The 536416-nt window shown below is 40.9% G+C and overlaps 7 protein-coding genes and 1 pseudogene across 16 annotated transcripts; 4 read left to right on the forward strand and 4 right to left on the reverse strand.

The window, feature by feature from the left end:
* The first annotated feature begins 29031 nt into the window (after positions 1–29031).
* On the forward strand, positions 29032–38922 carry Nanp (N-acetylneuraminic acid phosphatase). The gene is made up of 2 exons (XM_027922032.2): positions 29032–29177; positions 36171–38922. Exons 1-2 carry the CDS (start codon positions 29088–29090, stop codon positions 36825–36827), a joined length of 747 nt encoding a protein of 248 aa, XP_027777833.1. The 5' UTR covers positions 29032–29087; the 3' UTR covers positions 36828–38922.
* A 16914-nt stretch (positions 38923–55836) lies between these two features.
* On the forward strand, positions 55837–211423 carry Ninl (ninein like). 2 transcript variants are annotated; one of them, XM_071608682.1, is made up of 24 exons: positions 55837–56036; positions 142835–143025; positions 150469–150565; positions 155410–155582; positions 157328–157394; positions 161364–161554; positions 162266–162418; positions 164619–164792; positions 169249–169385; positions 169976–170116; positions 174956–175130; positions 176234–176344; positions 176822–176902; positions 182234–182366; positions 182971–183077; positions 184042–184349; positions 186538–187725; positions 190277–190381; positions 191877–191946; positions 201713–201871; positions 202681–202794; positions 203602–203772; positions 204259–204372; positions 210351–211423. In XM_071608682.1, the coding sequence occupies exons 2-24, from the start codon at positions 142846–142848 to the stop codon at positions 210540–210542; spliced, it is 4341 nt and encodes a 1446-aa protein (XP_071464783.1). In that variant the 5' UTR covers positions 55837–56036; positions 142835–142845; the 3' UTR covers positions 210543–211423. The 2 variants fall into 2 exon arrangements, with proteins under 2 accessions (XP_071464783.1, XP_071464784.1); XM_071608683.1 differs by having other exon boundaries at positions 161364–161446.
* A 999-nt stretch (positions 211424–212422) lies between these two features.
* On the reverse strand, positions 212423–243887 carry Gins1 (GINS complex subunit 1). Of its 6 annotated transcripts, XM_027920423.2 has the most exons (9): positions 243629–243887; positions 239385–239671; positions 238589–238630; positions 233045–233109; positions 231109–231207; positions 229863–229953; positions 224511–224627; positions 217055–217132; positions 212423–214964 (listed from the first exon to the last, which is right to left on the reverse strand). In XM_027920423.2, exons 2-9 carry the CDS (start codon positions 239457–239459, stop codon positions 214896–214898), a joined length of 636 nt encoding a protein of 211 aa, XP_027776224.1. In that variant the 5' UTR covers positions 239460–239671; positions 243629–243887; the 3' UTR covers positions 212423–214895. The 6 variants fall into 6 exon arrangements, with proteins under 6 accessions (XP_027776224.1, XP_071464785.1, XP_027776244.1 ...); XM_071608684.1 differs by lacking the exon at positions 231109–231207; XM_027920443.2 differs by lacking the exon at positions 224511–224627.
* Positions 243888–244054: 167 nt separating this feature from the next.
* On the forward strand, positions 244055–331134 carry Abhd12 (abhydrolase domain containing 12, lysophospholipase). The gene is made up of 13 exons (XM_027955872.2): positions 244055–244432; positions 304988–305112; positions 313107–313212; positions 315169–315288; positions 318520–318550; positions 320115–320160; positions 321866–321995; positions 323068–323105; positions 323450–323529; positions 324580–324662; positions 327030–327108; positions 328478–328605; positions 330463–331134. Exons 1-13 carry the CDS (start codon positions 244245–244247, stop codon positions 330500–330502), a joined length of 1194 nt encoding a protein of 397 aa, XP_027811673.1. The 5' UTR covers positions 244055–244244; the 3' UTR covers positions 330503–331134.
* A 2209-nt stretch (positions 331135–333343) lies between these two features.
* Pygb (glycogen phosphorylase B) lies at positions 333344–375229 on the reverse strand. Its single transcript, XM_027955863.2, has 20 exons — positions 374881–375229; positions 363714–363815; positions 358293–358371; positions 355912–356015; positions 353548–353679; positions 352859–352970; positions 352302–352384; positions 350534–350677; positions 349950–350042; positions 348871–349017; positions 347811–347974; positions 346365–346479; positions 345186–345287; positions 344118–344265; positions 342856–342914; positions 341130–341271; positions 338734–338941; positions 337200–337334; positions 335642–335708; positions 333344–334959 (listed from the first exon to the last, which is right to left on the reverse strand). The coding sequence occupies exons 1-20, from the start codon at positions 375121–375123 to the stop codon at positions 334807–334809; spliced, it is 2532 nt and encodes an 843-aa protein (XP_027811664.1). The 5' UTR covers positions 375124–375229; the 3' UTR covers positions 333344–334806.
* A 22324-nt stretch (positions 375230–397553) lies between these two features.
* Entpd6 (ectonucleoside triphosphate diphosphohydrolase 6) lies at positions 397554–426382 on the reverse strand. Of its 4 annotated transcripts, none has more exons than XM_027920642.2 (16): positions 426264–426382; positions 425991–426061; positions 424823–424918; positions 415902–416223; positions 414014–414090; positions 412371–412514; positions 411157–411232; positions 410306–410341; positions 409060–409148; positions 407699–407778; positions 407040–407104; positions 404038–404139; positions 402305–402442; positions 400395–400451; positions 398953–399065; positions 397554–398733 (listed from the first exon to the last, which is right to left on the reverse strand). In XM_027920642.2, the coding sequence occupies exons 4-16, from the start codon at positions 416191–416193 to the stop codon at positions 398635–398637; spliced, it is 1368 nt and encodes a 455-aa protein (XP_027776443.1). In that variant the 5' UTR covers positions 416194–416223; positions 424823–424918; positions 425991–426061; positions 426264–426382; the 3' UTR covers positions 397554–398634. The 4 variants fall into 4 exon arrangements, 3 of the variants coding, with proteins under 3 accessions (XP_027776443.1, XP_027776429.1, XP_027776436.1); XM_027920628.2 differs by having other exon boundaries at positions 415902–416226; XM_027920635.2 differs by lacking the exon at positions 425991–426061 and having other exon boundaries at positions 415902–416226.
* Positions 426383–446009: 19627 nt separating this feature from the next.
* Positions 446010–446179, reverse strand: LOC114081072 (U2 spliceosomal RNA; annotated as a pseudogene).
* Positions 446180–506166: 59987 nt separating this feature from the next.
* On the forward strand, positions 506167–512359 carry Vsx1 (visual system homeobox 1). Its single transcript, XM_027955252.2, has 5 exons — positions 506167–506590; positions 508869–508947; positions 509884–510007; positions 510918–511098; positions 512070–512359. The coding sequence occupies exons 1-5, from the start codon at positions 506167–506169 to the stop codon at positions 512357–512359; spliced, it is 1098 nt and encodes a 365-aa protein (XP_027811053.2).
* The last annotated feature ends 24057 nt before the right edge of the window (positions 512360–536416 follow it).

Below are 536416 nucleotides of genomic sequence, written 5' to 3' on the forward strand. Positions count from 1 at the left end.
TCATGGGTGTCTACTATTCTGTGAAAAAATCTTGAATTCTCTCTGTCCTGCTTCTCCAGAGGTTCAACAAGTGCAACTGATTTTTTTTCAGGGAAGGAGGGGTGCAGGTACTGGAAATTGAACCCAGGGGCACTTAACCACTGAACCACATTTCCAAGCCCTTTTTGTATTTTGTTTAGAGAGGGTCTTGCTAAATTTCTTAGTGCCCCACTAAGTTGCTGAGGCTGGCTTTAAACTCATGATTCTCCTTCCTATACCTCCCAAACTGTTGAGATTAGAGGCATATTCATCTGTACCTGGATAAGTGAGGCTTTATTATTTTCAGCCTCTAGCCCTTCAGAGATGACCAATAAATCTCCTAAATCTGATCAGGGAGGATTTTTTTTTTTAGTTTTGGGTTTTTTTCTAATTTGTTATATATGACAGCAGAATGCATTACAATTCATATTACACATATACAGCACAATTTTCCATATCTCTGATTGTATACAAAGTATATTCACACAATTTGTGTTTTCATACATGTACTTAGGGTAATGATATCCATCTCACTGTACCATCTTTCCTACCCCCATGTCCCCTCCCTTCCCCTACCACCCCTTTGCCTTATCTGGAGTTTATCTAATCCTCCCATGCTTCCCATCCCAACCTCACTATGAATCAGCCTCCTTATATCAGAGAAAACATTCAGCATTTGTTTTTTGGGATTGGCTAAATTCACTTAGTATTATATTCTCCAACTCCATCCATTTACCTGCAAATGCCATGATTTTATTCTCTTTTATTGCTGAGTAATATTCTATTATGTATATATACCACATTTTCTTTATCCATTTATCTATTGAAGGGCATCTAGTTTGGTTCCACAGTTTAGCTATTGTGAATTGTGCTGCTATAAACATTGATGTGGCTGTGTTCCTTTAATATGCTGTTTTTAAGTCCTTTGGATATACAAAAAGGAGTGGGATAGCTGGGTCAAAATGTGGTCCCTGTTGGGAGTCGCCCCAGCTCCAAAGACTAACCTCCCCATCCCCCGAGAAGAGCCATCCAATGGTGAGTCCTGATGACTCACATGATCCTTATCCACCAATCAGAAAGCACCCCATGCCAGCTGCCAAAACTGTTAAACTGTTTCAACCATCAGACCATCCCCAGCTCTATAAATATGTAGAGCTGCCTCAATAAATGGGCATTTTCTCCAACGGCAAGCCATTGGTGCCAAAACCCGGGAAGGGGAATTCCTCGCTGCTCGAGGGCCCCCTCTCTCAAGGCTTGCCGTCCTCCACTCTTTCAAGCGCTGCTACTCGCACAACACCAGCTCTTCAGTAGGTGGGTTCCCCTATTGGGTATCCAACTTCAGACGGGCTATGCAGGGGCTTTGACCATGATCCTCCGGCAAACCTCTGACGCCCAATCTGGAGGAGAAAACACACCCTAGCATGACCTTCACGGTCACGGTGGACTCTCTGGAACCCAGTTCGTGAGCAGGAGGTACTGAGGGGTGGAAGAACAGGCACTCCTCTGTCTCTCTCTCTCAACCACCCTTGTCCCTCTCCTGACCTATGGGGGCCTCTTCTTCCTTCCCTGCAGACTCCCCCTTATTAAATTCTGCACACAAGATTGGCCTTATTATCAATTAGACAATCAAAGTCAATGGTCCCCAGGAGGATCCCTAGATCCTGCAATTCTCAGAGATCTGTTTAACTTCTGCAAGTGCTCAAAAAAGTGGAAGGAGATCCCCTATGTTGAGGCTTTTTCTCTTCTTCATTCTTACCCTGACCTATTCGGCAAATGAACCCCCTCCCTACCGACCTCCCCCGTCAGCTCTGTCCAGCCCCTCAGGTGTTCCCCTTGACTCGGCCAACACCTTTAGTTCCCCCCAAACTAGGTTCCGCTCCCCAGTCCCACAAACCATGGCCCCCTTAAGAGAAGTTGCTGGACCTGAGGGCATTATCCGGGTACATGTCCCGTTCTCTATGAATGACCTCATGCTACTCGAGTGAAGGTTGGGTTCATTCACCACAGAAAAGAGTTTCAATGGTCCTCCAGGCTTATAGCCTCACTTATATGTTATTGGCTAATACTCTCCTTCTTGAGGAACGTACTAGAGTCTGGGAACTTGCCAGAGCCCATGCAGATGAAACTCACCGAGTTAATCCCAGTCACCCTCCGGGGCCACTTGCTGCCCCAGATCAAATTCCCGACTGGGATTATAATACACAAGCTGGCATACAGAGAAGGGACCAATTCTCCACATGTATTATTGCTGGGCTCAAAAAGCGGCACGTAAGGCCGTCAATTTCCAAAAATTACAAGAGACCCCATCAGAATTTCTGGATCAGCTTACGAAAGCCCTTCAATAGTAACCTAGATCCCAAAACCCCAGATGGCCATCATGTCCTTATGACATATTTCCTCTCGCAGAGCTACCCTGACATCTGGGCCAAACTAAAAAAGCTCAAACAAGGCCCTGCCACCCCTCAGACTGAGAAATTTCAGATGCTCGCCCAGGCCCTACAGGGTGCTTCCTCAGGTCGCCACCCATCACCGAAACCTCCCCCCCACACACACCTGCTTCAAGTATGGCAAGGAGGGACATTGGGCCAGGGCATGCCCCACACCACACACTCCATGTACCCCATGCCCTAAATGTCAACAACAAGGTCATTGGGGCTCTGACTGTCCTAGATCCCGTAGGAGGCCTATGGCCAGGGAACCCTCCGACCCTCTGGGCATGGCAATCAGTTGACGGAGCCTTGGGTCCTTGTCCCTGGCCATAATGAGACAGGAACCCAGGGTGTGGATTCAGGTGGATGGGAGAAAGGTTGACTTTCTCCTTGACACCAGGGCTACCTTCTCAGTCCTGACAGAATTCTGGGGGCAAACAGTGCCGTCCACCTCTCCTATTGTTGGGGTAGGAGGAGAGACCATCTATCCAAGAAAGACTCCCCTATTACTATGTTCCAAAGACAACTTCCCATTCTCTCAGATGTTCCTAGTTATGCCCCAATGTCCAGTTCCTTTGCTTGGCCAAGATATTCTCTCTAAATTCAATACAACAGTCAACATCTGGGCTCCTGGCATTAGTCAGGCCCCAGAATTGGCCTGTTCATCTTTTCTGGCCCTTTTGGCAGAAGACTGGCCATTCTGCTCCACTTGTGAGGCTGACATGAAATACCATACCAACCTGGTTGACCCAATTGTATGGGATACCCACACCCCCTCCACCATTTCCTGCCTACCAGTTAATATTCATCTCAAAGATCCTAACACCTTCCCCAATCAGGCTCAATACTCCCTGTCCACAAAAGCTCTTCTGGGCCTACAAACTATTATTCAGGACCTTCTTAGCAAGGGGTACCTTCATTCTGCTCATTCCCCTTACTCCCATACTAGCGGTAAAAAAGCCCAATGGGTCCTACCTATGACTCATCAACACCTCCATTAGGCACATACATCCTTTGGTTCCCAACCCATACACCCTGCTGTCTCAGATCCCCCACACTGCCACCCACTTGTTGGTCATATATTTAAAGAATATCTTTTTGCCTTTAACCTGGACTGTCCTTCCTCAGGGATTTTGAGATAGTCCACACCTCTTTGGACAAACCTTGGCCTCCGACCTCCAATCTTTTCACCCCCAGTGCCCCGAATCCACCCTCTTGCAATATGTTGATTATCATCTGGCAATCACTTTGCCCACCTGCGGGGAGGAAAGCACCCCACCACAGCCTTTAAGGCTACAGTAGCCCTCAGGGACTCCTTCCTTGGGAAGTTCGAAAGTCCTAGTCCTCTCATCTTTAAGACTCGGCCACTAGAGAGACGCTTACCCTCCCCTTCCTCTCCCCTCTTTCTGGCCCTGGGAGTATCTGGCCTCTCCAGGAGGGGTCCCAAAAAGCCTTTGCCAAGATTTCCCATGGCTCCGGCTCCATCCTGGATGAGAGCTACGACTGTCAGGATTTGGTGACGACCAATCTCTGCAGCTCGAACCTGCCACTTAGGCACTCCTGATTTTTTGGCTCTAGTGGGGATACCCCTTTTGCCAATAAATCAGTTTCCTCCTTCTCTGAGTCCTTTTCCCTCCTCCTTACATGGGTAATGTCTCCTCTCTGCTGGTCGATTCTCCCCTACAATGCCTCTTGGATCAAATATAGCACCCAGGCCTGGCCCACTTATCTTTTAGACAACCAAAGCAAATGGCCCCTTTTTTTGGGTCCCTGGATCCCTCCATTCTAAGGGATCTCTTCCAAGCTTTTTTTCTTGCTCTGATCCAATCCTGTTCTCTGCACCTCTTGCAAACCTCTACAAATTCTTCTAGCCCATCCAAAGGGCACTCAATAGATGACACAGTTCTCCTACTTAATTTCTTGGCCTTAAAGGGATATTGGGCCTCTCCACAAAAGGCCCAAATAGCATGTATCTAGGGTTCTCTATCTCTCAAGGGAAAAAGGCCATTACAGGAGACAGAAAACAGCTTATTGTGTCTATATCTACACCAAAGACCAAAGATGACTCTCCTTCTTGGGTTTGGCTGGGTACTTCAGGGCCTGGATTACTGTTGAATTTCTCCCTCCTTGCCAGGCCACTATATAATCTAGCCAAGGGCCCCCAAGATGAACCCCTACCCTCAGCAGTAGGGAAGCCCTTTACAAAAAAAAAAGCCCTCCTCTGGGCATCCACCCTGCATCTCCCCAACCTCTCCCAACCTTTCACCCTCTATGTACATGAAAAACAGGGACAAAGTCTGGGCATTCTGGGTCAGGAATATGGCCCCACATTTGCATTAATGACCTACCTATCCAAACAGTTCGACCCCACCATCAGGGGCTGGCCCCCATGCATCAGAGCCCTAGCAGCAGCCCATGACCTCCAGAAAGAAGCACACAAGCTTACCTTTGGCTCCCTGCTAACCATCTCATCTCCTCACCATCTAAAGGATTTTCTCACTTACAAGGGGCTACAGTCACTTCCTCCTTCCAGGGTTCTATCCCTCCTTGTCTCTCCTTGAAAATCCCTCCATCTCTTTTCAGCCCTGCTTTCTATTAAACCCTGCCTCCCTCCTCCCATCTTCTCCCACACAAGATCCCATCCACAAATGCCTGGAGGTATTAGAGACGATTTTACCCTGCCCTACCACCATTTCTGAGGGACCCCTGCCCTCTTTGGACCTCGTCTGGTTCTCAGATGGTAGCTCCTTTATACATGAAGGGGTTAAAGTAGCGGGGTATGCTGTCATTTCCCTCTCATCCATCATAGAGGCAAAACCTCTCCCACCCAATACCACCAACCAACAAGCTGAACTCATAGCTGCCACAAGGGCATGTGAGCTAGCAGAGGGAAAAACCCTCTCCCTATATACAGATCTCCCATGCAGCCATTTGGAAGAAAGGGGGCTATTGACCACCAGAGGGATGGCAGTCATTAATTCCACACTTATTTCTGGCCTACTATGAGCCTCCAGACTGCCTTACCAACTGGGAATAATCCATTGCAAGGCCCACCAAACTGACTCCTCCCTTACTACTATGGGGAATTCCAAGGCCAATCAAGCTGCTCAATCAGCCACCCTACAGAGCTTTACCTCCTCAACGTTACTCTTCATTACCACCGGGGATCGGCCCAAAGATCTTCAACAACTCTTCCAGTTTCTTCACTCTCTATTCCATTCTAGTCCACAGAGTCTCGCTACTTTCCTTCACTCCTTTTTCACCCTTTCCCCACATGATAAGACCCTCCTACAACAGATCACTTCCACTTGTCAGATCTGCCAGAGAACCAATACCAATACTCCATTAAAACCTAAACCTTTCCCTTCTCATCAGGCCCAGGGTCATACCCCGGCTGCAGACTGGCAGATTCATTTCACCAACATGCCTCAAGTAAAAAACAAGCCTTTCCCACTTCTAACAAGCAGGCCTCTATGGTAGTTGACTCACATAATCCCCCATTTCGGGATGCCCACTTCTATCCAATCAGACGATGGCCCAGAATTCACATCACAGATTACTCAGGGATTGGCTCACATGCTATCACTCCTTTGGCATTTCCATTGCCCTTACCTCCCCCAGGCTTCTGGAAAGGTTGAAAGGACCAATTGGTCCCTTAAAGTGATGCTCACCAAGCTTACCATGGAATTAAGCCTGGATTGGGTAAATGTACTCCCCTTAGCTTTATTGTGCATTAGGGCCTTGCCTAACCTCTCACCTTTTGAAGTCGTTCCTCCCGGACTGACTACAGAACCCCTACCCATCTCTGAAACCTATGCCCTGCCCCTCCTCTTCCAACTATGCTCTGAACTCTGGTGGTATTAAGACTGGCTCCTTCCTGACCCCAGTCTCTCTCAAAACCCTACCTCTTTAACACCTGGTCAACTTGTTTACTATTGCCCACCAGGGGAAAAGCTCCCTCTAAAACAAAAATGGAAGGGTCCTGCTCAGGTGATTATGTGCACTCCCTTGGCAGCCAAACTCAAGCTACCTAATAACCAACTTACCCCATGGATTCATATTTCCAGGCTTAAGCCCAGCACTCCTACACCTTCATCAGAAGAGTGAAAAATCATTACCCATCATTAAGTACTCTTGTCAATGCTACCCCTCATTTCTGGCCCCTCTTGGGTCCTCTCTTCACCCTATGTCTGAAGATTCAAGGCAAGTGACCCTAAGGGCCCCCTCCAGCCAGACCCCCACTACTTGCTTGAATCTGGCTGGTAGTGGGACCGTTGTGTGTTGTCCTTCTGACAAACCACTTAGGTGTCCAGAGCATGGTGACCCCTGAATAAGTGTGATCATAAGAGAGCACTTTACCAGTTGCCTTCTGGGCCTAAGGAGGAACATGTTTGTTTTGTTTACCCTCCCAGTTTCATAAGAATTTCAAGTATCATTATTTAAAGTTGAGGTGTTTCACATAAAACCTGGAGAGATCTGACTGCTCTCAAAGGGAAATATGGTAACAAAGGGCCACCATCCTCCCTTGGCTGCCTTTGAGAAAGGCAAAGAGAGAAGCAAGCTGGTACACCCAGGTAGGAGAAAATTTGAAAAGCAGCCTTAATAGAGAGGGGAAGGAGCTAGATTGGACTAGGAATGAAGAGTGAAATTGAGGGTGTTAGGTGCAGGACAGGCTGGTCTGCAGGGCATGCCAAAGTTAGCTGCAGAATGACCTGGCTTCTCAAACCCTCTGTCTGGTTCTTTATCACCTGTTTGCTTCAAACCCAAATGCCCAAGCCCTGCTCAAGGCTGAACACTCAACCCCCCCACTCAAGGTTGAACACTTAACCCCACTTTGTGCCAACAAGGCAGCTTGCAGACCCAGAGACCCCATTAGATTTGGGCTATAAAAACTCCCTGTGCCTGTTCCTTCCCCCTATCATAAAGTTCATTCAGACTCAGGTGGGTAAAATTTCTAATCAAGCTTTTAACCAGCTTCTCCTCAGGAATTACCAACTCCTGGCTACTGATGATACCTCCAGTGGAGACCTATGCTGAATGGACTGACACCATCCTGGATCTGTGGTGGCAAGGAACCTTCCTTGATACCTGTCTTCTCTGCCCTCCTATGGGGGCTCCTTACTTCCCTCCTCTCTTTCTCCCACACTGCCCCATCTCAGCAGGAAGCAGCCATAATGAGTCTCATTTAATAACAAAGAGGGGGGAATGTTGGGAGTTGCCCCAGCTCCAAAGACTAACCTCCCCATCCCCCGAGAAGAGCCATCAAATGGTGAGCCCTCCTAACTCACATGATCCTTACCTACCAATCAGAAAGCCCCCCGTGCCAGCTGCCAAAACCGTTAAACTGTTAAACTGTTTAAACCATCAGACCATACCTGGCTCTATAAATATGCAGAGCTGCCTCAATAAATGGGCATTTTCTCCGACGGCAAGCCTTGATCATTCTTTCAGTCCCACTCCCAGTTTTCCAAGGAATCCCCATACTGCTTTTCCTATTGGCTGCACCATTTTGCAGTCGCACCAGCAACCAAAATAGACTGGTAGGCCAATGGTACAGAATGGAGGACACAGAGACTAACCCACATAATTACAGTTATATTAGGCAAAAGTGCCAAAAACATACATTGGAGAAAAAATGGCCTCTTCAACAAATGGATCTGGTAAAACTGGAAATCCATATGCAACAAAATGAAATTAAACCCCTATCTCTCACCATACACAAATCTCAACTCAAAATGGATCAAGGACCTAGGAATTAAACCAGAGACCCTGCATCTAATATAAGAAAAGGTAGGCCCAAATCTTCATCATATCAGATTAAGCCCCTACTTCCTTAATAAAACTCCTACAGCATAAGAATTAAAATCAAGAATCAAATAATGGGATGGAATCAAACTAAAAAGTTTCTTATCAGCAAAAGAAACAATCTGTGAGGTGAATAGAGAGCCTACATCTTGGGAGCAAATTTTTACCCCTCACACATCAGATAGAGCACTAATCTCTAGTGTATATAAAGAACTCAAAAAGCTAAATACCAAAGAAACAAATAACCCAATCTATAAATGGGCCAAGGAACTGAATGGAAACTTCTCAGAAGATGATATACAATCAATCAAAAAATATATGAGCAAATATTCAACATCCCTAGCAATTAGAGAAATGCAAATCAAAACTACTCTAAGATATCATCTCACTCCAGTCAGAATGGCAGCTATTAAGAATACAAACAACAATAAGAGTTGGCAAGGATGTGGGGGGAAAGACACACTCATATGGGTCTTTCTATGCACTTGCTAACTGCAAGAAAATCAAAAGGAGACAGAAGCAAAGTGTCGATGCACATTGGCAGGATAGCAGAATGGCAGAAAGGCAGAAGAGCCCCTTGTCTAAACTGCCAGTTTCATTTATATCAATAGGTTACATTAGGTCACTGGCAAAAAGTAGTACATTATTGTTTATTGTGTCATTAGGCAGATTATAAAGTTAGCAACATTATACAGCTTATTTCTCAGTTACATACTATTATTGCAATGTGCAAGGTTAGTTTTGTGTAGCTCTCAAGAACATTGATTGTTTAAAGTTACTGTTATGTGGACAGGTTCAGGCTCAGCAGAGTTTGGTGAAACATTGTGGTTGTCTAACAAGAGAGTTCCTTTATTCCTAGGAGCTGAGTGCCTGAGATCAAAGTTGAGGCTAATAAGACTCTAGCACAGAGCCTCTTCATGCAGAGCATTGCCATAGTAGAATAACTCCACATTATATACAAACACAAAAATGGGATCCTAATTGGAATGGGTTGTACTTCATGTATATGTAATATGCCACAATACACTGTACTTTCATGAATATCTACAAACAACAAATAAAAATTAAATTAAATAAATAAAAAACTGGGGGAGGGGACAAAGACTAAATATTCACTCTGATGTGTTAATGCTAACAAAAAATATGGTGGATGGAGTAAAGAATAAAAGTTCACCAAATTAGGCAAAGGTAAATAAAGGGAAGGGAATGAGGTGGGAATAAAAAATATAGTAAAATAAATCAAATATAACTTTCTTGTGTTCATATATGAATACACAACCAGTATAACTCCACATAATGTACAACCAAAAGAATCAGAAGTTATACTCCAAGAATGTCAGCATGCACTCTACTTTTACGTGTGTCTAAAAATAACAAATAAAAATAATAATAATATGGGCTGGAGTCATGGCTCAGTGGTAGAGCACTTGCCTCACATGTGTGAGGCACTGGGTTCGACTCTCAGCACCACACATAAATAAATAAAATAAGGTCCATCAACAAATAAAATTTTTTAAAAAAATAATAATAAATAAATGAACAGTCAAAAAAATATATATATATATGAAAAAGGTCCAACATCTGTATCAATTACAGAAATGCAAATTAAAACTAAAACTTTTATCTCACCCTAGTCAGAATGGCAATTATCAAGAATGCAATTAACAATAAATATTGGTGAGGATGTGGGGGGAAGTGTATTCTTGTAAATTGCTGGTAGGACTTCAAATTAATGCAACTACTCTGGAAAGCAGTATGGAGATTCCTTAAAAAACTGACTGGAACCACCATTTGACCCAGTTAGTCCACTCTTCTTTATATTTCAAAGGAGTTTAAAATCATCATACTATAGTGACACAGCCACATCAGTGTTTATAGAAGCACAATTCACAATAGCTAAGCTATGGAACCAAACTAGATGTCCTTCAATAGAAAAATGGATAAAGTAATAATGGGGTATTTATATATACACAATGGACTATTATTCAGCCATAAAGAATAATGTCTTTATGACATTTACCAGTAAATGGATCAATCTGAAAACTATCATGCTAAATTAAGTAATCCAATCCAAAAAACCAAAGGTTGAACATTCTCTCTGATGTGTGAAGGCTAACCCACAAAAAGGCAATTGGGAGAAAGAAGTTCAATATATTAGACAAAGGGGAATGAAGGAAGGGAGGAGGGATAAGAATAGGAAAGATAGTTGAAAGAATCTGACATAACTTTCCTATGTACACATATGAATACACCACTGTGAATCCCACCTTATGTACATTTACGAGATTGGGATCAAATTAGAAAAAGATATACTCAATACATGTATAATTTTATCAAAATGGACTTTACTGTCATGTATAACTAAAAAGAACCAATAAATAAATAAATGCTATAGAGTATTGAAGAAATAAATTGAAGACCTTGGAAGTTAGAAAGTCCTCCCATGTTCATGGATAGGCCAAATTAATATTGTTAAAATGGCTATACTGCCAATATACCGATTCAATGAAATCCCATTTGAAATATCAATAACATTCTTCACAGAACTAGAAAAAAAAGAGTCCATTTGAAACTTTACTTAGAAGACCCAGAATAGCCAAAGAGATTCTAAGCCAAAATTTTTTTTGAATGCTGGCAGTATAATAATACCTGACTTTAAATTATATTACAAAGCTGCAATAACAAAAACTTTATGGTACTAGCATAAAAACAGACACATAGACCAAGGGTTCAAAATAGAAGACACAGAGACAAATGCACAGATATGCTCATATACAGATAATCTAATCCTTCACAAAGGTGACCCAAACATACATTGGAGAAAAAAATAGCCTTTTTAACAAATGGTGCTGGTAAAGTTCGTTATCTGTATGTGAAGAATGAGATAAGACCCTTATCTCTCACCCTACATAAAAATTAATTCAAAATAAATCAGTTAGTTAGGAATTAGTCCAGAAGCCATACAAATCCTAGAAGAAAATGTAGGATCAACACACCAATATATAGGTACAGGTAATGACTTCTTCAATAGGCCCTTTAAAGCTCAGGATAATGCCAAGAGTTAATAAAAGGATGGCATCAAATTAAAAAGCTTTGAATAGCAAAGAGAATAATAAAAATATGCATATAGAACCTACAGAATGGGAGAAAATCTTTGCTAGCTACTCTTCTGACAAAGGATTAATATCCAGGATATATAAAAAACTATACACCAAACTTCACACACACACACACAAAAAAAAAACCCAAGTAATTCAATTAATAAATTAGCAAATGAACTTAGCAGACACTTCTGAAAAGAAGAAATACAAATGGCCATTAAATGTTTAAAACAATGTTCAACATCATTAGCAATTAAGGAAATGCAAACCAAAACTACACTAAGATTTCATCTCATACTAGTCATAATGACCATCATCAAGAATACAAATAACTTAAATGCTTTAGAAGATGTGGAGGAAAATAAAACACTTTTACATTGTTAGTGGGATTGTAAATTAGTACAACACTATGGAAATCCTTAAAAGACTAGGCATGGAACCACTGTGTGATGCAGATATACCACTCCTTAGTTTTTATCCTAAAGAATTATAGTCAGTGTACTATCACAATACATGCATATCCATGTTTATACTAGCACAATGCACAATAGTCAAACTAAGAAACCAGTCTGGATGTCCATCAATGGATAAATGTATAGTATACACAATGGAGTTTTATTCAGTCAGGAAGAAAGATAAAATTATATCATCACCAGGAAAAGATGGAACTTTGGAACATTATGTTAAGCAAAATAAGTCAAACTCAGCAGATTACTCAGGTCACATGTTTTGACTCCTCTGTAGAAACTACAGAGAAAAAAGGAAAAGATAGATTGGGTGAGCTCATGAAAATCAAAGAGAGATCAGTACAGAAAAAAGATTGGGGGAGGCAGGAAGTAAGGGAAAGGGGAAATACTGAAGAATGATTTTAGCTAAATTATACTATTATTTTGTGTGTATGTACAATATGTAACAATAAACCCCACTATTATTTACAACTATAATGCACTAATAAAAAATATGGGGAAAAAGGCAAAAATTAAAATTTTTTTGAAAATTAATAAAAAGAAAAATATAGATACATGGAAAAAAAGAAGATTACAGGCCAATATCCCTGATTAACATAGTTGCAAAAATCCTCAAGAAAAACAAATCAGCAAGCTTTAAGAGCACATTAAATGAATTCTTACCAATGATCAAATGGAATTTATTCCAGAGTAGCAAGAATTGTACATATGTACAATTTTAGGATTAAAAACTTGCATAAGTATAGACAGAAAATATCTCAACACATTAAAGGCCATGTATGATGACAAATCCAGAGCTAACATTTTACATAACAAAAGGTTGAAAGCTTTTACTTTACAATCAGATTTTTTGCTGCTATGACTAAAAAGATATGACAAACACAAATATAAAGGAGTTAAAGTTTATTTGAGGGCTCATGGTTTTAGAGATCTTAGTCTATAGAAGGTCAGCTTCATTTCTCAGGACTTGAGGTGAGGCTGAACATCATGGTAGAGAGAAGCAGCTCACATTATAATCAGATAGCAGAGAGAGAGAGAGAGAGAGAGAGAGAGAGAGGCTCCACTCTCCAGATACAAAATATATAATCCATAGCCATGCTCCCAATGAACAACTCCCTCCCAGCCATACTCCACCTGCTTCCAATTACCACTCAGTAAAACCATCCAGAGTTAATTCACTGATTAGGTCAAGGCTATGATACAATCATTTTCCTCCAAACCTTCTTGTGTTGTCTCACATGTGAGTTTTTGGGGGGACACCTCACATCCAAACCATAACAAAACAAGAAAGGATGCCTGCTCTTGCCTCTTCTATTCAACTCAAACTGCTTTAAAACTTAAATGTAAAATCTGAAATTTCAAAACTATTAGGAAAAAAATAGGGGAAAACCTGCACAACATCGATCTGGGAAGTGATTTTTCAATATGACCTGAAAAAATATACAACAAAAGCAAAAATAGACAAACGAGAATGTCAATCTAAAAAGTTTCCACACAGCTAAGAAAACCATCAAATGAGAGAATAGTCATTGGAATGGGAGAAATTACTTGCAAACCTATATATCTGATAAGAAGTTAATATCCAAAATATATAAGCAAATCAAGAATCTCCAGCCAGGTGTGGTGGCACGCATCTGTAATCCCAGCAGATCAGAAGGCTAAGGCAGGAGGATTGCGAGTCAAAGCCACCCTTAGCAATGGTGAGGTAATAAGAAACTCAGTGAGACCTTGTCTCTAAAAACAATACATAATAGGGCTGGGGATGTGGTGTAGTGGTTGAGTGCCACTGAGTTCAATCTCCAGTACCCCCCCAAAAAAAAATCTCCAAAGAGAACAAATAACCCAATGAAATGGGTGAAGACATGCATAGACATTTCTCAAATTCTTGGGGGAAAAGACATACAAATGATCAACATTTATATGGAAAAAAAAGTTCAACATCATTAATCCTCATGAAAATGCAAATTAAAACCGTAATGATATTTTAATTGTATCATCCCTAAAGCAAATGGAGGCAATAAATTTTCATGTTCCAGAATGCCTACTTTCTGTTTCCAAAAACCTAGCCACATTAAGGAAATAACAAGAAAAAGCATGGAACAGAAAGTGCAGATACATATTATCTTAAAGAATACTGGCTTTGTCTTATGCACACTGGAAAGTACAGCAACTTGGTGTTATCTGAAGAAAGCTACTTTTTGCATGTATGCCAGGACATTGCTCCTTAGTCTCCTGGTCCAACAAGCAAACCAAGCAAGCAAATATTGATGATGTCACTGCTTCTGCAATCTAACATATAAAACCCCTCTCTGAAGGGTGACAGGCATGAAACTGAGAACACTGTGGAAAAAAAGCACATGTGTCACTTGTCCAGGAAGTCATCACTCTTCAAAACACCATGAGGGAGAGGAGGAGGCAATACTTGGCAAAGCATCATGTGGAACAGAAATACTTTCAGCTTGTTGCCAGTGAACTCTCTTTAGAGCAGTCACTGAAATTTCATAAATTTCCCCCAATAAATCATAGGTCTCCAAAACTGTATTCAGGCACTTTCTTGGATCTATCTGCAACCTACCTGACTACCCTGGCACAACCATGTTGTGAAAGAGACCACCTCATCTGTCAGGATGGCTATATCAAAAGATCCAAGATAATAAGTGGTATTAGCAAGGATATTTTTTTAAAAAAGGGAACCCTTGCAAATTTTGGTGGGGATGTAAATAAGTACTATCATTGTGGAAAACAGCATTAGATTCCTCAAAAAGTTAAAAATTGAACAACCATATCATCTAGCAATTTCATTGCTGGGTATATCTGCTATGGTTTGAATATGGTTTTTCCCCCCACCAAAACTTACATTTAGCAAACAGGGGTTTCTATCCTCACATCAGATACAGTGTACTTCAAGGCAAATTTAATTAGAAGGGACAGGAAAACATTTCATACTGCTTAAGGGAACTATATATCAACAAGGCATAACAATTGTAAATATTTATGCCTCAAACAATGAAGGATCCATGTACATTGAACAAATGCTTCTTAGTTTGAAGAATCCAATAGACCACAACACAATAATAATGGACAATTTTAACATGTCTCTGTCACCCCTGAATAGATGCTCCAGACAAAAACTAAATAAAAAGCTATAGAACTAAAAAATGCAATTGATAATTTAGACTTTATGAACATTTATAGAATGTTTCATCCATCAATGAGTAAATACACTTTCTTCTCAGCAGCACACAGATCCTTCTCTAATATAGAGAAGCTATCACATGTTGACATACATTGTAATATTACCTTAATATATTTTTAGCATCTGTAGGGTTATTTTGATAGCTCCTTTTCTATTGATATTAGTGTTTTTTTGTTCTTGCTTTTTCTCTCAGTAGACTTAATTTTGATCAACTTTTAGTCACATTATTCTTTTCTATTTTATATATTTCTGCTTCCACTCTTATTTTTTCTTTTCTACTTCCTAATTTGAAAATAATTTGATTGTTAATCTAGTTTCTTCTGAAACAAGTATTTTAAGCATAAATGTTCATCTGAGTACTGCTTCATCCCAGAGATTCTGACATTTTAAGCTTTTATTATCACTTAGTTCAAACACTTTTTATTTACTTTTCTTGTGGTTTTCTTCCTTGACCTGTGAGATATTTAGACATGTAGGAGTGGGTTCTATATATCCTAAGGTAATTGATTTCTTTTTATTCTTTATTTTTTCTAATTAGTTATACATGACAGCAGAATGCATTTCAATTCATTGTACACAAATGGAAGAAAACTTTTCATTTCTCTAGCTGTACACACTGCAGAGTCACACTGTTCATGCAATCATATATGTACATAGGGTAATAATGTCGACCTCATTTTACCATCCCTCTTACCCACACCCCCTCCACTCTCCTCACTCTGCTCTGCCCAATCCAAAGTTCCTCCATTCTTCCTTCTATAGCTACAACCCCCCCATTATGGATCAGCATCTGCATATAAGAGAAAACATTTGACCTTCAATTTGGGGGGATTGGCTTATTACTTATCATATTCTCCAACTCCATCCATGACCTCAAATGTCACAATTTTATTCTTCTTTAAGGTTGAGTAATGGACCATTGTGTATATATACCATATTTTCTTTATCCATTCATCTGTTGAAGGGATTCTATGTTGGTTCCGTAGTTTAGCTGCTGTGAATTGAGCTGCTATGAATATTGATGTAGCTGTGTCACTATAGTATGCTGATTTTAAGTCCTTAGGGTATAAATTGAGGAGTGGGACAGATGGGTCAAATGGTGGTTCCATTCTAAGTTTTCTGAGAAATTTCCATACTGCTTTCCGAAGTGAGTGCACCATTTATTATCTAATCGCACCAGCAATGTATGAGTGTACCCTTTTCCCTACATCCTCACCAACGCTTACTATTGCTTGATAATTGCCATTCTGACTGGAGTGAGATGAAATCTTAGTTTTGATTTTCATTTCTCTAATTGCTAGAGATAATGAACTTTTCCATATATTTGTTGATTGATTGCATTTATTCTTCTGTGAAGTGTGTATTCAGTTCCATGTCCCATTTATTATTTGATTTTTGTTTGTTTGATTGTTTTGGTGTTAAGATTTTTTAGTTCTTTATATGTCCTGGAGATTAATGCTGTATCTGATGTGCATGTGGTAAAGATTTTTTCCCATTCTGTAAGCTTTCTCTTCATGTATTCATTCCTTTACTGAGAAGCTTTTTAGTTTGAAACTACCCATTCATTGATTTTTTATTTTATTTCTTGTGCTTTAGGAGTCTTGTTAAGGGAGTCAGGTCCTAAGCCAATATGATGATTTGGGCATACTTTTGCTTCTATTAAGCACAGGGTTTCTTGTCTAATTTCTAGGTCCTTTATTCACTTTGAGTTGAGTTTTGTGCAGGATAACACTCAGGAGTTTAATTTAATTTTGCTACATATAAATTTTAAGTTTTCCCAGAACCATTTGTTGAAGAGGCTATATTTACTCTAATGTATATTTTTGGTGCCTTTTTCTATATGAGATAAATATTTGTGTAGGTTTGTCTCTGTGTTTTTTATTGGTCTACAAGTCTAATTTGGTGCCAATGCCATGCTTTTTTTTTTTTTTACTATAGTTCTGTAGTATAGTTTAAGGTAAGGTATTGTGATCTCTCCTGCTTCACGTTTGTTGCTAAGGATTTCTTTGGCTATTCTAGGTCTCTTATTTTTCCAAATGAATTTCATGATTGCTTTTTTATTTCTATGAAGAATGACATTGGGATTTTGATTGAAACTGCACTAAATCTGTATAGTGCTTTTGGTAGTATAGCCACTTTGACAATATTAATTCTGCCTATCTGAGAACATAGGAGATCTTTCCATCTTCCAAGGCCTTCTTCAATTTCTTTCTTTAGTGTTCTGTAGTTTTTTCTTTCGATTCTTTCATTAGATTTATTCCCAAAATTTTGAGGCTATTGCAAATGGGGTATTTTTCCTAATTTCTCCTTTAGAGGATTCATCATTAATGTGCAGAAATGAATTTGATTTTTGGGTATTGATTTCATATCCTGCTACTTTTCTGAATTCATTTATTAGTCTAGAAGTTTTCTGGTGGAATTTTCTGGATCTCCTAAATATAGAAAAATCTTATCAGCAAATAATGAAAGTTTAAGTTCTTATTTTCCTATTCATATTCCTCTAATTTCTTTCTCTAATTGCTCTAGCTAGAGTTTCAAGGACTATGTTAAATAGAAATGGTAAAAGAGGGCATCCTGTCTTGTTCCAATGTTTAGAGGGAATGCTTTCAATTCTCCATTTCTTTTTTTTTTAAATTTATTTATTTATAAGGAGGCTAAAAGTTTTTTTTTTTTTTAAGAGAGAGAGAGAGAATTTTTTAATTTTTTTTTTTAGTTCTCGGCGGACACAACATCTTTGTTTGTATGTGGTGCTGAGGATTGAACCCAGGCCACACGCATGCCAGGCGAGCGCCCTACCACTTGAGCCACATCCCCATTTCTAATGATGTTAGCCTTGGGCTTAGCATAGATAGCTTTTACAATGTTGAGCTATGTTCCTACTATCCCTACTTTTTCTAGTGTTTTGAATATTAAGGTGTGCTGTAATATATTAAATGCTTTTTCTACATTTATTGAGATGATCATAATTCTTATTTTTAAGTCTATTGATGTGATGTTTGTTTACTGATTTTCATATTTGAACCTGTTGGGGCCACGAGTTGGAAAGCAGCCTACATTGCCTATGTGAGGGGCTCTCAGGGTTCACCACACTGAATCCAGATGTTGTGGTTAGCATACTAACCATGCTCAGCCCTATCACCATGGTAACCTGGCTTCCCTCAGGTGCACAGCATGTTCCTTCCCTTCTGCTTTTCTGCCACTGACCAGTTAGCCCATTGGTTGCTGCTTATAAATGTGTTTCTAGCTCATTGGATTATGATAACCCTCAGATAATTTGCCCAGTAATAGGCTATGCATAAAAGACTTGCCTATGCAATAATAAAGTGGATCAAGTTCTCTAAAACTGGTCTCTGAAGGTCTCTTTTTGACTGTTGCCAACACCCTCCTCAGCTGTTTGGTGGGTTTCAGCTGGACTGAGTGAGCCCACATGAGCCAACTTTGCATCCCTGGGATGAACCCTACTTGATCATGGTGCACTATGCTTCTAATGTGTTTTTGTATGTGATTTTCCAGAATTTTATTGAGAAATTTTGCATCTATGTTCATCAGGGATATCGGTCTGAAGTTTTCTTTCCTTGGTATGTATTTGGTTTTGGTGTCAGGTTGATACTAAGAGCTGGCCAGAACGGTTTTGAGTTATCACAGCTGGGTAGAGGGGTGCTGGGAATCACACACCTGTTCAGATGCCCATCACACTGTCAGCTACACCCGCCAAAAGTTGATGAGTAGATTTTCCAAGATGGCGGCCGCCGTTTCCTCAATGGGGTGTCCGATGAGGTGGAGGGAGCTAGGCTGTTACTACACTATGTCCAGAATTCGGTCCTCGGTCTGGTGCCCTGCAGTGACCCAGGTCAGAGTCTGGCGGGCCCCAGCCTGAAAGGATCTATAACCCTGCTTCTCGGCGCTGCCAGATCTTCCTCCGCCCGTCTGCCTCTATTGAATTTTTTAATTTCGTTTTTTGTTTCCTTAATTTCAAGGACTTCTCTTTGTTCTTTGTTTGTTCAGAATCTCTATCTCTTTATTAAAATGATCTTTTGCTACCTGTATTTGTTCTCTTAAGCCATATTTTTCTTTACAGTCAGTTTAACTATGTATATTCTGAAATCCTTCTTTGACATCTCTATTCTGTTGTCAATAGATTTTATATTGTGACATCATGGTTTGTTTAATTCTGTGCATGTACAAGAATGTAACAACAAATACCACTATTATGTATAATTACAATGCACCAATATACATATACATAAACATTTTTAAAATAAATTTAAATTTAAAAATAAAAATAATTTTTTAAAGATGGTTGAAAACTAAAGGAAAAAGAGAGACTATTAGGTTTTTCAAACACAAATATTATAAATTTGTTTTTATTTATGCTTTCTTAAACACATCTATTTTATTTTTGTTAAATGATACAAAAAACATAATTATTAATGGAGTACATATTTTTTTAATTTTTTTTGTAGTTGTAGATGGATACAATAGCTTTATTCATTTATTTATTTATTGTGGTGTTGAGAATCGAACCTAGTGCCTCACACATGCCAGGCAGGTACTCTAACACTCAGCCATAACCCCAGCCCTGGAGTACATAAATATTAATGGAAATGAAAATATTTGGTATCTGTATACATTGTGTAATATTTAAATCAGGTTAAACATATTTACCTCATGAGAATTTTTAGAAGGACAGCTGTGCATGGTTGAGAACAAAGTGCTCAGATATACATTTAAAAAATTAAATCAACCTAAAGAATCAATCTAAAAAATAAAATTAAATGAATAGCAGTTTCTGAAGTGTAACTTCAGGACTTTTAAGATAAAAATCCTAACCTGGGATAGTGGCACAAGTAATCCCAGTAATGCAGGAGGCTGAAAGAGGAGGATTGCAAATTTGAGGCCAGCCTCAGCAATTTAGCAAGACCCTGTCTCAAAACTAAAATAAAAATGGCTGGGAATGTAGCAAAATGGTAGAGCACCCCTGGATTAAAACCCATTACAGAAAAAGAAAGATAACAATGCTCTTTTAAGAAGGACAGATAGTTTCTTATATTGTTATCATTATCCCCTGAATGATTTAGTAAGATATTTGGAGTATAGGGAACAGGGTTTTTAGAGTTCTGAATATAACCAAAAATCCAGGCATGTATATATGTAAAGCCTTGCTCATGGTTAGGAATATTCTTGTTATTATTATTAGTTTTTTTTTTTTTTTTTTTTTGGTAACACTGTTGAGAAATCTCAGGAAATTCAGTGTGTTCTGGCCTATGTATTAGTTAGTGCAACTAAGAACAGTTCTCTTCATTTGAGCTACATCCTTAGGCTCCAGTTACTGTCTTATTTTCACATCCCACAGATATTTGGGGACTCATTTTACATTTATAAAAAACCTATTTTTTAGGAGAAAAAAAAATGAATAGATTTCTGCTCTCCAAAACTTGCAATCAAAATTACAGAATATAAGCAGAATGTTAATTTGGGCAGAGGGGTATATTTGACAAGCAAAGTACTTGGTATTATGGAATGAATAAATCATATCTCTTGGAAAAGACAATTTAGTCCTGGAGAACCTCAAATGTAGCTATGGTTAGATGAGTAATTAAGGAAACACAGCCCCCATAATTTATTCCCCTGGACCTACTCTTGAATGAAAATAATGTAAAGGCAGGGAAAAAGAGGATGCCTTTTTCATTCTATTTCTGAGGAAACTGCCCCAGGAAATCTTTGATTTGCAGGTTTGTGTTTTGTTTAGCAATGTTGGGTACTGAACCCGGGATACATGTGAGAAAAGCACCATACCACTGAGTCACACCCAAAACTGGTAGGCAGTTTTGATAAATCAATGTGAATCTCATGATCCTCAATGAGCAGAAAAAAAATTATTATTTACATTTTTAAGTCTGCATACTATTCCATCCCATGGATCTATCAATTTTCTATATATATAGTTTCTGTCTTAGTCCATTTTTTTGTTGCTCTAATAAAGTGCCTAAAGATGGATATTTTTTATTTACTTATTTATTATGGTATCAGGAATTGAACCCAGGGGTGCTTGACTACTGAGTCACATCCCAAGACTTTTTATTTTTTAAGACAGAGTCTAAGTTGCTTAGGGCTTCACTAAGTTGCTGAAGCTGGCTTTAAGCTTGCAATCCTCCTGCCTCAGATTCCTGAGCAGCTGGGATCATAGGCATGTGCTACCATGCCCAGGAATACTTTATTTTCTTAAGGGGCTTATGTTATTCACCATTCTGGATTTTAAGATTATGGCATCTGGTGAGGATCTCACCCTGCTTGGCTCTGGTGAGGGTCTCATCATGTATGGAAACAGAGGAGTACATGCAAAAGAAGCAAGCTGTCCTGTAAGAAGGATGCAGGGGAATTACAAGACTCATACCACGAGGGAACTGATCCACTTTCATGAGACCTGGCCCTGGCCTTCAAGAGAGCATTAATCCATTCATGAAGGTGGAGCCCCTATAATGTGATTAGCTTCCAGTAAGCCCCACCTCTAAATGTTTCACCACTTCAACACTAATACACTAGGGACTAAACTTCTAGCACATGAATCTTTGGGGTACAAAGCATATGCAAACCATATCGATCCTGAGATAGGGATGTAGGACTCAGAGAAATACTGAATCTTAAAGGAAATGCCCACTAGAGATACAGAAAGCACAGTTGTAAGTCTTGAGCAACATGCCCTGTAAAATTAGAGAAATACACAAGCATAGGGAAAACTGGCTCCACCTTCAGTCTGTTCCTTGTTATAGCCCTTCTATAAATATTGAATCCCCAGCCCAAGGCATGGCTTCTCACTCTCAAGATAGCACTCATTCTCCATTGCATGTGTGTCTAGCTTCCCAAATAAATCTGTTGCCACATTTTCCTGGCTTGTGCTGAAATTATTTTCCATTAGGTATGCCAAAAAACCCAGTGATTCTGAGTTGAGTTCCCCCTCTCCTCTGGGAACTCCTAGGACCCTTCTCCTGAGACATGTCTTCTCCCATGACAGCCCTTGGGGGTTCCCAAGATAGTTCCCAAGGTTCTATCTTTTCTCTTTGCATTGTAAATGAAAACATTCTAGTATCTGTTATGAGATTAGAATTTTGGAAGTGTGTCCAAGGGTAAATTCCTAGCAGTGGAAATGTTTATCCAAATGATAAAGATTACCAAATTATTCTCAAAGAAGTGTACACTGATTTACACTCATTCAACTGTAACAAGGGTCCACTTCATGCTTTGAACATAATTCTATTTTCTTACATGGTCACCAGATCTGGCTGTCAAACATATTGTTGTTTATACCATCTATGAAAAAAATGTGTTATGGTTTGTATATGAGGTGTCCCCCAAAGGCTCATGTGTAAAACAATGCAGAAAGTTTATAGGTAAAATTATTGGGTTATCAAATGTTTTAATCCATTGATAGGGATTAAATGAATGGTAACTCTAGGCAAGCAGGGTGTGGCTGGAGGTGGGAACCTGGGGTCATGCCTTTAGGGTATAATATTTTGTCCTTGTGAACAAAGTTCCCTCTCTCTGCTTCCTGGTGTCATATCCCCAGCTGCTTCTCTCAAATCATACTATTCTGCCATAATGGTCTGCCTCAATTCAGGTTTCAAAGATTGAAGCCAGCCATCTGTGGACTGAGACCTCTGAAACAGTGAGCCCCCAAATAAACTTTTTCTCTTCTAATAGTTCTTGTCAGGTCTTTTGTTCATGGCAGCAAAGATGACTAAAACAGAAAGTGGTATCAAGAGTGGGGTTGCGGGCTGGGGATGTGGCTCAAGTGGTAGCGTGCTCGCCTGGCATGCATGCGGCCTGGGTTCGATCCTCAGCACCACGTACAAACAAAGATGTTGTGTCCGCCGAAAAACTAAAAAAAAAAAAAAAAAATTAAAAAAATTCTCTCTCTCTCTCTCTCCCTCTCCTCTTAAAAAAAAAAAAAAAAAAAAAGAGTGGGGTTGCATCATTTATCCCTCTTGGACTGAGCAGCTACCAGTTCCTCCAGCTCTCCAGCCTGCAGATGGCCACTGGGGGACTATTCAGCTTCTGATAATGTATGCCAATCTAATAAATCCTCTTTATGTCACATATATATGTGTATATATATATATATATATATATATATATATATATATTTCTGTTGGTTTTGTTCCTGTAGAGAATCCTAATACAAATAAATGATACCTTGCATTTCTTAAAATATGAGACTTACCAACTTTAAAATATTAGTTGGCAGAATTTATTTTTCTATACTCTCACCAAGCTCTCAAGAATTTAGTGAATATATAATCTATATCACTGTATGTAAAGTCTCAAAAGTGAATAATAAACTCAAAGGTGTTACAGGGCTGGGGCCTTCAGTGAAACTGAGGCAACACAAAGGCCCAACCTTCACCACAATTCTTGTGAGCAGGTCAGAAAGATTTCAGACATTTTGCTCAAAGTAACAGTTATTTATTAGAAAAGATAGGAAAGAGAAAAGGGGAATACTCTCAAGGAAGAGAGTGGGCACTCAGAGATGAGAGGAAGAACATACTGCCCCTCATGCCCTTCAGTTTTATTGGAAGTTCAATGGAACTTTCCAGAGTCCCACCTAAGTCCACCTTCTGACAGCAGAACTGCATGGAATGCCTCAAAAAGAGAATGGTATAGTTCTCAGAGTTGTTTATGAGAAAATTGAGTGCACCTATTTTTTTGTCTCAATTCCCATCCCCTTAAAGGGTTTATTATCAAGTTTCCCTGCTTTTACCTCAATTTCCTGTCCCCCTTCATCAATTTATTACTCTCTGAATAGCCACCATCAAGCTTTCTTTATGAGGCTCTTGATGTTTTGACTATCAGGGTGATGGGAGTTGTGCCATAATTTCAGTGATGAGGGTAGGTCCCAGACAAGTGATAATGACAACATGATCCACAAACTGGTAGTTTAAAAGGCTGGGGAAGGCTTTAACATACCAAACTCCCATCTTCTAATAGTTCAGATAATATTTTGTCTGTCAGATAAGGCTCCTGTGGTTTTCAGTTACCTTTTAATGGTTTTTTTGTTTGTTTGTTTGTTTTCCCTGCTCACCCATTCATGGCTGAGTAGCCATCTAACAAAGGGAATGAATGTAGTTAGGCAGTCCTGGGATGCTCCAATATTGGGAAGTCAGGGAGATGGGGAGGAACTACCAAAGATTATTAAGAGTAATCAGTGAGCAGGGAAGAAAAGGCCTAAAACTGGCTATCACACTGCACAATGAACATCACTGGTGGCTTGACAAAAGTTATTTTATTTTAGAGGAGCAGTGTGAGTGAAAAGCTAGCTGGATTTAGTAGATGGAAAAATGGTGAAGATGCAAAGCAGAGAAGGAGAGAATTGCTGAAAAGATGTCTCTAAGGGAATGTAGAGATCTAGTGAACATGGAGAGTTGACCACAGAGGGAAGTAGAGATAGTTAATTTAAAGTTAATAGCAGTGTGGCTGGACATGGCTGTCAGTAGCTGAGTAGATATGGGAGCCCAAGATTCTCTTCTTGTTGCTTCTATTTCATTCTTATCAAACTACAAATGCCTCACTCTGAGAGGACTTTAAGCCAGAGACAAACCTCTCTTGGGGTCATGGAACCGTACTGAAGGTGGATGGGAAGGGTTAGAAGAGACTTTCTCTAAGGTAGGAAAGGACAGGCTCAACACTGACCATCAGCATTAGCACAACAATGGTACCATTCTGCAGAGTACAAAGTGCGGTACAAGATAGCATTACAGTTTCTATTTTAACTTTGTTTCCAGGTCTAGTGTCATAATTACAAATCTTTTAGTTAGACTTGCTTCCTATACAGACCTCCTCTAATTACTATTGTTAATCTGACAAAATGATAAGTTTAAGTAATGAACTTAGTAACATGAGGTCCATTCAAAATGAGAAGTCTGTCCATTTCACTACCTTAAAATACTACAGGAAATCTCATTATTCCACAAATATTAACTACAATATCCCAAAGCCTCCAGATGTTTATATTTTTTAATTTTTTCATTGTTGATAGACCTTTATTTGTTTTTACGTGGTGCTGAGAATCAAACCCAGTGCCTCACACATGCCAGACAAGTGACCTGAGCCCCAGCCCCAGCCCAGATGTGTATATTTTTAAAAAAAATTTTTTTAGTTGTAGATGGGCACAATATCTTTATTTATTTTTATGTGGTGCTGAGGATTGAATTCAGTGCCTCACATGTGTGAGGCAGGCACTTTACCACTGATCTACAGCCCCAGCCCCCAGATGTGTGTATTTAGAAAGAATTCTGGCCATTATCTCCCTTCAAGCAGAAAATTGGACTAGTCATGGAATACTATTAGCTGACTTGTCAAAAAAATAAACCTGTCAAATAAGCACCTGTGAAGAGGATTGATTATACAGACTGTTAAAACTTGCCTAAGCTTAGAGTTGTAAATAAATCAATAAATTCTATAGATACATAAGAAAATAAAACAGTCCCAATCCTATAAGTTTCATGTGTCCATAGCAATTTTTTCCTAAATTTTCTAACATTTGAGGCAACTACCAAAAGTAACTCCAAATAACGCATTCATAATTGTGCTAACTGCTAATCTAAATGAACACATTTGGTAGGCTATCTCTGCACATCAACAAAGTAACCTAATAGAGGAGTGTGCTTTTGAAGAACAGAAGTTCTCCTCAGCAACAATAAAATCTCAACTGTGGTTTTCACAAATACAGAAACTGATTACAGTCTGCTGCTGTAGAAAGAATATCTATTAACATGGAGATAACCCAATTAATATATTCTGACCCTTTATAAACATTAATTCTCACACCAGGGGTTCCTGTTTCTGTTTTCCTTGCCTGTAAAGGAACGACCTGTGGAAGACTAGCTTTGAAGAGGTGCACAAAAGAACGACACAGATACACAGTATAAGTGGGCAGAGGTGGAGCAAAGAGGAGTGAAGTCATGAAGAAGGATAGAAGTGAAGTGTCTGCCCCTCCCTCCTGCCAAGTTTATTAACTCAAAAAAAGTTACATATTACCCATCACACCTGACTACACTCTAATCAGTTCCTTTAACCCTGAGTGCTAGCTAACTGAGATAAGGTCCAGGTTAATACAAACACAGACCCTCTTACACCCAAGGATGTTACTATGGAAACCAGGTAGTGCACCCCGCATAGTTATCTTAAGAGCCTCAGGGGGAAACTGCTAGGCATTCCAATGGTGGGAATCAGGGTGCCAGCTACCCCCTTGGGAGTTTGCTCACAGGGGGAACACTTCTCTATTTCCACAGTCAGAATACCTACACTTGCCTTACTCCCAAAGTTTCTCAGCCTTGAGACAGCTCACATTCTTCTTTGAATGTGCTTCTGCTTTCAATATACCTCTTTTTGTTTTTAACTGGCACACTGTGAGAATGGCCTTAGGCCTGAGCCTAAGCAACTCCATTTTAAAAACTCCAGTTTGAAACCTGCAGTCTCACCAGGCACATCCAACAAATCCCTCCAGTATGGCCTCAAACAAGTTATTTCCCCTCACCTAGATAAATAGAGTGAAGCCTCTGGCAGGCTGTCCTCACCAAATAAAAGGGAAAAGCGAGAAGATCAGGGTGGAGACCACGAGATCAGATGTTTCTGATCCCAGGGTAAATGATGTCATGGAGAAATCCGGTGGTAGTTAAGGATTGAAATGGGGGTTGAAAGCCTCAAAATTTAATATAAATAATAGAGCTAATGAACAGGGATCAGCCAGCCAAAATAAGGATGCACTCAAGCTGGAGAGCCTGATGAGGACCTGGACTGATATCCCATCACTTGTCATCGTTTCCTAATTCTTTGCATGATTCTCACCACTCTCAAACTCTACCGTCTGTCTGGACCTTGATGAGAGCTACAACTTCTCCCTATGACCCTCTCCTCAACCGGGTGTCCACTCCATGCCAGGAAAAGCCTGCCTTTGTTCCAGACCTGATCACCATGGTCTGAGTGAGTGTGCATCTGCTGGACTTAAAGCCTTAAGACTTTTGATCTGACATTTGAACTTAGCATGCAGAGGAAATGTCTGTCACTAGCCTGTCGTGATTAACTGTGTTTTGCAATGCTTAGAATTAATCTAGAATTGTTTGCTGTGAATTGATTATGTCTATTGCAGTGCCTAGCATTAAGGATTGTTTTCTTGATTAAGAATCTATAGTGAAATTGTATTGAGTGATTTGAGGGAATAAAGCATTGAAAGGGGCAGAAGCACGTGGACATTCTTTATATCTCCCCTCGACTACATGCGTCGCAATTTTGCCCCCTCGTACACACGTTTAAATTATTTTCTATTATATGTACCAAGAACCCCAGTGGTCCAGAGTCAATTTCCTCCTTCTCTCTGGGAACTCCTCAGATCCTTCTTCAGAGACATTTCTTCTCCATCTCAATGGCAACATTTTTCTGCAAAAGACTAAACAATAAATATTTTAGGCCTTGCAACCATATGATGATACTTATGACTACTCAACTCTACTGTTGTACAGTAAAATCAGTAAAAGACAATATAAGAATAAATGTGTTGCATTCCAATTATTAAAAACCTGAGATGAGTTAAACTTATTTCAGCATGAAAAAGGTTCTAGGACCAAGCAACATTCCAGATGAAAGCTGGTTCCAAATAGAATACCCCACTGCACACGTATAAGCTATATTTATAGTTTAAAGTGAAAAGAAAATGACAGAGGAAAAAAAAAAAACTTGATTGGCCAGAGGTCCCACTGCTAATCAACTGAGACTCAACTGCCTAGTAACAAAATTTGTTTATATATCAAGATAAGATACTGTTCACTATATATAGAAGCCACTCTGGGGAGAATGATTTGGGCCAAACTCAATTGAACACACACAAATTATGAACAATAAAACTTAAATACCATGTAATTTTCACCTATCAGGAAATACTCATTTTTTGATTTCTTTTCCCAATCATTTGACAGTGTAAAAACACTCCTAGCTCACAAAATCAGTGGGTCAGGCCTCATTTACCTAGTTGCCCTGATCTACCTGATAACTTCTAGTCACTGATGATAACAGCATTATCCAAACTTCAGAAAAGTTACCCAAGAAAGACAAAAAAGTTAGAAACTGGTTTCAAGATCTTGTTCTACTTCCAGAAGACAAATCTTGATTTCGCCTTTCTGGGAATTTAACAGACTGTCTGGGTCCCTTAACCTCTTGTTATACCAGAAAACCATCCAATTGAAAGGTATGGAGAAACCTAAGATGCAAGATCTCAGGAAAAGCAATCAAGATGGGCAAAACTTCAGGCAGACACTACAGTGCCCCCTAGATCTTCAGGCACAGTTGTCAACCAAAGGCTCAAAAATATGCTGGTGCGGGCTTCAGCTATAATGAGGCTACCATTCTGAGTAAGGTAGACATCAAGGTGCAATGTGGCCGGGATCCGATCTAGTAGAAAGCAGCGCCTACAACCAGCTGTTCGGTGAGATTTGAAAACAAGGGCCGTCACAGCTTTGCACTCCTCTTGAGCTCCTGCTGCTGACAATTACCCATTCTGTAACCACGAAGCGAGGACACTAAGACTGACCCTTACACCCAGACTTAGGGTCATCAAGGACCGCCAATATTTTGGAGCTGCCTGAGGCTCCCAGCACAGTAGCATGCCGCCCAACAGAGAAGCCAGCTTCTCAGTCTCCCTCCCGGGGGCTGGACAGCGCAGAAAACCTTTCCGGGGCAGTTAAGACGTCCTCCTGGCACAGGGGGCACAAAAGCGAGAAAACAGACAAGCGAAAATAAACCAAAATGTCGAAAACCGCGCTTCTCGTCACAGTGACGTGGAAGTCTTAACGCCCAAGCTATAAACCCTAAATTCGAAATCTCGCGGGATCTTGCCGTTCTCTGACGCTCAGAAATTGCGACATCTCACAGAAGTTTCAGAGGCTACTACAGGCGATTGCTGTGGCTCAGCGCAGAGCGGGAGGGTCAGGTGACCTAAAGGCTCCGCCCATGTCTTTCCTTACCGGTCCGTCTCACGCCTGCGCGGGCAAAGGAGACTTGGCGCGTGGCTTGGGCTGCCGGCGCTATGGGGCTGACCCGCGTGCGGGCTATTTTCTTTGACCTGGACAACACACTCATCGACACGGCCGGGGCGAGCAAGAGAGGCATGTTGGAGGTAACGTCCCGGCTCCCTTGGCTCTTCTCCAGACTCAGCACGCCCCAACCCCGTACTGCGCGGGTCCCCCAGTGCCCACTTCCCAGACCCAGGAAGCACTGGCCGCACTCGTCCTTGGAGACTTCAGTAGCTCTCTGGGGGCTGGAAAGACCTGGGAAAGGGCGAGCGGGCTGGGGGTCTCGGCTGGGAGGGGACTGCCTTCCCCGACCCCAGTCCATAGGCTCAGGGAACTGGCTTCTTGCAGACGGTTCCTGCTCAGGGGACCCGGAAGCATGTCCTTAAAACTGCCACGATAGTGGAACCGCCCACAAACGCAGGTAGATGGTCACCGTGCCACTGTACACCCGTGCTGAGCCAGGTAGAGTTTGGACAGTTCAGACTATGCGCGCATGCATCTGAGCTTAGTGGCGGGTCTTGCGGGAGGGACATTTCCCCCAACTTCGTCTTCAGTGGACTTAGAAGAGAATCATTGAAGGCAGCCCCAATTTTTGACCCAAGAAGTTACGTAAGTATCAGAGGTGAACCCCGATTTGAAGCTGCATCTGAGAATTTTTTCTGCAGAACTCGCTTCTGGCTTTCCTGATCTGCTCAGATTTCCAAGGAGACACTGCAAAAATCCGTGCTGCCCCGGTGAGGTATTGCTCAGCAGCATCCTCTCCGTGTACCTACAAATGCTGTTGCAGACCTTCCCGGCGTTTTCCAGCCCCTAATCCACCCTTGCTTTCCTTCCTCTACCTTCAGCTTCAAGGAGAAATCGAAGGATTATCAGATGTGAAAAAACCCACTTTCAAAAGCCAATCCTTTCAACTCTGAATGTCCCGTCCTTCATACTTCATCAGGTAGATTCCGTCTCCCTGGATCTTCAGCTTCTTCATCCTTTTTTTACCCCCTTGTTCATTCCACTCGTGCTGCATGTTCGTAGTCTTTTTTGTGTGTTTTTTTAAAAAATGAAAAAGAACACCTCCCTTGGACTCTTTCTATAGTATATATTGCCTATCTCTCTCAGCCATGGTTTTAGAGAAATCTATGCCCCTGATTTCCTTGTCTCTGTCTCCTATGTATTCCTAAATCCATTGCAAGGTAGCTTCTGTCTCTAGCTCTAGAATGAAATAGATGTGCCAGGTAATTGGGCCTATCCCCACAGTGCCAGAGTCACTGGATATTTTGAATGTATTTTTTTATTTGTTTGTTTGTTTAATGGTGCTAGGGATCTACTCCATGGCCTTGGCACATGCTACACAAATGCTCTACCACTATACTACATCCCTAGCCCTTTGAATCCATCTTAATGCCTTTATTGAGGCCTTCCATACTATTTATTGTTCCTTTCATCTTCATGCCTTTGACCTTGACCTCAAGGACACATCTCTGTGCTATATTGCCTCCAGTAATCCTAAGTGCCAACAGTACATATTTTTTTAAAGAGAGAGAGAGAAGAGAATTTTTTAATATTTATTTTTCAGTTTTCAGTGAACACAACATCTTTATTTTATTTTATGTGGTGCTGAGGATGGAACCCAGCGCCCCGCGCATGCCAGGCGAGCACATTACCGCTTGAGCCACATCCCCAGCCCAACAGTACATATTTTTCTATGTGTTCTTAACAAGCTAAGACCAGTATGTTGCAATTAAATTCTTGTTTTAGGCCAGTTTTTGCTAATAGGACAAGAGTTCAAGCTTTGAAATCAAATATTTGAATTAATAACTGTCAGGTAAGTTTAATACAATGCATGGGAAGTACAGAGCATCCAGTGTTTTACTCAGTGAATTGTACCACCATGTACCCTAACTTCTACCCCAATGCATATCCCCCTTGCCATTATTTTAGTTACAGCTAGACTCATCTCTCATCTAGACTGTTGATGTGATCTTGTCTCCAGGCTGGCCACATCTAGTTGATCCTCCGTGTTCCTGTCACAGAGATTTCTAAAGCAAAAATTAGAAGTAGAACCAGATGCAGTGGAACATGCATGTGGTCCCAGCTACTCAGGTGACTGAGGCAGGAGGATCATTTAGTCCAGGAGTTTGAGACCAGCCTGGGCAACATAGTAAGACTCTGTCACATACACACACAAAAAAATTAGACTATATTTCTTCCTACTCTGTCACTTTCACTTGTATATCAGTACCATATTTTGTTTTTCAGATATCTCTTACTGCAGCTATTAATAGATGTTGTTAATTTTTGCAGCTTAGGTTGCCTACAGCTAAATAGTGAACTTTGTTTGACTCATGGTAAATGTTGAATGAATATTGGGTTGATGGACAAAAATTTTGATCTAGTCTTAGTTCTGTTACCACTCCCTTTATAAATAACTTATTAATTAAGCAGAGTTTAATGGTGTGAAAACTATCATGCAAGGATACATCACTACTCATAAGTGTTGATCTATTCTTAAGTAACCCATGTCAGATTTCATAAATCATCACAAATGATTTATGAATCAAAAAACAGGGAAATGTCTGGTCTTTATCTTGGGCTTAGGGAGAAGAAGTAATATACTGACTATATATGTCAGTTTAAATATTTTTTTAATCATCTGAGAAAGGTATATTTTTTTAACATCTTCAGACCTGTTTTTCAGTGTCAATACCCAAGAAGAAGGCTTATACAGAAATGTAGTTTCTCACTTAAACAAAGCAGAAAAATTTTTGTATTTGTGAATTTACTTTTAAGTGATATGACAGAAGACATAATAAATATATTTATAGATGCATTAGAAAAAGTGGAGGAGGAAATGAATTGCAATTTCAAATAGTTTGGTCAGATTTGGCCTCATTGGATAGATATTGTGTGAGCAAAGACTTATAAACTAGAAATAACAGAAAGTCTATTTGAAATGCAAGACTGTGTGCAGATAGTCATACTTTGTGGGTGTGTATTTTGTGGGGGAAGGGGGGACATACTAGGGATTGAATTCAGGGGGCACTAGATCACTGAGCCATCTCCCCAGCCCTTTTTTGTATGTTACTTACAGACATGGTCTCACTTCAATGCTTAGCACCTTGCTAAATTGATGAGGCTGGCTTTGAACAAGCAGCCCTCCTGCTCAGTCTCCCCAGCCACTGGATTACAGGCATGTGCCACCACTCCTGGTTTATTTTTAAATTCAGCCCCTTCACATCCAAATAATTGGTATTAAGAAAATACTTTTGCCCAATCATATGATATCAAGTGTTACGTGGTTCCCAAACCAGCCCCTCACATAAAATAACAGTTAGCTAAACTCTAGTTTTCATGATAATAATATTAGTGCTAGATCCAGAGAGCAGGAAGTAGAATAGATTTCCTTTTTATACATATTCTGAAAGACAGCCTTAGAGATTTGAAGTGGATGAGTTTATTTTAATCTATAAACTAATAACCCCCAACTATCATAATAGGTACCTGATGGGCTCATTGTATTTGAATCCTTTATAAATCTGCTTTCCCCATGTATAAAATGTCCTCATCCCTTCAAGTTAAAAATCTTTTCCTCCACCTCCAATTTAATCAAAATTCATAGTCTCAACACAGGTGCTAGGAGAGTTTGTAATGTATACTGATTAAACTTAAGTGTTAGTTCTATTTGAACTAATATGTAAATGATAAACTGTTCCCTAATGATATTAACATTATTAAAATGCTTCCTCTTGTCCCCAACAAATCTGTGGTTGCTGTGTGACAGCAATGGTGTGTGACTAATGAGAAACTTAATGCAAAGGATGTAATAGGAGAAATTTTGAAACTCAGGGAGCAGTATGCCATGTCTTCACAAATATCTTCCCTTTAAAGTGAGCCAATTCTGTTTTTTCAGAGCCCCAAAGAGTGTGGATTACACATTGCCAATTGTAGTGACAGGTAATTGGATTATTATTGAGAACTCTCTGTTATCTAGCTGTGAACCAGCCATTTGCTCTCTAACACTGTGCAGTCCTAGAAGCCTATGTCCTTTCACTGTGAAGCAAGGGTACTAAAACTAGAAAATGCCCTTTGATCATAGCTTAAGAGTAATTAAGTTATGTTTTCTAGAAAAGATAGTAACATAATCACAGAGGTTGAAAAGGCTTGATTGAAATTTTAACTTGACAGAGCAAAAGTTTTTAAGTATTTTGCCTTCATCTAAAACTCTTATGGCTGGTTGTTTGTTTGTTTGTTTTGGTATTAGGGATGAACCCAAGGGCACTTTACCACTGAGCTCTGTTTACTTTTTAATTTGAGACAGAGTCTCACTAAGTTACTTAGGGCCTTGCTAAGTTGCTAAGGCTGTCCTTGATTCTCCTGTCCCAGCCTCTTGAGTTACTGGGATTACAGGCATGTGCCACCGTACCTGCAACATTTTCTGATAAGCCAAATAGTCTGAATTTTTTTCTTTGTCAAAAAGGATTCTCATATGCTTGAGGGGAAAACAATGTATGTTTTATCTTTTTTTCCTTTTCAATAGGTGAAGCAGGTTTCTGGTGTGAATAGCATGCCACTTGTTCCTTGTGTAGTTTAGAATAATACATTTTTACTTTTTAGACTGCTTTGCTTGGATTTTGTTTGGTTGGTTTGGTTTTTTATTTTTTGCAGTGTTGGGAATCAAACCCAGGGCTTCATGCGTTCTAGGTACATGTTCTACCACTGAGCTACACACCTACCCCATCACAGCAGACACTTTTTAATCCCAGCCAGGTACATTGCATTTATTTCCAAAGATACCACCCACCCCAGTTGCCCTGCATGGTCAACTTTTGTCAGAGGCATACCCTGAGACAGGAACTTCAGGTGCAGGTATTCATTTGGGAGTTGATCCCAGGAAGCACTCTAAGGCTGTGGAAAAGTAAGACAGGTAGGAAAAGGATTCTAATGCAGGTGATTAATGAGCAGGTTTCTATTTGTGTGAGTAGTGGGGGATGTCTGGGAGGCAGTATACAGAATACAGTTGTCCTTCCCAAGGGAAAAAAAAAGCACGGGGCTGGGGAATGTGGCTCAAGCAGTAGCATGTTCGCCTGGCATGCATGCAGCCCAGGTTCGATCCTCAGCACCACATACAAACAAAGATGTTGTGTCCGCTGAAAACTAAAAAATAAATATTAAAAAATTCTCCCCCCCTCTCTCTTTAAAAAAAAAAAAAAAGAAAAGAAAGAAAAAAAAAGCAGTGATATTTATCCAACAATTTTAGTCCCTCCTTGGTTGAGGGTTGCTCCAAGGCAACTCTTCAGCTGCAGACTGGACATGTATGTGTCTGAGGCCAAATAAAGTCTGTAAGCAAAGAAGCATGAAGACTTGCAGTATGAAGGCATTGGCATATATGGGAACAGCAGGTGCCAAGGAGTTTTAGGCAGCATCCACTACAGCATGGGTTTCTAGGCCTTTTATGAAATGGTTTCAGATGGCCTCTACAGCCTCGTCTCTTAGCATCCTTCCTCAGACACCTCCCATTTTGGCTCAACTCAGCTTGCCTTTTCTAGATAAAAAATGTTTGAGCCAGACACAGTGGCACATGCCTCTAATCTCAGCAGCTCTGGAGACTGAGGCAGGAGGATGGTGAGTTCAAAGTGAGCCTCAACAACTGAGCAAGGCACTAAGCAATTCAGCAAGATCCTGTCTCTAAATAAAATATTAAAAAGGACTGAGGATATGGCTCAGGGGTTAAGCGCCTCTGGGTTCAATTCCTGGTACCAAAAAAAAAAAAAATCCAAGCTCTTGGCCTCATTCCTTCTGTCTAGAATGATTTGAATCCTTCTCCCATAACTACCTTATCTGCATGGTAACACCTTCATTTAAATGTGACTTCCTCTGCCGAGACTTATCCAACTACCCTTAACAATTAGTTCAATTTTTTCCCCCATCATGCTGGTCCACTCAACTGTCACAGCACTTAACCCAGCATTTACAGTGATTGTGTGCCTGCTTTTCCATATCAGAACAAGAGAGCTGGTCTCCAGGGTCTAAGACATAATGTCAAGGCTAGTGTTTGGGCTTTGGAAGTAGGTAAATGTGGATTAATATAGCTTGGGCAACTTTTTAACAGTTCTACACTTCCATTGCCTCATGTTAAAAAGGGAATTCCCTTGTAGAGTTGTAGAAAGGGATAGAAGTAATGTTATGTGTATCTTTAGTAATAATGTTTGCCATGTTAGGGTTCGTAGTAAATGTTAAAAGATAGTCCAAGTAGATAAGAATATAGAGCAATAAGCTTGCGGTTGTAGCTTAGTAGTAGAGCACTTGCTTGTCATAACCAAGGCATTGGATTCAATGCCCAACACTGCAAAAAAAGAGAAAAAAAATGAAATGGCTGTAGATAAGAAAAAGTTAGACAAACTAGCATTAGTTTTTCTGGGAAGAATCTAAACAATGCTTGTCAGAAAATAAGCACAAGTTTTATTTTCCCGTTGTTGTGACCAAAATGAAAGGTGATGGACTTAAAATTGCAAAATAAATGAAGGCTGTGTGTGAAAAAATCTTAGAATGGAAATTTTTTTAAGGTTATATCTTTTCAAGATGAAGCAGTGGAAGTTTAGAACTGTTAAAAACTCACCTAAGTTGGGCGTGGTGGCACACACCTGTAATTCCAGCAGCTTGAGGAGACTAAGACAAGGGGATCACAAATTCAGGTTCCAGCCATTGCAACTTAGCAAGGCCCAAAGCCTATTTGCAAGATCCTATCTCAAAATAAAAAATTTTTTAAAAGACTGGGGATGTTGCTCAGTGGTTAAGCACCCCTGGGTTCAATCCCTGGTACCAAAAGAAAAAATTTTGCCCAAACTGGGATTCAGACCCATATTTGCCTATTTCCAAAGCCACATGCTTATCTTTCTGCTATGTATGCCACACACATAAAGACAGAGAATTAGTTGTCTGGAGAGATAAGAGGTCCTCACTATTTGATGTCTTTAAAAAACTAAGGTCAACTCCACCAGAAATGGTGCGGTAATGGAGCTGCTTCAGACTCAGCCACTATAGGACCACAACTTCTAAGGACATTACTGTTACAAAGTGTATTAATGGAGTTATTTTCCTTTGTTTAGGTAATAAAGCTCTTAAAGTCAAAATACCATTATAAAGAAGAGGCTGAAATCATCTGTGACAAAGTTCAAGTTAAACTCAGCAAGGAATGTTTTCATCCTTATAGTACATGCATTACAGATCTGAGGACTTCACACTGGGAAGAAGCAATCCAGGAAACAAAAGGTGGCGCAAACAATAGGAAATTGGCTGAAGAATGTTATTTCCTGTGGAAATCTACCCGTTTACAGCATATGACCCTAGCAGAAGACATCAAAGCCATGCTCACTGAACTTCGCAAGGAGGTCCGCCTTCTCTTGTTAACAAATGGTGACAGACAAACACAGAGAGAGAAGATCGATGCCTGTGCCTGTCAGTCCTACTTTGATGCTATTGTTGTAGGTGGAGAACAGAAAGAGGAGAAACCTGCACCTTCCATATTTTATCATTGCTGTGATCTCCTTGGAGTACAGCCTGGGGACTGTGTGATGGTTGGTGACACATTAGAAACTGATATACAAGGAGGCCTCAATGCAGGACTGAAAGCAACAATCTGGATAAACAAAAATGGAATAGCACCACTGACATCATCCCCCATTCCACACTATATAGTTTCTTCTGTACTAGAATTACCTGCTCTCTTACAAAATATAGATGACAAAGTCAATATGTCAGCTTAAAGCACATATTACGTTCAGTTCTAAGAATAACTTAAGATTTAATGACCATTTTGTGAAGGTCCTCCCAACTTTATTGCTTTTGACAACCAACTATTGACTTGTATTTATATCCGAAAATGCAGGTTGCATTAATACAGGTTATTTTCAGGAATATGTAGTCCAGAAAACTTGAGGAAATACATTATTTGTTAGTACGTAACTTGAGATTTTTTAAAAATTATTAATGTTTTAGTATCTTGGTTCCATGATAGCTTATGCATGGATACACAAATGCAGCTTATATGACCTAAAAATAGATATTTTTTAAAAAATAGATATTCCAAAACATGTATAATAGAGATTTATTAGAGTGATTGAATCTGATTCATATGAAGTGTTAAGTCATGCAGATCAAGGCATTTCACAGTGAAATTATTCTGCTATTTTTTAAATAAGTCATATTTTTGCTTCTTCTGGGTGTGTATTTTCTATTATGAATCTAATTTTTCTGCATGAAATTTTTGGGGCTTGTTTTTCTGTGGTGTGTACATGACAGCTCCAGTTTAAAAAAAAAAAAAACTGCTAAAATCAACATGTGGTGCTCTTTTTCCATGCCAATTTCACATGCCAATTTAAAGCAAGCTTATTAACTTCCTTGTAGTCTTTACTGCTTATAGATCTACTTTTACTGTTGTTCCAGGCACACAGTGGAATTGAGGGGACTCAACTTGCTGGGGATAGGTGCAAGTCACATGGCAACAAAAGTCATTTTTCCTCCTGTGGATCTGTAAGGGGAAAATTACCTTCATGTGGCCTAACCAGGTAGTTTCCCTGCCCCCATCTGTTCTCTATTTACTGATTTCACACATATGCTGAAACTAGTAGAAAATAAGGTTTTGCTCTAAACTACTTCCAGGGTGCCATTTTAATACTTGAGTGACTCTTAAAGTTACCATCTGCCTTAAGTCTGTTATTCACATTTTCAGAAATAATCACTGTTTTGCAAATTTTTGTATCTAATTCAGGGTTCACTTGGATCCTATTAATTCATAGTTCCATGGCAATATATCAGCTGGAAACTAGAAAATTTTCCTAAGCCATGAGACTAGACAGTCTTGTAATTCCACTAACTAAACTTGTACTGAAGTGGTAAAGAAAAGAGTGGTTAATAAAGGAAATATTAGGATCGTTTTTGGTAATACGAAAAAAAAAAAAAAAACTAAAAGTACTAATGTAAAATACTAGGTGGTATATTGGGATTTGCAAAACTGTAACTCAAAGATGGATAATTGAGTTTTTTATTATACCTGAGAACCTAAAAGGCAATTATTTTTTGTCTGCTACTGAGAACCAAATTTTCTGCCTTGTACAAATGTCCTTTTGTGTTTACTTAAGACTCTTGATTGTCCCAGGGTGCTGTTGCTATGAAGCTAAACATCTAAACAGGGTATGTTTGTATTTCCAATATGCCACCATCTGACCTTGATTAAATTTTAGCTATTAGAAGTTGGTAAGTTTGGAGGCTTTTGAAAAAAACAATTATGTGCATGATTTCTCTAATATATTGATTGATGTGTAGTACTAAGGCTCATACTAGCCCACAGGGTGGATGTGGACAGTGTCACATCCATTACTGATTCATCACTCATACATTATGCTAGCCAGTCTCAACAAGATAGCTCATAGAACATTATGTGAGCAATTATTGAAAAATTACCCAGTGGGGACTGGGCACAATGATTCATACTTATAATCCCAGCTACTGGGAAGGCTGAGACAGGAGGATCACAAGTTTTGAGGTCATGTTGGGCAATTCTAGTTAGAACTGTCTCAAAAAGGATTGGGCATACAGCTCAATAGTAGAGTTCCCTGCTCAATACCTAGTATCACAAAGAAAAGAATCTAGGGGGAAAATTAAGGATTAAGCTATGCAGTACAGCAGTGCAATTTTACATTCCATTTGCACCCTTCCTCTGGGAAGAACTTTGTAGTTTTCTATTTTGTGGGTGGAATGTTACAGAAAGTATTTTAAAATATTGGAATGGAACCATGATTTTATTAGTAGTGTTTTGATTTAGGATAATATTCCTCAAAATTAAACAATGATATAACAGTGGCTTTTTGTTACCTTTTTTTTTCATAGTTTCCCTATAGTGGCACACTCATACAAAGCCAGAAATTCTCGGTTGTCCAGAGCTTTCCAAATACTATAAGTACAGAGGCCTAGGGTAGACACTAACTTGGGCTATCAACAGGTGGAAGTGTTCTGAGTTCACATGCACATCCACTAGTGCACAGCAACTAGATCTGGTTGTAGGGGAGCAGTTAGCTTTATCACTTTCGAACTTGGAAAAAAAAAAATCCAAATGGCTGCACTCAGGCTGGCAGTTCATGTTAGGTGTCACCTAGGAAGGAGCTCAGCTGAGGCTGCTGGACAGGGTGGCTGGAATTAACCTGACTCTCGAAGTGGACCTGGACCCTCTCCATGAGGCTAACCTGGGCATCCTCTCAACATGGCAGCTGGATTCCAGTAAGGATCATCCCAAGGGAGCAAAACATAATATGTAGATACTTATTAATCTTTGGTTTGCATTATGCAAAAACTAGTCAAAGAAAAATAATTACACCTGTAAACAGGGCAGGTCCTGCTTTGGCCTCTTAGACAGGAAAAGTCCCAAAAGAGATGAGGAAAGATAAGAAGGGAAATGTTTTCACCAAGTGAAGCATGCTGCATTCTGACATATTTTGAGATTGTCATCAATATTTATGATAAATGAGCAACTAAACTCATTTTTTTGTCCAATAGAATTGTACTACAGTTCCATTGCTTTTTAATATCAGTGATTTTTTTAATCACTGAGAAGTCAGAAAAACCACTCATCTTCATTCCTCCAAATGTATTCATCACTCAAAAATTTTTGCATATTTCACAAGTCCACTCCCCACCCAACATATAATATACATGCCTATCTATAGAACTCTCAAAAAAAAAAAAAAAAAGCCTTGTTAATTTCTTGGTTGCTAGCACCATTATTACACTTGCTGAGCTCCTAATAATTAAGAATGTCATCCACAAGTCCTGTGTTATTGGGACCTCCTTGTGAGGATAAAGCTACCAACCTTGAAGTCTGCTCAAAAATGTAACAAAGTATAATAAGTTAATAAAATACTCTAAAAATTCACAGAACTTCACTCAGTATCCAGGAGATGTCATAGAAATATTGACTCTGCTTCTCTAAAAATAGCTCTAAGCCTGGGGTTGTAGCTCTGGTAGAGTATTTGCTTAGCTTGCACAAGATCCTGGATTCAATCCCCAGCATCACGAAAATATATTAACAAAAGCAAAGTTATTGTTATATTTAACTCCTGGGAATGACCAAATTTTGTGGAAGGTCAGTGGCTTCACTCCTTCAATGATTAACAAACACCATGAAGCCAGAGTTGGAAAGAGTAGATAATACCCGGTGCATATTTAGGCTTGGCACCCATCTACAGGCTTTGTATTGACTAAAAATATTAGCTCAAGGGGTTTTTAGAAAATTTCTAACAGCTTCATTGTGCAAATGAGAAAATGAAAACCCTGCTTGATGAAATGGCTCACATTAGGTCCACAGTGGTAAAGTCTGAACCATGCCCCATCCTACTCTGCCCAGGTCTATCAAATTATGTGCTCAACCTAGCACATGTGGTAGATTTTTTTTTTTTTAAATCTGAGGATCACATTTGGGACATAGGTAAGAACTAGAGAACAACTTCACAGGAATTACAAGTTCAACCAGGGTGCTAAACAAGGATGGTACTGGAATTTAACTAAAATGAACTATTGTTCCTTTAACATCTACGTAGTGGGGGAAGATTTCTTCCAAACTCCAGGCTTTTCTGCTCATTCCTAGAACTATAGACTTGTGATCACTAAATCACAAACAGTCTTAATTCGGAAGCAAAAGAGTCCAGCCCAGTGAATCTACCCACATTCTAATCTTTGTCCAAGAATAGACCAGCCCAGCATTCTGCCTGGCTCATCACAAGGCCTGTGCTATTGGGATCTCCTTGTGAGTTTTTCTCCCATGGTAATCTCCTTGCATGTGGTGGAAGTGGGGAGAAAGTTCTGAGTTGGTTAGAACCTGCACTTGTCATGGTTGGCTGCATTGCCTCCAGGCCTGACCTGCACACCTTGTAGGCATTTGGGGGGCTCTTTAGTACCCCTTTCTGGACCCCTCCTGATAAACTAGTTTTGTTCCTCTTCTCCAGGGAGTTTTCTTCCAGTCCTGGCTCTTGGGAAGGTCTTCTACCACTGGCCCTTACCAGTGGATTCCCTGTCTCCCAGGCAGTCCTCCTAGGAAGGGTTCTAAATGGCTCCAGGTCAGCCTCTATCCCAAGTTCTTGCCCCATTATTAATAAAAATAAAGATATATCCCACATGCTCTACTGTCCTTTACACCCCTGCCATAGCCCCCTTGAATGCTCATGCTCTACAACAGCATGTCAACCTCCTTTTCAGTTTTATCACTGGATCCTACTCTCTAGTTTTGTGGAGAAGACAGTTCACACCCAGAGGGAATAGAACTCAGGTTTTAGTAGCTCTCTCCAAAGAAATCCCACAGGGCTGAGGCATAACTCAATGGTAGAAGGCTTGCCTAGCATGCACAAATCCCTGGGTTCCATCCCCAGCACCAAAACAAACAAAAAACCCTGCTGGGAGCCATTAGCCAAGTAGGTATGACAATTTCCTTGCCAGCGTACCCCATGTTGCTTAGTGGAAGGACTCGTGGAAATAGGACATTTTGCAGTGACATTGCATGTAGGTGACTTTGCTCAAGGACCAGGGCGGATCCGGGTTTAGGGTGTTCCCGGTTTAGGATAATCCGGGTTTAGGGCGTTCCCGGTTTAGGACAATCCAGGTTTAAGGTTATTCCTGCTGGGAATAGGGTGTATCCTGCTGCCTGAGTTCCCCTTGAGTTCTCACGGGATTCAGACAGTATGTTTTGGGAGACAGAAGCCCAGTGGGGGTGGATTTGGGCAGAGAACGTGGATTTCCCCAGAACGTGATTGTAGACGGCTGGTGTAAGTTCGGGAATAAAGAGTTGCTGTTTGAATCTACAAGCTGTGTGGTGGCTCGTGATTTTGTGCCCAGCCAGACTGCGGCATTTGGCGTCCGTGCGGGGAACGTCTAAAGCTTGGAGGTAAGTGAAATTGCTCGCCCCTGAGGAAGAGCGAAAGAATGGGTGACCAATTCAAAAAACAATGTGTTCTCGTTTTGATTTATTTTGTTTTTATTTCAAGTTGCCTGTTCCTAGAACTTTCTCAGGCAAACTGGGGAAAATGGTTGACTCAAGGTTTGAAGTTGTTCGCCTCCGAGCAAGAGAAATTGTTAGAGGAAGGAGGCACCCCAGTGAGACCAAGAACAATTAGGGCATATGTTGATACAATACAAAAATGTAGCCCATGGCTTTTTAAAGACGAGTTATTAAGTATATCAATGGGACCATCATGGTATCCTGTAGAAGGATTTTTCTTCAAGAAAGAGATGGCTAGTTCTGTTTACTACAATTGTCTAAGATCTTGTTTTTTACAGACATCTGATTAATTTACAAAGGTAAAGTGTTTAAATTATCAACCACTAAATATAAAATCAAGTACTCTTACTTATTAAGTTCCATAAGGTAATATATTTAAACATTATGTGTGTTTTCATAAATTGGTGAATGGAAAAAAGGTTTAATATTGCTTTGGTCTATGTCTTTGCTGAAACAAGGTTACTAAGTGTTAAGATTCTATCATGTGTAATTTATATACAAAGAGTATAAGAAGTTTCAGTTGGGTTTCAATTATACTATTATAGTATCATAAAAAACATGAAAGTCTTTCATTTTATTAAAGTGGAGTAATTTGTCTAAATCAAAAATTTTATAAGAGTTGTTTCAAAATGTGAATTTATAAAAAGGGTTAACGGTTAAAAAAGAGATAGAAAAAGATTCAAGATGTGGAAATATATTTTAATATAAAAGGTTAAAGGAAAAAGAAATGTTTCTAGATGAGATAATCTCTGTGTGGTAAAGTAAAAAGTTGTAAAATGCCATTTAAAAAGATTTTGAGGAAACTAGACTTAATTTAAAAGCTTGAGAAAGGAAGAAAGAAGAAAAAGGTATTTGTACATGGCAGATTGAGACAAAGCTTCTCAATGGAGTTTAAAAAAAAAGCCTTTGGTTGAAGGGCAGCCATGTAAACTAACATTGAAGCGATTTAAACAAAATCTAAGCCACATTAACCTCACTCCCCCACTGGCACCAAGGGCAAATTTGGGGGCCAACAGAGGTGAGGCAAAGAACCTCACACCCCCCCACTGGTGCATAGACCTATCCACAAGTATGGCTGTATGCTGGACCGGTAGTCAGTGACGGGTATGATCCAATTGCTGTGGTATCAACCTAAGACAGGAGGCTGACGCCTAAAGGTCAGTTTTCCGATGACGGGTAAGAACCATATGTTGAATTGGACAACCTACCAGGCACGGTCCTTAAGCCACATTGCTTGTTGTTTAATTAATCAGAAGGGGGGAGATGCTGGGAGCCATTAGCCAAGTAGGTATGACAATTTCCTTGCCAGCGTACCCCATGTTGCTTAGTGGAAGGACTCGTGGAAATAGGACATTTTGCAGTGACATTGCATGTATGTGACCTTGCTCAAGGACCAGGGCGGATCCGGGTTTGGGGTGTTCCCGGTTTAGGATAATCCGGGTTTAGGGCGTTCCCGGTTTAGGACAATCCAGGTTTAAGGTTATTCCTGCTGGGAATAGGGCGTATCCTGCTGCCTGAGTTCCCCTTGAGTTCTCACGGGATTCAGACAGTATTTTTTGGGAGACAGAAGCCCAGTGGGGGTGGATTTGGGCAGAGAACGTGGATTTCCCCAGAACGTGATTGTAGACGGCTGGTGTGAGTTCGGGAATAAAGAGTTGCTGTTTGAATCTACAAGCTGTGTGGTGGCTCGTGATTTTGTGCCCAGCCAGACTGCAGCAAAACCCAAATCCCATAAACCCCCTTCCATTTCCATCTCCACTTTCTCAATTCATATTCTTCACTTGGGTGGGGGAGTTCAAGTGTCAGGAAACAGGCTCTTATTAGCTACTTTGAAAACTCCAATGAAACTCACACTTCAGTATATGATAACTACTGACTTAGGTCAAAGTGTCAATTCTGACATCCTGGTACACAGCAAGAAGAAATATGGTACAACACAGATAAACTCTTCTTAAAAGATTGCCAAATAAGGGAGCTACGGTTCAGGGGCTTGAAAGGAGTGAAACATTTTATGTGGGCAAAGAAGGGACAGCATATTTCCAGAGAATTAGTTCAGTTCAACACAAATTCATTGAGTGTCAGGCAGTGAGTCCTAAGCAATCAGAAATTTACAGTCTCCAAAGCAGGAAAGTCACCAGCCTGGTTGAATAAAAGGATCTAAGTAGGAGATGATAAGAAATAAAATTTGGACAGGTAGGATGGACTGTCAAAAGCAGAATGTGAGTAGAATGAATCTGACATAACTTTCCTGTGTACATATATAAATATACCACAGTGAATCTCCACATTACATACAACCACAAAACTGGGATGTACTGGGATGTATAGAATAAGATGTACTCTTTTCTAGGTGTGGTAGCACACACCTGTAATCCGAGCAGCTCAGGAGACTGAGGCAGGTGAATAGCAAGTTCAAAGCCAGCCTCAGCAACTTAGCAAGGCCCTAAACAACTCAGTAAGTGCTCCGTCTCTAAATAAAATATTTTAAAAATATATTTATTATTTTTTTAGTTATAGTTGGACACAATACCTTTATTTTAATTATTTTATATGTAGTACTGAGGATCAAACCCAGAGCCTCACACGTGCTAAGTAAGCACTCTACCGCTGAGCCACCATAAATAAAATATGAAGGGCTGGGAATCTGGCTCAGTGATTAAGTGTCCTTGGGTTCAATCCCCAGTATCATAAAACAAAAAATAATTAAAAAATAAAAAGATATACTGCATGTTTGTACAGATATGTCAAAATATTACTGGCATGCATAACTAAAACAAAAGTTATAATTACTAAACTTTTAAATTAAAGTAATGTAAAACAATAAATAAATAAAGCAGTCTGTGAGACCAGGACAGAGGCAGATGCCTGTAATTCCAGCTACTCAGAAAGCTGAGGCAGAGGGATTACAAGTTCAAGGCCAATCTGGACAACTTAGAAAGACCTTGTCTCAAAATAAAATGAAAAGCATTGGTGATATACTTCAGTGGTAGAGCACCTCTGGGTTCAATCCCCAGAATCTTAAAAAAAAAAAAAAAAAAAAAAGACTGTGAAGAGGAGGCTTAGGAGTGGAGAAAACCACTATCAACGTTTTAGAAAAGGAGCAGCAAACCTTTTTGTGCATGTGTTTGTGGTTTTATGTGCACAATCACATGTGTGAGCAAGTGTGGGTATGGATGTGTATGAATAGTGGAGTGAAGTGAAAGCATGTGTGTGTAGAGGTGTGCCTATAGGAAACAAGTTATGAATTGCATAGTATCTGTGTGCATATATGTTGTAGTGATATATACACACACACACATAGAGAGGTCTGTGAGTAGTAGGATGCATGCTTGTGTTTTGAAGGATGAGGTGTATGTGTGAATGAGTGGCAAGGAGCAAGAATATAGTTGTGTGGCTAAGTTCAAGAGAATGTGTTTGGGGAATGTGGGTGTAGTAGGCTGTTGTGCACTTGCATGTGTGAGTGGTGGGGTATATATAGTGGTGAGCATGTGTATATGTAGTGACATTTGTTTAGTGGCTTTCAGTGTATATGAGTATCATGCTATGTATATATAGTGCAGCTGTGTGTAGTACAAATGAATCAATGGGGGATTTGTGTATATAGAAGGAGGTCTTTGTGGGGAATGTGCATGTGTGATGAATACGTTTTATGAATAATGAGGTATGTATGTACTGGGAAACAGTGGAACTCTGTGATGGTAGAGTGTGTGTATAGTGAAAATGTTATGTGTAGGGATTTGTAGCCGTATGATTTTTGGCAAGATATGTTTTTATTTATAATAAATATAGAATGTGTAAGTAGTAGGTATATGTGTGCTGAGAAGGCTGTTTGTATAACAGGATTACATGTAGTAGGTGTGTATGAAATATGGAAGGTTTGTACATGTGTTCTTAGTGAGTGTATGTAAGCAGTAATGTGGGGGTTGTATGTGTGCACAGAATGTATATGTGTGTGGATGGATGGTGTACAGTGATATTGTATTAACAAGGTGTGTGTGTACATGTGTGTGTGAGATAGTAGCTAAATAAGAACAACATGAAGGACAGATGGTTCCTTTATTGGGTTAAAATATGACTGACTAAGAGCAGGACACAGTAGCACATGTTTGTAATCCCAGGCCAGGAGGGCTGAAGCAAGAGGATCACGAGTTTGAGGCCAGCCTCTGTAACTTAGTGAGACCCTGTCTCAAAAAAATAAAAAATAAAAAGGACTGGAGATGTAGCTCAATGGTAAAGCACCCCTGGATATAATCCCCACTACTGAGAAGAAGAAAAAAAAAATCAGCCTTGTGAGAGAGAGAAATAGCTAGACAGGCTGGCAATCTCCCCTAAGATGCTGACTAGGGAATCATGTCATTCTTATTTGGTAACCACTACTATGTGCAGAAAGAGCGGGGAGGTAACTGTCTGTAGGCCCAGGAGAGAGGCTTCAGAGAAACCAGCCCTGCCACACCTTGATCTTGGACTTGTGGCCTCCCTGTCTGTGTATGCTAATGGCAGCGTGAGCTGACTAATACAAGAGATAACAGCTGGAATGCCTTCCTAGGGCCTGGCTCTATTTTATCATTCAGTCAACAAATATTTGAGCAGTACACATATACCTATATGTTGGGGTGTGTGTGTGTAGTAAGGTGTTCTTAAGCATCAAGTCGCTAGCAGAAAACAAAGAGGCCAAGCCCTGCTCTTATGCAGCTCATAGGTTCAAAGAATATAGGATACCTCATGGTACCTCATGCTTAAAAAAAAATGAAATGTGGAAGGTTTTACATGTGTTCTTAGTGGGTGTACATAAACTTTGCATTTCAAAGCTTGCATGTATGCATGCAATTCAGGCTCCCAGGCATTCCTAGCTAAGACAATATCCCAATGGTCCTGAACTACCTCTGTGTGTTCTGTCCAGTGGACCCTTGCATCTGGGTCCTTTACCTCACTATGGTATGATATAAATCCTCTTTTGGAGCCAGAACTAAACCAGGGTTCTGGAATCTTCATACCTACTTTTGAAGGGAATTTTATTCTAAATGAGAGAATGTCAGGATAAAAAATAAATCCCATAGCAAGAATATCAATTTTTAATTTCTCAATTAAATTCTGCAGTGGTTTGAGTGTGTCTCCCAAAGGTTCACATGCTGAAAGTTTGATCCCCATTGTGTGCTTAAGTGGGAGGTGATGGACCCTTAAGAAATGGGGCCCACTAGGAGGTAGTTAGGTCACTGGGGGAGCTTTCCTTGGAAGGGATTAAAGTAGCTTTTATGGAATCTCTGAGCTCTCTTGAGAGCAAATTGTCACAGAACAACCTGACCCCTGAATAACTCTTGGGCTTCTCTCTTCTGGCTTTGTTGTGTGCATTCCCATTGTCCTCTGCAGCACCCTCACCAGAGATGTGCAGTGCTATTTGGACTTTCAGTCTCTAATACTATAGCTAAATAAACCTTCTTTCTTTATAAAGTTAGCTTACCTCAGGCATTTTGTTACAGTTACAGGAAATTGCTTAATACGTCTCTTCTGCCCTTTGCTCTAGAAATTAAAGACTTTGAGGTTGGTGTAATTTCTAAAATGAACTTTCTTGTGTCATAATTTTTTTATTAAAGATGAAGAGAGATTTTATACTTTGACTTACTGTAAAAGCCCTCATCTGACTTCTGTTAGTTAGCTAAATATTAATGATAACTAATATTTTCACCAAAACAAAACTGAAAGAAAATATATCTAATTATAAAATAAATAAACTGATACCACCAAATGCTGACAAGTATGCAGAGGACAGAAATTTATTGGTTGCTGGTGGGGAATGCAAAATGGTACAGCCCTTTAGGAAATGGTTTTGCATTGTCATCTACAGTTAAACAGACTTACCCCAAAACTTAGTGAACACACTGGTAGGTATTTATCAGAGAGAATAGAAAACTTATGTTCAAACAAACAAAAAAATGTGTGTAAATGTTTATAGTAGCTCCATTCACAACTGCCAAAAGTAACAAGCTTCTGACTCACAGAACAACATGGATGAATATCAAATTCATTTTGTTAAGTTAAAAATTGCCAAACCCCAAAGTCCACAGCATGAACTTTACTTACTACAATCAAATCTTTAAAAATCAACAAGGAAAAAAATCAAGAAGGATACTAAGACCTTAATATTAACAACAGACTGTGACAAATGATAAATTTATAAAGGCATTATAAACATAAGACAAAACCTCATGACGATGGTAGAGGGTAAAGGAGTTGACGAAAATCACTTTGAAAGCTTGCATTGTAACTGAAAATTAAAGCTAAAGGAATATACATAAGCATTATAGTTTGTAAGTTTGTTTCTCACAGAGGTATGGGTTAATAATTCTGAAAGCACTTTACATCTATACTAAGGTTGAATAAATAAATAGTAGAAACGGGAGCCAGGCTTCTCACCATCAAAGGAAAATGTTGCAAAGAATTAAGAGGGGAAGGCTAGAGTGAAGTCTATGGTGTTGAACTTAAGTTGGAGACTTAAGTATGAACTCATGTTAAGTTTAACATGGATTATAAGTAGATTGGTAGGTAGATGATAGATAGATAGATATGCATACACTTAAGTCAGTATATAATATACCTATTTCCTGTGCCTGTCCACTGAGAGGGCCTAGAAGCAGCAGTGAGCATACTCTTATTCAGATCTTTGTTTCTAAATTTGATTCTCCAATAAAATTAATCAGGGCTCCTAAGAGATATAGCTTGATACCAGGGCTAACACAAGAAAAATATAAGAGGATCCTGGAACATTATATGTTACCTAAAACCAAATAGGAAAAAGATGAGAGTATCCCCAGGGGACCAATCTGAATGAGTCCCTGATGGCTAAGGCTGAAATAATTTGAGCAAATAAATAAATAACATAGCCTTAGGTTATAACTGAGAGTATAAAACAAATATGAAGAAGTCCATGCTGATATAAATAAATGATTGAAAAAAATAAATGAATGAGGGCTAAAATACAAGTCTTCCTTATAAAAGATTCTAAAGTGTGTGTGTGTGTGTGTGTGTATTCTCCCCTGTAGGAGGTGGGATTTAATCCTTCCCTTCTTGAGTGTGGGCTGGACTTAGTAAGTTGTTTCCAATGAAGAATATAAAAAGAGAAAATTGAGACTTTGCAGTGGAGAACCCTGGCAGTCAACACCTGAATCAAGTGATCAAGATTAACACCACCAATAATGTCATGTAGTTGGGTGTAGTGCACACACCTGTAGTACCAGCTACTTGGAAGGCTGAGACAGGAGGATTGCTTGAGCCCACTCCTCCTCACTCCTCCCCACTCCTCACTCCTCCCCCCTCCTCACTCCTCCTCACTCTTCACTCCTCCCCCCTCCTCACTCCTCCTCACTCTTCACTCCTCCCCCCTCCTCACTCCTCCTCACTCCTCACTCCTCCCCCCTCCTCACTCCTCCTCACTCCTCCTCATCCCTCCTCACCCCTCCTTACTCCTCCCCACTCCTCCCCCCTCCTCCCCATTCCCCCCTCCTCTCCCCTCCTCTCCCCTCCTCCCCCCTCCTCACTCCTCCTCACTCCTCCTCACTCCTGGATAAGGCTGAAACAAAAATTTGAGTAAATAAATTTCAGTCAGCCTGGGCAACATAGCAGGACCCCATCTTAGAAAAAAAATCAAGTGTATCACAGGTTACTCCCTAATATGATATGGCATTTCTCCAGAACCCAAAACAACAGTCTAATCCCCCCCAAAATGTCAAACAAAACCAAATTGAGGGGCATCCTATGAAATGCCTGGCTTGTGCTTCTCTCAACTGTCAAGGCCCTGGAAAACAAGAAAAGTCGGAGAAACTGTCATAGACCAGATATGAAGGAATGTTGACTAAATGCCCTGAGAAATCCTGTAACACTGGGGAAATTCAACTGGAGTTTAGCTAATAAATGCCAACCATTTCCTGGTTCTAATCATTGTACTATGGTTACATAAAATCTTAACATTAGCCAGGTACTGGGTGCAAGCCTATAGTCCCAGCCATTCAGGAGGCTAATGGAAGAGGTTCACAAGTTTGAGGCCAGCCTAGACAAATTAGCAAAACTGTCAAACTAAAAAAGAAAAAATTTAAAGGCCAGGGATGTGGCTTAGTAGTAGAGTGCTTGCCTAGCATATTCAAAGCCTGAAAAAAATCAAATAAAATAAATAACAAATTTTTTAAAAAAAGGAAAGTGGGAAAAAGAGTATATGGGAATTATTTGCACTCTATTTACAACTATCTTGTAAATCTAAAATTATTATAAAATAAAGCTTATTAAAAGGAAAATAAAATGGAACTTACTAATGGGGTCATATATAGTTAGGCTCAGTAGTCAATAAATTTAATTTATAGATATGATAAAAAATTTTGGAGGAGCTACAGAATTCAAAATATAAATACGATAGATTTTAGTTTTATCATCACGATGAAACATGGAAAGCTTCATAGAAATAGAATGTGAAAAGTATTTAAACTAAGAAAGGACTGAAACTTAGTAGGTCAAGATATTCAAATAATGGACTTTTTAGAGTAGACTGGAATGCAAAAATAGAAATGGAATCTTCCTCTATAGATTTTAAATATATTTATGTCAAAATAATTATGCCAAATATAATTTTAAAATAGCCAAGAGAGACAAGATTTTAAGAAAATAAATACAAATTTCTTTTTTTAAAAAATTTTTTTAGTTGTAGATTGACAGAACATCTTTATTTTATTTGTTAATTTTTATTTGGTGCTGAGGATTGAACCCAGTACCTCACATTGTGCGAGGCAAGTGCTCTACTACTGAGCCACAACTCCAGCCCCAAACTTCTTCTTCTTTTTTTTAAATGAGTTATTAAGGTTTTCAAAGGGCAGTGAAGCAAAATGTCCACAAATGAGTATATTTTCAAAATGTTCTGAGGTACATACTTAGCAATGACTCCTAAGGAATGTTCTAAGAACCTGAACATGGCAAATCTTTCCTTTAAATAATAAAACCATATGCTAACTCATTTGATTTATTTTAATTGAACTATGGAAGATGAGTGTGGACTAATGGATGCTGTAAAGTAAATGCAGTATCCTATGGCCATTCATCAAAGTACGACCATTTGAGGGTTGCTAGAATGTCTTAATGTCCCTACATCACATTGGAATTCACGGATGGCAATTTCATGATGGATCGCTCAAGAAACATTAGGATACCCGTTTTATAAATTATGCTTCCCATATTAATTGAAACCATTTCTAGAAACAAAATCAGCAACAGAATTCAATAAAATAATAAAACTTACTGTTTACTAGTTTTTCTCCTAGGTGTTGTGGGAGATGTAAAAGCACAAAAATTATCACCCCTAATTTGCAGAGTTTTCAATTTAGTTGGGAAACAAACAAGTAGGACTTACCAGTGGAAATTTAGATAGTGACTCAGGACTCAAGAGCTCAGATATCAGAATGAATGGTACAAAGCTGTGTTAATTAGGTTTGTGTCACTAACCAAAATACCTGACAAGAACAACTTAGAGGGGGGAAAGTGTATTCTGGCTTATGGTTTCATAGATTTAGTCCATGGTGGGCCAAGTCCTTTGCTCTGGGCTCAAGATAAGACAGAACATATGGTAGAAGGGCATGGTAAAATACCAACGCTCTGTTCTTTTCTGGCCAGGAAGGAGAGAGAGAGAGAGAGAGAGAGAGAGAGAGAGAGAGAGAGAGAGAGAAGGGAATGGAAAAGATGAGCCTTCCCAGGTTTCTTGCCCTGTTACCAACCTCCTCCAGCCACACCCCACCTGCCTACAATTACCACCCACTTTATCCATTCAGGTCAGGATGGTCTGATTAGGCTACATCTCATAATTCAATCATTTCAGCTCTGAATATTCCTATATTAACACAGGAGCTTTGGGGGAATCCTTCCCTTTAAACCATATCAAAAGCATACTAGGATCGCTTGCTCAATGGTTAGGATAATGCGGGTGCAATGGGTGTCTTCTCAGAAGGGTACAGATTTGAACACAACCTTGATGGATAGACAGACTCATGTTGACAGGAAAGTAGGACAGTGTGTTAAAAACATGAAGGCAGGAATGGTAAAGGCACTGTCAAGAATCTCAAGAATCAACAGGCATACAGTTTTGCTAGAGCAGGGGATCCATGGGCAAATGATAGAAAAATTTACACAGGTGGACTGAGATGTGCATGAAGGATGCTGGTAAGGGTTAGTGAATCTGGCTTCCAATGTCCAGGAAACATGGACATATCAAAGGTCTTGGGGAAAGAAGTATTGCCAGTTTCTAGAAAAATTAAGCTCATTTTGTCACAAGCAGATTGAGATATGAGAGGAGAAACATTTAGGAGGAAGGGACTGTGGTTTCACCTGGTCAGGCTTGTCTTCATTGATAGTGGTCTTTAGCACTCTGGAACCCGGATTTCTCCTCTTCTTTCCTCCCCTTCCCTCCTCGATCTCTTTCTCTCCCTCCCCCCATCTCTCTCTCTCTCTCTCTCTCTCTCTCACACACACACACACACACACACAAACACATGCACACATTCCTCAAGGATCCACCAACTCCCAGTGTCCTGAGTACATAATATTTCTTTCTCCTTTATCATGTATCCTTAGTCTCTCCCTGACATCCAATGTGCTCTAGAGACACAGTGATCAGGTGGGAACCAGAGACTAACGAGTATTTCCCAGAAGATAAGACTTACAATCTACTCATAGGATTTTCCCAGCTTCAGTTAATGACCTACTGCTGTCAGTTTTCCCCCTAGCTCCAGGAGGGCAAGATGATACGCTTCTAAATGAGGGCAATGAAGTCTACCTGTTGAGCCTCATCCGTGGTTAATTGGGTACAATACTCAGTTTCTAAGACAGTTATATGTTGAAGTGCCATTAATAATTTGTGATGAGAACAGAATGTTTAACTTTTCTCTGAGACACTGGGCAACCCTGCAACTTCACCTTCTACCTAAGCAACTACCTGAAAGGTAATTCTAATTTTCATTTCTCTTTGCCTCTCAATCTGACAGTTGGTTTATAACTAAATCCTACTATTTCCCTTTATATATCAGCTCTGTCTCTTTGGCTAGTTTCCCAGCTAAAATATCAGATCTGGAAACTTCCTGACCCTTTTTCTAGCTGGGTTTTCTACTGGCATCATGAATCTACCCTTCCATTCTGTCTTCATGGTTTGGCTCATGTGACCCTAGTCACCCAGAGTCAGGCCTTCCCCCATCTCCCTGGCTTCTAAGACCATCAGAAATTTTCAGAACAATTCTCATGTCTAGAGAGTGAGCAGTGACCATTTTCATTTTCAGACAGGAGGTTCAACTCTTTAGGCAGTTAGAAATGTGCAGTTAGCTCAGGATAGTAGCAGCAGGAGAGGGAGAGAGGACCCCTGAGCAGCTGGATCTAGCAAATTAAGGAAAATGCATTTTGTAACTGCAAGGCTTACCATTATGATTTTTCCTACTGTGGTCTCATGAAGGATCTGGAGTGCCTGACACAAAGAGTGAGTAGTGTGGCTAGAATTTGAGAGAGGGCACATGCATAGAATCAGTACAACTTGGCAACAGACTGGATATGAGGAGAGGGTTGGGGGTGACCGTTACCAAGATGGTGAATCCACATGGAGAAGCACCATATTTTATAGGAAAGGCAGTTGCTTCAGTTTGAGACTTGTTGACCAGATGTGTTTGGAAAACAGTTGTGGACTGTCCAGTGGGTAATGGGATATTTGGGGCATTAGGGGGTTGAGAAAGGGGGACAGGAAGACCAAAACACCAAAGAGAGTGGAGAGTCAAGCCAAGAACTCTGTGAACAAAAATATTTAAGGAAGGGAAAAAGAATCCCTCAAGGGATCATTGGGAAGAAAGAGAGAATGAAGAGGACATTAGGAACACTGAGGCAGGAGAGACAGGGTACAGCGGGATCATGCCTGCAAGCCAAGAAGATAAGGAGTGAAGAAGGTGAGGAATGAAGATATAACCACTTAATTTGGTCACTGGGTGGCCAATCATATCAGTGGCTCATTGTAAAGAGTATTTGGTTACAGCATGGAGAGGTGAAGAAAGAAGCCTGCTCAGGTAAAGATTGTGGACATGGCAGCTTAGACAGTAAGGAGCAGTCTGTGAGAACTGGAGTGGCCAGCAATATAGGAATGTGGCATCATGGTGATGGGCTGGCAGTGTTCTCAGAGAGAAGATGATGACTCTGAAAGCCTTGGTGGCACAGAGTGTGAAAGTGGGGGGCAGATGATATTCCAGATCTTGATGGAACTGGTGCCAACCAGCACAAGTACAGGTTTTGGGGCCAGACCTTGTTACTTGGTGGCTGTACAGAGCCAGCAAGTTATTTAACCTTTGATGCCTCATTTTCCTCCTTTGCAAAATGACACTGGTACCAATTATGACCTGGAATTATCATGAGGATTAAAATGAGGTTAGAGAAAGAACCAAACATAAATTAGTAATTGTGGTAATGCAGGCCAAACTCTTAAGAGTCACCTTTGACTTCTTCCTTTCTCTTTCTTTATCTCACCCCTGCCCCTTACAATCCACCTCCAATTTGGAGGGACATTCTGTTGGCTAGTCCACTCAAATGCCACCCATCCAAAATCTGACCACTTATCCCTACCTCCACTCTGGTCCAAGACACCTTGCTTCCCAGCCTGGTGATACCTGTGGCTTCCTAGTGGTTTCCTTACTTTGACATGGGCACTTCCCCCCCTCCACCTACCCTTATGCACTGGCCAAAGTGATTTTGATAAAACTTAAGTACACAGCAACCTATTATATATTCTATGAAGAACTAGGAGAGAGGAACTCAAAGGTTCAAATAAATAGATGATAAGGGGATGGAAACAGTAATTACCCTGATTTAATCAGTTCAGGCTGTATGTACATGTTTAAACATCTTAGAGAAGAAGCCAAGTCCTCATTAGGGCAGAAGGCCCTGTCAACCTCTCTGAGAGCTCACAAAGGGCACTCCTCTGGTGATCCTCCCCATGCCCACCACTCTTGGGATTCACAAGCAACTTCCGCCCTCAGGCCTGCCCCAGTTTCCCAGGTCACCTATTTCTCTCTGACCTATACTGGCCCACCTTCTGCACTCCTTAACCCTTGCTCCTGCTTTGCTTCTCGGTAATATTTATAACTATCTGATATTTTTTTCTACTTTTTATTTAGAGACAGACATTTTTCTTGTTTTTTTTTTCACCCCCCCCCCATTGTTATTGCTGTGTTCTCAGACCTTAGGACAATGATTAAATATGTATTGATTGAATATATGATGGGAAAGCTAGTAGCTAAGTTTTGTCTATCCGTTTTTCTCAATTGTGGGTCTGGGTTTCATCCCTGGCTGGTCTGCCTCCTGCCCTATTTCCAAGACTTGTGAGTAGCCCAACCCCACAGAACACATCCGCGAGACCAGATGGGGTCCCACTTCTAGAGGCTTTAAACTTTGAGGGAATGTTGCCAGCACTGTAGAGGCTGCTTCACTACCCTCAGCCCTCTCTTCAGGCCTCCGCGTACCCCGCCCCGTCCCCGCCCCGTCCGCGCTCCTCCTCCTCCTCCTCCTCCTCTTCACCCTTCCTCCTCCCCTTCTCTCCCGCCAGGCCCCGCCCTGCCCGGGAAGGATCTGCGAGAACCGGGGTGGGGGCAGGGGACGGGGGAGAAGCCTGGAGGCGGGACCAGAGCGGCGCCACAGCCGGGGACACAAAGAACTGCCGGCTGGAGGCGGAGTGGGCGCGCGCGCCGGCCCGCGTCCCTGGCCCGCGCGCTGGCGGAGAGCCGAGACTCCCACTCACTCCCCGGGTGAGTCGGAGCCCGGGCGTCTGCGGGCGTTCGCGCGTCCGCTTCTCCAGTACCTCCTGGCGCCGCGCGGGGTCCGAGTCCTCACACCGCCCCCAGGTGCGCGGCCGCTGGGACTTGTTGGGGGCACCAGGGCAGACACGGTAAGTCTGACGTAGTGTCCTGTTTTTTCTGCCACCTTCTGGGCTGGGGAGGGAGTGGTCACCACTTTAACTTACAAGAGGGAGTCCGGGTGCTTGACTAAACTTGTTAAAAACCAGGTCTTCCGTCGATCGCCTTTCCGAAGTGCCTGTGCACCTTGGAGTACTTTGTGTTCTGGCCCCTTGTGAAGTGACCATTCAGCCACAGGCGGGCGGTCCTGGATAGGGTCGGTAACACAGTTACCTTTGCAAAGAAGGGGTCAAACTGATGGATGGAGCTGTGGTGGTCTTAAGTACCTGAGGCTGGACCTTCCTCCTTCTCATACCTCGTGTTGCTGCGTCTTGGGGTGTCAGTGCTGGGGACCCCTACTCTGCCCCTCTTTTGGAGGGTGTAAGGACCCTGTGCTTCTGAGGCGCCCAGTCATTGCGCAGCATTCTCTCCTGTGGCCTCTCCCACCACAAAGTTCTTACCTGCTTCCTTTGGTAGTATTAACCAGTTTGTGCTTGGGAAGATTTTTGGAAATCTGGACACCATTCTTGGGGTTGGAGAAGACTGTTTGTTGGGAGTTCTGTTGTACTAGTGTTGCAAAATCACCCCTTTCCTCCCATCAGTGTGTCCAGTCACAAATCCCATGTTTCACACTCACACATTTGCCCATGTATTAATGCCACATTGTTGGGAGCCCTGTATGGGATTGTGTGTTTACACAGGATGGAAGTGAAGAGGGTGTTACGGTGTACGGTTTCTTTCCGCTCTACCAGACAGGCCAAACTTTGGGACCACAGAGAAGGTCCAGAGAGGTGCCTCCAGGAGATTGTGATGCTCAAGGTCAGTAGTTGGGAGGAACTATGAGTGATGGTGTTTCTTCTCAGAAGTCTTTGCTGTGATTTCTGGCTTTTCATAATGGATTTATGTTACTTTTAAAGCGAGGTGGAGGGGTAGTGGGGAAAGATAGTGAAAGGTGTTTGTTTAACAGAATATTAGGATCAACAGTTCTGTGTGCAAGAGTGTGTGTATATTAAAAGGAAAATACTTAGATGGTTAGGGCAGCAGTCTACTATCATGTACTATCCCTGCTCCGTTTGACCTATACGTTATCTAGTAGTGGCTTAAACTAACAGATCAAACTGGTTCACAGTCATGGGCAACATATTTGACAGGCTACAAATATGATGGTGGTACCATAAGATTATAATGGAACTTAAATATCCCTGTTGCCTACTGCCATTGTAACCTCGTAGTGATTGTAATATCCTAGCTCCATGCATCAAGCATGTGTTTGTGATGATGCTGATGTAAACAAACCTACTTTGCTGCTACTTGTAGGCATTAAAAGTATAATGGGTCTCATCTGTGCGGAATATGTGCTGTAACACTAAGATAACAACACTAGCCCTGTAAATACTTGATAATGAGAATAAACAAAGTTACTGGTTTACCTAGTTACTATAACTATGCTTTCTGTGGTTAGAATGTGCTCCTTCTAACTTATGGGGAAAAAAAAGTTTACCATAAAACAGTATGTCACACTCCTGAACAGCAGCTCAAACACTTTTATTTATCAAATCTCTTGATTTAAACAAGAGGCCCATCAAATTATTGACCTACATTATTTAGGTTTGTGTAAGTACACTCTCAGGTTTGCACAATGGCGAAATCACTTCAGTGATGCATTTATCAGATTGTGTCTCTATTAAGTATGTGACTGTCATGTATTAACTGTTATTTTGTATCCTGTTACTGGAAACTGACTAGTTTTATATGTGTGTGTTTGTGTGTGATATGACTCAGTTACCTTATTTTGGGACTACTTTGTAGATGAATAATTTAGGAAGAAAATAAGTAATGATTTTGATGTGTTAGAGTTTCTCCAAGTGGTCATCATTTATTAGGGAAATCATTCTTGTAAAATACTGTGTTTTTAATACTTAACTGTATTTGGACAAATCAAAGTGGTATTTGTGTGTTTGTATAAAGTTCAGATTCAATAAAATTGGAGGATAGTAGCTTTTTTTTCCCAGAACGAGAAAATAGCAAGTCTTCTCTAAAGAATTTGAGCTTCAAATAATAACACCAACAAATTAGAAAAGAGAACACTTTCTAGAGAAAAAGTTAGGATTTAAAATTTTTTAAATTGAATTTATATAAACTTTGAATGGAACACTGATTTTTTTAATATTTATTTTTGCATTACAATTCTTAATACATCATTAGGAACACTGATTTTCTCTAACTCATATTTGCTACATATATTTGCAGTTTGCAGGGCTGTTTGGAAGTGGGTGAGCTGATATGGTCATTTGCTAATGGCATGTTGTAAATCCTTTAAAATTAGCATGTTCTTTGTTCCAAATCTTTATGACAAACCATAAGTATCAAAGTATGAACTATAAGTATTCAAGAGCCCCCCCTTTTATGGTGAGTAGCTTTAGATGCTTTTTGGTAGGTAGTGTATGAGGGGAGTCCCTCTGAACACATCCTTTGTACCTTGGGCACCTGACCTGTGAATCTTGTTATGAATAGGTGGCTTCTAGATACCTGTCTTTTTGTCCTGGCTCAAAAAAGATATGGAAGTGGAAGGCAAAAGTCAGAGCAGTGTCCTTACTTCACACCTAAATTGGGAAATTTGGGGAGTAGCTTCAGGTACCTGACAAGGCTTCCCAGCCTAGAAAGTTATTTCCAGTGCTTGTGGCTACTTTGCTGTCTAATTCTGTAGTTATTCCATAAGTAGTTGAATGACAGTGGCTCTAGGTTTGGATCCAGTTTAGTCCTTGGCTTTAAATACAAATTAGGAATTCAGGCTCAAGGCCAGGGGTTTGGTTAATCACAGCAGGAGGCCAGAACTTTGGGTCAGACTCTTGGGGTGAGGAAGCTGTAGTGGAAAGCTTGCTTTTCCTTTATGCATCCTCTCAGTAACCTTGGGCCTCCTGGATTATGACTGGCACAGTTTGTGATTGAACAGGGTTCTTTTATGGAACTATAAAGCGTTCTGAAGCTCTCTCTATTGTTATCCTCTTTTGACCTGATTGGAGCTTTCACCTGGTATTGACATTTTTTTCTCTCCTCTGGATTGTCCTTCTTCAGACTTCAAAAAATAATACTAACACATGTGGCATCTTAGGTCCCAAAGGTTGGATATAGTCTCCTTTGAATTAAAATCATTTGTTAGTTTCTGAAGTATATCAGAGTCCTATAGATAATTCTGATACACTCAAGTTTGAGATGAGAACTGATATATACTGATTTTTGTCCATTGAATGTTATTTTGTATCTTGTTAGAGGAAATAGAGAAAACTGGCAAGTTTTGTATATTTGTGTGTATATGTATGTGAAGTGATACATCCTCTTCTAACTCAGATACCTTATTTTAAGATTTACTTTGTAGATCCATAATTTGGATAGCAGATAAGTAATGATTTTGGTGTGTTAGACTTTCTCCAAGTGGTCATCATTTATTAGGGAATGTCATTCTGTAAAAGCTCTAAGGAGGGCTGGGGATATAGCTCAGTTGGTAGAGTGCTTGCCTTGCATGCACAAGGCCCTGGATTCTAATTCTCAGCACCACACACACACAAAAAAAGTAGTTCTAGCCGGACACATTGGCACACACCTGTAATCCGAGCAGCTGGGGAGGCTGAGGCAGGAGGATCACAAGTTCAAAACCAGCCTCAGCAAAAGCGAGGTTCTAAGAAACTCAGTGAGACCCTGTCTCTAAATAAAATACAAAATAGGGCTGGGGATGTGGCTCAGTGGTCAAGTGCCCGTGAGTTCAATCCCTGGTACCAAAAGCAAGCAAACAAACGAACAAACCAAAAAAAAAAAAAAAAAAAAACTCTAGGTTTTTAAGGCTCCAGTAAAGATTTTATACACTAGTTAGGGTGGTTTAACTGCCAGTTGTTGGGAAACCCATCTCAGTCTGTCTTAAACAGGGAGGCTACAGAAGAAAAATCCAGGGCTTCAGTATTGGCTGCTCCATGGCTGAGCCAGACATTAGAGATCCAGGTAGTTCTTTTTGCATAGTGTCTGTTTGATGGTAAAACTGCCTCACATCTGCAGGGAGAGGGAGTTTGTCTTCTGTGACTGTCATTAAGAGTAAGCAATAACATACCTGGTCCTTCAGCCAGGCTGATAGCAGTCACAGACCATTTGAACCCCTTGATGTACATTAGGCCCCCACACTTGAAGGCTGGGAGGCCTAGGGACTGGGGGAGGACAGGCTTGGGTCCTTGGTTAGTGGCAAGCTTGTGTGAGTCTTACCACACAGGTAGTATCTCTACTCTACTAGGGCCCCTGCACTGAGCAGGGTGCTATCAGAAATGGAGTCCAGGTCTCTGGGTGTTTTGTGTTTAAATTTTGAATGAGTGTTCACTATGTGCCAGGCCCTGTTCTCAGTGTTTTTTGTAAATTCTTTCATGTAGCACTCAGAGCAGTTCACTGAGCCGAGGTGTGCTATTGTTCCCATTTTGCAGACAGAGAGCTCAGCAGTTAGTGAGGTTAATAGCATACTTAAGGTCACATGAAGGTCAGGTTGCCCAGATCTGGACAACCCCTTTGTAGATTCCACATCCCCTACTGTGCTGTGTTGTCTCCAGACACATGAGATTTACACATTTCTCACTGCCTCAGAGTAACTAGATAATTTCTTTACTTTAAAAAGAAAGTTATGTGTTTTCACATAAAAACCATAATTAATATGATCCTGTAGGTAAGGGTACAGATGGGAATTCTTGTGGGCTTGCTATGCACATGCATGCCCACAGAAATAACATTTTAAAAAACTCAGTCTGATGTTGGCATTAGATCTGTAACAAACTTAAGCCTCCAGCAGCCACTACACAAAAAGAGGGTGTTGGGCTTGCCCTGCCAGGTACACCTCCCCAGGGCTCATTCACAGTGGAGGTCTTGGGATCTCCTTAGGGTCACAGATGGCATTCAACCATAACACAAGAACCAACAACATCAAATAATGTCATGAAACAGTCACTGATTTGGAGTTTTAGTTCCAAGGACACAGAGATTTAGGAATAGCTATAAATTAAAAAATGAACGTAAAAGGTAAAGTGCTCAGTATAGACTTTGACATACAGGCTGTCACAACTCCTAGGAGCTCTGCTATCTGGAAGTTTCCACCTGGCCTGAAGTAGAAAGTGCTGAATTGCTGTCCATGTGGTCTCCAGGCTTCTAACCATGTTTATGGAAGTGAACAAAACCAAGCAGGGAAACATGGGCCAAATCACACTTCCCCACTGTGGGAGAGATGACAGAACCTTGAACAGACTGGGAAATGTGTGACCTACGTGGACAGGAGAGGAAAATAAGACTCATTGTCTGGGGAAAACTAAGAGGGCAGTGCCTTCTACCCTAGGGATTCCCAAGGACAGGCTGCAGCTCCACCACTTATCCCCCTGTTCAGGTGACCTTTTTCACTGCTCTCCAAGGATGTAAATGAAGAGAAGGGACACGGGACACGGCAAGTTTGTTCCCCTAACTCCAGACAGGGACCATAAGGTGGATGCTCCATTTCCAAACCCCACAGCCCATACCAGTGGCCTCTTCTAATTTTTTGTTCATGCTCCTCAGAAAATTGCCTCACCAGGATGTTTGCGCATCCTGACTGAAGTGGCTACAGTCAACTGCCAACATACTAAATCTAAGAAATGGTTGATAGTGCACAATACCATGGGACTTTGAAATTAAGCAGTTTTTTTTTACATTTTATTTTATTGGTGCTGGGGACTGAATCTGAGCTCTTCTTCATGTTAAGCACATGCTCTACCACTGAGCTGTATCCCCAGCCCAATATTTTAAATTTCTACTAAATTTTCATTATTTCAAGTTGCATAAATGGTATTTGTACATTTTACTACCTAAGATTCTCATAATTCAGATTTTGCATAAAAGGTGATATCCTGCTGTGGACAACATCTTAACCAAGTGATCAAAGTTAGCATTACCAGCAGTGAGACATTATGTGCCTCCTGATGAGATGTACTAGGAGAGCACAACCCCATCCTGGGAGGATTCCCATTATACCTACCATAATAACCTAAATTATTCCCTTCCTTCCTCACTCCTTCCCTCCCTCCCTTTCTTCCTTCCTTTGCTGGGGATATCACCGAGGGCCTCATGCATGCTAGGCATATCTTCTACTGCTGAATTATACCCCCAATCCATAAGCTAAATCCAAGTTTGCAAAGATTCCAGAAAACTCCATTTGTTGTGGGACATTCTACAAAATACCGGCCTATATACACTTCAGATTTTTCAATCAAGTTTAAACAACAACAAACCTCAATTTTTTTAAGTTAAAAATATTTAAACTTTAAAAATTTTTTTTAGTTTAGATGGACACAATACCTTTATTTTGTTTGTTTATTTATTTATTTATTTAATGTGATGCCAAGGATCGAACCCAGTGCCTCCAAGCACTCTACCACTGAGCCACAACCCCAGCCTCTGAAAAAAGTTTAAGAAAAAAATTTCAAAGTTGAGAAACACAAAGACTGAAGAACCATTCTATTTTAAAGGGATCTCAATGGATTGTATATAGTACATGACCCTGGAATGTATCTTGGACCTGGAACAAAAAAGAGTATAGTAAAGGATGTTGTTGGACAGTGGACAAAATTTGTATGTGAATGGGGAATTAAACACTAGTATTATGTCCATGTCAGATTTCCTGAGTTTGATCAATGTACTGTGACTTTCTCTTTAAGTTTACTAAATGCTTACTTAGGTATTTAGGAATATGGCATACAAAGTCTGAAACTTTATTTCAAGTGAAAAGGGAGGAGGGTGGGAGAGACATGGGAAAGATATGGAGGGAGTGAGAATGATAAAGTGGATATGGTAAATGAGGCAAAATGAGAAGCTAGCTGAGTAAGGGAATACTTGAGAATTATTTGTACTGTTATTGAAACATTTATATAAATGTGCGATTATAGCAGAATAAAAAGTTACAAAAAGTGGGGCGGTGGATGTAGCTCAGTGGTAGAGTGCTTGAGGCCCTTGGCTTGATTCTCAATATTGTCAAAAAAAAAAAAAAAAAAAAAAAAAAACTTAACAAAAAGAAATGTCTGTCTGTTTTCACTGTGAGCTAAGTACCTTCTACCAAAAAATCATAATTTATTTTGTCTTACTCTAACATAGACATTTTTCCTAGTATAACATTTCTAACATTTGGGGGCACATATTAAATTTATGCTGTCTTAGCATTGGTTCAGATTTTGACATCTGATTTTCTTTATCATTTCTTAGAATCAGTGGCATCTTGGATTTGATGAAATATGGTATTTTTCTCTGGCTCCATTGTCTAAAGAAGAGGAAAAAACTCTTCATATGTAAAGATTTCTCAGTCTCTCACACCTATATTTATGCATCAGACTAGTAAACTGCCTTTGATCATTTCTACCCTCTCATAGATATTGCAAACATTCCAGACTGAATTTCTTTTTTTTTTTCTTTACAATTGCTAAACCTTTTATTTTCTTTTCTTGTATTATTACATTGGTTAGTACTCTAGAGAGAGTGTTGAATAGAAGTGATGAGCTCATAGTTATCTTTTTTTTTTTAATTTTTTATTGTTGGTTGTTCAAAACATTAGAAATTTCTTGATATATCATATTTCACACTTTGATTCAAGTGGGTTATGAACTCCCATTTTTACCCCATATACAGATTGCAGAATTACATCAGCTACACATCCATTGATTTACATATTGCCATACTAGTGTCTGTTGTGTTCTGCTGCCTTTCCTATCCTCTACTATCCCCCCTCCCCTCCCCTCCCCTCCCCTCTTCTCTCTCTACCCCCTCTACTGTCATTCATTTCTCCCCCTTATATTATTTTTCCCTTTCCCCTCACTTCCTCTTGTATGTACTTTTGTATAACCCTGAGGGTCTCCTTCCATTTCCATGCAATTTCCCCTTCTCTCTCCCTTTCCCTCCCACCTCTCATCCCTGTTTAATGTTAATCTTCTTCTCATGCTCTTCGTCCCTACTCTGTTCTTAGTTACTCTCCTTATATCAAAGAAGACATTTGGCATTTGTTTTTTAGGGATTGGCTAGCTTCACTTATCATAATCTGCTCTAATGCCATCCATTTCCCTGCAAATTCTATGATTTTGTCATTTTTTAATGCAGAGTAATACTCCATTGTGTATAAATGCCACATTTTTTTTTATCCATTCGTCTGTTGAAGGGCATCTAGGTTGGTTCCACAGTCTTGCTATTGTGAATTGTGCTGCTATGAACATTGATGTAGCAGTGTCCCTGTAGCATGCTCTTTTTAGGTCTTTAGGGAATAGACCGAGAAGGGGAATAGCTGGGTCAAATGGTGGCTCCATTCCCAGCTTTCCAAGAAATCTCCATACTGCTTTCCAAATTGGCTGCACCAATTTGCAGTCCCACCAGCAATGTACAAGTGTACCCTTTTCCCCACATCCTCGCCAGCACTTGTTGTTGTTTGACTTCATAATGGCTGCCAATCTTACTGGAGTGAGATGGTATCTTAGGGTGGTTTTGATTTGCATTTCTCTGACAGCTAGAGATGGTGAGCATTTTTTCATGTACTTGTTGATTGATTGTATGTATGTCCTCCTCTGAGAAGTGTCTGTTCAGGTCCTTGGCCCATTTGTTGATTGGGTTGTTTGTTTTCTTATTGTCTAATTTTTTGAGTTCTTTGTATACTCTGGATATTAGGGCTCTATCTGAAGTGTGAGGAGTAAAGATTTGTTCCCAGGGTGTAGGCTCCCTATTTACCTCTCTTATTGTTTCTTTTGCTGAGAAAAAACTTTTTAGTTTGAGTAAGTCCCATTTGTTGATTCTAGTTATTAACTTTTGTGCTATGGGTGTCCTATTGAGGAATTTGGAGCCCGACCCCACCGTATGTAGATCGTAGCCAACTTTTTCTTCTATCAGACGGCGTGTCCAGACTGAATTTCTATCCTCAGCCCACATTCTTTTTTTTTTGTCTTTATTTTTTTTTATTATTAGTTGTTCAAAACATTACAAAGCTCTTGACATATCATATTTCATACATTTGATTCAAGCGGATTATGAACTCCCATTTTTACCCCCTATACAGACTGCAGAATCACATCGTTTACACATCCACTTTTTAACATACTGCCATACTAGTGTATGTTGTATTCTGCTGCCTTTCCTATCCCTCTATGTTTTCAGCATTAGGGAACTCAGCTCTGATTTTTGGCAGTGATGGTCCCAGAACATCCAAGAAGAGGGAGACCATGAGACACCTTGAAGTGGGATTTGATGGGGTAGATAGGGTGGGTGTGAAGCCCTGGACCAGCCATGCCTCAGTTCAGATATTTGCAGGGGATACATTCTGAGAAATGCATTACTAAGCAATTTCATAGTGGTACAAAGAGTACTTAAACACAAACTAAGAGCTAGGATGTCACAGTGACATCATCTGATGGGATCATAGTTGTGTATGTGGATTGTTGTTGACTGGAAGGTCCTTATGCAGTGATGTCTGTACTACTTTTAGTTCTGCTCATTTCTTGAAATGACTTTGGGACTCAGATATTTGTGCCTTGTTTTCCTGAGAATAGTTTTTCCAAGTCATTTAAGATAACAGATAAGGTCTTAAGGTACCACAAAGCTCCAAAATTCTGTGAGTTAAAAAGTAGGAGGACTTTTTAAGAAATGTTTTATAAACCTGAAGCAGTGGTGGAGGCCTATAATTCCAGCTACTTTGGAGGGGGAAGCAGGATGAAAGAGTTCAAGGCCAGCCTGGGCAGTATAAGGAGACCCTATCAAAAAAAAATTCAAATTAATTTTAAAAAGCTCTTTTAGAGTAGAATCATTAAATAATTAAAAAATAGATGCATGTTAGACAAACAGCTCTCAAAGTTTGATGTCGGTGAAGGACTTATTTATGGTTGGTCTTCTCTATTTCCTGATTCCCTGTACTCCCTCTCAGGAATTTCTTCATGTTATCAGTTCCTGGGTGCTTGCAGGGAATTTATTCCTGCCAGGGACAGACATTTTGTATAGAATTTACAGTGTCCTGGTGATCCCAGGCTCCTGTCCCCTGTTGAGTCCCTAGTCACTGCAGTGTTAAACATTTTTGTAGTCTCGTTAGTCCTTGAGCCCCATGTGTATCAGACTTAGAAAAGGTTCCATCCAAAGCTTTTTTTTTTTTTAATTTTTTTTAACATAGTGCTAAGGATCAAACCCAGTGCTTCATGCATGCTAGGCAAGTGCTCTATCACTGAGTCACAACCCCAGCCTTCAAAGTTTTTTTTTTTCCCTAGTGTTACAGAATCCTGTTTGGGGAAGCTTTGTATGAGCACAGGATTGTAACATTTTGTTTTAGTTTATTTTGTTTGGTGTGGATTTAAGTAGTTGCAATAGCAAACCACAGTGGTTTCCCCCTTGCCTGGTTTCTGGACTGCTGTGTTTATCTACATTTAATGATGGGTCAGTTTTCGGCAATTCTGAATCTCTTTCAGAGACTTTGAGTTGTTGGTGTTGACACTGACCTTCACAGCAGGCTCATTCTTTAGAAGTAGAAACCCCAAATATTCAATCCTCTTTGGATTCTGTGGATTGTTAAATATGTATAAAGAGCAAAGAAAAGCAACCATGTGTGTGCCTTAGGCTCCTAATTGAATGGCTGGAATTTCAGATAGGAACGTTGGATTAGTCATGAGAACGGGGGTAAATCAAATCGTTTTTAGGTTTTTCTAGTAGATTTTATAAGCTGTTATTTTAGTTTAAGAGAATAGCTAATAAGAAAGGTTATTGCCTGGTTTTGGTTTTTAAAAAATGTGTCTGTTTTATGACATATGAATAAAATGGATGCAAGATGGGGGCCGGGAGGAGGAGGGGGGCAGAAGAGGGAATGTTTGGTCATAACATTGCTTTTTTTTTTTTTTTTTTTCTGGTATCAGGGATTGAACCCAGGGCCGATTAACCACTGAGCCATATCCCCAGCCCTTTTTTGGTATTTTGTTTAGAGAGAGGGTCATGCTGAGTTGCTTAGGGCCTAAGTTGCTGAGGCTGACTTTGAACTCACAATCCTCCTGCCTCAGCCCTCCCAAGCTAACAGGATTGGAGATTATTCAAGTTAATGCTCTTTCCTTATAACTAGTTCTACTAATACAGATTCTTGTATGACATTAAGACTTTTCAGTTTGGTTGAAAGCCAAAGAGATAATTTCCCAGTATATTCTTAATTTCATAGAAAAAAATTTAAATGAAGTATTAAAAACTATAGGTTTATATGCTATTAGTAGGCATGAGGCAGTATATAAAGGTTGGTGTTCTAAATGAATGAGTTCTTTTATTTACCAGCTCTGCAACCTTGGGTATATTGCTTACCCTCTCTTTGCCTCTATTTCTTCATCTGTAAATTGAAGATAAGGATAAGTGCCTCCCTTAGAAAGCTAAATTCCCAAGTGCCTAGAAGTGTGTGTGGAACCCAAAGAGTGGTCAAGAAATGCTAGTTTTGTATTATCAAAAGATAAATTGGCAAAATCAAGATCCTACTGAGAGGTCCAAGGTAGATGCATGTCTCCAGTGGTTCTGACCGGCCATAGACAGTTCACACCAGGATCTGTCCAGCAGGGAAGTGAGTGTTCAGAAAATCTCCCAAGGTCCTTTGTATTTTTCTCTCTCAATCTTCAAGATCACTTGACTGAAACAGAAATAAACCATAACCCAGGCAAGTGCTCTACCACTTGCCGACAAAGAAAAATTACTCAAAACAACTAAATGTGCGGACTCTTCAAACAATTAGAAACTTAGATCCCTTAATTGAAAAGACTGTTAACTAAGATCCTGTCATGACCTCCTTCAGGTCTGTCCTCATGTTTGGTGTATACATGTGTATTTTGTGGAGTTGAAGCCTGTGAGTACCACGTTTCTGCTTTGTTTTACTAATTTTGGTGTTTTCATTTTTAAATTTTTAGTTTTAATATATGGATGCTGAGATTCAAACCTAGGGCCTTGCTAATTACGTGCCCTGTCATTGAGCCACATCCCTAGCTCCTGTAGTTTTTGTTGCTGTTGAAGTTCATACCATGATGTGCTGTCCCCCCTTTGTGTTAGTCTTTTGATTTTTTTTTTCTGAGTTGTTACCCTTTTTTTTTTTTTTTTTTTTGGTGGTGGTACGAGGGATTGAGCCCAGGGGCACTCTATCACTGGGCTCTATCACCCTAACCATTTTTGTCTTTTATTTTGAGATAGAGTCTCACTAAGTTGCCCAGGCTGGCCTCAAACTTGATAGCCTCCTGTCACTGGAATTACAGCTGTGTGCTATCACATTAGGCTCAATTAGGGATTTTTAAAGGAGCATTCTGTAAAGTTTCCAGGTCATCTTCTGTTTTGTATCTTTAGATATGAAACATTTACATCTTCCTTCCTATGTCTTGCCACTGTGTACTCAGGTTATGGTGAGCTGAATAGCAATGGGGTGGTTCTGATCTGATCCTCCCTGCTGGCTCCTGTCAATTTGTTTGTTGGAGGCATGCTGGAGGGTTGGGGCTGGCCCTGCTCTCCAGGCCCCACCAGACCTCTGTGTGCCTCTTACCTTGCCCTGCAGTGGAAAAATAGGGGAAACCCTTCCTTAAGTTGTTTTACTTTGTGTTTGTGCCTATTAAACATTTGCTTATTTTTTTTTTCCGTGCAAAAAAAAAAAAAAAATGGTGTCCTGAGGTAATCAGCCTCTTCTGCATGTCTCAAGGACATGGTTCTTCCAGGAGTGGAGAAGAGAAAGCAAGCAGCAACTTCATCCTCATTATCTGACTGACTGATCTGCTTGTTGAGAATGTGAACATTGTAGTCCCAGTTCCTTGGGAGGCCGAGGTAGGAGGATCACACAAGTTTGAGGCCTGCCTGGGAAACAGCAAAATCCTGTCTCCAAAAAAAAAAAACGTGAACAAGGAGGCAAAATAGTAAATACATACACCTTTTAAAGAGCACTCATTACTGCTGGGCATGGTGCCACACATGCCTATAATCCCAAAATAACTTGGGAGGCTGAGGCAGGAGGGTCACAAGTTTGTGGCCAGAGTGGGTAACTCAATAAGACCATGTCTCAAAATTAAAAACAAACAAAAATATTAAAAAGGGCTGGTCGTCTATTTAGGTAATAGAGTGCTTGCCTAGCATGCATGAACCCCTGGGTTCAATCCCCAGTTCCACAAATAATAAATGAATGAATGAATGAATAAAGAACACTTAGTACTTTTTCAGAGGAATAACCCCCACTTGCCCAGGATCTCAGACATTTTGGGAAAGAAAGGAAAAAGTTAGTATCTAAGATACCTCTGGAATCTCTGTCTTTTAGAGAACCAAATGCTCTAGCTAGCTGACTGCTAAAGCTCTGAGTGGTTCTGAGACCTATAATTACATTTCCATGAGGATAAGTGTAGTGGAGGTGCGGTTATCCTGCTTGCTTCAGCACAGCCCTCACCTCTCCTTCAAAGAGAAATCTAGGTTAATAGTCCTGGATTTCTCTGGCATCTCTCTCAGAATGTGTCTGCATCTTTCTACTGTACAATGGCCTTCTAGGAGCTAGTGACCCACACACCTTCATTTAACAGGGCAGTCCTGTCCTCCAGCTTCCAAGACTGTAGTGTGGTTTGTAGCTTCATGAACCAGCATTCCACACCAGGGCTGCTTCAACATGAGTAGGGCTGAGACTCTTTGGAGAACAGATCACAGACCCTCTGAGGTAAACATAAATAATAAATATAAATTATTTTCTCTAATAAAACTAGAATAAACTACTTAGTACAACAACAGTAGATAATTCATTGAAATCAAGTATGTTTTATTCAATTTTTTTCCTATTCCAAGATAGTAGCCAGGATTTTATGTTCCCTTGATTCCAGGGCGTTAATGTTACGGGGCTGAAGACAGAAGTGTCAGAGGAGCTCCTTCTTCACTTTTTTTTTTTTTTTTAATTGACTTACATGAAATGTGTGTATACAATTTGAAGAGTTGGAACACACATATAGATTTGTGTAACTGTCACCACAATGAGAATACAAAATATTTCCATCGTCCAAAAAACACTTTTACTGCCCTTTTGTGGTTATAACTGCTGCCAGCCACTAATCTATGCTCTGTCCCTACAGTTTTTCCATTTCAGAACGTCATATAAATGGAATCTTCCAGCATTTAACTTTTCCAAACTGGCTTCTTTTACTGAGTACTTACTATATTGTTGCATGTATTGATAAATAGTATTCTAGGTAAGGATGTTTATCTATTGATCTGTTAGAGGACATTAGGATTGTTTCTAGTTTTGAGTGCTTGAGAATACAACTACTGTTACATTTATATGCAGGTTTTCTGTGAATCTGTTTTTATTTCTTTAGGGCAAAAACTTAGGTGGTAAATAGCATGGGGTGTCTGTGTTTGTTTTTTAATAATAAACTGCTTTCTTTCCAGACTGGCTGTACCATTTTTCATTCCTAATCCTATTCTTACATATGACAGTTTCATTTTAAAATAAATTATAAAAGGTTTACTGTCCTCTCTTTTATTTTCTGGAAGATATTATGTAGAATTGGTGTTATTTCTGTTATGGTCTGAGCCTAATCAATATAGATTATAGATTATAAATTATAGATTATAGGTTATGAAATATTAATAAGTAGAATAATAGGATTTTGTGATAAGTGTTATAAAATAAATAATGTTAAGCTGCGCTAGTTATAAGTTAAAAGAAGTAATCATGGAACTGTAAGACATAAAATTTAAGTTGTTAGAAATAAGATAAAGGACAGTCTAAGGTGATAAGTATAAGCCCATAGGTTAATATAGTTGCAGATAAGTGTAGGTTAATGGAACAATAGTTAGGTACAAGGTATAGCTATAGGCAAGTATAAGTAATTATAGCCATAGTGACTCCATTTATATGTTTCCCATGTGAAACTGTTATATAAGCTGTTTATAAGATGTAAAAATCTGTATTTCATATGCTCACAAATGTGCTTGAACCCAGGATGTGGTTGTCTGTTTTTGCTTTGCTAACTACTTTTTCAGTCCTTGTATCCTGCTTGCTTGCCTGCACTTACATTTTTCGAGGATGTGGTTTTTCCCCTTATAAACCCTATAGAACTCGGACCCAGGGCTATTCTTGGAAGAAACAATTTGGGTCCTGCAGGGAGCAGTCGCCAGCTGGCTAAATAAAGACTCTCTAATATGGACAAAATTCAGACTGAGAGTGTTTTCTGAGTGGTCAGCCCATAACATTTCTTATTTAAATGTTTGGTAAAATTTTCTAGTAAAGTTATCTGGGATGGGAAATTTTTTTTTAGAAGCTTTTAAACTACAAATTCAGTTTCTTTAGTAGTTATAGGACTACTATTCAGATTATCTTCTTCATCTTGGAGAAATTATAATAATTGGTGGTTTTCAAAGAACTGCTCTATTTAATCAAAGTTGTTGAATTAATGTGTGCAGAGTTGTTCATAGTATTCCTTTATTATCTTTTTAACATCTACAGAATCTGTGAAAAGATTCTTTTTTTCTAATGATGGCAGTTCATATCTTTCATATCTTATCTGGCATACTCTCCCTTCTCCTCTCTCTGTCTTTTGGTTTATCAACTTTATTTATCTCAAAATATCAGCTTTGGGTTTTATTTCTTTTCTATTTTCTAGTTTTCAATTTTGTTGATTTATCTTTATTATTTTCATTCTTAAATTTATTTTACTCTTTCTTTATAGTTTCTTGATGCAGAAGTTGATGTTACTGGTTTGGGACCTTTTTTATTTTCTAATATAAGCATTCAGTGGGTAGAAATTTCAATCTGAGAACTGCTTTAGCTGCATCTCATAGGTTTCTATATGCTGCATTTTCATTTTCATTCAATTTAGTATATTAAAATGTTTTCCTTGAGATGCCCTCCTTGACCAAAGTATTATTGAGGAGTGCATTAATTTCTGGGTATATATATGTTTCTTGTATCTTTTTTTTTTGTTGTTATTGGTTTTTAATTTAATCCTGTTGTGGTCTGATAGCATATTTTGTATGATTTATGATCTTTTAATTTTATTGATGTATGTTTTATGGTCCAGAATAATATCCCCAGCACTTTTTATTTTTTTATTTTGAGTCAGGGTCCCAGTGTCTCACTAAGTTGCTTAAGGTGTCACTAAATTGCCAAGACTGACATTGAACTCACAGTTCTCCTGCCTCAGCCTCCCAAGCTGCTAGTATTACAGTCATGTGCTGCTACTACCAGCTAGAGTATGGAATATCTTGTTGGATATTCCACATGAGGTTAAGAAGAATGTGTATTCTACTGTTGTGTTCTATGAATATTGATGAGTTCTAATGAAGTAGTCTGTAAATGTCCATTAAATGATGCTATTCAATTCATCTGTTATCCATGATGATTTTCTGCATACTGAATGTATCATTTACTGAAAGAAGAGTGATGAAGTCTCCAGCTAGCATAATGTAGGTGTCTGTTTCTCTTTGCAGTTCCAGATTAGATTTTTGCCTCTTGTATTTTGATGCTTTGTTATCAAGCGCATAAATGTGAAGGATGGTTATATGTTCTTGGTAGCATAATGTAGGTGTCTGTTTCTCCTTGCAGTTCCAGATTAGATTTTTGCCTCTTGTATTTTGATGCTTTGTTATCAGGCACATAAATGTGAAGGATGGTTATATGTTCTTGGAGGAATGGTCCCTTTATCATTATGTAAATGTTCCTCTTTGTCCTTATTTTTTCTTGTTTTGAAGTCAGCTTTGTCTATAATCACTATAGCTGTTTTTTTTTTTTTTTTCCATTGGTGCTGGGAATTGAACCCAGGGCCTCACATATACTAGGCAAGCACTCTACCACTGTGCTATATTTCCAGCCCTCCAGTTTTCTTTTGATTAGTGTTAGCATGGCATATCTTTCTTCATCCCTTTATTTTTTTAAAAAAATTTTATTTGTTTTAATTAGTTATACATGACAGTAGAATGCATTTATGCACTTTGATATACATAGATGGGATATAATTTCATTTTTCTGAGTGTATATGTTGCAGAATCATATTTGTCATATAGTTACATATATACATACAGTAATCATGTCTGTTTCATTCTATTATCTTTCCTATCCCCACATCTCCTTCCTTCCCCCCATCACTTCCCTCTACCTAATCTAAGGTAATGCTAGCATCCACATATTAGAGAATACATTTGGCCTTTAGTTTTGTGGAATTGGCTTATTTCACTTAGCATGATATTTTCCAACACCAACCATTAACTACTCTTCTTTAAATCTGAATATATTCCATTGAATATATATACTACATTTTCTTTATCCATTCATCTATTGAGGGACACCTTGTTTGGTTCCATAGTCTAGCTATTGTGAATTGAGCTGCTATAAACATTGATGTGGCTATACTATGCTGATTTTAAGGACCTTTGAGTATAAACCAAGGAGTGGGATAGCTGGGTCAAATGGTGGTTCCATTTTAAGTTTTCTGAGGAATCTCCATACTGCTTTCCATAGTGGTTGCACCAATTTGCCATTCTGACAGGAATGAGATGAAATCTTAGAGTGGTTTGACTTGCATTTCTCTAATTGTTAGAGATGTTGAACACTCTTGCGTATATTTGTTGATCAATTGTATTTGTTGATCAATTGTATTTCTTCTGTGAATTGTCTGTTTAGTATTTTAGCCCATTTATTGATTGGGTCATTTGTTTGTTTTTTTTTTCTTTGTTTTGTTTTTGGTGTTTTTTGAGTTCTTTATAGATTAATGCTTTATCCAAGGTGCATATGGTAAAGATTTTCTCCCAATCTGTAGGCTCTCTCTTCACATTATTTTTGTTTCCTTTGCTGAGAAGAAGCTTTTCAATTTGAATCCATCCCATTTATTGATTCTTGATTTTACTTCTTGTGCTTTACAAGTCTTGTTAAGGAAGTCGGATCCTAGGCCAACGTGGTGAAGATTAGGGCCTATTTTTTCTTCCTTTAGGTGTAGGGTCTCTGTTCTAGTACCTAAGTCTTTGATCCACTTTCAGTTGATTTTTGTTCAGGGTGCGAGATAGAGGTTTAATTTCATTTTGCTGCATGTGGATTTACAGTTTTTCCAGCACCATTTGTTGAATAGGCTATCTGTTCTCCAGTGAATATTTTTGGCACCCTTGTCTTATATGAAATAACTGGGGGAAGACTGGAGCTGCAGCAAACATTTTATAATCAACAATGAGTTAGAGGCAGAACAGGAGCAGCGGCCTGCTGAGAGGCAGAGCCGCCCCCCCCCCCCCCCCCGCGCCTGCAAGGTAGACGGAACTGTGACCACCCACAGAACAGGCCCAGCGGCCCGCTGAGGGGCAGAGCCGCCCCCCACCCCCCGCGCCTGCCAGGTAGGCGAAACTGTGACCACCGACAGAAAAGGCCCAGTGGCCCGCGGAGGGGCAGAGCTGCCAACCACACCTGCAAGGTAGGCGGGCCTGCGACCCACCAGCAGAACCGGCGCAGCGGCCTGCTGAGAGGCAGAGCCGCCCCCTCCGCCCGCGCCTGCAAGGTAGACGGAACTGTGACCACCCACAGAACAGGCCAGACCTGCAACCGACAGAACAGGCCCAGCGGCCTGCGGAAGGGTAGAGCCGCCCCCCCCGCCGCGCCTCCAAGGTAGGTGGACCTGTGACCCACCAGCAGAACAGCCCCAGAGGCCTGCAGAGGGGCAGTGCCGCTGCCTGCGCCTGCAATGTAGGCAGAACTGCGACCACCGACAGAAAAAGCCTAGCGGCCCGCAGAGGGACAGAGCCGCCGCCCGCGCCTGCAAGGTAGGCGGACCTGCTACCGACCGGCAGAACAGGCCCAGCGGCCTGCCGGCGTGGTAGGCACATTGCCCCAATTGGAGGAGGGGCAGAGCCGCCGCCCGCGCCTGCGAGGGAGACTTTGCAACTATACAAGACCAATATAAATATATAGGGGGAAAATTCAATAGCACAACAGTTTCACCAAGCAGAAAGAAACGCGAAACAGTATGAAGAGACAAGGAAAGAAAGGACCACAAGCAATGCAGGTCAACTCAACGTTAGAAGAGGTAATATCTGCAGCAGATGGAATGTCAGATAAAGAATTCAGGATATACATGCTTCAGATGATCTGGAGTCTCAAGGAAGACATCAGACAGCAAAATCAGACAATGAAAGATCACTTCAACAATGAATTACATAAACAAATCCAAGAAGCAAAAGATCAACTATACAGGGAGATAGAGGTTATAAAAAACAAACAAACAGAAATCCTAGAAATGCAGGAAGCAATAAACCAACTTAAAACCTCAATTGAGAATACTACCAGCAGAGTAGAACACTTAGAAGATAGAACATCAGACAATGAAGATAAGGTATTTCAACTTGAAAAGAACATAGACAGCTCAGCAAGACTGTTAAGAAACCATGAGCAGAACATCCAAGAAATATGGGATAACATCAAGAGACCAAATTTAAGAGTCATTGGGATACAGGAAGGGACAGAGTTTCAAACCAAAGGAGTGAGCAATCTATTCAATGGAATAATACGAGAAAACTTCCCAGACTTGAAGAATGAGACAGAATCCCAAATCCTAGAAGCCTACAGGACGCTGAATGTGCAAAATTATAAGAGATTCACACCTAGACACATTATAATGAAGATGCCCAACATACAGAATAAGGAGAGAATTTTAAAAGCTACAAGAGAAAGGAAGCAGATTACATTTAGGGGTAAGCCAATCAGGATAATAGCTGATCTTTCAACACAGACTCTGAAAGCTAGAAGATCCTGGAATAACATATTTCAAACACTGAAAGAAAATGTGTTCCAACCAAGAATTGTGTATCCAGCGAAATTAAGCTTCAGGATGGAAGATAAAATTAAAACCTTCCACGATAAACAAAAGTTTTGAATTTGCATCTAGAAAACCATCTCTTCAAAACATCCTCGGCAAAACATTACAGGAAGAGGAAATGGAAAATAACAATGAAAACCAACAGTGGGAGGTAGGACAGTAAAGGGGGGAAAATACTCAAAGAGGAAAACAAACCATGTTTAGTAACATAAATAAACAAATATGGCTGAAAGAACAACCCATATCTCAATAATAACCCTAAATGTTAATGGCTTAAAGTCACCAATTAAGAGACACAGGCTAGTAGAATGGATCACAAAACAAGACCCAACAATATGCTGCCTACAGGAGACGCATTTGATAGGACAAGACATACATAGGCTGAAGGTGAAAGGTTGGGAAAAATCATATCACTCATATGGACTTCGGAAACAAGCAGGTGTGTCCATACTCATATCAAATAAAATAGATTTCAAGCCCAAGTTAATCAAAAGGGATAAAGAGGGACACTACATACTGCTCAAGGGAACCATACACCAACAAGACATAACAATCATAAATATATATGCCCCTAACAATGGTGCAGCTATGTTCATCAAACAAACTCTTCTCAAGTTCAAGAGTCTAATAGACCACCATACAATAATCATGGGAGACTTCAACACACCTCTCTCACCAATGGACAGATCTTCCAAACAAAAGTTGAATAAGGAAACTATAGAACTCAATAATACAATTAATAACCTAGACTTAATTGACATATATAGAATATACTACCTAACATTAAGCAGTTACACTTTTTTCTCAGCAGCACATGGATCCTTCTCAAAAATAGATCATATATTATGTCACAGGGCAACTCTTAGACAATATAAAGGAGTAGAGATAATACCATGCATCTTATCTGATCATAATGGAATGAAACTGAAAATCAACGATAAAAGAAGGAAGGAAAAAGCATACATCACTTGGAGAATGAACAATAGGTTACTGAATGATCAATCGGTTATAGAAGACATCAAGGAGGAAATTAAAAAATTCTTAGAGATAAATGAAAACTCAGACACAACATATCAGAATCTATGGGACACATTGAAAGCAGTTCTAAGAGGAAAATTCATTGCGTGGAGTTCATTCCTTAAAAAAAGAAAAAAACAACAAATAAATGATCTCATACTTCATCTCAAAATCCTAGAAAAAGTAGAGCAAAACAACAGCAAAAGAAGTAGTAGGCAAGAAATAATTAAAATCAGAGCTGAAATTAATGAAATCGAAACAAAAGAAACAATTGAAAAAATTGACAAAACTAAAAGTTGGTTCTTTGAAAAAATAAACAAAATCGACAGACCCTTAGCCATGCTAGCAAAGAGAAGAAGAGAGAGAACTCAAATTACTAGCATACGGGATGAAAAAGGCAATATCACAACAGACACTTCAGAAATACAGAAGATAATCAAAAATTATTTTGAATCCTTATACTCCAATAAATTAGAAGATAGTGAAGGCATAGATGAATTTCTTAAGTCATATGATCTGCCCAGATTGAGTCAGGAAGATATAGACAACCTAAACAGACCAATATCAATTGAGGAAATAGAAGAAACCATCAAAAGACTACCAACTAAGAAAAGCCCAGGACCGGATGGGTATACAGCAGAGTTTTACAAAACCTTTAAAGAGGAACTAATACCAATACTTTTCAAGCTACTTCAGGAAATAGAAAAAGAGGGAGAACTTCCAAATTCATTCTACGAGGCCAACATCACCCTGATACCTAAACCAGACAAAGACACTTCAAAGAAAGAAAACTACAGACCAATATCTCTAATGAACCTAGATGCAAAAATCCTCAATAAAATTCTGGCCACTCGGATACAAAAACATATCAAAAAAATTGTGCACCATGATCAAGTAGGATTCATCCCTGGGATGCAAGGCTGGTTCAATATACGGAAATCAATAAATGTTATTCACCACATCAATAGACTTAAAAATAAGAACCATATGATCATCTCGATAGATGCGGAAAAAGCATTCGACAAAGTACAGCATCCCTTTATGTTCAAAACTCTAGAAAAACTAGGGATAACAGGAACATACCTCAATATTGTAAAAGCAATCTATGCTAAGCCTCAGGCTAGCATCATTCTGAATGGAGAAAAACTGAAGGCATTCCCTCTAAAATCTGGAACAAGACAGGGATGCCCTCTCTCTCCACTTCTGTTCAACATAATTCTCGAAACACTGGCCAGAGCAATTAGACAGACGAAAGAAATTAAAGGCATCAAAATAGGAAAAGAAGAACTGGTACCAAAACAGGTGGGTGGACCAATGGTACAGAATAGAGGACACAGAAACCAATCCACAAAACTACAACTATCTTATATTTGATAAAGGGGCTAAAAGCATGCAATGGAGGAAGGATAGCATCTTCAACAAATGGTGCTGGGAAAACTGGAAATCCATATGCAACAAAATGAAACTGAATCCCTTTCTCTCGCCATGCACAAAAGTTAATTCAAAATGGATCAAGGAGCTTGGTATCAAATCAGAGACACGCTGTCTGATAGAAGAAAAAGTTGGCTACGATCTACATACTGTGGGGTCGGGCTCCAAATTCCTCAATAGGACACCCATAGCACAAGAGTTAATAACTAGAATCAACAAATGGGACTTACTTAAACTAAAAAGTTTTTTCTCAGCAAAAGAAACAATAAGAGAGGTAAGTAGGGAGCCTACATCCTGGGAACAAATCTTTACTCCTCACACTTCAGATAGAGCCCTAATATCCAGAGTATACAAAGAACTCAAAAAATTAGACAATAAGAGACAATAAGAGAACAAAGAACCCAATCAACAAATGGGCCAAGGACCTGAACAGACACTTCTCAGAGGAGGACATACAATCAATCAACAAGTACATGAAAAAATGCTCACCATCTCTAGCTGTCAGAGAAATGCAAATCAAAACCACCCTAAGATACCATCTCACTCCAGTAAGATTGGCAGCCATTATGAAGTCAAACAACAACAAGTGCTGGCGAGGATGTGGGGAAAAGGGTACACTTGTACATTTCTGGTGGGACTGCAAATTGGTGCAGCCAATTTGGAAAGCAGTATGGAGATTTCTTGGAAAGCTGGGAATGGAGCCACCATTTGACCCAGCTATTCCCCTTCTCGGTCTATTCCCTAAAGACCTAAAAAGAGCATGCTACAGGGACACTGCTACATCAATGTTCATAGCAGCACAATTCACAATAGCAAGACTGTGGAACCAACCTAGATGCCCTTCAATAGACGAATGGATAAAAAAAATGTGGCATTTATACACAATGGAGTATTACTCTGCATTAAAAAATGACAAAATTATAGAATTTGCAGGGAAATGGATGGCATTAGAGCAGATTATGCTAAGTGAAGCTAGCCAATCCCTAAAAAACAAATGCCAAATGTCTTCTTTGATATAAGGAGAGTAACTAAGAACAGAGTAGGGTCGAAGAGCATGAGAAGAAGATTAACATTAAACAGGGATGAGAGGTGGGAGGGAAAGGGAGAGAGAAGGGGAAATTGCATGGAAATGGAAGGAGACCCTCAGGGTTATACAAAAGTACATACAAGAGGAAGTGAGGGGAATGGGAAAAATAATACAAGGGGGACAAATGAATGACAGTAGAGGGGGCAGAGAGAGAAGAGGGGAGGGGAGTGGAGGGGAGGGGAGGGGAGATAGTAGAGGATAGGAAAGGCAGCAGAACACAACAGACACTAGTATGGCAATATGTAAATCAATGGATGTGTAACTGATGCGATTCTGCAATCTGTATATGGGGTAAAAATGGGAGTTCATAACCCGCTTGAATCAAAGTGTGAAATATGATATATCAAGAACTATGTAATGTTTTGAACAACCAACAATAAAAAATTAAAAAAAAAAAGAAATAACTGTATTTATGTGGGTTTGTCTCTGCGTCCTCTATTCTGTACCATTGGTTTACAAGTCTATTTTGGTGCCAATATCATGCTGCTTTTGTTTCTATTGCTCTGTTGTATAGTTTAAGGTCTGTTGTGATACCTCCTGCTTCATTTTTCTTGCTAAGGATTGCTTTAGCTATTCTGGGTCTCTTATTTTTCCAAATAAATTTCATGATTGCTTTTTCTATTTCTATGAAGTATGTCATTGGGATTTCAATAGGAATTGCATTAAATCTGTATAATGCTTTTGGTAGTATGGTCATTTTGACAATATTTATTCTGCCTATCCAGGAGCATGGGAGATCTTTCTATCTTCTGAGGTTTTCTTCAATTTCTGTGTTTAGTGTTCTGTAGTTTTCATTGTAGAGGTCTTTACCTCTTTTGTTAGATTGATTCCCAAGTTTTTTTTTTTTTTTTTTAGTCTATTGTGAATAGAGTAGTTTTCCTAATTTCTCTTTCAGTGGATTCATCGCTGATGTATAAGAATGTGTTTGATTTATGGGTGTTGAATTTATATCCTGCTGCTTTGCTGAATTTATTTATTAGTTCTAGAAGTTTTCTGGTGGCATTTTTAGATCTTCTAGTTATAGAATCATGTCATCATCACATAGTGATAGTTTGAGTTTTCCTTTACCTATTTGTATCCCTTTAATTTCTTTCTTTTGTCTAATTGCTCCGGCTAGAGTTGCAAGGATGATGTTGAATAGAAGTTGTGAAAGAGGACATCCTTGTCTTGTTCCAGTTTTTAGTGGGAATGCTTTAAATTTTTCTTCATTTAGAATGATGATGGCCTTGGGCTTAGCATATATAACTTTTACAATGTTGAAGTATGTTCCTATTATCCCTAATTTTTCTAGTGTTTTGAACATGAAAAGGTGTTTGTATTTTGGCAGATGCTTTTTCTGCATCTATTGAGATGATCATATGATTTTTGTTTTTAAGTCTATTAATATGTTGAATTATATTTATTGATTTGTGTATGTTGAACCAACCCTGCATTCCTGGGATGAATCCCACTTGATTGTGATTCACTGTCTTTTTAATATGTTTTTGTATGTGATTTGCCAGAATTTTATTGAGAATTTTTGCATCTATGTTCATCAGGGATATTGGTCTGAAGTTTTCTTTCCTTTGTCTGGTTTTGGTATCAGGGTGATATTCGCCTCATAGAATGAGTTTGGAAGGGTTCCCTCCTTTTCTATTTCATGGAATACTTTGAGGAGTATCTGTGTTAATTCTTCTTTGAAAGTCTTGTAGAACTCGGCTGAGAATCCATCTGGTCCTGGGCTTTTCTTGATTGGTAGGCTTTTGATGGCATTTTCTATTTCATTACTTGAAATTGATCTATTTAAATCATGTATGACCTCATTCAGTTTGGATAGGTCATATATCTCTAGAATAATTTGTTGATGTCTTCAATATTTTCTATTTTATTAGAGTATGCATTTTCAGAATAGTTTCTAATTATCTTCTGTATTTCAGATGTGTTCGTTGTTGTGATATTTCCTTCTTCATCTTGTATTTTAGTAATTTGAGTTTTCTGTCTTTTTGTCCTTATTAGCATGGTCAGGGTTTTATCTATTTTATTTGTTTTTTCAAGGAACCAACTTTTTGTTTTTTCAATTGTTTCTTTTGTTTGAATTCATTAATTTCAGCTTTGATTTTAATTATTTCCTTCTTCTACTGCTTTTGGTGTTGATTTGTTTTTCTTTTTCTAGGGCTTTGAGATGTAGTGTTAAGTCATTTATTTGTTGAGTTTTTATTCTTTTAATGAATGCACTCAATGCAGTAAACTTTTCTCTTAGTGTTGCCTTCAGATTGTACCAGAGATTTTGATATGTTGTATCAGTGTTTTAATTTTCCTCTAAGAATTTTTTTATTTCATCCTTGATTTTTTCTACTATCCATTCATCATTCAATTGTGTATTACTTAGTTTCTATTTGTTACAGTAGCTTCTATTTTTTTATTTTATCATTTATTTCACAATTCCATTGTGGTCTGATAGAATGTAGGGTATTATCTCTGTTTTTTTTTTTTTTTTATTTACTAAGAGTTGCTTTGTGGCATAAGATATGGTCTATTTTAGAGAAGTAGTCATGTTCTGCTGTGAAGAAGTATATTTGCTCATCGATGGATGAAATATTCTATATGTGTCTGTTAAGTCTAAATTATTGATTGTATTATTTAGTTCTATAGTTTCCTTATTTAGTTTTTGTTTGGAAGATCTGTCCAGTAGTACAAGAGGTATATTAAAGTCACCTAGTATTATTGTATTGTGGTCTGTTTGACTCTTGACATTGAAAAGGGTTTGTTTGATGTACATAGATACTCCATTGTTTGGTGCATAAATATTTGTAATTGTTATGTCCTGCTTATGTATACTTCCCTTAAGAAGTATGAAATGTCCTTCTTTGTGTCTTCCGATTAATTCTAATTTGAAGTCTACTTTATCTGAAATGAGAATGGAAACCCCTGCTTGTTTACAAAATCCATATGAGTGATAAGTTTTTTCTGTCTTTTCACCTTCAACCTATGGAGGTCTTTGCCCATGAGGCGAGTCTCTTGAAGACAGCATATTGTTGGGTCTTGCTTTTTAATGCAATCTGACAGTCTGTCTTTTGATTGATGAGTTTAGGTTATTATTGAGATATGATTTGAATTCCCGGTCATTTTGATTTATTTCTGGTTTTTGATTTGTCTTAGTTTCTCCTTTGGTTGAATGTCCCTTTAGTCTAGATCCTCCCTTTGCTGGTTTTCACTTTTTTTTTTCACCTAATCCTCATGAAATATGTTGTTGAGAATGCTCTGTAGTATAGGCTTTCTGGTTGTGAATTCTTTTAATTTTTGTTTATCATGGAATGTTTTAATTTCATCTTCAAATCTGAAACTTAATTTTGCTGGATATAAAATTCTTGGTTGGCATCCGTTTTCTTTCAGGGAATGAAATATATTATTCCAGGACCTCCTAGCTTTGAGACTCTGGGTTGAAAAAAATCAGTGGAGATCCAAATTGGTATCCCCCTATACATAATTTGATTTTTTTTCTCTCACAGCCTTTAATATTTTATCTTTATTCTGTGTGCTAGTCATTCTCATTATAATGTGGCTTGGTGTGGGTCTGCTATAATTTTGTACATTTGGGGTCCTGTAAGCCTCTTGTATTTGATTTTCCATTACGTTCTTTAGGTTTGGGAAATTTTCTACTATTATATCATTGAAAAGGTTGTGCAGGGCTGGGAGTATAGCTCAGTTGGTAGAGTGCTTGTCTGGCATGCATTAAGGCCCTGTGTTCAATCCCCAGAACCACAGAAAAAAAGCAAAAAAAAAAAAAAAAGCCCTCTTTTTTTTCACAAAAGATTGTGCATTCCTTTGGTTTGTATCTCTGCTCCTTCATCTATTCCGATCACTCTTAAATTTGGTCTTTTCATGTTATCCCATAATTCTTGGGTGTTATGTTTATGGTTTCTTACCATTTTCTCTACATGTTCAACTCTACTTTCAAGATTATGTATTTTGTCTTCATTTTCTGAGGTTCTGTCTTCCATGTACTCTAATCTGTTGATGATGCTTTCTATTGAATTTATAATTTGGTTTACTGATTCCTTCATTTCGAGGATTTCTGCTTGTTTTTTTTTCCTCACAATCTCTGACTCTTTATTGAAGTGGTCTTTCACTTCCTGTATTTTTTCTTTGATTTCATTGCTTATACTATATACTTCACATATCAATTTAACTATATACAAACTGAACTCCTTTTTGGACATTTCTTCTACTGTGTTATCAGTGGCTTATGTTGTTGAAACATCTGGGTTTGTTTGGGGGTCTTTATTCCCTTGTTTTTTTTTCATGTTGTTAGTGTGTTTTCCCATCTAAAAGTATGGACCTAAGGAAAGATAAATTCTACCCTGTACACCTATAGTGTCCCTGAAGTTTTCCAGCGCTTCACCTTTACCGATGAGACCAATATCAACAAGCACCCATTGTACACAATATATAGCCTTAAACACAATAGTTCTCCCACTAAAGTGTCTACTGTTTTATCGCATTAAACTAAAATGATGAGTTCAATTACTATCTATAGTTCAAACAGAATATTTGTTACAACGATTTACAATTTCAAATGGTAGATGAGAGAACAGAGGTAGTGTAGTGTGCAGTATTTTTAAGGGAGGAAGAGAGAAGCTAGAAGTAAAAATTCACAGAAAGAGTGGAAGAGGAGCCAACAGATTGGCTGTTGGTTGGAGAAAAGTTGGAAAGAAAATAGACAAGAGAGAGGAAGAATACAAAGAGAAAAAAATTAAAGACATAAGAATACAACAAAAATGCAAAACACCATTCATATATCATTGTCTTCCACACACTGATGCGTAAAAAACATCCTGTTCCAAATATGGTAGAGAGATTAGTGAAACAAAAAATAAAATATATCTTGCTGGAAAATCAAACTGTCTCTGTCAGTGTTCAACAGTTTCTCAGCCCTGTCTCTACATTCCTTGGGATCACCAAACCCAGATCATCCCTCGCAAACCTAGTCTCTGTCCCACCAATCTGGGCTTCAGATACCTCAGGGCTCGGCCACACTGCAGTCCCATGATCTCAATGCTGCTCCTACTTGCAGAGAAACCATCAGGGATACACTCATGCCAAGGAGCAACTCTGAGATGCCCCAACAAGACAAGGGCCACTAGCACTCTCAGCAGGAAGACCTTAGGCTCCTCCAAACCTGCAGACACCCCTTCCCCCACTGTACCTGCAGGTCTTAGCTGGAGTCCCCAGAAAGAGGCTCTTATGGTGGTATACCTGCTGGCACCCAGGCCCCAGCTGGTGTCCCAAAATGGGTGCAGCCATATGCAACCAAACCTAGAAGCTCTCCCGAAGCAGTCCTGTGGTAGCAGTCATAGTGGCAGTGATTGTTAGCAGCAGGTAGAGGTCAGCATTAGTGGCTGCTGCAGTGGCAGCTGCAATTGCAGCTGTGAGGTCAGCATCACCAGGCCATCTCCAGGGGTCAGCAGCAGTGCTTCAGTTACATCCAGGGCAATGGTCTCTTCTGTAGTAGCAGCACCCAGAAAGAAGACCTCTAGACGATCTTAGGCTGGCAGCAGTGGAATAAGAGGCAGTCCCAATGGCAGTACGATGTAGGCCACGGGTCATTGACAGGAGGTTTCTGGTTCAGCAGCAGGGACCACGAGGTATTTTTGGAATTCAAGTCTGAGGTAACCAAGGCTGTGCCCAGAGAAGAGACCTCCGGATCTACACTCACAGCCTAGTCTGTGTCTTTTGATTGGTATATATATAGATCATTCATATTGAAAAACATTATTGATTTAGTTATATTAATTTCTAGTATATTTATAACTTTTATATTCATTGAACTTTATGATTTTAAAATTTTTATTTATTTATTTTTGGCTCTGTCTCTCTATTTTTCTTTTTCAGGTTGGGACTGAGCCCAGAGCCTTGCATATGCTAAGTAAATGCTCTACCACTGAGCTATACCTCTAGACTAATGTCTCTGTGTGATATATATATATATATATATATATATATATATATATATATATATATATATATCACAAAAACTCAGATATATATCAGAAAACTCAAGACTTTCCTTCAAGCTGCTCAAATGATACCAAATAAAGGTGTTCCTGCCTTGGCTGAAAAATGCCTCTGCATATATACACACACACACACACACACACACACGTGACAACTAAACATATGTATGTATATTATACACATATATATTTAGTTGTCAATGGACTATCTATCTATCTATCTATCTATTTATTTATTTATATGTGGTACTGAGAATCAAACCCAGTGCCTTGTACATGCCAGGCAAGCTCTCTACCACTGAGCCACAACCCCAGCGCCGCCCCCCCCCCCCCCCCCCGGTTTTAATTGAGCATAAAATATGATTACATTTTCTTTCCTCTCTTGGCATATCTCTTTCTCTTCTTGTTCTCCTCCTCCTCCTCCTCTATCTCTTCCTCTTCCCCCATCTCTTCCTCTCCTCAATATTAGGAATTGAACTAAGGGCTCCCCACATGCTAGGCAAGCAATCTACTACTGAGCTACATCACAGCCTTTTTGTTTTGTGAGAGGATCTCACTAGGTGTCCCAGCTGGGCTCAAACTTGGAATCCTTCTGCCTCAGTCTTCAGAGTAGCTAGTATAACAGGTATATGCCACCATATCTGACTTTCAGTTCTTTTGAAAAATTTTTAATGATTGTCCTAGAGCTTGCAATAAACCTGTACAGCCTATTTAAAATCATGCAAATATCTCATGGCAGAATATCCCTGGCTCCTCCCTCCCATTCTTTATAATACTGCTGTAATTCGAATAAGAAAAAAAAAAGATTTTATTTTACCTTCACTTATCCTTTCTCTAATGCTCTCCTTGTATATTGATTTACTTTGACCTATGTATTATTTTTGTTGTTGTTGTTCTGAAGATTTTTTTTAACCTTTTTTTGAAAGCTGATCTAATGGCAACTCATACATTCAGGGTCTTCTACTTTGGTTCCTGTTGAGCAAGCAGTTAGGCATGGTTGAAACCAAGAAGGAGATTGACCAGGAATTGCTGAGGGGACTCAGCCAAGTAGACTGAAGGTGACAAAGGCCTTGCCAAATGTTCTATCCTTTGTACAACCTGGAGTGTGGTCTCAGAATTCTAATAACAGAGATTGGCTTTTTCACAGATTGGCTGTTTCCCAGGGATGGATGCCAGTAAATTAAATTGATTAGATTTTAATTAATAATAACAACACATTTTTTCACACGCTTTAGCTTGTAGGGTAGACTTTTATACATAATACACAAATATGCAGTCAAAATATAGTTACACAGGGCTGGAGGTGTAGCTGGGTGGTAGAGTGCTTGCCTAGCATGCTTAATGCCTAGTAGTGCATACACATACAAAAAATCATATATATATATGTGTGTGTGTGTGTGTGTGTGTGTGCATGCGCGTGCACATATATATACACATGTATGTATAATATATATACATATAATGTATATATTTACAATTTACCAAAAAACTACAAAACCACTACAATTCAAATTATCAGATTAAATGTAATAGTGTTTTTGCCAGACAGAACTGCCACTCTGGGAGAATATATCCTGTCTACAGTGGTACTGGTGCTCCAGGTTTGGCCTATCTACCACTGTGTGCCTCTACTTCCAACCATACTGGTTGCTTGTTTTGTTTTATTTTCCATCTCTATTTTCTCTGGACTTTGGCAAAAGCTCTATATGATGGGTCATGGTATCACTTGGTGTTCCAGGTATATAATTTATGAGTTAATTTTGCCTCTGGTCTTTTCAGCAATTAACTTTGTTGTAGTTTAGATAGGAGGTGTTCCCCTAAAAGCTCATGTGTGAGACAATGCAAAAATTTTTAGAGGTGAAATGATTAGATTATGAGAGGTATGACCTAATCAGTGGATGAATCCACTGATGGATCAACTGAGTGGTAACTGTGGGCAGGTTGCGTGTGGACTGGAGGAGGTAAGTTATTGGGCATATGCCTTTGGGGGTTATATTTGTCCCTGGGGAGTGGAGCTCCTGCTGTCTGCTTCCTGCTGTTATATCCTGAGCCCCTTTCTTCCCCCATGCCCTTCAGCCATGGTATTCGGCCTCACCTTGGGCCTAGAGCTATGCAGTCAGCTGTGTGTGCAGAGACCTCAAACCATGAACCAAAATAAACTTTTCCTCCTCTGCTTTGTTCTTGTTAAGTCTTTGGTCACAGCAAAAAGCTGACTAAAACAACTTGAAATGCCAAGATTTTGCACTGAATTTTTGAGGCAGAACTCAGTTGAAAGCTGATTACAGATATAGAAATTGTCTTCATTCAGAACATTCTGCCCCCTGACAATGTGGGAGACCCAGGTTTGAGAAATCCTATTTCATAGCACAACCTCCCACCTTCCTGTGATTTATGTGGAGACAGCAAGGATTCCGTGCTTTTGCAATTAGTGAATCTCCAGGGTGTTCAGTTCATCATGAAATTATAGTGTATAACTTCAAGAAGTTAATGTGCCAGAGTTACCCAAGTTTTGACCATAAGATAGAAACACCATATATTAAACAATTCTTTCACACCCTGATCAGAGGGCAGTCTGAAAAGTGTGCCTCTCATTTCTGTCTTTGCTCCTCAGAGGTACTTCTCCTGATTTAGAGTCCCCATATCTTCCTGGAATTTATGCCCTGTTCTGAGCATGAGTAAAACCCTGTCACCAGCCATTTGATTTATGACTTCCTAGTGACCCTGTAGCATTTTGCACCAGCTCTTTTGAAACCATAAGGCATTTATCTTGGATAGTAAGGAATTTATTTATTTTTTCCTCATGAAGGGAATTTTAGACTTTAGAGAGAGCAGGGTGGAAAATGCTTGGGTTCAGGGACCCCTTGAAATCATTTGAGGCCACTTGGCTGCAAAAGTGCTTTGTTTAGCTCTTTTGGGCCAAGAGAGACACATCCTTCCAGAACTTTTCTGTGTCCATAGGCATGTGTATGCAGACACCAGTGAAGGTTACCTTCTCAGTGAGGCCTTCCCTGTGTGCTCTATTTGAAGTTGCAAACCATTTCCCTACCCCTTCCTGCTTTGTTTCTCTTCATTACTACTTATCATCTAAAATACAATTTGTGTGGGGCTGGGGGCTATAGCCCAGGGGTATAGCACTTGCCTGGCATGCACAAAGCCCTAGCACTGCCAATTAAAACAAAAACAAAAACAAGGTAAAGTATAATTTGTATATTTGTTATATTTATTATTTTCTTTTCCCTTACTATAACGTATGCTTCATCAGATGAAAAATATTTGTCCATTGTTTTGGTGTGTATACCAAGGGTGCTCAGTAAATAATGAATGAATACTATTTTGCAACTCTGTCCCCCATCCCCCAGCACTTTTTTGGGAAAAGATGGTGTTTAACTTTATTGCTCAGGCTCACCTTCAACTCCTGGGCTCAAGCATTCCTCCTGCCTCGGCTTCCCAAGTAGCCAGGGCTCCAGGTGCCTACTATCACATCTGTCCTCTTTTTTTTTTTTCCTTTTAAAAGATGTCCATGACAAATATGCATGTACCATGCACCGCCTCCCTTTTAATGTACCCTTGCAGTTGTACCATAATGTCAGTCTATCCACTGTTCCCCAGCTGAGCAGAGCATTTCATGTAACCAGATTACTTGAGGGTGACTTGACAGATGCTAACATGCTCTGTGATCCTGGCTTATTGGGATGGAGGAGAACAGAGTTTCTGACTAGGCTTTATTCACATGAAAACAAGACTGGGTATGCAGATCCCTAAGGCATCACATGATAATTGCTTATGTTGAGCAAGGTTACAATCCGCTTGAGACATAAGCTTACAGGTAATTGCTGAAAAGTAAAAATGTTAACAAGCCTGTAAAACCCTGGAGACTATATTACAAGGCCTTGGAAGCAAAACACACAGGCTGGGAGAAGCAGAAGATCAAGTTTGTGTCTTGCCTCTGCTGCTTGATGCTGGAAAGTGAATAATTGTCTTTCCATATATCTGTTGTTGTGAGTATTAAAATGAGTATAAAATGTGAGTATAAAATATTTACTGCTTTCTGTTTGCAGCTCTTCAAACGACACCTATGCTTGGATACTCAGTACCTCTACCTGCCTCCTTGTGGCTTCCCCTGAACACATTTCTGAAGGGAATTTGAGCTTCTCTTCAATGATTCCTATGGTTCTGGGGAGTAGAGAATTTAAAAATCGAAGAGGAAAGAATAAGGTGACTGCTCTCTGAGAATAATGGAGTGGTGTTGAATGAATCTCCATGCCCAGAAGAGTTTATGAAGAAGGAGCAAGCAGCCAGGCTAGTTCTCTTAAAACGATTCATACTTTTGGGAGTTCTGTCCATAAGACTAGCATTCCCTTCTGAGGGTGGCACCTTCTGTGACCTTCATTACTTCCCACCAGGACCCACCTCTGAAAGTCCCATCATCTTAACATCACCACACTGAGGACCAAGCTTTCTTAACACATGAACCAAAAACCTTCTTTTTATGCCTATAGATTTGCTTATTCTGGACATTTCATTAATATTGAATCAAATTTTAGTGTTCTTTTATGACAGGCTTTTTTCCCTTAGCATAATGATTTCAAGGTTCATTAATGAAGCAGTATTTTATCTAACCTTCTTTTTAATGTTTAGGAGATTTATTTTTCAGAATAGTTTCAGGTTCACAGCAAAATTGAATAGAAAGTACAAGAGAGTAGCCACATACTAACTTGACCTCAAAGCTTCTTCCACCATCAGCATTCCTCACCAGTGTGGTATGCTTGTTTTAGTCAGTAAACTCCCCCATACACATTATTAACCAAAGTATGTAGTTAACATTAGGGTTTACCCTTGGTGCTGTATGTTCATTGGGTTTTGATAAATATGAATTGCATGTATCCATCATTATGGTGTCATATAGAATAATTTCAACACCCTAAGTACTTTAGTGCTCTACTTGTTTATCTTTTGGTTCTCCCTAACCATTAATCTTTTTACTGTCTTCACAGTTTTACCTTTTCCACCATGTCATATAGTTGGAATTATGCAGTATATAAACTTCCAAGATTATCTTCTTTCACTTAGCATCTTAGGTTCCTGTGTATCGTTTTGGGGGTGGGGTGGAGGGTTAACAGGGATTGAACTCAGGGGCAGTCAACCACTGAGCCACATCTCCAGCCCTGATTGTATTTTATTTAGAGATAGGGTCTCACTGAGTTGCTTGGCACCCCGCCATTGCTGAGGCTGGCTTTGAACCTTGAATCCTATTTCAGCCTCCTGAGTCACTGGGATTGCAGATGTGCACCACCATGCTGAGCCCTCCATGTCTTTTTATGGCTCAATAACTTATTTCTTTTTAGCACTGGAGAGTATTCCGTTGTGTGGATGCATCAGTTTACTTTTCCATTCAGCTACTTGGTTGCATCCAAGTTTTGGTAACTATGAATAAAGGTGCTAAAAAAAATATGTGGACATTTTTGTTTGTTTGAATTTAATTTTTGACTCATTTGGATAAGTACCCAGGTATGTGATTGTTGGATAAGAAAGTAAAAGTGTGTTTAGTTTTGTAAGAAACTGCCAACTGTCTTACAGAGAGGAACTCTGCTTTCCTACTGGAATGAATGAGAGTTCCTTTTGCTCCTAGTCCTCCCCAGCATTTGGGTATTGTTAGTTTTTTTGGATTTGTGCCGTTAAGTGTGTAATGGAATCTCATTGTTATTTTATTTGCAGTTCTCTAGTGTTGAGCATCTTTTCATTTGCTTATCTGCCATCAATATATTGTCTTCAGGGGAGTGTCTGGTTTTCGTCATCTTTTAGTTGGATTTTTTAATTGCTGAATTTTAAAAATTCTTTATCTATATTGGATACCAGTCCTTTTTCAAATATGTTTTCAAATATTTTTTTCCCTATTCTGGGCCATGTCTTTTCATTCTCTTAACAGTTTGGGGACTCTTTTTCTATTTTTAATAAAACTTTTTTAAAAACTTGCTGTTTTGAAATAATTATGGATTCACAGGCACAGATTGGATTTTGAGTGTCATCTCTGCCATTGCCAGCTGGATCCTTGGCAAGTCATGTAAACTCTCTGAACCCAAAGGTTTTCCTTGAAACATTCCTATGGCTTACTCCCCATGCAGCTCCCAAGACTGCACTTGCCAGTTGTGATCCTCTACCACTATATACACTTGGCTCACTGCACAGCGTCCTTTCCACTAGCATGAATCAGTGATTCTGAGCATTAGGTAACACCACTGCACTACCCTTACAGCATGAAGGTCCTTAGTGTTGCTAAGGCTGAAAATTCTTTTATGGTCTGCTTGGTCTATTATGCTGCTTAAAAGTCTGTTTTCTAGTCTGCAACAGAATTCTGTGATGAGGACTCACTGTGTTGACAACCTGATGATCTCTCCAGTCTCTTTCTTGATCACTGCCCAGATCAATGCATTTTATCCTTTTACCTTCTCCCTTCCTGTATTGCACTCCACCCCTTATCCTTGCTTTCTTAGATTCTTACAACATATTCCCTGGAACTCCTACTCCATAAAAAACAACAACCTTTCTGAGTATTTTTTTTCTCTTCCTGCCTCAACTCAACTTTGGCCATCCCCAGTCATTGTACTTTTACAGAGAGGCTGCTCATTTTCATACTCCCCTCATAGATTAGTGGTGGAGCATGTGCTTAGCATGGACACATCCCTAGGTTTAATCCCCAGTACCCAAAATAAAACAAAATACATGGTTATACTCCATAGTGTACAGCCAACCAGTACTCCTTCTCTATCATGAAAAGGGTCATGTTTCTTTGAGGCTTCTGCCATTTGGCTCTACTACTCTTCATTACTTGCAAGCCTATTAGTCATACTGTTCATATACTTAAAACCTTGGCACCTGACTAATAGCCCTCTTCGTCTCAACTCCTGCCATCATCCTGGAGAGATTCTGTAGATTTCACCTTATTCAAAGATTTGGCCTCTCCTCTTCTATGACCTTATATCTAACGTTCTTCTTTTCCCTGCTCATCTTGGTCTACAGTCTGGATTTTATCATAAAGTGATACTTCTCTACCTCAGAGACTTCCTATTTAAATATCTGTTATAGTTTAGAAATGAGGTATCCCCTAAAAGCTCATGTGTTAGACAATGTAAGAATTTTCAGAGGTGAAATCATTGGGTTAAGATAGGTATAGCCTAATCAGTGGATTAATCCACTGATATGGATTACCTGGATGGTAACTGTAGGCAGGTAGGGTTTGGCTGGAGGAGGTAGGTCACTGGGGGAATGCCTTTAGGATTTTTATTTAGTTCCTGGTGAGCAGAGCATTCTCTCTGCTTTTTATTACCATGTACTAAACTGCTTTCCTCCACCATGGTATTCTTCGCCTCACCTTGGACCCAGAACTGTAGAGTTCACCAAACATGGACTGAACCTCTGAAACTGTGACTCAAAGTAAACTTTTCTTTCTGTGCATTGTTCTTGTCAGATCTTTTCATCACAGCAATGAAATGCTGACTAAATATCCTGCTCTGGACAAGAGTTTCCCTCCTTAACAGCTTGATAGAGTTGTTTTTAATTTTAATGAAGTCTACCTTATCAATTATTTCTTGCGTGAATCATGTCTTTGGTGTTGTATCACACTATCATTCTTAAAAGATAGCTTTACTGGATATAGAATTCTTGGTTGGCATTCTGATTCTTTCACTACTCTGGATATGTCATCCTTTTGCTTCTGATTTTGTTATCTGTTCTTCTATCCATCTTTTTTGGATAATTAGAATATCATTATTTTTTATTTTTATTTTTTATTTTTTGGTATGGGGGATTGAACCCAGGGGCACTTAACCACTGAGCCACATCCTCAGCCCCTTTAAAATATAAAAGTGTATTTATTATTTTGAGGCAAGGTCTCACCAAGTTGCTGAGCCTGGCTTTGAACTTTCGATCCTCCTGCTTCAGCCTCCCAAGCCACTGGTATTGCAGGCATGAGCCACCATGCCCACCAGGAATATCTTTAATATACTTTTTTAAAAAATTATACTTCATGCTATTTTTAAGACTTTATTTTGAGGGTGACAATATACTTAATTTTTCACATCCTATGTAGAGTTCATGTTCTACCACTTTACATATGTATTAGTCATCTTTCCATCACCTTAACTGTTCTAGTCCACTTTTTACTGCTGTGACTAAAAGACCTGACAAGAACAACTTTAGGGGAGGAAAAGTTTATTTGGGGGCCCATGGTTTCAGAAGTCTCAGTCCATAGAAGGCCAGTTCCATTTCCTCAGGGCTTGAGGTGAGGCAGAAGAACATCATGGCAGATGAGTGTGGCAGAGGGAAGTGGCTCACATCATGATGGAGAAGCAGAGAGAAACTCCACTCTCCAGATACAAATTATATACCCCAAAGGCCCATCCCCAGGGACCCACCTCTTCCAGCTACACCCTACCTGCATTGAGTTACCACTCAGTTAATGCCATCAGGAGATTGAGTCACTGATTGAGTTAAGATGCTCATAATCTTCTTTCATTGTCTCACACATGAACTCTTGGGGGACACCTCACATTCAAATCATAACAAACAGAATACCTGAGGCAATTAACTTATAAAGGCAAAAGATTTACTTTGGCTCACAGTTCTGGTGGCTGCAGTCCAACATCAAGTGGCCCCACAGCTTTGGGTCTCTGGCCAGGCAAAAGTGTGTGGTGGAGTAATGCTCACATCATGAGCCAAAAAGTAGAGAAAGAAGAGGAAGAGATCTTGAAGGACATGCTTCCTATGTCCTAAAGACCTTCTGTAAGGCCTTACCTTTCCCAGATTCCACCATCTCTCAATACACCTTGGGGACCAAATCTTTAACACATTGACATTTGAGAGACATTCATTACCCAAACTCTAGCAACATATTCCACAAGTGTTCCACCCATCCTTTATGGTATAGTTCAAATATGTATTATATTTATATATGTTATAACCCTGAAGATAATGTTATACTTTAAACAGTTTGTTATTTTTCCAAAACTAAAATGTTTTCCTCTTATTTTACTCAGCTATTTGTCTGTTTAGATACTGTTTATTTCTTCCTGAAAAATCTAAGTTTGCATCTGGTTCTATTTGTTTATTTATTTTTAAGAATAGGCATCCTGGTATTTCTTTTAATTTTCTTATTTAAATTTGAAAGTATATTTATTTTTTGTCATATAGAACTATAGTTCGACACCAACATTTTAGTGGTGGTTACAGTGTCTTTTGGGGGTCCATTGTTTCTGATGAGAGGTCAGCATCATTTGCATTGTCATTTCTATGTATATAATATACTGTCTTTCTCTGGCTGCTTTCAAGATTTTCTTTTTATTTTTAGTTTTTCATTAGTTTGACTATGATGCGCTTTAGTGTGATTTTATATGAATTCATCCTAAGTTGGGTATACTGATTTTCTTTATTCTATACATTTTTTATTTTCATCATATTTGGAGAACTTTTTGCTATTTGTTCTTCAGTCTGTTTTTTGTGCATATTTTTTTCTCTCTCTCCTGGGATGTATGCTGGGCTTTTGCAAATTGTCTCATCAGTCTCTGAGATGTGTCTTGTTTTCTTTTTGTTTTTGCTGTGCTGAGGGTCGAACACAGAGCTTGGTGCATGGTAGGCAAGTGCTCTATCACTGAAGCACATTCCCAGCCAAAGACTCGATGATTTCTATTCTCTAGGTTCACTGCCTCTTTCCTCTGCCATTCACTGCCTCTTTCCTCTGCCATCTCTAGTATGCTATTAAGCTTTCATGTGAATTTTCAATTTCAGATATATATTTTCAGTTCTATAATTCTCATTTGGCTGAGATTTCTATATGCATATTAATTTAGAGATTATTTCCTTTGCATCCTTGGGTATAGTTATTATGGCATGGAATTTTTAAGGCAACTGACTGCAATATCTGGGTGATCTTGGGATTGGACTCTGATTGTATTTCTCTTGAGAATGTACTAGTTTTTCCAATATTTCATTTCTGTGAATAATTTTGAATTATATGCCAGATATTGTTAATGTTACAGCAAATATGGGTTCTACTGTATTCCACTGAATAGAACAGATTTTTGTGTTTTAGTTGATGCAGTTAGCTGGATTGGACTCAAACTGAAAACTGCCTATTGGGTAGTAGCTCACATCTCATTTCACTACTTTTATTCTTAGTCGAGCTACTTGGAGGCTGTTCCACCCACGGATAGTTCAGTAGTCATTTGAGGAAAATTTATTCACAGGATTTGGGGCTTTCTCTCTCTGGGTCTCCCCTTTCTAGGATTCTTCCCTCATTTTTTAGTTGCTCTGTTTGCTTTTGTATTAGCCTATTCTCAATTGCTTTAACAAAATACCAGAGGCTGGATACTTTATAAAGATAAGAGGTTTATTTAGTTCATAGTTTGGAGGCTGAAAGTCCAAAATTAGTTGGCCCCATTGGTCCTATCTCTGGTAAAGGACTCAGGGTGAATAAGCATCACAGTGGTGGGAAAAGGTACAAGAGAGATCAATGGTGATAAAGGAAACCAGAGAGATTAAACAAGTAAGGCTTACTCTTTTTATAACAGTTCACTCTTGTGGGAATTAATTGGTGTCTCACAAAGACAAATACATTAATTCCTTTTGAGGGCAGCTCCTACAGTGATCTATCTGATCACCTTGTACTAGGTCCTACCTCTTAATGGTTCCATCACCTTCTAGCACCACCATCCCAAGGACCAAACTTCCAGTACATAAACTTTTTGAGGGACACACTGAAGCCATATCCAAACCATAGCAACCTCAATCTCTGTAATTTGCTTTTCCAGCTATCAAGAGTGGCTTTCTATAGATGTTTTAGCTGTTCCACATGGTGTGGGCCAGGGCTAGAAGCTGTAAAGGTGGAACTTCCCCCTCCTGCCCTTTCTCCCTTCTAGAACCCCCTGCTTTGGTTGACCTTCGTATCATCCTTAGGTAGTTGCTCTTTGTGTTAACCAGAGTTTACAGTTGTTTTCTGGAAAGAGTCAGTTTGGTAGGATTATTAGCCCTGTTGATTTTAAATAGATTCAGAAATTTTTTGTTATATGAAATTTTATAGTATATTGAAATCTTGTTAGGTCAGGCACTGACTATATTGTATAATTATTTGTGATAAAATTTACATATAAATCTAGACATTTATGTTTTTTTAAAATTTTATGACATTTTAAGCCATACTTATGATTTATATGAAACTGAAGTATCTTTGGTTAAGCTTTCGCACCAATTACAGATTAAAATTTGTGTAAAATATGATTCACTTCATGACAGTGTACTTTGTGGTTTTCATGGGAACAGTGACATTCCTGGGGAATTCGGTGGGATAAATTTTTTTTTAAGACAACTGAAAGAATTTGTGTGGTCCATAAGTTATACCTAGATAAAGCTGTTAAAACACTTGGTGTAGTAACATAATAATAGTTGGTTTTATTGAGGGGATTTCCTGGGGGTGCTGCCAATGTGTCTTTCTTGTTATGGATGATAGTTATGAGTGTGTTTGCTTTGTAAACATTCCTTGAGCCATACCATTTATACTGATTCTTCAGTTAAAAATTTAGAAAACAAAATGTGTTCAAATGCTATTTACCTACGTAGAAAATTACCCATGATTTATTGTGCAAATAAATACAGCCTCTATGGAAGGAAGTTTGGCCATATCTATCAATATTATAAATGTATAGATCTTTTGTTTCAGTATCATAATTTCTAGTAGTCCATCTTTCAGATATGCTGGTACATGTGCACAGTGACCTAGGTACAAGAGTATTCATTGTAGTATTGTTTGTACTAGCAAATAATTAAGGATGATCTAAATACACTTCAAAAAAGGAAATTAGTTAAGCAAAAAGTGGTACATGCATATGTGGAAAAGAATGAGATCAGGCATGGTGGCATGTGCCTATTGTTCCCAGTACTTAGGAGGTTAAGGCAGAAGGATCACTTGATCCTGGGAGTTTAAGGCCAGCCTGAACAATAATATATTAAGACCTTGTTCCCCAACCCCCACTCCCTCCAAAGGAAAAAGAATGGAGGAAGCTCTTTCTATACTAGAAATTTCTATATTTACTTTTTCATTTTTTATATTTCTAAGTACACATTCATAGTAATACCCAAGATGTGTTATTCAGTGAAAAGAAATTTAGACAAGATTTCTGTTTCTAGGTCATTTGAACCAAATCTTCCCCCATTTTGAACTGGGTAATGGAGTGGAAGTATTCCATTTCCCTTCAGTGGTTTATAGTACAGCTTCCTCTGGTTCATGAGAATGTGAAGTCTGAATATGAATTAAGATAGTTTTATATTGGTATTTCTTCCAGACAGTTACTAGTGGAAGCCAATTGACAATGTGTTTCTAAAAGAAGATTTGATTATCCTATGCATTAAAGTAATATCCCAAGTACATTGTCCAAAGATGGTCAAATATAACAAAGCACACAAAGAAACAAGACATCATGAGCCAGAACCAGCAGGAACAAAAGATAATGGAAACAGAATCACAAAAACACAAGATATTATAATTATCAGATGTAAATGTGTAGATCTTTTGTTTCAGTATTTTTATAATTTCTAGTAGTCCATCCTTCAGATATGCTGTTACATGTGCACGGTGACCTAGGTACAAGAAACAACTCCAGGATAACTTCTGAATACATCAAGATGAAATTTCTACCACCTTAACAGAATGTAGACCAAAGTGCATCCCCACAATAGAATAACAGTACTTGTATACAGAAGCTTCATGTGGTAATTTATATACAATACAAAACATCTGGTTCACATCCAGATACACAAAACATCAGCTGAGAAAGAGGGGGACAAATGATATATACAGCAGGCAGCCAGGAGAGGGCCTCCCTTCATGATTATGATGAAAGAAATAAAGCCAAGCATGAAAATTTTAATATGGATTATTCAGTGAAAAATTATTTAAAGTAACAGCAAATTATAAAAAGAACACAATTGAAATCTTAGAACTGAGAGATGGTGAGTAAAATTAAGAAGTACAATGGACATGCTTAACAGCAGATAAGAGCTAAAGATAAGTTAGTTAACTAGTTAGGCAGGTAGATAAAAATTATATAGAATCCAGCTTATAGAAGCAAAAAGGTGGAAGAGAGGTTGAGAGAGAGCATGGCTAGCTAAGAAGGTCTAATTCAAATCTCAGAAGAAAAAAGACAATAAAGCAGAGGCAGTAATTTAAGAAGTAATGACTGAGAATTTTTCAGAACCTGTGGTACATCAGCCCATAGAGACAAGAAACTTAATGACACTCTGGTGGGGTAAATAAAAAATTGTATCATAGTGAAGTGATAGAAGACAAATTAAAATAGAGCTTTTTGAAATCAGCCAGACAAAAATGACAAGAGACTTTAGATAAACTCATAGACTTTTCAACAATAATGACAGAAACCAGAAGACAGTATGATCTTTGGTACATGCCACAAGAACTCTCTACCCACTGAAAACAAGAATGAAGATGAAATAAATTTCAAAGAGGTAAAAACCATGTTTGACATCTGCAGACCCAGAAGTTAGGAAATTTTAAATGTCATCCTCTAGACACTGATGAATTAACAAGGTGATAAAAACTTAGCACACCAAATCCTGGACGACATAACAACATCAGAAAGTGAGTCTGGGAAACGTTTGGGGCTGTGTCATTGCGGGGATTAGCTGTACATTTTGAAGCAGTTGGCTGGGAAGCTGGGTAGCAGTTTGATTGCCTCCTTCTGCTAAGGCAGACAGAGCTTGGTGTCCAGGCTTTACCATTATAGATGCCTGATGAACTGCCTGCATTTCAGGTTAGGACCTTGAGGAATAGGAGTCAACTGGAATCTTCAGATTGAACCTGTCAGGTCTGTATTCAGTTTTTATTTTTTTCAACTGTGGTCATGACTTAGGATGTCATTGGAGTGCTAATGCTCTTTTCTCTCTAGAGGAGAAGAAATCATCCAAGGCCTCATATTTTTTCCAGTTTTAGATGTATTGGCACACAATCAAAGTACTCAGGCCCAGGAGGAGCTATGATGATATGAAAGAAAAACACGCAGTGTAAGCAAGCCGCCCAGGATTCCTGATGTTGGAGTTATCAGACACAGATTTTTAAGTAATGAAACAGACTGTGTTGCTGGAGATAACAGACAGGATTGAGAATTCCTGCAGAAAACTAAACTATTAAGATGGGCAAACTATCTTGTAAAATATCAATTCTAGGGATTAAAAAATGCAATAACTAACATTAACTTAGTGGATATATTTAACAGTGGAAAAGGCGCATCTTCAGACTATCCAGGAAATATTCAGATTGAAGCCTGGGGTGATAAAATGATGGGAAATAGACACAGGAGATGCCCTGTGAGGTCTGACATGTCTATAATTGGAGTCCTGGAAGGAGGCAGGGAGAATAGGGCAAAACCCATATTTGAAGATTTGATGACTGGTCCTGTGGAGTCTCAGAAAAGATAAATATGTACCTTCAAATGTCACGGTGAAACCTATGATTTCTTACCTTCAAAGTGGATTAGGGTTCTTTAAAGAGTTTTTAACAGTTTAGTGCTGTTGTGACCTGAAATGTTAATACTGCATGTCGTCAAGTACACATGCTACAAAGAAGGGAGGCCCTCTCCTGGCTTCCTACTTTGTTGAACATCATTTGTCCTCCTCTTGCTCTGCTGATGTTTTGTGTGTCTAGATGTGAACCAGATTTTGGTACTGTGTATAAATTGCCACATGAAGCTTCTGTATGCAAGTACTGTTATTCTATTGTGGGGATGTACTTTGGTCTCTTTCATGAGCCTACATTCTGTTAAGGTAGTAGAAATTTCATCTTGATGTATTCAGAAGTTCTCCTAGAGTTGTTTCTCAACTGATGGTCCTTATGTGTTATTGAGGCACAAGTTGCGTTCTCTCCACTCTGACAACTAGTTCTTCAAGTTGTTTTTGGGACTTGAGTTCTTATGGGTCCCTAATAGCCCTCCTTCCTACTCTGGTGCTCTCCTGAGTCCATTTGTCTTTCTCCATGGTTCCTTGATTGTTCCTCCTGCCAGCTGCTAGACTCATGTTAAGGCTCCTATCCCGCTCCTGACCTCTGCCTAGAAGAGTGAATTCCTGCTTGTTTTCCCCAAAACTATCTGAAGAGGGTCTGTGCTACATTGCTCAGGGGGAGTCTTACTTGTAAATTATTTGCAACTTTTGGCAGCTCTCCAGGGACTAGCCCTTTGAATCTCCAACACCAACAAGTGTCTCCCTGTTTGTGTCATTCTGCTCCATCTTTCCTTTTTTTTTGAGGCAGCATATACAGAAGATCCTCCTGTTGCTCAAGTGGGCCAGTGACCCAGGAGCAGCAAACTGTGTCAACACCACAAGGCTACTATTTTAGAGCTTCATCCCATCCCACATGTGCCTGAGATGCAGTCTGTTTCCTCATTATCTTCCCTGTAAGTGATGGACCTTTTTCTTCACCCAGGCTCACTTGACCAGGTTCATTACTATGTGGTTGTCTTAAAGGAATAAGGTTTTATCTGGGCTATACTTTGAAAATGTGTTAATGCTGACCTAAGAGCTGCATTTATTTTACATCTCCACTAAAGCATGGAAGGAAAAAATATTTTTTTTTGCCATAGGATGATTATTTTTTTAAAAATATCTTTAACATAAAAGAGAGTCAGAAAATATCTTTCCAGATGTTACCCACATGTCATTACAGATGGCAGATGCACAGAGAAATGGGGACACCAATGGCTGTTCCTTGTGTGTGTCCTCAGTCCTAACAAAGATCAGTGTGTGGCACCATTTAAAATGCCATTTCCCCAACCTTTGCCTTAGATCACACACTTCTTTTCCAGAAGTGTTTCTGAGGCCAGGTAAGACTCTAGGATAAGGAAAGAAAGAAGACACAAAGGAAATTCACACTAGCCCTGATTGGTTCCCACAAGGGGAAAATAACTGTCAGGCATAGTGGGAAAGCTGTGGTGAGCAAAGTCCCCTGCAGCCATTGCCTCCTTTGCAGAAGTGAGAGGCTGAGCTGGTATGAGTTTGTCTGAGACACCCCAAGGAGAGTGGTGATGCAGGGTTGGCTTTCTTGAATGTCGCCCATGGACTGTAGCTAGACCCCATCATCCAGTTACCCCAGATAGCATGGATTATTGACCTTCAATAGGTATGCTGATCCTTACTCAAACTTGTCATTTAAACTGTGAGAACCAATCAGAGCCAGTGTGAATAATTTTTGTTTGTTTGTTTCCTTTCTTTCCTGCTCATTCCCTCTGTTTTTCTCTCTTGGACATACTTTGGATCGTAGATCCTTCTAGGAACCTTTCAAGCCTCAAGACAGGGCAACTCTAGACCTGGCCAAATTTACTTTGTATCTGAAGGTGCTTGCCAAGCAATTCATCCTTGTGGCCCCTCTGTGATTCTGACAGAAGAGTCTGGGGTATATGTGTCCTTCCACATATTGCCAGTGAGGCTGGGAACAAAAGCTCTGGAATCAGTCTCAGTGTTTGATCAATAGGATAAGGATACAGCTGATATTACAAATGCAGAGGATTGGGTATTACATTTTTTTAAAGTAAATTTTTAACTTAAGTGGAAAGAAAAGAGAAAAAAAGAGGAACGATCTAAGGAAAGATCTAAGGAAAATACCTTTCTATTTTTTTTTGTAGTTGTACACAATAACTTTTATTTATTTATTTTTATGTGGTGCTGAGGATCGAACCCAGGATCTTGCATGTGCGAGGCGAGCACTCTACCCCTGAGCCATAACCCCAGCCTTACCTTTCTATTTCTTACATCTGTTAGGGGGCTGATTCTTTTTTTTAAGTAAAAATGATACGAGCGAGTATTCGCAAAAGAGATTGATTGCTTCTGTTCTACTGATACTGAATGTTCTTTTCATTGTCTTGTCAAAATTGAATTTATATTTAATCTACTTTATTTTATTCCTTTGGCTTTAAAAGTTATCTCCTTTTATTGTTTTTAGTTAGTTTGCTTATTTTTGTGGTGGTGGGGGTTTAAACCCATTCTAGGCAAGCACTTTACCACTGAGCTACAGCCCCAGTAGTATATATATTTTTTGTAAAAAATATGTTTACATATATTTACATATATTTTATATAAAGGGGACTATCCTTTTTTTAGTACATGTTTGCAGATGGACATGTATAGTAAGCCTAGCCTACTAAATATTACCTTAATATTATTACCTTATAAGTTTTGAAATTGACCTTACTTTTGACTCTTCTTGTGTGGTATTGAGTATCTTATGTTAAGCATATTAATGTGCTTATTGTCAATTAATGTGCCTTCCCTGTGAAGCATATGCTAATTAAAAAAATAAAACATCTTAAGAGATGGGGTCTTGTATTGTCCAGGCTGGCCCTGAACTTGTAGGCTTAAGTGATTCTTCTGTCTCAACCCCTTGAGTAACTGGGACCATTACCATGCCCAGCTTCATTAAATTGATCTGATAAATTACTATTCATAGAGGTTGCCCAGATTTATATTCTGAACAGCACTGTATAAGGCCTGTTTTTCCCAAGTCTTTTACCAACAGTGTGACAGTCTGTTACAGGCTGAGTTGTATCTCCCCAAATTCACAAGTTGAAGCTCTAACCCCAAGTATTTCAAAATGTGGAGATAGTATTTTTTTATTCTAATATATGACAGCAGAATGCATTACAATTCATATTACACATATACAGCACAATTTTTCTTATCTCTGTTTGTATACAAAGTATTTTCACATCATTCCTGTCTTTATACATGTACTTAGGGTAATGATGTACATCTCATTCTACCATCTTTTCTACCCCCATTCCTCCCTCCCTTCTAATCCCACCCCTTTCCCTATCTAGAGTTCATCTAATCTTCTCATGCTCCCCCACAACCCCATTATGAATCAACCTCCTTATATCACAGAAAACATTCAGCATTTGGTTTTTTGGGATTGGCTAACTTCACTTAGCATTATTTTCTCCAACTCTATCCATTTACCTGCAAATGCCATGATTTAATTTTTTTTTAATATTGAATAATATTCTATTGTGTATATATACCACTTTTCTTTATCCATTCATCTATGAAGGGCATCTAGATGAATTCCACTGTTCAGCTATTGTGAATTGGGAGATAGCTTTTTTAAGAGGTAGTTAAAATAAGTGCTCACAGAACACTTCTGACACTAAATGTGTGATTGTCTACACCAAGTAATTCTCCAGTCTCTGCACACACCTACTGGATGTTCTACAATTTATTGCAAATCTCCTTCTACCTGATATTAGCATAGACCCCACAGGCTAAAGGTTCTGGCCCACCAGCTTCTCCCACTTCTGATGCCAGGGTGTTGTCCTGTGCTTCTGACTGACTGGCTATAAATTGGAGCTTCTAGAACCTCATCCTAGGGATTGATAATTTGCTTAGACAACTCACAGAATTCAGGGACACCTCTACTTACATTTATTGATTTATTATAAAAGGATTTTATAAAGGATATAGATGAACAGCCAGATGCAGAGAGCTACTGGGCTCAATTTCCAGCCCCTCCCTGGAGAATGGGGGTGGGGTAGAAAGTCCTGCCCTCTAATCACCTGATTGGTTCCTCTGATCACCCTTTTCCTCCTAGAGTCCCCTCCAGCATAAACCCTGGTGTAGTCCTAAGGTGCTTATAAATACCAAAGGATGTTTTCTCGTCCCTGCCCCACCCCCACCCCCCTACCCCTGCTTCTCATCACAGCAAGTATGTTTTTTTCTCTGAGGACACTTGAGTATTACATATTTTTAGACACACAATCCTCTTATCAGAAGAGGATTGATTTCAAGACCACTGTGGATACCAAAACCCACAGATGCGCAAATTCCTTTTGTTTGCATATAATCAACCTATATTTATCCTCCCTTTATTTATTTGTTTGTTTGTTTATTTAATTTTGGGGTAGAGGATTGAGCCCAGGGGTGCTTAACCATGGAGCCACAGCCATAGCGCTTTTTAATTTTTTAAAAAAATGTATTTTAATTAGTTATACGTGACAGTAGAATGCACTTTAACACATCATATATAATGGAGTACAATTTCTCAAATCTTCTGGTTGTACATGATGTAGAATCACACCGGTCATATAGTTATATATGTATATATGGTAATAATGTCTGATTAATTCTACTATCCTTCCTACCCTCATACCCCCTCCCTTCACTCCCTACTACCTAATCTAAAGTAACTCTATTCTTCTCAGCGCCCCCCCACCACCCCCCACCCTCCGCCCCGCATTGTGAATTAGCATCTGCATATCAGAGAAAACATTTGGCTTTTAATTTGGGGGGATTGGCTTATTTCCCTTAGCATGATGTTCTCCAGCTCCATCCATTTACTGGCAAATGCCATAATTTCATTCTTCTTTAAGGCTGAGTAATATTCCATCATTCATATATATGTATGTGTATGTGTGTGTGTGTGTGTATATGTGTGTATATATATATATATATATATATCTCACATTTATTTTATCCATTCATCTGTTGAAGGGCACCTAGATTGGTTACATAGTTTAGCTATTGTTAATTGAGCTGCTATAAATATTGATGTGGCTACATCACTGAAGAATGCTGATTTTAAGTCCTTGGGTATAAACTGAGAAATGGGATAGCTGGGTCAAATGGTGGTTCGTTCCATTCCAAGTTTTCTGAGGAATCTCCATACTGCTTTCCAAAGTGGTTGTACCAATTTGCAGTCCCTCCAGTAATGTATGAATGTGTGTTTTCCCCCACATCCTCACCAACACTTATTGTTGCTTGTATTCTTAATAACTGCCATTCCGACTGGAGTGAGATAAAATCTTAGAGTAATTTTGATTTGCATTTCTATAATTGCTAAAGATGTTGAACATTTTTCATATATTTGTTGATTGATTATATTTCTTCTGTGAAGTGTCTGTTCAGTTTATTAGCCCATTTATTGATTGGGCTATTTGGTTTTTTTTCTGTTAAGTTTTTTGAGTTCTTTATATATCTTGGAAATTAATGCTCTGAGGTGAATGTGATAAATATTTTCTCTCATTCTGTAGGCTCTCCCTTCACGTTATTGATAGTTTCCTTTAATGAGAAGAAGCTTTTTAGTTTGAATCCATCCCATTTATTGATTCTTGATTTTACTTCTTGCACTTTAGGAGTCTTTTTAAGGAAATCAGATCTTAAGCTGACATGATAAAGATTTGGACCTACTTTTGCTTCTATTAGGTGCAGAGTCTCTGGTTTAGTGCCTAAGTCTTTGATGGACTTTGAGTTGAATTGTGTGCAGGGTGAGAGATAGGGGTTAATTTTCATTTTGTTACATGTGGATTTCCAATTTTCCCATCACCATTTATTGAATAGGCTATCTCCAGTGAATGTTTTTGGCACCTTTGTCTAGAATGAGATAACTGTATTTATGTGAGTTTGTCTTTGTGTCTTCTATTTTGTACCATTTGTCTACTTGTCCATTTTGGTGCCAGTACCATGCTGTTTTTATTACCGTGGCTCTGTAGTTCAGTTTAAGGTCTGGTATTGTGATACCTCCTGTTTCACTCTTCTTGCTAAAGATTGTTTTGGCTATTCTGGGTTTTTAATTTTTCCAAATGAATTTCATGATTGCTTTTTCTAGTTCAATGAAGAATGTCATTGGAATTTTAATTGGAAGTGCATTAAATCTGTATAACATTTTTGGTAGTTTGGCCATTTTGACAATATTAATTCTGCCTATTCAGGAGTATGGGAAGTTTTTCCATCTTTTAAGGTCGTCTTCAATTTCTGTATTTAGTGCTCTGTAATTTTCATTGAAGAAGTCTTTTACCTCTTTTGTTAGATTGATTCCCAAGTTTTTTGTTTGTTTGTTTGTTTGTTTTTTAGCTAATGTGAAAGAGGTAGTTTTCCTAATTTCTCTTTCAGTAGACTCCTCACTGATTTATAGGAACACATTTGACTTATGGGTATTTATTTTATAACCTGCTAGTTTGCTGAATTCATTTATGAGTTTTAGAAGTTTTCAGGTGGAATTTTTTGGCTCTTCTAAATATAGAATCATGTCATTGGCAAATAGTCATAGTTTGAGTTCTTTTCCTATTCATAGCCCTTTAATTTCTTTCTTCTGACTAATTTCTCTGGATAAAGTTTCAAGGACGATGTTGAATAGGAGTGGTAAAAGAGGGCATCTCTGTCTTGTTCCAATTTTTAGAGGGAATACTGTAAAATTTTCTCCATTTAGAATAATGTTGGCTTTGGGTTTAGCATATATAGCTCCTACAATGTTGAGGTATGTTCTTGCTATCCCTAGTTTTTCAAGTGTTTTTTAACATGAAGGGGTGCTGTATTTTATCAAAAGCATTTTTAGCCACAGCCCTTTTTATATTTTATTTTGAAACAGGGTCTTGCACAGTTGCTTTAGGGCCTTGCTCAGATGAGACGCTGGGATTAAAGGCATGTGCCACTGTGCCTGGCATTTTATTTTATTTTATTTTGGTACAAGGGATTGAACCTAGGGGTGTTTAACTACTGAGTAACATCCCCGGTCCTTTTTAAATTTATTTTGAGACAGGGTCATGCTAATTTCATAAGGTCTCTCTAACTTGCTGAAGCTGTCCTTGAATTTGTGATCCTCCAGCCACAGCCTCCCAAATCACTGGGACTACAGGTATGTGCCACCTTGCCCAGCTCCCTTCCTTGTGTTTTAAATCTTATCTAGATTATTTGTAATACTTAATACAATGTAAATGTTATATAAATAGTTGTTATACTGTATTGTTTAAGGAATAACAAGAAAAATATCTGTATATATTAAATACAGATTCATTTCCTTACCCCTTAGGTATTTGCTACACACACCCTCCCTTTTTTTCCAATTTCAACTGAGTTTAATCCTTGGTTACTAAGTCATTCTCTCCAAATTATTGCTTTCTCCAAAAATATGTTCCCTCAATATGTAGGGAGTTAGGTACAAAAGCTTGGGAATGCAATTTTTAAGTATGGATCCTATGGTAAATAGTGAAATGCCTTTAAAGATAACTTTCCTCCCAAGCAGTATATTTTACAAAACAGGTTTTCTTGCATTTGTATTATCAAAAATTACTTTTTAAAAAATGAATATAATAAGACACTGGCATATTAAACATAATGCATTCTCCTTTACATTGGAATCCACACTGATACCAAAAATATAGTGTGTATTGAAGCATTTCAGTAACCATTAATGAGACAGCAAGTATGTTTTTTTCTGTGAGGACTCTTGATATTAAATTATTTTTAGACACACAAAGGTATAACTTGATAGCAAAAGCAGTATGGATTTATTTTGCTAGTATTTTGACAATTAAATTGGATTGCTAATAACTCTGTAGTGATAGATATAAAACAGTAGTGATAGATATAAAAATTCAGACAGGTGTTCATTTATAAACCTAGTAGTATTTACATTATGTAGTCTGGGAGAGATTTTAAGGTTTCAGATGGAATGTTAGGTTTGTAAGTTTTCTTTATAGAATCTCAGATCCTCTTGAGGGGGTGTGGAATATACCTGCATTCATTAGCTTAAAATCAATGTAGTCTTACCTAAGTAATTTGCACAGGAGTGAATGTCATGATTTAAAGTCGAGATCTATGTTAAATTGAAATGCATCCTTTCCAATCTTTGGGATTTCCCCCTTTTTGAAATGTATGAAACTTAGAAAACAGCTGGGTTCAGTGGCCCACACCTCTAATCTAGTGGCTGGGGAGACTGAGGCAGAAGGATCGTGAGTTCAAAGCCAACCTTAGTAACTTAGTGGAGGCCTTAAGCAACATGGCAAGACCCTGTCTCAAACTAAAATATATATAAAAAAAGGAGGGCTGGGGGATTAGGCCCAGTGGTTAAGCACCCTTGGGTTCAATTTCTGGTACCAAAATAGTTACATTATTAAAGACTTTAGCCAAGCCTGGTGGCACATACCTGTAATCCCAGTGACTTGGGAAACTGAGACAGGAGGATTACAAGTTTGAGGTCAGCCTCAGCAGTTTAGTGAGACCCTAAGAAACTTAGCAAGACTCTGTCTCAAAAAGCAAAACGAACTGGGGATGTGGCTCAGTGGTAAAGCCCCTCTGGGTTCAATTCCCAGTACCTAAATAAATAAATAAGACTTTAAAATCAGATCATCCTTTTCATTTTATGTGGATTTAATCAGAGCACAATTGACATATAATATTCTGGTTTTTCCACGTGTAATTAGAGATCATCCAGTGTTATCACCCTTAAGTTTGTTCTTTAAATGTGTTATTAGTTGTAGCTAACAAGGTTTACACAGCAGTAATTTTTATCAAGTCTGTACATGCAAGTAAATTTTCTAAGACATGTGCCTTTGTACACTATTTATGAATTCTCTCAATCATGATTTTTTTAATAAAAAGGCAAAAAAAAAAAAAAAAGTAGAAGGAAAGGAAATACTGCCAATGCTGAGGGCTTTTTTCTTTTATCTTCCCGGTGCTGGGAACTGGCTAGCCAAGATGGTTCTTCTTCCTTTTATATGGGCTATGAGAAGGATCTGGTTTCAGTTCTTGGCATTGTACCACTTGTACATCAGAAGGTACTCTAGAAATGAAGTCACATGGTTCATTGTTATCAACTGCATACAGACTCCAAAGTGTTTTTTGAATTTATTGATGCCCCAGACAAGGACAATGTATCTTAGTGGAGAGAAGTACAAGATGACTATAAACACGCAGAGGACTACAGTGGCCAGCCAGCTTAAGAATGGGATAGTCCAGTTAAAAGTATATACTTTCAGTATCACAGATTTCAAGTTTATAACATAAGGTTATTGAAAAAAATTGGGTAGAGATGTGCAGTCAGCTTTCACGAGTCAGTATATAGTTCCAGCTACCCCTTTTTTAGCCATCTGGTGCCTTTTGATAAGATAGCCATTAAAGTCGTAAGATAGGAGGAAAGGACAGTGGGAAGGCTGTTCCTTGGCTATTGAGCTATTGACAGTTTTGAACATCAGCAGCTGTTTAGAGTAGATAGAGGGTCTCAGTTGGAGAATATCAGGAAAGCTACCACACATGCTTTGAGTGGCAGGGAAGATGATGCAATTAGAAACATCACTTTTGCCCCCTTGCTGGGCCTTTGTCCATTTCATCTGGTCTTTCAGTTTGCTGAGAAAATCTCTCCATTTATATGTTCATGAATAGGGTTTCCATTCCTTGTCTGTTAAATGGTCTAATTGAACTAGTTGCTCTGGAGTATTTTCTGAATGCCTTCTCTGATATTTTGTAACACTTTATTCAGATTGAGAGGCATGGGGAAGTAAGGGGAAATTTGTATTGATAAATTTGTATTGATATTGATAAGGTTAGAGAAATCACTAACGAAACGTTGAGTAAGAATCCATGTGAGGAATACTTGCCAAACCTGCTCAATGTTAAAAATTCAAGTTTATACTTACTAAGAAAATAAGCAGTTACTCTTCTGCTCAGTGAAGTATCCCTCTGCATCTGCTGTTAACAAGTATAACATATATAATATTGTTTGCTCCATTTTAATCACAAGTATTTCCCCTTTCCCTCTCCTCTCCCTAAACTCCTTCTACTCTATTGGTTTCCTTCTATTTATTTTTAAATTGGTACATATGGTTATATATAGAATTGGAATGAATTGTGATATATTCATACATGCACATAGCATAATTTACTGTAGATGGTATGGGTCATTATGATGCCTGGGGCTATGGAAATGGGCCTGCTGTTTCCCTCTGGATGTCTGTAGGACTTCTTTGTTCTGGTGCTCTGAAATTTCATGAGGATGTTCTTGGTGTGGGTGTTTTTCACTTGTTGTTCACACAGTAGAGTTTGCAACATGTCTGCTTGAAAAAAAATCTTGTGTTATTCCAGTAATTTGCCCTTCCCTTTTCTTGGTTTCCTTTTTTGGACCTTAAAAGGGTGTGTAGAGCTTTGGGGTGCTCGGGTTTTTGTTGTTGTTGTTGTTGTTTGGGAGGGGGAACTGGGGAGAGAAAACCTAGATAAAAGTGCCTTAGGAGAACGGAGCCAGGAAGTTTCAGAAAGCAGACCACTATATTTTGAACATTTTTCTGGTTTTATTTGTTTTTCAATTTTTTTAATTTTAGTGCATTGTAGTGGGGTTAATTTTGACATATTCATAAATGCATATAACAGTTTTCTCCATTTCAATCCCTGAGGCTACCCACTTCTTTCCCTTTTATTCTCCCTTCCTTCCTCACCCGATCCCCTTCCTCTCCTCTATCAGCCTTGCTTCTATTTATTTGTTTATTTGTTTTGTGCATTATAATTATATATAAAATCAGAATACATTATAATAGATTCATACATGCACATGGAATACTTCAGTCAACTTTATTCCCCAGTTTCCCCTTTGCCTCACTTATTCCCTCACCCCTGGTTCTCTGCTTCTATTCTACTGTTCCTTCTATTTTCACAAGATCCTCCTTTCATTATTCCTTTTTTCTCTCTAGCTTCCACGTGAGAGAAAACATTTGACCTCTGACTTTCTGGGTCTGGTTTATTTTGCTCAATTTGATGTTCACCATTTCCCTCTGTTTGCCAGCAAATGCCATTATTTCATTATTGTTTATGGCTAAGTAGAACTCCATTGTGTGTATGTATCATATTTTCTTTATTGTTAGGTGCCTAGTCTGGTTCCATAACTTAGCTGTTGTGGATTGTGCTAAACATTGGTGTGGTATCACTATAGTACTTATTTTTAGTTCTTTTGGATAAATGCCAAGCTTCTTTTTTAATCTCTCTGCATCTTACTGTTTTCTTGAAAGTTAATTTATTATTTTTATTACACGTTGAGAAATAGTAGATACAGAGTCATGCTAACAAATAGAAGATTCAGAAGCTTTCTGAACATTGCCTTCTATTCTCTCAAAGTTCTTTCTGTTCCTCTTTTATAAGTCTATATTTGATTACTTTAGGTTCTCTCTGAATAACCTTGAATAAACTCCTTTTCTCGATATCCTTGATCTGTTTACATCTTTTGCTGTGTAAGGTAATATTCTCAGGTTCTAGGGATTAGAAAATGAATATATCTTTTATTCAGTTATTTTTCAGTTATTTTAGAATTTCTTTCAACTCCCCCCCCCCAGAGTATAGGTTTTGTATTTTTGCTTAAATTTAACAAGTATTGTATTTGTGATGCTATCAAATTGTTCTTTTTTTTAAAAAAAAAATTTCCTTTCCTTTCTTTTTAAAAATTTTATTATTTAGTTTATTTATTTTTGTAGTGCCCAGAATCAAATCCTCTGTTTTCATTTATAGTAGGCAAGTGCTGTACTACTGAGCCATGTACCCAACCCTCACAATTGTTTTCTTGTGTTTTAGATTGTTCTTTGCACATGTACAATGGATTTTTGTATCATATATGGGAAACTTGCTGATCTCATTTATTAGTTCTAATAGTTTTTAGTGAAGTACTTGGGATTTTTTAAAATTTTAATTTGTTATGCATGACAACAGAATGCATTACAATTCGTATTATACATAGAGAGCACAATTTTTCATATCTCTGGTTGTACACAAAGTAGAGTCATATCCTTCGTGTCTTCATACATGTATTTAGAGTAATGATGACCATCATATTCCACCGTCTTTCCTACCCCTATCCTCTCTCCCTTTCTTTCACTCCCCTTTCCCCTATCCAGAGTTCCTTTAATCCTCCCATCCCCGCGCCCCCCCCCCCACACAGCATATTATGAATTAGCATTCTTAAACCAGAGAAATCATTCAGCATTTGTTTTTTTGGGATTGGCTTGCTTCATTTAGCAGTAGATTCTCCTACTCCATTCATTTACCTGCAAATGCCATGATTTTATTCTCTTTTAATGCTGAATAATATTCCATTGGGTATATATACCACATTTTCTTTATTCATTCATGTACTGAAGGACATTTAGGTTGGTTCCACAGTTTAGCTATTGTGAATTGTGCTGCTATAAATGTTAATGTGGCTGCATCCCTGTAGTATACTGTTTTTATGTCCTTTAGGTATAGACCAAGGAGTGGGATAGCTGTGTCAGAAGATGGTTCCATTCCCAGTTTTCCAAGGATTCTCCATATTGCTTTCCATATTGGCTGCACCAATATGCAGTCCCATCAACAGTATATAAGTGTCCCTTTTTCCCCACATCCCCGCCAACACTTATTATTGTTTGTATTCTTTTAAAAAATATTTATTATTATTATTATTATTATTATTATTAGTTATAGGTGGATACAATATCTTTATGTGGTGGTGAGGATCGAACCCAGTGCCTCACGAATGCGAGGCGAGCGCTCTCCCTCTGAGCCACAATACCAGCCCTGTTTGTATTCTTTTTTTTTTTTTTAATTTTTATTGTTGGTTGTTCAAAACATTACATAGTTCTTGATATATCATATTTCACACTTTGATTCAAGTGGGTTATGAACTCCCATTTTTACCCCGTATACAGATTGCAGAATCACATCAGTTACACATCCATTGATTTACATATTGCCATACTAGTGTCTGTTGTATTCTGCTGCCTTTCCTATCCTCTGCTATCCCCCCTCCCCTCCCCTCCCCTCCCCTCTTCTCTCTCTACCCCCTCTACTGTCATTCATTTCTCCCCCTTGTATTATTTTTCCTTTCCCCTCACTTCCTCTTGTATGTAATTTTGTATAACCCTGAGGGTCTCCTTCCATTTCCATGCAATTTCCCTTCACTCTCCCTTTCCCTCCCACCTCTCATCCCAGTTTAATGTCAATCTTCTTCTCATGCTCATCGCCCCTACTCTGTTCTTAGTTACTCTCCTTATATCAAAGAAGACATTTGGCATTTGTTTTTTAGGGATTGGCTAGCTTCACTTAGCATAATCTGCTCTAATGCCATCCATTTCCCTGCAAATTCTATGATTTTGTCATTTTTTAGCTGCCATTCTGACTGGAGTGAGATGAAATCTTAGAGTACTTTTGATTTGCGTTTCTCTAATTTCTAGAGATGTTGAACATTTTTTCATGTATTTCTTGATTGATTGTATATCTTCTTCTGAAAAGTGTCTGTTCAGTTCCTTAGCCCGTTTATTAATTGGGTTATCTGTTTTTTTGGTGTTAAGGTTTTTGAGTTCTTTATATATTCTAGATATTAGTGCTCTGACATGCAAGTGGTAAAAATTTGTTCCCAATTACTAGGCTCTCTATTCACCTCATTGATTGTTTCTTTTGCTGAGAAGAAGCTTTTCAATTTGAATTCATCCCATTTATTTATTCTTGATATTAATTTTTGTGCTATAGGAGTCTTATTAAGGAAGTTGGGACCTAATCCCACATGACCGAGATTAGGGCCTACTTTTTCTTCTAATAGACACATTGTCTCTGATTTAATTCCTAGGTCTTTGATCCACTTTGAGTTGAGTTTTGTGCATGGTAAGAGAAAGGGGTTTGATTTCATTTTGTTGCATATGGATTTTTCAGTTTTCCCAGCACCATTTGTTAAAGAGGCTCTTTTCTCCAATATATGTTTTTGGCACCTTTGTCAAATATAAAATAACTATAATTATGTGGGTTAGTTTCTGTGTCCTCTGTTCTGTACCATTGGTCTACAAGTCTATTTTGGTGCCAACACCATGCTATTTTTGTTAGTATTGCTCTGTAGTATAGTTTAAGGTCTGGTATAGTGATGCTACCTGCTTCACTCTTCTTGCTAAAGATTGTTTTAGTTATTCTGGGTCTCTATTTTTCCAGATGAATTTTATGACTGCTTTTTCTATTTCTGTGAGGACTGTCATTGGGATTTTAATTGGAATTGCATTAAATTTGTATAATGCTTTTGGTAGTATGGTCATTTTGACAATATTAATTATGCCTATCCAAGAACAAGATAGATCTTTCCATCTTCTAAGGTCTTCTCTAATTTCTTTCCTTAGTGTTCTGTAGTTTTTGTTTTAGAGGTCTTTCACCTCTTTTGTTAAGTTCATTCCCAAGTTTTTTTGTTGTTGTTTTTGTTTTTGTTTTCTTGAGGCTATTGTATATGGGGTAGTTTTCCTCGTTTCTCTTTCGGAAGATTTGTCACTGATATACAGAAGTGCCTTTGATTTATGGGTGTTGATTTTGTGTCCTGCTGCTTTGTGAATTTATTTACTAGTTCTATAAGTTTTCTGGTGGAATTTTTTGGGTCTTCTAGGTATAGAATCACATCATTGGCAAATAGTGCTAATTTGAGTTCTTCTTCACCTATCCATATCCCTTTAATTTCTTTTGTCTAATTGCTCTGGCCAGTGTTTCAAGAACTATATTAAATAGAAGTGGTGAAAGAGAGCATCCCTGTCTTGTTCCAGTTTTTAGAGGGAATGCTTTTAATTTTTCTCTATTTAGAATGATGTTGGCCTGGGGCTTAGCATAGATAGCTTTTAAAATTTTGAGATACGTTCCTGTTATCCCTAGTTTTTCTAGTGTTTTGAATATGAAGGGGTGCTGTATTTTGTTGAATGTTTTTCTGCATATATTGAGATGATCAAATGGTTCTTATCTTTCAGTCTATTGATGTGGTGAATTATATTTATTGATTTCCATATGTTGAACCAACCTTGCATTCCCTGGGATTAATCCCACTTGGTCATGGTGCACTATCTTTGATATGTTTTTGTATTTGATTTTCCAGAATATATATATATATATATATATATATATATATATATATATATATATATATACACACACACACACATATATATTTTTTTTTTAATTCATTTTTATGTGGTTCTGAGGATCAAACTCAGGGCCTCACATGTGCTATGCAAGTGCTCTACCACTGAGCCACAACCCCAGCCCCAATTTGCCAGAATTTTATTGAGAATTTTTTCATCTATATTCTTTAAAGATATTGGTCTGAAGTTTTCTTTTCTTTTTTTTTTTTCTTCTTTTTTTTATGTGTCTTTGCCTGGTTTTGGAATCAGGGTGATATTGGCCTCATAGAATGAATTTGGAAGTGCTTCCTCTTTTTCTATTTCCTTAAATAAATTGAAGAGTATTGGTATTAGTTCTTCTTTAACAGTGTTGTGGAACTCAGCTATATATACATCGAGCCCTGAGCTTTTCTTAGTTGGTAGGCTTCTGATGGTGTCTTCTGTTTCATTGCTTAAAATTGATCTGTTTAAATTGAATATATCATCCTGATTCAATTTGGGCAAATCATATGACTCTAGAAATTTGTCAATGCCTAAGACATTTTCTATTTTATTGGAGTACAAGTTTTCAAAATAATTTCTAATTATCTTCTGTATTTCTGTAGTGTTCGTTGTGAGATTTCCTTTTTCATCATGTATGTTAGTAACTTGAGTTTTCTCTCTCCTTCTTTTTATGAGCATGGCTAAGGGTTTGTCAGTTCTATTTGTTTTTTCAAAGAACCAACTTTTTGTTTTGTCAATTTTTTCAATTGTTTCATTTGTTTCAATTTTATTGATTCCAGTTCTAATTTTAATTATTTCCTGTCTTTACTGCTTTTGGTATTGATTTGTTCTTCTTTTGCTATGGCTTTGAGATGTAATGTTGAGTCATTTATTTATTGACTTTATCCTCTTTTAAGGAATGAACTCCATGCAATGGACTTTCCTCTTAGAACTGCCTTCATAGTGTCCCAGAGACTTTAGTATGTTGTATCTGTGTTCTCATTCACCTCTAAAAAATTTTTAATCTCCTTGATGTCTTTTGCAGCCCATTGTTCATTCAGTAGCATATTATTTAGACTCCAGGTTGGAGTAGCTTTTATTTCTTATTTTATCATTGATTTCTAATTTTATTCCATTATGATCTGATAGAATTCAAGGTAGTATACCTCCTTTTTTAAATATTTGCTAAGAGTTGCTTAGTGGCATAATATATGGTCTATTTTATAGAAGGATCCATATGCTGCTGAGAAGAAAGTGTATTCGCTCATTGAAGGATGAAATATTCTATAAATGTCATTTAAATCTAAATTATTGGTTGTATTATTGAGTTCTGTAGTTTCTTTGTTCAACTTTTGTTTGGAAGATCTTTCCAGTGGTAAAAGAGGTGTGTTAACGTTACCCAAAATTATTGTGTTGTGGTCTACCTGATTCTTGAACTTCAGAAGAGTTTATTTGATGAATGTAGGTGCTACATTGTTTGGGGCATATATATTTATAATTGTTAAGTCTTGTTAGTGTATGGTTCCCTTGAGTAGTATATAGTGTCTTTCTTTATCCCTTTTGATTAACTTTAGTTTGAAGTCTACTTTATTTGATATGAGGATGAAAACTTCTGCTTCCTTCTTCAGTCCAAGTGAGTGGTATGATTTTTTCCAACCTTTCCCCTTTAGTCTGTGGATGTTCTTTCCTATGAGATGAGTCTTTTGGAGGCAGCATGTTGTTGGGACTTTTTTTTTTTTTAATCCAATCTGCTAATCTATGTCTATTGATTGGTAAGTTTAGGCCATTAACGTTTAGGATTATTATGGAGACATGATTTGTATTCCCAGCCATTTTTGTTATTTAATTTGACTTTGGGTAGTATACCTGACTTGGTTTCTCCTCTCATTAGTGTGTTCTTTAGTGTAATACCTCCCTCTGCCGATTTTCATCAATGTTTGTTATTTTCTCTTTTTGGAATATTTGCCAAGGATGTTCTGTAGTGCAGGCTTTCTAGTTGTAAATTCTTTTAACCTTTGTTTTGCATGGAAGGTTTTTATTTCATCATCAAATATAAAGCTTAGTTTTGATGGATATAAGATTCTTAGTTGGCATCCATTTTCTTTCAGAGCTTGGTCTATGTTGTTCCATGATCTCCTGGCTTTGAGGGTCTGGGTTGAAAAATCTGCTGAGATACGAATTAGTCTCCATCTATATGTGATCTAATTCCTCTCTCTTGTGGCTTTTAAGATTCTATCTTTATTCTGTATGCTAGGCATTTTCATTATAATGTGCCTCAGTGTAGATATGTTGTAATTTTGTACATTTGGTGTCCTGTATTTGGTTTTCCAATTATTCTTCATGCTTGGGAAATTTTCTGATATTATCTCATTCATTGAAGAGATTATGCATTTCTTTGGTTTGAAACTCTGTGCCTTTCTCTATACCAGTAACTCTTAGATTTGGGCTTTTGATGCTCTCCCATTATTCTTGGGTGTTTTATTCATGGTTTCTTACTGTCTTCACTGTGTGGTCAACTTTATTTTCCAGATTGTATACTTTGTCTTCATTATCTGACATTCTGTCTTCCAAGTGATCTAGTTTGTTGATTATACTTTCTATTGAGTTTTTTATTTGGTTTATTGTTTTCTTTATTTTAAGGATTTCTGACTTTTTTTTTTTTTTTATTCCAGAGTCTCTATCTCTTTCTTGATGTAATCTTCTGCTACCTGTATTTTTTCTCTCTTATCTCTTTGTTGGAGTGATCAATTTCTGCCTGTATTTGCTCATTTAGGCCATTCTTTAATTTACAGATCATTTTAATTATGAACCTTCTGAAGTCCTTCTCTGACATTTCATCAACTTCTCTGTCCATGGGTTCTGTTATTGTAGTATCCTGCTTTGTTAGGGGCACTTTCCTCCCTTGTTTTTTCATGTTGTCTATGTGTCTTCCTTTCTTGCAGTGTGGATCTGAGACATTACAGTTTCTACCCTATATTCTTATAGTGTCTGTGCAAATTGTCTGTACCTCACCTTGATGTTGGGCTTCCAGACCTTGCTGGTGTCCTTCAATGTATGCTACTGCTACTAAAGGTGGTGGCAGCAATAGCTGAGGTAACTCGAGTTAGTAGTGGAAGTGCCCCAAGATGAATGCAATGTCTTACAGAAATGGGACTGAAAGGGTGAGCCTTATGTCTTTGGGATGCTCACTCTGAGATGTATATGCTTCTAGTCCCTGTCTCTTGTTAAAAGGTAGGGGCTACTGCATGGAGAAGGCTATGGTGATGTCTGCAGTGCCCCAAGATGGAAGTGGGTTCGGCTTTTGCTTCCAGGTGTGTGTATTGGGATGGGGGCAGACTCGGACCTACCCTGGGCCTGGGTCTGCTCATGTCGGTGTAGACAGATCTAGGCTGGGCATGAGCTCCTGCCGTGGTCTGCTAATCACAAGATGTGGTGCTGTGCTGGAACCTGAGCTCCAATGGGTATCTCATACTTGGGATTTTTAATGTGGAAGATCATGTCATCTGCAAAGAGATAGTTTTACTACTTCTTTTTAAATTTGGATGTCATTTCTGTTTTTCTTGCCTACTTATTATACCTAGAACTCCAGTATAATTCTGATTAAAGGAGCTTAGAATGGGCATTCTTATCTTCTTTTGGATCTTAGGGAAAGATCAGACATTCCATCATTTATCAATTAAGATGACATTAATTGTAGTTTTCAGAAGTTCCCTTCTATTTCTAGTTTGCTCTTTTTTTTTTAAATTATAAGGGGCATTGGATTTTGCCAAATGCTTTTTCTGTGCCTATTTTGTCCTTTATATTTTTGATTAGTTGTATTTTACTGATTAATTTCAGATGTCAAACCAATCTTTGCATTTCTGATTTAAATTCTACTGGACTTAAATGTATAATTCTTTATTTATATATTGGTAGATATGGTTTGCTAGTATCTTATTGAGGATTTTTGCCTTAATAATCATAAAAGATATTGATGTATGGTTTTTCTTTCTTTTCTTTTTTTAAATGTTATTGTATTTTTTATACATTTATTTACTTATTTTTATGTGGTGCTGAGGATTGAACCCAGGGCTGATATATGGTTTTCTTGTGATACTTTTGTCAAAATTACTTGAGAAGTGTTCCCCTATTTTTCTGTTGTTGTTGTTTTTGTTTTGGGGGAAGAGTTTATGAAGAATTTGTTTACATTCTTCTTAAAATCATTGGTAGAATTGACCAGTAAAGCCATCTGTCTTCATATAATTCTTATTTTTAAAACGTATTTTGTTAATTGTTGATGGATCTTTATTTTTATTTACTTATATGCAGTGCTGATAATTGAACACAGTGCCTCACACATGCTAGGCAAGCACTCTATCACTGAGCTACAACCCCAGCCCCCTATAACTCTTAAACTGTGTGTTGATATAGGAAGTCCCTCACAAAGTGAAAGATATGTGCGCGTGCTTGCGCGCGCGCACACACACACACACCACAGTTGTCTTTGAAAAGGATTGATAATAGTTTGTTAGATCATGTGAAAGGAAAAGTACAAATTCCTTTCTTAAATTTTTAAGTAAAATTTTATGTATATGACCTCTTTAAAAACATTATATGGGTCTGAACTGGGGCTGTAGCTCAGTGGCAGAGCACTTGCCTAGCATGTCTGAGGCACTGGGTTTGATCCTCAGCACCATATAAACAAGTAAAATAAAAATAAAAAATAAAAATAAAAATAAGAACCATTATATGGGTCAAAGTGGAGATAATTGTAAAATAGTTAAGTTCTTAGAAAACACGTATGTCCTATGAAGATAGAGAACAAAAAGAGTATTGGTTAGTATAACCAGCAAAGGAAACACCATTTTAATCTTTTAAAAATACTTAGTAATATTTTCACCTAATAAGGACATTATCTCATATAACTGCAATGGTGTCATCTCCTCTGAAGGAACCGACAATGATTCAGCAGCAGCATCAATGTAAAGTCCATATTAAGTGTCTACAGTTGTTGCAAAATGTCCTTCATGGCTATTTTAGCCTTTCAGTTCAGATTCTAAATACTGCATATGTTGAATATGGTTATCTTTTTTAAAATTCTTTGAATGTAGAACTTTTGTTACCTACTAAAGATTAATAATATTGACCTTTTTCAATAGTGTATTGTAGAATTCCTGTTTCAGACCTGATGGTGTTTTTTCATAGTCAGAGTCTAGTCAAACAGTTTTGGCAAAGCCACTACATAGATAATCTTTGTACTTCTTGTGACATTATATCAGGAAGAACGAAATATTGGCCATTGAGTGTGGTCATTTGGGCATGGTAAGAGCCCTAGTTCTTTTAATTGTGAGTGTATATTTTCTCTTTGTGCTTCATGAGTTGTATTTAAATACATGGATCTGTATTTAACTTTTTGAGGAACCGTAAGTTTTCCAAAGAGCTGTCTCATTTTATAATCTCACCAATAGTGAAAATTACTGTTGCTCCATAGTCTCACCAACACTGCTATTTTGCTTTATTGATAGTAGCAATCCTAATGAGTTTTGAGGTGGTATCTCATTGTAGGGTTATTTTTGTTTTGTTTTGTTTTGTTTTTGGTACCAGGGATTAAACCGAAGGGCACTTAACCACTGAGCCATATCCCAGCTTTTTTTTTTTTTTTTGATACAGTCCCACTAAATTGCTTAGGGTCTTGTTAAATTGCTAAGACTGGCCTAAAATTTGCAGTCTTCATACCTCAGCCTCCTGAGCTGCTGGAATTACAGGCATGCACCGCCATGCCTAGCTCATTGTAGTTGTGTTTGTTTGTTTGTTTTTTAATATTTATTTTTTAGTTTTAAGTGGATAAAATATCTTTATTTTATTTTTATTTTTATGTGGTGCTGAGGATTGAACCCAGGGTCTCATGTGTGCTAGGCAAACACTCTACCACTGAGTCACAACCCCAGCCCATCATTACATTTCTGCAGTGACTAAAGCTATTGAGCATATTTTCTTGTTCTTATTGGCTATTTGTGTATATTTTTTGAGAAATGTGTATTTAAATCCTTTATCCATTTTTTAATTTTTATGTTGTGAATTATAGGTATTCTGTATATATTCTGTATACTAATTCCTTATCAGTATATGATTTGCAAATACTTTCACTTACTGTATAGATTATCTTTCTCTCTGTGGATAGTATTTTTTTGTTACACTAAAGTTTTAAATTTTTATGGAGTCCAATTTATTCTATTTTGTTGTTGTCCTAGTCTGTCTTATGCTACTTTATCAGAATGCCAGTAAAAAGGTAATTTAAAAGAAACCAAATTTGTTTCTCACGGTTCTGCTGGCTAGGAAGTATAATATCAAAGCACAGCACCAAACAAGGGTCTTCTTACTGCCTAATCCCATGGCAGATAGAGAGAAGACCATAGAGAGAGGGCCAGAAAGATCAAGAGGGAGCTGGCTCAGTGCCAGAGAACTTGCCTCTCACATGTGAGGCACTAGGTTCGATCCTCAGCACCACATAAAAATAAATAGACAAAATAAAGACATTATGTCCATGTATAACTAAAATATATATATAAAGAGAGGGCCAAACTCTCTTTTCTAACAAATCTACACTCAACTAATCCATTCATGAGGGCTCTGCACATGTTAATTAGGGTTGGGCTTCCAGCACATGAGCTTTGGGGGATGCATCGACACCCATCACACTCATGCTCCGTGTGTCATATCCAGGAAACCATTGCTAATTCAACATCTTGGAAATTTTCTCCTGTTTTCTTTTAATAATTTTACAGTTTTATCCCTTAATGTCTTTAATCCATTTTTACATTTTTAAAATTTATTTAAATTTTTAAAATTTATTTTAAAATATTCATTTAAATTTTATTTATTTGTTTATTTATTTATTTATTTTTTGCAGTGCTGGATATCAAACCCAGTGGTGCTTCATGCATGCTAGGCAAATGCTGCACCACTGAGCTCCATCTCTAACCCTTTAATCAATTTGGAACTAATTTTTGAATGTGATTCATGACGAAGGCCATTCTTTCCAGTACTATATTATTTTGATTATTTTAACTTTGTAGTAAGTTTTAAAATCAGGAAGTTTGAGCCCTCTAGCTTTGTTCTTCTGCAGAACAGTTCTCTGGGTGGCTGTGGACCAACCCTCTTCTCTTGCCTTTCTTGCTTTAAGTTCTTAAGAATAATTTTAGAATGTTCTGAGAATCCAAGGTCCTGAGATTAGAAAAGGGCTGACTGAAACAGTCTGGGCTTTGTTCCTCTCTTAGGGAAGTAACATCTTGAGTTTGGGAGGAATTGCCCAGGACAGCCTGGACTTTGTTCCTCCCTCCTCTGAAAGCAGGATGTCCTTCAGAGCTTTGCCCAGTGTATCACATGATCCTTGAAGCTGCCCTTTGGAATCACCTTGTGGTTCAAAATGAGGCACTTGAGCTTTCTTGAGCCTTGGGGGACTGGCTCACAATGGATCTGAGATTTCTTCTGCTTGTCTTTAAGTAATAAATTCTCTTAACTTGTATGTATGTCCTGTCTCACCCAACTCAGGCAAATAAGTAACCAGTTTGAGGTGGACATAGCAATAGCCTTGGGTGTAGTGGGCATAAGTGTATGGACTCTTGCTTCTGGCAATTGGCATAATGATGATCTTTGTTGTTCTCCATGCAGTGGATGTCCTGTCCTGGGACTGGAAGTTAGAAATTTGCTTCTCACTCTTTTTCAAGATTGTTTTGGCTATTTGGGGATCATTCCAAATTTCATTTGAATTCTAGGATGGGGCTTTTTTATTCTCCAAAATATGACTTTAGGATTTTGATAAGGATTTGGTTGAATCTATAGATTATATTGTCATTTTAACAATATTGAGACCTTTAGTCCTTAAATATGTAATGTCTTTTCATTTAATATCTCTTATTTATATTAGCAATGCTTTATATTTTTCAGTATGCATGTCTTTTGCATTCCTGATTGAACTTATTTCTAATTATTTTATTCCTTTTGATGTGTAAACAGAACTATTTTCTTTTGGATTGCTCATTGCTAGTGTGTTAGAATTATGGAAGATTTTTAAATATATATATTTATTTTTTAGTTTTAGGTAGACACAACATCTTTATTTTACATTTATGTGGTGCTGAGGATTGAACCCAGTGCCTCATGCATGCTAGGTGAGCACTCTACGACTGAGCCACAACCCTAGCCCCATGGCAGATTTTTTAATGTTGATTTTGTATTCTGCAACTTTTCTGAATTGATTTATGAGATCTAACAATTTGCAGGGGGTGATTTATGTGTGTAAGCTTCAGGATTTTCTATTGTATAAGATCATGCCATATATAAACAGATCATTTAACATTTTTCTTTCCCATTAGGAAACTTTTTTTTTGCCTAGAACTTCTGGTACTGTGTTCAATAGAAGCAGTAAAAGCAGTCACTTTTTCGTCTTAATCCTGATCTTAAGGGGAAAGCTTCACTTTTTTACCATTGAGTGTGATTTTCAATGTTTTTTTCTTTCCATATTATGTTGAGAAAGTTCCTTCCTATTCCTAGTTTATTGAGTGCTGTCACTATGGAAGTTATTGGATTTTGACAAATGCTTTCTGCATTAATTGTGCTGACCAGTTCCCCCACTTTATTCTATTCATGTAGTGTATTATGTTACCTTGATTGATTTTCATATGCTGAACTGTCTTTGCATTCTGGGAATAGAGCCCCCTCTTTATGTCATATAATCCTTTTAATGTGCTACTGAATTAATTTGCTAGTCTTTGGTTGAGGATTTTTGCATGGGTAGTAATAAGGGATATTGATGTATGCTCCTCCTTTATCCCATCCCTTGGCATCTCTTTGGATTTGGTATCAGGCCTGATAGAATGAGTTAGGAAGTGTTTCTTCATTGCTTAGTATTTGGAAAAGTTTGAGAAAGTTTGATGTTAATTCTTTTTTAAATGCTTGGTAGATTTCATTAATGTAGCAGTTGTACCTGTACTTTTTTATGGGAAGGAACCTGGCTCTGTTTTAACTGATAAATTCTCCTTTAGTTGTAGGCCTTCTCGGATTTTCTGTTTTCTTTTCTTTTCTTTCTTTTTTTTTTTTGGTAGTGAAAAAAAAAAGCGGTACTTTTACCACTGAGCCACATCCCTGTTCCTTTTGATTTTTTATTTTGAGATAGGGTCTTGCTTATTACCTTGCTAAATTTCTGAGGTTGGGCTTAAATTTGTGATCCTCCTACCTCAGCCTCCTGAGTTCCTGGAATTATAGGTGTGCACTACAACCATGCCTGACTTAAAACTTGATATCTTCACAGTTTTTGTTCTAAAAATCTACTTTATAGGGAAATAGAACATTATAAGTAATAATTAAATGAGGTATTTGCTTATCTTTATATTGTTGGTAAACAATAAAAAATACAGCTTCTTAAACTTTGACAGAAAAGATAGATTTCAAGCTGGGTATAGTGAGTGTTGCACACTTATAATCCTTTTGAGATCTGCCTGGGCAACTTAGACCCTCTCTCAAAAGAGGTGGAGGGCAGGGACAAGGGATGTAGATCATGGGTAGAGCACTTTCCTAGCATGTGCAAGGCCTTGGGTTAAATCTCCAGCAGGGGAAGGAAAAAAAAAAAAAAAGAAAAGAAACAAGACAGCTTTTAAACTTTATTGCTGAAATATGTAAGGACTGTTTATACAAAATAAATAGATGGCTACTCTTTGAAAAATAAGAAAAAGCCATAAGATAGTTAATGCAAAATTTAATTCTAATAGTTTAGAACTTCTGAAGTGTGAAAATTGATTATTAAGTGTAAGGCCATTGAGAGTGGTGCCAGGGTCTGCTCAGCTGAAACCTAAAGACTGGCTTCAATATTTTATCAGGATCATAACATCTTTTCAGATAAAGGATGAACAATACAGAACGGCTACTGTCAGTCTTACTCATTGTAGGTGAGCAGGTTTTATGGAAGGCCTTGTTTGGAATTGTTTCCTGTTGCAGAGGTCATTTGAGTCCCCAAAAGATCTGCATATGTAGGCTGCTTTTCCTGTCCTCAGTGCCCAATGGCTTCCAGTAGCACTGTGCATAAATTAAGTGCAAATCAACACCTTGCTCATTTGGCCTCCAGAGGGCTGCATTGTTTTGCAGACTGATGACCAAGGACATTTGTCTCTGGGACAGTATACAGTTTGTTTAAAAACAGGTTTTTCTCCCCTCGATGAAAACAGGATTTTGCTTCACTTGGTAGAAGTGTTTATGTTTGGATTTTAAATTAAGTTTTATAGCATTAGAACTATTAAGATTTTACTCATTTCAATTAAAAAAAAAAAGAAACCAAGTATTCCTCTTTATCTAATTTTAGCAAGTATTCCTCTTTAGCTAATTTTGAGTTAGCTGCTGAATGCTGGTCAAGTCTGGTCAAGTTTTCACGTGCTTTGATGTGCAAACACCTTACACATATGTGGAATCCTGAGGAGTATTAAATAATTCAATTTGGATGAAGAAGAAACTGAAGAGGACGTTAGACTACCCAGGTAAATAGTGTTTATTATTTATAATGAACCACTTTGTTGTAAGGTATACACTTCAGTACATCAGTAGGCCTAGAAGCCACCCTGGGAACCAGCAGGGTTGCTGGTGACTTAGAACTGCACTTAAAATGTTCCTGGCAGGGCCGCCCCAGACCCCACGTGGGACTTCTGAGAAGTCTTTCCCTTATTTTATCTTTCCTGTAGGTCTGCAGAAATATTATAAGGGAAGAGTTTTCTCACCTCTGCCCTCAGGCAGAGAGAGGCCTTACCAAGCCGAAACAGATTCCTGGGGTTCATGTGCTGTTCAGCTGATTACTTTTTGAAGGAGGGTGGGAGGGAGATAGGCAGTGAGGAACTTTTAGAAATAGGATTTAAGTGGCTTGACAGCCCAGTCTAGGTACCCATGTGTGGGAACAGTTATTTTGGTGTTGATAATATTGGTGGTGATGTTACAATAAGGAAAAAGAGTAAGCAGTAGTTTTCACCTGTGGGGGCCTGGCTTTCTCTGTAACTACCTCCTCTGCTCAGCAAGGCGTTTTATTTAACCACTTTGGCAGCCAGATTGCAGAAGCTGTGACTGCCCTGGAGCTTGGGCTTTTGGTGACTGGTCTTAGAGGTCCTGAGGCCTTATAATGAGACCTAGAAAAAGGACACTGGCTTCTTAATTGTAGAGGCAACATTGCCAACTTCCGTGTTTATGTAGAGCTGTCCTTTACAGGTTGGGGAGATTCCTGTGCTATGAAACCTTGGCATCTGATCTGTGGTCTCTCTCCAGTGACCTTGGTGGCAAGAATGTGGTCATTCCCTTAACTCCTTACTACACACTGTTCTAGTTGATACCATTAACATACACATGGCTGTATTTCCAGGGAAATTAGATGTTCATGTTCTGGGGCTTAAGGGAATTGGCCTATGGCCAATCCATTTTCCATATGCATTTTGGCAACATTTATTTAGTACCTACTAGACACTAAAGAGCAGCATTCAAATCATTTGATCAAACTGTGAAAAGGGATTGTTCAGCAGCAGCTTTGAGCTCTGAGAACCATTGTCCTGAAAGCATCTACTGTTACCATCCTTTGGTTAGGCCTTGAAGCCCACTGTGGTGCTCCACATCCCTGCCTTTCATCCCCAGCACCTGACCCTCTGTATTGGGAGTGGGCACTACACTGGCAGGTACACCCCACAGCCAGCCACAGGTGGACAGCCTGGGACCATGACTGTTCTGCCAGAGATGCCCAGGGGCTGGTTACTCATCATCTATACCAGGTTCAGGGTTGTCCAAGGATTCCTCACCTAGAAGAAGCTGGGAACTGAAAGAATTCTGGAAAGTATATTTCAGTTTAATTTATTTTGTAGGAAAAATTAAAATACACTGTGTAGTAATTTCACAAGGGACAAAACCGACCTATCTACCTTTTGGGGATCACCCAGCTTTGCTAGGATGCTGCTTTTTCACGATGTCATAAGCAAGAGCAAAAATGTATGGCTATGTTTCTGTGGAGGGGGAGAGGACCCCAACATTTAGCTTCTCTGGGAGGAAGAAAGCTGAACAAAAACAAAAGCTACCTTAGTGATCACAGGCTCCATCACAGTTAGGAGACTATGACCAAACCAGATGCAAAAACTACACCCCCCTGCCCTGCCCCCAGCCCCATGCTTTACTCCCAACCTGGACAGTGATGCTTGTTTATCTCTCAGTTGATATTACAGGGTTTAGACAGATCAGAGCTTGCCTGAGTACAAGCTGGTCACCAGCACCTCAAGTCAGAGAATGTCTCACTTAGTATAACCTGAGCACAGGACCCCAGGAAGAGCCTCCCAACAGAGGCAGCTGCTGGCTCCATGGAAATCACCACCTGTGGGTGGAGGCTGAGACCCTGGGAGAATGTGTGAGAGAGAAACAAAAATGCAAGCTTTAATATGTGTCTGTACTCCTATCAGGGCCCTGTGGAAGCCTGTGGAAATGTCACTGTGGCCATAAAGGGACTGATTTTACTAAGATGCCTCCATCTCTCCTGAACTACAAATCACTGACAGCCCATCACTGTTTCTGTGTTTACATGCCACAACCATCCTTTGCTTGAGCGGTTCAGGACCATCCCCTCAGGTAGCTCCCCTGCTGCAAAGTGTCCCTGTCACTGCACAGAATATTGCCATGCCCGATGGCCACACCAAGTGTGGGCACTTGATCCCATGAAATTTAGCATTTACTTCATATTGTCCTGTACTGTTTTTTTAAATTTTTTTTTTAGTTGTTGATAGACCTTTGTTTATTTATACATGGTGCTGAGAATCGAACTCAGCGCCTCACACATGCCAGGCAACTGAGCCACCGCTGAGCCCCAGCCCAGTCCCTATCCTGTACTGTTTTCTAATATGTGGGGTCAAGCAGTGGGGAGACTTGGCTCCATGTCAACTTCCACATCTTCCAAGGGCACTTGCTATGTTGTATGTGGAACTAACCCTGATAATTCATTGATCATTGGGTTGAAATCAGTTTTACTTTGTCCAAGTAACACACTCATGAGGGTTAAAATTTTTTTAAGTTTTTTTTTTGGGGGGGGAGTGGGTACCGGGGATTAAACCCAGGGGCACTTAACAACTGAGCTACATCCCCATCCCTTTTTATATGTTTTTATTTTGAGACAGGTTCTTGCTAAGTTTCTTAGGGACTTGCTAAGTTGCTGAGGCTGGTTTTGAACTCACAGTCCTCCTGCCTCAGGCTCCCAAGCCACTGGGATTACAGGTGTGCACCACCATGCCCAGCTAAAAATAAAAAAGTTTTAAAAGTATGTTGACAACAGCAGCCTCCTTTCCCTACACTGCCACCCATACCTTTCCCTAGAAGCAGCCACTTTTTTTTTTTTTTTTTTTTTTAATTACAAGGACAGTTCATGGAGTTGAACAACAAAACATTTTCACACAATATAGGGAACCATGACAGAGATGAGGGTCAGCTCTGTCACTAACAGGCTGGGTGATTCTGTGCAACGGTGAGTTGGAATGACCTCTAAGTTTCCTTCTTCCTTTAAGAAGTTGGACTCTCTTGTCACTATGCTGCTCCAGTGTGCTTTTCTTTTCTTTTTTTTTAAATTTTTATTATTAGTTGTTCAAAACATTACATAGTTCTTGACATATCATATTTCATACACTTGATTCAAGTGGGTTATGAACTCCCATTTTTACCCCGTATACAGATTGCAGAATCACATCGGTTACACATCCACGTTTTTACATACTGCGATACTAGTGTCTGTTGTATTCTGTTGAGGCAGCCACTTTTAACTCTAGGTGTTTATCTTGGTATTTATGCCCACATTCTTAAATATTCCTAAGTAGAATTGCTGATGCCATTATTTTTTGGTAATCTCTAGGCTTTTTGTTACCAGGTAGAAGTTCAGCCCTCTTAACAGCCTTTCTTTTGTTCTCATGATATCAAGGCTTGGGTTCAATAGTCAGTGTGCATATTTACTCTTAGGATTGTATGATATTATTCTGTAGAACCAAGAAGTTGGTGATGATTATGTTTCCATTCTTTTGCCAGGTTTAGTTTTATAAAGCATAAAGTTTTCTAGGTTTTTACTTATTTACTTTTTAATGTGCTTATCCTTATTTTTTTTTCAAGTGCTCCATCAACTTTGTCACTAATCCATCCTGTATCCCTGTTACTTTCCAAATGTGACATATCCATGATTCCCAGCTGCCTGTTCTGCATGTGTTCAGGGCTGCCCTCCTCCAACGCAGTTTTCATGGCTCAGCTGGGGCCCAGATCCCAGAATCTGTGTCTTCCTCTGTTGAAGGTTAATCCCTCATTTTGCTGAAGTCCATGTTCTGATAGTTTCTTGGTTGATTGGAACATCATCTTCCCTCAATGTGGTCAGCCTCCCTTGGGTACAGGTCGTGATGCTTGGTGCTGTGGGTATGGGCCTGCTCTTTCTCTCTGGACGTCTTTAGGGCTTGTTTATTCTGCTGCTCTGAGATTTATGAGGATGAGCTTGGTGTGAGTATTTTTTATTTGTTGTTCCACCCAGCAGGACTTTGCCACATGTCTGCTTGAAGAAATCTTGTGTTATTCCAGTAATATCCCCTTCCCTTCTCTTGGATTTTATTTTCTTGACCTTAAAAAGGGGTATGTGGGGTTTTTGTTTTGTTTTGTTTTGGAGTGGGGGTGGACTGGGGAGAGAAAATCTAGATAAAAGATTTAGAGAACAGAGCCGGGCAGTTTCAGAAAGCAGGCCACCATATTTTGAACAGTTTTCTTTATTTTTGTTTTGTTTTTTTAATTTTAATATTTAGCACGTTGTAGCTATATGTAATAGTGGGGTTCATTTTGATACATTCATGGATGCGTATAACATAGTTTTCTCAATTTCAATCTCTGTTTCTGTCCCCTTCCTTTCTCTTCTCCCTCTCCCCAATCTCCTTCCTCTGCTCTATTGGTCTTCCTTCTATTTATTTATTTTTAATTGGTGCATTTTAGTTATATGTAAAGTCAGATACATTATGGTATATTTATACATGCTCATGGCATACTGTAGTCAATTTTATTCCCCTTTGCCTCTCCTCCTTGCTCACCCTTGGTCCCCTGCTTCTACTCTACTATTCTCCCTTCTATTTTCACAAGGTCCCACTTTTGTTATTCTTTTTTTTTTTAATCTCTAGCCTCCATATATAAGAGAAAACATTTGACTGGTTTATTTTGCTCAGCTTGATATTCTCTAGTTTCCTCCATTTACACACAAGTGTCATAATTTCAGTCTTGTTTATGGCTAAATAGAACTCTACTGTGTGTATATATCACATTTTCTTTATTTTATTTTATTTATTTATTCTAATTTGTTATACATGACAGCAGAATGCATTACAATTCATATTTCACATATAAAGCGCAATTTTTCAAGTCTCTGGTTGTACACAAACTAGAGTCACACCATTCGTGTCTTCATACATGTACTTAGGGTAATGATGACCATCACATTCATTCCATTATCATTACTATCCCCCATTCCCCCTCCCTTCCCCTCCCTCCCCTTTGCCCTACTTAAAGTTCCTCCATTCCTCCCATGCTCCCCCTACCCACCCCCATTATGGATCAGCATCCACATATCAGAGAAAACATTCGGCCTTTGGCTTTTTGGGATTGGCTTACTTCACTTAGCATGATATTCTCCAACTCCATCCATTTACCTGCAAATGCCATGATTTTATTCTCTTTTAATGATGAGTAATATTCCATTGTGTATATATATACCACAGTTTCTTTATACATTCATGTATTGAAGGGCATCTAGGTTGGTTCCACAATTTAGCTATTGTGAATTGTGCTGCTATAAAGAGTGATGTGTCTGTGTCACTGTAGTATGCTGTTTTTGGTATACCACATTTTCTTTATCTGTTTGTTTGTTAACGGGTGCCGAGTCTGGTTCTATAAATTGGTTATTGTGGGTTGTGCTGCTATAATGTTAGTATGATATCACTATAGTATGCTGATTTTAGATCTTTGGGATAAATACAAATGAATGGGATAGCTGGATCATATGATAGTTTCATTTCTAATCTTTTGAGGAATCTCTGTAATGCTTTCCAAACTGGTTGTACTAATTTGCAGTCCCACCAACAATGTATAAGTGTTCCTTTTCCCCACATCCTCACCAGCAATTATTGTTACTTATATTCTTTTTTTAATATTTATTTTTTAATCTTTATTTAATTTTTATGTGGTGCTGAGGATCGAACCCAGTGCCTCATGTGTGTAGGCGAGTGCTCTACCACTGAGCCACAACCCCAGCCCTTGTTACTTGTATTCTTAACAATTGTCATTATTCTGACTGGAGTGAGATGAATCTCAGTATAGTTTTCATTTGCATCTCCCTCATTGCCAAGGATGTTTTAACATTTTTCATATATTTGTTGGCCATTTAAATTTCTTCTTTTGAGAGATGTCTTTTTAGATATTTTGCCCATTTACTGAGTGGATTATTATTTTTGTGTGTGTTGAGCTTTTTGAGTTCTTTATATATTCTGGTTATTACTATGCTGTTGGAAGAGTAGCTGGCACAAATTCTCTCCCATTCTGTAGGCTTTCTCTTCATGTTCTTGTTTCCTTTGCTATTCAGAAGCTTTTTAATTTAATGCTATTTCACTTTGATTCTTGGTTTTATTTCTTGAGCTTTAAGAATTTTATTAAGGATGTTGGTGCTCAAGCCAACATGTTGGAATGCTGCCCCCTCTGTTTTGTTTTAGCAGTCTTAATGTTTCTGGTCTAATTCCTCAGTCTTTGATTCCCTTTGAGTTGATTTTTGTGCAAGATGAAAGGTACTTTCATTCTTCTACATATTGCTATCCAGTTTTTGTAGACACTATCTTTTCTCCAACTTAAGCTTTTGGCACCTTTGTCAAGGACCAGATGACTACATTTATGTTATTTGTCTTTTCTTTTGTTTTTTTTTTTTTTTAAAGATTTTAACTTTTTAATTTTGGTAAAAAAATGTATAGCATATAATTTACTCTTAACCATTTTTTCTTTTTCATTGGTGCGTTATAATTATACAGAATGTAGGATTTGTTACATATTCATATATGCACATGATATAACAATATCATTTGGCCAATATCAATCCCCAGTATTTCCCTTTTCCTTCCCTCTGGTCCCTTTCCTCCTCTCTACTGATCTACTTTTGATTTTCATGAGATCTCCACACATATGCCTTTCTTTTCCTTTTTCCTCTGTAGCTTTCACATATTAAAAAAAATGACCTTTGACCTTCTGAGTTTGGCATGTTTCACTCAATATGGCCTCAAGTTCCATTCATTTTCCTGTAAATGACATAATTTCATTTCTCTTTATGGCTGAATGGAACTCCACTGTGTATGTGTGTGTGTGTGTCTGTGTGTGTATATATATATATACACACACACACACACACACATACACACATACATACACACACCACATTTTCTTTATTCATTCATCCATTGATGGACACCTAGACTGGTTCTCTTAACCATTTTTTAAGTATACTGATAAATAGTGTTAACTATATACACATGATTGTATAACAGATCTCTAGAACTTTTTCATTCTTCCAGCTTTATTATGTTAAAGCTGAGAAATAAAAAATTGTGTATAGTTACAGTATACAAGAAGTAATATTTTGATAAATGTATATGTTGTGACATTACAAATTATTCACATAGCCGTTACCTTATACCCTTAACGGTTTTTTCTTTTCTTTTCTTTTTTATTTTGTGTGTGTGTGTGTGTGTGTGTGTGTGTGTGGCAGGAGCATTTAAAAACTACTTTTTTTTTTTTTTTAGCAGTGTTCAGGTATTCAATGCATTTTTACTAACTGTAGTCACCATGTTGTATAGTAGATCCCCAGAACTTACTCACTGTGTCTTCACAAAAGTTTGTTCTCTTTGACCAACATCTCCTTACACATCCCCACCCCAACCCTGGTAACTCTTTTTGCTTCTGTGAGACCAACTTTTTTAGAGTCCACATATAGGTGAGATCATACATGATTTGTCTTTCTGTGCCTGGATTATTTCATTTAGCCTAGTGTCTTCTAGTTTTATCCATGTTATTACAAATGATAGGTTTTTTTTTTTCCAGGCTGAATGGCATTCATGTGCACATGTGTGTGCTTATGTACCATTTTCTTTATTCAGTCATCTGTTGGTGGTCACTTAGACTGATTTCATATAAAACTTTTTCATCTTGCAAAACTGAAACTCTATACACATCCAGCAACTCCTCCCCATTTTCTCTCCCCCAGTTCCCAGCCATCACCCTACTACTGTGTGTGTGTGTGTGTGTGTGTGTGTGTGTGATTTTTACTACTCTAGATATTTCATACGTATTTGTCCTTTGGTGATGGTTTATTTCTCTTAGAATGATGTTTTCCAGTTTCACCCACGTGGCATCAGAATTTTCTTCCTTTTTGAGGTTAATTAATATTCCATTGCACAGAAATGCCATATTATCTGTCTTCTGCATAAGAAAAGTTGCTTCCACCTCTTGGTCATTGTGACTGATGCTGCAGTGAACATGCAAATGTAAATCTCTTTACAACCCTGATTCAGTTCTTTTGGATACCAGAAGCCACCTTCTTTCTTATACACAGAAGCAGCATTGCTGGGTTATATGGTAATTCTACTTTTTTTTTTTTTTGAGCAACCTCATTCTTACTATCAATGCTCAAGGATTCTAATTTCTTCACATCTTCCTCTAGATTTGCTACTTTCTGAGATTTTTGTTTTACGGTAGTGAGATGAACCCAGGGGCACTCTACCACCTAGCTGTATCCTCAGCTCTTTTTAATTCTTATTTTGAAAATGGATCTCGCTAAGTTGCTGAGACTGGCCAAGAACTTGTGATCCTCCTTCTTGTGTTTTTAACATATATTTCTCTAATAGAGAGGTTCTGTGCCTTTTTTTTTTTTTTTCATATGTTCCTACATCATTTGTATATCTTCTTTGGAGAAAAGTCTATTTAAATCCTTTTCCCATTTTTAAAAACTGGAATACTTGTTTTGTCCATCAGTTGTAGGAGTTCTTTATGCGTTTGGTTGTTAACTCCTTATCAGATATGCAATGTGCAAATATTTTCTCCAGTTCCATACAGGACTCACTATATAATTCTTTAGTTAGATGTTCTCTCTCTCTCTTTTTAAAAAAATATTTATTTTTCATGTAGATGGACACAATACCTTTATTTTATTTATTTATTTTTATGTGGTGCTGAGGATCGAACCCAGGGCCTCGCACATGCTAGGCGAGTGTTCTACCGCTGAACCACAACCCCAGCCCTATGATGTTATCTCTTTTGTCCATTTTTGCTCTTGTTGCCCATGCTTTCAGTGCTATACATAGGAAATCATTCCCAAAGCCTTTTCTCTTATTCTCTTCTAAGGATTTTGTAGTTTTAGTTCTTACTTGAAGTCTTGGATCCATTTTGAATTAATTTTTAATATGATATAAGATAGGAGTTAAATCTGATTCTTCTGTTTGTGAGTATCCAGTTTTCTCTACAATATTTGTTGAAGAGGAGACAGTTCTTTCCCTGCTGTGTGGTTTTTCACACCCTTGTTTAAGATATTTTGACCATATATGTGAGGATTTTTTCTGGGCTCCAGTGGTCTGTGTGCCTGTCTTTATGGAAGTACCACATTATTTTAATAACTATTACTATAAGGACTTCTTTTTTTTTTTTCTTTTTGGTTACTGGGGATTGATCTCAGGGGCAATCAACCACTGTGCCACATCCCCAGCCCTATATTGTACTTTAAAGAAACGGAGTCTCGGGCTGGGGTTGTGGCTCAGCCTTAGAGCACTCGACTTGCACATGGGAGACTCTGGGTTTGATCCTCAGCACCACATAAAAATAAATAAGTGAAATAAAAGTATTGTGTCCAACTACAACTAAAAAACAAATATTTAAAATAAAAGAAACAGAGTCTCACAGAGTTGCTTAGCACCTCGCTGTTGCTGAAACTAACTTTGAACTTGCCATTCTCCTGCCTCAGCCTCCCGAGCTGCTGGGATTACAGGCTTGTGCAAGCAGGAGGTAATTTCTTATGTCCTTACTTTTTCTAATTCTTTATCTGCTCATTGTTTCCATTTAATGGAAGGTTTTCTTGTACTTATCTTCTAATTCTGCCATTTGATTTTTTATGGCAACAATAATATGTTAACACATAAGAAGCTTCCTTTGGTCTCTAATCATTCTTTTTGTCCAGCTGTTTATTTTGTTTCATGACTATAATGATTTTATTTTATCTCTCTGTGAATATTACAGTTTTCCTCTGTGTGTACACCTGTAGGGCATATGTTAAACCTCATATTTACTTCCCTCTGCTCTCCTGTGGGTTCTCTTCAACTGGCATTATTGGCAGATGGCGTGTATGTGAGCATTGGACTTCTGAGGTTTCCATTTGGAGCTTTTCCACCACTTCTGAGATCTACAATTCCATGGTGTTCAGAGTTTGGCACTAGACAAAACCTGTCACCTGAGCCATATCAGGGACCCCTGAAGGGAGCAGCCCCTTGTAGTGGCAAGGCTCCTTGGCCATGTTTCCAAGTGAAAGAAGTCTGCCTTGGGGTTTTCCCATGCTTTCCTGGCCCATGTTTCCAACTGCCTCAACCACTAAGGTTAAGTCATGGGTATTTGAGACACTAGAGAAAGATACCCCCAAACTCAATCCTAGGATGAAGAGAGGACAGATTCTGTGGTGTGTGCATGAATAGAGACAGTAAGTACCTCCTCCGTTCCATCATTTTGAAAACACGGCTGGACATTGTCTAGGATGTGGGTTAGGAAATGTCCTAGCAAATTGTGATCAAAAGGTCTTTTCACCTTATCTGTAGACCTGTTGTACCTGGCTCTCCTGCTTCCCTATATCTGGCAAGGGCATAGTCTCAGACTCATAGGGACAAGGGAAAGGATGGGAAAGGAGGAATGGCCTATCAGTCAGCCTTGTGAAGTTGAGGAAGGCAGGATATAACCTCACCCTCCATTCCACATCAGCTGTTCACAGGGCAGATCGGAAGTTTCCCTACTCAGATGAGTAGGTGGATGGGTTCACACAGATGACTAGGGCTTCATTGCTGATACAGAGACTGTCCAGTGCCCTTTCACCTCCAGCCCCCATTCCTGCATCCTTCTTCATCCTGCAATATAAGGTCAGGAATTCAGGCAGGTGTGCTCCATGCCTAACTTGCCCTGTGCTTCTGAGAATTTGCTGGGTCTCAGTTTGTGAGATCTTTCCTCTGGGAAGGTTCTCAAGCTTATGTGTCTCCCTACCCCCATGGCTTATCCTCTGCTCCAGCCTAGATCTTTTCTTGTTGTTCTGGGAAGAACAGCCTGGAGTTTCAAGGACTCCATTGTGCCAGTGACCTTGTCTTTATTTTGCTATTACAGCATCATATATTGTGGTTACTTAAGCAGGTTCATAAAAACATAAATCCAAACTATCAGGCATAAAAATATAAATCTAAACATTTCTGGCATTTGGGAAGTCTGGAGATTGTACGTTAAATTTTCTGCACCATGGTAGGCTCTGAGAATGGGAGTGCTGGCTAGGGCTTTTTGCAGGTACTCATCTGCCTTGTGGGCAAGAGGGCCAGGGCAGGTGTGAGGAAGGTGAGGTCCATGGCGGTCATACCTGCCAGGTTCAGGAGCTCTTCCTCCCAGGGCTGTGTTCCTTAGATGGTATCTTAGTCTGCTTGTGCTACTATAACACAGTATCCAAAGACAGGGAAATTTATAAATAACAGAAACTCATTTCTCACAGTTCTGGAGACTGTGAAGTCCCAGGGTCACAACGCTGACAGGTTTGGTGTCTGGTGAGGGCTGTTCTCTGCTTCCTACATGGAAGAAGGCCTGAGAGCAAAAGGGCCTGAGCTGGTTTCCTCCATCACTTTTCCTAGGTACTAATCTGTTTTCAGAACTGATCATGTTTATTTTTAGCAAGGTCTGTGTCTGCAGTGCCCCATGGGCCCCCTTTGGGCCTGCTCAGCACTGTCCTGCCCATGCTGTTATAGTCTGAGGCACAGGTTCTTTCCAAGCACCAGCCCTGCTGCCTGGCCTTCCAGGGGGCATGTATTTCTCTGGTCATTCAGCAACTAAAACTTCTATCTCCTGGATAAATCCAAGTCTAGCCTTCAAAATGTGAATTTGGCTGGGCACTTGGTGACTTCGAAGGCTGGGGCAAGAGGACTGCAAGTTTGAGGCTAGCCTCAGAAACTCAACGAGGCCCTAACAACTTAGGAAGACCGTGTCTCAGAATAATAAATTCCAAGGACTGGGGATGTAGCTCAGTGGTAAAGTACCCATGGGTTCAATCCCCGGTACCAAAAAAAAAAACAAAAAACAAAAAACCCTGTGGTCCTGAGAGGAAGTGAGGAAGGGGGTACCCCAGCCACTGTGGGTTATGAGGAAAAAGCTGTTCTTCTTGTCAGGTCTTATGGCCTGCAGTTCCAGTCTTTCAAGTTATTTATTTCTTTCTGTCTCTCCTTGACTCATGAAGGGTGTGTGGTGCTGCGGGGTGGGCCTTGCCACAAACAGAGTTTGTTTGTGGGCAGCTGGAGCCTCTTAGGCTCCGGTTGGATACTCTCTTTCTTCTCAGTTTAGAAAAAGAAAGATGCACCTCAGCAAGAACTTTGAATCACCATATTGTGCTGTTTGTTCTCCATGTACATAAAAAGCTGTGACACAGGGACAACTGAGAGCCAAGGCCACCCCTACTTGGCTCTGACACAGGACTTGCCCACAGCTGGGAGACTTTTCTCTTTACCTGTCAATCTTGGTAAAACAGTCCAGCCATCTAATGCTTCTTCAAACCCACCTGTCCCCTGGAGTACTCCCAAACCATCCCATAGAAGCAGCCTGCTGGGGTGGGTTAGTTGGAATAGCAGTTGGTTCACCCCTTTCAAGACTCACAGGAGAAATAGGGAGGGATGAATAGGGATGTTTATTGCCCATGATTTTTTAAAAACAAAACCTGAATTTGTCTGATGTTTCCTACTAAGAGAATATTTAGATATATTCTGTGGCATTCCTGCATACAAGATCATGTATGGCATTTTTAAAACTTTTTTTGTAGTTGTTGATGGACCTTTTATTTTTTAAAAAATTTATTTATATGTGTCGCTGAGGGTTGAACCCAGTGCCTCACACATTCTAGGCAGGTGCTCTCCTGCTGAGCCACAACCCCAGATCCTTGTATGGTGTTGTTTTTAAATGAGGAAGACATGGAAAGATCTCTGAGAACATCAGTTAAAAGAACAAGTTGCAAAATAATACGTCCTTTGTCATGTGAAAATAATGTATATCTATGTGTGTTATGTATGCACACATGCATGCCTGACTTAATATATTATAGAGACTTGGAAATAGTCTCAAAGCCTACACTCTGAGTAGTGGTTTTCATTAGGAATCAGGTTGGGTGGAGGGATGGAGTTTTGTTGTTGTTGTTTTGTTTGTTAATTTACATACTTCTAATTGTTTAAATTGATTACAACTAAATATAGGGGGAAATGGAGGAGATTTCAAAAACAGAATTTGTCCACCATTCATGAAGACACGGGAGTGGGGAGCACTGAAGGAAGTATTACTATGTTTAGCTCTGCCTGGGGTCAGTCCCTCCCAGTCACCCTGCACCACGGTGTTCTCATTCCTTGCCTTTCAGATTCTGAATTGTACCACTTGTCTTTTTTTTATTTTAATTGTCAGTGGACTTTTATTTTATTTATATGTGATGCTGAGACTCCAACCCAGTGCCTCACACATGCTAGGCAAGCAGTCTACCACTGAGCCATAACCCCAGCACCCCCACTTGTCTTTCTTACTGTGTGTTCTCCTGTGAATTTACTTCTGGCTTATCAAAAATTAGCATTTGCAAATATCAACAGTTTTTTTGTTTGTTTGCTTTTGTTTTGTTTTGTTTTTTTGGTACTGGGGATTAAACTCAGGGGCACTAGGTCACTGAGCCACATCCCCAGCCCTATTTTGTACTTTTTATTTAGAGACAGGGTCTCACTAAGCTGCTAAGCACCTTGCTGTTGCTGAGGCTGGCTTTGAACTTGCAATTCTCCTGTCTCACCCTCCTGAGCCACTGGGATTACAGGTGTGCACCACTGTGCCTGGCTCAAATATCAATATTATGAAGATCAGGATGAAAGGTTTTTGTCTACCAAAGAAAATAGTTTGAAAGATGTTGACTTAAGAAAGTTCAGTTTACTTTCTTACTGATTGTGGATGTTTTTCTGTCCATTTTTATTCTGGATGCTTCTTGCAGTGGGTTGAAAGAGTTACAGGTGTTCACCCTTCTTTGACCTTTCCTAACATCTGCGTAATCCTGTATTATGACAAAGTAATAAATAATTTGGTTAGCAAGCTTGGCGCACCCACAGAGATTGTTGAACAGGTTCATTACCATTTTATACTTCATGAGAGCTGAGATCATGAACTGGTTTATGTATCCTTAGTGTGGACACTGGCTAATTGTATACATTTTACAAACAGGTGTTTAAGAGATCAGAGGAGGCATTCTGCCTACTACAGTCACAGTGAAATATCAGGATGAAGATTCTACTTTTTTGTTTGCTGTTTAAACAAGGTCTCATTCTGTTGCCCCGGCTGATCCTAAATTCCTGGGCTCAAGGCATCCTTCTGCCTTAACTTCCCAAGTGCTGGGATTACAGGTATACTTCATCATGCCCAGCTTTAATGTTGATTTTTTTTTTTTTTGTCATTAGTTTTATTGCTTTTTCAACTAAGATGTTAAGCATGCAGAATTCCCATTGAAGGCTTAGTCTGAACATATTTCAGTCCTTGATACAGTTCTGACTCAGATCTCTCTGCCTTTTGTAGGTGTTGGCAAGTAAACACCATCTGCATCATTAAGTTGGCATTTATTGTGATGTGGCCTACTAGTAAGATGTGTTGCTTCATTATTTCATGTTTGTGAATGATCTGATTATTAATGAGTTTGATTGACTTTGTTTCCTTATCACGTTTCCTCTTAGATTTTTTCCTTAGTTTTTGTGCCTATATAATAGTCTGAACCATATGAAATTGCCATATTTGTGGGTCAAAATAGTTAAACTTTGGTTGGTTTGGTTGGTTCATCCTAATGTCTTTAGGACTTTAGTACTTTTCATGTTTTCTCAACATTTTTTTCCAGGTTTTTAAAAGTATTCTACTTGATATAAAATTTTTGAGAAATATAAAAAGTACAAAATAAGAAATATAAGCATATAATACCACGAAAGAATCTTACCATTTTAGTATAATTGAATTTTTCTTTTCCTTTCTTAAAATGTTTCCCCTAGAAATTGTAGACACTTCGTGACACAATTGTTACAAGGCATAAATGAATTATTATATATAAAATGACCAATAACTATATTAGCTATATAATCAAAATAGCTTTTATTCTTCCTCACTATTTTTCCATATTTTTATTGGTGATTATAGTTGTACATAATTTGTATATTTGTACATGCCCACAATATAACAACATAATTTGGCCCATATCATTCCTCAGTATTTCTACTTTTCTCCCCTCCTTCCTCTTCCTGGTCTCTTTCCTCTAGTCTACTGATTTCCCTTTGGTTTTCATGAGATTCTCTCCTGCCATACCTTTTACTTTTTCCTGTCTAATTTCTACATATGAAAGAAAACATATGACCCTTGAGCTTCCGACTTTGGCTTATTTCATTTAATGTGATATTCACAAATTCTATGCAGTGTCTTGCAGATGACATGATTTCATTCTCCTTTCTGACTAAATAAACCTACATTGTGTATATATACCACATGTTTTAATCCATTCATCCATTGGTGCATCCTATGCTGGTTCCATAATTTGGCTATTATGAATTGTGAACATGCATGGGTATGCATGTATCATGATAGCATGATGGCTTTAATTCTTTAGGATAAATACCAGGTCATATGTGGTTTCCAGCATTGATTATTGTTTGTATTCTTGATGACTGCCATTCTGACTGAATTGAGATGAAATCTCAATGTAGTTTTGATTTGCATTTCCCTAAATGCTAATGATATTGAACATTTTTTTGTATATTGGTTGTCCATTTGTGTTTCTTTTGAGAAATGTCAGTTTAGTTCCTTTGCCCCTTTATTAATTGGGTTATTTGATTTTTAGGTATTAAGTTTGTTGAATTCTTTATATATTCTGGATATTAATTTTCTGTCGAAAGAGTAGCTGGCAAAGATATTCTTCCATTCTATGGGTTCTCTCTTTACATATCTAATTGTTTCTTTTGCTGTGTAGAGGCTTTTTAATTTTGATGCCATCTCATTTAATAACTCTTGTATTCTGTCTCAATATTTACTAACTGTACTTCCCATACTAGTAAATATTTTTATAGAAATATGAGTTTTGAGATAATTTAATATTATGTCATATAACCACACTTGTAATTTAACAAACATTTTTCCTTTGTTTTATAATTTAGGTTGTTTTCTTTCCTGTTCTTTCATAAATAATACTCCGATGAACTCATATCTTTGTATCTGTTTCATAAATACAAAGGAATTTTATGTAAGTGAAATAATTAGATCAGATGATAAGAATATTTAAATATGTTTTTATATATAGACACAATATCCTGCAGAAATACTTATTGGTTGGTCCTTTCTCTGGTGATGTGTAAGATCTTTCTTATTAGTCTTCAGTTTGAGTGAGCAAGGAAGGTTTTTAGTCTGGATAATTTGACAGTCATAAATAGTCTTGTTGTTTTAGTTTGAATGCTTTTAGATGGTTTGTTAATCATATGATTTCTTGGGAGATATATTCATATCATATGTGTATCTTTATTGGAGTTCTTATCTTTATTGGAGTTCTTACAAGCACTTTGTGAAATTTGGGTTAAGTTTTTACTACTAATTTTAGTATTTGTAAGTAAATACTTGTATTTGTAAGGGAAAGACCCTGTATTTGTAAGGAAAAAACACATTAGTTTATGTACACAGAAAAATCGGAATGTGTGTTAGCCAAAATACTAATAAATTTTTAGGTGGTAGAATTTTGGATGCTTTACCTTTGTATTTAGCTCTTTTTTCTTTTTCCTTTCCCTTTCTTTCTCTTCTCTTTTCTCCTTTTCCTCCCCCTCCCCTCTTCTCCTCTCTTTTCTCTTCAAGACAGTCTTACTGTGTTGCCCAGGTGGGCCTCAAACTCTTGGACTTAAAGTGATCTTCTTGCCTCAACCTTGCAGGGAGCTTGAGACTACAGGTGCATGTCACAGAGTTCCATGTCTCCTGTTTTCTGTTTATTCTATAATAAATTTTTAATTATTTATTTTATTTTATTTTTGGTACTGGGGATTGAACTCAGAGGCAGTTGACCACGGAGCCACATCCCCAGCCTTATTGTATTTTATTTAGAGACAGGGTCTCACTGAGTTGCTTAGTGCCTCACCATTGCTGAGGCTGGCTTTGAACTCGCTATCCTCTTGTCTCTGCCTTCAGAGCTGCTGGGATTACAGGCGTATGCCAGTCATTTTCTTGTGATTTATGATCAAAGCACTGGTCTTTCTATCCTGAGTCCTTGTTAACTGCTTCAGGCCTTTTGTGTAAAGGTGAAATTAATTCCTCCCAGCTGCACTTGACTCTAATACAACTCCTGATGCCTGTTCCCGCATACCAGCTCTGTGACCTGTGTTTGTCCAGCCATGTAGAAAGGATGTGGGGTGGCAAGAAATTTGTCCTAACGTTTTTATTTTCCACTGTCATGGCTAGCCTGCTATGGGATGGATGAAGAAGAGAACCACTATGTCTCACAGCTCAGGGAAGTCTACAACAGTTGTGACACTACTGGGACAGGATTTCTGGACCGAGACGAGTTGACCCAACTGTGCTGTAAGCTTCACCTGGAAAAGCAGCTGCCTATACTCCTGCAGACTCTTCTTGGAAGCAACCACTTTGCCAGGGTGGGTATTAGATTCCATTTTCATGAAGAAGAGCACAGAGTTGTGTAGTTGGCTATTATAGGTATTAGGTAAATATCAGTTGAGGAAAGATACTTGTCAAAGGAAAGTTATTAGCAAATGGAATGATGTTTTCCTTCTTTGCCAATCCTACAATTTAGGAAATTCTTTAGGATTACTTTTTTTTTTTTTTTTTTTTTTTTTTTTTAACTACGAGAGTAACTTTCAGAGGTTTTTCTTGGGAATAGAATGGAGAAAAGTTTGGGTAAGGGGTTACCAAACTTGGATCTTGTAGCAACTCAGCTGGTAAATCATTCAGATATAATTTCAAACTGGGTAGTTTGTCTTAGAAAATTAACCAACTTGAAATTTATTGAACTTAAATGATACCCATCTTCAAGGTGCCTGTAATTTCATCTAGGCCAGACAGAAAATGGAAACACTAGGAAATTCAAGGTCACCTAGAATGGTGACCTACATTCTAGATCACAACCTGCTCTCAGTATCAGAAACACTAAAAGGCACCCTGGACCTACCTCCCTTTCTACTTCTTAGGAGTATTAATGATTTAAAAAAACCAAAAACCCAGTACCAATTATCATACTGGTCATTTTTGATGAAAGAACATTTTCCCCACAGGATTCAATAAAACTATTTTAATTTTAAATGGAAAAAACTCGAGTCTGTAAATTTAGTCATTAATACATAATTCTAATTTTAAAAATAAATATTATAATATTTGAATTAGCAAGGTTGTTTTTGAACCTTGCTAATGTTTATTTTAAAATCCTAGATCTTGCTAAAGAAACATTATTAAGCCAGAAAGGAAATTTGCCTAAATTTCTTGTGAGTACCATGAGGAATTTCCATGCCTGTTTTATATTATATCATCTTGGCGTGTTTTAAAAAAAAAATACCAGTGGGGGTGCTGGGATTGTGGCTCAGCAGTGGAGCACTCGCCTAGCATGCGCAAAGCGCTGGGTTCGATCCTCAGCACCACATAAAAATAAATAAATAAAGGTATTATGTCCGACTACAACTAAAAATATATATATTAAAAAAAGAGGGGGGCTGGGGCTCAGTTGTAGAGCGCTTGCCTAGCACGTGCAAGGCCCTAGGGTTTATCCTCAGCACTACATATAAATAAAGGTATTGTGTGCAACTACAACTAAAATAATAATAATAATTATAATAAATATTTTTTTTAAATGACCAGTGGGGAGGATCTTAACCTTGAATATTTTAAATTTGGGCAGAGAGAATTCTTCTTTTTAAAAAAATGATTCTTAACATAGTGTCACTGGGAGTAATTTTAAAGTCAAACCAGACTCTAGAGCACAGATGTAGCCCTTTCATTTCAATGAATGAGTCAGAGATCATATGGAGATGAGTGGGTTGTCTTGTTAGGGAAAACACCTGAATGCCAATGGGGTTCTTTCTGTTTTGAGAGCTGTGAAAGTGAAGGGCATGAGGAAATATACAAGTCCAAATGGTACCAGTCTAAAATGGCACCAAACTGGTCCATCATATCCTTCTACTGCCTGATGGAAGATAGTCAGCTGATAATTTTATCAAAGATGCAAAGGAAACCTGATTAGATTAAGCAAAACTTGCCATTTTATTATACATGAATATACACATCAAACATTTTTGAAGCACCTCATAATGTGTTAATCAATACCAGCTGTTAGGAATGCAGAGCTGAGAGAAATACAATTTCTATCTTAATGGGAAATGTATATAGGCAAGGTTATTCAAGATTAGAACTTGTCTTTTCATTTTGGGATTGATTAAATAAATTCTGGTAGGTCCATATGATGAAATTTTATGCAGCCCTAAAAAGAAATGAGACTTCAGCCATTTCAGTGGTGGCAAGTTAGCAAACTCTGGCCAACCTTCCTCATAGTGCAAGAAAACCAAAAATCTCAAAGACAGTAAAGAGCAAAACAGACTTAGCAAGAAATTACTAGTCCAAAAATCCGTGCTAAACCAAGTACCTAGAGAGGTGACCTCAACACACAAAACCCCATTTGCCCTCAGAGTATTTTCTGATCATAAGTAAGCAACTGTAAAATTGATCTCAGAGGACTCAAAAGGGAAATATGTCAAAACCAGGTTTGCCCAATGTTAGAATATGGGAAACCAGCCCCAAATTTAAGGGAGAATCCTAATGGGTAACACCTGTTGGACAAAGATGACTTGCATGTCAGTCAGCTTTTGTGCTTCTTTGTGGTTTGGTCTTGTGTCCCCCTCAGGAGTCTACATATCCTCAAGCTTTTCACTTAAAGCCTTAGTATTGCTGTGACATTTGGCAAAGGCAAACAAATGCTCACTCTTAAGCTCTGAAATTAGCCCTAAGTAATAGCTAAATACAATGACCAGCATATAATTGGGTTAGCAGGCACACAACAAACAAATCAGGTTGAGTAAGAACCAACAAAAACAAGAAACAATGGAAGCAGACCCACAAAATCTAAAACAATTATTGTTACCATATTAGGAGGCTTTTAAAAAATAAATTTGAAAAGATCCATAGGACTTCTTAGAGGGATGGCTAAGAAGTGATATAACAAATCTAAACATGAAAACAAATTAGACTGAAAAGTCTAATCATCCAGAATGTAGCATGAAGATAGATAAAAACAAAAAGATGGTAAAGGGGTAGAGTGATAAGGTTCAGGATTCTTTGAATTGGAGACCCAGGAGGAAAGGAGAGAAGCATTATATGAAGAGATACTAGGAGATAATGTTCAGAACAGATGAAGCATACTGCTTGGGATTCCAAAAGCCCATGGTATTCCAAAGAGTATATATAAAAAGAAATCCTCACCTGACTATATTGTTGTGATACTGAAGGAAAACAAAGACAGACATGTTAAAAGTGGTCACAGGTGGGTACATAGGATCTCTTTATTTTTCTTATAACTGCATCTGAATCTATAATTATCTCAAAATGAAAAGTTTAACAATTTTTTTAAAGCAGCCAGAGAAAAGACATATCCTAAAAATGAACCATAATTAGATTGATAGCTGCCTTCTCCACTGCAATAGAGGGAAGAATACAATGGTCAGTACCTCCAATGTGCTGAAAGAAAATAACTGCTGACCTAAGGTCCATTCCTGGCAAAAGCGTCTTCTGAGAATAAAGGTGAAAAAAAAAATCCCTCTAGATGTGAGAAACAAAATTCTGCTTAGCAGTGAAAGAACATAGAGTCAAACACATAGGATTTGTTGAGCACCTACAGCAGTCAGCTCATAATCCAGCTGGGCTGACAGAAAAATAATTTTATACACAGGGAAAGTAGCAGCTTGCCATCATGGTGTTACCGCTGAAGTATAACACCGAGGCAAGTGTAGAGTGGAAAGTGGAAGGTTTTATTAAAGGACAGCAGACAAGACTTCTCCCCGGAGGAAGAAGGGGACCTGAAAGGCGGAATCCTTGGAAGGAGGAGGTCTTTCCTTTTTTATATCTAAGGTCTTCTTTTAGTCCTCCCACATTCCTGTCCTTTATTTCCCTCTATCCTGCAGTGATAGAATGCAGGTGGGACGGCCCAAAGATGGGAGATAGGTGGACTGGAGGAGTAATCTGGGCAGGAAGGGCCTGGGGTGGCTTGATTAGCACCTCCCTGTTTGCTGGGAGCTACTTCTTTAACAGTTCCTTGGATGGATTCCAGGTCTTGGGGACATTAACATTTTAATTTCCCTAACTGCTGTTCTGGTTTCCTGGACTCCATTCGATAATGGTCTCCATTTTCTTTATCTTACTCAATATTAGACCCGATTTACCTAATTACACTAACTACCTATTGTTATGCTCGAATTCGGGACCCCCAAAAGACCACCAGAGATCAAGATCAATGTAAGCAGCAAAGAGGTGTTTATTGTGAGCTAGCTCGGTCCTCTGCGCGCACACACAGCAACTGGTGACACTGAGAGGCCCCGAGCCCAGGGTTTGCAGCAGTTTTATACATTCTTTGAAGGCAGGGACCCCCACATACATCATAGCATCTCTTAGCAAATCATCACACACCTCGGGAAAATCAAATAACAACTCTAAAACATGATTAGCACATTCACTGGCGGGAACAAGTTGGGTAGGGGTGATTGGTTACTACAAGAGGGGGATTCATTTGAACTGATTGGTTTAAGCCAAGAGGGGTGTTCATGCTGAACTACATGGTTTCCCAACACCATAAACTACTGGGAGGGTCATCTGGCATCCCAGGTATTTCCCTGTCTCATGCTGATTGGTGGCTGCTAGGGGGTTGCTATGAGTCCTCACCTAGCCTGACTGAGTCGGGACACCTGGCCAGCAGATCTCTCCTGTTATTTGTAGATAAACAACTTAGCAGGGTGGGAATGTGCCTAGGAGTGCTCTGTGGGTCTTTCCAAGGACAAAGGTGATGTCCCTTCCTTGGACAGGCTTTGCTCTGAGGTAGAGGCTGTTTTTTCACTATCTTTAAATCTGGCTTCAGTGGGAGCAACAGAGATATGCTCATTCAAGTTGTTTGCAAGATTTGGAAATCAGAATAACCTGCAGCTCTAACATCTGTGGTGCTGATACTGCCAGTTACTGATGAGTAACTGATGAGTTCTGCTTCCTCACATGTTGAAGTATAACACTAGAGAAGTACGCTGAGGCAAGCATATAAAGCAGGGTTTATTTTAAAAGGGTTTCCTGGTATCCCAAGAAGTGAGAGGTTTTGCCTTTTTTTATTAAATAATTAATTAATTAATTTAGTAGTTGCAGTTGGACAGAATGCCTTTATTTTATTTGTTTATTTTTATGTTGGTGCTGAGGATCAAACCCAGTTCCTCATGCATGCAAGGCAAGCACTCTGCCACTGAGCCATAGCCACAGCCCAGGTTTTGCCCTTTTTAATATGACCTGAGCTTCCTTTGTTCTTCCCCTTCTCTTTCTCCTTCCTGCAAATGTGACTAGGTCCAGGAAATAGTCTGTGGGATGGCCAAAAGGTGGGAAACAGGTGAGCTGAAGAGGCCTGAGAGGAGTGATCCGTGCAGGAAGGGGGAGTAATTAACAACTCCCTGTAGGGGATGAGAATCCCTGGGACAACAGGTTGGAGCAGGGTCAGGTTCTTGATAAGGGTGGAGGAAGGGCTCTGAAGGAACTAACATTTCAATCCCTCCAGTCTCTGGATCTGACCCTTGCCTGTCTGCCTAACTCTGGCTTCAGAGCTATTTTGACCTAATAGCTCTTCTGTTGATTTATTTCTGCCTGGGTTTCATTGAAGCATAGAGAAAAGAGCACATAGCAAAATGTTCAGCACAAGGAATATTCCAAACTAAGCACACCTGTGTGACCTGAACCTTTGCTAATCTTCTTTACTTCAGTAACACTTTTTACCTAAAAATCCATTTTCTTTTATATCAAAAAGATATAAAAGCCCCTGAATGCCTGCTCATGTGCCTTTTGGTCCCTCTGTCACCAGAGGTTAACCACCATCCTGGCACTAATATCATAAGTTTGTTTTGCTTATTTCTGAACTTTACATAAATGAAAATATACTCTACATACTCAATACATAACTCTTTGTCTCCTTTTATTCAATATTATGTTGCTGAGATAATTTCACAATGTAATATCTATCAGTGGTTTGGTCCCCCCCCCCCGCCAAGGTCATATATTTTGTTGTATGATACTATTATGGTTTATTGGTCCTTTCTGTTTAAATGGGATCAGAATAATTTCCACTATTCTAGAAGAATAAATTATCATTATATGTTATAAATTGTTATTCTGCTAAGAAAAAAGATAGCATGTGAAATTAAAACATCTCAGACAAACTAAAAGTTTGGCATCAGTATATATAAGAAAAATGAAATTATAAATGTCATATTTTAAATAGATGGAAAATCATCCCAGATGCAAGGTCAGAAATGCAAGAAGAAATGAAAAACAGTGTAATTCTAAATGAACATCCACTAGGTAAAGTTAAAATTAACATTTTTGAGGGTTGAAAATATAAAAAACTATAATTCATGGTAGCAAAGGTATCAAAGTCAGGAGTGTAGTAAGTGGACTTTTTAAGCATTATACCTGCTTTGCATTATCATAGAACATGGCAAGATTATTGATTAATAGTCAATTTTGTGAAACAAAGAATACATTTTGCAAGTTTCAAGATAATTAGTAAAAGAACGGAAAAGACTATATAACTTCTACATTAATAAAGAGAAAATGGAGTCCTAAAATATAACTATTTAAATATAAATATAAAAATATAATCAATGATCCAAACAACAGAATGAAAAGTACAAGCAAGTAGGTCAATTTGAAGGTACAAAATAGTGATTAAAATCCAAATATAATCAGTAATTACATTAAGTATACGTAGACTAAATATTTCAGTTAAAAGATAGTCTAGAAAAAAAAGAGCTATAATACTGCTCACAAGAGATAATCTGAAACAAGAACATAAATAATTGGAGTTAAAAGTTTGATGAAAAGATGTGTCATATAAACACTGACAAAAAGAAAGTTGGGGTAATTTTTTGATATAAAAGAAAATGGATTTTTAGGTAAAAAGTGTTACTGAAGTAAAGAAAATTAGCAAAGGTTCAGTTCACTAAAGGGATGTAATATACATTCTGTGACCCAGGATTCCTGTTCTTAGGTGTGTGCCGTGGAGAAATCACAAAGGTCATGTGAAGCATTGTTTAAATTAGGTTTGTTTTTAATAATTAAACACTGGGAACAGTGGAAAGGTATGTCAGTAGAACAATGGATTGATGGTGGCATGGTTATATAGGAGAATACTATGCAGCAGAGAAAATGAATGAAGTATACCTATGCACAGCAACTTAAATGAATATTGTAGAAGTAATGTTGAACCATAAAAGCAAGATAAAAACAAGAATTTTACAATTCCATTTAAATCAAATTCAAAAAAGAGCCCAAACCAAAACATGTTTTTTAAAACATGGATGGTCTGTTTCTTGATGGAAAGTGATATAATTAATATTTGTTTTATATGTATTAATATTTTATGGTCATCGGATTTCTTTTTTATACACTGTTTTCTTCCTAATTTTTAGAATCTTTCTCATTTTTAGAGATGGGTCTCTCTATGTTGCTCAAGCTGGGCTTGAACTCCTGGGCTCCAGTGATCCTCCTCCCTCAGCCTCCTAAGTAGCTGGGACTATAGTACACACCACTGCATCTGGCTACTGTTTACTAGTTATGTTGATCTGCTTTTATAAAACTGTGTTTATTTGGTGGTGAGATTATGGTTCATTGTTGCCTTCTTATTATATTCTTCTATTGTAAATAATCTTAAGGACATATATGATAAGTACATATAGGAAAAAGTAAAATGAATGTTCTCAAACTATAAGGCAAATAATCAGTTGTTTCTGAGAAAAAAATGCAAAGGCTATCAAGTGGGTCTGTCTAAAGTAACATGGTCCTCTCTTAAATTCATACAGGTTAACTTTGAGGAATTTAAGGAAGGTTTTGTGGCTGTGCTGTCATCCACTGTTGGTGTCGGCCCCTTAGATGAAGAGAGTAGTTCTTTGGAATCAGGTAAGAGGGTTTCCTCCTGTCAGCTTTAGTTTCTTTTCATTACTCATGGCCTGAGTATAACCAAGCAGTTCTGTAAACTAAATTCTAACCCCACTTTCTGTCACTACCAAACTATGTAGACTTGGGCAAAACATTTGGACCTTTTCTCCTTTCATTTCCTCATCTGTAAAGTAGTGGCATTTAATGACATATGCTGTGCCTGCAGCGGATGGCTTCACCAGATGGAGTGTGTGATGGGTGTGGAGGAGGGAGCAGTGCAGTGCTGATGGAAGTGTGGCTTTCCAGGGCTCTCAGGGTGACAAACAGTCAGGCTGTCAACCTGCACAGGACACCATGGCATCTACTTTGTCACAGATTCTTAGCTTTCCATCACGGTGATCAAAATACCTGACAAAAACAACTTAGAAAATAAAAGACTTATTTTGACTCATTGGTTTCATTCCATGGTCAGCTGGCTCCATTGTTTTGGGCCTTAGATGAGGCAAAATATAAGATCCCGGGGGTTTGTGGCAGAGGAGAACTGCTCAGCTCATGGAAACCAAGAAGCAGAGAGAAAGAGAGAGAGCAAGGGTCAGTGGTCACCAAAGGTCACCACCTGCCTGTAGTTTTCACCTCCTTTCCAGGAGTCCATTGAGATCATAAATCCATCAAATGCCCAGAGACATGTGATCTGCAAGGTGAAAGGTGATGCACAGTACTCATTTGTTACCACTGCCCTACTGGATGTGCTGTGGGACCAGTTTAGAGAGTATGAAATGGTGGCCGGCAGTTCCTCTGTGCCCCACGGCATACTGGTCAGACAGGTGCATGGCTATGGAATTACAGTATTGGGCAGAAAAGAAACTGGCAGGGGACAAAGAGCTTGTGCCATGTGTATTCTGAGCTTTATGTATATTATTTAGATTCTGTTTCACACTCATAGAAATCCTGTGGTGGTGTTATACCCACTATGCAGGTGACAAAACTGAGACCCTAGGTGGAAAGGGATTTGTCCATGATCTCACAGTTAGTAGTTGCTGAGGAGCCCCAATTTTCCAGCTTTAAACCCTTGTACATGGAACCCTGATTATTCCATTAGATGCTGTTTGGTCAGGCTCCCTTCTTACTCCTTGCTGGATGTAGAGACCTTGGGCACAGTGCAGGTTACAGGGAGACCTTCAGTCAAATCAGCCCCACTCAAACCATTTGCATGATCCTGTCAATGCCTTGTCTCACACCTTTCTCTCTAAGATGAGAAAAGGGCCACTTGCCTTTCCTGAGTCACCGGAGTTTATAACACAATCAGAAATATCAAAGTGCCTTCAGAAAAGTGAGGCCCAGGGCTGGGGTTGTGGCTCAGTGGTAGAGCGCTTGCCCAGCATGTGTGAGGCACTGGGTTTGATTCTCAGCACTGCATATAAATAAGTAAAATAAAGATCCATTGACAACTAAAAAATATTTAAGAAAAGAAAAGAGAGACCCAGCCCTACTGCTGTCTACTCCCTTGTCTATACCAAACAACACAGGAAGACCTCTCTGCCATGTGGTGCTCTTAAGCTTAAAACTCTCCTTCTGTGCCACATGTTCTTACTTCTTACAAAGAAACAAACTCATTGAGGATCTGTGCTTTTTCTCATCAAGTCCAGTTTTCTTTTGGATTAGAATTTCAAAGCTTTCTTTAACAGAATGGTCCTATGCCCACCTGAGATTCTGTTCCTCCTGCCAGTGGGTAGACTTCATCTCCTTGTCCTCCTCCATACACCCCTCTCTGCTAGCTAAAAGGCTGAATCGGTATATTTAGGCTGCACATTTTCTTTTTGTGCAAAAGATAGCCCTGAGAAAGACTCGAATCTCTGCTGACTCCTCTGCAAAGACTCTTGTCTTCCTCCCAGCACATGTTCCATCTACTTATTTTACCACCTGTATTCTGAAAGAAAAATTTCTAACTCCTAAACTCCCTTGATATTTGAGCTATCTTTTAATTTTTAAGCTTATATCATTTTTATAATGAATACAGTGCTTTCAATAAAGAATGACTATTATTATGTTTCTGACTCATTTACAGAATTTTTTTTTATTAGTTACACATGACAGTACAATGATCTTGACATATCATATATTTGACTCAAATATATCAGGTGATATCCAAAAAATAAAAAAAAAAATGTTTATTACAAAAAAATCATATATATAGCAATGGTTCCAAAGAAGTAATTTTTTTGTCAGGAATAAACATTTGGACAGGAATCAAAGTTTTGGTACTATTTTTATGTACTTTTACTTATAGTGAATAATCTTTACACCATTTCTTCATTTTACTTTTTGGGATTAATCACAATTTATATATCTTCTAAAAGGGCACTAAAGGCAGAAAAATATTAATAGCTTATGTTTAAATTACCTACATTATTTGATCTTTCACTTTTTGAACAAAAAAAAATCTACATAAAACCATCTCAATAAATATCTGTATCTCTGGTTAAAAAAAAAAAAAAAAGGCTGAACTGGTGCTGTGCACTTGTGGTATGGAGAGTCAAGGTCAGTCCTGCCTGTGCTCTCCAGGGTTGAGCTTGGTTCAGTATTCCCCCACCCAGCCCTTCTCATTGTGCTCACTGGCCTGCCCATCCCCCATGTGCATCCCATGTCCCCGGTGCCTTCAATCCCCTTCTTGCCCCCTCTGTTTCCTGCTGCTGCAGGGCTCTGGTCTCAGGCCCTGCTTGCCTCCTCTGCTCTAGTCAAGATGTCATCCTTTTCCTGATTTTCAGTCTCTTAGCTGCTCCTTCTTGTCACCCTCACTGTGATCAGAAAAATGTGCTTTGGATACTTTAGTGGCATCTAGAGTTTCACGAGGTGAGTATATATCTTGCATTTTGAAGATCACCCCTGCTTCCTGGTCATCTTTCTCCTTTTATTAAAGAAAAGCCAATATTGAACGTACAAATACATGCATTTTGCTTTTTTGGACTTTGTTACACTTTCTTCTGCTCTGTGTGTATTTCCTGCACATAGTGTGCAGGATTTTGGCGGAGTGTGTGCTCTCTACTCTGGGCTGCTGCAGGGTGTGTTGGGTCATGTGCCTCAGGTGCCCTGAGGGTGGTACGACAGGAGACTGGCCCAAAGTACACCAGAAAGATGCCAGTCCCAGGTGACTTATGGTGCTCCTCACCCCAGAGGGAGAGACCCTGTGATTCTGTGGGGACTAGAGAGCTGTTCCTGGCATTGTTGCCATTGCCCTCTCCTCTGCCATTTTGTTTCTGTGCTGACAAGCCTCGTGGACTGTCGTCTGTGATGGAGAACCTGATGGAGGGTGGTTTCTCCATGGGCTTCTCTGATGAGAACGTTGAGGAGGATTATGAAAGAGCATGTGTCGTTCTGGGCAGCTTATTGCTCTAAGTAGCATGAGGGGAGGGTGGGCCTGAGCATAGACAAAGGGGCAGGAACAGATGAGAGTGGATCGCACCATCCCCAGGTGTGCAGGTGTGTAGTTGAGGCCCAGGACGTGGCTAGTGGCTGTGGTAGCCAGGGTCTTCTCTGTGGCAGGAGTGGTATTCCAGGAGGGTCATGAGCACTCCTGCGTTTCCTCACCTTGGATGTGCCAGGGATTTCCACTTTCAATACCACCTAAGGGGGCCTCCTAAGCAGATAGGGAAGAAGAGGATCCCTGCCTCTCATCACCAGCTGCAGCTTGTGTGCAGCAGAGGCCAGAATCAAAAGCAAGAGCCTTTATTGGTTACTCATTCACCCTTTGGGCAGCTCTTTATCAAGAGCCCTTCTCCACAGTGGTATTCAACCTGTGAACTTTGGTGAATTTTCTCAAACATTCTCATTGTCTCTCTGCTGACTTGGAGGCTTTTTCTGATCTTCAACATGTCCCATGAGCTGTGTTCCCTCTGGGGAGTTTGCCAGGCCAGGCTTGTTGCTACCTGTTGCTTCAAATTGTCATTACTCGTGCCTATGATGACTTTTGAAGTATCCCACTAGTCACCGTATGTGGTTCCAGCTGCTATCACTTCAGCATGTCCTAAGTAGATCTCTGCATCTTCCTCACTAAACCTTGTCTGTGGTTCTCAGTTTCTGTCTCTGTCCCTGTTCCTCTGGTTGGCCCAAGACGGGTCTGCCATGAAGTGTTCCTCAGTTTTTTGGACAGACCTTGCCTCATTGGACCCATCACTTTCTCTCCAGATATCCCCATTCTGGTTGTTTCTTCCCTCTGTACCCAGCCTTTACCTGCTGTCCTCCCAACTCTCTTTCCTGCCCCACCCACATACACTTTTTTTTAGAATTGTACAGATGTATAGAACAGAGGTAGGAAGAAGGACGTGTAAGGTTTAGGGGATTCTCACAAATCCTGGAACCAAATTCATGGCTGCCTCTGCTCCAGACATTGAGACCTGCTGCAGGGTTGCAGAGAATCTCCTGGCTGTGTCTGGCCCACACCAACCCATGCCTTTCCAGCCCCATTGGGTGAATAGCTGAGAGAAGTAGTCATCAGATCTCTAGAGCAGTGTGTTCTTGAATGATTGGGAGGTTTTTTTTCCCCCTTTGCATAAAAAAATAGATTTTGTACTTCTTTATTCTATAAACAAAAGCAAAATATGCTTGAAAAAAATGTAAATAGTACATGGAGTTTAGTGGAAAGTTCCCTCTCCCTGTTCTGGCTTTCTAAGTCTCCCACCCTCTGGTTTTAGGAGAGCCATTGTTAACCATTCATGCATTTTTCCAGATGTTTTCCTGTGTATAATGGCTCATCTTGACGCATACTCTTGTGTCAAATCTATAAATTTTTTGGAGGGTGTCCTATCACATGAGTGGGCCCAGAACCCACTTCATGGGCTCATCCCTCATATCTCCCATTTTCTTTTCAGCTGCCTCTTGTGCCGTCCCACCAAAATATGTGAGTGGCTCTAAGTGGTATGGCCGTCGGAGCCGGCCTGAGCGATGGGACTCTGCCGCTGAAGCCAAATACGTACCAGAGCAGCAAGCCAAGGCCAGCCTGAAGAGCCAGCTCCGACGTTCTGCATCTCTGGAAAGTGTGGAGGTGGGTCAGTCCTCCCTTCCCGCCCCAGGTTGCCCAGTGTTGGGAAAACAATGTGTCACTTCATCAGTCTCCATATGATAACCAGAGGATATGTGGAGGGCAGCCACGTTCCTGGGCATCTTAAGTTGCCTGAAGCTAAGGTTCACGTTGAGAGTAACATTTCCTTCTTGCCTGATTATCTTTGGGGTAATCTTGGCCACAGAGCACTCTTTTTCAGTTGATACTTTGTTCCCTCCCCTCCTTCCATCACCACCTTCCCTATCACTGCAAGAAGGTGATTTTTATGAAAATGTGCAGAGGGATAGAAATGGGAAAATGCCTTTGATGCAGCCTCAAAATTTGGAATATGGATGCACCAAAACAATGGTCTTACCAGTCTCAAACACTTAGAATATAACAAGATCCCTCTTGGGGTCTTAGGAGTTGATTCTTCTACCTGCCCTGAGCCTTTTGACCCAAGTGTCTGGAATTGGTCAAGGAAACCAGCTCTCCTTGGAGGCAGGTCCACAGTTTTTGAGTTAATCATTGATTCATTAGACCCATATTTTAAGGATTCCAGAAAGTCCTAGCTCTTGTTCTCTGTGAACCAACTTCTGACAGATGGGGTCAGATTTGGGAACTTATCTTTAATAAGAGTTCTGGGGCCCAGACTGATTAGTTTATATTGTGAACATTTGTTGATGCAAAGAAAAAAAAAAAAACATACTTAAACATTATAACTCTTCTCTCAGGGGCCTGCTATATCTGTGTAACACTAACAGATCCAGGACATTCCTTTTGTATTTATTTTGAAAAATTTGTGTCTCAGGCACAGAGGGTTGAGTTAATCTACTCCTGGGCTTAAAGTGCGTCATCTTTGTTTGTGCTGTTCTGCTTCTTAAGTCATCTTTGACCCCCAAAATGTGAATGCAGGGAAACCTGACTTGTTTGTTGAATTGAACTTATTAGAAAAATGAGGTTAACTGTTTATCACCAATTGGATTCTGACCCTTGAGAGTTAATGACAGCTTTGAAGATCATTCCAGGTGTTCATTTGGAATCTGTTAGGGGGCTGCGCAGTACTTGTTTTAAGCAGACTCTGTGATCTGCTGACTTGGTCACTGAAACATGAGGTTTTTACTTATATCATGCACTTTTCAATGGCCCTGCCTGCTCTGCTGTCTTAGGCCCAAGCTTGTGAAGGCCACTGAAGTGTCAAGTGCTTGCTATGCATTGTGCTGTCCCCAGAGACCTTGGAGGGATGCAAGGTCTATTTGATGAACGGATGTGGATGAAAAAGGACAGTGCAGAAGGTGATGATGTCACAAGCTCTTTTGGAGATTATGTCTCATAACTGAAACATTGACCAGTTCCTGTTGAGTGCTGGTGTCTGAAGTCAACAGCATCATGTTGTACTGTTTTAGGGAGAATATTTCTCTTCTGTTACAGTGTGAGGGCTTCACTGTGTTTTCAGTGTAACCTGCTGGTGATTGGTTGTGTTGAGGAGCCCTCAGTGTGCAGAATGAGGAATGCGACCGTCTTCATGTCCAAGCCCTTCACGTCTGAGAGGGCATTGATCCAGAGGCATGCTGCATACTGTTCTGTGGGGACCACACCCTGCAAGTCCTCAGCCTAGGGGTGCTTGCTTGACATGCAGCTTCCATTGTCCTTCTCCCACCCAAAGCATCCTGTTCTCTTTGTTCTGGTGCTTCACCCACTGTGTTATCCACTGGAGGACTCACATCTTTTTCCTTACATTTTTCCAGAGTCTCAAGTCAGATGAAGAAGCCGAGAGTGCTAAAGAGACTCAAAATGAATTATTTGAAGCACAAGGTAATGTCATAGTATCCTATTTGGTGTTCTCTGCCTTTGACCAGGTCTTTGAAAACTCAAAGAGCTGGATCCATGGACAAGGCACAGCCACAAGAAGAACTTCTTGGGAAATGCATACTCTGGGTGGTGTTCCTGGTAGACCCCTTCTCTAAGAACTTTCAGAATGTTGGTATCAAAGCCATGAGGTGGTCACTTGGTCCTCAGCTTTCCCTGATGTCAGATCTTGAGGCAGAAGCCACTGAACAAGGGAGCAATGTGATTCTACCATGCTTCATGGTTTGTGAGTACTGGTATGATCTCAACTGGCAGGTTTGGGTCATGCCCAGGACTGGCCCTGCTCATCCTTCCTAGCATGCTAAGCCTGGACAAAGCTGCTCTTTGATGTGAAGGAGCTGTCTTAGCACCCACCAAGTTACTATCCTTTCCCTAGATACAGTGTAAGACATGGTCCTGTTCCTTAAGAGCTTTATATAGCAACAGAGGCCAATAGTTGGAGTACAAGAGCAAATCATAGTCTATTAGCACAACACTGCAGAGCTGGAAAATGGAAGACTCTGCTGTTTGTGTTGCTGTGGCACTGTCTTGAGACCCAGAGCTGGGAAAGGAAGTTGGGTGCACAGGAGTGAGTGGGACCTGAAATCTAGCCTCACCTTTCTAGAGTGGCACATGTGAAACATGCTCCTGTGGATACAGAAGCATTTTGGAAGTTCATGCAAAAAACTCTTCATAGTTGTCTTTGAGAAGATAAATGGAAGCTCTTAGGACAGGGACTTCTTTTTTACTTTATCTTGTAATGATATAAGAATATCATTCTTTTTTTTAAGAGAGAGAGAGAATTTTTTTAAATTTATTTTTTAGTTTTCGGTGGACACATCTTTATTTTTATGTGGTGCTGAAAATTGAACCCAGCGCCCTGTGCATGCCAGGCGAGCACGTTACTGCTTGAGCGACATCCTCAGCCCATAAGAATATCATTCTAATGATATAAGAATTCTAGAGTGTTAACTGGGGAGTCAAGACCAATGACCATGGCAAACACTGTAAAACATAGATAACAGTAGAGTATGTGATGCTGCAGAAGTGAAAAAATGATGATGTAGGTGTGGGAGGAGCATGCACCCATGTCAAACCTGAGGAACTGCCCCAGGAGGGCAAATCTCCAGGCACCTCTTCTCTAGCACAGCCCAAGCAAGGCCCAAAGGTGAGGGACTGAGTGAGCTTGAGAACAAAAGCAAGCTTTATGCCAGGCCTTCAGGTTGTAGAGATCAAACTTCTTGTGACACTGTTGTAGAGCTTTTCTGAGAAATGAACTGACTAGAGTACCCAGGAAAAGTTTGGAGAAGGTGAAAAGGTAGAAGGGGCTCCATAATATGTCCAGGGCCTCTCCTGAGACATGCAAAAGCTGAATCTGAAATTGTGTGAAGGATCACTCACAGGTCTGGGTTTGGGGCCTTGGGTGAAAATTGCCTCAGAGTGGCTGGGTTTCATCATAGCATATGTCTCAGGGCCTCCAGTGCACATGATCCCACAAGGAAGGCTGGGGTTGCCTCATAGCACATTGGCCAAAAGTCATGTAAGCATCCCTTCTGCCATCTTGGTTGGAACTGTCACAAGACTCCCTAGATTGGAGGAGAGGGGCCACATATTCCATGTTCTAATGGCAGGAGTGTCAAAGAATTCTGAAGCCATGCTTTTAAACTGCTATTGGGGAAATTTGAAAGGAAGAAGACGGGTATTTCAGAAGAGGGAAGGAGTTAGAATGGGAGGATGTTATGTGCATCAATAAACAGGAAAACTGGACGTTTCGAGAAACATGTAGGGAACAAACTGAGGTCCTTAAAGTCAGACACCTGTGCAGCATGAGGGAAAGCAGGAAACTCTCGATGTCTTTGAAGAGGACAGTGGTGGGAGGAACTAATGCTTTGGGGTACAGGGCCACAATGATAGGGAGGAAGAGTCTGGAGCTGGCTGACCATAATGGAGCTGTCTTCAGACTATGGGAGGTCTCTTGCTCCCCGAGTTGATTAAGGAACTGAGAGGTGCCTGTTGGGCAAGTGGATAGGGCTGGTAGAGGTGAGAAGCTACCCCAGGAAGCTATTGGCCACTGGCTGTGCTTTATCCCATCTGTGGGTTCTGGGCAGAATCTATGGCTGTCAGTGTCCTGCTCCCCAAAACCCTCACCCTTGGGCAGGGTACCCTGTGATTTCCGTCACACTGGGCTGCAGGTCCTTTCCCGTGTTTTCCTCAACAGCATCATTTCCCCACATCATTCATAAGCATATAGGCCTACCATTTCTTGGGGAGACAATGGCTTTCATACTACTAGTTGCATTAGGAAAGTAATTAATGTCAACATGGCTCATCTACCTGACAGATCCAGACCACTGAAACAGAACTTGCATTGCTTCAAGTCTGCTTTCAGTGGAAGTGACCCTTCCTCCTGCAATGGGCTGGGCAATGTGAATGGCTTGTAAAGGGGCATATCTGTCTCAGGATAGCTCACCATAGATACATCCTCAAGGATGCCCCAATGTCTGTCCTCCTCCACAAGTTTTAAACACATCAGGAAGCCAATCAGCTGAAGAGGAAAGGTTACACATGGTAGAGTCTTCTCATTGCTGAGCCTGAGGAGCAAGTATGTTGGGCTTCACTGTATTCTTCTTTTTGGGTGGGTTTGAGGAGTTTCAAAATTAAATTGTTAAAAAGCTGGTCTTGGGCTGAGGGCATAGCTCAGTGGTATAGTACTTGCCTAGCATGTGTGAATCCTTGGGTTCAATCCCCAGCACTTCAAAAAGAGAAAGAAATATTGATTTATGGAAGTAAAAATAAAAAAGAAAAAGACTTAGAAAAGCTGGCCTTTTGTTATAAATAGAGCCGTCTTTTAAGTACTTGAAGTGGTCAGACTTTAGTAAGTTACCTTCCACAAAGCCTTCCTCAGGTAGAGCAGATTTTTCCCTCAACATTCTGTTAGGAAAATTCTTAAACACATAATGGAAAGAACGGGTACTATGAACCCATGATGTACCTACCACCTAGGCTCTACCTGGAAACATCTGTTTTTCAACTCCCGTGTGTGCACCTGTCCTTCCACTGGTCCATCTGATTTCTGAATAAATTGCCAGCATTGATGTGCTTCCCCTAGATGCTTCAACTTGGAACACAGGCTTTAATTATTGTTGGCATTTTTCCTCCAGCTTTACTTGATTGACAGATACAAATATATTTAAACTGCATATATTTAAACTATACAACATGATGATTTGACATATGTAATATGCTATGAAATGATTATGTAGCAAACCCTTGCCTCACATAGTTACTTTTATATGTATTTCCTGAGAGCACTTCAGATCTCTTTTCACATATTTTGGTGGTCAATACGTGATTATTAACTGTGGTTACTATATTGTACATTAGGTTTCCAGTACTTAATCATCTTATAACTGAAGCTTTGTATTCTTTAGCCAACATCTTTTTTTCCCCCAGACAGCCCAGCCCAGCCCCTGGTAACCTCCATTATACTCTCTATTACCAAGAGTTCCATGTATTCCACTTATATGTGGAACCATGCAGTTTTTGTCCTTCTGTGCCTGGCTTATTTCACTTAGCATAATGTCCTCCAGATCTATCCGTGATGTCACAAATGGTAAGATTTCCTTGTCCTCTTCCTTCCTGTCCCTACCTTCCCCCTCCCCACCCCTCTCTTTTTGGTACCGAGGATTGAACTCAGGGGCACTTAACCACAGAGCCACATCCCCAGTATTTTATTGAGAGACAGGGTCTCACTGAGTTGTTTAGCACCTCACTGTTGCTGAGGCTGACTTTGAACTTGCCATCCTCCTGTCTCAGTCTCCCGATCTGCTGGGATTACAGGTGTGCGCCACGGCACCCAGCTCCCACCTTCTTTTTAAGGCTGAATATTTTATTGTGTATTTATCAGTGTTTAACTGTGAATCTCCTTTGCTTCAGGCCAGCTGCAAACCTGGAGTTCTGAGGTCTTTGGGAGCTCCCAAAAGCCCTGCAGTCCCTCCTTGGACTCACCTGAGAGGCAGGTACGGGGCATCTGGGAAGAGTTGGGGGTTGGCAGCAGTGGCCACCTGAATGAGCAGGAATTGGCTGTGGTCTGCCAGAGCATCGGACTCCATGGACTTGAGAAAGAGGTGAGACCCTAGCAGCTTTGTTGTGGTCATAGTTTAGTGTTGGGTCTGGAAAATCCCTTCACCCTTCAGACACTGGAACAGTTCTAACAATTTCTGATCTAAAGTCATTTAGTGGCTCCCAATGCTTCTGCCCAAAGCTAAACCCCCAGATACCTCGCAAATTTATTATGCTGTCAAACATGCTGGGGACTTCTAATGCCTTCACTCAAAATCCTCCTTTGTCTGGAATGAACACCCTTTCCCTTCTCAGCATGACCCCCTTCTACTTCTCAACCCAGTACAGTATCTCTGAGCCTGCCTGTATTCACAGCAGCTGGTGGCTCCCATCCTGAGTAGGTGCTGGATGGAGGGCAGTCATGGCGCTGGGCAGGTCCTACCTTGTTAAGGGTTGTTTGTAGCCTTGTGCCCTTGTAGGTCTGTGAACCATGGGACCAGGCCATGCTTCCTGTGTACATCTCCTCAGGGTCCAGCAAGTTTCTGTCCCCAGTAGACACTGAGTATTTGAGGAATTAGAAAGTTTAGATGCTGCTGTCTCAAAGTGGGCCTGAACCCAGTGAGGCTATGTAAGTTTCACAAGACAGAGTCAGGAGGCCTTAGGAAAGTGGCCTGGACACCTTTGAGTTTGGAAAAGGACAAGCAGACTGCCTTTGCTGGGTGCTTGGAGCCAGAAGGAGGGAGGGAGGTAACCTGAAGGTGGTGGTCTTTGTCTAGGAACTTGAAGACCTGTTTAACAAACTGGATCAGGATGGAGATGGCAGAGTGAGTCTTGCGGAATTCCAAGTTGGCCTGTTCAGTCATGAGCCTGCTTCACTTCTGGAATCTTCTACCCTGCTCAAATCAAACAAGCCCTGGTCTCATTGTCAGGTAAAATGTAGCAATTAAATCTCAAAATCCAGCAGTAACTGTTGTCATTCCCTGATGACTGAGGATGCTGGCCTCCCTGCTGCTGTCACCACTTGAGCTGCTCAGGAGCTGGCTCAGTGTGTGCACAAGTGAAGCTATGTGGCTTAGATTTTGGAACCACACAGACCTGGGGGTGATTCAATGTTGCTTTTTCCAGCTGGGCATCACAGGATGAGTTACTCATTTTCTCTGAGCTTTAGTCCCATCTGTAAGATGGAGACAGTCAAGTCAACTATTTTAGGGGTTCTGGAGGATAATGAACAATGCACGGTACACAGCATTTCCTCAGTGAGTCTTCTCAATTGTAGGTGTGGTAATATGTTCCGAAAGAGAACTCCCTCCTTTCCCTTCCCTTCCCCATTGGGTATTGAGAGTTGGCTCCTGAAGGCTTCTGCTGTATCTTATCTAGAATTGGTCCTCAGTGTTCCTTAGCTGAGTTCTCCCCATTTTGTAGTCCTGCATTTTATCTTTTTCACAGATCCCATCTCCAGGGGCTGGGGAGAGTGAATTTCAGGCAGCTATTTAAATTAGGATTTTTTTCAGTGAACACTAGCCTAGCACAGTTTCTCTCAGCACTGGGGCAGGATGGCATAGTTGCTCTGAAGATGTAGTGTGGATGCTTCTTTGCTGGTGGCATCATGTAGAACCAGTAGTGCTGTCTTTTACCAGGGGTGGGTACATCTGACTAGAGTTAATGAGAACAGGTGAAGAAGAAACTCAGCAGCCAGTGTTGCAGAGAGGTGTTAGCCCTACAGGTGAGAAAGACTGGAGAACCAGTGAGTCATGTTCCATGCTGGTCAAGTTAGTCACCGCCTCTGAATAAAGCTGTCCCTGTTTGCCACTGTTGGCCTCTGGCGCAGGGTCTTAGAGTAGCTGTGGCTCTTTCCAAAGGGGTCATCATTCACCCCTAGGCCCCAGGCTGACAGCTGAAGAGGACTGAGGGTCCCACATTTCCCATCAGTGGACTCCTTACCCAGCAGCCTAACCTGCTGAGGTCCTGCAGTTACAGATGTGCTAGAGGCTGCAGCCCCTCCCAGTGCAGCACGGCCCTCTCACTTCTGTTCTTGGTAAGCTGCTCCTGTTCTCCTGGGCATTGCAGACACTGAGTCATCTTCCCTCATCATCCCATACTCTGCAGTGTACATGCACACTACACACGCTCACACACACACACACACACACACACACATACTGCAAACCCACATTGTTCACTGTTCATGTGCACTCACTGTTTATACATCCACATCCATTGTATTTGTGTACCCCGTGTATACATACTGCATTCACACACATCCACTGTATACAGACATCCATCAAGGCTGTCACAGATACCATGCAGGGCAGGGAGAAGATATTCCTGTGTGTGGAGGGAGGCTGGGGGTGGTGAGCAGAGGTCTCTGATATTCAGGAAGTGCTGCCATCCCTAGTCCTTTAGTCCCAGACAACAGAGGCTTATTGGGAAGGACCCTACCTGGGGCAGAAAACAGCATGGAAATCATTCTTGCCCTTTAAATTCTTATACTACTGAAGTCTTAGAGGCAGCTTTCTGGCTGAGAGATTATGCCTTCTTTATAAAACTCACTAACACTCCTCAACCATGAGCTGTGGGTCTCTGAGTTGTAAGGAAATATTATTCTTCATGGGCCATTTCTTTTCTTCTTTTTGGGCCTCTCATTTCTTTTCTCGAAGTTAATTTACCTGGCATGGCATGTACCTTCCCAGGCTCTTCCTTTGTAAGGCCAGGTACACACTGTCACCACCTGAGAGGAGAAGTGTCAAAACCCCTTTATGGTCTCTCTGTTAAGTGATGTGCTGGCCAGGACTGATGGTAGGCCACCCAGGTATAAGGCCTCAAATGGACAGTACTAGAGCAGATGCCTGAGGGTCATTGAGAGAGCCCCCGGTCAGGGTCCCTGGGTGCAGATCCCTGGTCTTTTCCCTGAAGATCCATGTGATTTTAGACATATCCTATGATGGTATCCTGCCTCTTTTGTCTAGGAAAAGGAGCTAATGATAACCTGAGTTGTTCTTGTTTTATACCTCAATGAGAAGGTAATGTGCTGAGCACAGGCTGATGAGGGTGGAAAGCCATTAAAACATGTAGACGCTCTGGCTTCCAGTCACCCATGTGCTCAGGGTATCTTCTTTTTCCATTGTGCAGGTCCCAACAGAGAATGGCTGCCACACTACCCCTACCACTTCGTCCCTTGTGTCTGTGTGCTCAGGCCTGCGCTTCTTCTCCAATGTTGATGATGGTAGTGGCTTTGCCTTTCCTGAGCAGATCATCACCACCTGGGCACAGGAAGGGATTCAGAATGGCAGGGAAATCTTGCAGGTTTGAAACTGGCCATTCACAGCTGCCCTGGTGGGTGGCATCCAGGGACATTTGGGCTGGATGGGGGTCATGTTTCCACAGAAAAAGATAGAAAAAGCACCCCATGCAGGGACAGGGCAGGACATGTTCTCTGTGAAGAAAATCCCTTATAGGCAAGTCTTGGAGGAAACATCTTTTCCTTCAATTTCTGCTATTATTATATAGGAAATTTAAATCTTAAAAGATAATATATAAAATACAAAGAAAATAAGAGTCTCAAAAAGTGCATTTGAAGGTAAGTTCCATTGTCTACATACTTTACCCCATTGCTACACAAAGGAGGAAAGTGCCACAAATTTGTGAAGAGGTCTAATGGGTGTCACTGTCACCAGTGTTCCTAAAGAGTCCATGGTGAGCCGTAATTGCTCACAAAGCCCCCTGCCACAGTTTCCTCTTCCCACAGACCCTTCCCTGCCAGGGGTCGAAAGTCAGAGGCTTCTTGTACTTTACCACCCTCCTCCTGTTTTTTGGGCCACCCAGGAAGCTTCCTTCCGGGGCCACAGGGCCAGCCCTCAGGATTTGGAGAGAGCTCTTCCCTGGAGTGGCAGAGTCAGAGGCTCACAGGGAACAGATGGCTGAGGGGAAGATTGCCTTGGGGACATGCCATGAGTTAGATTTATTATTTTCTTTTTAAAAATACATTTATTTTATTTATTTATTTTTATGTGGTGCTAAGGATAGAACCCAGTGCCTCCCACATGCCGGGCAAGTGCTCTACCACTGAGCTACAGCGCCAGCCCTAGATTTATTATTTTCATTTCCAAATTTCACTTTCCATTATTAAAAAAAAAAAATTGTCTCCTAGCTGGGGCTCTGTGAGCATAACTGTAATCCCAGCTACTCAGGAGGCTGAAGTAAGCAGATTGCAGTTTTGAGGCCAAGCTCAGCAAATTAGCAAAGACCCTATATCAAAATAAAACTTTAAAAAAAGAACTGGGGATACAGCTCAGTGGCAGAGGGACCCTGAGCTTAATCCTCAATACTATTTAAAAAAAATTCTTAGTACAGAAATCTATAAAATAAGAAAGTAAGTCTGTCCCTGTTTTGTTTTCATTCCTGGAGGTCCAAGGCAGGTGCAACAACTGACAGTTTGGTGGGTATTCTGTAGTTTTTTTTTTCCTGGCACACAAAAAAATAAATGTATTAATACATTCTACTTAAAACTTTTTTCAAAATTGATATCATACCATGTATCTTGCTAATTTATGTGACCTTTCCCCACTCTCAGGCAGTGTAAGTTGTTTCCAAAGTTTTCCTTATTAGAAATATCAGCATTTATAAAAATATTCTCATGCTTCTGTGCTGGAAATTTTTTTGTGTGTTAAAATTACACATTTTAACTCTTCCTAGGCTCTGTCTTGTTGCTTCCAAAAACATCCCTGTTAGCATAAACCAACAGAGCATGAAGGAGTCCAAAAACAGCCTTTCAGTCTGCCTGCGTCTGTGGGCGGAGACCCTCTGGAGGCTCAACTTAGCCTTGGCGATCCCTTTATCATCCCTGCCAAAATGGCAAGTCCTACCTGGACAGCTGCCCTCATGATTGTTCTGAAAATCAGAGGCTGTTGGGATCACCAAAAATTTTATTCAGGGACTGGGGTTGTGGCTCAGTGGTAGACCGCTTGCCTCACATGCGTGAGGCCCTGGGTTCAATCCTTAGCACCACATAAAAATAAATAAACGAAACAAAGATATTGTGTCCATCTACAACTTAAAAAAAATTTTATTCAGGGAGGACAAAGAGCAGAGGTGCTCTGCTGACATTTCCTTGGTGCAGGGGGAAGCATCTTGGCTGCCATCCTGGTCTGGTCAATGATGAGGCTTATTTCAGAACTTACTCCTTTTATTGTCTTTTGTTTGCTTGTTTGTTTTGGTACCAGGGATTGAATCCAGGGGTGCTTAACCATTAGGCAACTTTACCAGCATTCCTCCCACTTTTTGTTAATGTTAAAATTTTTTCATTTTGAGACAAATTTCTCACTAAGTGGCTAGGGCCCCGGTAAATTGCTGAGGCTGGCTTTGAACCTGCAATCCTTCTGCCTCAGCCTCCCAAGCCAGTGGGATTATAGGTATGCATCACTGCGCTTGGCTATTGCTTTTTTTTTAAATCAGATGTTGTTCTCATTTCTTTTGTAATTTACCAGTTGCCCTCAGGTTTTGGTTTTATTTTATTGAGATAGCAACAATCTTGATCCACTATCTCTCAGCACCTAGATACCAAGCAAGTATCTGTCAAGTGTGTGACCTTATTGAATCCTCACATCAGTCCTGAAGATGCTTCTATGTGTACTTGACAGTGGGGTGACAGAGTCAGTAGCTTGCCTGGGTCTCAGGATGGGTGGAATGTCATTCAGACATCGGTCACTCCACATCTGGGCCCTTTGTACTATATGAGGTTGCTAGTAACTGCTTATTGGTGGAGCTGCCAGCAGCAGCACAGGTCTCTAACCCTATAAAGAGCAGTGAGCGCCTGAGAGAACTTTCCCCTGGGAGGGAAGTACTGGCAGGGAGAGCCCTTGACTTACACATGTCCAGGCATTGCACACCTGGTTTCTCTAGGTCTCCAACCAATGCCATTGCACTTCTTACCTGAGCCTGCAGTAGGGCCTGTTATGACGGTGTTCCTCTTGATGCTGCTCTGAGAGAAGACCCCTTTGCAGATTATCACTAAATCATACCCCCTACAACATATGCACCATTTCTTACCTCAAACAGTCTCTGTGGATGAAAAATTTGGGGTCAGCTGAGCAGGATGGTCCCAGTTCATATTGCCTTGTGAGATTGTAGGCAGATGTCAGCTAGTGCCACAGTCCTCCACAGGCCCACCTGGGACTGGAGATCACTTCTAGGATGGTACATTCACAGAAATGACAGGGTGATGCTCACACCATAGGCAGGAGGCCTTTGTCCCTTGCCATGTAGACCTGTCCCTAGGGCTGCTTGAGTATCCCTCTAACATGGCAGCTGGCTGCTCCAGAGTGAGTGGTCAGAGCAAGGAAGCAGCCACATGTCTGGTGACTTAGGCCTTCATAATACATGCTGTTGCTTAGTATTCTGTTGGTTACACTGGTCAATTCTGTTTAGAATGGGAGGGGAGCACTCAGAAGGCCAGGAGCCATGGGCTCTCAGGAAGGCTGGCTCCCACGCATGCCACTATGATTTCTGATGACTTCTACTCCTGGCAGCTGTGTCTATAGCAGGTTTCTGTCACTTCCCCACACACTATCTGGTGATACTGTTGCAGAAAAGAGTGTGCTGTGTCATAGCAACCTTAGTGTCCTGCTGCTTTATACGGTCCGCCTTTCTTATTAGGAGATGCTAGAAAGTGGGTGGCTGTGAAATTCAAGTCTTCATTTCTCAGGAGCAATCCCAATCCCCAGGGGAACTAGGCATGTCACGGCACCTTCTCCCATTGACTGATGTGGTGCCTGCCTCTGGACTCATGTGTAACTTCATAATTTTTTAGAAGTCAGCAGAAAGTAGGAGTCAGGAGTACTTGATGCTGACAAAACAAGTGTGGTAAAACATTAGTTACTGGCCAAATGAACTGAGAGTGTGTGGGTATTCACTCTTCTGTTCTTTTTGTATTATTGTAAAACACACATGACGTAAATTGTTATATTCTTTTAACTGTATTTTTCCAAATTCTGATGGGAAACAGAATCTCTCTGGGATACACACAGCCGTGGCTCCTCCTTTTGATAGATCGTTTATTTACAGAATCATCCATCCGTATATGTGTTTCATAGACATAGATGAATCAGGATTCTCTTAGTTTGAAATGGCAAAACCTCAACACAAATGGCTTAGTCAGAAGGAGAACCTTAGGGGCCTGAGTGGGCACCAGGGAGGTGGACTTGCAGGTATGACAGAATCTGAGTCAAGTGGTGGTATTGGGTCTCCCCTGTCTTGCTTTGTTGGCTGCTGGGCAGGCCTCCTCATGTGGGCTCCCTAAGGCTTATCCAGGACTTACAACAGTTGGTTTCAGAGGGATAAAGGACCCTGCCCCCTGGTCTCCACTTAAGTCCCCATGAGGTGCTTTTTGGCTTATGTCCTTCCTACACCTCAAGCTTTCTCCATACAGTGGGGCTCTGTCCAGCCTGGGTAGCATCCACCCCTGAGGCAGAGACAGGGTATGACAGGGATGACTGAGAACACTGCTGAAAGGGACAGGTGGCCTCATGACTAGAGGAATGTGGTGGGGGGGGCACCTCATGACAAGGATGGGGGGTAGCCTGAAGAGTTACTTGGGACTGAATGCGGTGCCCCCCACCAGGAGACTTTTGCAGTCAGAAAAGAGATAGGTACTGGCTACAATAGCCATTATGGGACAGTCCCTGGACTGTCCTTAGGAGAATTAGGAAGTATGTTTGGAGAAGTCCCTTATCCTCTTGTGCCCAATGGGGCTTGCTACTTCCAGAGCCTGGACTTCAGCATGGATGAGAAGGTGAATCTTTTGGAGTTGACCTGGGCCCTCGACAATGAGCTCCTGACAGTTGATGGTGTTGTCCAGCAGGCAGCCCTGGCCTGCTACCGTCAGGAGCTGAGCTACCACCTGTAAGAGCCCACCAGGGACCAGGGATTGGGGTGAAACTGAAGTGACAGAGCCAAGATCACACACACAAGTCACCTTTTTCTTTGAGAGACCCACCTGTACTTGCTCAGATGTCAGGCAGCAGTGCAAAACTGTGGCCAGCAGGAATAATGGTGGCCGACATTTTCCTTCCCTTTATGCATCCAATGTAGATTAGGGGCCTGAGATCCAAGGACTCTTGGCGTAGCTGGAGACAAAGTGCCTACAGATAAATCCTCTCGCATCCTGAGCTCATCTAGATATGTAGCACACTGTAGGAGCTCTAGGCACAAACTCCCTGGGTCAAAAACCTTCTAGAAATTTTACTTGCCAAACATTTGGGGCACTTCCCCAACACCATTTATAAAATGGGGACAGCAGCTATAGAAAACACACTAGGAGGTGGTTGTGGGGGCAATGAGGCCAGCATGTGCTAGCCCATACATAGTTTCTGTAACTATCTGTTTTTATCATATACACAGACATGGGACTCATGGGGTTCAGAGTAGGCACAGGTGGAGTATGTCAGGTCTATGGTGGGGACCCCATCTGACCTGTCTCCTTTCTGTGGCAGAACACAAGTGGAACAGTTGGTGCAGGAGAGAGACAAGGCAAGACAGGACCTAGAGAGAGCCGAGAAGAGGAATCTGGAGTTTGTGAAAGAGATGGATGACTGCCACTCTGCCCTGGAGCAGCTGACAGAGAAGAAAATCAAGTAGGTTCTGGGCCCAGAGCAGTGGCTTCTGAGCAGATATGATAGCAACTCTTCACCTGGGGCCTCTCCTGATGCGTTGCTGAGAGCAGGGGTTGGCATGGGGCTGCTGAGGCCACAGTTGTGTGTGCTGCAGAGCTGAGGCCCTGAGTTTCACCTGAGCCAGAAGACAGCTTTGAGGATATCCTTTCTAAGAGGAGAAGGTACATCTAAAATGCAGTCCCAGTCTTTAAGGTGTGGGTGCAAAATGCCTGGTGTCAGCTGTGCATGCCCAAGGATGACAGGGAAAACCCCTGGCTCTGCCCTCACATACTTCAGGGTCTGCCTTATAAAAGCCAAGGAGGCTCATAACCTGGATATGTTCCTATTTGACTGTGAGGTGGTGGAAGCTTTGAGAGGGGCTGGCAAATGGCCTCTCATTGGTTCAGCTGGTAGAGGGAGACCAGGGACCAAGGCCTGACTCACATGTCACAGTTCTAGTGTGCTGAGCCAAGCCCTGGTATAGTTTCAATGTGTGGTGTTGGCAGATAGATAGACCAGAGAAAAGGACACAAAGTCACCTCTCTGGTTTATAAGCCAGAACATTTGAGGAAATATTGCCTATGAGGATTTCCCAGACTTTGGCAGGGAAGTAACTTCCCTGTACTTACTGTGGGAGTCTTAGTGGGTGGTGGGTGGAGTCAGCACAGTGCTTGCTGGCCTGTGGTACCTCAAAGGGTTCACCTGTACACCTCCCCCACACAAGAAGATAAAGGAGGAGGGAGAGAAAGGTGGCATGGGTATCTTGATTACCCTGAAAAACCTCTCACCTTTGCCTCCCCTGTCATGTGTGTTGTGGCATTGGAAAATGACACTTTTTCACAGCAGTCCCCATACTATGTATGTCATTCAAAGAACACAGAAAGCCTCTGACACAGACCTGATGGACAGTTAAAGGGATTTGTAGGAATTTTTACCCTCCCGCATTTGCTTCCCATGCACCTTGGAGCATTCACCCAGCCAGCAAGGAGACTTTTAGCATTATTGTGGCTGGTAGGGAAGAGAGATGAGCAGGAAGTTGGTTGTGAGGAGCCAGAAAAGCTGTGGATAGCACCTTTTTTGGCTTGGTCAGCCAGCCCCAGCTGCCATAGAGGATGCAGACTGGTCCCAGTGAATGGGGAGCTCAGCAGTCAATACCTACCTCATGGCACTTTGTATTAGGCTAAACCTTGAGTTTATACCAAAAGCCCATTCTTCCTTTGCCAAAGACCATAGCACCTTGGCTGTGTAGTCTGAGGCCCAGAGGTTGAGGAGACAACGTGGTCTTAGGCTCCCACAAAGACTTTTCTGGCCTATGAGGCTGCTGTGGTATGAGTGTTCTGTCTGTGCAGATGGTGCCTCACATAAGAGCCTCTGCCACCCAAAATAGACCATTTTAATTCCATTTTCAGCCAAAGAAACTGAGAGTTGAAGCAGTTCAGTAACTTGCCCACAATTTTGTGTGGATACGTGAAACTGAAATGTAGGTCTTCTCCTATTCTTACACTGGTTTTTGTTTTATTTTGGGTATTAGGGATTGAACCCAGGGGCACTTAATCATTGAGCCACCTCCCCAGCTCTTTTTATTTTTTATTTTTAGACAGAAACTCATTAGGTTGCGTAGGTCCTTGCTAAGTTACTGAGGCTGGCTTTGAACCTATAATCCTCTTGCCTCAGCCTCCCAAGCTGCTGGGATTACAAGTGTGTTCCACTGTGCCAGGCTTGCACTATTTCTAAGACAACTTATTTAGTTTGAGAGTATAAGAAAATGGAACCTTAAGTGAAAAGAACACTAAGGGGTCAAGAGTTTGTTCACATCGCCCTGGGTCAGCCATGGTCCTCAGTCAATTCTTCTTCACAATCTGTGCACTCAGGTCTCTGCAGATATGCCCTGGGTGGAAGCAAGACTCCACTTCGCCTCCTGTAGCAGACACCTTCCCTCCTATGACAGTTCACATGGGCAGACTCTGGGCAAGTCAGGACCCCCTACTGTGTCCACCTGTGCCTACTATGTCCACTTCCCCTCCATAGTGGCTGGGGAAGGCCAACACAGCAGGCTGAGGCTGACACATGCTTCTGCATGGTGTGGGGAGAAATGTGTTAAAGAAGTGAAAAAGGGTTGAGGGTATAACTCAAGTGTAGAGCACTTGCCTAGTGATGGCACTATGGGGATGGGGCTGTGTGTGTAGTAACTGTGTAGATGTGTTTGTGAAAGAGCAAGTATGTGAGTACATGGGTGTGTGTGTGTGTGTGTGTGTGTGAGAGAGAGAGAGAGAGAGAGAGAGAGAGAGAGAGAGAGAGAGAGAGTAAGTGTGTGAGCCAGCATAGCTACACACTTGCTTCTACCAGCTGCTGAATCAAAGGCTCTTGCAGGATTGTGGGAGTTTTCAGGAAAGCCAAAAATTAAGTGTCCTTTTGCCAAACTTTGAAAGTGTTTCCGATTAGACCTGAGATACTGAGTACACATACCTTATCATAAAGCGGTGTCTGGGTAAACTGAAAAGCGTAGATGTGGGAGGCCTACCAAGTGATATAGTCATGGCGCTTGACCTTCCTGTGGTTGAGGTGGGCCAGGGTCATTTTCCTGAGCCCCCTGCACATGGAGGTTTATCTCAGAGGGGTGGTTAAGAATTGAGTTAGTGATGTTTCTGCTCCTGTCAGCAGTTGACAGTCTCCGTTCAGCTGGTGCATCTGAAAAGTCCAGCCCAGCTTTTCTGTGTACACTCCTGCTACATGAGTTCCCGAAAGCCAAGTTGGAGAATCCTCATGGTGAAGGCTACTCTTGTCTTGACAAGGTGCTTACCTTTGCTCCCCTAAGCTGTTCTCCTTAGTTCTCTGCCTTCCCAGAACTGCTTGTGAAGTTGGTCTGGGTTTCACTGGCAGAGTGAAATTTGTTGTTAAAAATAGAATGAAAAGGGGTTGGGGGGATAACTCAGGTATAGAGTACTTGCCTAGTATGCACAAGGCCCTGGTTTATATTTCCAGCACCATAAAGAAAAAAAAAGGATTGAAAGTCTACTGAGAGAGGCTAGTAGGTAAGTTACTAGAATGTTATTTCCTTTCTCTTGATAACCCACCCACCCACATTCTCCTAACAGCTCTTTTAACAATGGTTAATATCAGCTTCATGACTTTTTGGTACTAGGGATTGAATCCAGGGACACTTAACCACTGAGCCACATCCACAGCCCTTTTTATTTTTTATTTTGAGACAGGTTCTCACTAAGTTACTTAGTGTCTTGCTAATTTGCTGAGGCTGGCCTCAAACTTGTGAACCTCCTGCCTCAGACTTTCAGGTTACTAAGATTACAAGTGTGCCATTATACCCAACAAAGAAGACTCCTTTTGAAACAAATACACCTAAAATCTAAAAGTAAGTTGATTTTGGATAATCCCCTTAAGTAACCAAGAGTTAATTTATTCTAGTTGGAATGTGTCGGGCTTGATTATCTTCCAACCACCTGGAAAGAACTTGGTGAAGTCTTTCTTAGGAATTAGGATCATAAACTCTACAGTAGTATCTCTGTCTATGAATCTGGTTGAGGGACACATGAAGAGATTCTGAGCCGAAGCCCAGGGAGCCTAGTGGGCTTCTGGATCTCATTCTGTGAGCAGTGGGGGAAATTATCAGTAGGTTCCTATAGGTAATTTTTATGGTTAAGTTTTTTCACTATGTATGTAATAAGTGACATATTCATTATAGAAAACTCAGAAAATACAAATAAAAAGAAAAATAACACCAGAAATTCCATTTCCCAAAAAGGATTACTCTTTTCAATATCCTTCCATATAACAATGTCCTTCTATCCAATGTCCTTCTATCCATATAACAATATATAAGATGATATCATATTATATATACTTTTTTGATGGCTGCAGAGTGTCCCATTATGTGAGTCTGCCTCCTTTTTTTATTTAACCATTTTCTTTTCATTGTGTATTTTAAAGGTTTCTAAAGAATGGGGTGACAGGATCAAATATTGTATGCTGTAAAAATAGTAGTTTTAAACTTAGTTAAAATATTGTGAAGTGTTAGTTCTATTTGTCATAATGTGTTTTTTTCCTAAAAAAGAGATGTCCTTCCTCCATCTTCTTGCCCTTTGGGTATTTCTTCAAAGTTCTGAGCCAAGATTAAAAGCCTGGGTTTTGACAGCTGGAGGATGTCCCATACTTCTCTTATACTCAGTCCTGGACACTGTCAACCCTTCTGAAGTCAGAGTCTCTTTCATCTGCAAGTCTAAACAGACTTGGTTTGAGAAATGTGTCAAGAGACTATTTCAGTAATAAGACTAAGATTTGATGGAAATGGTTGTTGCAAAAGATGAATGGAAATTTTGAGGAAAAAAAAAATGCTACATATATCTTCCTCTTGGGAATTCTCTCTTGAGAATTCACTGTCCATAGGTTTCATGCTGCCTGTTTCTTGCAGAGGGGGCTGACTTTTACACGAATCTGGTGTCAAAGGCCTTATCAAAGGGCTGCTGCAGGGTAGTGTGGTGCGATGCTGTACAGTGTAGGTTTGGAAGTAGAAAAGCTGTGCATCAGTGATACACCCCAGAGAGCTCTGACCACTCACTCACCCCAGGACTCCAAGGGCAAGGTGCTGGCATTCATGTAACCCAGCAGCACCCCTTTTCTGATAAGAATCAGGCCTGCATGAGAAGTTCATCTGCTAGAAGCCAACCCCATCTGCTGAGCAGAATGACAGGGTCCCAGATGGCTGGCCAAGTGCTAAAGGTGGTGGGCTTCTGAGAAGAAATGCATCCTGAGGAGGCAGGTGGCACACCAAAAGAGCCCCAACATAGAGTGCATGCTGTGTTACAGGAACCTGGAGGAGGGGTACAGGGGAAGGCTGAGTCTCTTGCGCTCAGAGGTGGAGATGGAGCAGGAGCTGATGTGGGAGCAGGCCTGCAGGCAGAAGGCTGCACTGGAGCAAGATGTGAGCCGCTTGAGGGCTGAGGAGGCCAGCCTCCATGAGAAGCTCACCCTGGCCCTAAAGGTAAGTGGGGTGCACCCCTGGGGCACCACTGTGAAGATACAAATGGTTGGCAGAGTAGGGTGATGTTACTTTCTCAGCCAAAGGAGAACATTTCAACTTTGTGAGGAGCCATATTGTGGCTCCCTCTAGCTCCCATTCTTTGCTCAAGGTCAGATAAACCTGAGATCAAGGAGAGCCAGCCACCACAGCCAGTCTGGTGGTACCCTCAGAGTCTAGGAGCACATATAGAATAGCCTGTCAGAGACCAGATTTGTGGCCTGGAAGAGACATGGCTTTGGTGAATGTCCCATGCTCTGCACTCCTCCTGTGCTTGTCTCCAGTGAAGTTCCAGGCTGCAGGACAGGCAGCTGAGACTTAGAGGCACTCATCTGTGTGCCTGGTTCCTGCTCTCCTGTTTCTCCTTCCTTCCTAACTTGGAGCCCAGTGGCTTCCTTCCACATCTGCCCTGCTTCTTAGCAGTCTCTCTCCTCTAGGAGGAAAAGCTGGACACAGCATAAATCACTTACCAGCCTTGTTGTTGGTGGAATTATGTCCCTTGACCCTTCTCACTACAGTCCCCAGTGTCTGCAGATCCTACCCTCCTTCCCTGGTAGACCTCTGAGCCCTATATCAATAGGGCAGTTTCAGATCCCTCATTTAGAAAACAGCTCAGGCCAGGCACAGAGGCATACACCTGTAATCCCAGCAACTTAGGAGGTTGAAGCAGGAGAATCTCAAGCTTGAGGCCAGCCTGACCTTGTACCAAAAAATAAAATGGATTGGGCATTATTGCTTAGTGATAGAGCACCCCTGGGCTCAATCCCCAATTCTGGGGGCGGAGGAATGATGCATTCAGCCTTTTTTTTTTTTTTTAATCACCCTTAACTTTTCTAAGCATGCAGAATGGGAGAAGAAAAGTAGAGATAATCAGGAAGCCATCTTTGTACAGCCCCACCTGTTCAGTGCAGAGGCAGTGGGTACATAGATGCCCTGCCTTAAGGGTTGTTCCCTGATTACAAATGCTGCTTGGTACAAGCCTTCTACTTTAAGAGAGGTGACACTGAGACCTGCTGACATCCTCCTTCAGTTCCTAAGCCTGGTCAACACTGGCCTGTGTCTCATAGGAAAACAGTCGATTACAGAAGGAGATTGTGGAAGTGGTGGAAAAGCTTTCAGATTCAGAGAAACTAGTCCTGAAACTACAGAACGACCTGGAGTTTGTGCTGAAAGACAAGGCAAGTCCTTCTGCTGATTTTGAGTCTTCAGAGGGAAGCCTGTGGTAGTGGGTAAAAGCTGTCTGTATCTTGAAAAGAATATATAGGTGACTGAATTTAATGTTTTTCTACTGAAATTCTAGAACCGAAAGAAAGTTAGCATGGCTACCTTACCTCGTTTTTATACCTCTTTGTGACAATATTGGGTGTCATCGGTGACCAGGGACAGCACCATTTGCATGGGCCTCAGATACCCATTCCCAGAGTTGGGGGTAAAGAGGAAGGTTAGAGCTCTCTGCCACCTCAAGGCTCCCATGGGGCTCTCCCCATCCTCTGAGGAGAAGAGGGACTACTCAGGATGGCAGGAAGGAAAGTCAGAGTGGTTGTACCTGGAGGTGCACAGCCCACCAGGGAGGAAGGTTCTCAGAGTCAGGACTGGAGAAGCAGCTCCACTGGCCTGAAGGCCTTCCCCTGATTACTTGTCCTTCTCACTTTCAGCTGGAGCCACAGAACATGGAGCTGCCATCCCAGGAAGAGCAGTTTGCAGTACTCCTGAAGGAATATGAGCTCAAGTGCCGGGTACATGCCCCACCCAACCTGCCTAGCCACCTGAAACAGCCCTGTGTCCTGCTGTACCTGGGACTGAAGCCCTCACTTTTGTCATTGATGCACAGAACCTTCCTGTACCCCTACCCTACCCCTAGTCCACCCTGCAGCAACAGCAGGAAGGGGTGCCTGTGAAATGGGCTTGCCCTGGAGGCTGTCGAGGTCTGCCTGGTTCAGACCTCTGGCAATGTGCAGCCCTTATACCTTTCCCTTCCTGGGTGAACAGCACACTTGGTCTTCAGGTATAGAGTGGTCCAGCAAGGGATGGCAGGAGTATCTTCTCTAGGCAGAGTGTCTAATGGAGGTTGCTCAGCCCTACACAGGCATTGTTGAGTCATGCCAAGTGTGCCCAGGGACCAGCCAAGATTCTGAGATAGAAGGGTCTATTTTCAGGATCAATCCTCTTGAAGAAATTTCATTATAGGACACCAGGTGTGGTAGCACCCACCTATAATCCCCATGACTTGGGAGGCCAAGGCAGAAGAATCACAAGTTCAAAGCCAGACTCAGCAACTTAGCAATTTAGCAAGACTCTGTTTCTAAATAAAATTAAATATAAAAGGGGCTGGGGATGTGGCTCAGTGGTTAAGCACCCCTGAGTTCAATCCCCAGTATAAAAAGTAAAAATAAAGAAAGACAGAAAAGAACATGAAAGTAGATGATTGTAGACATGAACACCTACATAGGCAGCATTACCGATTGAGTAAGAATAAGTAAGACACATCTTCCAATTGTTAGTCATTTAAAACTATATGGTGGGTCTGGGATGTAACTTAGTGGTAGAGCATGTGCTTAGCATATATGAGGCCCTGGATTCAAGCCCCACTGCACCCACCAAAATAATCCTCCATATATAAACTCCACTGACAAAAAAAAAGAAACATCTAAGACAGATGAGTTAACTGTTCCAAGTTCAACACTATAATTTGTAACTATACGAAGATGTGATTATATGTGAAGTTGACAGTTCTATCAGGTCCAGGTATAGTTACCTTGTGTGCTAATGGATTAGACACAACTGGTTTTAGTTTTCTCTAATTCTTTCCATATATAAGTCACCTATAAGTATTCATTCCAAGTCACCTCACACTAAAAATGTGATTGTTTCTGGGGATACTGTTAATAGTCATTGTTAAGGGCACCAAAGTAATTTTTTGTGATTTGAAAGTGGAGCAGATAGTGTGGGGAGAAAAATCTGTATTCTTAAAGTTGATAATTAATATGGGATGCCCTGTCTCCAGAAAAATAGATAAAACATTGTTTGGTTTTTAAGGGGCTATTATCAATTTATTTCTCATTGATTTTCCTCCAATTTAAGTACATTAATTACGTTGTTTCTGCTGCACATTGCTTTGCCAACACCAGAGGATAAAGGTGAGCCTGACCTATGGTTCTGAGTGGGCTCTGCATCTGCTGCTGTGGTTTGCCTCTGACTCCAGACCCCAATCCCAGGTGCCCTGTTGGTTTTTCTCTGCACTGATTCTTCCTTTTAAAAATCCTGTGTGTGGTGAGCCGTTGTCACCCTTCCTCTGGACTTATTTGGGGTATATTGGGGGCAGTCATACAGTGGAATGTGCTGGCTAGCTGTCTGCCAGGATCATAGTCACATGGGTCTTTCTTTTGAACTTGTTGAGTAGACTAGGAACTTAGAAGTAACCATCAATTAATATATGCCTTTAGTGCACTGGATTTTTCAAACATACATAAATCCTTTTTCTTGAATGTAACTCTGCTACTTATTTCACCTCTGATTCTTGAAAATCTACTTTTTGACACATTGCTAAAGATATTTTACATTTTAGTGCTAACTGTTTATTTAAAATTTTTCCCTTTCCATATTTTTGGGATATTTTTGGCTATTTCCAACTAACATTTAGAGCATTTTTAAAATGTATACAAAGTTGCAAGCATAAAAATATAAAAATAGTGCAATGAACACCTGTGTAAAAAGAAGGGAATACCCTTCTTTAAAATTTTAATTGATATATAATTGAACATATTTACGGGGCACAGTGTGAGAAAGTCAATATGTGAATACAATGTGTAATGATCAAATCAGAGTAATGAGCATTTTCACCTCCTCAGACACTTATCATTTATTTTTATTTGGAACCTTCAAACGCCTCTTACATTTAAATTGAGATATGTAATAAGTTCTTATGAACTATAATCCCTGGTGTTTCCTTTTGATTCAATGGAGGCAGTGCTTTCTTGGCTAGAACACTTAGGTAGGAGACATTGTGTTTATCTGGCCCTCATTGGTGATGGTAATGATCACCTGGTTGAGGTGTTGCCTGATTTCCCTGACATATGATTGTTTTTTTCTCCCTTATAACTAAGCAGCAGGGAAACACTTTAAGGCCAGGCATGCATCCAAATTGTCCTTGAATTTAGCATCCATTAGTGATTCTTGCCCAATTCAGTCCTTACCATGATAATTGCAAAATGATTTTTTCCAACTCCAGCACCCATTCCACATCTGTCACTGTTGTTCTACTTCAAGCTAGGTTAGAACTCCCATTTGTCCCTCTGTCCTTGGTATAGACATTAATTCCCCTTTTCCCCCAGTAGCTTTTAATTCGTTCATGTGCTAGTAATTCTGGTGTTCAAATTGTGCAACCTTTGAGCAGTAAGAGCGTCCTCTAGCTGACTGAGGGCATCTTTTATGGTCAATCCCCAGGTTCCAGAAAATGTACCTTCCTTACTGTGCACCTCTCCTTCTTCCCAATATCACTTCTCTGGGGTTTCTTGTGCTTATAATGAGGATATTTGCCAGAAAGGACACAATGCTTTCTCTTGATGCAGAATTCCCTTTTTATTTCACTGTCTGTCATTTTAACTTTCCCTTTGTCTTTTGACTGTCGGTCTCAGTTTTCATGGTGAGGCTGCCCTTGCTAAAGGGGAGTCTGAAATGTTAATTAGATTCTCCTTAGAGATTCTCTGTGGTTTCATGTCTTTACTGCTACTCAGCGTAGCATGTCTTTGATCAGAAACCCTAAATTCGATTTTCTTTTTGAACTTTTGTACATCAGTCCCTAACAGATACCCAGTTTTTCCCATCTTCTGGACATACACAGGGCTTTAGACCCCTACATGCTTAATCAGCTTGACTGGTTCCCCACAGGCAGCCTGCCAGCACTGCTTTCCTCTCCACACTTCTGAAAGTTGCTTCTTGGTATTGATGTTGAACCCCATCTCATTTCTGATTTCATTTAGGAGCTTGCCTTCTCCCCACTAACCAGAAGGAAAGTTCCAAAGTTCCAGAGTCTGCAGATTACCAGGGCTACAGGAAATGATTGCTAGGCTTGTCATTAAAGTCTGTCTCCCTGGCTGGTGCAGTAGTGCCCCAAAGTTGCCTTTAGTGTCCTTAAACCACCCCAAATAAACATGTAGTGTCTGTGACAACAGAGTACTGGCTTCCTACTCATGCCCAGCTCCCTTCCCCTGTGGAGACCCCTGGTGCCCAGAACACATGCCACCTTCAACAGTCATGACAAACCACTCCTGGCCTGGCCTGTGCCCCCCATCATCTGAGAGAACCTCTGTTTTCTGGCACTACTGAATTTATGGAATATTTCTATGCTCTCAAAATACCCATTTTGGGTGGCAGAAAGAACCACAAAGTCAGCAGGGCCTGACTTTGGGTGGAAATGATTCTGTAGATGCTGCCTTCTAGATCAGCACTGGCTAATAAAAATACAATACCAGTCACACATGTAGTTTAAGTTTTCAAGTAGGTACCTTAAAAAATATAGAGATAGGTGCTGTTAATTTTAATAATATATTTTGTTTAATCCAATATATCAAAAATGTTATTTTAATACATAAACAATTGTTGAGATATTGTACAACACCCCCAACTTTTTTTTTAAGTCTTTGAAGTCATATTTATATTTCAGGAGCTCATTAGCCTATATGGCAAGCAACTCTGTTTTGGACAGCTCAGGACCAGATGAATAATGAAGCTGCTGTGTTGAAGGACAGGGCCAGTTAGCAACCAATGAGTGCCTGTTCTGTCCTAGCCTGTTCTTTCCCCAGGACAGAGCTGCTCTCTTCTCAGGAGAAAAGTGCATTTTTGCACAAGGGATTTGGAGTGAGGTGCAAATGACCCTCCATGAATTCTTCTTTAAGATGCCCAGTGCCTGGCCCTCTTCTGTGGTGGCCTGCAGCTACCACAGAAAGGCACTTGCTCTAAGGGGAGACTTGATGATACAATTGGCAGGCCAAGGCACTGGCCTCCACTGGTCTCCGGCAATGGTTTCAGGAAGATTAGGTTATTTAATGAGAGCTATCTGAAGAGGTTGTAAAGAATTAGAAATTCAAAACTCAGGCAGCCACTATCTTGTGGGTGTGCCATGTGGGCCTCCATTCCTCTCCACAGTGTTCAAATTCGAGCTTCCTTACAGCATGGTAGCCAGCTTCCCTCTGAGGGAGTGTCCCAAGAGACTGTGTGGCAACTTGTCCTTAAAAGGCATATGACCTCACTTCTGCCGTGAGAAGGTCAGATCAGTCACAGAGTCACAGCTCTTCCTGGGACCCAGGATAGGGGAGAGAGACCCACAGTCAGGAATGACTGTTGCTGTGTTTCTGGAGAGTCTACAGGATTTGGAACCATCTAGGAAAATGAGCTGGAAACTCTTTCTCCTATCCCTTGTAACAAGCAAGTGCCTCGACCCGTTTATCCAGACATGCTTCATTAAAGTGCAGACCCCAAACGTGCCAGCCCCAATGCAGACCCTTCCTTTGAAGCTTCCTCCTCCATCTGAAGGGTGTGTCTCTCCCTTATTTCACTTCCTGTGCCCATGTGGCCTCCACCTACTCGTTGTCTGCTTGCTAATCATCCTTTCTGCTTTGTGACATTTGATCTAAGGCAAGTGGCATCCTCTTTGCTATTTAATAACTGCATCTTCAGAACCCTTTGCATATTGCTCAGCAGCTGAGGAAAGAATCCCAACACATAGTCCAGGACATTATAGTTTCTCATGTGTGATTTTTAAACCAAGCACCTGTAGTTTCAGATGTTAGAAATTCTCTGTATTTTCCACAGTTGCCTTATTATCCACACATTTTTTTTCTTTGAGCCTTTCCTGTACTTCTGATGATCAAAACTCATTTGGGTGTGAGATTGACTGGTTTTTGCTTAGCCTAACTAACATGTTAGGAGTCCAGAATCATTTCCTGCTGGCCTCACTGTGTGCTTAGCCCATATTGGATACTCCCTAAAAATGGGGCTGGTCCTGGGCTCATCCTTACTGGGCTCAGTGGCTGCAGCAGCTGGAGATGGTATCTGGCTCTACCCCACAGGATCTGCAAGATTGCAATGATGAGCTACAAGCTGAGCTGGAAGGCCTGCGGGCACAACTGCCTGAGAGTTGGCAGAGCCCCTCAGAGGACCTGGGCACCCATGGACAGAGGGTCTCTGGACGTGGCCCAGCAGGTACGAGCCTGGCCCTGGCTGGTGGGGCTCCATGGAAGCAGCTCGAGGCTGGATGTTTACATGACCCTTGAGACCAGAGGTGGTGAAGGAGTGTGGAGAGTTTTGCCATTTGTTATAAATGGCGAAGGTTATGATGATGTTGTGAACTCAAGGGAAATACATCTGCCTAGTGAAGCGTCATAAGCAACCTTGTAGCAGAGCCTGAAATATGGAAGGCAACTTAGGGTAGCTGTGGGGTGGGCATGGGACAGTCCCCACTGAGGGGAAGTCCTGCCTGTATGCAGAGTCTACCTTCAGGCGCCCACACTCTCAGGTGAGGGAATTGGGGCCTTGATGGAACTTGTAAGGAGCCTCCCAGTTCTCTTGAATAATCTGTGTTCAGGTTAAGACCGGCTGCTGATTTCTATGGAGCACTAGCTTTTATAATATGGTGTAACCCTTTTTGCTAGCACCTCATTCCTCACAGATGGGGCACAAGGAAGGGGTGCTGTCTTCAGGGTGATGAGATGAAGACAGGATGACTGATGTTATCCACATGTCAGATTGGAAGGTTTAGAAGGGACCCTGAGGTGCATAACATAACAGAATGTCCTCTCATTCACAGGCATTTTGTCTGTGGGTGATTCCACTCCAATGAGTATAGAAACGGAGATAATGATGGAGCAGGTGAAGGAACGTTACCAAGATCTCAAGATCCAGCTGGAGACCAAGGTCGGGGACAAGGGCATCATGGGCTACACACTGGCAGCAATTGCTTCACTGAACCAATGTTACCACACACGGCTGCCCTGGCACCTGCATCTGCCTTGTAATGGGCCAGCTCAGAGAGGAAAGATTGTAGGAAAGAGTAAATAAAACTGATATTACCCCCCAGGCCCTCTGTGGGGGGAAGTAGGATGTAATAATAATGATAAATGACAGGGAAGGAAGGGGTTTGTTTTGCCTCATGTTTAACACATGAGGATGTGTTAAAGATAGCTGTGTGATGGACAGCTTTTCCTACTTGTCTGCTATTGGGAATCACAGGGACAAGCTTTGTTCTAAGCCTAAATGACCTGGAATTTGCCCTCTAGGGGACTCCATGAGCAGGATCTCTCAGGTTGAGTGTGTCCTCTTGGATGAACTTGTCCCCTGCTCTGTTATTAGGTAGTAGTGGATTTTAAGGACAGTTTCCAGGACTTGCTGTCATGAATCCAATTCATCTGTCTGATTAGCAGTTGTGTCCTTGATCTCTCCGAATGAATTAATTGGAAGCTTCTAGCATGGCTTTGCCCACCTATATCTGGATAGTATTCCTTCTGTCAGGTATTCCAAGGTGTTAAGAGCCACCCTGCTGGTCTTGTGAAGGCTCCTTAGATCTCTCAATAGCTATCATGCCCTCTGCCCTCTTCATGTCACCTGGCCAGGTGCCCAGGTTGGCCCTGAGCCTTCAGACCCCACCTACTGGACCTGCTTTGGGGGGGTCACTGTGAAGTCATGGCGGATGACTTATTGCATATGGCCAGCCTGGGTCCTCAGAGAGTGTTGCCATCATTTACATTGTTGCCTCCTTCCACAGACCCTGGGGCCTAGTTAGGTCTAGGCCATTGTGCCTGGTAGCTTCATATTTCTGTTCTTACCAGTTAGGTCATATTTAGGACTTTCTGACTTATGTTGCTCATGGTTCCCTCTTTAGGTAAATTACTATGAGACGGAAATTGAGGTCATGAAGAGAAACTTTCAGAAGGAGAGAAAGGAGATGGAGCAGGCTCACCAGCTTGAGGTTTGCACATTGGAAAGCCAGAAAGCAGACCTGGAAGCATTGTATATCAAGTCTCAGGAGGTCATCCTGGGCCTTCGGGAGCAGCTGCAGTATGCAACTCATGGCCCTAAGCCTGGGCAGACTGGGCTGGAACAGTGCTGTGCGCAGGTGCTGTGTGGCCTGGCCCAGCAACTGAAGGAGGAGCTGCAGCTGAGGCACCAGAACCAACTACAGCAGATAAGGTCTGTTTGGGTTTGGAACTCATGACTAGGGTTTCTTGCTAACAATCAAAGTTTGAAATTAGATTTAGGTAAGCTCTTTAGGATTGCAGTGTCTTCTAGCAGGATGAGTTTTCTCTGGGTAAATGAATGAGGACTGAAAAAATTGATTGTTGTATTAAAGATTTTTACTTTAAGGCAAAAATACCCTTTAAACAGAATTTGGGAAATGGAGTAGTTTTTTGTGTAGAATTTTAACTCTGTTCTTTCTCTTCTGCCTCAGACTTGCCTAGTGGGCAAAGGTAGAATTTTCTCTATCATTTAGTATAGCATTCTGGTTTTCCAGGACATGATGTAATAAGGGGAAAAAAAAGTCCAAAAGCCTCCCCAAAATGGAAAAGATAGTTAATTTGGATGGGTCAGAATCTTCAAAAAGGCTGAAATATTTGTACCATCAAGGGAAAAGGGCTATTTGGAAAATCTGATGTGGTATTTTGGGGGTTAATGGTGGGAGTTACCCGAAAAATGCCACGTGCCCTCCCTGTCACATGAGGCTGTCTTAGTAGAGTTAGTACTTGTTTATTGGAGAGATGGTGCTGGTTACTGGGATACAGACCCATGGAGAGCATTATCTCCCACAAGAAGATGACCCCTCCTACCACCTGGCTATTTTATGTCACCCAGCAGGACCAGGACCTCCCCCATTGGCCAAGACTGAACAAAATGACTCAGGTGAGGGTTGTGCTGAGGCTAGTTATGTTCACCTGTTGATACTTAAGAAATATGGCCCTATCACCACACTGACAGCAGGAAGTCAAGTGACCTTTGCAGGGAAATGATTCCTGACATACACGAGGCAGGCACTGGTCTCAGTAGAAAGAAGTTAGGGTTACCTCAGTATGTGAGATGTGATAAAGAAGAATCAGCATTCCCTCTTTCCTCTCCTCCAAGATGATGCCAGTGTACCCACCTGGGCCACTGGGGACTCACAAAAAACTGACTGCTATTATCCTGGAGGATAAAGAAGTAATTTTTTTTTGTGGGAGTGGGTACTGGATTGAACTCAGGGGCACTTAATCACCGAACCACATCCCCAGCTCTTTTTTGTATTTCATTTAGAGACAGGGTCTCACTGAGTTGCTTAGCGCCTTGCCATTGCTGAGGCTGGCTTTGAACTCGAGATCCTCCTGCCTCAACCTCCAAGCCACTGGGATTACAGGTGTGCACCACCATGCCTGGCAAGAAATAATTTTTAAGTCATGTGCTTTCCCAGAGCTCTAAACTTTCTTTTTTTTTTCTTTGACCTCATCAGATAACTTTATTCACACAAATATCCCTTAATTTATAAAGCCTCAGCCTAAGTAAAATAAGTACACAAAAAACTATCTTAAACCCAAGAATGTGAGATAAGGGACTCAACCCTTTTAGACCCACCTTTGGACCCCCACGAGGTGGCTGAGGGACAGGTATAAGGAAGCCACCCTCCTCCTCAGCATCCAGGATGCCCCTGCCCACCTGCTCAAGCCATTTTGGGCCTTAGAGTTCTCTGGCTCCTCACTCCTGGGGAGCTTATCCTGCTACTCAACTGGGCTCCTCATCACACCTCTCTATAGAGATAGAGCCATAGGCAGCCCCATGTCATTTTCTACCACCCTGTCTTGGCCAAAGTGTATAGTGTGCCTTGACAGGCTTGGTGTTCCTGTCCAGCCCTCATTCCACACCATAGTCTCAGATGCCACAGGCCCCAGGCCAGCCGCTTAAGGGATTTTCAAGGGAAGTTTTAAATACAGATGAGTTTCAACCATTTTACTAACACTCAAGACTAGCACTGTCTGAGAGCACTCACTGCGATGATGCACACATCCTCTGACCAGTTTAGTAACTACTGGCCACACTTGACCTTTGAGCACTTGGCAATGTGGCCAGTGTGACTACAGGATGGAATTTTACTTCTACATAATTGTAATTCCCTTTCATTTAAACCATCACATGTGGTGAGTGACTTCCATTGCTGGCTTCTGTGTGTAGACCTAACCCCCAGGTGTGGAAGCCCTGGGCACAGGGACATAAAGAAGGATACAGAAAATCAGTCAGGAGAGAAGAGCTAGGCAGTTAGAACAGGAGTCCTAGTGGTCTTTTCTTCCCTGAGAATAAGGGTCTGGGGTTCACTCTGGCAGAGCCCATGTTTTTGTGACTCATTATATTTCTGTAGGAAAGAGGCAGAAGATGTGCTGACCCAGAAACTGTCATGGCTGGAAGCCCAACATGTTGCCCGCTGTGAAAGGCTGTCCCTACAGCATCAGAGCGAGAAGGACCAGCTGCTGCAAACGCACCTGTGGCAACTGAGGGAGCTGGTGGCACAACTGGACCTGGAGAAAGAGCAGCAGGAAGAGAGAGAGAAGGAGATCCTCACACGCTGTCAGAAGCAGCAGATGAAACTGCAGGCAGTGATGAGTGAGGAACAGGCACAGATTTGTAGATCGATTGCTCTGGAGAAGGAGAAATTGGAGCACACCTACAGGAAACAAGTGGAAGGCCTTGCCCAGGAGGCAGAGGCACTGAGGGCCCTCTTGAACGATGGAACCACTGTGACGGGCAGTGAGCAAGGGGGTATACATGGCCTCACATCCCTGTGCCTAGGTGGGGAGCAACCACTGGCTCAGTTGGACCTGAATACTGATGAAGAGATGAGGGAACTGGCAGGAGACACGCCTGGCCAGAGGCGAACTGAATGCAGGGATTTACCCAGCCAGCCTTGCTGTGTGGACACCACACAGAGCCCAACCCCTGTTCTGGTATCCAGAGAGTCCTTGAAAAGCTTCAGCCTAGGAGAGAACTGTCAGGGTCTGCTCAGTGCTGAGGAGGTAGCTTCTGTTCCCTTGGAGAAGAGGTCATACATGCAGCCATGCGAAGGGAACAAGGGAGCCATTGCAGAGGAGCCAGTGCCTTCTGCCAGGGCCCCAATGAGTCTGGGCCAGGCTGATGCCCAGGAGCTGCCCGTATTGACAACAGAGGGGATTACCTGGTTGGCTCAGCCCCAGACATTGGAGCCATGGCACAGCCCAGCCACTTTGGAGGAGCAAGCCAGCAGCCTGAGCAAGGACCCAGCCCCTGAGAGTGGTCATGGCCAGGTCTTTGAGGGGATGTCCAGAGGTGGTGACAATGCCCTAGAGACATGGCTTGAGCACAGCCAGGAGGCTGCCTGTTGGGGGTCCTCCCTGTTACACTCCAAGCTCCCAGACCCACAGCAGCCTGGGCTGGAGTGTCTTACTGCCCTGGAGGAGACAGAAGCCGAAATGGCATTGGAGAAAGAGAAGAGTGATATGAGAAACAAACTTCTCCAGCTGGAAGATGTTGTCCGGGCTCTCGAGAAAGAAGCAGACTCAAGAGAGAATGACAGGTTTAGTTTTTCCTATTCTTAAAATGCAGAACTAAACCCAATAGCCTCTCACTAGTGACTGTGACATAGTCCTTCCCCACTGGCAAGCTCACAGATAGGCTAACTCTGTAACCTTGCACCTGTATGGCCATATGAGCCCTGTCCCTAGGCATTTCTGGTCACTGGGTGCTCAGCAGGTGTGCAGAGGAGAGGCAAGGCAGTGCTTTCCTGAGCAGCTCAGCAGGCTCTGGTATTTCTATCTCTGCCTAACAGTACAAGGTCTGTGTTGGTCCTGGATCATCTGTGAGGCCTCTGCCTGCTGAGTTTGAGAGGCAGGGGGTGGGGGACTACAGCCCCTCCCGTGTGTACTAGGCACTGTCCTTGGCCTGCACACTGCAGTGACTGCTGGCTTTTTCAGAGCTGCAGAGCATGGCTTTGAGGGCCCCTCACCTGGTTCCTGCCTGGAAGATGTTTATGGATACTTGCACATCCCTGTGCAAGCACATGATGCTGTTCCATGACATGCTCCATGCTTGCTGTCATTTAGTTCCATCAGTCTCCATACGCACACCTACAAGATGTCCAGTCCTGTGGAAACAGGCTTCAGGAGGTCATTGTCCATGGCTCTTGTCCATGTCAGTAACACTGACAAAGCAGACATGGTGTGTCCCAGTAGTGGGCATAGTCACATAGGAGTGATGATATCTGTATTCCAGGCGATGTGTACATTGGGAGGACGATGGAAAGGTTACTTCCTTTAGGAGAAAAAAGATGTGGGACTAGGGGTGTAGTTCAGTGATAGAATATTGGCTTAGCATGTGTGAAGCTCTGGGTTCAATCCCCAGTGCCAAGAAAAAAATTAGCATTTATGATAAACCAGAAGAAATAAATGTCAGCATACCAGCCAATTTAAGAAAGAAAACTTGATCATAAGCTGGAAGCCCAGCATCCCCAAGGGCTACCCTGCCCCTTGCTGGCCCAAAGGGCTGTTCCTCACCATTCAGGTGTTTTGTTTTGTTTTGTTTCACACCTTTGCCTCTTAGGGATGTAGCCTTGTTCTCACTGCCCTGATTTCTGGATAGCCCCATTGATGAAGCAGAGGTGGCACCATGTCCAAGGAGGGTCATAGTGTGTTATGCCTTTCCTCTGTGACCACTCTAGATGTATAAAATCCAGAACAGGTTAAAAAAAAAAAAAAAAAAAAAAAAAACAGGCGTCCCTGCTGATAGTGGTGCTGGTATAGTTCCTGATTGCAGGGTCACCCGCCTTTGTGGCTTCCCACTCAGCTTTCATTTCAGCTTCCGGGTTTTTGTTTTGTTTGGGGGATTCCTGGGAGTTTCCATTGCTTTCTGTGAGGACAGTCACATACTGCACACTCAGGCCTGCACAGGTTTCATTGTTTCTGACGAGTGTGAGGATGTGGAGAGGCTGCCTTCAGTTTTCCTGGGCTCCTGGAAGTAGACCCACACACACTCCACTTGCATTCAGTCACTTTGTTTTCCATTCTGGAGACAGAGTGGTAGCTTCAAAACAGATATAATTTGTTTTGCTGTCTTGCATGAAATCCTTTGCTGCTTTAAAAAAATTATTGGTGCATTATAATTATACATAATAGTGGGATTCATTGTTGCATATTTGTAGAGGCACATAATATAACAATATAATTTGATCCGTTCAGTTCCCCTTCCTGTTACTTTTTAAATTCCAGAGACTTATATTTCTTTATTCTTCTCTTAGTCTATCATGACATATAGGAAGTTATGTTAAGGGGATACATAGGCTTAATGCTATAAGCAACATAGATAAAATGAACTCAGAGATGTGTTCTTAGATTGAAAAAAAATGGGAGGCTAAATCCAGATAGAGACCTACCAGGAGAAGTAAATGTCAGCTAGACTCCCGTATATTAATAAATCCTCCAGGCATCAAGTATGAATTTTAAGATGCCTCTTTAGTGATCTGAATCAGTAAATTGTCATCTTTCTTAAATCAGTGGTGTTGGTTGATGTCCCAAGATGGTTCCCACTAGAGGGGCAACCTTCTGTCAAGTATCTCTCTGTATATTGACATGGAATTTTCCTAAGTATTTCCTTCTAGAGCTGCTGTGAGGGTGTGGGATGGGTGAACTCTCACAAGAGAGAAAGTATGCCTTTGTAGTTTGGTCTGATTCCTTGTGCTTCTTAGCTCTGGCTGCAGTTCACTGGCCAGGGATGAATATCCTTTGCCATCCCTGAGGACTTACCCCTAGCACTTGGCAATAGAAGCCAGTACCCATATCCATATTCAGATGGAAGTGGTGAAATGTCAGCTGCCCCAAAAGGTAAAACAAAATAATGGTGCTGATTGCATTCATGGGCTGTTGATAAAGTGCAGTTTAGAAGCTAAGACAGTGGTGCTCCTGTGAGATGCTCACAGGAGATGCATGTCAGAGCATGTTACCACTGGAGAGGAGAAAAGGCAAAATACCCTACACCACCTCCAGGGAGGGAATGAAGACTGCAATTTTCAGCTCTTATGACTGCATGTTGCTGCCAGCTCCTTCTCACCAGGCTTTTTTCAATTTTTCATGCAGAATCGAGTTTCAGAGGCTTTCTGAAGAAAACATATTGTTGAAAAATGATCTGGGAAGGATTCAGCAGGAACTTGAAGCTGCAGAGAGCACAAATGATGCACAGAGGTAAGGCGTGTCTCAGTAGTTCGCCCACACCAACAAGACAGAGGCCTCTGTATCTGTCTCTAGAACGAGCTTAGGAGGGATTGATATAGAAAGTGGGAGATGCTGGCAGATAAACCCTCATTCCAGAAAGACCTACGTGGATGAACTTGTGGACTTCTGAACAGATCTGATAGGCATAGGGAATTCTGACTTCCCACCACAGGTTGGCAGCCACTGTATATGCTTCTTTGTCTCAGAAGTGGGGACAGAGCATATGCATGCTGCTGCATGGTTGGCTCCACATCCACAGCTCCAGAACACAGCCCTCACAATTGACATACAGATACTTCTCACCTATACAGAAATGTTCCATGTCACAATTAGGCGTGGGGGACAGTGAGTGTTTTTGGAGGGGTGGGAGTGCTACTAGGGCCTTCCTGGGTAAGGAGGGTCTATCTGGTTATGTTCTGATAAATGGTTTCAGCTATGCATTTCCTCAAGGTTCATTGCTGGTATATCAATGTCAGTGAGTCAAGGCTGGAGATGGGATAGGCAGGGCAGGGACGTATGCACCAGAGAAGGGGAGAGTCTGCGGGGTGAGGGTGGCTTTCTGCTGTCACTACTGTAACTGCATCCAAGGACAATTTGTTTATCCTTTTTTGTTTTTTTCCCAACTATGAATTTCAAGATGAGCTCAGCTCTAAAATGCTGAGAATGTGGTTCTGGTTTGATAAATTACTGTGATGTTGCTAGAGTAGTTACTATTATGTTATAGCAATTCCACAGTCTAAAATTCTTTTTTTAGTGGGGTGGGGAATAGAAATTCAGTGGATTAGACAAAAGGAAGTGAAGGGAAGGGAGTGGGGACAGGATTAGGAAAGACAGTGGAATGATTCTAATGTAAGTTTCCTGTGTGCATATAAGAATACACCACAGTGAATCTCAATATTGTGTACATTCACATGACTGGGATATTAATTAGAATAATATATATTCCATACTTATATAATTATATCAAAAATGGATTCTACTGTTACATATAACTAAAAATAACAAATAAAAATTTAAATAAACAAAATTCTCTTTTTCTCTCGGTATTTTGCCAGGACCCTTTAGCAACAAACCTCAGTAGTAGTAAGACTGCTTGGGTCTTCATGCTGCTGGGTGTGAATAAGTTACATGTTTTGCAAAAAAAGAAATATCAGTATGTGTGACTAAGGAATTTTACAGGTGCTGTTTATTCATACAATAGTGGCAACTGCCTACATATCTGAGCAATTTCACATTTCTAAATTTTCCCTGATTTGGGATTGGACTGGCTCCTCCCTCCTCATCATCACCAGCAGCCTCAGCAGTATTGTCATAGAGACAGTGACAGTGGGGCTATGGAAGACCCAGGGCAGACAGAGTCTGTTCTGTGACTACAAATTCAAACTGTAATGTCACAGTGGGAGATGGCCAAGGAAAAGACACTGGTTAGTTAGAAATGATGTTGTTTATTTTGCTTTTTCAACAGAAAGGAAATTGAAGATTTAAAGAGAGACAAAGAAAAGACCTGCCTTGAAATGGAAGAACTCAACATACAGGTCAAGTATTGATGACTGGCATGAAGCCTTTTTTTTGTTATTATCCTGAAATAGTCTCACACTTACAAAAAGGAAGTAGAGAGCTTTTTTCTAAAAGATGTGAGAGAGAGAGAGTTGCCAGTCCCTACTTCCCCCTCAGAATCAGGTACTGGCATGCATAGGAACCCACTCACCCCATTTTGGTTTAGCAGGTGCCTGGAATGTTGGCAGTTATGTGTGGCATTAGTCTCCTTCCATTAGCCTGTCTTTGATTGTTAAGACCTTGACATTTTCAAGATTGCAGGTGGCCACTATGAGGATGTCCCTCCATCTGAGTTGTCTAATAGCTCCTTGTGATAAGTCAGATTCTCTGTTTGGGGTAGGAACAACTCAGAAGTGATGCTATATCCCCATTTCATCCTCTCAGAGACACAATGTTTTGTCCCTTTGTTGAACACTTTGATTGCTTGGGTAAGGTGGTGTTGACTGAGCCTCTCCACAGTTACTTTTCCCTTTGTAATTCATAGCCAAGGATAGTCTTTAGAATGGTCTTTAGACCATTGGATGGCACTGGATGTGCTCATTGTTTCTGGGGTATGCTGCTTCCAGGAGATGTTAGTGGATACAGCTAGGACATGTATGTGTTTATACATATGCATATAGTTTCAAGTATGTTTATTTACCTCTATATTGAAAACTATGAATTCAAACCCATATCTGCAATTTGCACCCAACATCTTAGGGATAATGCTAGTTTTCTCCTTTTTTGTATTTGTAACCCATTTCTCCAATGAGATATCTGATTTCCATCACCCTCAGTATGGTTACTTATTATCTGATCATTATCTCTTACTCTGTATATAAATGTTCTTTTCACCTCCTATGCTGATCCTCCTCCTGCCCCCAATACAAAAATGCATTTTGTACTTTGTTCTTCTTCCTGTCTTTTAATTAACACTAATTAAGGAATAAGCAATCAACCTAGAATGTGTTATCCTTGGCTTTTTAAAAAATTGTTATTAATAATTATAGATTCATACATATTTATAAGAAATACAGAGCAATCCCTTATACACTTTAGTTTTCCCCAGTGGTAACATTTTTCAAAACAATAGTGCAATATCTGTGTTAGTATTTTAGGGCTGTCAAAACTCCATATTACAGACTGTGAGGGTTTAAATAACAAAAATTCATTTCATCACAATTTTGATGTCTAAAAGTTTGAGATCAAGGTACCTACAGGGTTGGTTTCTTCTGAGGTCTCTTCCCTTGGCTTGAAGATGGTACCTTCTCCTTCTTTGTTTACATAGTTGTCCCTCTGTACATGTATGTGTCCTAATCTCCTCTTCATATAAGGTTGCCAGTCATATTGGATTAAGGCCTATCTATATGATCTCATTACCTTAATAACCTCTTTCAAGACCCATCTCCAAATACATTCATATTCTGAAGTGTCAGGGGTTAAGACATATGACTCTGGGTAGAGGACACAATTCAGCCTATAATAAATATCACAGCCAAGATATTGACATCAATTAAATCCATGGATCATATTTAGATTTATCCAGTTTTACTTGTGTACTCTTATGTATGTGTGTATGTTGAGTTCATCATCTGTGTAGGTTTCTGTATCCACCACCACAGTCAAGATATTGAATATTTCTAATATCATGGTCATTCCTAGTGTTGCCCTTTTATGACCATGCCAACTTTCTCCCTACCCACCTAATCCTGACAACCACTAAAATGTCCTGTTTCTAAACTTTTATTTCAAAATATTATACAAGTAGAATTATATAGAATGTGACTTTTAGGATTGTCTTTTTTACCTATCATAATTCCTTGAAGAGTCATCCAAGTGTTGTGTGTATCAGTAGTTTGTTTTTATTGCTGAGTAGTTCCTGTGGAACGGACATACAACAGTTTGTTTTTACATTACAATAATGACTGAGTTGTGTGGTAGTCAAATGTTTGGTTGTTTTTATTTGTTTGTTTGTTTGCTTCATTGAAGTATATCTCTAACCCTTTTTATTTTTTTATTTTGAGACAGGGTCTGGCTTAGCCCAGGTCGGCCTCAAACTTTGAAGGCTATCCGGCCTCAAACTTTTGAAGGATATATGACTGATTCCAAGTTTGGGCTATTACAAATAAAGCAGCTACAAATATTATTACTCTGGTTTTTGTGTGAACATAAGTTTTTGTTGTACCAGGATAAACCCCTAAGACAATAATAACTGAGTTGTGTGGTAGTCACATGTTTAGTTTTTTTGTTTGTTTCATAGAGGTATATCTCTAACACTTTTTTTTTTTTTTTTTTTTGAGACAGGGTCTTGCTTAGTTGCCCAGGTCAGTCTCAAACTTGCCATCCTCCTACCTCAACCTCCCATGTCTCTAGGGGTAACAGGCATGTGCCACTGTGCCCAACACGTTTATTTTTATAAGAAACTCCGAAACTGTTTCCTAGCATGCCTGTAATGTTTTATACTCTTACCAGCATGTATATATGATCTGGTTTCTCTACATCCTTGCCAACATTTCGTGTTTTGAGTATTTTGTATTTTTGACATTCTGTTGGCTATGTACTGAGATGGGCAGGCTGAAGGGGGTACAGTTCAGTATTTTCCTTTCCACAGGTCAATTAAGTTCTAGGGAGTTATTTTCCTTAGGGCCTAAAAACAATATCCTCTGGGTGTCCTTCTATCTAGTCAACATTTTAGTTAGCATGGGCTGCTTCACAAAATACACTGAGTGACTTGAGCAACAGATACTTATTTCTTACTGTTCTAGAGGCTGGAAGTCTGAGATCAAGGGACATTGGTCCTGGCTTCTCACCATGTCCTCACAAGGCTTAAAGAGAGAAATTTCTCTCTTGCTGCTATAATTGCACCAATCATATTATATAAGAAGCCCACTTTTTAAAATTTTATTCTAATTTGTAATATATGACAGCAGAATGCATTTCAATTTATATTACACAAAGCACAATTTTTCGTGTCTCTGGTTGTTCACAAAGTAGAGTCACACCATTTGGGTCTTCATACATGTACTTAGGGTAATGATGTCCATCTCATTCCACTGTCTTTCCTACCCCTATGCCCCTTCCTTTTCCCTCCCTCCTTTTTGCTCTATCTAAAGTTCATCCATACCTCCCATGTTCCCCGCTACCATCCCGCCAGTATCCATATGGATTAGCACCCTCATATCAGAGAAAACATTCGGCATTTGGTTTTTTGGGATTGGCTTATTTCACTTAGCTTAATATTCTCCACCTCCATCCATTTACCTGCAAATGCCATGATTTTATTCTCTTTTAATGGTGAGTAATATTTCATTATATATATATATATATCACATTTTCTTTATCCATTCATCTACTGAAGGGCTCTAGGTTGGTTCTACAATTTAGCTATTGTGAATTGTGCTGCTGTAAACATTGATGTGGCTGTGTCCCTGTAGTATGCTGTTTTTAAGTCCTTTGGGTATAAACTGAGGAGTGGGATAGCTGAGTCAAATTGTGTTTCCATTCCAAGTTTTCCAAGGAATCTCCATACTGCTTTCCAAATTGGCTGCACCAATTTACAGTCCCACCAACAATGTATGAGTGTGCCTTTTCCCCCACATCCTCGCCAACAATTATTGTTGTTTGTATTCTTAATAGCTGCCATTCTGACTGGAGTGAGATGAAATCTTAGAGTAGTTTTGATTTGCACTTCTCTAATTGCTAGAGATGTTGAATATTTTTTCATCTATTTGTTGATTGATTGTATATCATCTTCTGAGAAGGATCTGTTCAGTTCTTGGCCCATTTATTGACTGGGTTATTTGTTTTTTTGGTGTTAAGATTTTTGAGTTCTTTATATATCCTGAAGATTAGTGCTCTATCTGATGTGTGTGTGGTAAAAATTTGCTCCCATTCTGTAGGTTCTCTGTTTACCTCACTGATTGATTCTTTTGCTGAGAAGAACTTTTAATTTGAATCCATCCTATTTATTGATTCTTGATTTTAATTCTTGTGCTATAGGAGTCTTATTAAGGAAGCTGGGGCCTAATTCAACATGATGGAGATTTGGGCCTACTTTTTTCTAGAAGCCCACTTTTGTGACCTCATTTAACCTAAATTATTTCCTGAAAGCCCCATCCCTAGCCCTAAACACTGGCTTCAATGTGTGGATTTCAGAGAAACACAATTTGAAGCAATCACTTTCCCCTGAGGAAGCCTGAAGGGATTTTTCTCTAATTTTAACTGTGAGAACCTGATAAGGCTTAGAGACATTGGAGGCTCCGTGACAGTGCCCCCACCCCTGGCACTCTAGCTCTCAGGTTAGCCCAGGCCTAGAGTCTCCAATATTTGTCTTTACAGATAAAGCTTTCCTATCAGTTTCCTGCTGAAGCCTTCTGCTCCTGATAAACTGATTCTATCTCTCCCAAGACCGGTCTCTCCAGTTTTCAGAATGTTTGGTTTGTCCTGTGACTTCAGTTCTCTGATGGATCTAAGATTTGCTGCTTTTCCGTTTGTTCAGCTTTTCCTTTTTTTTTTTTTAATACCTTTATTTATTTATTTTTATGTGGTGCTGAGGATTGAACCCAGTGCCTCATACTTGCAAGGCAAGTGCTCCACAACTGAGCTACAACTCCAGCCTCATTTTTCAGCTTTTTCTTGTTGGCAGGATGGGAGTGATAATTTCTAAGCTCTTTACATGTGAGACCTGAAACCGGAAGTAGTATGTTTTTGATTTGAGCTTCTGTACATGCTGTGCACATGTACAGAAATAGAGTTGACGTTTTTTGTGCTAATTTTGCATCCTGTGGCCTTGCTGAACTTGCTTATTCTAGGAGTTTCTTTGTCACCTTCTTCATCTCAAACCCTTGCTTTTGCCAAAGAAAAGTCCCTACAACTCCTCTCTCATGGTGCCTGCTCTTCTCACGTGGCCAATGAAAACAGCTTCTGCCTCAATCCACTAGTAGAACAGCAGCTTGTCTTGGCTCCCAGCTCCCAGTGTTCATTTCCATGGTGTGCCTGTGGTAGCTTTGCTTGGGCCTTGCTGTAGTTTGATCTGGAGTGTCCCCCGCCCCCCGCCCAAGGCCCATGAATTAAAGACTTATTCCACAGAGCGGCACTATTTGGAGGTGGTAGAATCTTTAAGAAGTGGGGCCTGGTCATTGAGGGTATACTTCACAAAGGGACTGTGGGATGCCACCCCTTCCTTTTTCTCTGTCTTTGTTTCCTGAGGTAAGCATCTTTGTTCTACCATGTGCAAACCACCATGATATATATTGCTATACCACATGACCCAAAGCCATAGGGTCAATTGGTCATGGACTGAAATCTCCAAAACTGTGAGCCAAAATAAGCCTTTTCTTCTTGTAAATTGATTATTTGAGGTATTGGTTACATTTTTAAAAGGTGACTTACATAAGCCTCATGGAGGATAATGATGGATTCACTTAAGAACACTTACGGCTCTGCATTTGCTGAGGGTGGGCAGCTTCTTGTGGAAATGGTCCATGTAAGTCCTTCCTGGTTTCAGAGTAGCCACTCTGCCCTTTCCCTTCTCTTGTTCCCTCTGTAAAATATTTATAAATGGGTTTATAAATAACCATTTGAACTCTTTCCCAAAAAATTTTATTATGAAAACCTTTAAAAATATATAAGTGGAAGTAGCATATACTGATCACCTACCTACCACAACCTTAATTTGATAATTGTTATTGGTATACATGCTTTTAGTTCTCTGTTTACGTCTCCATGTTTCTTGTGTCTATTCTTTGAACTATTTGAAGGTAGATTACAGATACTATGATACTTCTATTTCCTAAATATTTCATCAGGCCTTTTCTAAAAATATCTTCTATCTAACCACACTATTGTTCTCACACTTAAGAAACTTAACAGTAACTATCTAACACCATCCAGAATTCAGACCACATTCACATTTTTACACTTATTAAAAAATGGCTTACATAATAAAATCTTTGACCCTAGAATGCAGTTGTGGCTGACACATTTTATTTAGCTATCAAATCAACTTGTTGGCATAAACTAACCACACAATTGTACTCATGGAACCTGTAGATCAGGGATTCAGACACAGACATATCTCTGATGGTTCGTCCCTGCTATTTGGTGTTGGGGCTGTGACTGGGAAGACTGGACATACAGGCTGATCATTTGGGGACTCCTTCTGAATGTGTTTGTTGACACAGGTCCTCTCTGTGAGACTGGGATCCTGGAGGAAGTGTTCTGATAGGTAAAGGTCATTCCCCATCTTTCTCACTGAGTCTCCCAGAGCCACATGGGCCCATGTTTAAGTAGGTCATTACTGCAGAAGAGGACATGGGTGGCAGGTGCTACCAGGGGACATCTGTGCAAATATAGTCCTCCCAAGCATCTCATTAATTTTTTTGACCCATATCACCAATTTTTTCTCATGCTTTTTGAAGAGACCAGCTGGTTGTCTCTGGCACCATCATAATATGTTAATCTACATTCTGGATTACCAGGTGCTTCCTAAGAGGTAGTTTAATCTGCTCCTATGTCACATGTTTATTTTTTAAACTGGAAATTAGACCTAAAATCTTGATCAGATTGAGAGCAGTGATCTTTGACACAGATATCCCTTTATTTCTTTTTTTTTTTTTTGTAATTGTAATCAGTAATTTTTTATTTATACTGATTTGTTATACGTGACAGCAGAATGCATTACAACTCATAGTACACATACAGAGTACAATTTTTCATATCTCTGGTTGCACACACAGTAGAGTTACACCATTCGTGTCTTCATGCATGTACTTAGGGTAATGATGTCCATCTCATTCCACCGTCTTTCCTACCCCCATCTCTTCTCCCTTCCCCTCCCACCCCTTTGCCCTATATAGTGTTCCTCTAATCATCCAATGCTCTACCCCACAACCCCATCATGAATCAACATCCTTATATCAGAGAAAACATTTCGCATTTGGATTTTTGGGATTGGATAACTTCACTTATCATCACAATACCTTTATTATTTTTTTAAAGAGAGAGAGAATTTTTTGGAGGTAGCTGCTGATACATCAGCTTCTGCAGTAAAAGCTAACTGGAGGCAAGTTAAAGGTTAAAGAAAATGATCATCATAAACATCTGTCACCAGAGGCAGATGACATCTACACCTCCTGACACAAAGCCCAGAGAAGTTACAGCATCACTTATGTAGCACCTGGCCAAGAACACATCACATGAGACAATAGGAAGCATCAGACAAACACTAAATAAAAAACTGTTAAAATGGAGGAGGAATCATATTTTACAAAAATGTCAATAATAAAAAGTCCTTTAAAAGACTATGGAAACATCCCACATTCAAGAAGGCCAAGACATCATAGATGAGACACCATCTGACCCTGTACTGGGGAAGGAGTGCTATAAAGGACATCACTGGGCCAGTTGATGAAACTGGAATGTGTGTGGGACATCCAGGTTACCACGTGAGAGAGCACTTCTATTAACAGGAAACATGCTGCAGGGCTGGGGTGGGGGAAGAAAACATCCTGTATATGTGTGTGCATTCGCACGTACACTTGTATACACATTTGATAGTGCAAATGGCAGATCAGTTGGGGAGGATGCTGTCATTGGGGAGTCTGACTGAAGGGTGTGTGAATTTTCCTCGTAATGTTCTCCTCTTGAAATTGGTGTGTACATTTTAAATTCTTTCCAAAGACTTTAAATACTAAAGTTGAGTAGAAAATGATTGACTAGTTAGTTTATTTAATTAATTAATTAATTTGTTTGTTTGCTTATTTATTTATTTTTGGAAAGGATGACTTTTATTTCCATCCTGAATGATTATTATACCATTATTTAAATATGCCCAAAAAAGTCCTGAAATAATTTAAACTGAAGGCATAGAACAAATCAAAATATTTAACTGTAAAAGATTAAATAAGAAAATGCAAATATTTCCACAGTAGCAATAAATTATGAACAAGTTTCCATCACCAAATATCATTCTGACCAAGAGCTCTAGTCTTTTCTCATGAAATCTATAGCTTAAGCTGATTCTGAGATTTCCATGATAAAAATAATACTGAAAAACAATCTTCTTCCTAAAGACTCATTAGACCACCAGGTTCAATATAAGAATTATATATATAACAAAGTAGCAGTTACGATAGTTGTTGATGGATGGCCTTTCCCCAAGAAATGACACATTCTTACAAACTGTTTAAAAAAAATAGCAAAGTTGGTTACAAAATTCTATTTGGAAAGCAGGAAAAAACTTGTTCCATGTCAATTAGAATATCAAAGCACTTCATTATCAAATTGCTTCAAAAGCCAATCATCGCATAACAGTAATATACTACATGGGGAATTCCACTATATCATGGTGACATGTTGACCATACAGTGCAGTTAAGGGGTTGAACAAATCAGTAGCAATTACTGTCACCAATTTTTATTTATTCCAAAGAGATATGTTTTTAAAAAAATCATTATAAGACTAACTAGAATAATCAGTGACATGCTACAGATGCAATAAACCCCTCCAATGCAATAGCTAGGTTTGAAAATAAAGTGGTCATGCTTCTTAATATACTGTGATATTTTGAAATACATTCTCTGGTCATCAGTACCATTTATTACAGAGGTCACTTATAAATTAGCTCAGTTTCTGAACTAGGTTTCTAACTGAAACTTTTTTCAAGTTTATTTATATTAGGAGTTGAAGAAAGATTCCATTTCTATTGATGAAATCAAGGCTATCCTTAGAGGACAAGATGAATGTACATCAGTATTGAAAATCAATGTCAGTTTTTACCCAAAATATCAAAAATCCAGACAGAACTACCCAGAACTTAAGACATGGTAGCAACATCTTTACCCTCAGTCCTAAGGTTCTAGAGAAGGGATGAGGTGAGATTAATTCAGAGAAGAGCTTGAGAACAGCATAGAGACTCACTAACCTTGCATGAATCCATACTGAAGCAACTTCGAGGTTCCACTGTATGCTAATTAAACCCACAAAAACAAAATGGTGTCAGCCTAGACCTGGGGAGATTATGTGTGTGCTGATAGTAGTGCTTCAGAGGATGCTGCTTACAGAGCTGCCAACACTCTGTGTCTTCAAAACTGACTACTGTCGAAAAATCAAATAAGAAAAACTGGACTGTAAGAAGATAGTTATGACCCCCTCCCCCCCAAAAAAAAACCCCAAAAAACAAGAATAGCTGAAATTACCTTGGTAAAAGACTGTAAGACCAACTTTTAGGTATGTTTTGGTGCCTGATGTCTTCACTCATTTACTCCATGTGTTTGCTGTACACCCACTACCCACTGGGCAGTGGCCACTGAGAGAAAGCAAAATGTACTGTGTGGTGGCTGTGCTCCTGCTAGAAGCTGTGCTTATGTCTCCAGTGATAGAGACCAAAGGAAGATTATGAAGAGATTTTTACACTTCAAGATTAATTAGTTTTTTTTAAACTTTAAATTGCTTTAAATATGTTAGAAGTAGCCATGGACAAAATGAAGAAGACGTGGAAGTTCTTCAGAATGGTAGTTTCAGTGGTCATGGCACATAACCACCTCTGGTGGCATAGGTGTGTCTCACTTCTAGGTGACAGAGCAGGGCTTCTGGTCCTAAGCACCCCCAATACTGAGGCCGGACCATCTTCGGCTCTGTGGGACATACAGTGCCAGATGCCACTGGCTTCCCCTTCCTCTAATTGGGACCACTAGAATGATCTGAATTGAGCTACTGGTTTAAAAGCATTTGTTTTAATCTATTTTAACCTTTTTTCCCCTGTAGATTCAGAAATACAAGGATGAATTGTCACAGCTCAACTGCAGAGTCCTTCAGCTGGAAGGAGATGCTTCTACACATCAGGCCCAAAAGGAGAAGAATCACATTGCCATTCAGCTGTTAAGGCAGAGGCTGGAGGAGGCAAGGCGCCGGGAGGAGCAGCAGGTGAGTGGACTAAGGCAGTACCATCAGGGTCCTGCCCTGCAACCAGGCAGTGGGAACAGGCAATGAAGACTCAGCCACAAACAGGTCAGATAAACCCTGATGTCCTGGAGGTGGGTGCCCTAGCAGTGAGATGAGGAGCTTCCTAAGCCCTAGAGAAGTGGGTAGACATGAGCAGCTTTGGCACATCATCAGGATCCAGAAAAAGTAGAGGGTAGTTTGGCAAATTATGTATCGAGAGCCTCGGGAATGTCTCTGATTTGAGTTCATAATCATGCTTATAGGAATTATAGCTAAGAACATTATGGGAAATTTAACTGGAAGAATTTTTATTGCTGTGGTATTTATTATAGCAAAACAGACTGGAGTCGGTTTGAATCATCACACCAGATTTTTTAAAAATATTTTTAGTTGTGGACGGACACAATACATTTATTTATTTATTTATTTATTTGGTGCTGAGAATTGAACCCAGTGCCTCCCACATGCTAGGCAAGTGCTCTACCACTGAGCCACTACCCCAGCCCCACAAAACAGATTCTTAAACAACACTTGATGTCTTGGGAAAACAGTCCAATTACACCAAGGAGGACTGAAGATATTTCTTACTGAAATATCTTATTGATAGTATATGTGTAGAAGAGGGATGAAGGAGTCATGACAGCATGTCAGGTGTAGGCCTCAGGCTCAAGGGATCGTGGGGGGTTTAAATTTGTAACATTTTCTTTTCTGTAATTTTCTGAAGTTTCTACATTCAACATGTATTAGATTGCTAAGATATTTCTTATACTTGTAATTTCTTTTTTAATCAGGATAACCAAATCAAAAAACTTGAAGTTGAACTTCAACACGTGAATCAGGAATGTCAGAATCTGAGGCTGTCACAGTCAGAGCTGACAGTGAGCCTTGAAGAAAGTCAAGAACAGGTGTGTGCGGCAGTCAGAAGTACCTGATATAGTCCCAGCCTGAAAGAAACATCAACAAAATGCTGATGGACAGCATCGCCAAGCCTAGTTGAGCCCAGAGAAGTTATTAGGCAGCCTGAGGTCATACAGCTAGTAAGGGATTTAACATGTCTAGGACTGGAGCTGGTTCCTTTCTTTTCACCATGCCTCACATATGATCCCTGATGGAGCCATGGTCCCTACTCCTGTCGTGGGTCTCAGAGATGAAGCAAGGGTGAACTGTGTTCTAGATGAAACCTCGGCAAACCAGTTTAAGTTGTTTAGACCTTATCTCCAGTTGCCTGAAGGAGTTGGCTAAGTTATGCAGTTAATCATATTCTGTGACCTCCAGCCAGAGCTGTGCCTCAGAAGTGTGAACTCCTCACTTAAAGAAGGATTAGCATGCATGGCTTGCATGGGTTATACTGCTCCTGTGTAGCAGGCTGCAAAGATGCTGGATGGGACATAACCTGATCCTTCCATAGATCCATCATGAAATCCTAGTACCATCTTGCTGAGGATGACAGGCATAAGTTTTCATGACACTTGGCGAAGCTCTGACTAATGGGAGCTTGGCTGTCGTAATTCCAAATAAAGGGGCTCTCTGAATTCCTAGGTGTTGCAGCATACTCAGGGACCACAAAGAAGGGGGAGTAGGCCCTCCTGCCCTTTCAGTTGTGGAGTATCCTTAAATGCAGAGACTAATTCACCAATGCCTTTGCTTCTGTGTCTGCTAATGACTCTGAACCCTTAGTCATATTACAACCATTGTTACTTCTCTCCATGTAGTTACACAGCGCCCATCTGAGGCTGAAGGCAGCCCAATCCCAGCATGCACAGGAGGTTCAGCACCTGCAGGAGCAGAAGAGCCAGCTAGTGCCTAGGGCCCGTGTGACTGAGCTGCAGCACCTACTCAACGTCCAAGAAAAGGAGGCTGGGAGACGACTGGATGCACAGAGAGTGAGTGGGGGCACCACACTCTGAGCTAGCTATTTGGGAGAAGGTTCTGAAGGCCAGCTGATGGAATGGCAGAGTATGCTTGGATTGCTGGTCCTTAGTGAACCAGAAACTGCCCAACTGTAAAGCCCAAGGCCCAGGAGTGGGTGGCTCTATGGCCACTTCCAGCAACTTGAAGGCTAGTTGTAGAGAAGCTGTGAGCTTCCATTCCTTACCATAACAAAGAGACTCTCTAAGCCTGTGTTGAAGATAGCTCAGGGAGAGGAGGGGATCCTCTCAGAAGTATACAGAAAGGAGTTAGCTGACCCTAAAGGCTACTTCAACCCATCTAAGTCAGGGATCACCTGTGCATAATAAACTACTACTCTACAGACTAGTAGGAAGGTCATCTACAGTCACGCTTAGATTTGTACATTTTAGCCAATTTAAATAAGTCCTGTGATGATTCTGTTTTAAATGTAAATACTGGTGTGTAACCTTCTATGACAGGAAGAACATGAAAGGCAGATGAAAACCAAGGAAGGGCAGGCCAAAGAGGCAGAGATGTACTTGCAGAATGTAGAATGGCTCCTACAAGAGAAGGTGGATGAGCTGAGAGAACAAGTGAGTTGCAATGCTTCTTATCATTTCCTTCAGTCCTTCCCCCCTCACACATTTTTTATTGGTACATTATAAACTATACAAAATATTGGGATTCATTGCTATACAAACATATAATGATGCAGGCAACATAAAAATATAATTTGGACAATATCTTTTTTAAAATTTTTACTTTTTTAATTTGTTCTAATTAGTTATATATGACAGTAGAATGCACTCTGACACATCATACATAAATGGTATATAATTTCACATTCTTCTGGTTGTACATGATATAGAATCACACTGGTCATGTAGTCATATATGTACACAGGGTAATAATGTCAGATACATTCTACTATCCTTTATACTCCCATACCCCCTCCCCTCCCTTCAATCCCCTCTACCTAATTCATAGTAATTCTATTCTTCCCTAGCCTGCCCCTCTTATTGTAAATTAGCATCCACATAGCAGAGAAAACATTCAGCCTTTGTGTTTTGGGAATTGGCTTATTTCGCTTAGCATGATATTCTCCAGCTCCATTCCATTTAACAGCAAATGCTATCATTTCATTCTTCTTTAAGCTGAGTAATTATCCATTGTGTATATACACCACATTTTCTTTATCTGTTAATCTACTGGACATCTAGGTTGGTTCCATAGTTTAGCTATTGTGAATTGAGCTTCTATGAACATTGATGTGGCTGCATCACTATAGTATGCTGATTTTAAGTCCTTTGGGTATAAACCAAGGAGTGGGAAAGCTGGGTCAAGTGGTGGTTCCATCCCAAGGTTTCTGAGGAATCTCCATACCACTTTCTCTTTTTTTCTTTTTTTTCATTTCCTTCATAGCATTTATTCAGTGTCTGAAATCATATAATTGATTAGCTTACTTATTACCTGCATTCACCAGAATGTAGGCTCCAATGGAAAAGGTAAATGGTTCAGCTACAGTTATTGAGGAGAGGATAACAGAAGAGCATAGATTTAATTCATTGAAAACAAAACGTTAACATGCTGAGTGTGTTGGCACAGGCCTAGAATTCCAGCAACTCAGGGGGCCAAGGCAGGAAAATTGTAAATTCAAGGCCAGTCTGGGCAACTTAGTGAAGCCCTTCCTAAAAAAAAAAAAAAAGCGGGGGTTGGGGGGGGGGGTTGGACCGTGATATAACTTGATGGCAGAGTGCTTGCCTCACATGCTGGAGGCTCTTGGTTCAGTCCCCAGCACAGGGAAAAAACAACGTGAACATTACTTTGTGCCTAAAAGAAGAGAGGAGACTGGAGAGAAAAAGTTTCTGTCCTCTCGATTTTAATACTCTAACAAGCTATATTTCTTATATTTTTAAAAAATTAAATCATACATACTCAAACTTTCAGACTGAATAAAGTTCACTATACTTTTAAGAGCAAACACTGGCTCTGCTGTTTGTTTTTATTAAGTCATGGAATAAGTTACTTCACCTCTGAGCCTCAGTTTTTGACCTGAGTTTTGACCATACCACTTTCCATAGTGGTAGTATCAATTTGCAGTCCCACCAGCAATGTATAAGTGTACCTTTTCCCCCACATCCTCGCCAACATTTATTTTTACTTGTATTCTTGATAACTGCCATTCTGACCAGACTGAGATGAAGTCTCAGTTTTTTGTTTTTTTTTTTTAATTTTAATATTTATTTTTTAGTTTTCGGCGGACACAACGTCTTTGTTTGTATGTGGTGCTGAGGATCGAACCTGGGCCACATGCATGCCAGGCGAGCGCGCTACCGCTTGAGCCACATCCCCAGCCTGAAGTCTCAGTTTTGATTTGCACTTCTCTAATTGCTAGAGGTGTTGAACATTTTTCATATATTTGTTGATTGATTGTGTATCATCATCTGTGAAGTGTCTGTTCAATTCCTTTGCCCATTTATTGATTGGGTTATTTATTTATTTACTTTTGGTGTTAAGTTTTTTGAGTTCTTTATATATCCTGGAGATTAATGCTCATATCCTGGAGATTAAAGCTGTATCTGAGGTGCTTGTGGTAAAGATTTTCTCCCATTCTGTAGGCTCTCTCTTCACATTATTGTTTCCTTTGCTGAGAAGCAGCTTTTTAGTTGGAATCCATCCCTTGTATTGATTCTTGATTTTACTTCTTTAGGAGTCTTATTAAGGAAGTCAGATCCTAGGCTGACATGGTGAGGATCGGGACCTACTTTTTTTCCTATTAGGTGCAGGGTCTCTGTTCTAGTGCCTATGATTCTCTTTGAGTTGAGTTTCATGCAGGCTGATAGATAAGGGTTTAATTTCATTTTGTTACATGTGGATTTCCAGTTTTCCCAGCACCATTTGTTGAATAGGCTATCTTTTCTCCAATCAATGTTTTTGGCGCATTTGTCTAGTAATAGATAACTGTATATATGTGGGTTTGTCTCTGTGTCTTCTATTCTGTACTACTGGTCTACATGTCTGTTTCAGCACAATTTTCCCTTTTATGTTCAGCATCTAACCCAGAAAAAGCCTGTCTTCACAGAATCCAAAGAACCCCATTCCCATTTTGTTTCTTTGGCTCATCTAAACTTCAATTGGAGGATGTACAAATCATTTTCAGTAGATAAAAAAGTAAAAGTAATCTGTAGATTAATTTTGCTAAATACATACCCATGCTATATTTTTACAAGATCTCTTTTTGAGATGTTCACACCAAAAAAAGGACATCATTTGTTCATTTATTGGTTCATTCTTTTTTATTTTTCTTTTGGTACCAAGGATTGAACCCAGGGGTGCTCAACTAGTGAGCAACATCCCCAGCCCATTTTTTTTTAAAGAGAGAGGTGTCAGAGAGAGAGAGAGAGAGAGAATTTTTAATATTTATTTTTTAGTTTTCGGCGGACACAACATCTTTGTTTGTATGTGGTGCTGAGGATCGAACCCGGGCTGCACGCATGCCAGGCGAGCGCGCTACCGCTTGAGCCACATCCCCAGCCCCCATTTTTTATATTTTATCTAGAGATGGGGTTTTGCCAAGTTGCTCAGTGCCTCAATTGGCTTTGAATTCGAAATCCTCCTGCCTCAGCCTCACAAGCCACTGGGATTATAGGCATGCACCATTGCACCTGGCTTGTTGATTCATTCTTTCAGAAGATGCCTTCTGGCACTTACTGTTGGCTAAGGTATCACTCTAGGCAGACCCTGGGGTACCTCAGGGACCTTTGATCTGGAGGTGACAGAAGCCTCCAGATAGTACAAGTGACCTGAGCCATGGTCACATTTTGAGAAAGAGGATGAGGAGATGGAGAGATGTGGGTGTGGTAGGCAGGACCACTCTGAGTAGTGGCATTGGGCCAGACACCCAGTGATCCAGCATGGGTAGGTCTAGATGCGTCCCAGGCAGAAGACAGGTGGACTTTGGAAGTCTCCCTTGCCTACTAGGTGCAGCCTGTGCATTAGGAGTTGTCCTCCAAGTTACATGGGAGTGTGAAAAGACACACACATCTCCATGTGCTAGGACTTTGAGGAGGTGCTTTGAGGCAGGAGAACCCAGGCAAACGTCTTTAGACTGGGACCAAGCATGATATCTTTGAAAGCCCAGGAGGTAATCACTGGGGATGGTGTGAATTCACTGGGATGGCATTACAGGGAGACAGAGCCTGTCATGTTCTATAGGCCATAGTCAGAAGTTTGGGTTTTATTTTAATTGTTAGAAGCCACTGGAAGGTTTTAAATAAAGGAAATTTTTTGTTTGTTTGTGGGATCGAACCCAGGGCCTTGTGCACGCAAGGCAAGCACTCTACCAAACTGAACCATATCCCCAGCCCAGAAAGGTTTTTTTTGTTTGTTTGTTTGTTTGTTTTTTAAGTAAGGAAGGTTTTAAGTACAAAAGGTTTTAAGGTTTTCAGCCAAATAACAACAGGGAAAAGTAATATGGGCTGTTCTCAGGAGCAAAAATATTAAAAGGGGGGGCAGCCATAGCTCCCCTGATCTATAAAAGTTTATAATGTGATGGTGGTTGGCAACATGCCCAGGGTGGCAACAGTGCAACAGCATGGTGTGTCACGTTGGTGGAGGCAAGGCCCCAGCACTGCAGGAGCCGAATGAAGTGGGACAATGAGGTTAGACACCAGCTGGGTATATGCCACTATCTCCATTCACTGCTTCAAGAAATTAAAGGAGATGTGAAAATCTGGAAAAATATTTTTTCGCTAGCAATTGAGTATAGTTTGATTTACCAGAGTGATTCTGAGCTGATCCAAATTGGGTGAGACATTTAGACCTTTTTCTTCTGAGTCTTGATTATGTGGAAGTTTCCCATTGTAGTTACCCTGATTGAGATCCTCTTCCTTAATACCTACCCTTCCCTGCCAGTGCAGTCCACTGTCCCTCCCACTGTTATCTCACTCACCTACTCTGGTGACACACTCTTCCAGTTACTACCTCAGTTTGTCCTTGCTCCTGGAAAACCTTAATTCTTGTTAAATCCTGTGACTCCTGCCCACCTACCCCTGTCCCATAGGCCCTATGCTAGCTCCCTCTATGGCTTGCACCCCTCCTTCCTGAGAAACCCCTCCCCTCTACCTCCTCTCTGACCCCTGGCTCCTGTAACCTCTTCTATCACCTGTGGTTTTGCTGCTTATTTCACATGAGACCAGACTCCCCAGGGAGAACCTGCTAGCATTCTGACATCTTGTCACCCATGTCCTGCATCCTCCACCTCTTCTCTGGCCACTACCTCCACAGCCGCTCTTTCCTGGTACCCTCACTGCCACTAGGAAACAAATCTTATAGCTCCCTATCTTCCCCAGCCCTACCAGTTCTCCTCTCCTCTTGAGTTTGTGAACCTGTCACTCCCTCCCTTAGTTCACACCTAATCCTTAGAGCCACCCTCAAAGTAGATACTGAGTCTAACCACAACTCACTTCATCTCTGGCATTCTGACTGGTTTCCTGTGTCTTCCACCAGTCAACTCTCAGCACATCTTTTAAAACATGAATTTCATCCAGTCCTCAGAACCAGCCTTCCCATGTCTCCCAAGTAAAAAATACAGTTTTTACAATAGCATCTGAAGTCCCAGAGTTCCCTCCCTTTTCCCTCTCTCCTCCCCTTGTCTGCCTCCGGCTATACATGTCCCTCTAGCCACAGTTCACCCCAACTACATGCCAGCCACGGGGCTTGTTCTTCCCTCTGCCTGCGGTGTCCACACCTAATGATTTGCTCCCTGGTTTTGTTCACATCTCTTATTCAGATATCCTCAGAAATGTGGTTTACCCCACCCAAAATGAAACATGCACAGCCCACCCCCAGCTATCTGTCCACTGCTGGGTTCCTTAGCAAATGCATGCTTCTGCCCTCTGCCTTCTCCTGTTAGAATACGTGCTCCATGAGAACAGGGATGTTACTAGAATAGTGTGCACACATGGGGGTGTGTAGTAACTACTTGTTAAGTGAACAGATTCCATGTGGGGATCACAAAGCCCAATACTCAGCCCTGAGCCTTCATGTCTCAGGAAAGATCATGGAAGGGCTGCTGACTTGAATAGCCTGGGTCCACCTCTGAAGCCTGTCCTGCTGTGGTTTGTGTGATGACTGGCTCACACACACAGCTACAAGGGAGAATACAGTACCTCCATGTGTCCTGTGTGACATCACAGGCAGCACAGCACCCCAGACAAATCAAACATTTTTGGCAATCTTGAAGATTTTGTTTCACACTGCATTAAAACAAGAGGGCTTTTTATTTTGAGTCCCGATTTTGGTCTTTTTAAGTCTTTATTTCATGGTTTAAAAAAAAAAAAAAAAGATTCTCACGAAGTTGCCTTCAATTATCCACCACATGATTCAGCATATTCTCAATTTCCTCCCTCAGGCCAGGGAACAAATATACCATATCTAATATTTGCATCACATCTGTAAGAACCCAAAATTATGCTTGGAACAGAGATGAAAGGATAAGAGGGAGCAGGCTTGTTTGTGTAACTTTTCTGCCCTGGATTCACAGTAAAGCATGGCTTTTTCTTCTCTCTAGTTCAAAAAGAACACTAAATCTGATCTGCTGCTCAAGGAACTCTATGTGGAAAATGCTCACCTCATGAAGGCTCTTCAGGTCACAGAAGAGAAGCAACGAGGTGCTGAGAGCAAAAACCGCATTTTGGAAGAAAAAGTCCATGCTCTCAACAAACTTATCAATAAGATTGCCCTAGCATCCCTCTCTGTGTAAATACTGCTGGTTTCCTAGAATTCATTCTAAGGAATGTTTTCTGTTTTTGCAGTACTGGGGATTGAACCAAGGGGTGCTCTATCACTGAAAAACATCTCCAGCCCTTTTAAAGAATTTAAAAAAAATTTTTTTTGTATAGGGTTTAAATTGCCTAGGCTGGCCTGGAACTTGGGATTTCCTATCTCACCACCCAAGTACGATAACAGGGATTATAGGCCTGGGCCATTATACCCAGCTTGAAGAACATCTTTTAAAATTAAGCCACTCTGATTCCATAATTTGCTATGGTTCATCATCTGTGCACACTCAGAAACTAAGGATTGTAATTCTTCACCCCAAAATTAACGAATGTCCACTATGTGCCAGATGCTGGAAAAATATGCTGGTGCAATAGAGAATGTTTTGTATTAGCTATCAGGGATAATTTCCAGTCTTGTTACATATTAATGAAACAGATTTTGGGGGTTCTCAGCAAAGAACAGCTAAGAGAGTTGTTAAATTTTCAGTGTTGTATCTTTGAAAGCGCTTGATGGTTGGCCTGTACACACATTCCAGAAAGGCTTCGGTTGCTGAGAACGGTCAACCAGCAATACAGGAGGGGACAGAAACCCTGCAGGTACTGCTCCCTTTGAGGGTAAGTCTGGGAAGAGCCTAAGTTCTGTGGACTCAGGGATGATCATGTTTATTGCAAATGCAATCTTTTCTTCCTTGAAATGTCATCACACTGGAAATTGTACCTATGTAAAAAAAAGTATAGTTTTCTATCTGAAATATACATAAATTATGGCCATTTGGTTTATCAGAATGTACTACTGTAATATGAAGTCACTGTATTTACAATAAATTCTTTTCTATTAAAATTGTTTTTTAAAATTTTCAAACATAGAAAATCATTTCATAAGAAGCACCCATGTGCACATCAACTAGATGTGTTTGAGGTAACTTTCTGCTACAATCTTTTAGAATAGAGGTGGAAAGCTAGGTCTTTCTTTTTTTTTTTTTTTTGAGAGAGAGAACTTTTTAATATTTATTTTCTAGTTCTCGGTGGACACAACATCTTTGTTTGTATGTGGTGCTGAGAATTGAACCCGGGCTGCACGCATGCCAGGCAAGCGTGCTACGCTTGAGCCACATCCCCAGCCCCGAAAGCTAGGTCTTTCATTCTTGATCTTCTTCCCTCGGGGCAGCCACCATCCTGATGCTGGCATGCCACCTCTTCTTTTGGCACTTACTATAAATGTTACAGGATAAAAATTTGATAGCATTATGGAAGGACTCAAAAGATTTTGAGAATTGTTTTAAAACTGTAAACTGGTGATAGAACGCAAGTTCTCGTTTTGTTTTAATAATGGGTATTTAGGCTGGCCTCAAACTTGTAGTTCTCCTGCCTTAGCCTCCTGAGTCGTTAGGATTCCAGATGTGTGCCACCACACCTGGTGGTTAGAGTGGAACTTCTTCCATACTGATGAAAGGCATCTACAAAAACTTTAAAAGCTTACATTATACTTAATGATAAAAGACTGAATGCCTTCCACTTGGTGATCAGGATTAAGATGTGTGTTCTCTACTTTTATCCAACACTCTACTGGTGGCTCTAATTAGTACAATCAGGCAAGAAGAAGAAATAAATGTATTTTGATTACAAAGGAAGGAGTAAAAACTTTCGTAAGAAAACATGACTATGGATGTGGAAAATGATCTACAAAAAAGCTATGAAAGTAAATAAATTTAGCAAGACAGCAGGATACAAACCCAACAATCAATTTTCTTTCTGTTTACTAACAATTAGAATCTGAAATTTAAAATACTATTCCAAAACTAAGTAATACTAAACCTGTAAACTGAAAACTACAAATTATTGAGAGAAATGGAGACAGAAATAATTGGAAAGAAATCTTTATTTCTGGATCAAAAGAGTTGTTAAGATATCAGCTCACATATCAGAACAGAACTGAGGGTCCAGAAATAAACCTGTACATACACAATTTTTTAAAAAGATGCAAAGGTAATACAGCAGAGAAAGAATAGCCTTTTCAACAAATGGCACTGTTAAAGTTGGATCCATAGGACCTGGAAAGGAAAACAAAAGTGAACTTGGAAGCATACCTTGTAGCATAAACAAAAAGTAACTCAAAATGGATCATAGACCTAAGTGTAAAACTTAAAAAACTATAACTCCTGGGCATTCTTATATAGATGAAAAAAGGAAATAAATTGTGACCTTAGTGGGAAGAGTTCAACAGATGCAACACTAAATAATAAACAGATGGGATTTAACCAAAATTTTAAAAAGTCTACTCTTGCCAGGTACAGTGGTACACATCTGTAATCCCAATCACTCAGGAAGCTGAGGCAAGAGGATCACAAATTCCAGGCCAGCCTTATCAACTCAGTGAGACTCTGTCTCAAAAAGAGAATGAGGATGTGGTTCAGTGGTTTAGGTGCCCGAGTAGAATACACAAGACCTTAGATTCAATCCTCAGCACCTGGGGGTCCGGGAGAACAGAATGCGCACCCACTCATTTCACATGATAAGAATACTGACACCAAACCTGGGTCTGGTGACCACTGTGTTCCAGCTTCATGTGGTTTGCATGGTCCTTTAATTGAACCTGAGTAGTCTATGACTGTGCTAATGGAATGTAGCACCACGCCCAGCCTTCCAAAAAACAGCTCCCACTTCCACTGTCTATATTGTGAGGACCTTGAGCTGCCAGGTGAAACCTGCCACTTTTGAGAACAATATGAGACCACACAGATAAAGTGAGCCATCCCAGCCAGGCCACCATCAGAAGGCAATCTTGCAAGCAAGATCTGCAGAACTGCCAAGCTGAGCCCACTCAAGTCACAGAAATGTGAGAAAATAAAATAATGTGGTTTAAAGCCACCACATTTCAGGTAGTTTGTTTCAAAGGAAGAGATAACTCAAAACACTGACAAGGGCCAGGCGCAGTGGTACACACTGGTAATCCAATTGCTTGGGAGGCTAAAGCAGGAGGATCACGATTTCAAAGCCAGCCTCAGCAACTTAGCAAGGCCCTAAGTAACTCAGTGAGACACTATCTCTACATAAAATATTTTTAAAAGGCTGGGGATGAGGCTCAGTACCTCTGGGTTCAATCCTCAGTACCTAAAAAAAAAAAAAAAAAAAACCAAGGCATAGACACACACACCCACGAATATAGTTCCATTCACTTTACTTGAAAACAAATGACAAGACAAATAGGATTGTACTCCACCTACGGTACAGCTAATAATGGCCACACAAGATGGTAATATTTAGTAAAGAAAGGGAACTTAACCTACTATTTTTTTTTCTTTCTTGTTTTTTGTGGTGCTGAGATTTGAACCACTGAGCTATATCCTCAGCCCTTCTATTTTCTACATTGTACTGTTTTTACTTTTTTTAACCTGTATACATATTACCTTTAGAAGAAAAAAATGATTTATGTTTAAAATTCCAGTCACAATTACAGAGAGTCTGTCAATATAAATTGACACAAATACCACAATTTTGAATTTTCAACTGATATTCATTAATTTCACATAAGGACTCAGGCTGGGTGACTAACCCCCTATTTTGAGATGGTAAGTGAGCATCAAGTCTTACAAACATGTATTCCAGAAATTTGGGACCCTGGCATACAAAATTCATATTACCAGAAAACACTCAAGATTCATAAGGATCTGCCTTCTTTCTGTACAGCCATGAAACTCCCTTTATTTCAAAGAGATTCAAACTTATGAATATTTATTTTCATTTATAAAAACATACTGTAACAACAATGAGAATGTTTTGATTATAGATAGAACTTAAAATTTTTTTTGGGGGGGGAGGGTTTACCAGGGATTCAACCCATAGGCACTTTATCACTGAACCAAACCATATCCACAGTCTCACTAAATTGTTTAGGGCTTGCTGAGGCTAGCCTTGAGCTTGTAATCCTCCTGCCTCAGCCTCCTGAGTAGCTGGGATTACAGGCATGTGCCACCACATGTGGCCAGATACAGCTTTTTTCCAGAAAGGAGCAGAAGGAATGGTATATACACAGAAACAAAGGTCCTTAATACACCTTGGCCAACTATTTCTTTTTTTTCTTTCTTTTTTTTAAAATACATTTTAGGTATTGGGAATGGAACCCAGGACCTCCCATGTATGGGACAAGCACTCTACCATTAAACAAACCCCAGTTCTTTTTGGTTATCTTACAGTCATCTGTAAATTTTAAATCCAAGAGGGAGGTGCGGGGAGGAGAGTTAAAGTATAGACATTTTTGTGGAATGTGTTCAGCCTCATCCTTGGCAAAGCCTCCCCATGTGGTCACCATGAAACGAAGTCATGACAAGACACAATTACGACAAGACATGCTCCAGAACTCCTTGTCTGATCAACTGCTCACACTTCCATCGAGGCAAAAAGTGCTACAGAGGAAAAGGAATAAAAGGAAGAAGAGTAAGAAAAGTGACTTGAGAAAAAATTTTAAATTACATTTTTTAAGCAGTACTCTTTATATTTATTGTCATAAATGCTTTTCCAATTACATTTTGCATCATTAAAATACAGCAGTTGATTATGTTTTGAAAGCTAAGTAATGAAAAGCTAAACTTTATTTGTTGTTATAATCAACTAAAATTGATGCCATTTGTAGCTATAGTGAATCAAAACTATTCAAGAAGCAAAATGTAATTTCAGTCACACTGCACTGGATATCCTACCTCACAAACCCAAAGGCCCTATGAAAGACCTCTGTACCAAATTCTTCCAAACCAGTCATGGGGACACAAAGACCAACAACTATTATCTAAACAATGCCTTCCACATTGTCAAGTATTAAAGAACTTATGGTAAGAAAATGTTTTCCTTTTAATGTTTACATTATATAGATGATGTACACCACAGATTCTATAGACAATCAATTTTAGATATGGTCTGAATTATTGATTGTTTGGAACTTGCAATAATCTTGCATCAGTCTCCCAAGTCACCAGGAATACAGGCATGTGCTATCATGCCCACCAAAACAGTCAAGATGATAAATTTTATGTTTTATATATTTTACTATAATTTCTTGTTCAGTGATGAGGACTGCACCAGAGACATGGTAGGCAAGACCTCTATCACTGAGCCACATCCTTATCCTGGTATGACATTTTAGAAACCCCTTGCATCAAATAATTGATAATAAGTTTCAAATACAGTTATGTTTTATGTTAATGTCTCTATTTCTACAGTTGAGGGAAAGATGATAGCTGGTAGACAAAACGTTAAAAGTATCAAAAGAGGAAAGCTTTGTTTATATGTCCACAAGGAGCAGATGAGTGTTCCAAGGAATCATTGCCTGAGCACACAGCAGACAATCAGAAATAAAGCCTAAAAAACAGATTCAACCACAGGACAGTTTGGGGATGAAGTGGTATCTTTACATTTACATATCTTGCTTTCTGAGGACACCTTTGCTCTTACTACAACTTCCTGCTGAATCCTCTGGAAATACAGTCTTTATTATGACAGCATGAATTTATCACTTGATTTTGATTCACTGGTACATACCTCTAAGAGTTATGAGAATGAAATTGCTTTAACAACCAAAGATTTTATGGTACCCTTAAAATCTATTTTTAAAATATTCAATCTTTGTTTTAGGAGGCAATTGCTATAAAGTAACAGTAAAGTAGACCAACTCACCTTGTTAGGGAAATAAGCCTAAGTACTATGTGACCTGAAGCATTTTTTTGCTCCTGGGCTTAGTCAGCACCAGTGACTTTTGGTATCCTTAGACTTTCAACAGGTCAGTACCAAGATGACAGACAAACAAAGAAAAAGCGGCTCTTATAAAAGCCACAAAAATCACTCATATACTGTGATTTCACAAAATAGGAATAGTATAAAAATAAATTTAGCTAATGTGAACCCATCAAATATGAAGACTGTTAAGGAAACATGCTTTATGAAGAAAAATTTAGCTCCAGTTATAATTTTACAACTTCCATCTTTCCCTATTAAATTGTTATATTAGCCAGGTACAGCCCACACCTATAATCCCAATGACTCAGGACACTGAGGCAGGAGGATCACAAGTTTGAAGCCAGCCTTAGAAACTTAGCAAGACCATGTCTCAAAATAAAAATAAAAGGGGCTGGGATATAGCTGAATGATAAAATGCTCCCAGGCTCAAACAGAAAGTTATATATAAATTACTAAGAAATTCTTTGCCAAATAATTAGGAAAATGATTGCATGGGAACTTTTTTTTACTACTTATAATTTGAAGACAGAAACTAAATCCAACATTTTAATAGCCCCAGATCATGATCTACTGTATACCTAGCATAAGGCCCATAAAAATAATTTCCCTGGAAAATGCTTAATATTAAATATGTTTAGAAAAAATAAACATAATGCCTAAAGTATAGGTGATCACAAGATGATATTTATTTTGCTACTGACTCTACATTTCCACACTCATTACTCTTAACAAGATTCAAGGTAAAATATCTAATGACAAGAAATACCTGGCTGTTTTTTTTAAGTAGGACTGAAGTGCCATCATCATCAACTTCAAATTCCCCATAGTCTTTTAGACACCGCACCTAAAAGGAAAAAAAAAAAAAAAAAAAACTAATACTTTATCTAAATTTTTTGGTTTTTTCATTCTTTCTTTAAGATGTTCAGGATGATTCTGAACTCCTGGACTCAAGCGATCCTCCTGCCTCAGCCTCCCAAATGGCTGACACTACAGATTCATGCCACTGTACCCAACTTAAAATATTTTTAATAGGTAGTAAACAAGAAGAAATCAGGTAACACCTGAATACCTACAGAGTAAAATATTAGGCTTTCCATCTGTTTCCTTTCTGTATACTTAGGTCTAGTGCTACTACTGTGATATTCTCATGGTTCTAATTGTCCTGCTTTGATAGGGAAAAAGAAAAATGGCAAAATCTCTGTATGTGTATGTGTATTAATGTTGAAAGCAAGAACATCCAGGGAGCTGAATAAAGAAGATATCATTGGATCCTTTCCCCTCTGAAAATCCTGAAAAAGTAAGCTTTTGAAATGTCTACCTACAAAAAGTTTAGATCTCCTCCAGACTGATTCTTGTAGATCTCACCCATAAAATTTTTTTCCATACGATTTATTTTTACTTTTAGTCATACACGACAGCAGAATGTATTTTGACATATAATACATACATGGAATGTACATACATCAATCATACTGTCTATTATATTCTGCTGCCCTTCCTATCCTCCCTACTCCTCCCCTCCACTCCCATCCTTTCTCTCTATCCAATTTAATGTGACACACTTTTTTTTCTTTTTCTCATCACATCATATATGTATTCTGTATAACAATGAGGTTCTCCTTCCATCTTCCGTGCAACTCCCCTTCTCCCTCTTTTTTCCCTCCCACCTCTCTTCCCCATTTAGTGGTAGTCTTCTTCTCATGCTCTTCCTCCCTATCCCATTTTGAGTCACCCCCCTTATATCAGAGAAAACATTCGGCATTTGTTTTTTAGGGATTGGCTAACTTCACTTAGCATAATCTGCTCTAATGCCATCCATTTGCCTGCAAATGCCATGATCTTATTTTTTAGTGCTGAGTAATATTCCATTGTGTATAAATGCCACATTTTTAATCCATTCATCTATTGAAGGGCATCTAGGTTGGTTCCACATTCTAGCTATTGTGAATTGTGCTGCTATAAACATTGATGTGGCTGTGTCCCTGTAGTATGCTCTTTTTTTTTTTTTAATATTTATTTTATTTATTTTTGTTTTCGGCGGACACAACATCTTTGTTTGTATGTGGTGCTGAGGATCGAACCCGGGCCGCACACATGCCAGGCGAGCGTGCTACCTCTTGAGCCACATCCCCAGCCCAGTGTAGTATGCTCTTTTTAGGTCTTTTGAGTATAGTCCGAGAAGGGGAATAGCTGGATCAAATGGTGGTTCCATTCCCAGTTTTCCAAGGAATCTCCATACTGCTTTCCAAATTGGCTGCACCAATTTGCAGTCCCACCAGCAATGTAAGAGTGTACATTTTTCCCCGCATCTTCGCCAGCACTTGTTGTTTGACTTCATAATGGCTGCCATTCTTATTGGAGTGAGATGGTATCTTAGAGTAGTTTTAATTTGCATTTCTCTGATTGCTAGAGATGGTGAGCATTTTTTCATGTATTTGTTGATTGATTGTATATCCTCTTCTGAGAATTTTCTGTTCAAGTCCTTGGCCCACACACCCATAAAATTTTTATCAATACCTGAGAATAGGACAGAGTTTGCCAAATGTCTACTTTTAGAACAGATTATTCCAATCTCCTTTGGTCATCAGACTTCCCTAGGATTCTTAGTGTACACCATGAAGGAACAGATGCAGCCTCACATGACAAGAATTGGGAAAAGTTGTTGTTTGGAAAAATGAGGTAGCCTTTTGATAATCAATCACCTTTAAAACTGTAAAGAGACACTGAAAATAAGCAGGACAGTTTTCCTCCTCTCTAAGAACCCAGACTAGTATTCATTCTTAAGTACTAGGACTGGCTTCAAAACACTGCTACTGCTGGGCACAGTAGCACACACCTATAATCCCAGTGACTCAGGAGGCTGAAGCGGATTCCCAAGTTTGAAGCCAGCTCAACAACTTAGCAAAGCTTTAAGCAACTTACTGAGACGCTGTTTCAAAATTTAAAAAAAGGGCTGAGCACTTAGCTCAGTGGTAAAGTACCCCTGGGCTCAATCAATTTCCAGTACCAAAAAACAAACAAACAAGAAAGAAAAGAAAAAAATGCTGTTTCCTTCCAGTAAAGCCAACTTAAGTGTCTCATACTTTTCCAGATAATTGCACCATGTCCTATGATTACTCCAGAATCTTACCAAAGTATTTTAACCTTGAAATACTATTCTAAAAAATCTCCACCACCTCCTATTTATTTCTTTAAGCAGAAATTTATTTATTTGCCTCTCTGGATGGAGAGAAGATTGCTGGGGATTGAGTCGAGGGCCTTATGTGTGTTAAGCATAAGCTCTACCACTGTACTACATCTCCAGCCCTAGACTGGACAAAAAAAATCCACAGCCAACATATCAATTGTGAAGGACTGAAATCTTTTCTGCCAAGTTCAGAAACAGTGTAAAAATGCTCACTTTTGTCACTTATGGAAAACCCTGAACACATTCAAAAGTAAAAAAGACTAATGATACTCCATATTCACTTCAACTAGCTTAAACAATTATTAACATGTGGCCAAACAGGTTTCCCTCCTTCACTTTTGAATTATTTTCATATCTATTACTAGAAAATAAAATTATTTTTAAAAACATAATCACATTACTATCTCAACACTTTTTTAATATCTTGAAATAGTCATTAAATATCCAAATGTCCCCAATTGTCTCATGATTTTTTCTTAAGTTTCTAGATTGAAATCAGAATTCACTTAGAGTTACAAAATACATGTTTTTGTTGTTGTTGTTGTTGTTGTTTTTGGTCTTAATGTATAGGTTTCCCTCCCTCTTTTATTAACTTTTTTTTTCTTCCTCCTGGCAATTTATCTGTTGAAGAAACTGAGTGGGTAGTTTGATACATCTTGCAACAATCAAGATTTTGTTGTGGATTTTGGTGGGTCATTTACCATGATCCTCTTCCTGAATTTCCTATAAACTGGAAGACAGGTCTAGAGGTTTTTTTTCAGACAAAGTTTTGTATTTTGGCATTTCCTGTACTTCCTCTTATAAGTGGTCCTTTCTGGATTTTAAAAATGATCAGTGGATCTAAGTGTTATCCATAACTATCCATCATAAAAGTCCAACTATTCACACAAAGATTAAGTAACTATTTTCTTCTAGCATTAGGGTTTATAAAATGGCATTAGGTCTATCTTTTATTCCTACTGCTTTTGTTAACTGGAATTACATAACAAGTTTCCCTCATAAACTCTGGTGCTTCCCTGAGATAGTCTGTACTACTAATTTATGACCTTTCAAAATGACTTTGATCCTTCATTCTCCAACAGGACTACATAATCACTTCCATATGTACGAGAAAAAGCACTTGGCAAAATTCAACACCTTTTCGTGACAAAAACACTTAACAAACTAGGAACAGAAGGAAACTATGTTAACATAATAAAAGCCATACACAAAAAAATCCACTGCAGTAGCCAGGTGCAATAGTACACACCTGTGATCACAGCAACTCTGGGGCTGAGGTAGGAGGATTGCCAATTTGAGGCCAGCCTCAGGACCTTGTGCCCTATCTCAAAATAAAATTTTTAAAAACGAGTTAGGGATGTGGCTCAATAGTAGAATGCTTGCCTAGAATTCATGAGGCCCTGGGATCAATTCCCAGCACCACAAAATCAGTAAATCAGTTAATTAATTTTAAGAGCACTTGCCTTAGCATGTGCGAGGCCCTGGGTTTGATCCTCAGCATCACACAAAAATAAATAAAGATATAAATAAATAAATAAGGGCTGGGGTATAAATCAGTGGCACAGCACCCCTGGATCTGATCCCCAGTAATGCAAAGGAAAAACAAAATCCACAGCAAACATATCAATTGTGAAGGACTGAAATCTTTTCTGCCAAGTTCAGAAACAGTGTAAGAATGCTCACTTTTGTCACTTCTGTTTAATATGTAATTGGAAGGTATAAATGAGTAATTGGGCAAGAAAAAAATAAAAGCATCTAAATTAGAAAGAAGTTCAGCATGGTAGTGTTCTTCTGTAATCCCAGCTGCTAAGGCAGAAGGACCACAAATTCCAGATCAGCCTCAGCAATTTGGCAAGATCCTGTCTCAAAAAACAAACACCAACAGAAAGAATTAATTATTTCTGTCCATAGCTGATACGACTGATATGACTGTACATGTAGAAAACCTTAAAGATCACTTCAACACACACAAAAAACTGTAACTAGTGAATGAATTTAGCAAAGTATCAGGATACACAGACAACACACAAACCTCAGTTCCATTTCTATACACCAACAATGAAAATATGAAAAAGGAAATTACAAAAATAATCCCATTTATATAACATGAAAAAGAATACAATACTTAGGAATTAACTTAGCCAGGGAAATGAAAGGCTTGTCAATGAAAACTATTAATCACTGCTGAAAGAATTTAAAGAAGATAATAGTAAGTGAATATACCACCCATGTTCATGAATTAGAAGATACAATATTAAGAGGTAAACAGTACTCAAACCAATCTACAGAGTCAATACAACCCCTATTAAAATCTCAATATAACTTTTATAAAAATTTCAAAGATATATTTTGGACAAATAAAAATCAATCCATAAAATCTCTAGAGACCTCAAACAGCCAAAGCAATCTTGAAAAAGAACAAATTTTAGGGACTCATTTCCTGATTTCAAAACCTACTACAAGGCTTCAATAATTAAAATAGTCATAGTTCTGGCATAAAAACACACACATAGCAATGGAACAGAATACAAAATAAACTCTTTTTTTAATATATACTTTTTAGTTGTATGTGGACATAATATCTTTATTTTATTTTTTTATGTGGGGCTGAGGATCAAACCTAGTACCTTACATGTGCTAGGCTGAGCCACAACTCCAGTCCCCAAAATAAACTCTTGAATGGTCTTATGAAAAGGGTACCGAGACCATTCAATGCAGAAAGAAAAATCTTTTCAAGAAAGACGTACAAAAGAAGAAATGTTGGAGTATTACATTACACCATATACAAAAACTGACCTAAAGCACAACTCTTAGAAAACTTAGGGCAGAAGCTGTACAACTTTGGATTTGGCAACGATTTCTTGGATATAGCACCAAAAGAACAAGCAGCAACAACAACCACAGACAAACTGGATGGCATGAAGCTCCAATCTTTTGTGCATGTGAAGAAAGTACTAACAACTTAAAAAGGTAATCCACAGAATAAGAGAAAATATTTGCAAATCATATATGTGAAAAAGGATTACTATCCAGACTATAGAGAACCTAAAACTCAACAAAAATGTAAACCCAATTCAAAATGGGCAAAGAAACCTGAAAAGATATTTTTCCAGACACATAAATAGCCAAGAAACGTGAAAAGATGCTCAACATCACTAATTAATTCATCTCAAACCTAAAATGAGATAACATTTCTCACAAAAAATTATGGATGGCCATAATTTTTTAAAAAGGGAAAAATATGATATAAATTTTGGTGAGGATGAAGAGAAACTGAAACCTTACATGCATTATTAGGAGAATGTAAAATGGTATAGCACTTGTAAAACAGTACGGCAGTTCCTCAAAGTTTAAACACCATGTGACACAGCAATTCTATTTGGGGTATACACCAAAAAGAAATGAAAGCAGGGTCTCAAATTGTATGTGTGTGTGTGTGTATGTTTACTGAAGATGAAAGCCAGGGAATTGCCACTACTAAGAGTGCACTGAGATACATCTCCAACCCTTATTTTTAAACAGGGTTTCACTGGCCCAGGCTGGCCTCAAACTTACAAACCTCCTCCCCAATCTCCCTGGAATTACAGTATCCATCAATGGATAAATGGATAAGGAATATGGTTTACCCATAAAATGGAATATTACTTTAAGTAAGACCTAAAAAAGGAAAGAAATTCTGACACATGCTACAAAATGGATGAATCTTGAAAACATTATGCTACATAATAAGCCTGTCACAAAAAGACAATTACTTTATGATTCCACTTCTATAAGAAACTTAATAGTTAAAATCATAAAGACAAAGTAGGAGCTGGGGTTGTGGCTCAGAGGTAGAGTGCTCACCTAGCATGCGTGAGGCACTGGGTTTGATCCTCAACACCACATAAAAATAAAGATATTGTGTCCACCAAAAAAAAAAAAAACTAAAAAAATAAATATATTAAAAAAAAAAAAAAGACAAAGTAGACGGTGGTTTGCAAGGGCTAGGAAGAGAGGAGATTTGGGGTATTACTGTTTAGTGGGTTTAGTTCCAGTATTATGAGGCAAAAAGAAATCTGGACATGGATGGTGTGAGGGTTGCACAATATTATGAAAGCATTTAATACTTTCTGAACTATATACTTAAAGGATAGGTAAGCCGGGCATGATGGTACATGCCTGTAATCCCAGCAACTTGGGAGGCTGAGGCAGAAGGATCACAAGTTCAAAGCCAGCCTCAGCAATTTAGGGAGACCCTAAGCAATTTTTGAGAGCCTATTCCAAACTAAAAAATAAAAAGGGCTAGGGATGTGATTCAGTGGGTACAACCCCTGATACCAAAAAAGAAGATGGTTAAGATGATGAAATTTATGTTTTGTATATTTTAGTGCAATAAAATAGGGGGAAAAGTTTAAAAACCAAACAGAAATAATTCCTATTTGTCTAGTTTATCAACCTGAAAGATAGGTTCATTTGTTTCACTGTTTTCAAAATTTAGGGATTCCTCTGATCCCTGGCATCTCCACAGGTAGGGGTGGAGGAGGTGGAATAGGGACTGGGTTTCCATTTTGATTAAATTTTGTTTTCATAATAAGTAAAACATTCATATGGTTCCAGAGATAAAACTATAAAACAAAGTATGGTCACAGAATTTTAGCTGTTTTATTGCTACCATCCCCATATTGGTCACCCAACTTTATTGATTTGGGCTTATGCTTCCTTTATTTTTAAGTAGCAGCTAACATGTATTCATTCATATCCCTCTCCCTCACCTTAGACAAAAAGAAGCACAACCTATACATTAAAAAATGTACATACTAGGTGCAACGCCACATGCCTCTAATCCCAGTGGCTCAGGGGCTAAAGCAGGAGGATCATGAGTTCAAAGCCAGTCTGAGCAAATTAGCAAGGTCCTAAGCAACTTAGTGAGACCCTGTCTCTAAATAAAAATATTAAAAAGGGCTGGTGATGTGCTCAGTCATTACGCACCCTTGGGTTCAATGCCTGGTACCAAGAAAAAAAAAATATATATATATATATATATATATATACATACTTCAATATATAAACTTTTTGGAGGTTTCATATCCTGTGTGATGTCCAAACCTTCATCTCCTCCCAGTGACCTCATATAGGTAGCAAGGGACTTTTTATACTGATTAAACCACTCTATCTGCAAATATAAATACAGTCATTTAATAAAGTTATAAGAAAACTTGCACAAATTATACACTCAGCCTTTCAGAAACAGCATATACATCCCAATGTAGATCACTATTATGGCCATTCATTCATTTTACACTGCAATTATTGATTGCGTTCTATGAACCTGGCACTGTTGTGGATACTTAGGAGGGAACATTCAACAAAATGACAAAAATCTCTGCTTTCAAAAGTTTATAACATATTAATCATAAACCTATATTTATGATTGGAAACATCATAAAAACAACATTTCAGAATTACAAACACAATTATAAAATAGCATTGATGCTATTTCTGAAAATTAAAAAATACTTTTGAGAAAACAACCCAAGTATGCATCAACCGATGAATGGATATATATATCCACACAATAAAACAGTATTCAGTCATAAACAGAAATAAAGTTCTGAAACGTTTTTTACCACACAGATGAACCTTGAAAATTTAAACTAAGTGTAAGAGGTAGAAGGCAATATATTGCCATGATTCTACTCATGAAAAACCCACAGTAGGCAAAGAGACAAAAGTAGATTGGTGATTTCTAAGTACTGAAATGGAGAAATTATGGAGTAACTAATGAAGAATACATGGTTTCTTTTGGGGGTGAGGAAAATATTCTGGAAAAGAATGATAGTAATGGATATACAATTCTGTAAGTGTACTGAAAACCAATGAATTTTATACTTTAAAATGATAACATTGTGGTATAAGAAAGGTATCATAGGGCTGGGGATATAGTTCAGTTGGTAGAGTACATTCCTTGCATGTTCAAAGGCCCTGGGTTCAATCCCCAGCACCACAAGAAAAAAAGAAAAAGAAAAAGAAATGGATCTTAGTAATCTATTATTTAATTTTTTAAAAATCTGTTAAAGGTGTATTAAGAATTGTATTGCCAAAAAAAAAGAGTTCTTGTATAATTTGGCGTGAACATACTTTATATACAGAGTTAAGAAAAATCGTGCTGGGAATGGATAATTATGAATGTAATGCATTCAACTATTGTCATGTATGTAAGAAATTAAAAAAAAAAAATCTGTTATCCAAAAACCATTGAAATGAAAGAAGATCTAAATATATGGAATGTATACCACATTAACAGATCAAACAATTCAATATTGTAATTATGTCAAATGATCTATATGTTCAACTCAGTCTCACTCAAAAAATTTGAAGGCAGGTGCAGTAGAGCATGCTTGTAATCTAGCGGCTCAGGAGGCTGAGGCAGGAGGATTGTGAGTTCAAAGCCAGCCTCAGCAAAAGCAGAGTGTAAGCAATGTTGGACCCTGTCTCTAAATAAAATATAAAGCAGGACTGGGAATGTGGTTCAGTGGTTGAGTGCCTGAGTTCAATCCCTGGAACCCCCCATCCCCTCAAAAATGACAGATTGAATCTAAAATTACACAGGAATGCAAATGGTCAATAGTTGAAATACCTGAAAAAGAACAAGATGGGAATGCTTGTTCAGACATTATGATAATGTTAAAGTAATTATAACAGTGGAATTGGTGCTAGGAGAGAAGAAAGAACTCCCATCCAAAATCCACAGATATAGAAATATACAATTTATGTCAGAGGTGGCACCATGCACAGAGTAGGTGGATCCAGGAGGATCTTTTTATTTTTATTTTTTGTTTTGGTGGTGCTGGGGATTGAACCCAGGGCCTTGTGCATGCGAGGTAAGCACTCTACCAACTGAGCTATATCCTCAGCCCCATATACTTGCTTTTCTTTTTCTTTTTCTTTTTTTCCAGGAGGATCTTTTTCATAAATGGTACTGGGTGATCTCAATATCCCCAGTACCAAAAAAAAAACACCATAAAACAAAACAAAACTAAACTAAAAGAGCCTGGGGATAAGACACCTTTGGGCAAAATCCCTAGCACAAAAATAATAAATAAATAAATATGTCCTACAGGCTAAACCAAGAGGTCTCTCACGCCAAGTGGGCATTAGGCAATGTCTGGTGATATTTTTGATTGTTACAACTTGGGAGAGGAGAGCACTGCTGGCACCTAGAGAATAATACCCAATGTTGCCACTAAACACCCGCCAATACAAAGGACAACCCCCAATGATTATTCAGTCAAAAATGCCTACTGAGATTAAAATACCTTGGACTTGAGTGACCGCATAATGTATATTGTGCATATAATTTAATATACAAAGAATCCAAGACACTTCTGAAAATGAAGAGGTAATATAAGTAATGATAACACGGTAACAGGTATAAACTAGGACATATATTCGCACATGGAAATTCCATTCCCAGGTATTCAGCAGAAATGCATACTTATTGCCATATTACAAGAATGTTCATAATAGCATTATTCATTACTGTGAAAAGCTAGAAACAGTATCAACAATAAATTGCAGCCCCTACTCAGAATAGAATAGTATATGGCAGTGAAAAAAGTCAAAATGCTGTATGAATAGAAAAAGTTCAAAAATAAACAACACTAAGTTACAGTGTTTAGGGATGCATGCTTAGGTGGTAAAATAATTTTTTAAAGCAAGAAAGTGATTAGTCTGCACAAATGTCAGTGGTGACATGGGGAGAAGGGATGCAGAGCTTCTAAGGTGATGTCTTTCTTGAATAGGGTGATGGATTCATGGGTATTTCTTGGTGACACATCATGAAGCTCTTTATCTTCTTTTGTACATCTCTTTGTATGTATATGTGTATGTATGTGTGTTACATATAAATTTCATAATACAAATAATGAAATGGATTAAAAAGATTCAGAAGGGTTAAGAGGATGCATGTGGTAAAACCTAACATTATATTTTATAATAACCAAAAATTTTAAATAATGTTTTATTTTGGTAAGTATGATGAAAAACTTTGAGATGATTCCAAACAAGTCAAACATGGATCTTTCCAACTTGTTTTTTCCTGCAGTGTCTCTACTGAGGACAGCAAAATATAAGGGGCTCCAAAGAGAAACAAAAAGTGAGAAAAAAATAATACAAAGTTGATTTAACTTCACTCCCGGATGAAAGAGCAATGCAGAATATATACATTCCTTCCATAAAAGAACATACTGACATTGTCACAAAATACTTGTTTATGGAAAAATATTAATATAAAAAAAATAACCTATTTTCATTACCTTTCATGTTAGTGACCTATACAGACCTATAGATTTTATAGTTAAAAACAAGGTTAGAAGATCAAAAGCTACAAAAGCATAAAATATTTTACTATTTTGAAATCAGATGAGAATATTTTTATGTCTTAACCATATATGCACTGTACAATGAAGAAATTGGGCCAAGTGCAGTGGTTCATGCCTTTAAGTTCTGTTATTCATGAGGCTGAAGGAGAAGAACTCCAAATCTGAGGTCATCCCGGGCAACTTAAAGAGGACCATCTCAAAATAAAATTTCCAGCTTGGTGGTAAAACCCTTGCCTAGCATTTACAAGGTCCTGGGTTCAATCCCCAGTACTACAAAAAATTAAATAGTTTTTGGTACTGGGTATTTAATCCAGGGGTACTTTATCACTGAGCCACATCTTCACTCCTTTTTATTTTGAGACAGGGTCTCACTAAGTTGCTGAGAGCCACACTAACTTGCTGAGGCTGGCCTCCACTTTATGATCTTCCCATTTCAGCCTCCCAAATTTCTGATTACAGATACATGCCACTGCAACCAGACAGAATTTTTTTTAAGATGAAGAAATTGGCTGGCTTTTGTTTGCATACTTGGGAGGTAACTTCTAAATCCATAGAATTTTTCAAATAATAGAAGTTTCTTGTCATTCATACTAATTTCTGATAATATGTACTAATGAGGTGACTCATGGAGGACCCCTGGATAATTTGTACTAACAAGATGACTCAGAGAGGGGGCTAGCTAATCCAGAAAGATTACCATGTTATTAGATATGGGCTTTTGGCCTCTTGATATCAGTTTGACCTCTGGGGAAGGTAGGAGGGATTTAGACTGAGCTCAATCTTAGTACCAGTGATTCAGCCAATCATTTTCTGGAATGAAACCCTAGCACTCGGGATACCAATGCTTATATGAGCTGCCATGGTAGAGAATATCCCATGAGTACTACTATTATACCTAAATGTATTAGAAGGGTGTTAATTTCTGACAGGGAAAAGATGCCAGAAGGTTCAAGTCTAGGACCCTCTTAACCCTCACCCTGTGAGCCTCTTTTTTTGGCTGACTCTGATTTTGTGTTCTTTTTTCTCTAGGACATTTAAGTTTCAAGCATAGTGCTTTCCTGAGTTCTATGAGTCACTCTGGAGAACTGTTGAACCTTAGGAGATAGTGATACCTCAGAACTTGTGACTGTGGCACCTTAGGATTTGTGTCTGGTATCTGAAGTGAGAGCAGTGTTGTGGAAGATTCTGTGAAATCTAGTCTAACTCCAGGTATTTAGTGTCAGAAGTCATTGCAACCTTGTAACAAGTAGATACTATGAACTTCATTTTGTAAATAAGAGAATTTAGGCATAGAGAGAGGTCAAGTTGCTTGCCAAAGATTGGACAGTTAGTGGAGAACCACTAACTGGATTTGAATCCAAGTCTGCCTGACTCCAATCCTGTGGCCTTAAATACTGAGCTAGCTCTGTCCCTAAGTGACTGGATAAATTAAGAATTTCATTTATAATATGAATTTGTAATATTGTTTAGAAAGTGTGTATATGTGGTTGGGTACAGTGACACACTCCTGTAATCCCAGAGACACAGGAGGCTGAAGCAAGAGGATAGCAAGTTAAAGGTCGGCCTCTGCAATTTAGCAAGGCCCTAAGCAACTTAGTAGGACCCTGTCTCAAAATAAAAAATAAAAAGGACTGGAAATGTAGCTCAGTTGTAAATCACTCCTGGTTTCAATTCTCAGTAACAAAGAAAGAAAGAAACTGTGTGTATGCACTTGCCTATGTACATATATATACATAAACATGCATATATTTTATGGAAAACACCAACTAATAACACCAGTTTTTAAACCCCACTAATTGATCACTTATAAATCACATAATGGAATTCTATTTTGCTGAGTAATAACAGAGTTTTCCAGATAGCATTTAGAATTATTCCCTACCACATATTTTTCCATCACAGTATACACAAAATAACGTCAAAACTTGCCTAAGAACAGATACTAAAAACAAAAGGAGAAACAACACTATTACAGAACAATACCACAAACTCCGCATTTTCATAAAATTTGAACAATGCAAACTTACTTCTTCAGCAGACATGTGAAATCGTAAAGCACTTGGCAAAACACTGCCATATTCCCACCTGAGAGCTCTAATCCGAAGCAATCGGTCATACCTACAACGTATAGAAGGAATTAGACAGTATAAGAATTAAAGGGGGAAATTAGAAGTTGTTCTGATGAGGACAGACTCAGGATTCACAACAGCCTAAATAAAACATACTTGTTTCTTGATGTAAACAAGCCAATTATAAGAAGGTATCTTTGAAACAATGGAACAAACATGCAGATGGACTGAACAGATGCCATGAAGACATTGTTCACTCCTCCAGTTGTGACACCATACAGTGGTTATAAAGGTCCAAATGATCCTTATTTTTTACTTTTACTTTTTTTATATTTTGGTACCAAAGATTCAACTCAAGGTGTTTAACCACTGAGCTATGCCCCCAGGCCGCCCCCTTTTTTAAAAAAATTTTTGAGATGGAGTCTCACTAAGTTGTTTAGGGCCTAGCTAATTTGCTGAGGCTGGCTTGGAACTTGTGATCCTCCTGCCTCAGCTTCCCGAGCCATTGGGATTACAGGTAGCGCCACCATGCCCAGCCAATTCTTATTTTTTAGAGAAATAAGAAAAACATTAAAGATACTAAAATAGTCAGTGGTACAGTGCATAATATTCTAAAAATGTATATGATGAAGTACTATGGCAAAATATTAAAAAGACATAAAGGTACTGGGGATGTAGCTCAGTTATAGAGTGCTTTCCTAGCATGTGTGAGAATAAGTCCCATCCCCAGTATTGCCAAAAAAATAAAAAATAAAATAAATTGACCTAAGGGGATATGATGACTCTGAGGGTTTATTAATCTTCTTCCTTTAATGAATATTGCAATTTTTCATAACAAATTTTTAAAAATAGAAAAAGAGAAGATTTAGAATATTTATAAAGAGAAAAGAGATAGCCAGGCACAGTGGTACACATCTATAAACTTAGCAACTCAGGAGGCTAAGACAGGAGGATACCAAATTGGAGGCCAGCCTCAGCAACTTACCAAGATCCTGTTTCAAAATAAAAAATTTAAAGGCCTGGGGGTGCAGCTCTGTAGTACAGCATCCCTGGGTTCAGCCACAGTACTGCAAAAAATGTTTTTAAAAAAGAGAGACAAATCTAAGATTCCCTGCTACCCATTTGGAAAGGTTATCTGGAAAACCAAACCACACAGAAAACCCTCTGGGTTCCTTCCATCCCAAGCAAACAGTGAGAAACTTACAAGTAGGCAACAGTGCAGCGTCGATTTCTTAACAGAGAACAGTGTCGAAATTTAATAGTTGGTATCAAATCACCTCGTCCACCCAACTTTGCTTCATTTCTGATAAGAACATTAAAAGAACAAAATGTATATATGGGTATGTTACCATATTAGTAAAAATTTCAAAGCCAACAACTACTAACTTAAATGCTTGGGGTTTTTTTATTTGTTTGTTTGTTCTGGGTTATTTTGTGGTGCTGGGGATCAAACTCAAGGCTTTGTGCATGCTAAGCAAGCACTCTTCCACTGAGCTACACTTCCCACCCCACAAATTGTCCAAATACAGGGAACAAGGAAAACTATTTCCTTATTGGACCAAGGACTGCTAGCTAAACCAACTCCAAAATATCTTTATTTTTCTGTTCACTTTTACTAACTCCAGGTCACCTCTCCAGTCACCTAGATAACCAACGTGCCTCCCTCTTCTCTTAGCTTCCCCAGGAGCTGTGCGCAGGACAGCCAGGATAGTTTCTTAAGACACAAATGAGTCACCACCCATCCACACTTAAAAATTGCATTTGGTGTCACCCTCTGTTCCTTACTAAGCAATCAGTGCCTCAATAAAACCACTTCTCCTTTAGGCCTCAGCTGAAATGTCTCTTCCTTAGAATGGCTCTGATTCCTCAACCTAAGTTGTATCTTCTTTAAGTGTCTCCCAGCCCTCTGTTGCTTTCTTTCACAGCATGTCTCCCAATTTGGTATGTCTGTATTTAATATTTATCTCTGCACTAGACTAAGAGTCACAAGAACAGGAATCTGGGCTATGTCAATTACGAGGCAAATACTGGGGCCATTTGTTGGCATATCCTTTTTCAGTGCATATTTGTTGAATGAATCAATGAATGTCATTTGCTGCAACTCTGCTGAGGTTCAGTTCCTCATTCCATCTTTAAAGATTTTTCTGTTATTTATCCTAATACACAGAAATGGGAAAATGCTCCTATCATTTGTGTGCCCCACAAATCTTATCAGCATGCCACTGATTTCGATATCAAACTAACTCATAAAAACATTCTACCTAAGCCATTCTACCTAGGCTACACTCTACAAGGCCAAAGAGGAAATCTCATGTCACAGAGATAGATGTATCTCTAGATTTAGATCTTGGCCACCTCAATTTTGATCCAGCACTTTATGTCACTGGAACCTGTGAAGTTTGTCACATAGCCCAGATTCCTCTTTGTTTCAATTAGCATGTTCAGATCTAAATATTCTATGAAACTAGAGGCTTCTCTTGACCTACTAAGCTGTAGCCCTCTGTTACATCAGTTCTCAGTGAAGTCCACTCAAGCTATCAGAAATCACTTGCTATTAGTGCCAATTTTACAAATTATTCCTTAAACAAATTAAGGCATCTATTAATGAAAAGGTGGAAACTATATATTTCACTTTGTTATGGTTTTTATTTGCTTGTGTCTCATCTTTTTAAGTCTGCCTTAATTCCTTTTAACTCAATATATATTAGTCAAACCACAATAATTTTTAAACATCTACCACTTACCAAGCAATGATCAACACAAATCCATCTATGTCCTGGCTCTGTGTTAACCTGTACAGTTAGGGTATGATCAGGCTCACAGAGAATTGGGGGGAAAAAAAAAATCCACATCCCAAAACTGACATAAGCCAGGCATGATGGCACACACTGGTAACCCAGTGACTCATGAGGATTCCAAGTTTGAGGCCATCCTTAGCAACTTAGTGAGGCCCTATCTCAAAATCTCAAAATAAAAAAAAGGGGGGGCTGTGCATGTAGCTTAGTGGTTAAGTGCTCCATGGTTCAATCCCGAGTACCAAAAAGGAAAACAAACAAAAAACAAATACAAACACCAAAAAAACATGATGTAAGATTATATGACTTCAACTTCTTAAATTGTTTTAAAATATCAAAACTTACACATCAGACTGGTTTTGTTCATATAAAGCTTTCATTTCCTCCAGAACTTGTCTGATTCCATCCTCCTAAAACATATCAAAATATTGATACAAAGTCACTTATTTCTCTACCAAATCTGTGACAATATTGTTTGTACTATATTGATCTTTGATTTACAAACCTTACAAAAAAACAATAGGATGGCCGTGGTGTTAGCAAATAATGTTAACTGGATATCCCCATGAAAAAAACAATCCATTGGCTCATCAAAAGTTAAAAAGAATTACTATATGATCCAGCAATTCCACTCCTAAGTACATATCCAAGCAAACTGCAAACATGTTCCCACAAAAATCTGTACAGAAATGTTCTTAGCAGCATTATTCATAATAGTCCAAAAGAAGAAACAACTCAAAATGTCCATCAACTGATAGATGAATAAACCAAATGTAGTATAAACCTTCAATGGAATATAATTCAACCGTAGGAAGACATGAAGTACTGATAGATGCTACAACATGGATGAATCCTGAAAACTTTATGCTAAATGAAAGACACCAGACACAAAATAAAAAGTATTGTTATGGCTCCACTTATCCGAAATATTTAGCAAAGACAAATTCATATAGACCCAAAATAGTTTAAAGGTTACCAGAAGCTGCAAAAAAAGGGAAACTGGTACAATTATTGCTTAATGGTGAAAGAGGCTCTGTTTGAGGTGATAAAAAGGTTTCGGGAATAGTGGTAATGATTGATGACAATGTGAATATAATTAATGCCATTAAAGTTCACAGTTAAAATGGCTTTATATGGCTGGGCGCGGTAGCACAAGCCTGTACTCCCAGTGGCTTGGGAGGTGGAGGCAGGAGGATCTCAAGTTCAAAGCCAGCCTCAGCAATTCAGCAAGTTTTGCTAAGCAACTCAGTGAGACCTTGTCTCTAAATAAAATACAAAATAGGGCTAGGGATGTGGCTCAGTGGAGTGCCCGAGTTCAATCTTGGTACCCAAAAGAAAATGACTTTATATGTGTACATCTTACACAGTGAAAAAAATGTAAAGGCTCAATTAAAAGGAATGAATTACTGAAACCATACAAAATAAGTATAATCTCAAATATATTACACTAAGCTAAAAAAGGCCAGGCACAAAATAGTGTATACTATGTAATACCATGTAGCCCTTTACAGAAAAAGTTTGCCAGTTCCTGGATGTGGAATCCAACAATATGCAGAAAAGGAGAAATATAACCTGTAGTGAGAGAAAGCAAATTTGTGGTTGCCAAAGGCTGTAGCAGGGAGGTTGGCTACAAAAGAGAACAGTGGTGGGCTTTACAAAATCGTGATCAGGGTACTGGTTATAAAGTATACATTTGTCAAAATTTGTAAAGTCTATTAAAATGTATATTTTGTTATATATAAATTATATCTCAGGCAGGTGTAGTGGCACACACCTATAATCCCAGCAGCTTGGGAGGCTAAGGCAGGAGGACTGCAAGTTCTAACCAGCCTCAGCAACTTAGTGAGGCCCTAAGCAACTTAGTAGAAACCCTGTCTCAAAATAAAAACTTAGTAGCAAACAAACAAAGAAAAACCCTCAATAAAAATGAATGCAAAAAAATAATAATAGAAAGAGATTAATGAGACATGACAGCTAAATTCTTATTTGGATTCCTAAAACAAATAAATTAGTGCTGAAACCAAAAAAAAAAAAAAAAAAAATTAATGCCAAACTATGTATTTGTGCAGTGATGGTTCAAATTCTTCTTACATAAGAAATCTGTATATTTAGGCACCTTGGAATCAAAAGAGTATACAAAAAATCCCATATTTTAAGAAACAAATAATAATAATAATAATTGCTTCCTACAGAATAATAATAATAATTGCTTCCTACAGAAGCAATAAGGCATGCATAACCAAAGCAAGTAAATTATTATTTACTGAAAATGGTCTTTAAAGGGTTAATTACCCCACCCCAAAAAAGTACTTTAAGTTTGTACTACAAGAATAAGAAGGCCAAAGGAGTTTTCCTACTACCCACCCTGGAGCAATTTTTTTAAAACTTTCTATTAAATAAAATATTAAATTTCATGAATGTTACACAGTAACTCTGTGAACAATCCAAAGAAAAGATTCCCATTTGTTTTCCAATCTATTCTTAGGACCAAAATATATGTATTAGCATAAATATTTTTGGTAGAAGATGAAATAATAAAGCACTTGCCTAGTATGCACAAGGCCCTGGGTTTGATCTCCAGCACTGCAAATAAAACTTTTGATATACCAATGCACAACTACTTAACCTACTCAAGATATAATTCCTGATAAAAATTTAAGCTGGGGATATAGCTTAGTTGGTAGGGTACTTGCCTCACATGCACAAAGCCCTGGGTTCAATTCTCAGTACCACACACACACAAAAAAAATGTAAGCATGACTTTTACTTTCTCTTTTAGCATCTAATTTTTAAAAATTATGGGAAGGTCTGATTTATAAAAACAATATTTTTATAAACAAATGTTATTTTAAAACATTGTACAACTATATATCTGTAGGTATACAAAAGCCAAATATGAAATAATTCTTTGAAATATACGCAAGTTTTCAGACTTTGAGTTTTATCTATAGAGGAAATTACATCTATTCTGTGCCCATCTCAGACTATAAGCTTCCAACAGCTCAAGATAATAGTCTTTCATTTAGGGTACTCAGGATTGAACCCAGAAGCACTTAACCACCGAGCCACATTCCCAGCCCTTTTTTATTTTGAGACAGGATCTTGCTAAATTGCAGGTGCTGGCCTCCTCCTGCCTCAGCCTCCCAAGTTGCTGGGATTACAGATGAGTGCCATCATGCCTGACCCCAAGATAATATTCTTAAAAACATTTTTTTTGGCTGGGGATGGGGGTACTCTACCACTGAATTATATTACCAGCCTTTTTAAAATTTTTTTGAGATAAGGTCTCACTCAGTTGACTAGGCTGGCCTGGAACTTGTGATCACCCTGCCTCAGCCTCACAGGTCACTGGGATTATAGACTGAAAACATACTTTTTAGGGGGAAAAAAATTCAGTTCTGCATACAGAAAGGTAGTAATCATTTTTTAGTTTGCTGAATTACAGCACCCAACCAGTGATTCTAGACTAAACAAGGCAAAGCCTCTGCTCTAAACCCCTGGCTGTCATCTACCTGGGATGGGAGGAATGAAGAGATGATTTTTTTTTTTTTTTTTAATTGAGACAGGGTCTCCCTATATTGCAGAGGTTGGTTCTGAACTTGTAATCCTCCTGCCTCGCCCTCTGAGCAGAGCTGGGATTATAGGCATATACCACCACATGATTCTTGAAAGACTGCTGCATCTCAGATCAAGTATTGTCTTCTCCCGTTCAGCTGTGTCTGAGGCCAGTCTCTACAGACTCAGTCTTCCAGGCAGCAGAGTCACCTGCCTAGCAGGTGTTTTAGTCAGTGGAAGGCACTAATGAGCAAAAGATAACAAAAGATACTCTCACAAATTAAGACCTTAAAGATAGTGATAGTCACTGTCTTCACATTACAGCTTCTAAGACTCTGGCCCCCTAAACCAACACTTTAATCTTAAAATTTGAATAAAAAGCCAGGCATGGTGGTGCATACCTATAATCCCAGTGACTTGGGAGGATAAGGCAGAAAGATCAAAATTTTGAGGCCAGCCTGAGCAATTTAGGGACACCTGTCTCAAAATCAAAAATAAAAAGGACTGGGGACATAGCTCTGTGATAAAGCACACCTGGGATCAATCCCCAGTACCCCCTCCGCCCAAAAATTGAGTAAAAAGAGTTAAGATTAACCAATCATAGTGGCACACACCTGTAATCTAAGCAGCTCAGGAGGCTGAGGGAGGAGGATCGTGAGTTCAAAGCCAGCCTCAGCAACAGTGAGGTGCTAAATTACTTGGTGAGACTCTGTCTCTAAATAAAATACAGAATAGGGCTAGGGATGTGGCTCAGTGGTTGAGTAACCCTGAGTTCAATCCCCGGTATCCCCCCCCTCCCCCAAAAAAGAACTAAGACTAAGAAGTGTATGAAGAGCCAGGTTCCAAGGCCAGCCCACCAGCACCTGTTTGGACACTTCTCCGCCTCTTTGGGCCCCATTTCCTCATATGTAAAATAACCTCCACAATAACTAGTTCTATGATCCAGTATGGAGCCAAATTTTAGAGCCTACACACATTCCAGCATCTCTGCTCAGTTTTGCACTATTGTCTTCTCACTTTTTAAATGAGGTAACCTTACTTTTTTTTTAGAGACAGAGTCTCACTGAGTAAAAAGACAGACATGGTAAGGCTTAGCGCCTCATTTTTGCTGAGGCTGGCTTTGAAGTCTCCATCCTCCTGTCTCAGCCTGCCAAGCCGAGGCAAGCGCCTCTGAGCCCTGCATGAGGTATAAGTTGAAAAAGGGATTACAATCTAAAAAGCCTGAGTTCAAGTTGAGGCTCTGCCTCCAATATGCTCTAAATTGAGACCAGTCCCTTAACTCTGATCCATAATTTCCCTTGGTTCAGTTTCCTCCTTTGTAAAATGGTGTAAGTGTAAAGACTAGGACATTTTTTTTGTCTGGGGATTGAACCTAGGGCCAAGGGCCCAGTCCCAGACTAGGTGCTCTTTATTGTTCAAAACAAAATTCATTACCTTTTCCCAAAAGGAGTTCATTTTTAACTTATGGTTTCCTATTACCTGAGAATCTTTCCAAGATCCTGGCCCATTCATTATCTACCCCATTTCTACCCATTTTAATAGTACAGATCCTGTTTGTCTCAGATACTGATTTTAGTGCCACTGACTTGACAATTTCAAGTACACACAACTGTCACCTGACCTACTGTAATCACACAAACAATCTTTCTGCCCCCATTTGGTCTTCTCTTCAATCCATCCCCCCATACTGCTGCCATAATTACACTCAAAATGCAAAAATTATTCACCTGCCTAAAATCCTCTACCAGCTTTCAAAACACACATTATGAATGAATACTTAACTATTCTAGACTGCAAATCCACCTTTACATGCCCTTTCAGTCACCTTTGCAATGTAACCATGTGTCTTTGTATTACCATATCCTTCAGCTAGAATGCCTCAATCCCTTCTGAATGTAACCTCATCCTTAAAGATGATGTGGCTCAAAGGTACCCTTTTGTGGGCTGGGGCTATAACTCAGTGGCAGAGAGCTTGCCTAGCATGTGTGAGGCACTGGGTTCCATCCTTAGCACCACATAAGAATAAATAAAGGCATTTTGTCCATCTACAACTACAAAAAATAAAAATAAAAATTTTTAAATACCCTTTTCTAGTCCCATCCCCACCAGTTTACTTTGTGATTCTCCTTCATGTTCCTTATCTATAATTCCTATAATTCATTGGCACCACTTATCACGCTGCATATCATACCTCTATGCCCCTCTCCCAGAAGAATGTGTCCTGGCATCCACACTATGGCTGCCCTAGGATAGGGGAGGAGGTCAAGCACAGCATTTAGAGTGCAAGCTCTGGAGCCAAAGTGCCATGACTGGAAACCTTACTTTAGTTCTTACCTGAACAAGATACTTAATCTTCCCAAGCCTTGGCATATGTAGCTAGAAAAATGGGGGGGGGGGGGGGGGGGAGATTGTTGAAACCTAAAGGGTTTATTATTTGGACGTGATGATGTAGGTCAACGGCTTGGCACCCTGCCTTAGGGAGAAGTTACAGAAAAATAAGAATAATCACATTAATAATAGTAATAATAATCTTAGTAGAAATAAAATTAACAGCAACCACTGACTCTGCTTTACCGTATGTCAGGCATTGTTCAGACACCCTCATTGCACAACGAGCTAGTTACTATCATCATCATTCCCATTTTTGCAGAGAAAACTGATAACAAGAAAGCTTGAATAACTGCCCCACAACCAGAATCTCAGGCTCTTTCCGGAAGCTGTCCTGCCCTCTGCCCTGGTGCGGGGGATTCTAGGCAAACACTCTACGAGCTACACGCCAAGCCCTGCAGGCCAGGCTTTTAGTTACATTTCGCTGCCGGAGTGGACAGCAAATGCTAGCTCACTATCAGGCAGAAAGGAAATATTTGGTTAAATAAAGAAACTGAGGCAAAACTAGACAATGAAAAGTACTCAATTATACTCAAGTGAGGAAATGCACTAAGCAGCTGGGAAATAAAAGCATGAATACTTTGTGTTCCCTCTTATACTTTGCTGTGCCGCGTTCCAAAAATTTATCACGACTTGGTTGCTAACCACGTGGGAAAGTAAATCCTCCAGGTGAGATGCAGGGAAGAACTGCCAGGAAGCCGTCCAGGCCCCGCCCCTTTCAGGTCTAGACCGCCGTCCTCACATTGAAAGCGGGTAGCTGCCCTTCTGGCGCGCGGTGCAGCTCACGAACCAGCTCCACAGCTTTTTCGCAGAACATGACGGACTCTCTCGGGTCCCTCAGGCTTTCAATCCAAACAGTCGCAGGGCTCTCGGCTTCCGCGTACCTTCTGTTCTGCACACCACAGCTTCAGCTCTTTGCCTCCTCCTCTGCGACGCGCTTTGGCGCCAAACAAGCCTAGCCAATAGGAACGCGTTGCCGAATCTTCTGTCCTACGGCAGCCAAAGAGGGACAAAGAGGACTCTGCGAGACTGTGTTACAGAAAGGGCGGAATAAGGGGGTTGGTTTTTTCTTTAGTGATGCCCAGCTCTCAGTACAAAGAACAAGCAGCCTGGCGTTGTTCCAGACGGCTGTTGGTATCGCCTCAACTTGCTATCACCTGAACAAGATACTTAATATTCCCAAGCCTTGGCATAAGTAGCTAGAAAAATGGGGGCGGGGGAGACACTCGCTGGTGTTTTCGTTTTCGTTTTGCAGCAGGATTTTTCGTTTGATAACCCTCCTGGGTTGGGTGCCTCCTGTGTGGTAGGGACTGTGATACATATTTATTTTTAAAAAAATTTTTGGTAGTTGTCTATGGACATTATGCCTTTATTTTGTGGGGCTGAGGATGGAACCCAGTGCCTGACTCCTGCTAGGCAAGCTCTTAGCCACTGAGTTATGGCCCCAGCCCTATTATACTTAATTTTCATAACGTTCGCTAAAGGTGGTTAAGACTCTGAACTGATAAAGAAACAGAAGTTAAATAACTTCCCCAAGATCACAAAAGAGCTCATAAACTCAATTAGACCTTGTAGCTAAGCTTTCCACTTTTGGCTCAGTACCATCCTTTTTTTGTTTGTTTGTTTGTTTTGTGTGTTTGTGGGGGTTTTTGTTGTTTGTTTTTTGTGGTATTGGGGATTGAACCCAGAGGCTGTCTACCACTAAGCTATAATCCCAACCCTTTTATTTCTTATGAGGAATATTAATTTTATTGTGGTTATCTGGGATATTTTTTATTAGAGTATTATAATTATACATAGCATTGGGATTATTTTATTTTGAGACAGTCTCTTTAAGATGCTGAGGCTAGCCTGGAACTTGTTATCCTGCTTTAGCCTCCTGAGTTGCTGGGATTATAAGCATGCATCATCATGCCTGGCGTATTTGGCTAATTTGAAAAACAAAAACAAAAAAACAAGTCTTTTTTTCTTTTGATGCTGGGGATGGAACCCAGGACCATGCTATGCTAGGCAAGGGCTCTACCAATGAGCTATGCCTTTAGCCCCTAAGCAATATTAATTTCTAAAAAGCAGTATTGGATTCATTGTGGCTAACCCTAGAAATAATGTTCCTCTTTTGCAAAGTAGATAAAGTACACATTATCTGATAAAGGGAAATGGCCCATTAAAAAAAAAAAAAAAAAAACAGTTTCTGGACCTTATCCTTCCATTTCTTCTAAACACTAAAGGATAACTTTTTTAAACCAAGTACATACTTCTATCATGGACCATGCTGTGGGATTTTGATCCAAAGACAAGCATCCATAATCCTCAGCCATATATCTTTTCAATTTCAGGCAGAAGGCAGAGTCCCTTAATGAACTTGAGACTCACTTCCTTACTTGTAAAATGGGGACCCTAGTGGCATTGCTGAGGAGTTGTGAGAATACAGTCTCTCCCTCAGGAAATATTTACAAAGTGCCTACTATGAGCCAGACATTGGTCTGGGCATTGAAAATACAGCAGTAAATAGGTCTTTTCTCAGATTTTACATTGCAGTGTGGGGAAAAAAAAGAGATACAGACACATTGACAAATATATTGGTGACCAGCACTAACAAGAATAAGTCAAGAGGGCCTGGCATTGTGGCTCAGAGGTAGAGCGCTTGCCTAGCACATGCGAGGCACTGGGTTCAATCCTCATAATAAATAAATAAATAAATGAATAAGTCAAGAAAGGTGAACACAGTGAAGGTGAGTCTGAGGGTTTTAAGTTAAAAGTGTTCAGTGAATACACAGATGTGAAGGGGGAGGGAGCACACCCTGTAGGTGTGGGCAACTGGACGACAGGGAATTGCAGGTAGCAGGTATTAAAGTGCAAAGGTTCTGAGCAAGGGTGACTGTGGCATGTAAGGACCAGGAGGAAGGCAGTGATTGAGGAAGGACCCTGTATGTCCTTTCATAAGCTTTCAGTTTTATTTTGAATGAGTTGGGGAACCATCAAGGTGATTTTAACAAATGAGTGACAGAATTACATGTGGCATAGGAAAAATAAAAATCCTATGTGGCAGCTGAGTTCAGTAGACAGAAATGAAGCAAAGGTAGAGGCAGGAGGGAGACCACCCCTGCTATTAAAATAATCCAAGTGACGCATGATGTCTTAGCCCAGGGTGGAGATGGTAGAGGTGATGAGAAGTGTTGGAACCTGAGTAGATTCTGAAAGGGGAGCTGGCTGACAAAGTTTGATGCCAGAAGAAAGAAATCAAAGGTGACCCCAGAGTTTTAGCCCAAGGCAGCACAAAAACAGAGTTGCCATTTCCCAGGAGGGGAAGCTTATGAAGTTAGAGTGGAAGAAGAGCTGGGAGTTGTTTTGAACACAGTAGTCTGGGTGCCTGTCAGATATCAGAGATGAATAGATCTTTGGATAAAGAAGCCTGGATTCAAGGAAAGGAGGGGGCTATATTTAATGTCTCAAAACCAGGAGATAACTATATGGGGAAACCCAGGGCCAGTGAGAAAGATTTAATACCAACTTATATTTCTTTTTTCTTCTCTCCAGCTCTCCCTGTCTTCCTTGCCCCCCATCCCCTTATTAAAAAGGATTTTGTGCCAAGGCAAGGTGGGCATACACCTGCAATCCCAGCGGAAGACTGAGGCAAGAGGATTATGAGTTCAACATAGTGAGATCCTAAACAACTCAGTGAGACCCTGTCTCTAAATAAAATATAAAAAAGGGCTATAGATGTGGCTCACTGGTTAAGCACCTCTGGGTTCAATCCCTGGTACCCAAAAAAAAGGGGTGGGGGGATTTTGTGACAGATAAAATAATTTTTCTACACTTTAACTTCTGAATCCCCAAATCCCCAGTACTGTTATTTCACTTCAAAGAATTCACCTTTTAAATTCCACAGTATGTTTTAAATTGGCAATTATACCCAGGGGATGCTTTTCCACTGAACAACATGCCCAGCCTTTTTTGAAACAAAGTCTCATTAAATTGCTAAGACTGGTCTAGAATTTGTGATCCTCCTGCCTCAGCTTCTAAAGAAACTATAGAAAGTCAAAGCTGTAAAACTAAATCTGTGAGCTAAACTGCCCTTTATTTCCTTTGCTCTATTTAGAATGGGTTGAATTAATACTTAATTGGGTTTCACAAGTGCAAAGTCATCTTTGAAATGGATTTCCTCAAAGGGGTAAATGCTTTTAAAAATCCAAAATCTGTTTTCAAAGAGTAAACTGTTGCCAGGCATGGTGGCGGCGATGACTGTAATCCCAGTGGCTCATGAGGCTGAAACAGGAGGATCTAGGGTTCAAAGCCAGCCTTAGCCACTGAGCAAGACCCTGTCTCAAAATAAAAAAATAAAAAGGGCTGGGATGTGGTTCAGTGGTTAAGCACCCAAGGTTCAATCCCTAGTACCAAAATAACAAAATCACTAAAGAGTAAACTGTTTAAGCAGTTCACTGTTTCATATATTGGATCCCAAGGTTATATATATATATATATATATATATATATATATATATATATATATATATACATACATACACACACACACACACACACACACTTTTTCAAATTAAAAATTAACTCCCTGAAGGCATCTTTTAAAAGACAAAGTCCTGCACGGTGCCTGTAATCCCAGTGACTAGGAAGGCTGAGGAGAGAGGATCACAGGTTTGAGGCCAGACTCAGCAATTTAGCTTAGGCCCTAACTAACTGACAGAGACCATGAATCAAAATAAATAATGAAAATAAAACGGGCTGGAGGGGCTGGGGTTGTGGGTCAGAGATACAGCGCTTGCCTAGCATGCGTCAGGCACTGGGTTCGATCCTCAGCACCACATAAATATAAAATAACTAAAAAATAAATAAATAAAACGGGCTGGGGATGTGGTTTAGTGGTAATGTGCCTTGGTTCATCCCCAGCATCGCCCCCCCGCCCCCCGCAAAAAAAGAGTCCTTCTGGAAAAATAGCAACTAATCATTAAGACGGAATTGTGATGTTACCTTTTTGTTCATATAAACCTAAATGAGCAGTAATCCAGGGTTAGGAGCCAGAGGCCCTGGGTTGGAACGGGAGGGAGACAACTTTGGGCAGCAGCTCAGGCTCGCAGGGTGGCCACTTTCTGGCCGGCGTCCTCCCAGTGTTTTCGCCGTTCGGACCACTGAACTGAGGCACCACTGGGTTGTCTGCGGGTTACAAGAATGCCCAGAAGGTAGTCCCCTAGCCCCGTGCCGGACCCAGTCCTCTGCGCTGCAAAACCTAACAACCTTGCGCTGCCCTGACAATGACGCGAGGAGGCAGCTTCTACCGCCCTACTCCAAGATGGCTGCGGGTCGGCGCTGGGGATGCTGGGCGCGCTCCCCGAGGGACCCGGGTGGAGTTGATGGGGCGGGGAGGGGGGCAGAGCGAGCAGGATTCTGGCGCTGATTGGCCTGTGAGGCCGACCGGCCCCCAGCGCTGGTCCTCAGCGGGCGCTGCGGCCTGGGGCTGAGATGTGAGGGGCAGCGGGCGGGCTCCCGGCGGTGAAGGCTGTGAGCTGCGGCGGCTGCGGCGAGGGCGGCGCAGGCGGGCGGGCGAGGCCAGCGGGCGCCGTGGGCGGCCGGCCTTGTCGGCCGCGGGATGAGGAAACGGACCGAGCCCGTCACCTTGGAGCATGAGCGCTGCGCCGCCTCGGGTTCATCCTCCTCCGGCTCGGCCACCGCGGCGCTGGACGCCGACTGCCGCCTGAAGCAGAACCTGCGCCTGGCCGGCAAGGGGCCGGAGCCCCGTTGTGCAGCCGACTCGGGCATGAAGCGGACGCTGGGCAGGTGAGGCGATGCACTGGTAGTGGGGAGGGTTCCCCTCACCTGCCGTGCAGGTGCGGCCCACAGGTCTCCCCGAATCGCCGCCCCCCTCACATTAGCTGCCTGCATAAGGATTTCCCACCTCACCCCCCATTCTCCCGGTGTCCTCTTTGACCCTTCTTCAGACCTCTTCCCCTTACTTGGCCTGCAAGGAGCTCCCAACCCCCATCCTTTCCCCAGGCACCTTCCCTCGGGAGCACCTTACGTCCCTTCAACTCAAGTATCCTCTCTGGCGCTCCGCGCCTCCCACTTACCCACCCAGCACTTCGAACGCATCTTTGCACCCCTACACTTTTCCAGGAGAGCCACTGCGGACCCCTAGGCTACGGGTTTGGATCGGCACGAGAGTAGCATAAGGGGTGGGGAGGCCCCCGGACGCGCGGCACGTAGGCGGTGGGACGTGGAGAGGCTGGCGTCAGACCCTCAGAGCTCCGGGGTCCCCTCATACCTGGTTTGCATTGACCCCCCCAAACCGAGCGCAGTAGCCGGCGCCTGTGTGCAACCCTGGTGGTACTCTGGTCTCTCACTTCAGTACTTCTCGGGTAACTGTTATTAGAAGTGGCATTCGCTGCTCAGAACTGCTGAGCCTTTGGGGAAAGGTTAAATGGCCTGTGGGGTTCAAGGGAAAGGAAGGATACACCACATTCTCAGTTGTTGGAGGAAAACCGATCGTTCGCTGTGCTGGTGGCTGCTTACCTTTGAAATCTGTATAAAGGAGTTGGTCCCACTGAGAATTATTGTAGAGTCCCGAAGTCATTTGAGGTGTGTGCATGTGTTTTCTCCCTTTGCGAAGAAGAATGCGGTTATATAAAGCTGATTTCGGAATTGAGATGGGAGCTTATTTCACAGGGACATATTTCTTTCCCTCTTTGCTCTTTTCTTAATGATTTGACTGTTTGTGGAACATATAATTCATGGCAATTTTGAAGCGTTGGTATTTCATGATGATGTTTGATTGAAGTTGGTATGTGATGTTCTCAGGTGTTTCTTTTGGAAGCAGCTGGAATGCCTTTAATTGAACCTGAAGCATAAAATATTTATTCAAATAGCCCCTAAAGAAAATGAGAACTTCAACTTTAGTACTTAGAAAGAACATGAAATTAAACTAGAGGCCCCTAAGTCAATGATTCTCAGTCCTGCCAGAAGGGCAGGGACTGATAGGTTTGGTTTCACGTGTGAGTATTTTTTGTGAAACTAATCTGTTCTTTTTGGAAAGGTTTAACTGTTATCAAGAGTTTTTACTTTAATACATTTTATTAAGTAGACAGCACAAAACTTAAGTAAGTTGGAAAGTCTTTGCTTGTAAAAGATCGAATTGTTATGCACAATAATGTTGGGAAACAATGCTGCCCCGACACCTTCCTTGTGAGATGTACTATACTAAAAGAATCTGATTAATTTTCAGTTTTGTATCAGGGGACAAAGAGAAACATTCAATAGTGTCCATATCCTTTAGATAATCAAAAGGCTGTTAGGGAAATAAAATGCACAACACAGAAGAAAGGTCGAATTTGTGTTACCCCTTGGCTTTTTTTCCTGTTGCCTGTCCTAGACATTCTGGTGCTTGACTCCCGCCCAGAGAGACCTTCCCAGACTAGCCCATCCGTGTTTACCTTATCACTTACATGGCATTATAATTGCATGCATACTTGTTGACTTGCTTTACCTGTGCCTCCCATCCCACAAGAATGGAACACAAGAGAGCAGGTTGTTTTCTTCACTTGTGTATCTCTAGTGCCTGGCACATAGTAGATGGCAGAAAATACTTGTTGAATGAATGAATGTCTGGGGAATAAATTCCAAGAAGTGGAATTTCTAGGCCAGGGGTGTGTGTTTATAACTTCAAAAGGTAAAGCTAGGTTAACCCTCCACAGAAGTTGTATTAATCTGTACTCTGACGGTCAATGTAAGTTGCCTCCGCCTCCTATACCGTGTATTATCCCATATTTTGACCTTTGTCTGATAGAAGAAAATTATATCTGATTTTGGTGTTAATTTCTAGTACTTCTAGGTGGCATTTTATGTGTATGTAAGCCTGTTATATGCCTTTGCAATTAGTTGTCTTTTATGGTCCTCCTGCACATTTCTTTTAATTCTTTATTATGAACATTTTATTTTTGATACTGGTGATTGAGCCTAGAGCTGATTAACCATTAAGCCACATCCCCAGCCCGCCCCCCCCCCCTTTTTTTTTTCTTTTTTGGAGACAGGGTCTTTGTAAGTTGCTTAAGGCCTCACTAAGTTGATGAGGCTACTACCTACCAATCCTCCTACCTGAGCCTCCAGAGCTGCCGGGATTACAGGAACACAGTACTGTGTCTAGATTCAAGATCGCTACAAGATTTTCAAATATATGAAAGTAGACAATATAGTGATCCAATGGTTTGAACAGTTTTCAATGTTTAGCCAAACTTGAATCATTTATCCCTCCTCTCTATTTTCTTGTAGGTTGGGGGACTGTAATATTTTGAAACAAATTATTTTCTTTGTAAAATACTTAACAAATAAGGACTTTTTGAAATATATATAACCCCAATGCTATTATCCTATCCATTAAACTAAATTTTTATCCGATATCAATATTATCAAATATCCGGACCACAAACCACTTCCCAAATTGTCTCAGAAATGTCTGTCTGAGCTGGGTATGGTGGCACAAGCGTATAATCCTAGCAACTCTGGCGGTTGAGGCAGGAGGATCGCAATTTCCAAGCCAGTTTAGGCAACTTAGTAAGATCCTATCTCCAAATAAAAAATAATAAAAGAATTGTAGCTCAGTGGTAAAAGTGCCCCTGAGTTCAATCACCGATATAAAAAAAAAGAGAAATATCTTTACTTGAAAATTCTATACATTCTTTATCCTAGTTCATCTTTTTTGTTGTTACTGAAAATAGGATCCTTTATTGTATTGCATATTCTTAGTTGTTCTATTTATTAATTTTATAACTAGCAACTTAATTTTATTGTTTCTAATAGTTTTTACTCTTGTTGGATTTTCCAGGAGTACTATCACCTCAGCTACAAATAATAATTTTGTCCCTTGTTTTCCAATATTTATGCCACTTGTTTCTCTTTTCTGATTGCAGTGTATTTCCAGAACAAAGTTAAATAATGGAGACGATACTGGGTACTTTTAACTAGTTCCTCACCTTTTGGGGACTGGGGGTGGGAGTTAGTATGGCGGTTTACTACTGATCTATATCCCCAGTCCTAGTTTATTTTACTTTGGGAGAGGGTGTTGCTAAGTTGCTAAGGCTGGCCTGGAGCTTCGTGATCCTCCTGCCTCAGCCTCCTGAGTTGCTGGGATTCCAGGCATGCACCACTATATCCAACCTACTCTTCCCCCGCACCCCATGTGCTGGGGACTGAACATAGAGCTTCAAACATGCTAGGCAAATACAAGAATGAGCCACCTTCCCCAGCCCTAATTTCTCATCTTTAATGAGATTGCTTTTAGTTTTGTCATTAAGTGTGCTGATTTTTACTAAAAAGTATGTTGCTAATAACATTTTAAAATCATTAATAGTGGTTGAATTTTTAAAATTTTAACATCTGTGTTATGATCATAGTAATTTTTCCCTTTACTTGTTAATATGTTATTGTAACAATAGATTTTATGTTATTGAATTATTATTGCATTCCTGGGATGAACCCTTATTGTGTAGCCAGAGTCCATTTATTAACATTTTATTTAGAAATGTTACATCATTATTTGTGAAAGTAGTGCATAATTTTCTTTTTTCTTTTGCAATACTAGGGATCCAACTCAGGGCCTCCCATATGCCATGTGAGTGCTCTACCACTGAGCTACATCTCCAACCCTCTATAATTTTCCTTTTTAGTGTTATCTTTATCAAGTTGTGTTTTCTATATCTTTTAATATTAAAAATGTTCTTTGGCTGGGTTTATGGCATGCACCTGTAGTCCTAGCCACTCAGAAGACTGAGGCAGGAGGATCATTTAATCCCAGGAGGGATCCCAGTCTGAGCAATATAATAAGACTGCATCCCTTAAAAAAAAAAAAAAAAAAAAAAAAACAGCCACTAGAAGACTGAGGCAGAAGGATTGCAAGTTTAAGGCCCTGTCTTGAACTGGAAGGTTAGCAAGACCTTGTCTCAAAATAAAAAATTAAAATGGTTGGAGATGTAGTAGCTCAGTAGTAGAGTGCCCCTGGTTTCTGTCGTGTGTGTGTGTGTGTGTGTGTGTGTGTATATATGTGTATGTGGGCTGTACTTTCTCTGCTTTAGTCAGTTTAAAATTCTTTTGAAATTATCTGTTTGTTTTTTTAAATTTGATAAATTCCCCTATAAAACTACCTAAACCTGGTGCTTTTTTAGAATATAGCACTTTTATAACTATACAGTTTCTTTGAGACCATTGGTCTGTTCAGATTTGTTATCTCTTTCTGGGTTTAGTTTTGGTGGTTTGTGTATTCATAGAAAATCATCCACTTACCAGGTGTGGTGATGCACGCCTCTAATCCCAGGGGCTCAGGAGGCTGAGGCAGGAGAATTGCAAGTTCAAAGCTAGCCTCAGTAACTTAGCAAGGCTCTGAGCAGCTTAGTGAGACCCTGTCTCAAAAAAAAAAAGGGCTAGAGATGTGGCTTACTGATAAAGCACCCCGAGTTTAGTTCCTGGTACCAAAGAAAAAAAATAAAGAAAATCATGAACTTAATCAGCTTTTAATCAGCTTTTTTTCTTTTTTTAAAAAAAAATACTTATTTAGTTGTAGATGAACACACAGTATCTTTATTTATTTTTATGTGGTGCTGAGTATTGAACCCAGTGCCTCACATATGCAAGGCAAGCACTTTACCACTGAGTTACAGCTGCAGCCCCAGCTTTTTTCCTCTTTATCTGGGACTTATTTCCCTGGTTTTGGTCCCATTTATGTACTTAGGCTTTCCTGCCCTTATTTTTTTCTTGATTAGGCTGACTAATGATATATCTAACACATAAACACTAGAGTTTGAAATATATGTGTATGTGTGTGACTGTGTGTGTGTATATATACATATATATGTGTATATGTGTGTGTGTGTGTGTGTGTGTGTGTGTATAATATATCTATCTCCTTTATTATTTCTGGGAGGGCCAGGTAATGCTGAGGGCTGCCCAGAAGTACAGAACATGTTCCATCTGCAGGGGGCAGCAGCCTCCACACCTGGTCCTGATACTACCTGGAATGTGTCCCAAGGCAGCCAGGTCTTCTAGTCTTTCCGGAAAAGAGTAGATGTTTTTTTGGTTTTGTAGAGTTTTGTTTTAATTGTGTTTGTGTGTGTTGGTCACCATAATTTTAACATTTTTAGTTAATTCAAATTAGAACGACTTTGGAAGCCAAAGTTTTGGGTTTTGTTTTGTTTTTTAAAATTTCTGAGCTGAAGAGTAATTTACCCCAGAGGTGATTTACCTCTGAGCTACATCCCAACCATTTTTTTTTTTTTTTAAAGACAGGGTTTCACTAAGTTGCTCAGGGCTTTTCTAAGTTGCTGAGGCTGGCCTCGAACTTGTGATCCTCTTGCCTCAGCCTTATGAGTTGCTGGAACAGCACCACTGCACCTGGCTTAAAAGGTAATTTTTAAAAGTAAATATATATCGAAGTCATACATCAACTCTGTATCCCTTGAGAAGATGAACTAGATATTAGGGTTTTTTAAATTGTTTTATTTTATTTGGTTTGGATTTAGAATTAAGCCCAGGACCTTGTTTTAAGCCCGTGCTTTATTACTGCATTAAGTCAGATTTGCTGTGATGAAGTACCTGAGAAAAATCAATTTTAAAAAAGAGGAAAGATTTATTTTGGCTCATTGTTTCAGAGGATTTAGTCCAAGGTCACTTGACTCCATCACTTTGGTCCTATGATAGGAGCACATGGCAGAGGAGATCTGTTTACCTCTTGGTGGCTAAGAGACAAAGCAGGAGAAGGTAAGGGACCAAGGTCCCAATAGCCCCTTCAAGGGAACCCTCTTCTCCCCTACCAACTACCCCATACCCCTCCCTCACCTAACTTCCTTTCACTAGGTCCCACCTCTTAAAGTTTCTACCACCTAGCCACATGCAGTGGTACAAGCCTATTTCCCAGTTATTTAGGATGCTGAGGTAGGAGGATCACAAGTTTGAAGCCAGCCTGATCAACTATAGCAAGACCCTGTCTCAAAATAAAAAGGGCTGGTGATATAATCAATGTTAAAACAAATGTGGTTTCAGTCCCTGGTACCTCCCCACCACTACCAAAAAAGTTTCATTACCTCTCAATAATGCTCTTACCTGAGGACTAAGCCTTCAAAACATGGCTTTGGGGGGACATTTAAGATCCAAAGCATAATAACCACATACCTGTATACTCCTAGCTCTAGATACTAGTTTTACTTTGCAAATTGTCTGTGAGAAGGTGCTGGGCAAAGAAGAACTTTATGGGCTTCTCATTTTCTTCTCATTTTTGTAGCTCTGGAATTCTTGGGAAGGTGCATTTAAGGTACAAGTTGTCCCATTTGGACCCTGAACTAAAATCATAAGACACGCAAGATCTGTGTATCTCAATCAGCTGGTCTTCACCCTTCCTCTTGCAAACTGTAGGGCAGGCCAGATCGGCCAGATAGATGGAGATCAATGAATTGCATGGGAGATGCTAGAGCACCCTCCTGTGTAATACCAAAGAACAGTCATCACCTTAGTTCTTCCTTGACCCAAAGAAGGGATTTCATCTGAAGCTGCTAATGCTTCACCATAATGCTGAAAGGCAGGTGGCTGAGATTAATGCCTAGCTCCTTTTCCTTTAGCTGTCCTGAGGTGTGATAGTCAGCTCACCCTCCAAGCATTCCTATGTGGTGTCTCTTCACCCTTGCTTCACAGAGTGAGGAGATGAGAGCAAGTGTTCACCAAGCTGTTATAGCTAAAGTCTGCTTTATCCCTCTTTTTCTTTCTTCTCTACCTAGAGTACAGTCTAGGATAAGACTCTAACAAGACTTTAACAGGTGGGTCTGCCACTTTCCAACTTGATATACCTTTTCACAGCCACAGTCCAGACAGAGGCCTGGAACCTTAGAACTGGGTTCTGGTTTTATTAGGGCTTTGCGTCCTATATCTGTGCTTGGTTCAAAGTTGCTTTCAGCCAACACACATCCTCCCTTTCCAAGGGAGTGTCTCCCTTTTGTGGTAACTTTTGCAGACAGGCATATTATGGGAGATACCTTTGGGCAGACTGAAAAGAGGCATGGAAGATGATCACTTTGTCAGGTGTAGGCTGATAAAGATGGGACCCCATCCCACATTTCTGCTCTTCCTTACAATAGAACACTTTTCCTCTCAAAATGAAGTCTTCAGAAAGAATGTTTATTGAAATCCAACCATGAAAGAAAACAGATTAAGTCAATGCTTTTCACCCAGAGGTGGTACCACAGAAATTAAGTTTCAGTGAGTTTGTGCTTTGCCAGTGGGCTTTTTCAGTATGGAGAGGGAATGAGTCATTTGCCTTCTCCTAAACTGAGGGCCAATGTCTGGAGTGTAGTTTAGAAGAGCCGACCAACACAGAAAGGAATGATAGCTAGAAAGCCTGGACTAAAATAAAATGTCCCATTCTTAGAAGGATCTCTCATTTGGGTTTGGTTCCCATTGTAGTATGATTCCATGTTTAAGAGGAAGCTTGCATGGCAAACTGGGTCTTGAGGGAGTGTTTTCAGAGTCTGTCATTTGCTTAACTTTCTGATTTGTCTCTTCATCTGTGATGTGGGGAAAAGAATGTCTTTGATGCAGGATTGTGGTGAGGTCTAGGTGTGTGGAAAGTTTCCACCAGCAGCGAGCCCTCAGTCAGTAGCATCTTCTATCCCATTATTACTACTGACATTACATGCTGAGGGAAGTAATAAAGTCATTAGCACATATCAGGAAGAATTTACTGCTTCCTTTTTATTCCCCAGGTTATTAGTCTGGCTTCTCATAGTCATGCATATACGATTCATCATGATCCATCATCATAACTATTAACACTGGAGCATTTTTAACTGTAGTCTTTGATCATCCAGCACTTTTTTCAGTCACTCATTTAACATAGTTTGAATACCTGTGACTGCTGAGGCCATAGTAGTGACCGCAGTCCATGTTCTCATGGACTTTACATTCCAGTAAGGGAGACAGGTGACAAATGAAGAGAGAGATGACACATCAGGTGCTCTAGACATGAAGGAGAAAAATAGAGCCAGTAGAGGAACATCTTTAGACTGGGCACCATGGTGGGGTGTATGGTTTGGGTGAGAAAGAGGCCTTCCTAACAAGGGGACATTTGAATGGAAGCCCCTGACTGCTTTAGAGCAGAAGAATAACATGATAGGTTGTATGTATTATCATGTCACTCTGAGTCTGTAATAAGAACAGACTGGGGGCAGGGATGTGGAAGACCAACTGGGGCTCTTGTCATCCAGGTAAGATACTGTGAGGGCTTGGGCCAGGTTATTAGCCATAAGGGTAAGAAGAAATGTGGAATTCTGAATGTTTTAAAGGAGATGCCAATAGGATTTGCTAATGGATTAAATGGATGAGTGTGAAAGAGACAAGAGTCATATTCACAGGATTTTTTTCTGAACAATGAGAAAAATAGAGTTGCCATGTACTGAGAAGGGAACTATCTTTGTACATTGGCTGATGCTCTAACAGAATACCACAGACTGGGTAAATTAAAAATAATCAAAATTTATATGGCTCATGGTTCTGAGAGGCCGGGAAATCCAAGATCGAGGCACTACATCTGATGAAGACCTTCACACTGAATCATAACATGGAGGAAGGCATCACATAGCAAAGGAACACTTAAGAAAAGGGTGAGAAGGAGCAAGAGAACAACCAAAGGAGAGAGTTTGCTTGTATAACAAAGTCACTCCCGTAATATGTAAATCACTCCCAATTGTAGCATCATTAATGCATATTCAGGAGGGTGGAGATTCATGACCTTAATACCTCTTAGTCATCTCACCTCCCAATACCATCCCAGTGGCTTAAATTTCCACATGAGCCAGGTGTTGTATCATACCTCAAGTTCTACCGGTTCAGGAGGCTGAGGCAGTAGGATCACTTGTGTCCAGGAGTTTGGGGCCAGCCTGGGCAACATAATGAGACTTGTCTTCTTAAAAAAATTTTTTTCTCAGTATGAATTTTGGAGGGGACATTTAAACAATAGCATTTTATTCCAGTAGTCCCAAAAGTCTTAACTCAATACAACATTAACTACACAGTCCAAAGTTCAGAGTCTCATTGGAATCATTATGGATGACACTGAAACACAATTCATCCTGAGGCAAATTTCCTCTAGCTATGTACCTGTGAAATCAAAATAAGGAATGTACTTCTGAAATGCAGTGGTGGGGCACAGGATAGATATTCTCATTCCAAAAGGGAGAGAGCACCAAAAAGAAATGAGTAAGGCAGTCCAAAGCTCAACAGGAAAACAGCATTAAGTGTCCACTCCCTCTTCCCAGACTGGGTATTGAACCCAGGGGTACTCTACCACTAGGCTACATCCCCAACCCTTTTTATGTTTTATTTTGAAACAGGGTCTCACTAAATTGACCAGGCTGGCCTCCAATTTATGATCCTCCTCCCTCAGACTCTTGGGCTTTTGGGATTACAAATGTGTGCCACTGTACCTGGCTGGATTAAGTCCTAAAGCTAGAGAATGATTTTTGACTTAGTATCTTGCATCCTGGGCACAGTGGTGTGGGGATCAGGCCTTCAAAGCCTCAGACAGCCCTGCCCCTACAACTTTTTTGGTCTCAGCAACTCTCAGGAATTAGAGTCTCATGCTGGCACACTGATAGCTCTATAGTTCTGGGATCTTGGGGGTGGCCCTACCTCTGCCTGCAGCCTTCATCAGGCATTACCCTAGTAGGGACTCTGTGGTAGCTTTGCCCCCATGACAAGGCTCTGCCTGGGCACCCAGGCTGTCTGCAGCATCCTTTGAAATCTAGGTAGAAAAAAGAGAGAGAGAGAGAGAGAGAGAGGAAAAAAGAAAAGAAATCTAGGTAGAGGAAGTCATACCCCCAGAGGCTCTTTCATAAAGTTCTAGGGTACAGACATAAGGTCTTTTTGCCACTTTATAACAAGAGTGGTCTTTACTCTAGTTTCCAATATCCTGTTTCTGTCTGAGATTTCAACAGAGTGCCCTTTACTTTTCGTATTTCTACCAACATTCTGATCACAAGCACTTAAGTAAAATCTCTGCAAGTTCCTGATTTTGCTTACAGCTTTCTTCTGAGCCTTCATCAGAATCACTCTTAATGTTCCATTTATGGCAGTGTGGGCTTTTTCTAGCTTGCTCCACCAGTCTTCCAATTTCTACCCATTACCCAGTTCCAAAACTGCTTCCACATTTTCAGGTGTTTGTAAGCAACAGCCCACTTCTCAATACCAATTTCCTCTATTAGTCTGTTTTCACTGCTGTACCACTGACTAGCTAAATTATAAACAATAGAATATTTGGCTCCTTGTTTTGGAGGGTGGAAAGTCCAAGATCAAGGGGCTGCCTTTGATGAGGGCTTTCATGTTGCATTATAATATAGTGGAAGTCATAGTTATCACATGGTGAGAGCACGGGACATAGGGCTGGAGCAAGAGTACATGTGCCAGAGGGAACTCGCTTTTTTTTTTTTTCTTCTTTGGTAGCAGGGACTGAACCCAGAGGTGCTTAACCACTGACCTACATCCCCAGCCCTTTTTACGTTTTATTTTGAGAGAGGGTCTTGCTAAGTTGCTTAGTGTCTCACTAAGTTACTAAGGCTGGCTTTGAACTTGCAGTCTTCCTACCTCAGCCTCCTGGTGCTGCTGGGATTACAGATGTGCGCCACCATGTCTGGCTAGTAGCTCACTGGGAGCTCACTAGCTACTCCCTTGATAATTACCCCTCTCCCACAGTGTTTGTCAAGATGAATGCAGAGGGCTGGGGTTGTAGTTCAGTGGTAAAGCGCTTGCCTGAGACATGTGAGGCATTGGGTTCAATTCTCAGCACCGCATATAAACAGGTAAAAAAATAGATACAAATAAAGATCCATGAACAACTAAGAAATATTTTAAAAAAGAAAAACAGGAAGTGAAGGAATAGAAACAACTTAATGAGTATTGGAATTTAGGGTTTATTCTGGAAGCTTGAAAGAAGTATCCCTAAGCTTTACAGTAAAAAACTACAACAAAAAGTTCAAATTGTCTTCACTTCTTATCTGACTACCAGATTCTTCATGCAAGATTTGGATATACTGACTGAACTGTTATTATGGGCAAGTAAGAAACATGAGAGTTGAAGTCAGTTTTTTTGTTTTGTTTTTGTTTTTTACAGTAGCTCAGGTCTCTAGAAGAGATAAAGCTTTGATTTTTTTTCAGTTTTCTTCTCCTAATCATGTGTACAACAGATATGCCCTTATCTATTCATCCTTGGTTATTATACCATTCTTGGTCCTGCCTGAAAGTGACTATATCAGTGTCAGTTACCCATGGATTATGTTATTTACTACTAGACTTTGGCAGATGCTGTGTCAGGCACTGGAATATAAAGATGCAGGAAGATAGTCCCCTTCCTTAGGAAGTTGGTTGTCTTAATCAGTCTTTATGGGTGGCAACCATCAGCTCTTGCATTCTAATTTTTTTTTTTTTTTTGTACCAGGATTGAACATGGCACTTAACCACTGAGCCACATTTCTAGCTTATTATTAAACATTTTATTTTGAGACAGGGTCTTGTTAAGTTGCTGAGGTTGGACTCAAATTTGCAATCTTCCTACCTCAACCTCCTGAGCCACTGGAATTGCAGGTATATGCCATGACTCCTGGCTACCCAAATGGTTTTTGTGTTTGTGTGTTTGTTATTTGTTTTGGTACTAGAGATTGAACCCAGGGATGTTTAACCACTGAGTCACCTCCCCATTCCTTTTTAAATTTTTTTTTTTTTTTTTAATTTAGAGACAAGTCTCACTAAGTTGCTTAGGACCTCACTAATTTGCTGAGGCTGACTTTGAACTTGAAATTCTCTTGCCTCGGCCTCCCAAGCCACTAGGATTATAGGCATGTGTCACCACGCCTGGCCACCTAAATGTCTTGATTGTGCCTTTAGCAGAGAGTATACAAGGATACCTGGAGATGGTCAGTCTCATCCCCGCCCCTTTGTTTTTTTGTGTATGCGTGTTCTCCCTCTCTCTCTCTCTCTCTCTCTCTCTCTCTCTCTCTCTCTCTCTCTCACTGTGGATTAGACCCAGGAGGGGTGCTCTATCACTGAACTATATACATATATATATATGGTTTTTTGTTTTTTGAGAGACAGGGTCTCACTAAGTTGCTAAGGCTGGCCCAGAACTTGTGATCCTCCTGCCACAGCCTCCTGAGTTGCTGCAATTACTCTGACATTTTTATGTGCTAATTTATCCCATCATTTAGCCTTTTATTTTATTGACAGAATGTAATGCAAAGTGACATTACTGGCTAACCAAGCTGTCTAGAAATAGAAAAAAAAGAAATTCCCACAGTTTGAGGGCATAGGACACTTTAATAGGGCATGTCATGTCAGAACCTACAGGAAGGAAAAAAAAAAGATTACATTCCAGGATGTTTGGTATTTGGCTTAGGGTTCCTCTAGAAGGAGACTGTTACACCAGTGCAGGCCAACTGGGAGCCTGTTAATATAGGCCGAGGGCCTCAAGAGAAAACTCAAGGAGGTTGTACAAAACATAGGAAGGGATCTCCAAGTTTGAGGACACCCAGGAGACGGCCATCACCATGGTGAAAGGTGTCCTCTGAGGAGCTACTTCTCTTTCATTCTGTTCCTTTCAGTTTACTTTTCATGTGATTTCTAAGTAAGAAAAAAATCTTTATAAAAACTTGAGACAGAGGAAGATGATGGAGGAACTGAAACTCCCCCTTGATAATTGCTATTAACAGTGTGGCATATTTTGAGAGTATTGCTTGCATGTTCTGTCATTTATTTAACAAATATGTTCTTTTCTTTCATTTAGCCTCTTTGAAGGTTAGAGGGTGTGGATAAAATGTCACACAAAATAGGATAGTCTCAGTATCTGCAGAGCTTACATTCTTTCTTTTTTTCCCCCACAATACCTTTATTCTATTTATTTATTTATTTTTATGTAGTGTTGAGGATCAAACCCAGGGCTTTACACGTGTTAGGCAAGCACTCTACTGCTGAGCCACAACCCCAGCCCGCAATGCTTATATTATTATGCACATAAATATACACTAAAATTTCAACATGGTGGTCCACTGCTATAAAGAAAAATAAAGCAAGATAAGAAGTGTAGTCATATGAAAAGCCCTTGAAAACAAGCTCTGCTGCAATGGGAAAACGCTTTCTGCTAGCAGAATAAGGCCTTCTTAAGGTAAGGCACCAGCTGATCAGCTCTGCCAACAAAATCCTCATGGGTTTTTGCCTTCCTTGGGAACAAAGAGACATTTATGGATTGCTTTTGTATGCTTTATTAAGCCTTAATGTTTTCAATTCCAAAGAGTAAAAATGCTCCTAGGACTGACTGTGTTAGGATATGATTGTTAAGATTTATAACTGAAAATTAAGACAAATTTAATTCAACTATTAGTCTTAGGGAATGAGTCTTGGCTTTAATCTTTTGTTACTTCTGAGAGAATGTAATGAAATAAAATGATAAAGCAAAACACTTTTTCCTCACCATTTTAATGACATTAAACTGTGGAACAAGTTTTAGCAGCCTATTATATGGGTAGTTTGAGTCCCCAGAGAAGGGGAAGGAGAGTAAAAATATTTGAAGAACTTATGGCCAGAAACTTTCCTATCTTGCTGAAAACTATACCCCCTACTGAGAAACTAAATGAATCTCCTTCCCAAGAAATGTGAAGACAGCTATTCACAAAGACATGCCGTGATCAAATTGCTCAAAATCAGTGATAGAGGAAAAAATACTAAAAGCATCTGGATGGGGAAAAAGACACATACATAAATAAGAACAGGCTTTGGTCACCTGGCAAAGGGAACGAAATGCTGCCATTCGCATGGGATACCAACATGGCAGAGATCTGATGTCATCAGAAAGCGGCGGAGGAGATAACTTCATGGATACCAGCGGCGACAGAAACAGTTGGTCTCCTGGTAAAGAAAGTGAGTCACAAACACCTGAGTCTCTCTCACTTTGTCATCAAGCCAGAGGGGCAGAGCAGAGCCGCCGCCCATGCCCGGAACAGGCCCAGTGACCCGCCGGCGTGGTAGTCACGTCACCCCAATTGGAGTAGGGGCAGAGCAGAGCCGCCGCCCGCACCCGGAACAGGCCCAGCGACCCGCCAGCGTGGTAGTCATGTCACCCCAATTGGAGTAGGGGCCGAGCAGAGCCGCCGCCCACGCCCGGAACAGGCCCAGCGACCCGCCGGCGTGGTAGTCACGTCACCCCAATTGGAGTAGGGGCAGAGCAGAGCCGCCACCCACGCCCGCAAGGTAGGCAGACCTGCGACCGACCGGCAGAACAGGCCCAGAAGTCCGCGGGCATGGTAGACACGTCACACCAATTGGAGGAGGGGCAGAGCAGAGCCGCCGCCCACGTCTGCAAGGTAGGCAGACCTGCGACTGACCGGCGGATCAGGCCCAGCGGCCTGCCGGCGTGGTAGACACGTCACCCCAATTGGAGTAGGGGCAGAGCAGAGCCTTCACCCGCGCCCGGAACAGGCCCAGCGGCCCGCCGGCGTGGTAGTCACGTCACCCCAATTGGAGTAGGGGTAGAGCAGAGCCCCCGCCTGTGCCTGGAATAGGCCCAGTGACCTGCCGGCGTGGTAGTCATTACACCCCAATTGGAGTAGGGGCAGAGCAGAGCCACCGCCCGTGCCCGCAAGGTAGGCAGACCTGCGACCGACCGGCGGAACAGGCCCAGCGGCCCGTCAGCGTGGTAGACAGATCATCCCAATTGGAGGAGGAGCACAGCCGCCGCCTGCCCCTGCAAGGGAGACTTTGCAACTATACAAGAGGAATATAAATATATAGGGGGAAAATTTCAATAACACAACAGTTTCACCAAGCAGAAAGAAACGCGAGCATTATGAAAAGACAAGGAAAGAAAGGACCACAAGCAATGCAGGTCAACTCAACTTTAGAAGAGGTAACAGCTGCAGCAGATGGAATGTCAGATAAAGAATTCAGGATATACATGCTTCAGATGATTTGGAGTCTCAAGGAAGACATTAGACAGCAAAATCAGACAATGAAAGATCACTTCGACAGTGAATTACATAAACAAATCCAAGAAGCAAAAAATCAACTATACAGGGAGATAGAGGTTATTAAAAAACAAACAGAAATCCTAGAAATGCAGGAAGCAATAAACCAACTTAAAAACTCAATTGAGAATACTACCAGCAGAGTAGAACACTTAGAAGATAGAACATCAGACAATGAAGACAAAGTATTTCAACTTGAAAAGAACATAGACAGCTCGGCAAGACTGTTAAGAAACCATGAGCAGAACATCCAAGAAATATGGGATAACATAAAGAGACCAAACTTAAGAGTCATTGGGATACAGGAAGGTATAGAGGTCCAAACCAAAGGAATGAGCAATCTATTCAACGAAATAATATGAGAAAACTTCCCAGACTTGAAGAATGAGATAGAATCCCAAATCCTAGAAGCCTACAGGATGCCGAATGTGCAAAATCATAAGAGATCCACACCTAGACACATTATAATGAAGATGCCCAACATACAGAATAAGGAGAGAATTTTAAAAGCTACAAGAGAAAGGAAGCAGATTACATTTAGGGGTAAACCAATCAGGATAACAGCTGATCTTTCAACACAGACTCTGAAAGCTAGAAGATCCTGGAATAACATATTTCAAACACTGAAAGAAAATGGGTTCCAACCAAGAATTGTGTATCCAGCGAAACTAAGCTTCAGGATAGAAGATGAAATTAAAACCTTCCATGATAAACAAAAGTTAAAAGAATTTGCAGCTAGAAAACCATCCCTTCAAAACATCCTCGGCAAAACATTACAGGAAGAGGAAATGGAAAATAACAATGAAAACCAACAGCGGGAGGTAGGACAGTAAAGGGGGGAAAATACTCAAAGAGGAAAACAAACCATGTTTAGTAACATAAATAAACAAATATGGCTGGAAGAACAACCCATATCTCAATAATAACCCTAAATGTTAATGGCTTAAACTCACCAATTAAGAGACACAGGCTAGTAGAATGGATCACAAAACAATACCCAACAATATGCTGCCTACAGGAGACGCATTTGATAGGAAAAGACATACATAGACTGAAGGTGAAAGGTTGGGAAAAATCATATCACTCATATGGACTTCGGAAACAAGCAGGAGTGTCCATACTCATATCAAATGAAATAGATTTCAAGCCCAAGTTAATCAAAAGGGATAAAGAGGGACACTACATACTGCTCAAGGGAACCATACACCAACAAGACATAACAATCATAAGTATATATGCCCCAAACAGTGGTGCAGCTATGTTCATCAAACAAACTCTTCTCAAGTTCAAGAGTCTAATAGACCACCATACAATAATCATGGGAGACTTCAACACACCTCTCTCACCGCTGGACAGATCTTCCAAACAAAAGTTGAATAAGGAAACTATAGAACTCAATAACACAATTAATAACCTAGACTTAATTGACATATATAGAATATACCACCCAACATCAAGCAGTTAAACTTTTTTCTCAGCAGCACATGGATTCTTCTCAAAAATAGATCATATATTATGTCACAGGGCAACTCTTAGACAATATAAAGGAGTAGAGATAATACCATGCATCTTATCATAATGGAATGAAACTGAAAATCAACGATAAAAGAAGGAAGGAAAAATCATGCATCACTTGGAGAATGAACAATAGGTTACTGAATGATCAATGGGTTATAGAAGACATCAAGGAGGAAATTAAAAAATTCTTAGAGATAAATGAAAACACAGACACAACATATCGGAATCTATGGGACACATTGAAAGCAGTTCTAAGAGGAAAATTCATTGCTTGGAGTTCATTCCTTAAAAAAAGTAAAAACCAACAAATAAATGATCTCATACTTCATTTCAAAATCCTAGTAAAAGAAGAGCAAAACAACAGCAAAAGAAGTAGAAGGCAAGAAATCATTAAAATCAGAGCTGAAATTAATGAAATCGAAACAAAAGAAACAATTGAAAAAATTGACAAAACTAAAAGTTGGTTCTTTGAAAAAATAAACAAAATTGACAGACCCTTAGTGATGCTAGCGAAGAGAAGAAGAGAGAGAACTCAAATTACTAGCATACGGGATGAAAAAGGCAATATCACAACAGACACTTCAGAAATACAGAAGATAATTAGAAATTATTTTGAATCCTTATACTCCAATAAATTAGAAGATAGTGAAGGCATCGATAAATTTCTTAAGTCATATGATCTGCCCAGATTGAGTCAGGAGGATATAGACAACCTAAACAGACCAATATGAATTGAGGAAATAGAAGAAACCATCAAAAGACTACCAACTAAGAAAAGCCCAGGACCGGATGGGTATACAGCAGAGTTTTACAAAACTTTTAAAGAGGAACTAATACCAATACTTTTCAAGCTACTTCAGGAAACAGAAAAAGAGGGAGAACTTCCAAATTCATTCTACGAGGCCAACATCACCCTGATTCCTAAACCAGACAAAGACACTTCAAAGAAAGAAAACTACAGACCAATATCTCTAATGAACCTAGATGCAAAAATCCTCAATAAAATTCTGGGGAATCGGATACAAAAACATGTCAAAAAAATTGTGCACCATGATCAAGTAGGATTCATCCCTGGGATGCAAGGCTGGTTCAATATACGGAAATCAATAAATGTTATTCACCACATCAATAGACTTAAAAATAAGAACCATATGATCATCTCGATAGATGCGGAAAAAGCATTTGACAAAGTACAGCATCCCTTTATGTTCAAAACTCTAGAAAAACTAGGGATAACAGGAACATACCTCAATATTGTAAAAGCAATCTATGCTAAGCCTCAGGCTAGCATCATTCTGAATGGAGAAAAATTGAATGCATTCCCTCTAAAATCTGGAACAAGACAGGGATGCCCTCTCTCACCACTTTTGTTCAACATAGTTCTCGAAACACTGGCCAGAGCAATTAGACAGACGAAAGAAATTAAAGGCATAAAAATAGGAAAAGAAGAACTTAAATTATCACTATTTGCAGATGACATGATTCTATACCTAGCAGACCCAAAAGGGTCTACAAAGAAACTATTAGAGCTAATAAATGAATTCAGCAAAGTGGCAGGATATAAAATCAACATGCATAAATCAAAGGCATTCCTGTATATCAGCTACAAATCCTCTGAAATGGAAATGAGGACAACCACTCCATTCACAATATCCGCAAAAAAAACAAAATACTTGGGAATCAACCTAACAAAAGAGGTGAAAGACTTATACAATGAAAACTACAGAACCCTAAAGAGAGAAATAGAAGAAGATCTTAGAAGATGGAAAAATATACCCTGTTCATGGATAGGCAGAACTAACATCATCAAAATGGCGATATTACCAAAAGTTCTCTATAGGTTTAATGCAATGCCAATCAAAATCCCAACGGCATTTCTTGTAGAAATAGAGAAAGCAATCATGAAATTCATATGGAAAAATAAACGACCCAGAATAGCAAAAACAATGCTAAGCAGGAAGTGTGAATCAGGCGGTATAGCGATACCAGACTTCAAACTATACTACAGAGCAATAGTAACAAAAACAGCATGGTACTGTTACCAAAACAGGCGGGTGGACCAATGGTACAGAATAGAGGACACAGAAACCAATCCACAAAACTACAGCTATCTTATATTTGATAAAGGAGCTAAAAGCATGCAATGGAGGAAGGATAGCATCTTCAACAAATGGTGCTGGGAAAACTGGAAATCCATATGCAACAAAATGAAACTGAATCCCTTTCTCTCGCCATGCACAAAAGTTAACTCAAAATGGATCAAGGAGCTTGATATCAAATCAGACACACGGCGTCTGATAAAAGAAAAAGTTGGCTACGATCTACATACTGTGGGGTCGGGCTCCAAATTCCTCAATAGGACACCCATAGCACAAGAGTTAATAACTAGAATCAACAAATGGGACTTACTCAAACTAAAAAGTTTTTTCTCAGCAAAAGAAACAATAAGAGAGGTAAATAGGGAGCCTACATCCTGGGAACAAATCTTTACTCCTCACACTTCAGATAGAGCCCTAATATCCAGAGTATACAAAGAACTCAAAAAATTAAACAATAAGAAAACAAATAACCCAATCAACAAATGGGCCAAGGACCTGAACAGACAATTCTCAGAGGAGGACATACAATCAATCAACAAGTACATGAAAAAATGCTCACCATCTCTAGCAGTCAGAGAAATGCAAATCAAAACCACCCTAAGATACCATCTCACTCCAGTAAGATTGGCAGCCATTATGAAGTCAAACAACAACAAGTGCTGACGAGGATGTGGGGAAAAGGGTACACTTGTACATTGCTGGTGGGACTGGACTGCAAATTGGTGCAGCCAATTTGGAAAGCAGTATGGAGATTTCTTGGAAAACTGGGAATGGAACCACCATTTGACCCAGCTATTCCCCTTCTCGGTCTATTCCCTAAAGACCTAAAAAGAGCATGCTATAGGGACACTGCCACATCAATGTTCATAGCAGCACAATTCACAATAGCAAGACTGTGGAACCAACCTAGATGCCCTTCAATAGACGAACGAATAAAAAAAAAATGTGGCATTTATACACAATGGAGTATTACTGTGCATTAAAAAATGACAAAATCATAGAATTTGCAGGGAAATGGATGGCATTAGAGCAGATTATGCTAAGTGAAGCTAGCCAATCCCTAAAAAACAAATGCCAAATGTCTTCTTTGATATAAGGAGAGTGACTAAGAACAGAGTAGGGACGAAGAGCATGAGAAGAAGATTAACATTAAACAGGGATGAGAGGTGGGAGGGAAAGGGAGAGAGAAGGGAAATTGCATGGAAATGGAAGGAGACCCTCAGGGTTATACAAAATTACATACAAGAGGAAGTGAGGGGAAAGGGTAAAAAAATACAAGGGGGAGAAATGAATGACAGTAGAGGGGGTAGAGAGAGAAGAGGGGAGGGGAGGGGAGGGGAGGGGATAGTAGAGGATAGGAAAGGCAGCAGAATACAACAGACAGTAGTATGGCAATATGTAAATCAATGGATGTGTAACTGATGTGATTCTGCAATCTGTATATGGGGTAAAAATGGGAGTTCATAACCCACTTGAATCAAAGTGTGATATATGATATATCAAGAACTATGTAATGTTTTGAACAACCAAGAATAAAAATTAAAATAAATATATAAATAAATAAGAACAAAGATATATATATAGCAGATTTTTTTTTTTAAGGAAAAATAAAATCCAACTGAGAAGACAGTGGAGAGGCATCTTTATAGTGTTTAAAGAAAAACAAAATTCACCTAGAATTCTCTATCAGGAGGAAAATACTTTTCAAAAATGAAAGCACAATCATGAAGTTTTCAGACATACAGAAGCTGAAAGAATTCATCGCCAACAGACCAACACTATATGAAATGCAAAGGATGCTGGATATGGTTGTACAGGCCTATAATCCTAGCTACTCCAGAGGCTGAAGAAGGAGTATTGCAAATTCAAGGTTTGCAAATTCAGAAACTTGGGGGAGGCCTGTCTTAAAATAAAAACAAAAAGGGCTGGGGATGTAGCTCAGTGTAAAAGACCTCTGGGGTAAATTCCCAGTGCCCCTCTCCCAAAAAAAGATGAAACAAAGGATGACCTTCAGACAGAAGGAAAATTATACCAGATAGAACAACTGAATCTTCACAAATGAATGAAGAACATTTTTAGAAATAATTGCATGAGAAAAGTTTTATTAAATGATAAGGAATCAATAACAATGTGTTGTAGGGTTTATAATGAATATAAAAGTGAAATTCATGACAATAAATGCATAGACTGGGAAAGAAGAAATGGAATCACATTCTTAAAATGTTCTTATACATGAAATGTTAAAAATTTCACTAAGATGTAGAATGCAATGAAGATGAATACTGTAAACCTTATGACAACTAAAAATAGAGTTCTAACAACCCAACAAAGGAAATAAAATGGAGTCATAAAAAATGTTTGATTATCTATAGGATGGCAGCCATTAAGAATACAAACAATAAAAAATGCTGGAGAGGATATCAGAAAAAGTAACACTTTTACACCATTGATGGGATTGTTAATTAGTTACAACCATTATGGGAATCAATTTGGAGGTTCCTCAAAAGCCCTCCATACTACTCCTCAGTATTTATCCTAAAGAATTAAAGTTGGCATACCCATGTTTATAGCAGCCCAATTCACAATAGCCAAACTTTAGTTAACTTTTTCATTGTTGTGAACAAAAACCTGAGAAGAAGAGTATAGAGTAGTGGAAGTTTATTTGCGTCTCACAGTCTCAGGAGTTTCAGTCCATAGATGGTCAACTCCATAACTTTGGGCCCAAGGTGAGGCAGAACATCATGTTGGAGGTAAACAGCTCAGAACATGGCCACCAGGAAGCAGAGAGCAAGCTCTGCTCACCACAGAAAAAATATAAACCTTAAAGCATGACCCCAGTGACCCACCTCCTAAAGCCACACCCTGCTTCCTCTAATTACCACCTAGTTAATCCGTATCATTGAGTCAATCCACTGATTAGGTTAAAGCTCTCATAATCTAACCATTTTGCCTCTGAATGTTATTGCATTGTCTTACACGTGAACTTTTGGGGGACACCACATATCTAAACTGTATCACTATGGAACTAGCCTAGGTGTTTATCAGTGGATGAATGGGTAAAGAAAAAAACATATATATACACACACACCATATTTTATATGGTATCATATATGTATACACCATATATGTACACACCATATTTATACTCACATGTGTATATACCATATTTTCTTTATACATACACATATACATGTATGTATATATGTATATATATACACCACATTTTCTTTATACATATGTCGTGTGTGCATATATATATATAATATATATATGTATGTATACTGGATATATATATATATATATATATATATATATATATATATGCACACAAAAAACAAAGGAGTTTTATTCAACCATAAATAGGAATTAAATTATGTCATTTGGGAAATGGATGGAACAAGAATATTATGTAAAGTGAAATAAGCACATTCAGAAAATCAAGGGTAGTATGTTTTCTGTCATGTGTGGAAGCTAGAGAGATGAAAAAGGCAATGGTAGTAGTGGTGGTGGTGGTGGGGAATCTCATGAAAATTGAAAGGAGATTAGTAAAATAGAGGAAAGGGACCAGGAGGAGGGAAAGGAAAAATACTCGGGAATGATAACAGCAAAATTATATTGTTATATGTAAATATGTGACAACAAATCTCACCATTATAATCATAATGCACTAATAAAAATATGGGGAAAAAATTACTATCCACAGGAAAAGAGGAACAAAAAACAGATGAAAAAAATAGAAAACAAACAGCAAGATGATAGATTCAAACCTAACCATATTCCCCACCACTGTAAAACAAAGAGAAAAACGTTTAATGTAAATGGCCTAACTACCCAGTTAAAAGATTATCATTTAGATAAAAAAGCAAGCACCAACTATATGATGTTTATTAAACATGTGTTTTCAAAAGGAATCTGTTAAAGCAGAAGACAATAATTTTGACACATTCTTTTAAGGAGCTTCAAGTACATAAAGCAAAGTTAATAGAAATGCAAAGAAGAAAGACACCTTTACAATTGTCATCAGAGATTTCAGCACCTCTCTCTCTCAATAACTGATAAAAGTAGGTGGAAAACTAGCATGTAGTATACTTGAATATCACTATCAAGCATGCCAACCTAATTGACAGTGTGCCCAACAACAGCAGATAACATGTTTTATTCAAGTGCATACGGAACATGTACCCAGTAGACCACAATCTGGGCTATTAAATAGGTCTCAATAACTTTAAATGAATTTAGTTCATACAGAGTATGTTTTCTGACTATAAGGAATTACATTTGAAATCAATAAAGGAGCTAGACACAGTGGTGTGCTCCCACTGGCTCAGGAGTCTGAGGCAGGAGTATCACAAGTTCAAAGCCAGCCTCTATTATCTATTATCTTGCTGTTTGTTTTCTCCAGGAACTTTGTGAGGCCCTAAGCAACTTAGTGAGAAATTGTCTCAAATTTTAAAAAAAAGGACAGGATGTAGTTCAGTCGTTAATCTCCCCTAGGTTCAATCCCTGGTAACAAAAAAAAAAAAAAAAAAGAAAGAAATTAATAATGAAAAGATATCTGAAAAACATTTGGGAACTGAATGACATACTTCTGAATAAACCATGAATCAAAGAAGAAATCAAACTGGAAATTAAAAAGTAGTTTAGTGAATGAAAATGAAGACGTTCCTAAAGCATCCTTGAGGAATTTGTAGCCCTAAATGCCTGTAGTAGAAAGATAGAAACTGCTTCAGTTGATGATTTCATCCTTTACATTACAGAAATAGAAAAAACAAATTTAACCCCAAAGTAAGTGTCTAACAAAGAAATCAAGGAAATAGAAAACAAAACAATAGAGAATGTTAATAGCACCTTTAAACTGTAATAGACCAAACCTGGAAACTACCCAAATGAACATCAGTAGGCAAATATAAAAACAAAATGTGATGTATCCACACAGTGAAATATTACTCAGCAATAAAAACAAATTAACTCAGAGCACAGAGGATTTTTAGGACAGCAAAACTACTCTGAATTATACTGTAATGGTAGATGTGTATCATACATTTGTGAAAATCCACAGAATTTACAACTGCAAGTAGGGGTCCTAATGTAAACCATGAACTCTGGGTGATGATTCATCAGTGTAGTTTCATTAGTTGTAGCAAATGTAGTGCTTTGTGTGTTTCTTCAGTTTTGCTGAGGATCTAAAACTTCTCTAAAAAATAAAATATTAAATAAACTATTAGTTACAGGCATCAATGAATGAGAAAATGAATCTCAAATAATTATGCTGTGTACGAACAGCCAGATATATCCCATGTATATAAAACTAGCCAAATCAAATTAATATATAGTGACAGAAAATAGATCCAAAGAAACTTGGGAATGGAGGGGTTAGGAGGGAAGTATTAAAAGGGGCTGGAGGAGGGCTACAAGTGTAGCTCAGTGGTAGAGCACTTGCCTAGCATGCACAAGGTCCTGGGTTCCACTCGTACCACCTAAGGAAGGGAAGAATTGGGAAGTCAATGTTTAATGGGTATAGAGTTTGGGATGATAAAAAAGTCTTAAGAGATAAATGAAAATGATGGGTGCACAAGAGGAAACTCTTGGGATGATAATCTTGATTGTGCTGATGGTTTCACAAGTATTTACATATGCTAAAATTGTATCAAATTATATACTTTATGCAGTATGTGTCAATTATGTATCAATAAATCTATTTTTTAAAGTCAAATATATATTATGGCACTTTTACATGGGAATTTGGGGGAAAATGCCCCCCCAGCCCCCTGTTTAAAGGGGGGGGGGGCATTTTCATCTATGTTTTTGCTAATTCAAAAGAAAATACCTATTTTACATGTTAATTTTTTGCCCAGTTTTTGTACTGTTTTTTGAGATATTAAGTTACATATTGCTAATTTTACCAAGTCCTTGTATTTTTGCTTTTTTATTTTATTTTGTACTGGGGATTGAAGCCAGAGGCATTTTACCACTGAGCCACATCCCCAGCCCTTTTTATTTTTTATTTTGAGACAGGATCTCCCTAAGTTCCTTAGGGCCTTGCTAAACTGCTGAGCTGGATTTGAACTTGTAATTCTCTGGCCTCAGCTTCCTGCGTTGCTGGAATTGCAGGCGTACACCACTGAACTGAGGCTGTATTTTTTTTTTTAATATTTTTAGTTTTCGGCGGACACAACATCTTTATTTGTATGTGGTGCTGAGGATCTAACCCAGCACTGCGCACATGCCAGGTGAGCGCGCTACCAGCTACCGCTTGAGCCACATCCCCAGCCCCGAGGCTGTATTTTTTTACCACAGGTTTCAGACCTCTGTCACATGTTTTCGGTTTTTTTGTTTGTTTTGTTTGTTTTTGGCTACAAAAGTAGCACTGAAGAATCTCTCCTTCCTTATTCTATTTAATAAAGTGATTCCTAATTCTTTTTGTTAGGCAATGTTTCTTGAGCAAGCTGAAGGGAAATGAATGGAAAAGGAACTATAATTGTTTCTCAGGACAGTTTTTCATAAAATTGTTTTATTATAGTTAAATATACATAACAAAATTTACCATCTTAACTTTTTTGCTTGTTTTTTGGACTGAACGCAGGAGCACTTTACCACTGAGCTATATCCACAGCCTTTTTTAAAAATTATTTATTTTGAGGCAGTCTCAATATGTTGCTTAGGACTTCACTAAGTTGCTGAGGCTAACCTTGAACTAGTGATCCTCCTGTCACAGTCTCCCCAGTCACTGGGAATACAGGTATGCACTACTGTGTGGCTCATCTTGCCCATTTTTAAGTACACAATTCAGTGGCATTAGTTCATTCATGAATTATGCACCCATCACTACCATTTATCTCTAAAACTTTTTCATCATCCCAAACTTTATACCCATTAAACATAACACTCCCCAATCCTTCCTTCTCTCAGCCCTTGATAAACACTTCATACTTTTGTTTCTGTGATTTTTCCTTTTCTAGGCACCATATATGAGTCACACGGTATTTGTCTTTTCACTAACCTTTCCAAAGTTCATCTGTGTTATAGCAGGTGCCAGAATTTCCTTCTGATTTAAAGCTCGATGATATTTCATTGTAAGGATATACTACATTTTGTTTACACATTTCTTTCTTTCCTTTTTGCAGGACTGGGGAACTCAGAAGCACTTACTTTATCACTAGACTCTATCCCCAACCCTTTTTATTTTGAGGCAGGGTCTCACTAGGCTGGCCTCAAACTTGCAGTCCCCTTGCCTCTGCCTCCTGAGTCTCTGTGATTACAGTGTGATGCATGTGCTGCTGAATCCATATAAGTCGTTTCTATTAGGGATAAGGAAAATAAAAATTATCATCTATATTTATATAGCTGATAAAATAGAAAAACGGTATGTTGGTTTTCTTCAGCATATTCCTTCCTACCTTTTGAACATGTACTTTTATCCTTTCAGAAAAGTGAAACATAGTCTCTTGTGATTTTGCATATTATTCCTGCCTTCTCTCTGAATAACAGGCAATTCTTTCATAAGCTCTTGCTGGATTCTTCTTCCTTTTTCCTCTTCTCCTTCTTTCCTTTCCCCTCTCTTCCTTCAACTCCTGGACTCAAACAGTCCTCCCCTCTCAGCTTCCTTAGTAACCGAGACTGCAGGCACACACCAGCACACCCCATGGCTGGATTCTAATGTGACTAATGGAAAATAGTTTCAGATATAATACTCACAGGTGGACAAGGTGAGACATATCTGTAATCCCAACAGCTGGGGAGGTTGAGGCAGGAGGATCATGAATTCAAAGCCAGCTTCAGCAACTTAGTGAGGCCCTAAGCAACTCAATGAGACACTGTCTCAAAATAAAAGATAAAAAGGGCTGGAATGTGGCTCAATGGTTAAGCACCCCTGGTTCAACCCCTGATACCAAAAAAAAAAATAGAGATAATGCTCAACTTATAATATAATGCTTAACTTATGTTTATCAATTAACTTCTGCAGTTATTTGAAGTCAGAGAAACTTCCACAAATTATTTAGTACTTTTGGCAGATGTCGTAGTCTGTTTTATGCTATTATAACAAAATGCCTGAGATTGGGTAATTTATATAGAATAGAAATGTATTTCTCATGATTATGGAGGCTGAAAATTCCAAGATCCAGCTACTGTCTGCTTCCAAGATTGAACCTTGATATGGTGTCCTGGCTGGGGCTGGGGGTTGGAGTGGGTGGAAGTGCTAAGTTGTTACGTGGCAAAAAGGTAAAAGGGCAAACTAGTTGAATGCTGTAACAAGTCTCTTTTATAGGGCTTTAATTCCTTAGGGCCTAACTCCCTCTTAAAGACCCCATCTCTTAGTACTATCAAACTGCTGACACCAGAATGTTAGAGGAGACATAATTCAAACCATAGCAACATGTGTTGCCATTTCCTGTGTTTCCAAGTAGGGTCAATTTTATATATTGGGTAGAATGATACTGCTTACTATTTGCTACCCCACAAACAAAGAAGAGTAAGAGGAAAGAAAAAAAAAGTATTCCTCTTCTAAGCAAGGTCTAGGAGAAAGTAAATGGTAGATAAGGGATGGCAGCTCTTATATTATCTAAAATCCAGGACCTGCTGGGTACAGTGGTACATGCCTATAATCTCTGCAACTCAGGAGGCTGAGGCGGGAGGATTGCAAGTTCAGAGCCAGCCTCAACAGCTTAGTGAGACCTTGTTTCAAGATAAAAAATAAAAAGGGTGCTAGGGTTGTACCACAGTGGTAGAGCACTTGCCTAGTACTTGTGAGGCATTGGGAGTTTCTGGGATTATAGGTGTCCCCCACCACACCTGTCAAGAGATGTTTGATTATCTATTCAATCTCCTTAATAGTTATAGGTCTATTCATATTTCCTATTTCTCTTGATTTTCTCTTGGTAGGTTCTGTGTTTCTGGGAATTTGTCTGTTTCATCAAGAAGGTTATCCAATTTGTTGGTTTACAATTGTTTCTGGTACTCTCTCAGAACCCTTTTTACTTCTGTAGAATTGATAAAAGGTACTGTGTCCTTCTACAACTAAAAGTATTTACAATAAAATAAAAAGGGCTGGAAATATGGCTCGGTGGTTAAGTGCTGCTGGGTTCAATCCCCAGTACCAAAAAAAATTTGAGACAGGAAACAGGATCTTGTCTTACCAAGTTGCCCTAGGCTGGCCCCTGGCCATGAGCTTTCTATCCTCCTGCTTCAACCCACCAAGTGGATAGGATTACAGGTGTGTACCACCTCGTCCAGTTTAGAGCTCTTTTAAAGAGCAAGTTTACAGGCAGTGGTGCACACCTGTAATCCCAGCATCTTGGGAGGCTGAGACAGGAGGATCACAAGTTTCAGGCTAGCCTCAGCAACTTAGCAAGACATTGCCTTGAAATCTGAAGAGAAATGACATGTGACTTGTGTGATTCTCCATGCCCTCTGCCCCTGCTACAGCAAACGCTAAAGCCTTGTTTTGGAGATGGCAACATCACAAAGTAACACAGCTTCTGCAAGTCTTTTTCCTGAGTAACTCATTAGTAGGAACTCCCACTAATCTGTGCTAGACACATAACATGAGCAAGAAATAAATGATTATTCTTTATGCCATTTAGATTTGATGCCTGCTCGTTACTGTAGTCTATTCGTTCTAATATAATCCCCAGTTTTTGGAATCTTTTTATTTGTACGAAAGACATTTGGGAGCAGATTCTCGGAGGATGGTACAGCGGGAATCTCTTCCCACCTAGAGAATAATCACATAAACAAAATGTGTATGCTGTAACTATATTGGAACTCGGGAGTTTGTTGAAGGCTTACAATTGAACTCTTGTCCAGTAACAGCTTCTTATCCCTATCTCCAAGGCTCTGGAGGAAACTGTGTAACACATTCCTGGAACAACCTATGACACAGTTTACTAAGGAAAGGGTTATCCAAAAGCACCCTGTGCTCTGATTACTGCTTCTGATCTCAGAAATGCAGACAATGAGGCATGTAGTCATTGTCAAAGCCCCTACTCATTTACTCCCAGGTGAATGACTTTAGGGGAGTTAAACAGCTAAACAGCACTTTTAAATGTCTCATTCTTTAATTTCTGACTTTATCATTTTCCTTTCTCCTTTTGGAGACCAGAAATTAAAGACTGGAATATTTGAAAGAAACTGTATAAGTGAGGAAATTTTAGAAAATGTGTTTGTCTGGGGAAGGTCTCAGGTTCAGAAAAGACTTCAGAAGTATCTAGGGTGTGGCTTAGTGTAGAAGGGCTTGCCCAGCATGTGCTATGCATTCCAATCCCCACTACAGGGAGAAAAAAAAGAAGAAGAAGAAGAAGAAAAAAAAAAAGACTCGAAAACTTTTAAGTTTTATACATCAGGTGGATCCTTGGCACAGGAACAGACCACCACAATAAACAAAAACAGTAAATAACAACAAAAAACAACAACCAAAAAACCCAACATACCAGCAAACTTTGGGGAAAGAGTAGATGTGAATTCCAGAGTACCACATTAATAGATTCAAATGACAAGTTTTCAAGAAAAAGCTTCAAGGCACATAAAAAAGCAAATGACAAAATGATAGAAGTAATTCTCTCCTTGTTAGTAATTACTTTAAATGTAAATGGATTAAACTTAATCAAAAGATAAGAAATTGACAAGATGAATAAAATATACATGATCCAACTACATGCTGTCTACAGGAGGCTCAGTGTATATCCAGACACAGTTTGAAAGTGAACAGATGGGGAAAGATGTTTCATGCAAATAGAAAAAGCGAACAGAGATATAATAATATAAGCAAAATAAACTTTAAATTAAAAGCTTACCAAGAGTCAAATAAGAATATTATATGTTAATAAAAGGACCCATACAGCTAGAAGACATAGCAGTTACGTTTTTGAACCTAATGACAGATTATCAAAATATATGAAACAAAAACTATCAGAACTGAGGGGGGAAGTATAGTTTTACAGTAGTAGAGACTTTAGTACTCTCCTCTTAAGGACAGGAAGATAAGTTAAGAAAACTCTGAAATCATGAGCCAAAATACAAGGGTTAACACAATAAACCAAAAAGGTCTGCAGATATACAGAATACCCAACAATAGCAAACACATTCTCAAGTACACATGGAACATTTTACAGGATAGATCATATGTTAAGCTACAAATTAATTCTCAATAAAATTAGATACTTTGTGTGCACTCTTTATTTAACTACAATGGGATGAAGTTAGAAATCAACAAGTTGACCTGAAAAACTCATTAAATTGTTGAATACACTCCGAAACAACCAATGAATGAAACAAGAATCACAAGGAAAGAAAATAGAGACGAATTTAAAAAAACAAACAACATACCAAAACTTGTGGGATACAATAAAAAATGCTAAGGGGAAATTTATAGCCATGAACACGTTCAAAAACAATAAAAATCTCAAGTCAACAACCTAGTTTTATAACTTAAGTGTATAAAACATTGCTATGGGGAAAAAAGTATTTGCAAAAATCAACTTAATAAAAGAAACGGCTTATTTTGGCTCCTGGTTTTATAGCTTTTAGCCCTTGGTCTCTTGACCCTGTCACTTTGGGCAAGGAAGCACACGGTAGAAGCACCTGGTGGAGAAAAACCTGTTCCCCTCCAAGGGGCTAGGAAGTGAAAAAAAAAAACAGAGGAAGGACATCCACTATTCAAGGACACACCCCATCTACTTTTTACTAGGCCCCACCTCCTAAATGTTCCACCACCTCCCGGTAACCTCCTTTAGCACATAGATGTTCCGAGAACATTTAAGATCTAAAGCATAACTTTAAGGAACTAGAAAAAGAACAAACTACCTCAAAACTAGCAGAAGGAAAGAAATGATATAAACTAGAGCAGAGATAAATTAAAGTAGAAAAACGGTGGAGAAAAATCAAAACTAAAAGTTGGTTCTTTAAATTGTCAACAAAGTGGATAAATCTTTAGGTGGACTAGGAAAAGAGAAGACTAAAAATTAGAAATGAAATCAGGGATATTATCAATTCTACAGAAGTAAAAAGGGTTCTGAGAGAGTACCAGAAATAATTGTAAGCCAACAAATTGGATAACCTTCTTGATGAAACAGATAAATTCCCAGAAACACAGAACCTACCAAGAGAAAATCAAGAGAAATAGGAAATATGAATAGACCTATAACTATTAAGGAGATTGAATAGGTAATCAAACATCTCTTGACAGGTGTGGTGGGGGACACCTATAATCCCAGAAACTCCTTGCTTTTTCTGTTTCCACTTTGTTTTCTATTTTTGGCTTGTTTGTTTTAGTCTTTATCTAGATTATGAGAGCCTTCCTTCTGTTATCTTTTCGTATTTAAGAATAAGTAAACCCAGTGTGGTAGTGCACAACTGTAATCCCAGTGATTTGGAAGTCTGAGGAAGGAGAATTACAAGTTCATGGCTAGCCTCAGCAATTTAGCAAGACCCTGAGCAACTAAGACTCTGTCTCAAAATCAAAAATTGAAAGGGCTGGGGGTAGAGTGCCCTTGAGTTCAATACCCAGTACCACCAAAAAAAAAAAAAACTCAACAAAGAAAAATCTTGAACTGGGTTCAGGTTCACAAAAAAATTAAAATATTTAAATTAAAAAGATTCACAAAAATGTATTATCAACAGTGAAACTGCAACCCACAGGAAGGGGAAAAATTATAAATCTAATAAAAAGTTATAGTATCCTGAATAATGAGGGGTTAATATCCTAAGCAGATAGAAAACTCCTAAAACTTAACAGCAACAGGAAAAAAAAAAAAAAAAAACTCAATTTTAAAATAGTAAAGAACGTTAATATTTCTCCAAAGAAGATCTATAAATGGACAATAAGCACATGAATAAATGCTCAGACTCACTAGTCATTAGAAAATGCAAATAAGAGCTACCATGAGATACCATTTCACATTCATTAGGATGGTTAATAAAAAAGTAAATAAAAACAGGGCTGGGTTGTAGCCCTACCAAATACCAGTGGTAGAGTATTTGCCTGGGATGTGTGAGGCACTGAGTTCAATTCTCAGTACCGCATATAAATAAATTAAATAAAGGTCCATTGATAACTAAAGAATTTATTTTTATTTACTGAGTAAAAAAAATAAAAACAGAAGAAAATAACAAGTGTTGATGAAATCAAGAGAAATTGGAATCCTTGTATACTGTCTGCAAATGACATGTAAAAATGGAAAACATTATGATGGTCCCTCAGAAAACTGAACATAGAATTGTCACAAGTTTTAGCTAGGAGCTAAAACTCCAAATCTTGGTTCTTGTGTTCCAACAAAAGAAAATTTAAAGTCAAGATACAAAAACTCATGCAAGAGAACTTTATTATAAGTGAAAGTAAAGTAAAAGCCAAGTGAGGCTCAAGCAGAGAGCACTCTCAAGAGAGAGAGTAGGCCATCTCCAAGCAGAGAACGATAAAGGAGACAACACTGTCTCCAAATTTATTACTGTTTGATTTACCAGGAGAACTGGGGACCACCTTTTGTACTCTTAACTAATCAGGTATTCAACTCTTCCTTAATATCCGGTGGTGTTTTTTACCTTAGTTGATCTGACATGGTGGCCATACTATTTAGGGGCTTCATTTACATGTCAATCTCATGTTAATGTGGGCGCTGGGGTCAATAGCTGGTCCAAAGTTACCTTGGTGCACCTTTGCTACTATAGAAATCTTCCTTCCCAGACAAATGGAGACACCTGTAGCCACAATTCCTAGCTTCACATCAACATCAGTGGACCCTGTCAAGAGTTAGTCCCATTATTCCTTTTCTTTTGACATATTTTCTCATTAGCTCCTTTGCTTCTGTTTACTTTATGCAAATTAACCACCACCCTTCCACTTCAGAGTATACACCCAAAAAAAGTGAAAGCAAGGTCCCCAGAAGACATTTGTATAGCCGTGTTCTTAGCAGCATATTTACAATAGCCAAACCGTGGCAGCCATCCTAGTTAAGGCTGAAAGGATAAGCAAAATGTGGTATTAGCCTTAAAAGGAGGGAAATTCTGACACATTACAACATATGAAGCTCGAGAAAATTATAAGCAATAAAAGTCACACACACACACACACACACACACACACACACAAAAAAAATACTATATGAGGGCTGGGGTTGTGGCTCAGTGGTAGAGTGCTCACCTAGCATGCATGAGCACCACATAAATATAAAATAAAGATATTGTGTCCACCCAAAACTAAAAATAAATATTAAAAAAATACTATATGATTCCAGGGTACTAGAGTTGTCAAAATCATAGAGACTGGAAGTAGAGTGGTAGTTTCTAGGCGCTCAAGGAAAGGGAAATGGAAGTTGTTTAATGGACTTGAGTTTCTGTTTTACAAGATGAAGAGTTGTGGAGATGGCTGGTGGTGATAGTTATACAAGATATGAGTGTATCTAATAACACTGAACCATACCCTTAAAATAGTTACAATGGTAAATTTACCATAATGAGGTCTGGGGTTGTAGTTCAGTGGAAGGGCACTTGCCTTGCATGTGTGAGGCTCTGGATTCTATCCTCAGCACCATATAAAAAATAAATAAACAAAAGTTTAAAAAAAGATTTTAAAAAATTTTTACCATAATGAAAAATATTGAAGGAAAAAAAAAAACATGACAGAGCTGGGAGTGTAGTGCAGTGATAGAGTACTTGACATGTGTGAAGCCCTGAGTTCAATCCCCAGCACCAAAAGAAAAAAAATGTGTGAGATTTTTAAAAATACTGATGGGCTGGGGTTGTGGCTCAGTGGTGGAGCACTTGCCTACCACGTGTGAGGCACTGGGCTCGATCTTCAGCACCACATAAAAAATAAATAAAGGTATTGTGGCCATCAACAACTAAAAATATATATTTTAAAAAAGTACTGAGGGGCTGGGGTTGTGACTCAGTGGCAGAGCGCTTGCCTCGTAAGGCACTGGATTCGATCCTCAGCACTACATAAAAATAAATAAAGTAAAGCTATTGTGCCCATGTATAACTAAAAATATATACATATATATTGAAAGCTATGTGGTAAATTCACCTCCCACTTTCCCTTCTCTTTCTACCCCCTGCCATTGACTACACAGACATGCTTTCATTGCATTTAACAGTTGTGCTGCATGACATTTCAATGTGTGGATGCATTATCCCTTATTAAGGAGATCTAAAATTAATATGCTAGAATTTGTAGCTTATTATATACATACAATGCTTGGTTATAAAATATATTGGAAGAGAAGATTTTAAAAAATCAATCCAAAAAAATGCCTAAAATGATGCCTAGAGAAATATGCAAAGTCAAAAAAGAAAGATCTTTAAAACATTTCTAAAGAACATGAAAACAGATTTGAAATGTAAGGACATACCATGTTCTTGAATAGGAAAGCTCAGCATCAGATTGCCTAACCTTGCTGGCCTGGTGGAGCAAACCTGTAATACCAGCAATTTAAGAGGGTAAGGCAGGAGAATCACAAATTCCAGGGCAGCCTCAGCAATTTAACAAGGCCCTGTCTCAAACATAAATAGAATTGGAGATTGTAGCTCATTGGTAGAGTACCCCTGGATTCAATCCCCACTATCTAAAAAAGGAAAAGAAAAGAAAGGGCTGGTGGTGTAGCTTTCAGTGGTAAAGCTCCACAGGGTTCAATAACCTGTACTGCAAAAAATAAACAGACTGCCTAATCTCTAGATTATTCCTCAAAATAAGATTTTAAAAAAAGTCTATGTGTTTCTCATGGGTTCTACACAAGCTGATTTGAAGTTCAAATGAAAAGGCAGCTCCAAGAGTGTTAAGAGCCCTCTGATGAAAGAAAGTTGGTGTGTGGAATCTGGTCCATGTGCAGTGCTCAGTTAGATGATTTGACAGTAACTTTGAATAACAGGGCAGTGAGTCAGAACAGATTACAGAAAAAGACCCAAGCACATTTGGGAATTCAGTATGGGATAAAGGTAGGATAATAAATGAATAGGATTAAAATTATTTTGATTTCTCCCTCCACACACCGTACTGGGGATCGATCTCAGGCCCTCACACAAGGTAGGCAATTACTTTGCCACTGAGCTACAGCCCTCCAGCCCCTGATTTTGATTTTTAATAAAAGTTTTGGGACAGCTGGCTACCTATTTAGTATAAAATAAATCTGGAACTGTACCTTTGCTCTATACCAGGATTAAGGTGAAAATGGATCAGAGTTGAATGTAAAAGTAAAACCAAGATGTACAAGAAGAAAATATGGCCAGGTATGGTGACGCACACCTGTAATCCCTGTGACTCAGGTGGCTAAGAAAGAAGTATTATAAATTCAAGGCCAGTCTCAACAATATATTGAGATCCTGTCTCAAAATAAAAATTATTTGGGTATAGCTCAGTTGTAGAGCGCTCCTAGGTTTAATCTTCCAGTATAAGAGAAAGAAAAGAAACAATGAAAAAGAAAATGCAAATGGAATTCTTTATAGTCATGAAATGAAGGAGGCCTTTTGAACTACAATTCAAACTTCAAATTCCATAAAAGTTTGAAAAATTTGTTTCTGAAAAAAAATTGTTTCATGAAAAACATCTGTATAGCATACATATGACAAAAAAAAATTTTGCTCTGGGCATGATAGTGCCCAGCTACTCAGAAGACTGAGGCAGGAGGATCTGAAATTCAAGCCCAGCTTGGGCAATTTAGCAGAATCCTGACTCAAAATAAAAAGTGCTGCCTTGGTTGTACCTCACTGGTAGAGCACTTGCCTTACTTACCCCATGTACAATGCACTGGGTTTGGTTCCTAGTACCATCAAAATAAATAAATATTTGTGACTCAGGTAGGGGGGACTTAACTACTCTAAAAAGAGTTTCTAGGAATTAAAAAGAAAGGGTCAAAATGGAAAATGTGCAAAGGCCATGGATAATTTATAGAAAAAAGAAATATCATGAGACTTTAATATGTGAAGGAATGCTCAACTACACTTTATTCCTTTTTTTTTTTTAACCCCCAGTGCTGCAGGTGAAGCTCAGAGCCTTGCACATGCTAGGCAAATGCTCTACCACTAAGCTGTGCCCCAGTCCTACTCTTTATTAGAGACAGTTTAATTGAAAGTACACAAAGATGCCATTGCTCATTTATCAGATTGGCAAAATTTTCTTTCTTTCTCTCTCTCTCTCTCTCTCTCTTTTTGTGTGTGTGTGCGCGCGCGCGTGCTGGGAATTGAACTGCAACATTCTACCATTGAGCTACATCCTCAGCCCTTTTTTTTCATTTATTTTTTTATTTTGAGATAGGATCTTGCCAAATTACAAAGTTGCAGAGACTATCCTCAAACTTGCAGTCTTCCTGCCTCAGCCTCCCAGTCACTGGGATTAGAGGCATGTACCACTGCACCCAGCCAAAATTTCATCTTTGACAACCACTTTCCCAGTGTGGTTTTGAGAAAAGCAAGGATTTGGGAAAGTAATTCCTGAACAATTATAAGAGGACTTACATTTTGATCTAAGAGTTTCCATTCTAGGATTATCCTACCTATACCTGCACGAATGAAATTGTATATGTGCAAAATAAGCCACAGTGGCATGGATTGTTGGAAACAACATGATTGCTCAGCAGTGGGAGAATGATTGACTAATTTATGTTATCCCATTTCAGTGAGACACTGGGAGGTGGGGTACAAGAAAGCCATGAATTGATATGAAAAATTGCCTGGATATACATGTTGTAGAATGAAAAATAAAGCATAAAACACTTTACAATGTGTAGTATGTTTTGTATTTAAAAAGAGAGGAATGAGAACATTTTGTATAAGGAAAATCTGAAAGAATAAAGCAGTAGTTAATAAAAATTGTTAGCTGTGAACATGAAGGAGATAGGAAGCAGGTAGACAAGTTGGCCTATACAAATATATTACCTCATTAAAAATTATCAGAAAGTTAAAAACAAAAATGGAGCATGTGGAGAACAATTTCCATTTGGGATAACACTAGCTGCTGTACCAAACCAATACCAACAACCAGCTGCTTTAAATACTGTATGTCAAATTGGTAGAACCACCCACAGGGCCCTCTGTGCTCCCCAGGTGGACTGTGATATGTCCTCAGCTGGGCAGCCTGTTCCTGTCACCAGCTATGCATTAGCAGGGAAGAATTCCAATTCTGAGTGATCTACTAGCCATCTCTACCACAGAACTTAAAATTCACAAAATATAGTTGATACAGAATTGAGCTTTAAAGGGCCTACTACCACTACTATACTGGTATTGTTTAGGATCATGTTTATGGAGGCATGCCTATTTCATGCCTTTTTGCAATTTCCAAATTTTCTACATTGATGTTATTGAGGGAAGTCAATACTAAGAAAAACTGTCCTGTTTAATATTCCAAATATTCCATTTTCCTCTCATAATCTGTGTCACAGAAACTATGTTGGCACAGAGGCTCCCTGGCACACTGGAGTGAGTATGTTCATACGATCAATTCTTCAGAGTGGAATTTCCAGAACTAAGAGCTGTTCCCCATAGCCATCGTGTTTACCTAGACTTACCATTTTGGTATGATCACTGGAGGAGTTCCCAGAGAGGGGGACCTTGACCCAGGACATGTGAGGTCCTTGGCATATGTGACAGAAAAGAATTTCAGCATATGCCAGTTAGAAACACAGTCAAATTTATTTAGAAAAGCAGTTATACGTTCAAGGGAGAATGAGGTCCATCTTGAGAGTGAGAAGCTTTTGGTGTAAAATAAGGAATACATGTTCAAGGGAGAAAGTGGGCCAACTCCAGAAGGAGAGACAGCAACCCCTTGGTTTGGGCTATTAATATTTATGGAGGGGCAGTAACTAGGGAGTGGACTAGAGGTGGAGTCAGGAAGTCTATACATAATTTCATGTTAGTTTTCCCTGGGCTTGTGTATTGACTTCTACTGTGTTGGGGTTTTTGCTGTAAAGATAAGGACAAAGGATATGGGCTGGGTTGCTCAAAAGTTGTTTTGTAATTCTAAGGTTCATGGACCTTCCCTGCATTCCAGCTGTTCAGGGGTGCTTATCTTTTGAGATTCAGTATATCTATCTTTTTCTGTATCCCCAAATTCTTGTCTCAGTATTATCAATATTCTTATTTGCCAGTAGTGTAGTGGAAAAAATTGCATTTCCACATATCTCTTAAATCAGTTCATGTTTTGGTAACAGAAAGTGTCACAAAATAGAACTTTGTCATCTTAAGATAAATTCACAGAATACCACCTGTTGTGAATTTTTATGTTATTTAAGTAACAATAGACAATAATTTCGAAAATTGTTTCAGTGTAATCTCAATGTGGCCTTGACCCAGAGATTGGGAAGATAGAGTCCTAGGGCTTGGATGTATACTTGGTTACAAGGCCTTTGAGGTACAGGAGGGAAGGGTGGCAAGAACATGTAGCAGAGGAAGCTGTCACCTCATGCAGCCAGGAAGGGGGGAGAGAGGATCTGCCAGAGATAATATATACTTTTCTAGGGCACACCCCAGTGACCTACTTCTTCCAACTTGACCCCTCTTCCTACAGTTTCTACCACCTCCCAATAGTCCATTCAGTCTAGTTTTGTTTGTGAAAAATATCCTTTTGAGTGTACCATCTTGTACTATTTTTTACTTAGCAATACATCAAGAATATATTTTTGCAGTAAAAATTTCTTGTGTAAAATTAATTTACTTTTTAACAATAGCATATGGAAATCAATATTCTAAAATTCAGGGGTTTTTTTCCTGATTATGAAAGCAACTCACGTTTGTTGTAAAAAATAAACTTTCAGACAATACAGAAAGGCACAAAGTAGAGAATACAGATACAATTTTACCATCACCAGATAATAGTTGTTAACATTTTAGTTGTAACTTTTCACAGTTTAATCTGTGCATACATTGGTACACTGCATTTCTACATAAACCGTAACTTATCACTGTATTCTGGATTTTTGTTCAGCTGTTCACATAGAGATGGCATTGGATTTAATTGTCATATAGCACATGTCTTCCCTGTTTTATGACCCTTCCTCAGCACTGGGTTGGCATGTGCTGCCTGACTCTGAAAGGTATTCATTGAAGCGGGAGGAGGGGGTATGACATGGACAAGGAACCACGCCTTCAGTGTATGGAGTTTGTTCCTGTATGGCCTCTTCCTGATCCTCATGTGTTGTGGCACATACTAAGAAGGAGGTTCAGGTCCTGGTGCCAGAAATGCACAAAGGAAGTGGTTTAAAATTCAGATTGGAAAGGAAACAGTAACTTTGGAAGGCCTTCACAAACTCACTGTTGCCTGCAAGTGTAGATCAACAGTTGTGTGGCAGTAATTGGAAGAAATTCCTGCCTATGGCATACTATGACATCAGGGGAATGTTAGAAAAATAATTACTGATTTTGCCAGTCAAGAACTCTGTACAATGCTAAATGGACTCATCATTTATTTAATCAACATCCTACTGATGAACTGTTTGTTCTGAGTGCTTTTTGCTATAAATAGCAATTTTCTAATATTTAATCTATTTCTTTTTTTCTAAGTGTCCATTTATTTAAAGTAATTTGACATTTAGTGGGTCAGAGAATATGAATATTTAAAAGTCATCCTGTTGTCAAGATGGCTGCTAACAGGTTTATGAGGTTTTACCCTCCTAACAAGAATATTTCAGTGCCTGCTGCTCAAGCCCCTGCCTTCATTAGAGATTATTATCATGAATGTCTGTCAGTTGGTGGATGAAGGCAACCATTATGGCACTTGCCTGGAATCCCAGCAACTTGGAGACTGAGGCAGGAGGATCACAAGTTCCAGGACACCCGCAGCAAATATAGTAAGAAACTGTCCCAAAATAAAAAATTGAGAACTAAGGATATAGCTTAGTGGTTGAGCACCCCTGGGTTCAATCCCAGTACTACAACAAACAAATATATAAATTTAAATTTATGATGGGTGAAAATTAAATTTTATATGATGTTTTCATTTTATGCATTCATTGCATGCTATTCACTTGAATCTTGGAAAATTTTATAAATTCTTACTATTCCTTGAAAATATTTTGCCAGTCCAAGTTGTATTTAAAAAGTTTGACTTCTCTGGGGATTGAACTCAGGGCACTCAACCACTGAGTGCTGAGCCACATCCACAACGTCCCTTTTTGTGTTTTATTTAGAGACAGGGTCTCACTGAGTTGTTTAGAGCTGGCTAAGTTGCTGAGCCTTGCTTTGAACTCAGGATCCTCTTGCTTCCGCCTCCCAAGCTGCTGGGATTACAGGTGCACGCCTTTGAGCCTGGCCAGAAGTTTGACTTCTTATCCTATCAAGTTCCTTTTCCCATCTAGTGAGGGAGTTCATAATAGAATTGCAGCAATTCACCTTTGTTAGTTTATTAATTTCATCCCACCAGTATTTCTTGAGCATGCAAATCAACAATTTGACATGCTTGTGTAGAAGATACTTTATAAATGGTTATATAGGTGAGTATTTTTGGAGACCATGAAAGGAAAAGGAATAAGATTAAAAGAGATCAGAGGACCAACAGACCTTGCAGCAAAATGGGACAAGACCTGGAGGAAGGACAGGGTTAGGGAGCACACTTGGTGTTCCACATGGGGACACTTGGCCTGTGCAAGAAACTGAAAGCAGCAGTAGGCACAGGCCCAGTGAGTGAATGCAGAGGAGTGAGCAGCAGCATGGGTCACAGAGGGCCTTGAGTCCATGTTTTTCCATGGTTAAGGGGGCACTGGCATGATCAAATTCACACATTAACAAGGTCCCTGGCAGAATGGTAAAGAATGTTGGTGGTGGAAGGCAGGTATAAGGTTGAGAGTTCCATTTAGGAGGTCTTTTCAGGAAGCAAGGGCATTGTTCTATGAAGTGGAGTGTTTGGGAAGGAAATATTGAGCTTTCTAATTATATTTGTATTTAGAAGTTAACCAATATAAACATACAGATCATGTTTATAGTCAGTGAGTCAGTAGCCAGAGTGGCTCTAGTTCTCTTATTACCATCTTGGAGTGCTAGGTTCATTGTCTCCATTCAGCAAAGAATTGAAGAACAGGACACAAAGACTGCAAGCAAGAAGTAGGTTTATTGCAAAAGAGACAGAGATAGAATTCTCCAAAGAGAAGGGGCCCCAAAACTGGAAGTTTGTTTGGGAGTTTTGGCCTATTCTTATTATTATCCCTGGAATTTCCTCCTTTCCTTTTCTCCTCCCCTGTCCACACACTCCTCACAGTTATTGATTGGTGCCCCCTCTGTCCACATGTCTGTTTTTGTTTTTCTATTGTCTGATTGGGCCCCCACTTTTGTCAAGCAGGAAGTTGACCTCATCAGAACACCGTCTCTTTGCTCCCTTGTTCTGGCCCTCTCCCCAACTTCCTCATTCACCATCTTGCACTGGCTGCCTAAGCCCTTCTACATCTCCCTCACTGTGTGGGCTCGTGGTAGGGCTCCATATCCCTCTCTAAGGTCAGGGGTGTCCAAGCAATTTGCTTTGGCTAGGGAAACATGAGCAGAAGAGTGTTTGTCTGAGAGATGGAGGAAGTGTGTGTGGTTCAATCCCCAGCACCTCACACACAAAAAAAAAATTTAGGACAACTAGGCTTGTCTGGACAAGAAGGTGACTAGAGGCATATGAGTTTGAATCAGGTTTCAGAGACTTGGTACAGATTGTTAAGGGGAGGGAGGAAGAAAGAAGAATGTCAGCAACATACCCAGGAGCCTGCCACCGTGCTTGTGGGCATGTGGCATTTTGGGGAGGGAAAATGGGAGAAGATCAAGAATTTATTTTTCAACATGTAAATTTTGAGTTGCCCATGAGATTCTAAATGGAGACCCAAGGAGATGGCAGATAAGGAGGTGAGTATTGGTCTGAGAGATCCGGTTCTTCCAAAGAATCCAACCCACTGAAGTGTGTGTCTCTCATTTCCACTGTGTGCATTAGTTCTGCTTGTTTTGGTCAGTCAGGGTCCAGGCCAACAGATATGGCTCCCACACACACTTCCTCCATCTCTAGGACACAGGCTCTTCTGCTCATGTTTCCCCAGCCAAAGCAAGTTGCTTGGCAACCCCTGACTTTAAAGGAGTCCAGAGAAAATCAGAGCAGTTCTGGCCTTGGGCTCACAGTTTTCAAGACCTTCCTGCTGGTTCTCGGCTATTCACAAATACAGGTTTGAGTTTGCTCAGAACTGTGCCCTCTTCCACTTGTCTCAGGAAATGCCCTGGAGGACCTCAGGCAGAATGCATGCTGCAGCAGAATTTCTCTGGGGCTAGACTGGTACAAATGTCCTCAGACCTAGGAAAGAGAGGTCTCTGCAGGAGAGGTTGCCATCTTGCCATTTGTCTTTCCAATTAGCCTCCCTTCACCACATTACTGGAGGCCACTGCTTTAAAACACAAATGTGGTAAAGAGCAAGTGAGATATATCGAGAAAAAAATAATAGAGCTTAACTTGATGCTTTAGTCAAGAAAGAGGCCTATGCAATGAGGTTAAACAAAGCCAGGGTGTATCTCCCTCTCCCTAGCCTCTGCTGCTGGTTTCTGCTAAATTTCTTTAATTTAAAATTTCTTTAAAAATATAGAAAAGTCCCTTAGGGCAGATTCCATTGCCATCCCAAGTGGAGACTCAGGAGACCCTCTCTTGGGGGTGGGGCTCCTTCCACCTATGCCTTAGCATCTGAGTTTCAATATTTATTCAGTAGAAGAGAGACAAATCACTATCAAAGTTGCCATCAGAAGACAAGGGGTCCCTGCCATACTTCCTACTCTGCTGCTGTTAGCCAGGTCCCCACAGGCCTGTTTCTGTGCCCTTCTGTGGTGACTGTGAAGGGCATGTGTTTTTCCTCTGTGGCTCATCTGAAGGATGCTCATGGAGAGACTGGGCCACAGATTGGCCAGGCAGGGTTCTGGGCCCAATGCTGGGGAGGTGAGCACAGCAGGCAGGCAGGGGAGGGAGAGTGTACCAGCTGAGATCATGCACCCCTGAAAAATGAGGATGGTGTTTCGGGGCACAAACCATGCTGCCGAGCTGAGGCAGCCACAACGGGCCACAACACACCAGAAACATTTCAGGCATGTTCCTCAGAGTTGCAGTCATGAGTTTAGTAGAAGGGTTAGGAAAAGGAGAAAAGTGACACTCTCAAGGGAGAATGGATCTTCTTAGAGAGGAGAAGGATGATGTGACCTTCCTGCCCTCCGGTTTTATTGGGGATCCTAGGGAAGTTTCTAGAGCATCCCTCTCCAGTCCACCTCTTGACTTTTGACTGATAGCATAGGAGCTGCTTGGACCACCTCCAAGAAAGTATGGTGTAGTGCTTATAGAGTAGGAGTTTTTAAGGATATTGAGTTCCTCTGTTTTTGCCTTGATTTCCTACCCCCTTGATCAGCTTTTTAAAAATTTTTTTTAAATTTAAAAAATGTTTTAATTTATAAGTTTTTAATTTTTAATTTTTTTTTTAATTTGGGCTGGGGTTGTGGCTCAGTGGCAGAGTGCTTGCCTAGCGTGTATGAGGCACTGGGTTCGATTCTCAGCACCACATATCAATAAATAAAATAAACATCCATTGACAACTAAAAAAAATATTTTAAAAAAAAATTTGTTCTAATTAGTTATACATGACCCTTTGACTAGCCCTCAGCAAGTCTTCTTTGTGAGAGTCTTGATGTTTTGGTTGCCAGGGTCATGGGGGTTGTGATAGTTTGGTGATCAGAGAGGGTCCAGGCTACTTCGTAGAGTGTAACAGGATCTTGAAACAATAGCTTTTCTTTATTTTTTATTTTTTTATTTATTTCTTACATACATGACAATAGTGGAATGCATTACATTCATAATTATCCATTCACAACACAATTTTTCGTAACTTTGTATATAATGTATGTTCACGCCAAATTATGCCATTATACATGAGCTCTTTTTTTTTGCATTACAATTCTTAATACACCTTTATACCACAATGTATCATATCTCTGTATATAAGGTATGTTGATACCAAATTCACATCTTCATACATGTATTTTGTATAATGATGACTGTCTCCTACCACCATCCTTGCTTTTCCCCTTCTCCCTCCCTTTCCCTCCCACCCCTATTCCCTGTCTAGAGGTAATCTTCCTCCCATGCTCTCCCTCCCTACTCCACATTAAGTCATCCCCCTTATATCAGAGAAAACATACGGTATTTGTTTTTTGGGGATTGGCTAATTTCACTTAGCATAATCTTCTCTAATGCCATCCATTTCCCTGCAAATGCCATGATCTTATTCTTTTTTAGTGCTGAGTAATATTCCATTGTGTATAAATTCTCAGAAGAGGATATACAATCAATCAACAAATATACAAAAAAATGCTCATCATCTCTAGCAATCAGAGAAATGCAAATCAAAACTACTCTAAGATACCCTCTCACTCCAGTAAGAATGGTAGCCATTATGAAGTCAAACAATAACCAGTGCTGGTGAGGATGTGGAGAAAAAGGTACACTCATACATTGCTGGTGGGACTGCTAATTGGTTTAGCCAATTTGGAAAGCAGTATGGAGATTCCTTGGAAAGCTGGGAATGGAACCACCATCTGACCCAGCTATTCCTCTTCTCAGACTATACCCAAAGGACCTAAAAACAGCATACTACAGGGACACAGCCACATCAATGTTTATAGCAGCACAATTCACAATAGCTAAACTGTAGAGCCAACCTAGATGTCCTTCAGTGAATGAATGGATTAAAAAAAAAAAAAAAAGTGTGGCGATAGCTTTTCTTAAGGGATTGTAATTATGGCTGGAGGAGGTTTTAACATCCCAGGTCTCTTCTTCCAGGTGCTTGCCTGTCAGATAAGTCTCTTTATAGTTTCCATACATCTTTCATGTCCTTTTCCCTGCTCACCCATTCACAACTGACTAGCTACCTAATAGCAGGAATATAAAAGTGGCACTGGGAAGGTTGCCTGTTGCCTTCCAGAAGCAGAACAGAAAGTGACCTCTCATCTGGCTGAGTTGATAGAGAATCTTTTCAAGCACAGAGTGATAATGGTAGCTTAGGTGGAGGTGGAGTCATAATCTGAAGTGAAACCCCTGTTCTCAGGTACCAGAGCTAAGATCAAGAAGAGTTACGTTGGAAGCCTGATCATAGATGTAGACCCTGGGGGTGACTTTTTCCCCTCAGTTTCACGGATGATGTTTGACCAGAGGGCTTCACATAGCACTCCTTAAGCCATACATTTTTTTTCAGCTCCAAGCACAGGAATTGCCTCTCTGGAAACAAGCCCATTCACTTAAGGTTTTTTCAGTGCAAAGAGTTTGTGGGCTCCTGTGGTTATTTGACTGGCTTGTTTTCTCAGGAAAAGTCCGTGTGTGCCCATTGCTGCTTCATATCATTGCCCAATTTCATAGCTCAAAGTGGAGAAGGAGAAGCCAGCCTCCTGAATATAAATGACAGTTTCTATCAGTGGCATGCAACAAACTACTTTTTCAAAAATGAGTGCCCTTAAAATATGTTCAGTTTCTATCTGTGGCATGCAACGAACTATTTTTTAAAAAATTATGTGCCCTTAAAATGTGTTCAAAGGAAATATTTTATTCTGCAGCAGGAAATAGTAAAAATAAAAAGGAAGAAACAGCAAATCCATTCAACTGGAAGCTTTCTTGACCTGAGTTGAAGACACAGCATTTTTTCCTTAAGCATGATCTCAGCCATGTGCTTTTTTCCCCCTTACTTTTGCCAATCCAATAACAAAGATGAGGTTTTGAGAAAAAGGAAAAAAAGTTTTATTGCTGATACCAAAATCTTGGTCCTTGTCCTTAATACCAGTCCAATAATGAGGACACAGTTTTGAATAAAAGGAAAAAGAAGTTTTATTGCTTTGCTAGCAGAAGACAAACACATGGGACTGCTGTCTCAAATGATATGATTCTGCCCATCAGGGAAATAGGGAGCTTTTAAAGGTGATTCAAAGGCTACATTCCATGTGTTCTCTGTTTCCCAAAATTAAGAAGTAGAAGATCCTGGAGGAGATGATCAAGAAGTTAAAAAACAACAAACAAATAAAAAAAAACACTTGCTGGTTTTAGAGAAGCAAGGGCTATATGCAAAGCATAAAGTGAACCATTGTTAAATTGTTCTGCTAGCAAAGGAGAAACACTGGAGACTCCAATTCCAGAATCTGTGATGGGGAGCAGATAGTTTTTAAAGACATTATCCAAAGGAATCCTGTTTCCAGACATAAGGAAGGAGAGATCAGGGAAGGGAAGATAACTGAGAAGAAAATCAGGAAGAAAAAGGATAGGGGAAGGAGGTTAGGGGGGAAGGAAAAATTATGTACATTTTAGAACAGCAAAGGTCTATATTCAAAACATTAAGTGAACCACTGAACAATCCTCCCAACCCCCAACCCCCGTGATAGGGATAGAACCCAGAGCCTTCTGCTTAACTAGGCAAGTGCTTTATCACTGAGCTACATCCCAGCCCTTGAGAGTTTTGTTTTGACAGGGAAAAACAGGAAATGAAAAATGTCCCTTTTGCTTTTCTTGAAGGGTGCTTTAAGTGTCATCCAGCCTGCAGGTCATGAGTATGCAGAAGGGTGTGCAAACAATAGCACCAGTGAATTCCACAGGAAAGCAGCTAGTATAGCAGAGGCTGTGCCAGGGTTTACTTGAGAGCAAGGGCCTTTTGGGGGGCATTGTATCATTATTTTTCCTGTAGCCTAGTCCAAATACAAAGTCTTGACAGCTTAAACCAGCCACTGGCCCAGGTCTCCAGGCCAAATCTGATTTCTCTACACCTGAAGCATTTTCTTATTTCTCAACCTTGGCAGGATCACAGTATTCTTAGCTAATTTTCCAGGGATAGAAACTAACATTTCCTGTCCTGCTCTAAAGAGGACCCAGCAGTGGCCCAGCCTATATGAATATGAAACAGATGGGCTTTGATCCAGCTGTATTTCCCCCTCAGGAGCCTTTAATTTTGCCCTCTGGGTGGGGAATGGAGGAGTCACCATAGTCTTAAGCACATTTTGAGAGGATTATCTTTTGGAACAAGTAGAGAATAATATTCCATATTCTATCTGTAGACTTATTCTTTAAATTTCTCCCTTGAATTTTTGTTTGTTTGTTTTAATACTAGGGAATTGAAACCTGGGGCACTTATCACTGAGTCACATCCCCAGCCCTTTTTGTATTTTGAGATAGGATTTCACTAATTTGCTTAAAGCTTAAATTGCTGAAACTAGCCTTGAACTTGTGATCCTCCTGCCTCAGCTTCCTGGGTTACTGGAATTACAGGCATGTGCCACCACACCCAGTCTCTCTTGATCTTTACAGTCATCTTCATAACTTGTTCATACTTAAGGAGTTAACTTTAAAAGTTCATTAAACATGGTATCTGTCTACCACGGGAAAAAACAAGGCTAACCTTTGGCTTTAGAATTTAGTTAAAATTATAAAAATGTGTTATATTCCTTAATTATTTTGGTTATTGTTTTTGTGTCTTTGACAATATTAAACAAAACAACCTTAGTTTCTCCTGTTCTGTGCTCACAATACAGATAACTTTTGTGATTCTGAAATGAGGGTGACTTCCTACCCGCAAGCAAGCTATCAGTTCTGAAGTGGACACCAGCTGGGCATCCTGTAGTTTATTTCATTTCTGACACTACATCAGAGTATATCAGGTCCACAGGTTCAGGAAGGGCTCAGTAACACAAAATGGCCCCTACTTTCAGACACAATCACAAGTCTAGGCTTTTGGAACTGCTGACCAACTGGCTACAAATTAGATTCCCATTGTTACAGGGCTAGGGCCTCCTGGGAAACTGAGGCGTACAGTACAAAGGCTCCCGCCTTTAAACCTAATTCTAAAGATTTCACACATATTGCTCAGTGTGCCAGGCATGAGTTTATTAAAAGAAAGGGGATTGGCACGGTGGTGCACACCAGTAGCTTGGAAGGCTGAGGCAGGAGGATCACAAGTTTAAGGCCAGCCTCAGCAATTTAGCGGGCCCTAAGCAACTCAGCGAGACCCTGTCTCTAAATAAAATATAAAAATGTTAAATGCCCCTGGTTCAATCCCCAGTACCCCCCCCCAAAAAAAAAAGGAAGAGGAGGAGAAGATGACGACAACAGTAACACTGAAGGAAGAGAGTGGGTCCTCCGAGAGCAGAGGGATAGCATGCATCTCCTGCTCTCTGGTTTTATTGGGGATCCAGGGAAATTTCCAGAGTCTGCACAGGTCCACCTCTTTGACATTTGACTGACAGCAGGATGATAGAAAACTTTCAACTCTCCATTGCTATGACTCTAGGTCACTTTGACCTATGCCAACCAGTTTTAGTTGAAACCCCTTCTTACAGATTTTATGGTTAGGGGGAATCAGCCTTATTACCCTGAGTTTCTGGATCTAGTCTGTATAAGGGTCATAGAAGCCCCTATTTCAGGGTAACTTGTATTCTTCTTATCGGCATTTTAGGGCCTACATTTCTTTTACAGATAACAGGTAGTTTGCTGAGGAATATAATATATCCTGTGGACGTAAGCCAGGCAGGGTTGCAGGTAAATTGCTTCTCAAAAGTGAAATTATGTAGGAGTGAGCACAGTGTGCCCAGTCTATAGAACCATTTCTCCAGCCTCACATTCCTATTACTCACATCTGTCTGTTCCCTATCACCATGATCCTTTTTTTTAGGCTTCATTAATTTAGGAGTTCACAAAATTCAGGAAACCACTTACTTACATTTACCAATATATTACAAAGGATATTTAAAAGACACAAACAGCCAGATGAAGAGATCTGGATAGGTCCTGAGTATAGGACCTTGTGTCTCCATGGAGTTGGGTTGTGCCACCCTTCTAGCACATGAATGAGCTCTTGTTCACCTTCCTACAAATCTCTGAACCATGTCCTTTTGAGTTTTATGAAGATTTCATCATGTAAGCATGATTGAAGCACAAATAGTCATGTAGAAATGTGATTGAACCAAAAGGAGGTGGTCTAGTGCTAATAGACCTGAGTGAGGAATCCCCACAAGGCCTATCTATTCAGATTTTTCTTGGCCTTGCCATGCAGCAGGACCCCTCTGAAATGGGGGTCTTATGAAAGGTGGGGAACATTATAGTTTCTGTGACTGCCTTGAGGAAAAGAAATTCTAGTTTCAATGGTCTGCCTTGGGAGAAAAGAGGGGCAGTTGAAAGAAGGGCAGAAGTTCTGAGAGAAATTTTGCTTGCTGAGGCATAAAGCATCCCAACACTGTAACAGAAGACAATCTTTCACCTCATTGCTCTGAAGCTCTGCCAAAGCACTTCCGGAAGCAAAAACAAGTGCCAAGTACTTTAACAAGATAAACACATTGTTCTAGGTATTTAAGAAATAACAAGGACTACTGGAGTTATGAGCCAAGAACAATGAAAAAAACCAAAATACAAATATCCTATCAGTATTGCTTAATGATAGAGTCAGATTTCAAGGTAGCTCATTTTCTTTTCTTTTTTTTTTTTTTTAAAAAGAGAGAGAGAGAGAGAATGAGAATCTTTAATATTTATTTTTTAGTTTTCAGCAGACACAACATCTTTATTTGTATGTAGTGCTGAGGATCGAACCCGGGCCCCACGCATGCCAGAGTGCGCTACCACTTGAGCCACATCCCCAGCCCATCAAGCTAGCTCATTTTCATCTATAAATTCTTTATATTTGTTCCTTTATAACTAGATATCAAAAAAAACTAGGGTGATAGAGCAGCTAATTATAAGTCACTAGTTTGGGTTTTCTTCCTTTTTTTTTTTTTTTAAACTAGGGATTGAACCCCAGGATGTTTAACCAATAAGCCACATCACTAGCCCTTTTTATTTTTTATTTTAAGACTGGTTCTTGCTAAGTTGCTTAGGGCCTCACTAAGTTGCTGAGAGTGGCTCTGGAACTTGGGATCCTCCTGCCTTAGCCTCCTGAGCCACTGGGATTGCAGGCTTGCACTACCATTCCCAGCCTAAATCACCAGTTTTGAAATTAATTTTAAATTTTCAAAATTAATTTTAGTTTTGAGAAATCCGCCAGCCCTTTTTATTTTGTTTTGAAACAAAACAAAAAAACTCCCTAAATGCCCAGGCTGACCTGGAACTTGTGATCTTTCTTCCTCAACGCCCCAAGTTGTATGGATTAAGGCTTGTGCTACTGTGCCCAGCAAGAAATCCTTTTTGTAGATATGTACAATTAATAAATGCTCTTTTCGAGAAAATGTCCTGATCCAAAGACACAGAGACTCTTAATTAATGGTCCCTTCATTTAGTTGTTGATTGATGTAATAAATGAATATAGCTGTGAATGTGAGTCTGGCAATGTGTTAGATACTGTGGGTTTTGTTGTTTTAACACTGTGTGTCTGTGTACACACATGCTACTGGATATTGAACCCATAGCCTCATGCATGCTAGACAAATGCTCTACCATTGAGCTATGTGGCCATACCCTGTGAGTTGTTTTTTAAAATGATAGTCATAATCAGATCACACTCAAAGCCAATGAAACTAGAATCTCTGGGACAGAGATCAAGCATTAGAATTTCATAAACTTCTCAGAGAATTTTAACACACAGCTAAGTGATTGTCAGCTCAAGTGACTTTCAACACAGAGTTGTCCTTCAGTGTCTTTGGGGTATTGGTTTTACACCCCACCATACCTCATGTGGATACCCAAATATGTGGATGCTCAAGTCCCTTATATAAAATTAGTATTTGCATAAAACTTGTATACTTTTTTTTTTTTTTTTTGAGGTACTAGGGATTGAACCCAAAGGCACTTTACCACTTAGCTACCTATCCAGTTCTTTTATTTTGAGTCAGGGTCTCACCTCAGTCTTCTAGCCTGAGCCTCTTAAGTAGCTGGGATTACAGACTAAATCATCTTTAGATTACTTATAATATTTACTCCAGTGTAAATGCTATGAAAATAGTTGTTATACTACTGTATAGTCTAGAAAATAATGACAAGAAAAAAAGTCTACATTTTCATTTACAGACACAATTTTCTTTTTAATGTTTTCAATCTGCAGTTGATTGGATCTGAATATAAAGTTTATCTTTTTTATTTAAAAAAATAAATGACAGCAGAATGCTTTACAATTCTTATTACACATATACAGCACAATTTTTCATTCCCCTGCTCGTATATAAAGTATGTTGATACCAATTCGTGTCTTCATACGTGTACTTTGGATAATTATGTCTATCACATTCCACCATCCTTGCTAATCCCCTGCCCGCTCTCTTTCCCTCCCAACCCCGCTGCCCTATCTAGAATTCAATTTATTGTATAGTCAGTATTATCCTGACCCCAAACCCAGACAGAGATCTCACAGAAAATTTTATGAATATCAGTAAAAAATCATCAACAAAATACTAGAAATCCAAATATAGATTTTTTATATATACATTCTCTCTCTATATGTATATATATAAATACACACATATATATGTATGTGTATATATATATAAGATGTTTATAGTATTATACGTCATAAAAAAGTGAGCTTTATTCTAAAAGTACAAGGTTAGTTGAACTTACAAAAAAATCAATTAATGAAATGTACATATCAGGGCTGGGGATGTGGCTCAAGCGGTAGCGCGCTCGCCTGGTATGCGTGCGGCCCGGGTTCGATCCTCAGCACCACATACAAACAAAGATGTTGTGTCTGCTGAAAACTAAATAAATAAATAAATAAAAATTCTCTATCTCTCTCTCAAAAATAAATAAATAAATTTTTAAAAAAAGGAAAAAAAGAAATGTACATATCAGTAGAATAAAGGACAAGAATTACATGATCATCTCAATAGATACAGAAAAGGCATTTGACATAATGTAACACTTTTTCATGATAAAAAAATCAACAAATTATAAATAGAAGGGAACCATCTTAGCCTAATAGAAAGCATCCAAAAAACCCCACATACTTAAATAGTAAGAGACTGAAAGGCAAGGATGTCTACTATGTTCACTCCTAGTCAACATTGTACTGAAGGTTCTGCTAGGGCAATTAGGCAAAAAATAAGTTATGTAAGTAGGAAAGAAAGAAGTAAAACTAGTTCAATTTGCATATGACATAGCTTATGTGTAGAAAATCCTAAGGAATCTAGTAAAAAACTTTACAAGGCCAGTAAGGTTGCAGGATATGAGCAATACATAAGAATCAAGCTAAGCACACTCACACCTGTAATCCCAGAGGCTTGGGAGGCTGAGACAGGAGAATTTCCAGTTCAAAACCAGCCTCAGCAACTTTAAGCAACTCAGTGAGACCCTGTCTCTAAATAAACTACAAAATAGTGCTGGGGATATGGCTCAGTGGTCAAGTGCCCCTGAGTTCAATCCCTGAAGGTAAAAAAAAAAAAAAATTTATATATATATATATATATATATATATATATATATATATATATATATATATATAAATATATAAATATAAATCAATAGTACTTATTTAATATTTCCAATCTTAATAATATTAATATACACAATCCAAACATGAAGGACTGGTCTTAAATACATTTTCATTGTTGTGCAAAAGTCATTACCATCCATTTCCAGAATTTTCTCATCATCCCAAATAGGAGCTCTACAACCTCAAAACAATAACCCCCTGTCTTCCCTCCTCATAGTCTCTAGTAAAAACTTTTGTCTCTATGAGTTTGCTTATTCTATGCACCTCATATAAGTGGAATCATACAATATTTATATTTTTGTATCTGGCTCATTTCACTTAGCATAATGTTTTTTTTAAGTTCTTCCATGTTACAAACATGTATCAGAATTTCATTCCATTTCATGGCTGAATAATTTATTTTATGTATATAACACATGTAACTGATCTGATCATCTATTGGCGGGTACTTAGTTTGCTTTTACTTTGTAGTTATTGTAAATAATGTTGCTATGAACATTGGTCAACATATATCTGTTTAAGTTCTTTGGTGTGAGATATATCTCACACCAAAGAATATATATATAAATATATATATATATATATATATATATATATATATATATATATATATATATATATCGAAATAGAATTACTAGGTCATATGGTAATTCTAAGTTAAACTTTTTGAGGAATGGCCAAACTGGTTTTCATAGCAGCTGCATTATTTTACAGTTCTACCTGGCTTGCTTTGAGACAGAGTCTCACCAAGTTGCTTAGGGCCTTGCTAAATTGTTGAGATTAACTTTGAACTTGGAATCCTCCTGCTTTAGCCTCCCAAGCTGCTGGGATTACAGGCATGCACCACCTTACCTGACCTGGTTTGCTTTTAAGCTACAAGAATTTTGTGTTCATGAATTCTCTGTTCATACGTGAAATTTTTCATTCTCTTTCCCATTATGCTAAAGCCAGCTTTGGTTTTGAATGGTGTCTCACCTTATGCTCCTTGTTTTATCATAGATCGTATAATATGATAATTATCTGTTTCTTAAAAGTCAGAGTAAAATGCCTTTTAGTTTGTTGGTGTTTAGTGGCCTACAGGGATGTAATTCTTGAAAGCATTTCCTAATACTTTTTTTAAGACTAGGTTTTATTAGTTTGTTTTTTCCTCACAGTTTGAGTGAATGTCACCATTTATGTTTTTAATAAAAATGTTTTTATTTTTGTATAGTCAAAATTTTATTAGCTTAGCAAAGAACACAGTACCTTTTTGTTTTCAAATCTTCTTTACTGTGGTTATCTGATCTTTCTGATCCCTAATTTTGTATAATCATCTTTTCTATCTTTCTAATATACAAGTATATATTGTCAATTAGAGCTGGATATGTGACTTGCATATTCAAGGCCTTGGGTTTAATTCCCAGCAACAGACACACACACACACACACACACACACATCAATCAGATGGACATGGTGGCTTGTGCCTGCAGTCCCATTTACTCAGGAGGCTGAGGCAGAAGGATCACTTGAGCCTAGGATTTCCAGATCAGTGAAACTCCCATCTTAAAAACAAATAAATAAAAATAAATAAGTGAATGATTTTCAGACTTGCTATAGTGATTTATTTCTGACATAGCACTGATCAAACTTTATTTTCTCAACAATTTTAGGTTTACAGCATAATTGAATGAAAAGTACAGAGGCCATTATCAACATCCTGAACCATAGTGGTAGTATACAGAATAGTTTTACTGCCCTAAAATTCTTCTGTGCTCTGCCTGTAGAGTCCTTCTATACCCCAACCTTTGTCAGCCACTCATCTTTTTACTATCTCCATAATTTAGCTTTTTCCAGAATGTCATATAGTTGGAATCACACAGTAGTTGTCCTCTGTTCTGGTGCACTGAGGGTTTTATCATAAGTGGGTATTGGATTTTGTCAAATGGATTTTTATGCATATATTTTATGACCATGTGATTTTTCTTTTTTAGCCTGCTGAAGGGAAGGATTACATTAATATAATATGCTTAACTATAGTTTAAAGAGGATTTTCACCTCTAACTTCATGTGAGATATTGGTCTGTAGTTTTCTTGTAATGTCTTTGTGTCTGATTTAGGTATTAGGGTAATGCTGTTCTCATTTGATGAGTATGGAAATGTTCTCTTTTTTTCTATCTTCTGGAAGAGATTATAGAGAATGGGATCTCTTCCTTAAGACATTTGGTAGAACTCACAGTGAACCCAGTACTATCTGTTTTGGAAGGTCATTAATTATTGACTCAGTTTGTTTAGTAGGAATAAACCTGTTCAAATAGTTTGCTGCTTGTATTTTGAGAAGTTGTGTCTTTCAAGGAATTGGTCCATTTCTTCTGTATTATCACATTTGTAGACAGAGTTGTTTGTAGTATTTCTTAATCTTTTAATGTCCATAGAATCTGTAGTGATGTCTCCATTTCTGATATTAGTAATCTGTGTTCTCCCATTTTTTCTTAATTGGTATGTGTAGGGGCTTATCAATTGTATTGATTTCTTTTTCTTTTTCAGAGAAACAGCTTTTAGTTTCATTGATATTTTCCTACTCTCTGTTGAATTTCTCTTTTTGATTTTTCTTATTTTTCTCTTAATTTTTATTAGTTCTCTTCTTCTGGTTATGTTGTATTTAATTTGTCTAGTTTTCTAAGCTCAAAGCTTACAGGTTTGGTTTTAGATCTCCATTCTCTTATAATATTGCTTTCAGTGTTATAAGTTTCCTTGTAAATAGTGCTTTCACTGTATCCCACAAATTTCAATAAGTTGTTTTTTCATTTCCATTTAATTAAAAATATTTTAAAGTTTCTTTTGAGATTTCTACTTTGACCTGGTGGAGGACCTGGAGGGAAACTAACAAAAGCTCCCCACTCCATTCCAACCCCTTGACTGTGTTGACCTCATTCCTTTGGTAAATCTGAGAAGAATTGTTGATTTTTTTAGTTTGTTCAGCTTTCTACTTTTAAAATGGAGTGATAACATCTGTGCTCCCTTATATGCCAGATCAAAAATCAGATATGCTCTGAGAAACATTCTGAATCTCTGCATGACTGAATCAAATTAAACTGATCTGAACTTACTCTGGCTTTGAGGGGTTAGTTGTTGTTTGTTTTTTGTTTTCGTTTTTTATTTGGTACTAGGGATTGAACTCAGGGATAGTTAACAACTGAGCCAAATCCCTCTCCCTCAACTTACTCTGTTTTTTGATCTCTTTGGAAAGACTAAGGTATCTGACCTAATTTTACATTCTCTTTATTCTAAGAAACACCTTAAATTGATTTGTAGTCCAGCCCCTGCTTGAAAGATAGTGGGTTGACATCATATACCTTATAGCAAAACCTCATAAAATGTTTATAAATCTCTTTCCTTTTCCCGGAGTTCCCTGTGGGTTCTGCCACATCTGTAGACATCTATGTCATTGGTGTGAGAATAACACTGCCTTCCAGATAAGGACACACTCACACACACATGGTGTGAGGTATCAGTATTTGAGTTGTTGGATCCCAGAGAGGCAAAAGGCCTGAAGGATGTAGGACCCAGAAGAGTGGCTGGCTTATGGTCTGGTTCAGAAATGGCTCATTATCTTGTCACCTGCAGGAACTGCTTAATGTTGGCCCAAATCTTCCCCACCTCCTCTACTGGCTGCCAACTTCCTTCTCAGAAACTTGACCTTGCCAGGCCCCTTCTTCACCTGCTCCATTCCTTTCGGCTGCAGAGTGCATCTCCCTCAACCTCTGTTTTGCACACATACCAAGCAGTTCAAATAAGGGTTGCTGTGTGTTGCCCCCTATACCAGTGATATAGTTATTTGTTCATGGTCTTTATCAGACAAGTAATCTTAAAAGAAAAACATCTGAACAGGCTGTGGCCAAAATTTTGACCCTGCACTTGGATATGTGAAGTCTGAAGAACCTTGGATCTCTTTGATCAAACCAGGTCCCACGTAGGCAAAGTTGGCAGTGTGTTCCCTCAGCCACGTGGGCAGTGTTCATTCCTACCAGTAATCAAGAACAGCAGCTGCTTCCAGTGAAGAAGGACTACAAGAAAAGCAGTAGTACCAGTGATAAAGAAAGTTTTCTCACAAATAGTCACAAAAATGACACAATAAATAGGTAGCATTAACTTTTTAAAAATTGGAGAAAGTGATATCCCCCACACACACCCCCCCAAAAAAAAACTTGTATCTTTTTAAAAAATTTTTCTTCTTGGTCAGTTCTTTTTAACTTTTTAAGGAACAGATGATTCCTGCCTTTATAGATTATTTCAGAATATAAAGAAGATAGGGCTATCATGTATAACTAAGTAAAACAAATTTTAAAAAGAAAAAAAGAAGAAGATAGGGCTAGGGATATAGCTCAATGATAGAATGCTTGCCTAACATGCATGAAGCCCTGAGTTCTATCTCCAGTACCACAGAAAAAAAATAATTTTAAAAAATTAGAAAAGATAACTGCCAGGTCATCTTCTGTGGAGGTGCAGTCCTATAATCTCAGCAACTCAGAAGACTGAAGCAGAAAGATCTCAAGTCAAGGCCAGCCAAAGCAAGTTAGTAAGACCCTGTCTCAAATTTTTATGAAAATAAGAAGAGCTGGAGCTATAACTCAGTGGTAAAATGCTCCTGGGTTCAATCCCCAGTATGAAAAAAAGAAGACAGATGCTGCTCATTTCCATCTATGGAGGAATCATCACCCTGAAATATTCAGCTCAAGAAAGAAACTATTAATTTTGCAAATGAATAGAGATACTTTTTAGGTAAAATAAATGTCTCGGGAGGGAAAAACTGCCAGTGTCCTAGACATCTTTCACTTGGTGTCTTTCATTAAGCTTAATTATTTTGAGAATATCTACATGGTTACATGTAGCAATAATTTTCTCCATTTTCTTGGTATTCCATTCTATGTACTTAACCTTTGGTTTGTTCATTCATTGTTGGATGTTGGGGTGGTTTCAGTTTGGGAATTCAACTTCCATGAACATTTTGAAATACGACTTTGTATGTGTATTTGCTTTTCCTTCTCTCAAGGCATAAGATCTCAAACTAACAGAACACATTACAGTAGAGCAAAGAATAAGTGAGCAAATTGTGGGAGGACACAGGAGTGATCACAGGTGGCCAGAACAGAGGACTCAAGCACAAGTTGAGCCTTTGGTGGTAACACATTTGATTACAAGCTATTTCTTTTCTTTTCTTTTTCTTTTTTTATTTTTATGAACTCTCCATTTCTTTTGGAATCAAGTCCTGAATCCCCAGCCTCTTTTGACCACTTACATTAGATTTATATTCCCCCTTGCAGAGCGTTTGTGCACAGAGGGTTATAATAGTGTTGCTGATTTTGTGCCAGGATTCATACACATGCTTCATATGCATTATTGTGTATAAGCCTTTTAGGAGCCCCGCAAAGGAGATGCCATTATTTTTTCCCCCTTCCTCCATATTTATTCATTCTCTTTCCTGCCCGCCTCTGCCCTCCAGTGCTGGGAAATCAAACCAAACTCAGGGCCTCTTGCATGCTTTGCAAGCTTTCTACAACTTAGCTAAGATACCAGTTGAGACACCATTAGCATCCCCACTGTGCTTTGAGGAAAAGCAAGGCTCAACCAAGTTAAGGAACCTGCCCACAATTGTGTGACTAGACAGTTGGCTGGTTGGATGTTAATCCAAACTTAAGATCTGGCACTTTCAAACACAATATTGTATACCTTTCCTCACTGCAAGGGTAGATTATGAATAGAATTTAAAATGCCATTTTAAACTGTTCTCCCACATCTAATTAATTCCTATATTTCTTAGTGTGTCAGCCCAGTGACTTCTTTTGGATTGCCCAGACTTAGTCAGATCACACTGTGGGGTGTCTCGAGGCACCAGGTATCTCTCCCAAAGCCTGCCACAGCCTTGAGTCTGCCTTACTGGGCTGTGAGCACAGTGCCTGTGTGGATACTGATCTTTGCTGCCTGATTGTCTAATGCCTACAAGATGCCAGATGTTCAGTAGTGACTGCCGAATGATCCTAGGGTAAGAGTAACTTAATAGCATTACCAGATATGAATACTTGTCATCAGTTTTATTGAGGTATTTGTATAAGCCTTGTTAACTTATTGTTTGCATTTGTTTTATTTAGGTATTATTTATTTATTTATAGTAAAATTGACCAATTCACCTTACTTTAATGAGTCTTTTTTTTTAAACTGTCTTTTGTGTGGTAGATAATGCTTTCTCTCCTTTTTTTTTAACCTTTATTTTATTTGTTTATTTTTATGTGGTGCTGAGGATCGAACCCAGCTCCTCGCAAGTGCTAGGCGAGCGTACTACCGCTGAGCCACAATCCCAGCCCAATTTAATGAATCTTAACAACTGTGTACAATCATGTAGTCATAGCCACAATCAAGATAAAGAATACTCCCATAACTTCAGATTCCCTCATGTGCCTTGCGTTTGATTTCCTTCTCTATCCCAGCTCCTGGCAATCATCATTCTTATATTTTCTGTCCCTGTTGTTTTGCCTTTTCTAGAATTTCAGAAAAATGAAATCATAGAGTCCATAATTTTTTGTGAATGTGTTGTATACCTTGGCATATTGTTTTTGAGGTTCATCTCTGTTGTTGCATATGTCAACCATTTTTAAAAACCACCTTAATTTTTTTAATCAGTCCAGAAATAAGAAACCAATTCCAATAATGTTTAGTGTGGTGAAAGCAGCAATTCTCAAAGTCTGTTCTGCACACTTGGGGGTGGGCCCCAAGATCCTCTGTAAGTTCAGTGATTTTCATAATATTGAGATGTAATTTACCCTTTCCACTCATCCAAGTATAAGAGGAGTTTTTCAAACACTGTGCATCATGTGATACTACAACAAATTGAAGGCAGAAGCTGATAGGATCCATCTACCTTCTGTTGAGCTGCCTGACTTAAGGAAATTTATAAAAATGTGAATGCCACTCTTCTCACTAAAACTATTTGTGTTAAAAATAAAATAGAACTATTTTTCATGACAAATATTAATCATTAACGTGTAATGGGCTGTTTATTATTTTTAAATTTTTTAAATATTTTTTTAGGTGGACACTATATCTTCATTTTTTGTTTGTTTGTTTTCATGTGGTGCCAAGAATCTAACCCAGTGCCTCACACATGCTAGGTGAGCACGCTACCACTTGAGTCACATCCCCAGCCCAACTGTTTATTATTAATAGATAAATTGATACACTTTTTTTTTTTTTTTTGCAGTGTTAAAGATGGAACCCAGGGCCTCGTGCATGCTAGGCAAGTGGTCTGCCACTGAGCTGCATGCCCAGCCCTAGACAAAATACCTTAATTTTAACTTTTCATATGATGGATAATAATTCATAGAAGCTATATAAACAGACATTTCTGTAGAGAGGTGCTGAGACCAAGCAGTGTAAGAATCTTTGGATTAGAGACATTTTTGATAAGGCCTCAGGAAGAGAAAGGAGAGATTCTGATGCTGGGGAGGGATAAGACAGGGATCTTAAAACCCTGGGGTTACTGAGTGTGAAGGGCCTAGAGAAGGGATGGGGCCCAGGGGTAGGCATAAATGCCAGGACAGGGCTTGACAGTCACAGTCTTGTTCTCAGCCCTCTATCATCTCCTTGGACCTGGTTGGACAGGTTCTTCTGATATCCTGATTGTACATGCTTCCTACAAATAGCAAATGAGTAACTAACAAGGGCAGTTGGTTCACAGAAGGGTGACTGCAAGGCCCAGAGAAGGCTACTGTTTGCTGAGATGAAGTGGCAACTGGGCTATGATGTCAGGTGGGGTGCTTTCTAAGTCTGCTGTGTGCTGGATGATGATGATGATGATGATGGTTATTATTATTATTGTTACTAATACTACTGTTATTATTATTGGTACTGGGAATTAAACCCAGGGGCATTTTACCACTGACCTACGTTTTTAGCCATTTTTCATTTTGAGACAGGATCTCATTAAATTGCTGAGGCTAGCCTCAAATTTGTGATCCTCCTGCCTCAGTCTCCTGAGTCACTGGGATTACAGGTGTGTTCTATGCTCCTGGCTGTCTGCTGAATTCTTACCCAAGAGCAATCATAAGAAATCAATAGGATTGTTTCTTTGGCTTTCAGGAAAAATAAAGACAAAAACTCTCCTCCTACTCAATATAATTCTAAACTCAAAAGACTCTCTGAAGTAATTATTTTGACAAAAGCAGATGGGAGGCTACTATTATTACTGGCAATATTCTGAGGAAAAGATGTGTGTGATCCTCCTCATTTAATGACTTTACCAGTGCTATTAATAAACAGTGACAAAATTGGACCTACTGATTTTTAATCTTTTAATTACTTCTCTTTTGCAGACGAAAGGGCCTATGGTTCCGACTGAGGAAGATACTTCTCTGTGTTTTGGGGTTGTACATTGCCATTCCATTTCTGGTCAAACTATGTCCTGGGATACAGGCCAAATTGATATTCTTGAATTTTGGTAAGTGGTGTATGTCAAATTTTTAATAAATTCTAGAATTTATTTCCATAGTGATGTCTGATTTTAGTGTTTTTTTTTTTATTTTAGTTGAGATTGAAGTTGTACCTAGTAAAATTTATAAATCTTAAAGGTACAGTGCATAGTTAGGTAGATAGTTAGAGCCACCACCCAGTTTAAGAAATAACACATTTCCATTGCTCAGGAAATTCCCTATGGCCTTTCCCAGTTGTAATGATTTTGTAATGATGGCTTGCCCTTCAGTGCTGCATTGTGTCCCACAATGACTGTACTGTGTTGGGTGTTGGGAACCTGTCTTGAGCTGTGGTGAATAAAATGTTGACGATATAAAAAGTCATCTGAAGCTGCCATGTTGGAGATGATTTGTCACTTGTACAGTATAGGAAGTTAACTGTCCTTGGAAAAAAATGACCAATGAAAAATTTAGCAACTTTAAAAAAATAGTAATAATATTAATTAGGCCTTTTCTTTTTTTCTTTTAAAAAATGTCTATTTTTTCCTCCTGAACAACACCTTGACACACAGGCTGGGGATGTAGCTCAGTGGTAGAGTGTGCTTGCCTAGTTTATATAAAGCCCTGGGTTCCATCCCTAGTACCAAAAAAAAAAAAAAAAAAAACTGACATGGTTTGATTTTTGTGGAATTTCATGCTGGCCTTATAAGTGGTATAGGCTCTTTGTTAGCTTGGACCCGGTGTTTCAAAGTTGTTTTGGGGGAAGTTGGAAGAAATGGTGTGAAAGTATCAAGCCTATGAGACAAAAGGCAGAAGGTAACCAGATATGGGAACAGTCCCTTTGGGAGAATCATTTCACACTCAACCCATTTACTGCATGAAATAAGTCCTTGAAAATGAACGTGGACATCATTGGAATTGGATGAGGAGGGCTCTACACAGGCTGCTTGCCTGCTCTTTTGCAGGGTTGGTTTGAAAAGAGTGACTTTGGCCCTTGTGTGGATAGAAGCTTGATTCTCAGGAAGCTGGACTTCATGCTGTAGAAGCAGCAGGAGACTCTGTCAGGATTAGTGGGAATTGCAGGGAGAGGGTAGATGGGAGGAGCTGTGAGGTGCTGGTTGATGTGGATAGATGTGTGGCTTAGGAGATGCAAAGCCAGGGATTGGTGGAAGGTGGCAGGCACCTCTTTAGTGGTGCAGCACATTTGGGCTGTCAATCTATAACAGACTTAAATCACAGAAACTTGGAGACGACTGACTAACATGGAATTTCTGCTCCCAACCCCCAACACTGTTCTGTTCCTACAGAGGAACAGAACAGTGAGGCCAACATTTAATGCTTTGTAAATCCAAATCAAGGTTTTTATTTTGGTATGTTATAATAACTGTAAAATACTTTCTACTAAGAGACACATTTGGTTTTTCTTTTTTCTTTTTTTTTTTCTTTTTGGTACCAGGGATTGAACCCAGTGTTCTTAACCACAAAGCCACATCCCAGTTTTTTTTTTTTTTTTATTTTGAGACAAGGCCTCACTAAGTTGCTTAGGGTCTCGCTAAGTTGCTGAGGCTGGCTTTGAACTCACAGTCCTCCTGTCTCAGCCTCCTGAGTCGCTGGGACTACAGGAATACACCACCATACCTGGTGACATTTGATTTTTCTAATGGAAAAATTAGCCAAACTTCTAGAAATTTATGCTTACTAGAGGTTTTACCACTGTGAGAAGCACAACTTAAAAAGAAACTACGATATACTAAAATCAAGAAAGCTTTATTTTTCTGACATTAATGCCCCTTAAATATAAAAAGAAGAGAATTGGGGGTTCCATGTAAACACAAAAGCACAGGGCTGCAAATTTGCTAGTGACAAACTTGAATGGATCCTGTATGGTCATTTTAACTTTGCTGGCCCTTTCTTGCCTCAGGCCCCTGGGGACAACAGGGATGTGTGAGGCATGTTATCCCCTGGGGCCTGGCATACTGTGGGGCCTCAGCAAAGATATGAATTGAATTTTCTTTAGGTTATTTATTGGGTTACTTTAGGTATAGTCCACAAATTTTGCCGGGCTGCTTTCCTAAGAAGATGGCAGATTGTTCCACCAGAGTAGAACTCTGGGTAGAATTAGCCTCTTTGGCACAGAGGGGAGGGCTGTGCATGTGCATTGGGGCTATCACAAGCCCCCAGGGAAATATCAGTCCTTAACACTTTCCTTTACATGTCTGTTACATGGAAGTAGGAAGCTTATGGAAGGTTTTCTTGGTTTTTTGGTTTGCTTTTTATCTCATTATTTTTTGCTCTGCTACGGAACAAATCCAGGCCCTCGTGCATTGCTAGGCAAGTGCTCTGCCACTGACCTACACCCCCAGCCCTATGGCAGTGTTTTGTTTTTAAGGGAGATTTTTAGTTGTCAAATAGATAAATACTGGTTTGGGGCCTCTTTTGAAAAGTTACTCAAAAATCTGGCACTAGAAGCAGCAGTTGGACATTTCCTGCATCTTCACCCACCTGGGCACCTGCCTGTCTCTATACAACACATTCAGAACTGAGGAACCCTGGTCTCCAGGCCCTGCCACCCTCCCCAGGCAGCTGGAATGGGTCATGACAGCCCTTGAGGTCCTCATCAAGAATAGCCTTTTGTTTGCTGGGAGAAAGGGACATTCTCTGCACAGCTGCTTGAGGCTCCTGGCTTGTCAGTTTTTCTGTTCTTACTGTGTCAAGGTTTAAATGTCCTTGCCCATCTTCCCTGCTTTAGAGGTAGAGGAGATGGTAGTTTGGGCGCCCCCTGGTGGTGACCTGAAATTTTGCCTTAAGCCAGGAGAAGGCCTGTGTGGAGGGAGGAGGTACCTCTCTGCCACAGTCTGGCTGGGCACAAATGCCGCAGTCTGGCTGGGCACACAATCACGAGCCACCACACAGCTTGTAGATTCAAACAGCAACTCTTTATTCCCGAACTCACACCGGCACTCTACAAACACGTTCTGGGGAAATCCACGTTCTCTGCCCAAATCCACCTTCTCTGCCCAAATCCACCTCCACTGGGCTTCTATCTCCAAAATATACTGTCTGAATCCCGTGAGAACTCAAGGGGAACTCAGGCAGCAGGATACGCCCTATTCCCAGCAGGAATAATCTTAAACCTTAAACCTGGAACCTAAACCGGGAACGCCCTAATCCGCCTTGGTCCTTGAGCAAGGTCACCTACATTCAATGTCACTGCAACATGGGGTACGCTGGCAAGGAAATTGTCATACCTACTTGGCTAATGGCTCCCAGCACCTCTCTTCTTATCTCCCCCAGATTGGTATCATGACCTGGTGGCTGGCCATTTTGACATTGAAGGAGCTATAACAATCTTTTGGGCCCCAGAACATGGTTAATATGGTCTTAAGTTCATAGCAAATCTGAAACCAAACTTACGAATCAGATAAATAAACTTTAGAAGCATAGCATCTGAGATTTTTTTTTAATATTTATTTTTCGAATGTAGTTGGACACAATACCTTTATTTTACTTGTTTATTTTTATGTGGTGCTGAGGGGCGAACCCAGGGCCTCGCACATGCTAGGCAAGTGCTCTACCACTGAGCCACAACCCAAGCCAGTATCTGAGATTTAATGCATTAGTCTACTCTAAATACATTTTCATCAGCAAAAAGAATGTCTTTTGTGGTTTTGTGTTTTGTTTTTGTTTTTACTGTACTAGGGACTGAACTCAGGCCCTCGCCCTTGCTAAGCAAGCGTCCTACCACTGAGCTACATCTCAACCCCTTTTAAAATTCTATTTTGAGACAAGGTTTCAATAAGTTGTCCAGGCTAGCCTTGGACTTGAACTTGGGATCCTCCTGCCTCAACCTCCTGAATAACTGGGATTACAAACATGCAACAGTAAAATATATCATCCTTCTAAAACAAACAAACAAATAAGTTGGTCAAAAACTCTGAATAGCTTAAATAACAATAAAAGTCTCTCCGAGAAACTCTTTGCTAACACTGTAGTATCTTGTTTCTCTCGTGTGTGTGTGTGTGTGTGTGTGTGTGTGTGTGTGTGTCTGTCTGTCTGTCTGTCTATCTATCTATCTGCTTTTCAATACTTGGGACTCCAAGTCTGATTCCATCCAAAATATGTCCAAGTGAAACCTGTCATCTGTGGTTTGGGAATCTGGAATATGTTCCTGGCTGTCATTCTGCCCTCCAATCAGGGATCAGGATGGCATATCCGAATGAGAAGTAAAAACAGACTGTTAGTTCAGAAGCCAGGAAAATAACTCTAGTCTGCGCACATTGCCTCGGGCCTTTCTTGGAACTAAGTTAGATTCCTATCCCCAGCTTTCTTTTCTTCCTTGCAAAGCAGTCCATGTTAACTCCCTATAGTTGTCTTTTTTTATCCGTTGGCTTCCTGGGGAAGCCCCTGTATCCCACATCAAGTAATTAGAATTTGATAAAACTCAGATAACCTGCTCAGTCTTTTCCTTTGTTGATACCACACCTGGTACCAAGTCTGCTCTGTTACTCACAGTGATCAAAATGACATGAAGCCCCGTACTAAAGACCCTCAGGCCATCACAAATGCCTGTCACAACTCAGTGGTGTTACCAGTGTCACCTTTTACCCAATATATTTTCCAGATTCACTACAAAAAAATATGACAAGTTGGGCAATATGGTGCACCCATATAACCCCCAATACTTGGGAGGGTGAGGCAGGAGAAGGATCCCAAGTGCAAGGCCAGCCTGAGCAACCACATGAGACTATGTCTCAAAATAAAATTAAAAAGGGCTGAGGATGTAGTTGTAGGACTTGCATAGGTAACATGCAGAAAGGACTGGGTTCAATTTCCAATACCACATAGACACACAAAAAGTATTACAGAGTAGGTTGCTTTCTATTCCTTTCACATGTTTATTCACTTACTCTACTAAGTGCCTGTATATGCAAGATCTTTTCTAAATCATGCATGTTGATGTCTGTGGTTGCTGATAGCAACAGCATAGCCAAAAGGTAGATAATGAAAAACTGGGGAAGAAGCCTAAGGACTCTGGCCCAGCAGCCACAGGTGAGTCCTGCTTATCTGGGTGTCAGGGACCTACATGTGGATTTTCTGGGCTGTGCACTCAGCCCTGTTTGAGGTGAGCCTATAAGAAACATTCATAGAGAGGAGTACCCTTGCCCAGGGGCCCACTCATGTGGTGCTGCCCATAGGCCATACAATCTGTCCCTGCTCCAGTCTGTATTAAGCAGGAGGTTGGGCTCCAGTCAGCATTTAGTCACTAGGGCCTCAAATGGCTGATTGCCAAGGGAGATCTGATCATCTGGGAGGTTAGAGGATCCTATGTTCACCTGGTATGAGCCAGCAGGACTGAGGCACTTCTAGCCCAGGCATATCTCTCAGCACTGTTCAGGCCAGCTCCACCTCACACACACCCTGTCCTTCCCTTGCTTGGTGACATTTCTGCTTATTTAGTCCAGCACTGGCTAAGTGATTCTTACAGCCACCAGTCTCTGGAGCTGTTTGATCCTGGAACTGACCAGGCCTCATGTCAGAGAGTCCTCACATTAGAGGACTGCTAAGTAAAAAGGGTGGTGTCCACTGAACTGCAGAGCATTCATTGTGCCTCCTCTAAATCTAAATAAAAGGAAATTTGGAGACCAGCTTCCTAGAATGAGGCTATCTAGAATAAAATAGGGCCTCTTGGTTCCTGAATTTCTTGGGCTTGGAAACTTTCTGGATTAGCGCTAATCCTCAGAACATTTGGCAGTGGCCAGGGAATCCTCTTAGAATACCAGGGCAGTGTTTTAGTACTGGCCTCCTTCTTTGGACAAGAACTGAGCAAGATCTGAAGCCAAGCCAGCAGAGGCCTAGTGCATCAGCCCTTAATTGACACCACCCTCCATTTAGTTGGGGGGTGGAGAAGGTCAGTTCCAGCTTCAGAGGCAGACCTACTTAAATGAGTCTGGGTGTAGGGATTGACAGTGGGCACCAGGTTGGAATACTTAGTTTTATTAAGGGCGTCATCTTACCTCACAGTTGTTAGATGGTGACCTTGCACATCAAACCTTAGCTTTCAGGTTCCAAAAGCGTGCAATAGAGCAACAAAGTAGAGACATTGGAGTGGGCCATGAAGTGGAATCACTTTCTAGGCCTTCACTGGGTCCTCCTGCCAGGATAAAATCTGAGCTCCTTTATTGTGGTTGTGTCCATTTCTTGGGGTGCCCTAATAAATACACAGACTGGGAAACTTAAAACAGAAATTTACTCCCTCACAATTCTGGAGGACAGAAGTCTGACAGTAAAATGTCAGCCAGGCTTGCACTTCATCTGGAACTCTGGGGTAGAGTTGTTGCTGCCTCTTCTATCATCTGGTGATGGCCAGAACCCCTTGACATCCCTTGGCTTGTAGATGCATTGGTCCAGTCTCTGCCCCATCTTCTCATACACCTAATGACCTCATTTAAGCCTAATTACCTCAATAAAGATCCTGTTTCTGAGTAAGGTCAAATTCTTAGGTACAAGGCAGTAGGACTTTAAAATATCTTTTGGAGGGACATGATAGCCTGTAACAAGGACACTTCAGGAAAGCTTTTAAAATTTAGTCTGCTTCTTATTGAAGAGATGGATTAAGAAGTTGGTGGCAGAAACAACAGTCCAGTGGAAGATTTGTCTCCTGGCATGGTATGGGGTAGACACTCGGGAGTTTCTGGGAAAGGAGCATGTATGTTCCCATGTCCTCGTGAGTCAGATGGTTCATTTATTCAGCAAATGTTCCTCAAGTCTTGGCATTTGAGGAAGTGAGAACTAGACATGCACAGTGCCACATGATGTATGAGGTTAGTAGTGAAACCCTCTCTTCACCAAAGAAAGCAGTCAGCAGCTAGGGCTTCCTCCTAAAGACGAGGTTATGCCACACATCAGTCTTTGTCGCTGTGCCTGCTGTTTTAAGTGAATAAATTGCTTCTCAGGGTTTGTGGGGTTTTTATTTGAGTTTTTCATTTTCAATTAAATTTATCTTCCAAAGGTTGTGTTTGCCACAAGTAATAAAAGTACCATGGCATATAAGGGAAAAATTAAGCATCCCCCCCGACACACACCTGGCATATATCTTTTTGTATTTTCCTGAGCCACACACAAATGGGTTGTTTATGTTGACTCTGATTGTGTCTGCAGTAACAGGGTGGGGTTGCATAGTACCTTGTGCAATGGCTCCTTTCCTGCTCCTCTCATCTGCCTTTGTGTTCTGGATAATCCTCAATCTAAAGGCCCCATGATTTTCCAGTTTGGGGCAACAGTTTATTCAGCCCTCATTCTACTGTCAGGTGACCTCTTCACTATAGGACTCCTGTTACCTCATTGCATTCCCAACTTTACTTACTCTGGACAGGGTTCCATGAACTCATTTATTCCACTGCCCCCACACCTCATTTTTTTGCTGTTCTTCCTGCATTAAGTGACAGTATTAGAAACTTTTTACTTCCTGCATTCATTGGATCCTTGGGTCCTGTGGATCCAGCCCCAGAACATCTCATACATCACCCCTTTCCCATCAGCCTTCCACCTACGCCAGCCCACACCTCCAAGCATAGCTTAGCTGAGCTCTTATGCAGCCTCCTCAGGCCTGTTGAGGACATTTTCTTCATTCTCTTGCATCTCCTCACACCTTGAACAACCTCTCTGTTTCCAGGATCTGCTCAGATCCCATCCTTACTGCAGTATCTAGGAAGCTCTTAGTGCTCCAGAACCCTCAGACCCATCCCTGCCTGGGCCTAGGGGGTCCCATATGGTAGGGATCCTGAAGAAATAGTACTTTTACTTTTTGAGAGCTTCAGCTCTGCTGTAAGCGTTGTATTTGTTGACACAGGCGTATGTGTGCAGACATGCATTTTATGAGTAGGTGTGCTTTTGTGGGTGTGCATGTACATGCATGTATGCACTTGTGAGTGGGTTATGTGTGAGTGTGCACGTGTTTGTGCATGTGTGTACATGTCCTTCCTCCCCCACTAACTGTGATTTTTATCTCCTTGTCCCCCCACAGTGAGGGTTCCCTATTTCATTGACTTGAAAAAACCGCAGGATCAAGGTTTGAATCACACATGCAATTACTACCTCCAGCCAGAAGAAGATGTGACTATTGGAGTCTGGTGAGTGACTGCAATGCAGCTGCAGGGCTGAGGCACCAACTTTGGGGGCCTCTCCAAGAGGCTAGGAGAGACCTGCTTAGCTCTGCTAGTGTCCTTGACATTAGTCTCCAAAGTGTTGCTTGCTCACTTTTACCTTCACCCTTTCCTATTCCACACAGAAATCTCAGCTAAATTTGATCCTGATGGTGCAGTATGAAGTGGCATCAAACTCTGTCCTGAGGTTTTAAAAACAGCAAAGGCTTTTTAAACTAGATTATTTTTAAAAAGCTTTATTTCCAAGGTAAACAAAAAATAAGCTAGAAATAAAGAGAATGTAAGCACATAATTGCAAGCACAGGTTTGAATGTACCTTTTCAGAGAAGTAAATATCTAGCTACTGAAAACAATTTGATTCATTTCCACCTGTAGCACTTCTCAGCAGTGGCAATGGTAGTGTTTGCTGTCTTCTAAGTATTTTCTTTATTTGCCACAAATTTAAACTGGACTTATGCCCTGTGACTTCTCTTTGTCTCCTTGGAATACACTTTAATGCTTTGGTTTTTTGTTTGTTGGTTAGTTTTTTGGTTTGTTTGTTTATTTTATAGATAGATAGATAGATAGATAAGCACATGTTACTGAATCAAAGCTGACCAGTCTCACTGTGGCATTTTTTTCCCCCTCAGAAGCAGCTGTGAATCACTGCCTCTTTATCTAGCCGGGTTTAGTTTTCAGTAGCCATAGAGTCTCTTTCCACTGTCTCAGAAAACTGCTGTGTATGTGAGAAGTTTGTAAATGAAATGCCTTGAGTAGATAGATTCCCAGTGTACACGAGGGGACACTTCTAATAATGGTCCTTAGTAAAGAACTTTAAAGAAAAAGGGAGATTTTTGTTCTTAGAAGTTCGTTGTGGGATTAGAGTCTTTTGTCAGTTTCTGATTTGATTTAATCTGTCAGTCAGTGACACGTGTTCCTGTGGGACTCCTCACTTTCTTATGTCAGAAGCTTGAACTATTTTACTCAGAGCTATTTTATGGGAATGGTTTGGACTCCACTGATGAACATGGATCTGTCATATTGCAGGAGAGGTGTTTATGGTGGTGGTATTTAAGTTTAAAACACCAACAACACCTACATAAATTATCAGTTACCCCCCCAAAATTTTAATATCAAGTCTCAAAGTAGCAACAGTCATACAGTGTATTTCTGGGTGCCAGTCTCTGCCCCATTCATGCCCTGTGCCTTCATGATGACACCAGAGCCTCAGGATATAACAGACTCCATTGACAACTGCCCTCACCATCATCTCATCAGTCAGCATCCTGAAAGAAAGGCTCAAGTGCCACCTGACAGCCATTCTTGGCCATCAGCTTAGAATGCCCATGTCAACAAGTTGAAGGAGAGGCCCAGAAATAGGACCTTTTCTGCTGCCTAGAAGCTTCCTAGAACTCTATCAGGAGCCCAAAGTTTGGGAAGGATTGTGGATTTAGCTCAGTGATAAAGTGCCCCTGGGTTCAACCCTCCAGTACAAAAAAAAAAAAAAAAAGTATCTCTCTGAAAGAGGAATTTGCTAAACAAACTAATGATCTCAGTTGATTGAGATCATGGAATGAGCCCAGTTGATTGTGAACATGTCTCTGCATCCCATGTTGTCCCAGCTCTGCTCCAGAATTCAGGCAAGCTCTTGCCTACAGAAATGGCTCCCCTACCTTGTTAATTGTTACCAGTACAAGCTTTTGAGGCCCATGGCCAATCAGGAAACACTTCTTCTGCAGCTGTTAGCATAAGCCTTCCAGCTTGCAGATCCTAGTTATTTATTCCACTGATGGGAAATGCTGCTGCCCTACTCCATCCTTATGTAGGTAATGAGCTACTTTCTGCTTTCTGAGACTGGAGCTACCTCTGTAACCCTGCCTATAGTTAACTATTGTGTGCAGAAGAGGTATCTATCCATGCCACTCCCTCTGCTTCTGTCTCTAGGCATACCATCCCTGCCGTCTGGTGGAAGAATGCCCAAGGAAAGGACCAGATGTGGTATGAGGATGCCTTGGCTTCCAACCATCCCATCATTTTGTACCTGCATGGGAATGCAGGGACCAGGTGAGGTAAAGGAAACCACACAGACAGTGCATCCTCCCTGCAGAGCACATTTTCTTTCTGGAGTAAGAATGTACTGCCCCCAGGCCACTAGGAGCAAAACTAGAGTCCTACAGATTTAGTTTACATTGCAATGAGTGAGAATGTCCCAAGAATGAAGAAAAAGGCAGAGTTCTTAGGGGTGGGGGAAGGCTGGAGTTTAAGTGAAGTTTACATAAGGCAGAACTTCTCCAAAAGGCTCTGGCAGAACTATGTGCAAAGGACTAACAGGTCTGGTTTGCAAAGCATACCTGGCTCTGCTTCCTTGGAGACCACAGTGTTGAGCAACTGTGGGAAGCTGTGCCCAGTCAACTTATCTGAAGCCCATCCCTGGGTTGAGATGGAGGAGGAGGCCACCCAGAGGGGGATGTTTCCTATTTCCTGCTATAATATTAAAGGACAAAATCCTGTCCCTGTGTGATTTAGGGAAAAGAATTTCTCAGAAGGAAGGAGGATGTGATAGTCACTCAGAGGAAGGGTCCTGATGACACTTGACAGTGGCTACAGTGCGTCTTGGGGGAAATGTCTCCTGTCCACTTACCACTGTTTTTCTCTGTTTATTATCCCCATCTGAGATTGGCAGGCAGGTCTGTACTACCTGTGAGATAGCTTCAGGGTACAGACAGGGGCAGGAGAGAAGGCTGAAGGCAGAGGGCAGCCAGCAAAGACCCCAGCTGATGTACGTGGGTATGCCAGTCCTCTTGGGCTACCCATCATGGGATCAGCTCTCTGGAGGCAGCTCTGACACCAGCAATGCCAGCATGTCCTAACAGACTTGATGAAATACAAGGCCATATGGTTTTATCATAGATGCTTCTCATGAGTGAGTTTAACAGCTCATCCTTTGAACTGGAGTTGCTTTCCCCACCCAAAGACAGCTGATGCCCCTTCCACACCACATGATGTTGTTCAGAAGAGCCTCTGTGGAGTGCCCACAATGGGGGAGGAAGGGAGATGCATTTTCTGTGTGAAGTATTGTTTGAGAACCCTAAAGTCACTGTTTCTGCTGCTTCCTTAGGTCACCTCTGACAGCCAGAAGGAGCTAGCAGGGAGGCAGGGTGCCCCCACAGGGCTGGGGTTGCGGTGGTTGAGGGGGAGGATATTTTATAGGCAAAAGTATCAGAGAGAACAATAAAGGGCCCTTTCTAGAGAGAAAGCAGGCCTGGATGTCAGTACTGCAAAGCTGTGCAGAGGGTATTACAGAAAGCCCAAAAGCACAGCCCACAGGATGGTCTCTGTGCCAAGAACAGAGTGCTTGGCTACTGAGTCACGTGTGCCCAGTGCATTTTGTTCTCTTCTTTGTGTGGGACAAGCTACAGAGGGTTTCTCTTCTGCTTTCCAAAGAGCAAGTGGCTACAAACAGCTCTTGTAGCATCTTTCTATAAATAAGAAAACTATAGTCGGCAGTGAATAAGGCACAGTTCTGCAGTTCCAATCACATGTTTGGAAATAAAAAAAAAAAACCAGACAAAGCCTGTCTGTAACTTCAGGTTTGAGAGGAAATGTGACTTTCAATTTGTCACCCTCCAAAGACCACCTGTGTTACAGGTCCACCTGTATTCTGCCTGGTTCTGTCTGCACCCCTGTCCTCAGAGCCCCTTCTTTAACTAGATTCCCCCAGGGAAGACCTCCTAGAGGGTTTTGGGATCCATTAGTTTCCAGGATCACAGATCCAGATCACTTCCAGATTCTCTCAGCCCCTATTTCTTTCATTCATTCATTCATTCGTTTGTTTGTTTATTTATGCAGTACTGGGGGACTCATGCCTGCTAGGAAGCCCTCTGCCACTGAGCTACATTCCCAGCCCCTTTTATTTTTTTTATTTTGAGACATGATGTTGCTATATTACTGAAATAGCCTTGAACTTATGGCATCAACCTCCTAAGTAGCTGGAATTCCAGGCATGCACCACCATACCTAGCAGCCCTTTTTCCTCTTAACTTTATAGAAGGAATTGAGAAAACAGCTACCATGAACTCTTCCAAATTTAACTAAAAATATTTTATAGTATTTATTCCTGATTTTGGAACCATTCCTTTTTATTTTTGCTTCTGCTCTATATTGGCTTTCCTCCATTTCATCATTGTTTCACTGCAACATTACTGTGCCACCACCACAGCCATATCCTACAAATGGACTCATTGATGCTTGTTGATCCCTGTTGTGGGGTCTATCCACTGCAATAGCTGAACAACTGGACAGAAAATGGAATGAGGGATAAATGGTCATTATACAGAGAAGTACAAATATGTGAAACATTTAGTGCACTGAGCCTTAGAAATGAGAGATGCTTCAAAAGCTGAGGTCTGCTGGAGAGGGGCTGGAAGCCTGCCATCCCCACATACTATGGTGAGAGGCAAGGTTCTCCTGATGAAATACTGCCAGGTCACAGTGATACATGCCTCTGTGTCTACAGGTGGGGCAAACATGGGTGAAGAGACATCAATACAGGCTGGCCACAGCAGTAAAGCTGCTAGCACAAGGTAGGGGGAGCCAAGAGATGAGGACAGAGAGCCTCTGCTAAGCAGAGCACTGACTATCTGCTGAGTCCTAAGGAAATGTGGAGTAGGACAAAAAGGTACCCATCCAGGTTTCGTTGGGGGCACAGCTCTGGATGCTACAGTCCTTGGATGCTAGAAAGCTAGGGAGGGGCTAGATGGCAGGGGTAGGAGCAAGTGTGGGCTTGCTCTGTTTCCTTTTGTGTCTTTTGAATGTGGAGCTGTAGGTATGCATTTCCTATTAAAAATAAAAGTACCTAACAATAAGTAAAATAATTAAATAATTTAAAAATGCTCCTCAGCCAGGCACAGTGACCCATGCCTGTAATCACAGTAGCTCGGTAAGTGGGAGAATCACAAGTTCCAAGCCAGCTTCAGCAACTTAATGAGGCCCAAAGCAAATTAGCAAGACATTGTCTCAGCATAAAAAATAAAAAGGGCTGAGGATATTGCTCAGTGGTTAACCACCTCTGAGTTCAATCCCCAGTACCAAAAAAATTTTTAAAAGTCAGTACTGCCAGAGGCAAGATTGAGGCCACTTAGGAAACCTGAGAAAGATTAAAAGAACCAAGAAAGAGATCATCTGTCCAGTATAGGTCCCTCCTTGGAATGGGTTTGGGATCCCAGACCCTCCAGGATTGACTTGGACATCATTCTCTGAGGTGGGGCACTAACACCCACTTCCTGTTCCTTTCAGAGGAGGCGACCACCGGGTGGAGCTCTATAAGGTAAGTTTCCACAGCTCGCTGGCCAGAACGAGCAGTACTGTTTTATTCCAGGAGGCAGAAACAGAGGGAATCACTTGAATTAATAACTTGTAACGGTAGATGTGCTGTATGGTAGTGCCTGGCTGATTTTACCAGGGTTTTTCCCATTATGCTGCCCCTAACTGGCCTCTAAAATCAGAATCCATGCACTTTGTGAATCATCTCCTAACTATTGGCAAAGTGTATGAAAGGTATTTAATTTTTTTGTTTTATTGGTACTAGGGATTGAACCCAGGGACTCTCTACTACTGAACTACATCCCCAGTTCTTTTATTTTTTATTTTGAGGTAAGGTCTCACTAAGTTGCTGAGGCTAGCCTTGAATTTTCAATCTTCCTGCTTCAGCCTTTTCCCAAGTCTCTGGAATTACAGGTGTGAACCACCATGCCTGGCTTGTTTGGGGTTTTTAATGTTTACTTATTTATTTTTTGAGTGCCCTGGATTGACCATCCCTTGCCTTCTCTCAGGGGAGTGTTTTCATCTGCTAACAGGGCAGAAAAGAACATCCGCAGAGGTGTGGACCAAGTCAGGAAAGGCAAGTGCCAGAGAAATTACCGGTGCACTTGAGGTTTCTATCATGGAAGTAACTCTCCCTGACCAGGTGCAGGAGGCATGCTGTGTTGTGCTCTGAATGCTGGCTCTGCAGGGGGCTGGGAATGGGCAGGAAGCACCAGGCTGCCTGGGAGAATGGCACCAGATCTTCCCAAATACAGGGAAGTGGCAAGTAGCTGTGGGTTATGGTAGTGGCATAACAGCCTCCACATTGCTCTGTTCACACCCCAACCAGGGCACAGAATGATGCCTGGAGGCATAGCTCTGGATACTACAGTCTGTGGATGCTAGAAAGCTAGGGAGGGGCTAGATGGCAGGGGTAGGAGCAAGTGTGGGCTTGCTCTGTTTCCTTTTGTGTCTTTTGAATGTGGAGCTGTAGGTATGCATTTCCTATTAAAAATAAAAGTACCTAACAATAATTAAAATAATTCAATAATTTAAAAATGCTCCCCAGTCAGGCACAGCGGCCCATGCCTATAATCACAACAGAAAAAGTCAGCTGGTCTATAGGGATTTTTAAATAAGTAGTCATGAGAAAAAATTCAACAAAACCACAGAATCTTGAGTGATGCTGGGTTGCAGTAAGTGTCCTCAGATGGGGTCTCCATGCTGTGGATTTCAATTCTGTATGTCTGCTGTTGTGCTGGGTTGTTAAAGCTCTTTGGCAGCACCTGAGAGCTGTCTGCCCACAAGGAGGCTGACACTGAGCTATCCTGCAGCATGAACAGAGTGCTGTACTGGGTGCTTCAGCCATCTAAGCAGCAGAAGACGTGCCCTTTCCATGTTCCTTAGGCAAAGGAAGTCAGCACATCCTGCACTAGCAGATCCAAGCAGGAGTCAGTCTGCATGTTATGAAGACTCCACTGTGTACAAGGCACAAAGACAGAACTCTGGATGGGCTTAGAAGAGACAAGTTGTCCTCAATCAGAGATGCTTGGATTTGTTGCCAAAGATGTGTATTTTTCACATTTCAGGTGCTGAGTTCCCTCGGTTACCATGTGGTCACCTTTGACTACAGAGGTGAGATTTGAGAGTGCATCTGTGCACATTCCCACTTCTCCTAATCATATCTAATGGACATGCTTGCTCTAAGAGCCTATAGGTCTGGCAGCTTGCTTTTGTTGGTCTATGACCTGTGACAGTTGCAACCATGTCAAGGGTGGTGAAGGCTTTGGGTCTTTTCTGATGTGGGTCCAGAGAAATGACTTTTCTGGCAAAGCCCCTGACAGACACCTGAGAACACCTGGTAAGATAGGCGCTGGCACCTGGAAACCCCAACATGTGTCCCAGCAACATTTAAATGAAAAAAATATTGCCTTTTTTTTTCTTTTTCTTAACTGGATTCAAACTCTCCCCAAGCTGGAAATTAGGCAAATTTTATGCTCAGCAGCAGAGCCAGCCTTGTGAAGTAATAGAAATAGGAAATAAAATCATTAAGAAAGAAAACCAATTCTTCTGTACCCTCAGCACTTCTTTCTGTTTTGAATGAATCAGGTTTTGCTAGTAGACAAATCAAGAATCCACAGTTTGATGTACGCTACAAATATTCTACCTTAACAAGCAGTAGAAGTGCTTTGTATCAACAGTAAACAACCAATTTAAAAGAATACTCTTCCATATTTGGAAGAGCTTGGAAAGTAGTTCACTCTATCATCCTTTCCTCTTCCTGTTACATGCTGGACATCTTAGGATAATAATAAGGGGCCACTTCCTCTTTGTTCACCACCCTGTATGGCTGTCATGAAAAGCACCCCACAACACCTTCTCTTTTCAGTTCTTACTGCATCTCTGCATTTCTGAGTAGTATGAGTGACCCCCTAGTTCCACCTTTGACTTTTTTTCTCTGTCTCTATTCCTGTCTCTGATGGACCACCTCCATATTTCTGTCACTCCTCTATCTCTCCTTCTACTTCCATATTCCTATGTCCCTGTCACCCACAGGGTGTCTTGAGTCTTCAGCCTTACCCTGTCCTTCCTTACCCCTCCCTCCTCTGAGGTCAGGGAGCCTTTTCCTTCTGTCCTTTTGCATTAACTGGGGTTTGCTTATGCAGCAGGACCAGCTCTTCTGAACCTGGTAGTGCTTTCATTTCATTTAATGAGGACTCACTGCTGAACTGCTAGAAAGACAATTGCACTTAACCTTTGCAGGAGATGGGAGGAGGAGCAGTTGGGGAGGATCAGAGTTGCCTTGAGCCTGGAAATCCTCCTTCCTATTCCAGCCCTGCTTTTCTTCAGACCTTGGGCAGGATAGGCTCTTCCTGGCTGGGTCTGTCAGCATTCCTTCTTGAACCAGCCCCACCACAGGGCTTAAGTGTTGGAAGGTTAGTCTCCCATCAAGGAAAGGAAGGAGGAGAGCCTCTGGCCTGGCCTCAGAGATGCCCATACTTGTAGGCAGCCCTGTCAGGGTATGTGTCTGAGGTTCTGGGATGTATTTTGTTGACTCTGTTCTGTTAGTCACCAAGTATGCAGCCCACCTACTTAGAGTGACTGGGAACCTCTGGTTTGTCCAGTCATCAGGGGAAAGGAAAGATCACTGCCAGGCCCTCCCATCTTCCCTCACCAGTGCTGGAGGGTAAGTGAGGGCCTCTCCCTCCCCTAACACCCAGTCTGCCAGCAACGTGGGTGGGACCAAAGGCATTCACCAGACAGCTTCTCTACTGTCGCTCTCCTAGTTTCATGATCTGCCTTTGACTTCCTTCTCCTACCTGCTATTCCTCTCTTGCAGGTTGGGGTGACTCAGTAGGAACACCATCGGAGCGGGGCATGACATATGATGCACTCCACGTTTTTGACTGGATCAAAGCAAGGAGTGGTGACAACCCTGTGTATATTTGGGGCCATTCCCTGGGCACTGGGTAAGAGCTTCCAGCAGGAGTGAACTTTAGTGGACTTCCAGGTGACACTCCAGCCTGGGATCTGAAAAGAGCCCCTGTCCTTGGGGATGCCTCTGACCCTGAGACACCATCAGTCTCAACAATCCTGATTCCTGGTACCTGTAGTGGAGGGTAAAGCACCACAAAGTACCTCAAAGGGACTGAACTGCTATAACTCTGTATCCCAGGAAGTACCTCAGGACAAACAGGGGTAGTTGTAACAGAGACAAATATCTCTGCAGAGGGCCCTCACCCAGTGCAAATGGAACAATGCTTCTGCTGTGGGGGCACTGGGGCTTTGTGTCAGGTATGACTTTGAAGAGCATGGGCAGGCCATCAAGTCCAAGTGTGCAAACTAGAAATGTTATTAAGCAGCTTTGCCATTTAGACACCAAAAAGTATAGGGGAGGAGCAATGTGTGGTCTGCATCCTAAATCTGCCAAGACAGGAAGCATCCTAAGTCCATTTGTGTACATCCTGAATTGCTTCTGCTGATGCAAGGTCTAGGATATTTCTGAAAGGAGCCTTCTGTAGCTGCCCCTCTTCCTTCCACCTTTTCCTTCAGAGACAGTGACTTGGCCTTTTCTCAGCTCTTGCTCCTCACTTGGACTGCATCCTGTAGGTTGGAAATATCTAGTGCAGAGCCCCTATTCCTTTTGGAAAATGATTAGTGTGCCTCATGGGAGGCCCTAATGCAGGGACACCAACTATTCCTGTGACTGTCTACGTGGACCTGCCCTGTGTGATCCTGGGATGGTGATAGGCCCCTGGTCCTTGTTGGTGATTAATGCTGCCATCTCCAGGAAGGGTGCATGCAGACCCCAATCTCCTCCCAACTGACAGGGTGGAAGTCAAAGGCACCTTTTCAGAGGGGCCAGCAGGTGGCCTGTGCCCTCCTCCTTGGAGGCATTTTATTACCCCTACTCTGCCTTGAAACTCCATCATTGGTTTCTCAGGTCCCAGAGCTTCTCTGAATGTTTTCCAGGATCAGGACAATGTCATCAAAACAATTTTGGTCATAATTCAACTGAACTGTATTTTTCTTTCTTTCTAGGGTGGCGACAAATCTGGTGCGGCGCCTCTGTGAGCGAGGTACAGACCTCTGCTGCCCTGAGCTGGGCCCCTCATCCTAACAGTTAGCATTCCAGCACCTACTGCAAGTTCTTGTCAAGCCAGGGCTGGCCAGCAAGCAGCACAGTGATGGCACTAGCTGGGCATCAAGGGTGGAGATTCTGGGTTGACCCAAGCCTGCCCTCCCATAGGATTCTTGGAAGCCACCTGGGGCCCCCTCGTGGGTACCCCCCACACCTGACTGACAGAGGTGGATTCCCATATGGAAGAGATGTCCCTTAGACTCACTGTCCCATCAGGGGAACTCTCACATGGAGCCTTCACCTGGGCCACTCAGACCTTTGTTTGTGATTTTGTTTATCTAGAGACACCTCCAGATGCCCTTATATTGGAATCTCCATTCACTAATATCCGAGAAGAAGCAAAGAGCCATCCATTTTCAGTGGCAAGTGCAGATTTTATTAAAAACTAATTTTTTTTTCATTATTAAGATAATTACTATAACATAAAAGTAGCTAAGTGGATAATTACAAATAAGAATAATAATTATAAAAATATAATTTAAATATTCTCATGAATACAGATTTCATTAAAAAATGAATCCTAGTTCTAGGCACTGGTCTACCTGAAGAGCTTCCTAGAAAATTCATTACTTTGCAGCCAAGTAGGATGGAAGACTCAGAGTTGGATTGTTGAAGGGCAGCTGGCCGCCAGGCCTTCCCATGTGGTCTCATTACTTGCGTAGTACTGTTGCCCACGTGTTGTCACTGTCCACCATGTTGCTATTAAGCAAGCCTGTGGGGCTCAACCCAGGCTGAGGCAGATGTCCTGGCTCCCTCCCCAGGGATGGAGCTGGTGGGTATCCACTACTCTCTGCTTGGGAGCCAGGCTAGGTGGATTGGGGAGTCTGGCCTCCCCATCATGTCTTTGTGTGAAACCCATGTAACTTTCACTGGAGATTCCAGGGTGAATTAGCCCTTGTGTCTCTCACTATCTGTGACTGAAGCCTTGGACCCTTCTTATAAATTCTGATCCTTTATTCTCTCCTTCCTACTGTGCATTCTGAGCCCTTGTGTTTTGGACCACCTTGATCTCAAGCAGCTGCAGAAGCCTTTTATTTTGTCTTAATTTCTGATGTTGCATTTTTCTCTGAAATTGCATGAGGAAAGCAGCCACAGACCTTCATTTTCTTGGAGGTGGCAGCCCTCATGTCTATGGGAAGTCTGGCTTCTGAACTGGATTTTGGTGACAGCTCTGAGGTGCAGGAGCCCCATTTGCAGGCAGCTCCTGCTATAGCCTGTTTATGGGCCTGGTGGGTTAGTTTTCTGCCCCTAATCACAAAGCAGGGGGTAGGAGTTGTCCCCTCTGCTACAGAGATAGGTATTTAAGGGTATTATATTTTAAATTCCTGAACTTAAACTGAGTGCTTGACCTTTGCCTTCCACATAAATATCTTAATAAGTTCTTATGAAAATGGTTTCCATCTTGTCTTCAGATATATCGATACTTTCCTGGGTTTGACTGGTTCTTCCTGGATCCCATTACAAGCAGTGGAATTAAATTTGCAAATGATGAAAAGTAAGTATTGTGGTTGACTGACTAATTTAGGAAAACACCAGGAACCCGCTACATAAGCCTCATTTGTCACATTACCCAACTAAAGTGGAATTCAGGATATTTAGTGTTGTTCTAACAAAACTGATCTTTAAAAAGGGAAAGCCTGGGCTGGGGATGTGGCTCAAGTAGTAGCGTGCTCGCCTAGCATGCGTGAGGCACTGGGTTCGATTCTCAGCGCCACGTAAAAATAAAAATAAAGATATTGTGTCCACCTAAAACTAAAAAAAATAAATATTAAAAAAAAATTTTAAAAAGGGAAAGACTGCAAGAAAAAGAAATAGGAATTTAAAAAGACTATAAAATTAAAGCAAAATTAAAATAGCATATATTTAAGTGACTGCCTCAGCAATTTGATATGTGTTTGATAATAAAAAGATATTATAAAGTTTATTATTAAAAATATTTCTTTTGTGTTTATGGTATGGGGGCGAGAGAGGGGAGATGAACCCAGAGCCTTGTGCATGCTAGGCAAATGTTCTGCCACTGAGTTATATCCCCAGCATTTTTTAAATTTTGAGATGGGGTCTCACTAAATTGCTCAGGCTGGTCTCAAACTTGCAATCCTACTGCCTAAGCCTCTTGGGTAGCTGAGATTAAAGACCAACTATTAAAAATATTTCTATTAGTAAAACACAATTAAGTATTTCTAGTTGAGGGCTCTTTCTTTAAAACAAAAATTGAATATTCTTGTTGAGGCGTTTCATTAAACCACTTTCAGATTCTATTGACATTGTCTTTGAGAATTTTCTATTTCATGGATTTTAATTTCTTAAAAAAAGAGAAAAAGAATAAAATCTTAACCTTATCTAAATATACAGTTAATATTCAACAATCTACATTTGGAAACAGAATATGTAAAATTACAGCATTTTTTCTCTTCAAGTATATATTCTTTTTAAAAAATTTATTTTTGAGTTGGACACAATAGTTTTGTTTATTTTTATGTGGTTCTGAGGATCGAACCCAGGGCCTCGAATGTGCTAGGCAAGCATTCTACCGTTGAGCAACAACCCCAGCCCTCAAGTATATATTTTGAGTCTCAGAACAAAATAAAATTTTAGCAAATATTACAGGCAAAATATCCTGCTTGTTTGTAAGTATTGTTTTAGAACTTAAAAAATATATACCTGAATAAACTGGATTCCTTCTTAAAATATAAAAGTGAGTACTATGCCTCAGCAAGCTACTTTTGGCCCTTACCCTCACACTGAGCCCAGTGGTGTAGCATGTGGATTCTGTGGTACCATGACCCATGGGACTCCAGCCCATATCACTGGAAGTCAGGGGCCCAACCTCATGTGCAGTCAAGCTTTCTGAGTAGGGTCCATACCAAGTACTTCCTGCTTTCTCTAGGAACCTCAGGTTGAAGGGACTCACACACTCGAAACACTCTACCATGAAACAGAAATATGTGGTGTGCCCCTGACAGGATATAGATTATGCAAGAGGCTGCATGTCTGTGGATGACAGTCTCTCCCCAGTCTGGGTGCTGCTGCAGGTTCCAGGACAGCACCAGCATTGCCCTTGTGGAGGACACATTCCTACTGGGGACTCAAGCCAGGCACCGTGGCACATGCCTGTAAGTTCAGTTACTCGGGACCTGAGGCAAGAGAATAACAAGTTCAAGTTTAGCCGAGGCAATTCAGCAAAACCCTGTCAAAAAGGGCTTGGGGGTTTGACTTAGTGATAGAGAAATCTTGTGTTCAATCCCCAGTACCTCATACACACACAAAAAAAGATGGAGACTGTAGTCAGCAGCCACCTCAGTGTTGGACTGACAGGAGAGTTCAGACCCTGTCCAATCCTGGGAGTTTGTCCTTTTGTTACATGGTTTGTTAAAGGGATCTGGCTCTATTGAACCTTCTGAAATTTTAATTTATAAACATTTAGAGCTGGAGTGACCTTAAATGTCATTTACACCAAAGATAAAAGATATTGACTTTTTCTACCAACATGTATTCATAGTAACATTCATTTGCAGTAACTTCTTGGCCCACATAAATTATTCAGTTCATAAGTATTTTTTGTAACTTTTAAAGAACATGCAAACTGGCAAAATAAACATTTTCAATTTTTAGAAAATACTCAGGGGCAAAATTTGGGGAATGAATTGATCTCTAAATTTAATTGATACTTATCCCCTAACTGGAATAGATATTGATTTAAAAAAAAAAAAAAACTAATAAATTATCTTTTCATTTTCTAGTAAAGACATACCTGTTAAGAACCACAGTAAAACCTAAACCCAGATCCCTGCCTTGGTGGAGGGTCCAGGCAACGCCACCCTCTCCCCAGTCTATAACTGGTCCTCTTTCTCTCCCTCCACAGTGTGAAGCACATCTCCTGTCCCCTGCTTATCCTGCATGCTGAAGATGACCCCGTCGTGCCCTTCCAGCTTGGCAGAAAGGTGGGTGTCCTGGGCTTGTGCCCCAGCATGTGGGACTGGACATGGGCAGACAGGGAAGAAGTGGGCTCAGGCCATGTTAGCCTCAGAGACCACTTTGCCTTGCTGCATCCCCTCCACGTCTTTTCAGAAGGGCATGAGAGGTCTGGTAGCAGAGTATGGGTTGGGGCCAGACTACTGATGCTTCCCACATGAGGAACTATGAAAAATAAATGAATAACTTCTGAGTCCCCACACTGGGATCCTTCTCAAGTGGAGAGCTATCCATGTTCAAGAGCCAAGGCCAACTTGGGACTTGGTCAGGAGGACTCCTCAGTTATGAGCTGACGGGGAAAGACCCTGAATAATGAGGATCCCCAACCTCAAAGCAGAGGTCCTAGCTGGTAGAACTAATACAGAAACTTCTAGTCTGTTTTCTTGCCTTTGGGATGAGACTCAGAACAAAATAAAATTTTAGCAAATATTATAGGCAAAATATCCTGCTTGTTTGTAAGTATTGTTTTAGAACTTAAAAAATATATACCTGAATAAACTGGATTCCTTCTTAAAATATAAAAGTGAGTACTATGAGAAGAATTCTGTGTTATATGTGTTGCCTCAGCATTGGTTTTTGCTGACTTTGCTGCCAGGAAGCAGGATTAGACTTGTGGGAAGGAGTGGGCTAGACAGTACTGCATAGGCACAGCAATGGGAAGGGGAAAGGGGAATCTGGAGGGATGAGTGCTGGGCTTCACTGGCAGATTCAGCCCATGCTCAGAACATTTTTTGCCTGGAAAAGCCTCTACCCACATATGAGCTCCATAAAGTGCACAGATAATGAAGCCATGCAGGAGGACACAAAGCTGCCCAGAAGTGTATACTCAGACCCATGCACCCCCAGCTATCTACAGGAAAGGAGGGAGGGAGCTGAGAGGGGACAGATTATGAGCCAGATTGTCGATTGGCCTTGACCCAGGAACACACAGCTAAGCCTGAGAAACACACTCTCCATCCCAGGGTTCTCCTCACCCGCTACCATTGCATCATCCCTGCCATTGTCCAGCTAGCTGCTCCCTTGAGGACCAGCTGAGGGCAGTCTGGGAAGCAAGAACAGAGAAAAGGTCTTGAACAGTAGGCTTGCTGAAGATGAGGAGCAAAGCCTAAGGTCTGGCTCCTCTCAGCTCAAGCCCTGTTCCCTAAGTTCACTGCCCCAACCCATGGCTGTGACCAGCAGCAGCGGCAAAAGTGTACATGAGAGCTTGGGATGTTCTTTGGAGGAAGCAGCCAGACTGGTCTTTTTTGGAGGAGAGGCTGCAGGCAGGTCTCCCTCAGGTCCTGGGCCTCCATGCCAGGTGCCATCTCTGGGCTCTGAACCATCTCTCCCTCTCTCCAGCTCTATAACATTGCTGCACCATCTCGAAGCTTCCGAGACTTCAAAGTTCAGTTTATCCCCTTTCATTCAGACCTTGGCTACAGGCACAAATACATCTATAAGAGCCCCGAGCTTCCACGGATACTGAGGTAAGACCTTCTCTTCTCACCTAGGGACCTCATCTGGAGAGTAGTGGCTCATGCCTTGGGCATGCAGCCTGTGGCAACCACTGAAGTTGTTTGAGGGGCTCAATGGGGCCCAGAGCCAGAATAACTCAAGAGCCTTCTATTAACATCACAGAAGGGTTGGAAAGTTTATCTTCTCTCCATCTTGGACTGCACCCATGCTCAGAGGAATGGGTGATCTTCCCATTGTAAAGGTCATACAGGACCATGAGAACATACATAGGGCAGCACACAAGTCTGTTCCCAGCTCACAATTGCCCACCCATGTATAGGAGCACTCAAATACATATCTGCCACTGCCTCAAGCTCTTCAAAAGCCTGACCCCAGCTACTGTTCAAGGAGACGCTATGTTCCTGGATGCCTCAAAGTGGCCAGAATCTTTGATAGAACAGGGACTGTACCTCAGAGAACAGAGCCCAAATATGAGAGTGAAGCCTTGGCAGTGGTGACAAAGGGCAGAGTTTGGAATGGACCAAACTACCCCTTCACTTATGCTTCTGTGTAGATTGCTGCCCAGCCTCACCTTCCTATCAAAGGACACAGGCTGCTGGGCATGATGATACATGCCTATAATCCCAGCAACTCGGGAGGCTGAGGCAGGAGGATCACAGATTCAAGGCCAGCCTCAGCCTCTTAGGCCCTAAGCTACTTAGCAAGAACCTGCTTCAAAATAAATTTTAAAAACGTCTGGGGATGTAGATCAGTAATAAAGTACCCCTAGGTTCAATCCCCAGTACTAAAAAAAAAAGAATAGACAGGCCCCAACACCAGCCGTGTGACTTCAAGCAAGATGCTAAATTTCTCTGTGCACGAGACAGGCAGAGGATGTGTAGTGCTTAAGTGGATCATTGGGCTGCATAGAGTCTGCTGTCGTTGTTAATAATAGGGTAATTTTTGCTGTTTTGTGCCAGTAGGCTTTGAGAAGTAGGTCACAGTGCTAGTTTCTTCCTGCAGTGACTAAAATTGCTTGCCTGAATCAACTCTAGGGAGGTATAACTCATGTGTAATTCTACTTCCAACTTCAGCTCCTCTCTAGCTGCCTTTGAGAGTTCCCGAGGCAAAGTTGCATTTCTTTAGAGGATTATCATCCTTTGCCACTGGGATATGAGACCTAAGAAAGTATAGATTTGCCTCAGGGTTGTAATTTTTTTCCATTTTAAAAGGAATTATGTTAGCCAGCTTTTCATTGCTGTGACCAAGAACAACTTAGAGGAGGTAAAGTTTCTTTGGGGCTCATAGTTTTAGTGGTCTCAGTCCACAGTCCCATAGACTCCATTGCTCTGGACCTTTTATGAGACAGAACATTGAGGTGGAAGAAAACAGCTTAGCTCATGGTGGTAGGGAAGGTGGGGAAGAGAGAGAGAGATAACAAATGAACCATGCTCCCAGTGACCTACTTCCTCCAGCTATGCCCACCTGCCTACAGTTACCACCCAGTTAGTCCATTCAAACTAGGATGGATTAGGTGACAGCTCTCATTATCTAATCATTTCACCTCTGAACATTCCTTCATTAACACAGGAGTGTTTGGGGGACACCTCATCTCCAAACCATAACAGGAATATATTACAGAGAATTTAGACTGAGTATAGAGCTAAATTTTAGAATAAGGAATGGAAGCCTTGGCCTGGATTTGACACAGTACGATGCCATTTGTGCTCCGCTTACCTCAGTATTTTTCTATTCAGGAGCACGGTGCTCCTTAGATTCTTTGCCCCCTCCTCTGTGTGCCCTCTGCTTCCTCAGCTACTTGAGGATCACTGGGATGGAATCTTTGGTCTGAGCTCAGTAATTTGGCTGTTTGTCCTCTTTTGATCTAGGGAATTCCTAGGGAAGTCAGAAGCTGAGCGCCAGCACTGAACCTGGCCTGGGAAGGGAGCATGAAGACCTGCCCTCCTCCCCTTTTCCTCTGGTCTGCAGCCCCGGCCCCTGGAACCCGGGGAGTGCCACACCTGCGGTGCTCAAGAGCCTGGTGCATACCTGGAGAGAGGATTCAGATGCAGCCAGGAAGGCAAAGAGGTCCTGCCGGTGACCGAACATGTATCTGTGTGGACGGTGTTGGTGGCAGGCATGGGACCACTCTCCCTCTCCTGCCACTCTATCTGAGCTCTTGCTGGGAACACTTACAGCAGCAGCGCACTTGGCCCCACTTGGTTGATCCCCTACTTTCTGAGCCGGGCATGGAGAGCCTGGGCAGGGGGCTCAGGGGCTCGGGACCACTCTGAGCTTTCTGACACCACCTGCCAAGAGTGTGGAGACATGGCTTATTTCTGCCCTTCCAGACACAGGCAGAATGGACTCCAGCAGTTGGATTATCTCCTCTGGCCCTGTGCATACTGCTTGCCTTTCTGGGCCAACTCTGCCTCCCCTGGGTGTCTGCTCACCCACAGCAAGGGTGCCCGGGATCTGCACTTCTCTCATTCCACCCATCTGTCCTCCTAACCTGGCCGTAGACTGAGCATTTATTTAAGAATAAAATTGTGGTGGTGGTCTGTTTGTTCTTCATTCTGCACAGCAAAAAGGATCAGCAGTGCCTCCCTGCCTCCCAGGTTCTCCCACAGCCCCAGCTCTGGATCCCTGCTTTTGGATGGGAGGAGGGAGGTTCTCTCTTTCCAGACACCAGGGTTTCCTTTAGTGGGCAAAGCCTTTACCAACGTGGTAGCTTTTTCCTAAAATGGAAGCCTAGCCAGGCAATGCTGTCCCTGTTGCAGTGTCAAGCCAGCATACACACAGCCTGAGGTCCCCAAAAGGACCTCCACTGCAAAGCACATGCACTGAACATCATCTCACTTCCCAGTGTCTCTTGAACTAATGGATATGTTGTTTGGCTTATGGTCAAACCAGCCCTTCCTGCAGCTACTGGAACCCATAATATCACCCACATGTGCAGACTCCCAGCAAGGTGGAATAGGGTCACTAGACATCTGCCAGTCACATGGCAGGCTAAGGAACCTCTGAGAAGGGGCAGCAGGGGGATTGCTTAAGTAAGATTAGGTGTTGGAGCCCTAGGGGCTCTCCTGTTGGTTTTGTCTTCCTGCCTTCTGCATCTAACAGATGGGACAGTGCAGGTCTCCTGGGGACTCAGCCTCTGCTGATGCCTAGCCTTCCTCCTCTAGGTCCTCAGGCTATAGAACTTTCCAGCTGTCGGTATGCCCAGTATTAGCACCTATGGACTGGTGGGGGAGGGGGGCTAAGCCCAGCACAGTATATATCCTCTCCATTCTGAGGTACCTTAGACCTACAGTGATTCTAGAAGTAGAAAACAAATACCTTTCCCATTCCAAGGTTGGAATGAGGTCAGTTTGTGAAAACATTTAAGTATCTTCTTCCTGACAAGACTCTTGGCATGTAACCAGGGTCAGTCTTCTGCCACCTGTGGACAGCTCAGCCAAAAGCAGGATCTGAGTGCACTGCCACTACAAGTCACAGCCCTCAGAGCTGGGATACTTGCCCTGCCTTTCACAGCCTTTTTGCATAACTGGTGTATGCCAGGGGTCTTCAAGGCACTGTAATACAGCTGTGCACACAAGACCAAGGCAGCCCTTGTATAAGGCAATGGTAGTCTGAAGTGCAAATCCAGGCCATGGACTCTGTTTCACACTGAAGTTCCTGACACCTCAGCAGAGGTGACTGCTGTGCCTCTACCTGGGCCAGTCTTTTTTTCTGTCTCTGCAAGTTACTTCAGACTCATTGGTGGGGAAATGAGACAAGATGTAGAAAAAACATTTAAAATACAAACGGGTTTTTTTACAAGTGTGTGACAGGCAAACTAAAGAAGGAATGTAAGGGAGCCCTGAGCTGGCAGCTGCTTTGCTATTATCTATCAGTTAAATGAAAATTTCCACAAACAGCAACAGAGCTTACATTGTGGGTTTCAGACCATTTAATGTAAGATCAATCAGGACCAGTCTTTCTTTGAAAAAAAAGGAAGCTAAGAGATGTGACATGTTGGGGGTAAAGCACTGTGCAGCTGCACTTGTGTCCCAGGAATCTCAGGACAGCCTCCCAAACCTGGGAATTGTAGTAGACTCATTTTGGTACTCTGACCACAGCATGGGATAGAAGTGAGACTGTGAGAAGAACTTGCCAGATGCCAAGACAAGGAAGTCCATGGCATTGTATCAACCTGCAATAGTTTTTTCCTTTTTTTTTTTTTAATATTGGGTATTGAACATGGGTGCTTTACACCTGATAGCTCTTTTTAAATTTTTGAAATAGGGTCTCACTAAGTTGTTGAAGCTGGTCTAGCAATGCTCCTGCTTGAGCCTCCTGAATTGCTTGGAATTCAGGAGGTGCCACTGCACACAGTACCTGATTTTTTTCTGCAGCTATAGATACAATTCAGGAGATGATTTGGTTTCCAGGCCCAGGAACTGGTGGCAGAGGCAGTAAGTGCAGAGAGGGACCAATACATTTCACACTAATAATGCAAATACTTTCATTCTATTGCCAGTAAAGTGTTTCCATATGGCTGGATTTGATGACTTTTTAAAGAACAGGTAAGTCCCACACGGTGGGGATGAGAACTCTTTGTCTTTGAAACCAGAACATGGAGCCATAATTCAGCCCTGGCACAGGTTACAAAGAAATGAAGCCCATCTGCCAAGGTCATCACCCTGGCCTCAGGCCTGCACCCTCCCACCTCCTATAGAACCCTCACATTGTTGTGTGCAGTGAGTGAAACAGACACAACATCCACTATCCATGGGCAAAAAGGTTTAATCAGTTTTTCATACCAAGCAGTAACAGCAAGTGGTAGGGTTGTGGCCACCCACAGCCAGCTTCAGGGAATGTGGCCTCACAGCAGATGACCATAGCCCCAGAGTTTGCCACCACCCAAAAAAAGACCCCAGTGGTTCTGGTGGAACTGTGCACCGTGAGCAAATCCTCCCCAGCAAAGCTGGGGTGAGGGAAAAGCCTTCCCTGGCACCTCAGGTCCGGCATGCAAAGTATGGAAGCCTTTGGAAGGGTGTTTCCATCTGACTTCTCCAACCACCAACTGACTGGTGATGGGCAGCACTAGACTAGTGCTAGGTTCTGCCCCATAGCCTCAGCCTGAGGAGGGGTTTGGCTGAGAGGGCTCACCCTCAATTCCCTCCCAGGCCTACTGTATGAGTATAATGGAAACAGGTCCTCTGGGTCCACTGCTCCTTTTTGCAGACGAGGATGCTGCACTGGTGGAAGGGGAAGAATAGTCTTTGTATATACAACAGAAAAATGCACCCCAGGACATGGATGGGAGGTGTCAGGAGGGCAAAGATCCACAGCAGAGTCAGCAGCCCTGCCTCAGGCCCCAGTACAGGATAATCTTGCTGGGCACAGTGGCTGATTATTACCTCCAGCCAGGCAAAAACAGCCCTAGCATGGCCTCCTACAGACCCAAAATTGACCGAGTGCAATTTTTAGTTGCTAAAACAAGAGGTTAGTTTCATTTCCTTGTGTAATTTTTCTTTTGAAAAAGCAAAACCAAGCTAACCCTGCTTCAGCCAGCCTGTCTTAACCAATGCCTCTGAGACACCAAAACAAGTCCTTCCCCAATGTTCCTTCCTAGTTGTCCTGAGTCTAAGGCACCCACATGGCTCCCAAGATGACTACAAAAGGTAGGGCCCATATACCAGGTGAAGAGCCATGGACAGGGATCAGAAGACAGGCAGCCATGAGGATGATGCCTGAAGGATTTGACTCCCCAACAGGGATGGAAAACAGTTGGCCAAGGAGACCACACTGGGCTTAGCTCTGCCTGGCAGCTAGTGGCCCAGGTTCTATGGAAATACATTTCCCCAAGCTTCACCACAGACACCTGCCCAAGCCCCAGAATCCAGAGGATCAAAACTAAATATGTGTGCAAATTTTCAGGGAGCCCATGAGATGGCTCCATCTCCTACCTACCCTCTGTGGGGATGGTTGGCTGAAGCTATGGGGGTCAGCTTTGCCCATCTGTGCTGAGAATTCTTTCCTCTATAGGAAAGCAGGAAGATGTCCCCCACTCCTAGCACCTTCCTTCCTTGCCCCCGTCTTCAAAACCACCCTCTGGACCCCGCAGCCCCTCCCAGAACCAGCACTGAGAAAAGCAGGAACCACTAGCTGCTGGCAAAGTGCTTGAAAACTGGCATGATGTGCAAAATCAACCAAACAAAAGCCCGCTGGTCCTGCTCACAGGGAACCTAGTCCTTGGGGATATTGGGAGGTGGGATCTGCAGGTCGGAGGGTTCCACTCCCCAGATGTCCCGTGCGTATTCAGTAATAGTCCGGTCACTGGAGAACTTGCCAGAGCAGGCAATGTTCCTGATGACCTTCTTGGTCCACTCCTTGGGGTTCTGTGGGGGAGGGAAAGACTGATTAATCTTTGGCACCTTTGCTGGGGCCAAGAGCTCCCAAGAGAGCCTGAGCTTCTGGAATGTCGGGTCTGTTTCTAGATGAGCCTGGGAAGAAGATATTATATTCATGTGCTCAGAGAATAGGGGAAATCCTACCAAATGACTACATGTAAGGGGCAAGAAGCTAAGAAAGGGTATCCCCTGTCACACACATATATAGCACAGAAACACCAGCAGGGGTAAGCACTTGCCATAGGTGGATCCAATGTCCATGGGAGATGGTCAAGCAGTCTTCTGCCCTGGGCCTCACCCATCTCCTATCTTCCATCTTAGCCTTACAGCTGCCCCCAAATTATACCCAGCACCAGTAGGGGTCTCTGCAGAAAGGCCAGACTCTTCCAAGCCATTCCAAATTGAGGGAAAAGGGTTCCTCCAAGAGCCCCACTAGGGAACTCAGTTTCCAAGTCCCATGTTCCTACTCTCAGCTATGAAAGCTGATTCCCCAAGAGAGGAAGTGACAGGGTTGCCCTAGAGACTGACAGAGCACATGAGAGACAAATCACAGCCCCAATCCCCTCCAGCTTTGGCCAAGAACCTGCTTCCACAGTTTGGGAAATGAAAAATCTGACTCAGCAAGTCTATAACAGACCACTTAGCTGGCCCTGGAGCCCACAAATCTTACCCGGTACAACTGGTCCACCTGGGCCTGGCACTGCATGTAGGCTTCATAGTCTGCAAACACTTTGAACCTGAAATTTGGGCAGGACACTGAGCCAGGCTGGTAAATGGCAGTGGGTGAGAAGCCCTGCCCAGAGCAGCCTGCCATGTGGTCCTAGGGAACAATCCCTCAGCCAGAGATCAGAAATCACCTGCCTGGCCCAGCCCTCATCCTACAGCTCTGTTAGGAGCTGGAATGAAAAAGCCACCCCACTTGTGGGGCTAGGCTGTGCCAGATCCATCTGACTACAGGGCTTCCCTGTGAGCAACATTTATGTCCAGGAGATGCTATTTGATAAAAAATCTTATTTCAACCCAATATTCCTTTAAGGAAACTGGTGTTTACAGCACTACCAGCACATACAGGGCTACTAGAGCTGCACACACCCATATTATCCTGTGCAGACCCAAAGCAGCAGCCTATTTCACTGCCAGGGCCAAGACACACCTGATGAGTAACACTGACATTTAGCTATCTATTCCAAGTCTGAGAATTGGTGACAGAGGAAAGGGTTATTTGTGGTCCCTGGTGTTCTAGACAAAAATGCAAATATGAATATAGATATGCACTTTTGTTCACTGTTGAGAATAAAAGCACAGTTCATAAAATTCACAATTCACAAATTTTAAAATTCCTTCCTGCTTAGTACAGTGACACATGTCTGTAAAACCAGTGACTCAGGAGGCTGAGACAGGACAATACCAAGTTTGAGGTCAGCCTCAGCCAACTCAGCAAGACTTTGTCTCAAAAAAAAAAAAAAAAAGACCCTCCTTCCTTCCTCACATCTCAGCAGGGTCTAGCTTCAACCCACACATGAACTGCTCATGATCTAGTCTGACTGAAGCTGGTGGATAACACAGTCCTCAAAGAGCAAAACCAAAACTAAGTAAAAGACTTGTGAAAGTAGAAGAGAGGTTAATTCCAGGGATTCATCAGATTCAACTTTCACTAGCAAAAAACTGCCATAAGACAGAAATAGTGTCAAACAGTTAACCTGTTATATGATTGTACATCTTTTACAGCCATGTGTTAATTGCACTTTGATAAAATGCCAGCCACATTATAACTTTATGATGTCACAAGCAAGTTCTATTTTAACTATGGTGTGTCCTGAGAGCCACAGTTCCACCACCCTCTCAATCACCTCCCTGCTGGGTCAGGGACATCCTGCCTATGCTCCCCGACTGCCCTCTACTGGCCTCCTGAGAACACAACTGTATGTAATGCCCAGGGACAGTGTCAGCCCAGGGACACCTCCTCCAGCCTCTTGCTCTTGCTGTTGGCCTGTCTCCTACTGCTGGGGTCCCCCAAGGCATTGACATAGGCTCCCACAATCTCCAACCCTTACTTTTAGCTGTGATTCTCCCAGCTGGCCATAAGGTCTTGTGGGCTGAGGGGGAGAGAGTATCATGTCACAAATGTGAACTTCCCTATTCTCCAGGAGGTTCCAACTGTCCCAAAAGTGGGAACTGATGGACAGCTGACTAGGGAAGCCAAAACAGACAAGAGGGGTGTGTCCCACCTGTCATGGTACATTAGCATGTTGACCATATCTTTGAAGCAGTGTGGGTCCTTAGGAGAAAAGAAGCCACTGCTGATCTGGTCCATGGCCTGCTTCAGTTCCGGCAGGCGCTCATAGTACTCTCTGGCATTGTACCTGCAGGGAGAAGAGGACATCAATGCCTAGTGTCCCCCAAATGGGAACCTCTAGGGGACAAGTGGTGGAGACATGTTGTGCCTGGTATAGTTCCTGTCCCAGGTTGGCCCTGGAAGTCCGGGGCATCAACAACTAACCACTTGCGGCTACCAGGCATTTGGTTCAAGTAGGGATGTCCTATAAGGCTAAAGTCAATTCCATCTGCTCCCTCTATTATTCAAAGAAATACAGCTCCCAGGAGATGTACAATTATATGCACAGCTCACATCATTTCTACTAGAGCACACCAGGTTGCTCACAAACTTGCCTCACTGAAATCTTGGGCAGAGCTTTTAAAAACTGGCTGCCCTGTTAGATCACCTTTGGCTGGCCCCCAGGATGAGGAAATAAAACCAGACAAGATGAGACAGAACCAGCCCTGCCCATCTCGGGGCTGGGAGGTGATTTGGGGGGAGGGGTGGGGAGGCAAAGGGGACATGAAAACATGCAGGTCCCAGGATGCAGGACAGTGCAGAAGACCTAAGGGAGGGACAGGTGAAAACTCCATGTGGGCATGTGAGCTCTCTGGATGACAAGGACACTGTTCTGAGTTTTAAGGTGACATTTGGGTTTCATCTGACTGCTGTCAAAGGCTTCACTGATTCCCCAAGAGCTACAAAAGGCAACTAGAAAACAATAACTTTTCTTTTAAATTAGTCCTCATGAATGTCAAGATCATGAAAAACAAAGGAAGCCTGAGAATTTGTCACAGACTAGAGGAGAACTGACCAATCACATTGGGCAGAAAAGGGCATTCATGAAAAAGCTGGCAGAATCACAATGTGGCATGAACTAAGAATTTACAATGTGCCACTATAGGTTAATTAATTTTGACAATGCACCACATGATTTGTAAGATGTAACAACAGGAGAAACCAGGAGTGAGGTAGACAGGAGCTCTCTCTACTGTGTTTACAAGTTTTCTGAAAACCCAAAACTATTTCAAAATAAAAAGATAATTTACAAACTAGACCAGGAACCTCAATGGTAGGTGCTCTCAATTGGCTAATGCTCTCAGCAATGGAGGTGCCCACCCTACCCCTTGCTTCCACGTCTTTGGGCACTGTCCTACTTGCATCCTGGCTAAGAGCGCCGCTCTAAGAGACCCTGCCCTAACAGTGACTTATAAAAACCTTTGCTGGAAGAGGAGCCCTTGATCTGGACTCCGTGGACTCTCCCATGGAGACAAGCACAGAGATGGCCTAGCTAGGACCCAGATGCTTTGGGCTTATGAAGAGACTGGTGATTCCAGTTTTCCCACAGCCATGGGGTAACAAACCCCTGCCCAGCCTTAACCCCTAGACCCAGTTGCCTTCCATGTCCTCCCTCCCCCAAAGCTTCCACATGCAGGGACTTGCACCCTTTCTGGTCCAGAGCCTCGACGTCCTCCACCCGAAGGCCAAAGATGAAGAGGTTCTCAATCCCAGCCTCCTCAGCCATTTCCACATTGGCACCATCCATGGTGCCGATGGTGAGTGCCCCATTCAGCATGAACTTCATGTTGCCGGTGCCTGAGGCCTCAGTGCCCGCGGTGGAGATCTGCTGTGACAGGTCAGCAGCTGGAATCACTGCAAGGAACAGGAGGCAGGTCAGCCCCAGGCCCTTTCGTTTCATTTTTCTCACACCACACTCCCTCCTCCCAACCCCATCAGCAGGAGATCCCAGGATAGGAAACTTCCATCCTGAGGCTGCTGGGCTCGCCACAGGACCAACCAGCCCCAGTCACTCTAGGACCAGGGGGACCCAGAGACCAGGCAGCCATCAACCACCTAGTACCAAAGTGGCCACTGGCCTCCACAGGGCTCCCCTTCTTGACTGGAGGAGCCTAAGGCAGAGGCCCAAGATGAAAACCCCTGAAAAGTCCCACAAGTAGCATAGGATTCTTGTTCGGGAACTTTCCAGGGACCAGGTAAATACAAGTGAAGTGGGTGCCCAGTCTTGAATTGCTGATAATATGTTTCCTTCATTCCCATGACATTGACATCTTAATCATCCCATAAGGCTCTCTGGATCATTTCAGGAGGAACCTGGACTCCTGTAGAACCAGAGGACTGGAAAGGCTGAAAGCAATTCTTAAAGTTCATGTGCATGGGAATTACTGAGTATGCACAGAGTAGGCACAAACACCCAGCCATATGCTGCAGTTTCATGGTTTCTCCCAAACTCAGGCTTCCTGTGCTCATAATGTGGCAGGCTAGAAACAGCACAGGTCACTGCCAAGGAACATACCCTGGCTGGACACCTTGATCTCAGTGTTGGTGCCACAGCTGCCAGTGCTTCCTCAGCCCAGCAGGCAGCAATTCAACTCAGCCAGCACCAGAGCCCAGCCCCTCCTCAGGAAGGGAAGAAAGGGGATAGAGTGGCAGGGCAGCAGGAGCTCTAAAGATATGAAGGCCAAGCCAAGGTGTCAGGATAAAAAGGAAAAGGCATCCCCAGCCCCCAGCACTGTGACACAGCTTGTAATAGCTAGGTGTTGCTGTGGCACAGCTTGTAATAGCTAGGTGTTGCTGTGGCACATCCAAGGAACCAGGAAAAAGCGTGAGAAATCCAGACCCCAGCACTGAGGCCCCAGACTGGTGCCCCCATGGCCAGTTCTAAAAATAAGCAGTAGTCAATTGGTCTCAAAATAAAGGTGAAGGGGGGCTTCCAGAGAGCAGGAAGGACAGCAAGACATTTTAGTTAGAAGTCCCAGGATGTTGGAGCTCAGTGGTAGAGCACTTGCCTAGCACATGGAGGTACCGGGTTCAATCCTCGGCACCACATAAAAATAAATAAGAGTACTGTGTCCATCTACAACTTACACACACACACACACAAACACACACACACTTTTCTTTCTTTTTTAAAAGAAGTTCCAAGAAGGACTAACCAACATCACCAAAGTTTCCAGTCTCTTGAATAAGACTGGAAGACACTCAAGCACCAAGTGACACCCAAATGAGGTAGGAGCAATTCCAGGCAGCAGCCAGACATCGGACAAGCTCTGGTGGACCAGCCTGAGCTCACATTTTAAAAAAGTAGAGCAGATCAGCCTGCAGTCTTTATTGCCACAACCTTAGTGGCAGGAAGGGAGTGTGGGAATTCAAGGCTCAGATTCCCCACCTTCTTTCTGGTTATGCAAATCACTTTCTTGCCAAGAAAGGGGCATCCAGCTCAAAATGGACATGCGGACATCCTGGTGGTTCTCCCCAGAACCAGCCAAGATAGAGCAGACCCAAACTAAATGTCAGGTTCCAAGCTACCCCCAGACAGGACATGAGAGGCAGGTGCTGGTACATGAGACATTAGCAGTGCACTTGGAAACCAAGCAGGTGGTGGTGAACAAGACAGGGGAAGGGAGGGGAGGGGAAGAGAGGAGAGAGAAGCCACTGGCCAGATATGTGTGCTGCCACCGGGAGGGCATGGCTGAGAGGCAGGAGAGAGGAAAGTAGGGAACAATGAGACCACACAGGACAATAAGGTTCAGAGATCAAGGATGTTCAAAGCTTTGCTCTCTGGACCTCCTCTGAGCCTGAGTAATTCCACCTAAGATATACAAAGGTGCCTTCTCAGGCATGCTTCAGATGCTTCATGACATAAGAGGGCCTTCTCTGAAGTCTTTCACTGCTAGTCTGCAGACCTACCCAGGCTAGGTGGGACCTGAGTCTCCAGAACAGAGTGAGGCTGCCTGACGTTGGGCATGGCCCTGGCCAGCACTGTCCCCCAACAGCCCCAGATAGGAGCAAGTCTACATCCAGTGCAGGCATCCAGGGTTACCTTTCTCAGCTAAGGAAACACGGTAATTCTCCAAGAAGATCACTTTGAGCCTGTCACCCACAACTGGATCATGATTGATGACATCACCGATGGATGTGACCAACTTGATGATCATCTTGGCCATGTGGTACCCGGGAGCTGCCTGGAAAAGGGTTTGGGGAGAAAGTTAAGGAGGGTTAAGCTTTGCTCTGGGTCCAAGAAGGGTCCTTGGAGCATCTGGCAACACTACTGGGCATATGGGTCTATAAGAGGGTGAACACTGATCCTCAGAAGCCAGTGTTGGATTGGCCAGTGGATACACAGAGGTCACACCCTAAAGCATAACCCCAACTGGGGTCAAGGAAAGGGAAAGGGCTGACTCTGCAGAGGTTTCAGCTTCTATCCAGTACTTCTCATGAGTCCTCAGATTTCACTTGTGAAATCTTTCAGCCTCAAGTCTATCTGAGCCCAGTGTTTCAGAAATTACAAGATAAAAAAAACAAAGACTTCTAGAACTATCAATTTAAAGAAAAGACAGAAAATTAAAGAATATACTGGAACAAAACAGGGGAATACATTCAGAAAAAGCCAGCCTAGGATGACAGACAACCAATTTCTATAACAAACATCTTAGGGGGCGGGAGACATAGAAGGAAAGCCTACTGATTAAGGAAAATTAAAAGACTTACCAATCAATGTGAGGACATTAGACCCCCTTGGGGTCTAATTCAAACAGTTAAAATATTTTTGAGGCTGGGGTATGGCTCAATGGAAGAGTCCTTGCCTAACATGTGCAAGCAAGGCCCTGGATTTGATCCCCAGGACCACCAAAAAGTAATAATATTATTAATAATAACAACTTCAGCCAGGGGAGTAGCACATGTCCTAACTACCAGCAACTCAAGAGGCAGAGGCAAGAGGATAAAAAATTTTTTAAAGTCCATGTCATTATGGACCTTACAAACTAAAATAATAACAAAACAACATGATATCCAAATAATTTGATTCAAAAGTACCAGGTGATAGGGTAAGCAAAGACCAAACAAGGTGAGGTTACCGACTGCTGAGCCTGAGCAGGTACCCTCTCCCCTTCAGTTACCTCTGCAGATGCTGAAGTTAAAGGAAAGGCTTGCAGAACAAGGACAGGTACCTGCATGTGCATCACACACCCTAGCCATACTGTCAGCAAGAGTGCAACCTGCAGATGCACCATGGAAGGCTGACCCAGGGCAGTACCTCCCAAAGAAGCTGCACCCCGCAGCCCACATCTTCTGATGAAGACCAGGATACTGGCCAAGTATGATGCTGTGGTGACACTGTGTCTAGTACTCAAGCATGTGTTATAGTAAAGAGAATTAAATGAACACATGCTGAGCTCAGAATGGCCTTACATGTGACAGAAGTAGCAGTTACACTTACCTTATATTCCCTTGGCCACAAGTAGCCATGAGATCCTATGGGAACACAGAGAAAGGGTACCACACCTTCTGATGGGGTCCACTGAGATTGGTCCTTGGGGCTAAGGATCTGAACAGTCAGGTTCCCATCTAATTCCCTCTTATTCAACTGAGTCTAAATGGGCCCCTTGCTCTCATAAGCACCCTTGCAGGACTGGGAACCCACTGGCACTCTGTGTGCAATGCAGGCACCTGGCTTTGGAGTAGGCAAGCTGCCATCAACCAGAGAGGGGAGTGTGTGCATCCTGGGCCAAAATATCAAAAAAGGAGTGAAGAGAAAGTCATATCACCTTGCCCCCAATCATCACAGTCCTGGGCACAAAGGACTTGGCTGGGTCTTTCTTTATTCCTGCAGAACAAATAGATGAGATTCAAGTGAGGCAACTTTAAACCAGAAAGTCCCTTCCCAGCAAGCCACAGTGACCTAGCAACCTCAGAGACCTCTCTAGAGGCTGGACAGGCAGGTTTGGCTAGGTGTCCACTTTAGCCTAAGAGGCACAGGTAGGTAGCAGTGGCAAATGGTCATGGCCCCCCACCACCTGCCTGCTTAGGAACCTGCCACTTATACAGGGGGACAAGGCCACCCCTATGTCTGCACTTCATTCCCAGTTGGTGAGGAGAGCCATCAAGAACACTGACAACTAACCGTGTAGCATACCAAGGAAAGATGTTCTTCCTAAGGGCTCAGAAGAAAAGCTGCACCTACACTTCCAGAAAAGCCCAACCCAGGATCTTGTTTGGCTCTGGTCACTGTAAGTGACCCTTGTATGTGAGGAGTATACACTTTTAAAACATGTTATTCTGGGCACAGTGGTACACATACAATCCCAGCAACTTGGGAGCCTGAGGCAGGAGGATTGTAAGTTTAAGACCTGCCTCAGCAACTTAGCAAGACTCAAAATAAGAAATAAAAAGGGATGGGGATATAAATTGGTAGTAGAGCATCCCTGGGTTCAAACCCCATACCACAAAACATAAGTAAATAAATAAATAAGCAAGCAGATAAAAAAATATCCAAAAGCAATATAAGGTATGTGCATATGTGCATGTATGTGTGTGTGTGTGTGTGTGTGTATATATACACACACATATATATATACACACACACATATATATGTATTATGTAGATATATAAAATGAACCTATATTACTCTTTTTTATAAGTAGACATTAAATGTCTCTGATGAGCACAGTATTTCCAAACAAGATCTTACAGAAATAATATCTTAAAAGCTAATCTGAACCCCAAACCTTGCCTTGGTGCAGACTATTCCTTGCCTCCACCAAGGTCTCAAAACCCACAGAGCCTTTAAATGCTTACCCATTTATTTACCTAAGACTCTGGCACTGAGCACACAGTAAAGCATATAGCCATTGCTCAAAATAAATGTGTCACATCACTCACACACATACATTCTGTGTGAGAAAGGCCAGGGGTCCAAAGATAAGCTGGCAGGCAAGACAAGTCTTGAGCCAGCCTTGGTCTTGAGGGAGGGATGCCACCTAGAACCACACAAGGGAAGTCAGGAGGCACCCAGGGACCCACACTCACGGTTGTACAGTGTGATGATGTGCAGGCAGTTAAGCAGCTGCCGTTTGTACTCATGGATCCTCTTCACATGCACGTCAAACATGGAAGACGGGTTGATCTTAACCTTGTATTCCTTCTCTAGGAGGGCAGAAAACTTCAGTTTGTTTTCCTGGAAAGAAGGAAAGTGAAGGATGGGTGGACAGTTCACAGGAACTGCCCTGTGAGCTCCCAAGGTCCCATACATTCCAGCTTTCTACCCAATCCCAGAGAACGTCTTGGACAGGTTAGAAATTGTCAGAGAGGAGCTGGGGTTGTGGCTCAGCAGTAGAGCGCTAGCATAGCACGTGCGAGGCCGTGGGCTCAATCCTCAGCACCACATACAGATAAATAAAGGTATTGTGTCCAACTACAACTAAAAAAAAGAGAAATTGTCAGAGAGGGGATGATAGGTCCAGAGACCAGACCTGGAGGTACTGATGACACTGGAGAAAGGTGAACAAGGGTGACACTGAAAATGGGTATACAGGATAAAGCGGGGAAGAAATACATGAAAACCAAACTGAACAGCAGCCTAGAGCTGAGCATAAAGAGAAAACAGAGTAAGGGACACTCAGAATGTGATCTGTAGTCAGGGGAAGAAAATGAAGGGATAAGGCATAGGAAGTGAGAAACTTCCTACGAAGTTTCATAGGAAGTGGAGAATTGTTTGGGGCTTATAAGACAATGTCATGAGCAGGACAAACATGTAGACCCATGATTCCGACCCTGCACCATGCTGTGAGAACACTCTTAGCTCCTGCCAAGATTGGGAAGCTCCAACCACTGCTCAGAAATGGAATTACACTGCAATCAGCTTCCAAGGTCTCTGTACATACCTGCTACTATAATGGCAGAGCAAGGTGAAGTCAGAGATGTCTTGGGGGTCTGCACACTCCCACCCATTGCATTACCTGAGGTTAAACAAGCCCTCATCTGGAAGGCTGAGTGTGACCCAGACCGTTGGGTGCCTTTCCAAAGTGCTGGATGGGTCCACACAAACTCAACATGCTGAGCCTCAGGAAGATAGGCTGCAGGGCCACATGAACCTACCTGCTTGACCTTGGCCACATCCCTGATGAACACCTCATCACTGACCAATGGCAGCAGCTTCTTCAGTTGGCTCAAGTCAGTCAGAAAGCCTTCCCCAATTCTCTGGAAAAACATATGGACATATGGCTTCTGTTCACTGCAGCCTTAGTCTCTATGAGCTTGCCCTCTGCCTATTACCCCATGCCTGCTTTCCCTGGTTTTTCCTGCCCCTCTGGACCCTCACAACATCCCTTCTCAGGGCAACTTGTACCCTATGTCCACATGGCCACCAGGGCCCTGGCCTCCTAAATCAGACCTGAGCTCACCCCTCAATGGCTCCACCAGGATGTCCAAGTCCTATCAACTCAGTCATCCATAATAATCTCATGAACTTCCTTCAGTCCCCAATACTTGGGACAACCTATTACAGCCTGATATCTGGGGCTAGTGAGACTAGGTCCTCCTCCCATTCCTCCATCACCATGAACAAAGTGGGTGCCGTCTCCCTCTTTCTCACTATGACAGGCAGTCACTTCAAAACCAATCTCATTGAGGACCCTCTTACGTACGGCCTTCCATTGCTGGCCCAGCCATCTATCCAGCCTCTCCTCACTCTTCCCAGCCTCATCCTGTATGGAAGCCATACTGGCCTTCCAGACCCTTGAGGGGACCTAATACTAGACCAGATCTGCCTTCTGTTCTGGTCTTGCCAGCACTGTTTCCAGCTCTCAACATCTCAGGGAAGTCCCTCTTGACTCTAACACTCCCGGCATGCAGTGTCCCCAAGGCAGCCTTAGGATACTCTGCTCTTCAAGGGAGATAAGGGCACAGACGGCACAGGGCCTGGTATCTGAGAGCACGTGAATAAGTAAATAACCTGCCATGTCTCTGGCTTAAAACCTTGCCCACCACAGTCAGCTCCCTCTTCATCAAGAGGCCTTTCCTTTTCCTCAGCCTTCCCAGATAGGCTTCCAAACTCACACATAGGGCTAGAGCTGGACCAGTGCACCTGTGTTCACAGGACTCGCCAGCTCATGTCCAGGGGCCACTGCTGTTCAATATGTAAGGACACAAATTCCCACTGGTTCAGCAAACACGCCTGATGACCCTGCCCAGTGTCAACTGCAGCTTCTAACTCATGGCTTCTTCATGATCTCAGACCTGGTGTCCCCACAGGATAAGGCAACACTGGGTGCTCACCTCCACAATGATGTCTGCCAGACCCGGGTTGCACAGCAACAGCCACCGTCGGGGTGTAATGCCATTTGTCTTATTCTGGAATTTCTCTGGTTCCAGCTCATAAAAATCCTTAAAGCTGCAAATAGAAAATAAGTAATTGTCAAAAATGCTGTGTTTTGAACTAGGTGAGCAAAAGAACATAAGAACCCTTTGGGGAGATCCTGAAACTCAATTTGACTATTTCCTGAAATGTACACAGCAACTAGCATCCCTGTGCATTTTGGGACTAGCATGAAGGGAATGTATATCTGCCATATGTAGCTGTGAGGTCTAGTGCTAGCTATAGCCTCCCACATACTAGAACTTGGCCATTTTCAGAATTACAGCCTTTAGGACAGCAGTTCCCTGTGTTTCTTCTTTGCTAGCAAAGCAATAAATCTTCTTTTTTCCTTTTTCTCAAAAAAAAAAAAAAAAAACTTGGCCATTTTCCAGAGAGGTCTATGGGGAAGCAGGGTCTAGGTCATAGCAGTGGATACTGAATAGACTTTATCTTTCAGAAATTGGGCTATTTCCCCATTTGTAAGTTGAGAGACATATCTAACTCTGAAGTTTGCTATGGGCCAGGTACAGAGACACACATCTGTAATCGCAACAATTCAAAAGCCTGAAGCAGGAGGATCACAAGTTTGAGGCCAGTGTGAACAACTTAGTAAGACACTATTTCAAATTTTAAAAAATTAAATAAAAAGGGCTGGGAATGTGGCTCAATAGTAGAGCACTTGCCTAACAGGCACAAGATTCTGGGTTTGATCCTCAGTACTGGAAAAAAAAAAATCTAGAAATAAAAAGGGTTGGGAATATAGCTTGGTGGCAAAGCACCCCTAGGTTCAATTCTCTGTATGAAAAACAAAAAAACAAAACAAAAAAGAATTTGCCATGGTGATTAATATGCAAAAGCCCCTGGGCCAGACAAAACACAGAAGGTCCTTCACCTGGACTGACATGGTTGAGGGCTCCTTCCACCCTCGGATGACCAACCCAGCCCTCACAGTAGATACTCAACAAGCATCTCATGACAGAATGGAAGAAAGGAATTCCTAGATCCTATTAGGCCCCTGACTTCCACCTGCACATCTGGCCCCTGGGGGGGCATCAGTGGCACTCAGCCAGCAGCAGAAAGACCAGAAGCTCTGAGTCTCCAGCTGAAATGCCCAAGACTGGAAGCATAGGAGGAGGGACTTTTTATGGTGCCATAAAAAGCCATATTTCAGACATCACCCATCAAATCAAGCGCAAACCTGCTGATGAGAGGTGCGGTGGTGATTCTCAGTGACCCTGTCATTCCCACAAGTCAATAGCATGGGATATGTGATGCAACTTGGTTGTGGTATATATGGCAGCCAGTTCTAAGGGAGGATCTGGGTTCTGGAAAGGAACCATCCTTGGTTGGGGAGGGAGTTTACTCACACAGACTGCTTCACAATCTCTGAGTGAATCCTCGCTACACCATTCACAGCGTGGGATCCAATCACACACAGGTGGGCCATGTTAATTCGCTTGCAGTCCCCTTCTTCGATCACAGACATCCTCCTCAGGCGGTCCACATCCCCAGGAAACAGGGCAGCCACATGCTAAGGCCAAAAACAGAGAGCCCACTGTGACCCAGTAACTCCCCAATGACCAGGCAACAGCCCACCATGCCTGTGAGAATTTCCACCACCTCTAAAAAATCCAGGGGCTGCTGTGCCCAGACCTAGACCCTAAAGGCACCCCAGAACATGCCTCAGATGCACCTCACAAGGGCCCTAACTCTAGGAAGACAATCATGCAGGAAAGGCCCAGCCTGAGATCACAGAGATATGCTGTCTGAGGAGGACAGGACACCAGCAGGTGAAATGCCATTCAATTTATCAAAAGGAGGCTGAGACACTAACCCTATTAACCTAGGCAGCATTCATCTACATTATCATTAGCTGGACAGCTGCTCTCTGCAGGTCACATGGGCAGGACAGGCTGTGCTCTGCTCTGAATCACCCCAAGGCTGCCAGGATGGCCACTGGACATCCAGGAAGAGAACAGAGCTTGCTTAGGAGTGGAGATTTAAAAAAAAAAAAAAAAAAGATCCAGATCTATGCTGGGTATGGTGGCCTTTTATCCCAGCAACTTGGGATGCTGAGGCGGCAAATTCATAGTCAGTCTCAGCAACTTAGGGAGGTCCTATACAACTTAGTGAGACCTTGTCTCAAAATAAAAATAAAAAGGGTTAGGGTTTAGCTCAGTGGTAAAATAACCTTGGGTTAAATCCTTAGTGCCAAAAAATAAAAATAAAAGACCCCAATCTGTGACTCCCACATACACAGCAGGAGTCATTTATGTGGAGTCAGCCAACAGCTTTGCTAGGGGACAGTCTCCAGTCCCCAAGGAGTGTAGTACCTCTTCTAAGCCAGATGGGCCCATTGGCCCAGGTGAAGCCCCCCACACCCTGCAATCCACCCCATGTCCTGCCCCAGCAAGGACTGATACTCACATCCAGGTGCCGTTGATTGATGGCATAAATGATATCTAGGTGCCTCGGCAGCAGCTTCTCAAACATGGAGACAGGCCAGCGCTCCAAGGCCTCAGGCAGCACAGTGTGGTTGGTGTAGGCACAGGTCCTCTTGGTGATTTCCCAGGCCTAGACCATTTGAGAATGGTGTGTTTATCTTATTTAGAAGCAGATTCGTGGGCAAGGTGATAGTCTGCTTTACAGGGCTGGTCTGGAGCTTCTCCAAGTCTGCAGTTCAGCCCAGGCTCCTCACTTTGTTGAAGCTTTACAGCCTAACATGTGCAGACACCCATGTAAATGAATAACACTGACCCTGCTCCTGGGGAATTCACTATTAATTTTCCTTTTTTATTGGCAAACTAACAGACTGATAAACAGTTTTTCATTTATTTCCTCTAAACTGATCTGACACCCACAGTGTGGGACAATGGTTATCATGTGGCTCTGCCTGCTACTGGCCAGGAATGAAGGGGACCTTTGACGAGGCTGCAGCCTCACATACTCCAAGACCAGAAACAGAGTTTAAAAAAGAAATTACCTTAGGATTTCATCTATGTTGATTTAGTTAAAGCTCAATTAAGAAAATCCTGCTACACCAAAGAATCTATGATCAAAGTAAAATGAGCCATGAGAATAAATCTATAAATACGAAAACTTAAAACTTCTAGGTTGGTTTTTTTTTTTTTTTTTTTTTTTTGCCAAACTTCAAGATGAGAAAACTCCTATAAGAAAAAGTGTTAGAATCCTGTCCTCATTTGTTCTGTCCCCATCCCAAAAAAATATCCATATCCTGGAACCAGACCCTTTCCCACAACCCTGGTGTTCTCACAGGTGATGTCCCAAAGTCCCCTGAGGCTGAGAAGAGAGCCCCCACTTCCCAGGACTAGCTCAGCCGTTTAATGCCATAGATGGCACAGTCTAGAGCTCTACAGAGGACACTCACTCCTGTTCTGGTCTGGGGAGGACACTGTCATCCCACATTCGGTTTTTACAGGTTGCTATCACCCCAAGCCCTGGTCTGGGGAGGACACCATCTTCCCTTCTTCTCATGAGACACTCACTTTGTCCCAGTCCACCTTTTCCACGTCCACCAGGATCCGCATGAGTTCAGGAATGGAGAGGGCCGGGTGGGTGTCATTCAGCTGGATGGCCACCTGCAGTTCCCATGAGGAGTGTCATTAGGGTGCCTTGTCACGTAAGTGTGCCTACACTGGTCAGTTAAGTACACCCCAGGGAGTGAAGGTGCCTGCCCAGCAACCCACCCCTAGAGTTTGAACCCAAAGAGGCCTCAGAAAAAGCCAGGGGACATTGAAGCTCTGAGGCCAGCAGTGCCCTGCAGGCAGCTGTACACTGGGGCAGGTGTGGAAGGAGCTGCAGGGCCTGTGGCCTGCCTCCCACAAGGAATTTCTCTTCACTAGGCTATGACACTGCTGTTTAAAACAGCTGCCCTTGGCCTGCCATAGGAGCCTTTTGGTGTCCTTCCCTCTTCAACTCCTAACAATGCCCAGTGCAGCCCTGATCGAGGATGATGAGACCCTAACACTACCAATCTGCTCCAGCCCCCTCCAAGGACAAGAGGAAGAAAGTTCAAGAGCCTGAGAACCTCCTGTCCTGGCATTAAGCTCTCATCCCATAGATCACAAACCTTGTCTGGGAAGGTCTCAAAAGAGGTTCTCACTGGATCCCGGCAGCCAAACTTGGATGACTTAAAGCGGCGAATGATGTCCTGCAGGGTGGCAGCCACCACAAAGTACTCCTGCTTCAGGCGGAGCTCCTTCCCCTCAAAGAACTAACAACAGAGGGCTGCTGTGCATCTGCCACTCACCATCATGAGGCCAACCACAGCCAGTGGGATCAGGACAGGCTAGAGGGTGCCAGGCTGGGAGGTGTCCTGCATATCCCACTTGCCCCCAAATCCTGGGGCAACACTTATCCCCACAGAAACCCAGGCCACAAGGTCCAGCTCAAGGGCATAGGCAAATGTCTCAAATAGCCTACCTGCCTGACACCCAGGCCAACATGTTCACCTTCAAACAGGGAGGGCTTGAAGGGCAGTCAGCATAGGGTCACACAACTATGCAACACATACCAGGACACAAAATGTCCATTCCATCAATAGCAAAAGGGCCAATTTGTGAGGAATGCCAGAGCTTTCAGAAACCACAGTTCCAACATATATGCATTAAGAAACACTCTGCACTTGACATTTCAGAAGTCCTTAAAGTCTCATGGGGGCCAAGTCGGCGGGTTGAACAGGATTACAAGCCTTTTCTGTACCAATGCCTTTGCTACTGTGCACACAGATTGCTTTAATAAAATAAAACATTCATTTAAAAAAAGGCAAGACCAGCCAGGCACAGGGGCAGAGGCCTATAATCCCAGTAACTCAGGAGGCTGAGGCAAGAGGATTACAAGTTTAAGGCCTGCCTTGACAACTTGGCAAGGCCCTGTCTCAAAATAAAAAACAAAAGGGTTAGAGATGTAGCTCAGTGGGAGGGTGGCCCTAAGTTCAGCCCCCAGTACTGAAAAAGAAAAAAAGAAAGAAAATGTATGACCAACTAAGATAGGTAAATTTCTTTTTTTTTTAATATTTCTTTTTATGTTTTAGGTGGACATAATATCTTTATTTATTTTTATGTGGTGCTGAGGATTGAACCCAGTGCCTCACGCATGCCAGGCCAGCGCGCTACCACTTGAGCCACATCCCCAGCCCCAAGATAGGTAAATTTCATTGACTGTTTTGATGCTGAGGAATCAACCTTGGGTCTTGTATATGCTAAGCGCATGTTCTACCACACAGCTACATCCCCTCAAGGACTCTTGCCTGACAACATTGACAACAATAAGCCATTATGCTACATTCAGGTGGCAGCAAAGAATCTGGTTGTGACCACCATCTAACACATGAAGGGCATGTGCTAAGACCCTATCAAGTGTCAGGTACCTCTGCAAAATAGGTGCTGCTGTCCCCAGGGGAAATATGGACCATCTAACCCTTGGGGAGCTACGTCACACACTAGAAGAGTAGACACCAGCTGGCCTGGTGTCTGTATCGCAAGGAGTCCACCCAGACCTCATTAAGTGTGTTTCATAGGAGTATAGATAAGAGAGAGTTGAAAAGCCTCTGGAAGGCTTCTTTTAAGTGAATCAGGGCAAAGGAACAATGCAGTGGTCTTGTCTGGACTTATTGGACTGTACAGAGGACACCTGACCCCACCCTTTCCTCAGATGACTCATCTGGGCACGTACCAGAGATAGGTGGGACACTGATGGCCACATACACAGCCTCACCTCACAAGCTTATCTAAGTTTAGCAACAGGATATGCTGGAGGGTCCAGCCTTCAGCTCATTTATCTGCATTTAAGAAGTCTATCCAACAGAGGTCACACACATTAGTCATTAGGATACTCACATTGTCATTAGGATACAGGACCCTGGAGATGTTCTCAGCCAAGTTCCTGTCCAGAACAGCCTCCACATAGTCCCCCACATTGACTAAAAAAAAGACAGAGCTCCATCAGTGTGTGCCTCTCTCAGTCCCCTGCAGGGCAGGGTTTTGTCAAGTGCGAGCACTGTAGTTGCTCAGCTGCTTACTGGAGAAGGTTGAGGAAGTGTGACCTTAGCAGGAAGCCCCCAGAGATGCTCACCCCTGCCCCAAAGAATGAAAAGCCTCCTCCCACAGCACCCCATACCCACTGCACATCAACACTGCACATGTCTCTTTTCCTAAGGACATGTAGTCTGAAAGACCATGACCCCAGCTGACTAGGTCCTGGTATGAAATCCACCCTTCATTATTCTCACAAGGAAGCTGCAAGGGGTTCAGGTGCACTCAGTTATGTTTCAGAGACCGAAGGGGCTGTGCAGCTTCCACAGCAGAGAGGGATGGCAGTGGTAAAGGCATGAGCATTTGGGACAATCCATCAAAATAGAGACAAGAGATCAGGGTGGCTACTGGCCAGGACATACAATCTTGCAGCTTGAAGTCATTGGGCGCCTTGGCAGACCAGAGCCTCATGGTGTTGACAGTGTTGTTCTTGTAGCCGGGCACCGGGGTGTCGTAGGGCATGGCGAGCACCACCTGACCACACGGAAGACATGCTCAGGGCTGAGTCAGCAAGAGACCCCCCCCCCCGCCTTCTTTGGCCTCCCCTTTTCCTGGAGGGACATCTCCCACACACAGAGAGAGATGATGGCTTCAAAACCACTGAGAACTGTGACCACACGTGGTACCAGCAGGTGGGGCAGATAGCCAGTGCTCCACAAAAATGTGGATAGGGACCTATCCGTATCAGCCCAGGGGGTCAATGCCCTTATCCCCATCAGGATAAGTTTCTAATTGCCATTAAGCAACAGGAGTTAGTGAAGTGCTGTCTGGCAGAGAGGAAAGAACACTCTGGCTGGTGGCCTCAGCCCCAACACATTCTTGCTAAGCTACAAGAGTGGCTCTCTTTGCTGCATGCAGCATTTTCCACCCTACAGAAAGTTTCTGTCAAAGTGTAAAAAGATGAGGAGACTAAAACCTCCCCAAACTTTTACCATAAGTCCAGCACAAGCCTCCACTCCTAAAATGAAATCAGGGTAACGACAACAAACTGTGGGGTTGCCACCTTCATTAAGCAGCAGCTTATTCCCTTGGGAGCTTTGGGTCCTGATACCTGCGTGTCTAGCCACTTCACACCCTCGGGGGTGTGCTCCACTCTCCCATAGAAGTGTACTGGAAGCATATACTCAGGTCGGGCTTTCTCCCAGGGGTTGCCGTAGCGCAGCCAGTCATCGGCCTCTTCAACCTAGAGGAGCAATGGAGAGGGGCATTCTCAAAGGTGGGCAAGCCGGCTACTGCTAGGCAGCCCTGTGCTCAGCCTGGGCACACTATATTGCTGAGATCTCACAGTACCCAACACTGAAACACAACCATGGCCAATTTATAAATAAAGATTATCTAATTCCTATCAAGCCCACACACTTAAAAATAAACATGTTGCACTGCTTAAAGTAACAAACTCATATAAAATCTGAAAAAAAAAAATCCAGATAAAAAAGACATTAAGAACCTGAATGAAGTATCGACACGTTACAATATGGTCAAACCTTGAAAATAATGACAGAAGTGGAAGAAATCAGTCACAAAAGACCACATATTGTATGGCTCCACTTACAGGGAATGTCCAGAACAGGCAATCCATCAAGACAGAAAGTAGATTAGTAGTTGTCAGGTACTGGGTGTGACTATAAATAAGTGCACGATCTCATTTTGGGGTGATGAAAATGTTCTGGAGATGAACAGTGGTGCTGGTTACCCAACTCTGAATATACTAAAAACTACCATATGGCCAGGTGCAGTGGTTCATCCCTGTAATCCCAGATGCTCGAGAGACTGAAGCACGAAGATCACAAGTTCAAGGCCAACCTCTGCAACTTAGCAAAACCCTGTCTTAAAATAAAAAATAAAATAGGCTGGGAATGTAGCTCGTGGTACAGCCCCCTGGGTTAAAACTCCAGTACCACCAAAAAACCCCAAAAAAACCCAAACACACATTACGGTATCTAAGACATGGTGGCACAGCTGTAATGCCAGCTACTAGGTAGGCTGAGGCAAAAGGGCCAGTCTGGGCAACAAAGTGAAACCCTGCCTCAAAATAAAATAAAAACATGGGAATGTAGCTCAGTGGTATAGCACTTGTCTAGCATGTATGAGGTCCTGGAATCAATCCCCAGTAACACACACTCACACACAATCTATTTTATATCTCAAAAAGCTGTTATTATAAAAAAACAAGAAGAAAAGAAATCACCAAAAATTTACTGCTTTAAAAATTAAACCATGAAAAAGGAAAGTATATTATATCACAAATCCACAGGTACCAAGGGCTGAGCTGTCACCCTGAAAGGCTTGTAGTGGAAAGGCCTGAGATCCACTTCTATACTAGGCCTTCCTCAAAGCAGCTTATCTTCCAAAAACTGCGCCCAATGGCACCATGATCAGTACAACTATGCAAGAAAATTCCCATCAATAAGATTAAAAGTAGCCCCACTACTTGGCCCTTCAATTTGGTAGGAGTTGCTTTTCCTACCACTCTATGAAATGTATTCTGCTTATAAGTCATGGGATAAATTAATCTGGCACACCAGTGAATTTTTTTTTTTTGGTACTGGGACACTTTACCACTGAGCTACATACATCTCCAACCCTTTTTGAGACGGGGTCTAGCTAAGTTGCTTAGGCCCTCACCAAGTTGAGGCTGGCCTCAAACTTGCAATCCTCCTGCCTAGGCCTCCCAAGTTTCTGGGATTAGAGGCATGCACCACTGTGCCCGGCCAGGTGAATGAATTCTGAAGTATTAAGTAACTAAAAAAAAATTTCATTTTGGTGCTAGGGATTGACACGAGGGCTTTGCAAACACTCTACCACTAAGCCATACCTCTAGCCCCTCAAACTGTTAAAAGATTTAATGGTGAATACCTACACACCCACCATCTAAGCACTGTAATTTTCAATATTCTGCTATAACTGATTTATTGCAACTTCATCCATTAATTCATACATTTTTGGATGTGCTCCAAGGTAAGTTACAGACATTAGTACACATCTCCACTAATCACATGAGAATGCCTATCAGGATGAATTCTGAGAGTACTACCTTCTGCCCCATGTTTGGGCACCGCTGGGGAAAACAGCATGCAGCCTATGACATCCTAACCCCCAGTTGCAGGTGGCCCTGTCTGGCATCTCCTTGTAAGTTCCAGGTGGGATTCTGTGTCCTGCCCCACATAACTTCCCTTTCACCACATAGGAGCCATTTGCAAGGGCTCACAAAGGGGCCAACCTGGCCAGGGCCACCAGGTACCAGAGAACATATGACACTATGCAGCTGGCTATCTTCCCACTGCACTTTGCAGAGGCCTGACCTGAAGTCTCTCCAGGGAGCAAAGACCAAAAAAAATTTACACTGAAAATGTACCCGCTTACTTCCACGTATGAACAAGAATTGGAAACCAGTGAAAAGACCAATGTCACCTACCTGCCAGCCATTGACAATCTTCTGGTTAAAAATCCCAAATTCATAGCGGATTCCATAGCCGTATGCTGCCAGGCCCAGAGTAGCCATTGAATCAAGGAAACAGGCTGAAAAATCCAATTACAGATCAGACCATCTGCAAAATGGAAGCTGCTATGCACCAAAGCCCAGTAGGATGTGGCTAGCCCATAGTCAGATAAGGAGTGGGAGGTGATCAAGCCAGCTCAGGTTTCATGAAATTCAGGTATACCAGAATTCCCCTCCTCCATGGAACCTGGGGCCATACCAAGGAAATACCAATGTGTGGGTGTAGGAGAAGAGAGCGGGGGAATAGTAAAGAATCCCAGAGATCATGGTGAAGCCTGATACTTCTCTAAACACAAAGTCCCCTTGCTACCAACTCTCTCTCTCAGACATCTTCACTTATTCATGAGGCCTCCCCACCTTTCTGCACATTCTACTTTAAATCCATGTAGTTTTGATAGCAGGGACAATCACAAACTTCTCCCTACATGCTGGTGAAGTAAACACAGAAATGGGTCCAGTGATGTACATTTCATGGCCCACAACACTTCAATATCCAAGCTCCAACATGCCATCAGAGCACCCTTCTGGGGGATGCTGCCTTCTAAGAAGCAGCCATGTCACCAAACTGAGCTCTTGTTCCAATCAAAACTTCTTGAAAGACAAACATAACAAAAACAATGGTTTGAATAAAGATTCAGGAGGCAGGCCTAGTAAATTTCTGGACTAAGAAGGCTGGGGGTGTGCTCATTGGTAAAGCAGCACTCACCTCACATGTGCACACAATAGCCCTGGGTTCAATTCCCAGCACTGCAATAAAAGGAAGGAAGGGACAGAGAGAGGGAGGTCCCCCACATAGAACACTGGCGAACAAAATAAATGTCCAATTTATCAAACACATCAGAGTGTCAGATGCTCTGCTAGGGAGGCAGATCTATAATATCCACAAACCTATGAGCTGGACTCTTGTGCTGGGACTCATTCTTACAGGACAGAAATAAACCAGATCAAGCCACAAGGAGTTTGGTACTGCCTGAGTCTGCCCTGCTGGGAAGGACGTGTACAGATAACAGGTTGTTCACACCAGGCCAGAGGTAGAGGCATCCCAGGTCCAGAATACACAGGGGCAAGAGGCAAGGAAAAGTATCTGAAGAAGGAAAAAGTAGGAATCTAGCAATGACCAATCAAATGTCACGGGGGTTAATGGGAATTAAATGGTTGAAACCCTACAGCTCAGCTCCCTGGCAGAAAAAGCCCAGGCACACACCCTCACATTCAGGGTGCCAAGAGGCTTGCTCTCCTGGCCTGGGGATGGTCTCCTGGGAGTGAAGTCAGCAACAGCAAGATGTGCTTGGCCTGAGCTCACTGCATTTGAGAGGAGTATAGAAGGCACATATGTAGGTTGGGGACAGGAAGGCAAATTTTTTCTTTATATAGATCCATCTATTTTTTTTTTTTTTTTGAGAAAAACATGTTTAATTTAGAATTTTTGAAAAATTTAAGTTAACATTTAAAATGCAAACACACCCACACAGATACATTTTAGTGTGCACACTTAGTTTACAAAATGAAAAGTTCCCAAGGCGGGACTGAAGTGGCTCAAGGCCAGGCCACCCTCCAACTCCCATCCATACACTACCACAAAACCACTATTCCTACTTCCATGTTCTTTACCTAGCTCCCTCTGTCCAGAAAGGCTAGCAAAAAGAATTAAAACAGAAAAGAACAACACTGTATATATTCTCAAATACAGTAGCCAGAGGGAGCAATATGCCACAAAGGCATATCTCTATGATGTCAGGGCCATCTGTTTTGTGTATTAAAGCTACAGCTGCTCAGTGTAAGAGGAGTGACATGCATACCACATTTCCATCCCTCTGTCCTGCTCCCAAGTACTTTTGGTACTGGGAACCAGCTTACCCAGTGCTAGCTACTTTAGTCTTCATAATTGTGAAGTGTCTCTGCGGGACAGAAAATATACTTTTTCCTTTTTTTTTTTTTTACTGAGAGATAAAGATTTTATTTAATTTTTTTTGTTTTGTTTTTTGTTTTTTTTTTTAATATTTTATTTCTTAGTTTTCAGCAGACACAACATCTTTGTTTGTATGTGGTGCTGAGGATCGAACCCGGGCCGCGCCAGACGGGCGCGCTACCGCTTGAGCCACATCCCCAGCCCAAGATAAAGATTTTAATCTGAAAAACAGATCACCCATCCACTCTGAGGGAGGCTGATATATCCTGACAAATCAGTGTCAAGAGAACATCTGACCTGGTCTACTCTGATCTTGGCCAATGGACTAGGAACAAGTACAGGTTGCCCTCCAACTGTCCCTAGTCCTGTTCCTAAACAGAGCAGTTACCTGCCAGCCGCCCCAGGCCCCCGTTCCCAAGGCCTGCATCCTCTTCTATTTCCTCTAGTTCTTCCAAGTCCAACCCCAACTGCAAATGAAAACAGGGGTAACATTTTAATACTATTTAATATTATCTCTCAAACAAAGATTGAAAAATATTCAAATCCTCTTTATCCCATTCTTTCAGACTTAAAAATCACAAATTAAAATTAAATTTTAAATCAATGCAGAGAAATGAAAAGTCTTCAGGTATTTCAAAAACTGCTAACAAAAGTTAAAATTAGACATGGTTTAATAGCAAAAGATTTATTGCCAGATTGTTAACCTATTTATGGTGAACAGATTATATGCTGCCTAAATATGAAATGAATGATTTGTGGGCAGAATTTTCATTTTTATTTTTTATTTTATTTTTATTTTTTAGTTGTAGATGGACACAATATCTTTGTTTTATTTATTTATTTTTGTATGTGGTGCTGAGGATCGAACCCAGTGCCTCACGCATGTGAGGCGAGTGCTCAGCCACTGAGCTACAACCTGAGCCCCTGTGGGCAGGATTTTTGTTGCTGTTTTGTTTTGTTTTGAGACAGGATTTTGCCATGTTACCCAGGCTGACCTCTAGACTCAAGCAATCCTGCCTCAGCCTCTTAAATAACTGGGATTATAGGCACATGGCACTGAATATGGCTTGAAACCAATTTTAACAATTCCCTAATTTCAAACATGATCAAATATTTATATGTTGTTTTTCTTAAAGCCAAAACCTAAAAGTACTTTCCTCATATTCAAACAATCTAGTGAAAAAGATATGGCATGTTAAAAATCAGAGAAAAAAACAGCAGGGTCCCAACTACTTAAAGTGTCTTAAAACCATTCTAGAAACCAGGCATTGTGGCACACGCCTATAATAATCCCAGTGACTTCAGAGGCTAAGGAAGGAAGATGCAAATTCAAGACCAGCTTCAGCAATACAGTGAGATCCTATCTCAAAATAAAAAACAAAAGAACTGTTGATATAGTTCAGAGGTAGAGTTCAAGCCTCCACAACATAAAGTCTGTCTCAAAATTAAAAATTAAAAAAAGGGCTGGGGCTGGGGTTGTAGCTCAATGGTTCAGTGCTTGCCTCCTAAGCATGAGGCACGGGATTCAATCCTCAGCACCACATTAAAAAATAAATAAATAAATAAAGATATTGTGTCCATCTACAACAACAACAAAAAAAATTTTTTTTAAAGGGCTGGCGATGTGTAACTCAATAGTATAGCATCACAGGGTTCAATCCTTAGTACTGAAAAAAAAACTCCAAAATGTAGATTTCAAGCCTCTCAATTATGGCATTATGATATATGATAAATATTCTATTAATGTGGCTTTATTATGTATAAAATTCACAAATTATAAATATTATCTGGATCAATAATTTTGAAATTTTTTGGACTTAGGGGGAATCCAAAAAGTTTTTTGCTTATATGAATTATATCTATCAAATTAATTATTTATTATTTATCAAATTAAAAATTAAAATGAAGAAAAATGTTAAAGTGTTACATATGAATATGTATATATACATATACAGCATGTGTGTATATATATGTTATATATACACATACACACACACACACACACACACACACACAAATTCATTAAAAAATAACAAACTGGGCACAGTGGAGCATGTCCACAATCCCAGCTATTTGAGAGGCTGAGGCAGAAGAATTCAAAGAAACTTTGCTTATCTACTTTCTGTCTCTGTGAAATTGCCTACTGGGGACATTTAAAAGCAAACATCCAATATGTGGCATTTTGTGGCTGGTTTCTTTCAATTTAGCATAACATTATCAAGGTTCCATGGATGAGCCTTCAGGACACTTTTTGTTTTTAAGTATTGGGATTCAACTCAGGGGCACTCAACCACTGAGCCACATCTCCAGCTCCATTTTGTATTTTATTTAGAGACAGGTTCTCACTGAGTTGCTAAGGCTGGCTTTGAACTTGGGATCCTCCTGCCTCGAGCTGTGTGCCACCACACCTGGTTCCTTCAGGACATTTTGCTAAATGAATAAGCCAGTCACAAAAGGTCAAATTCACAGAAACAGAAAGCAGAATGGTAGTTTCCAGGATCTAGGGAGATGGGAATAGAAAGTTCTTTAATAGGAACAGAGTTTCAATTTAGGAAAAAGAAAAGGTTCTGGAGATGGGTCCTGGTGATAGTTGTATAACAATGTGAATGTGCTTAATGCCACTCAACTGCACATTTAAAAATGGCTCAGAAGGTGAATTTAAGGTTATATTCATTTTACCACAAATTTTTTTTAATGGGAAAAAAAAGTTTAACATAATGTGGGGGTTTATTTCTATACTCTCCAACCAATTCTGTTGGTCTGTATGTCTAACCTGATTGCCATACCATACAATCTCAATGACCTTTGCTTTATTGGGAAGTGTGAGTTGCTGTTTTAACATTATTGTTGAAAAAAAATTGTTTTTCTTTTTCAACATTGTGTTGACTATTCCTGGTCCCTTTCAATTCCATCTAGATTTTAGGATCAGCTTCTCAGTCACAGAAGTCAACTGGAGTTGGAATAGGGATAGTGCTGAATTTGGGGAGTATTGCCATCTTGACAATATTAATTCTTCCAAGCTGTTAACATGAGATGTCTTCCCATTAAGTCATCCTTAATTTCTTTTAACTCTATTTGTTCTCAGAATACAGGTGTTATGTTTTGTTTTTGCTTTTGCTAAATTTACACCTAAGTATTTTATTCTTTTTGATGCTAAATTGGAATTGTGTCATTTTGCATTATTCATTGCTGCTGCATAAAAATACTGTTAATTTTTATAGACAAATACTATATCCTGCAACTATGCTAATCTCACTCACTAATTCTAATGCTTGTTTAATGGATTCCTTAGGATTTTCTACTTCATGTCATCTGCAAACAGAGGTTTTGCTTCTTTCTTTTTAAGACGGATGCTTTGTTTCATTTTCTGCTTCTTTCTTTTTAAGATGGATGCTTTGTTTCATTTTCTTATAAAAATACCCTCACTAGAATTTCCAGTACAATGTTAGGAAACAGTGAGAGCAGACATCTTTGGACAAAGCACACACACAAGATAAGGAAACAATCAGTCAAATGCAGAGTGTAGAAACTGTAAGATAAACCTAGTTCTTACAGATTTATCTGTAAATAAATAGGCAAAAAATTTAGAAAATAAAAAAAGGAAATGCATATAAATTATGAGAAGTTTAAGAGATATAAGCCAAATGCATCTAAATTATTATAAGAAATTTATGTACTGCCTGAAAAACTGATGATATTAAAGGGTTATTATTATTATTAATATTTTAGGGATCACAATGGTACAACTGTTTTTAAGAGTCCCTATCTTTTAGAGATACCTATTAAAATATGATGCTTTTTGATGTTGGTTTAAATTATCTGGGAGTACAAGGATATAAGTAAAGCATGACTGGCCATAAGCTGGAGCTGATGACTGGTGAAGCCATGTGATAGGTATGTGGAAAAGTTTACTGTAACAGTTACTCAATTTTTATATATATTTACAATTTCCTATAGTTAAAACAATTTTAGTAAACTTAATCAAGAGAGAGCTGCTTCTTTTGAAGTACTAGTTTTGAGAGTAAATTGCTCCCTAAACTCTCCAGCCCTGTATGATGCATTGGTTCATTTTTTTCTAATACTTCACTCTAAATAGGGAGGCCCTTGGGGAAGAGGCCTGTTAAAGCCCTGTGTCATTGTTTCCTCCCACTCAAAGCATCTGGCACCCATATTAAAACTTGAAGCACTCAGCAAATGTGGACTGGGAGCCATGAAGGTCTAGTCACCACAAAAACCTTTCCAACAGAAGATTATTGCATATTTATGCCATAGTTTCTAAAATCTTTATCTAAAAAGTATTTTTAAAAGTTTCAAAAACTAAAACACTTCATACAACTGTAAAATCCACAGAAGGTATGACTAAGATACTATGTTCTATGCTCCTTACAGACACATTCTAAAGTGACTATTCAGTAAACTTAAATGTCAGGTCATCTGCCAGGGTAACTTCTATCCTGAAAACCTTCCCATACACATGCCAAGGGAAAGGAATCTGTGGGGTCACACCCTAGAACTTCTCCACTGGAGACCTGGAAATAATTTTTTTTTTTTTTTCATGGTGCTAGAGATTGAACCCATGGCCTTGCGCACTCAAGGCAAGCCCTCTACAATCTACCAACTGGGCTATATCCAGTCTGGAATTTTTTTTTTTTTTTTTTTTTTTTTTGGTATCAGTTATTGAACTCAGGGGCACACAACTACTGAGCCACATTCCCAGCCTGATTTTTTGTATTTTATTTAGAGACAGGGTCTCACTGAGTTGCTTAGCGCCTCACTTTTGCTGAGGCTGGCTTTAAACTCATGATCCTCCTGACTCAGCCTCCCAAGCCTCTGGGATTACAGGCAGAAAATAAAATTTTTGCTCCATGTGTCAACTCAACTAAGCACTATATTATATAACCTCAGGCACTAAGAAGGGGTTCCCAGCAGGGTATCACCTTATAACCTTGTTGGACTTATATCCCCAAACAAGCTCCACAAGTTCCTTCCACTCAAACCCAACAAAAGCAAAAGCAGGAGCAGGGGGCTGGTAGGGAGGACCCCTCACTGAAAACCTTCCCATATACATGCCAAGGGAAAGGAAGCTATGGGGTCACACCCTAGAACTTCTCCACTGGAGACCTGTGTACCAGGAGATGGCAGGAAAAGGAGACAGACTAGGAAGACAGAGCTGAAACCTATCATAGCTCTGCTCTAAGACGACAAATGACCTGTGAAAGGGTTAAGCCCAGAGGGACTCAATGTTAATGAGGTGCCATTAAGGAAAAACAGTTTTTATTCTGATTAAAAATTTTTTAAAGTAGAAAGTAGTTTTTATTATAATTATCATTATTTTTGTTATGACTCTAAAACATTACTTTCAATTTATTTTAGAGCTTATGTAAGTATATTTTGTCACCTATTTTTTCCCCCCTATTTCAATAATGTGAGCCACTCCAGGCTTTCTTCCATCAAGAAGACCAACTTTTTAACTAGGAGGTTATCTTCGGGGTATATGTGGAGGATCAGATCTGGGTTACCAAGTTAATAAAGCAAGCAGAAATGGGCAATACCAATCACTTTTCCCATGTTCTAAACATGCCCCTGGGATGACAGTGAGAAGTACTGCACAATTCAACCCAGTCCTTGCACTCCATGTATTATCATCCCCTTCTCCTCTTGAGAACCCATATCCAACCCATATCCCTCCAGTAGGGTAGAACACATTTGCCCATTCCCAGATTGTGGCCAATCATAATATCTGTGCTCACCTCTGGGACTTCAAGGGCCACAGAGGCCAACCAGAAGCCCAGACACAAGGGCCCCATACCTGATAAATAGCTTCATCACACGCATTCTGAAGGCCCAGGTTCACCATCGTGTTCTGCAATGTACGGCCCATGTAGAATTCCAGGGACAGATAATAAATACGCTGAGGAAGCAAAGGAAAGAATCTTAGATTTACCATTCCATCCCCACACACAGGCAGGTTAAGGGCTATGAAAAGGCTCATGAAGCATCCACTTGGTTCTTTCACTTACATTAATTCCATGCTGACACCACACATATAAGGACAGCTCACTCAGAGCACAGGAATATTTTCCCTGCACTCTTGAGTTTCCAGTGAAAATAAACTGACTTTTCCTGATGTGTGGGTTAAGCCTTATACTTGAGAACAAGGCTCCCCAAAACTGGGCAGATCCAGGCTGAGAAGAGGTTGGCCTCTCACCAGCTGTGTGCCCACGGGCAAAATTATGTCTTCACTTTTCTAAGATAGGATAAAACAACTCTACAAAGTAGGGAAAATATTTTCAAGTATTAAATGTAGCTGGACATGGTGGCTGGCACCTGTAGTTCTAGTTACTCGGGAGGCTGAGGCAAGAGGGGTACTTGAGGCCAGGAGTTTGAGGCCTATCTGGGTGACATAGTAAGACCCCCATATCCAAAATGTAAATCAACAATAAACAAAAGAGAATTACTAGCCAGCACAGTGGCACACACCTGTAATCCCAGTTTGGGAGGCAAAGGAGGAGGATCCTGAGTTCAAACCAGCCTCAGCAATGGTGAGGCCCTAAGCAACTCAGTGAAACCCTGTCTCTAAATAAAATACAAAAACAGAGCTGGGGATGTGGCTCAGTGGTTCAATAGCCCTGAGTTCAATCCACAATACCCCTCCATCCCCACCAAAAAAGAGAGAATTCCTGAGCACAGATTTTGAAACACACATACAGTTCTTGATAAACATCAGCACAATCAATAGATGCTAGGTGTCTGAATGAACGCATCCATTTCCATAAGGCAGAAGTCAATTTTGCTGGGTATGGAACTTGTGGGCCTTGCACATGCTAGGCAAGTGCTCTATAACTAAGTCATACCACAACCCAGAAGTCTGGTTTCTGCCTGCTGCCTAGTGGCTGGTTTAGGGGCTCATAAATGCTAGCTTGTGTTAAATGAGGTGATTTAGGCCAGGCCTGGCGGTTCACAACTTTAATCCCAGCACAGGAGGACCACAGGGAGGTTCAAAGTGAGCCTTGGCAACTTAGTAAGGCTGTAAGCAACTTAGTGAGACCCTGTCTCAAATTAAAAGTGCTGGCAATGTGTTTCTGTGGTTGAACACCCTTGAGTTCAATTTCTACTACAAAAAAAAAAAAAAAAAATGAGGTGCTTTAACCAGGACTACTATCATATGTAGTGCTACTGGACCCCAAATAGGGTTCCAAAACCTCATATGTTGGGGCTCAGAAAATGATATCCCATGCAGGCACAGTGGTACCCACCTATAGTCTCAGTAACTTGGTAGGCTGAGGCAGGAGGGTTGCAAGTTCAAGGACAGCCTTAGCAACTTAGTAAGACCCTGTCTAATACAAAGGACTGGGGATTTAGCTCATTGGTAAAGGGCTCCTGAGTTCAAACCCATATATATATTTCACATACACACACTATGGACATGCTGAGAAGCCTCAGAATCCATCTCAGAATCAAGGTCCCCATCACCTCCCCTTGTTTCTCTCTATCCCAGTCCAAGGAGCAGCATTATGTGATCAGATCTTCCAAAGGAGAAATAGAGTCATCTTCAATCATCATCCTCTGAAATTTTGTTAACCAGAAAACACTAAACAGTCTCAGGGGACTGCAGTCTGTCAATATACCTGGACAGACTTTTTTCACATACCAATGTCCTCTGTCTTGGTCACTTCAGATTCCAAAGGTCATCATTTACAAACCACTGTCTGTTCTGCAAGCCAAACCAACTATATCCAAGGCTTCTGTATGTTCTCCAATGAATTCCCCTTAAAACTGGGCTATCCTTTGAATCCCCTTAAAAATCAGTTGTTATTCCTCTAAAAATTGCCTATATCCCCACTTTTCGCCCTATGCCCTATGAAAGGGTATTTAAGTTCCATTTTTCTGCCCTTTCCTCTGAAAGGAAAATCTACACTTTGTAAAAATACACTTTGTATACGTCTAATTTTTCCCCTGAGCACATTAATATATTTGTTTATTCTCCCATATAATCTGTCTATTGTCAGTTCACCCCTGTGAATCTTCAGAGGGCAAAGGGAAGCCTTTTTTGTTTGTCCCTACACCTATGCACTCTATCATGTACCAGTCACAGGAAATATGTAAATAAAAGAAATATGTCAATAAAACCACTGAAAACCAAAAGATAGGGAGCAGAATGTACATTGCAAAAAGTTAGAAAGGATTTTGAATGATTTTGTCATAAAGACTTGATAAATGTTGAAGGAGATAGATACCATGTATACATACACCAAAGCATCACAAGGTAAAGTCAAAACAAAACAAAACAAAAAAAGGGAGAAAAAACACCACTAAAGGAAGATACCACGGAATGAGGGCAAAGCCAAAACAAAACATGGCTGAAAAATTGAAGGAAAAGGTAGAGAAAAGACAATCAACATGGAAGACAAAAGACACCTAACTTTGGCATAATTTGTATTCCTGAAAAAAGAAAGTGAGCCAGCATGGTGGCCTATGAGTTTGAGGCCAGCACGTGTGTGTGTGTGTGTGTATGTGTGTGTGTGTGTGTGTGTGTGTGTGTGTGTGTGTAGGGGGGTGACTTGAGCTAAAAAAAAGTTGTTTTTGTTTTTTTTTTTTTAAAAAAAAGGACTGGACTGGGAGTGTGCAAGTGAATAAAACATCAAGCTGGGCACAGTGGCACTTCCCAAAAGTTCAGAAGGCTGAGGCAAGAGGACCACAAGTTCAAAGTCAACCTCAGCAACTTGGTGAGGACCTGTTTTGAAATAAAAACATAAATAAAAGAATTGGGTATGTGGTTCCATGCTTAAAAAAACAGAGTTCAGTCTTTGATGGCCTTTTTTTGTTTTGTTTTTGGCCTTTTGGTCTTTTGTTTTTGTATCATGGGAATCGATCCCAGTGGTACTCTATCACTAAACTACATTCCCAGCCCTTTTAATTTTTTTGAGACAGGGTCTCACTATATTGCCCAAGCTGGCCTCCAACTTTTTATATATAGGTTTTTTTTTTTTAGTTGTAGATGGACATAATACCTTTATTTTATTTTTATGTGGTGCCTTCCACACGCAAGGCAAGTACTCTACTACTTAGCTACAAACCCAGCCCTGGCCTCCAACTTTTGATCCTTCTGCCTCAGCCTTCCAAATAGCTGGAATTATATTATGTGCTATTGCACCCAGTTGATAACCTGTTTTTACTTTTTTAATCATTTGAACATATGGCTTCTAAATTACTATCCAAATTCCAGCATCCCTAAAATCACAAAAACATTGCAATGTAATTAACAAGTCCTCACAGTTACTGTGGGTAAAACTCCCATTCCCATGACTCATAGTCCATTGCTTCTTGCTGACTTTTCATCACCTTGGACTTTATTTACACTACACTTGAACCAACTTATTATTTTATGGGGTTTCCATAGCAGTCTACCTTCCCACCCACAAAAGACTGTGGGTATTTATAACAAATGTGAAAACATACTGGGCTCAGCTAGAACTCAACTGCCTGAGAAACTACTGAATTAAGGGTTCATACACAATAATTTCCTTTTTCCTATGTACAGTATCCCCACTTTTCTGAGGGGTATACATTCAAACACTCCAGTGGAAACCTGAAACTATGGACAGTACCAAATATTTCACAGGCTGAGCATCCCTCATCTGATAATTTTTGGATAAGAGATGCTCAAATGGCAAATTATACAAATATTCCAAAATCTGAAAAATTCTGAAATCTGCAACCCTTCTGGTCCCAAGCCATTCAGATAAAGGATATAAAACTACATTTACTATGTTTTTTCATAAATGTATAATCTATAATAAAATTTAATTTATAAATGAAGCATACTAAGAGATGAACATCAACAAAAGAAAAATAATATTGTTATTTAATAATAAATATATTTTAATGAAAGCTATGTGAAAGTGTCCTCTCTCAAAGATATCTTATGGTCCTGTAGATTTTAGCAACCTTAGCATATAATGTTTTCTTTCCTAAACCAAGAATTTTCACTTTTTCACTTAAGAGAAGAACTTTACTTCTTCTGTTTCACATATCCAAATCCCCAAGATCACTGTTCTTGTGCTTTGAAGCCATTATTTGGTAAAATAAGAGTTACTTAAACATAAGCTCAGTGGTGGAGTGCCCTTGAGTTCAATCTCCAGTTACCTGCCCCTCCCAAAAAAAAAACAACCCACTGATTTACAGAGTATTTCAAAGAGACATCTGCCTCCCATGTTTACTGAAGTACTATTCACAGTAGCCAAGATAGAGAAAATGTGATGTATATACACAATGGAACATTATTCAGCCATAAAAGGGATAATGTGGGGTAAGAGATGTAGCTCAGTGGTAGAACATTTGCCTAGTGTGCAGGCCCTGGGCCCAATCTCCAGTACTGAAAACACACACACACACACACACACACACACACACACACACACAGAGAGTAAGAGAGAGAGAGAATAAAATCCTGTTATCTCCAACAATCTGAACAGAACTGAAGGACCTTCTGTTGAATGAAATAAGCCAGGCACAAGGAGACAAACACCACACAATCTCACTCATATATGGAATCTAAACTTCTCATAGAAGTTGCAAACAGAATATTAGATTCTAGGGAGGAAGAAATGGGGAAAGGTCAGTCAATAGGTAGTATTTTTTAAAAAATTACTTTTTAGTTGTAGTTGGACATAATACCTTTATTTTACTTATTTATTTTTATGTGGTGCTGAGGATTGAACCCAGGGCCTGCTAGGCAAGCACTCTACCACTGAGCCACAACCCCAGCCCCAAACCCCCACCCCGGTATGTTTCAGATGGCTAGGAAAGTTAAGTTCTAGTGTTGTATTGCACAGTAGGGAACTAATGACAATACGCTGAATATTTCCAAAAAACTAGATTTTGAATGTTTTCACTACAACGAAATGAAGTTTGGCAAGATATGCTGACCCCGATCATATAACATCACACAATATAGACATGAACTGAAATATCACATGGTTTCCCAAAAATATGTACAACTTTAATGTATTAAGTTAAAATCTTTTTAAATAAAAAAGTACATTGATATAAAGTGTTAATGTCATCCAAAAACCCCCTTCACAGAAATATTTGTAATTATGTTCATATTTGGGCACTGTGTCCCAGCCAAGGTGACACATAAAACTAGCCATTATAGCTTGTAACAGCAGAGGACAGACTGTCTTCTAAGAAATTTGTGGTACACACACATTGGTAGACAAATGATGGCCAAACCCTCCCTTCCACTTGGCCAGCTATCAGGGTGAACAGCAACACAGAACAGCTGCCCACCATCAGCTTCAGGCCAGAGAAAATAATTAAGTTATCTGCTGCCTGGGAAGCCTGCCCATGGAATACAAGGTCAACTACACACACCCAAGTGGAAATACAGCAGAATGACTGGGAGTGTCAGAAAGACTCCAGCAGCTGTTCTCACTACTGGCTAGCTAAAACAAAATCCCAGAAATGGGGATCAGAGCAGGCAGGGCTGCAAAACCACTGCCCAGAATTATCCTCCTTTAAAACATCTGGTTACAGCCAGACCATAAAGAGTAATTGTATTCATTGTGATTCTTTTATTAGGAATATTTGGGCAGGGACTGGGGATACAGCTCAGTTAGTAGAGTGCTTGCTTCGCACTGATATAATCCCCAGCACCAAAAAAAAAAAAATTATGTGTGTGTGTGTGTATATATACATATACATATATATATGTATATTTGAGCCAGAGTTGTAGTTCAGTTGGTAGAGCATTTGCCTAGCATGTATGAAGCACTGGATTTGATCTTCAGGACTACATAAAAATTAATAAAAGTATTGTGCCCATCTATAACTAAAAATTTAAAAAAAAATAAATATTTAAAAGACAAAAGTTTGGGCCCCATATAGAACTGCTTTTCCTTAATTGCAGTCAGGTCATAAGCTTACGGGAAAAAGCCATAGTAACCTGACACTGATGTGGTCAGCTTTATGTAAACCCATGGAAATCACACACAGATTGGACAACAAAGATCTGTGACTCCCAAAACTAGGAATGATCTTTCATTCTTTGGGGACCAGAACTTAGGATCTGTATTTTGGGTCCTAACCTTGCACCTGAATTTAGCCCATTCTCCTTCCCCTACTGTCCCACCCCAACATTCTATCTGAAGCCTTTTATTAGTTGGAACTTTTTGCATGACACCTTGCTTAAACATACTCAAATTCTTCATGGAGACAGAATATCTAAATAAAATTGAAACTTTTTTTTTAGTTTTTGTTTTGTTTTTAGGTGGACACAATATCTTTATTTTATTTTTATGTGGTGCTGAGAATCGAACCCAGTGCCTCACGCATGCTAGGCGAGCATGCTACCTACCACTTGAGCCACATCCCCAGCCCGAAACACCTTATAAAAAACAAATTTTAACATGTTGGAATGGCAAGAAATCTCAGAAATAGATTCTCCCTTCATTTAAAGAAGAAAAAACTGAGGCCATACCCACAGTGACAGACTGAGTGGTAAAGCCAGGACTGAAATGAGTTTGGGGCCTTGGGGTATAACTTGGTGCTTGGGTGTTTACCTAACACATACAAGGACCTAAGTTCAATCTTCAACACCACAAAAGGAAAATTTTTTGTATAAGTAGTACAGATTCATGTGCAACCCTCCCTTACCACCCAACTCTTCCAGTCCCTGGGTTGAGTGGAGTCCCAGGCACTATAGTTTGAGTCCAGACTTCACTCTTGACCTTGCCAATTTTAGAGAATCCATGAAATGACTATGTTGCAGAATGAGGCCATTCATGGAGCCAAAGTGACAGGTGTGGGGAGGCTGACATAGTACATGACCAGCGTTTGTCTCCCCTTCTGATTGGTGTGGCATTGTCGGTCACCCTGTGATCTGGTTGCCTATGTAAAACAGACAGTAGCCCCAATTTTTAGGGTTGAGAAAATGCAAATGGTCTTCGTGCATGGGTGTGCCTTCCTACATCCCCATGGGTCCAGCTACTCTCACCTGTTCCTTTGTGATATTTCCCCTTGCCCTGTTTGGGATAGAATGTTCCATGGAAACGCCCTTTGTATGTCCCCTTCTCTTACTGTGCCCTTGGGTGTGGCCTACCTAGAAGTCAGTCATCCTGCTGACAGCAGATATCATGAAGCTAGACTCAGCCCCCTGAAACCTGACCCCTTGCCTCATTTGAATGGCTTCTCCTCAATAAAAGGGGTCAGCTCTCCTCTCTCTCTCTCTCTCTCTCTCTCTCTCTCTCTCTGTGGATCCTTAAGGTCAGAGGAGCTGTCACAGCACCCCCAAATAAAAAGGTATTTCTGTCTCTTGTGTAGTTATTTCACGCAGCCCAGTTCCCCTAAAGTAACCCTTGAGTGTTTAAATCGCTGGGAACGGGACAGACAGGGAACGTCCTCTCTCATGGATTCTTGCAATCATGCTGGAAAGATTTCAGAAACACCTTGCAACTTAGGTAGCAAGCTTATTAGGAGAGAGGGGAAAAGGGGAAAAGGAGACACTCTCAAACAAGAGAGGGACAGCATGCCCCTCCTGCTCTCTTGATTCCCTGGAACCCAATAGGGGGTTCCAGGGAATCTTCCCGAGAGTCCACCTCATGTCCACCTCTTGACTTGTGACTCACAACAGGTTTATGTTAAACTTCCAAGTCTCCATTGTGCATGATCTCCTATTATAATGACATGCTAAATATCCAAGGCAACTCCGGATCACTTTGGCCCACTGAGCAGTTCTAATTGGAACTTTTTTATGGTTGGGTAGGGGGTGCTTCTAATTGTTTTCTCTCTCCTCAGTTCTGTAATCTGGTCAGTCTAAAGATCACAAAAAGAGCTGGGGTTGTAGTTAAGGGGTAGACCACTTACCTTGCAAATGTGAAGCACTGCTCACCAGCACCACTTAAAACTAAATTAACAAAATAAAGGTATTATATCCATCTACAACTAAAAATATATGTTTAAAAAAAAAAAATCACAAAAGCCACCCCTGCTTTAGGGTAACTTGCATTCTTATCAGCTTTTGGGCCAGCACTTCTCCTGTAAATAATAGGTTGTTTACTGAGGCATGTAGCATATCCTATTGACTGAATCCAGGCAGGTAAATTGTTTTTTAAAATAATTTACCTGGGCTGGGGATATAGCTCAGCTGGTAAAGTGCTTGCCTTGCATGCACAAGGCCCCGGGTTCAATCCCAGAAAGGAAGGAAGGAAAAAAGAAAGAAAAATAAAGTTTAAATTCTTTAAAATAAATAAATCATGGGGAGGACAGCATAGTAGGTATAGTTATAGAATTTATCCCCTTACCTTCATGTTCCCATCGCTCATGGCTGTTCCCTATCAGATATGATAACTAAGCACCCTGGGTACTCCAAGTTTCTATTACTTAAAATGAAGCACTAAAGTCACAAAACAATAGATTCAATACTACACTATTGTATGTAATAAAAATAAGTAAAGAAAAAAAAATATAGAGAATACAAAATATTTAACACTTACAATGTTACTACTAGGTAGTCATATTATTTTTTTCCTACTGGCTCATCTGTGTTTCCTAATTTTTTCTCCAGTAATCATAAGGACTTAACATATTTTCAAAGACAAAAATAATAAATATAAGCATTATATTTTATTAAACATAATGTCATATCACAGTCTAGGATGTGCTGGTACCAGTCCCTGAGGCAATTTCTAGGGCTTGGGTTATAGCTCTAAGGTTTTTTTTATTGGAAGCCCATTTCCTCTCGAAGGCTCTGGCAGATTATTGTTTCTGGCATTACCGGCTGAGAAAAAAGATGATGAGCTTATTTTCATCATGAATTAGCCAGAGAAGCACTTAAACTTCAACTTTCCACTTTTAAATGGACTTTCTATCCAGAACAGGCAAAGACTTCTGTTTACGGGCTGTGTGGTTTCTTTAAAGAAAAAAGGTTTCCACCTACAGCCACAGACCTCTCACCAAGGAGCAGGCAATATGTTGTTGGAGAAACTAATTTTACTCATGAAGGTCATTTCCTTAATCCCTGGGACCATCACTGACTGGCCTCTCTAGGATACAATTATATGCAAAAACTCTAGCAGGAACTCTAAGGTGTCATCCAGTTCCTGGGACATTCCCTTGAATGTGCAAGCAAAACTGTACCTTTGTCATCCACTGCTTGGACAATAATAATGTTGCATACCACAGCTCTCCCACTGGCAGAGAATTCTGGGGGAGCCACTGCCTCTTGGCCAGCTTCCCTGGCAGTCATCCCAAGCCCTTGTTGTAATAACCTGTTTTAGTCATTTGGTGCCACTTCTTTCTAAGCTGTCTTGCACACTAAATACTGAAGAGGCTCAAATGGATTTCTAACATATCTGTCTTTTTTACCATCTGTATTTTATAAGAGAAATCAATTTTGAAAACCAATCAATCTCACTGTTAACAATTATTAAATATATCTTAATGTCCTACAAATATATCCTACAATACCATCAACAAAGCACCTGTCCAGTTTCCAGGTGTCTACTGCAAATCAAATCTTTGCAAATTTGCCTCAAGCCTGCTAGTGTCTTTTTTTCAACAATTTTCACCCTACCTTAGTATAGGAAAGACAAAACTCTTCGTGGTAAAAACAAACAACAACAACAACAAAAAAAAAAACTGGCAACAGAGGACGGCTGTCCAAGATTATGATGCACCCATGACACTGAAAACCAGGAAGTAAGCATTTACTGACTTGGAAAACTGTTTCCGATGAAAAAGTTACAATTGTTTATGAATGAAACAGAAAAGCCACAAAATTGTGCAACATACTTTTAAAAATAATGTGTATGTATACTTAGGGATAGGACAAAATCTGGAAGAGCATAAAACTACATTTAACATGGTTAAGAATTAGGGCTATCAATAACTTTCTTTAACGATTTTGTATTTTTCTAATTGCAAGTTAATTTTTGCAAAATATAAAAAGTAACAATTACTAAAACAATCTATGTGAATCCAAGAAAAAAATTTTTAAAAATTTATTTTTTAGTTGTAGTTGGGCACAATACCTTTATTTTATTTTTTATGGGGTGCTGAGGACTGAACCAGGGCCTCACAAGTGCTAGGCGAGCGCTCTACCACTGAGCCACAACCCCAGCACCCCCACCCCCGCCAAGCAAAATTTTTCAATTTTTTTGTGGGAACTTCAAAGACGGAGCCTTCTCCCAGGAATCCATCTCTGAGCTTGGGACCAGTCCTGCTTTAATCAGGAAACAAAATGATTTTCTCCTAATCACCCTTGCCAAGAAAAGCCCCACAATTCCCTGCTGATTACTGACCTCACCCCCTTCCAATCCATAAAACTACCAGGCCTGGTTCCAGTACCCTTTTCTCCCACTCATTGCTGCAGAAAAACAAAAAGAGTGGAGAGTGGGGGAGGAGGCCAGAAAGAAAGCACAGACCCTGCAGCCATCACTCAAGAAGAGCCCGGCTAAAAACCCAGGCGGAAAATTCCACCATGATCTCGGCCACAGGTTCTGCAGGGAACATCGGAACCCTGCAAGGCGCCGGCTCCTAGCGGAAAGGTCTCACGATCTCCGCCCAATGCTAACAAGCCCCAGGCCTCCAGTGTCCCGACGTCCAAGGATTCCAGGCGACAGCCGGAATCTGCTCAGCCCAAGCTGTGCAGAGAGCGGGGAACGGTTCACCGGAGGCTGACCCCCGCCCAAAGCCATCCACCGTGGGAGGCGAGGGCGCGGATCAGCGAAGGGCTGCGGGAGATGGGTGCACCGGAGCTGGGGTTAACAGGGAAGTGGTCGCCCTCCCTAGACCAATATCGATATCGACGCCTACATGCGTCTTCAGAGAAGGATGCCAGCAACGGGATGCCCTTTGGGGTGAGGGGGAGCCAGCAGCGCGGCAGGGAGCACAGCCAGGCAGTCGCGACCCCGCCCCACCTACGAGACCAGGGCAGGAGGTCTCGGCCTCGGAGCCGAGAGGGCGAGCCGCCTCACCTTGGGGTCACGCTCGTAATAGTGCTGCTGGGTACGGATCCAGCGGCCGACCAGGTGGTCGCGCACGGTGTGGGCTAGCGCGAAGAAGTAGTCGCGAGGCGTGGCCACGTTGCGGTCCTTGACCAGAGTGAAGTGCAGATGCCGGTTGAAGCTCTTCCGCACCTCCGCCACGTCGCCCAACCCCGCCAGGCCGCGCACACTGATCTGCTTCCGCCTCTCGCTGTCGGTCAGTGGCTTCGCCATCGCGCCGGCCGAAGAGGAGGTGGAAGAGAAGACCAGAGAGGAGAAGCTGACACCAAAGATGCTGCAGCGGCTCTGGCGCCCAGGACTGCGGCGTTGGCTGGCTAACAGGGGCCGCGCCTGCGCGCCGCGTGGGGGGCGGGACCGCGCCGCCGAGAGGCCCAGCCTGGCCGGGGGCGGGACACGGGGAGGGGCGGGCCCTAGGGGGCGGGGCCGCGCTGCGGGAAGAGACCTCGCAGGGCCCGGAGGGGTTTTAACTCAGAAGGGCAAAAGGTATCTTGTTTCCTAAATGAGAAAGCTGGTGTATTGGAAGCTGAGGCGACCTACCTCCCAAGAGCTGAGATTTGCCTCGATGGATCAAAAGTGAGAGGCGACTAGAGGGAGCTGAAGAACTGCTTGCTAGCTCATCAATCCAGGAGAGGGGTCCTGCTGTGCCCAGACATATTGGAGTTTCTGGGGCCCAGAAACTCCATTTCTACACAAGGTCACCAGCTGTCCTCCTCTGGGAGTGACCTGGGTGCTGGGTTGTGGCTGAGGCCTGGCAAATGTTAAGGGAAACAGTGTTAGCTTGACAGCTCTCAAAGCCTGGTTGGCCCCATCTCTTGAGTTGGAGAGGGATTGGCTCTAAAAATACCATCTAAGAAAGTAAAAAATCGGTTTACAAGCCACACACGCCTGTATCCCCAACTACTTGGGAGGCTGGGGCAGGAGGATATCAAGTTCCAGGCCAGTCTGAGCAATTTAGCCAGAGCCTGTCTCAAAAATAAAAAATAAAAAGGACTAGGGTGTAGATAAGTGGTGAAGTACCCTTGGGTTCAATCCCCAATAGCCATACAGGGAGGGGGAGAGGGAGGAAAAAAGGAAGGAAGGAAGATTAATCTACACTGAGAATGTAAATCTTCCCGCCAATTCAGACCTGGCTGACAAAAACAGAACCAGTTGCAAGTGAAAGAGAGACATTATTTCCCTTAAGTGCACACTGGGGATACCATCATGTGTCATTACAACCTCAGGATCCACACTGAGAAGACCTGCTCCCCAAACCACAGACCAGCACTTTGCCCTCTGACATTGTAACAGGAAAAAGGAAACACCCCCTATTATTACTGGCAGCCAAACCAAGGGAACCTGCCTGGCAAAATTCGCTCACCCACTCACATAAGAAATAGGCAAACAATGGAAGAAGGAAAAATTAATTTTATGCAATTTGATCAAACTGGAGAGAAGCAGCCAGATTGCTTCTCCACAGATCCCACAGAAGATAGTTCCACAGAAGCAGTTACAATTTACAGAAACAAAAGTCAGTGTTATACACATGTATATTTAACTGCCAGAGAACATGTCAGTTTTAGCTGGCTAAACTGGCTATGCTCATGCAGAAGGAATAGTTTCTATTCTCAGCTTGAAGAAATTTAGCTCTCTGTTTCATCTGGACAGAGGGGCTCCGTCCCTGCCTGTCTCTTCCATTTCAACCTGGGATAAAGCTTCAGCTTCTGGCAGTTGCCCAATGCTGTGGTCTCCAAGGAATCAGAGCTGGGTCCACTTTGCAGACCAGACCTGCTGGCCCTTTACAAATAGCTCATCTCATGTAAACCTGAACTCCACCCTTCCCAAAACTCATTAGATCTCTGTCTTTTTTTTTAATATTTGTTTTTTAGTTTTAGGTAGACACAGTATCTTTATTTTACATTTATGTGGTGCTGAGTATCGAATCCAGTGCCTCATGCATGCTAGGCAAGCACTCTACCATTGAGCCACAACCCCTCTGCCTTTTCTTTTATTCTTGGGATGTTCTCCCTCACTGCAATGGGTTACAAAGTTTACTCCTGGTGGTCTGAGGCTGAAGAGATTGTAAAGCTCCCTGAATTTCACCAAGGTAAAGATAGCCCACAAGAGATGTCACAAAAATTCAGGTGCAGGGCTGGGGATGTGGATCAGTGGTGGAGTATGTGCCTAGAATGTGGGCAATCCAAGGTTCTATCCTAGCAGTGAAAAAGAAGAAAGTCCAGGTGTTACTGAAAGCTTGGTCCTTGTCCCGGATGTTAATCCAATAACAAGGGCACATTTTTGAGAAATAAAGTTTTATTGCTTTGCTAACAAAGAAGAAACACGAGGGACCCCTGTCCCAGAAGCTGTGATTCTCCCTATCAAGGGAAACAGGGGGCTTTTAGAGAGGCAATTCAAAGGCTACATTCCACATGTTCTGTCCAGAGTTGTAATTTGCTTATTAATTTGGGAGATAGTCATTTCTGAGATATTCTGGTGCCATTCCCAAAGTCTGAGTTACTTTTTTCCTGTCTTGGGTGTGTGCTCAAGGACAGATAACTCTGCCTAGAATGGGGAAGAAAGGTAATCCTGTTTCCCTGTTATTAGGGAGAGGAAAAGAATGAAACATGTCCATTTTAAGAATAAGTTACAGTGGCAGGAGCAGCAAGGTCTAATTTAAAGCATAAAGTGAACAACTGTTACCCAGGTACATTTTATTTATTTTTATTTATTTATTTATTTATTTATTTTTTGGTGTAATGCTTCCAAAATTACCTTACCTGAGTCCACTGCCAGCTTCAAGTCTTCTCCAGGGACAAGTCTTCGGTACCTATTCTGAATTCACTCATGCACTATATCCTAGGGATTCTGAAGCCAACAGACCAAATTTTAGTCACTGATGTGAGAACTGTCGGGGGTCCAGACAAGGGTGGAAGTTGGGGAGCTGACATAATCTCTCTGAAAGGGAACATGGCATCTCAGGAGAGGTCATAAAAATGATTGTGCCTCATGACCACTGTACCACTCTGGAGAATAGATTGCCAGAGAAGCTTCAAAGACAGAAAAAAAAAAAAAAAAAAAAAAACTACAAAGATATTTTCTGGCCGGCCGGTCATGGTAGTGCATGCCTGTAATCTACTCCTGGTGGTAGGTTACAGGAGTAATCTACATAATCTACTCTTGCTGCTCGCCACAGCAACTTATTTTTATTTTTTTTTTAATTGTAAATGGACACAATACCTTTATTTATTTATTTTTATGTAGTGTGGAGGATCGAACCCCTTGCCTCACATGTGGGATGCAGGTGCTCTACCACTGAGCCACAACCACAGCCCGCAATTTATTTTTAAAATGCACATGTTTCTTTCTTTTCCTCTCTCCCTTTTCCTCCCTAATCTCTATGGGAAAGAGGATTACCTTTCTTTCCCATCCTAGGCAGAGTTATCTGTCCCTAAGTATATACCCACCATAGGAAGGAAGATATCCCAGACTTTGGGGATGGTACCAGAAGATCTCAGAAATGACTATCTCCCAAATTAATAAAACAGGGGTTCACATGATGCTTTGACTATATCCCTCGTGGCTTTGAAACTTACATTTTTTTTTCTTTTCTTTTTCCCAACCTTCTTTTCCCTGTTCTCCTCCCTGATTTTTTTCCCCTACTATTTTCCCTGATCTTCTCTGATCTTCTTTTCCCTGATAACTTTTCCTGATATTTCCCCTAATCTCATTTTCTCTGAATCACCTCTTTAAAAACCCCCTGTTCCTGATGATGTTCCTTTGGGTCACCTCTTTAATAAAAGCTCCCTGTTCCTGCTGATGGGAGAATCACAGCCTTTGGAACAGGAATCCCCTGTTTTTCTCCTTTGCTAGCAAAGCAATAAACCTTGTTTACCTTTTCTCCAAACCATGTCCTCCTTATTGGATTGGCATTGGGGACAAGAACCAAGCTTTTGGCAACAATCTCTGGGTACTCTCTCATTTAAGTACAATTCATATGCTAATAAATTTGTTTTTGTCTTGGGGATCTGACTTTGGCTTATCTAATTCACAGAACCTCTACCTAGAAAACCAACATGGAAAAAGGAAAAGATTGTGCCTCCCCGATAAAACCTACAGGCAGATTCAGACCAGAGATGGAGAGCAGAAATGTGGTGAGGAATCTGGCTCTCATCTTCCATTTTAACAATATTATAGAACTTCAGAACACACCAGATGGAAAGAAACCAGGCTCTGCTTTCATTTTATATAAAGCTGGAAAGTAGAATTGCACCTCCAAGCAAAAAGCTTTGAGTAAAACCTATGTTCCTATCAATTTGACTCCAAGTTTTCTGGAACCTCTCCAGAATCATGGCCTAAACTCTTCTTTCCTGGGGCAGAATCTTGTGCCACCCAGTAGTACATACTCTACTCTCTTGATAGCCTGGACTCAGAGCTGTGGCCAGGCCAGCGTACCTGTTCATCTTGGAATTAAGAGAAGATCATGAGGCAACTTGAGTCCCCTATCACAAAGTGGCTCTTTATAATCTCTTCTCCTTTTGGAAGATAATTTGACTTTTGTTTATTTTTGTTGTTTTTGTTGTTGTTGTTGCAGTACCAGGGATAGAACTCAGGGGTGTTTTATCCATGAGCTATATCCCCAGCTCTTTTTATTTTTTATTTTGAGGCAGGTGAGCTATGTTGCCCAGATTGGGCTTGAATTTGTGACCCTTCTGCCTCACCCTTTTCTCTCCCCTAATTTACTGGGATTACAGGTATTACCTCCATGCTCTTCTGGAAGACCTATTTTTAAAAAAATTCATTCATTAAAAAGGGATGATGTGGGCTAGGGTTGTGGCTCAGTGGTAGAGTGCTCACCTAGCACATTCGAGGCCTTGGGTTCGATCCGCAGCACTACATAAAAATAAATAAACAAAATAAAGGTATAAAAAAAAGTCGGGCTGGGATTGTGGCTCAGCGGTAGAGCGCCTGCCTAGCATGGGCAGGACCCGGGTTCGATCCTCATCACCACATAAAAATAAAGACATTGTGTTGTGTCCATCTACACCTAAAATAAATAGATAAATATAAATATATTTTTTTAAAAAAGTCAGTTACTTAAAAAAGGGGGGGAGGGGATGACAGGCCAAACTGTGGGTAGAGCACTTGCCTAGCATGCAGGAAGCCCAGGGTTCCATCCCCAGAACAACAAAATAAATAACAAAGGGATATGTTGGGTTTGTGGGAGACTCTCCTCTGAAGTTAAGTTTCCATCTGGAGAGAACATCACAAACTTCTTTACTCCTCCTCCTACATTACAGGGGTTCAAAAACATACTGGCTAGCTGGAGGAGATGGTGCAGGCCTATAATCCCAGTGACTTGGAGGCTGAGGCAGTAGGACCATAGGTTTAAGGCCAGCCTCGGCATATTAGTGAGAACCTGTGTCAAAATAAAACATAAAAAGGGGTGGGGCTGGGGTTGGGGTGTAGCTCAGCAGTAGAGTGCTCACCCAGCACGCATGAGACCCTGGGTTCCATCCTCAGCACCACATAAAAATAAACAAATAAAATAAAGATATTGTGTCCAACTGCAACTAAATTTTTTTTTTTTTAAAGGGGGTGGGGATGTAGCTCAGTGGTAAAGTGTCCCTGGATTCAGTCTTCAAAATAAAAGGTTGATGGTGCTGGGGCTGGGGCTCAGTGGTGGAGCATTTGCCTAGCATGTATGGGGCACTGGGTTCAATCCTCAGCACCACATTAAAAATAAATGAATAAAATAAATGTCTATTAACAGCTAAAAATATATTTAAAAAAAAAAAAAAAGGTTGAATGAATGGCTTGGGGATATCACCAGTCCTAGGTGAGAAGGCAGGTGCAGAGGGCTAAGATTCTGGGATCCTGGCAACATTGCTGGCTGCTCTGTGCCAGTCAATTAAGTGTTTGCAAATGAACACAGACCAGGCCTTTCAGGAAATGGGAATAAAATAACAAATGCATCATCTTTTGAGAGGTTGGTAATTATTTTTGGGGGGAGGGAAGTTACTGGGGATTGAACTCAGGGCCACTCAACCACTAAGCAACATCCCCAGTCATATTTTGTATATTTTGTTTAGAGACAGGGTCTCACTGAGTTGCTTAGTGCCTCACCATTGCTGAGGCTGGCTTTGAACTCATGATCCTTCTGTCTCAGTCTCCTGAGCCACTGGGATTACAGGTGTGTGCCACCAAGCCAGCTGAGAAGTTGGTAATTATAAAGCTTGGTAGAATAAAGACCACCAGCTGGAATGACATGGTAGAGTTGGGTCCCTTCCTCCACTAGGGTCCGTAAACAATGACATTAATGTATTTTAATACATTTGTGTTAAATAATAATTCGAGGGACCAGAGTGATAAATGGGAGTGAGAAAGAAGGAAAGAAGCTCCTTTCTATAGCACCAAATAAATGCCAAAGTAGATGCTAGCAGTTTTGAGCAAAGGCTGTAGTAGAATATCCATCTAGTATACTGCCTGAATGAATACCCTACTGAATCCAGAATCAGACAGGCAGTCAGTATAGATAGGTAAATCGAGTCAGGTCGGGTCAAGGAGGCCAATTTTGAGTGAGTCTGGGAAGTTGGAAACTGTACCCTGAGGGATTGAAATGTTAATTTCTTTAGAACCCTTCCCCTACACTTATCAAGAACCCTCCTCCAGCTCCAACCTGTTGCCAAGGTAACCTGTCCCAGGAATTACCCCTCCCTAAAGCTATAAGGTTGTTAATGTGTCCTTGGATATTCTATCCTGCCTTTCCCCCTTCAGCCCACCTGTTTCCCACCTTTTGGCCATCTCACCAAACAGTCCTGGGCCTAGTCCTGGGCTTACTCACATATGCACAAAGGAGAAAGATAAGGGGGGAAAAGGCAGGAGAATGAAGGAAGCCTAGGACATATAAAAAGGGCAGAACACCTCACTTTTGGGATACCAGGGTACCAGCTATGGCCCCCTTCTCCCTTGAGGGAGAAGTCTATGTTATCCCTTTTAAATAAACCCTGCTTTATATGCTTGCCTCAGCATGCTTCTCTAATGTTCAAACTTCAACATGTGGGGAAGCAGGACTCATCACTGGTAACTGGCGCTATTACTATTATCTATAAAAGGAAAAGGTGCTTTACAATAATGGAAAGATATGCCAGGCTCCAGCCTTATGAAGTGATCCAAACTAGCATCACCAACACAGGATAAACCTAAACTGTGTGCCTCAGTGCACCACGAAAAAAGAATGTCATTTAAGTATTGTAATATAATATAGGATAGCAATGTAGTAAGCCTTCCAGGACCCAGCATACAAAAGAGCAGGTACTATGTAAGCAAGTTTTCCAAATAACTGATAAGAACTCCCCATAGGACTGCTGGATGTGGTGGTGCACACACTTATAATCCCAACTATTTGGGATTACTGGTTGATGACAGCCTGGGCAATTTAATGAGCCCCATTCTCAAAATAAAATTTTAAAAGAGCTAGGAGTGTAGTCTAGTGATAGAGCACCTATCTGGCCTAAGGCAGGCTCTGGGTTCAGTCCCTAGCAACACACACACACACACACACACACACACACACCATCATAAGGCTTGTTACAATTATTTTCCCCAAAGTTTTGGGGGTTATTTATTTATTTATTTTTGTGGTGCTGGGAATTGAACCCAAGGCCTTGTGCATGCAAGGAAAGCACACTACCAACTGAGCTATATTCCCAGCCCTCCCCAAACTCTTAAATCCAAATTCCAGCTCCTAAGGGGCACCTCCAAGGGATTCTTTTTACTGTGCTAATTTGAGAATCTCTGCCCTCCTCCCCAACCCACAAGCTTTTCTAACCAAGGGTGAGAGTAGTTCTAGTAGGAATGTTATTAAATGTATGATGGAAAAGCCAAGCAGGCATGGTGGTGCATGCCAGTAATCAAAACTAATTGGAGAAGATTTAGAGTTGAAAGCCAGTCTCAGCAACTTAGAAAAAAATGTTCTATGGACTTTCACAGTTCTCACACTAGGGCTTTTGGTGTTAAGAGTGGGACACCCTCTCAGGCTCAGCTGGGCTTCAAGGCCAAACTTGTAACATGGACCTAAGGATCACTAGTTCTGAAACGATTGTGTTATACCAGATTCATGGGACCCCAATAGACCTCCAGGAGCCGAATCTGATGCAATCACACAAGAGTCTTTATTGCAAGCTTGAGCTTGGACTCACAACCATTTCCCATGCAGCGGTCCTGAGGAGTGAGTCCCAGTCCTTTGTTCAGTGAGATTTTAGAGGTTTTGGAGGGATACTGTATGTGTCACAAAACCACCCAACAAATCATTTCATACCTCGGGAAAATCAAACAACAATTCTTAACATTGATTAGCACATTCACTGGTGGGAACAAGTAGGGTAAGGGTGATGGGTGAGTTCAAGAGGTGGATACATTTGAATTGATTGGTTAACCCACGAGGGGTGTACGTGCTAAACTGCATGGTTTCTTAACATGTTATCAATTACGAGAAACTATTGGTGGGGGGTCACTTGGCATTCCAGGTATCTTCCTTGTCTCACGCCAATTGGTGGTTGCTAGGGGGTTGCTATAGGTCTTCATGGTCAGGCATTAGGCCCCAAACATTCTTTGATCTTTTCAGGAACTAGCATAACTGAGTCAGGGACACCTGGTGCTGCAGGTCTCTCCGGTTATTCACAGACAAAAACTCAGCAGGGTGGCTACCTGCCTAGGAAAGCTCTGTGGGTTTTCCAAGGACAAGGGTCACTCCCCCCCACCCCTTGGACAGGCTTTGCTCTGAGGTAGAAGCTGGTTTTTCAAAAATGGAGTCACATCAGTTTCTAAATTGTGCCTCTGCACATCACTACTCTGGCTCTTGTGAGATGGGGCTTGGATGAAATTGTCATCTAGACAATCAGGGCTTTCAGTGTTGAACCTGCTGCGACTGCATTGAGGGGAAGTCTCTAGTCCTCTGATAGACCTGGCTGTTAAATTATCTGTCCAGAGGATACATTTTAAGTACACACTGAGACTCTCTCCCTCTCTCCACATGGCTTGAATTAAGGTAAAATGGGTGTCCATGCTCCTGTGGAAGTCCCCTTGGAAGACACTGTCTCCAGGAACTGACTGCACTGAGTGTGAGTGGTGAGTATGCTCACATGGCTCCTCCAAGGAAGCAAGGAAACACATTCATCCTGCCTGAGTCTGCTGCTTCCCAGATGTTACCCCAAGGAGAAACAGTAGCAAGTGAGGCCCTGGACCTCTCTTTGGCTGAGCCCAGACTGAACACAGCAGAGGGAGAGGGAATAGGGGACACCAGGCCACTGCTTCCATCAAGTGAGCAGTGATAGTCATCTTGTGTCAGACACTTGCTCTCCTACACCAACTCCAGGTTTACTTCCACAGGAAACACAAAGTCAGATGGGGACTGGGGAAAAGAGAGACTAGAAGGAGATGGGAAAATTTCCAAGAGGGCTTTTAGGAAGCTTGCTGTATAAAAACCTCATAAGAACACCAGGGTAAAAACCTACACTCCTCAAGTCTTCTTGAGGAATGGACAAGATTCCAGGAGCCCTAGCTCCATTCTGTCCCACAAAGTGCCTCAAATGGCAATTCTTAAACTTGTAAGGTGCCAAGAACCACCTGGGGGGTCTCCTCTGAAAGAAAGTTCCAATTTGGTATCACTAAAGTGGGGTGATTCTACATTTCCACCAGGCCCTGGGCCCTAGGCCTACACATTCAAGAGCAAAACCCTAAGGCACAATAGCTGGATAGAAGTTTTTTTAGCAATAGGAAGAGCCTGGGAAAAGGGTTTTGGAAAATGACTAATTCTTCACATTCCCTGAAGCACAGTCCTGAGCAGGGAGTAAGAGGCTGTTCCTCGCTGGATGGATGGAAAGTCTCTTCAATATATCCAACACTCCTTCCTGACTCAGAGTTTCCAAAAAGTCTTCCACACTGCTGTTGACTCTGGGTGAATCGATCCATGGGGTTGTTAGGAACAACCAATGCCTCTGTGGAGATTGGGTATGCCACACCACAAATAAAAAGAATATTTGTCTTGTGTTTACAAACTGGTATCTCCTGAGACTTGCTATAGAACTTAAGTTCTCTCGTTTGATCATCCTTTGGGGGAGAAATAAAGTTGAGTTTGTCAACGTGCAAAACTGAGGCATCTTGGGTACGTGGTCACAAAAGCATCCTCCTGACACCATCTTCCCTTTCCCCCATGCTGGGCCTGATTTTGGCTCAGCATCCCTTCCTTCTCCTTTTCCCCAAATTGTGGTCACCTGGTTCTTGCCTAGAGGTCCTGATATTGGGGTTCCACCTTGCTTACTCCTACCAACAACTCTCTTGCTAACTAAAATTCTGCCTAAGTAGGACAGGGACTTTCTGCCCCTGGAGGTGTAATGACAGATTCGTGGGACCCCAGTAGACCTCTAGGAGCTGAATCCGATGCAATCACACAAGAGTCTTTATTGCAAGCTCGAGCCTGGACTCACAACTGTTTCTGAGGCAGTGGTCTGGAGGAGTGAGTCCTGACCCTTAGTTCAGCAAGGATTTATAGGTTTTTTTGGGATACTCTATATGTCACAACATCACACAATAAATCATTTCATACCGCAGGAAAATCAAACAACAACTCTTAATATTGATTAGCAGCACATTCACTGGTGGGAATAAGTTGGGTAAGGGTGATTGGTTAGTTCAAGTGGTGGATACATTTGAACTGATTGGTTTAGGCCGTGAGGGGTTGCAAGAGCTTATATGCTAAACTGCAGGGTGGCCTAATCATGTTATCAATCACCAAAACTACTGGGAGGGTCCACTTGGCATTTCAGATATTTTCCCTGTCTCATGTTGATTGGTGGTTGCTAGGGGGTTGCTAGGGGTCTTCATCTAGCATAACTGAGTCAAGGACACCTGGTGCTGCAGATCCCTCCTGTTAAACAACTCAGCAGGGTGAGTATGTGCCTAGGAGCCTTCTGTGGGTTTTTCCAAGGACAAGGGTCAGGCCTCCTCCCTCTGGACAGGCCTTGAAGTAGAAGCTGGTTTCTCAAAAATGGAGTTACATCAGTTTCTCAGAGGATGCCCTGGAGCTCAGCTAGACTTCCTGGTATTCCCCAATGTGGGAACACTAATGTTCATGCTGGCAGCCTTCTGCTATCACTCAGGGCTCCTTGACATTCAACACTCTTAAAGCCTGAATCACTATCATCTAGGAACTATATATGACCCTCATGCATCATCAATAGAAACCTCTGCCTCCTCTACATCCTCCTCTGGGTTGTCCTTACTACCCATTCAGCTTGGTCTTGCTTCTGTCAGTTGTGCTAATTGTAATGTCAGGCAGCGGTGACCAAAAGGAGGAAGATTTAAAAGGCCACTGAAGGAGGCTTTATTGAGATTTCACTCCTGGATGGAACTCTCAGACAGGGAGAGTAAGAAGAGGGTTTGAGAAGAAGCACACGAAACTCCATAGGACTGGAATTTTTATTGCGCTTGGGCAGGAAGGGAGGGCTTGGGACAGGAAAAGGGGTTTTAGAGTCCTACTGAGGTTGGTTGGAGGTAGCTGGCTAAGATCCAGGATTGGCCAGGAGACCCCGCTGATGGACAGGCGGTTCCGTAGATGCCTGATTGGTGTTTCTTTTGTGCACACATTTGGGCTACTTGGTGCTTTGTTCCTAAGTCACCTTCATCCACCTGACACTGATATAACAGAATACTTGAGGAAAACTAATTTAAAAGAGAAATTTATTGGCTCACAGTTTTTGAAGCTGGAAATTCTAAGGTCCAGGGCTATGTCTGATGGGGCCATTCTTTTCTTTCAAAATGGCGCTTTACAGGCTTCCTCACATGGACGAGGGTAGAAGAACCAACTGGAAAAAGCCCATTCAGGAAAACCATTTTATTAAGGCATTAAACCTATACACAATGGTGGAGCCTTCATGGCCTAAACACTTCTTGAAGATTCTACCACCCAATACCATTATTTTAGCAATTAAGTTTCAACATGAGTTTTAGAGAAGATGAACATTCAAACCATAGCACTGATACCACTGGTTACAAGTTCTACTTCTTTACATGTTGAAGTTTTTTCTTTTCTTTCTTTTTTTTTTTGTGTGTGTATATGTGTGTGTGTGTGTGTGGTGCTGCGGATTGAACCCAGGGCCTTGTGCATGCAAAGCAAGCACTCTACCAACTGAGCTATATCCCCAGCCCGCATGCTGAAGTTTGAACATTAGAGAAGCACACTGAGGCAAGCATATGAAGCAGGGTTTATTTAAAAAGGGGTAACATAGACTTCTCCAGGGAGGGAGAGGGAGGGGGTCCACAGCTGGTATCCTGGTATCCCAAGAAGTGAGGTGTTCTGCCATTTTTATATGTCCTAGGCTTCCTTTGTTCTCCTGCCTTCTTCCCCTTTCTCCCTCCTGCATATGTGACTAGGCCCAGGACTAGACCCAGGACTGCTTGGTGGGATGGCCAAAAGGTGGGAAACAGGGGGGCTGAAGGGGGAAGGGCAGGATGGTGCTGCCAAGGACACATTAATTAACAACTTTATAACTCCCTGTAGGGAGGGGCAATTCCTGGGACAGGTTACCTTGGCAACAGGTTGGAGCAGGGGGAGGTTCTTGATAAGTGTAGGGAAAGGGTTCTGAAGGAATTAACATTTCAATCCCTCAGGGTACAGTCTCCAATTTCCCAGACTCACTCAAAATTGGCCTCCTTGATCCGACCTGACTCGATTTACCTATCTATACTGACTGCCTGTCTGATTCTAGCTTCAGCACCACCTGCCTAGTCTTAGTCTTGAACAGCTCCCATGCCTCTATCCTTGGTGTCCTTACTCAGTCTGTATCTACAATAGTTCATGGTAGATGAATGGGCTGTGGGTACAGCTTAGTGGTAGAGTATTCTTCTAGCATTCATGAGGCTGGATTCCATCCTCAGCATTGAAAAAAAATTTTTAAAGAGCACCTCCCTCTTCTGTATCCAGACTTACAAAGTTGACATTTTCTTGTTATTGTCATCATGATGTATCATATCGAAATCCTACAGCAAATGCTGCAGAATTCAGTACAGATGTCAGTTGGAAATTCTGGGATATCTGTGAACCCTTGAGGTTCATTGGGGGCATTCCTGTCTTCAATTCTGATCCACTAACTGTGCATCTCAACCTTTTTAGTCTTTACATCAACAAAACTCCTTATATGTTGGTATAAGCACTTGAGAAACAGGCAATATTCATTACATCTAAACAAATAGCTCCCTGTGACAGAAATGAATACTTAGGTCTACACAAAGGCATGTACAAAAATGCTCATGACAGGTCCATTCAGAACTGCCCTAAAGTAGAAATTATGCAAATGTCCATCACCACTGAAGGGTGGCATATATTGTGGCGGATTCATAGAGCCATGAGAATGATCTATTCTGAACAGCCCTTCCCTGCCCACAGGCAGCTCCCAAGTTCCTTGATTAGGGACTTCTCATTTCTTGCTCTAACTGAACTTTGTTGCTGACTTTTCCATGACCTACTTGGTCCTGTGGAGTCTGACACACCAGAATACCCATCAGCTTTGGTCCAGTGTCCATCTTCACCCTGGCTACTTTCCCAAGTCTCTCTGCCCCAGTTCCATGCCCAGGCAGAGGACCAGGGGAGAGGAGTTGTCTAGAGCAACAACTACCTCCAAGAACCAATGAATAATTCTGGGTGACAGACTCAGTGTGAAAGAGCACTTCCTGTGTGATTCTGAAGCATAAAATTCCAAAGCAAATATCTAGGCTCTTAGAGGTCAGTACAGTGGTTGAACCTCAGGGTGGGTGCAACTGGGGGGCTCCAAGACCACATAGGGCCTGGAAAAAAGCTCTTTTTTTTTTTAATTTGTTAGAAAAGCTCTTTATGGCAATCAAATGGGAACAAGTGTGAAAGGTTATGCCCTGTACACTTGATGGTCACCTCCCTGGTGGAAGCATGTGGTGCAGGCCTCACTCCCCCTGTCTTCTTCCACACCTTACCCTATTGTCCTCTCAAGATCCCCCCACACCCAGAAGAGCTCCAGGTCTTTTCTTAGGAAACTAGTAAGTTTCCTATTTGCTCCCAAATCAGGTGTCAGCCACATCCAGCCCCATGGGCTCACCTTCTCCCCGCAAACTACCAAAGAACCTGTACCAGCTGCCAGTCCTCCCAAGAGGAAGCCTAGGGCCTCCAATTAATGATGTTCCACATTTGGTATGTTCCTCCTACCCTCAGCTGTTGTTCCTGCAAGATTTCTCACTGGCTGCCCTGCCTCCAGTTGTCCCCTCAGAGCTAACCTGCTCTGGCTGCAGATTCCACACTTCCTGAGCGAAGAGCTCTGAGGCAGTACTCTTTCTGCAAGCCACTACCTCCCATCAAGAGGCCACTCATGTCAGGCCCCCACCCCAGGTCCTTGGGCTGGGTGTGGGACTGGCACAAGTTGGGGAAGTGGCCAAGGTGAAGGTGAACCAAAGCTGATGGGTGTTCTGATGACTCCACAGGACCAGGCAGGACAGGGAAGAGTCAGCAATAGAGGTCAGTGAGGGCTGGAAATGAGGACAAATAAGAAGTCCCATAATCATGGAGCTTAGGAGTCATCAGTGGGCGGGGAGGGGCTGTGCAGAGTGAAAATCTGGCATTTACAGACCTTCCCAGACTAAATCTCACTCTCCTCTGCCCCTTTCAGTGTCTTTAAACCCCTTGATAAGCAACATATCTATTCCACCTCATCCTCAGGCAACCTCCTTCCTGGAGCTTCAGGAAGCTACAGCCCCACCCATTGAGGCTAGGTGGGGTCCTCTCTGAAGTCCCTCCTGCCAGCCTGCCTAGCTTTGTTTTTTACATTTTTAAATGATTGGAAAAACTCAAAATAATTCAGAATGTCAGAATAATTCATGACATTAACATTTGAATTAAAGTGTTTGTAAATAAGGTTTGGGACACAGCTACACTTGCTCATTTTGTCCAAGGCTCTTTTATACACCCATAGCAGAGGTGAGCTGTTGGGACCAAGATCATGTGTCTTGCAAAGTCTGAGGTCTGCACTCTGCCTGTCACAGAAAGAGTTTGCAGGTCCATAGAGTGTGGGCTGTTCAGGAAAGAGCTGGAGTTGCCAGCACTTGTCTTGCACTTCCAGGTCACAAATGAATTCTGAATAAAGTTGGTCCCAATGGATCTTGATGCAACATGCCAGGCAGAGGTGGCACTGAGGGAGGGAAATGTGAATGACTGGTGCAGGAGGTTTCTTGCAGCTTCTTTGAAAATTCACTAGTGCACCCTAGCACACATTTCATTAACCTCAATGGGATACTAGTATTCACCCTGTGGAATAGTTAGCATTAAAATGACCGGCAGTACCCTGTGCTGGTGAGGATGTGGAACAAACAATCCCCACACACTGCTAATGGGAGTGTAAAAGTGTCACAGCCATCTTGGAAAAGGGCTTGGCAGATTCTTTTTTATTTTTGGAGACAGGGTCTCAGTTATGTTTTCCAGGCTGACCTTGAATTTCTGGGCTCCAGTAATCCTCTTGTCTCTGCCTCCTGAGTACTTGTGATTACAAGTAATGCACCATCTGGTTTGGAGGGTTCCTCTGAAGTTAAACATACACTACCATATGATTTCACTTTTTAGGTATTCTTATCTAAAAGTAATAAAAACATGTCCACAGAAAAACTTGTACAAGAATGATCCCCAAATCCTTATTCATTAAAGCCCCAAACTGGACAGAGCCCCAGGTGACTATCAATAGGACAATGAAGAAACAAAGTGTAGTAAATTGAAACTATGAATTAGTATTCAACAATAAAAGGAAAGAACTACATTCATCAGTTGGGTGTCGTGGGGCACACTTATAATCCCAGTGACTCAGAAGGCTGAGGCAAAAGGATCACAAATTCCAGGCCAGCCTCAGTAACTTAGCAAGATCATATCTCAAAATAAAAAGGGCTGGGAATGTAGCTCAGTGGTTAAGCACCCCTGGGTTCAATCCCCAGTACTAAATATCAAACAAACAAAAAAACTACATGTATCAGCCTAGTTGAATCTTACAAATTTTGAGTTGAGCTGAAAGCCAGAAATAAAGAGTACATGCTGTTTTCATTTAGATGATGTTCCAGAACTGTCAACAGAAATGTGACATAAAGGGCCGGTGTGTAATTCAGTGGTAGGACATGAGCTCAGCAGGTGCAAGGTCCTGGGTTCATTCCTCAGCATCAATAATTAACTAATTAAAGTTTCATAATGAAAATCAGACAGTGGTGACCCGGGCCCATGGGTGAGGGGATTCTCTGGGAATTTTCTGGGGTTTAGAAATGTTGATATGTTGATAGGGGTACAAATTACACAGGAGCATGTATTTGCCAATATAATTGAAACATCTAAGATATGTGTATTTTATTAGATGAAAATGATATCTCAAAAAATTTCTTAAAAACATTCATTTGGTCAGGAAGGTCCAGAAGTGGCATCAAATGTCTATCAAGATGGGTGCAGTGGTGCACGCCTATAATTCCAGCAGCTTGGGAGGCCGAGACAGGAGGATTGCGGGTTCAAAGCCCAACTCTACAAAAAGTGAGGTGCTAAGCAACTCAGTGAGACCCTGTCTCTAAATAAAATACAAAATAGGGCTGGGGATGTGGCTCAGTGGTTGAGTGCCCTGAGTTCAATTCCTGGCACTCAAAAAAAAAAAAAAAAAGTCTATTAAATAGGCTGCCTTGGCCACTAGAGGCCCCTCAAAAGAAACACCAGTTCCTTCTGAGATCCATTTTGGACAAAGGAATGCCTGCTGAGGCTTTGAGTCAAGCATGGAGATCTGTCCAAGAAGGAAGTAAGAGAAAATTTCTTTCCGAAAACTTATTGACTTTACCTAACAATTTAATCTTGGCTGTTTAGTTTGGGTGGAGCTCTGGCTAGGTGTACCCATGAAGAAAACAGAAGACAACCTTCTAAAGTGCAAGAGGAGGCCTGGAGAATAACTCATTGGTAGTGTTTGCATAGCCTGCATCAAAACTCTGGATTCAAGGGGGCTGGGGTGGCTTAGTGGTAGAGTGCTCGCCGAACAAGCACGAGGCACTGGGTTCGATCCTCAGAACTGCATAAATGTAAAATAAAGATATTGTGTTCACCTAAAACTTAAGAATAAATATTTAAACAAACAAAAAAACTCTGGATTCAATCCCTAGCACTGGCATGCACGTGCGCGCGCACACACACACACCACACACACACATGCATGCTTGTATCTGTGAAAGAGTCACTGCCAGGTGGCGTGGCACACATCAGTAAATCCCAGGTACTCCGGAGGCTGAGCCAGGAGGTTAGTAAGTTCCAGGCCATCCTGTACAACGTGGTGAAACCCTGTCTCAAAACAACAACAAAAATAAAAAATAAAAAGGGCTGGGGATGTAGCTCAGGGATAGAGTGATGGGTTCAATCACCAGCACCAGGAAAGAAAAGAAAACAGCCGGGCACTATTCTGACCTTTGGAAAGGCTTCCTGAGAACAGCTGGGCACTCTTCTAACCTTTAAAGAGGATTCCTGAGACAAGTGTCCTTATAGGGAGATGTCTGCTTCTCAACTATGTAAATCATGCAGCTGACACTAAGATTTACAAAGCTGTTCTTAAGCTCTTAAATGGAAACCTTTATCCACTCAATCAATAACACAGGAAAAGAATCAGAGGCTGTCAAGATGACAAAGAGGCAGTTAGACCTGGAGGTGATTATTATTTCTCTTGTCTGTTTAAGTATTTTTTTTTTTAAACATTATCATCGTGATGATTGATTATTCTGTGGAGAGCTCCTGAGAAGCTCTCCACAGAATAATGAGAAGAGAGCACAGGGCCTGAAATGATTAGGAAAATTCCTCTGGAGGCACTTCCACCCCTAGGTGGTGAGGCAGCATGTTAGGTTGTGGTTAGAAATCTTTCAGACCCTCATCTCACTTGCTAGCCCTGGAGTCTCGTGAGTTCCTTCAGGCCTACCTTCTTGGCTGCAGGATAGGGATGAACAGCATCTGATTTGTGTCTGATGGAGGTGACTAAATCATTGACCACACAAAATACAGTCAGAGCTATCATGACTGAGATATAAGGTGTCCCCCCAAAGCTCCTATGTTAAAGCAGGAATGTTCAGGAAAGCTCAGAGGTGAAATAACTGGATCATGAGGGTGGAACTTAATTCAAGGGGGCTGGGGTTGTGGCTCAGTGGTAGAGTGGGATGAATGGTGACTGTGGGCAGGTAGGGTATGGCTGGAGGAGGTAGGTCATTGGGGTCATGCTCTGGATGGGTTCATCTTCTTTGTGGCCCCTTCTCCTGTGTCTCTTTGCCTCCTGGCTGCTATGTCCTGAGCAGCTTCCCTTTGCCACACCCTTTGGCCATAATGTGCAGCCTCACCTTGGGCCCAGAGAATGGACTCAACTAACCACAGACTAAAAGCTCTGAACCATGAGCCAAAATAAACTTTCCCTTCTTTAAGTTGTTCTTGTTAGATATTTGGTCACAGAGATGAAAAACTGACTAAAATAAGAGGCATGCCTGGCATACAAGTAAACGTAATAAATACAAGCCACTGTAATTTCAACTTAAACCAAAAGGTATGTGCAAGTATGTTTGCCTGTTGCCGTAGTCTGAATGTGTACCTCAAAGTTCATGGACTGGAAGCTTAATTCACAATGCAACAGCTTTGGGGGGTGGGGCCTAATAAGAGGTGATTAGAGGGCTGGGGATGTGGCTCAAGCGGTAGCACGCTTGCCTGGCATGTGTACGGCCCGGGTTCGATCCTCAGCACCACATACAAACAAAGATGTTGTGTCCGCCGATAACTAAAAAATAAATATTAAAAAAAAAAAGAGGTGATTAGATCCCCTCATGAATGGATTAATGTCATTATCATGGGAGTGGGTGAGTTATCCCAAGGCAGTTGTTTTAAAATTTGGCCTCCTCTTGCCCTCTCATAACATTTTCTTGTCCTTCTTCTTTCTACCATGAGATGATGTGACATAAAGACCCTCACCAGATACCAGTGCCAGACTCTTGGACTTGCAAAGTTACAGAAACTTGATCCAGATAATCTCAGGTATTGTTACAGCAGCATGCCCCTGGTTTTCAAAGTGGATCCAGTTGCTTCAAATATTCCTCAGACTTGTGGTCTCCAAACAAGTTTCATAAATACAGCTCTGCCAAAAACTGCTCATCCTCAAAGTTCCAACCTCAGTCTACGACTGACACTGCTATAATTGTGAATGCCTCTGAAAGTTCCTTTTTTGGATTGCTTCATTAAAGTCAGCCCAGATTTGACCCCAAAAGGGTATTAGCCCAGTTTAAACATCACCTTTGCCTTCCAATGACTCTGAAATGGTTCTGAAAATTAAATTCATCCGAAAAAATGATTGCCCCTTGGAGTATGCTCTAAGCAAGTGCTTAGAGCACTTAAAGCATTGTGAAAACTAAAACCATAGTAAGTCCACTTGATTAACTTTTTTTTCTTTTGTGGTATTCGGAGGGTGGAATCCTGAGGCAAGTGCTCTAACCCGGAGCCATATCCCAGGCCCTGGTCAAATTTTTGTTGTTATTTTGTACTGGGGATTGAACCTAGGAGCACACTACCATTCAGCCACATTCCCAGGCCGCACCCGCCCCCACCCCGCCCGTGCCCGCTTTTAAAAATTTTATTTTGAGACAGGGTCTTACTAAGTTGCTTAGAGTCTTGATAAGTTATTGAGGCTGACCTTGAACTTGTAATTCTCCTGCCTCAGTCTCTTGAGTTGTTGTGATTACAGGCATGTGCTCTGGTTAACTTTTAAAACTATACTAGCAAGGAAGCTTTTCTACTTATGACAGAAACCCAGTAAATCACTAAATAAATTTGTAATTGATTTACAATAAAATTTGAATAAAATCAACTTAAATAAAAATAGTAATATTACACACTGAAAAAATACCACAAAGTAATGAAGTAGAAAAAAAACATATTCATGCATATTCATCCGCATTCTATCTCAATAGGCTAATTTCCTTTAAATATATATAGATCTAAAGTCAATAAGAAAATGGCCACAATCTTAGAAAAATGGAGAAGGAACACAAACAGATGCTTCAAAAAAGAGAATCAACTGGCTCTTAGACAAACAAGTTGAATTAGTCTGGGTGTGGTGTTGCATGCCTACTATCTCAGTGTCTGAGACAGGAGGATTTGCAAGTTGAAGGTCAGCTTCTGCAACTTAGTGAGATCCTGTCTCAAAAACTAAAAAGGACTGGAGATATAGGTCAGTGATAAAGTACTCCTGGGTTCAATCTCCACTATTGCTAAATCAATCAATCAATCAATGCATATTAAAACTACCAGTCACCATTTTGTCATGAGGGTGCCCAGAAGCCAGCACCAATTCTTGCAGATGGGATGGGATGTTGATGTCTAATGAAAATACTCATGACCTTGGATCTGGCAATGTCAGAATGGCTCATGTGTATGGACATGGGACTAGAAACAATTTGATGCTGTGAGGTCCTATTATTTATACACAGGAATGCCACCAACCACTGTAAGACTAAGGCAACTTAGTATGTGACATATGTGCCTGAGCTGCCATTTCAAGTGGGAACAGAGCAGAAAAGGGCATGTAGGCAGCAGGTGTGTGGGATGCACCAGGCAGACCTAAGATACAGTGCACATGTATTCTGGGAGGGCACAACTTTTACTGTATCCCTGGTTGTTTTGTGTCATGACACATACATTACTATTTTTAGAAATCAAGAGCCTCCTTTATTATCACAAAAGACACTCGATGAAATGACTTGCATATTTTGCTGAGCCCAAAAATATTCCATGACTTATTTGTTACTCTTCTGGGAAACTTCCAGTTGTTTACCCTTTTTCAGGAGTGAGGTCACTAACCCTCTTTAAATGGACCAAATCAATTTTTGCTTTACCTTCATGCATCTTTGATGCTTTGCCTCCAGAGTTCTTTAAATATTCAGACCATTAGATATTATGGAAGGAAAAGTCACTGGTGGAAACCCTGACAAAGCGGGGGCTGTGCAGAGGACAGGTTTTTTCATGTCCTCCTCAGTGAAAGCTTACTGGAGCTGGCCCCGGTGTGGGGGAGCATCTTTCTTACTTTCTTTTCTGGCCTGTATCACCAATTGGCCAGACCTCTTCCCTAAGGAATAATTTTGGAGAGTCCTAGGGGTAGAGGACAGCTGGCTCTGGTTTTGTTCATGTCCTAGGGTCTCCCTTCTGCCTCTGGAGTTGGAGTCCCACATATCACACTCTGTTGGGTGAGCTCGCTCCCACCCTTTTCCAAGTGTCCTGCAAGTGAAGGGCTGTTCAAACATTGGATAAGTTTTTCACTGGCTCCCTCTCCTGCTCTGGCCCACTGAAGTTCCGGCTCTGGGAGCTGAGGAGTGAAATTTCCCTTGTGGTCTACAGAGCCCTTTCCTTTTCTGCACAGGGCTCTGCCAAATGGCTTGTTCAGCATCTGCAGCCCTGTGTGTGTGTGTGTGTGTGTGTGTGTGTGTGTGTGTTTGTGTGTGTGTGGGGGGGTCTAATGAGTCAGACCTGTCATCCCCTCATAGGCAGATTGGGGAGCTGTGAGCACTCCAGAGGTGGGGTGGGCTGCAGTTCTCTCCCTGGCATGCAACTTCTTTGGGATTGTACCAGACTCAAGTCAGATCTTTGCTAAGCATAGAGTGACATGGGGTCCTAGTACTTGCCAGAGGAACTGAAGTTTCCAGAACTTTCTCTGGTGTAATGGTTAATTTGAATTGTCAACTTGATTGGATTAAGAGATAATGATGATTAAGAGGCTTCTGCGTGTGTCAAGGAATGATTGGCATGTGGGATAGCCAACTGAAGTGGAGACCCTCCCTAAGCGTGGACAGCACTGGATGATGGCTTGGGTAGAATAAATGTTGGAAGAACAAGGGGCTGGGGTTGTGGCTCAGTGGTAGAGCACTTGCCTAGCATGTGTGAGGCACTGGGTTCGATTCTAGTACCACATATAAATAAATAAAAGTAAAGGTCCATTGGCAATTTAAAAAATACTTTTTAAAAAGTTGGAAGAACAAGCAAGCAGCAGCAGATGCAAGCTCAATTTCTTCTAGAACGGGTTCTTGATTGCTGCTATGATCATCTGAAATTATCTGACTCTTGCTTCTTCACTCTTTCAAAGCTGACTCTGCCAGTGATTCCCTTGGGAATTTGACCAGAACCTTTGGGTCTTGGACTAGGGTAGCACCATTGATCCTTCTCGTTCTGGGGCTTTAGCCTCTTGGACTGTGCAGCTACTGTTTCTTTCAGCTCTCCGGCCTGCAGACGGCCATTATTGACTATCCATCTTCTGGCTGTATAAGCCAACCTGATAAGTCCCTTTTTATAATTATACTTCCTGTTGATTCTGTTCCTCTAAAGAACCATGACTAATATACCTGGTCATGCTGTGGGTCACTGTCCCCAGAAGTGGGAGGAGGAGCTTTGCTCTCAAAAAACTGCTGGGAAGGACAGAGCCCTGTGGATAGACCTGAATCAGCCCAGTCTCCAGGTGGCCATCTGCTGTTGTGGAGAGTAACAGACACTACCTATGTCACTCCACTTTGGCAGGTTTTTTAACTTTAGGTAACAGACATCTCAGCTGTTAGGTGAACGAACAGAAATCACAGGAGAAAACCTTGTAAACCTTTTATTTGGAGCGGAACACAGACTGAGTTTATTCCATGTACTGCACATTCATAGAAGAAACCCTGGTGGACACAGGCACTGGGACACAAACGATGCTCAAGTGTCAGCTATGACCCAGGCCCATTGAGGAGGGCAGGTTCACCACAGAAGATGGATTGTAGTCCAAGACAGCACAAGGGCTGCAAGAGGATGGTTCTGGAACTGTGTCTTCTGACCCTTCCCTGTTTGTCTGCAAATGGCTCATAGCAGCAATACATTCACTGGAACACAGAGCTGGTGTTCAAAAAAAGCGGCTCAGACATAGTTTATACACAAGCACTCAGCACTCACATGACAAAGAGGGCTCCAGCAGCATGGCCACGAATGTTCTTATAGCAGTTCACACTCAGCTCTGCTATGCCTGTGGCAGACTTGTTCAGCAGACCTGGGCACATGGGATCTCCCACCCCTCTTCTTACCCATAGCATCCCCCATCAGTTACCCTTACATCATCCGAGATCTGAGGGAGCAGACCACTGGGTGATATCGTATGCTCACCCCCAAGGAAGAGAGAAACACACAAGAGACCTGCTCTCCTGGAGGTCACACTGGTTCTTTCTTGGCTCCCCCAGAGTAGCCAGGACAGCTTGTGTAACCTCTCCAAACTCTCTGGTACAGGTGGAGGCCTGTCCTTGGGGAGGAAACAACAGAGGCTGAGAGCCAGAGCAAGATTCAGGTCACAGGGACGGAGACAATAGCAGCCACAGCCACAGAGATGGAGAGGAGGACACAGGGTCTTGTGTGCCTCAATCTCAGTATGGCCCTTAGCTCTGTCTGGCTCACAGCCCACCTGGATCCCAGGCAGGAAGGAAGCATTGGCAAGGCTCTGTTCTAGGTCAGGTTCCCATTCTCAGGTCACCCACAGCACAGCAGAGGCTGATGCACAGGTAGGTAGCTCTGAGGGCTGCAGGAGGAGGGGTCTCAGTCAGCATGGTGGCTCCTCAAGGATAAAATCATGTCCAGGATGGAGGGGTCCATGGAGATGGGAGCCAGGAATACTGGTTGGAGTGGAGATTGGGGTTCTGCTACTATAAGGCTGGACTCTTCTCTCTGTTCAGGGAGTCGATGTAGTGAAAAATGGCCCCCAGAGCCCAGCTGGTCTCCACATTGTCAATTTTCCGAGTCAGCTTGAAAAGACAAAGGGAGAGGCAGAGATCATATACCTTCATATGGGAAAGGCTGAGCAGATCTGTAGACTAAGGCAGCCCAGTCAGTAGCTGGAAGTCTGGGCTGTTCCTTGCATGCCAAGGATTGGGTGGGGGGACAAGGTTTCAATAATGGGATCAGCAGTTCCCAGTACCTCACAACATAATTGGGACAGAGGTGCCCAAGAGGTGAGTCCCTACCTTCAGCACTTTATTCCTGGGAAAGCCAAACTCCTGGAGCAGCAAGGTAATGTAGGTGAGATCCATGCACACGAAGGGGCTGCTGTGTGGCTGAGTCTCCAGAGTCCGACACACTGAGAGGAGATGGCCAATTCCCAGTTAGGTTCAGACAATCCCCTCCTTGGGGGACAGTGTGCTGTGTGGACCCCAACTCCACCCACTCTGGGTACCCACCCAGATCCTTATTCCTTATTTATAGTTAAGGCTGCAGCTTGGCATGGAAAGGTGACCATGACCAGAGCAACTCAAAGGCAGGCCATGCGGCCAGTCCTAGCCTACCCCAGCCTGCACTCTAGGACCAACAGAGATCTGCACAACTTGTCTTGGGGTCACAGTGGAAAGTCACCAATTTCCAGGCTATATCTTTGCACCTGTGACCCTGGACATCACTCCCAGGTATCCACCTGCATAAAACTTGTGCTTTCCAGGGGATGAAAATGACAGAATAACTAGCTTAAAATAATCCACTCTTGTTCTGAGGAAGAGGGGCAAAACCCAAAAGTGACATGAAAGCTTAAAAAAAGCCATTGAGTGGTGGGGAAAAGGTAGAACTTTTTATGGAAAAATACTAAAATGTAACTTCTTTGTGGGGGGGGGGCACTAGGGATTGAACTCAGGAACACTTAACCACTGAGCTACATCCCTAGGCCTATTTTGTGTTTTATTTACAGACAGGGTTTCACTGAATTGCTTAGGGCCTCACTAAGTGGCTGAGGCTGGCTTTGAACTTGCAATCCTCCTGCCTCAGCCTCCTGAGCTGCTGGGATTACAGATGTATGCCACCATGCCCTGCTTAAAATGTTAACTCTTGACCTGCAAATTGGGAGCAGCAACCAAAAGAGCAGAATACCAACACCAACACTTCACACACATTCCCTGGCTGTTGGGGTGAGTGGGCCTTAGATGAGGTAACAGGTAGAGGGGAAAGGGAACACAAGAGTGCAATCCTTCACCTCCACAACCCAGACTGTTCAGGAAACCTGACTTTTTCAGGGTCATGTGATAATCATGAACTCGCTGGGACATCTAAGGGGAAATCACTCTTGTGGTCACCCGGGTAGCAATGAAAAGATGTCAGAAAAAATGAAATGAGGGAATCTGTTCCTTATAGTCCAATGATGAGGCAGTGGACTGTGGCCCTTTTGCAGCCAGGACAGGACATAGGCCTCTGACCATGGTCACTATTAAAAAGGCAGATGTGGAATATAGGTCCATACTGCTCTTTCAGTGCACTCTGAACTCTGCACTTGCATACCTCTGAATACTCACCTGGTTGGTACAACCCAGAATCAAGGAATTCTGGGGCCACATAAACACTGTGGGGTGTCTGTCCCCCACTTCCTCAGTTTCTGTCCATCCACCCCCTCAGCCTCTCTTACCCCAGCAAGCACCATGACACTCACCATACTTGGCTGCTATCTCAAAGTCCCCGACCACAAGGCTGCCTCCCTTCTCCGCATCTGTAGGATGAGACAGGCACCCAGTCTCCAGGAGTACCATAGAAGCTCATGATCCTGCTGAGGCTTGAGGCTGGTGCCCAGGGACCCCATCCCAGGAATTCCAAGGTGCAGAGATGCAGACACTAGCCTCCCCTGGTTCTATGTAGCCATCTACACTCATGGGTCATGATTTCTCTTTTCTGCAGTGCTGGGGATGAAATTCAGGGCCTTGCATATTCTACACAAATGCTCCACCAGAGTTACACCCCAGCCAGTTTGTGGCCTCTAAGGTGGTACAGCTAGACCAAATTGGGACAGTTGTTCCCCACAGGATCAAACAGATAGAGGAGCTTTCAAGGATCATCACCCCCCAAACCCTGCAATGTCCCCCCCAAAGGAACCTCATCAGGATCTCTGGACTGTATGGACTGCACAAACTTGTAGGTTAGGAAAAGTAAAAGTACAGGGGTGGAAATGCTGCTTGAAGCCATGGCACTCATTCAGCAATAGTATTCTAATATCAATTTTCCAACTGTGGGTTAAAAAAAGAGTTCTATAAAAAAAAAGTAATGGAGGGAGTGGCCCCTGACTCTGGGTATTCTCTAAGTCAGTAAATATCACTGTTAAGATGTCACTATTAAGGGTCGTCTGAGGTGTTTTGTTTTTATTCAACTAGAATAATACTTTACAATAAACTACATCCTCAGCCCTTTTTATTTTTTTATTTTGAGACAGTGTGTTACTAAGTTGCTTAGGTCCTTGCTAAGGTGCTAATGAGGTTGGCTTTGAACTTGTGACCCTCCTGTCTCAGCCACCTGAGTTGCTGGAATTACAGTTGTGCACCACTGTGCCCAGCAAAAGGTAGTCTGAATTCCAAATATAACTCATACTGCTCTTTCAGAGCCAAGCATGACCACAACAGGCAGGTGGATTTGTGTTACTGGATAGCTCCATACCTCCTAAGGTCACCCCAGGGAAGATGCGTACCTTCTGGTAAGGACAGCCTGTGGCTAGGGTGTGGGACCCCCAGTGGGCTGCTAGACCAAGCTCGGGTGGGTGGGTTCTGGCTTACAATGTCCATAACTCTGGTGCAATCAGAACAGTGTGCCACTCTAGCTCCTCAGGCCTGGCAGGCCAATCAGTCTTGTGAAGAGGTTGCATGCCACCTTGACCACTCACCCTGGCTGGCACTTTCCACACTCAGTCCTGTCTTGGGGCAGCAGAGCCATTATAGATGCTGTGGGAAGCCCCAGGTCCCAGGGAATGGAATAGTGACATCATTAGTTTCTTCTGGGAAGTTTTTTATTTAAAGTATTAATTGGGGTTCTTATTCTTACCTCAGGCAATGCATGCTGATATTATCAGTTTATTTCATTAAGAAAATTTTGGTCTCCAACCACTAAAGTGACTTTACAACCTTCGCACAAGTGTTTATATAATCTGGCCAATGATAGCCCCAGCAAACTCCAACACCTGGCTCTGCACTGACCTTGTTCCCTGGATTAGGAAGGACAAGCTAGAGGGAGACCCACATCGTGAGGCTGATCCCTCCAGTGGTGGGGAGAGAGCCACAGGGCCCAGGCAAGATACCAAGAGTCTGAGGCAGTTAAACAATGTGAGTCAGCTCAGGGCAAGACCTGCCCTCCAGCAGGAATCTAAATCAATAGTATGTAACTGTCTATGCATGAACTAACTAGCTTAAGGAACTAATTTATCTATAAAAACAGAGCTCAGTATTTCCTATCCTGATGACAAGATGTCTCCCCACAATTCTGCCCTCCTAAGTCTACTTCCAACATGGCAATACAATTATTCACCTGTCACAGGCCCTCTGCCCAGGAAATCCACGATGCCCAGCCAGCCCCTATCCTTACCTATGAGACCGACACTGGCTGCAAGGTCATAATAGTAGGAAAAAGCATAAAAGTCCACGTGCTTCACCTCTTCTGTTCTGTGTACTTTATTTCGAAGTACTTCTGACACTCGGCTGGCACACAGCTCATAGAGGCTCCCTGCAGGGAAAGGAAAAGCATACACCCAGCAGTTGAAGAGCCCTGGGCACTCAGGCCATATGTGGCTTTTAGGGGCCTTTCTTAGTGACTTCATGTGGTACCAGAAGCCCCCGCTGATCCCGAGTCAGGGGCTGCTTACTGCACATGGCAATAGCAACCATGCTGGTTCAGATCAGCAGGCAAGGAAGCCCCCACGTACAGAGAGGCCGGAGAGAATGGAGCCCAGCTCTGAGGCAGGTGGCCTGGGTACCCTAACTCTGGCCCCAGGTAAAGGGCCCTGTGTAGCTGTCCTCACCAGCCAGCGGGTATCAGTCACTCTGTACTCACTGTCTGCCAGCCAGCACTGAACTACATGTCAGCAGCTGCCTCAGAAGTGCTTCCTTTCTATATCACAGGGTGGGGGACACTGAGCCCCTGTGGGCCACCTGTCAAGTTCACATAGCTGGCTGGAGAAGAATGGCAACACGGGGCCCTAGAGATTAACAGACTCTGGAGGTCATACTGACAGCCTTGGACATCTCATTAGGCACATCAATATCCCATACTTTGATCTGCCTTAAGCCAGTCTCCCTTTCTTTTCTAGTGTTCTCAACAGGCCACAGAGCCATGCTCTTGACCTTCAGATCTCATTTCCTCCCAATGTCTTTCCTCAGACTAGTCATACTACTGCCTCCTTGTTCACTAAAAAAAAAAATATTTTATCTCAGGGCTTTTGCTCTTGCTTCCCCCTGGCCTGGAGAATCCCTGCTTTAGATCTGGGCGTCTCATTTCCACTTCTTCATGTTTTGGCTCAAATCACCCCACAGGCCTTCCTTGTCTGTCCTGGTTAACATTGCAATGTACTTCTTGGCACCTCCATTTCCTTGTTTTATTTTTCGTCAAAGAGATTTTTCATGTTTTACTGTCAGATTCCTCCTCAGGGGACATCAGCTGCACTGTCCTGCTGTATGCTGGGTGCCTACAGGGAGACCTGATCCTCAGAACATGCACAGTGGACCAATGAGTCAGTAAACCTGTGTGGTCACCAAAGATGGGCCTTTCTTATGCCATATGTTCAGCCTTGGAACAACAGTTTAATATTTTCACAGACTCCAAGGGTATAAAGCAGTACAGATCATTAAGCTGAGAGAGCAAGTCTTGTGAGGCTTACTCACAGGACAGCAGGATCTCCATATCCAGAGCAGGCAGTGGGAAGTAGCCTTTGCCAGAGAAGCCTCCATTTCTCTGTGTACAAAACTGGCCCAACACAGGACTTCTGGGCCAGCAGCCCAATAAAGCCGTTTGTCTTGGAACCTGAGGTCCTTCCTCATTGGAGGCCTGACAGGAAATTGGGCCCTTTGGAAAGAAGCACTGGAGACAGACAAGGAAGCCTTGTGCAGAGACCCTACAGAGGGGAGGCAAGGCAGCAGTTCCCAAGCTCTGACAAAGGCCTCTGGAGCCCTGGTGAGGGTTCCCAGAGCTGCCTGTGTTTCCAGGGCCAGTTTGGGCTTGTCTGTGCCAGTCTCCTTCTGAGAGGTATTTGGAAAAGGTACAGGGGATGGGCAGGCTGCCAAGTGGACCTCATAAGCCACTGACAAATGACCAACATACCATACCTGCCTTCTGTCCTGAAATCCTGTATGTTATTTCAGCATGTTCCCACTCTCCTTTGAAACTTGGAGATAGACAGGGGCTGACCAAGTCCTTTCCATCCTTAACTGAAATAAAGAGATAAAAATGAAAGAAAAAAAAAAAAAGGAAAGAAAAAAAGCATAGTGCCACCAGACCAGGGCCTTACAGGACAGGGAAAACAGCTGGGCACGGTGGTGTAGGCCTATAATCCCCAGCAGCTCGAAGCTGAGACAGGAGGATCATGAGTTCAAAGCCAGCCTCAGCAATGAAGAGGCCCTAAGCAACTCAGTGAGACCCTGTTTCTAAATAATATACAAAATAGGGCTGGGGATGTGGCTCAGTGGTGCAGTACTCCTAAGTTCAATCCCTGGTACCCAAAACAAAACAAAACAAAAAAATCCAAACAAACCAGAAAATGATGTTGCCTGGTATTCAAGGTACTGAAGTGCTTCCTTCTGCTAGAGGAAACCTGATTCCTGGGGACATTCCAAGTCAGCTGGAGAGGAAAACCCTCCTCCATCACAGAAGATGCAGCAAACTTCATTTGCCCTGGAAACATGACTATTTGCCATTCCTTGGGGACTTCAGGGTTCTAGGTACTGGGCCAAGTACAGTTCAGTCAGCAGTCATACAACCCTATTGGGAGGGGAGCCATCATTACCCAATTTTAGAGATGATGAGGTTGTAACTGGCAAGTTGGTGGCAAGACCAGGAACTGAAGCCACCTTGAAGCCACCATGCCATAAATTAATTGGTGGTTACTCTGTAGAACAAATCCAGGGCCTACAACTAGCAAAAGAAGCTGGTATCTGGTGTCCAAGACTACCCTCTCACTGCCATCCCTCACAGACAGCAGGGTGCTCTCCACTGAGAGGGTCTTGTCCCCTTCCTGGATTCTGGTCTGGGTAGGAAGTAATGGTATGTGAATTTAGGGTGGTCCTCCTTCTTTGGAGGTGCCACATAAGCAGCCTTGTCTATCCTTCTGGGGGCAAAGCCACATAGAGTAGTGCCATGGCACAGAATGCCAGCCTGAGCTTCCCCTACTGCAGCCACACAAGACTCTGGGACTCTAGTGAAGCCATCACCTGACTGAGCCCTGTGGAATCATGAGACACAACAATAAAACAACTACTATTTGCTGTTTTTCTTTCTTGAGGCACATGAGATCAAACCCAGTGCTTTAGGCATGCTAGGCAAGCACTCCATCCCAGAGCTGCATCCTCGGCCCCACCATTTGTTGTTTACCACTGTCTGGGGTGATCTGTTATGCAATAAAGATGGTGAAACCTTCCTAATGCTGTGATGAGTGGGAAGAGAATGGAAGTTGGGCCATACTCCATAGCTAACCACAACGGGGCAAATAGTGCCTGCATTCTCCTTGTCAGCTAAAAAGCAGGTGTTTCCGGCCCTGAAGTGAGGGGTGCAAGTGTTTCTGAGACATGGACATATTTTTGGTTTACAACAAGGGGGATACTATTGAGAATACATACCAAGATTTGAAAGAGTGAACCTGGAATAGGGTTACATAGAAAAATGATAATTCTAGTTGAACATTCCTACCCTGGCAGAACCACCAGGCCCTTGAAGAAGTGGCAGAAGTGTTGGACAGGTGGAGGGCAGAGTGTGGCCCCATAGCTGGGGAACATATTCTGTACTCTGGATAGAGTGCCTCACATACACATACACATCTGGTCACTATCAGTGCTGTCTGGAAAACCAGGCTGATACTAGCCTCAGGGTAGCCAAAACTAGATTATTCTAAGAGCATTTGTGCATGGACTTGAGGCCCACTGGAAGGAGCAGTGAAGACCTGGAATGAGATGCTCCATCTAATGACCTGGCAAGACTCAGGTTTCTTCTTAGACATGACTGTAGGAAAGGGCCAAGCTGCTGCTTCTTTTTTTGGTACCTGAGCCACATCCTCCAGCTCTATTTTGTATTTTATTTAGAGACAGGGTCTCACTGAGTTGCTTAGCACCTCCCCATTGCTGAGGCTGGCTTTGAACTTGCGATCCTCCTGTCTCAGCCTCTTGAGTTGCTGGGATTACAGGTGTGTGCCACTGCACCTGGAAGTCAAGGTTTTTTTTTTTTTTTTTTTTTTAATGATCTTTCATAAAGCAGAGATGAGGGAGGGATGTTCTTGCAAGTGGGAATCGCTGTGACTGAGAAAAGCATCCCCTGATGGAAACCGCTTCAGCATCCCCTTCTCATAGTCTGTCCTGAACTGTCTGAAAAACCAGGTCATCTCTTCAAATCCCTAAAAACAAGTTCCTATGGTTTGGATAAGTGTCCTCCAAAGGCTCAAGTGCTAAAAGTTTGCTCCCCAGCATGTGGTACTATTCAGAAGTGGTGGAAGCTTTAGGAGGTGGGGCTACTTGAATAAAGTTAGGTCACTGGGAGACAGCCCTTGAAAGGCCCCCACCCCCTCCTATCTCTCTTTATGCCTGCCAGCTGCCATGAGGTAACCTCTGCCATGCACTCCCACCCTGACTGTTGCCTCACCACAGGTCCAAAGGCAACAGGGCTAACTCTCCATAAATGTCTGAAACCATGAGCCAAAGTAAATCCTTCCTCCTTATAAGTTGTTTATCTCAAGCATTTTGTCACAGTGATAGCTTAGTAACACACAAGTTGACTCTAAATGTAGGTGAGGACTGTATAGTTATTTGGGTTCCTAGAATTTGTGTTTCAGAAATGATTTCACTAGTGCCTCATAAAAATACAATGGTGCTAGGAGGCAGCTTAGTGGTAGGGTGCTTGTGTAGCATGTGCAGTGCCTTGGGTTTGATCCTTAGTACGATAAAAACAAAACAAAAAACAAAGCAACAGAATGTGCAGTAAATCATGTCCTCCTCCATCCCCGTCAGGACATCACTGACGAGATCTGAGGCCTGTCTTTCCTAGGCCTACAACAGCCCCAGACCTTTGCTGGGTGGCTGGTGGCCAGCATGCAGTGAAGGAGATTTGAGCAACATGTTCCACTTACCAGGTTTTCCCTCCACACCGCCTAAGATCGCCAGTCGTGCTGACATCAATCCCAGTCCCAGGTAGCTGTGGAAATAGTGCCCTGGGTAAGGCTGGCCAGAAACACATCCATCTGTCGGGGCCCAACATAAGTGGGAAAGGTGGGACCTTGTGCAGTGACAAAGCATTTAGTGGGCTTTCCTGCTTCTTTTAGAAGTCTCTTACTCAGTTTAGGGCATGATTCAGCTAATTAATTCAACAAACAAGGGTCTATTACAATGTGGACAATGCAGTGAATGAGACAGACTCCACTCTAGTTTTCACAAAGCACAAGAATCTATGAATATGCCACATTGCAAATAGGTGGCTTAGGAAATTCCTGCACAGTCCATGGGCTCGCCTCAGTCTTTTGCAAGCCTTCTTCAAAGCAGGACAGAATAAGCCTGATAGAAGAATGTGATTTTACTACAAATAAATTTAAAAATGATGAAACTGGGTAGGGCAGAGCAGGCAGGATGAGGAGGATTCAGATGAATACAGCACGAGGGATTCTAGGATTTGGCATATCTGCTGGTATCTAGCTACTCCATGAGGCAGGAGTTGGAGGCAACCAGGGGACGTGCAATGCCAGTAGAGCTGCCCGCCTGTCCTGTCAGCCTCCCCCAACTCCAATAAACTTACCTGTAGGAGTAGAGCTTATAGGTCCTGTTAAACATCTGCAGTGCTGTCAGATGGCCAGGTGGAGAGGCCTGAAGAGTGCCCTGGGGAGGAACATAATGGTGACTATATTTCCCTTGTCTTTCCAGAACACCGTCCCCATTCCTTCAATTCATTTGGATGAACAGGGACATTCAGATGGAGTCAGTTAAATGAAATTTTCATTAAGTCCTGCGCTGTGAAAGAGTAAGGAGCAAGTAACAAAAAATAAAGCATCCAGAATGTTTCTTCCTTTTAAGTAGTGTTTTACCCATTCTGTAAAACATGGCCCAACCAAAAGAATCAGGATATCAGTAAACTTCATTACTCTGTTCCACTGGAAACTAAAATAATAGAAAAATCGGTGGGTTGGGAGTTTTTTTTTTTTTTTCAGTACAGGGATTGAACCCAGGTAACTTTACTATTGAGCTACATCCCCAGCCCTTTTAAAAAATTTTTTTAGTGTATTATAGATATACATAATTGTGGGGTTCATTTTGACATGATCATTGAAGCTAGAGAACATCATGCTAAGTAAAATAAACTAGACACACAAAGTCAAGGGTTGAATGTTTTCTCTCACATGTGGAAGCTAGAGCAAAATAAGGGGGAAAAATTGGGAGGAATGCCATGAAAACAGAGGGGAGATCAGTGGAGTTAAGAGGGGAGATAGAGGTAAGGAGGGAGAAAGACGGTGTAAAGGGAGGAACTGCAGAATGAAATTGACTGAATTAAGCTATGTACACATATGAATACACTACAATGAATTCCACTTATATGTATATCTATAAAGCACCAATTTAAATTAAAACAATTGAGAAATAGAAGACCTTTGGCCTTTGTATTTTGAGACAGGAATTCACTGAAAAGCTGAGGCTGGCCTCAAACTTGCTATCCTCCTGCCTCAGCCTCCTGAGTTGCTGTAAACAGGCATGGTTAGGAGGGAGCTATTTTAAATAGCAGATAATATTAACTGGAAGCATTTTTGTCTCCTTAAGAACATTTGTCTTGACAAAGGTAGAGCTCTCTCCCCTCCTGTGAGTCAGAATATATGCTGTCTGCTCTTGCTCCTTTTCTGGGACCCTGCAAGGGATGGGAGCCACTGGTTTCATTTTTTCTGACCCAAAGGTTTCTGATTATGATCGAATTTATCACCCTACTGAAGATGGAATTTCTATTTTGGTTTTGTTTTTCAGCTGAGTTAAGATTCAAATAAAAAGTGTTATCTGTGTGGGAGCTGGCCCAGGGTTTGGAGGTGTGGAGTGACTTCTACCAGCCAATGGGCCTTCCCTGGGCAGCCCCTGACCTGCCTCCCCTAAGTCACTGAGGCAGGCAGGGCTGGTTACCTCGACCCGTGGAAGGAAGGTGATCTGAGTGGATCCTCCGCCCAAATCCAGCATGCCCACACTGCTCCTTCCTGGGGTTTTCAAACTGCCTACAGCACAGTGGGTGAAGACACAGCACTGTCATGTTAGTAAGTAGATGATGACAGTAGACAGATCAAAGTGATTAATAGCTGGACCTTTAGCAGAAAGGAAAACAAGACAGAAAAACAACTGCAACTAATTAAGAATCTCCACTGAAAGGAGTACTATATGTTTAAAGGACAACATCAATGGCTCTACCAGCTTTGGCATTTTTAATTTTTTTTGGTACCAGGGATTAAACCTAGGGGTCACATCCCAGCCCCTTTACTTTCTATTTTGAGACAGTGTCTTGTTAAGTTTCATAGGGCCTCACTAAGTTGATGAGGCTGACTTTGAACTTGAAATCCTCCTGCCTCCGCCTTCCAAGTTGCTGGGATTATAGGAGTGGACCACCTTGCCCAACCCCAGCTTTGGCTTTGACAGGCTGACACTGCCCGTCTGGAGAGACTGTATACTGGCTGCATTCACCAGGTCGCAGGCCGCTGCCTTACCTCCCAGGGAAATGCTGGAACCTGGGACACAGGCCCTGGAAGGATTCCAATCCTCTCCCTTACCCATTGGTCCCATCTTCATTTCTGTTCCCCAAAAGCCCGTGAGGTGGACATTCCTCATCTATCCTCTAGCATCTTCTCCCCACACCCCCAAAAGGAGCAAATCCTGCCAGGAAACTTCTTTCTTTCTCATATCTGTATCAGACACACTGGCTTTTCCACAATTCCACTGCAGGGACTTGTACTTGTAATCTATGTAAAATGACTTCTTTCTCTCTGTTCCCAAGAATAGATGTTTTGTTATAAGGTGATTAGCATTTGCATCACATTGACTATTAAGAAACTTGGCTGTTTTTACTCACTACTTCTCTCAGAAATGAGAGAACAGGGCCCCTGGTAGAGGTTTGACGGGAGATAGGCAGGAACAGTGGGTGGGAGAAATAGTTCAGGAGAGGTGCTCTTCCAGCATGCATCCCTGTGAGGAGTGCACAGCTGTCCATAGGGCCAGGCAAACCCCGCCCCCCCCCCCCAAACCCCAACAGCCTACTTCAGGACCAGCAATGCTGTGAAATCCAAGGGGTTATAGAAACAAGATCCCTGCTCTTCAGAAAGACCATCAGCCATCCTTTACATATGACGTGAACTGTTAGCCTTTCCCTTTTAAGTAAACACACCTGTTAGGAAGTTGACAGTGATCCATGCTGATACGCCTACAAAAGAGTGGCAAAAGCAGCACTGTAATTGCTTGAGACGCTGTTAACATAACACCCAGATTGCAGGAGCACCAACTGCCCACTGTCTGAATGCTCCCAGTCTTCAGACCATCCACAGAGAGGTATTCATTCATAAGTAGATCCAGCAGCTTCTGGCAGGCTATTCTAGAAGATGCCACACTGAAACCCAGAACACTTTACCAAAAGCCATGCCTCCTTCCCATTCTTTATCACCAGCTTCTTCTTTTGGAAGAGGCAGAAAAAGAATGTCCCCTCCACTCCCATATAAACTCACTTGAAAAAGAACCCAATGTCCCCTCCACTCCCATATAAACTCACTTTTTGTGTGTGTTATGTGGTACTAGGGATTGAACTCAAAGCCTCATGCATGCTAGGCAAGTGTTCTACCTCTCGCTACTTCTGCAACCCTACAAACTTACTTTTAAGGTCATATTAAAATCAGGGCCAGTGAGGATCCTCAAATGTCTGTCTTAGAATTAGCAATGTAACCACAATATTCTAAACATGGAAGCAATTGGGTTCTCTCCAAACATCCTTAACACTGAAGACAAGATGTTTTCAGAAACTTTATCTGTGCTAAATCTGAAGTTGGTCAAGATGAGAATCTGTCACACTGGACCCCCAAAGACTACCTGGCATATTTAAATTTTGAGTGGGACCCTAACCTCAATTATTTTTCATTTCTGTATCTGACCAAGGAGACAGCTTCCATGTGTGGAATTCCCCGTAGCAGTATAGAGCCCTCTTATTGTGACAGCATTACTGTCTGGAGGTACTTTTGGATACTTTACCTTCGTCCGTTCCGTTCATGATGGAAACACAGTCATCCCCTACCAGGAAAGGTGATGCCTTAAACACCTCTTTCACCTAAATGTAAAGAGAGACATTACTTCATCATTTAGAATGTATTCAGTGGTTTCCAGGTGTGGCATGTAGTCAGCAGGCAGTAATCAAAACATGGAGGGGTCTGAAGAGCAGCAAAGCTTCCATTTCTCTTTAAGCTTATTCTATCCTCTGTGAGGGGTTTCTTCACTTAATCTCCTTCCCAGGCTAGCTAAGGCATATGCTGCCCTTGTGGCCTTGTCTTAGGACACTTTGGACTGGAAGAGCTCTGGGGGAATGGATGGGGTGGGTGTGAGCTGTTGTACAGTGCGACTGCAGGGCCCCAAAGTGCTGCCCAGCTTTGGGATGTGAGATGAAGGGTGTGAAGCCCTACAAGGCAGAGCTCAAACCTGGGGACCACTTATATAGTCTAGTGGGCACTGCCCCGGGGAGCCAGCCCAGCAGAAGGGAGGCAGAGGCCATGAGCATTTTGGTGTATTTCCTTCTCTCTTTTCTAGCATGTCTTAGTATACAGAAACTTACATGCATCTGCACACCCCAACCTCACTGATGTCCCACAGTTCCACGTTGTGTGTAACCCTGATTGATGTACACTGTGTCATCACCTCTCAGGTAAATAGTGTAGGAACAGTGTAGAGATTGAGGGGGATTATTTTGCCTAAAGCATTTCCTGATACAGCCAACAGGAAGAGTCATTCCCAGCCCCAGAGCAGAGTGCCAGGCAGTTAGGGACATGGGAGCCCTGAGGAGTGCTGGGACTGGAGAGGAGGCTAAGGGCCTCTTGAGCAGTCATATCACAGCATCAGAACTAGAGCAGGACTCTGTCCCTAGAGAAAATGAGCACAGTAAGTTTGGGCTGAGATGTCAAAGAGTTTAGTTCCCATAGCCCTCTGACTGACAGCAAATCTCTGGGTAGGGGATGGACTTCAAAAGCAGTGTACTTTTAAAATAAAGCTGTTTTTCTTGTTACAAGACACAGATCCACTCTAGAAAACATATATATCCTTAAATATCATTCAAAAGACACCTAAAGGTGAGGCTGTGAACACTGAAGGTTCCCTCAGGACACTTCCATGTATTCTTTCTGCTCAACACTGGCTACAGGGAGAGTGTTTTTAGCTATCATTAGCCACCCCCTAGAGAGGGAAATGGCTCAGCTCACCTTTTGCAATAACTTATGGGCCTTTTCTCCTGGTAACAGACGCAAACCAGCTGTGGCCTTGAGGACCAGAGGGGTGACCTTCCAGAAGTCGAATGGAATCTCTTGTTTAGCAACATCCAGCAGTTCCTGAATTCCCTGAGCACTCTGTGGACATTGTAAAAGCAAATCAGGGGCGGTCATACCCAACATACAGTGCTATCTCCCCACTTTTTAAAATATATAAACATTTTTTTCTAATTTTCAAAACTGTAGAACTAAGTACCATGAATAACTACTCTGAGGAACTATGTCACACAAAGGTGTAAAAGACCCAAAGGTTGCATAAGGTCCTATGTCAGAAGAGGTGTGGAGTAGGGAGCAATTTGACAAAGTGTAGCTGAGCATGTCAATGGTACGGTACACTGCCACAGAGAGCAACTGACAATGTCTGTCCAAGAGGGAAACTCACTTTTACCCAGAAGTTCCAATCTAAGAATTCACGTGGGGATTATGAAATACATATCAAGTGACAGACTTTACTACTCTATTGTGTATGTAAAATAAAAACAAAGAAAATAACACATGTATATGTAAACCAGCTCTTTAAGGCTACATGAGACAGCAGGGGTGTGATTCTGGGGGCAGCATGGAGGGATACTTGCTGATACCCTAGCAAGCTTAGAAATTTGTCTCATTGAATGTGTGTTACCTACGCAGAAGGTTAAAAATTTTTAAATCCTATGAGTTTATTCTAAGATATATAATTTAATCAGGTTTTAACCTCATTTCTATTCTCAAATACAAATTTCTACTTGTTTTTAAATCAAGCTACAAGAAAGCAAGGCTTGTGTTATGATGTCTGACAACATGACACATCTGTATCCAAGAACAGGATTTGGAAAATGGTGGAACCAGGTTGACACGTAGCTCATGTCACTTATTTAGCACGTGCAAGGCCTCAGGTTCCATTTCCAGAAACAGACACATGCACACATTTGCATGCATGCACGCGCACGCACACACACACACACACACACACACACACACACAAACTGAAACCACAGGGAACCCACAATTCTACAAGCACCCTGTTTTGCAAGTGCCTTAAACCAGACATCCTGTAATAGTGCAGTTGTGTTAAGAGCTTTAGAAGTATAAACACTACAAACTTACAGAAATCATTATGTAGCAGTTTAATGAAACTTCTTTTGTTTATTTATTCTTTTACATTTACTTTGTTTTTGGATTTTGCATAACAGACTTTTTTGTGTATGTGTGTATGGCACTGGGGATTGAACATAGGGCCTTGTTCATGTTAGGCAAAATTCTCTACCATTGAACTATACCCCCAGTTCCTGTAATACATATATATTTTGTAATATATTTTTAATTTTTTTTGTTGTAGTTTTTTTGATGTAAGGTAGGAAACACTGACTAAAAGAAATTAAAAGAAAAAAAATGTGCAAAACTCACAAGACAGTGTGAAAAAATAAGAGACTGCACACTTATCTCCACCTGACCATTCTCAAAGGCACCAAAGCCCCTGCCAGCACCAGCAAAGATGCCTTTCTCTAAGAAGATAGTCTACCTAATCCAAAGGAAAGGAGTTGGCTTTAACTATTAGAAGACACTTGATGAACAAATAGACAAAAGAGGATTATTACCTTTTCAACGTCGTCAGCATAAGCGGAAAGACCGGGCTTCAGTGCTTTGAAGGTTTCATGGGTCAAGGTGGGGGTTTCTAAGGGGAAAGTGTTTTTAAAAAGGCACAACAATGAGTACAGGCACAGACATATGAATATATATATATAACTGTCACTAGCTGAACTTTTGGTCTGACCACATAGACCAATGCCAGAGTAGTAGAGACCCTATCCTTTTTTTGTCTAAATTTTGCCTCTTCAGTTCAGCAGAACATGAATATGCTACCTAATATTTGGGTCAGAACTTTGTTCAACTTTGGGAGGTGAGGATGTAGCTCAGAGGACTATTGCTTGCATGCATGAGGCCCTGGGTTTGATCCCCAGTACTGTAAAAAACCAAAACAAATAAACCCAACAATCTTTATTGTATACAAAACACTCACAGAACACTACATCCATTTAAAGTGTTAAATTTTAACAGTTTATTCTTGCTTATTCAACCGAACAAATGATTTCAACCTATAAATATGAAAATCCCTTCCTTGATGCTGGAATGGATGTATCACAGTCCTAAAGATTTAGGAGTCTGTTAAAGAAATTGAGTATTTTACCTTATTAGGAGGCTGAACTCGAAGGAAAGTGTTCAGATGCATCCTGTGGCCTCAACCCAAGGCCTCACACATGCTAGTCAAATGTTCTATTACTGAGCCTCACTCCAGCCTTTAAATTAGCTTCAAAACCACTTCTGGAGGGAGGAATGGTATCTAAATATTTACTTATAGGAATAAATGACAAAATAAAGCAATATCATTTACCCTGTCGAATCAGCAAGAATTAACCATACTAAAACTAACACTTTAAATACATATGAATTTTTGTATGTAAACTATCTTCAATAAAGGTAATTTATTTATTTTTTTTTAAAAAAGCAAAGTTTTAGCCCAAACATAAAAATAAATAATAATGAAATTAGATAAACTATTCCACAATAGTTTGAGAGAGAGGTTATTGGTATCAACAGAGAGCAGTTAAATGCCAGAATAGTATCTACTCAAAAGGGTCACTTTTTTGTGGACTAGAGGAGGGACACTCATATGTGTGACCTGGCACCTGTCTGGCAAAAGGCTTGACATGCTCACTAACTCTAGGTCAGAAATGCACCAAGGAGGGCAAACCTTAGGGTAACAGGCATGGGAGATAAACAGTGAAGAACTGGGCAGCAACCAGGGTCCCCCTACAGAAACCACCTGCCCTCTAGACAGAGCCCTAACCCTACCCTAGGAGGCAAAGCTGGTAGGGGCTCAGATTCCAGGTTCCCTCTCACTGCTGAGGGCCATACCATCTGTCATCACCTGGCTGTCTGGGTGTACTGTGGCAGCTTCTGGCAGCCTGGGTTCCGGGTTTTTGCTATTTATCTAACTTGCCTGTATTCCCGGTTTTTATAAACCTGAATATAGAGTTACTTCCTGCTTTGAACTCTTGTGATATGACCTCTGGCCCAGGTCATGGTCATAGCCACCCAAACAGTCTGTATGGGAGGGGACAGGCCATTAAATGCCATCTAGGGTCTCAACTGTTCTACAGTAGTGATCATTACTTGATACTATTACAATAACTTGGGAATCCTGGGGAATTTAGATGCCACATCCTGAGTCAACATCTCTTAATAACTGCATTATTTGTGAGTGCTGCTAGGATCAGACTCAGGACCTCATACATGCTAGGCAAGTAATCTACTCTGAGCTACATTTTCAGTATCTATATTTTGATAAGCTATCAGGTGAGTTCAAGGCAGGGCTCCAGCCTATACTGTCTTCTAGTTGAGAAGATTCCAAGAGCCCTGCCATGATAGGGGAGAAGGCAGACCCCACGTCTGGGCGCAAAGAGGCTCACAGTCAGGCCGGGATACCTCCAGGAGGCTGAGCAAATTGGAAGACATGCACGCGGGTGCCAGTGCTTCCGGCATCAAACATGATCCCATAGAAGACCTCATGACCACGTATAGCTGATCCTAGTGAGCTGCGGGCCTGCTGTCCCCACCGGGCCCCTGAGGCTGCCCCAGCGATAGTGAAAAAGGCCTGGGTGGCAGAGGCCCGGTGCCACTTGATGTAGACGACGTAGATGAATAGGCCCAAGCACAGTCCCAGGGGGTATGCCACCTTCGTCATCCGCAGGGTCCCATGATTTGGTATTTTTCTCATTTCTTAGTCTGCCAAGGACTGTGCTTGCAACTGCTGGTAGGAAAAGAGGAGAGGCAGAAAAACTATGTCAGATTTCAAGGTTTCAATGTGTGTCAGAAGTCCCACAGTCCAGAGACAAAATGTACAACCAGAAACTGGCCTGCATTTACTCTCTGGAGTCAGAAGCTTCATTTGATCCTTGAAATGGTTCTGGAAGGTGTGGTCCAGGACTGAGGGCTATAAACACTGGGTAACCTGTCCATGGCTATATGCTTTGTAGGTGCTGAAGTGGGCACAGATCATAGCTGTGGCCTAAGTGTCTGGGATATATTGCTACTTAAAATAAAAAGCTATGTGTAAGCAATGTCCCTAGGTCATTCAAGTAAGAGAAATGAGTATCACATTCATTCTTTGAATCATTACTTATACTTCCACTAAAGCAATTTACTCTTCCAAAGGTTTAAAAAACTGTCCCTCAGGCAACTAGAGAGTCTAAAACAAGTGGGAAAAATGTGACTCGTTTTTTCTGGAAGTTTCACAACAGAGGCCTCCTTTCATTCGCACAGTACATTCCTGCCAAGGAGGAAGTAATGTTTGCATGCTTTCAAAGCCTATGAAAATTCTACCCAGAGAGCAAAATAAATTAATTTGTCACTGTATATTTGGTTCAATACACCCCCAAATGAAAGCATTTGCTCATGTTTTATTATCAGCTCCTGGTGCAAGGCAGTATGTGGAAACCCAAGTCTTCCATGGATAAGAAGTGAGGGAACTGATTCTCAGGGCTTCCCCTGTCCTTGGGGAACATCCATCACTCTGTCAGTCCTGTACTTTCTTGTCTGTTGTGGGGAGTGCAGTGGCACTACTAGGGGAACAGAGGGTAGAGAAATGAGAGCTGGAGCAGGACCTGGTCTGGGCTTAAACTGCAGTAGCATGTGACCACGTCAAACTGTTCTCTCCAGAGGGGCTGGTCTCCTCATCTGTAAGGTTAGGCTGCTCACAGGAAAGCTGCATCTTGACGCTGGGGATTCAATGTGCTCAGGACAGGCTACTGAATGCAGAATTTGCGGAGGGGCAAGAGAAGGAAACATCCCCTAGGAACTAGGAACAGTGAGGACTGTGTGGCCACATTGCCTGGGGAGGGAGACACTATAGAGGGGCCAGTCCTATGTGAGCTGCATGCCAACCCTGAGGCTGCTAGGTGGGGAAGAAATGGAATGAAAAGGTTCTTAAGGAGAGAGCATGTAGCAGGCCTTCCACGGTTCCTCCTTCCAGGGTTTCAACTTGTGGTCACACCCAGATGCCCTCAGGACCCTAGAGCTCAGGGCTGACAAGTACTGCTTCTATGCCCCTGGCTGAGGGAAGAGGCCTAAAATGGGGCAGGAGGCAGGACAAATCACCCTTCTGGGTTACAGAAAGGCTCTCCAGGCAGGTGCTGAGAAGCAAGCCTCCTTCCCCAAACCTACCAGCTAGATTGACTAGGGAATACAGACAGAAGACCTGACTAAAATCAGAAATAAGAGAGGACATTACTATTAATTTTACAGAATAAAAATGATTATAAGAGATTATTATGAACAATGATATGTCCTCAAATTGGATATCTAGATGAAATGGACAAATTCCTAGGAACATACAACCCACCAAGATGAATTATGAAGACACAGAGTATCTCAACAGACCTAGAAGCAGTAAGGACATTGAATCAAAAATCTCCCAACAATGAAAAGTATTGGACTAGATAGCTTCACTGCTGAATGTACTAAATATTTAAAAAAGAATTAACATAAATTCTTCTCCAAAAAATACCTCTTTACTTGTTCCATAAGGCCAGTATTATACTGATATTTAAGCCAGATAAAGACACTACAGGTACAGACCAATATCTCTTATGTATATTGATGAAAAAATCCTTAACAAACGCTAGAAAACTTTACTCAACAACATAGTAAAAGATTTATGTACCATGACCAAATGGGATTTATTCTTAGAAAGTAACATATGAAAACCAATCAATGTAATATATGCTTCATTAACACAAGGAAGAGGAAAAAAAATCACTACGAAGGAAAAAACCAACAGGATTGTCTCTGTTGATGTAGAAAAAGCACATAATAAAATCTAACACATTTTCAGAATAAAAACAATCAAAATATTAGAAGTAAACTATCTCAGGATAATTAATGTCATATACGAGAAAATCACAACAGGATCAATGGTGAAAGACTTGACATTTATGGTAAGAACAGGAATAAGAAAGGATACCTGCTTCTACCACTTCTATTGAACATAGTCTTGAAAGTCCTAACCAGATCTATTAGAAAAAAAAAAAAAAAAAACAGGTGGGATCCAATAAGGCTGGCCAGAGGCAGGCAGCATTCTGTGTTGTTCCATGACCTGGGACTCAAGTAGTGAGAATACTGCTTTTCTGCAAGTGATATTCCTGCTCCTGCGTAGGAATCACGGTCACTGTGCATCCAGGGCTCCAGGCTTCAGCGTCAGAGTAGGTCTCCCAACTACTCACCCATGCAGGACTACCAGGTACTGGAGCAGGACCAGTAGCATTAACACCAGTGCAAAACATTTGGCCATCCACAAGAGCAGAAATCGCGGATGCCACGCCCACGCAGGACACCTGGCAGCTTCCCACATGCAGGAACTCCAGCTGCCACTCCTGTGTGGACCCCCATCTAACATTGTGGGGCTCCCCCAGCCGCTGCCATCTTGGGACTTCCCCAGCAGTGGAGATAGTCCCCTAAGCACAGTAGCCTGCCTGCACCCGAGAACTCCACACAGGCTCTGAAGTCAGCCAGCAGCCACACACTGCAAGCCACAGAGATCATCTCTGAAATCAAAGTCCAATACCATCACCTGGCTCCATCCACCTGACCCAACACCCCACCATTGAAAGCAGGTGCCTCCATGTTGGGTCACATTCATCACAATTTTCGATGGGGGCAACTCCTACTTTGGAACTCTGGCTGGCCAGCTACTCAGTTTCTAACTCTCCCCTCTCCTCAGCAGCTGCTAGCCTGGCACAGTGACACTCTGGTTACCTTCACCATCCTGAGGGCAGAGACACCAACTAACAACAGATGACCCCACCTATTGGATGAGAATGGAAGCAGGAAAGATATTGATCTCCATCCGAAACAATCCCTGTTTCTTCCTTCAAGATTTTGTTTTCCTTCTCCCTCTCTATTCTCCTACCCTCACATGATAAATACCCAACCTGTGTGAAACTAAGTATTTTGCATGTGTTAGGATTTTTAGGACTGGGATGTCTGAATAGTATATTACCATTGTGTTGTATATTCTATTTTGTTTGCTTGTTTTCCCCCACCAATTTCTACTATTTTAACCTTTTTAAAATTTTTCTTATTTTGTGTGTTTGTTTGTTTTATGTACTCTACTGTCTTCCCATTTACTTGTCTACCCAAAATTACTTCCTCTCTCTTCTCCTGCTACTAATCTTCCTCTTTAGATTTCGCTTTCACATTTCCTAAGATATAATAACTCTATATCTTCACCTTCCTCCTCCTCAGCATATCATCCTACTCCTCACCCCCAGTTCTTTGTCCACCATCAGAAACTGTAAACCCTTTTATAAACCTACTGAGTATATTATAGATAATAATTGAATTCACCATTTCTGTACATTGTGACCAAACTGTAAAAGTCTTAATAGCAAACATTTGTTTTTAGGGTGTATATTCTTTATACTGGGATCTGTTAATATTGTCCTTCTCCTCAAAGGAGAGGTATTGGAACCCTACAGGGGCACTATAAGTCTATAGGGTAAAAACAGTAACGCCTCGGATCCACAGTGCTAGAAGACACACAAGCAATATGAAAAGACAAGTGAAGAAAGTGCCCCAAACAGATCAAGGTACCACATTATTAGAATCCACGGCCAGCACAGCAGAAGATATGACAGAGAAGGAGTTCAGGATGTACATAGTTAAAATGTTCTATGAATTAAAAGATAATATAAGAGAGTAAATACAGGCAGCAAAAGATCATTTGGACAAAGAGCTACATAAACAAATACAGGAAGCAAAAGATTAGTTTAGTAGGGAGATAGAGGTTCATAAAAAAAAAAAAAAAAACAAAACAGAAATCCTTGAAATGAAAGAAACAATAAGCCAAATTAAAAGTTCAATTGGAAGACAGGAAGTCAGACAATGAAGACAAAATATATAATCTTTAAAAAAATGTTGACCACACAGTGAAAATGGTAAGGAAAGCATGAGCAGAACATTCAAGAAATATGGGACAGCATAAAAAGACCAAATTTAAGTTAATGGGATAGAGGAAGGCATAGAGTTCTAAACCAAAGGAATAAGCAATCTATTCAATGAAATAATATCAGAACATTTTCCAAACATGAAGAATGAATTGGAAAAACAAATTCAAGAGGCTTACAGGATGTCAGATGAAAAAATTACAACAGATCCATACCAAGGCACATTATAATGAAAATGCCTAACATACAGAATAAGGAGAGAATATTAAAAGCCACGAGAGAAAGGAATCAGATTACATATAGGGGAAAACCAATTAGAATATGCGCAGATTTTTCAACCCAGACCCTGAAAGCTAGAAGATCCTGGAACAACATATATCAAGCTCTGAAAGAAATGGATGCTAACCAAGAATCTTATATCCAGCAAAACTAAGCTTTAGATTTGATGATGAAATAAAAACCTTCCATGATAAACAAAAGTTAAAAGAATTTATAACTCGAAAGCCTGCACTACACAACATCCTCGGCAAAATATTCCATGAAGAGGAATTGAAAAACAATAATGAAAATCAGCAAAGGGAGGTAATACACTAAAGGAAAAACTAATCAAAGGAGAAACCAAGTCAAGTTAAACACCAAACATAAACAAAAATGGCTGGGAATACAAATCATGTCTCAATAATAACCCTAAATGTTAATGACCTAAACTCACCAATCAAAAAACATAGCCTTGCAGATTGGATTTTTTAAAAAAAGACCCAACAATATGCTGCCTCCAAGAGACTCATTTCATAGGAAAAGACCTCCACAGACTGAAGGTGAAAGGTTGGGAAAAATCATACCACTCACATGGATTGTGGAAGCAAGCAGGGGTTTCCATTTTTGTATCAAATAAAGTAGACTTCAAGTCAAAGTTAATCAAAAGGGATAAAGAAGAATATACTAACAAGACATAACAATAATAAATGTATATGCCCCAAACAATGGCGCATCTACGTTCATCAAACTCTTCTCAAGTTCAAGAGTCAAACTGACCACAATACTATAATTCTGGGTGACTTTAACACAACTCTTTCACCACCAAACAAAAGCTAAACAAAGGAACTATAGAACTTAGTAATACATCAATAACTTAGACTTAACTGACATATATAGACTATTTCATCATTCAATGAATGAGTATACTTTCTTCTCAGCATAGATCCTTCTCTAAGACAGACCATATATTATGCCACAAAGCAACTCTTTTCATATATATATATATATATATATATATATATATATATATATATGTGTGTGTGTGTGTGTGTGTGTGTGTGTGTATATATATATATATATATATATATATATATATATATATAAATTTAGTTTGACCCAATACCTTTGTTTTATTTATTTATTTTTATGTGGTGCTGAGGATCGAACCCAGTGCCTCATCATGGGAGGCAAGAGTTCTACCACTGAGCTACAATCTCAGCCCCACAAAGCAACTCTTAGCAAATATAAAAAAGTAGAGATATTATCCTGAATTCTTTCAGGTCATAATAGAATGAAATTAGAAATCAATGATAAAATAAAAACTAAAAGCCACTCCAACACCTGGAGACTAAGTAACATGCTACTGAATGAACAATGGGTTGCAAAATACATCAAGGAGGAGATTAAAAAATTCTGAGAGGTGAATGAGAACACAGATACAATGTATTGAAATCTCTGGGACACTATGAAGGCAGTACTAAGAGGAAAGTTCATTGCATGGAGTTCATTCTTTAAAAGAACAGCCAACAATAAAAAATTTAAAAAAAAAAAAAAAGAAGAAGACAAAGTCAACAAATAAATGACTTAACATTACATCTCACAATCCTAGAAAAAGAAGAACAAATCAATACCAAAAGCAGTATAAGACAGGAAATAATTAAAATCAGAGCTGAAATCAATGAAACTGAAACAAAAGAAACAATTGAAAAAATTGACAAAACAAAAAGTTGGTTCTTTGAAAAAATAAATAAAACTGACAAACCCTTAGCCATGCTAATTAAGCAAAGAAAAAACTCATATTACTAACATATGTAATGAAAAATGAAATATCACCACAGACACTACAGAAATACAGAAGATAATTAGAAATAATTTTGAAAACTTATACTCCAATAAAATAGAAAATATCAAAGTCATTGACAAATTTCTAGAGTCATCTGATTTACTCAAATTAAATCAGGATGAAACAAAACTTAAACAGATCAGTTTCAAGTGATGAAATAGAAGATGCCATCAGAAGTCTACCAACCAAGAAAAGCCCAGGAACAGATGGATACACAGCCGAGCTCTACAAGACCTTTAAAGAAGAACTAATACCAATACTCTTCAATTTATTTCAGGAAATAGAAAAAGAGGGAGCACTTCCAAACTCATTCTATAAGGCCAATGTCACCCTGATTCCAAAACCAGGCAAAGACACATCAAAGCAAGAAAACTCCAGATCAATATCTCTAATGAATATGGATGCAAAAATTCTCTACAAAGTTCTGGCAAATCAAATACAAAAACATACTAAAAAGATAGTGCACCACGATCAAGTAAGGTTCATCCAAAGGATGCAAGGTTGTTTGTACAACCATATACATTGGGTCAGATGAAGAAGTTTTAAAGATGTGGTGATGTTTACACAACAATGTGTATATACTTCAAGCCACACTTAAAAATGGCTAAGATGGTAAATTTTATTACAATTAAAAAAAAATCCTCCAATGGCTTAACCCAGGCTGGTAACATACATGAGATCTGAGGTTGGAGGAGGAAAGGCAGTGGTGGTGGGGGACTGCAGAGGATGGGGTCTGCCTACTGCCGCACTGCATCAAATTCATCATTTTTTTAAAAAATTAAAAAAAATTAGCTGTAGATGGACACAATACCTTTATTTTATTTGTTTAGTTTTTAAGGTGGTGCTAAGGATCAAACCCCGTGCCTCATGTGTGTAGGTAAGTGCTCTACCACTGAGCTACAACCCAGCCCATCAAATTCATCATTTTACAGTTTTAGTTACCTCCCACTTTCAACAAAGGCGACAGGCCATGCCTTACTGAGATTCATCCTAATTTAAATGTTCTTCTTTTTTATTATTTATTTTATTTTATTAGCATCCTGTTCCTTTGGTTCTTTTTCCACACCCTTGCAACATTTACTGCTGCTCTCAGCCCTAGCCACTTGAGTTCTCTCCTTAGGGTTCAGTGGCTGCTCAGCCAACTGCTGCTGAAGGAGGCTTGAGTGATGGCTTAGAGACAGAAGAGGCAGTAAGAGAAAGATGTAGGCTTTAACAGTGCCCTAGCACCTGAGTGTGGTCACAGATAGGAACAGATCTTTGGGGAGGGTCCATGTGGCAGGAGGAGGTAGTGACCAGGTTTCCTACACACCAATTTAGACATGATAGAACATCAGTCAGAAAAGGGACTGACCCTATGGTAGGTTGGGGAATTACCTGCATTAGGGGATGTTAGCTGATATTATCAGAGAGATGTGGTATAGGGAATGCCCATGCTGAGGCAGCCAGCTCTTACCCTACTACTGCTTCTCTCATAGGCCTTTGTTAGATTATTGTAACCCAGTTTCAGGTTTCTATGTAACCATTAAATATTGACTTAATATTTACAGACAAAGTTCTGAAGCAGTCAGTAATTGCCAGAGATGAATAGTGAGGATACAAAAGTAATACTAACACCTTGTAACTATGAAAGCATTTTATCTCAGCCTCTATAGAAGTAAGTTTTTATCATGCCCTGAGTCAGTCTAAGAACCATGTTCTATACTATCAGATTAATAGGTGGTCTACCAAATTTGAGGCAAAGGTGGCTATTATCTACCCATTAAAAAACATCCCTTATTTGCCATCTCCTGTGTTCAGGGGTCCATAAGAAGAAGGAGAAGCTGCAGGGAAGATAAGTCCATCTAGGGCATACCCCCAGTGACCCACCTCCTCCAGCCATACCCCACAGGCCAATAGTTATCACCTATTCACACAAGGATGGACTGATTAAATCATAGCTCTCACAATCCAATCATCTCTGAACATTCCTGCATTAACAAGGAGCTTTTGGGGGATACCGCATATCTAAACCATAAGAAGTGTTACAGACAGAAGTCTACCTTGACCTGACTAGCTGGGGATAGCAGGTTGGCAGCTGGAAATGCATGCTCCATATGATTGGATTGGGGGTTGCCTAATCTGTTGGCCAGTTTTTGTCAGGTTTTTGTTAAAGTATTGTAAAAGGGTACAATTGAAAATGATTGAAGCACAGGCTAAAAACGAGACATAATAAAGCACACTAGCAAAGCACTCATTCTCCTGGTAGTCATAAAAAATCTTTTCTCAGCAACAAGCCATACATGAATAAGTTCTGTCAACATCACCTGCTATTTCCTTTTCACAGGACACAGTGGGAGAGGAGGTACTTCCAGACTTCCTTACACAAATAGCTGCCCGCCTCAGGTTCTGAATATTAGGCTCTAGAAAGGAGAAATACACACACACCATATTAGCCAATTGATGTTTTCCAGGGTAGAACTAGAGGAATAAAAAACTGTTTTTGGATTTGCTGCATTATGCTTGTCAGATTTTGCAAGTGACTGCCATTTTTTTTTTCTTTCAGTGCTGGGGATTGAACCCAGGTCCTTTGCACATGCTAGGCAAGCACTCTACTATTCTACCCCAGCACATGAATGATTACATTTTTTAATACAATGGCAACATGAACAGGGAAACCTCTTCCAGAAAAACACTATTCTTCCCCCTCCATGGCTCTGCACACTGGGTCTGAGGGAAAGCCTTTTGCCTTTGTAATCAAAATTCACCATCCACTTCTCCCCAGGGAGACTCCTTCCCAGAGGTTTGAAATTCCCACACTGATGGCTAGGGTTTGGGATTTCCTCTGTATCCTGTGTGATTGTAGGATGTGTGCCTCAGTATATATAATCCCAGAATACAGGCACCTGTAAAGATTCCTAAAACTGTCCAAGAACTTCCCTGTGACTCACTGCTTTGGAGACACATCCAGGGTGAGGGATTGTGCCTACCAAGACCTTCCCAGCAATGTAGGTTTTCTCCCATCTCTTAAAACCATTCAATGGCTTCCAGCTGCACACTCTTTTCTCTGTCCCCTCTCATCTGTCCTTCTCTTTTCACTCTCTCCTGGCTGTTTCATGCTTCCACTGAATAAGTCTATCCTGGTATACAGCTCTGTCCAACCCAGGATCATTCCCTCTCTCAACCTGAAACACCCATGGCCACAGGTCAACTCAGGCAGAATCACCCTGAACCACCCTGACCACCTACCAGCTCTTCCTGGTCACCATTCCATCAAAGTTAATTGTCCTCCTATCTTCAGTACTGATGAAACGACAGAATCTTACCTGTTTCGTCGGCATCCCAAATGGACTATGAGATCCAGAAGGAGAAGGGCCTGTTTGTCCTATCCCTGGCGCTGAGCTTGGTGGCGGGTCACTAACTGCTGGCTAAATGAATGAATGAGGCAGGAATGTATAGCCTCTTGGGGATAGAGACCCCTGCTATATTACCTACCCTGTTGTCCACAACACTGAACAAGGCCCACGGGTCAGCGGAGTCCAGACGTCCAGAGAGGACAAATAGAACTGGGACAGAAAGGGAGAGAGAGAGGAGCTTGGGGCTGCGAGTGACCCTCAGGCAGCCCTCCAGGCGCTGTCGCTCTGAACCAAGAGTTTGCCAGGTGCGTGAGCCCTGGGAAACCAGGACCCTCCTCCACTCTGGCCCCCGCCTCCAAGGTGCCACCGCTTTGGGAAGGCCCACCTGCAGCCCCCGAAGCCCGCAGCTTACCCTGCACGGCACCCTCTACTCCAACCACGGAGGCTGGTGCCCTTCCCAGGCAGTTCGCGGGGTGCTTCCTAGCTCTCTGGCCCCAGCCAGCGTCACCTCGGCCTCTAACCGCGGAGTGCAACCCCTTGGATCTTGCAAGCCTGGGCCCCGCCCACGTGCACGCTACGTCACCGGCTGGGCGGGGCGTCGCGGTGCAGCTGAGCAGGCGCAGGCGCGGTGTGGCGTGGGGCGGGGCGTCGTGGCTTACGTTCTTTGCAGAGATGCCGAGGTTCTGTCAAGGTACGCGTTCCCTTTGCTGTCCGCATCCGCATTGGCTTGGTGCTGCTCCTGAAGCCGTTGAGATACTTCGGTTCCCCAGACTTAATTTTCCCTGCCTCTTCCTGTTGGTGGAGTAGTTAACTGCACCCTCACTACCTTGACCAGCTTGTGGAATGTCTCCTGAATCCCTCCACCTTTAAATTTGCTTTTTAAAGGGAATACGTGCTAGAAAATGCATCCACAACTGAGTAGGCAGTGTGATCGTCTCCTCATTCTTGACCCCATTTTCTGATGTTTTTCTTTTCTTTCTTTCGTTTTGTTTTGATTTTGTTTTTGGTACCAGAGATGGAATCCAGAGTCACTTAACCACTGAGCCATATCCCTAGACCATTTAAAAATATTTTATTTACAGGCAGGATCTCCCCGGGTTGCTTGGGACCTCGCTAAGTTGCTGAGGCTGACTTTGAATTTACAATCTTTCTGGCTCAGCCTCTGGAGCGTTGGGATTACAGGTGTGTGCCACCACGCCTGGCTTTCTGATATATTTCTAGAAGCCACCAAGGTTGCCAGCTTCCGACTCCAGTTGGTCCAGGAATGCTGGTCCTTAGTTTACTTAGGGGCCATGCCCTGTGGTGGGATGTACCCCAATTCGGTCACTTTCTCTTTCTACTAAGCTAGGGACTCTTTCCCAGATTCTTTTGAGGTTGGGCTGCCCGCATGACTGAGCCTGGCCAGTGCGGTGTGGGTGTGCTAGGCCCAGCCCTAAAAGACCTCTCCTTCTCAGGGGGCCCTGGGAGAGCCAAGGAGTACCGATTTTTGCAATATGGAGTGGTCGCAAGTTTACAGTCAAGACAGGACACTTTTGAGAGGGAGTGAGTGCTAACCGTATGGGATGCAGGGGCAACAAGCATAAACCAGTACTGGCAGCCAAGTCATGTAGTAGTTCTGTTCAACCACTGCTAAAGGCCACCCATGAGCACCTCATTGGACCCTGCCCTCCTTTTCCCAGATCAGACCACTGAGCTTACTAGAGCTGTTAGTAAGGTCCATCCTTACTGATGTATCTTAAATGTTTTTTCCCCAGTTGTTTGCTATTATGAACAATGCTACAAGATGCCAAGGGCTATTTTTTTTTTTTTTTTAAGCACACTTGTGGACATATCTTTGGGAAAAATTCTTAGAAATGAATTGACTATGGTAAAGGTTGTGCTTTTTTAAAATAAATACTGGATACGTATGGTTAAATTGCCCTTTCAGTTAATTGTACTAATTTACACCCCTACAAATAATGTGTAAGAGTTAATTTCCCTGCAAATTAAAACTACACTGAGATTTCATCTTACTCCAGCCAAAATAGCAACAATCAAGAATACAGGCAATAATAGATGTTGGAGAGGATGTGGGGAAAAGGTAAACTCATACATTGCTGGTGGGAACTGCAAATTAGTGCAATTGCTCTGGAAAGCAATATGGTGATTCCTCAAAAAACTAAGAATGGAACCTCTATTTGACTGGGTTATTTCCCTTGGTACATATCCAACGGTATTAAATCAGCATACTAAAGTGATGCAGCTACATCAATGTATATAGCAGCTCAACTCACAATAGCTAAGCTATGGAACCAAGCGAGGTGCCCTTCAGCAGATGAATAAAGAAAGGTACAATAAAGAAAATATACATATGGATAAAGAAAATGTACAATAAAGAAAATATACATGATGGAATATTACTCAGCCATAAAATTACTTCATGACTTCTGCTGGTAAATGGATGAAACTGGAGACTATCATACTAAGTGAAATAAGCCAGTTCCCAAAAGCCAAAGGTTGAATGTTTTTGCTGAGAGGTAGAAGCTGATCCACATAGTGGGAGGGAAAGAATAGAAATTTAGTAAATTAGTCAAAGGGGAATGAAGGGAAGTGAGGGTAGGATAGGAAAAGGAAAGACAGTTGGAATGAATCTGAAATAATTTTTCTATGTACATATATGAATACACCATAATGAATCCCACCATATGTACAGCCACAAGATGGGGTCCTAATTAGAATTAGATATATTCCATACATGTATAATTATATCAAAATGGATTATACTGTCATGTATAACTAAAAAGAACTCATAAAAAAGAGTGCATTTCCTCACGTCTTCACCAATGGAATTCTTATAAGCCTTTGTGTCATTGCCAATCCAATGAGTGCAAGACAATATTTCATGGTTTTAATTAATACTTTTTCTAGCATTTTCAAATCCTTGTTCATAAAACTATGATTGCCCCTTTACTGTATGCCTCATTCATAATATTTTTTTTATCACTTCTTCCATTTTCACTGTATTTCACTCTTAGAGCTTCTAGATTTTGTCAATTTTGCTGACATGGTGTTTTAATCAGCTTTCTTGCTGTTGCGACTAAAACGACCCAACCACAACAATTGGTAGAGGGGAGGAAAAGTTTATTTGAAAGCTCATGGTTTCAGAGGTGTTAATACAAAAGACTGACTGGCTGCATTCCTCTGGCTTAAGGCAAGGCTGAACATCATGGCAGGAGAGTGGTATGGCAGACTGTCCTCAAGCAGGGCAATTCTCTGGAATGTCTATAGTAGAATGGAGCTTCAGTTGCCAAGTTGGTAGCCCACATTGAACTTCTTCCTTTTCCTTTCTTGCTTCTCTATTCCTCTACTGGTGTTTCCTGGGGTTACCTCCCAAATAAACTGATTGCATCTACATCCTTTCTCAGAATTTGTTTGGAGAGGAATTTGACTCAAGACACCCATTGCTCATAGGTCATTTTGCTAATACCAGATAAAATATCTTAGTTGCCTTTCTGATTTCTTTCTCTGATTCCCTGAAATCCACAAGCACAAATTACTGCCTTTCTAGCCAAATGCGTTCTTTTGAACTCCCAGAAAAGTCAGATCTTCTCTGCTCATGAATAGTTTTTCATTTTTCCAACATCTGGTTCATACATGAAAGAATGGGAGTGAAACCTCACTTTTGCCCACGGGAACTTTGTATTTATTATTCATACCTGACACATTGGCCATTGTGTAGTCTCTTTTGGCTTCCTGATGGATCATTTGACCAGGATCACCTTGCATTATAGTAACAATCTGTGGTCAAGAGGGTAATGAAGGTATATCACAGATGAGTAATGTTCTAGGTGATTCATTAAATATTTGAGTAGGGAGAGACTAATGTATATGAATTGTCCTATTGATTTACTTTCCTCCTATCTATAGGCCTTTAGCATTTTATCATTAAGTATGATTTTACCCTCTTTTAGCATTTTATCATTAAGTATGATTTTACCCTTTATCAGATAAAAACTTTGCTTAAAATTAAAGAGTTTAAAAATCATTAATGAATATTGAATTTTATTTTGTGCATTTACTCTGTTGAGATAATCAAGACTTTTCCATTAATTTGTTAATGTGGTAGAATTATATTATTATTATTCTGATGATAATGATGATGATGTACTGAGGATTGAACCCAGGGGTACTCAAATACTGAGCTACATTCCCAGTCCTAAATTTTATTTTTATTTTGAGAGATGGTCTTGCTGATTTGCCCAAGCTGTCCTCGATCTTGTGATGCTCCTGCCTTAGCCTCCCTAGTAGCTGGCATTACTGGTATGTGTCATTAAACCTGGTTTAGCAAATTAAATTCTTTTTTTTTCCAAATCAAAGAAAAAATATTTACTTGCATCAGTGATACACATATTCTCTCTTTATATAAGCATTATATGAGGAATCCAGGGAAGGAAGATTTGAGATATGGCAAACATGGTGGCTTCAAGTGAAACATGAAGTCAAAATAAGAGCAGTGAGAGGAATCCCAGGCTGCAGAGATACATGAGTCAAGAGAGAACATATATTCTGAAGACACGGCACAGAGAAGTGTCTTAGGCAGAGTATGAGGAATAGTGAGAGCTGAGAACTGCAAGGTAGATCTTGGAGGGCCAGTCAATTGGTTATAATTATGACATTGGGGCCCAGAGGTTTCCAAGGCCACACACCTGGTGAGCAACACTCTCTCTGCTGTTCTTAAGAGTCTTTGGCAGTGCCCCTAGGGAAGAACTGTGTTCTTAGCTGTAGGGCCAGGAGATAGTTTAATACTACACCAGCTCCTTCCCGGTGTCAGTTGGTTAGGGTGATCAACTGGGTTTCAGTGAGAAGGATGCTCCCACCTCCTATATTGGGAGTCTCAGCAATCTCTTCTACTGAAGGAAGGAACCATAAGAAAGCAGGACTTCTCACCACAGATGAAATCAGGACCAAAGAGTAAAGAGTCTTTTTCAAACATCACTAGAGGCCACCAATCTGCAGTGGGTTTCACATATCCTTTGAAACCAATTGAGTTGAGAGATGTAAATACAGCAGTTTTCATTTCTTGAATTTCAAGTGAATGATGACTGAGTGGGCAAATCAACTTCCAGGTAAAATCTATTTTACATTTGATGCAAGAACATTTTTATAGCATTCTCATGGGTCAAATTTCAGTGTTTGAACAGGAAGCATTCATGATATAAGAATATCAATTCCTTTCCAGGTATTCTATTTTTAGACTGATATTTTTTCAAGTTCTCTCTTTATTGAGTCACAACTGTCCTCTCATAAATTTCAGCACTTGTTCTGAGTTTGGTCTTTTGAGAAAAACAAAGAAAATCTACCAATTTTCATATGAGCAAATTAAATTCTAATGCTGAATCATTCCTGCATTCCTAATACAAGGCATTTTTTTTTAAAAAAATTTAAGTTTGTTTTAATTAGTTATACATGACAGTAGAATGTATTTATGCACTTTGATATATCATACATAGATGGGATATAATTTTATTTTTCTGAGTGTACAAGTTGCAGAATTATATTGGTCATGTAGGCACATATATACATACAGTAATAATGTCTGTTTTATTCTACTATCTTTTCTTTCCCCACATTCCCTCCCCTTCCCTCCTATCACTTTCCTCTATCTAACCTAAGGTAACACTATTTTTACCTAGTGCCCCCCATCTTATTGTGAATTAGCATCTACATATTAGAGAAAACATTTGGCCTTTGGTTTTGCAGGATTGGCTTGTTTTGCTTAGCATGATGTTCTCCAACTCCAACCATTTTCTGGCAAATACCATAATTTCACTCTTCTTTAAAGCTGAATAATATTCCATTGAATATACATATATATATATATATATATATATATATATATATATATATATGACAATTTCTTTATCCATTATCTATTGAGGGACACCTAGGTTGGTTCCATAGTTTAGCTATTGTAAATTGAGCTGTTATAAACATTGATGTAGCTGAGTCACTATAATATGCTGATTTTTAAGTCCTTTGGGTATAAACCAAGGAGTGGGATAGCTTGGTCAAATGGTGGTTCTATTCCAAGTTTTCTGAGGAATCTCCATACTGCTTTTCATAGTGGTTGCACTAATTTGCAGTCCCACCAACAATTTATGAGTGTACCTTTTCACCAACATTTATTGTTGCCTGTATTCTTGATGATTGCCATTCTGACAGGGGTGAGATGAAATCTTAGAGTAGTTTTGATTTGCATTGCTCTAATTACTAGAGACGTTGAACACCTTTTCATATATTTGTTGATCAAGTGTATTTCTTCTTCTGTGAAGCGTCTGTTCAGTTCCTTAGCCCATTTATTGATTGGGTTATTTGTTTTCTTGGTGTTGAGGTTTTTGAGTTCTTTATATATCCTAGAGATTAATGCTTTATTGGCAGTGCATGTGGTAAAGATATTATCCAAATCTGTAGGTTCTTTCCTCATATTATTGTTTCCTTTGCTGAGAAGAAGCTTTTTAATTTGAATCCATCCCATTTATAGATTCGATACAGGTTTAATGCAATTCCTATTAAAATACCAATGACATTCTTCATAAAAATAGAAAAAGCAATCATGAAATTTATTTGGAAAAATAAGAGACCTGGAATAGCTAAAGCAATCCTTAGCAAGAAAAGTGAAGCAGGAGGCATCACAATACTAGACCTTAAACTATACTATAGAGCTACAGTAACAAAAACAGCATGTTATTGGCACCAAAATAGACTTGTAGGCCAATGGTACAGAATAGAGGACACAGAGACAAACCCACATAAATATGGTTATCTCATACTAGACAAGGGTGCCAAAAACATTCACTGGAGAAAAGTAAGCCTATTCAACAAATGGTGCTGGCAAAACTGTAAATCCATATGTAGCAAATGAAATTAAACCTCTATCTCTCACCCTGCACAAAAATCAACTCAAAGTGGTTCAAAGACTTAGGCACTAGAACAGAGACCCTGCACCAAATAGAAAAAATAGGCCCAAATCTTCACCACATCGGCCTAGGATCTGACTTCCTTAACAAAGCATTTTTTTTTTTTTAAATGCATTGCTGGATTTGACTTGCTAGCACTGTGTTTAGCCTCTTTGCTTCTGTATTCATGAGAAATTGACTTATAATTTTCTTTCTTACTCTTGTTTGGATATTCTATCAAGATTTTATTAACCTTACAAAAATGAGTTGGATATTTTCTGGTTTTAAGGTTTCTCAATGTGTAAGGTTTGGCTCTTTTATTTCTTGAATATTTATGGAATGAATATATGTTTTTTATGTGAGACATTTTAAACTGTTGATTCTGTTTCTGATTATTCAAGTTTTCTATTTCAGGCAATTTTGCTGTCTTTCTAGGAATTTTCCCATTTTACCTAAGTTTTTAACTCTATTAACATAACATTATTCATATCTTAGCATTTGTAGTTCTGGCCTCTATTTCATTCATCATATTATTTACTTGTGTGCTCTCTTTTAAAAAATTGTTTAACACTTCCATAAATTTGTAAATATTATTGCTTTTCACCTTATCAACAACCAAACTTTAGCTTTGTTGAACTTCTCCATATCTTTCTTTTATATTTTAAAATTTCTTTCATTTTTACTATTTATTTCTTTGTACTTTCTTTGCGTATTTTTGTTTTTCTAATTTAAACTAAACATTTCCTTAATTTTCAGCCTATTTTTCTAATAAATGCATTTAAGGCTTACTCTGTCCCACAAATTTTGCTAATAATGTATTTTTGTATGGTCAGTTGGAAGGATTTTCTAAATTCCATTATTATACTGTTTTTCTCATGCATGTTATTTACAAATGTGTTACATTTTGGGGATTAATTTTGAAATTAACTTTTTCATTGATGAATTTCTTCTTGGTTGCATTATAGACAGGCAATATAATTTCTATGATACCTTTGTTGAGACAGTTTTGTAGCCATGTTTGTGGCTATTTAAGTTTTCCATGATACTTGGGAAGAACTTATGAGCTTCAGCTCTTGGGTAAGTGAAATGTTTGTTTTATCACACTTGTCAAGTATCATAAATTAAGAAAAATCTAAAATGCTAAAACAAAAACACCTCAACATAGGTCTGAAGCAAATAGGAAAAGATTGTTCCCCACCACACTGACCCAGGGCCCCAGGGCCTCTGCCCTATGTGGTGATCATGGGCTCTGCTTCCTTCAACATGTAGTATCCAAGGACACACTCTAAGCATAGTAAACCCCAAGAGGGCAGAAATGTGTCAGTTTTCTTCACCTTTACTTTTCCAGACAGTACCCAGTACATAGAAAGCATTCCAATAAATATTTGTTAAATACATGAATCAATGAGTGAAAGACCCCTTTGTCAATCAACTTGTAGAATTTAATAGTCAGATTTTTTCTTTTTAAAGTTTAATTATTTTTCCAAATAGCAATATATTACGTGGCTCGAGTTTGATATGATACACAATAATATACCATGATAGTTCTCCCAGTCACTCAGTTCTCCTTTCTGGAGACAAATACTGTTAACAGTTTATTTATATTCTTTAGAGGTATTTGAGACATATACAAGCATATTTGCATGTGTACAGATGGTTCTTTCTTTTTTTGTTATCGAGGTGCTTAACCACTGAACCACACCACCAGACCTATTATTATTTTAAATTTGAGACAGGGTCTCACTAAGTTGCTTAGGGCCTCACTGAGTTGCTGAGGCTAGCTTTGAACTTTTGATCCTCTTGCCTCAGCCTCTCGAATCTCTGGAATTACAGGTGTGTACCACCACACCTGGCTAAGATTTCTTTCTTTCTTTCCTTCCTTCCTTCCTTCCTTCCTTCCTTTCTTTCTTTTTTTTAGTTATAGATGGACATACCTCTATGTTTTTTATTTATTTGTTTTTATGTGGTGCTGAGGATCAAACCCAGTGCCTCACACATGCTAGGCAAGTGCTCTACTGCTGAGCCACAACCCCAGCCCCCTAAAATTGACTTCTAATACATTTTTCAATCATAGTAAAATGGCTGGGGATGTGGCTCAAGCGGTAGCGCGCTCGCCTGGCATGCGTGCGGCCCGGGTTCGATCCTCAGCCCCACATACAAATAAATATTAAAATTCTCTCTCTCTCTCTCTCTTAAAAAAAAAAAAAAGTGAGCTTTTTGTGCCAAGCATGGTGGTGCTTGTCTGCAGTCCCAGCACTTGGGAGGCTGAGGCAAGAGGGCCACTTGAGCCCAGGAGTTCCACGCCAGACTGGGTAACATAGAGAGAAGAAACCATCTCAAAAAAAAAAAAAAAAAAAAAGGCTTCTCTTCAATCATATTTATTTCCTTTATTTCCTTGTTTCTGAATGTACTTGAGAATGTCTTTGGTGTCATTTGTTATCTAGACACTAGGGGGAAGTATACTACCATAAGAAGGAAGAAAGGGCCATCAGAACTGATACTCATGATTTTTCTCTGCACTCTACCAACTGAGCTATATCCCCAGTCTGGATGTACTAATTTTAATCAATTAATGGATAACTGGCTGAGTTTTAAATCTATCATAAAATTGACTTACGGAGTTTGACATGGGATCCAGATGTGTTAGTTTATGGAGAAAAACACAACTGTAAATCAGTTCCCCCACCCAGACGCCTTGGTTATGCTTAGATCCTGCATTTACACAGGCCTCATTTCTTGATTTAAACACAAACTACAAAAGTAGCCTGTGGTATTAAAGTACCAATGGAGGTGGGCCTGATGGTGCACACCTATAATTACAGCAACTAAGGATTCTGAGGCAGGAGGATTGCATGTTCAAGGGCAGCCTCAGCAACTTAGAAAGATCTCATCTCAAAATGAAAAATAAGAAGGACTGGGGATGTAACTCAGTGGTAGATCACCCCTGGATTCAATCTGCAGGAAAAAAAAAAAAAACAAAACCAACAACTCTTACTTTCTCTTCATGTTTATATTTCCCCCTACTCTATGTGTGTTCCCAGCCCTAGTATCCCAGTCACTCAGTTCTTGCCTCCTGTGGAGAGGGAGTACCTTATCCTTTTTTTTTTTTTTTGGTGCTGAGGATTGAACCCATGGCCTTGTACATGTGAGGCAAGTACTCTACCAACTAGCTATATCCCCAGCCCACCTTATCCATTTCTCCTATTGTCTTCTAATGAGGTTTCAGACACAGGCAAGGACTGGCATATATCTGTTTACTTTATTGAGCATCCTAAGTATTGCATTCCACAGATATTGTTCTATATGCATTTTTTCATTTTAACAATATACTCTGGAGGTAATTCCTTATCAATACATACATTAAGTTTTAACAGTTCTTTTAAAATTCAACCAGACTTTATTTATGTAAAGTGAACAAGTATTAAGTACTCAAATCTTAAGAGACTTAAGATTTTTTTAATACCTTTATTTTATTTATTTATTCTTTTGTGGTGGTGAGGATTGAACCCAGGTCTCACACATGCTAGGCAAGTGCTCTACTGCTGAGCCACAACCCCAGCCCGACTCAATAATTTTTTACATACATCTCACATCTGTCAATACCAACTCTTTACAACACAGCGTGTATGCAGCTCCTATTGGCCCCATTTGTCCCTCTTGAAAACATCCCCTACCAAGTAGGCACAATTGTGACCTATAGTTGTGACTACAGAGAGATCAGTTCCTTTTTAATGGATGCATGGTATTCTGTTGTATGGATATAAAAGCCATTTAATTTCAGTCTTTTGCTGTTACCAGAGATAATATAGTGACTATCCTTAAGCATATTCTACTTCTTGATTTGTCACCCTGAATTTTATGTGGGATGAATGTGGCAAACCCACATTCATCCCACATAAAACTCACAAAAATTTATTTTAAACAGGGTCTTTTTGTTCTACTTTTTATTGTCATTTTTTTTAATTTTTTCTGTATACATTCCTTTCTCTCCTTTGAATTCCTATTGATGTTTCCATCTTACCAGTCAGTACAAAGCACCTTTTCTTGATCTCACCTGTAAAGGATCTTTCAGCCTTTCCCACCTGAATGGAACATTCCAGAATGACTTGGACCTGGGTCTCGTATCTCTTTGCATTTTTTGATATGACACAATAACTGGCAATTTCAGATCTACTTCAATATCTGTTCAAAAACTAATTTGTGTATCAATGTATTAAGGCTTATGAGTGTTACAAATACAGAATGTCCTGAAGGATCAAGCATTGTCTGCCAAAGAATTAAGCAACAAAAAGTGCATATAATAAAAGACTGCATGGGGCGGACTCTTATTGCTTAGGAGTTTAATACCTATAGTTACTGTACTTACCAAGGCTCCACCTAAGATACTATCCGGCACACCCACAGTACACTTATCAAGATCAGAATGTTAACAGTGATACAGAAAACACTATCAAATCCACATAGCTCATGTTTTACCAACTGTGCCAATAGTGTCTTTTGGAGAAAAACAATGAAACAAAACAGAATGGAAAATTCTTTCCTTTATACTCTTTTTCCTTTCTGGTCCAAGAGACAACCCTAAATCACATATTGCATTTAGCTGTCTGTGTAAAAAGAAAAAAAAATCTAGAACAGTTCTCAATCTTTTTATATTTCACGACCCTGCCATTTTTGAAGAGTAAGAATCAGTTACTTTGTAGAATTTTTCATGCTGTAGTTTGGATGTGATTTGTCCCTGTCAAAACTCATGTTGAAATTTGGTCCCCAGTGTAACAGTATTGAGAGGTGGTGGACCCTTTAGGAAGTGATTTGGTCATTAAGAGAGATAAATGTCTTGCTTAGGGGAATGAGTTCCTGTTCTTGTGGGACTGGATTCATTACTGTGAGAGTGGGTTGTTACATAAATGAGTTTAGCTACCTTGGCTTTCTTTTGCTTCCTCTCTCACCATGTGATCTCTTCTGCACAAGCTGCTAGCCCTTCTGCTTTCTGTCCTGAGTTGAAAATGGCATGAGGCCCTCACCAAGGCCAAGCAGATGCCAGTGCCTTGGACTTGCAGGACTATGAGCCAAAATTAATCTCTTCACTTTAAAAAATCACCCAAGCTGAGGTGCTGTTATAGCAATGTACTGGAACATCTCTCATTTTGGGTTAGTCTGATGTTTCTTTAAAATTAAGTTCAGATTATGTGCTTTTGGTAGTAATGCCATTGAAGAAATGTTCTATTCTTTTTTTTTAACAGTTTTTTATTTTTCGGGGGGCACAACATCTTTATTTTATTTTATTTTTATGTGGTGCTGAGGATCGAACCCAGCGCCCCGTGCATGCCAGGCAAGCTTGAGCCACATCCCCAGCCCTGAAGAAATGTTATATTCTTAACATCATATCAGGAGTATTGTGCTGTTGGGGTTTATTTCATTTTGATGATGTTAACTTTGATTGCTTGGTTGAGATGATATCTGCCATATTTCTTCACCTTGATAAATGCACTCTTTAAATAATTCCAGAGACAATTATTATTATCTTCATTTTACAGATGAGGAAACTGAGGCACAAGACATAAACAACTTGCCCAAAGTCAGGATTCTGACTCAGCTGGTCTGGCTCCAGGAATGCACTCTACACTACACAGAGGAGAGAGATTGTCGGGCTGGAAGACTTGATGGAGAAGTCTTAGAGGTTGAGTAATATCTGTTTGGCAGAATAGAGAAGGTAATGGGCCAAGCCCATAGTCCCTCTATCAGTTTGTCTGGCCTGGGGCATTGTATGCCCTGGCATCTGACATTACTCCAAGGGTACTTTTTGTGGAGAATTGGTTTAAGCCATGGCTGGTGCTGATCTGGCCTTCTCTCTCTGGTGTTGGAGGAGTCCAGCTCCGGCAGGGGGTCTCAGGAGAGAATGGATGGTGAGGAGGGTGAAGAAACAACAGAGACACAAAAGTGAAGGTGCTGAATCCCAATCTTTACTTGTGAAGTTCATCATATATACTTTTCATTTTGGCAGGCTCACAGTATTTTGTGGTTCAAAACAGGAATCATTATTCAAAGAAACAAAATATTACGTAGCTACAATTAGATAAGAAGAATATATCTTGGCTTATGCATAAGCAAGCATTTTACTTTCTTTTTTTTAATATTTTTTTTTTGAGAGAGAGAGAGAGAGAGAGAATTTTTTTTAATATATTTTTTTTTAGTTCTCGGTGGACACAACATCTTTGTTGGTATGTGGTGCTGAGGATCGAACCTGGGCCGCACACATGCCAGGTGAGCACGCTACCGCTTGAGCCATATCCCCAGCCCCCAAGCATTTTACTTTCAGTTTGCATTTTGCTTTTAGCTGTTTCTGCTTAGTTAGCTTTTAATAATAGTTAGAAATGTCCCAGACTATTGGCCTATACCTTGACTATTCTTTCTTGACTTACTGACTAGAACTGGCACCGCGGTTATGGCAAGTGGTTAACTTGAAAAGACAGGGTACTAATTTTATTTTATGTTATTTTATTTTATTAGAGAGAGAGAGAGAGAGAGAGAGAGAGAGAGAATTTTTTTTAATATTTATTTATTTTTTTTTAGTTTTCGGCGGATACAACATCTTTGTTTGTATGTAGTGCTGAGGATTGAACCTCGGCCTCCTGCATGCCAGGCGAGCGCGCTACTACTTGAGCCACATCCCCAGCCCAAGGCTACTAATTTTAATCAAACAAGAGTAAGAGCACAAACCATTGTGCACAGGAACAAGAACAAGTTGCCCAGTACTAAGCACTAACCTGTCTTCTTAACATTAATTCTTCTTCTCTAGATTTTAATTTAATTTCTCAAAAAATTCCTTGACTGTTTTTCCTACAGGGTTTTTTTTTTTATTAAACATTAACAATTTACATTCTACAGATGAATCATTGCATTTAGAGCAAACAGATTTATTCTTAGAAGTAGTTGCGTTAATTGGGAAAGTCATGTTTTTTCCTTCATACTTAATGGTCATATGAGAAGTCGCAACTATACTTATTAAAGGAATACAAAAACAAACCAGCCCATTCCCAGAAACATACTGTGCTCCTCCAGAGGATGGACGCCTTGCGCCATCCACCTCAGTAGGGCCTTGCCATTGCCTGAGTCAGGGGAGGGGCGTAACACTCTGGGATGCTAGGACCTGGTTAGTTTAAGGTTACCTCTGCTCTGAGACCCCTTTCTGAGCGAAAATTCCTTGTAACTGTTGAAAGATCAAATTTGAACTTCCTAGCTATATGTCCATTGCCTGCAATGTAGGAGCATGCTTCAGAATTTGCTGTAACTAGGTTATGAGTTAAGAGTCTTTATCTGTGATTTAATGTGCTATGTTAATAAAAGTTATCGATTATTTCACAAATAAGTCCCATTGTTAGTCAAATAAGTCCCATTAGTTGGTGTTCAAGCTTTCTTGGACCAGAGGCAGGTCCCAGGCCCTGTGGTAGGTCATAGCAGACTTGATCCTGATTTCTTTCTTCTTCCCTCTGATTCTTTTGACCCCTGTGCTTCCCCAGCCCTTGCCAACCCTTGAGTCTCTTAGTCATCTGCTCTCACCCCACTCTGCAGGCTTCACAGAGTGCTTCTGACAAGGCATACCTTTGACGGCATACTTTTCCCCTGGCCTGGCATAGCTCCAACTGTCTACTCAGTCAAGTTTTCTCTGTTTCACAGCAGTACTTCAGATTTTTACTGCCTTATTTTGGGTTCCCCCAGAAGCAGAGCCTAAGGCAGGAGGGAGCTGGGGTAGTTATACACCAGCTTTTGTCAGTCATTGGTCAATGTTAATTCACCTGTATATCTGGACTGCTGTACATGTGAATTATAGAGCTGGCTCTCGTGGAGTAAAATGAATATCAAAATATTCACTTATTATGTGAACAATGTGGCCCTCTTAGGATGATGTGTATTCAAATGGGCTTGGGGTTCCCATCAAATTGCTGTACTTTACCAGCTCTGTGATGGTGATATGGAGGTCAGTTTCTCCAAGTTTAACCTTTATCAGTGTGTAAAAATGGCATTAAAAAAATATCCAGGATTGGGGTTGTAGAGCACTTGCTACCATGTGTGAGGTACTGGGTTCTATTCTCAGCACCACATATAAATAAATAAAATAAAGGTATATCAACAACTAAAAAAATAAAAACAAAACAAAAACAAAATCTAACCCTATAGGTAGCACAGAATAAGCAATAAATGTTAGATGTTATTTTAGGAGGCTTATGTGTACTAGTTAGCTATTAGAACAACAGTCCTTTGTGACAAACCATCTCCAGCTGTAGGGTGGTGTGAAGGCTCTCCAGACCCTCTCCCAAGCAAAACAACCATAAATGGAAAAAATTGTTTCACCATGATATATGATTGAGGAGATAGTTATGTAACCTTATTACAAATTATATAATGTATACTTATACCAAAACCTTATATGGTACACCATTATTACATGCAATTATTATGTTTTTATGTATATGTTTTTTAATAGAGCCATTTAAAGTATTTGGAAATTCTCTTCAGGGTATACAGCCAATGAAACATTCATTCAAGAAATTTTAATAAATATTAGTAAGAACAGTAGGATCCTATGGCACTGAACATATCTGTGTTCTCTTCCCCCCTGAAGCTTGAATCTGAGTAAATATGGTCAAGAAGATGGACTTTCTCACCACTCAGCTCCCAGGAGGGGAAGACTGCTGGCATCTCCCATTTTCTCCAACTCCATGTTGCAGGAACTCTATTCATAAAGTATGGACAAAGGGTCTGGGCTCTTCTTTCTCCTATGAACACCTACTCATAAGGCAGAAGCTATACTCTATGTGTGGCTGTCCAAGAATCCTGGGCACCAATTGACCTCACCCTAGCTCATTCATAGGATGGAAGTTCCACATTGGATGAGGCAACATCCTGCCAGTTCCTTGCAGCAAAGAGAGAAGGGGGTCACTATGGCTGCCCCTAGAACCACAGCAGTGGTGCTGAGGTTCTGTGGGGGGGCGGGAGGCAGGCCATAAGAATAAAGGTTTCAGTAGCTCTTCCAAACAGGATCAACTTTATGTTAAACAGCATGGAGGAGTTTGAACCTGATGGTCACCAGCTAATAGAAGGAAATGGTAGATCATCTTAAACTATACTACAGAGCAATAGTAACAAAAACAGCATGTTATTGGCACCAAACAGACTGGTAGACCAATGGTACAGAATAGAGGACATAGAGACTAACTTACAAAACTACGATTATCTTATATTAGATGAAGGTGCCAAAAAACATACATTGGAGAAAAGATAGCCTCTTCAACAATTGGTGCTGGGAAAACTGGAAATCCATATGCAGCAAAGTGAAATTAAACCCCTATCTCTCACCATGCACAAAACTCAACTCAAAGTGGATCAAGGACCTAGGAATTAAACCAGAGATTCTGGGTCTAATAGAAGAAAAAGTAGGCCCTAATCTTTATCATGTGGGATTAGGCCCCAACTTCTTTAATAAGACTCCTATAGCACAAGAATTAAAATCAAGAAACAATAAATGGGATGGATTCAAACTAAAAAGTTTCTTCTTAGCAAAAAAAACAATCAGTGAGGTGAATAGAGAGCCTACATCTTGGGAGCAAATTTTTACCCCTCACACATCAGATAGAGCACTAATCTCTAGGGTATATAAAGAATTCAGAAAGCTAAACACCAAAAAACAAACAAACAAACAAAAAAACAAATAACCCAATCAACAAATGGGCCAAGGACCTGAACAGACACTTCTCAGAAGAGGATATACAATCAATCAACAAATATATGAAAAAAATGTTCATCATCATTAGCAATTAGATAAATGCAAATCAAAACTACTCCAAGATTTCATCTCACTCCTGTCAGAATGGCAACTATTATGAAGACAAACAACAATAAGTTTTGGTGAAGATATGGGGGAAAAGGTGCACTCATACATTGCTGGTGGGACTGCAAATTGGTGCAGCCAGTATGGAAAGCAGTATGGAGAATCCTTGGAAAACTGGGAATGGAACCACCATCTGACCCAGCTATCCTTCTCCTTGGTCTATACTCAAAGGAGTTAAAAACAGCATATTACAGGGACACATCCACATCAATGTTTATAGGAGCACCAACCTAGATGCCCTTCACTAGATGAATGGGTAAAAAAAATGGCATATATATATATATATATATATATATATATACACACACACACACACACACACACACACACACACACAATGGAATATTACTCAGCAATAAAAGAGAATAAAATCATGGTATTTACGGGTAAATGGATGGAGTTGGAGAAGATAATGCTAAGTGAAGTTAGCCAATTTCAAAAAAACAAATGCTGAATGTTTTTTTCTGATATAAGGTGACTGACTCATAGTGGAGTAGGGAGTGTGTGCATGGGAGGAATAGAGGAACTCTAGATAGGGCAGAGGGGTGGGAGGGAAAGGGAGGGGGAAGGATGTTATCAATCATGGTAGAATGTGATGGACATTATTATCCAAAGTACATGTATGAAGAAATGAATTGGTGTGAACATACTTTATGTACAACCAAAGGTATGAAAAATTGTGCTCCATATGTGTAATATGATTTGTAATGTATTCTGCTATCATTTATTTTTAAAAAAATAAATAAAAAAGAAATGGTAGGTCATACACTTTTAACAAAATGTGGGAAAGAAGCAGGTAAGGAGAGTTCTATCATGGTAGAACAAGTCTCAAAGGCTGATCTCAAAGGCCAGTCCCTTAGGGGGCCCTAAATTTAATTGGATCAGAACATGGGACATCATATGCCCAGTGTTTTCAAAAAGCAGTAGAACCCTCAGCTAGCAATCAGTGCAGGTTTAATCTGGGTATGATACCAATAGAGATAGGTGAGCTATGAACATGGAACAGGAGGATTAGGAAAAGAAGTAGTCAGAGATAGCCTAGCTAAGACCACTGTCACTTCTGGATAGAGAAAGAGTTGGGATAAGTGTGCCAGTGCTAAACACTGCCCACTTCTGAGAAGTGGCATAGGAAGTCCACAGAAGGGGAAGTGGCATAGAAAGCTGTGAGGATAGCTTTAGGTCTGAGCCTAAGCAACTCCATTTTAAAAACTTCAGTTTGAAACCTGCAGTCTCACCAGGCACACCCACAGAGCCCTCCAGTATGGCCTCATACATGTTACTTCCCCTCACCCTGATAAATAGAGTGAAGCCCCTGGCAGGCTGTCCTTGCCAGATAAGAGGGAAAGCAAGAAGATCAGGGTGGAGACCACCAGACCAGAAGTTTCTGACTCCAGGGTAAATGATGTCACTGAGAAATCTGGTGGTAGCTGATAAGGATTGAAAGGGGGTCAAAAGCCCCCAAATTTAGTATAAATATTAGAGCAAATGAACAGGGATTCAGCCAGCCAAAACAAGGATGCACTTGAGCTGGAGAATCTAATGAGAACCTGATATCCCATCACTTGTCCCATCACTTCCTGATCCTCTGCATGATCCTCACCGCTCTCAAACTCTACCACCTCATCTGGACCTTGATAAGAGCCGCAACTTCTCCCTACCATCCTCTTCTCAACCAGTCATCCATTCGGTGCCGGGAAAAGCCTGCCTTGGTTCCGGACCTGGTCACCACGGTCTGAGTGAGTGTGCATCTGCTGGACTTAAAAGCCTAATGCTTAAGACTTTTGAACTTAGCCTGCAGAGGGAATGTCTGTTATTAGCCTGTCATGATTAAGTGTGTTTGCAGTGCTTAGAATAAATCTAGAATTGTTTGCTGTGAATTGATTATGTCCACTACAGTACCTAGCATTAAGAATTGTCATTTTCTTGATTAACAACCTATACAGTGAAACTGTATTGAGTAATTTGAGTGAATAAAGCATTGAAAGGGGCAGAAGTGTGTGGACATTCTTTATTTCTCCCCTTGACTGCATACATCACAATTTTGCCCCCTTGTGACAGAAGCCCATGAAGTGGTCTAGCCAAGTCCCTAAACAAATATACAAGTAACAACAAGTCCTGAGGCAGGGGTGAGTGAGTAATGTGTCCAGAGTTGCTATTGCCTCAAATGTCCAATATGAAAGAAAATATTATGAGACATGCAAAGAAACAGGAAAGTATGACTCATTCACAGGGAAAAACAATGGAAAGCTCACATGTTGGATTTATTTCAAATATAAATATGTTCTCTGAAAAATGTGTCTAAGACTCAAAGGAAAAATGACATTCCTCATAGAATTAGATAAACAATCCTAAAATTTGTGTGGAACCACACAAAACAAAATAAAACAAAACCCCGCACCAAACAGCCAAAATAATCTTGATCAAAAAGAAGCAGGCAGAAAAAAAAATTAAAGAATCCATATGGACCAATCCAAAAAAAAAAAAAAAAAAAAAGAAGCAGGTAGCATGGGCATTACACTACCTGACTTCAAAATATACTACAAAGCTCTAGTAGTGATCAAGCATAATATTGGCATAAAAACAAACACATATAAATGTAACACAATAAAGTGTAGAAGTAAACCCACACACGTACAGCCAACTGATGTTTGATACAGGTGTTAACAACGTGCATGAGGAAAAGGACTCTCTTCAAATAAATTATGTTGGGAAAATTGGATATCCACATGCAAAAGAACAACACTAGACCCAGAAAAACTAGAACAAGACTATCTTTCATCATATAAAAAAATAAACTCAAAATGAATTACTGACTTAAATGTAAGAACTGAAACTACTAGGAGAAAACATAGGGAAAACACTTCAGAACACTTGAATGGATGAGAATTTTTTAAAAAATAAGACCCCAAAAGCACAGAAAACAGAATAAAAATAAACAAATGGGATTATATCAAACTAAAGATCTTCTACACAGCCAAGGAAACATTCATGAGAGTGAAGAAACAACACACAGAATAGGAAAACGTATTCACAAACTATACATCTTACAATTCTTTTAAAAAAATTTTTCCATATCTAATTGGTGAGTTATGATTGTACATAGTGATGGAATTTTAAAAAATTTGTTATATATGACAACAGAATGCATTACAATTCATATTACACATATAGAGCACAATTTTTCATATCTCTGGTTGTACACAAAGTAGAGTCACATCCTTTGTGTCTTCATACATGTACTTAGGGTAATGATGACCATTGCATTCCACCGTCTTTCCGACCCTTATTCTCCCTCCCTTCCCCTCTCTTCCTTTTTCCCCTTTGCCCTATCTAGAGTTCATTTAATCCTCCCCCCACATGCAGCATATTATGGATCAGCATCCTTAAATCAGTTCCTATTTCATTTCACTGCTTCAAAAATCCATTTACTATATTGTCCTTCGATAGAGGACATATCAGATATTACAGATACTACACTTGATCTTAGCCAAAAGGCCAAGAAGCAATATATCTTACAATTCTTATTCTGAATTAATATTCATTATACACAAGGAAATCAAACAACTTAACAGCAAAAAATCCAAACTGACTTTAAAATTGCCTAAATGGACATTGCTCAAAGGAAGATATTAAAATGGTCAACAGAGGGTGAGAGTGAGGGAGAGGGAAAAGGGGGCCAAATTCATCCTTTTATAGGAAATCCACTCCTCCTGCCCAAGTCCAGCGTGGGAGGTTGAGTCTGACTTCCTCTGCATGGAGTGAACTGACTGCGAAACACATCTAAGAAAAAGAAGCTGCAAAGAAACCACATGATACGGAAGTAATTTTGAAAAGCGAGGTGCAGGACAGCTCTACAACCTTAGCTGCCAAGCTTCCACACTGGAAAGAGACAGAGATGGGGAGCCTACATTTGATTTATTTATTCAAGGGAACTTCAAAGGATTTCTACAGAATGTTCTTCCCCAAATAAAGGAGGAGGTGGACTGTCCAAACCCAATGGGTTATGCCCAATTCTGGAGCTACAAGAGCTGTCCCACATTGGTAGAGCAAGGGCAGAGATCTCACACCTTGGACAGTCTACACACAGGAATGTCAGGATCGTTCCCAAGGGGAGACCTAAGTACCCCATGGCTCAGTACCGAGTGAAAGCCCACTCAAGTAGCTTCATGGGTGGTGCACCACACATTCCAGTGATAATGAGCTAGAGGAGTTGAAGATGGGATGGAATTGATTGGGATAGGTTCCAAGAGCTCCCTGAGGTGGTGGGGCATTATACATCTTGACAAGTGCACACACATTCCAAATTTGGCAATGACATTAATTCATTCAGTTCTCATGGCCTTATCACTTATAATTAGGACCCACCTCCCAACTCTGCTGTCCTGGGGATGAAATTTCCAACATACCTCTTTTATGGGACATATGCAAACCATAGCAAGGGTTAATGTTCAAAGTATACAAAGAACTGGGCCCTGTGTCCCACACCTGTAATCCCAGTGATTTGGGAGGCTGAGGCAGGAGAATTGCAAATTCAAAGCCAGCTTCAGCAACTGAAGCCCTAAGCAATTAGGGTGATCCTGTCTCCAAATTAAAAAAAAAAAAAGGCAGGGGGAGGGGCCGGGAGGATGTAGCTCTGTGGTGAAGTGCCTGCCTCTGGGTTCAATCTCCAGTACCAAAACAAACAAACAGAAACCCCAAATTTACAAAGAACTCATTCAACTGAATAGCAAAACCAAAAGCAAGCAAAAAAATCTTTAAAAAAAAGAGCAGAAGGGGCTGGGGCTGTAGCTCAGTGAGTGCTTGCCTCGCAGGTGTGAGGCCCTGGGTTCAATCCTAAGCACCACATAAAAATAAATAATAAAGGTATTGTGTCCATCTTCAACTAATATATAATTTATATATAAATAAATAAATAAATAAATATATATATATATATATATATATATATATATATATATATATATATATTTAGGTGGGGCCTAATTATAAGTGATTAAGCCATGAGAACTGAATAAATTAATGTCATTGCCAAATTGGAATGTATATATATACATATACATATATATATGTATATATATAAATATATATATATACATATACATATATATGTGTATATATATATATATATATATATATATATATAGAGAGAGAGAGAGAGAGAGAGAGAGAGAGAGAGAAAGAGAGAGCACAAAAGAACTTATAGACATTTCTTCAAAAAACACATGACTGGCCAACATATATACAGAAAGGTGCCAAACATGTCAATGCATGTCAAAACCACAATAAGAGGTTATCTCACATTTGTGAGATTGCTACTTTTAAACAAGGGAGAGAAAGAGAACAAGCACTGGATGTGTAGAAAGGAAACCCATGTATACTGGGAATGTATATTGGTACAGCTTTTATGGAAAGTAGTGCAAAGCTTCAAGAAATTGAAAATAGAACTACTGTGTGTGATCCAATAATCCCACTCCTGGTTAAATATTCAAAGGAATTAAAAGAAAGATTTTTTTTTTTTTTTTGCTTTGTGAGGGATTGAACTCAGTGGTGCTTAACCACAGAGCCACATTCCCAACTCATTTTTAAATTTTTAAAATTTTGAAACAGGGTCTCACTAAATTGCTTAGGGCCTTACTAAATTGCAGAGGCTGGCTTTGAACTTGTGTTCTTACTGACTCAGCCTCCTGAGCTGCTATGATTACAGGTGTGTGGGCCTAGCTAAAGAAGGACCTTGAAGAGGTATTTGCATTTCCATGATCATTGCAACTTTAATCACAAAACTCAATATATGGAAACAGTCTAAGGGTGCATTAACAGATGAATGGATAAGGAAATTGTGGTATCTATATACAAGAGGAATACTATTTGGTTTCAAAGAAGGACATCTTATCATTTGCAAAAACATACTGGATAGCATTATATTAAGTAGACCTGATAGAAAAAGTCAAGTACTGTATTATCTCACTTACATGTGTGTCTTAGTCTGTGCTGCTATAATAAAATACTGAGATGAGATAATTTATAAAGAACCACAATTTATTTCTTAGAGTTCTCCCTGACGTGGTAAGGCATTACATATCTTGATGGTTTGGTGATTGTCTTAGTCAAAAATTTTCACTGTTGTGACTAAAAGACTTGACAAAAACAATTTTGAAGGAGGAAAAGTTTATTTAGGGGCTCACAGTTGCACAGGTCTCAGTCCACAGACAGCCAACTCTGTTTTTCTGTGCCCGAGATGTGGCAGAACATCTTGGCAGAAGAGTGTGGCAGAGGAAAGCAACTTAGGGCATTGCACCAGGAAGGAGGGGGGAGGGCTCTGCTCAACAAGGACAAAATATATATTATATACCCCAAAGGCATGCCCCCAATGACCCACCTCCTCCAGCAGCCACATCTTGCCTTCAGTTACCACCCAGTTAATCCCTATTGGGGGATTAATGCACTGATTAGGTTAAGATTCTTGTAACCCTTGCTTTTTTAAAATTTTATTTTATTTTTTTTAAACATTTTTTAGTTGCTGATGGACCTTTATTGTATTTATTTATAAGTGGTGCTGAGAATCGAACCCAGTGCCTTACACATGCTAGGCAAGCGCTTTTCCACTAAGCTACAACCCCACCCACCTCTAAACTTTCTTGCATTGTCTCACATATGAGCTTTTGTGGGACACCTAATATAGAAACCATAACAGTAACTTTTTTTCGGGGGGTTACCAGGGATTGAACTCAGGAGCACTTGACCACTGAACTACACCCCCAGCCCTATTTTGTAGTCTATTTAGAGACAGGGTCTCACTGAGTTGCTTAGTGCTTCACTTTTGCTGAGTCTGGCTTTGAATCCTCCTGTCTCAGCCTCCTGAGCCACTGGGATTATAGGCATGTGCCACCGTGCCTAGCAACAGTGACTTTTAAAAAGTAGGAATGTTAAGGTGTTTCTCTGGATCTCACAGAAGTTGACAGAGACCTGGATCTTTTTTTTTTTTTTTTTTTTTTTTTTTTTGAGGTTTCAGGTATATTAAGATACTTATAGCAAAATAGGTTATGATTATGGTGAAAAAAGGAATAGTGTTGTCTGTGGGGCTAGAGGGGTTGAAGATGGGATGGAATTGATTGGGATGGGTCCCAAGAGCTCCCTGATGTGATAAGGCATTACATATCTTGACAGGTGCACACACTCATAGAAGGGTATGCTTGGGAGTGAAGCATGCCTGTATGTGTGTTTATGGACGTGTGTATGTGTGTGTGTGTGTGTGTGTGTCTGTGTTTTACTCCCAAGTCCCCATAAACACATTTGGCTAATGATGTACATGATGAAGTGTTTAGGGATTAAGAATATGACATTGGCAAGTTAGTTTGAAATGCGTCAAATAAAAACACACACACACACACAAAAAAACAAAACCACAAGGGTTGCAGATGTAGCTCAGTAGTAGAGTACTTGCCCAGAATGTGCAAGGTCCTGGGTTGAATCCCCAGTACTGTAAGAACAAAACAAAACAAAACCACAATAAATTGATAGGTGGGCAGCAGCATAGACTTGTGATAAGGTAAGTGTCACAAAATTTTAATTATAGAGTGTGCATGGTAGTGTTACTGCTGTTGACCGGTGAGGAGTCCTAGCTTCCCCAATGTTGAAGAATAACACCAGAGAAGCATGATGAGGCAAGGTCAGAGTGGAAAATTAGAAGTTTATTAAAGGACAGCAGAAAAGACTTCTCCCTGAGGAAGAAGGGGACCCAAGAGGTGGAATCTGTTGAAGGGCGAATGTTTTCCCCTTTTTATAGTTTTTGGTGATGGAATGTAGGTGGGAAGGGTTGGGACACAGGTGGGCCAAAGAAGTAATCTGGGCACTTCCTAGTCAAGTTTGCTGTTCATTAACATTTCTTTGGGATGGGCTGTCCTCAAATCTGTTGGGGGCTGTTTCCTGGGCTTCATTAACATTCCAAGAGTTGCTCAACTTTTCCGGAAATTCATTCTCAACATGGCCTCCATTTTAGATTTCACTCGATATTAGACCCGATTTACCTAACTACACTGACTACCTAGTTTTAAAAATGGCTTCAGTAGCTCCATGGGAATTCCCTGTAAATCAACTTTTCTATATATTTGAAGACTTAAATATTAAAATTTTGGGGAAAAATAGGTTACCAAAAAATTACAGTTTAGTTTAGTTTGTTTTTAACAATTGCCTCTTATATGCCAAAACAGTGCAATGAAGTTGTGCCATCTACAAGGTGACTGTTTATTGAAAATATTATAGTGTCAAATGTGTGGTGGTCCACTTGTAGGACAAAAATTTAACATTGTATGAAATACTTTTTAATTTTTTAAATTCTGACAGTGTAACTCAGAATTACACTATATTTTGTACAAACTGAGATTTTTATACAAACTCTCCAAAGTCTGTGAAAAACCAGCCTCTACCTCAGAGCAAAGCCTGTCCAAGGAAGGGACATTACCTCTGTCCTTGGAAAGACCCACAGAGCACTCCTAGGCACATTCCCACCCTGCTAAGTGGTTTAGCACATTCCCACCCTACAAATAACAGGAGAGATATGCTGTGCCAGGTGTCCCTGACTCAGTCAGGCTAGGTGGAGATCCATAGCAACCCCCTAGTAGCCACCAATCAGCATGAGACAGGGAAATACCTGGGATGCCAGATGACCCTCCCAGTAGTTTATGGTGGTTGATGACGTGTTGGGAAACCATGTAGTTCAGCATGAACACCCCTCTTGGCTTAAACCAATCAGTTCAAATGAATCCCCCTTTTGTAGTAACCAATCACCCCTACCCAACTTGTTCCCGCCAGTGAATGTGCTAATCATGTTAAATTTAGAGTTGTTATTTGATTTTCCTGCGGTGTGTGATGATTTGCTAAGAGATGCTATGATGTATGTGGGGGTCCCTTCCTTCTCCAAAGAATGTATAAAACTGCTGCAAACCCTGGGCTCCGGGCCTCTCAGCGTCACCAGTTGCTGTGTGTGCTCACGCGGAGGACCGAGCTAGCTCCCAATAAACACCTCTTTGCTGCTTACATCGATCTTGGTCTCTGGTGGTCTTTTGGGGGTCCCAGAATTCGAGCATAACATCTGAATTTGTTGAATCCCGAAATAACATGACACTTGTCTTCCCATAAACTCTGATGGTGACAGTCATTATAAATGGGCTCCCCACCGCATTTTGCAGAGGAAAAGCAATAACATAGCCCTGTCTGTACACATGGGGACCCTCCCTCACTGGCCTTTTTGCCCACTCAAAGGCCATTCATGTCTTTACTGTGCCTGCAAATAACAAATCTTTAACATTTACTAAGCAGGAGGTGACAGGTCCTTCTCATCTCTTTCTATTCATGGCTTCAAATTAATAATTTGTTGCTTGAAAAATGAGCCAATCTGTCTCTTGGAGGGAAAGAACCATGAGCCAAGCCAATTAGCATCTTGGTTCTGGCTGCCTTGGGAGTTTAATTTAGTCACACGGCCCATTTAAGTTCTCCCAATATTGTTGTCTCCTGAAGAGGAAAGTCATGATTGTTAACTGAGGGGAAGCCCCTGGGGACCCATATGCTGAAGATGCTCTGCAGGCTGTAGGCTGGTGCAGGGCCCTGGGGCGGGGTGACCTTTGTTAAGCCCACATGCCTGCTCTATTCTTCTGCTAGGACTTAGCATCTGGCTCTAGGGAGCAAAGGCTTTAACCACCCGTGGAGGGAGTGGCTGCTGCCTCCAAATAGTAGCACACTTGAACAGGTCTTTTGTCTGCATAGAAAACATTGCAACTGCCCATTACCAGTTGGCCTTCACACAAAGGGGGGTGGCTATGGGGTGGGGCTGTCTGTCTGTGCAGCATATTGTTGAGGGGTAGTGAATCTGCAGACTGGCCATTTGTAAGTTGCCCCTTTCATGGGATACATGCAGAGAATGGATGCAATACTGGGGAAGACAGGAGCTGAGGGAGGGAGCAGGGACTAAACCAGACAATTTAATTAGGGAGATTTGAGGAACCCATAAAATCAAAATATTGGAGGGGGGGAACTTGAGGAATGATATAGGGCTTTTCTCAGGAACTGCCCAAGCTTGAAGATGTGTGGAATTTTCTTTTAAAGAAATTCCAAGGCCTCCTGCATTTAACAACTGTTGCTAGGAGAAAATTCTTTGAATCATTTTTATTAAAAAATCTGCTTCTCCTTTCTCAAGTGGCCATCAAGAACAGCTGGTGTTGCATCTAAGAGGTCTAAGAGGTTTCAGAGATTTGAAAAGTGGTTACTAATGATGACCATGACAATAGCATCTACTACAGAAAACTTATCATAGCCTGGCCTTGTCTGGTCTGCCTAGCTCCATCTCATTATATCCTTCTCACAACTGCCAGTAATAATATCATTCATATTTTTGAGATGAGATAATTGAGTTTAGGGTTAAGTAACCAGCCCATGGATAGAGGGATTCAAGTCCAGGGTGGCCTTGTTATGCTCGAATTCGGGACCCCCAAAAGACCACCAGAGACCAAGATCGATGTAGCAGCAAAGAGGTGTTTATTGGGAGCTAGCTCGGTCCTCCGTGCGCACACAGCAACTGGTGACGCTAAGAGGCCCCAGCCCAGGGTTTGCAGCAGTTTTATACATTCTTTGGAGAAGGAAGGGACCCCCACATACATCATAGCATCTCTTAGCAAATCATCACACACCGCAGGAAAATCAAATAACAACTCTAAATTTAACATGATTAGCACATTCACTGGCAGGAACAAGTTGGGTAGGGGTGATTGGTTACTACAAGAGGGGGATTTATTTGAACTGATTGGTTTAAGCCTAGAGGGGTGTTCGTGCTGAACTATGTGGTTTCCCAACACCATAAACTACTGGGAGGGTCATCTGGCATCCCAGGTATTTCCCTGTCTCATGCTGATTGGTGGCTGCTAGGGGGTTGCTATGGATCTCCACCTAGCCTGACTGAGTCAGGGACACCTGGCGCAGCAGATCTCATTTGTAGATAAATAATTTAGCAGGGTGGGAATGTGCCTAGGAGTGCTCTGTGGGTCTTTTCAAGGACAAAGGTGATGTCCCTTCCTTGGACAGGCTTTGCTCTGAGGTAGAGGCTGGTTTTTCAGCCTGTCCCCAAACTTATGCTGCATACTCTCCTCCTCTCCCATTTACAACTAACCTCAGCTGCTACCTTTTTTTTTCTTTCTCTGTAGGCTTTGGCTTTTCACTCCTCTGATCCTTAACGTCCCAATCATTCCTCTCAGGCCTCTGGCAGATAGCGAGACAGCACCCACACTGTGGGAGGGCTAGGCAGAGTTGCTGTTGACTTCAGACTTTGCTTTAGTATACCAACATTTACTGCACCTGGTATGGGAATGGCACACCTGGGTGTCTGATGAGCAGAGTGCCATGAACCAGTAGCCAGTGGGAGCTGGGAAGAGTCCTTCAGAAAGCCAGCAGAGCATGGTTGGGAATGAGATATCCTGGAATCATTTTGAGAGCCAAACAGGTGATGGAGGAGGCTTTCACTGTGAAATTTGGCCTTGGATGTATCTTGTCAAAACTAGTGAAATGGAATAGGAGAGTGCTAGGAAGAACCGATAAGGATCAAGGTTAAGACAACAGGCAGAGGTGGCAAGAGAGGCCTAATGGTAGGTTCTAAGGGAGCTCTATCAGGGTAGATGGAACTGCTAGGCTGATGTGAAGAGCCAATGGGATGTGCTCAAGGTGGTGTGTAAGGAAGGGACACCCTGCCCTGGAACTCAGAGCCAGCTATCTAGGATGTTCCAGAAATATTATCACCCTTAGATAAAGGTGAGGGCAAATCTGGACATGATACTTAAGCTCCCTGTCCACTGATCATGGCCCTACAGTAGATTGGCACTATCAGAAGTGGGTGGACTTTTAGGAAGTAGGGCCTACCATCCCTTAAAGGGGATGGTAAGATTCCAGTTTCTTGCTCTTGTTTGCTTCCCAGCCATTAGGGGAATAGTTTTGCTTTGCCATGTGCTTCCACAAGAAGTGCTGTCTCGCCACAGCAGGACCAACTGACTGATCATGGACTGCAATCTCCAAAACTGTGAGCCCAAACAAACCTTATCTCTATATAAGTTGACATATCTCCGGCATTTATTACAGTAATGGAAAGCAAACATAGAATTTACATGTATTGGGTACTATTAGTAATCCAAAGACGACTTGAAATATATGGGACATATTTATACATTATACATGATACACAAATATTATGCCACGTTATATAAGGGACTTGAGTGTCTGTGGGTTTTGATATCCACAGGTGTTTCTATAACTAATCTCTTGTGTATATAGAGGGACAATTGTGGTGGTTTTGAAAAATAATCCCAGGAAGCACCGGCAGAGGCAGGGGAAGTGAGACAGGGAGGAGAAAGTGCTGAGATGGTGTGTTTATGGCCAGGTTACCATGTGGGCAGTGGGGTCTCAAGGCTGCTGGGGACCTCCAGGAGTGTAGGCAGACTGCCTCAGCATCATTTCAACTTGCTGGTAGGGAAGGTGATGTTTTTACCTACTAACAATATTTTGCTTTTTTTTTTTTTTTTTGGTATCGGGGATTGAACCCAGGGTATTTAACCACTGAGCACCATGCCCAACCCCTTTTTGTATTTTATTTAGAGACAGGGTCTCACTGAATTGCTTAGGGCCTCATTAAGTTGCTTGAGGCTGGCTTTGAACTTGCCATCCTCCTGCCTCAGCCTCCCAAGCCACTGGGATTACAGCCATGTACCACCGTGCCTGGTCACTAATGATAGTTGATTGAGATGTTAACCCTTTGGCCTTTCTGCCTGCACTCACATGGGGTTGATCGGACCCTGGGCAGAGAAGAGCCCCACAGATCTGTTCCAGTATGTGATGTGGCCCACCTGCCTGTAGTTTTCACCACCTCAGTAAATCCATTCAAATTATTAATCCGTCAAATGGATTAATCCACTGATCAGGTCTGAGTTCTCATGATCCAATCATTTACCTCCAAATATTCCTGCATTACCAAACACATGAGCTTTTTAGGAACATTCAGACCATAACAGTATTAGCTTTCCATCCCTGTGACAAAATACCAAGGATAATCAACTTAAAAAGATCAGATTCATTTTGGCTCAGTTTCAGAGGTTTCAGTCCACAGTTGCTTGGCCCCCTTGCTGTTTGGGTCTGTGGAGAGGCAGAACATTATGGCAGGGCGTGTGTGCTGGAGCCAAGCTGCTTACCTTGTGGTGGCTGGGAAGTGAGAAAAAGCCCTTCAATGACCCTACTCCTATACCAAGCTACCCAGCACTATTAATGGGGACCAAGTCCTCAACATATGACCTTTTCAGGGACATTTAAGATGTAAATAACATCACTTTTTTTTTTTTTTTAAAGTTCTGAAGCTGTCTGGGAACAGCTGGTAGACTGGTGGTTTTGTGTCTGTGACTGTGCAGACATAGTGATGGTTTTGTCATTCTGGTACTTGACATCCAAGGATGGCTGTAGTTCTCTTGGTGTTGTGAAATGTTCAATATCAAACCAAAATGAATGTCATTGAATTCCTGTGTACATACACGTTGATGCACTTCCGGTTGGAGGGAGCGCCTGTGAATACAGACGGCAGTAGGGTACTGCAATTTCAGCAGTGTTTACAGATCACTATTCTAAAACTTGTGCCTATGTGGAAAGGGAATTTTAGTGCCCACAGGTCTGCTCCAGTGTGTGATGTGGCTCTTTCCTCCTGGCACCTGTTCAGCTTGGCTCATCACCTCCTCAGGGAATCCCCTCTTGGCTCATCTCCTCGAGCAGATGTCAGACTCTGCTGGCTGGAGGCTCCCCACCAGTTTGGGTTGGGTGTAAAGACTCCTTTGTGGCCTCCTCCACCCCTTCTCATGGCTGATGCCTAGGCCCACTCATACATCCTGCATAGATGCACCCTGTGGTGCTCATGGAGGCTAGTCTGGGAAAGCACATACTAGGTGCTATAGACTGAATTCCTCAGGGGTTGTCTCTGCCTTTGTGTTGTCCTCCCAAATGGCCCAGGGCATACAAGGGAGGGACTGGGTGAAGAGGAAAGATAATTCAAAGGGCACTCTGAGGCCACATGAAGTGCAATTCAGGATCTGTCCCAATGGTGCCAGGGAAGCTGGTTTCTTCTTCATGGGCTTCCTTCCTTCATTGGTGAGGAGCCCCTGGAGCTTCCTGCTTCCTAGGCCAAGTTGAGAATGCCCCCAGGGCACTAGAAAACCCTTGGGCAGAGAATCAGGCTCTTTGGTGGCATTGGAATGCTGTCCTCTTAGGGGTGGACCAAAACAATATGATATTAGTTATAGTGTGACAAATCAGTTATATGTAAGGGGTTAATGGTTATTGTAGCAGTTGTCCTCTCATACAGAGATTGAGCCATTTGGTCCCACAGCAGCCCCACCTGGTACAGTGGAGAGGCAGGTGAGGCTGGGTGAGGGGCAATGGAGGTGTATCGCATCCCAGTAGCCAGGGTAGTGCAGCTGCACTGCATGTTGGATTTGATGCTGTCTATACATAAAGCTAGATAGCAAGCTGCTCAAAGAGACTTGTTCAAACCTTAGTTTCTTTGTAAACTGGAGATTCAAGACTACTTTATAACACTTTTGAGAGGCAGTGCACAAAAATTCCAGGCATGCATACAGTGTTGTCACTGTGATTTTTACTATGGTTTGGCAGCCTATATCCTATGTGCCCTTTATGTGCTGTGGACTTCTGGTCTCAGAGCAGAGCTTCACAGTCCCACCTAATCAGTTACAAAGCTTAGGCCCTACATTTCATAGGGTGAGCCCCAGACTGCATCCCTCTGACATTTCCTGATGTCAAGGAACATCTCAGGAAAGATGCCATATGTTTTGCCCCAGAATCACATGCCATGATGGGTCAGCTGTTCTGTGACAGGTTCTTTAGCAGAGATGGAAAAATATACTCAAAATTTTGCAGACTAATAGCAGTTTGTCTGGGACCTTTTCTTTTTTAAATTATTTTTTTTAGTTGTCCATAAACCTTTATTTTTTTATTTATTAATATGTGGTGCTGAGAATTGAATCCAGAACCTCACACATGCTAGGCAAGTGCTCTACCACTGAGCTACACAACCCCAGTCCCTTTCTTTTTTTAACTTAAAAGCTATTTTGCTGGATATGAAATCTTTGGCTCATGTTGTGAGTGTAACTCAGCATTTCCTACTGTGTGTGAGGGTCTAGGTTCCATTCCCAGTACCATAGGGGGAAAAAGTCTTTGATCCACATTTTCTTTCCTTGCAACTTAAATTATGACTTAATTTCCTTGTTAATTAACACTAGTGTTAATCAGACTTTTTTGTTCCTTTAATTTTGTGTCTTTTCACATTCTTTTCTCCCAAGATGACCAAAGGAATTATTTATTTGATTTAAAGTTTGGTAGTTTTATTAGGATATATCTTAGTACTGGTCATTCTGGGTTGATAATCTTAGATACACACTGTGCTCTGTCAATATGTAGTTTCAAATCTTTTCTTTCTATATTTCAGAGAGGTTTTCTGCAATTTTGTTTCTTCAGTTTTCTTTCTTCAAGTATTCTTATTATTCATCTGCTAAATCTTTTGTCTGCTTAAAAAAAAATCCTTTTTGTCTGCTGTGGTTTAGAAAGTGTTCTCACAAATGCCCTTTAGACAAATGGTCTCGCTCTTAGTGTTATTGGGAGGTGGTAGAACCTTTAGGGGTCTAGTCAGAGAGAAGTTAGGTCATTGGAGGCATGCTCCTGATGGGAACACTGATGACCTTTCCATCTTCTGTCTCTCCTTGCTTCCTGGCCACCTTAAGGTGAACAGGTTTGTTCTACCATGCACTCCCCACCATGATGTGCTGCCTCTCCACATGCCCAAAAGGGTCAAATGACCATGGACTGATGAAACTTATGAAATTTTGAGCCACAATAAACTTTTTTTGTTTAAAGTTGATTATCTAAGGTATTTTGTCACAGTGATGAATAGCTAACACAATGTTCTGAGGTTGAAAAAAATTTCCTCCTATTTCTCTTGAGGCATGAACTGTTGTATTTTTTTGCTCTTATGTTCCTTGTAGTTTAGCCTTCATTTCTCAGAGTTTCTTTCATTATGATTTTTTTCCTGAGCCAACTCTTTTCTGGTTTTCTCCAATTTCCCTTGATTTTTCTCTTCTCACTCCAAAGAGATATAGAAATCAATGCAGGGTTTGGCCATGGTGATTGTCCCTAGTTTCTTGTGTTTGATGGCCTCAGGAGGGAACTTGATTATCTAGTTTTGTTGTAAATTTGTCCATGTGTTTTGGTTTTTCTATCTACTTGTGATGTTATTTTTGTATAACAAAACCCATGTCTTCTCTGAATTTCTGTAAATCTTATTGAGTTGCTGATATTAGGAACATTCCTGAAATCTTCTATATGGATGCTTTCAGATACAATAAGATCTAATGGTTGCAGATACAAGAAGAGATTGTGAGTCACAAGAAGTATTCATCCTCAACTCAACTCCCTCCCAGTGCAACTCAACATCAGTTGCAGTGATCTCAAATGACTGTGGTTACTTAACTGTTGCATATTTCACAAAAACATGTGTGAACACATTGCAAGACCTTGGAAAGGACAGATGTCTACCATTTTGGTAAAGATTTAGTAAACCAGATTGTATCCATAAAATGAAATAGTATGCAGCTGTGGAAAATAATCTTTTTAATTAAAAAAATCTTTTTAAAATAATAAATGTTTTGGTTTTTTTTTAATGTGCACTGGGGAGAACTAGAAAACATAGATAATTTAAAAACCAGAAAGTAAGAAAATAACAACATTCCCACTACCCAGAAGTTACCACTTATACCTTAGCATATATCTTTCCAGATTTTTAAAATATTTTAATGATAGTTAAAATGGCAGGCAAATAAAGCCAGGTGGGAAAAAACAGTACAACAAATTGTACCTACACTATGACAGTGAGTTGTAAAATTATGTATGTATTAAGAAGCTCAAAATGCAATATATTAAATATTAACAGGGCTTATTTATGGATCAAAGACTTATGAGTGATTGTTATTTTCTTATTTCCTGTATTCTCCACAATAGTCACAGAGACTTTAATAATCAGAAAAAAGTGAATCACTTTAGAAAGTAATTATATTTATTTCAAAAGTGAGATGCAATTGTGAGTGCATGTGAAATCGGATAAACAGCTTATTTTGTGTCTGATGATTATGTGGCTGCATTCTGTTGTTTTGGGTTCTCCCCTCCTTGAAAAAAAAATCAAATCAGATTGTGATTTTACTCCCTGACATTAACACGTGGCATTACAGGAGCGTGGTCCACGTCACATGGTCAATTCATTGGCATGAGGATTATGTCATTGGGGGAATAAATGTGAAATTCTCAAGGTACTTTGCTCTAGTAATCAGGACTTTATTTCTCTCTAAGCTAAAAGAGGGGATTGAATTCTTTAACGATGATCAGAAAATGCTTTTAGGAAGATTCCTTTCCTATTAAACAATTTCTTAAAGTTGCAGTAAACACTGCATGGCCTGTCCATGCCAAGTGAAGCCTGCAGAGGGCTTGCTGGGGCAGGTTCCTTTCCCTTGGAAACCACAGCAAAGAATGCCACTGAATGGAAGGAAAAAAAAAAAAGAAACCATTTGAAAGAGGAGGAAAATAACTGACTGACTGAGGAATAGTCAGTGTTGTTGATGACATATTAGCAAGAGTCCCTGGTCCCAATCCTTTCTGGGGAAGTTTGACCTCCTAGCAAATGTCACTGGGTGACAAAACTCTCACCACTGTTCACTGGAGTATTTCCAAAACTATTTAAAATTTAGGTCTTAAATTAAAATTAGATTCATGCAACACTTGTCATATTTCAGCAGTTTTGTTTTAAGTGAAAGTTCTGGGTTTGAAATGTAAGAGTGTGGTTGGTTTTTTTTTAGTGATGTGAATTGGAATGGATGATACTTCCTGTAGGCGTCCATTGAGAAAGCAACTACTAGCCCCGCTGTCTTTCTTTGGAGCCACCTGAGATATCAGGATATTCCCCGTGTCTCATGCCATTGTGCTTACACTTGTGGGAACATGATGGTAGAATTGCCACTATTGTCACCTCTTCGAGAAGAGAACAACACTTCTCAGGGACAGTGACCATCTCCTCTCTGGGCCAAAGAAGAGTCTTTGTCCATCAGCAGCTGAGCTAGGGTCCTATGTGCTCCTTCCTGTTGCCTCTGGGGAGCCTGAAAGGGCAGGGAACATTTGTGTTTGCTTCTAGGGGACTCTTATCTGGGTATTTGGATCAAGAACCCTTACAGGAGAGATAATTTAATCTGGGTTCTCTGTTTGGAACTAAAGGGAACATCTTTGCTTAGACCAAGATGGTAGACAGTTATAACTTTGACCCTAGATAAAGCTGTGGCCTAGGTACTAAGCATTATGCTTAGTTCTTTCATTTATAACCCATATTAGAGAAATTAAGTTGTGAATAGCGTAACTTCAAGAACAAATGATTGACTCAAGTCTGCTTTAGCAATTTGCTGGGCACTCCTGAGTATAATGTACTCCTGTCAGGACACTAGGGAGGAACCTAAAGACAGGAAAGCCTGAGAGAGAGAAATCCACTCATTATGAGAACTGAAATATCGAGGAATGTCCAGGAAACTCCAACTGAATCTTTCTGGTGTCCTAGGAATTGGCTCACATGTAAGGGACTTGGTGATAGTAAGGGTCTCTTTTACGTTCTATGTGGCTTTCTAAGAGAGGTCATGTGGCTGAAAGATCATGCCCTATGGGGTCAGAGTATCATGTGTTTGAATACTATGTGATCTTGGGAAGGCAAGCTATTTAGCCTTTCTGTGTCTTGGATACATAATTTTTTAAAAAGAGAATGACAAAAATAAATGATAAATAAACAAATAAACCCATATAAGGAAAAAAAAGGATGACAGAGTCACATTCATAACTTTCACAAATACAATCACACAAGTTTGTAGAAAAAGGGAAGGAGAGAGAAACAGAAACACAGAGAGTAAGTGGGGGTGGAGAGAGAGAGAGAGAGAGAGAGAGAGAGAGAGAGAGAGAGAGAGAGAGAAAGAGAATGAATCAGCAATAACAATTTAAATAGCAGCAGTGATTCAATAAGTACTCTACCTAATGAGCTTGTGCCAGAGACTTTCCCTTTGGTTATTCTAAGGTCCCATATTAAAGCCTATTGTTGCTGAGTGTGATTCGTACCTTCTTAGAGATGTGAAATTTAAGAGTATATACAGTATTCTTAGACATGTGGTCTTTTTCATGGCTGTGTGAATGGAAATATGCTATATTAATCAGTCACTTATTGGCTTCCTAGGAGTTATTGGGGGTAATTTTGACTATCTGAATACTTCCCTTTACTCAAAGCTATTGGAACCCAACCCATGGTGAGCCATGACTCCAGCACTGCCTTGTCTAAAGTTTGTTGTGAGGGAGAAAGGAGAACATGACTGGGGTACAGTAAGGGTTCAATAGATGTGTTTTCCCTGCTAGTATTAATTTCATTTAAATGTGAAGTCGAAAGCATCATTAATAAGACTAGTAGGCAGCCTCTTTGAGCAACGGCTTGACAGTATCCACAAAAGCTGAGCATGGGCATGACTATGACCTAGCAATTCCTCTGCTAGGGGATCATACAACAGATATGCAATGTGATTACCAAGCCAGATTGGAGAGAACCACAATGTACATGGATAAGTAGATTGTTAAATACTACACAGTGATGGCAATGAGCATGTGTGAAAGGAGTCAGGAGAAACAGTTCACACTGTATGATCCCTCTTATGTAATGTTTAAAAATTATATAATGACAAAACTAACCTGTGGTGTTAGAATCTAAGACAACAATATTCTTGAGTGATTGGAGGAAGGTGCTTATGGGGTACTGGTAATTTTTTATTTCCTTCTATTTGGGATGGGGCAGTGCTGGGGATCAAACCTAGGGCCTCATGTATGCTAGGCAAGTGCACTACCACTGAGTTGTACCCCCAGTACTAATTCTCTTATTTCTTGATTTGGTCTTAAGCATTTTGTAAAAATACAATGAATTGTACATTTATGGTTTTATACTAATGTTCTACTGTTTCCTCCCAATTAGAACTGAATTGTGCACTGTTTTGTGTGTTTTTTACTTTTGGCCTTCTAGTTATAATTGTCCTTGAGAAGATAGCTTTTTCTGCATTTTGTTGTGACTTACCATGGAACCAGGCTGTGATGGTATAACTTAATTATATTTGCTGTCAGATCACTGTCCAGCTTTCAGTCACTGTAAAAAATACCTAGGACAAACAACTTAAAGGAAGAAAAGTTTTTCTTGGCTCATGGTTTCAGAGGTTTCAGTCCATGGCTGCAGCCCTGTCGCTTTGGGCCTGGAGTAATGCAGAACATGGTGGAGAGACTTGTTTACCTTATGGTGGCCAGGATGCAAAAAGAAAGACAGGAAGTAACGAGTGTCTCAATATCTCCTTCAAGGGCACACTCCAGTGACCTAACTTTCTTTCACTAGGTTCTACTTCCTAAAGATTCTACTATCTCTCAATAGTGCCATAGGATGTTAACCAAACCTTTGAAAGCTTTGGGGGACATTCCAGATCCAAACTATAACAACTGATATCTTTGTGATGGTGGAGGCATGTGTTTTTACTCAGCAAAATAACTTGGTTGGGCATTAGTGGGTAAGAAGAAATAAAATGGCAAAGCGTCACTTTTCTGTGACCCATTTCTAGAGCTTCCTGTCTTTGGCTAAGACCTTGCCTCACCATCTGTTGCCCATATCATCTTATCATCTTGGAGACTAGAATTTCCAAGCTGGGTGATGATAAATACTTGGGGTATTTATCTATGAATACATGAAATCTTCCTTATTGGCCACCACATGAGCATAAGTACCTCATTTGCTTTGGCAAAGGATGGGGTGACTGTGCTGTTGCATGGATTTCAAACAGAAGGCTGGAGTAATGGTGCCTTGGAAGCTCTAAAGACACATGCCCCATGAGGAAGGTAAAAATAGAAGATAAACAAAATAAAGCATAGAATAGTGGTCACTAGAGGATAGAAAGAGGAGGGAGAGGTGTGGATAGGGGAGGTTGGATAATGGATATGAAAATGCCATGAGATAGGACTGGGTAGAGTGTTTGTCTAGCACACTCAAGGCCCTAGGTTCAATCCTCAGTATTGAAAAAAAAAAGTTAGGAATGAGTACTAGTTTTTTATAGCAGAGTAGAATGACTATAGTTTACAACAATTTATCATATATTTTATAAAGCAATAAAGAGAGGAGTTGGAAAGCCCCCACACAAAGAAAGGATAAATATTTAAGGAGATGGAAATGCCAATTACCTTGATTTGATAATTACACACTGTATTCATGTATAAAATAATTTCCCAACACCCCCAGGAATATATACAATTAAAAATACTACAAAAATATAAAAATACATTCAGTTTTTACGAGTCATAAAACAAAAACCAATGTGAATCCCAGTGCTGGTTCTTCCACTAAAAAAAACTAGGACTCCATGAATCTGCTCTATGGATTCTGGTCCCATCACAGCTCTATAAGGCTCTCTCTAAATCAGGGCACATGGGCTGCAAGAATTTGTACTGCAATCCAAGAGTAGTTAAGGCAGTAACCCACTCCACTTCTATTTCTTGTCACCATTTCCCACACTATGCTGAGCACTGGCAACATAATGAAGAACTGAAATATATGTGGCTCCTGCCCTCAAGTTGCTTCATCCATATTTTCCTTGGTGACGTTCCCCTGGATTTGCCAGTCATATGGAATCCTCATCATCGTTTTGGCCTCTCAAAAGGACCCATATCTATTCTACAGTAAACTTCTTTGGTTTGAACAACTTCTGTAAGTGTAGACAGGCAGCTCCATGGTTGTATAGTGGGTAGTTTGCCTTTTTTCTTTTTTTGAGTTGGAATCATTTTTAATATTTAAATACAAAAATTGAGCACTGATTTTTTTTTTTTTTTTTTTTTTTTTACACACAGGTCTAATAGCCAAAATGTGCAGAGCCTCTGTTCTGTCTTCCACACTCATTATGCCCATTTTGTGGCTGAAGCTGCAAACAGCCTCCCTTCTCTTCAATATACATGGGGCTTCCTGGTGCTTTATAAGACAGCAACAGTGCACTTTGTCAGTTTCATAATACGTGCATGTCCCTCCCCAACATCTTCATTCTTTAAAAAACAAAAAGAAAAAAGAAAGAAAAGTCATTAATGGTCAGGGATCCTTCCCTCCCATTGTGGGGTATCATTCTACCCCATAATGAGATAGTGAGGAGATCTTCCAGTTAGGAGCAATTTACTAGAAGGGCCAGAGCTGGAAAAACCATCTGCATAGCTGCGCTCTGGTATCAGAGTGAGGAAAGAAGAAACATTGAGGACAGCGTGGAGGGTACAGTTGAAAGTTGGGAGTCTCTCCGTGAGACAATGAGGGGAGAATGCTTCTTACCAGGTTTGGATCAATGTGCCACAGTTTAAAAATAATTTTTTTCCCCTCTAAATAATCAGCAGTTCAAACACAATTGAATTTCCAATTTCTCCCATCAAGACAGCTCAAATAGAGCAGTAACAATCTATATATTTCCAGGAAGCGAAGGCAGAGCCCCTGACATTCCTCCTAACAGCCCTGTGTTAGGCCCTAGAAGTATCAGCTGCTGTTGCAGTTGCTACTGTTGCTCCATTTGTAACTTTTCAGCCTCAAAGACAACAGGAAGAACCAGTACCATAAAGGAAGTGGTCCCAATTCACAAGGCTTCCCTGGAAAACCTGAACATTTTTTGAGCCACGAAGAGGGAGAGATCAAAAGTGGCTCTGGCGGCGTACTGGACCCTCTCCGGGAACATCTCCGTCAGACCCCAGAGTCTCTCCTACAGGGTCTCATGTAGCTCATCGTCGTTGTCTACTTCCAGTTGGTAGTGTGCCTTTGATTGGGAAAGATGGAGCATCTTCATATTTCTTTCTGCTGGTATCCAGTAGCTCTCCTGGGTCACCTTGCCACTCCACAGTTACCTTCTCAACATACAATAGAAGACTGAAAGCAAAACAATAGATCTCTGTGATTCCAAATTCATTCAAAAACTCAGCTATATTTGTTCTATGCTGTTATGGTTTGGATATGAGGCTTCCCCTAAGGGTGAAATGATTAGGTTATAAGAACTTCAGCATAATTAGTCCATCCTAGTTTGAATAGACTAACTGGCCAGTAACTGTAGCAGGTGGGGTGTGGCTGGAGGAAGTGAGTCACTTGGGGGCATACCCTGGAAGGGCTCATCTTCCCTGCAGCCCCTCTTCCCTCCCTTTGCCTCTGCTTTTTTGCTCATCATGCCCTGAGCAGCTTCCCCTGCCTCTCCTCCGGCCCAGAGCAATGCAGTTGACTCACCATGGAATAAACCTCTAAATCTGTGAGCCAAAATGAACTTTTCCTCCTCTAAGTTGTTTTTGCTGGGAATTTTGGTCACAGTGATGAAAAATTGACTAATGCACGTGCCTGTGGCAATTGCAAAGCACTTTTTAAAAAAATTTTTTTAATATTTATTTATTTTTTTTAGTTCTTGGCGGACACAACATCTCTGTTTGCATGTGGTGCTGAGGATCGAACCTGGGCCGCACGCATGCCAGGTGTGCGCACTACCGCTTGAGCCACATCCCAAGCCCCATGCAAAGCACTTTTATTTATCCATTCCCATTCCATAAAGATATCTTGGGTCAGATTCACTATCTAGATTCAGCCTGTGGTTAGCTCTGAGGGCTTCTATAGAGCGGAGGGAAAGTTTAAATCATCATGAATTTACAAACATGCTTATCATAGCTCTCTGGTTATTTCTGCAGGTCCAAATTTCAGTTTTACAGAAATCAAAATTTAAGCACAAACATCAGAATTAGACTACATATCCAAACTGGAACTAAACTTTATTTAGAAAATAATCATTTCTCCTTAGAAATTAAGATGAAAGGCAACAGTTACCCAAGCCTGTATGCATCTAATTACATAGTTTTCAACGACATTCCCAAGATACATGCTCTTTCATTTTTGAGTAGCCATGAAATTAGGATATCCCATGATCATGATGCCTGAGTATACATGAATTTGCCCAATGGCCTAATGGATGATGATAATCCACATTTCAGTCTTCAAACCATGTGAGGGCCTTCTAGGAGGGACATGAGACCTGGATATTGTCTGAAGGCCTTATGTTGGTGTTTCAGTAACATCAATTTTAAAGCATCATCATCAATGTATGTGTATGTGAACACCCCTCAGAAAACCTCAGAACAACAGGAGAACATTTTTTTTTTTAATAAGAGATCATGTGTCCCTAACACCCTTGATGGGTGAGAGAAAGAAATGTGTAGAAAAACAAGGATAGGTGCTCAGGTTGTGGCTCAGTGGTAGAGCGCCTTCCTGGCATGTGTGAGGCCCTGGGTTCGATCCTCAGCACCACAATAAGTAAGTAAGTAAGTAAGTAAGTAAGTAAGTAAATAAAGCTAATTTGTCCATCTACAACTATAAAAAATAAAAAACAAAACAAGGATAGAAATGGTCCTAATTCATAAATAATGCAGAAGTGTCAGGTTCTGGAAGACAAGAAGTCTCAGGAGTACCTTAACCAATTATTTTGCTTATATTTTTCTCTTTGGTATGCATTTAAGAAAATATACAATAAAATGATTTAAAAATAGCCTAAAAGAAGTCTTTCAATAAATATAAAAATTCTCACAGATAAGAAGCATTGTGTCATAGCAATTAGTAGCTTTATTTTTCTCAGCAGTGTATAAAATAACAGTGAGACTGGACAAAAGGCATTAGTGATAGTGGTTGGGGTGCATAACTTAGATCCAAGTTATAGGGACTTAAATCTTGACTTTGCCATGCTAGGCATATAATAATGGGGTTCCCCTTTGCCTTGGGTTCTCATCTGAAAAACAAGAATAGTAACAATGGCTCCCTCATATGCTGTTATGAGTTATTAAATGAGGTAATAGATGTAAAGTCTTTATCATAGGTTCTGACACACAGGAGACAGTGAATGACAGCAATTCAAACACACTTTTACAAAAACTGATGCAAATACAAAAGGAAATGTAAAATTTCACTATCATGTTTTAATGAGGTTTTAATTGTACATCTCTTTTTTTTTTCTTTTGCTCATTAATTATACAGAACAGAGGGTTTCATTGTGGCAAATTGCGTATGTATAGAACCCTTTTTGATCATGTTCACCCTTCCCTTCTCTGACCTATCTATGCTCCCCTCTCCATTACCCCAATCCTCTTACTCTTCTCTAATAGTCTTTCCTGCTACTTTCATGTCACCCTTTTTCCCCCTCTGGATTCCACATATGAGAAAAAAAATGTGATACTTGTATTTCTGAGACTGGCTTATTTCAATGAACACACTGATCTCTAGTTGCATCCATTTTCCTGAAAATGACATGATTTTGTTTTCCTTTATGGCTGAATAATGTGTATACATATACATCACATTTTTCTTTATTTATTTATCCATCAACGGGCATCTAGACTGATTCCATCACTTAGCTATTGTGAATTGTGTCCTCATAAACATTTATATGCAGGTATCTCTGTAGTATGCTGCCTTCGATTCCTTCAGGTATATACCTGGGAGTGGTATACCTGGATCATATGGTAATTCTATTTTTAGTTTTTTGAGGAAACTCCATACTGATTTCCGTAGTGGCTGTACTAATTTACATTCCTACCAACAGTGTATAAGGATTCGTTTTTTTCCCCTCACATCCTCACTAGTATTATTTGGGTTTCTTTTTTTTTCTTTTGCATTCTTAATTATTGCCATTCTACCACCAAAGAGGTGAGAGAGAATCTCAATGTAGTTTTAATTTGTATTTCCTGATGGTTAAAGATATTTAAACATTTTAAAAATATAATTATGGCCACTTGTATTCTTTTGAGAAAAGTTTATTCAGTTCACTTGCTCATTTATCAATGGTGTCAATGTTGGTATTTGTTTTCTGATGTTAAGTTTTCTTGAGTTCCTTGTATGTTCTGGATATTCTTTATATATTTGGGATATTCTATTGAAAGAGTAGCTGGCAAAGATTTTTCTCTCATTCTGTAGGTTCTCTCTTAATACTTTTAATTGTTTTCTTTGTTGTATAGAAACCTTTTAATTTGATGAAATTCCATTTGTTGATTCTTGATATTATTTCCTGAATTATAGGAGTCCCAATCAGAAAGTTGTTGCATATGCCAATGTCTTGAAGTGTTTCCTTTATGTTTTCTTCTAGTGGTTTCAAGATTCCAGGTCTTATGTTTAGGTTTTTTTCATCCATGTTGAGTTGATTTGGACAAAAAAGAGATAGAGATCTAGTTTTAATCTTCTACATATGGATATTCAGTTTTCCTAGCACCATTTGTTAAAGAGGCTGTCTTTTCTCCAAATCCGTTTTTGGCACTTTTGTCTTCTGATGATGGCTGTTTCTGTGTGGTTTTATCTCTACATCTTCTATTCCAGTGCATTGATCTACATGTCTATTTTTTATGCCAGTACCATATATTTTTTTTTTAAACATGGCTCTATAGTATGTTTTGTAACCATGAATTGTGATGCCTCCAGCATGGTTCTTTCTGCTCAGAATTTATTTGACTATTCTGCGTCCCTTGTTTTTCATAAGAATTTTAGGATTAATTTTTCTAGTTCTGTGAAGAATGTCATTGGTATTTTAATGGGAATTTTATTGAATCTGCAGATCATTTTTGTAAGTGACTATTTAATGGATATCTCTTAACATTGACAGAGATAAAGAAGATTAAAAATAAACACATCTTGATTAACACAGATGACAAACATCATATAACAGAGAACAGGTTTTTTTATCCATTTGAGAATATACCATTTGTAACATAGTCAAAAGAACTGGCCATATGTTTTCATAAAGAAACTGTCAGTAAATTCTCAAAAACAGCAATCATGTTATAGAGCATACTTATGCACAATACAGTAGAATGAAGAATTGACAACTGAAGATAACACATAGAAAGGATCATTTAGTAAATGTGCAAAGATGCATATACAAGGTTTATGGCTAGTAATAGAAAAAATGCAAACTTCCAAAATCTCCTTTACTAGGGGAATTATTGAAGCTATGGCACATCAATATTATGGAATTCCATGCAGCATTGTAAAAAGAATGAGGTGGGCTAGTATACAGAAGCAATGAATGATGTCCAAGATGTATTGATAAGTAAAAAAGTAGTCTAAAGAGAAACGATACATTTAGTGATACATATCACTTTTGTACAAAAACCCAAAATGAAATTATATTTCTCAGGCTGGGGCTGTGGTTCAGGCAGAACACTTGCCTAGCATGTGTGAGGCACTGTGTTTGATCCTTAGCACTGCATACAAAAAATAAATAAAACAAAGGCATGCTGTCCATCTACCACTACAAAAAAAATTAAAACAAAAGAAATTGCATTTCTCAAGAAATGAAATCCATTTCTTACTACACACACATAAAATGTACTGTAAAGGGGAAATAGTAAAGGAAAATCCTACATTATTACATTATTGTAGTAATAAAAATCATCTCTAGAAAGGGTCTGGCATTCAAGGTGTTTGGTTAAGAAGAGCTTTTCTCATCACTTGCATTGTTAGACCCCCCTTTTTTTTTTTGTACTAAAGACTGAACCCAGGGGCACTTAACCACTGAGCCACATCACCAGCTATTTTTATAAGTTATTTCGAGATAAGATCTTGCTGAGTTGCTTAGGGCCTCGCTTTTGCTGAGGCTGGCTTTGAACATGCAATCCTCTTGCCTCAGCCTCCTGAGCTGCTGGGATTATAGGCGTGTGCCACTGTACCTGGCATAGACATACTTATCATGAAGATATATCATCTATTCATATATTATGGCATTTAAAATAATTTAAAATAACAGAAAGGTGAGAAAGAAAGAGCAATTTTGGGTACCACTATTCAATGGAAGGACAAGAAGGTTTTTTAAAATATTTTCTTCCTCTCTTTGCTAATTCTTCATCTTTACCTTCCTTTACCAATGTTTATAGAATATCATAACCTTGATGTGGCCACTTACAGTTTTAGATTTCCATAGACCGTCTTTGTTTGTGATCTCCAAGTTTCAAAACAGTGGTCATTGTTCTTCCTCTTCTGGGGGTCACACTCTTGTGCAATCCTTCTCACACTGAGTCAGAGCTGGCCTCTGTCCAAGAATTGGATGTAAAAAGTAATGCATCTTTTATTTTACTTTTTTGGATGACTTGTGCTGAGGGAAATCAGCCACCATGTCATAAGAATGCCCAAGCAACCTTGTGGAGGGGCCTGAAGAAAGAAGCACCAAAGACTCCCCAAAACAACAAACACCAACTCAGCAACCATGTGAGGGGGTGCCTTGGAAGTGGATTCTTCATCCGTAGACAAACCTTCTGATAATGGTAACTCAGGCTGATGTAATAGGCTGACAATGGTAACTCCTGAGAGACCCTGTCTTATTCCATTTTGTGCTTCTCTAATAGAGCACCACAGACTGGATAATTTATAATGATCTCATGGTTCTGGAGGTTGGGAAGGCCAAGATTGAGGGACTGGCATCCAGTAAGGATGTACTTGCTACAATGTTCTAAGGTGGAAAAGCAAAGAGAAGACAAAGGTCATTCATGAGGGCAAACCTCATCGCCTAATCACCTCTCATTAGGCCCTACTCCCAGCATTGTTAGATTAGGGATGAAATTTCCAGCACATGCTTTTGGGAGGAAACATTCGAACCATAGCAGACCCTAAGCAAGAACAGGCCAGCAGAGTTATTTGCAAATCCTTGACCCACAGAAACAAAGAGAGATGGTACATGTTTATTGTTGTTTTAAACCATTAAGTTGTGTGGATACTTTGTTATATAGTGCTAGATATCTAAAATACCATCCTTTGTTGGGAAGATCCTTTCTGTTTCATCATTTTTCATATCTTGGGCATGCTGCTGACCACCCTCCATTCATAGGCATCTAACCATTTTAGCAGTCTTTGAAATCTCCATTCTCCCACTTAGCATCCAGCATTCACCATCATTGATTCTTTGATGTTGGTTCAGTCTGCTTCCACCTCTTTGTGTACCTCTCTTTCCAGCTTTCTGTGAGCGAGCTCATATTCATTTTCTCTCTCTTTCTCTCTTCTCTCTTCTCTCTCTCTCTCTCTCTCTCTCTCTCTCTCTCTCTCTCTCTCTCGCTCCCCCTGCCCGCCCCCCCCCCCCCCCCCCCGCACCTCTCCCTGGATTTTTTCTTGGGTAAGGAGGTGAAGTGATTGGATAAAAATCAAGCGTATGATCTTGACCTTGGGCAATGTCACAGCCAGGACCATTTTGTACGTCAATCCTATGTTACTTTGTAATTGGACAAGAGGTTCCAGTAAGGATGCAGCCTGCTTTGTTTTCAGAGCCTAATTCTTTTTCTCTCCTCTGAGGGATAAACCAACCTGGTGGGAAGGCTTTCCCAATAGGGGCCAGACAAGACAGTCTTTTCAAGATAGGTATTTTTTGGAATGAATATGTTTTTTTTGGATTAGTTCACTGGTGACCTCCTATTTGGCTATGGAAGCAACCTTAGCAACAAAGCTGTCTCAGGCCTGTGTTTCCTGCCAAGATGCCATCTGACTATAAAATGTCTGTCCCAGGTCTGGTGCAAGGTGTGGCCTCGTTTATGAGAGGGAGTCTGTCCTGGTGCACCTCTGGGGGAGGAGAGGCAATACCTCCTATGGGGAAGGGGCACCCTTTCTCAGCCTATGATAGCCAGGCCACAAGACAAGTATAAATGCATACGTTGGCATTTCAGAGCCATGAAGGACTCGGAGAAGCCATCCAGCATTTTAGTGCCTCCATCGCATGGAAGTCTCTACAGGCTTTAAGACAAAGAAATGAGACACATCTATGAGTATACCCAGGACAATCTCCAAGTGAAAAATGAGTGAAAAATGCCAGGTGTGGGGGCAGATGTTTGTGAATGATGTTATAAATATACAACATCCCCATTGTCTACTTTTACCATAAATACAATACCATCTGTCTATTTTCCGTCATATTGGTTCATCTTTATAAACTCTGAAAGACTCATGAAGTTTTGAATGATGTGGTTTATTCCTGTTTTCCACCAAGAATACTCTTTCCCTGGTTTCTATCTCTTATCCACTCTCTAAAACTCCGTTCAAGTATTTATTTATTTTTCCTTTATAAAGCCGAGTGAGAATTCTGGTAAACTTTTATCTCTTTTATTCTATGACATGGCTTAAATGCATACTAATTTGCATATCATCTAACATTATTGAGCACTCCTGTGGACCAATCTCCAATGCTAAGAATAGGGGAAAATGAGCCAGGTATGGTAGTGCATACCTGTAGTCCAAATTACTCAGGAGGCCAAGGTAGGAAGATTATGTGAGCCCAGGAGTTCAGATCAGAGCCAGCCTAAGAAACACAGATGTTCTTAATTTAAAAAAAAAAAATCAATCCCAGCACCAAAAAAAAAAAAAAAAAAAAAAAACCCCAAAAAACAAAACAAAACAAAAGAATAGGAGAAAACAAGGCAAATATAATAGTAGTTTTTCTATAAGAGTTGCATAATTAACTGAACAACATGACGTTTGGTGAAACTCAAGTTCTGATTTTTTTTTGAGCCATGGTCTTGATATATTGCCCAGACTAGGCTTGATCCCACAATTTTCCAGCCTCAGCCTCATCAGTAGCTGGAATTACAGGGACTTACCATTGCACCTGGCTAGGTTCTGAATCATTTCACATACAGAGATTTATTCAGGGATAATAATGTGTCAGAATCTTTAGAAGGTAAATCTAATTGTGCTATGGATGCTATAAATTTGAAGCACACATGATTCCATATGTTTATTATTTCTGTGTTTTTTCATGATTTTCCTTCCTATATTAAGTACCTATTATCCTGATGCTGTTGTCATTACTGAACACTACTTGGCTCTGTTTCTTTGGTCATCAACTTGGCCCCCTAGTCTCTCCCTCTAGGTCTCTCTCCCTTCTTTAAAGCCATCATCCAGATACATGTAAACTAGGAAATAATTACAGGCTAGTAGTTGGGGATGACAAGACTTTTCATCAAGCATGTCCTGAGTGGGAGAAGACAGAGGGAGGGGAAGCTGGAGCTGGTTTCCTCTCACCTGATGGTCCAGCTCCCCATGTTGGGAGGCAACCATATTAAAAATCTCCCAGGCGTGGTAGTGCTGCCTGTAATCCCAGTGATTTGGAAGGCTGAGGAAGGAGGATTGAAAGTTTGAGGCCAGCCTTAGCAACTTAGGGAGACCCTATCTAAAAAGGACTGGGGATGTGACTCAGTGGTTAAGTGCCCCTGGGTTCAATATCCAGTACCAATATAAAAAAATAAAATGTCTCCTGAGTCCCTCCAGTGGGATCTCCTTTTCTGTACTGCACAGGTACAGATGTTACACAGCTGTTCTGGGTTTAGTGGGACAGTCCTACTTTCACGAAATTGAATACTTTGCAGTCGGATTCCACTATATATTTATATTTATAAATATAAATCCCACTATAACCCAGTGGGATTTATTTAGATGTGACCCTTTGTACACTATGTTTTTGGATTAACAAAAGTGAATTGAATTAGAAACTCCCCATGCTAGATTAGAGCTTGATCTTTCTGAATATTCTGGACTCTTCTGGATGTCTAGCACTGGAGTTCTTGGATGAGCTTTCTCTTATGCTCTTCTGTGATCTTAGTGTTAATGCACTCCCTCAACTTGCATGTTGTATCCTAATGGTCAGTGTGGTGATGCATTAATGGGGGGGGCTTTAGCATGTAATTAGGTCATGAGAGGTCTGCCTTCATGAATGGGATTGGTGTTTTGTTTTTGGTACCAGGGATTGAACCCAGGTGCACTTAACCACTGAACCACATCCCCAGTCCTTTTTATTTATTTTGAGACAAGGTCTCTCTAAGTTGCTTAATGCCTCATTGAGTTGCTGAGGCTTGCTTTGAACTTGTGATCCCCCTGCCTCAGGCTCCCAAGTCACTGAGATTATTGGAGTTCACCACTGTGCCCAGTGGGATTGGTGCTTTTATAAAGGAGGCTTAAGATAGTCTCCTGGTCCCTTCTGCCATGAAAGGACACAGTGTTTGCCTTCCCTTAACTTCCATCCTGTTAGGATACTAACATAGAAGAAGGTATCATCTATGTGGAACAGGCTCTACCCAGACATTGCATCTGCTAGCAGATCTTGGACTTCCCAGTCTCCAGAACTGTGAACAGTAGTTTTCTGTTTATAAATTAGTCAGTCTAAGGTATTTTATTATAGCAGCAGGAATGGACTAAGCTTTTAAGCAGGTGGTCAGAGCCCCTAGGAATTGTTTTTTCCTTTAAAGTGTATGTCCTCCCAGGCTACCCGCTCCTGGACCCCTATGGGGAGCTGAAGTTGTCTTCCCCAGAGCAATTGCCTCCACTCTCCTGGCATCCTGAGGGTGGGGTATGGATGAGGTAGGGTACTGTTTTAGTCAGCTTTTTCACTGCTATAACTAAAAGATCTGACAAGAACAATTGTAGAGGAAGAAAAATTTGAGGGCTCACAGTTTCAGAGTTCTCAGTCCACAGAAGGCTAGCTCCATTCCTCGGTGCTTGAGATAAGATTGAACATCATGACTGAAGAGTGTGGTGGAGGGTAGTGGCTCACAAGATGATCAGAAAGCAGAGACTCCATAGGCCAGATATAAAATACATACCCCAAAGGCATGCCCCTATGGATCCACCTTCTTCAGCCACACCCTACCTGCCTTTAGTTGCCCTCACTTAATCCCATCAGGGGATTAATTCACTGTTGGGTTAAAACTCTCATAACCCAATCATTTCTCCTCAAACCTTCTTGCATTGTCTCACATAGGCGCTTTTGGGGGACACCTCCCATCCAAACCATAAAAGGTCAAAGTCCTTACTTCCTTAACAGAAAGAATATGGACTATTTTTTTTTTTTTTTGATAGTTCCTATGGGTCAAGCTCAGTATGAAAACTTTCTGGAATTCAGAGACAGTGTAGACATGGGTTAGACAGTGGCTGCATCTACTTGTAGAAAGGCACCAGAATAAGTTCTTAGATGATATTTCCAGCATTCCGGTGGGCAGAGCAGCTCACCTACAGGTGCAATTAGATCAAAGGTCGTGACTGATGTCTGGGAAGGAGATGCAACCTAAATGTGATGCTGGAAAATAGAATGGAGGCATCTCGCAGTGGCTCAGCTTCCATGACCAGGGAAGATGTGATTCTAGGGATCTACACTAGGATAGTGGAGAAGTGAGGCAGGAAGAAGGAGGCCAAATAAGTGCATCATCTGAGAGTTACTCTGTGAGCAATGCAACTCCATCCCAGCTGGCAGCTCTGGAGACCATGAGCCCACACCCGAGGGGATCTCACCTATGGGCCAGAAAGCTGGAACAACCACCCAGCAGCTCCCTTTCCTCATTGGTTGAGGGATATTTCTGGGACATTACCTTTCTGGTATTCCTGGACAGAGTGAGGTCCCATGTCAGACAAAATCCTGCTGGGGGTGTTTGTAGAAAGCACTATCTGCATATAGAGGTGCATACAGTGCACAGGGCAGGGCCAGATGCTGCCTGCACAGTGAATTTTACTAGTATTGTGTGGAGCACACTACCTTCTCTTGTTGTAGGGACAAACGAAGCAAGGCACCAAAGATAGCAGGAAACAGTTTTATTTGGCTGCAGCTAGGTTCAGAGGGTACAGCCTTTGCTGTAATTAATCAATTCCCTGAACCCCGAGTTCAGGGAGTTTCAGAGTTTTATATCCAGCATTTAAGGGGAGGGGCTCAGAAGTTCACAGTCTGCAGAAGTTCACATGAAAGCAGCTTTTTCTTTCACTGTTCTGGGCATGTTAACTCTTCAAGGACAACACCTGAGAAGGGGAGAGCTTCTTCTCTTCTTTCTATCTTCCCCCTGCCAGCTGTTACCATGGAGCCCATTTGTAACTTATCTTAAAAATGTAGACATCTCTGTGAAGCCCAGCTCAAGGCCAGAGGCCTTGTTTGCACATTTCTTCAAAGTACTATACTGGATATGTTTGTGAAAAACTAGTAAGGGGGTGTCCAGCACCTGGAGTGCTGGCATCTTCTCGGCCAGTGGCCCAGTAAATAGGGTGACATGAAAATAGGAAGTTTATCTACAATGGACTCTTTTGCTGACAGTCCTAAAATCAGCCATGGTGAAGAGGGCTTTTCTGTGGAGAAAGGGGGTGCCACTTCACTCTGACTCCTTTGATTCTCATCACAACCCTATGTTACAATTTTATAGACCAGAAAACTGTCTGAGAAGGTCAAGTCTGTTGCCCTGGAATACACAGCTACCAAACGACAGGGTACGGATTTAAGATCAAGTTAGCCTGGCCAAGAACTCTTGTCCTACTTCCACTGAGATACTTGGTGTCTAAGTTGGAGTCTCCCCACGCATTAGGAAGACGAGGGCAGACGTCTGCTTCTGAGGCATACACAGCTTTGCAGAGTCTCTGCTCCACACTGAGCATCCCACTTCTCCAGTGCCGTGGGTATTTCTAATCTCACTGGTGGGCAGCAGGCAGGTGTAGGCCATACCCTCCCCATGCCTGATGCCAGGAGGCCTTCCCATATCACTCCACCTGCAAGTTGCTGGGAATCTCCCCTTGGGATTGGGAGAAGAGACAGGTGACTGTGATTCAAGTTCATGGCTATAGAGGGATGTAATGAAATTCCCATTTAGGAACTTTCCACCTTACTCCTGTGAAAGGGAATGCCATGAAAGGGTTAAACACTTTATGTAGATGGCTTTGCTTGTTCTGGAGAATTAATGGGAGATAAGCTAAAAGTTCATTTATAAGAGTATTAAAGGATAATTATGATGGAGTAAGTGCAGAGGGTCAAAAGGCATTATGATGAACAGACTTATAACACAGAGAGCTGGGAAAAATAGGCTAAAGTACATTCAATAATGCAGTACCTAACATTTCCCTCGTAAATTCCACCATATATGAAAATCACCTCTTTCTCTCCCCTTTCCTTCTCTTTCTTTCCCTCTCTCTTTCCTCTTTTTCTATTTTAATTAAAAGTAGAGCAATTCAGTTCCTTGTTAGGTCATCTGTGAACTTATAATTATGAATTGATCCTAGGAACTTAGAGTTCGAGGCAGATCCAAATAGGTGATCTTTTAATAGCAACAGAATAAAAAAAGATTTTGTAGAAAATCTGTTTCAATCAGATTAGATGAAAAGTGGGTAAAGCTGATTACAATCCTACTAAAGACAGTATTTGGGCAGTATTTGTTCTAAAACAATGACATTAATTCTTTCCTAACACGTATTCTCTGGAGAAAAATCAATAATTAACAGGAACTTGTTTTCAACTATATAACATTGACATTGTATTATGTGGTATAAGTAATCTGGAGATGCTGTGTATAAGTCATATGCAAATACTATGCCATTTTGTATAAAGGACTCCGTGGATTACCTAATCCACAAGGGTCTTGGAACCAATCCCTTCATACACTGAGGGACAAATGTATTGAGACTTAGAAAATAGTAACTCCACAGATGTGGAACTTCCTGTGTCAAAAGAGAAAACGCTGGCAATCTTCTTTGATGTGGCAGGGGGTGGAACACCTAGATCTCCTTGAGAGGGACTTACTGTCCAGATGTGGGAGAGTGGCCAACAGGATCTGGGGCTTTGTCTACCTTGGCCACAAAATTGCCACCTTGCTCTTCCCAGGGAAGATAGTATCCAATGACCAACCGATTCAACCCAGCTATTTGCACCCAATGGGGATACTCATGAACTATCTTTGCTCCAGAGCTCTGAACTGGGCTGGTTGAGGCATCATCAAAATTAACTTCTCCCCCCCCTGCTCAATCCTACTGCCTCCATTTTCTTTTATAGGCATCATACCTCAATAAACTTCTTGTACCACAAACTCTGTCTCAGGATCTACTTTGAGATATCAACATAGCCTACAAATCTAGGTTGCTATACAAAGACTCAAAATAAGGTAATAACCTATACTCATTTCTGAAAGCTGAGAGAAAGGGATCCTTTATTTTCTCTGTCACTTTTTAAAAAATTTTGAACTTAGACAAAAATTGACAGTTCTACATGGAACACTTGTATAAACAATCATAAGTATTCACCCCAATCACATTTTGTCACATATGTGTGCTTGGAAGTCCCCCCCCCCTCCCCGCACCAAAGTAAGTATTTGTAGACATTTTGACATCTCACTCAATGTTCACAAGGAAGAGAACATTCTAGAGAACCTCAATACCATTGCCACACTGATAATAATAATAATATCTAGTATTCAGATTATATTATTACTATAAGTTCAGACTTCCTCCTTTGTGACAATAATGCCTCTGGTAATGATTTATTTGTTCTTTTTATAATCAAGGATTTCATCAAAGATTGTGGCATTTCATTTTGTGTCTGTGATGTTTATGCTTTTGAAATTGTAAACCTCTTTTCACATATAGATAACTCCACTGACATTCATCTTGATCTTATCTGTGCCATTTCTAAGGTATTTCACTTAATATGTTTAATATTGAGAAGTCTTTCAAGTGAATGGGCTGATTTCCTTTTTTTTGGGTCTGATTTCCCTATTCTCTTTCCAGAATTCCTAGTATTGAATGGTGAAACTTTTTGGTCTGATCCTCCAATTTTCCTACTGTTTTGCTCCTATTTTATAATTCTTTTTAGTCTACTTTATGGAATGATGTTCTTCATTTTTATCTTTCCAACCCTAATATTGCATTTTAAATTTCTACCACCAAGTTTTCAGATGCTAAGAGTTCCTTTTTGTAGTACCGTGTTCTCGTTTCATGGATGCATTCTTCTCTCCTCCTCCATCTGGTATCTGTTTCATCCAGGTAACATTTACCTTTTAATCTGCATCTTGCAGGCTAGAGGTGTCTCACATTTTCAGCCATATTTGGTTCATGATTTAGAGAGGAGGGATTAAAAAACCGATTTGAAACCCAAGAGTGAGTGCAAACTTATGAAGTTTGAATTTTAATGTAATGTGATTCCATAGAATATATATTGGAGAAACCTTGAAGTCAGTATCTTCAAGTCTTTCTTTTTGAGTTAGTCAGAATCTCAAAGAAACCTTTTTTTAATTTCTTAACTCTGGGAATATGGTCTGGCTACCAGTGGGAAGACACCTAGGTCTTCCTCCTAGGAGACCCTTGGTTCTCCCAGAAATTATGGACCTTTGTCTCATTTCCATCAGTCTTCTGCCAGGGTAGAGAGAATAATTTTTTTATATCCAGGATCAAGAATGATCCAGGGGAGTTATTAGGTAATTTCATTACTGCACAAATACTATGGAGTGTACTTACACAAATGGAGATGGCTATGATGTCACTAGGTGAAAGTATTATGGGACATCTTGATATATGTAGCCTGTCACTAGTTTAGAAATCATTATATGTGTGTATACTATGTTTTCTGTATCCATTTATCTGTTCATGGACATTTAGTTTCTTCCTGAATGCCTATTGTGAATAATGTAATGAATAAAGCTCTTTAGATACTAATTTCACTCCTTTTGGGTACATAATAAGAAGTAGGGTTATTGGATGATATGATAGTTTTGTTTTTATATAGTTATTTTATTTTTAGTCGCCATAGGGATTACATTAAACATCCTAAGGTTATAACATTCTACTTTGAATTTATGCCAGCTTAACTTTAATATCATATAAAATGCTGATTTTTAATAGCTTTGTCCCCTTTGCTAGTGCCCCCAAATAACATCTTTAAACATTATCTGCCCCCCAAAATTAGTTAATAATTCTTTTAGATGTTTTACATTCTTAAACTATGTAGAAAGCAAAATGTTATAATATTATTAGTTTTTAGACAAATGATTTTTTATTATATTTATGTATGTCTATTGAGATATATGTATTTCTTCATATGATTTGAATTATATCTAATGTCTTTTCATCTGATCCTATAAGATTCCTATGAATGTTTCTTGCAGAGCAGGTCTAGTGTAAATGAATCTATCAGCATTTTTCTATCTAGGAATGTTTTAATTTGTCCTTCACTTTTTAAAAAAAATATATATATTTTTTAGTTGTTGATTGACCTTTATTTATTTATATGTGGTGCTAAGAATCAAACCCAGTGGCTCACACATGCCAGGCAAGTGTGCTACCGCTGAGCCCCAACTCCAGCCTTGTCTTTCACTTTTGAAAGACAGTTTTGTTAGTGTTTTAGTTAGCTTTTTCATCACTGTAACCAAAAGGCTTGGCAAGAACAATTTTAGAGGATGAAAAGTTACTTGGCATTTATGGTTTCAGAGGTCTCAGTCCATAGAGAGCAACCAAATAGTTCTAAACCTACACATAGTGGGGTAGAACATCAAGGTGGGAGGGTGTGAAGGAGAAAAGCAACTTAAGAGATGGCAACCAGGATTCAGAGAGAGCTCCCATCACCAGGGACAAAATATAAACCCCAAAGGTCCAGTGACTCACCTCTTCCAGCCACTCTCCACCTGCCCACAATTGCAGCCAGTTAGTCATATCACTGGGTTAATCCACTGATTAGGTTAAGGCTCTCATAATTCAATAATTTCACCTGTAAACTTTCTCGCATTGTCTTACATATGAACTTTTGTGGGAACACTTCATTTCTAAACCATAACAGTCAGGTATAAGATTCTTGGTTGACAGTTTTCTTCTTTTAGCATTTTGAATACAATGGCCCACTATCTTCTGGCCTCCAAAGTTTCTGATAAGAAATCTGCTCAAGGTCTTATTGAGGATCCCCTGTGTGTGAAAACTCTTTTGCTGCTTTCAAATCTTCTATTTGTCTTTTAAAATTTTGATAATGTCTTTTTTAATATATTTTTTTAGTTGTCAATGGACCTTTATTTTATTTATTTATACGTGGTGCTGAGAGTCAAACCCAGGACTTCACATATGCTAGGCAAGTGCTCTACCAGTAAGCCACAACCCCAGCCCCTTGGTAATGTCTTGGCGTGGGTCTCCTTGAATTCATCTTACTTGGAGTTTGTGGAGCATTTTGAATGTTCATATCCATGTGTTTCACCAAATTTGGAAGGTTCCTGTCATTATGTCTTCAAATAGTCTCTCTTCCCCTTTCTCTTTCTCATCCTTCTGTGTCTTCCACAATGCATATGTTGGTAGGCTTGATGGTGTCCCACAGGTCTGTTGGGCTTTGTTTACCTCATAATATGTTTTCTGTTTCTCATATTTGATACTTTGATTGTTCTATCTTTAAGTTCACTGATTCCTTGCTCTGCCTGCTCAAATCAGTCTTTGAATCTCTCTAATAAATTTTTCATTTCAGTTATTGTATTTTGGGCTCTAAAATTTCTTTTTGGTACAATAAGAGTGGGATCCTCTTAAATAGGGTTGGGATTCCTTTAAAGAACAGCCATGAGAAAACTTGCTTTCTGTCTCTACTGCCATGTGAAGATATGAGAATATGGCTATTTACAAACCAGTAAACTAGCCCTCATTAGCCACCAGATCTACTGGCACCTTGATCTTTGACTTCCCCAGTCTTTAGAACTGTGACAAATGAACATTTGTTGTTTATCTGTTCAGTCTATGATAAAATTTGATATAAGAGCCCCAAATTAGCAAGACAGATATAAAAACATCAATACTTCAATGCTATGATATAAAGTTATTATATCTTATATTACATAATAAGGGGAGAAAAGAGGATCCCCCCAAATCTGCTATAGACATATTCATTACAAAATAAGGATGAAATACTCATGACAATACTCACAGTCCTTGTTTTTGTAACTAGTTATTTAGTCATAGCTAATATTTATAACTTCTTCCACTACCCATTTTTTGGGGGGCTTTGCTAGCATACCCTCCTGGTGAGGGTAGTGTAAGAACTATCTGAATGTTCAATTGTCAAGAGAGGTTTTGCCATCCAGAGCTGGACAGAGAATGGGTGGGGGTAGGGTATTTTTTTTCCCTAGAAAACTTACCATACTGCCAGAAACAAAAATCAAGAGAGCTCTTTCAGATTTTTAAATTTACCCCTAATCTTTTAAAGGTGTTTTGTCAACATCTAATTTAAAAGAAATTTTATTTTTGCATTTTTATCTCTTTGGTTTTCATATGATTTAACTAATTTGAATAATGCTAACAAGTACAGAAGGCAGGTAACAGATTTGGGAACAATCCCTACTAATAGTTGGGAAGCATGATGCTTAATTGGTAGGAACTGCAACTATAAAGCCAGTTGTGAAAGTACTGACGAATATACATTGGGCAATAGGCATAATTCTTATAGAGGGACTAAAAGAACCTATTGGTTGCCTAAAGGTCATCTTTGGGAACATTCATTGTAGTTTAAAAACTTAAAGACTCCTAGTAGTTTATAATGCATAACAATCCCTTAGTCCATGTAGCAACAGTTGGTTCCTCATCACTATCCACTTTCCCCATCAGAGGTTGTAGGAAGTCTCAGTGGATGAATCACATCCATGCTGATGACTTCTTACCTAGAGCATCTGCATATTTCTGCTTTAGGATATTATCTGGCGGTAGGAGTGGATTCAACTCCTGCATGGAGCAGGCACAAAGTTCCAGGGACTTTGTGCCTCAGTGAGTAAGGACTGAGAGCTGTGACAATTTTGAGTGGGCAATTTGGTTTGCACTGTCTTCTAGAGATTTCTAGTAAGATTGAGCCCCAGTTGCCCACAGTGGCAACCTGATCATCCAACTCATCCTACATTGGTTTCTTTCCCTTCCCTGCCCAGTTCCCCCTTTGCATTCCAGTGTTTCCTGGAATCATCTCGCATATGAATTTGTATGAAATGTTTGGGGCAGGAGCTGTTTGGGCAGGTGGGGGGAAAATCTAGTATAAGAAAGCTCACTATTTTCTACTGTCCAGAGATAACCATTTTTAATCCTTCTAGCTATTTCTAAGATATTTCCTTATTATTAAATAATATTTAATATTAATAATATTTAATATTTAAATGTAGCCATTTCTTGATTTAACCATTTTAGAAATTATGATATCTGAGGATTTTACTGTCTTCTCCCCTAAGTTCTCTTTTTCACATCCTCCTTATAGTTTTTGTTGAAAGATAATATTTACATTATGATGATAATATAGTAATTATATTCCAGGTCTTGTAGAATTTTTTGTTTTTTTGGAGTTATCATTACCTTCTTTTTATTGCCTTTTTCTTTTGACAATCTCTCACTAGTTCTTCCCGCACCTTTTAACAGTTTGTTATTTTGTTATGACAGTCTTTTTATAGTGGCAAATAAATCAGATGATCTTCCTAAGTGATTGATCTATTTTCTCATATCTCCCGGAATCCCTCCAATCTCTTATTCAACTCTGCACAAACATTATCTTGAGTCTTCCCCTTGAACATTCTAGCAATTCCTTTAGTGTCTCTCCTGTCCCTGTCTCCTGGATCCCACGTATTCTTCTTTCTTAGTTTGTGGCCTTCATTCTGTTATAATACTCTATCTAGTAACTTCCTCTGGGATGATGATTCAAGATAATTGTTTTATGACCTTACAAATGTGAAAATATCCTTGTGTTCACATTCCACATCATTTTACAATTGATTGACAGTTTGAATTGGATATAATTCTAGACTGAATATATTCTCCCCTTTGAGTTGTGAAAGCTCAGTTTTTAGGTGCCAATGCTGTGTTGGAAAGGCTGTTCTGATTCCTCACTCTCATCATTTGACCTAAGTTTTCCTGTCTGAAAACATTTGGAATCTTTTCATTGTTCCCCAGTGTTCTCTAATTCTTCATGTTGACCTTTAATCATGTGTGTTTCTGGTGACTGTTGGGCCTTTTGAATGAGGGACAAGTTCACTTCTGCAACAATTTTTTTTTTTTTGCATGATCCCTCTGTGTTTTCTGACTCTCTTTCTAGAACCCTCATCAGCCGCGTATTGTTCCTCTGTAGTGATTCTCTATTTTTTTTTTTTTTGTACTTCTTTTGTCTTTTTGCCCATCTTCTTGCTTCTCCCTGTCTTTGACAGATGGCTTCAATTTTGTCGTAAACTCCTACTACCGATTACTTTGTTTTGGCTATTATGTTTTGAATTTCCAAGGGAATATTTGGTCATTCTTACTTTCTTTCTTTTCCTTTTTTCTCCAACAGCGCTGAGTTTTAGTTTCATAGAGACAATATCTCTTATCTCTTGAAGGATATTAGTTATAATTCCCCTACAATTTCTTCTATTCCATACTTTCTGTTTCCATTGTGTTTCCTAGTTTTGGCTTTTTTTGTTGTACTCTCTGTCTTGACCATTAAAGGCTCCCCTCTGTTATCTTTTTATATTTAGAAATGAGAAAACAGAGCTGGGAGTCTAGGTTAGTGGTACAGTTTTACCTAATACGAATGAAGCTCTGGGTTTCATTCCCAGTACTGCCAAGAGGGAAAAAAAAAAAAGGAAGAAAGAAAGAAAAAGCAGGTGAAGTCCTGTGGGTGAGTGTGTAAGAGTGTATGAGTGTATGTGAGAGTTGTGCATGTGAGTGTGGTGGGGGTATTTGTGGATTTTTCCCTGCAGGTCACCAGACCCCTCTCAGAGAAAAAAATCCAGCTTTCAGAGGGCTGGGAGAGGAGTGGTTCCATCAAGAATGTGGGGGGTTCTGGCTCTAATTGCTCCCCCTACTGATTTTTCCGCTTTTAACCCCAGATTCCATCTTGTCTTCCGAGGAATGTGGGGTGTCTAATTCCTGGCTTTCCTGGGTTCTCGTGGGAGACACAGCCCACATGTCATCAAGGTCCCCTTCACAGGCCTTGGTCCTTCCTGCTTTGCCCCAGAATGCCTGTCCCCTGAATACTGTTTCTCTTTAAATTTCTGTTGACCTTCCAAGTCTATTGTGTTTGCTGCCTTTTCTCCTTTCCCATTTTCTTTCTCTGTATGGATTTTTCCCTTTAACTTTTAATTTGGCAGGATTTGGGGAAACAAGGAACATAAAATTGGCTGTTCTTTTGGCCACATTTAACCATGTGTTCCATCATAACCAATCAAATTCATTTGTTATTATATATTATATCTACCTATAGAAGGATTTTCAAATTGTTTTCAGTTTTTTTTTAAAATTATACCAAATGTTTCAATGGATCTCCATCTAAATTGAGTTTTTCAGCCAGGCATTTTGGCACAGGCCTATAAGCTCAGTGACTGGGGCTAAGGTAGGAGGATCACAAGTTTAAAACCAGCCTGGGTAACTAGTGAGACCCTATCTCAAAATAAGATTTAAAAAGGGGTTGGAAATGTAGCTTAGTGATAGAGTACTCCTGGATTCAATCCTCAATACTGCTGAATAAATAAACAAGCAAATAAATAATTGTTTTCATGTCTGTGAAATTGTTTCCTTGGTAAAAAATGGCCAGGAGGGGGTTATTATTCCGACATCTTTGTTTTCTTTTTCTTTTTTTCTTTCTTTGCCTGTGGTTGTCGTGTCCTGAGAAGTTACCCATGACAGCTTTTATTTTCAGTTGGCAGCATAGTATTAGTTGTCCCCAAATGTCCTCTGGGACGGGGCCAAGGATGGGGCATGGGAAGGCTGTGGTTGGCATGGGGCTTACCTCTGGAGAAGGCCCACAACTTGCAGGAAATGTGGGGTTTTGTGGCCAGTAATGACACTGTGCCTGCAGAAAGAAACAGGTTGTGTGAACAAGGAGGGGCCTCTGCAGTGACATTTAATCACTGGACATTAACAGGGGACATCTGTCACCACCTCTCAGTGAGGAGGCCAGGCTTGCAGCCCCAGGATGACAATATGTTCTGGGCCTCATAATCACTTGAAAAATACCACTTTTGCAGAGGGTTCTTCCAGCATTTGTTGCAAATCCTTCTATTTTATTACAGAAATCCCAGGCAAATCCTTCAGTGAAGGGGACTTTCTATTAACACGCAGCTGGTAAGTGAAGAATAAAACAAACAAGAGAAAACCTAAGCCAGATCCCAAATAATCACACGTTGGCTCTCTGAACACAGGAGAATCAGGCAGAGGAGAGGATAGCTTCAGGGATCTGAACAACACTTTTTTGAAAGCCACAGCAGAAACCATAGCCCTGGCCCAACAAGGCCCTGGGTTCGTCCTTCTCTCACTCCCTGCTCTTCTCTATCACTTTCTTCCTCTTCTTCTCCTTCTTAAACTATTTTTTCCTCCCAGTAGATGACTTTTATGTGGTGCTGAGGATCAAAACCAGTGCCTCACATATGCCAGGCAAGCGCTGTACTGCTGAGCCACAACCTCAGCCCCCTTCTTCTCCTGATGAGACTTTAATCACTATTCACCCTTCAGTCCATCTGAGACACCCCTTAGCTAAGTCTCTGCACGTATGGGCTGCTGCAGGCCTGATTCTATCCATCAGGAGAATATTTTAAATGCTTTTTACACTTAGGGTGTAGCTCACACATGCTTAGAGTGCATGCTTAGCATGTGTGAGGCCCTGGATTCAATCGCCTTTCATACATATACACATAAAAGAAGTTGATGTGTTTCCTTTTGGCTTCTGAAGTTTTTCCTTGATTAACATGTTATAAATAAGATCTTTTCTCTTAGTAATAGCAGGTACTATTTCCCATGGTGGTTCTCTTCTTCTTCTTTTTTTCTTTTTCAGTGTTAGGGATGGAACCCAGGGCATCACACATGCTAAGCAAGTACTCTGACACTGAGTTATACTCTGAGCCCATTATCTTCTTTTTTTTTTTAATTTTTTTTTATTGGTTGTTAAAAACATTATAAAGCTCTTGACATATCATATTTCATACATTAGATTCAAGTTGGTTATGAACTCCCAATTTTACCCCAAATACAGATTGCAGAATCACATCGGTTACACATCCACATTTTTACATAATGCCCTATTAGTAACTGTTGTATTCTGCTACCTTTCCTATCCTCTACCATCCCCCCTCCCTCCCCTCCCATCTTCTCTCTCTACCCCATCCACTGTAATTCATATCTCTCCTTGTTTATTTTCCCATTCTCCTCACAACCTCTTATATGTAATTTTGTATAACAATGAGGGACTCCCTCCATTACCATGCAATTTCCCTTTTCTCTCCCTTTCCATCCCACCTCATCTATCTGTTTAATGTTAATCTTTTCTTCCTGCTCTTCCTCCCTGCTCTGTTCTTAGTTGCTCTCATTATATCAAAGAAGACATTTGGTATTTGTTTTTTAGGGATTGGCTAGCTTCACTAAGCATAATCTGCTCTAGTGCCATCCATTTCCCTGCAAATTCTATGATTTTGTCATTTTTTAGTGCTGCGTAATACTCCATGGTGTATAAATGCCACATTTTTTTTATCCATTCATCTATTGAAGGGCATCTGGGTTGGTTCCACAGTCTAGCAATTGTGAATTGTGCTGCTATGAACATCGATGTAGCAGTATCCCTGTAGTACGCTCTTTTAAGGTCTTCAGGGAAAAGTCCAAGAAGGGCAATAGCTGGGTCAAATGGTGGTTCCATTCCCAGCTTTCCCAGGAATCTCCATACTGCTTTCCAGATTGGCCGCACCAGTTTGCAGTCCCACCAGCAATGTACAAGAGTACCCTTTTCCCCACATCCTCTCCAGCACTTGTTGTTATCTTCTTTTTAAGGGAAAAATTTGAGGTATAATTAAAACCAGTAAAATGTGTTCTTTGTAATGGATAGTTCTTTAAGTTATAATCTAGTAGCCACCAATCTTAGAGGTTCATTCATCCAAAGCTACTTGGCTTAGATGGTTTGTTGGAAGCAGAGTCTAAGGCAAGAATTTAGTGTCTGTGGCTTATTGTGGAAGTGGAAGTGAGTCAAGCTTGATTGGGCAAGGGCAAGGAGCCAAGCAAGGACGTAGGTAACTTGCACCACAGTGAAGAAGGGCACAGCTGGAGGTTCCTTCAGTCATCCAGTTGAGGGACGCTGGGACCTCCAGGCACTCTGGAGCCAGGTGTCTGTGTCAGGTTCATGCTGTTCTCTAGGGAAAGATGCCCAAGAGCCTGTGGCTGCCAACTCCTACAGCAGCAGGTGGATGGCAGTATCAGCCAGGAAAAGACATCTGAGTAGCACCAATTCTACAGCTACACTTTCTGAGAGCTAGAATATTTAACACTCACAAAAGGCATCCTGGGAAATGCCAGACAACCTGCTAGGGTGCCAGCACTGCCTCTTGAACTTCTTAGCAGTGAGAAAAAGCTCATCCAGGGCACAGCCTGGGTCTCTGCTGTATATTTTGGCTTCAAGGCAAAGGAGGTGAAAATTTTCCTTTATTTTTGACTGAGCAGCATTATATCTGTACATGAAAAGAATATGAATGTAGGAAATAAGTTCCTATCATATGTATACAGGCTACTACTTATGCATTTTTTGAGAAAATGTACCAAAATATTTTATTTAGAGCTGTCAGATGACTATTTATCTATCTTCCATCTATCCCAATGCTGGGGATTGAATCCAGGGCTTTGTGCATGTTAAGCAGGCACTCTACTACTGAACCACACCTCCAGCCCTGTCTTATATATGTTTAAACAACCTTTGAGACTTATAGGAGAAATACTTTCCTTGACCTTTCCAAAAAGGGCACTGGAAATCCATAAAATATAAAATACCAAAGAAAAAATTGGGGTGAAGGTGGTGGCATTGCTCAGTGGTAGAAAGTATGCTTATTCTGCCAGAGACCATGAGTTCAATTCCTAAAATAATCACCCCAAAACAAAAAATAAACACATAAAAAATTTAAACTTGGGTGCAAGCATCCTGTTGTTACTCATAAGCTATTTTTTCTGCTCTTTCACAGAGATATGTGTGGTAGAATGTACTGTGAATAACTCGTTTAATAGCAATCATTAACATACATTCTGTAAGCCCAGATTAAAGTGCACTCCTACTAGCGAAACATATATGGATACATGCGCAGGATAAACATCTTCCTAAAACATAATCTAGGAATCAATTCCCTGAATTTGAGAAAACCGGCTTCATTTAGTAGGATTAATCCCCCCCCCACTTTCAGATGTGGAGAGGTTGTGCTAAATCTGTCAGAAACATAACTAGAAAGGCAGTTCATATGTACATGCATATATAGGTGTATTTGTCTCTCTGTCCATCTGCCATGCATTTAATTTCTCAGGCATTTTAAGATGGCATATAAAATGGAAATAAATTGAATACATTAATTTTTGCTCAGAACTTCCAGGAACATTTCTAAAATGTATAGTTTCAGATGTTACCTTATCCTTAGTTCCATAGTTTTGTTGCTTAAACAAGGTACCTTTAACGTCTCAGATATGGTGATAAATAAGGTGCCTCTAAGTTAAAGAAAAATTGGTACAATTAGCAGTCACTTAATAGATTTAAATAAAGCCTTTTGCTTAAACTTTCCCCAAAAGGAGCAAGTGGTAGGTTCTGAAAGCAGGATATCAGGTGTTCTCTTACTCTTTGGTCTAGCAAATTGAATGGCTATCTGATCATGAGGTTGTCAGCTGATGGATAACCAATCAAAACTTGAATTTGGGACATGTAATCAAGAGAGAACTCAAATATTTGAGTGATGCTGCCATAATAAAACTGCTTCAAGTTACATCTACTTCTTTTGTGAACAGGAGATCTCAATTTCCCAAATGTAAAAAATGAGAAATGCAATTAAATGGATGCTGCCCAATAGTATGCAGTGTTGACCCAGGCATGCATGAACCAGTCCTGGAAGAGTTCTGTTTCAATAAAAGATAAATTTTCTCAGTAGAATGCAAGTTTTTTTTTTAAATAATCATTCTTTAAATATTAAGTATATTTATGATGTATTATTTAATTGTGCACTAATATTATAATTCAACCCAGATGACTTTTCAAAGACTTAGAATCATATGGTTGCAGGAAATTTTTAAAACTTAGAATAAAGGTGATATAATTTTGTTCCAGAGAGGTGACAATACTCAATGAAAAATCTTCAAGCACAAAACATATAACATTGAATTAAATTCTATGAGAGAACTGGGTTGAAAATACAAATTCTGTGAGAACTTGGGGAGAAATCTGATGCAGCCCTATTGTGCACTGATCCTCAGATGGGTAGATAGGAGCAGCCCCAGTGTTATGGAGAGAACATAGCCTCAGGAGGGGGACATCTGGTTCAGCCTCAGGGCCAGGCTTCACTCACCAAGTGACTTCAGGAATTCTGGAGCCTCTGGGCGGCTCTGTTTTACCCACTAGAAAGCAATCACCTGTGATGAGGCTGCAGACAGCAGTGGGCGTGACCTGCAGCCATGCACCTTTCCAGTCAGAGCAGGGCAGTGATCAAGAGTTTGTTGGAAACAGTTATTGTATATCTTCTTCTGAGAAGTGTCTGTTCAGTTACTTAGCCCGTTTATTGATTGGGTTATTATTATTATTTTTTGGTGTCAAGTAAGTAACAATAAGTGTTGGCAAGGATGTGGGGGAAAAGGCACACTCTTATATTTGGTGGGACTGCAAATTGATGCAACCAATCTGGAAAGCAGTATGGAGATTCCTTAGAAAACTTGGAATGGAACCACCATTTGATCCTGCTCGGTTTATATCCTAAGGAATTCAAAACAGCATACTATAATGATGCTGCCACATCAATGTTTATAACAGCACATTTCATAATAGCTAAATTGTGGAACCAACCTAGATGTCCTTCAATAGATGAATGGATAAAGAAACTGTGATTTATATACAAAATGAAATATTACTCAGCCTTAAAAGAGAATAAAATCATGGCATTTGCAGATAAATGGATTGATTTGGAGAATATCATGCTAAGTGAAGTAAGCCAATCCCAAAAAACCAAAGACCTAATGTTTTCTCTGATAAGTGGATGCTCATCCACAATAGGGGTGGAGGATATCATTGGAAGAATGGAGGAACTTTAGATAGGGCAAAGGGGAGGGAGGGAAATGGAAGGGGCTTGGGGGTAGGAAAGATGGTGGAATGAGATGGACATCATTACCCTAGGTACATGTATGAAGACACAATGGTATGACTCTACCTTGTGTACAGCCAGAATAATGAAAAATTGTGCTCCATACGTATACTATGAATTGAAATGCATTCTGCTGTCATGTATAACAAATTAATTAATTAATTTTTAAAAAGAAAGAGTATACTGGGAGCAGGGCATGGTTGAAGATGCCTGTAATCTCAGTGGCTCAGTAAGCTGAGGCAGGAGGATCGTGAATTCAAAGCCAGCCTCAGAAACTCAGCTAGACATTTCTCTAAAAACATAAAAAAAAAAAAAAAACAGCTGGGGATGTGGCTCAGTGGTTAAGCACCTCTGGGTTCAATCACTGTTTACCCCCCACCCAGCAAAAAAAAAAAAAAAAGTGTTTGTGGGAAGCCCAGGAGACCAGGTGCAGCCCCTCTGCCAGTGGTGTGAAGGTGGGACCCATAAAACCAGGTGATGGGTTTTCTGCAGACCCTGTTTCCTCCCTCCCAGAATCTTCCCTTGTGTGTGCTCTCAGGGTAATAGGGTAACAGCAGCAATTTTGTAATGGGGAGCGTCAGGTCTGCTGACCCTAAAAGAGAAGGCTTTTAGTGTCCAGCCTGGTGAGATTCTCTACAAGTGGGTCTCGGGCTGCTGACTCCCAGGAACTGGGGAAGGCTAATGTCTTTTTTTTTTTTGACGCTAGAGAGTGATCTCAGGGACACTCAACCACTGAGCCACATCCCCAGCCCTATTTTTGTATTTTATTTAGAGACAGGGTCTCACTGAGTTGCTTAGGGCCTCGCTGTTGCTGAGGTTGGCCTTGAACTCGAGATCCTCCTGTCTCAGCCTCCTGAGCCTCTGGGATTACAGGCGTGTGCCATCGCACCGGCTCCAATGTCTTTCTGACCTCATTTGTGCCTAAACCCAACCCTCATGCAGGTGATCCCCAAGCATTCTCCTGCCCTGTGTCCCATGAGGAGTATGAAACACTTCACCCACAAGTCAAAAGTGCTTCAGGCCAGCAGCTTGTGGTAGAAAGGACAGAGGAGTCCAAAATAAGTGCTTCTCTCTCCAATTCTACCCTGTTCTTGCTGTCTCTCAAGCCCCTAGCTCAGTATCCACCAGCTTGGAAACTCCCAGCTGCCTTAGTTTCTCCTTCCAGGTTTTTTTCCAACCTCCAACACCAACTGGGTGCAAAGAATATTTTATTTAATCAGGTTCTCTTGACTCTGAGGTGAATGGCTCAATGCAATACATTGCATCCATGATTGGAGAAGATAGAGGAGGTGGGGTCTGTTCTGTGGGGAAAGTGCCATTACTGGAGAAGAAGGAGGTGGACAGTGGTCCTGATTAGGGAAGGAAGAGGTGGGCTCTGGTTAATGACTGGAGTGGGGAGGTGTGATCCTCATTTAGTTTCATTGTCTCTCTAGGACAGCTTCAGTTTACATCCTTGCTGGGTTTTCTAAGAAGGGTACACATATCATCACATGATGTGAAGACAGCAGTATCTAGCTTTATATGAGGGGGAATAGTCCTTCTCTTGCCTAACCCTTGACACTTGCAAGGGTCTTTATCCTTCTAAGACTCCTGCCCACCATCTTTGCCAGTCCAGCAACCCTTTCCCCTTCTTTTGGGTCTGCCTCTGTTTGCCTTTGTGATACGCCTTGCTTCCCAGATTTCTTGGTAGAGTGCTGACCAAGGTGTCCCATGCCTCTGAGAGGAAATCTAAGGCATAGGTGGTCAACAGAACTTGTCTTGCAGAGCCCGCTGTTAGGTTCTGCACTCAGAGTGATCCCAGTGCCTTTCCTTTTGCAGGTGGAGCACCCACCCTTCCTTCCATTCTGCCTCCTGTATTCTTCCCTGCCTTCCTTTTTAATGTTCTGCTTGCAGTAGTTGGGTTTTTGACTGACCACTAAAGAATGCTAATGAAATCTTCCTCTCCCCTGGGACAATTTCATCCCATCCTTCAACAGACAGGAGGCAGGGAAAAGCTTAAGAAACGAGTATACAATACATTCTGTGCCTGCAATGGCATGTGTTCCTCCAAATGTTCTCTTACTCCAGAGGTAGGTGGGTGGCCTGGCATGTGTGCAGCCCCAGAGGTAAGGAAAGGGCAGAGGTGCCCAGGGGTGAGAGTCAGAGGGGGAGGGATCCTGGCAGCTGTTTCTGGGGGTCCAGCTGCACCCATTTGTTTTCCTGTTCCTTAAGCTAATAAATTCCCTCTGCCTAAGTTGGTTCAGGTTGGTTTTGTCACTCATAGCCAGACACATGTTGAAAATTTTATCTGGAGAATATTTGATTTCCATTGTTAGCAATCATTGTGAACTGAATAAACTGAAAACCTAGAAATGCTGAATAAAAAATAACACAAGTGCTTTATAAAGTCAGAGTTTTTCTTGCAAGGGGAATTTTCAGGAGCTAAAAAGAAGGTGAAAACCAGGGTGGTGAGAGGAACTGAGAGCAGGCTCTTCTCTGTGGTTTCTGTCAGCTTCAGGAACCAAAATTTGTCTTAAAAAAAAAAAAAAAACTGAGCAGAAAGTACAGAGAGTTCCAATAGACTGCCCTCCTCCTCCATAATTTACCCTAATGTTAAGGTCTTTCATGAATGTGGCAAATTTGTTATAATTGATGAACCAATATTGGTAAACCTGTTATTAACTGAAGTCCACAGTTTACATTGGGATTCCTTGTGTTGTACATGCTATGGGTTTGGATAAATATATAATGTTATGTATCAACCATTATGGTATCTTACAGAATAGTTTCACTGTGACCCCAAATCCTCTGGGCTCTGCCTACTTATCTTTCCCATCCCCCCAGTCCCTGGCAATCACTGGTCTTTTTTATTGTCTCTGTAGTTTTGCCTTTTTCACAATGTCATATACTTTTATTAAATGGTATGTAGACCTTTCAGATTGACTTCTTTCACTTAGTAATATACATTTAAGTTTCCTCCATGTATTTTTATAGTTTGATAGCTAATTTCTTTTTATCACTGAATAATATCTTATTATCTGGATGTACCACAGTTTATTTGTATATTCAAGAATGGAAGGACCATCTTGATTTCTTCCAACATTTAGCTATTATATAAAAAAACTACTATAAATATTCATATGCAGGTTTTGTGAGGTAATAAATTATCAATTCAATTGACTAAGTACCAAGAAGTGTGATTGTTGGATCACACAGAAATATTATGTTTAACTTTCTAATAAATGGCCACACTGTCTTCCAAAGCAGCTGTATCATTTTGAATTCTCACCAGCAAAAATCAAACAGAAAAAGGTAATGGTGAAAGCATGAAAGGAACTTTAAGCAATGCAGCTGCACTGAGCAGACAAGGGGACCCATGTGATTAGCCTTGTGTTCAAGGGATTGACAATGACTTTGAGATTTTATAAAAAGGGGAATGAGGGCAAGGGTCAGGGGTTTGCTTAGCTTGAGGCTTTTCACAGCTTACAAAGCAGGTGATCTTGATCAGGTGTGGTCTGCTCCATCATGATCTCAAGATTGGTTAAGTGGAGTCTTGTTCTGGATAAAAAAAGCTGCTATTGCCTTTTGGGTAGCCTAGACTAGTCACAAGGTGTTTATCCATCCTTATTCCTGGACTTCAAGGTGACTCAGAGCAAAGGAGACAGATACAAAAATGGAGGCAAAAATACCAAGTCTTTAACCCTGCTTTTAGCCACCAATTGGACAGTTGCAGGCAAAAGTGAAGTATCCAAGTCCTTTGTTACATAAAGATAAACAGAAGTGAATAAATGGGAAAGGAGCCACCTCCTTTACTTTCCCTTCTTAGAGTATCTATTTGGGAAGCAAAATGGATCTGAGTCTTTTTTCTTAACCCTTGGAAGGTAGATAAATCTCTTCAGGAACTAGAAAAAATCCTTCTTCTCAGTCTTACAATGCAGCAATTTCTCCCGGAACAGAGGTCTATAAGATCCTTGAAATGTGGAGTTAACCTAGCAGCCTAGATCAAGGTATAAGCATTTGTCCTTCAGGAGAGAAATTTTCTTATTCTTTTGGAGGAGGTGAATTAGCTACACAAATAGCTACCTCATTCCTAAGTAAACTTTTTTTCCTGCTTTGTTGTACAAACTGTGTGGAATTTTACTGTGGCTTGATCATCTTTTGTGAGCTATCTATATTCATGTGCTCTGTTATGCTCACTAAATAATTAACTACCTTTCTTTCTGTGTTGATATGGGGAAATACCTCTGTTGGAAGTATTTTTATTTCTCCAAAAGCAGATATTTAGAACCAAGTCCTCTATTAGAAGTTGATACCCTTAGCTGGGTGCTGTGGCACACACCTGAAATTCCAGCTATTCAAGAGGTTCAGGCAGGAGAATCACAAATTCAAGGCCAGCCTTGGCAACTGAGTGAGACCCTGTCTCAAAACTAAAAGGGGGATGAAGCTCAGCAATAGAGTACTCCTGGGTTCAATTCCCAGCACCCCACCCACACACACAATGTTGATACTCTTGAAAATCCCACCCTATGAGAAAGACCATGGAGGCCACAGAGGGATTATTTATCTTGGACTTGGCTCTAGATTGAAACAACCTTCTTCAAGTCTATGGTCTGAATGTTGATGTTCCCTCGAAACACATGTTGGAACCTAATACCCAATGTAATAGTATTAAGAAGTGGGGTCTTTGGGAAAGTGATTAAGCCATGACAGTTTTACCTTCATAAATGGAATTAGTTCCTTTATAAAAGAGTTTGAAGGTCTGTGGGTGTGGCTCAGTGGTAGAGCGTGCACTTAGCATGTATGAGGCCCTGGATTCAATCCCTAGCCCCAAGAAGAAAGAAAGAGAGAAAGAAAGAAAGGAGTAGGGGGAAAGAAATAAAGTGAGAGAGAAAAAGATTGAAGAGAGCTGCCTTGTTCCTCTTGCCATGTGAGGATGCAACCAGAGTGACATTCATGAAGCAGAGAGCAAGATTTCACCAGACACTGAATCTGATCTTGGATCTTGATGTCAGACTTCCCAGACTCCAGAACCATGAGAAATAAATTTATATTAATTATAAATTACCCAGTCTAAGGTATTTTGTTAGGGCAACCTGAGCACAATAAGACCTCGAAATTCAGGAGTGACAAGCTTGCCAACATGTGAGCCTGGGGTTCTAGTTTATACCAATGGATTGGCATAGGAACCCCACGTCAAAAATTAACAAGTGATCCCTAATCCTGGGTTTTGACTCCTCCCCAACCCCCACCCCATTCCATCCTCCAAAAACAAAAAGAAAAAAGAAAAAAAAGTGGTTCCTGACTGATAAACATAAATGGAGGATCTAGAAGTAAACACAAATGTAGGATCAGAGCTCAGAAGAACCTATATAACATGACCACAGATAAAGTCTGATGGAACATGAGGTAATCCTTGATTATAACAGAGCCCAGGAAAAACTACTGTGAGCAGGAATCAGCAGAAACCTAAACAGTAGCATTTGACCTCCACATCAAATTCTGATAGCAAAAATTGATTGATGTCTATCCTAAAATGGGTGTTTTAAAATCAGACAGAAATGAAAAATATAGCCACTGAATTTAAAAACACCATAGATAGTTTTGAAAGCAGATTAGGCACTATTTAAGAGAGAATTGGGGAAGTCACATTAGACCTGCTACACAAAGAGATTTTTTTTTTTTTCACAAAGAGATTTTTTTTTTTGATGGACCTTTATTTTATTTTTATGTGGTGCTGAGAATCAAACCAAGTGCCTCACACATGCTAGGTGAGCACTCTACCACTGAGCTACAACCCCAATCCTCACAAAGAGATTTAAAAAAAAAATGAAAAAGGTTTAAGAGCATGTAGAATGGGATAAGAAAGTCTAATCTAAAAATAACAAGTACAATAAGGAGAGAATAGAAAAAAAGGGGGAGCAGCAAAACCCCCCCCCCACCAAAAAAATCTGATAATTTTTTAGAACAAATGAAAGACAGGAGCTCCAGAAATCCAAGGAGTATGTGATGAAAGTTTCCTTAAGCACTTACCAAGAACATAAACCACTCCTTGGGGCAGATGAAAGACTCAACTAGAATTGTAGTTGAAGGAATAAAATGTCTCAGCATTTGCCATTTCCTCTCTCTATGTACCTAAACTTTGAGTAGAAGCATCTCTACCATGCTCAGAAAGGATGGCTTAGAGGCACACGGCAGCCAGCGTCTGCAGTGGGCGTATCTTCACAGTTAAATCCTCTCCTTCTCTGACTTCTCCTTTCCTACTCCTTCACTGATCACAGCAGTGCTGGGATCAAACCCGGGCATTCGCACATGCCAGGCAAAGCACTTTATCACTGAGCTAAATCCCCACCTTTTTATTTTATTTTGAGGCAGGTTCTTGCTAATTTGCCCGGGCTGGTCTCAAATATGTGATTCTCCTGCTTCAGCCTATTGAGTAGCAGGTATTCCAGGCATGTCTCACCATGCCTGACATTTGCAGACCTTTTTGTGGTCTGTGCTCATGATATTCTGTGCCCTGGAGGTCCTAGGGCAAGTTCTGGTCATTGTGTCCTCTTCTTAGTTTGGCTTGGTCCTGGGGTTCGTTAGATTCACAGATGGGACTTAACAAAGAGGGTGGCCATGAGCTCTTTTTAGAGGTGAGGGAGGAGCTGAAGAAGAGGAGGGCAGGGGCGAGGAAGGAGAAGACAGGTACCAGGAAAAGAAGGGAGGAAATCGGTGTGTTTCCTGGATTCCTACCTAGAACTTCCCTGTTATCTCAGGGCCTAAAAAAAGATCAGTCACAGGTCACAGAGCTCATGAGTTTCTCCTAGAAATCTGCCCACAGCCCATAATGCCATCAGTTGACAGCAATTGTAGTAGTGTAAAAAGTAAGACTTTTAAAGACCTCACACGTTTAAAAAATAAGAATACAGGTGTGATGGCACATGCCTGTGATCTCAGAGACTCCAGGAGGCTGAGGCAGGAGAATTTCAAGTTAGAGGCCAGCCTCAGCAATTTACACAAGACCTTGTTTCAAAGTAAAAAATAAATAGGATAGGGGATGTAGTTCAATGGTAAAGTGCTTCTGGGTTTGATCCCCAGTGCCTAAATAAATAAAGAATAAAAATAATACTAAGTATAAGGAACTCCCCAGCATTTTCATTCCCTCCTCATGTTTTACTGTTCTAAGTCTGATGGTCAGGATGGAACCCTGATCTCTTCACTTACTGCTGAGCTAATTATAGCTCCACACTTCAGTTTTTTCATCCACAAAATGTGGATAATAATAGAACCTCATGTGAGCTTGGTGTGGTGGCACATGCCTGTAATCCCAAACACTGGGGAGGCTGAGGCAGGAGGATTGTAAATGCAAAGCCAGCCTCAGCAACTTAATGAGACTCTGTCTCAAAAAAACAGAAGAGAAAGGATTGGGAGTGTAGCTTAGTGATAAAGAACCCCTGGGTTTAATACCCAGTACCAGATAATAATAATAACAACAACAACAACAATAATAATAATATAATCTCATTAGGGTTGTCAGAAGTAGTAAACAAATTGATGCCTATAAATTATGTAGTACAGGGCCTGGCACAGAGTGAGTGAGTGCTCCACTGGTAGGTATTAATTTTATCAATGTTATATGTTTTGGAAGATAACATTACATTTTTTTCTTTTTTCCATTATTTTTTGATGCCCTGATTTGCTAGTTCTCTAAGCTCCTGTCTGGTTGATAACTGTTGTCCTAACACTGCACTTAAGTGGTCTTCATAGTTCCTCAGAGCATTTGGGAACAACCAGATGTTTTTGTGCCAGGACATATTTGTTAAACAAATGAGTACACACGGTTCATGTAGCATTAATAGAAAACCTTGGTTCTTGAACTTGGGTGGGCATTAGAGTCCCTGGGGTCTTGTAAACATGCTGATGCCCAGCTCACCCCCAGGATCTCTAATTTTGGAGGGTCCATGGTTTCTTTTTCCAGCCAGTTCCCAGGTGATGTTGATGTAGCCAGGAACCATACTTGGAGAACCACTGCTTTGGAAGAGGGATGTGATGACGAGGAAGACTTTTTTCAGGGCAACTGAAGCCCCTGGGTGATGAGTGCAATATGAGATGGCATAGGGAATATCAAGAGCTACAAGAGTTTGGAAAAGTGTCTTTCTATCCAGGCAGGAAAATCTGAGAGGGACTCATGTTGAGGAGCCATTTGAAATGGGTCTGTGTGGCAGGGAGAATTTCTGCTCAGCTACTGGCCCTACAGATATTGTGTGGTGGCCTTGAAGTATATACTTCTGTTGTGAAGAGGTGGGATTTATGTCTTGTCCTTGTATCTGGGTGGGTTTGTGGCTGCTTAGACCAGTCAACAAGGTCAACTTATCCAGTAAGCACAGTGCCCAGGGACCATATTTTTAAGGCCAATGAATATATTTTAATTTCTCTTAAAGTCAATAGGAAAGACGAATTGATAATAATGAACATATAGTCATCAATCTGGACTTGATTATATTTTGCATTTTACCAACATAGTCTTGCAATATAAGTTAATATATTTTATGGAAGAAGGGACTCATGAAGGTGAATATACCTAAGACCCCCCAAAAGTCATGATATGGCTCTACCTATGGAGTATGTTGGAAATGATGCTCTGGCTCCTGAGTGAGCCTGCTAAGCCCATGCATCATGGGCCTACTCTCTTGGGAGGTTCCCATTTCCCTTGAGACCCCACAAGGCCCATCAGCTATAGCCAGTAATCAAGCCACCTTGGCATTCAGCCTGGTTGAACTCTTGGGTGACTGCAGTCCCAAAGGCAACCATGTGTGGAGTTTCAAGTGAGAATAATATAATCCCCAAATTTCTGGCCCCCAAACCATGACTAAAATAAAAATGTTTTTTTTTCAGTGGCTAAGATTGTTGTTTTTGTTTTTGTATTTTGTGGTGCTGGAGATCAAAGCCATTTGACCATGATAGTGGCTAAGTTTTGGGATAATTTGCTAAGTTGAAATAGTAGTCAGAACATTCAGTCAAGGAAGGGTTCAGAGACTGTTGCTCTTGTGGACATGATAAATAGATTCATGATCCCTGATCCCAGCACCGACTGCAGTTTGGGGTGAGTTTTATGACATACTGGTTTGTGGACTCTTGATTGCCCACTTGATGAACCAAGCCTGTGAAGCAATTGCCTCTTCAGTCACTGGAAGAAAAGGGTCAGAAATTAGTACTGTGTGGGTGATGATGGGGAGATGGTGAGGAATTTAAAGTTAAGAGCAATAATAGGGCATGATCTCACAAAGATCACAGGTGGTGGAACAGAGATTGGAGTCGTGGGGCTGCAAGGAAAGGGTTGGAAAAGATGGGAGGAGACAACAGAGGATGGAGCCTGATCTGTAGACGATAGAGAGGTTTCTTGGACACAAACCACAGGGAGAAAGGCTAGCAAATTTATGCAGAAAAGAAGATTACTGCATGACATCATTTTACTTTTCCAGGTTGATGGAAGGTTGGAGAAAAGGTGCAGAGCTGCATCAGGCTGGGCATCTGTGCATAAGGTCAAATCATGCCAGGGAACAGTGTGGTGTGAAATGGAATCACTGGACAGTCCCCTGAAGCTGCTGTGGAAAACATTCCCTCACCTTCAGTGCCTGGGTCAAGGTCCCAGGTAAGAACTTTGAATTGTGGCCTGGGCGTGTACCTCAATGGTAGGGTGCTTGCCTAGCATACATGAGGCCCTGGACTCAATCCCTAGCACTGAAAGAAAAGGAAAGAAATTTATTTGGTGGCGGGATTTCAGTGGTAGATTGTGCACTTATCTGGGTTTAGTCCCCAGCACCAAACACACATACAAAAATCTCCACAAGTAAGAGATTGGCTTGATCCAAGGTGTGGCAATGGGCAGGGAGAGTAGATAATTAAGGAACACAGGCTATCCCAGAGTCAAGCTGTCAATTCACACTGTTTGGGTTCAAATCTTGGCTTGCAGTGACCTCAGGTAATTTCAATAATTATTTGACTGATAGAAATCTTTGTTTCTTCATGTGAAAAATGTGGACAATGATATTATCTACCCAATGAGTTGTGAACAGGATAAAATATGATTATCCTGACAAGGTATTTATAATAAATGCTCATTGTGACATGAAAAATTGTGCTGTATACATGTAATAAGAATTGTAATGTATTCCTTTGTCATTTATTTAAAAAAAATCAATAAAAAATGCCCATTGTAAGAAGCCAAGAGGGGTCAGTTATCCTCATTACCGTCCAAAATTGGAGGTGAGCAAGATGGGGATAGTGGGGAATCGAGGACTATGCTCAGGGTTTTTCTGGACCCCTGGGTAGAGAAGTGAAGAAGAATTGAGGAGGTACAGGCTGCAAAGGAAAATGCTGACTTCAGCTCTGGGTGGGTTGTGTTTCTGTGCTCCCAGGAAATTCTGGGGCCTTGTGAAATGGGGCCTGGCTTCAGGAGCAAGTCCCAGGCTGAAGACAGATTTAAAAATTCTTGGCAGGGAGACAGTGATTGTGCTATGGGTGCTTAATGGTAAGGGAGAGAGGTGCCCAGGGAGAGAGGTGCCCAGGGAGACTCTGAGCCACGCATTATAGAAGAGATCGGGTATCTGAAGGTTACTTTCAGTAAGGAAGCAAGATGGAAAAGGAAAGCATCTGAGGTTGGGGTCCTTAGAAGGAAAGCTGGAGAAAATGTCTTTAGGTGGCACTCTCAGGAGTGAGGGAACCCAGGGAGGGAGTGAAAGGAGCTCAGAAAGCATGCAACTGACCTGATCCATAATGGGGAGGGTTTTGCAGCAAAAATGATTCTGCAGTCATGCTGGCTGTTCAGGTGTGTGTTCTGGGGTAAGGGACCTTTGTGCAGCAAGGGATTCTCCTGATGAGGGAGCCTGGTGACCTGTTAGCAGCCTGTACTTAGCTGATAGGGGTAGGTGCAAGAGTCCAGGAAAGGGGTCTAGGTGGGGCACCAACAGCACTGAAGAAGGAAGCAATGTGGAATGTGATCATTAGCAGGGAAACAGGTTCATTCCTGCTGGGGATTGCTGGGAGATGGAGTAGAATGCATCCCAGACTAGGGAGGGGCAGGGTATTTATAATTCAACTCCTGTTAGTTTGTGGTCTAGAACTTTTCAGGACATATTAGTTCTTGGCACCTTTGGCTAGTGGGCAAAATTGACGCAGAGCAGAGAAAAACCCCAAAGAAAAATGTGCAGGTGTGGGTGCTGGAGGTTGGGTTCAGGCAAGGTGGTCAGGGCAGGAGATGTGGATAGGGCAAAACAGGGTCCCCTTTAAAGTGGGGCACAAAAACAACCAAGAAGGAACAGCCAAAGAGGTGGGAGGAGGGTGTCATTCACCTGTAATCCCAGCTGCTCCAGAGACTGAGGCAGGAGGATGACAGGTTTGAGACCAGCCTGGGCAATTTAGGGAGACCCTGTCTTAAATTTTTAAAAGGGAGGGGAGTGTTCTGGGGAAGTAGCTCAGTGATGAGGTTCCCCTGGGTTTAATTCCCGGTGGTGATGTGGTGAGGGGGAGGGAGAAAGTGGGAGGAAATCTAAGAACAGAGCCAGAGCCATGGGAATGATTTGTGACACTGGTATCCATGCTGTGCATCCCACTTCTATTGTATTCGCGTATAGCAGTGGCTTTGAAAGGCCCAAGAGAGGTATCTGTTGCTCCAGTCTCAGCTTGGCACAGTGAAGAGCCAAGTCACTGTGGTCATCCTGGTTGGGCAAGCTGAAGATCGCGTGGTCTGGGAAGTGAAATGAAGCAGAGAGGGGCTGGAAAGCTTCCCTGAAAAATAATGAGAGGAGAAATCTTTACTGATTAGTTAAATCCCGGGTAATCCTGGCTGATGAAGGCAGATCCGGACCCCTTAACGGATTTAGGGTTCCAAAATGACTCCGGGGGTATCCCGGGGCGGGGATGGGGCGGGGACACTCTCGAGCGCCATGCCTCCGGCTGAAGATTTGCATATGGTGGGAGAAGCCCACACTCCAGCCTGCCAGGGCATGGAGCCCTCTTTCAAAGGCCGGCGGCCACAAAGACCCCGCATCTGCCCCGGCGCCAGGATGGACGAGAGGAGAGTGAGTGGGTTCGGGGACCAGCTAGCTTTCTCTTGTCCACTACTCTTAAGCCAAGATAAGCTCTTCCTCCATCTTGATGGACGCTGAGCGAAGCACTTCGCCCCTTCTTGCTGCTGCGACCCGGTCCCTTGACACAGAACTGATTTCCCCGTCAGAGGGCGTGATCCTCTGTGGCTGCTGAGGGTGGGGTGCAGGTTAGAGTGACGGGGCAAGGGAGGCGTTTCTCAGTGGAGAGCAGGTCCTGAAGTAGTTTTTTGGTGTGATGTTCCGTGGCCTCCAGGTTGGGACAGGAAAGTGCCCCAGGGTCCAACGAGCTTCTGTCGTGGTTTTTACCATTGGGGATGCCACTGTCAGAAATTGCTGGACATCCCCTGGAGACACGCCTCTTCATGGTCTCCGAGTTCCCTTAGAGCCCCAAGTAGGACTCTTTTTTCTTGGGTCTCTTTGCTCTACTTCCCCTTCCCCATTTCTTTCTCTGAGTCCAATGTTGTCAGGTTAATAGAAATGTCACTTTCTTTCATCCGTAAAATGGGTTTAGTAAGATCTTTCACAAAGGGTTGGAAAAGGGTCTGTTTTGGGCACTGTGTCGAAGTCACCATGTGGAGTGGCTAAGATTCGGTCTCCCTCCCATCCCCCGCCTTTTGGTACTTCTGGATACCTTACCATAAAACTTGGGGTCTGTCGTCTTGGAGACTTCCTGCCTCCCTAGGCAGAAGCTAGGAGAGGAAGGCCCCAAGTCTGTGGACCAGGTGAAGTTGTCGCGTTTGCACCTCGAACTGCAGGTGAGGCGTGCGCATCAGCTGGAGCCTCTTAGACTCTCCCTTGCCGGTGACCCTGTCCTGCCTGCCCATCATGGTGGAGGGCTATTTAATACATGGAATGGTAGGTATCTTTCCTAACTGCGACCCTTAAATTCACATTTACAAATGACCACGCTGCTGGTCGAAGAGCAGGAGCACTTGGCAGTGTTCTGTATCTTCAACGCCTTCCCCTAAATCCAGAGATAAAATTGAGGGAAAATTCCTGGTGGAGCCGAAAAGGACGCCCGCGTCTAAAGCCGCCCCCAAAGCCGCCCCCGACCCGGAGCGATTCAAAAGACAATTATCCCAAACGAAAGTTATTGTTTTGCTAATCCCGGGAACAGCTTGCAAGGGGAGATTTGGGTCTTCCTTTAATAATGGAAAGTTAATGCGCAGCCTCTTGTAATTATCTTCATCGGAAGCCCCTTGTTTAATCTGTATGTTTAGAAGAGGCCTCACTCAAACGCGCAAGGAGCGGGAGACCCACTTGCTGAGCGTGGGCTCCCGCGTGCACGCAGCGAGCAGCGTAGCATCCTCACAGGGCTCTGGGAGTTCCTCCTCACTAGCTGAATGACCTCGGCCGTCTGGCCCTTCACGAGTGACATTGAGGTTTCTGGATTCTATGATTGGGAGAAGGGTAAACTCAGGGCTCCCAAAGATGAGTGTTGTGTGGGCCTAAAGCTGAGCCCAAAGTGGCTTGCCCACGTGCTTTGGCGCCAATTTTAACAATATGGTAATTTAACATGAAAATCATGGTGACTTTGGAGAATCATATAATCAGACAATAATTTGTTAGTTTCCATGAAGGAGTGTGCCCCAGTGTGTGCACTCTATTTTATTGCACCCCCCCCCCCAATTTAGGGCCGTTTGATAAAATACTGGTACACTACCAAAACAATATTCACTACTTAACTGAAATTCAAATTTCACTGGGACTCAAATATTTTTATTTGTTAAACCCAGTACGTGCCCCATCATTTTAGCCCGCTTCAGTCCATTCAGGCCTCTACTTCTTGCTCCCAGATCCAGTAAGTTTGCGACCCCCTACAGCCTAGATATTAGAGTAGGCAGGGGTGGGGTAAGAATTTGACAGGAAGTAGAGTGTCAATGGATTAGATAAAGGTTTCCCACTCTTTTCCTCTTGGGGATTTTCAGGGAAGGTCTTCTGTGCTCAGGCAGTGAAGTTGGAGGGCTGGAAGTGGTCGTTTTAGCGGTGGGGGTGTGGTTGGGAATGAGACCCTAGATCTCGAGGTGCGATTTGGTCCTGTCGGGGAGGGTTCAAGACGGCCAGGAGTGGAGCCTCTTCCCCGAAGAGTCTGGAAAGAAGGAGAAGACCACACTAGGATGTGGAGCTTGCGGCTCTTAGAGGGATAGGCAGACACTACAGAGTCGTTGTTCTTTCCCTTTCCCTCCTCCCGGGATTGGGGGTGGGGTGGGTTAGGGGACTGCTGTAGGGAGGCTGGGAGGGCGGCGACTAAGGGGAGGGGACCTGGAGGCGTCCCCACTTCGTAGGATCCAAACGGTGACGCTGATTGGAGCCCTCCAGGCCTTCGTGCCCGACGGGCAGCCCAGGTATAAAAAGCGTCTTCTGAGCTGAGCCTCGTCTGCAAAGGTGAACCACAGAGGATCTCGCCTCGCAGGCTAAGAGGCTATGACCGGACGGGACGCGCATTCGGATGGGCGCACCGGGAGTAGGGCGCTGGTACCGGGCGGTTCCTCCACCGGATCGCGTTCCCGGGGTTTCGCCATCACCGATCTGCTGGGCTTGGAGGCCGACCTGCCGGCACCCGCCGGTCCCGGGCCAGGATCAGGATGCGAGGGCCCAGTGACTACTCCGTGCCCCGGCCCGGGGCTCGGTGGCTCCTGCATAGCGCGCGGGGCTCTCCCACTGGGGCTGGGCCTCCTCTGTGGCTTCAGCGCACAACCACCCGCTGCTGCTCGGGCGCCCTGCCTGCTCCTAGCCGACATGCCGTTCCTGCCACCTGGGGGACCAGAGCCTGCTGCCCCGCAGGTCCCCGGCCGCCCGCCACCCGCTCTTGGCCGCCAGAAGCGCTGCGAGAGTGTCTCGACGTCCGGTAATCAGGCCCGCGCTTCCCGCCCCTGCCTCTGACCCGGGTGACTTAGAGCCGCGCAAGGGTAACACACCCTTGCCCGACTGCAGCCCTAGATCTCAGGGAATTTGGGATCCCAGAGGGAAGCCCAGCTGGGAGAGGCTTCTTCGCGTAGCTGCAACTGCCCTTTGCTGGACCCCAAATCCCTGCCTCTGCTCTGAAATCCGATCCCTGAATTGCTGCAGGGACGGCTACCGTGGGTGCCAGATTGAACGCTATAATGAAACAAAATGGATCTTGGCGCCTCAGGAGCCGTCTTCCGACGGCTTTTTGCTTGGCGGCTGGCTGGGACGGGCGTGAGTCGGGAAGGCCTGGGCATGACTTGTTCACCCGCAGTACAGAACCTGGTATCCTGAGGGTGAGCTGATTGAAACTGATTTGTTGAACTGATTGAAACTAGTTACGGGTGCTTGAAGTAAGTTGGGCTACGAGCCCTGGAACTGTCCGCCTTTACGAGGTGCTGAAAAAGGGAGTCCTGGCTCTCCCGCTGCTCTGCTCCCAATTCCAGTAAGAAAGAAAATAATCTCGCTGATTCACAGTACTCGTGCTTTGTTCGGAGCCCACCCGCTTCCTCAAAGAAGTAGAGGTGCATTTAGGAGGAAAGAGAAGGAATCAATGAAATTCCATAAACAACGAGAGCAGGGAATTAGGGTATGGGGGAAGGAAAAAGATAATTATGTAAGAATATGTAAGCCTAGAGGAAACTATTTGGAGAACCTAGAGCAGAGCATCCAGGCAGCCAAGTCAAAAAGAGTACATTGTGTCTCACAGATAATAAAAGGAGGCATGCCAGATCAGCGAGCAGGTGAGCACTGAGCCCTAAAAGGGCTTTATTTCACGAATCTCTGTAAAATAAAAATGAAGCCCTCTATTGGTTGTTCCATTAAAAATTCAAAGGCCAGCCAGATGGGGTGACAAACACCTGTAATCTCAGTTACCAAGGAGGCTGAAGCAGGACAGCCAGCCTAGACTGTGCAATTTAGCAACACTGTCTCAAAATTAAAAGGGGTTGGGGAGGGAATAGTGACATAGCTTGGTGGTAAAGCATCCCCAGGTTTGATTTCTAGTACCCTCTAAAAAAATAATAAATCTAGGATGGATTCTTTCTTCTATGGGCACTGATAAAAACAAAAGGCAAAATGCATCCTATCCTGTGCAAGCATTTCAGGAAGATCTAGAGCAGAACTGTCCAATGGAAATAGTATGTGATCACATATTCAATGAAAAATTCTATCACCTTAAAAGGAAAAAAAAAACAGGTGAAATTAATTTAAATACTATATTTTAAATCCAATATATGCAAATATCATCATTGCAATATGATCAATATAAAACTATTTTATTTGGGGGGTACTAAATCTTCTAAATCCACTGAGTATTTTATATTTACGGCAGGTCTAAATATAACTAACTACATTTCATGTGGTCAATAAACTTCTGTGTCTAATGATGACCAGATGAGATAGCACAACCTAAATTCTGTAACCAAAGCATAAAATTTTCTGATGACCTAATTGATGTAGGATCAAAACTAGTATTATTTTTTACTTTTTCATTTTTTGAATAATAATGCTTTCTCAGGATGAATCTGACAACTTTCCTTTCCAGCTAGATTTTTTAATACAATGGATATAAAAAGATAAGGCATAATAAAGTGATTCTTGAGATTTCAAGTTCATCTACAAATCATTTGGGCATACTTGTTAAGAATGAGTTTCCTGGATTCCAACTTTAGAGATTATGAATTGGTACATCAGGGTAAGGGTGCAGAATCCACAGGGATTCTTATGTCACACAACCTCAATCCTCCTTGTGAGAATTCTTGCTGTAGAAGCAAACATGAGAAGGTGGGAGGCAAAGAGAGGTGGATGAATTTAGGGGCTATGGGGGATAGAATATGCAATTAGTGGCTGATTAGCTTTGACTGCCACACAATTTGGGATTTGAATCTCAAACCATTTACTTTTTATGTGATCTTGAGCAAATTATCTAACATCTCTTTGCCTTTGTTTCTTCATATGTAAAAATAGGATCATAATAGTAGCTACTTATGAAGAATATTTGCGATAATGTATGGATAGTGACAGTGACTGGAGTCTGGGAATTGGTAAAATTCTAGCTCATATTGTTAAATACATTCCTAACAAATATGTTAGGAATATGTTAACTCTCACATGAAAATCTAGGAAATAAAGTAAAAAATGTGATCAACTTTTGAGTCCTCTTCTCATTGTGCCAGCAGATGAGGAAAGTCCACCTGAAGACAGGAGTGATCTGAAGGCATCTCCCACCCTAGGGAAGAGGAAAAAGCGGCGGCACAGGTATAGGGACAGGCTGTCCTTTCTGACCACTTTCCCCTAACATCTATGGGACCAGCATCTGAAAATTTATTGCTCTGATTTATAGCAGGCCCAGGGGCCTCCTGGTTGGCAGTAAAAAGGGCACATTTTAAAGCAACCATTTGCAGATAATTCTGCAGTTCCTAGAGGGCCACAAAGGACCATCTTTGCATCATTTTAAAGACATGATTTTGTGGGTCTGTAAAATAGGTCTTGTCAGAAGAGTTTATGGAATTCATTAAGAAAGAGTTTAAAAACCAGATGCAATGGTACATGCCTGTAATCCCAGGTGGCTGAGGCAAGAGGATCCCAAGTTTGAGGCTAACTCAAACTTATCAAGACCCTGTTAAAAAAATAAATAAATAAAAGGAATGGGTGTAGCTCCTCTAGGTTCAATCCTGGTACTGGGGGAAAAAATCCCACAAGGCCTTTGGTTCAAACACTAGCACACACACACACATACACACACACACACACTCACGCACACACACACAAAAAAATCAAGAAAAACAGAAACACCTGAAGAATTCTGCTTTGAACAAAGATTTTCCAGAGACTAATCATTCAGCTGTGGAATGTCCAGTTATCATAAAGGGGAATTTTGGGGGGGGGAGGAGTGAGGAGGGATACTGGGGGTTGAACCCAGAGGCAAACTATTATTAAGCTACATTCCCAGCCCTTTTTATTTTTTGAGTCAAGTTTCCATTAAGTTGCTTGGGGTCTCACTAATTTGCAGAGGCTGGCCTCAAACTTGTGATCCTCCTGCCTCAGCCTCCAGAGTCCCTGGAATTACAAGTATGCTCCACCACTACCCAGTATGAGATAGCTTTTGGGGTGAGGACTAGAAGGGTTAAGGCAGAAAAACATAGTTTCCCCTGTGGACATGTGCCCGCACACATATTTTGGGTTTATCCACAGGACAGTTTTCACCGCTCACCAGCTGGAAGAGCTGGAGAAGGCATTCAGTGAGGCCCACTACCCTGATGTGTACGCTCGGGAAATGCTGGCTGTAAAAACTGAACTCCCTGAAGACCGAATTCAGGTATCTGAGGTTCCCCCTTCTGCTTCCCAAAGACATCTAGAGAATATGTCACTCCTGCACACAGTGAGCCAACCCATAGCCACTTCTAAATAGCCCAACTCAGTCCCCTTGGCTCCAACCCTGAGGGTCACTTAGCTAAAGGCACAATAAGCTTCCCTCTGACCCTCATGCCTTTTCTCTTATTATTTTTATTTATTGTTAGATCATTCTCAAAAATATGTGTGCTGCAACTAGAAACTACCTGAAGATATATGGCTAGACACTCTCCACCTTATATCCTCAAAGAAATCATGTGTAATCCCATGTGACTGTTCTATACCTTGTGCTGTCTCATGTCATATATATATATATATATATATATATATATATATATATATATATATGAATATTCATGTGTATGTACATATATGTGCACACATATGTGCACTCACACTTACAGAGAATTTTGTTCTTTGTCTTGTCAGATTTGCCACTAGCTTTTTAAAGAGTTAAACTTCCAGAGCATCCAGTTGTTAACAAAATATTTTTCATTAGAAATATCAGTAGCAATACAACAACCTAAGATTAGATTGGGTCATTGACCCAGTGGACTCTTTCTGATTAATCATAACAATTTAGAAGATGCTGTAGTCAACCTGCTTACACAATGTGGGAAAAAGTACTTCGCTTTTGTTTTTATCCTTCCTGACTCATTGGAAAACCCGAGTGGGAGCGTTACGCGTTATCCCCACGGTGCTGAATCTCTGTGGGGTTGGAGGGAACGTGGACATAGTCCTGAGAAGTTCCAGGAGCGTTGCTTTACGGAGGAGAGTTGGCTCTTTTTAGTTCAGGGACACGCTTCCGTTTCTCCAAGTGCCCCTCTTCACGCTGTCTCCTCTTGTATGCCCTTCTGTCTCCTTTCTCCAACCAGGTCTGGTTTCAAAACCGGAGGGCCAAGTGGCGCAAGCGGGAGAAGCGCTGGGGCGGCAGCAGTGTGATGGCGGAGTATGGGCTGTACGGTGCGATGGTGAGACACTGCATCCCGCTGCCGGACTCAGTGCTCAACTCCACAGAAGGCGGCCTTCGCGGCGCCTGTGCGCCCTGGCTCCTAGGTAAGCAGGAGGCGCAGAGATGCTGGGCGGGGGCTTCCATGAGGTCAGACAGACATTTGTGAAAGGAAGCAGCATACATGCAATCAGATTAAAAGTCAGAGTCTTGCATCTGATTTCTACTTAATTCCAATCCTAAACTATTGCCTTGTTTTTCACAGTTTAGGGCACATGGTAATTGGAAATGGGAGGGTTCAGAGCAATGAAAAGCTAGAGACAATCAACAGTGAAGTCAGGAGTTCTGGTCCCTATTCCTGCTTCTGCCATTAACAACCTACCATGTAGCTTTTCTGTTCCTTAGATTTTCCATACTAAAATAGTCTCTGCTGGAGCGGTTCAAACTTTGAGGCTGGGTGGTATTCTGCCGTGGCGAGAGAGGAACAGGCACGGATAGCAGATTGGAAGAATGAATCACAAGATGAGCAACTGGGGTCAGATTAGTTAGGGGGATTATGGTGGTATTGTAGATTGTGAAAGAGTTGTTTTCTTTGTTCAGCAAACACTTTCTGAACACCCATTTGCCAGGTTCTACCTGAAGAACCAATAATTAATATAATCTTGATTTTGCCCTCAGGGCTAGAGAAACTAGAGAGAGAATTTGGAGGGCAGGGAGCCAAGTCCAGTCATATGAAATCACACATGCAGGCAGGGGATGGTGCTTGCTGGCATCCTCAGTACAAGAAAAGGGGTTCAGTGCCCAGTCACCATGTTATACAAGCAAAGGCAAAGTCACTGTGTCATCCGAACAAAGCACCTTTGCAGATGTTACAGTTGGCAGACACCAGTTTTCAACCCCTAATGGTGGGAGTCAGTATGAGTGAATTACCTACTTGACTCTCCTGTTGGCCCCACAGAGAGCTACTAACAACATAATTCTAATGGAATTTATGAAACAATGATAGGAAGTGTACTTAATCACTGAATTTTAAAAAATATTTTAGTACTAACTTTTTTTAAAATTTTTATTTTGCCAGGGATGCATAAAAAGTCCACAGGAATGATAAGGAAACCAGGAAGTGAAGACAAATTGCCAGGACTCTGGGGCTCTGACCACCTCAAGGAAGGTTCTAGTGATAGTCAGGCAGGACACCAGAGAGGCTCAGACAAAGCCAGCCTTGAGAATGGCTTGGAAGATGTGGCCATTGATCTTTCCAGCTCTGCCAGACAGGAGACCAAGAAAACACACCAGGGGGACAGTGCTCAAGGATGCTCTGACTCCACTGGGGTAGAGGGGCTCCAGCCAGGGAAGGTTGGTGACCTATGAGATCCACAGGCCCCACCCACAAAGGCTGAAAGTGTGCTTATTTCTCACTGGCATTTTTCAAAAGACAACAGTGGTCTAAGACAAATATCTTCAGTTCAATTTTCTCTTAATGGAGTCAGGATAAAATTCAGGACCACTTGTTTTAAGAGGACAAATGGATGATTTAGGGACAATTCCTTTTTGTTCTAGAATGGAAACCATTTCTTAAAGGTACTTGGAACCACTTCATTTGGTATAAAAGTTTGATTCTGTTTTGTGGAACTTGGGCAGGCAGGATTGAAAGTTCAAAAGACGATATACTGCTTGCTGCACATCATTTGAGATGTGGTTCAGGATACTATGTAGATAAATAGGATAGGTCCTCACTCTAAATTAGAGAATAAATTATTTTTAACTTCCAGAAGAATCAGACATCTTTATAATGAAGACTCCAGAAAAATATATGAGTGAATTACATAGTATCTTCCTTCAATTTGGTGTTGGACATTTCAGTTTTCATGTTAGGCAATAATTCTGTGTTCCAAGTGTCATTTGGTAGGCTATACACATTGGAAGTCATAAACAACAAAGAAAGCCATTCTCCCCTTCACCTTCTGAAGTAGCTGGGACCATATTTAAACAACTGTTGAGTATCTGGAAACAGTTTTCAAAGTTCAGACCAGGCTTCTTGATCTTCTTAAATTTATGTTTGAAAGCACTTTAGTGACTTGGTTTTCATGAACATTTCCTTTCCTGTATTTCCTTTGCCTACTTATTTATTATTTTAAAATAAACATTGTGTGGTGTGTTTGCTTCTCGAGGTCCTCCTTCCATTACACATGTGCATATCTCCACTATTGCTGATCCCTGGATGGGCTGTTTCTCCCCACTTGTCCCTTTTCAATCTCTTAACAACCAAAGCATTTTATCCTTTAGACTGCAGAACTTACTCTGGGTTGCTTTGTAAACTACTGTGGGGCAACAGCCATGTCTAATTCACCTTTTGGAGTTCAGAGCCCCGAGAGAGGTTCCTTCTAATGGGGACAGTGTGGAGCTTCATGAAGAAGGGATTACAGGTATGCACCACTATGCCAGACTGAATACAATATTCTGAACCTAAATAGAATTTGGCATTTAAAATCCAAATGTAATTTTTTTAAAAACAATTTTAGTTGTGTATAGACACAATACCTTTATTTTATTCTTTTTTTTTTTTTAATGTGGTGCAGAGAATTGAACCCAGTACCTCATACGTGCTAGGCAAGTACTCTACTGCTGAGCCACAACCCCAGCCCACAAATGTAATTTTTTAAATTTATTTTTTAATTTTCAATTTTTATTTTTGGCACCAGGGATTGAACCAGGTGTACCTTACCAGTAAGCTGCATCCCCAGCCCTTTTTATTTATTTTTTTTAGTTTTGTGACAGGGTCTTGCTAAGTTGCTGAGGCTGGCCTTGAATTTGTGAACTTCCTGCTTCAGCCTTCCAAGTCACTGGGATTCCAGGTGTGTGCCACTGCACCTGGCTAGCACTGAAGTTTTGAAGGATGCAGATCACTCATTTCTTAGAATGTCCCTTCATTTTAGGACTGTCTAATGTTTCTTCACATTTGTACATTTTTGGCAAGAATGCCACTGAAGTGAACACCTAGAGAGTTTAAAAAGGTTGACTCTGGACTGAGTGGTAGCTTAGTGGTAGAGAGCTTGCTTTAAATGCATAAGGCCCTAACTTCCATCCCCAGCACGGCAGAATAAATAAAGTAAAACAAAGATTGATGGCCAGGCATGGAGGTGCATTCCTTAATCCCAGCTACTCACAAGGCTGAGGCAGGAGGATTGCATATGATTTGATACAGTCTTTTTTAAAATGAAGGGAATTAATTGGCATGTATTTTGGAAGTAAGCAGGCATGCCAATTGTTTTTGAACTCCATTGAGTGGGCCAGGAATTCAGAAATGCTATGAATGGTTTAGGAACGAATCGTTTCTGTCTAGGACAGCAAATACTCAGGCATTTAATGACTTGCTGTCCTAAAAATTCGATTTTTTTCTTTTAAAGTGCTATGGATTGAACCCAGGGCCTCACACATGCTAGAAAAGTGCTCTACCACTGAACTACATCCCTAGCTCCAGAGTCCAAATTTTATGTCCTTTGCAGGACCAGAATCCTAGTCTTCTTTCTGCTCTGTGTTCCCTATTTCTGAGCTTATGCCAAGCATGTCCAGACCTTCTCAAGCCACTGTGGCTACTGCTGTTGAAATTCTTGGGACCTCACTTTGCTAGCTGAGTAGGATTCTCAGGGGCCAAAAAGGTTTACACAGTCCTGAAGATGGGAGCGAGGCTTTGTCCTAAGTATATAGCAATTTCCCTCTTGTTTTACGGGAGACCTGCCTCTCCAAGAGCTTCTATGAAATACTCTCTCTAGTTTCTAATTCAAACTTCTGCTCATTGAGGATTGTATTTACAGGACCAATTTTTGACTGAATATTGAGTTTTATCAGAGTGCACACAAACTCCACCACACCCTGTTGTTGCATGATTACTATTATGTTTTGGATCTGAGTGTCCCCAAAAGGCACTGGTCACCAGCCTGTGGTGCTATTCAGACATGGTGGATCCTTTAGGAAATGGGGCCTAGTGGAAGTAAGTTAGGTCACTGGGGCCATGGCCGTGAAGGGGTTATTGGGAGTCTGGTCCCTTCATATCTTTCTTTTTGCTTTTAGGCTACCATAAGGTGAATAGTTCTCCTCTGCCATGTACTCCCGCCATGATGTACTGTGTTGCACAGGCCCAAAGCAATGGGGACAGACAGCCATGGACTGAAACCTCTGAAACCATGAGTCAAAATAAGTCTTTCCTCTTTTTAAGTTGATTATCCCAGGTATTTTTGTCAAAGCAAAAGAAAACTGACTATCACAGTCATCTTTAGCAAAACCCTTTAATGCTGCTCAAGTTTTTTCCTCTGGGGAATTTTTCACATAGCTATGTTCTGCTGAAATAAGCATTCCAGTTTTCCTTTGTGATCTTTAATGGTCACAATTATCAGATTTCTCCTTGTGGGGATAACAGAGTGCAAATCTTAGAACTGAAAACACTGACCTCCCAGTTTATTATATTCTATCTCTTGTTTGTTATCTGATTATGAGAATAAAACCACATTCATGACAACTTGGTCCAAGTAACAGATGCAGAAAGCTACTTGTACAGAAACACCTCCCCTATTGAGTATTACTCTGAACTGCTTCCACCAAAGAAGAAGAGAGAACTGTAGATCCTTGGCATATGTTCCAACTTTTCTGTGCTTTCTGACCCACAACTGATACAAGTCCATCCAAGGCCTGTTCTGGCTTCTTTCCATCTTCAATGACAATTGGCGCCACCTGCTGGCAAGCATGGTTAATATGCGTTTACCTTGACACTGCTTAGTATCCATTTAAATTTATACGAATCATTGTCCTTAGAGGAATTTCTATGCTTTTCTAAGCTAAGTATTCTAACTCTCTCTCAAAATCACCAGCCATGGTCTTTTCCTCTCTGAGCCCTGATATTAACCCAGAGCTTGATGTCTTTAGTCACACAATTGTTTGGTTTTTCCATCTTTCTAGGCTTTGCTGTGTTTGTTCTGTCTCATTGACATTTTAGGACTCTCCTTTCACTCCCTTCCACCAAGGATCACCTACACTTCATCTTTTCTTTTAAAAAAAATTAATTGCTGGGAACTGTGGCATATGCTTGTAATCTCAGCTACTTGGGAAGCTGAAGCAGGAGGACCACAAGTTTGAGGTCAGCCTCAGCAACTTAGTGAGATCTTGTCTCAAATAAAAAATAAAAAGGACTGGGGATGTAGCTCAAAGGCAAAGTAACCCCGGTTTCTGTCCCTAGTATAAAAAATAAAAAATAAATAAAATAAAAATTAAAAATTAATTACGATTTTCATTCACAAAATGTTTATATTTATGGTGTACAATGTGAAGTTTTAATATATGTATATATTCTGGAATGACTAAATGAAACTAATTAACATATGCATCACCTTTCATACTTAATCTTTTTTTTTTGTGAGAACACTAACAATCTAATTTTTTTTAATGACGCAGAGATCAATGATGTTAGAGACATTATGCCTTAGTATTTGTTTTACAGTCTTACTCATTTCATTCTAGTGAAATAAAATATTGACCACAGGGAGATTCAGAAAGTTACAATGAAAATCATCTTTGAACCACAATGACTTTGTAGGAATCACTTTTTATGATAAGAGTTACATAAAAAGTTTTTTTCTTCCTTCTTGGAATTATCAGTATTTCCCAATGTTTATATAGGCATATATATACTTTAACAATTTTATTGAAATATAATTAGCATCAATCAACTATAAAGGGAATAATTTAATAAGTTTTGACATATATATACACTTGCTACAATAAAAATAATGAACATTTTAAATGTCTCCCCAAATTTCCTCATTCCTTTTTAAATCCATCGTTTTCTACATTATCTCCTTCTACAACAGTCCCCAGACAATCAATGACTTTCTTTCATTGTAGATTAATTAGTAGTTCCTGAAAATTTATATAAAAGGGATCATAATAATCATGTTCTTTTTTTTTTAAAGAGAGAGAGAGAGAGAGAGAGAGAGAGAGAGAGAGAATTTTTTTAATATTTATTTTTTTTTAGTTTTTTTTGGCAGACACAACATCGTTGTTTGTATGTGGTGCTGAGGATTGAACCCGGGCTGCACGCATGCCAGGCGAGCACGCTACTACTTGACCCACATCCCAGCCCCAAATCATGTTCTTTTTAAAAGGGAGGTGTCTGAGATGGCGGCGAGGGGAGTGCATTGCCCCCGTGTGCTGCTTCACTGTGTGGGAGTATGACAAGTCAGGACTGCTAAAGGCTATCTTGTTAGGAATTTCCAGCAATAGTGGGGTGCTCCGGAACCTGGAGGAAGGATTTCCATCGCACGAGGATCAGCTACGGGGACTCAAACGCGAGAGGTTTGTCGCACGGAGGGTAACACTGGTTATTCAGCAAATCGCCCCGCGGCTAGAGTCTGCAGCGCGCGCTGGGAAACGAGGAGATAGCGACGCAGGGATACAGCGCTGCAGTTTCTGCCAGCTGTGCAAGCACCGTACTCAGGGCTGAATTCTGGGTTTGAGACGGGGGAAGGAAGCGGTCCATCTCGGTTCTCCACACCGGTCAGACCACAGAGGAGGCCAGCAGCCACCATGTTGGAAAGCTGACGTGACCATCCCTGTTTTCGACTGACCGCAGCTCATTCAGCCATAGAACAGGTAATTTCAGGCTGCCATTCGCCTGCGGCTTGCAGACAGATTGCTAGGGTTCAGTGCCTGGGGGCTTCTTAGAACCTGATCTAATCGGAGCCAACACCGATCGCGGGGCGGCCGAGTTCCGGCTCCCGGAACCGCCCTGGCCCAGGGCTGGGGAGCCTGCGGAGGCTGCTTCTTGGACCCTGCTCCTATCAGAGCATACACCAAGCACTAAGCGGCCGAGTTCCGGCTCCCGGAACTGCCCTGGCCCAGGGCTAGGAGCCCATGGAAACTGCTTCTCGGTCCGGGTCCTGCTGAGGGCCGGTCAGGACTCACCCGTTGCTTTGGTTGCCCGGCAAGGGGAACGAAATGCTGCCATTCGCATAGGATACCAACATGGCAGAGATCTGATGTCATCAGAAAGCGGCGGAGGAGAGAACTTCATCAATACCAGTGGCGACAGAAACAGTTGGTCTCCTGGTGGGGGGGTGAGGCACAGACACCCGAGTCTCCTCAATCTGTCGTCGAGCCAGAGGGGAGGAGCCGGGCCACCGCCAGCACCCGGAGCAGGCCCAGCGGCTCGCCAGTCTGGTGACCGTGTGACCCCAATTGGAGAGGGGGCGGAGCGGAGCCGCCACCCGCACCCGCAAGGTGGGCAGACCCGCGACCCAGTGGTACATGGGAGTGGTAGGAGGGGCAGGGCAGAGCCGCTGCCCGCGCTTGCAAGGTAAACAGACCTGTGACAGACTGGCGGGTCAGGCCCAGTGGCCTGCCAGTGTGGTACACACATCACCCCAACTGGAGTAGGGGCAGAGTAGATACTTCTCCCACGCCCGGATCAGGCCCTGCCGGTGTGGTGGCCACGTGACCCCAATTGGAGTGGGGGCGGAGCGGAACCGCCACCCGTGCCCGCAGGGTGAGCAGACCTGTGACCAACGTGCAGATCAGGCCCAGGGGTCCGCAGGCGTGGTAGGAGGGGCAGGGCAGATCCGCCGCCCGCGCCTCCAAGGTAGGCAGACCTGCGACAGACCGGCGGATCAGGCCCAGGAGCCTGCCGGCGTGGTACACACACCACCCTAATTGGAGTAGGGGCAGAGCAGAGCCGCCGCCCATGCCAGAAACAGGCCCAGCGACCTGCAGGCGGGGTAGTCACGACACCCCAATTGGAGTAGGGGCAGAGCAGAGCCGCCACCCGTGCCCGAAAGGTGGGCAGATCTGCGACCGACCAGCGGGACAGGCCCAGTGGCCTGCCGGTACGACAGACATGTCACCCCATTTGGAGTAGGGGCAGAGTAGAGCCGCCACCCGCGCCTGCAGGGTAGGCAAACCTGCAACCGACCGGCGGATCAGGCCCGGTGGCCTGCCGGCGTGGTACACTCGTCACCCCAATTGGAGTAGGGGCAGAACAGAGCCGCCGCCAGCTCCCAGAACAGGCCCAGGGACCTGCCGGCGTGGTAGCCATGACACCCCAATTGGAATAAGGAGAGAGCAGAGCCGCCGCCCGCGCCTGCAGGAAAGATACGCAAGCAGTATGAAAAGACAAGGAAAGAAAGGACCACAAGCAATGCAGGTCAACGCAACTTTAGAAGAGGTAACAGCTGCAGCAGATGGAATGTCAGATAAAGAATTCAGGATATACATGCTTCAGATGATCTGGAGTATCAAGGAAGACATTAGACAGCAAAATCAGACAATGAAAGATCACTTCGACAATGAATTACGCAAACAAATCCAGGAAGCAAAGGATCAACTATACAGGGAGATAGAGGTTATAAAAAACAAACAAACAGAAATCCTAGAAATGCAGGAAGCAATAAACCAACTTAAAAACTCAATGGAGAATACTACCAGCAGAGTAGAACACTTAGAAGATAGAACATCAGACAATGAAGACAAAGTATTTCAACTGGAAAAGAACATAGACAGCTCAGCAAGACTGTTAAGAAACCATGAGCAGAACATCCAAGAAATATGGGATAACATAAAGAGACCAAACTTAAGAGTCATTGGGATACAGGAAGGTACAGAGCTCCAAACCAAAGGAATGAGCAGTCTATTCAATGAAATAATACGAGAAAACTTCCCAGACTTGAAGAATGAGACAGAATCCCAAATCCTAGAAGCCTACAGGACGCCGAATGTGCAAAATCATAAGAGATCCACACCTAGACACATTATAATGAAGATGCCCAACATACAGAATAAGGAGAGAATTTTAAAAGCTACAAGAGAAAGGAAGCAGATTACATTTAGGGGTAAGCCAATCAGGAGAACAGCTGATCTTTCAACACAGACTCTGAAAGCTAGAAGATCCTGGAATAACATATTTCCAACACTGAAAGAAAATGGGTTCCAACCAAGAATTGTGTATCCAGCGAAATTAAGCTTCAGGATGGAAGATGAAATTAAAACCTTCCACGATAAACAAAAGTTTAAGGTATTTGCAGCTAGAAAACCATCTCTTCAAAACATCCTCACCAAAACATTACAGGAAGAGGAAATGGAAAATAACAATGAAAACCAACAGTGGGAGGTAGGACAGTAAAGGGGGGGAAAATAATCAAAGAGGAAAACAAACCATGTTTAGTAACATAAATAAACAAATATGGCTGGAAGAACAACCCATATCTCAATAATAACCCTAAATGTTAATGGCTTAAACTCACCAATTAAGAGACACAGGCTAGTAGAATGGATCACTAAACAAGACCCAACAATATGCTGCCTACAGGAGATGCATTTGATAGGAAAAGACATACATAGGCTGAAGGTGAAAGGTTGGGAAAAATCATATCACTCATATGGACTTCGGAAACAAGCAGGAGTGTCCATACTCATATCAAATAAAATAGATTTCAAGCCCAAGTTAATCAAAAGGGATAAAGAGGGACACTACATACTGCTTAAGGGAACCATACACCAACAAGACATAAAAATCATAAATATTTATGCCCCAAACAATTGTGCAGCTATGTTCGTCAAACAAACTCTTCTCAAGTTCAAGAGTCTAATAGACCACCATACCATAATCATGGGAGACTTCAACACACCTCTCTCGCCACTGGACAGATCTTCCAAACAAAAGTTGAATAAGGAAACTATAGAACTCAATAACACAATTAATAACCTAGACCTAATTGACATATATAGAGTATACCACCCAACATCAAGCAGTTATACTTTTTTCTCAGCAGCACATGGATCCTTCTCAAAAATAGATCATATATTATGTCACAGGGCAACTCTTAGACACTATAAAGGAGTAGAGATAATACCATGCATCTTATCTGATCATAATGGAATGAAACTGAAAATCAACGATAAAAGAAGGAAGGAAAAAGCATACATCACTTGGAGAATGAACAATAGGTTACTGAATGATCAATGGGTTATAGAAGACATCAAGGAGGAAATTAAAAAATTCTTAGAGATAAATGAAAACACGGACACAACATATCGGAATCTATGGGACACATTGAAAGCAGTTCTAAGAGGAAAATTCATTGCTTGGAGTTCATTCCTTAAAAAAAGAAAAAGACCAACAAATAAATGATCTCATACTTCATCTCAAAATCCTTGAAAAAGAAGAGCAAAACAACAGCAAAAGAAGTAGAAGGCAAGAAATCATTAAAATCAGAGCTGAAATTAATGAAATCGAAACAAAAGAAACAATTGAAAAAATTGACAAAACTAAAAGTTGGTTCTTTGAAAAAATAAACAAAATTGACAGACCCTTAGCGATGCTAGCGAAGAGAAGAAGAGAGAGAACTCAAATTACTAGCATACGGGATGAAAAAGGCAATATCACAACAGACACTTCAGAAATACAGAAGATATTCAAAAACTATTTTGAATCCTTATACTCCAATAAATTAGAAGATAGTGAAGGCATAGATAAATTTCTTAAGTCATATGATCTGCCCAGATTGAGTCAGGAGGATATAGAAAACCTAAACAGACCAAGATCAATTGAGGAAATAGAAGAAACCATAAAAAGACTACCAACTAAGAAAAGCCCAGGACCGGATGGGTATACAGCAGAATTTTACAAAACCTTTAAAGAAGAACTAATACCAATACTTCTCAAGCTACTTCAGGAAATAGAAAAAGAGGGAGAACTTCCAAATTCATTCTATGAGGCCAACATCACCCTGATACCTAAACCAGACAAAGACACTTCAAAGAAAGAAAACTACAGACCAATATCTCTAATGAACCTAGATGCAAAAATCCTCAATAAAATTCTGGCGAATCGGATACAAAAACATATCAAAAAAATTGTGCACCATGATCAAGTAGGATTCATCCCTGGGATGCAAGGCTGGTTCAATATACGGAAATCAATAAATGTTATTCACCACATCAATAGACTTAAAAATAAGAACCATATGATCATCTCGATAGATGCGGAAAAAGCATTCGACAAAGTACAGCATCCCTTTATGTTCAAAACTCTAGAAAAACTAGGGATAACAGGAACATACCTCAATATTGTAAAAGCAATCTATGCTAAGCCTCACGCTAGCATCATTCTGAATGGAGAAAAATTGAAGGCATTCCCTCTAAAATCTGGAACAAGGCAGGGATGCCCTCTCTCTCCACTTCTGTTCAACATAGTTCTCGAAACACTGGCCAGAGCAATTAGACAGACGAAAGAAATTAAAGGCATCAAAATAGGAAAAGAAGAACTTAAATTATCACTATTTGCAGATGATATGATTCTATACCTAGCAGACCCAAAAGGCTCTACAAAGAAACTATTAGAGCTAATAAATGAATTCAGCAAAGTGGCAGGATATAAAATCAACACGCATAAATCAAAGGCATTCCTGTATATCAGCGACAAATCCTCTGAAATGGAAATGAGGACAACCACTCCATTCACAATATCCTCAAAAAAAATAAAATACTTGGGAATCAACCTAACAAAAGAGGTAAAAGACTTATACAATGAAAACTACAGAACCCTAAAGAGAGAAATAGAAGAAGATCTTAGAAGATGGAAAAATATACCCTGTTCATGGATAGGCAGAACTAACATCATCAAAATGGCGATATTACCAAAAGTTCTCTATAGGTTTAATGCAATGCCAATCAAAATCCCAACGGCATTTCTTGTAGAAATAGAGAAAGCAATCATGAAATTCATATGGAAAAATAAAAGACCCAGAATAGCAAAAACAATGCTAAGCAGGAAGTGTGAATCAGGCGGTATAGCGATACCAGACTTCAAACTATACTACAGAGCAATAGTAACAAAAACAGCATGGTACTGGTACCAAAACAGGTGGGTGGACCAATGGTACAGAATAGAGGACACAGAAACCAATCCACAAAACTACAACTATCTTATATTTGATAAAGGGGCTAAAAGCATGCAATGGAGGAAGGATAGCATCTTCAACAAATGGTGCTGGGAAAACTGGAAATCCATATGCAACAAAATGAAACTGAATCCCTTTCTCTCGCCATGCACAAAAGTGAATTCAAAATGGATCAAGGAGCTTGATATCAAATCAGAGACACGCCATCTGATAGAAGAAAAAGTTGGCTACGATCTACATACTGTGGGGTCGGGCTCCAAATTCCTCAATAGGACACCCATAGCACAAAAGTTAATAACTAGAATCAACAAATGGGACTTACTCAAACTAAAAAGTTTTTTCTCAGCAAAAGATACAATAAGAGAGGTAAATAGAGAGCCTACATCTTGGGAACAAATCTTTACTCCTCACACTTCAGATAGAGCCCTAATATCCAGAGTATACAAAGAACTCAAAAAATTAGACAATAAGAGAACAAACAACCCAATCAACAAATGGGCCAAGGACCTGAACAGACACTTCTCAGAGGAGGACATACAGTCAATCAACAAGTACATGAAAAAATGCTCACCATCTCTAGCTGTCAGAGAAATGCAAATCAAAACCACTCTAAGATACCATCTCACTCCAGTAAGATTGGCAGCCATTATGAAGTCAAACAACAACAAGTGCTGGCGAGGATGTGGGGAAAAGGGTACACTTGTACATTGCTGGTGGGACTGCAGATTGGTGCAGCCAATTTGGAAAGCAGTATGGAGATTTCTTGGAAAGCTGGGAATGGAGCCACCATTTGACCCAGCTATTCCCCTTCTTGGTCTATTCCCTAAAGACCTAAAAAGAGCATGCTACAGGGACACTGCTACATCGATGTTCATAGCAGCACAATTCATAATAGCAAGACTGTGGAACCAACCTAGATGCCCTTCAATAGACGAATGGATAAAAAAATGTGGCATTTATAACAATGGAGTATTACTCTGCATTAAAAAATGACAAAATCATAGAATTTGCAGGGAAATGGATGGCATTAGAGCAGATTATGCTAAGTGAAGCTAGCCAATCCCTAAAAAACAAATGCCAAATGTCTTCTTTGATATAAGGAGAGTAACTAAGATCAGAGTAGGGACGAAGAGCAGGAGAAGAAGATTAACATTTAACAGGGATGAGAGGTGGGAGGGAAAGGGAGAGAGAAGGGAAATTGCATGGAAATGGAAGGAGACCCTCAGGGTTATACAGTGGAGGGGGTAGAGAGAGAGGAGGGGAGGGGAGGGGAGAGGTGGGGAGGGGGGAGGGTGGAGGATGGGAAAGGCAGCGGAGCACAACAGACACTAGTATGGCAATATGTAAATCAATGGATGTGTAACTGATGTGATTCTGCAATCTGTGTATGGGGTGAAGGTGGGAGTTCATAACCCACTTGAATCAAAGTGTGGAATATGATATGTCAAGAAATTTGTAATGTTTTGAACAACCAACATTAAAAAATTAAAAAAAATAAATAAAAGGGAGGTGTCTGGGTTCTTTAACAAGACTTTGAGATTTATCCACATTGTTGAATATATCAATAGGTCATTCCATGTTATTACCAAGTAGTATTTCATTGTATGGATGTACCATTCATCTGTTGGTGAACTTTTGAATAATTTCCAGTTTGGGGATGTAAAAATAAAAATAAAAATAAAAATAAAAGCTTTGGGCATTTGTATACAAGTCTTTGTGTGTGCATCTTGGATAAATATCTTGTGTGGAGAGGTTGGTATATAACTATTTCAGAAACAGCAAAACTTTTAAAAAATTTTGCTCTAATATATGCCCTCTAACAGCGTGAGAGATTTTCAGTTGTTCCTCATCTTCATCACAAGTTTGTATGGTCTGTTTTTAATTTGGTCATTTTAATGGATGGGGGTTTTCTATATTTTGTTTGTTTGTATTTTAGGTGTCACATTCAAGATTTTAACTTGAATTTCTCTGGTAATGAATGATATCAAGCATTTTTTAATGTGCTTTTAACCATTTATATATCTTCTTTTGTAAAGCATCTGTTTGCCGCAGTCTGGCTGGGCACACAATCACGAGCCACCACACAGCTTGTAGATTCAAACAGCAACTCTTTATTCCCGAACTCACACCAGCCGTCTACAATCACGTTCTGGGGAAATCCACGTTCTCTGCCCAAATCCACATCCACTGGGCTTCTATCTCCCAAAAAATACTGTCTGAATCCTGTGAGAACTCAAGGGGAACTCAGGCAGCAGGATACGCCCTATTCCCAGCAGGAATAACCTTAAACCTGGAACGCCCTAAACCGGAACGCCCTAAACCCGATTATCCTAAACCGGGAACACCCTAAACCCTTTTTGTCCATTTTTTTAAAAAAATTGGATTATTTGCTTTTTGCTATTAAGTTGTAGTTTTTGTATATTTTGGATATAAGTTCCTTTTCTGTTATATGTGTTACAAAGTTTTTCTTCCAGTCTGTGGTTTGCTTTATTCTTTTTTTGGTTGTTTATTTGTTTTGGCTTTTGGCAGTATTTGGAGATTGAACTCAGGTCCTTGCTCATGCGAGGCAAATACTCTACCACTGAGTTTTATCTCTAGTCTTTTTTTGTTTTATTTTGAGACAAAGTTTCACTAAGTTGCCAAGCTGGCTTTGAACTTGCTATCCTCCTGTGTCAGCTTCCCAAGTAGGTGTATTACAGTCATGACCACCACACCTGGTTTTCAAAGTTATTGAATTGCTTTGGAATATTCATCAAATTAATTGATAATGCAGTTGTGTGTGTATTTCTGGACTTTCTATACTGTACCATTGACCTAAATGTCTTTTACTTCAATGATGTCAAACTGTATTAATATAGATTTATAGTGTTTTATTATCTTTTTCTGTATTAATATAGATTTATAGTAAGTTTTATTATCAAGTATTATAAATCCTTCAGCAATTTTATTCTTTTTGACAATTTTTTGGTTATTCTAGAACAGGGGAAGAACAGATCCTTATAATAAAAGATAGATTAATAAGAGAAAAGTATTTTAACATACAATTTCATCTATAAGTGGGAGATACCCAGGGAATGAGTAGTTCTCAAAGAAGTGATGTTAAATTTGTTTATGCAGCATCATTAACAAAGTACAGTAAATTTTTTGAGAAATGATAAGGCAAAGGAAAAAGACTTCACCTCTCTCTCTCTCTCTCTCCTCTCTCTCTCTCTCTCTTTTTTTTAAATGAGGCAATACCAAGATGCTTGTGATTCCCCCAAAGTGCAATGCTCTTGTAGGGGAGGTAAGACTTTGCTTCTACCTGCTGAGAGTTTGATGACTTAGTTGATGAAATAAGCTTACAGTGAGCAAATTAATTCAAGGGAAGGTATATTAATTTATTATATAAATTAGAGCATTACATAAAAGAAAAATAAATACTGTAAAACCCAGCAAGATCTAGAAGTTTATATGAACTCTTTGTAGGGGAGAATAAATTATTTCTGCTAAAGATGAAAGGGTCCTCAGCCTGTGACAAAATCTGTCTGGGTCTGGTGTTGATCACCAGTATTCTCCTGTGATACTGTTCATCTTCTTTGGTTGATTAGATTCTGTCAACCATGCAGAGTGACTGTGGCATGGTTCTTCGTTTTATAAAATGAGGTTGAGTCCAAATGAAATCCAATTGCAGATGAAGAGGAATTTTAGTGATTTTCTGAACTCAGAGAACTCAGGTTACTGACTTTTCCTTCCCACAAGTGCATCTCCTTATTTTTAAAATTACAATAAGTCTAGTTTTACAGATCTAGGTTGGCCTTATTTCTGATTCTAGAATTGGGTAGCAGTCTGGACCAAAATTTGGTTTAGAATGTTTGTTTCAGAGGACTTAGTCCAGAGAAGGCCAGCTCCATTCCTCGGGACTCAAGGTGAGGCTATACATCATGGAGGGGTGTGTGGCAGAAGGAAGCAGCTCACATCATGGTGATCAAGAAGCAGAGAGTACAATCTAATCTTAGAAATTTTCAGGAACAAAATCTCTATTATTATATGTTGATATTAGCTGTGATTACCATGTTGTATAATGGATCTCTTAAACTCATTCCTGTGGTCTTAACTGATATTTTCTATCCTTTGATCAGCCAGACCATTTCTCTTCTAGTTCCCTCTTCAACACACTGCAGGTTTTGTCCGATGATAAAGTTTCATTCAATCCTGAGCAAAGGAACTAGGGATGCCGTTGAACGTGTGTGTGTGTGTGTGTGTGTGTGCATGCATCTGTGCCCACACACACATGCATGCAGTGGGGGGGATCATTCTAGGATCTCTCTCTCTCTCTCACACACACACTCTCTCTCTCTTTCTCTCTCTTTAAATATTTTTAAATTATTAATAGAACTTTATTTATTTATATGTGTTGCTGAGAATTGAACCCAGTGCCTCACAGATGCTAGGCAAGCGCTCTATCACTGAGCCACAACCTCAGCCCCTAGGATATCTTTTAGGATCATTGGTAGAAAGCTCCTGGAAGATCAAGGATTCTATAATAATTATCAGTTAAGCCCAGTATTTCAAGGAAGTGTTATTTTTACCAAGTAACACAATGAGGAGTCCTTCCAGAAATTTCTGGTGTGGACATTCCTGTGCCCCATGTCACATCTTTTTGTGACATTTTTACTCCAGCCATTGCTGCAGTGACCAGTCTTCGTCCTGCCCAGAGTTTCTCTGACTTTAAGGTTTGGATGCCATGGCAGCTTCTCTGAGTGACCTGGAAGAACTTCTTTGCAGGGAATCCACAGCACATGAGCAACTCATGAATAGCATGGTAAATTCCTGAAATAAATGCTCCCCCTCTACCCCCATGATGGAGAACTCAAAAATTATTCAGTACATACAACGTGAAGGTTCTGGTGGGTTCCAACCCTAATTGCCCATGGAGGTGACAAACTGGAAAATGAATCCTTGCTTAGTGTTCTCTCCTTCCTGTCTTACACTCCTCAGTCCCCGACTCCTTTCTCTGGATTACCTCCTAAGCCAAGCCACCTGCTCCAAAGACCCATCTCAGGCAAAGACGGGGTAGGGAATGGGAAGAAGGTTGGAAAGAGGGTAGAGGGTAAGGGGTAGGAGGGTCTACAATCCTAGCCATGATAGAAAGTATAATGGAACCTGAAATAACTATCTTAATGAACTAAAATTCCACCTGCACACAGAAACTGGTTTTACTGAATTCTGTTTTGTAGGCAAATAATCCAATCAACCACTTTTATGAATTTAAATGATTCCCATTGTCCAATCTTTAAGAGACAGTTTTGGGATTGTGTATACATGCACTGAAAATAATGTGAGAGTCAACTTTTCTGCTTGTCCTTATATCTCTGTCCATTTTTGCTCATATTTTTAGAATCGCATTATTAAGTATATGCAAGTTAAGAATTTTTAGACCTTCCTGGTGAACGTTGACTATATGTCATTTCCTTTTTATCTTTCCTCTTATATTTTGTGTTACTGTTCATTCTGTGTGATATTTATTTATTTGTAAGTGTCTGTGGTACTAGGGATTGAACCCAGAGGTGCTCTACTACTCAACCATATTCTCAGCCCTTTTTATTTTTCATTTGAGACAGGGTCTCATTAAGTTGCTGAGGCTGGCCTTGAACTTTCAATCCTTCTGCCTAAGCCTCCCAAGTAGCTGGGATTACAGGCGTCTGCCACCACACATGGCTGGTAAATATTTTCTCTCTTCCCCCTAGCAACATTCCTGAATGTTTTAGATTTAGTTATGTATATTGAGAAGTATGTAGTTGAAACTTTTAAAAACCCATTCCAACAACCTTTGCCTTTAACCAGAGAAATTGTCCTATTTACAGCAATTTTAATTGTTGATATATGAAAATTTGCTTTCATAAATTAATTTTTGTATATTTTTAGTTTTTTTTTCTATCTTTTTTCTTTTGCAATTTCATTTTATCCATCTTTCAGATTTTTTTTTGTTCCATTTCTTACTCTTCTAGATTAGAAGTTATATATTCTCCTTGTAAGTGGTTAACCTAGAAAATTTAACAGGCATATTAAATTTAAAATTTTGCGAGGTATGGTGGTATTTGCCTGTAATTACAGTTACTCAGAAGGCGGAGGCCAGAGAATCACAAGTTGGAGGCTATCCTGGGCAATTTAGCAAGACCCTGTCTCAAAATAAAAATAAAAATAAAAAGGGGTGGGGATGTAGCTCAATAGAGTGCCCCTGGATTTAATCCCCAGCACTGAAAAAATATTAATTTAAAAACTATCCTAAATATTCTTTTGATTCTCTCATTGTCTGTGCTCTTATTTGGGATTTTGCCTATATCTTGTTTCTCTTAACCCCATGATTACAAGAATTCATTGTTGCTATAATTTTCTCCTATTAGTGTTTGTTTACATTCACTCAACATAACAATTTCCTTGCTCATTGTCCTTCTTTCATTTCACATCTTCATTTGGTGATCATTTTTCTTCCTTCTGAAGTAATTTTTTTTTTTCAGTACTGGGGACTGTACTGTATAGAGCACCATACAGGGGTGCTCTACCACTGAGCTACATCCCAGTCCTTTATATTTTTTATTTTGAGGCAGTGTCTTGCTAAGTTGCTGAGAATCTTGCTAAATTGCTGAGGCTGACCTTGAACTTGTGATCCTACTGCCTCAGTCTCCCGAGTTGCAGCAACTACAGGCTTGTGCCACCATTCCCAGATGAAATAATTCTTCAGTGAAGGTCTAGATTGGGGAACCCTCCTAAATTTTTGTCTGAAAAATGTATTTTGTACTTGTTCTAGGGGAGATGATTTTATTAAATACACTTCTCAAGATTGAAAATTATTTTCCTGGAAAACTTTGAAGTTGTGTCTCATCTGTCAGCTGTTAGTCTAATCCCTATTCTTGGGTATGTAATCTCTCTTCTCTTTCTGTTTTTAAGACCTATAGCTCATGTTCAGTTTTTGACAGATTCACTAGGATGTGTATAGGAGATAATTTCACTTTTATTTAACTTGCTTGAAATTTGTGTACTTTCTGAGTTTGAAAGTAGCTTTGGATGCAACTCCTAGAGGAAAACGTAGGTCAAAATTCTAGATTTAATGAATCTTATTAATTAAATTTGCAACTTTTAACTCATTGAGTATTGCCTCTCTGCAGTCTTTCCGCCTTATGTTTCAAATATGCATATGTGTGAGTCTTACATCCTCTTTTCCAAATTTTCTATCCTTTTGACTCTGTGCCATATTTTCTATTAATGGAGAATTTATTCATAGTTATTAAATAATGCAAAGTAGAGACTTATCCCATGATCTTATATTTTCCAACTTATCATTCTTATTTATTCCTTCTTCACCCCACCCTCTTCTCCTTTTATTTTTCTCCTTTTATATTTATTTATTTATAAATGAAAGTCATTACAAAGAGACATTACACCAAAATCCAAGCAGGACCAATGTTCCTGAAAATATCCAGATGTATTTTTCCCGTATATTTTTTTCTATTGGTGCATTATAGCTTTATAGAATGGTGGGATTTGTTGCATATTCATACATGTGCACAATACAACAATATAATTTGGCTAGTATCATTCCCTAGTATTTCTTCTTTTTTTTTTGAGATAGGGTCTTACTATTTGGTCCAGCCTGGCCTTGAACTCCTGGGCTCAATTGAGCCTCCTGCTTCAGTCTCCTGAGTAAATGACTAGGTCTTTTTATCCCCCTCACCCCTTTTTTTTAAGAGACAGGGTTTTCAGGGTTTTGCTAAGTTGCTTAGGGCCTTAAGTTGCTGAGGCTGGCTTTGAACTTGTGATCCTCCTGAATCAGCCTCCTTTTTCCCTTTTTTTAAAAAAAAAAATATTTATTTTTTATTTTAGGTGGACACAATATCTTTATTTTATTTTTATGTGGTGTTGAGAATCGAATCCAGTGACTCACATGCTAGGCGAGAGCACTACCACTAGAGCCACATCCCCAGCCCCTCTTTTTCCCTTTTTATTTGACCAACTTTTGTTCTATTTCTTTCACCAATAGTTTTATATATATATATATATATATATATATATATATATATATATATATATATACACACACACACATATACATATACATATATATATACATATATACACACACACACTTTTTTTTAAAGAGAGAGAGAGAGAGAGAGAGAGAGAGAGTTGTTTTTTTTTTAATATTTATTTTATAGTTTTCGGCAGACACAACATCTTTCTTTGTATGTGGTGCTGAGGATCGAACCCAGGCCGCACGCATGCCAAGTGAGCACGCTACCGCTTGAGCCACATCCCCAGCCCGTCTTTTTAGTTTCCTAAGAATTGTGCATAAATTTTAAACTAAATACTTAATCATATGATTCTACCAACACCTAGAGTTACACAGCATTTACATCATTCTTCCATCCAGGAAAGAGATTTTGCATAGTTTTCCTCTATCTGTGGTTCTCCCAGACAAAAAAGTAGCTTTGGATGCAACTCCTAGAGGAAAACGTGGGTCAAAATTCCAGTGTATATGCAAAGGCAACAATTTTCCCAAAATGACCCCTAAAGCTCAGGAATTAATGCCAAGAGTTATTAAGTGGGATGGCATCAAATTAAAAAGCTTCTGCACAGCAAAGAAAACAATTAGCAATGTGAAGAGAGAACCTACAGAATGGGAGAAAATCTTTGCTAACTACTCTTCTGACAGATTAATATCTAGAATATATAAATAACTCAAAAATTACATAAAAAATCAAATAGCTCTATTAATAAATGGGCAAATGAATTAAGCAGACAATTCTCAAAAGAAACATAAATGGCCAACAAATATATGAAAACTGTTCAACATCATTAGTAATTAGGGAAATGCAAATCAAAACTGTACTGAGATTTTGTCATATACCAGTGAGAATGGCATTCATCAAGAATACAAATAATAAGAAATGCTGAAGAGCCAGGCGTGGAGGTGCATGCCTGTAATCCCAGCAGCTCAGGAAGCTGAGACAGGCGTATCGTGAGTTCAAAGCCAGCCTCAGCAATGGCGAGACACTAAGCAATTCATTGAGACCCTGTCTCTAAATAAAATACAAAATAGGGCCGAGGTTGTGGCTTAGAGGTGGAGTGCCCCTGAGTTCAATCCCCTGGTATCCAAAAAAAGAAAAAACATGCTAAAGACAATATGGAGAAAAAGGAACACTTTTACACTATTGGTAAAACTGTAAATTAGTACAATTGCTATGGAAATCAGTGTGGAGATTCCTTGAAAGCCCAGGCATGAAACAACCATACACCCCAGCTATACTGCCTCTCAATATTTATCCTAAAAAATTAAAGTCATCTAATGATACATACATACACATGTTTATAAGCAGCACAATTCATAGTAGCCAAACTCTGGAACCAGCCTAGATGTCCATCAACAGATGAATGGATAAAGAAAATGTGGTATATATACACAACAGAATTTTATTCAGCCATAAAGAAAAAATGAAATTATATCATTTGCAGGAAAATGAATGGAACTAGAGACCATTATGTTAAGTGAAATAAGTCAAACTCAGAAAGTTAAGAGTTGTATGCTTTCTGTCATAGGTAGACACTAGAGAGGAAAAAGAAAATGAAAGTTGCGGGCAGATGTAATGAAAAATCAAAGGGAGATCAGTAGAGGAAAGGGCCCAAGGGGTGGGAGATGGGATGGAGGGAGGAAGTGCTGGGGAGTGATAATGGCCAAATTATGTTATATTATGTATCGTGTGCATGTATGAATATAAACAAATTTCAACAGTATGCACAACTGTAATGCGCCAATTTAAAAAAATATGGAGCAAAAATAAGATTTAAGAAGACACAGACTAGCTTTGGGGTTGGGGATGTAGCTCAGAGGTAGAGTGTTTGCCTAGCATTCAGAAAGCCCTGGGTTCAATCTCCAGTATCATTTAAAAATAAATAAATAAAAAGTAGCTTTGATGTCAAATACAAAACTTCACCACCAGGTGGAAGTGTTGGCCAATTTAACATTTTCTTAAAATTACTGCAAGGAATTTGGTTGATGATATTAACTCCTGATCAATAAATAAACACCCTCTTGGGTCCCCAGCTGGTGTCTTCAGAGTAGGGACATGTTTATTCTCTCTTTGAGAGCCACAGAGACTGGTCCCAGAAAGCAACATCCAGCCCAGGTGATTAGCACATGCTTGCTTCATTAGTGATTTCTGACTCTAATGAGTATCATAAATCTTCAAATCCTTGGGTTTGAGCTGAGAGGCTGGGAGGCCCACACGGAAGTTCCTGAGGCCACAGGAAGAGATGGTGATGGCAGTTTCAGTTGCCTTTGCCTCTGGGGGCAGGGCTCATATCTACCCAAACACCCAAAAGCTGTTCTCTGGTTTCCTTCCCTTGGTCTTGTGCCTTTTTTTTTGTGTGTGCTGGGGATTGAACCCAGGGGTGTTTTACTGCTGAGCTTTATCCCAGTGTTACCGCTGTTGACCGGTGACGAGTTCTTGCTTCCCCAATGTTGAAGAATAACACCAAAGAAGCACGCCGAGGCAAGGTCAGAGTAGAAATTAGAAGTTTATTAAAGGACAGCAGAAAAGACTTCTCCCGGAGGAAGAAGGGGACCCAAGAGGTGGAATCCGTGGAAAGGATGTTGTCTCCCCTTTTTATAGTTCTTTCAGTGATGGAATGTAGGTGGGAAGGACCAAGGGGTGGGACACAGGTGGGCCAAAGAAGTAATCTGGTCAGGAAGGACTTCTGAGTCAGCACCTTTTTGCTGGGGGCTGTTCATTAACATTTCTTTGAGGTGGACTTTGGCCTAGGGCCTTTTCAGGACTTCATTAACATTCCATGAGTTGTCCTGCGTTTCCCGGAATCATTGCCAGCATGGCCTCCATTTTAGATTTCACTCGGTATTAGACCCGGATTTATCTAACTACACTGACTACCTAACTTTAAATCTGGCTTCACCAGTCCTTTTGTTATTTTGAGACAGGGTCTCACCAAGGTGCTAAGGGTGACTTTAAATTGCCCAGGCTGGCCTGGAACTTGAGATCCTCCTGTCTCTGTCTCCTGAATTGCTGGGATTTCAGGCATGCTACACCACACCGGATTGCCATTGTGCCTCTTATTGTAAAGGAGCCAAGAAACCAGGGTGATTATTGCAAAACAAGCCTCCAAGCCATATCTGCTTGAAAGTTAAAACAGTTTGTCTGGCTCCAAGACCACCTGAGCAACAAGGTGGGGTATCAGTGAGCACAGGACCTTTCTTAGAGTGAATGGGCTGGTACCGGCTGCTGGACAATGCACCCATGGTACAAAATCACAAGGGCCTTAATTGAGAGCAGGTTGTGTTGCTACCACAGTTGCTGGTAGCAGGCCTGCCCTGGCCCCTGGGGACTCAACCCCCAGTTCTTTGTTATGCATGTCAATGTGGCCAGCTCACAAGGCTGTGACGCAGGTTCCCTGTTTATCTGCCTGGAGCGTATGTGTCTCTCGGGAACATCTTGACCTGTTCGAGCCTCCTGATAGCTTCTTTTATTTATTTATTTTAACACTTATGGAGAGCTGGAGTGGGTTAGTAAGAGTAACCAAGGGTCTGGGGTATAGTTCAGTGGTAGAATGCATGCTAAGCATGGGCAATGCCCTAGATTCAATCCCTAGACCTACAAAAAAAGTACCAGGGTTTGGTGTTGATGGAATTTGGTTAGCATATTTTTAAAGCGGACTCCACCATGGAGTCTGACTGCTCTGCATCCTGCAGTGCCCTCAGAATATCACAGAATAAAACTGCATGACAGGGTGTCCATAGCTTCAGGAAAGATACTTGGTGGTTACTAGAGTTGGTCCTGGTTTTCACTTCCTGTCTCTTCCTAGTCTTAATGGTAAACCTCTCTGTCCTGTGTATGGCTGTGGCTTGACTGCAGAGTAGAGGGTGACTTCTGCTCACCCACAGGGATAGGAGTATAGCGTTGTTCGGTGAGACCCTGGGCATGTTGCAGCTGTGCTGGGCCCTGACCATTGAAATGGATGTTCATGCAGATTCCCCACCTTTCATGGTTTTGCCTTGCATTCCAGTTATTTGAACTGGTGTCTGCTCTACCCTCACCCCAAACTTCCTACAGATTGTGACATGGTTCAGTGCAGGGACTGGAGCCAGTCCATCCTTGTTCCACTGAAGGACCTCAGCTCTGGGTGGTGTGCACTGGGTGGCCTCTCAGATATCCTGTGTCATTGGAAAGAAATGTGCAGCATGGAGGAAGTGAGGGATGAAAAGGACTCGAGGAGATGTGGGAAAGAAGAGTGGGGATGGAGCTTTTCAGTTCCTTTGGAGGCCATTGACCTCACAGTGACTGGATTTGGTGGCTCCACCCCAGGCCTTGCTGGAATCTCCAGGGGATCTCCTCAACTAAGGCTGTTTCTTAGGTTAAAGAAAATTTCAGGAGGCCAAGGTTTTGGACTGGGCTCCCTGCCACTGGGTCCCAGTGGACTAGACTCAAAGTAAAAATGGAATCACTCAGGCTAAAATTTGAGACACCAAACTGAAACTAAGCTCTTTATCTGACCTTTCAAGAAATCAACATTAAAGAAATAATAGCCAAATCTCCCCAAAACAGGACAGTCTCAGTTGGCCTGATAATGAATTTCTCTCCACCTTAATCTTAAAGTCCCCAATGAGCATCCTAATGTGAACAAGTTATTTCTCTATTGCTTGGTCTCCGTATCCTCACCTTTCAAGGAAAATAACTTTGAAATAACCAAACTGTTTTTTGTTTGTTTGCTTGTTGTTCTTTGTTTTCATTCTCTTTGGCCTTTTTCTGTCTATAAAACCAAACTCCTCTGCTCCATCCATTAGAACACTTAATCTATGTTATAGGATGTAGTATTACCTGATTCTAGAATTGAAAATAAAGCCAATGTAGATTTTTAAATTTTTTTATTGTTTTTTTTTAGTTATACATGACAGTAGAATGTATTTTGACATATCATATACACATGGAATATAACTTCCCATTCTTGTTGTTGTACATGATGTGGAGTTACACTGGTCGTGTATTAATATATGAACATAGGAAAGTTACGTCTGATTCATTCTACTGTCTTTCCCATTCCCATCCCCACTCCCTTCCCCCTACTACCCCCTGTCCAATCGGTAAAAACTGCCCCCCTACCTATTGTGAGTCAGCACCCACATATCACAGAGAACATCCAAACTTCGTTTTTTGGGGGAGTGGCTTGTTTTACATAGCATGAGTCTCCAGTTCTATCCATTTACTTGCAAATGCCATCATTTCATTCTTCTTTATGGCTGAGTAATATTCCATGTGTATAGGTACAACATTTTCTTTATCTATTCATCTGCTGAAGGGCACCTAGGTTGGTTCCATAGTTCAGCTATTTTGAATGTTGAGCTGCTATAAACATTAATGTGGCTGTGTCACTATAGACACTAATTTTAAATTTGGATATATGCTGAGGAGTGGGATAACTGGGTTAAATGTTGGTTCCAATC

The sequence above is a fragment of the Marmota flaviventris genome, chromosome 2 (genome assembly GCF_047511675.1).
Source record: "Marmota flaviventris isolate mMarFla1 chromosome 2, mMarFla1.hap1, whole genome shotgun sequence".
Lineage (NCBI taxonomy): Eukaryota > Metazoa > Chordata > Mammalia > Rodentia > Sciuridae > Marmota > Marmota flaviventris.

Bases quoted from the DNA above. Each gene is read 5' to 3' on its own strand.
- Nanp (XM_027922032.2), top strand. From the start codon at position 29,088: ATGGGGCTGACCCGCGTGCGGGCTATTTTCTTTGACCTGGACAACACA. The intron at 29,178-36,170 runs GTAACGTCCCGG...TCCTTTGTTTAG, and splicing joins GCAAGAGAGGCATGTTGGAG to GTAATAAAGCTCTTAAAGTC.
- Ninl (XM_071608682.1), top strand. From the start codon at position 142,846: ATGGATGAAGAAGAGAACCACTATGTCTCACAGCTCAGGGAAGTCTAC. The intron at 176,903-182,233 runs GTACATGCCCCA...TCTACCCCACAG, and splicing joins AATATGAGCTCAAGTGCCGG to GATCTGCAAGATTGCAATGA. The intron at 182,367-182,970 runs GTACGAGCCTGG...TCTCATTCACAG, and splicing joins CTCTGGACGTGGCCCAGCAG to GCATTTTGTCTGTGGGTGAT.
- Gins1 (XM_027920423.2), bottom strand. From the start codon at position 239,459: ATGTTCTGCGAAAAAGCTGTGGAGCTGGTTCGTGAGCTGCACCGCGCG. The intron at 229,954-231,108 runs GTAAGTTTCTCA...TATACGTTGTAG, and splicing joins CGCTGCACTGTTGCCTACTT to GTATGACCGATTGCTTCGGA. The intron at 214,965-217,054 runs GTATTTCTTGTC...TTTCCTCTGTAG, and splicing joins TACTTAAAAAAAACAGCCAG to CACTTTTTGCCTCGATGGAA.
- Abhd12 (XM_027955872.2), top strand. From the start codon at position 244,245: ATGAGGAAACGGACCGAGCCCGTCACCTTGGAGCATGAGCGCTGCGCC. The intron at 318,551-320,114 runs GTAAGTTTCCAC...TTCACATTTCAG, and splicing joins ACCGGGTGGAGCTCTATAAG to GTGCTGAGTTCCCTCGGTTA. The intron at 323,530-324,579 runs GCAAGTGCAGAT...TCTTGTCTTCAG, and splicing joins AGAGCCATCCATTTTCAGTG to ATATATCGATACTTTCCTGG.
- Pygb (XM_027955863.2), bottom strand. From the start codon at position 375,123: ATGGCGAAGCCACTGACCGACAGCGAGAGGCGGAAGCAGATCAGTGTG. The intron at 349,018-349,949 runs GTGAGTGTCTCA...CAAATGGTCTAG, and splicing joins AAAAGGTGGACTGGGACAAA to GCCTGGGAAATCACCAAGAG. The intron at 337,335-338,733 runs GTGCAAGTCCCT...TTCTCCCTGCAG, and splicing joins GAGGCTCTGGACCAGAAAGG to GTACAATGCCAGAGAGTACT.
- Entpd6 (XM_027920635.2), bottom strand. From the start codon at position 416,193: ATGAGAAAAATACCAAATCATGGGACCCTGCGGATGACGAAGGTGGCA. The intron at 402,443-404,037 runs GTATGGTATGTT...CTTTCCCTGCAG, and splicing joins GATTTCAGGACAGAAGGCAG to GGAGCCTCTATGAGCTGTGT. The intron at 399,066-400,394 runs GTGAGTGTCATG...ATCTCCTCTCAG, and splicing joins TGAGATAGCAGCCAAGTATG to TGTGTCGGACTCTGGAGACT.
- Vsx1 (XM_027955252.2), top strand. From the start codon at position 506,167: ATGACCGGACGGGACGCGCATTCGGATGGGCGCACCGGGAGTAGGGCG. The intron at 506,591-508,868 runs GTAATCAGGCCC...TTGTGCCAGCAG, and splicing joins CGAGAGTGTCTCGACGTCCG to ATGAGGAAAGTCCACCTGAA. The intron at 511,099-512,069 runs GTAAGCAGGAGG...TTATTTTGCCAG, and splicing joins CTGTGCGCCCTGGCTCCTAG to GGATGCATAAAAAGTCCACA.